Source organism: Sminthopsis crassicaudata, chromosome 1 (assembly GCF_048593235.1).
Source record: "Sminthopsis crassicaudata isolate SCR6 chromosome 1, ASM4859323v1, whole genome shotgun sequence".
Classification (NCBI taxonomy): Eukaryota; Metazoa; Chordata; class Mammalia; order Dasyuromorphia; family Dasyuridae; genus Sminthopsis; species Sminthopsis crassicaudata.
In genome coordinates this window covers 508,279,842-508,856,557 of record NC_133617.1, presented here as the reverse complement: position 1 = coordinate 508,856,557, position 576,716 = coordinate 508,279,842, and the positions used below count along the sequence as shown (strand labels likewise).

The window sequence follows — 576,716 nt, the reverse complement described above, 5'->3', positions numbered from 1 at the left end:
AAAATGCTGCCTTTGGAATTTCAAAGGTGTTTCTACACACCTAGGCACTCATTCTTGCAAGAATGTAAAATAAATCTTTCCTGAATTCATCAGTGAGTCAGTGGAGTTCTTAGTAAGATATTTTGTTTATTACAGTTAGAAACCCATTTACGATACAAGCATGGGAAAGTCTGTCAGAACTTTGATTTTCAAAAAAGGGCAGGCATATATTAACCATAATTTTCACCCAAGTTGACCTAATAGAAAGTTCTTTGCCAATTATCAAAATATCTAGAGGAGGCCAGAAGAAAAGCCAAGTATCTGGTAAAATATTATAGAAAGTTTAAGAGAGTTTATATGTCAGTAAGGTAAGATTGATGTGGTTGGCTTTCAAATATTTTCTTTCAACTTAAAAGTCATGATTGCCATAATTGTGTAAGTGGCCTTAGGATCTTTGCTGTTTTTCGGGTGAAAACAATGACAAAAAGCCAAGTAATAATCCTAAAATGGTTTTATATTTGGCTCTGTAGGTAATAGAAAATTTGAATGAAAAAATTTAACACAAAGTTCTAGACCTCTTCCAATTTTATTTGAATATCTATTGATGTATATATATATATACATACATATATATATATATATATATATATATATATATATGTAAATGCCCAAATATACAAGCTTTGATTATTTTTTGGTAATTGTATATAACTTCTCAAATTGACTTAAGTCCTTTACATGGAGAATTACTTTAATAGCTTTCCAGAAACTTGAAATTATAATTTTCCTCTTTGAGATCTCTTTAAAGGGGTCATAAACTCTTTGTTTAACCTATAGTTAGAAATAATCCATATCATCTATAGAGTTTAGGCAATATGAAAAGAACATGGTCTCTGAATTCTGAAATCCAAAACTTTTCAATTGTAGGCACCTGGTTTGATTTTCCTATAGTTTTCTATATTTAAAAGTGAACTTCAAAAGGTTTGCACTTACTTTCACCACATAAAATAATTACTGGTAGGCCAATGTACATTGCTAAATTATGCTAAGTCCTATTACTGGAGGGTTTGAACAGCATCATATAAGGATTATCCACAAATGCCAGTGAATTACTTAGAATCTAGAAAGCAGATTTACTAGGAGGAATCTATGCTACAAACAAGCTGAAAAGGCCTAACTCTTTGTTCCATTTTGTGATCTATAAGCAGACCAAGCTGAATGTATGGATAGTGGTCTATACCAGATTCCTTTTGACTTAGAATTTCCAGGGAAAATGTGTTCTGGAAGCAAGTTACTTCAATGAGTTAGAGAACTAAACCCAAGATGGAGCAAGAAATCTGCTCTCTAAATGAACATTCCCTATTTTTGTCCCTCTGAAGTAATTTTTCAATCATATCAACTCTTCGCAAACCTATTTGAGCTTTGTTTTGTTTTGTTTTGGTTTTGGTAGAGATAATGGAATAGTATGCTATTTCCTTCTCCAGTTCATTTTACAGGGATATACTAAGGCAAACAGGGCTAAGTAACTTGCCCAGAATCACACAGATAGTAAGTGTCTGAGGTTAGATTTGAACAGAAATATGAGTATTCCATTTCACCATTATCCATTTCACCACTTAGCTGCCAAAAGAAGGATACCCAACAATGTTGTTCAGTTATATCTATCTCTTTTTTACCCCATTTGGGGTTTTCATAGCAAAGATACTGGAGTGGTTTGCCAGTTTCTTCTCCAGCTCATTTTACAGATGAGGAAACTGAGACAAACCGGGTTAAGTAACTTTTCCAGGGTAACACAGTATCAAGACCAGATTTGAATTCATGAAGATAAGTATTTCTCATTCTAGGCTTAACAACTCTATCCACTGTACCACCTAACTACCCTCAGCTGTCTGATGATGCATGTTTTATTGTCTATTGTTTATTAAAATATCGAAATCTTTTTTGAATGCTTATCCCTTGCCAGATTTGTTACAACAATTGATTTATTGATATTTTGTTACAGATAATTTAATATAGATATAGATATTTATTATAGGTAACATTCTAGACTTTGTATGATTTGTTCTCCACATTTTTCTTTCATCACCATCATAACATCCTTTGGAATAAGTTTCCTATCTTGCTGTACAAACTGACTTATTGCATTGTGAATTTATAAACTGGGTAGTTCAGATTTGATGATGCTTCTAATGTAGTATCAAAGAAGGTAATAGGGGGTAACTAGGTGGCAGCTAGGTGGCGCAGTGGATAGAGAACCAGCCTTGAATTCAGGAGGACCCGAGTTCAGATCTGGTCTCAGACACTTAACATTTATTTCCTAGCTGTGTGACCCTGGGAAAGTCACTTAATCCCAGCCTCAGGGAAAAAAAAAGAAAAAGAAAAAAACAAAGAAGATAATAATAGAAGAAATGTACTTGCTTGCTAAGAGTTTTGGGAAAAATATTTCCCCAGAAATAGCAGCCTTTGAAGTCAAAGAAATGTAGCCTGCAGTGTTGTACAGATTCTATCTTAAAAGGAAACCTCTAATCCATCTCTCCAAAATATTTTGCAGAGATTAACTAGAGACCTCCTACCTCATCAAGACAGTCTGATGAGATTAACTATAGGGGATCATCCTTACCAGAAGAAATCAGATCTTGGATGACACCAAGATTATTCCAAAGTTGACTATCTCCCGAAATTGCATAGTATCCTATATCTGTAGAATTGTTAGCCACCTGACAACTATCCATTCCCTGATGTGAATTAACCTCTCTAAACTCTCTATCTTCTAGCTTTGCCTCTTGATTTATTGACCTAGGTGAGAGGAATTGTTCTCCAGGAAGCTTTAGGACCTCTGGGCTGAGGGAAGACTTTTTTTTTTTTTTTTTTTTTTTTTTTTTTTTTTTAAACTAGAGAGATCAGGAAAGAGACCAAATGTGGGAAAGCCTTTATATACATGACATTTCACTTATTTACTTTTACCACACAATACCTTATATGTTACCATGACACCTTCTTTGACTCCAAATTGTTTTATTCCTGTTTGTCTCATTTCTCCATTTCACTGCCTGTATTTCATTACATACACACACGCACACACACAGAGGGGAAGGAGGGAGGGAGGGAAAGAAACTTTCAGAGGGAGACAGAGACACAAACAAGACAAGAGACAAAGATAGAGATAAAGACTGTGAGGTTGAGAGAAAAGAGTCAGTGAGTCATAGCTGATAAAATGCTGGCCTCTGGCATTTATTAGTTGTGTGATCTTTCTATCTTAACTTTCTAACAGAAGTTTAGGAGGTGTTTCCTCATCTGGGAGTATTCTATATTCATGAAATCACAAGTTCAACATCTCTCTATATTCCCATAGAAATTGATAATTTAATTTTGCATTGTGGCACACTCGGTTTCCAAATTATTATTAATAGTGAGAAAAAAGTCTCTTTCAGTTCTAAACCTCAAATACTTGAACCCCACTGAATCTCCTTCTCTAGGCAAAAATACATCCCTATCGGAGATAGAAACCATATTTCTAAACAAAGTTGAAGATTGAAATCTTCAGGCAGGCTCAGCTGCTTGGCAAATTGGTCTTTTTTTTTTCATATTGTGCGCCTCATCTTTGTATATAACTGAGATCACTCCGTAGAAGGCAGAGCTATCCCTAAAAACAGAGTTGAAAAAAAGCTTGCGAAGATCCAGGGGAAGGGAGGTAACATCTGGTAGCTAGGTGTTTTACTCACCAAACTCGGAGCTTGAGGGAAAATGCGAGGTCTGGATAAGAAAATGGACAGCCAGGAGCACTTACCCATGTCAGCCCCCCTCTTTACTACGGCATCTCAAGCCAGTGTTAAATTAAAAAAGATTTATTCTCTTTTATCAGATTCCATTCCCCTTCCGCTACTAAGCACTTTCTTCCCATTCCCCTCTCCATCCCCATCCCGCAATTGGCACCCTCATCTTTCTGTCTTTCCTTCTCCAGTTAGGCTAGGACAGAGGAGGTAGAACAAGTCGTCAGCCCCGCCTCTAGTGCTTCCCGCCTGCCTCCTCTTCCCTAGAATGAGGCCAGAGATGGGAGAACTAGGCAAGAACTTGGATCTGGCCAGTGGGCAAGCAGCTGCTTTCCTCCTGCTCTGTTCCCTTTCGCTACCCAGAGAGGCTAGATTAGCACTTCGTTCCCTCTCCATCTCTCTTACGCTTCTAGCAGATAAGAAGGGGGGGTGGAAAGAAAGAAAGAAAAGGTGGGGTGGTGGATTAGAAAGGATAGGTGGGAAGGGGCGGGGGGAACGCCCAGCGGAGGTGGGGCAGGGGGCGTTCAGAGGATTCCCCCAGATTTTAGGTTCGGCTCTTCTCACCCTCTTGACAACTCCACCAGTGACATGGGGGTCACTAGATATTCAGTCGGAAGCATGGGACGCTTATCTAGCTCCGGCTTTTACCTGAGCCGTAAGGTAGTAGTCTTTATGGTGCTGTTGCTGGGTGCGCTACTGCTGGCGGTGGGGATTTTAGGTACCTTTTATGTCCGCTGTAGTAAGACATCACCGCTGTCATCGATGTCCGGGACAGTGACCAGAACAACACCAGCTAATCATCCGATGGCATACAAGTTGCAAGTTGGAGAAGAGCAAAAGGCTAACATTATACGCTCCCCCGTGACCCGGCCGAGCACCACGCAACCTTCCTGGTCTAGGGACCCCTCGCGTCTACTCACTCTTGGGCCTCAGGACCACCAGAGCCTGTCCACTTCCGGGTCCCTGGATGACCCAATCCTATCCACCGCTGAGCCCCGGACCCACCCGAACTTGTTCAGCTCCCCGCCCCGGGGGCTGTTCACCTCCAAGCCTCGGGACCACCGGACCCAGTCTACTCCTCAGCCCCAGCCCCAACCCCAGCCCATCTCTGAACCATGGAAGCATCCGCGCCTGCCCTCCGATGTGGTGCCCTTGCACTACGACCTGGAGCTTTGGATTTACCTGCATCCCGAAAACATCAAGGAGTCCTCGAAATTCTTCAATGGGAGGCTCAACATCACTGTGAAATGCGTCTCCCCGACTTCTAAGGTGCTGGTCCACAGCCTCGGCCTAGACTACGAGGACACCACGATACTGGGTCCCTTGTCAGAGGACCCCGGGGCGCACAAGGAGCAGCGGCCAGTGGACCAGGTGGCGGTGAATAACACGTGGAAGTACCCGGAGATGGAGTACCTGGTGATAGAGCTGAGAGAAACCCTCAAGTCTGGCCATCGTTACATGCTACAATTCGACTTCTCTGGCTCAGTGAACCAGACCCACGAGGACGGGCTTTTCCGCATCTTGTATTCCGACCAGAAAAACACCAAGTAAGGGATAGTATTTGTTCTTCCTTATCTTCAGCCTCTGTATCCACTTTATTTTTTCCCTTTTCCAATGCCCTTTTCTCATCTTTCTCTTTCACCCACTAGAGTTTCCCTTCACTTCCTGCATCTTAATATAGTCAGTATTGGACGATTAACTGCATTGGGTTCTCTTCCTCAGTTTTTCTTTCCTGTCTCCCTGTGCAAGAGCTGAAGTTCCTCCTATTGTTTTCAAAGTTAGGACAAATCCTGTCAGAACAATAGATTGCCTATTGACTTTGCAATTGGGAAGTAAGATAGAGTCTAGGTTTAGACACTTACTTGGACCAGTCACTTCATTTATCAAATCAGTCAAGCAATAAATATTTATTAAATTCCTATGTGCCAGACAGTGTGCTAAATCATCTCTCCCCATGCCCTTCGATCAGGATTACCACTTTCTCACCTTTGATATAGCCTTTATATTTTCAAAAAGAATACAGTTTGTCTAGTTCCTTTTTGTCTCCCTGTCCATCTCCTCCTCATAACTGTCCTTTAGACTGTGGTTCTTAACTAATTCAATTGTGGACAGTAAGTTTCTCTCTTCCAATAAAATCATTTTCCCTTCCCAAAGTTCCAGCTCAATTAAATCCGTTCTCTTTTACATCATCTTCTTCATTCTACTCTTAGGGCACAGGTAGAGAACTAAAACTTTACAGTTTGTTATCTACTTCTTTCAGTAGCAACTGATTGCTTTACCTCTCTGATTTTCTGACCCAACAAGCTTTTTCCATTAGAAATGGATAGTTATAGCAAGAAGATATTCTTTGAATCTTTACTTTCATATATTTCTAACAAGCATTTCTTTGTCTCCCATTTATCTCCCAGCTCAATTATGTTATCTTCTTACAACTATACAAACCTTTAGGGATACAATTTATATCTATATATCCATATCTTTATCTACCTATCATCTATCTATCTATCTATCTATCTATCTATCTATCTATCTATCTGTCTGTCTGTCTGTCTGTCTGTCTATCTATCTATCTATCTATCTATCTATCTATCTATCTAATGCCAAATAAATATTTTCCCCCTTTCACACATGCCCTCTAACTTCCTTACTCAAAAATTTAGCTTTTGTGATCCACATCAAAGCTTCTTAAATTGTGGTTTGCTACCTTATATAGGGGGTCATTTAACTGAATATCGGGGTCATGAAATCATGATCTATTATCAGTGAATGTTTTATTTGTATACTTATTTTACATACCTACACAACTGGGGTCTCCTAAAAATTTCTTGGATGAAAAGCAGTCAGGAGTGGGAAAAGTTTAAGAAGCCTTGGTATACACAATGGCATGTATTTTCCTTTTTGTTATCAAAGTGTTCTCAGATATCTCTTATGGGAAAGAAAACTCCAGTAACAATCCATTGAATTGTTTCCTGTCTTTGACATTTCTAGTCTCCAAACTTAAGAGATTTCTCACTAAATCTGATCTCTTATCTTGGGTTCACAGAACATACCTTTTCATTATTACAGGCATGACTGTATTTTCCTTCTCGTTATATTAAAGTTCTCAAATTTTTTTTGTACAAGTTTCTGGATCTAAATGAATTTTTGATGGGCATGAGGCTGCCTTGAAGATTGTAGTTAGTGCAGAATACAACCTTTTATATATGGAAAAAATATTTTATCTTTGCACTTAATTTCTCTCTTTTTTTTTTTTACCATGTCTTTTTCTGCTCATCTATGTTAGAAACTAAAGTTTTGAGCTAGAAGGGACCTTTGAGATCATCTAATCTGAGCTTTTCATTTTATAAATGAGGATAATAAGAACCAGAGAAATAAGTTCATATTTCTACTGGCTTTCAGAAAGGGAATCTCAAGTTCAGGAAACATCTCCTTTCAGGAAAATGAGGATCTGAGATTCAACTCCTATATGTATATTGTCTCTTCACTCTGATTATAGGTTCCTTAAAAACAGAAATTAGCTTTTGTCTCTTTGTGTATCGCCAGTAGCACAGTGCCTGGCTCATAGATGTTTAATAAATGTTTATTGATTGATAGGTGAAGTAATTTGTCCAATTAAGTGTCTGAGCATAGACTCTATTCTCTTATTTACCAATTGCAAATGCAATAGGCAGTCTATAGTACCTGTTGTCTTATTAAATTTTATATAGCCTAAAAATATTGTACAACAATATGGAGAAAATACCCAATACATTGTGCTTTTTAGTTTTAAGAATGTTAGATAGTACTCATTAGATTTAAAATTAGTTACTTCATTTCTTCAAATATTCAGTTTCCTCATGTCTAAGGTGAGGAGCTTGGACTAAAGTTCCTTTCTGCTTCAAAATTTATAATTCATGGAGTATTTGCAAGTTTTGGTACTTAAGAGAATAAATTTGGGAGTCTGATTACAGATTGCACATTGAGTCAAATGAGACTTCCAATTTTATCTACTCCAGTTCCCTCATTTTATTAATGAAAAAGTAGAAACCCAGAGATTTACTACAAACTGAGTGACCTTGGCAGTTAATCAAAAGAGTCTGAATCTGCGCCCAAGTCTTCTAGCTTCAAATCTAGATTTCTTAGTTGCCATCTAACTACAAATTTAAAGCTCTGATAAACCTAGAAGTGATATTTGCAAAGTATTATTGTCAAAGATTGTAAAAACTCCACTAAACACTGTATATGCACAGTACTTTCAAAAACTACTCCTTCTAAATTATAGCCCTTAATTTATTAAGGGCTAAGTATGTAATAGTTATCAAAAGCAACTCCCTGAAATCTAGCTTCTGTCCTTGCCATTCTAACTAAACACTTCTTCCAAGTTCTATTAATTTGTTAACTGTCTCAGTATCACTGACACAGTCCAATACTTCCTTCTGGATACTTTATCCAGGTTTTTCATAATATTTTCCTATTGTAATTATCTATATTGGATCTTTTTTGCTCTTTTTTACAGGCTCACCAACCTCATCCATATTCTATCCCATATATATGAGTGTATCCCAGGACTTTCTTCTGGGCATACATACATATATATATATATATATATATATATATATATATATGTTCTTGGAAATTTTATCACTTTCTTTGGATTCCAGTTATTCTATTCAGTTGACTCAAATCTCTATAATTTAACTCTCAATTTTTCCTTATTTGCTGGACAGCTCCACCTGGATATTTTCTTGGCATTTCAACCACAACAGGTCAAATGAGAATTCATTTTCTCTATAAACCCAATATTATAACATCCTCATTTATATCATTCTTCTAATCACCCAAGTTAAAATTTTAGAAGTCATCTTCAACTTCACCCCTACTACCCTTCCCCTTCAATCAGTTGCTAAGTGTTGGTGGATTTATCCCCTTCTCTTTACACCTACTGAACTAATACTAGTTGAAGAGAGAGTATTTACTTTATTAGAAAGAATGCTGGTTTAGAAGTCAAAAGTCTTCCATTCAAATATCATCTCTAATACTTATTATTTCGGACATTGGAAAATTAGCTTACTTCCCTGGTCCTCAATTTCCTTATCTATAAAATGAGGTATTTGAACTAGATTGCCTTTCAGGTTGATTCCAATTTTAAGTCTATGACCTATGGCCCTATGCTCCTCACATTTTGACTAAAAGCATCCTAATTGGTCCTTTCCCTCCCAGATCCATCTTCATCAGCTGCCAATTGCAATTCCTAAAGTACAGGTGTGACCATGTCATTCCCTTCTTCAAGAAGCTTCAGTGATTGCCAGATGCCTCTGGGATTATAATAGTCTCTGTATTCCTGAGGAAGTTGAGACCCTATAATTTACTTAGACAGGATTGAGACCCTCATATCCATTAATCTTTCCAATTTTGCAAGAGACAGAAAATAAGGAGAGCTCTTCCTAAAAATGTTTCCTAGAAGCTTAAGATGATGACGCTAGGTGAGTTCACCTGACTAGAACAGTGATCAATCATACTCCTACAGTGCACCTAGCATGTGGAATGCGAGTGACTTTTCATCTTTAATATAAACTCAAGCTGCACATGAGAAAAGAGAGAAACTGAGGATCTTCCCACAGTCTGTTCCATGGTATCAACATTTGATAAGGAAACAGATATGCCTTTGTTCCCACATTCAGTAGCTAATATACATTAAGATCTGGTTAGAAAAATAATGAAGTCCCTGCAGCAGTTGTATATATTCAAGTTTGCACTCTTTGAGTTATAATCATGCAAAACATGATGATTAGTTTCAGCCCATTGGAAATATTTGATATGAATTCAAATAATGTAACCATTTCAGAGAAGTTTATTATTTGCATTAATTGAGACCTAGTCAAACAAGTAGAAATCTAAAATGCTGAAGAATTAATACGTATTACTAAAATTAATAATGAGTAGAAAGCATGACTACACGCTTTCTTTGTATACCACATGGATGGAAGAATTTGGAGATGGAAATCTTTAAACTCTTCAGTGAAGATAACTTATCTTCCTTTTGTTTTAGAAAATCTGAATTGTAGTTACATCTCTTCCTAAACTGAATAATAGCATCAGTTGTAAACTTTTTTTTCTGTTCAAGTATTTTGCCTTAAATTATTTTTAGACTTACTTTAAGTTGAATAAATTAGTCTAGTTCTGAATCTAAGGAAATAGAAATATAACTTTTTTCTATTTAAATTTAACTACAGGGTTTATTGATAATATGGAAGCTATTATCCATGGTATACTTAAAAAGTGCAAAGATAGATTTGTCAGTAAGCTCTACCAGCAATTCTACTCTTTTCCTAAAGGCATAGTAGCATAAAGTGATTACATGTTGTAAATATAGGCTAGAATCTGTGAGTGCCACCAAAAGAACAATTTTATATTCAAAAGGGCAGGCAAACTTTTTTGCAAATGCACAGTCACTTTTGACTTCTAGCTAAGGATACACACAGGGATTAGAAGAGTTCCTCTGGTGTGTGTGTGTGTGTGTGTGTGTGTGTGTGTGTGTGTGTGTGTGTATTTGCATTTAGGTTATCTGTTAGTCATTCTAGCTGTTTCTGGATACCTATTCCTCCTCCTCTCCATTGGTGGGGGGCACAGACTAGTTAGGTTGCCATTAATTTCAAATTTTTATGAAGTCATTAAGAAGTTTATGATCAATCAACTAGCACTATTTAAGTAGCTATTATGTACCAAGCATAGTGTTTAGATGCTAGAGATACAAAACAGTGAAATAATCCCTATTCACAAAGAGTTTTACATTCTAATGAAGGGAAAATTTTTTATATTTATTTGGTGTATGCACACACACACTGATTAATATGGACACGTATTTTTACAGAAAATACATATGTATAAAAACATATATATTATCATATATATATATGGGTATACACATAAAGTTGTTAAATAGAAGGTGTTTTGGGAATAAGGACACTAGTAGTTGAGGGAATCAAAAAGGGCTTCAAATAAAAAGTAGTATTTGAGCTGTACCTGGTAGAAAGAGAGGTGCAAGTAAAGAGGGAGAGCATTCTAGACAGGAAGGATGGGCTGTGTAAATGTTCTGAGATAAGAGATGGAATGAATTATATAGGAAACTAAGAGATGACCAGTTTGATTTTTTTTCTTCCTTAAAGAAACTATTATAGCCAATATAGCTAGAGGCCAATCAGTACCTCTAACTCTTTTGTTAGTAGAGACTTCTCAGCCATATTCAACTGGCACTCACTATGTGCTTCCAAGATCTTTTTTTTTTTTTTTAACCTTTACTCAGGATGATCCCCCAGCCTCTCTCCTTGCAATGTTAAGATATGTATATTCCTTTCCCCATCATTCCTCTGCAACTTAGCATCCAGTTTACCTCGAAGCATTAATTTGCCTCAATAAGGCTTTATTAACACGAGGCATAATGAGTATTGGGATTATGCAGTGTGGTTTAAACATTCGTGGTCTACAAATTCTAAAGTGGTGATCTTATATCATTTTTTCTATCTTGGGATGTCTCAGAGAAGCCTGAATCCTTTCCCACTGGACATGGGGAAAGGGTTTACCTTTCTTTGTTTTAGAAGTTTATTTTATCTTTATAAACAGCCCTAACCACAAATCTTTACTAGTGTGGATGTGCTTACAAATACAGTTGAGAAGAGATTGTTGAGGGAAGCAGAGAAATAAAAAGATCTAATACTGATGTGTTTTCTAAATGAGTTGAATGAACTCTGCTGAAGCACTTTTCCATACCCTTATCACCAAATTATACTATGGTGGTAATGTATAGCCATTATTTATATAATGCTTAGAATGCTTTACACACATGACTTTATTTGACCCTTACAACAATACTGTGAAATAGTTAATATCAGTATCATTATCACAATTTTATAGATAATGAAATGAAGGGTCAAGTGACTTGAGCATTAGCACAAAAATAGCAAATGTGTGGTATTTGAAATAAAATCATCCTGACTACAAGTCCAATGCTTTATTCAATATGTCATGTTACCTCTTAATATAGTACATACATTTTAAGTGGTTGAGGCAATTAAGTAGCATAGAAGAAAAAGTGCTATACTTGGAGTCAAGCTGCCAGGGACATGTAATAGCTGTGTTGCCATATGTAAGGTTGGCTAGGTGGCACAGTGGATAGACTCTTGGCCTGAAGTCAGGAAGACTTATTTCCTCTTCTTTTCCTCCTCCTTCTCCTCTTCTTCTTCTCCTCCTTCTCTTCCTCCTCCTCCTCCTTTTCCTTCTTCTTCTTCCATTTGAATTCAAGTCCTTCTAACTCCAGGGCTAGTGTTCTTTCTACCAATCATACCATATTGCTGCCCCTAAGACTCATCTTCTTGAGTTCAAATCTGATCTTACTACCTGTGTGACCCTGGTAAAGTAATATATTCCTGTTTGTCTCAGTTCCTCATCTGTAAAATGAGCTGGAGAAGGAAATAGCAAACCACGTCAGTATCTTTGCCAAGAAAACCATAAATGCAGTCACAGAGTCAGACAAAGCTTTAAAAAAGACTGAACAACAAAGCCATGTGTAAATGATTTGGCCTTAATTGCTATTGTAAAATGAGGATAATAGTTCCTACCTCCCAGCCTGATTGTCTAGGTAAAACACTATATTAAAAAAAAAAAGCTTTGCAAACCTTCAGAAAAGCTATGTATTTTAATTATTATTCTCTGAGACATGAGTTTGTTCAACAAAGGATCAGGTCCAAAATCTTTTGAAAACAAATGATAAGCAAACATAACTCATCACTGGGTGAAACATCTGGCTATATTAAGCATTTTTGTTTTGGGGTGTGGTGTTGGAAAATTTTTTTGACGACTTACTGAAAAGTCATACTTACTCCTTTGCCAGTGATGTTGTTTAGCCCTTGCTAGACAAGATATTTAGACAACTGAATTCATGACATATTTGCACTTATACCTTAATTTGTACTCATTTTTATGTGGTGGGAGAATGATCCCAAAGGATTTTTGATATTGGATCTAATTCTTTCCAGTTCTAACAGTCTTTTCAGTCTGACAGATTTTCTGGCTTCCATAGCAGGGAGGGAGACTATAATGAGAGAACTTGATGATGTAGCTCTAAACATGTGGGAGAGAGCACTTTCTGCATTAAGTTCTCCAGAATTTCATGGGACTGAGATCTAAAAGGGATCTTAGAGGTTACTAATTGGAATCTAGACCATGTCTCATTTTATAAAGGAGAAAACCAAGGCCTTTCTATAGAATTGAAATAAGTTGCTTAATGTTCCATAGGTAGTAAGTAGCCAAGCCAAAATTCAAAATTCTCAGATTCTAAATCCAGTTGACAACCTTTGCCCTATATTCGTCTTTTTGTTGTTCACTCATTTCAGTCCTGTCCAATACTTCTTGACCTCATTTGGGGTTTTCTTGGCAAAGATACTAGAGAGGTTTGCCATTTCCTTCTCCAGCTCATTTTTTAGATGAGAAAATGGAGGTAAACAGGGTGAAGTGACTTTCCTAGAATCACACAGCTAGTATGTGTCTGAGGCCTGATTTGAACTCAGGCTTTCCTGATTCCAGGTCTGGCTCTCTATCCACTGCCCATTGTTCAAGTCAGGTCTAATGCAGGTTAGTCTGGTGCTTTAAGTTCAAAATTGAAATGAGACACTTATAAACTCTCTAGTTGTTAACAAAAAGAGATTTATTTAGTCATAGCATTGAAAGGATGCTCATTAAGGTTGCAACATTGATTCATGTGAGCACAGTTATCCTGCCTCTGCTTTGGCCAGCTATGATGGTCTGTTAGAAGCCTGAGGGAATTGCTGCTGACTCCTTGTGTGGTGGCTTTTTGTACTTGGGCCACAAGGAAGCCGCATCTCTGTTCAAGTCTATTCCATCTAAATCAAGAACTTTGGCCTGTTTCTATAGATTATATAACCAAAAAGACCGTAATATGCTTATTGCCTGTACAAATTGTAACATTATCTGTGCCGGTAACTTATTGGTTCCTTTGTTTAACCCTTAGGCTATGTTTTCAGGAACATTATAAAGTTCAGGGTGATCAGACTTTGAGTAACAAATTGTAACAAAATATAACATTGTCTGTGTGAGTAACTTATTGATTTCTTTGTTTATTCTTTAGGGTGTGTTTACAGGAACATTATAAAGTTCAGGATGGTCAGTCTTGGAGTATGTCTGCATAGACGTGTGTCTTGGCAGGGAAGAGCCTGGTGGAAAGGGAAGAAGAATTTATTTCTCCTGTCCCCACTTCCAAATCTTGGCTGAAAAAGGACAATAATACCTTATATTTGAATAGTACTTATATTTGAATAGTTTATAGGATAGTTTTATGCATAATCCAATTTGATCCTAACTATAACCCTCAGTGTTTTTTAGTTCCAGTTTTATAGATATGGCAATTTAGGCTCTGACAGATTTTATGGCTTACCCAAAGACACATGTTTGTTAAATGGCAGATCCTGAGATTAGAATCTAAGGCTTCTGACTCTTAAGCCAGCAATCTTTTTATTAGGTTAAAGCCACTCCTAAGATAATAATAAGTATCCTCTAAATATAGTTTCTCACCAATTTATTTGCTGATAATAATAGTAATTATATATTGATAATATATAATAATAGTAAGAGCTAATTTTAATAAAATTTTTATTTTTAAAATACTTTAAAGTTTTATATATTTTAATAGATCATAATTTTTATAATAAATTTTAATAATTGAAGTTTTAAATAAAAAAATTGCATCCATCCTTTCATTTGATCCTCACAACAACCCTTCAAAGTAGGCACTTTTATTATCTTCTTTTATGGATAAAGAAACTGAGGCTCAGAGAGGGGAACATAATTTGCTCAGGATTCCATGACCAGTTGTTGTCCATTTGAAGCCAGAGAGAAGAAGATAAATATTTCCTACCAATATATTTCACTCCAGGGCTGTGATTGCTTCTCAATTGGAACCAACATTTGCTAGGGCAATTTATCCCTGCTTCGATGAGCCAGCTATGAAGGCAACCTTCAATGTTACAATTGTTCACCATCCTACTTTTGTGGCTCTTTCCAATATGCCAGTCATAGGTAAGGAATGCTTCTTTATAATTTTGGTTTCTTAATTTGCAAGAACATATGATCATTTTCTTAAGGAGTATACATTTCTTATAATTTATCATATCCAGCAAGCCACTAAACAAAACCTTAATGAAACTGAAGATGGATTAACAAATACTAATATGAAATGGTGGATAGGTAAGTATATATGTATGAGATTTTAAAAATAAGTCAGTTGCACAACTTAGTTGTCTATTTTTTTGCAGAGAGCTGCAGGTAGACCTGGAAAATGTAGATAACCACATGGGTGGGTACCCCCTAGCACAGTTTTCATTGATGCCATGGATATAGGCAGAATTTAATCCTGCTTTACATGAACTTGGGAAGAGGTATGCTGTATTTCCCATACCCCTTTCTGCTTTGGCATGGACCTTGGTTTAGGGCTTAAAGACAGGCACTAGATTTAAACCAAGACAGAGCTGTGACTTAGCTATATTCTTTGGGCATTGACAATTATTTCAAATACCATTAGAAACTGTCTAGTCTATAAAAACAGCAGAGTTGTATGTGGATCTGAGGATCATCAATGAGAATCTTTGACCCAAGCCCTGAATCCAGAGTCAGCACTTGTTTCACTATGCCATGCTATTCTAATGTTTAGCTTTTGTAGGCCTACATCTCTGAACCCACATTCATGAAAGGTGAGAAAGATAAAACCATGGAGACAGTCTGAAAAAGAGTCTGGTAAATATTAGCATGGGCAAGTGAGAAAGGAGAAATTACTCTCATGATTGATATACTTTATGATTTATGTTGCCACTATGCTAAAAAAAATGACTTTCTTTAGCTACATCTAAAAGAGAAGATACAAATGGATTCAAATGGACTGTTACCACCTTTGAAACTACTCCCCGAATGTCAACATATATAACTGCATTCGCTGTGTGTGACTACCATTATGTCAAAGGAATGGAAAGGGGCAAGGAGGTAAATATATATCTCAACATAAGTGACAATGCATACTGACTTTAGATATGTCAAGCCTTTCTTGGCACTCAGAGCAACCAATATACCCCAAGTCTATTTCTAACATCCTCTTCTCTTGTATACATCCTAATTTTCATCATGTATGGAATACTTGGTTGGGCCTTCCAAGCCCTTTAGATTGGGGGGGGGGTTGAGATGTTAAGGAAAGGAGTAAGAACATTAAAGAGCTACCATCCATCTTTCAGTTGCAGGTCATTGTGCTCATTATACATGTTGACCACACACCACACAATGTCACCCTGACTGATACCCTAAATGTCAAAATCTGCAAATGGGCAGCAAATGACACAGTGGATGGAGCACTGGCTTTGAAGTGAGGAGGATCTGAGTTCAGACTTAGCTTCAAACACTTAATACTCCCTAGTTGTGTGACCCCTAGGCAAGTCACTTAAGCCCAATTACCTCACCAAAAAATAAAGAGAAAAATAGCACCTGAGTCTTCTACAAATTGATCATAGGTTAAAAAAAATTAAAACTGGAAGAAATCTTAAGGGTCTTTAGGGAACTAAGCTAATGCTATTCTATAGCAGAAATATCAAATTGGCCATGGGACTTGGGCCAGCAAAACTCCAGAGTCCCTCTGGAACCAGATTAAAATGTAGTTAGAAAATATTTACTAAAGTAAACACAAGCACAAACCAATATGGATAATGTTCATTTGAGGCTTTCTAAGTCAATATGCTGACTGGTTCCATTTTATTTGAGTTTGACATTACCTCCTTTTAAGGCTTATGTTTGTATCTCCAGGGCATAGCACAATGTCTGGTACATACTAAGTACTTATTAAATATTTGCTTATTGATTGATGTAAATGTCTCCATAGAGCTCACTTTTCAACCAGAGGACATTTCATTAACCCTACATCCTTACTATCTACTAAGGCAATTTGAAATTTATTGGATGGACCTAATACAAAAATTTTCAAATGAAGCCTCTAGGCATACAATTATGATTTGAGGGGCTAGTTAATCCAATTCAACCCAACTTGGGTTCAATTCTTATACAGGGAAGCTGTTGGGGAGAAGGAATGGAAGTAAGTGTGCTGGTGGCCTTTCCCTAGCTTCCCATGAGCATAAATTGGTTTTTCTTTTCTTTTCTTTGGCTGAGGCAGTTGGGATTAAGTGACTTATTCAAGGTCACAAAGCTAGTAAGTGTTAAGTGTCTGAGGTCTGATTTGAACTCAGGTCCTCCTGATTTTAGGGCTGATGCTCTATCCACTACACCACCTAGCTGCCCCCATAAATTTGTTTGTTTTTTTTTTTAACTAAATTTGCTGTCATGTTGGAGGAAGCAGAAAGCCTGGGGTGAATAATGAAATTCAAGATAGTTAGTGTCAGTGGTTGAAGTGACCTAAAAGAATCAGGAAAAGAGTATGGCAATGAAAAGCCTAAGATGGTTAGGGGTCAGCAGGAAGGCTCCAAGCCAAGATGCAGTAGGCATGAAACAATGATGAGCTACCTAGGTGGAATAGCATTGGCTAGAAAGAGAGAATGTTTAAAAGACAAGGGCTACCCAAGACAAACATCATCTGTCACAATTTTAATCTAGAAATAGAATCTAATACAATTACAATGTAGGAATAAGTCTTCAGAAAATGAGAGGAAGGCTGGTAGAAAGGATAAAGAATTGACTTCAGAGTCAAGATGTTCCTCCATGCTTAGTTTTTTGACCATGGACAAATTATTTAATTTCTCAGTCCTTTAGACAGCTCTTTACAGTTTGCAATTGCTAAGAGCCTGCCTACCTGAATTGCTAGGAGTTTCCTTGTTCTGGAGTTCTCTATACCTGGCCTATTCCTTAATCTCTTTTCTCTGGCAGGGAAAGTGAAATTAGCTAAGAGATCACATAGATGCTCTCAAATTTTAATGCACATATGTTAAATGTAAATATGTTATGCATTTTGCTATTTTTTTCTGTATGGGAGGAATCTAATAAAAAAGATATGACATTCTCTCAAAAATAGATCACAGAAAACAGGTTGTCATATCAAATCCAAAACAGATAATTTGTCTCAATTTCTGCTTTTGTTTTTTTTAAGGTACAGATTTGGGCTCGGAAAGATGCAATTGCTAAAGGGGAAGCAAACTTTTCTTTGAGTATCTCAGGCCCTATCTTCTCAAAGCTGGAAGATTTACTTAATGTCAGTTATCCTCTTCCAAAAATAGGTGAGATAATTTTCCTGTTGTAAGTTGATTTTTCAGGATTGATGCACATTGGTCAAAATGGATATTATCTACTATTTATTGGAAAAACAGAAATGACAGTGCTGAATTATATTAGTTCATCTTCAAGTCATTTAAGTCTTTCTTCCTAAATGTTCTCCAAACCTCATTTTATTCCTGAAAGTTGACTTGATCATACTTCTATCTTCAGTGATTCACAATTCACTGATATTTTTCTGCAAATTTTTAATTTTTCCTCTCCCAGAATGCTTTTTTGCAGTTGTTTAGCATTTAGTGTTGACTACAGTAACCTCAGCTCCATGTGTATCCTTTGTAATAAGCTAGAATCAACAAGAACTAAATATGGCTTGCCATTCGTTTTTAGTATGGCCTGACCTGTGACTTATAAATTACAATAAAAACATAAAAACATTTTTTTACCTTGTGGGTCATACCAAAATTTTCCAACCTCTGCTTGAGTAGAGCAATGTTTCTGCTATTCATGAATAGACTGCATCATTTGATGGCAACAGTGGCCTGAAATTGTCTAAGATTATACAGAGTGGCATAAGATGACATAGTAAATTTGGACAAGAATTACATATCTCAAAAGAAAAATGGCAAAATGCCTTCATGAAAAGAAAAGAAAATAAACTTTTGGTTTTATTGCTATTTCACCCTTTTCCTTTGCATATGCTGCTAAATTACCCCAAGTCCTGGCCAGCTATAGGGATGTCACATTCCAGTAAGTTTTTATAGCAGGAAGAGCAAATAGAATCACAGAGTAAAAAGGGATTCAGAAAGCATTATTAATAAGAATGTTTTGAGCATCTGCTATATACATATCACTGTTAAGGTGGTGACAGAGATACAAAAGAAAAGAGGCTTCTGGCTTTGCTCCAAAAAATTTGCAAATCAGATTGAGAAGAAAAAAATATGCAGTCTTTAAAAGGCAAGATGTGAGTGGAAAAAAAAACACATAAATGAACTCATGAAAAGAGGGTACAGTATATAAATGTTAAGAGGAAGTAAAAGCCAAAGTAATGACAGTCAACAAAGGCTTCGTGGGAAGGGAGAAGATTCAACTAGTATTGATGGATATAATGGATATAAATCGATGGAGGGGAGGGAACAAGAGAATTTTAAGGGGGAAGAATGGAAAGATCAAAGACAGAAAGTAGCAACAGACAACTTTGGCCAGGGACAAAATGATTTTACTGGAGTAAAGGGACATTGGGGTTAAAAGGTTAAAGAGGAAGTAGAATAGAAGAATTGAGAAAATGCCTTGAGAGTTAAGTTGAGGAGCTAAAATTTGATACATTAGGCAAAATGGAGGCTTTAGATAGGGCAACATTTCCCAATTTAATTAATTTGCATAATGCAATAGGGAATGAATAAGAAAATCATATCTTGTTTTTTCATTTAGGCAAAAACAATGACCACTGAGGCAATAAAATAATGAACAAGATTCTTTTAATGTATCTGCAAGAACAAAATTTTGTATTTTAAAGAGGTAATGGTCTATTTTTTTCCTTTCATGTAAATCCACTTAGATCTCATTGGATTTCCTACTTTTACTATACAAGCAATGGAAAATTGGGGACTAATAACATTTGATGATCATTTATTGGTGCAAACAAAGGATGACTTCCCAGAGAGAAAAATCATGATTTTGTCCACTGTCGCACATGAAATCGCACATCAGGCATGTGGTAAAACACTCTTCTAAAATTTAATCTGAACTTCTTCACAAAGAAAAAGGTCATTGAGTAACAGCTATAGAAGTTTGGGGGTAATGAGTGTTTTTATTTGTTTTGGATAAAATTGGGATTTGAAAGGAAATAAGGCAATGTCATTGGCAGGACCTTCTAATCCAGTTAAATGTATATTTTGGAATTTCCAACTGACCTCACAAATTTTGGTTAAGGAAATAACTTAAGGCAAAGTTAGAAAAATGTATGTGTTTCTTAACCTTCATCTTTATAAGAAAATAGATTCAGGATATCTTTTGATTTGAATTTAATTACAAATAGTCAATAGTTATAGATTTTTTTTCCTCTGCAAAAAATGGTATGAAGATGGAGGACAACAGGTTTATAAATGTTCATGAGGAAAACAAAAATTCACTTAATCTATGGGATTCTGAAAGAAGAACATATTAGCAATAAAATCTTGTCATTGTGTCATTATTCCTCATGGTGGTTTTAGAAATTTAGTTTTTCTTTCTTGGGGAGCGGGGAGGAAAGGAAGCATATCAGCATACTTTCGCTTTTAGAGCATTAAGAACATTTTTTCAGTGAAACTCATCCCAACTATGAATTTGATGTCTCACTAAGAAGGTGTGAAAAGTACTATTTAGATGAAATTACAGATGCCACAGCTTTCATTAAGGTGGCAATATGAAGTCTAATCAATATCCCCAAATTGTCATTGTATTACAGTCATGGCTGTTATGGAATCCAAACTGCCAGATATTAATACATCACATCTGTTTTAGGAATTTGATTACATATCACAAAATGAATTTGTCAGTTTTGCAGATTTCTTTATTCTTTCCCTAATTCTGTCTATTATCTGTTGACATTTTCTTTTTTTTAAGTGCAAAACAAAAATAACTAATATTTATAAGAGGCAACTAGATGTTGCAGTGGATAGAGCACCAGATCTGGAATCAGAAGATCTAAGGTCAAATCTAATCTCAGACATTTACTAGCTGTGTGACCCTGGACAAATCATTTAATTCTGATTGCTCAGTTCCTCATCAGTATTGCGGACACAATGAAGAAGGAATGGCAAACAACTCTATTATCTTTGCCAAGAAAATATGTGGAGTCTTATAGAGTCAGATGTGACCAAGCAACAAAACAACAGCAATATTTATATTAACAATGCCCTTTATGCAACAGTTGTACAAATTTGCAGATACCACAGATCAACTCATGCCTCTTGAAACATAACAATTATATCCAATACAATAGCCTGATTTATGCCAGAAAGTATGTTTCTTTGGTTCCCCAAAACCAATTCCATAAAAGGGTTCCATTGTGCTTAACTTGACAGGATTTGCTCTTAAATAAAACTGAGAAACAGAGAGGAGAAAAAGCTAATCTAAGATCTGGGTGCAAGACCTTCTCAAACATACTAGATATATGACTTCAATTAAGGTTGTAACCTGGAAGTGCCTCAGACAACTCTCTAAATTGTAGACTTAACATACTTGTCTGTGAATTATAGATGGTCACTAGAAGAAGGAAGCTTTATATTGTGAGATCTCTACCCCTAAGAAAACATAAATTTGAATAAAACACAAAGTTTAAAAATGGAAGGGGGGCAAGACTGCATCCTGAGAAAGGATGTGCTTTTAAGAATATTTGATGTAAAACTGATCATTTTAAAATTAAAATGAATAATTGGACAAGCTTTTTAAAATATCTAGCTCTTAAGGGTGATGTATGTGGAGGGTTTTTTGTTTGTTTTTTTGGTTTTTTGGCAATAATGACTACAAAGTCACTCATGACTGTATCTTTTAAGAAATATTGAAAACATGGAGGATTAAATTGCATCTTTAGGTTCTTTCTACATACTAAGTAAAGTAAAAATATTTCTTGATGTTATATACACATTGAATATAAGAAAATACAAAGAGACCTGAATATGAATGAAATGTAAAAGATTTTTTTTTCTTTGTCTCTATATCTACAGTGGTTTGGAAACTTAGTTACTATGAAGTGGTGGAATGATGCTTGGCTCAATGAAGGATTTGCATCTTATTTTGAATATTATATGATTAAAGAATTTAATCCTCAAATATTCAAAGTAAGTATTTAGTTCAGTTTTTGAGTATTTGTTGAAGTTACTCATCTATAAGTTTATTAAAATCTTAGACTACTTTAATCATATCTATATTATTTGAGTATACATAAATAACCAATAATACTATATAATTTTGAATTTTTGCCATAATGATTAAATGAAGAAATTCTCTTGGCTATCTATATTTAATTTGTTCAACAATAGCTATTGTTTACATTATACTTTGAAGTTTATAAAGAGCTTTACAAATATTATCTTAGATCCTTATAAAAACCTGAAGAAGTAGATGCTATAATTATCTTCATTTTACAGATAAAGAAACAAAGTGTCTTAGGTAAAATTTGAACTTGAGTCTTAAACTCTAGGCCCTGTGTTCCATCTATTGTGTTACCTGATTACTTCAGTCCTGCCTCTGAGATATTTTAGCTATGTGACCTTGAGGAAATCAGTTAACCTCTCAAGGATTCCAGGGAATTAGATCTTTAAGAATATAAGTGGCAGAAAAAGTCCCAACCTATAGAGAGGGTTTCCCCCACTGGGAGCTCTCATTTTAAATGAAGACATAGATTCTTTAAGAAAAACATAAAACATTTTGGATATATTTTTGTTGTATCTTATTATGAAATAGTTTTAATACATGATGAAGCCAAATTGATTTATTTGCATTTTATTTGTCAAAAATATGCTATACTAATACATTATAAAACAGACTTGATGTCCTAATCTACAGCCTTTTCTCAGTTCTCATCCTCAAAACTTTTGAACTTTTTTTTGGCCCTGTTGACACTTCTTTTTTTTTTGGACTGGGCCTAATTCCAGCCATTCCCCTAATCTAATAGGTTAGATATTGGACAAAAATGAGATACTTCTAGGTCATTCAAGAATCAACAAAAGATAATTTACTTATCTATGGTAGGAAAAGAGTATTTCAAGCTGATTCAGCAGAGAGAAGGTCCCTGACTTGGGCTATCCATCATTATCAAATATCAGAGACAGCTCCCAGAGCTCCTCATGGCTGTTTAGTATTCTAGTGACCAAAAATTGATGTCAATAGCCTGATCTATTCCTGAACCAAAAAAATGTTGAAGCTGGTTTTAATACACTTTAAAAGGAAAAACTAGTCTAACTTGAATGGAGGCAGGAGTTAGGCTATTGCTCTTACATCCTTCCTGTTCTTTCTTTAGCTTTTTTAACACTAACCACTCTGAATTTCTTCCACTGATTTTAATTCTTTTTCTATGTCCTTTTCTGGATCCTTTCCTGCCTTCTTATTTTGGGAGTTCCCCAAGATTTAATCCTTAGTCCTTTGTTCTTTTCCATTGCTGGATCCTTCTTCTCTTCCTTGAAGATCTTTGGTAAGTTGCCTTGTCCTCTCTAGGTTACACAAGATAATAAGGGCCTCAACTGAGATGGTGGCTTTGTTAGCAGTTAAGAAAGGGACAGACACAAAGTAGAAGCAACTATCTCTACAAGATTTGGTAACTGAGAGTGGGATGAAGGAGACTGAAGAGTCAAAGATAATGCCCAGGTATGAAAATTGGGTGTCAAGAATAGTGTTACCTTGAACTAAGATAGGAAAGTTGTAAAAAGAAATGAATTTTGTGGAGGAAAGATAATGGCTTCTGTTTGGGAATTGTTGAATCTAGGGGCAATCAAGTGAAATGTCTAATAGATAATTGGTAAGGTGGGACGAGAGCTCAGGATAGAAATGAGCCAGATAGATATGGGAATCATTTGCACAGAGATGATAATTTATTCATTAGAGACAAAGAGGTAAGAAAAATGAGGAAGCGTCAACAGAAAAGAGAAGAAGGATGAAAATAAAAACAAGGTACATCCACAGTTATGGGATGCATGCCTGAATAATTCTGAAGGGAGCAAGATTTTTTTTAAGGATAGAGGAGACATATTTGGAGACAGGAAGAACCAGTAAACAGGAAGAGATTGGTGATTCAAGAAATCAAGCAAGAATGATTGAAGCTATAATCTGCTAGAGCAAAGAGAAGATGAGAATAAGAGCACATTAGAAGGGGTAGATCTTAGTAAGGAGAAGAAAATGAGGAGAGAGTAAAACATGATTTCAAAGAGTTTTAGGGCAAAGAGAATGGGAAAAGAAGGATTACTTAACAAATGACCTCTATTTTGATAGTAAAGTATAAATTAATGTCTTTAGCTGAGAAGATGGAGAAATAAAGAGGTATGGAAGGTTTGAAGACAGAAGAGAATGTTTAGAATAGCCCTGCAATGATTGGGGTACAGACTCAATTAGAGAAGAGTAAAAGGACTGTGAGTGTGAGGGAGTGGAGGCACCTAATTTAGATGAGTTTTCTAGAATTTTGAGGAAGGGAAAAGAGAGTAGGGCTGATGAAGGTCAAGTCCTCCTGACCACAGGGCCAATACTTTATCCACTGCATCATCTAGCTGCCCCATTAGATGCTGATTTTTGGTCTTTCTCTAATTTGTTGTTTGATTGCAAACAAAGATAGATATTTTTTATACAACTCCCACCATCATAAAAAAATAATTTTTATTTGATAAGATTCGATTAATTTCTTTTCTTTCCTTTTTTTGGTCATGTAATTTGGTGCTTCTATAGCTTCAACATCTTCAAATTATCTTATGGAAAAAAGATATTAATGATCTATAGATGTGAAGCCTTTTAGTGTTCTATAAGCTTTTGGCCTCTTAGACCCCAATCATATTTTCCAATATATTTTTTTTCTTCTTTAGCATGACCACAATTCTATTTACCATAAATCCATTTTCTGGTTGGTTGGCAGGTCAAATTGCTCAAAGTTTATTAAGATGTCCACAAACCATCCCTTCACCTCATTTCCTTAGAAAATGTGTATTTTCATAACAATTTAGTTAAAAAGGAAAAAAGGGACTATTCTCATCAGAGAGAAGGGTGTTTAGGTTCTATTTCCCCATTCACCTGAACTTCCTGGATCCATCTTTACAACTACTAAGACAAGCAGAACAGAAACAAAACAGGTATTCATGGCTAATGGAATCTGTCTGATTCTATAACACAAAGAGGTCATTTTCATTCTTCTCTTGCCCCAAATATAGCAAAAAATAAAGTAAATACTTTTAGCATTCATCTGGGCTAAATGGGCTATTATCACAATTTTTAGAAGACTATGTTGTTTTTGTGTTTTCAATGCCAATTACTTACCTTTGTTTCAATAAAACTGTCTTAAAATCTTATTTGATCAGTAAGTTTCCTTTGCATCCATTTTTAGTATCTTTAGTCAATATCCTCTGGTATCTTTAGAAGTTATTTTAAAATTATACTGATGAGGTATCAGGGAACAAAATGATGAGGTAAATATCTAATGAGGTATATACCTCAATAGGATTAACTGAGGTCTAGTGGCAGGATTGGGGTACAGCAAGTCACATGGAGCTCCCCTGCAACCCCCTTTGGATTCAGCACAAGGATACAAAGTTAAATCAGGTCTAGTGGCGGCGAGAGTCCCTGTAAATGAATTTACAGGCCCGAAATCCTAGCTTGATAAAAACAAGGTTTATTACAGGGTTTGGAAGTAAGGTTAAAGTCTGGTTAGTAAAAGACATTAGACAGAGGAAGACCAAAGGCAGCGGGATGGAGAGTCTGTGATGCTGGCATATTGCTGGCATCTTTCAACTCTCTGACAAGGGATGATTCCACCTTGGCTGTTTTATCTGCTTGAAGGGGGATATGGGTGGAGCCCAGGTTGATTCCTTGAAGGCCAGAACCCACCAGGTGGGGGTTGAGCTATCTGAGCAGATCATTAGAATGGGGGCTGAAAACCCAAGCCAGCTCAGATCCGGTGGGGACTGGGTACAGCCCAAACTGGCTTGACCAGATCTTGCAATCAAAGATCAGTCCCAAAGGAAGTTTTAGATCAGACAAAGAATCTTAAAGGGGGCTATGCCCACATCAATACTACACACACACACACACACACACACACACACACACACACACACACACAGACACACATTGACATCTATTTTCTTTCTTTCCCATCTTCCTCATCCTCACTTAAAAAAAGAAAAAAAAACACCCTAGTAATAAACAGATGTACTTAAGCAAAGCAACTTCTGTATTGTCCATGTCCAATATATATAAACAATTCTGTATCCTTAGTCCAACACTTCTCTATCAGAATTGGTCAGTATGCTTCATCTACAATCCTCTATGGTTATTACTCTGATCAGAGTTCTTATATCACTCAAAGTTATTTTTATTTACAATGTTGTTGTTAGCATATAAATTATTTTTCTTGGTTCTGTCCACTTCACTCTGCATTAATTCATAAAAATCTCAAGTTTTTCTGAAATTGACCATTTCATCATTTCTTTTTTCCCCCATTTCTCATTACTGATTATTTATTTATTTGCTTTGAAATTTTTTTTAATTAAAGCTTTTTATTTATAAAACATATGCATGGATAAAATGTATTGAATCTAGTTCTTCCCCACCACAACAGTTGCTATAGATATGTTTTCATAGAAGGGGCCAAATCGTCTTTCTTTTATCTTCTTTAATAGTGGTATTATTGAGTCAAATGGTAGGCATGTGCTAGTAATTTTGGGGGCATAGCTCCAAATTGCTAGATTTTCAGAATTGTTGGACCAATCCAAAGCTCCACCAATAGAGCGTTAACATGCCCATTTTTTTTTTTTGCAGTTATTCCAACATTCACCATTTTCCTTTTTATCAATTTGACCATTCTGATAGATATGAGGCAAAACTTAAGTTACTTTAATTTTCATTTATCTAATTATTAGAGAAGCAGTTTTACATGGCTATTAATCACTTTAATTTCTTCCTTAGAAAACTGCTGGGATAGCTAGGTGGCAAAGTGCCTAGAGCACCAGCCCTGAAGTCAAGATGACCTGAATTCAAATGTGACCTCAGACACTTAATACTTCCTAGCTGTGTGACTCTGGGCACTTAACCCCCTTAATCCCAATTGCCTCAGCAAAAAAAGAAAAAAAAAAAAAAAAGAAAACTGCCTGTTTTTAATCATGTACTACTTATCAGTTGGGGAATGGTTTTTACTCTTGTGAATTTGAATCAGTTCCTTATATTTTGTGGAAATGAGACCCTCATCTTAGAAACTTTCTTGAAGAGAGTATATTAGCAGTTGCCCAGATAGTTAAAATTCTTTATCACTTATCTATGGCATGTTTTCTCCAAATTTTTCATCTATTTTCTCCTCTTGCCTAGGGAGTCTAAAATATGCCTCCTGAAAACTACAACTTCCTTTTTGTACATATTAATCCTCACCCAAATGTATCTTTCCCTTTAAGGGATAAGATATGTGAGTATATGATCTTCATATAAGAAAGAAAACATGACCTAAGCTGAGTCAGAAGACATAGTATTTGAAACGTTCCTGAGACACTTATCTAGCTTGTGTAGTCTCTGCTTTCTCATCTGCAGGAGCATGATAATCCTTGCATTCTCATAAAACTGCTGTGAAAAATTTTGCAAACCTTAAAGTAGTATGTAATTGTGAACTATTAACAATAGTATTAAATAATAATCCATAACTCCTTTTATCCATTTTGTTCTTTTTATATGATATCCAGGTCCAGAGCCAAATTGCAAAAATGAATCCTATCCTACCAGATGTACTTTGATATTTTTTGAGATTAAATTGGCACCTTTTATAAAGATCTGCTGTTCCACCCATATATTAACCCACCTCAAAACTTTGTGCATTTTTATATAGATGCCTGAGACCTCCTATAAATCACTTGTCCATTTATTTGCTCTTCTTTCTATATTGTATCTAGTGCTGTCTATGTCTCTATGTCTAGATTTATATATATATATATATATATATATATATATATATATATATATATCTTTTGTGTTTATTTCTCTACTCATTTTCTAGGCTTGTCAGATCTACATGGGTAGTTTTATTTCTTCCTTTACTTTTTTTGGATGATATTCATAAGACTACAGACAAATATATTTTTATCAGTCCTGGCATACATTCCATCCCTTGCCAATAACCCATCATTTCTATATTTTAAGTTGTATTCCATACATTCAAATCTCATTCTCATGCAGCAATTTTAATCAATTTCCACTTTCTAAATCTGCCTGTCTTTTTTGATCACCCCTATATTTAAAGATAGTGATAAAAATATTACCTGTATCCCACAAGATCTTTAGCTTTTTGCCTAGGACTTCAGTGTCATTAGCAATATTTTTAATAATTTTTTAGTACAGGAGTTTTTGTGGTCTATAAAACCTCAAGAATTCTGTGGGTAGATTTAGAAGTGGGACATGAACTTGAATGGGAAAATTTATATTTTTATTTTTGCTCTTTAACTGAAATTTAGCACTTCCTTCAATTATTTAAAAACATTCTGAAAAGGAATCCATAGATTTTCTTAGACTGCTAATGGGAGTCCATGACACAAAAAAAGGTGAAGAACTCCTATTTTAATAATATCATTTCCCCCAAATCACCAGAAGTAGGTAGTGAGTTTGGCAGTTCTTGGAAGAGCCTCTCTATCCCACCATGGATACATGACCCAAGATTACAGTTGACCTTATTATTTAAATAACCAATAGTTTCCTCAATGGACCTGAGCATGGATTCACCAATCACTACTATGTTCCGGTTGAAATATTATTGGATTAACTTTTATATAATGGTATCTCTACTGTTTTCTAGAACCTTGTTTTTCCTTTCTTTGATATTTAGATTTCTGGCCCTATTTATGGACAGAAAAGACTTTATTTAAGAGGTTTACTAAAATTCTTTCATCAAAGAAACAATTATATGTAATACTCTTAACATACAGAATATTATTTTTTACAATGATAATACTTTTTGGCTACACTTCAGAAACTTTGAATCTGTTTTCTATTTTCTGGGGCTAACTTGTTCTTTATTTTTCTAGTTTCAGAATGAATTCTTTTATCATTCATTTATGAGTTTCATTCTCAGACAAGATCATGCAATGATAGCGCGAACTGTATCTACAAAGGTCGTAAACTACACAAAATCAAGTGACATAAATGTTCTTTTTGATGAGTATATTTATAAAAAGGTAAATGCAATTATTTGTCTCATTTTATTATGTACCTATTCAGAAGACTGATTAAAAGATAGATTGGATAGCTCACAGAACAAATTGTCTACTATAAAATTTGAATTGCAGAAGATATATCTCATATTGTGCAATAGATGATCTGACAAAGTATGGAACTGTTGGGTTTTTTTCCCCAATATAATCACTAATAATAGCTATCATGTTATAATGCTTTAAAGGATGAAAAGCACTTTACATATATTTTCTCAATGGAGCCTTACAACCATGTAAAATAGATGCTATTTTTATTTTTACATGTAGGAGAAGGAGGCTGAAAGTAGTTAAGGGACACATAGCTAGTAATTGTCTAAGACAGTTCTCTGTGCACTATACCATATAATTCCCTTACAGAGTACCTACTCATTTTGTATCTAGAATTAATTATAAATGTCCTAAAACAGCTTATTATTTTTTCCTCTTAATAGAATTTTATTTGTCTAAATAAATGCCAAGATAGTTTTCAACATTCACCTTTGCAAAATTTTATGTTCCAGTTTTTCTCCCTCTATTTTCCCCTTCCCCCTTCCCAAGAAAGCAAACCAAACAATATAGGTTAAACACATGCAATTCTTCTAAATATATTTCAATATTCGTCATGTTGCACAAAAAAAAATCAGATCAAAGGGGAAAAAACCCCAAGTAACAGACAACAAAAACCACAACAGCAAGGTGAAAATACTATGCTTTGATCTACATTCAGTTTCCATAATTCTCACTCCGGATGTGATGGCACTTTCCATTACAAATCTATTATTATTTCCTTCAGTCACCTCATTGTTGAAAAGAGCCAAGTCTCTGACAGGTGATTGTCACATAATCTTGTTGTTGTTATCAATGATGTTCTCTTGGTTCTGCTCACTTAACTTAGCATCAGTTCATATACATCTTTCCAGGCTTTTTTTGAAATCATCCTGTTCATTTCTTATAGAACAATAATATTCCGTGCCATTCATATACTATCACTTATTCAGCCATTCCTCAACTGATGGACATCCATTCAATTTAGTTCCTTGCCAAGCAGCTTATTATTTAAAGGAAATGTAGGATGAATCCTTTTGTAAGGTAGAGAATATATTTATCATATGAGTAATTAACAACTATTTGGCCATTTTATTTTTTTGTAGGGTAAGTTTTCTTTAGATATAGAACTCTAGAAGTTTACACTTCGACTCGAGAATAGCTTTAGATCATTTTTCTAGCATTTTTCTAGATAATATGAATACAGTGTGGGAAAATAGAATTCATTTTTAGCATGTGCTGAGTACTCAGTCAGGAATTTGATTATATTTAGAAAATGACTGTTCTTGGTCCATAAATACTTAATTTCATTAAAATAATGTTCCTTGATTTTTTTGTGCTTCAGGGAAGTTGTATAATCCGGATGTTTTCAAATTGTCTTGGTGAGGATCTGTTCATTAGAGGACTCCGAGTAAGTTTGGAAAAATAGTTTCCTGAAGAGTGAATGCTGCTTTTTTGGCATCAGTTATCATTCCTTTAATCATGATTTCCATTTCTCCACAGTCATATTTGAAAACATTTGCATTCTCAAATGCTGAACAAGATGATCTGTGGAATCATTTTCAAATGGTACTTTTCCTTCTTTTTTATTTATACAATCTTTAATATGTCCAGTGATATACATTTCCTGCATTCTGTGAATGAATGAAAAAAAAATTAGAAATCTTTTCTATGTTCAATGACCTCTGTACTGGGTTGGGGTATAAATAGGACAGCCTCTATACTCTAGGAGATCACATGGTAATGAATGAGGTCACATATGTTGCAAATCAGATAGAAAATTCTTAGGGTAGAAATTTGGTATGGCACAATATTCTTAAGATGCAAAAGCTGTGTACAGTTCTACTTATATCAAAAGACTATAGGAACAATATCAGGATGTATATTTAGCATTGACCATTCCAGAAACCCAGGGAACAAATCCAGTTCTAAGGTTTGGCACAGAACCAATTGAACCCATTGGTATGTGGTGAATGCTGAGTATAATAACAAAGTAAGTTCTTAAAGAGGATGCTTTGCAAAAGGTTATTTCATCATATTTGTATGATTTTGTGTTTTTAAAAAATAGGTTCTAGACAACCAGAATGAAGTTCTCTTGCCAGCATCAGTAAAAAGTATAATGGACAAGTGGACACACCAAAGTGGATGTCCAATTATAACATTAGATGTGTCTACTGGCAAGGTCAACCAGCAGCCATTCTTTCTTGCTAAGGATAAAGACCAGATTACTCCCTTCCACAAGTATGTTAGCTTGACCTTTATTTTACCTGTCTTTGGGATTGGGATGAATTCTACTGAGATGGAAAGCTAGTGCTAGAGATGAGAAAGGATTACCTTTATTAAATGGCTGTTTACTTTTTTGGGTTTTGAAAGCAGTTATTTGTGGTTCTGTAGGCCATGGAGTGGGACCTTCTCCCTTCAATGCTGAACACAGTTTGTCAATGTGGGTATGGGATTAAGACATAAATTTTTCCTTGGGGGTCAATGTGAAGTGAAGGTAGAGTCACCCATCAGTTTAGAACTTTATCTAATCTCCCCCTTCTTTAGAAAACAATAATTCTTCACATGGGGAGTAAGGCAACAATGTAGAGAGATATATGAGAGATCATAGTATACTTTTGCTGAGAGACAAAAAGGTCTCTTCAAAAGGAAATGCAGGAAACTAGTCTGAAATCGGCCTGCTCACCATTTCTTGTAGAACAATAATATTCCATGGCATTCATACACTATAAGTTATTCAGCCATTCCCCAACTGATGAGCATCCATTCAGTTTCCATTTTCTTGTCAAGCATCTTATTATTTAAAGGAAATGTAGGATGAATCCTTTTGAACAGTTCTCTAACTATTCTAACACTATTCTAAGGAATATCAAAAAGGTTGCAGTAGATAAACATAAAGGAAAATACAGATGATTGGAACTGAGAACGTTCATTTCCTTTTCTTGAGCTGGTATGTTCATGGTACTGCCATGGTTTTCTTTCTCAATTCCAACTGTTATGAAATGGTGACATTAATTAATAAATTTCAATTAAATTTCAGTGGAGATTGTGCCCATTCTCATCAGTCCCTGATAAAGGAGTTGTTTTATCTGAATCCTATAGAATGCAAACTATAGGCAGTTCCCATATTGTTTCTTTTTTACTTCTGTGTAAAGAAACAGTAATACCTTTGAGAAGAGATAAACCTTAATTATGGTTAGGCAAATTAGCTGAGTCCCAAAGAAACCTGAAGAGTGAGAATTTTTAACAAGAAAGCAGAATCTATAAAATACAAATAGTGCATTTCTTCAGAAGATGGATCTTTATTCATTTGTCATTGAAGGAATCATTCTATTAATATAAATGAATATGGGAAGACTTTTAAATATTTTTCAGATAAATAGAATTTTACAGGCTTATAAATATTTTGAAGCTATTGGTGATAATGATTTCTTTATTTTCTTCCTAACTATCTTTATACTTTTTTTGGTGGGGAATGGAGGGAAGGGGATATAATTCAATTCCATTCAACAATTATTTGAGGAGAGCCTAGTGCATGCAAGGTACTATAAAGGGATGCAGTGATGAATAAGATATTCCCATCTTTAAGTATCTTATAATATAGTTGTTACAGTTGTTTTTATTTTGTAAGTCAGCAGTCAACTGTATCCTTTAGGGAAGCCAGCTAGCTGAATATATAGCATAAACCCCATTCGGAAATTAATTTGCAAAAATCCTATGTAGATAGTTTTCCTAACAGTGTCCTTAGTTGGCTTTCTAGCTTATAACTAGGTATTGAAAAGCATAAAGTAGAAAGAAGAAAGTGTAATGGAATGAGAGGGAAGAAGGAAATAAAAATAGAAGGCAGGATAGCTTGACAGAAGACTAGGAACATCATGATGACAAAAGGGAAGCAAGAAGAAATAAAATGTGGAGGGTTTTATTCTGTCTTCTCTTTTAAAATTTCATTTTGTGTTTCTTTGGAAAGTATTTTATTTTATATAATAATTAACCAAATATTCATTTTTTTCTCCAATAAGTAACACATGGACTGTTCCCATTAATTGGATGAAAAGTGGAGTTGTACAACCATTAGTTTGGTTAGATAATAACAGCAGTAAGTATCATCTCTCTCATTTTCTTTTTAAAAAAAGAGTTCACGTATATAAATGCAAAAAATAAAAATTTGAAGTCAATAACTTTAGGAAAGTATTTCATTTAAAATTTAAATAGGATGCATATCTGCAATGGGAATATAACTTCAATTGAAAAGTATTGTGTATGTAAAAAAAAAAAAACAATTCAATACAGAATTTTTCATTTTAATCAGGCAAGAATCTGTTGAGTTACCAGCTCTTCTCTCTTTGTTTTGGTACATCTGTGGTTTGGAACTATATATGTATGTCAGAATATACATTAAATGTATGAATGTATATACATTAAATGCTGATGAGAAACTATGTATAAAAACAGTATTTTTAAAACTTACTTTTGCAGAAGTATTTCCTGAAATGCAACTATCAGATTCAGAACATGACTGGGCAATTTTAAATGTTAATACAACTGGATATTATATGACTAATTATGATCAATTGGGTTGGAAGAAAATATGTTTAATGCTTGAAAAAGACCCAAAGGTAAGAAATAAACTTTGACTTTCTGTATATTTTACTTAATTACATAATCAATGTGTTATATTCTTTTATCTGTTGGAGATGATGCAAGAGTTTTTACCCTAAGGTCTGTAAATTTTAAAAAAAATTCTGATAACTCTTTTATTAGTTCATTTCCTTCGAAATCCTATATATTTTATTTTTTGCAATTTGAAACATTATTCTAAGAAGGAGTTATCTCAAAGAGGAATGTACTTTTTCAGGAAGTGGTAGGGGTAGATAACTAATTGTAGAATATATGATAGAAGACATTCCTTTTTGGATTTTGTGAAATTTACTTAATTGAAATATATATTCTAAACAATCTGGTCCTTTGTTCTATGTTCAATACCAATGAAGATTTGTGAAAGTGCTATACTTTAAAATTTGAACGACTGGCTCTTAATTTTTATTTATCATTAAATTTTATTGTCTTTTTGGTGCCTTTTTTTAAAAATCACATTTATTTTTTAATATATCCTTTCCTTTTTCCTAAATAACAAACCATTCACTTTTGAGTCAAAAATTTAAAAAAAAGCAATTTGAGAAAACTAATCAAGACAATGACAGTTTCTGACAATATAAGTAATATTTCACATCCATAGTCTTCAGTATCTTCAAAGAAGGGAGAGAGGTCAATTTTCCCAAATCCCTTGAGGAGTCAGGTTTAGTCATTATAGTTACACAACACTGTTTCCTTTTCTTTTTTCTTTTCATTCCATTCCATTGTTGTAGTCATATATATATATATATATTTATTTATTTTTTTGGTTTTGCTTATTTTCCTCTGCTTTGGTTCTTATGTATTCCTATAGTTCTCTAGATTTTTTTTTTTATTTGTTCTTTCTTATGGCACAGTTATATTCCAATTATATTGATATGTTATAATTTGTCTGAATGTTCCCCAACTTGATGGGAACCTGGTTTGTTTCTACTTCTTTACTACCACAAAGAAATGTTACTATGCTACATAGTGGACAAACACCTTGAAAATTATTATATAAGAGTGGAGCCAAGATGGTGGAGAGGACACATGTTTCATTCTAAGCACCTCTACTACTCTCACTACTGAGTACAAAATTCAGCCTCTGAAATGGTGCTTGACTGGTAGAATCCATGAATATTGGAAGTACAACAAATTGCCAGCAGAAGGTAATCTGGAAGATTGCCATAAAAGGTCTGTGTTGATTGGACGGGAGGAGGCCAGCACAGGCAGGAAGGCAGAACACGGAGCCTAGCACACTGAGCAGACGGGGGCAGGTGCCCTCTCTAAGGGTGGAGAATTTGCATGGAGGACTCTACCAAAAGTTGGCTGCTCTACGTTGGTTACAAAGCAATAGATCAACAGAGAAGTTACACAAAACGCTAAAGGTAGAATGTACTCCTAAACGCCAGAGCTTTAGAGGACTGGCCACATCCACCTAGCACCAGGAACGAATCATCACAGGCCACAGCACAGCACAGCTGTGCAGCCTCAGTGTGCAGCTAGGGGCTCTGCCCAAGGTAGTCACACTTCTGCACAGTGGGGCTCTTCCCAGGGAAGTAGCACTTCTGCTTTGGGGCTCCGACCAGGGCAGTCACACTTCCACTTGTGGGGCTCTTCCCAGGGTAGTGGCACGTCCACAACTCCACAGCTCTTTGCAGCCCATTGGCAGGACAGCTAATATCCATTTATCCCCAGTCTGTAGAGGAAGCTGATAATGTCCTTCACTTGAAGGCAGACCTTAAGGGCTTTTAAAAAAATGAGTAAAAAAGCAAAGCATGCTCTAACTATAGACAGCTTCTATACAGAAAAAGAACAGATTTGCAATCCTGAGGAGACTAAAAGCAGACAATGTCCAGACAAAATCCTAAAGGGGGATATAACCTGGTCCCCATCATACAAGGCTCTCCTAGAAGAAATTATAAAAGATCTTAAAAGAGAGTTAGAAGAAAAATAGGGAAAGGAAAGAAAAGCTCTGCAAGAGAGTATGGAAAAGGCATATAACTTATTAAAAGAAAAATTTGAAAAAAAAATTCCCTGAAGTGTGAAATGGAAAAGATAAAGAACTCCCAGAAAAGAAATCTTGAGAACTGCATTGCTGTTATGGGCATACATAAAGAGTGCATGTATACTTTGATTTTACTGTTATAATACAAAAAAAGGGAATTAGAAGTGGAAAGAAGGTTGTATCAGAAAAAGGAAAAAAGGGAGATAAAAAAGGAAATTACATTCCATGAAAAGGCAAAGGAAACCTATCATATCTGAGGGAATTAAGGGAGGGGAAGAAACATTGTGTGAATATTACTCTCATCAGATTTGGCTCAAAGAGAAAAATATTAGACATATTTGGTTTACAGAGAAACTTCTCTTACTTCATTAAAAAGTAGGAGAAGAAAAAGGAAAAGAGTAGGTTAAATAGAAGGGAATACAGAAAAAAAATAAGGGAAAGGTATAATAAAGGGGAAGGGACTTCAAGGGGGTGGGAGGGATTCTAAAGAGGGAGAGCTGTGTGAGGCAAGTGGTGCCCATAAGTTTAATACTGGGGAGGGGGCAAGGGAGGAAAGAAAAAGAAAAGCATAATCTGAGGATAATAAGATGGCAGGAAATACAGAATTAGTAGTTTTAACCATAAATGTGAATAGGATGAACTCTCCCATAAAGCAAAGGCAGGTTCCTACAATATGTTGTTTACAGGAAACACATTAGGGTGATACATACAGAGTAAAGGTAAAAGGCTGGAACAAAATCTATTATGCTTCAGGTGAAGTAAAAAAAAGCAAGAATAGCCATCCTTATCTCAGATCAAGCAAAAGCAAAAATTGATCTAATTAAAAGAGATAAGAAAGGAAATTATATCTTGTTAAAGGGTAGCATAGACAATGAAGCAATATCAGGACTAAACATATAAGCACCAATGAGTATAGCATCTAACTTCCTAAAGGAGACGTTAAGAGAGTTGCAAGAAGAAATAGAGAGCAAAACTATAATGGTGGGAGATCACAACCTTGCACTCTCAGAATTAGATAAATCAAACAACAAAACAAGTAAGAAAGAAGTTAAAGAGGTAAATAGAATATTAGAAAAGTTATGTATGATAGATCTTTGGAGAAAACTGAATGAAGACAGAAAGGAGTACACTTTCATCTCAGCAGTTCATGGAACCTATACAAAAATTGACCATATATTGGAAATAAAGACCTCAAAATTAAATGCAGAAAGGCAAAAATAGTAAATGCATTCTTTTCAGATCAATAAAAACTACATTCAACAAAAAGTTAGGGGTAAATAGACTAAAAAGTAATTGGAAACTAAATAATCTCATCCTAAAGAATGAATGGGTGAAGCAGCAAATCATAGACACAATAATTTCACCCAAGAGAATGACAACAATGAGATAACATACCAAATTTGAAGGATGCAGCCAAAGCGGTAATAATGGGAACTTTTATATCTCTAGTAGCTTACGTGAATAAAATAGAGAAAGAAAAGATCAATGAATTGGGCTTGCAACTTAAAAAGCTAAAAAGAGCAAATTAAAACCCCCAATCAAATACTAAATTTGAAATTCTAAAATTAAAAGAAGAAATTAATAAAATTGAAAGTAAAAAAAAACTATTGAATTAATAAATAAAGTGGTATTATGAAAAAAACCAACAAAATAGATAAACCTTTGGTACAGTTGATTAGAAAAAGGAAAGAGGAAAATCAAATTGTTAGTCTTAAAAATGAAAAGGGAGAACTTTTCACCAATGAAGAGGAAATTAGACCAATAATAAGGAGTTCCTTTGCCCAACTTTATGACAATAAATTTGATAACCTAAGTGAAATGAATGGCTACCTTCAAAAACAAAGGCTTCCCAGATTAAAAGAGGAGGAAGTAAATTGCTTAAATAGTTCCATTTTAGAAAAAGAAATAGAACAAGCTATGAGAAAAAATCCCCAGAACCAGATGGATTTACATGTGCATTCTACCAAACATTTTAAGAATAATTAACTCCAATGCTATATAAACTATTTGAAAAAATAGGGAATGAAGGACTCCTATCAAATTCCTTTTATGACACAGACATGGTACTGATACCTAAACCAGGTAGGTTGAAAACAGAGAAAGAAAATTATAGACGAATCTCCCTAAAGAATATTAATGCAAAAATCTTAAATAAAATATTAGCAAAGAGATTGCAGAAAATCATCCCCAGGATAATACACCATGACCAAGAATGCAGGGCTGGTTCAATATTAGGAAAACTATTAGCATAATTGACAATATCAATAACCAAATTAACAAAAACCATATGATCATCTTAATAGATGCAGAAAAAGCATTTGACAAAATCCAACATCCATTCCTAATAAAAACACTAGAGAGGATAAGAATAAATGGACTTTTCCTTAAAATAGTCAGTAGCATCTATTTAAAACTATCAGTAAGCATCATATGTAATGGAGATAAACTGAAAACATTCCCAATAAGATCAGGAGTGAAATAAGGTTGCCCACTATCACCATCACTATTCAACATTGGATTAGAAACATGAGCCTAAGAGTTGAGAAAGAGATTAAAGAAAGTAGGTAATGAGGAAACCAAATTATTACTCTTTGCAGATGATATGATGGTATACATAGAGGACACCAGAGACTCCACTAAAAAGCTATTATAAATAATGCACAACTTTAACAAAGGTGCAGGAAAGAAAATAAACCCAAATAAATCATCAGCATTCTTATATATCACTAACAAAATCCATAAGTTAGAGATTCAAAGAGAAATTCCATTTAAAGTAACTGATGATAGTATAAAATATTTCGCTACCTATGCATATGTTTTGTAAATAAAAAGCTTTAATTCATAAATAATCGTAAAAGCAAAGAATGAAGAAAGGAGGCAAAGGAGGAAGGCAGCAGGGAAGGAATCTATTTGCCAAGGGAAAGTCAAAAACTATATGAGCAAAACTACAAAACACTTTCCACACAAATAAAATCAGATCTAAGCAACTGGAAAAATATTAAGTGCTCATGAATAGGTTGAGTAAATATAATAAAAATGATATTTATTTAGTGCTATACCAATCAGACTTCCCAAAAACTATTTTAATGACCTAGGAAAAAACACAACAAAATTCATCTGGAAGAACAAAAGGTCAAGACTTTCAAGAGAACTAATGAAAAAAAATCAAATAAAGGTGGCCTAGCTGTAACAGATCTAAAACTCCTATTATATTATAATATAGTATATATTATTATAATTATATATTATAATATATAGTATATAGTATATTATAGTATATATTATTATAAAACAGCAGTCACCAAAACATTTGGTATTGGCTAAGAAATAGACTCGTTGATCAGTGGAATAAATTAGGTTCACAGGACAAAATAGTCAATAATGTTAATAATCTAGTGTTGACAAACCCAAAGACCCCAGCTTTTGGGATAAGAATTCACTATTTGACAAAAACTGCTGGGAAAATTGGAAATTAATATGGCAGAAACTAGACATTGACCCACACTTAACACCATACCTCAAGATAAGATCAAAATAGGTTCATGATCTAGATATAAAGAATGAGACTAAAAACAAATTAGAAGAACATAGGATAATTTACCTCTCAGACCTGTGGAGGAGGAAGGAATTTGTGACCAAAGAAGAACTAGAGATCATTATTGATCACAAAATAGAAATTTTTGATTATATTAAATTAAAAGGCTTTTGTACAAACAAAACTAATGCAGACAAAATTAGAAGGGAAGCAATAAACTGGGAAAACAATTTTTACAGTCAAAGGTTCTGATAAAGCCCTCATTTCCAAAATATATAGAGAATTGATTCTAATTTATAAGAAATCAAGCCATTCTCCAATTGATAAATGGTCAAAGGATATGAACAGACAATTTTCAGATGAAGAAATTGAAGCTATTTCTAGCCATATGAAAAGATGCTCCAAGTCATTATTAATCAGAGAAATGCAAATTAAGACAACTCTGAGATACCACCACACCCCTCTCAGAATGGCTAAAATGAAAGGAAAAGATAATGCTGAATGTTGGAGGAGATGTAGGAAAACTGTGACACTGATACATTGTTGGTGGAGTTGTGAATGCATCCAACCATTCTGGAGAGCAATTTGGAACTGTGCTCAACAAGTTATCAAACTGTGAATATCCTTTGATCCAGCATTGCTGCTATTGGGCTTATATCCCAAAGAGATCTTAAAGAAGGGAAAGGGACGTGTATGTGCAAAAATGTTTGTGGCAGCCCTTTTTGTAGTGGCTATAAACTGGAAATTGAATGGATGCCCATCAATTGGAGAATGGCTGAATAAATTGTGATATATGAATGCTATGGAATATTATTATAATGACCAGCAGGATGATTTCAGAAAGACTTGGAGAGACTTACAAGGAACTGATGCTGAGTGAAATGAGCAGGACCAGGAGATCATTATATACTTCAACAACAATATTATACGATAATCAATTCTGATGGACATGACCCTCTTCAATAATGAGATGAACCAAATCAGTCCATGTGTTCAATAATGAAGAGAACCAGCTACATCTAGTGAAAGAACTCTGAGAAATGAGTGTGAACCACAACATAGCATTTCCATTCCCTCTGTTTTGTCCACTTGCATTTTTGATTTCCTTCTCAGATTAATTTTACCTTATTTCAAAATCCGATTTTTCTTGTCCAGCAAAATAACTGTATGGATATATATGTACATATATTGTATTTAACATATACTTTAACATATTTAACATGTATTAGTTAGTCTACCTGCCATCAAGGGGAAGGGGTGGGGGTAGAAGAGGAAAAGTTGGAATAGAAGATTTTGCAAGGGTCATTGATGAAAAATTACCCATGTATATATTTTGTAAATAAAAAGCAATAATAAAATAATAATAACAATAATAAAGAGAATGATTATATGATCCAACTTATGGACCAGTTATTTCAAGCAGTATTTGGTATAACTAATCAACAAATATTTATTGTATATCTTTTAGATTATTTTGGATACTTACTGAATTTCATTGTAGTAATTCACATTTTTAGACAATACTTCCAAATTATTGTTGTGTGGTTGTTTTCTTCTTGAAAAAATTTTGTTTTAACTCTGCAATTTCTGTTTTTATACAGGTTATTTCAGTCAGTGACAGAATGAAGCTGTTTGATGATGCCTTTACATTGTCTTGGTAAGTATATTTTTTCTTAAAGACTTTATCATTTTAGGAGACCTTGTTTTAAAGCAATGAGTTGCCACTTTCACATCTATTTCCTAAAATACATAGCTCTTGTCCTATTTCAATAAAGATGAATTTTTGTTATATGGGAACTCTATTGTGTGAAAAATCACCTGTGGCTAAGAGATTGAGATTGATTATTGAGACCATTTTCATATTGGTATTTATTTATGGAATTTGACTTGTATTTTCCAAAATGTCATAAGATGATAACTGATTTTATTTAGAGTGTTTGATATAGAAAAACTACTGAGTATTTTACATGATAAATTAATATGTGCTTAGATATTCCAAGGATCTGTGAATTTATCTGTGTGAATACTCCCTCTACCAATATAGATTAGAATTCCTCTATACCTTAGTAGATAGTCTTTGGGAGTTACTGTTTGTTGTTAAAAGAAATGTTCATTTTGGGTACAATTTTCTGCCATTGTTTTACCTTCCCCTAACATATCTGGATTCCCCTCTGGAAGACGATCTCCAGATAGATACACAGAGCTTTCGCAACTTAGTAGAAAAACCAAGAATAACTTAAGCTTGCTGGCATATTCTGGCCCATGATGTGATGCCTAAGTAAGACTTTAGTAGAAGAAAAGAATATCAATTAAAAATTAAGAGTATTTACAGTAAAGAATCTCCCCCACATATTACTACTTTTTTTCCTATTGGTATATCATTTAAATGAGATGTCTACACTCATTGCTTCCATTTACTTATCACTGCTTAACTCCTTAATTCCTTGAAATTTGTTATCCTTTCATCTCACTCTCCTAAAATTATTCTAGTTGAGTTAGAAATGATGTTATTAACCAATCAGTCAACAAACACTTATTGAGTACTTTTTTTTTGAATGCTAGGAATAGTATTAAATGTAGGGTAGCAGATAAAAAGAAAAAGCAAAAAATAGCCTCTGACTTCAAGACACCTGAATTCTAACAGCAACCACAATAACAATTGGTACCTATATAGCTCTTTAAGTAAAGTGCTTTACAAATATTATCCCATTTTATCCTTATAACAACCCTGGATGGTAGATGCTATTATTATCCCCATTTTACAGATGGGAAAGCTAAGATAGACAGAGGTTAAGTGACTTGTTGAGGGATATACAACTAGTAATTGTCTGAGGCTGGATTTGAATTCAGGTCTTTTTGACTACAATTTCCTACTGTGCCACCTAATCTAGTGTGCGAAATAACTTGTACATAACTGATTACATATATATATTTATGTATATATGAAACAGATATAAGAGATGGAAAATATCTTTAGAAAGGAAGGTACTAGTAAGTAGGGGGACTGAGAAAGGCCTCCTACAAGAAAATAGTGCTTGAGCTAAATCTAAAAGGTGAAGATAAGGAGGGAGTACCTTTCAGAAATGAAGAACAGCCAGCACAAAGATGGAAGATAGAGCACTTTGGGGTATTATAGCCTACATATACAGTCTTTATCTCTATTCTAGTCTTTATCTTGACTTTTTTGCAGCATTTGATATTTGTGACCACCCTTTAAAAATGTTTATTGATGCCTTTTGTTTTATACAATATGGTTAATTCCTAAATATATACTTCCTTTTCTCAGTGAACTTTCCCTTGTAAGAAGAAAGAAAAAAATACAATAAAGGAAAAATAGGACACATTGATCAAACAGCATTAGCAACATCCCATGCCCACAGCACCCCCACATCTTAATATATTTCCTTTGTGTTGTCTAGGATCAAAATTTGACTTCTCTACTTTTCCATCCTAAGTCTATTGGAATTGTCTTGTATTACTGTGTTATTGAAAAAGGATAAATCTATCATAGCTGATCATCACGTAATCTTGTTATGGTGAAAATATTCTTTCACTTCTACTCACTTCACTTCATCAGCATCACTTTATTTAAGGCTTTCAAGGCTTTTCTGAAATCAATATGCTCATCATTTTTAATAGGATAATAATATGCATTCATATATCATACTTTATTCAGCCATTCCCCAATTAATAGGTATCCATTCAATTTCTAATTCCTCACCACCACAAAAATAGTTGCTGCCTACATTATTGCACATGTGGTTCCTTTCCCTCTTTTCTGATCTTTTGGGAATATAGATCTAGTACTGGCACTGCTGGATAAAAGGATATGCACGATTTGATAGCCCTCTGGGCATAATTCCAAATTGTTCTTCAGAATGGCTGTATCAGTTCACAACTCCACCAATAATGCATTAGCATCCCAGCTTTCTCACATGCTCTGCAGCATTTATTATTATCTTTTCTTGTCATCTTAACAGCAATACAAGCTGATTATAGAAAGGCCTGGAAAGATTTACATGAACTGATGCTGAACGAAACAAGCAGAAATAGGAATACATTGTACACAATAACAGCAAAAATATCCAGTGATCAATTATGAAAGGCTTGGTTCTCAGTAGTTCAGGGATCCAAAGCAGTCCCAATGTCTGTTTGGACAGAAAATGCCATCTGCATCCAGAAAAAGAACTAGGGAGACTGAATGTAAATTAGCATATGCTATGCTCACTTCTTTTTTCTTTTTTTATCTTTTTTCCCTTTTGCTCTGATTTTTCTCTCCCAATATATTCATAAAATAATATATATTAAAAATGAATAAACTAAAAAATGAAAGAAAGAAAGATTTCAGTTCAGTGTAAGGAAAAAATATATGCAGGTGCACAGAATACTAAACCTGAAGTCAGGAAGAGTTGAGTTCAAATCATTTCAACCACTTACTAGCTGAATGAACCTGGGCAAGTTACTTATACTATGTCTTAACTGCAAAATGGGAATAATACCATCTCCCAGTATTGTTGTAATGGTCACATGAGAGAATGTATGCAAATTTAAAGTGATTCATAAATGACAGCTATTATTATTATTCCTAATGAAACTATTAAAACATAGAATAAACCATTTGGAGCCCATATGACTATTTGTCAAAGATGTTATAGAGGGTCTTCCTCTTCAGATATGGATTAGACTAGATGGCACACTTTGAAGTCAATCTATATAATTCTGTGATTCCTTAAAATGGAAAATCTTCATTTATGGGCCCAACAAGGGGCTGCTTGTCTGTCAACAAAGAACAAACCTAATTAAGTTCAGAGAGGTTTATCTCCATAATTTCTCCTAGTGGCTGATTATTTATTTATTTATTTATTGGTCATAGCAACTTATGCAAACTATGCTAAGACATAAAGGAGTTGTCTTTTCAGTGTGGTAAAGGGACACTTGTGGTGTTATTAAAATTTGAAATATCTATTTCACAGATGGTTGAGGAATTAAAAAGGAATGCTGGTATATAAATGTATTTTGAAAACCTTAAAAGTATATGTGATTGTCATCTATGATTATTAAGGAAAATATGATCGGGTTAGGAATAAATTGGTTCCCATTGATTAATGTCATATTGGGTTGGGATTTTCTGTATTTTCAAGGATTTTGACTTTTTTTGGGAAAAAATTGACATAGGAAACTTGCCAATAATATTTATTGAGTTATATTTTGCCCATAATTTTTTTAAACTTTGGCTTTTTAAATTATTTAAATTATTATGATACCAACAGTTAGCAGTTATGTAATAATTTAAGATTGTAAGGTACTTTACATATTTTACCTCACTTGATAGAAACATTTACAAAACATGGAAGGAAAATATTTAACATGTTTAACAAGTTTTTTTTTTTTTCCTTTCCTAATCAAAATAGGTATGGCTATGTTGAAATTGAAACGGCTCTTGATTTAACCAAGTACCTTGCTAAAGAAGAAGAAGCCCTAGTGTGGAATAGAGTTTTCCTAAACCTACTGCGCCCTGATCTTTTTGTCAGTTTGAACAACCATAATGTATATTTGTTACTTAAGGTAATAGTTCTTTGGTAGATATTACCCATTTTCTTCCTTTACTCCAGCAGGAATGTTTGTAGCAGGTCATTCTCAAAGTGATTTCTTGTGATTAGGTATTCTCAGTTTCCTAATAGATTCTACCAAGGCGAAAGTGTCAAAAAGGGAAAGAAAGAAAAAGGAGTTTTGATAGAGGACCAATTTGAGTGGAGAATATGAGAAGACTAATGAAAGGTGGCCATTCTGGGAACTTGGTTCCCTGATATATGTCTTAGATCTGGGCTTCTTAAACTTTTTCCACTTGCAATCCCTTTTTGTCTGAGAAATTTTTATGTGACCCTGGGTAAATTGGTATATAAACATTTACTAATAATAAATTGTAAGGAAATTTATTTTAAAACAATTCTTTGTTATACATGTATTTTTACCATTTATTAAAGACAAAAACAATTTGCATATTAATGAGACAAATATGCTTGTTTATTTTACATAAAGAATTAAATCTCAGCAGAATAGATACCTTTTACCATTGCCAAATATCCGTGACCCCCCACATTCAGTTACAGACCCAATATTGTAACTCACAGTTTAAGAAGTTTTGTCTTAGATTATACTCCTTAGAGCTATAAATGCAGGGTATCATTTCCCTTAGAGCTATATATAAAGTACTAAGGATTGCCAACTCTCTTAAAACTAAAGTAAAACATTTTTGATATTTTCTAACATGAGAATTATGCTTAGTTATTTTATTAACAATTTCTAATTTTTTGTTCTTCTTGGAATCCACTTACTTGCTTTCAAGTATTAGGTACATAAATCAAAGTATCTAGACTGTGAACAAAGAACTATAAGCTCAACATTTATAAAACAGTTTCCTATCTCTTGTCTAAGGTGACTTCCAGATTGTTTAATGAATGTAAGCTTTTTAATTGGCTTTATCTATAATCAATAAGGAAGAGCTTTCATTTAGTGGAGATGGAGAAGTCAGTGCCAGTCAGTCAGAAAATATTTAGTAAGGACCTAGTATGTGTCAAGCACTGTATTTAGCACACACAAAAACAACCACACACACACACACACAGAACTCAAAATCTAAATGGAGAGATAATATGCAAACAATTATATATAAGAAAGGCAGGATACATAAGACATAATTACCAGAGGAAAGGCATTAGAATTAAGAAGAATTAGGGAAAGCATACTATAGAAGGTGGAAGTTTAGCTGAAATTTGGCCCTTGTAGAAACAATTTTCTTTTTTTAGAATATCCCATATTTAGAGGAAGTTATTAAATTTAGTCTCCTTAGCATGAATATATCATGATGAAAGATATGTTAGCAAGAATCTTTGAACCCATATTAACACATTAAATAGAAATTTTTGAAGAAAAAATAATCAAACCTTTAATAATTTGGTTATCACCTTTTTTTGGTAAAAAAGGTAATTTTTGACAAATTCAGCATTGGGTTGCTATCAGTAATATGTTTTCCTCTGTCATTTTAGAAATATTTATTAAAGAAACTTACCCCAATGTGGCATATTTATTCAAATAAAATTCGTGAAAATGCTGTCCAAGATGATGAAATGACTATGTAAGTATTTTTAATATAGATGATTGAATAGAATGATTCATTGAATAGATAGCCCATATACTATACATAAATTTATTGATTTGAATGAGTATCACATATATAAGTAATTAATAGAGAATTTTGTTTATATCATCCATGCACAGAAGCACTCTTACTGAGGGGAGAGAAGCCTGAAAATTTTTAGTTTTGAAATTAAACATATACACATTAAAGTCATGTACTATGCATATGAACCAATCTTGAACTATTGAACCATAGTCAAAAAGTATATATGTTTCAAATTGGTTTTATACTTTAATATAAACAAGTTTATCTGCTCTTTTGTAAGGTATATGGATAAAACAAAGCAAAGGAAAAAAAGGATTAAGCCTGAGAATATCAGTATTCTGAAAAAATAGTCATGTCTGAAGATAGATACTAAAGGGGGAGGCCAAAAAGAGTTATCCAAGACAACCTTTGCCTAATTTCCTATTTTTTGTCCTGTTAAACTTTTTCTCTGTCCTCCCATGATCAATATCCTATATGTGTGAAATTTGTTACTTATATTTCACAGGTGATGCAAAGGAATGGAATTTGTAGATATAAAAGAGATTGTCCCTCTCTCTCACAGATGTGTATATATGTGTATGTCTTTATAGCCTTAAATAAATAAATGAGGGATAGTCATATATCTATATCCATATATAGAGATATTTGAGGAATATTGAAATATACATATATTTACATTTAAATATTATATCTGTGCATATAATCTGATTAGACCCCCACTCTAAGTTATCTCTTTAGATGTTTTTCTTTATCCCTCTATCTCCATCTCAAATATGATACTAGAGTATGAGTTCATGGCAGAGTAATAGAGTGAATGAAAGGTCAGTTTGGTAGAAGGTGGCAAGGCTTATGTGTGAAAGAGTGTGTTAGGTAAGTGAATTTGTAGGAGAAATAGTGAGAAGCAAAGATTACAGAACCATAGATTTTTAAAAAATATTTTTTTATTAATTTAATTTTATTTTATTTTATAATATTATCCCTTGTATTCATTTCTTAAATTAATTTTATAATTATAGCATGTTTTGACAATACATGTGCATAGGTAATTTTTTTTACAACATTATCCCTTGTACTCCCTTCTGTTCCGAATTTTTCCCCTCCTTCCCTCCATCCCCTCCCCTAGATGGCAGGCATTCCCATACATATTAAATATCTTATAGTATATCCTAGGTACAATATATATGTGCAGAACTGAATTTTGTTGTTGTTGTTGCAAAGGAAGAATTGGATTTGGAAGGTAAAAGTAACCTGGGGAGAAAAACAAAAAAATGCTAACAGTTTACACTCATTTCCCAGTGTTCCTTCCCTGGGTGTAGCTGATTCTGTCCATAATTGATCAATTGGAATTGGATTAGTTCTTCTCTATGTTGAAGATATCCACTTCCATCAGAATACATCCTCATACAGTATCATTGTTGATGTGTATAATGATCTCCTAGTTCTGCTCATTTCACTCAGCATCAGTTGATGTAAGTCTCTCCAAGCCTCTCTGTATTCATCCTGCTGGTCATTTCTTACAGAACAATAATATTCCATAACATTCATACACCATAATTTACCCAACCATTCTCCAATCAATGGGCATCCATTCATTTTCCAGTTTCTAGCCACTACAAAAAGGGCTGCCAGAACCATAAATTTTTTTTTAAATTTTGGTTCAGAGAGACTGTAACTTATTCCAGATATTCAAATTTTAATAGTAATAAGTGGCTGAGTTGAGAAGAGTTGGTAAATTTTCGTCCTCTGACTAAAGAACTATTTCCACTTAGTTGAAATTTATGTTATTTAAATGAACTGAAATGGTCCATTTTAACAAGGCTGATTCTTTGCTTCACTTTTCTCCCCTCCCAAAAAGAGCTAGGAAACCAGACTGTATATCCTACATTAGTCATCCATTACAGATAGGAATGAGAGTCATAGGAAAAAGAAACTGGCTTCAATTTTTTTGTACATTCTCAGGTAGACAGAAGAGCACTCTGTACATGGTTATGAACATGCATTTATTTGTATAAATAAATAGATCATGTCATACCAAGGTGGGATCTAGTTGGAGACTCTTATTAGTGCCTTTGCTGATTCATATTTTTCCTGTCCCCATTTTCCTTAACACATCTAACTTTGGCTGAGAGAAAAAAAGTAATAAAATTCAGTTTTAAATAAAGTAGGAAGAGATTTTAGTTTTTAGAATATTGTTTCAGAAGCTTGACATACTTTATACGTAATTCATTTTTTAAAATAAAGGGGAACTGAATTAACAAGAGATATAAACTGTTTGGGAAGGAAGAGAGGGGATTGATGATTCACTGCTAACTTTCCAAAAAATCCTAGTCTTGGAGTTTTGTTGTGTTTTAGTTTTGGTGCTCCAAAGTCACTCAACAAATACATGCCCAAATCTTCACCTTATTCCTTATCCTTAAGTTTCTTTTTTTTCTTGAAGTTAATGTAATTAGAAGGCTATTTTGAATTGTTCATCAAAATTGTATCAAATTACAAAAGTTGAAAGGAAAAATGAACTTAGTAATGCAAAAATAAACTAGTTTTTTTGGCTTTTCTTTTAAGACTATCGCTGAAAAAGGTATTTGAAGGAGCATGTTGGTTGGGACTTGAAGACTGTCTGCAGTTGTCAAGGGAAATTTTCTCAAAGTGGATGAATTACTCAGAGCCCATTAAGTAAGAGTAATATTACAAACTCTCTTAAATGTTTATGCTACTTTGACACATTCCATTATATTTATTTCTTGATTTCTTTAGCCCTTTAACTTTATTCTATTTTCATTTGACTAATCTTTATTGTCCTATCTCTATTTTAAACTAGTGTTAAATGATATGGACGTTTGGAAATGAGTCAATGAATTATCCATTTCTCATCTAATATTCTCCTTTGTATCCTACTAATATTCTTGGTGCTAATTTGTGTGCTGATTTAATTGATTTGATCCCAGTACCTTTTCATTCTACATTACTACTCATTTGCATCAATGTTTTAATTGGTGATTACAATCTTCCAGAGGGCAGTAATTCAATCTATTTTATTTTCTTCAGGATTTAACACTGTGCCATGAGCAATTAGACCCTCAAAATGCTGGTAACACTATATAATAATCAACCTTCATAAATAAATGCTTATATTTATTTATAAAGGCAATCTCTGAATTTTGTTTTTACTTGCATTATTCTAATAGACTATTTCTAGTGCCCTGCTTTACCACTTATTTACTATTTTTTTAAACATACTGGCTTTATGACCTGGCTTTAAAATGTTCTATTCTCATACTTTAAACTTTTTTTTTTCTGAGGCAATTGGGGTTGTGATTTGCCCAGGATCACACAGCTAAGAAGTGTAGTGTCAGAGGTCAAATTTGAACTCAGGTCCTCCTGACTTCAGGGCAATACTTTCAACTTCAATGATAATTCTAAAATTTCCCTAAACCTTGTCCTTTCTAATTTTATCAAATATCATGCCTTTAAATTACATTTTTCATCTCACTGTAATGTCAACTTCACGACAACTTATAGGAGCAAATAATCACGAAATATGTTGTATATTATATTTTGTAGAAACTCTAATCTCATTAAATATGAAATTATGTGTTTTGGTGTTGCCATGGGAAGTGATAAAGAATGGGACTTTTTGTTGAGTATTTATGAGAAGAGTCGATTAGAAGAAGAAGAAGAAAATTTACTTCATTCGATGTCCTGCAGCAAAGATCCTTGGGTACTATATAGGTGATTATTGTTAATTTAACTCAAGGGATACTAAGAGAAAAATGTATTGTAGTAACATCATCCCACTCTGCAAAAGGGAGGTGGGAATGAGCCCACGAAATTGGTAGTGAAGTAAATATGTGTCTTTGGGCACTATAAGATGCTTCATTTGGGGACTTTAAAATTCCACAATAAATTCCATTTACTTAAACAAAATACTTAGGATTTGTTTTCAATTTTTTTACGTGCACATTTGACAGGTCTATGGAATATGCTTTGGATGAAAACTCAGTCATTTCTGAGCCATCACATATGTTGAACCTTGTAGCAGAAACTGTTATTGGCAGGCTTGTAACAAAGGAATTTTTAATCAACAATTGGCAAGCTGTAGAAAAGAGGTAAGTTACGAATTAGTGAGTTCCATTTTGTTTGGGTCAATTAGCAGCTTGAAAAAGGGGAAAAGCCCCTTTTTTGGCCTCTGCTTCTGTTTCATTCATTATAATCTGGATTTAACCTGCACTATTCGGTGCTTTGGGGGTTTAAGTGTATTCATCTATGGAATGTCAAATCTTGGCCATTATGAAGACAAAAGATGTTCTTTATTAAGTGGTTAAGTGTTTGAAAAAGCTAATGCATTGCTTTGTAAATTATAAAAAAAAATTTAGGGTTAGGGTTTTAGAAAAGAGAGAAAATATAAATATGCTCAATATATTAAATTATTTTAGTACACGTATTTATTGAGAGTGGTATTTTAGAATAGATTGCACAGTTATAATGTGCACAAGACAAGAGTTAGTGTGATGTAGCAGATGAAGAACAGTCCTGAATTCAACTCCTCTCTCTGATACACATTGGCTTTATAGTCCTGAGCAAGTTACTGTATCTTTAAGTATTCAAGATAATTCTGTGAGAGCAAATTAAAGAACAATTGCTACTCTGCATTAGTGAAGGGAGTTTTCTTACCAGGAATTCACTATTCAAATGAAATGTGTGGACCCTCCCTTCCCCCCACTCCAAAATGTACAAAGCACGTTATTAATGATAAATGCTAGGGATTTGATGGTAGAAATACCAAAGATCCTGTTTTCAAGGAGAAAAAAAAAATCCAATGGGAGGGAGAAGATATACAAAAATGATAAAGTAAACAAAGGCCTTTAAATGAAAGAAGGCAGGATGAAAACTGAGGTTGGAGAACAGACTAGTTTGTCTGGAACATATAGTGTATGTAGTTTGTAATGTTATGTAGGACCACAAGTATGGCTTATTGTCCAGTTGTGGAAGGTTTTGACTTTAAGAAAAAGGAATTTATGGTTTATTTGGTAGGTGAAAGGAAGTCATTAAAATTTTTTAAGAAGGAGAATAATGGGATCAGCCAATAGTAAATCTTTAGTTAATACCTACTATTTGCCAGATTTAGTAATAAAAGCTATTTGAATATTATCTCATTTGATCCTGATAACTACCCAGGGAGGTAGGAGCTATTTTCATTCCCATCTTAAAGTTAAGGAACCTGTAACAGAGATAAAATGACTTATCTAGGGTCACACAGCTAGGAAGTATCTAAGGCCAGATTTAAACTCAGGATTTCCTGATTTCATGAACATCATTCTATTCACTGTGCCATTTAATTGCTTCAACTAGGAGAAAGAATAAAAACTTCACTTTTATGTATTTGGTTTCCTTTTTAATTCTACATATTTTTTTGGATACATCTGAAAACAACTTTCTGAGAAAGACTCTATAAGCTTTGCTAGAATACCAAAGAGAAATCATGGCACAAATAAAGCTTGAAGATGATACCTAATGTTTTAATGAATTAATTTAACCTTTCTGATCTTAGCTGGATTGGTCCTTATATAACATTCTATATTATGATCAGCACTACTCTATGTATTTTCAGTTTGGTAGAGCTTGTGCTCATCTGACATAATTTTTGATAATCTAGAAAATCGTCCAAAAATCTACTGGAAACAACAGCTTTAGCAAAGTTGTAGGATATAAAATAATCCCACAAAAATCATCACCATTTCTATATATGTTATTGACAAAGCCCATCAGCAAGAGTTAGAAAGAGAAATGCCACTTAAAATTACTGTAGACAAAATAAAATAGGTGGAGGTCTACCTACCAAGACAAACCCAAGAACTATGTGAACACAATTACAAACACTTCTCATCCTAATAAAGTTAGATTGAAACAATTGGGAAAATGAGCAATTGCTCATGAATAGGCTGAGCTAATGTAATAAAAATGACAATTCTGGCTAAATTAGTCTATTTGTTACTGAACAATACTGAACATACCTAGCAACCTGCCAAAAAAAATTTTTTTTATAGAACTAGGAAAAAAACCATAATTTTTGATAATCCTAGGTCATCTCATGGGCCACATGAGGCACTGGAGAAAGACTAAAGTGAAGAAAAGTACTGTGTACAATTGTGTAAGTGAGTGTTTAGGAGCATAATGGAATATCTGTGAGCACTAAGTGAAAGGGATAGAAATACAATTAATTCATGTGAGCTCTGTTGAATTATTAGATAATTACTGCAAAAAGGCAGAGTTTATAGGAAATCCTCTAGTTTCACCTGAACATAAGACTTGGAGAAAAATCTTTCTTCAGGGTGTCAAGTCTAATTTCTCTACCCTGTGCCCACTTCTAGAATATGTCGTGAATGAGGATGCTTATTTTAAGAACCTGATATCTTTGGCATCCAACATTCTTTAAGGCTGAGCCACAATCATTGTTCTCTGGACTTTTCTATTCCTTGCCCCTGGGGCCCCTCTAAGAGTCAGCACTTGAGAAAGTGCTCATCCCCCTTGATCAAGCTCTGCCCTTAGTTCTCTGGATTTATTTCCATTAGTTACTATCTGGAACCATTTGAAGAAGAGTTGCTACTTCAAACCTGGCTCTACATTTATATCTTTGCCACACGGGGTTTTGTGAGTTGGCATTTTAGGATGAAAACTCCTATTAGAATGTAAGCTCCTTGAGAATAAGGACAATCTTTTTAGCTTGTATTTGTATTCTCAGAGCCATCTATCTAGTTATCTAGCTAGCAACCCTACCACCTCCACCCTCTGGTTGTGTGATTCAGTCTTTAGTCAAGACCCACCTATAACTATAAAGCTCCTATGAGTGATCTGTTCTGAACAGAATTTGCTAGTGCTTCAGAACTCTATGGTGCTGGGCATTCTAGCCGGCTAGACATGGCTAGCTCTCAAGAGTCTATTATTAAGTATTACTTAGGCCCAGGCAGAGCAATTAGAAATTTTGCTAGGATATCATATATTCTCTGGAGTAGTCATTATCTTATAATAATTTTTATCTACTTTAAATTACCAATATTTTCAGTACCATTCAGAGATTTCATTCTCCCTCAAACAATTTGACAAAGCATTTTCAGTTTATAAGTGAAAACCGAATAAGTCATGTACTCCCATTTGGGAAAACATAGCCATCCAACGTTTCCAAACGCTGATCTCTCTATCTCTGTCTTTCTCTCTTTCTGTCCCTCAGTGTCTGTCTGTCTGTCTGTCTGTCTGTCTGTCTCTCTCTCTCTCTCTGTCTCTCTCTCTCTTTCTCTCTCTCTCTTTCTCTCTCTCTTTGTCTCTCTTTCTCTGTATCTCTGTCTCTCTCTGTCTCTCTGTCTCTGTCTCTCTCTGTGTCTCTCTCTCTCTGTCTCTCTCTCTCTCTCTGTCTCTCTCTCTCTCTGTCTCTCTCTCTCTCTCTCTCTCTCTCTCTCTCTCTCTCTCTCTCTCTCTCTCTTTCTCTCTCTTTCTCTCTCTCTGTCTTTGTCTCTCTCTTTCTCTCCCCCCTGTCTATCCCTCTGTCTCTCTATGTTTCTCTTTCTCTATCTCTCGGTCTTTATCTCTGTCTTTCTTTGTGTGTCTCTCTCTGTCTCTTTGTGTGTGTGTGTGTCTTTCTCTTTCTCTCTCTCTCTTTCTCTCTCTTTGTCTCTCTTTCTCTGTATCTCTGTCTCTCTCTGTCTCTCTCTGTGTCTCTCTCTGTCTCTCTCTCTCTCTGTCTCTGTCTCTCTGTCTCTGTCTCTCTGTCTCTGTCTCTCTCTCTCTCTCTCTCTCTCTCTCTCTCTCTCTCTCTCTCTCTCTCTCTGTCTCTGTCTCTCTCTCTCTCTTTCTCTCCCCCCTGTCTATCCCTCTGTCTCTCTATGTTTCTCTTTCTCTATCTCTCGGTCTTTATCTCTGTCTTTCTTTGTGTGTCTCTCTCTGTCTCTTTGTGTGTGTGTGTGTCTTTCTCTTTCTTTCTTCACTCCCCCTTCTCATTTTTTTAAAAAAAGGAATATTACTTGGTTTCCTTGTTGACAATTTTACCAATATGTTCAAAGTAAAATTATTGTTCAAATAAAATGGAGAATTGAGAAATTCTTTGAGGATTTTAATTAAAAACAAAGGTCATACAGATTAATTCAAGCCCCCAAATATTTCTTTTTTCCTTCAGAATAGGTTTGTTTGTCTTTGATTATGCAAATAATTAAGAGAGGTCAAGTGAGATAGTGGATAGAATTTAGTCTTAGAGACAGGAAGAGTTGGGTTCCAGTCCTACTTCTAATACACATAGGCTGTGGGACCCTGGCAGAGTCATCCAGCCTCTCCTTGCCTCAGGCAATTCTCTAAGACTATATAAATTACAGAGCTTTTGCAGCATTGTAGTACCCAATACTGATCAAATAAAAGTTTTGGAACCACCTGTCTTTGTATTTTGGAAATACAAAATTATAATTTCAAAATTACAATTTTTCCAACTCTTTATCTGGGTGTATTGGTGGAGGTTTAGAGTCTTGTTCATTTGATTGGCAATCATAAAGAGATCATAACTGCATTATGATCTGTTTTCTTGTCTATATAATGTCCTAACAACTTAGTTTCTGATATCAGATATCTATTTCTGACATAAAGCAACTGTACTGAACTTTAGCATGGACAGACCAGAAATTGTAGTATCATTATATTAATTTCATTCTAATTTCTCTTTCTTTTTTTAATGCATCCCAAAGTCCTGTGTTTGCTTTTTAAGCTATAGTGACACTTTGGGGAGGTAGGTAATCTTTATGTTAACTATAACAACCTGCTATTGTTTTTTTTTCTTGGATTTTTTTTTTAAATTCAGAGCTATCAGTCTATATTAGACAGTTGAATTGGGTATGCCTTTTTATTGCAATGAAATCAGGTGTTCTCTGAAGGATTATTTTGCTGTAGGGAGGTAGACATGGACTAAATTAACTAGAGAGGTATTGAAATTTGACTTGAATGGAATATTAAGAGTAAAGAGTTTCTGACACCTGGAGATCTATATAGAGATTGGTTATGGTGAACCGAAACTACCTTTGGGTCATAAAATCCTGCGGCTGAAATTTACATGGAAATGAACATTAACTTGCATGGTATTATGGGAATATATTCTGAAATGATTCTGGTAGTAAGCTCCCAAGTAAAATGTACAAAATTGGGTCTTAAACTTTCATTCAATGATTTGATCATTGGTTGAGTCTAAGTTGTCTTTGACATGATTTGAATGGCTCTATACTTTTCAACAGTTTTGTTAGGTCTCTGAGCAGGAGCCACCAGACACTATTTCAACTAAAGTATTAAAGAGAAAGTAAGAGTCCAAAAGCATGAAGATAAAACATTCCTCTCCTGTTCAGATAGAAAGGTGGTGATTTTAAAATGAAGAAAGAAACATATATTTTCAGATATGGCTAATTTGTGAATTTTTTTTGCTAAACTATAGAGATATATATTGAAGTTTTTTTTAAAGCTCAAAATTATTATCAATTTAAAATAGATATTAATTTTTAAAAAACTGTTATTACTTGAAAAGGTATAAGCTAAAAAGAGAGAAAAGGAAATTAGCATTTAAAATGAAAGAAAAATAGATTTTGCAGTAAATATTTTTTCTCCTATAAAATGATCTTTATGATAATTCAAAACTTTAGGAGATCCCATATGACTAGGACTTCATTCATAAAGACGTTGATATATTTCTTTGAATCTGGAAAATGAGAATCAATTCAAGGTTCACTTTTATCACACACACTATGTAAAATATCATTTTGTCTTCTGTAACTTCCTTTGTTGCTGATTGAAATCTCATTGCTTTACAGATTTGGAAAAGAGTCTTTAATCTCACTAGCAAGTACTATAGCAGTACCCATATCCACAGATTCAGAGTTCCAAGAAGTAAGTATCTTAAATAATACAGGGAATGGCAATATTGATAATGTTTATAGAGAAAATTAAAGGTTGGCAAGACAATTTGAGTGTATGTGTGAGTGAGTGAGTGTGTGTGTGTGTGTGTGTGTGTGTGTGTGTGTGTGTGTGTGTAGAATATCTCATACATAATATCTCATTTTCATTCTCTTAACAGTCTTGAGAGGTAAGTATCATTATCACCTAGGACACCCAAGTGAATTTGTGAACTGTGAAAGGGAAAAGAAGGAAATAAACATTTATTAAGCACCTACTATGTGTCAAGTACTGACCTAAGTACTTTGCAAATATTATCTCATTTGATCCTCATTTGATGGCTATTTTGAAACTTAAATTTTACATTTTAAAAAAATAGTATGTTATGTATTAACAGATACATATAGCACTTTACATAGATTATTATATCGTATGATCTTGTAACAGTCTTGTGAGATAAATATTGCAGGTATATTTATCTCCATTTTACAGATGAAGAAACTGAGCTTAAGAGGTTGTTACTTATCATATCATAACTAGTTAAATGTTGAAAGCAAAATTCAAACCCAAATTGCTCCTAAACTCTAAATCTAAAACTCTTTCTAGAACATTAAATTCTTAAAAAAACATGAATATTGTGATGTTCCAAAATGTTTGTGATCTCAGTGGCTCATAATTAAATAGGGATAATAACAGCATCTAACTCAAAGGTATTTAAAATGCTCTGCAAATCTTAAAATATGACATAAATGTTAGCTATTCTCAAAAAGCAAAAAGCTTTTATTAGAATTTGATTATAAGGTATATTTATTAATACAGATAAAGAATAAAAGTAAGATTTACATCCAAATCTTTAGTTAGGAAAAGAATGGTTATACTTAGAGTTCTTTCCTTCCCTAAGCATCACTCTCCCTTTCCAAATAAATTTTGATAGATGAAGTTCCAGCAGCAGGAATGGAGAGAACTTTGGTGGAAGGAATGTCTTCCATCTTCTTGTACTTGCTTCCCCTGGAGATACTCACTTGCTTCGGGTGTCATCACAAGAATGGTCAGATAGCAGAAAGCAGCTTTCACCCTGCTCTTCTTAATTCAAATATGTTTTACCTCTTCGCCAACAGATGACTAGCCTTCCCTGACTGGTTTATCCTTTCAGCAAGTCACCATGACTCTCAGGAACTATTGCCATGCCAGTCCATTGTTGTTTGACCTTCTTTCCCAAAAAGGACCAATGGCATTATAAGGGTGATATCCTGACTTGCTCATAAATTGGATTTAAGGGAAGCAGAGATAAAGTTGTCAGCTTCATTCTCTCCTCCATGTTGTCTCTTCTTCTGCCCAACCTTGCCTACCTAACACCTACCCATGCTCAGACCCATTGTTTTTTGAGAAAGCAAGTCCTTTACTAGAGGGCTTGGTTCCCTTTTGGTACTTTGAAAGGCAGAAGAAAGAGAAGAGAATATTCAGTGATTTGTAAGAAACACTTAAAATACAAGATTCACATAATTTATCATTTCTACACAGGTGATTCTCTGATCTATATATCTAGTCCCAATCTCTTTCTTGACTTTTACTCCCATATATCTAGCTACATTTTAGACTGGATTGTTCTATAGATATCTTAAACCCAATATGTTTGAACTTATTATCTTTTCTCCCAAAGTTTCTCTTCTTCCTTACTTTAGGTGCTTAATAAATTCTTGTTTCCTTCCTTCTATGAAAAGTAGGAAATTAGATTGAGATTATTGATTGATTGCATTTTCTTTTCTAGTTCCAGCAATTTTCCAGGACCATACTAGGAGAGAATGACAGTGTTATGCTTCTTAACACAATTAAAGAACAGATGAAGGTGAATCAGCAAAATAACAAGAGTATTGCTAAGATAATTAACTGGTTAAAGAAAAATATGGATGATTAATCCTTTGTAATACACAAAGCAGTCCGTTTCCATTTGTATTCTGTAATGTTATGCAGTTGATGTGACTATACATCCTACATATTGCATTGTGTGTCGAAAGAGTTTACCTTTCCTGCTTTCAACCGAAGAATCCTGCTTTGGATTTGGCATTCTCTAGGATATACTAATAATTTTATCAGCAAAGAAGAAGGAAAAAACATTTATTTTATTCACATGGTTTCAAAGAAGATTTTCATTTGCAATAAACTTATGGAATTTTAAAAATTAATTATACTTTAAAGAGTACAACTTTCCTGCTTCCAACCAAAGAAGTCTATTTTGGATTTGGCATCCTCTCCAGCTCAGGGTACACTGGTGACTTTATTAATGAAGAATTTATTAAATGTTTCATTCAGTGGTGATTTCAGGGAAGATTTTCATTTGCAATAAACTTATAAATCATTTAAAAAGATCATTTCTAAAATGAATTCTCTTCTGTTTTTACTTTCACTGGAATGTTAAAACATTGGATCAGCACTAATGAAAAGTACATTATTTTCTATGGGGAAATAAATATTTAGTCTTCTGGGTGGGGGTGGGAATGGGGTAGTGATCTCAATGTCTCCTAGGAATAGGAGTATTGCTCAAAGCAATAAGACAATGTTGTGTAACATTTACTTGTACTCAGAGATAACAGAGAAAATCAAAACTGGAAAGAAAAAAAGAGATTATGATGTGTGTATGTGTGAGAGAGAGAGAGAGAAAGAGGGAGAGAGAGAGAGAAAGAGAAAGAGAGAGAGAGAGAAGAGAGAGAGAGGGAAGGAGAAGAGAGATCTATAGAGAAATATACAATATATGCATACTAAATTTAATTTCTTTAAAGACAGGAATGGAAGTTTTTTGGCTTTTTAGCATCCTCCCCACCTTTGCCCTACTAGAGTACATGTAGTGAGTGCTTAATCATTGTTGAAGGACTTTAAATTTTTTTCAAAGAGCACATCTTTTACTATTTGCCAATTGGTATATACTCCATTTCACCATAGAATTCTTGTTTCTAGAGATACCCTGAGAAAAAGTGATCCCCAAAATAATACTAAATGAAGATGATGGAACACTGGGTTATTATTTGTACATTCAACAGGAGGGAGGAACTTTTTGAATAAAAATGTTGAATTACAGAAATCATAGGGAAGGAGGGGAAGATTTGGGTAAAGCAATATATTAAAGTAGTATAACCTCCCCACACACACATTCTCTGCCTCCCCCCAAAAAAACTACAAACATACATGTATATGATGAATGTATAAATAGTCATATTTATACTCATTTATGCTCATAATATGAGGCAGGGTGGTGTAATGGATGAGGGGATGTCTGTTGAGTCCAGTCTGGTCTCTGCCACCTTGTAGTTGTATGACTGGACAAATCACTTAACCTATCACTTACCTAGATATGTGATAAGAAAATTGTTTTATATTATTATTTTTTAACTGATCAAATGGAACACAAATAGATAACAAAGATGTAGAGTTTTAAAAGGTACTTAATCCTAATTTTTAAAAGTAAAGGAACTGGGAAAGTTCTAGGGGCAGTCAAGATGGTGGAGTGAAGCCAGGAAGCTGCTCCGGCTCTCCCAGTTTCCCTTGAAAACCATATGAAACCAAGTGTCTGAACAGAGTCTGATGGAATAAAAAGCACTCTCCAGCTCAAGATGTATTAGAAAGATTTTAAGAAAGGTCAGTCCACTAGGATGAAGGGATGTTCAGCCCAGCTCAGACAGTATTTAGGAAAGCCAGTGAGAAACTCTTAATCACAGCAGCTCAGCAACTGAGACTCTTGACCCTGGCTCAGTAGTGGAGCAGACCAATGGGACAGCTTCCAGTCCTAGTTCAGAAGGAAAATTGCCAGCCTGGGAAACTAGACTGTTTCCTGGAAAGATCAGGTAGGAATACTCCTAGCTGTGAGCAAGACATCAAACACAAAAGGTCCCAGTACTCAAAACCAAGGCTGTGCACAGGAAGCACAGGAAATTTCCCTCTTTACCCCAGGAACAGAGTTCTACCATAAAAGGCATAAAAGAGGAAAAATAAAAAAAGAGAAGGAAAGAAAATGAGCAAGAAACAGAAAAGAACCTTAACCATAGAAAGCTACTATGGTGACAGGGAAGATCAAAACACTAATTCAGATGAAAACAAATTATTCACAGAGGAAATCTCAAAGAGTGATATGAATTAATCTCAAGCCCAAAGAATCTTCTTGGAAGTACTCTTAAAGATTTTAAGAGGCAAATAAGAGAGATAGGAGAAAAAATGAGAAAAGAAATGAGAGGTATGCAAGAAAGAATCAATAGCTTGAAAAATGAAGGACAAAAATTGACTGAAGAAATCAATTCCTTAAAAAACACAAGTCAAATGCAAAAAAAAAATCCAATGAAGAAAACACCTTGAAAAGTAGAATTAATCAAATGGAAAAAGAGATACAAAAGTTACCTAAAGAAAATCATACATTAAAAACTAGAATGAGGAAAATAGAAGCTAATGACACTATGAAAAATAAAGAATTAGTTAACCAAACAAAATGAAAGGAAAAAATGACAGAAAATGTAAAATACCTCATTGAAAAAACAGCCAATCTGGAAAATAGGTCCAAGAATTGGTCTACCTGAAGGCCATGACCAAAGGAAATGATCGTGCAAGCTACCAGACAAATGTAATTCAAGTATTTGAGTTGAAAAGCATAAGTCAGGATTATCCAGGATCAGGCAGCATCTACAATAAAGGACTGGATTTCCTGGAATACCATATTTCAGAAGGCAAAGGAACTGATATTACAACCAAAAAATATCTACCTAGTGAGACTGAGCATTCTCTTTCAAGGGAGGAGATGAAATAACAACCTAATTTTAAAGAATGAGTTGGTCAATATTAATAATCAAATTAATAAAAACCATATGATCATCTCAATAGATGCAGAAAAAGCATTTGATAAAATCCAACATCCATTCCTACTAAAAATGCTTGAGAGTATAGGAATAAATGGACTATTCCTTAGAATAATCAGGAGCATATATTTATGACCGTCAGTAACCATAATATGCAATGGAGATAAACTGGAACCTTTCCCAGTAAGATCAGGAGTGAAAAAAGGTTGCCCACTATCACCATTACTATTCAATATAGTACTAGAAACACTAGCCTCGGCAATAAGAGCCGAGAAAGAGATTCAAGGAATTAGAGTAGGAAATGAGGAAAACAAACTATCACTCTTTGCAGATGACATGATGGTATACTTAGAGAACCCCAAAGATTCTGCTAAAAAGCTATTAGAAATAATTCAGAACTTTAGCAAAGTTACAGGATACAAAATAAATCCACATAAATCCTCAGCATTTTTATACATTACCAACAAAATGCAACAGCAAGAGATACAAAGAGAAAGTCCATTCCAAACAAATGTTGAGAGTATAAAATATTTGGGAATCCATCTACCAAAGAAAAGTTAGGAATTATATGAGAAAAATTACAAAACACTTGCCACAAAAATAAAGTCAGATTTAAATAATTGGAAAGACATTCAGTGCTCTTGGATAGGCCGAGTGAATATAATTAAGATGACAATACTCCCCAAACCAATCTATTTATTTAGTGCTATACTAATCAGACTCCCAAGAAACTATTTTAATGACCTAGAAAAAATAACAACAAAATTCATATGGAAGAATAAAAGGTCGAGAATTGCAAGGGAACTAATGAAAAAAAAGTCATATAAAGGTAGTCTAGGTGTACCTGATCTAAAGCTATATTATATAGCAGCAGTCACCAAAACTATTTGGTATTGGCTAAGAAATAGACCAGTTGATCAGTGGAACAGATTAGTTACAAAGGACAAAAAAGGGTACATCTATAGCAATCTAGTGTTTGACAAACCCAAAGATACCAACATTAGGGATAAAAATTCATGATTTGCAAAAAAACTGTTGGGAAAACTGGAAATTAGTATGGCAGAAATTAGATATGGATCCACACTTAACACCATATACCAAGATGAGATCAAAATGGGTCCATGATTTAGGCATAAAGAATGAGATCATAAATAGATTAGAGGAACAGAGAATAGTCTACCTCTCAGACCTATGGAGGAGGAAGGAATTTATGACCAGAGGAGAACTAGAGATCATTACTGATCACAAAATAGAAGATTTTGATTACATCAAACTAAAAAGTTTCTGTACAAACAATACTAATGCAAACAAGATTAGAAGGGAAGTAACAAATTGGGAAAATATTTTTACAGTTAAAGTTCTGATAAAGGTCTCATTTCCAAAATATATAGAGAACTGACCCTAATTTATAAGAAATCAAACCATTCTCCAATTGATAAATGCTCAAAGTATATGAACAGACAATTCTCAGATGATGAAATTGAAATTATATCCACTCATATGAAAGTGTTCCAAATCACTACTGATCAGAGAAATGCAAATTAAGACAACTCTGAGATACCACTACACACCTGTCAGATTGGCTAAGATGACAGGAACAAATAATGATGAATATTGGAGGGGCTGTGGGAAAACTGGGAACTGATGCATTGTTGGTGGAGTTGTGAAAGAATCCAGCCATTCTGGAGAGTAATTTGGAACTATGCCCAAAAAGTTATCAAACTGTGCATACCTTTTGACCTAGCATTGCTGCTATTGTGCTTATATCCCAAAGAAATACTAAAGAGGGGAAAGGGACCTGTATGTGCCAAAATGTTTGTGGCAGCTCTTTTTGTAGTGGCTAGAAACTGGAAGATGAATGGATGTCCATCAATTGGAGAATGGTTGGGTAAATTATGGTATATGAAGGTTATGGAATATTATTGCTCTGTAAGAAATGACCAGCAGGACGAATACAGAGAGGTTTGGAAAGACTTACATCAACTGATACTGAGTGAAATTAATAGAACCAGAATATCGCTGTACACTTCAATGCTATATGAAGATGTATTCTTATGGAAGTGGATATCTTCAACATAAAGAAGATCCAACTTACTTCCAGTTGATCAATGATGGACAGAAACAACTTCACCCAGAGAAGGAACACTGGGAAGTGAATGTAAATTGTTAGCACTACTGTCTATCTACCCAGGTTACTTATACCTTTGGAATCTAATACTTAATGTGTAACAAGAAAATTGGATTTACGCACATATATTGTATCTAGGTTATACTGTAACACATTTAATGTGTATGGGATTGCCTGTCATCTAGGGGAGGGAGTAGAGGGAGGGAGGAGATTATTTGGAAAAATGAATACAAGGAATAATGTTATAAAAAAGAAAATTACTCATGCATATATACTGTCAAAAATTTTTATAATTATTTAAAAAAACCCAAATTATGATCAAATAATCTATTTGAGATCTAAAATGATATAAAAAAAGAATGAGTTGGTCAAACAATGAATCACAGAAACAATCTATAATTTCATCCAAGAGAATGGCAATAATGAGACAATAAACCAAAGCCTATGGGATGCAGCCAAAGCAGTTTTTAGGGGAAATTTTATATTTCTAAATAGTTATATGACTAAAACAGAGAAAGGGGAGATCAATGAATTGGACATGCAACTAAAAAAGCTAGAAAAAAAAAACAAATTAAAAACCCCCAATTAAAAAGCAAATTAGAAATTTTGAAATTCAAAGGAGAGACTAATAAAATTGAAACTAAGAAAACTAATTAATTAATAACTAATTAATAAAACTAAGAATTAGTTTTATAAAAAGCCAACAAAATAGACAGACCTTTGATTAATTTGATCAGGAAAAATAAAGAAAAAAGCAAATTACCAGCATCAAATATGAAAAGGGTGAAATTACCACCCATGACAGAAATTAAAATGATAACTAGGAGTTATTTTGCCTAATTGCATACCAGCAGATTTGACATTCTAATTAATATGAATGAATGTAATCTAATTGTATCACTTTATAGATGAGAATCCTATTTTACTAAATAGTCAAGTAGCATGCTTAAAATTTATTTCCAGGGACTCTCACATGGATAATCACAAAAATAGGATTCAAACCCAGGTTCCTTGATTTCAAATCTAAAACTTTCCCCTGTATCACATCATAACATGAGACAAATATTGAATACTCTTGTTTTTCATCTCAGTATTTTTTTCTTTTCCTTTCCACTTAATTTTTTCTTCCTGTCCTAACCTTCACTTAACCACCAATCCTCTAACTTCTTCATCTTTATCTGTCTTTCATTCTCCTTTTATCTTAGATTCCTCTTTCCTCATTCGTTTTCTTCTTTCCCTGTCTATGTCTCATCAATCTAAAATCACTGTTTAATTGAACTGTTGGTTCTCAGAGTAAGAGAGGTTATCCAAGTCCTAGCATTAACTTTTATTGCATAGTATGATAGTTCATGCCAACGATGCTACTTTATCTCACCATCAGTGTACTCATATAGTTCTGAAAGCTCTATTCTTCATGATAAAGTAATTTGTTGGAAATTGCACATTTTCCTTTTTAAAATAATATTTTAGCTTTTCCCAATTAGATGGCAAAACAATTTTTAAAACATTTTTTTGTTGTTGTTTTGAGTTCCAAATTTCATCCTTTCCTCTATTTTTCCCCTTACTCTTCCCTGAGGCAGTAAACAATCTGAAACAGGATATGCATGGACAATCATGCAAAACCGGAAATTTTATGTATTCTTGACACATATTGGTATCTCTGTTCTTCTTTAATCTGACTCTAGGATAAATTATAAAATTCTCTTTAGTTTTTAAGTTCTATGTAATCTAGTCTCAAACTATGTTTTCAGACTCATTAAACATTATTCCACCTCCCTTACTCTGCAGTCTATCCAAAATGGACTTTTTCTTGCTTCTTTATTTATGATAATCCATTTGCTTTTCTACTGACTCTCCATGCTAGTAATGCACACCTTCCTTTACTCCATTTCTTAAGGCCCTCTTTTTCTTTGAGACATATCTCAAGCATGATCTTCTGCACAAAGCCTTTCCTGATTTTCACAACTGCTAGTGCCCTCCCTCCCCCAAACTATCCTGTATTTAGCTCTCTTGTACTTATTTGTTTTTATTTGCTTGATATTTACCCTGTAGATAGTTTTATATATACCAATATTCACCACTAGAATGTAAGTTTTTAGCAAGTAGGAATTGTTTTATTTTTTGTACTCTTTGACCCAGTGACACTGGCTGCCTGGATGTTCCATGAACAAGGTACTCTCTGCTACTGGCATTTTTTCTGGATGTGCTATGGATTTGAACACTCTTCCTCCTCCACTCCAACTACTGACTTTATTGGCTTCTTTTAAGAACCAACTAAAATCCCACCTTACACAGAAAGTCTACTGTTAACTCTGGTGCCTTTCTTTTGTTAATTATTTCCTATTTATTCTGTTTGTAGCTTGCTTTGTATATATTTATTTATATTTATCTTGTCTCTCTCATTAGATCATAAATTTCTTGAGGGCAAGGATTACCTGTTGCCTCTTTTGCTAATCTTAGTACTTAGCATAGTGCCTGGTATATAGTAGGTGTTTAATGTTTGTTGATTGATTACATCCACTATGCCTAACACATTGCAGGTATTTAATACTTGTTGATTAGTTAATCAACAAATCAATCAAAAGAACCTATATGAACACTCATATAACAAGAGGGACAAATGATGTAAGCTCTTTGCAAGTTGGGATAGTTTCATTCTTTGCATTTTTTTATTTCCAGGGACTCTCACAGTCCCTGAGACATGGTAGGTCCTTAATAAATGTTTGGTGATTAATTGATTCCTGATAATCAATGGGTATTCTCACAAGATTAAGGCATGTAGAGGAAGATCCCTATCATTTTGAATGGATCTCCTATGGAGGATTTATGAGAACACATGTACAAGAATTAAGTGGGATGAGAAGATATGGGTAGGTTGTGAACTGCATCATGAAAGGTAACCCTCAAGGGTAAGTACTCAAAGGGAGTATCTACATTGGTTGATTGGTTGGTTGTTGTCCTTCTTGAAGAGGAGCAAAATGTCATCACTATGTTGGAGGCAAGGTACAGTGTGCCTGACTGTGACTGATGAGACTCATATAGGGATTCAGGAAATTCTAGCACAGGTGAGGCACAAATAATCCATAAATACCTTTGGTGGAAAGGTCTCTAAATCTGCATATCTCGTGTTTCTTTTGAGCTATCGTAATTCTGTTTCACTCATAGTATACCATGCATTCTTTGATTCCCATTCTGGGAAGTCCTTTTCTAACCTCTCTCATGTCATACAATGGATCCCAAAGTTCTTCAGGGAGATCTTGAGGATATGGCTTCTTCTCACCTCCACAGGGACTTGCCTTGTGTGATTTCTCTGTAAAATAATCTTTTAGGCAAGCATATGTTTAGCATTCAAATGATGAGGCTCTCTACACTAGTTTCAATGCTTGACTGTTCTACCCAAGAAAGGAATTCTGAATTCAGTATCTTATCTTGCCAGTTGATCTTCAGAATCACAAGACATAAGACAATTCAAATGGAAGTGATTCAGTTTCGTGGCATGATTCTTGCATATACTGTCTAGTTTTTGGAGGCAACTAGCTTCCTTAGATGCTGTGCTGTGATCTTGTGTCTTTATATCCTCTGCCAAGATACTTGTCTTCCCTCCTTGTAAACTACATTAGAAATGAATTAAACAAGCACATGTCCATTGAGGAAAAACAAAAAACCAAAAACCAATGAGGTTAACACAATGGCTCTGTGTTGCATGATTTTTTGTCAGCAGATGATTGTGCATTCGATGCAGCCTCTGAAGTTGAGATGTGACAAAGTATGGATCAATTCTCTTCTATTTGTGTTAATTTTGGCCTAACAATACCAAGAAAACACAGGTTCTCTACCACCCAACACCACACCATCCAAATGTGGAATTATTGGTTACAGCAAAGAGAGAAAATTTGAATATTATGAATAGTAAAAACTTATGGAATAGTTCACTTGTCTTGGCAGTGCACTTTTCAGAGTTGTACATATAGATGATGAGGTAGATGTACACATTGCCAATGTTTGGGAGACTCTAAAGGAAAGTGTGAGAGAAAAGCATATTAGACTTCCTGTCAAATTGAAGGTCTACCTACATCAATGAGAATAGCTCAATATATGGAAGTATACTGAATATTGAATGAAGACAAAATCAATCAACCAACAGCCATTTATTACATGACTAAATGTACACACACTGTCTCATATCTCTAAGGGATAACAAAATGTTGGACTCCCGCTGTGCTGTTGAAGGTTTTTGAAGAGGACTATAGGAGAGAGAGGAATTTACAAAGATTGAGTCAGAATGGTTGACAGAACACAATGGTGTACATGAAGAGACAGCTGCTACCAGTGTTCTGGAATAGGAGCTCTCTAGAATGATGAAGTCTAATGAAAATAATGGGAAAGTATTGACATTGGAAAAAAAATTTTAAATTTAAAAAAAGAAAATACTGACATTGCTCATAGTGATCATTCCTTGAATTTTTTTTTTTTTTTACTCTGGGAGTTTAGATACTGTTTTCATTAGTTTGGCTTATTATTGAGCAGTATTTCCTACATTATTGGGGCAAGCATTTAGCATACTAGTAATGGAAATTTTTAATTTTGATTTTTTCATTTTATGTTAACTTATTTTTTCCCTTAAAGCTTGAGATTAAAATTAGAAATAGTCCAATATTGGCTAGTTTTGAGGAATATTATTGAATACTTCATTAAAAATTTAATATTGCATTTTCTGAATTTTAAAATAATATTACATAGCAATTTCCTTTTGAAGAGCACTTTTATTTCCAGATATGATATTTTGTTTTTTTTTCTTTCACTGATATTATGAGTTCAATTTGTTTTGCTTTGTTTAAAATGATGTTTTTTATTTAATTAATAGTAGAAATTGCTTTACTTTTCCTTGCTTTCTCATTTGTGCACTAACTTCCACTGACCTTGACCTGTTACATCTGCATATTAATAATTATTCTGTGTTAGTGTCAAAATAAAATCGAGCTCTTATATAAGTGCCTGTCTATGTATAAATGCAAATCACTGGTGACATAAGCTGGTCATTTGCATGTTCCCCTTGTTGCTGCTATTGCTATAATTTATATTGATGAATATCTATTTCCTTAGAATTTGGCTAAATTGTGTAGTCAGTAGACATTCCTTTGGTGATTAAATATTAGAATTATAGATCAACATGGTGAAAAAGTGAGTGTGGAATTAGTAAATATTGTCCCTGGATTTGAAATATTGAAAGTAGACCCTTTGTGTAGGATTGTAATTTTTTTTTAGAAGTTTCAAAAACCAAGTAAAAACTGAATTATCAGGCTTAACTGGACAATTTAAAAATATTTGACAAAATTCAGATTTTACCTGAAAACTGGCTTACATACAATATGTCCTCAGGAAAGTAGATATTCTATAGAAATGTTATATAGTATGGCAGTTGATATGCAAGCTTAGAATTATATTTGTGTTCTCACTTATGGAAAACTAAGGCATGATTTTTGCTATCAGAACCACTCTATATGGATAGCTAGGTGGTGCAGTGGATAGAGCACCAGTTCTAAGGGCAGGAGGATCTGAGTTCAAATCCAACCTCAGACAATTAACACTTCTTAGCTGTGTGATCCTGGGCCAGGCATTTAACCCCAAATGCCTCAACCCCGCCAAAAGTCACTCTACATTAATGAGATTCTTTATGCTATATTCTCTATGCCATTATTTCCTATTCCCTATCCACTAGTTCTCTTATTAGTAAGACAATTCCAAGAAAGCTTATGGCTATGTCTGTTATGGAAGAAAAAGAAAACTCATTAGGATATCAGGTGAGGGCTAGGTCTGTATTGATAAACATTACTGGTGAGCAGGCCCAGGACAAGATGTCATAGTATAGACAACAAAATAAGCCGAACATAAGACATCTCTCAGCAGTGGTTGTTTTTCCTTCTGGGGAAGAATCTGTAGAGACTTGAGTTTGGGAGTACAATAGAGATAAGAGGTTAATTTTTTGCCAAGAACAAAAAAATCATTTTATGGAATTAGTAAAAAATAATAACCAAATTCATTTGGAAAAAAACAAAGTCAAGAATATCAAAAGAATTAATGAAAAAAAAGGTATAAAGAAGGGAGGTTTGGCAGTATTATATCCTAAATTTATATGGCAGTAATTAAAATTTTCTGGTATTGACGAAAAAAATAGAAAGGAAGATAAATGGAATAGAATAGATATACAATTTACTGCAGTAAATAAATATAACCTTGCATTTGACAAATGTAAAAACGTAAGATTTGGGGATAAAAATTATTTGGTAAAAATATTATTGGGAAAACTGGAAAGCAATATCAGAAACTGGACAGGGGCCAATATCTCACAAATTTTTCCAAAATAAGGTTAAAATAGATATATGGACTAGATATAAAGAAAGATTTTACAAGAAAATTAGAAAAACATAAAACATTACCTACCAGATTTATGGGTTGATTAACAACTTGTGAATAAAAAAGAGAGAGCAAAATTAGGTATGAAGTAGATAATTTCAATTACAATAGATTAAAGAAGTTTTGGACATATAAGACAAATATAGCCAGATTAAAAGGAAAGAAGAAAATTGGGAAAGCATTCTATAGACAGCCTATCAGATAATTGTCTCATATTTAAAAATATATAAAGAACTTCGTCAAATCTATAAGATTCCCCACTGGATACATGGTCAAAAGATATGAACAGGCAGTAGTTTTCTGATGAAGAAATCAAAAAAACTTATAATCATATAATAAAATAAAATGCTTTAAATCATTATTGATTAGAGAAATGCAGATTTAAAAAAAACCTAATCATTTTACACCCACCATATTGGGTAAAATGAAAGAAGAGGAAAGTAACAAATGTTGGAGAGGATATGGAAAAGTTGAGACATTAATTCATTGTTGATGGAATTGTAAAATGATCTAAACATTTTAGAGAACAATCTGGAATTATGCCTAAAGATTTATTAAGCTAGTTATTAAGGTACCTGTACCTTTTGGTCTAGAAATACCACTACTTGATCTATTTCCAAATATAATTAGGGAAAAGGAAAAGAATCTTTATCCTTTTAAATATAATAATTTTTTTATTTTTCAAAATACATGCAAAAATAGTTTTCAACATTTACTCTTGCAAAGCCTTTTGTCCCAATTTTTTCTCCCTCCTTCCTCATCCTTCCCTTCCTTTAGACAGCAAGTAATCCAATAGGTTAAACAAGTGCAATTCTTCTAAACATATTTCTCCATTTACATGATACACAAGAAAAATCACATCAAAAGAGAAAAAAATAACAAGCAAGCAAGCAACAACAACAAAGATGAAAGTATTATGTTGTGATCCACATCCAAGTCCCCACAGTTCTCTCTCAAAGCAGATGGCTCTCTCCATCACAAGTCTATTTGGCATTTCCCTGATTCACCTTATTGTTGAAAAGAGCCAAGTCCATCTTAATCATTACATAATATTGTTGCTGCTGTGAATAATTTTCTTTTGGTTCTACTTACCTCATTTAGTATCACTTCCTATAAGTCTCTCCAGGTCTTTCTGAAAATAATCTTGCTGAACATTTCTTATGGAACAATAATAATCCATTACATTCATATACTATAACTTATTCAGCTATTTCCCAACTGATGGGCAGCTACTCAATTTCCAGTTCATTGCCACTACAAAAAGGGCTGCTAGAAACATGTTTGCATATGTAGGTTTCCCCCCCTTTTATGATCTATTTGGAATAGATCCAGTAGAAACATTGCTGGATCAAAGAGTATACACAGTTTGGTAGTCCTTTGGACATAAGAAACTTTATTCTTTAAAGTGCTTATAACAGCTCTTTTTTTTTTTTTTGTAGTGGCAAAGAGAATTTCAAGGGAAGTAATGAAAAAAATTAAATGAAGGTGGTCTAGCTGTACCTGATCTAAAGCTATATTATAAAGCAACAGTCACCAAAACCATTTGGTATTGGCTAAGAAATAGACTAGTTGATCAGTGGAACAGGTTGGGTTCACAGGGCAAGATAGTGAATAAAAATAGCAATTCAGTGTTTGATAAACCCAAAGATCCCAAATTTTGGGATAAGAATTCATTATGTGACAAAAACTGCTGGGAAAACTGGAAATTAGTATGGCAGAAACTAGGCATGGACCCACACTTAACACCACATACTAAGATAAGATCAAAATGGGTCCAAGATTTAGGCATAAAGAATGAGATCATAAATAGATTAGAGGAACAGAGAATAGTTTATCTCTCAGACTTGTGGAGGAAGAAGGAATTTGTGTCCAAAGGAGAACTAGAGATCATTATTGATCACAAAATAGAAAATTTTGATTACATCAAATTAAGAAGTTTTTGCACAAACAAAACTAATGAAAACAAGATTAGAAGGGAAGTAACAAATTGGAAAACATTTCTACAGTTAAAAGTTATAAAGGCCTCATCTCCAAAATATACAGAGAATTGGCTTTAATGTATAAGAAATCAAGCCATTCTCCAATTGAAAAATGATCAAAGGATATGAACAGACAATTTTCAGATGATGAAATTAAAACTATTTCCGCTCATATGAAAGAGTGTTCCAAATCACTATTGATCAGAGAAATACAAATTAAGACAACTCTGAGATACCACTACACACCTGTCAGATTGGCTAAGATGACAGGAACAAATAATGATGAATGTTGGAGGGGCTGTGGGAAAACTGGGAACTGATGCATTGTTGGTGGAGTTGTGAAAGAATCCAACCATCCTGGAGAGCAATCTGGAATTATGCCCCAAAAGTTATCAAACTGTGCATACCCTTTGACCCAGCAGTGCTACTACTGGGCTTACATCCCAAGGAAATACTAAAGAAGGGAAAGGGACCTGTTTGTGCCAAAATGTTTGTGGCAGCCCTTTTTGTAGTGGCTAGAAACTGGAAAATGAATGGATGTCCATCAATTGGAGAATGGTTGGGTAAATTATGGTATATGAATGTTATGGAATATTATTGCTCTGTAAGAAATGACCAACAGAAGTAATACAGAGAGGCTTGGAGAGACTTGTATCAAATGATGCTGAGTGAAATGAGCAGAACTAGGAGATCATTATACACTTCAACAATGATACTGTACGAGGATGTATTCTGATGGAAGTGGATATCTTCAACATAGAGAAGAGCTAATCCAATGCCAATTGATCAATGATGGACAGAATCAGCTACACCCAGAAAAGGAACCCTGGGAAATGAGTATAAACTGTGAGCATTTTTTTTATTATTTTTCTTCCCAGATTATTTTTCCCTTTCGAATACAATTCTTCCTTTGCAACAACAACAACAACAAAATTCGGTTCTGCACATATATATTGTACCTAGGATATACTATAAGATATTTAATATGTATGGGAATGCCTGCCATCTAGGGGAGGGAGTGGAGGGAAGGAGGGGAAAAATTTGGAACAGAAGGGAATACAAGGGATAACGTTGTAAAAAAAAATTACCTATGCATATGTACTGTCAAAAAATGTTATAATTATAAAATTAATAATAATAATAATAAAACAAATCACATTTCTTGAGCCTGTGAAATAGATAGTACAATTATTATCTTTATTTTATAGATAAGGAAACAGGTTTAAAGAAGAAAAGGGATTAGACCAGAGTGACACAGCTCTTTGGGACATAGTCTGGCATGCATTAGGTGCTTAATAAATGTTTATTGATTGACTGAGATCATCCTGACTGAAAATCTAGGTGAGTTTCCCCTACTTCCTCCCGTAAAAATAATGTAATAAGTAACCAACTTTATTGGACCTAAGTTCAATTAGGTATTTCTATTAATTAAAAAACCTGGATTTTAGTCCTAGTTTTTCTACTAAGTAACTTTGTGACCTTGGTAAAGTAACTTCATTTGGGATAAGGTTCTCCCCATTAACTCTTTCACCCTAAAATCATCTTCTGCCTATTTTGTATACTTAAATATGAATATCTCTCTCTTGGCTAGATTGTAAACTCTTTTAGAGATGATACTATCTTTCGTATTACTATAGTACCCTTGTTATGCACTTAATAAATGTACTTGTTGATTGATTAATATAAAGTGAGATTGAATTAAATAATTTCCCAAGTCCTTTCTAGGTACAGAGATCCAGGATTCCAAATTTTATCTCACAGTTAATTACTTTTTTATCTGTGTATCTTTTTGGCTTGTCTTTCTCAGAATGCAGTTCTGCTGCAGGACCCAGCAAGCTGAAGGACAACTTCACAGGTGTAATGAAGGGGCTTTAAAAAATAAGAGCCTGGGGCAGCTGGATAGCACAATGGATAGCATGAGCTCTGAAGTCAGGAGGACCTGAGTTCAAATGTGGCCTTAGACACTTAATACTTCCTAGCTGTGTGACCCTGGGCAAGTCACTTAAAACCTCAATTGCCTCAGATATATATGCCCATCTGATGAAAATGCTAGATCTGAAATTCAGATTTTCTTGGGACACCAATCAATCAATCAATCAATAAGCATTTATTAAGCACCTAATATGTGTCAAAGTATTGTTCTAAAAACAGGGGATATAAAAGAGGTAACATTCCACCCAAAATTATTCCTACTTTCAAGAAGTTTACAAAACAAGGAGAGAAACAACATGCAAACAAATATAAACAAAGCAAGACATATACAGAATAAATAAGAAATAATTAACAGAGAGAAGGCACTGCACTTAAGAATGGTTGGGAAGCTTTTTAGTAGAAGGTGACATTTTAGTTGGAAGTATGTAGTAAAGATCACTGTCCCACTTTTCAATTAATCAATCAAAGACTCATTTTAGGAGGGGCAAAAAGTAATTTTTTGCTGTGAAAAATACTGAAAAGTTAGGTCTCCACAGAATGTTGTAATCTTTAACTTAATGTAAGATAATATGTACCACTGACCAATGGGTTTTCAGGAGAAATTAAGGAAGGTTAAGATTCCACTTGTTAGAAATACACTCTTGACACTGGCACTAAGATATCAAGAAAAATTTATTAAAGAAGAATCTTGAGGAAGTGTCTTAATATTTCTGGCCAAATAAGGGCTCTTGTCCTCTTGGGGAAGTGGGAGCCCTGAACACAGAAGGGGAGAAGCTTCATACTTGTTAGTTTGGTGCAGCCCCTCCCTTCAGAGAACAGTTTGGTCTGTTCCTTTCTGGGTTACAAACTTTCTGATATTCCTACTATGTTTCCCCTAAATATGTATTAAATATGTTTCCCCTCCTTCATTAGACATCCCATGTTCAGAAATGGTGGAAAAAACTCCTCCTCTGGGGTGTGTTATTTAATATTCAATTAGCCTATTAAGGAGGCAGTGATTTGTTCAAATCAGGTCATTGACCCAACTAGTTTGTGCTGGATCAGCTATTATCTTAAGTTTGTGGTTTTCTCAAAGCCACAAGACTCTTTCTTATTGGCTGAATCCACCTGTGCCTTCCTAGCTCCTCAATTCCTTGTTTGCTCAAGGCTTCTATTGATAACTTTATTGTTCTGTGCAATCTTACCTTACCCTCTCACATTCTGAAAATCTGTGGGTCAGTGATACTCACTATCCCATACTACCTAGAAGCTTGCAACACTCTCAAAATCCAACTTTTCAGCATTTCTCACAATTTTCCCATTTCCTTTTTAATAAGCATTTGGTTTCCATATCTTTTCTTTTGCTCCTTCTTCAGACCTTTTTAACATCATCTCACATTCCTCATCTATATTTTGATCTTCCTCAAAAGTAACCATTCTCATTTAACATTTCTCTTTAAACTAAAAACTTGCAACCTAAAAGGAATACAAAGAAATGCAATAAACTTGGCCCAAGCAGAAAGATAATAAAACAATTTTATGTTCCACATTCCTTAGCTAGATAAATGGCTCTGAATAAATTCCCAGCTCAAAGTCATTATCCCCCCTTTATGTCTTTTGGGGAGATGAAATTCTGGAGACAAAGGCCAGAGATGTCTGTCTTCCACAGGAATCATGGCTATTTCAAGCTGGAAAGGGGCATAGAGCTGAATCATATTAAAGGGTAAACCTTTAAGGACCTTATTTCATACAGATTTATGCATCTAGCAACAAATAGATTGACTAAGCCAGTGGTCCTCAGACTTTTAAAATAGGGGGCCAGGTCACTGACCCTCAGACTGTTGGAGGGCCGGACTATAGTGAAAACAAAAGCTCACACTCTGTCTCCGCCCCTCAGCCCATTTGCCATAACATGGCCGCCGCATAAATGTCCTCAGCGGGCCGCATCAGGCCCACGGGATGGGCTGTAGTTTGAAAATCCCTGGACTAAGGCAAATATTCATTTACCTATTTATTTAGGATATAATAACCACATACTTTCAAATTGAAAACTGCAAGATCTTACAAACTAGAATTGTATTCATGGCATCTATTGATCACTTGCTCTGATTATAGAAATTTTCCATAAAAGGAAACAGCAGGAACATGATTATAATAAAAAATTGGTCCACCAGGCCTCAGTCTGAGAGCACATACATGATAAAGGATACAGGATAAAGCATCCTTTTAGCTCAGTTTGACTTTTAGGTAATTGTAGGCAATAACAATTCCACCTTGTAGCCATACTCAGGAATAAATAATCAGGTGGGTTCTTATTCAAAGGAATATTACTAGGAAACTGAGTCAGAAGGATCCCACCTTAAGTGGAGGCCAAGTTTGTCCTCACTCTTGCTCAGATATTAGCTTCTAACTCTTAACAATTCAGGATCACATTCCTCTGAGTAGCTTGAGGCATATTCCTTTCAGATGGTGGATTAGTGGTTTAATAATCCATCAGACAATAATGTCAGCTACAGGCCCAAGAGATTTTATCTTAAATAGCAAATCTTATTAATCAAAGCTTCAGGTGAATTTAGATTTCAAGGATCACATATCCTAAATAAGTATTGACTATAATTTTGCATTGATAACAGTAAGAGATTCATCCTAGAAATTTCACAGCTTATCTTCATATCTAAGTAGATGGGTTTTAAATTCAACATTACACAAATAATGCTCAATAACCAATCTATATAAAACCTTTTCAGGTATTAACCATGTTCAAAGGGACAATTCTCAGAATCTCCCTAAACAATGGGAACAACTTTAAAATGTCTCAATATAACCAATTAAAACTCGCATAGAATATAGAATGTATTGTTCCATCCAAGGTCTGTGAGTCAAGCCCCACACTGGGCTCCAAAATAGTTAGAAATACACTTTTGATGCTGAAAACCAGATAGTGAGGAAAATTTATTAAAAAAGAATATTAAGGAATCATTTTAATGTTGATGGACAGAAGCAAACTCTTCTCCTCTTTGGGAAGAGGGAGTCCTGAGTGCAGAAACAGGAAAGCTTTATATTTGCTAGTTTGGGGTAGCCCCACTCTTCAGATAATGGATTGGTCCATTCACTTCTGGGTTACAATTTTTTTGTATGTTCCCCCTACATGTTTCCCCTAAATATATATAAACATGTTTCCCCTCCCTCATCATATATCCCATTCAAAAATGGTTGTTGTTTAATATTCAATTAGCCTATTAAGCATCACAATCATGATTTGGTCCAGTCACATCACTGATCCCAATAAGTTTAGGCTGGATCGGCTATTATCTTGAGTTTGTGGGAGCCACTGGAGTTTGTTGAGTAGGGAGAGTGACATAGTCAGACCTGGGCTCGGGAAAGTCACTTTAGTGGCTGAATAAAGGTGGATTGGAAGGGAAAACCTTGAAGCAAGCAGAGCCTTCAGCAGATTATTGCAGTGATTCAGGTATGAGGTAATGAAGATTTACATTAGAGTGGGGGCAAAGAAGAGAAGGGAGCAGGCTATTGGAGAGATATTACAAAGATGAAGTTGATAGAGTGTGAGAATTGTATGGAGCTTTAGTTTTCACAGTTATGAAAATTAAATTGGAGAATGAAACAAATTAGAAAATGGAAACCCAAGAAATGGGAGGATGGCCCAGAACAAGGAAATAAAACAATGTAATCAGAGGTAGAGGTTTAAGATCTGAAAAGGAACGCTCTGAATTTGTTCCCTTTCCCTTTTTTGTTTCCCTAAAGTGTTGTCTCCCCGCATATGAATGTAAGCTCCTTGAGGGTTTATATAATGGAGAATTAAAATAGGAGATATTTGTGAGATGTAATGAGGTTCCCACTCTGGAACTTCAATAACATCTAGTTAATGAGGAATCAGGAGAGGGACTTGTACTTCAGGAGTGGAAATAAAAGACTACCTTTCCCATTTCAAAAATTTGTCTATTAGCCTAGACACCTGCTCTTTCAAGAATGTAGAGTAAAATCTTTCCAGAATTCAGCAGTCAGTGAAGTTCTTGATAAGATATTTTGTTTATTACAAGACCTTGGCAAAAGATTAGATATGGGAGTTAGGGTGATAATGAGGAGTCCAACTCCGATATGATTAATTTTGAAAAAAAAAATTTTAAATCTACAATTTATTTTAAAAACTTTCCTTTTTTAATGGCAATTTTTACTCTGAGTTAGGGTTTTTCTGCCACCTACTGGACAAATTTATTTTTACATAGACTTGAAAAAACTTTAAAGTTTATTTTCAAAGTGAACACATAAATGTATATTTATAAAATGTATAGTTGAGGAATTATAAAGGGAACATCTATGTTGTTGGAATCTTTTGGTGGCAGTAAAAACCATACTCTACTGTCAGTCCAGCCAAACTGGCCTCTCCTTTCCTCATACAAGGCCTTCAGTGTTCCATCTCCCTTTTCAAATTTGCCTCTTAGAATCTTTCTTCGAAATTTAGCCTAATCACTCCCTTCCATACAAAGCCTCTCCTGACCCTACTTCCCAACTAAAATGTCTTTACCCTAGTTACTTTATATTAAAGTACTTTTTTTATTCTGAATATACATATTTAGGTATATGTTACTGCCTTCAATATAATGTAAACTCCGTGAATGCAAAGATTGTTTCATTTCTAGGATACAGTAGGTGCTTATTAAATGCTTGTTGATAATGAGATTTAGGGGGACAAAGAATTTTGGAAGTTGCCTCAAAGTCCCTCACAGCCTCTTGGGATCCCAAAGTTTATTTTTCTAGTTGCTAATCCAGTGGGATCGTAACTTGAGAAAATTGGTTAATTTTGCCTATTTATAATGGGAAAAATTATTCCTGGTAAAGGAAACTTTCAATAATTAATAATAGAAATTTGCTTGGCTAGGTATATGGGAGTAGAGCTAAAAAGATGTCTAAGGGATTGCTGACGGTGGGTGACTAAGTACCTCCAAACTGAACTAGCTGTTCTGCCCAAAAACATTCCTCTGAATGTCAGTCTGTCCCCTTGTATCTACAAATTGCTCATGATTAGAAGTAGTATATGTAAGTACTAAACCAGAAGCTGACCATTGGTTGCTTACTATTTAAATGGCCTTACTAGATTTAAAGAAATGATCTTATCCAGGGACCCAAAGCTTGGAACATGAAGAAAAACTATAATGGAGAAGGAAGTGGTTTTGCCTAACTGGTAAGTGCCAAAAACATTGTAAATAATGAACCAACTACACTCCTATCTCTCAACTGGGCCAGGAAATTGGAAAGAAAGGCACCCCATGGTAAAGTACAAGAGAGTAGTAAAGAAGAGGGGGAACTATTTATGCTAGAGATGGAGGTAAATGGTTAGAAGAGAATATTTTGTGTTCTGGTAAAAGTTTAACAACTCTTTTGTAAAATGAATAACATGTTTTTATATAGATTTAATTTTTCCCAATTACATGTTAAAACAATTTTTAAACATTAAACATTAAAAACATTAAAAATTCCTATTCCTCCCTTCTTCATTTCCTCCCCCATGGTAAATAATCAGATATAGATTATACATATATAATCATGTAAAACATTTCCATGTTAGTCATTGTGTACAAGAAGACTCAAATAAAATAAAATGAATAAAAGAAATGCTTCAGTCTGTATTCAAATAATATCAGTTCTTTCTCCAGAGGTGGATAGTATACTTCATCATTAGTCTTTTGGGATTGCCTTAGATCAATGTATCATTAAGAATAGCTAAATCATTCACAATTCTCCATCACACAATCCTGCTATTACTGTATAATATTCCCCTGGTTCTATTCACTTCACTTGGCATCAGTTCATGTAGATCTTTCCAGGTTTTATGAAATCATCTTACTTGTCATTTCTTACTTATAGCACAATAATATTCCATCACAATGATATACCACAGTTTGTTTAGCCATTCCCCAACTGATTTGCAATTCTTAGCCACAACAAAAAAAAAAAGAGTTGCTATAAATATTTTAACCAGATAGGTCTTTTCTTTTAAAAAAACATTTTTTGGTATATAGAAATGATATTACTAAGTTAAAGAATATGCAATTTTATAGCCCTTTGGGCATAGTTCCAAATTTCTCTCCAAAATGGTCAAATCAAAGTTTAAACTTAATCTGTATTAACATTTATTTTATCATTCTTAAATCTAAAAAAATCAACAAAACAATACACTAAGCCATAATTTACTGCATTTGCAGATTTCTGAAAAATCAATGCTCACACCAAAAATTTAACAATGACATAGTTGGTGGGAGCTGGCTCCAGCACAACCTGTATATTTATGTTGGGGCTGCAATAATTGAGATAGATAATGAGTCAGGGAAGGAAATCCATCTTTACATCAGACCAAGATTTATTTGAACTGGATCACTGATTCATGGGGTGTCCAGGTTACAGTGACAGTGGAACTTTACTAAGCTGGCTACTAAATTCTTGGAAAATATGTAGTAATGGATATATAGTAATGAAAATATGTAGTAATGGATAAAAGATGCATATGCTCATCCTTCCCATAGAGTGAGATTGATTGGGTGAATTGTGTTCTCCAGATGTTAGGTGGACATCAGATGTTTGCACTTGGCTTTTCCTAGTTAGGTTATTTGTCATGAAAAGTTGCTGTCCTTACCACTATTATTCCCTTATAGGGTCCTGATTATTTAAAACAATCAGAAAACTCCCTTAGGTTGACACTGGTTAAGAAAGCCTCTATTTACTCCAAGGCCGCCCCCAACATGGAGAAGCTATTTCTGTGTTATAATAAAGCCCTGAAAGTAGAATGCATTTTAACTCATATATTTTGTATGTGTGTGTCAGAGAGAAAGAGTGAGAGACAGACACAGTGACCAATAGAGACAAACAGAGAAAAAGAGAGACAAAGACAGAGATAGACAGAGACATAGAGAAAAAAACAGAAAGAGATAGAGAGAGATAGAACAGAAAAAGAAGAGGAAAGAGAGCAAGAGAGACAGACAAATAGTGACAGAGATAAAGACAGAAATAGAGAGAAACAGAGAATGAGAGAGACCGAAAGACAGAGAAACAGAGAAAGAGAGAAAGAACCAGAGAGAAAGAGAGAGAATTTCCAGTCTAACAAGCTTATGAGAACCAACACCAAGAGATCAGCATTTGAAAGATTAAAGTCTTCTTAAGACTATTTATTATAATAAAAGTCCAAAGTCTTCTTCAGACTATTTCTGAAATAATTTTGAAAAGTTTAGACATGTAATAAGGGGTGTGGTAGTTTAGGTGAAACAACTCAAAATTTTGGTCAAATATAACAATATTTTTTGTGAGATTGAAGGATTTGTAATTTTTGCCATTACTTATAGACTACTTTCATTGAAGAGATTAATTGAATGATTTCTGGAGCTATTTGTTTTCTGTATGATAACCCCATTTCCCCCTCAAATTTTCATAGAATCTACAATTATTCAAGCTGGAAGGGGACATTAGGGATCACCTAGTGACTAGATTCAAAAACCTGCTTCTTTTACAGATGAAGAAACTGAAACTACCTCTGCGATTAATTAGTTTGTTGTCCCAAGGCTTTGGAATCATTACACATGGAGCAGGTTGTTAAATTTTCAATGTGAGTTTTTATACCTCAGAAATCTGCAAATGCTACGAATAAGAATTTGATGGTTTATTGCCTAAACCATCTAGTTTAGACCATGAAGATATAAGAAAGCAATGGAAAAAATGTTAATAATACATATTAAATTTATAAGTGTGTCCTTAGTACATTTTTCTCCTAATTGTTAAACATTTTCCAGCACACACCTGCGCCAAGATTTGAAATATCCTGCTTTCTACCTTAGCTCATCTGTAGTTTAGACTTTTTTGCTAGTTAGTAGAGATAGCAGCCACTTGAGAATTATTTACAATTGTTATCACTAATGAATTTAATGACTACTTTCCAATTCCCCATTTATGCATTAGATCCCTTCTGGCATCTCATATTTCTAATCAAACTTAAGGGGGGAAAATTGCCATTACTTATAGACTACTTTCATTGAAGAGATTAATTGAATGATTTCTGGAGCTATTTGTTTTCTGTATGATAACCCCATTTCCCCCTCAAATTTTCATAGAATCTACAATTATTCAAGCTGGAAGGGGACATTAGAGATCACCTAGTGACTAGATTAAAAAACCTGCTTCTTTTACAGATGAAGAAACTGAAACTACCTCTCCGATTAATTAGTTTGTTGTCTATCTAGTCCCTGAACATCTTGTTTGCTTCTAGATCATACTTTATAGACACTATCTCATTTGATTTTTCATAATAATCCTAGGTGATATTATAGATACCATTTCATTTAATTTTTCATAATAACACTAGATGTTAAGTAGTATAATATCATGATTGTTATTTTAGAGATAAGACAAGTACTATCCTTCATGCAAGATTGATTTTATATTGTCTCAATTATTGTATAGCACAGGTGCAATCTCTCAACCCCATTTCCACCCCTGGATTCAAAGTTAAGCTCAAGTCCCACATCTCAGAGGAAGTTGTCTTGATCCTTCCAATAGTGAATACTCTTCTATCCCCCTCCAGTAATGTTTAACAAGACTGGTAAATTTGGACTAGGTTGTGATGGCTTTAAATGCAAACAGAAGAGTTTATATTTGCTCCTATAGGTTAATAGGGAACTACTCAGGGTTATTGAGGTGAAAAGCATGCTTACACTTATGCTTTAGGAACATTACTTTGGTAGTGGGGTCCAGGGTGAGTGAAAAGTTGAGGAATGAAGGATGACACTAAAGTTTTAAAGCTGGGAGGCTAAAAAGACAATGGTGTTGATAAATAGGGGTATTCAGAACAGGAGTGAATATTGGGGAAAGATTCTGAGTTCTGTTAGGGATATGCTGAGTTTGAGATGCTACATCCAGTTTAAAATGCTCAGATGATCTGGGGTAATATCGATCTAGACCTCAGGAAAGTAACTAATGCTAGATATAAATACTGGTGTTTTGCTGTAGTTTTTGTATAGGGGTGATAACAACCAGTGGGAGCTGATGAGGTCACCCAGTGAAAACGTGGAAAGAAGAGGTCTCAGGATAGAGTCTGGAGATATAATCATAATTAAGTCGCTTGATATGGATCTGGATATAAATTGATATGGAGGAGTGGTCAAACAAATAGGAGTTGAACCAAGAAAAAGTGTAACAAAAACTCAAAGACAAGAGGAACTAGAAGAGGGCAGTCAATATTTAAATGCTTTAGAAAGGTCGTGAAAGACAAAAATTGAGAAAAATACATCTGATTTAGTAAGCAAAATGACTTTGGAGTGGGAAATTATCAATTAGTGAGGTTACAGGCTAGGTTGCAGAGAAATGAAGGAAACAATAGAACAGAGTCTTTTCAAAAAGTTTGAATGCAACAAGAAGAAAAAGGATGAGAGCTTGTGGGCCTGGTAGGGTCTAGAAGTTTATTTTTTATTTTTTAATGGTAAGGGAAATTTTTAACTGGTAGGGAGCAGGAAAGTAACAAGTAGGGAGGGAAAGATTAAACATGAAAGAGAAGAGATGGTAGAAGTAATGTCCTGGAGCAGACCAAAAAAAATAGGATCAAAAGTACATGTAGATGGATTGGATTTGGTAAAAAGAAGGATCACATCTTCATCTGAGATTTGAATAAAGGAAGAGAGAATGCGGGTGATACCGAAGGGGTCGAAAGATGAAAATAAGGGAAGAGGGAGCGCACAGGAAATGACCTCTGTTTTCTCATTGAAGTATGAGTCTTTGGGAGGTGGGGAGAGGGTAAATAGGTTTGTTTTCAGGAAAAAAAGAGGTTTATATGAATGGAGAATTAATTAAGGAATTGTTGCAGCAAGGGCCCAGTTGTAATTAGATAGCATATATTTGAAATGGGTCCCGTCAACACAGGTGTTTCTCCATGTAAACTCAGTAGCTGGTGAGTAGACGCAGAAGAGTAAAATGGTGGGAGTAGTGAGGGAATGGTTTTGAGAGGGGGTACATGAATCAAAGTAGGACAGAGGAGTCAGAGATTCTAGAGTATAGGATATAACTGATCAGCTAAAGAGTTAAGACTGGGAAATGAAGAAATTGGAGTTGGAGAAGAGGTAATGGCTTGGAAAAATACTGTTGGTAGAAGGGTTGGAAATCATGGGGAGTATGAAGAATATGTTTGGGATAAATGATTTACATATAGGGAAGTATGGAATATTAGGAAGTTTTGGTAAAGAATTTCAGAGTTTTTGATTATAAACAAGTCTAATGCTTCTGACTAAAGGCAAAATTAGTGGTAAAGTGGAAAAAGCATCTTGGAACCAAAAAGACTTGAGTTCAAATTTCCCTTAAATACTTATTAGCTATGTGACCCTGGGCATTGAATTTCTATCTGTTTTAGTTTCCTCAACTGTTAAATAAGGATAATAATAGTACTTATCTTTATAGTTGGAAGGACCACATAAGACAATATTTATAAAGCATTTAGCCTTGAGCTTGGCACATAGTGCATGTTAAATAAATGTTAAATATAATTATTATAACTACCGTGTTTCCCCGATAATAAGACACTGTCTTATTATTTTTTTGGGACTAAAAAACACCAGAGGGCTTATTTTCAGGGGAGGGCTTATTTTATCCTCCATCATGCCCCTTTTATCCTCCATCATGCCCATTTTAGCCTCCATCATGCCCCTTTTATCCTCCATCATGCCCATTTTAGCCTCCATCATGCCCCTTTTAGCCTCCATCATGCCCCCTGAGTGCTTATTTTATTCTCCATCGCTTACTGAACTTACCGAGTTTTTAGATGGTCCTGTCTCAGCTCTACTCCGCGGCGCTGCTCTCAGTAGTGCCAGCAAGCAAATCACCAGGGAAGAAGAGGATGACGCGCTCACTGCTGCAGCTCTGATTGGATGCAGCTCGGAGCGCGACGTGCGTTTCACCCGGGAGGGGAGGGCGGCGCTGCTTACTGAAGGTACCGCTACGCAGCATATAGCGCAGGGGATCACCATGATGACCGTTTTCATAGTAAGTTCGATAGGGCTTATTTTCGGGGGAGGGCTTATTTTAGCGGAATATTAAAGAGTATGTGGGTGTCTTATTTTCAGGATAGGTCTTATTATCGGGGAAACATGGTATTAAAGAACATAATTGCCTCTGGGCATAATTTTCATATAAATCAAGTCAAAAAACTGAGGAGTCATGGTGTTTGAAGAAACATCATAAGCATATAGGGTGAAATCTTTGAGTATAAGGGAAGGAGTTAGAATGGAGAAGAAGACTGTACATCAGGTACTGAATTTCTTAAGAAAGAAAGATAATTTTTTTCCTTTTTGATCTGATTTTTCTTGTGCAGCATGCTGCATATAAATACATATTTGTAGAAATATGTATAGAAGAAAGGCACATGTTTAACATATATTGGATTACTTGCTGTCTAGGGAGGGGCTGGGAGGAAGGAAGGGAAAACATTTTATAAGAGTGAATGTAGAAAATTATCCATGTATATATTTTGAAAATAAAAAGTTTTAATAAAAAAAAAAGAAACAGAATAACATGGGGATCTAGTAGTATTAGGTGGATATAATATAATAGGTGAAATGAAGTAGAGGAGAAAGTTCCAGAAGGAAACAGGCAAAATCATTTATAAAGGAAAAGTAAGAACAGAACAAATATTAAATAAGTTCCAAACTTGTTATGGCAGCATGCTAGTTTAACCTCCAGCTTTCTCTATTCCTACTTAAGTGTGTTTTTAAGGAAAATTAGGATGGTCAGGGAGGATTAAGACCTCTGGTATGAAGGATTGCTAAGCCCTTTTCAAGGCTTGAACATCCACCTTTGGTATCCACCTTCGCCCAACTCTTACTTGTGGCTTTAAAAAGCTGTAGCACCCTGGTAAAATTATCTTGGTAGACAAGGTAAACAAGGTTGAAGGAAATAACAAGCAGTATCTTGCAAATCTAGCAGTAAGTTAGTGGAATGTCTATCCTAACCATGTGAAAAGGGGGAATGAGAAGCATTTGTTGCGAGCAAGCACTGTGGTGCATTCAGAGTTCGGTCAGATATCATCCTAGGTCATAATCAGTCATTTTGACTTTTGCCTTGCCAGGGAACTTTAAAATCAGGAAGAGATCGAGGCTGATGACTTTGTGCAACAGTTCCTCATTTAACTATAAATTCATTCACAAGTCAAGACATACCCCTAAATGTCATTTGTCCTTTTCAGAAATGGAGGGTATGTCTTGACTTGTGGTTGTAGTTTGCAACATGGATTGAGAGAGCAAAACAATGTAGGAAGTTACTTTAGTACCTGATGATGTTGTAGTAATCTAGGCTTGTGATGAAAAAGGTTTTGAATATGATAGTGACCCAAAAAATTTAGAGAGGATGAATCTAAGTGACTTTTTAAAGGAAGCAATAAAATCTGGGAGAAAGAACTAGGAGAGGAGATGAAGGAGAGATTGAGCTAACTTCAAAGTTTCTAGTAATATGATTCTTTTGGTTTCTCAAAAATGGAATAATTTGTTGAAGATGAATTTGGTTTGGGAATTTTTTTATTAAAGTTTTTTTTTTCAAAACATATGCATGGATAATTTTTCAACACTGATCCTTGCAAAACCTTGTGTTCCAAATTTCCCCCCTCTTCTTCCCACTCTCCTAGATGACAAGTAATGCAATATATGTTAAACATGTTAAATATATACATGTTAAATCCAATATATGTATATATATTTATACAATTATTGTGCTGCACAAGAAAAATCAAATCAAAAAGGAAAAAATGAGAAAGAAAACAAAATGCAAGCAAATAACAAAAAATCCACACTCAGCTCTCACAGTCCTCTCTCTGGGTGTAGATGGCTTTCTTCATCACAAGATCATTGGAACTGGTCTCAATCATCTCACTGTTAAAAAAAAAAAAAAGCCACATCCATTAGAATTGATTTTCATATAATCTTGCTGCTGCTGTTTGCAATGTTCTATCACTTCAGTTCACGTAAGTCTCTCCAGATCTCTCTGAAATCATCCTGCTGATTGTTTCTTATAGAACAATAATATTCCATAACATTCATATACCACAACTTATTCAGCCATTCTCCATCTGATGGACATCCATTCAGTTTCTAGTTTCTTGCCACTACAAAAGGGCTGCCCCTAACATTTTTGTAGGTGTGGGTTCCTTTTCCTCCTTTATGATGTCTTTGAGGTACAAGCCCCGTAGAAACACTGCTGGATCAAAGAGTTTACACAGTTTGATAGCCCTTTGGGCATAATTCTAAATTTCTCTCCAGGGGACTTTTTGAATTTTGAGGCAACAGTGAACATCCCAGTGAAGATATTGAAAAGCAAGTAAGTAGTCATAGCTAGAGATCTAGATTTGGGAATTAACAGAATTTTAGAACTAGAAGAAATCATTTTCACACAAGGGAATTGAAGTTCAATAAAGTGACTTGTCCCTGATCACGTACCTGGTTAGTGGGAAAACCAAAATAAAAATCTGGGCTTGTTACTTATAAAGTTCCTGATCATTTCCCACTTTACTGTATTGCTGAGAAAACATATAAGTTGATGAATTCTTCAAGGAGCAATTTTTTTTTTTTACCAGATCTATGATTTTATAAGTGTTGTGATTGAAATTAACATAAACTGAGGCACAAAACTCCAAACATGATAAATTTTTTAGAAAATTGTGAATTAGCAAGCTAAAACCCTTGAACAAAAACTGGCACATCATTTTAATAGGCTAAAGGAGCAACATCTAAAAACTAGAAAGCAGTATTACAGATAGGGAAAAAGTATAATTAGTTGGAAATCAGGAATGCTGAGCTGGCAACAACCTCTTCTTTCAACTTTCTGATTGATTTACTGCACCTGCAAGAATAACTAGCATTATATAGACAACAAATTTCTTCTAATTATTCAAGGTCAGTTAATAGTGTAGGAATAATGGGTTTTCTTTTAATTAAAGTGATTTATAAGAGATTTGTGGTTCGGTCACTTTCAGTCATATCTGACTATGGCCCTGTTGGGTTTTTTTTTTGTTTTTTTTTTTGACAAAAGTTTTGAAATGGTTTGCCATTTCCTTTTCTACCTCATTTTATAAATGAGGAAGCTGAGGCATCAGAGTAAGTGATTTATTTAAGGTAATACAATTATTATGCCACAGTTGAATGAAAATATTCAAGCCCGGCACTTTATCCATGCTACTACTTATTTGCCCGATTTATAGGCAAAGTGAACTTTTAAATTTAACTCAGAGAGGAAAAATGAACTTCTGAATTCATAAAGTTTTGGACTTCTTGATTTAGGTAGCAATATAAAACATTAAGCAGTGATATAGAATAGAATCAATCCCAAGATAGAAAGATATGATTTCCTTATAAAAAGCTTCTTGTGCCAGTGCAAACCAGCTCTTTCTCTATAGCAGTGGTCCTCAAACTTTTTAAACAGGGGGCCAGTTCACTGTCCCTCAGATTGTGGGAGGGCCGGACTATAGTAAAAACAAAAGCTATGAACCTCAGCCCAGTGCCGGAAGTGTGCATTGCTAACTTGAGTTTAGGTTGAATGTCACTTCCGGTCTGATTTTGCCATAACCCGGCGGGCTGCATCTGGTGGCGGCTGTAGTTTGAGGACCAGTGCTCTATAGTTTTAGAGAGCTTTTAGGGACACAAAGTCCCTAAACTTGCCTAGGATCCCTAGTATGTGTCAGAAGTGAGACTTGAACTCAGGTCTCCTATCTACTAATCCAAGAGAAATGAAAAGAACCAGATCAGAGTTGGAAGTTACATACATATAGGATGAATTGTACCCCCTGAATCTATTTTGAATGTGAAATCTCTAGAGGTGGTAGACTTGGTGCTCTTAAAACTGGTTATCATTTAATCCAGAAATTATGTGGCTTGTTTGTTGCCTTAGATATGCTAAGAATTATTAAGGGGTTCCCTGAACTTGGTTTTATTTATTTTTGAGTTGCCATATTTTTCAGAAACATTAGACCTAGAGCATGCTAGAAGCCTTGAATATGTCAATGTCCCCCAACATAATTTGTTCTTAGCATCCCAAACTGAACTTCCTGTGTGTCCTTAGGAGTCAAGACAGGTGCCAGTCAGTCTGGATAGGCTGAGAAATTGCTTGTGCAACTGTGACCCTGCCATTAAGCAGACCGTCCCATCTTCATAATCTAGCAGTTCCCAAAGAAAAAGAATTTGGCTTTTGTCAGTGCCTTACTATTCTCCTTTGGGAAGAGCCTTCTCACCTTTACTGTACCTTTCTTCTTCCCATGCTCCTTTAGATGGGGATTATTGTGTTCCTTCTGTCCCTTTCTCTCTTCCTTCTTCCTTCCTTCTTCCTCCTTCTCCTCCTTCCTCTCTCTTTCCTTTTCTCCCTCCTTCCCTTCTTTCCTTCTCTCTTCTCTCTCCTCATTCTCAGATGTCTGAGATATATTGAAGTTCAGTTAATTAAAAATAAAGCTGACTTATTTTTAAAATTGATTACGGTGTTCCACCACAATCAAAATTATTTTCATTTATTTCAGTCAGTATTCGTCAAATTCCATTATAACAGATAATAATACAAGTGATACTTTTGATATAAAATTTGGCAGAGAGATATTTTCGGGTCCTTGATAGAGGCCTTCTAATCCAAAAATAGTCTCTGATACAAAAAGATTTTGGTACAAGAGAATCGTTTGAAATGATATTTAATAAGAAAACACTTGGTATTAATAAGCGGACCAAAGTGTCCTCCTGGGGAAACATCAGAGTAGCATTATTCCACAAGCGGAAGAGAACCTTGAAATTTGGCTAGTCCAACGCCATCATTTCTCTGATGAGGAGACTTGCTCTTGGAAAGCTTGAAGGAGTTAGGGCTTATTCAGTTTTCCCAGCATGTCACAGATAGATCCAAAATGGATTCCTTTTTTGGCTTCTCCTCCGTGTTTTTCCCTTTCCCCCTATGTTTTGAAATAGGTGATAACTGAATAATAATAATTATCATTTATACAGGTTGTCCTCCAAATCTTGGTATAGTTGTCCCCCAGTTTCAAAGTATAAAAGCACTGTATGAGACTTTAAAATTTGCATCTTCACAACAGCCCTATGAGATAGGCGTGGTTATACCCATTGCACAGATTGGGAAATTGGAGCTGAGAGAAGTTAAAGGCTGACCCACGGCCACATAACTAGTAACTGAGTTCAAATTCGAACTACCAGACTGCACCTCTCTTCACTCTGCCACTGAGGCAGAGGAATTTCAGGAAACAAATACACAGCATAATCCCTTCTTTTAACTTTTGGGCTCTCTTTTGGCGGAGGGATATTTTTTGAGAGTTTCGTAAACCAAAAAAAAAAAAAAAAAAGGCAAAAGTAACCGCTCCATCTGCCTTTTCTCTAAGGATGGGGTTGGATGCTGTGGAACCACAAGGAGCATCTCCGCCCGGATGCAGCCAATGGGAGAGTGCAGAGGGAGCATGCGTCTTGGCCTTGAAGCCTCGCCCTCTGAAGCCCCTTGCATCTCTCTGAACTGTAGGGTGTAGTTGATGTGGCTCGTTAGGTCTGTGGGACTCTGGTTAGTGATGTGGTATACATGCTTTTCCTCCTCTTCCCCGCCTCCTTTGAAAAAAGATCTCAACTTTCCTCTCCCTGTTCTTTTATATTTTCAGTGAGACTTAGTTATTATTATTATTTTCTGCCTCCTGAGTTTTTCTTCGAGTCTGGGGAAAGGGAGGGGTTGGGGAGGAAGGGGGAAGGGTAGGAACCAATATGGAGGCTGTGGCTCCTGGGCGGGGAAGAAGGCACTGGACTCCCGCAATCCTGAAGGGGGCAAAAGAGAGGGCCCCCTGGTCTCTTGGAGGAGTGAATTCCCCCTGCCTGGGAAAAGAGCTGGGGTTGAGATGTGAAGCCAAGGAAGCATTTTATCCATTGTTTATGAACAGTTTGAAAGGGGAAGGCCTTGGTAAAGAACATAATATATAGTGGGCATCAGGAGTCCAAAGCCCTGTAACCTAGTCATCACACTTGTGCACAGAGTGACTGAGATTTGGTAAAAAGTTCCCCAGACATCTCAAGTGTATTTCCCCAATCGGGGCAGCGATTATATATGATGTAGTAAGAAGCATTAAGGTGCTTGCCATGAACCTTAGTATGTGGTGGCTAATTCAAGCAAAAAGTATGACGCCTCCCATTGAGGAGTATATAATTGAGTATGACTGGGGCTGATGATATATTTATACATGTAAATATACATATAAATAATGATAAAAAAAGACATAATTACCAAAGATAAATTGAATGTAAGCTCCTTGAGGCCAGTGCCTATTTACCAGGATCTAACAGACTGCTTTGCATGTAATAGAATTTTAAATGTTTGTTAACATCAGAGTTTTTCATTCTAATTTTAATATGCGATGTTATGAATTAACTAACTTTTTTAGTTCAGTTTTCTTAGGACTAATTTTTTGGTTAGTGTATTTTCTAAAGAATTTGATTTTGTCTGATCCTGCTTGAATTTTTTGGGGAAAAATGACTAAAAGATACTTTTTTGGTAGATTACGATTGCCCGTGGAAACATTTGGAAGACTCTTTGGAGGTACATTAATCATTTTAGCTGGCAAAATGGGGCAAATTTTGTTTATGCAAATGTTTGTTACTAGGTCTTGTGGGAGAGGTGGTTGAACTAACCTACTTTACTGTGATTTTGAAAACTTGATTCATAGCAAAAAATAAGACAAAATAAAAATTTAAATATGCTTTTTCTTTCCTCTTGTAAACCATTATTATACTAGTATTAAATTGTAGGAGCACCTTTGGGAACTTACAGTTTTTCCCTGGAGAAATTGTGGCTTCCTGGCAAAACAAAGGAAACAAGAGAATACAATCTCTCTTTCTCTTTCCATAGTACATATTGCAGCCTTTTTCTCTTCTACATACAGATTATTTTGAATCAGACTTAAAGGTATGTATATAATTCTGTACTACTATAGTCTCTTAAGAGCAGAAAGCAGGAAGTTTAAAAAAAGATAGAAGCTAATATTATGGCTCGTGCTATTTTTGATTTTCCATTTTTCTTTACTATTGACTCATTTTAATCTTTACTCCTAAAATTATAGTGTTGGGATAATAATAAATCACAGAATGTTGATTTTTTAAAAAAATAGATAAAGATTGTAACTGCAAGTATGAGAAAATTAGGGTCTCTGTAAGAGTCTTCAGGATAAATATAGAGTAAAAGAAAATAAGCATGAAAGAACTCTCTACTATCGCTGCAGCAACTTAGGAAAATTTTTTTTCATTATTTATGTATTTGAGGTAAATTGACTTCCCAAGCCTTATTAGTAGAGCAATTAATAAGAGTGATATGATTTACTTTTGGTTCTAGATAAGCATCTAATAGAACTGTCTTTTCTCCCTATCTTGTGGCTTCCTGTCACAGAGAACTATTTGGTAACTGAAGATTATTATTATTGTTTTTAACCTTAAACACTTCGAGGAGATATTTTTGTGAGCACTTAAACTTGGGTAGAGAGATCCATGTACAGGATTTAACTAAAGTTATTGATTATCAGCATTGGATTGAATTGATTAGAGTTACTGATTAGATGATCTTTTTGTGCTGTGTAAATAATTTACTGGAATGTTTTATTCCAGTTAAAATTGCTTATATAGGAAGAGATAAGCATTTTCATAATGTCAACAGATATATGTTGGGGGGGGTTGGTTTAGCAATTTTGTGGGTGGATACACCTGTTAATTTGGTCTCTGAGGGAACCATCTGCTAGAGTTTTGACTTAAATGATGTAGTGATTGTTTGTATATAGATGACCTATGTCCCCTTTACAAAATTACATTGATGGGATTTGACAGTTTTCAAAAATGGCATCTACTTTTCAGTTAGCAAGTGTGAGAATTAATGATTATTAGAGGATGAGAGGCAGATGAATATTACAAACTTTTTCTGTTTTAGATAAAACATTTTGACCATCTTAAGGACCATTATTTACAAATTCTAGCTTTAAAATTTAACTTTCAAAGCATTTCTTTGGAGTTACTATGCAAATATAATTGATGCAATCTAGTTGATTCAAGCAATGTAATTCATTCAATACTAGATATTAATATAAAAACTAACTATCATAGTAACTTTTCTTTTTTGGTTGGATTGTTAGTATATATGTGTTCAAAGATATCTTCTTTCCCTACAGTTCTTTGGTATTAACAATTAAATAGTGCAAATTGTTGAGAAATGTAACCAGAATTCTGAGGAATATTCTCTTTTTTCCATCATACTGTAGGTTTTGTATGACTTTGTCACTATATGAATTATTAAACTTAGGGATGGCATTTGTAGTCTTGTTAGTCTCTTTACAATGCTCCAGGTCAGTTAAGTTGCATTAAGAAGAGAGAAGACGGGTATTTGAAAAGATAGCTTTAAGAAAGGAACTGTTTGAAGTGTCAGTTCATTCAGAAGTTTTGATCCAAGGTAATTGGGAAGAAGATGGTAGTATTGACAAAAAAAGTCTGGAGGCAAAATTGTTTTGGGAGGAAAGATGATAACTTTATGTTAAACATGTTAAATTTGAATTGATAGCTAAATGCAGAAATGGAAATTTCTGGTAGGAAATGAGAGGTTTTAACTGGAGCTCAGGCTAGAAATCACAATTTAAAGTCACTCCCTTAAAGTTAAAGCCATGAGACTGAGTTCAAGGGCAAATGTAAGAGCATATTTAGCAGATGAGATGAAGTAGAATAAGTAAAGGAGACTGAAGACACTTCTGTTTCTGGTAGTCACAAGAAATATTTTAGAAAGGAGGGTCAGAGTGGTATGGGTGGAAGCCAGATTGTAGAAGCTTAAGGTATGAGTACCACCTACCCTTTTTCAAACTTTTAGTAATTAAAAAAGAAAAATGAACTATATTAATTTCATAGTGTTATAATGTCACATTTGTGAATTTTTTTAGTGATTAGAAATGAGTGAACCATCTGAACTTGATAAAGAAAAAAACAGTTCCACTCAAGAACATGCAGACTCAAGTTTTCCTGAGAGAGAATGTCAAATTGGACAGAAGCAACTGGTATGAAATAAGAATTTCCTTTCATGTATTTCATGTAACCCTAAATAGAGATTTCTCTTGATTTTTAATATATTATTAAGATTTTAAACATCTACTATGTGCCAGGCATTGTGCTAATGAAATGGCAATCCGACATTGTTCTGGCAGCTGTAGGATGCTAGAGATTGCCTTCTTTGCATCTTTCCCTGTCCACATGACTGCAGCAGATCCTACTACTACTTCTAATCTAAGTTTTTTTCTTCTCTACCCCTAGGAGTCCCTGCCTCAGATTACAGAAGTACTCCAGTATCTTGGAGCTTGGCAGATCTCTATTCTCACTTCCCAGGAGGTAGTGGTAGCTTTACCATAGCTGCCTTGTGGGAAGAGAGAGGTTCTTGATGTCCCAGACGAAATTCTGAGTGTATTTTCTCAAAGAAACATTGTTATGTATTACAAAGCATTATGTGTGGGGTTTCAAAGTTAGGTACAATATGGGTTTCATGAGCTTTTTGTGACTTGATTTGAGAATCTAACCCTACCTTGTGACATTATTTCTATGGGAAAATGGGGTTTCAGTTCTAAAAAGTTGACTTGAAAACAATCTTTTGGAATGTTATTTTTTTTTTTTAGCAAATTAGGACTTTCTTGAATAGTGACCCTAAATGGTACATAATCTAGAAATGTTGTTCACTGATTCAACCTTACTTTGGATTAGAGAAAAACTAGATATTCTAGTCCAGATCTGACTCAGGACTGACTCAGGATATTTTTCCTTAAGGAAAATTTTAAGGAGGAAAAAAGTGGACTACCTGCATCTCTTTTCATTGCAATCCCAAACTCCTTAAAATTTTCCTTAACACAAAGGAAGTTTACTTAGCAGGAGCATGGATAGGATGTTCATTAAGGATGCAACATTGATTCAGTTAGGCACAGTTTCCTTGCCTTGTTATTTGCTATGATGGTGTGATCAGAAGCCTTAGAAAGGATGCACTAACTTGTGTAATGGCTTTTGTATTCACAAAATCAGGAAACTGAATTGCATCAGTCCTCTATACTAATTAAGTCTCTATGATAGTTTCAATTCCTTTTAAGGAGGAATGTTATATTTAAGAATACTGAGGCATAGAAACAAAACACTTTAAATAATATCTTTTAATAGAGATGGACTAGATAAATTCTAAGATTGCTTTCAGTTATAATTCTTTTGATTGGAACTGAAAAAAAGTCTTTTAATTTCTAGTCCAGTGTAATAAAATCATACTTTCTAAAATATTGGTATATTCATGTTTTTTAACTTAATAAACTCATATGTTTTTACTGATATAATTATAAAAATAATGTTTATGACTTTAGTGGCCATATCTCCAAGTAGACCAGATTTAGACTTTACAAATAGAGATAATTTTTTTCAAAGCCAGAGAAAAATAATCCTAATTAGTTTTAGTCTGATTTATGATCATAACAATTAGAGCATGTTTTGATGGCTTGTCTGATTTTATTCCTATTTTATTATATCTAATGAATATACCTGATAGTTTCCCTTCTGTTGCAGAAAGATCAAACTAAATTTTATGTTACTTTGATAGTCTTTCTTGATATTTCTCAAAATAGCATTGTTTCCATATTCAAAATGACCATACAAACACTTGAATTTTTTCTTGTTAATATGTGATTTAAAAGCTAAAAAATCCAATAATCTTACCTGGTCAAATGACCAAATCTTTGAATCTTGTGTAGAGTAAATCCTTTTATTTTTTAACTCTGTCCTTTAGTTCAGTTGTATTCTATGGATCCACATTGTTCAAATCAATACCCTCAGAATCTTCTTTTTTTTTTTTTTTTTTTTTTTTAATAAGGATGGTGTTAGTTGGAAATAGCTAGAACAATTTTAAGATTGATATTGGGGTAATAGATTTTGGATTCTCTACTGTAAAATCTGCCCAATATACAAACTTACAATTTATATAATGTTTAATAAGTGCTTAGACACTTGCTAATTATTCAACTGTGTATTTGAACTGTTTTTACCAGGAGGCTAGTGAGAATTTTAAAACCTGGCTATGAATTCTGGGAGTTGTCACAGAGAAACTTCTCTTTCTACCTTGTGAGAAAATGATGCTATTGTAGATTGGCTAGGGTGTACTTTTTGCCATACATGGAGTTTTTCCTGCAGTAAGGAGAGTAAATAATTTAAGTGGGAAAGTCTGCCCTTGGTTCCAACTCATGATGATCTGACCCCTCTCTCCCATGTCTATCACTGCAATTCCAAGAATTCAGTTACATTTTGAACCTTTTCCCTGTCCCACAGGGACATCAGTACAAACACCTGGTTTATATTTGGAAACCTATACTGCTCTACTACCAGTTAAAGATATCTGATATTGACATTGAAGTTGAGCCCTGGATTCATATTTCATTCTTTCAACAAACATGAAGTGTCTGCTATGGACCAGGCCCTATTTTAGATTCTGGGGACATAGAGACAAAACAAACTAGTCCTTGTCCTCCAGGAGCTTACAGTGAGGGGGAAACAACATGAACATAGAAAATTAAATACAAACCATATGCAAAATTATTTGTGGGGAGCCACTAGCCAATGAGAGGATCAAGAAAAATGTCTGTATTAAGTGTACTTGAGGTAAGCTCTGAAGGAAGCCAGGGTATTGATTCTAAGAGGCAAAAGTGAGGAGGCTCAAGGAACAGACAGCTTATGCAAAAACAAAACAAAACAAAAAAAGAAACATGAAGATAGAAGATGAAAGACCAGGTACAGGCAGCACGGTGTACTGAACTTCTTGTCAGGAAGACCTGGTTTCAAATCTTCAAGAACTTACTTAGTGCTGGTCACTTCACCTCTCTGTGCCTCAGTTCCTCATCTGTAATATGAGGGTGTTGGGCATTAGCTTTAAATCTAATATCCTATGATAAAGTAGGATAAGTTTGGCTAGAAGTAGAATGAATGAATGATGAAAAAGAATGTATAAATAAATGTATAAAATAAAATAATGTAATGTGATTGTGAAGAGCTTTAAATGTGGAAACATTTGTATTGATTTTGGAGGCAGTAGGAACTTTTGAAGTTTTTTCAGGGAGGTGACATGGTCACACCTGTGCTTTAGGAATGTTAATTTGCTATTTGTGTGGAAAATGGATTGGAGAAGGGCAGAGACTGGATGCAGGAAGACCAATTACCAGTCTATTATAATAACGCAGGTGAGAGTGGTGAGGCCTTGAACTAGGGGTAAAGGAGATACATGGAAATAGTACCGTGGAGGTCAGCAGTCTTTATCTACATTCGACTTGTATTTAAGGATGTTTTTCTTCTGTCTTGGGAGTAAATTTAGCTACATTAAGATCTTTTAAAAATTCAAAAAAATGTATATATACAATTCAGAAGCCTTAGAATTTATGTATTTTAAAAAAAATGACAATTCACTTCTTGAGAAATTCAAACTCTCTTAGAATTTGGAATGTAAAACATCTATATAATTCATGCCATTATGGTAAGAAATATGAATAATCAGTTTGAGCAAAAATGAAACAATATGAAACTATACAGTTGTAGATACTAACAAGTCTTATTTGTTTTATAGCAACAAATAGAGAGACAATTAAAATCCTTAGCATTTCAAAACCCAGGACCTCAGGTTGCAGACTTCAATCCTGAAACCAGAGAGCAGAAAAAGAAGGCCCACATGTCAAAGATGAATGAGTATTTTTCTGTGAACAAGTAAGATAATACTTTACCACATAAGACTGTGAGATTGTGGAATGAGTTTCCTTTACATAAGACTTGTATCGTGTGTTCTTTTATTTGGATTTTTTTTTTTTTTTTTTTTTTGGTTTGTGATTTATAAAAAAAGCTTTTTAAAATTACAGTAGTACCCCATTTATCCGGAGGTCAGGCTTACGGAATCCTCAACCATCTGGAATACAGCCAAGAAGCAGGAAGTAAGTAAAAAAAAATGGTTTTTGAGCCTTTGTAATACAGTAATACCTCTATTAAAGGATCTGTGTTACAATTACATACTCTTTTATTAGAAACTTCATTAGCAGAGATGACATAGAAAAGATCTAGCATCTAGAGGAAAAATAGCTTCCTGGTGTATGTTCTGTAAGACAAGAAAGGCTTTAGAGTGTGGAAGAAGCTGATGGTGAAGAGAGAAAAGCATTTCTGCCTCTAACTACTCTCAGGAATAGCCTTCCTCCGAAGCAATTTAGAATTGCTTCTTGTCTTTTTGGCTTAGATCAAGTAGAAGAGTGCATTTGGAGTTATATTCATATATGTTTAAATCTTCTGGCTTTGCTATTTACTGCCTGTTTGACATTGGCCATATTATTTAATTTCTCTGATCATAGTATTCTCATCTAGAAAATGAAAGGACACCTTTAAGATCTCTTCTATCTCCTAAAAAAAAGTCTACAGGAAGTGGAGTTTTGAGTTCTGAGATTTCTTTTCTACCTCCCTTCCCTCCAATTAAATAGTAAGATTTTGCGTATCTCCTTTCTTGCACATTTCTTATACATTTGCATAAAATAGCCTCATATACTTACTGAAACCATGGACAGAATATTGTTTCACAATTAAAGAAATGTACTGGTTAAGTTGATAATGGTTAGTATTGACAAATGTATTCATAATAAAATTAAGTCAGTAAGATAAATAATGCTGTCAGATCTTTCTCTTTTAAGGGGAAAGAGATGAAGAAAGCATTAGGCTTTTGTAAATTGACGGAGGGTAGAGGCCTTGCTACTTGCAGGAGAGGATTTAAAGCAAAGGAAGAACTAGACAGTTTTGCTAATGTCCATTTCTATTTTTGACCAACATAGAATGAGCAAATACAAATTTTACAGAGGCACTTTTGTTATGCTAACATAAGGCACATCATCTTTACAATATTAATGAAGTTTTTTCAAATAAGGGATTACTTTTATGAAGCTTTCTCTGCTAATAGAAACTTCATTAATTATTACAAATCCAATGCACTAAAACTCTCATACTCTGTACTCTGTACGAAAATGCAATGCTCATATACAATTCTGACGCATTGGCTTTCTGATTTCTCAGACCACAACATATTAAAAGAAATTTTAAAAGATGAGGGCTGCAGGTCAGATGATCTTGACATCAGAAACCCAACAGCCAAAGAAATCATAGGGAAAAAAAAAACTGATATTATATCTTTTTATGATAATTTTATATTCTTGAACTATCAAGAAAGGGCTTAATCAAATTTAATATTTATGATTTTAGAAAATAGGTAAGTATATGATGGATTTTAGAAAGATTTCCATCCAAAGTTTTTAAAAATTCAAATTTGAAGGTAAAAATTTAAGCTTTTTTGAATAATTCCCTTAAATGGAACACTTAATTTGTCAATAATGCCGGATAAATGAGGTATTACTGTATGTGACTATTTGAGTACTTAGTTCTCTTTCCCATTGATAGTTCAAGTTGATTTGAATTTTCTTTGTTATCACTGTTGTATCCAGAAATATTTTAATGCTTGACTACAAGGCTGCTACCCGAGTGTGAAGGGAAGTTTGAAAATGAAGCTTACCTAAAGATAACTCACTTTAAATATTGTAAATAAAGTGAACTATAGTCATGATTTTTTTTTTTTTAATTACAGAGTGATGAAGAAATATGATAGGAATGGCCGGCTGATTTGTAACGATGTAGACTTATGTGACTGCTTGGAGAAGAACTGTCTAGGTTGCTTCTATCCATGTCCCAAGTGTAACTCAAACAAATGTGGACCAGAGTGCCGCTGTAATAGAAAATGGGTTTATGATGACATTGTAACTGAATCTGGTGATATTATTAGCACATTGCCATTTTTTGTTCCTGACTAAGGACTTTATAAGAAGATTTGTGCTCTTTTATACAGTAACTAAGCACACAATGGGTAGTTATTGTCAACACTTTTTTCATCTTGTCTTTTCAAAATGTTTGATATGAAAAAAATTAATTTCATTGTGATGAAGAACCAAAGAAGTACCTCTCCTTAGATGTGCTAATTCAGATTTCTTTTAGTTACAATTTTCTAAATTTTAGGATGTTTCAAATGCCAGCAAGGTAATATTTTCTTAAGCATAATGGAATGGAATAATTTAGTTTCTTTCTCATTTTTTAATAGTTTAATTTGATCCAATTCTGGATTGTCTTAAGAGGTTAAAATTTGCATATTATTGGACTATTTTTCCATAAACAGAATTTTTTCTTTTATTCATATAGACTAAGAAGTAGTTTAATTTCTAATGCTAAGAGTGCAGATGTTTTTACTTGGCAACTGCTCATTGAAAGTGAAAACAAGAAAGAAAAACAAGAAAACTTGAGTTACTTTTAAAAGCATGTTGTTTTATGTGTTTTAAGCTATATAGTAGGTTAATAAGTACTTTCTTATAAGACATCATATATAAGTACTTGACTAAAAAAAGTAAGACTTTTTTTCTCCCATGTTGCAGGTATTGTGGGAATAATTTAGAGTTTCTTTTGTATTTTAGATAGTACTATTTAATGTAAGTTCTGAATTATAGTAAAGTTAAGGTTATGAAAAATACTAGTGTGATTGGATAGAAATTATTAAAATTGTAGTACTTAAACTAAATAAATTATACTTACATTGTATGTGTGTTGTTTACAGTTTTTTTTTCCCTTTCACTAAGAGATTCTGGAACTACTTTCTATCTAACCAGTGTGAACTAGGGCAATTTCCAGATGTTTTAAAACTTTTAACAGTATTACTCAGTAAAATAACACTCCAGCCCTTCCAAGTTGATTCAGGGTGAGCAGTTAATACAGTTGTTTGTATTGCTTTTCCTTTTTTTTTTTCAGAATTCAGTGTGATTTGTTGTAGATTGCTGTATTAAAAGCAGAACAAAAAAAGCAAAGGTGTCAAAACTAGACCTATTATATGTTTTTAGTAATGTACAGCTTTGTAACAGATGAAAAAAGTTATTAAGAGTAATGTCAGAGTATATAATTTAGAATTATAGAGTTTTAGAACTAAGAAGTATTTTTTGAAATGATTTACTTTTAACTGATTCACTTTGCAGATAAACTAAGGTATAGAAAGATGAATAACTTTTTTTTTTTTTTTTTTTTAATGCAGTAGTGAATTGCCCAGGGTCACACAGTTAGTGAGTGTTAAGGTCTTCCTGACTTCAAGGATGGTACTCTTTCCATTGTATCATTTAGCTGCCCTAGCAACTTTCTTAAGATTGTAAACTTAATTAATGGTATAATGCAGAATACTGGATCTTCGCTTCTAGTCAAATGCTTTTCTATTATACCATTAATTGTACATTTTTCAAATAAGTAAAAATTTTAAAAACCTTATTTCTTCCTATCTTCTGTCAGTGAAAATGATCTTAGTACTTTAGGTGAAGAATATAGTACTTTTTAATTTTACTTTCTAGAGCAAAATTTAAGCAAATAGAATATACACAACTGCTACATGTACATATTTTTTACCTTTTTAAAAAAGCAAATGCAGGTAAAGTATAGAAAAAGTATTCAGGGGGAAAAAGATGAAATTCGTTTTATTGCAGATTTTTTCTTCTTGAACCAAATTTGTTGCAATGCATTAAAGTTTCAGGTATAAAATAAATATTAAGAAAAAGATATATATGAATTGAGAGACTTCTTTTGCAAGTCTGATTATTATTAGATAAAGTAGAAAAAATATGATTGTGAATAAAAACACAGGTTATTTGCACTACATTCAGATGAACAAGAACTCATTGGTATTATCTGATTACATTAACTGAGGAAATTAGGCTGTCAGTATAATCTCTGTTTAATCGATTCCCCCCCCCCCTTCCCCTGACCAAGCATAATCCAGGAAAACTTTGTCATTTCCTCCTTCCCCAGTCACCAAAACTACTTGTTATATATAATTCTGGTCTATGTGTGTTCATGCTGACTTCCTAGGAACCTCATATCACAAGCCACATTAACTTTAGTGATAAGCTTTTCTAAGTTTAACTTTGAAGAATTGAATTTCCTTATCTGTTAAATGAAGGGGTGGGGGTTCCTCAAATTCTCTTCTTTTTTTCCCCCCGAGGCAACTGGGGTAAATGACTTGCCCAGGGTCACACAGTTAGGAAGTGTTAAGTGTCTGAAGTCAAATTTGAACTCAAGGTCCTCCTGACTTCAGGGATGGTGCTCTATCTACTTCACCACCAAGCAGCCCCTCCTCAAATTCTCTTTATTAGAAAAATAAAATGTTTGACATGAGGACATGTGGACAAGAGATGGATTAGTGTCATAGGAACTGGTTTAAATCTTTGTTTGATATTTATGACCTGTATGAAGTTAATTACTTCCTCAATTTTACTCCTCATTTGTAAAACTTAGGAATTGAACTAGATGACTTATGATGTTTTGATCCTGTGATCATATATTGATCTAGATGAACTCTAGATCATACATCACAGATCCTTTGAGCTAATATACTTTATTTTTTTTACTATTTTTCTATTATTACCTATAATAAATTATTTTAATGCATTAAAAACCCAAAACCTTAAGCTTAATAAAGGGTTCTGTTGTATTGTGAAAGAACATTCGATTGGGAGTCATAAATTCTTAGTTCCAAATCCCAGTTGTGTCACTAATTTGTATGACTGGATAATTCACTACACAGCTAAAAAAGCTAATTAGACAGCATTGAGAGACATAGCTTCCAACTTTGCTACTCTGCCCTAATAAGATCACTACTGGCATATTGTGTTTAGGGTTGGCTACTAACAGTTTTAAGAAAGACACTATTAAGTTAGAAGGTAACCAGGATGGTGAAGGGCTTTGAGTTCATCTCAAATCAAGATTGGGCAAAGAAACAGCAGATACTTAGTCTGGAGAAAAAAAGACTTAAGGGAGATGACCATTTTTGGGACATGTATTTGACTAGATTGGCCACTAAAGTCTCTTCCAAATTTAAAATTGTGTGGCTTTGTCATGTTTAAAATTATTTTCCTTTTTAATTGAACTTGCATTTTTACTATCAACTAAAACATGGATATTTCAGTAGATAAATCAATATTTGCTAATTAGCTACTATGTGCCTACTACAGTGTTGAGGATACAAAAAGAGGCAAAATCTAGTCCCCAAGTTTACAATGTAATGAAGACAACATACAAGCAATATATATACAAAGTAAGCTATATCCAAGATGAAATAATTAACAGAAGGAAGGCACTAGAATTGAAATGGGCTGGGGAAAACTACCTGTAGAAGATGCGATTTTAGTTGGGATTAAAGGAAGCCTGGGAAGTCAGTAGTCAAAACAAAGGAAGGGAAAGTGTTCCTGGCATGGGGACGAGGCCAGAGAAAATGCCCTGAGCTGAGAGGATCTTGTTTATGGAACATCAGGAGGCCTATTTTAGTAGATCAAAGCATATGCATTATTAAGGAGTAAAGTATAGTAAGACTATATATGAGACTTAAACTTCTGTTAGAAATTTTAATATGTATATTAAATTTATCAAAGACCCTATGGTCTTTTATAACAAAGATCAACAAAGTTGATCTCAGAGCTAGGGAACCTGGTTAAAATCTTACTTCTGACACATAATATCTAACATCTCAATGTCTTAGCACCTCTGTAAGCTTACTAATAGAGGGGATTTCCTTAATTTTCCCTATAACAATGAAATCACAGATCCAGTCCTTACTCCTACTTTAATTTAGTGGTAACAAAACTACCCTGCTTGTCTGGATCCCCTTCTGAACTTTCTTCTGCTTGCTTTTTGTGTATTTTAAAAAATCTCACCAAACCTTTTCCCCTTTTTTATATCTTTTATTATTTACCAGTTCTTCCTTCTCTCCAAGTAGAAGCTCTCCCTTGTAACAAATATAGTCAAATAAAACATGAAATAAAATAAAAACAAAATACATTGGAGCTAATAGAAAATAGTTCTCATTTTGTACTTTGGGCCATCATACTGCTGCCAAAAAATGAGAAGTATTCATGTTTTCTATAGTCATTATTGGTCACTGAATGGATTACTATTCTGAAGTCTTTCAAAGCCATATTCTATTACAATGCTGTGACAACTGTAAAAGTTGTTCTAGTTCTTATCACTTCATTCTGCATCAGCTTATAGAAGGCTCTTTTTCTAAATGTGTTATGTTCATAATTTTATGACAATAATATTCAATTACATTAATCTATTAAAATCTGCTCAGCTATTCATCAACTAATGACTATTTGCTTCTAGTTCATTGTTAAAACAAAAAAATCTCTTATAAATATTTTTGTTTGAGTCTAATTAAAAAAAAACTTATACCTAATAACAATGCTGGGTCTTTGACTATATTTGGTTAATGACAGAATTTCGTGGCAGAATAGGACCATTTCTCAAGATTTCTCCATCAATCTTCCAGTCTATGGGTATGAGATGGGACTTGAAGCTATTTTAATTTTTAGCATGGTTTTCAATGCAGCAGCTTTAAACAATATCTCTTTTACTTCATATTTAAGTACACATTCCAGTTGGAGAAAATGTTCAAATTTAAAGCTTTGAAACACAAAAATCTGGTATTTTCTCTTACTCTTATTTATGACATCCCTTTACTACTATATATATATATATATATATATATATATATATATATATATATATATATACATATACACATAGTAGTAAAGGGATATCATATATAGTGTGTGTATGTATGTGAATTTCTGTCTCTGTCTCTTTCTATATATAAATAAACCCAAGCAGAATTCAGCTAATTCATGCATTGTTATTTCTCCTGAAATTTGTTTGCCAAGACTGGTCTTATTTAGTTTATCCAGAGAATAATTAAAATCCAGAATCCTCTCAGGTAGGATGGGAAGTTGGGAAGGGGAGAGAGAAAGATAGACAGCAGAGATAAAGGGGAAAGAGAGAGATGAAAAGAGAGACTGAAAGAGGAAAACTGAGAAACAGAGAGGAAGAGGAAGAACAAGGGAGTAGGGAGAAAGAGACAGAGATGGATTTGCTATTAGAAGTCAGATTCTTGAGAGCAAGGGTTTTAATTTTTTCTTTATAAGTCAAATAACTTGCTCAGTCACATATCAGTATTTCTAGGTTTCCCCTCCCCCCTCCAGTGCTTGGTATATGGTAAATAATAAATGCTTGATAATTTCGTTTTTTTTTTCCAACTGCAAGAAGTTATATATTTAGATAGGTGTTGAGCTCGGTGTCAAATATCCATTTTATTCTATTTATTGTTGCTATCTCTTTAAGCAACTATTCACTGCCTTTTACTCACTGCTTTTCTTCCTAAATGTTTTGCTGATGTGCTCTTTTTCTTCACTTTCCCTCTTCTCACTTCATAATTTATCCTAATAATCTTGGCTTCCAACATTATCATTTCACCAAAATCTTCTTTCCAAAGTTACTAATGATCTCTTAGTTGCTAAATCCAATGGTCTTTTCTCAGTACTCATTTTTTCCCCTTGATCTTTCTGTAGTTTTTGACACTGATGATTACCCTCTCCTCTTTGATACTCTCTTCTGTCTAGGTTTTTGAGACACTGATTCCTGGTTCTCCCACCTTTCTGACTATGCTTCTCTGTCTTCCTTGTTGCCTCTTCCAGGCCATGCTTTCTAGACATTTGTCCCTAATGGTTCTTTTCCTCCATCTCTTCCCTTTTTTCTTTATACTACTTCATGTGGAGCTTATGTGCATTTAATTACCATCTCTATGTTGATGATTCAGAAATCTACTTATCCTGGCTTAGGTTGTTGACCTTCATTTTCACATCTCCATCTGCCTTTCAGACACATTAAACTGAATGTTTATTAGACATCTTAAGCTCAGTATATCCCACAGAACTAATTCTACCTTTTCCACAAAGCCCTTCTCTCCCTCCTACCTTTCCTAATTGTAGAGGACAGCACCATCCCTCCAGTGCCTAAGACAACCTAGGATTCGTCCTGGTTTCTTTGCTATATTCCAATCTCCATATGCAGTCCCTTTTGCCTGTGTAACATCTTTCATATGACCCTTCCTCTCCTCTGACACTTCCAACATGATGTGCAGGCCCTCATCACCTCACATCTTTACTCCTAACGATTCACTCGCCATTTTCACTTAGTTGAAGTGATTTTCTTAAAACGCAGATGCAGTCATGTGCCCCCCCCCCAAAAAAAAAAATCAAACCCCAAATCAAAGCTAAACTCCAGCGGCTCCCTATTGCCTAGGAACAATAGGAAACCCTTGGTAACCCACCTCCCCTTCCTAGCTTTACAGTTTAGTTTTCTCAATTTATTCTGATCCAATGACATTCGCCTCTTGGCTGTTCGGAGAATAAGGCATTCCAAATGTCGAGTAAGGCATTTTCTCCCATGCCAGGAGTCACTCCTCTCCCCTTCCTATTACTGACCTCCCTGGTTACCTATAACTTCCAACTAGAGTCCCATCTTCTACAGGAAGCCTTTCGCAATTTCTCTAAATGCCAGTGCTTTCCCTCTGTTAACCATTTCCTATTTACCCTGTATATATCTTGCTTTGAATTTATCTGTCTGCAGGTCGTCTAACCGCTATAAACTCCTAGGGGGCAGAGACGGTCTTTTGCTTCGGTCTAGGTGCTTCTTAAATGCTTGTAGACCAAACGTCTCAGGCCTGGATGCTGAGCAAATAGGAATACCAAGATCTGGGATAAAAGGATCCAGCCAAGTTCATGGAACCTCGCTACCTGGAGGAACGTCGCTACCTGGTGTCTGGGGGACGAATGTTTGATCCTAGAAATTTAAGCGGCCCCCGCCCTTTACCCCACGTAGGAAAGGCGGGGAAAGAGAGCAGCAGCCAATGAGCTGCTCCAAGCTGAGGCAGCGACCCCGCCTGGTCTAGCTCCCGGAACAGGGTCGGCCAATCCCTGAAAGCCCGGTTCCCAGGGGAAGGCGAGGATTGGTTCTTCCCGCCCCCGTCCTTGGCTCGCCATTGGCTCAGTGAGAGGCAGCTGACGGGAGGAGGTGGCCAAGCGGCTGAGGGGAAGGATGGCTGCTCCGGCGGGGACCCAGCTGATTCTCCCCGAAACTCCCAGGTATCTGCGTACCAGTGCGCTCCTGCCAACTCTCCGGAGCTGGGAGAGCAAGCAAGGCTGAAGCGAGGGGGGGGTGGGGCCGGGGGAGTGGGTGTGCTGGTGTTAGACAGGGGGCGGGCTCTGCCAGTTTCCCCGTCCCCTGGGCGACCCCCAGCGGGCAAAGGGCGCGAAGCATGGACGGGACAGCGGCAGAGGGGAGCCCGCAGTGAGCTCCAGGGACCGGGCTCAGGACCGGGGAGAGAGGGGAGCGCGGGCCGAGCAGTCGTCTGCGCTTGGGCTTGTTGTGGGGAGCGGGAGAGAGGAGCCTGGGGTGAACACGCCCCGGTCACCGGCGAGCCGGGAAGAGATGAGATTGTTCCTTGAGAGGGCAGCAGGACAGAGCTGCCCCTTTTCGGTACCCCGTGCACTTAGTGCCGCCGCCCCGGGCTTTGGAGTCCCCTCCCTGCTTTCCTTTCCCCTCCCCCCAGAGCTCCGCCCCTCGGCCTCTTCGTTCTGCTCGCCACTCTCCGTCCTTGTGCTCCCTCAGCCTTGATGAGTGATTGAACCCGAAAGCGTTTATGCGTGCTTGCCACGCGCCGGTGCCGTGTTTGGGGGCGGCCTATGTGAGAGCAGATACAGTGCCGGAATCCTCCCGACCCTTGCGGGCTGGGCCACCCGGGCGGGTCACTGAAACCTTTCCGTAAATGGGGATGCAATAGTCTTACTTCCCAGGCTGCTTGTGGGATCAGAGGATGTCCCCGCAAAACACCCAGTGTAAATGCGCGCCGTCTGCGGCGTCCCTTTCTGCCTGCCGGCTTCCCTCCTCTTCTGGATTCAGCCCCGCGGTTTGCCGTTCAGTCTGCGTGTGTGAAGCACTTTGCACAAAGTATCACTGAAGTGCTAGTCATTACCATTGTTATAATTAGCACGAGGGATTCCAATACTGCGAAACCTGCCTCCCAGGAGTCTAACCTTCAGATAGGAAAGGGGCTCTTTCCTTGAGGTCTGAAAACTTTAAACAAATTTTTTTGATAACTAATTTAATATATAAAGTTTTCTTTGTACTTTTATGTATTTCATTCTGTTAAAACATTGTTAAGACCTGCACTGATTTTTTTCTCTACCCCTTGTTTTTTTGTTTTGTTGTTGTTTTTTAATGTCTGCACTTTGCATCATCACATCACATCACATTCTCTATCTGGCATGATTTCAAAATCACTCCAGCTGAAGCAGGTTTGAAATGCATGAAATGCTTAGGAACCACAAGCGATTTCATTTTGTACAACTTTTTTCATCATTTTATTCTTTAGTTCTTTTCTCTGTATATTTAATATAATCTCTTTTTTTATCAGAAAGTTTTGTGCTGCTGTTAGTCACTTGTTACTAGACTTCTCCCCGTCAATTGATGCCATTACCCAGGCAAAAGTAATCCAAAGAAAAGAGGGAATTTACCCCACAGGACTTTTCCATGGAAAGCCCTTTAAATAAGAGTATTTTGGGAATGTATTTTTGGTATTGCCCTAATGCACACTGACACTAAACATCTTTAGAGCTGTGGTTTTCAAAGTGTGGTCCAGAGAATTCTGGGAGTTTATGAAATTCTTTCAGAAGGCCTCCCAATTCAAAATTAGTTTTTATTTCTAACATGGTAAATATAAATATGACTCACATAAAACTCTTTGGACAAATCTTTAATAATTATTAGTAGTATAAAGATACTGCAAACAAAAAGAACTATTGCTTTAAGACACTAGAACATTTGGAAATAGAAGTCATAAAGCACTGTAACTAATCTATTTCCCTTTAATTTTTTAAAAATTAACTTTTTGTTTTTAAATATATGTAGCATGAAAAAAGCAGTGTCTCTGGTTAATGAAGTAGATACTGGAAGATTTCCTCGATTGCTTACCCGAATTCTTCAGAAACTTCACTTGAAGGTTTGTATGTTTACTTTTGGCTAACTTGTAACATTTCTATTTCATCGCACATTTGATATTTTTAAAACAGAGAATTTTTTTTTTTATAGTGACATTTTTCTTCTGGATAAAAATAGCTTTTTTTGCTTTGTGGGAACCAGTATTTAAAACTCCGATGTAGTTTTTGCTTGTTTTCATTTTTGCTCCATGATTAAAATTGTTTAATTGGGTGGCATAAATAGAGACTAGAGTTTAGAATTTCAGTGCTCTCTGCAGTAGACTTGCTTTGTCTTAATAAAAATGCTACTAATAAATGTAAACCATTATTATATAACCTTTTGTAAGCACAATCATATATATACTGGAATTTTAAAAACTATTACAAACATGCTTAGATGCTTTTCTATCCTATAATTTTTTCCCCTATACTTGGAACCTGTGAATTTTATTTTTCATGCTTTATTTTTAAATTTTGTTTTAATTTTTCAGTTCCAAGTTCTCCTTTCAACAACCTCTTCCCCACTCATTGAGAAGACAAGAAATACGATACCCTTTATACATATATATAGTCATGCAAAATATTTTGGAACTAGCCTTTTTTTTTTTTAAAGGCACTTTGAGATCATCAGTTTTCTATTTGGAGGTGAATAGCATTTTTAATATCATGAGTCATTTGGAATTATGGTAGATAATTGTATTGATCAGAGGAGTTACTATGTCTTTCACAGTTAATTTTCTTTACAATATTGCTATTGCTGAGTAGGTTCTTTTACTGGTTCTACTCAATTCTTACTTTGCTTCAGTTGATTTTAAGTCATCCCAAGTTTTTCTGAAACTACCTCCTTCATTATTTCTTGTAGCACAGTAGTATTCTACCACAGTCATGTGCCACAACTTATTTAGCTATTCCCTAATTGATGTCAAGGAAAAAAAGGGTAATTGATAGTGTAAGAGAATTCAGAGAGCTCAAGAAAGGTGATGATTAAGAAAATACTTAGATTTAGCAATAAGAGAGCACTAGTATTTGGAGAGAGCTGTTTCTGTTGAATGGTGAGCTTGGAAAGAGTTGTGAAAAGAGAGAGACAGGAAAGGAAGCAAAGGTACAGGGGGTAGATAGTCTTCTCAAAAAGTTTAGCAACCAAAGATAGGAGAAATTTGAGGTGAGAGCTATTGAGGATGGAGGAGATATGGGTGTGTTTCTAGGCTGTGGTGAAATAGCCAGTAATCAGGGAGAGATTGAAAGTTCAGGAGAGAATTGAGGAGATAGAACTATCTTGTGGAGATAAGAAGATAAGGAATCTCTTGATGCTAAGGACTTTGCTTCATTTGTAAGAGGAATGAAGGAGGGATTAGTGTTAGAAGGCATCTGAGTGATGAGAGGGGAAGGAGAAATCTTGTCAAATGGCTTCAATTTTTTCACTGAAAAAGGCAATATTCTCACCTAAGAAGATGAGACAAGTTGGAGGAGGAATGCGAAGTTTTGGAAAAGCTACTGTGGGAGAGGGATAGTGAATTGATTAGGGAGATGTAGAAGGATTGTCTTGATACAATAAGGTCCCAGTTGAGATTAATACAATACAATACAATACAATACAATACAATACAATACAATACAATACAATACAATACAATACAAACTTGTATTGGATTTAGTCTGCAAGATTTTTGTGATCCACCCTCTCCTCAGGTTTGTTCAGCATCAAGTGAGTTTGTATCAAAGTAGCAGATGAAAGGAGTAATCCAAAGAGGTTTGCCAAGATCAGTGATAGGACTCATGAAAAGAGAGTAATGTAACAGTTAATGGTGTTCACAAAACTGTTGAGATGGGGAAGCTAGGAGAGTAGCCAATGCAGGGATGATGGCCTGGGAAAGAATTGAAGAGGTTGAAGGATTGGAAATTGCTAGGAGGAGGCAGAGGGAGAAACAGGTGCTGATATATTGTGATCAGATAAGGTAATTTCAGAGTTCATGAACATGGAATGTTTTGGGGTATTGACAAGATCAGAAGTGTGATTATCTCAGTAGATGAAGTGGGAGGGGGAGTAGCTCATGCAAAATAAGCAAGTTGAAGTATTTGGAGGTAAGAATGTTTGGGGAAATAATGGTATATATATGTTGAAGTCCTCTAGTATGAAAAGGAGAATTTGAAAAAAGAAAAGACTGTGAAGTAGGTACTGAACTCATTGAAGAAGAAGGGGTGGTGTTGTGGAGATCTGTAAGTAACAATTCAGAATCTCCATTGGATAATAAATATGTATTGAGTAAATCTTATAGAAGGAGAGGTTATTAAAGTGATACAGGTCAAGGGAGAGTCTGTAAATGACAGTGGGGAGTAAGGAGAATTCCAGCTCCCCTATTTTAGTCAGTGAGTTGGTATATGAATGTAATAAGTGCTGGAAAGGATTGCTGTGGAAACTTTACCTACCCTTCCCTACAGCTCCCACCCACAATCAAGAGAGGTCAGGGTCTCAGTATGAGGCAGAAATTAGAAATAGAAAAGGAAAAAAGGTTTAAGATAAATGCAAATTTGTTACCTGTGGAGCAGTTTAAATTTGAAAATATAATTATGTGAAGGCATATGAAATAAAAGCTGTAAAAAGCGACTAGAGTCAGGTTGTGAAAAATGTTGAATGCCAGACTAAGAGGTTGGAAAAATATTTAGGGGGCAGTGGGGAAACCATTGAAGTTTTTTTCACTTCCAGAGTTATATGATTGTAAGTACTTTGGAAGATTAAACTGGCACTGGGATGTGTGATGATTTAGAATGGGGAAAGACCAGGTAACAGAATACAAATTAGCTGGGTATTATCAGACTTCAGATAAGAAGAAATGAGGGAATAAACTGGAGTTGTAATAGTGAGTATCAGAGAGGTAAGATGTGAAAAATACTGTGGTGGTAGCATAGATATGTTTGGATGTGAAGGATTAGAGAAAGGGTGATAGAGTGGGAGGATGACCAATAGAAATGCAAATTAGGTGTGGGAAAGATGATTAAATTGGAAGACTGATGGGATTGGTTTTGCTTATGACTTTGAGGATTAGGAGAATATTCTGGATGGAGATTTCCAACTGGTATTTGTAAATTACAATTGGGTCTACACCAGAAACAGAAGTTGAGGCTGGAAGTATTGATTTGTGAATCATCTCTAAAGAGGTTCTATCCTCAGCATTTTTATACATTACCAACACAATCCAACAGCTAGAGATACAAAGAGAAATTCCATTCAAAATAACAGTCGATAGTATAAAATATTTGGGAATATATCTACCAAAGGAGAGTCAGGAATTATATGAGCAAAATTACAAAACACTTACCACAAAAATAAAGTCAGATTTAAATAATTGGAAAGACATTCAGTGCTCTTGGATAGGCCAAACGAATATAATAAAGATGACAATACTCCCCAAACTAATCTATTTATTTAGTGCTATACCAATCAGACTCCCAAGAAACTATTTTAATGACCTAGAAAAAATAACAACAAAATTCATATGGAAGAATAAAAGGTCGAGAATTGCAAGGGAACTAATGAAAAAAAAGTCAGAGGAAGGTGGTCTAAGTGTACCTGATTTAAAGCTATATTATAAAGCAACAGTCACCAAAACCATTTGGTATTGGCTAAGAAATAGACTAGTTGATCAGTGGCATAGGTTAGGTTCACAGGGCAAGATAGTGAATAAAAATAGCAATCTAATCTTTGACAAACCCAAAGATCCCAAATTTTGGGATAAGAATTCATTATTTGACAAAAACTGCTGGGAAAACTGGAAATTAGTATGGCAGAAACTAGGCATGGACCCACATTTAACGCCACATACTAAGATTAGATCAAAATGGGTCTAAGATTTAGGCATAAAGAACGAAATCATAAATAAATTGGAGGAACATGGGATGGTTTACCTCTCAGACTTGTGGAGGAGGAAGGAGTTTGTGTCCAAGGAAGAACTAGAGACCATTATTGATCACAAAATAGAAAATTTTGATTACACCAAATTAAAAAGTTTCTGCACAAACAAAACTAATGCAAACAAGATTAGAAGGGAAGTAACAAATTGGGAAAAAATTTTTACAGTTAAAGGTTCTGATAAAGGCCTCATCTCCAAAATATACAGAGAATTGACTTTAATTTATAAGAAATCCAGCCATTCTCCAATTGATAAATGGTCAAAGGATATGAACAGACAATTTTCAGATGATGAAATTAAAACTATTTCCACTCATATGAAAGAGTGTTCCAAATCACTATTGATCAGAGAAATGCAAATTAAGACAACTCTGAGATACCACTACACACCTGTCAGATTGGCTAAGATGACAGAAACAAATAACGATGAATGTTGGAGGGGCTGTGGGAAAACTGGGACACTGATGCATTGTTGGTGGAGTTGTGAAAGAATCCAACCATTCTGGAGAGTAATCTGGAATTATGCCCCAAAAGTTATCAATGCATACCCTTTGACCCAGCCATACTACTACTGGGCTTATATCCCAAGGAAATACTAAAGAAGGGAAAGGGACCTGTATGTGCCAAAATGTTTGTGGCAGCCCTTTTCATAGTGGCTAGAAGCTGGAAGATGAATGGATGTCCATCAATTGGAGAATGCTTGGGTAAATTATGGTATATGAATGTTATGGAATATTATTGTTCTATAAGAAATGACCAACAGGAGAAATACAGAGAGGTTTGGAGAGACTTACATCAACTGATGCTAAGTGAAACGAGCAGAACCAGAAGATCAGTATACACTTCAACAATGATACTGTACGAGGATGTATGCTGATGGAAGTGGATATCTTCAACATAGAGAAGAGCTAATCCAATTCCAATTGATTAATGATGGACAGAATCAGCTACATCCAGAAAAGGAACACTGGGAAATGAGTATAAACTGTTATTTTTACCTTCTGAATCCAATTCTTCCTGTGCAACAAAAAATTCGGTTCTACACACATATATTGCATCTAGAATATACTGTAATATATTTAACATGTATAAGACTGCCTGCCATCTGGGGGAGGGGGTTGGGGGAGGAAGGGAAAAAATCTGAATAGAAGTGCGTGCAAGGGATAATGTTGTAAAAAATTACCCATGCATATGTACTGTCAGAAAAAAGTTATAATTATAAAATAAAATAAAAATTAAATTAAAAAAAAAAAGAGGTTCTTATTGAAACTTTGGAATAAAATAAAATGATCACTAAGGAAAGAATGAAGAAAGACAAAAAAGAGGAAAAGGTCTTGTACTGTGAAGGGAGAGATACATTTCTGGAGGAGGAGGAAGAGCATGTTATACTTTATTTTAAGAATATAGAAATATATAAGGCTGTCTTAAAATCACAAAATTCTGTCATTAGATCATATGATTGTCTACTTATAATTCTTTTCCTATGAGATGAACTGTTGGGCTGATGGTGTTAGATTTTTGCTTACTGGATTCTGTGCTAGTAATAGAGGATGAGACTTTTCAATTCTTCTTCCTTCCCTTTCTCCCTCTCTCACCTACCTCTTCATTTAAAGCAATAGAATTGTCCCAAATAGTTTTACTTTAGAACAGATCCTTGTTGTTTTGTATTTTAAACATGATTTAAATTGACATCATACATGCGGAAGTTATCTTTTTAGAAGCTAAGTTTTGAAGCCATCTCTTAAAATATTGTGTGATCCTGGGAAAGTCATAAATCATTATGTTTTAGTTTCCTCATCTGTAAATTGATGGATAAAGTTTGTATACTTTTTAGGACTATTGTAGTTTGGGACTTTTTTGTTAAAGAGTGAGATCTTCAGACTACTGGGGTTTTGTTTTGAAAAGTAATTGTAGAAAAATAGTAGCCTGAACAGGTTGTTTTCAACTGTCTTAGTGTAACTGCATCAGCCTGACTAATCAGGATATATTACATATTACCTTCACATTATAGAATTTCAGATTTTAGATTATTCAGAGTTGTAGTATTCTTTTTATTGACCCCTACTTGTGTGGAGTAAATTTTTTCTTCCCAGTTTTCACTTTGTTTCTAAAAGACTTTCTTATTATGGGTCTTTTGAAGGTTAAGGACTTGAATTTTTGATTGAATGGTAATAATTTTCTATATATGTTGCAGACTGAGAACAGTTTCAGTGAAGAGGAAGAAGAAAAACTCCAAGCTGCATTTTCATTAGAGAAACAAGATCTTCACCTGGTTCTTGAAACAATATCATTTATTTTGGAGCAGGTACTTTATAAAACACACAAGAGCACTAAAGGGACTAAATGTAATCATAACATAGAATTTCCACCTTTTTTTGTTGTTTGCTTGCTTTTTTTCTTTCTCATTTTCCAACCTCTTTTTTGATCTGATTTTTCTTGTGTAGCATGATAAATATGGAAGTATATTTAAAAGAATTATAAATATATATAATTGCATATTTTGTCAATTTGATAGGGAGTGGTAGTTCAGAGTTGTTTTAATTTGCATTTCTTTAATCAGTAGTTGTAAAGTACTGGCTAACTCCCTGGAGGGCTTCAGGATCAGCCAGAGTCAGGATAAATCAAAGTCCTTGGTCTTTAAGGGAAGAAGTGAAGGAGACAGGCAAGTACTGGGCTTGCCAAAGATGTATCTTGGATTCTGGAGTTGGGAGCCTCCAGACTTTCTCCTCCTTGTCCTGCTGCCAGGTACCTCTGACTTCTCTCCCTCAGCCCTCCAATCCTTGCCTACTATTACCTCTCTACCAAGCATTCAGCAAGCCCCAATCATGAGGATGGCCATTATCCAAATATATGTTTATAGAGCCATTATCTCACATTGAACAGGTAATTAGCCTTAAGTACTCTCTTGTCTGATTCAAGCACACCTTTTTCAGAGTTTCAGCCCTCTACAAGTTGTCATTTAGAGCATTTTTTCCATAGCATTTTGGATAGTTTTGATTAGTTTGCCTAAGAACTGCCTGTTCATATTCCCTGACTGTTTATTAATTGATGAATGGCTTATATTTTTAAAAAATTTGACTTTCTTTTCTGTGTATTTGAAAAATGAGTTCTTTATCAGAGAAACTTGCCGTAAATTTTTTTTTCACAATTATGGTTACTGTGTATTTCTCTCTATTCTGTTTTCCCCTCTATTTATCGTATTATCTCTTTCTCCTTTTACCTTATTCATTTCCAAAAGGTTTTGCTTTTGTCTGTTACCTACTCCAAACTGTCCTCTCTTTTATTATCTCTGCTCTTTCTCTCCTACTTTCTGTAGGATAAGATAGATTTCTATAGGCAACTCAGTGTGTGTGTTATTCCCTCTTTGAGCCAGTACCAATGAGTGAAAGTTTCACTCACTGTTCCCATGTCCCCCATCTTCCACATCAACTGTAAAAGTTCTTTGGTGCCTTTTTTATGTGAAATAATTTAACTCATTCCACTGTTTCCTTTCCCTTTCTTTTAATGCATTCCTCTTTTATTTTTTAGATAATTATTCCATCATATTCAGTGTACACCTATACTCTGTATATTCCTTCTAACTGCCTTAATAAAGTTTTTAGGAATTAGAAATATCTTTTTTTTCCATGTGGGAATGTAAGTCATTTAACCTTTTCAGAACCCTTATGATATATCTTTCCTCTTTACCTTTTTATTGTTCTCTTGAATTTTGTATCTGAAAACCAAATTTTCTATTCAGCTGTGACCTTTTCATCAAGAATACCTGAAAGTCCTCTATTTCAATGAATGTCAATTTTCCCCTCTGAAGGATTACATTAAGTTTTGCCAGGTAGATGATTTTTGGTTGTAAACCTACTTCCTTTACTCTTTAAAGCCATCTGATCTTTTAATGTAGAAACTGCCAATTCTTGTGTTATTTTATGACCATGACTCCATGATATTTGAATAGTTCCTTTTGATGCTGGCTGCTTACATTATTTTCTCCTTGATCTGGGAACTTTGGAATTTGGCTATAATATTCCTGAGAGTTTTCATTTTGGGGTCTTTTTCAGGGGGTGATTGGGAGATTGTTTCCTTTTCTACTTTATCTTTTAGTTTTAAAACATCAGGGCAGTTTTCCTTGATAATTTCTTGCAAGATGATGTTGAAGCTTTTTCTTTTTTTCTTTTTTTTTTTTTTTTTAATCATGTCTTTCAGGTACTCCAATAATTATTATATTATCTCTCTTGGATCTATTTTTCTATATCAATTGTTTTTCCAATAAGATATTTAATATTTTTTCATTCTTTTGACTTCATTTGATTGTTTATTGATGTTTCATAAAGTCATTAGCTTCCACTTGTCCAATTCTAATTTTTTTTTTTTCTTTTTTTTTTGCTGAGGCAATGGGGGTTAAGTGACTTGCCCAGGGTCACACAACTAGGAAGTATAAAGAGTCTGAGACCAGATTTGAACTCAGATCCTCCTGACTTCAGGGCTAGTGCTCTAGCCACTGTGCTACCTAGCTGCCCACCATTTCTAATTTTTAAGGAATTATTTTCTTAAGTGAGCTTTTTTCTTAAACTTCCTTTTTCATTTGGTCAATTCTGCTTTTTTGGGGGGGGCTGAGACTTTGGGGGGGATTAAGTGATTTACCCAGGGTCACACAGCCAGAAAGTGTTAAATGTCTGTGGCCAGATTTGAACTCAAGACCTCCTGACTTCAGGGTGGGTGCTCTAAATTCTACTTTTCAAGGAGTTCTTTTCTTCAGTGAATTTTTGTACCTGTTTTGCCATTTGAGTTCTTCTGTTTTTTAAGGTGTTATCTTTTTTAGTATTTTTTTTTGTGTGTGTGTATGCCTCAGTTACTAAGCTATTGATTATTCTTTTTCATGATTTTCTTACATCACTTATTTCTCTTCCCAATTTTTCCTCTACCTCTTTATTTTTAAAATCCTTTTTGAGCTCTTCCATGGCCTGAGACCTATTCATATTTTTCTTTGAAGTTTTGAATGTAGCATTTTTGACTTTGCTGTCTTTTGAGTAATTTGATCTTCCTTGTCACCATAATGACTTTTATCATCAGATATTTTTTTCCTGTTGTTTGCACATTTTTCTAACCAGTTTCTTGATTTTTTAATACTGTGCTAAAGTGTGGACTCTGTCTGCTTCTGAGGTAGAGGGTTCATTTTTCCAAGAGTAGGGTTTTTGTGCAGCTATTTTAAGAGTTAGTTCTAGGAATTTTTAAGCTTTCACTTCTTACAAGGTATGATTTAAGGAAACATATGTTTACTATACTTTGGACCTGTGCTGGAGTCTATGAGGGACAAGTACTCTTTTCTGCTATGGAACTGTGACCAGGGTCTCTGCTTCCCTGTGGCCATAAGTTTTGTACTCCTCTTTACATTGGCATTGCGACTCAGCACTTTGGCTCAGATCCACAGATGAGCAATACAACAGAACCCTGTTCCCATTAACAGCCAAGGGACCTCTGTAATCACCTTCTGACTAGGGGTTTGGCCTCCTTACCATCTTTGGGCTGAGAGCTCCGGGTGTAGCTGCTATGGCTGCTGATTCTCCCAAAGTCTGCTCCTGTTTTGCTGGGGTCCAGTCTGCCCTGACTCAGCCTGCAATGGATAGCACTCCACTCTCACTCCAGTGGGACAGACCTTTTCTGCTGATCTTCTAAGTTTCCTTTGGCTAGAAAATAGTTTCACTCTGTCCTTATGTGGGTTCTGCACTCCAGACAATTTTTGGGACATTATTTCATCCTGTTTGGGTAGGAATTTGGGAGAGCTCAGGTTAGTTCCTGCTTTTTTTTTGCCATCGTGACTCCATTCTCCTTCCCGCTCCCTCTCTTAACCTCAGTTAGGTTAAAACTAAAACTTTTATTGAAATTGCATAATAAAAAAAAGATATATTCAATAGAATATATCTCTTGTAAATTTAAGATTCTCCCTCTTTTATTAAGTAGACATATTCTGAGGAGAGGAGGCTAATAGTGGGATCAGGAGTGACTGGCACAGACACAGAGAACCTGCGTGAGCAGAACACCCATGCTGCAATGGAAAGAGCTGTTTCTGCGTTCAGAGGACCTGGGTTTGCATTCTACCTTTGATACTTGCTATCTGTGTAACCTTGGTTAAATCTTTTAGTCTCTATGGGGCACATTCGCCTCATGGATACAATGAAGGATTTAAACTAAGTAACCCCTGAATCTTTGGTTAGTTGATTGGTGAGGAAGCCCATGTGTCTGAAAGCTGGTGATATCATATGGCTTTCGTGGGGTCTGCTCCCCAACAGACTCTAGTGTTCTCATTGTCCCACTTATACTGGGTCATCTTTCTGTTAGATGTGGCATCTCTTCTGGATCCATGACATTGTTCCCCCTGTGGTTTTCCGTGCTGCCCATGCATTCTCAGCTAGGCATTCCTTTGCCAAGTGAGGAGTAATTGCAATGGTCCAGTCTAGCTCCTCTGAAGGGCTCAGAATAAGTCCTTAAATGCGAAGGTCTGGGCTAGCTCCTCTGAAGGGCTTAGAATAAGTCCTTAAATGTAAAGGTCTGGGCTAGCTCCTCTGAAGGGCTCAGAATAAGTCCTTAAATGTGAAGGTCTGGGCTAGCTCCTCTGAAGGGCTCAGAATAAGTCCTTGTCAGGATAAGCAAAAGTCCTTGCCCCACATTGTGGGTGCCAAATTGTAGCGTGCTGTTGTCTCCAGAAGCTGCCGATCGCTCTCTGGGAGGATATCTGCTGTGTCAACTCAAATCTCTCAGACAGATTCTTTTTCCTGTAGAGAACCGTTGTCTCCACACAGTTGCCGTTAACTCTGGGACAGATTCTTCTTCCTGTAGAGAACCGTTGTCTCCACACATTTGCCGTTAACTCTGGTCCAGAGAAGAGATTTCCCTTCCTGCAGAGAGCTGCCTCAAGTCTGGTGGAGCAGAGACTCACTTTTCCTCCAGAGCTGCCCTCTTTTATCCTCCCAGAGAATGGGCATGGGATAATGTAAGGGCTTCTGGGAAGAATTACTTCAACCAATGAACTTGCTCCTCCTAAGCATGCAAGTTCTTCCCCAGGAATTCACAAGTAAAACTCCCAGTCATGGCTGGAACTAGAGAATTGTCAAGTACCGACTTACCACTTAGTAAGAACCTAATATCTCATTATCTCATTAGCTCTTAGTAAGAACCTAACAAGGGCTGACTGCTGGGCATGTAGTTTCATTAGCTTCCTTTTACCCTATTTTGGATTCATTTCTTCAGGGTTACTTGCCTACAATTCCTTTGTTTTCCTTTCCTTTCCTTTCTTCTTTTGTTTTGTTTTCTTGTCTTATTTTGTCTTGTCCTTCTTCCTCTTCCATTCCTTTTGTCCATATAGGCTGCTCTGCCCAAACGAATGTACATTTTGATCAGTGTAACCTCACAAGATATCTAGGGTTTATGGGCTGGGTTTCTTTCTTAGGGACCATGCCTTAAACCGAAATCACTCTGAGTCTCATTGCTTAGCCAATAATGGGTGCTAGGCTAAACTCCACTTGGTCATTATTTGGGCCCTAATTGGCTCAGAATGAATGAAAATAGCAGTTGTTTCTGTTTTGGGGAAAGTCCTCTCCTTCCACGTTCTCTCTCTCTCTCTCTCTCTCTCTCTCTCTCTCTCTCTCTCTCTCTCTCTCTCTCTCTCTCTCACACACACACACACACACACACACACACACTCTCTCTGACTAAGTAAAAGAGGCCGTTCTCTTCTTCATTTCTTGCCTAGTCTTAATCACTGATTGAACATTGCCTCAGTCAAATAGATGTTTTAAAGACTTTACCTTAAAAAACGCCAAGTTTTCCATTTCATCCAGGGCCATCTCTAGTTGTCCTGATCTATGTCTGGCCACTGGACCCAAATGGCTCTAGCGGATGATCTTGCACAGCCCTCTCTCACTTAAATCCAATCCACTTGCATGTCATAGTATCTCTCTGATGTCATGGGCATTTTCAATAATGAAGGACAAACAACAACAACAAACCATTAAGGTATAAGGATTAAAACATCTCTCAAATAAGGGCCACTTAATAATATTTTTAGTTATGCCACATCCAGCTAACAAAAGCCAGGCTTAGATTAAGTGCTGATCTGCTAAGATCTTCTTTTTGATCTCCGTATCTGGGTGGAGAACTTAGCTCTCTATTTCAGAACATAAGATTATCTATTAAGAGCTGAAATTTTACATGCAATATCTTTGAGTATCTGCTGAAGAGTGTGGATGGTATCATCTTTTCCTCCTTACCTACTTTGTTTGTGGAGCTTAGACACAATTTCTTCCAAAAATTAGATTTTTTTTTTTTTTAAATTATGGGGCTGAATAATGGCTCTTTAGGTTTCCATGGTTCTCTTCTGTTTTATGGAAAATGAAATGGTAAGATTACAGTCTCAATTACTTAGAGCTTTCAGTGAGAACAATTCCCAACATTTAAACATAGTTTTGGCTCTTTGCTTCAATTTGATTTTATGTTTTTCCTCTAGCTATCCCATGGCCTCTTCCTAGTTGAGGCAAAATTTAGGTGACCAGATACTTTTGGGTAAAGAAGTAATCAGAGTATGTCATAGCATCTGCTAATGAAGAAGCACTGAATGGAGAAGTTGAGTAAAGAGCAAATCTTTTCTTGGAATTCCCTGCAGTTGTGTAAGAGATGGATAAAATCTGAAGCTTCAGCCATTATCTATTATTTTCATGGCCCTCCCCAATCTCTTCTCTACCATATCTCAATTTTCTTTCTCCTTTTTCTTACTTAACCTCATGAATCTTACCATCTCAGATTATTAAGTCTTGACTGGATCTTACCTTATTTCTGTTGATGCTCAAATATTGAGATCCCATTGCTTCTTCATCTGCTTTCCCTACACCATGTTTCTTTTCTTTCTTTTTTTTTTTTGCTTAGTAGTATTTTACTTTTTTCCAATTACTTGTAAAGTTTTCAACATTCACTTCTGTAAGATTTCGAGTTTCAAATTTTCCTCTTTTCTTTAGCTCCCTCCTTCCTAAAGCATTAAGTAATCTGATATAAGTTATACATGTATAATCATTTAAACATATTTCCATATTACTCATATTGTGAAAGAAAAATCAAAACATAAAGGAAAACCATGAGAAAGAAAAGAACAACAAAAAAAGTGAAAGTAATAGTCTTTGATCTGTATTCAGTCCCCATAGTTTTCTCTGTGGACGGAATGTCATTTTCCATCCCACAACTAATGAAATTGTCTTGTTATCACTGTATTGCTGAGAAGAACTAAGTCTGTCATAAATGATAATTACCCAATCTTGTCCTCCTGGTTCTATTCACTTCACTCAGCATCAGTTAATGTAAGTCTTTCCAGGTTTTTTTGAAATCAGCCTCCTTCCTTCCTTCCCTTCTTCCTTCCTTTCCTCCCTCCCTCCCTCCCTCCTCCCTCCCTCCCTCCCTTTCTCCCTTTCTTCCTTTCCTCCCTCCTTCTGTCCCTCCATCCCTCCCTCCCTTCCTTCTTTTCCTCCCTCCCTCCCTCTCTCCCTCCCTCTTTTCCTTCCTTCCTTCCTTCTTCATCTTTCATAAGAATAACTTTTTATTTTTCAACATACATGAAAAGATAGTTTTCAACATTTAGCCTTACAGAGCCTTGTGTTCCAATTTTTTCTCCCTCCTTCCCCAACTCCTCCCTCCCTGACAGCAAGTAATTCAATATAAGTTAAACATATTCTCACATTCATCATGCTGCACAAGAAAAGTCAGATCAAAAAGAAAAAAAAATGAGGAAAAAAAACAAGCAAGTATACACTATGTTGTGATTCACATTCAGTCCCCATAGTCCTCTGTCTGAATTCAGATGAGTCTTTCCATCATAAGTTTATTGAAATTTGCCTGAATCACCTCATTGTTGAAAAGAGCCAAGTCAACAGACAATTCTTAGATGATGAAATTGAAACTATTTCCACTCATATGAAAGAGTGTTCCAAATCACTACTGATCAGAGAAATGCAAATTAAGACAACTCTGAGATACCACTACACACCTGTCAGATTGGCTAAGATGACAGAAACAAATAATGATGAATGGTGGAGGGGATGTGGGAAAACTGGGACACTGATACATTGTTGGTGGAGTTGTGAAAGAATCCAGCCATTCTGGAGAGCAATTTGGAACTATGCCCAAAAAGTTATCAAACTGTGCATACCCTTTGACCCAGCATTTCTGTTATTGGGATTATATCCCAAAGAAATACTAAAGAGCGGAAAGCGACCTGTATGTGCCAAAATGTTTGTGGCAGCTCTTTTTGTTGTAGCTAGAAACTGGAAGTTGAATGGATGTCCATCAATTGGAGAATGGTTGGGTAAATTGTGGTATATGAAGGTTATGGAATATTATTGCTCTGTAAGAAATGACCAGCAGGAGGAATACAGAGAGGCTTGGAGAGACTTAAATCAACTGTTGCTGAGTGAAATGAGCAGAACCAGAAGATCACTATACACTTCAACAACAATACTGTATGAGGATGTATTCTGATGGAAGTGGATATCTTCAACATAAAGAAGATCCAACTCACTTCCAGTTGATCTTCTTGTTGCTGTGTACAGTGTTCTCTTGATTTCATTCACTTCTCTTAACAGCAGTTCACATAAGTCTTTCCAGGCCTCTCTGAAATCATTCTGTTGATCATTTCTTATAGAACAATAATATTATAATAATTTATTAAGCCATTCTCTGATTGTCATCCACTCAGTTTCCGGTTCCTTGTCACTACTAAAAGGGCCGCCACAAACATTTTTTTGCACATGTGCATCATTTTCCCTTCTTTATGATCTCTCTTTGGGATACAGACTCAGTAAAGACACTGCTGGAGCAAAGAAAGGGTATACACAGTTTGATAGATCTATGATAGCCTTAGTTCCAAATTGCTCTGCAGAATGATTGGATCAGTTCATAACTCCACTAACAAGTATTAGTATCCCAGTTTTCCCACATCCTCTTCAACATTTGTCATTATCTTTACCTGTCCTTTTAGCCAATCTGAATGATGTGAAATGGTACCTCAGAGTTGTTATCAATAGTGATTTAGTTGTTTATCATTTTTTTATAGAGCAATAGTATTCCATTTCCCTTGATAGGCCTCCACTCAATTTCTAATTCCTTGCCACCACAAAAAGATATGTACAAACAGTTTTGCACATGTAGATCCTTTTCCCTCTTTTATAGTATAGTATAGTATAGTAATAGTACTGCAGGACCAGAGGGTATGCAGTTTTATAGCTCTTTGGGCATAGTTCCAAATTCCCCCCCCCCCCAATAGCTGGATTAGTTCACAACTCCACCAATAGTGCCTCTTTGTGTTTCTTTAAGCACTCAATTCTACCCTCCTAATCAAAATCTGAGATGTCCTAGATAATTTTTCTAAGCTGTTAGGGAAATGCTGGTCCCTGGAATGCTTGTTTCTCTGAACTAAAAATCCCAATTTGCCAATTGATTCTCAAATTCTTTTTATATAAATGAGGACTAAAGCTCAGAAAGCTTAAGCCATTTACTTTAGATTGCACAAGGAATTCATTGCAGAATTGCAATCTAGGTTTTTCTGCTCCAAACGAAAGTATTTTCCCACTGCACTATGCTGCTTTTCCTTAGGATGTCAAAGCCAAGATCTTCAGCTTATGGTGAAACTTAGTTTGATTCAGAAGGAAAGGAAAATTAAGGAGGCAAGGTTTTTGTTCTCTGTCTACTTAACTTGAATATTTGTCTTTATTATACATATCACACTAGCAGTGGAGTAACAAAAACCTTGGTGATATTTTTAATTAGTTTGTCTCTTTTCAGAAGAGTGATTTAAGTGAAGGAAATAAATATTTATGTATATTAATGTTTTTCCATAGCATATATAGCATTTTCTTATTGAGTTGATTTCATATTTTTAAAAACAAAGCCAAGATAAGTACTTTTACTCTAAGATAATTTAGTCAAATATGTGAAGATTTAAGTATTATTTTTTTAATGTCTAAATGTATTGAAGTGATGCATGGCAATATATGTCTTTTTTCCTTCTCTTTCACAGGCTGTTTATCACAATGTGAAACCAACAGTTCTGCAGCAACAATTAGAGAATATTCATCTCAGTCAAGACAAAGCAGAAGCATTTGCCAGTGCTTGGGCTAGTATGGGTCAAGATACAGTTGAAAAGTTCAGACAGAGGATTTTGGCTCCCCAAAAGGTAGTATTATTCACTTGACCTTTTTTTTTTTTTTTTTTTTTGCCAGACATTTTATTTTATTTTTATTTTTAAAGCTTTTTATTTTCAAAACATATGCACGGATAGTTTTTCAACTTTGACCCTTGCATAATCTTGAGTTTCAGATTTTCCCCTCCTTTTCCTCACCCTGTCCCCTAGATGAAATTGCCAAACATTTTAATAACATTTTTGAGTGAAATAATTTACAAGAAATAATGTAGTCTTGTAGAAATGGTACTGACTTTGGAGATAAGGGATCTGGGATATTTCTTTCTGTTCAGGAGATTTTATTATCCCATCTGTAAGATGAAGGAGTTTGATTTGATAACCACCAAGGTTCTATATTCTTGATCTTATGATTCAAAACATCAGTAGATTTTGCTTAAAAGCAAATTATAAATTTTGAAATTGTATATTTGGATAAGAAAAAATCATGTATTGTAAATTAGAGTCAATTCTCTATATATATTTTGGAAATAAGGCTTTTATTAGATCCTTTAACTGTAAAAATGTTTTCTCAGTTTATTGCTTCCATTCTAATCTTGTCTGAATTAGTTTTGTTTGTACAAAAGCTTTTTAACTTGATATAATCAAAATTTTCTATTTTGTGATTAATAATGATCTCTAGGTCTTCTTTGGTCACAAATTCCTTCCTCCTCCACAGGTCTGAAAGGTAAACTATCCTATGTTCTTCTAATTTATTTATAATATTCTTTTTACCATTTCATGAACTCATTTTGACCTTATCTTGGTATAGATATTAAGTGTGGGTCAATGTCTAGTTTCTGCCATACTTATTTCCAATTTCCCCAGCAGTTTTTGTCAAATAGTGAGTTCTTATGCCAAAAGCTGGGGTTTTTGGGTTTGTCAAACACTAGATTACTATAGTTATTGACTATTTTGTCCTGTGAACCTAACCTATTGCACTGATCAACTAGTCTATTTCTTAACCAATACCAAATAGTTTTAGTGACCATTGCTTTATAATATAGTTTTAGATCAGGTAAAGCTAGGCCACCTTCATTTGATTTTTTTTTTTTCATTATTTCCTAAAGGGATGTCTTTAGGACAATTTGGAGGATAGATTTTATGCATAGAAAAGATCATTTGACTAACAAACTTTTTTGAGAACTAAAAAATAAATTAAACATGCTGTAGATACATACTGTTGTTGATTAGGTTCTTATTAGAGGGCTGAACATTTTTGTATTATTTTGAGACTAGAGCCTAATATGTCCTTCTAATGGTTTATCTTTTTGACCCAAATAAAATATTACTCACGTAAACTGTTAGAGAGGTGAATTAACTTTTCTGTAGTCACAAAATTAAATATTTTTTATGAGTTGGTTATTATTAAGGTAAAAATTAAATGGCTTTTTATGTATAATGTGCTGTCTCTCATGTAACCTACATACATACACATATTATATTGATGTATGTGTAACTTGAACACTTATTTTGAAAAATTAACATGATTTTAAACCTTTTATAGGCCTCTTCCCAATTTCTTTGCTGCAATACCTTCCCTTGTGATATTACATTCACTTCTGTATATATCACATACATACATATATACACACACACACACACACACACACATATAATTTTATGTATGTCTTCTTTCCCATTAGAATATGAAGTTTTTGAGAGCAAGAACCATGTTTTTGTTCTTTCTTTATGTCCCTTGTACTTAGCATAGTGCTTGGCCCATAGTAAGTGCTTAAAAAATGCTTGTTGACTGACTAAATGCTTAGTTTAAAAATTATATATGAAATATGTAGAATATGTATATTTTGCTTTAGAGTAAATTATGTGTAAAATACACCTTGAACAAATGACTAAAGCTTAGATAGATTTTTATTTGTGTTCTGATGAAGATCTAATTTCTTTGGGAGACTACAATCCTTTGCAGCTTCAACAAAATTACCCAAAGAGCATTGAGAAAAGAAAGGTATGGGTCTCTCTTCCTAAGGTAAATGTAAAGGATTGGAAATGACACAAATTGTAGAACTTTCATGCAATCCCTTTGATTTTTATCATTGGTCAAAATTTGATGATTCCTAAGCTTTACATCATGAATACTAGAAATCAGATTTTTAGGGTTGAAAAATCTTGAATTATTGGTTTGCCTTGATTAAGTTAAGAATACTTTTTGTATGCACTCTCTGGGACCTTCTCACTTTATAATATATCCTTCTGCCATGCCTGCCCCCTATTTCTATTGGTAAGTTCTATTCAATGCTTTTATTTTAGGGACTAGCTCAGATGTTGGCCATTGCTGGCCATTCTAGGGATATAGCTATCATGCTTCTACCTGGAGCTTTTTCCTCCACCCTACCTCCCTCCCACTTCTGTGTGTAGTCTTTTCCCATTAAAATGTAAAGTGTTTGAAGGCATTGAAGGCAGAAGTGGTTTTTTTTTTTTGTTTGTTTTTTTGGGTTTTTTTGCTTCTCTTTCTATCCCTAGCTCTTAGCACAAGCTTAGCATCTGGTAAATGCTTAATAAGTATTTGTTACTTCCCTGGGTAAAATCAGGGAAGCAATGCAGTCATCTTCTCTTATCTTACAGAAATAATATAACTATTGATAGAAATTTAGCATCAAAAACAGCTGAATGCAGCAGGAAGGGCTCTGGACTAGGAGTAAAGAGGCTCTGGGGTCTAGTTGCAGCTGGCAGGTACCCAAGTAGTTAACCTCTTTTGTGTTTCAGTTTCCTTATGTATAAAAGGTGTGTATATATTCTCTTAGATGATATTTCAGCTGCCTTCCCTAAAGTGATATATGCCTTCTTGGTGGAAAGTGCTCCATGAATATACAATAGAACTTTAAATTACTTAGCTGCTTCTTGACTCAATCATTTTTAGATATAATTTGTACTGTACAATTCACTAAAGGGCTAATTATGGTGTTAACAGAAGTGATTTATTTTACTTGCCTCTCCCTTCCCCCTCTCTTAAGGCTCTGGCTGCAGCTTGACCTTTGTTCTTTGTATCTTTCCTTTATACAGACATACTGTGATCATTTCCAGTCTCATTTTCTTTTCTGGACATAATTTGTTTAGTCTTTATTCTGTTTTATTGGTTCACCTTTTTTATTCCTGTGGGAGTAGATATTTGGATATAAAGCACTCTTGCTCAATGAAGTACCAAAATAGATATAAAAGATTGAAAATGTAATAAATACTGTACTTAAGGAATATTGACATTAAGCTGTTCATTGAAAAATATTATTGTTACTTCATTTATTTAATAGGAAGTATTTCAAGATATTCTTTTTCTCCATGAGGGAAGATTTATAAAACAAAGGGGAATCTTTTTTTTTCCCTTTTTTCTTTTTTTTTTTCTTGAGGCAATTAGGGTTAAGTGACTTGCCCAGGGTCACACAGCTAGGAAGTGTTAAGTGTCTGAGGCCAGATTTGAACTTGGGTCTTCCTGAATTCAGGGCTGGTGCTCTATCCACTGTGCTATTTAATTGTACCATCTAGCTGCCCCAAATGGGAATCCTTTGTAGCTAAGTAGTTTTCTAAAAATAGTAGTTTTCAAAGCAGCTATCTTTTACCCAAAGAACAGAGAACCACTTTCACATGAGGCACATGCATATTTCTTGTCTTATTGTTTATATAATGTGATCATTTGTTTTTGTTTGATATAAAATATCTTTATGCAATTATTTGTTACTACCCAAAAGTGATAATCAGTAATTAGTAGTGAAAATGAGATAATACTATTACAAAAGTGATAAGTAGTTAGTACTCTTTACTTATTATTACCATGATACTTATTACTAATTGGCAATACTTATTATACAGTGATACTTTTTAAAATTACTAATAGTAATAATACTCTTATTAATAGCATGATCAAAAGCTTTAGAGTTGATGATGCTCAAGAAATATGGGATATTTGGGTCTTGGTAACACACACATACATACACATTCATTTTGATGCCAGTAAATAGTTGGACTAAATTAGTTGAGGATTTGTTTGGGCAATGTATTTGGTTCACAGGCTAAACCTGTTTCAAAACTATTGCTTTTACAGACAATGGAAAGATACTTTCTGCATTTGAGGATATAGTTATCCCTGAACAGGTACCCCAGTAGAAAGAGCAATGAATCTGTAATTGGAGTTCCTAATACAGTACAACTTTTGACTTTGAAGTGTACTTCCTTGAGCAAATCATGGATCCTCTCTGGGAATTGATTTTTTCTTCCTTAAATTAGAAAATTGAATTAAATGTCCTTTTAACTCCAGAACTGTGCTCCTAGAGACAATTCATAAAAGTTGCTTAGAATTTTGTATAAAGAGAATCCTATTTTCTGTTGATTTTTATTGTGAGATTAGAGGTATATACCTAAAAGGAGAAAGAAACAGAAAAGTAGGTGTTTTGCTGCTTTTGCTAATTTTTACCTCTCATTATATCCCTCTCACTGTTTCTTCTATAGAGCAGTGGAGGCAGCATAATAGTCATATTTCAATCAAGAACCAGCTAGTGCTGTTGTTTCCCTTTTCTCCTTTGTTATTTTCTTCTTGGTGTTCAGGCAACTATCATAGGGGAAGTTGAAAACTGGTTAAGTAGTTTATTAGTAGAAGTAGTTAAAGCCTGAAGGACAAAGCATGAGGTCAGCATGGAGAAAGACTCTTGGTTTTGAGTATCCTAATAAAAATGTCTTTTTTACTTTATGAATAAAACAAATAAATACCCTTTACTGGATTGAGAAGTACTAACATTCTGAACACCTATCACTGCTTTCTTGACTCTTTTTGTTAGTTGAAATTGTAGTGGAGATAGTAGGCTGTTCCTTTCTGCCATTGTTTTTGTGGCAGCTTAAAATCTGCTTTGATCAAAATAAGATGCTAAGCCTCAGGGTCAAGATGGATTAAAATGTAACCTTTCATTTTATAACTGGAAGACTTCAAAGAATAAGTAATAAATGAATTTTTTATTTCATGAATTGCTATTGCAGTTTATTGAGTTTCCTTATTGTTCATTTTTTTTTTTTTTTCAGTTGTGTTTGACTCTTATTGACCCTGTTTGGGCTTCAAAAATACTGGAGTATGGAGTGGTTCGTCATTTTCTCCAGCTTTTTTTTTTTTTTTTTTTTTTTTTAACAGTTGAATAAGGCACAGAGTTAAGTTACTTACTTTTAGTCAAATAGTTAGTGAGTGTCTGAGGTCACATTGGAACTCAGATCCTCCTAACTCTGGGCTTGATGCTTTATTTACATCTAGAAGCCCAGTTTTCTTATGATGAAAGGTATTTCTAGGTGACATAGAGGAAGAAAACTTTAGGCAATGGTGTGCTCTCTTTGCTCTGCATTGTGACTCTCTTCAAGGTTGTATGTTTAGCATTTGGGCACATTTATTTTGTGGTTTTTGAATTCCTTTGGTCTAATAGATTCCAATCAATTTAATTTCCTTCTCTGTGAATGGGAGAGTAGAGAGATGAGGAATGAATTTGGCTTGAAACAGATGGACATTCTCCAAGAAAAGGTAATAAACAATCTTAACTGTTAATGCAGAAATCAATTTAAGGAGCTTTGAATCTAAGGTACCTTTAATCAGGTTTATCTGAAGCAGAAATGTGCTAACTGGCTGATTTTTTTGACTGAAAGTGAAAACATTGACAAATTAAATTTTTTTTTCTGCCAAAGAACTGTCTGTTAGCCAAGTTTTTCTTCATTATCTTATAGAACATAATGCTTATAATATCCATTTTTGGTTATATGGCTGTTGTAAGAATGTTGGTCACATGACATTTCAGTGCTTTCCATACTGCACTGAAATGCTTCTTATAGTCTTTGCCTGGCAAAATTGCACCTAGTTGGGCAGTACAGGAAAGCTGAACAGCATCCCTCTTCTTCAGAATTGTTGAAACTATTAGAATTGTTGCCAAGGACTATGGTGATTTTAGGCACTTAGTCAATGACCCTGGCCTAAGTTTAGAAGGCAGCCTAGGTAGCACAGGGGAAAAGAAGGCCAGCCCTGGAGTCAGGAAAACTTAAGTTCATTTTTAGCCTCAGGCATGTAGGAGTTGTAGGACCCTGGACAGGTCACTTATCCTCTGTTTGTTTCAGTTTCTTCATATGTAAAATGGAGAATAAAAACACCTACCTTTTTGGGTTGTTGTAAGAGTCAAATGAGAAAATTAAAGTAAAGTGCTTAGCAGTGCCTGGCAAATAGTAAGCACTCTATAAATGTTAGTTATTATTGTTATTATTAGAGCTCTTGGAAACCCTTGAAAATTGGAAGTTCTTAATGGCTTTGTAGGGGGTGAGAAGAAAAGTATCTCTTGGAAAACAGGGATTATAATTTTCAATAAGTGGGGAGAATTTTTTGAGGACTTGTGTGTAGCGAGCTGTTGTCTCCAGAAGCTGCTGGATCGCTGCTCTGGGAAGAGATCTGCTGTGTCTACTCAAATCTTTCAGACAGATTCTTCTTCCTGTAGTGAACCGTTGTCTCCAGGCAGTTGCTGTTAACTCTTGTCCTTAGAAGTTACTTCCCTTCCTGCAGATAGCCCCGTCAAGCCATATGTAGTGCAGTCTTCTTCTTGAATCTCCTCCAGCTCTTATCCTTCTCCAGGCTGATCTGCTCTCTGCGCCCAGTGCTGTCTCTTTTATCCTCCCAGAGAATGGGCGTGGGATAATGCAAGGGCTTCTGGGAAGAACCACCCCAGCCAATGAGCTTGCCCCCTCTATCAAGTCAACCTGAGTTCTCACCTTGTAATTGTCCAGAAAACCTGAATTCTCACCTTGTCACTATCCAGACAACCTCAGTTCTCACTTAGTAATCCTAACATCTCCCCCTTTCTTTTGATTTAGAACATAGGACAGTCATGACCTTGAAACATAAATCCATCAATATGGGAAGTATTACACATAATTACATAAATTACATAAGCACATAGTAACATAGTAACATAATACATGCTAGAAGTATATAACAAATAACATAATCAAATAATCATAAATTGAAAATTTATAAATGTCCATAAGTCCATTGTCCATTAGTCTCATCTTGTGTGAGGAAGTCCAATGATTCCTGCTGGTTTTTAAAGTTCTTTAACAGTCTTCTTATTATCCATGCTCTTTCAGTGTCAGATGTTTCTTAGATCTTCTCCTTTATTTTGAGGTCTTTCTCTTTTTCTGTCTCTCTCTGATGGACAAGGCGAATATGACTCGTTGGCACCCATCTGATTCCTTCTCCTGCTGAAGAAATACAAGCAAACCCTCTCTCCCAGGCAGTTAACCTATCTAATTTCCTTCTATTTACCACTTTCTAAATCTCTTCTCATCATCTGACAATTACATTGGAGTTGTTTGCACTGGACACAGCCCTGTTGGTTTAAAAGGCCTGTATTCTCCCCAAGTGTAATCCATTTTTGCAATCTGATTGCCTTTTGGTTGACTGATTGGGTAATCCCTTTCTGCCATGTGATTGCTTTTCTGCTGGTTGATTAAATCAGAGTCCTGGCCTTCTAAAGGCTCTTTAGGTGTAACATCAGCTGCCATCATGCCCCAAGTCTTTTTTGCCTGGGGCCCTGGACCTGGGCCCCTCATCCCATTTCCCTGAATTATTCTACACTCTGATGCCCAATGGAGTCCTCTGTTGCATTTTGGACATGGGGTTTTAGATCTTCTCTCACCCTGTCTTCTCACTGTATCTCCATACCTACACTGAGCTCTTAGATGTCCAATTTTTCCACATTGAAAACATCGCCGAGTTTCTCTAGAAGTCCCTTGCCAGGAGGGACCCTGTCTTTCCACATTCATCATTGTCCGGGTGTTAAAAGCATTTGTTCCCACTGTAGCACAGCGTTTTATGATCTCCTCTAAAGGAGCATCTTTGTCTAATCCCCATATAATTCTTTTGCAAATCTCATTGGCATTTTCCTTAGCCAGATGTCTGGTCATTATTTCTGTAGCTGCATTTTCTCCAATAGTTCTTTTGACAGCAGTTTGCAAACGTCCCACAAAATCTGCAAAAGGTTCATTGGGACCTTGCTGTATTTTAGTGAAAGCCTCTCCACGATCTTTCTGTCCAGGAAGGACACCCCAAGCTTTTATTGCAGCCTTAGCAATTTGTTCATATATTGTCATGGTATAATGAATCTGTTCCGAATTCTCTCCATACTGACCTTCACCAGCTAAGTGCTCAAAAGTGAATTGTGTGTTAACTCCTATTTCCAAATTGCATCTGACTTGAATTTTACATAATTCATGAAATTCCGCAAGCCATAATAAATTTTCTCCAGGTTCCAGGCATGTCCTTGCTATGGATTTCCAATCATTTGGGGTTAGGACTTCATAAGATAAACCATCTAGTAACATTTTGACATAAGCTGATGTAGCCCCATAAAGGGTACAACCTTTTTTCAAATCTTTAATTTTATTCAAATCTAAAGGTGCATATCTTCTCCTTTTTTGACCTACAGAGTCAATATTTTCAATCACAGGATATGCATGTATAAAATCACTTATATCCTGTCCTTCTCTCTTAGCTTTAACCATTGCTTTTTCTAATCTTGTCATAGGCTTAGACTGCTTCACAGACAATTCTGTTTGTGTTTCTGCCTCTTCCTCTCCTCCTTCTTGCTCCACCCCTGAAGGGTTAATTGAGGGAGGAGATGGGAGGTGCTCCTGTTGCTGTTGCTCAGAATTGTACTTGACTTCATTGTTATCTGATTCATCCTTTTCACCTAGTTTAGTTGACACTTCCCCATTTTGCTCCTTCATCTCTTCCTTTAGAATAACATTTTTTAAAGCCATTTGGATTAAATTGTAGGTATGAATTGTATCTTTGGAAACTGAGTTTGGTCTGGGACCAAAGGGCAAAATGTCACAAAGGCAATTGTAGTGTTCACCTAATTGCTCTCCTACTAATTTCCACTCATCTGGATCCAGTTCTTTTTCCAGAGAAAAAGAAGGACATATAACCTTCACAGTTCTTAAAAGTTCAGTAATCTCCTCTAAAATTATAATCAATCCTTGGCTTTTCATAATCTTGATGATGCTCTCTAAACATTTTCCTTGAACAGAAGGTGTTTGCCCCATTTCACTATAAGAGATTCCTGGTTTAGCCCTTAACAAGTTAAGTTCCTTATTTATCTATTAGCACGCTCACTTAATCTTTAACAAAGTTTCCTCGTTACTCACGGTTCTGGGTCAGAGAGACTGAGATCTAGATCGGAAGCTTTTCCACTGGAATCAGGACCGTGTCTGTCCCTGTTCGGGCGCCAAATTGCGAAGGTCTGGTCTAGCTCCTCTTGTCAGGATAAGCAAAAGTCCTTGCCCCACGTGTGGACGCCAAATGTAGCGAGCTGTCGTCTCCAGAAGCTGCTGGATCGCTCTCTGGGAAGAGATCTGCTGTGTCTACTACAATCTTTCAGACAGATTCTTCTTCCTGTAGTGAACCGTTGTCTCCAGGCAGTTGCTGTTAACTCTTGTCCTTAGAAGTTACTTCCCTTCCTGCAGATAGCCCCGTCAAGCCATATGTAGTGCAGTCTTCTTCTTGAATCTCCTCCAGCTCTTATCCTTCTCCAGGCCGATCTGCTCTCTGCGCCCAGTGCTGTCTCTTTTATCCTCCCAGAGAATGGGCGTGGGATAATGCAAGGGCTTCTGGGAAGAACCACCCCAGCCAATGAGCTTGCCCCCTCTATCAAGTCAACCTGAGTTCTCACCTTGTAATTGTCCAGAAAACCTGAATTCTCACCTTGTCACTATCCAGACAACCTCAGTTCTCACTTAGTAATCCTAACACTTGTGAAACCAGGATTTTTGACCAGAGTCAAAAGGTCTGAGAAACAGCTTGATATCTGAATGGTTCCTTCAGTACAGTTGTGGATTCTCTGATCCTTATCCTTGGAGCTAATTGATAGAACCTAAGCACTGGATAAGGTCTAGAATTAGGCAGTGTTTTGCTTCATATCATGATGTCCTATGTATTTTAATATGATTTTTTTGGCAAAAGTGTATTTAATGCATTTTTGTGGAGTATGGGATTTCACTACTTTAAGGATATTTGCTCAGTGATTTGTGAAGGGAACTATGCTTTTTGCATTTTCCTTGGGGTATGAGAGAACAATACGTTGCTGCTGCTCTTGCAGAATAATGGCATAACCATTTGAGGAATTTACAGAAGTAATAAAAGATAAGGGATTAGATCTGATTTGTAGTGCCTGAAGACTATGGATAGCGGTTTCTTTGTTACACTGGAGACAACAACAAAAAACATTTTAAAGAAAAAGAAAAGCAAGAAAGTAAAATGGCTGTCTGCTGAGCATTACAAATAGCTGAGGAAAGAAGAAAATGAAAGGTAATGGAGAAAGCAGATGTTATACCAACTGAATGCGGAATTCCAGAGAATGGCAAGGAGAGATAAGGTTTGTTATATGAGCAATGAAGAGAAATAGAAGACAACAATAGAATGAGAAAAATGATATCTTTTCAAGACAATTAGAGCTATCAAAGGAACTTTTCATACAAAAAAGGGCATGATAAAAGACAAAAATGATAGGAACTTAACAGAAGCAGAAGAGATTAAGAAGATATGGCAAGAATATACAGAATGATACTAGAAAGATCTTAATATCACTGATAACCACAATAGTGTGGTTGCTGATCTAGAAACAGATATTCTGTAGAATGAAGTCAAATGAGCTTTAGGAAGTATTGCTAACAGTTAGGCTAGTGGAGGTGATAGAATTCCAGTTGAGCTATTTAAAAATCTAAAAGATGATGCTGTTAAAGTTTGCCAGGAAATTTGGAAAATTCAACAGTAATCACTGGATTGGAAAAGATCACTATATATCCCAATCCCAAAGAAGGGTAATGTCAAAGAATGTTCAGGTTATCAAACAATTGTGCTCATTTTGCATGTCAGCAAAGTTATGCTTAATATTCTGCAAGCTAGGCTCAGCAATATATGAACCAATAATTTCCAGAAGAGCAGGCTAGTTTTCAGAAGCAGAGAAATTAGAAATCAAAATGCCATGATTTGCTGGATTATGGAGAAAGCAATGGAATTCCAGAAAAATATCTACTTCTGCTTCATTGACTATACTAATAAAGCTTTTGACTGTGTAGATCACAACAAAATGTGGGAAATCCTCAAAGAGATGAGAGTACTACCTAACTGATCTCCTAAGGCACCTTTATGTAGACCAAGAAGCAATAGTTAGAACTGAACATGGAACAGTCAGTTAGTTTAAGATGGGAAAAGTAATATCACAAAGATGTATGTTGTCACCTTTATTTAACTTATATGATAAAAAATTGTTAATTTATATGTAGAGCATGTCATGATAATTCCAGACTGAAGGAATCAAAAATTGAAATTAAGGTTGGTAGGAGAAATATCAACAATCTGAGACATGCAGATGATACTGCTCTGAAGGAAGAAAGTAAATAAGAATTAAGAAGCCTCTTGATGACAGTGAAAGAAGAGAGTGCAAAAGCTGGCTTGAGGCTTAGCATCAAATCCTCCCCTGTAGCCCCAACAAAGAAATCTAAGGTTACAGCAACTGGTCCCATCACTTTCTGGGAAACAGAGGGAGAAGACACGGAAGCATGAGCTGGATAGATAGTGTCATGGAAGTAACAATTGAGTTCGGGGCAGACTTTGGGATAGTAGAGGATAGAAGGGCCAATGTGCTGTGGTCCATGAAGGTGTGAAGTCAGACATGATGGAAGGATTAAACAGTAATAAGAAACAGAAGAATTAATTTGATTTCTTTTGGAATTATTCTCTTTTTAGAGGAATAATCTCCCAACATTCAGCTACTAAGTTGTCAGTTTTAATCTTCATAACATTTCTTGCATTTGCCCTCTCTTTTCTAGTTCCTCTGCATCTCCCTAACACAGTGACATATTGGCATCCATCTAGACAATTTCAGTAGCTTCCTTGCTCTGCTCATAATGGCTTGACTAATCTTCCTGACACCCAGATCTAGGTTTGTTTAAAAATCTTCACTACTATCCTGTTTTCTACCAGATAAAACCTTGAAAATTGAAATCTCATAAAATCTGATACACCTTTCCTTCCCTCAGCAAATGTTTTGTTGAAATGTTTTTGTTTTTTGTTTTTTCTTTTAATGCTGTTCTCATTTCCCTTTTATTTTCCCTCCCTAAGAGCTGTTTCTTAAAACAAAAAGCAAACCCAACTTATGCATTGGCAATGTTTGACATATATCCTCTATTCTGCACTTTAGTCTACTACTTACGGTGGCTAATGTCTTCTCTTTTTTCAAATGATCCCATTCTATTCATTCTCTTCTAGTAAATTGCCTCTTCTATTATCTTCATACTTTCATTTATTTTTAATCTCTTCCTTTTTACTGGCATATTTCCTATTGTCTACAAACAACTTTCCTTAAAAAAGCCCTTCACTTGATCCTTCTATCCCTGATAACTTCCTATTTTTTTCCTGCTCTTTGTAGGTAAACTCTTTGTTTACTCTGTCTGTTTAGAGTAGGTGTCTCCACTTTGTCTTTTCTCCCTCTCTTCTTAGCTCTTTACAATCCTTCCAGTGAATAGTGTGAATTGATTTCTAGCCTCATCATTCCACCAAAACTATTCTCCAAAGTTACTGATAATCTTTTATGTGTCAAAACCAGTGGTCTTTCCTCCCCTCAATCCTCATTCTCCTTGAGCTGTCTGCAGCCTCTGGCTATCTGATCACTCTCTCCTCCTCAATTTTCTCTTCTCTCTAGGTTTTGGGACATCACTCTCCTAGTTTTCCTTTTACTTATCTTATCACTTCTCCTCTGATCTTCTGCTGGATTCTCTTCCAGATCATGCTCTTTAACTAAGCATAGGGATCCTAAGGATTTTATCCTGGGTTCTCTTGATTTCTCCCCTTATACTACCTCACTTGGTGATCCCATCAGCTCCCATAGATTTTTTTATTATCTGTATGCTGATGGTTCTCAAATCTACCTTTCCTACTTCAGCATCTTTGCTGACCTTCAGTCTAACAACAACTACTATCTTTCAGATGTCTTAAACTGAATATCTAGTAGACATCTTAGATTCAGTATGTCCAAATTTGAACTCATCATCTTTCTTCCTAAATCCTTCCCAACTCCTATCTTCTCTGTTCCTATAGGATCCTTCCAGCCTTTCAGGCTTACAATCTAGGAATCATCCTGGAGTCCTTATTCTCTCACCTGCCCATATCCACTCTGTTGCTATGGCCTGTAGATTACAGCTTTGCAATATCTCTCAAATATTCCCTCTTGTCTCCTCCAATACTTCCAGCACTCTAGTGCAGGTCCTCATGATGGATTATTGCATTAGCTTGCTGGTGGAGCTGCCTTTCTCAAATTTCTCTCCACTCCAATCTATCCTCCATTCAGCCACTAATGTGATTTTCCTAAAGTATAGGTCTAATCATGTCTGAACTGTACCTCTTACTCCTTCCCTGACTCCTACTTCAATGGCTTCCTGTTGTCTGTAGTAACAAGTACAAAATACTCTGGCATTGATAGACCTAATATCTTTCCAGTCTTCTTACAATTTACTTTTTCAATCTTCTTTGATTCAGTGACTCTGGCCTTTTGGCTATTAAGTGACCCAAACACTTTCACCCTACATTAGGCATTCTTTCTTGCTATTCATTCCCCCTGGCCTAGAATGTTTTTCCTCCTTTACTCTGACTACTGTCTTTCCTGGCTTCCTTTCAGTCCCAATTAAAATCTCACCGTTGTAGGAAACCTTCCCCAACTCCTCTTAATTCCTGTAACTTCTCTTTGTTGATTATTTACTATTTATTTTGTTTGTAACTTGATTTGTATATGTTTGTTTGCATGTTGTCTCCCCTATTAGATTGGAAACTCCTTGAGAGCAAGGACTGTCTTTTACCTCTTTGTATCTGCAGAGTTTAACAAAGTACCTGGCACATAATATGTAATGGTAGTAATAATAAAATTGTACTTGTGAAGTGTTTATTGATCAATTAATTCATCATGGAACAAAAATTCCATATTTAGCATACTGTTGAAATGAAGTTTTTAGAGGATCCCAAAACTGTGATTTTTAAATATCTTCAATTTTCCTACTATCAGTGCTTATATAGAAAGGGCTTCACAGCTCTGAGACCTTTTTTTTTTTTTTTTTAATTAATTTTAGGAGTTACCAAGACCAGAAGAAAATGCTTCGAGTAGTCAACCTAACTATGATGCTCTCTCTGTGATTTAGCTAGGTTGTTCCTTACAAAATTGGCTCCTCCTGCTTCTAGATCAACATGATAGAAATTACCAGAAGTTGGGTTCCAATGGCATGGCTTTTCAAGAACCCAAGATTGTGAGTGGTGAGACATTTATTTTAGGACTCTAGAGAATTTTCAACTATATTTTTGGTTAAATAGGCTTTTGTAGGCTTGTCTGGTAATTTGGCCAACATTTTAAACCTTGTTTCTATGGGAAAATAACTTTTGGCTTTCAAAAAACCAAATTGAGAAATCAATTTTTAGAATGCAGTCTATGGGTTGGGAATTTCTTCTTAGTAAGCATAATATTTTGTGGTAATTAATAAATTAAATAATTACCATATGTAGGTATAGGACAAAGCTTCTTAAACTGTGAGTCACAACCCCATATGGAGTTGTGTAGTTGAATGGGGGAGGATCAAGAAATTATAATTTATTATCAGTAAATGTTTGATTTGTAACAGTTTCTCAGGCAGACAGGGATTATGAGTGGAAAAAGTTTAAGAAGTCCTAGAATAGAATGGTATTGGGAAGGAACTAGGTATTTAAAAAAAAAATCTAGGTTAAAAAAAAAGAAAGGGAGATGATCCTTTTTTGGTATGTATATTATCTTCCTGATTTGTGAATTTGAAATTTGTAAATAATTTTATATTGTATTTTTTTTAAAGTTCTATATCTGTTTCCTTGGTTGTAATATTTTCTAACAATTAAATAATTGTATTTTTAGAAATGAGTCTATAACAGAATCCTTAATTTAAGGAAACATTTGAAGTTTTCATGATAAATTTGTCACATATTTTCTTATATTTTGTATAAAATATTATATTAACTTGACAACAACTAAGGATTTGGTGTAGTATAGAGAGTACTAGGATAGAAAGGAGGAGACTTGGATTTCTGCTGGGACTCCTCACTAATTTGTAGTTTCTTGGACAAGTCATTTTTACCTCTTTGAGTTTCAGTTACATGATTCATAAAATTGAGAGTGTTGAAATAGGATTCTTCCAGCTCTGAAACCATTTTTGAGGAAAGTTTAAAGCAATACAGACAAGTCTCCTTTTGAATTTTAATTTCAAGTTTTAGAGATTTTATCTTATAGTAGATTTGAATTGACCTTTATTTGTTGGAAGAGAGGAAAAAATTGCAAAACAATTTTGGTTATAAGTTTTTGACTTTTCAGCTTAAATCATAAATGAAATATGATAATTAGATTGATAATGAATTCATTACCATTTTAATCTGACATTTTATAACTAACAGTTTGTCAAAGGAATGTGTCACCTCAAGGTTTAATAGTGAGATGAGCTATGACATACTCTGTAAATCATAGTTGAAAGAGACTTATATTATTTTTTGCTGTTAATAAGATCTAGTGTTGATTTAACGCCAAAGAGCCTCACTTTTCTGAATTGCAATATGAATAGAAAAGTAATGTTAAATTTTTTGATTATTTTATTATACAGAAATGTTTGTAGACAATATATTATTCCTATTTAGTAGAAACAAATTTTGTATAATTAAGAAGGCCCAATTTGACATTTTTTTCCTAAATGCAATTGATAATATTGATGACCATTTTATTTAGCTTATTTATCTGATGACTTTTTCTTGATTAATATCAGGATAGTTTTTTTAAAAAACAACTTCTTACCTTATATATTATTTCTGCTGGGTTTTATATCATATATATGTTCCAAATAACCCTACCCTTATGACTAGAACCCCTTATTGTCACCTTGTAGCACCAAAAAATATTTGAAAGAAACAAAAAAACCAAAAACAGTGAGAGGAATAGCATTCCTTGTTGACAGTACTGTCAACAAAGACAATACTTATAATGCTAACTAACTTACTATGAAGAATTAAGTATTTTCAGTTACTAATCTTTTATAAAGACAGAATTGGTCATAATATTTAGCCTGAATTCTGATGTCTTTTAGTTTTGTCATTAATCTTATTATATCATTGTGTATATTATTCTCTTGGTTTTACTTTCCTCCCTGTATATTAGTTTCTATAGGTCTTCCCATGTTTTCTGAATTTTTCATAGTTATAATAACTATGATTTATGTTATTTTATATTATATTACAGTTATGATCAATGATATTCCATTATATTCATATACCTCTATTTGTTTAATTATTCTCTAAATTGATAGGTACCACTTTTGTTTCCTATTTTTTACTACTACAAAACAGTGTTGCTGTTACTGTTTTGATTATAGAAGACCTTTTTTCATCTTTAAATTCTTTGTAGTATTTGTCTAGTAGTGAAATCCCTGGGTCAAAGGGATATAATCATTTTAGGAGCTTTTTTCAGAGAATTCCAAATTGGACAGAGTTTTTCTATCAAAGAGCTTCATTTTTAGGAACTTTCTTCTAGCATTTATTAGCCTCCTGAAAACAGTTTATAACTTTGATTTTTATTATTTTTATTTCTGGAGATCTCTATTTTCTTTTTAACTTTTTATTATTCAAGAGCTGATTAGTAGATAGTTAATAAATTATCCACCGATTTGCCCTTCCAAAGTTTCTTTGGATTCCTCATAGTTTTTGTAATAAAACAATATGCCATTGCATTCTTTTTTTTTTTTTTTTTTTAGTTATTTCTCATTTGAGAGATGTATATACCCACTTTATTTTCAGTTTTTTGCAACTACAAAAAATGCCATTATAAATATTTTTCTATAGCTGGGATTTTCGCTTTGGCTTTGAGGAATACATCTAGTGAAGTTGTTATTCAGTAATTTTTCAGTCTTATTTGAATCTTCATGACCCTACTTGAAGATTTTTTTGGCAAATATATTATAGTAGTTTGCCATTTCATTCTCCAGTACATTTTACAGATGAACAAACTGAGGGAAACAGGATTAAGAGACTTGCTCAGGTTCTCCTAGCTAGTAAGTAATTGAGTCTTCTTGGACTTCAGATCCAGTCTATCCACTGAACTACCTTGCCGTTCCCTAGAAGAATTATTGCTGAGTTATCCGCATTATCATGTATTACTATGGCTGTCTTCCCATAGTTGCTTCACTATTTACTCTTATTTTCTGTTGTCATCTTTACAAATCTAATAGATAAAAATACTCAGGAGTTGGTTTCATTTATCTTTTTCTTATGATCAGTGATTTGGATCTTTATTTTATATGCTTGTTGACAATTTGCATTTCTTAATTTACTTTTTACATGTTTATATCCTATCAACCATTTATACATTGAGGAATGTCTTTTATACTTATATATTTGTATTGATTACTTGAATATTTTTAATAATGTTTATCAGATTTCTTCCCATTTAGCTGCTTCCCTTTTCATCCTAACTCAGATTTTGTTCATGTAAAAGCTTTTCAATTTTACATAATTTAAATGCTCCATTTTATCTTTGATAACGTTTTTCTTTTATTGAGGAATTAGCTTTCTAGTCACAGTTGCTCAGTGGACCTCCTTCTAGTCTTCTCTGATTTCTTGATGAGATGACCTTTTAAACTTAGGTACTATATTAATTTGAAACATTCATCAAATGTTGTCATATTTGCTTTTTGGTGTGATTGGTTCATTGACTGACTTTTCTATCTTTTAATCAGTACCAAATTTTTGCTTATTGTTACCATATCATTACAATTATTTAAATCTGACTTTATTTTTGTGGCAAGTGTTTTGTAATTTTGCTCATATAATTCCTGACTCTCCTTTGGTAGATATATTCCCAAATATTTGATACTATCGACTGTTATTTTGAATGGAATTTCTCTTTGTATCTCTTGCTGTTGGATTGTGTTGGTAATGTATAAAAATCCTGAGGATTTATGTGGATTTATTTTGTATCCTGCGACTTTGCTAAAATTCTGAATTATTTCTAATAGCTTTTTAGCAGAGTCTTTGGGGTTCTCTAAGTATACCATCATGTCATCTGCGAAAAGTGACAATTTGATTTCTTCATTTCCTACTCTAATTCCTTGGACCTCTTTCTCGGCTCTTATTGCCAAGGCTAGAGTTTCTAGTACTATATTGAATAGTAATGGTGATAGTGGGCAACCTTGTTTCACTCCTGATCTTACAGGGAAAGGTTCTAGTTTATCACCATTACATATGATGTTTACTGAAGGTTTTAAATATATGCTCCTTATTATTTTAAGGAATAGTCCATTTATTCCTATACTCTCAAGCGTTTTTAGTAGGAATGGATGTTGGATTTTATCAAATGCCTTTTCTGCATCTATTGAGATGATCATATGGTTTTTATTAATTTGATTATTAATATGGTCAATTATACTAATAGTTTTCCTAATATTAAACCAGCCCTGCATTCCTGGTATAAATCCCACTTGGTCATAGTGTATTATCCTGGGGATGATTTTCTGAAGTCTATTTGCTAATATCTTATTTAAGATTTTAGCATCAATATTCATTAAGGAAATTTGAAGTGGAAGAAGTTTCACCATAAATCGAATATGTCTATTGATACACGCTATGTTCATCTCCCTCCTTTCTTTCTCTCAGATATAATAGGTTACCTTTGCCTCTTCATGAGATGTAGTACCACCACTTTATACTTTTTTATGATATAATCTCCTTTCCACCTCTAGTTTCTAAGACAAATTGTACATATGTTCTTTGCATATTTTTTTGACAGAAGTATAGTTCTCAAGATTTCTTTTTACCTTTTTTAGAAGTCTCTTGAGTTCTGTATTTGAAGATCAAACCTCTTATGTAGGTCTGGTTTTTTCATCAAAAATAGATGGAATTCATTTATTTCGTTAAATGTCCATCTTCTTCCCTGGAAAATGATGCTCATTCTTGCTGGGTAAGTTATTCTTGGCTGCATACCAAGTTCCTTAGCCTTTCGGAATATCATGTTCCAGGCCCTGCGTTCTTTTAATGTGGATGCTGCTAGATCCTGTGTTATCCTTATTGTGGATCCTCCATATCTGAATTGTTTTTTTCTAGCAGCTTCCAATATCTTTTCCTTTGTCTGATGGTTCTTGAACTTGGCCACTATATTTCTTGGCGTTTTGATTTTAGGGTCCCATGTCGACTGATTTTTAAAAAGTAAATGTACAGATGGAAACTATGGGAACTCTTCAGCCTGGACTTCCTTCTCCTACTCAATTGCCTAAAGAATGGCCTCTTTGGGTTATAGACATTAAGGATTGTTTCTATTCTAACCCTCTAGATAAGGAGGATAAGAAAAGATTTGCCTTTTCAGTGCCCAGTGTTAACTTAACTGAGCCTTATAAAAGATATGAATGGACAGTTTTGCCACAGGGAATGAAAAACAGCCCTACTATATGTCAAATGTATGTTGCTACTGCTCTTACTCCAGTAAGAAAAGCATTACATCACATGGATGATACATTGGGATGTGCACCTGAGGAGCAAATGTCAGAAGCATGTCTACAAAAGACTATAGAAACACTAAGGAACTACAAATTGCATATAGCTCCAGAAAAAATTCAAAGACATGCTCCTTTTCAATATTTAGGATATGAAGTATACCCTAAGGTGCTTACAGTACAACAACTTATATTAAGAACAGAGAAGCTAAACACCTTAAATGACTTCCAGAAATTGATAGGAGATAGCCAATGGATGTGTCCAGCGTTAGGCTTGACTACCTATCAGTTGCAACCATTATATGACATTTTAAGGGGAGACACTGCTTTAAACTCACCACACCAGCTTACAAAAGAAGCACAAGAGGCTTTGAGAGAAGTTGAACTGGCTTTATCCAATGTGATTGAAAGAGTCACTCAAAAACCCTTGGAAATATCAGTTTTTGCAACAAAAGAGGCACCTATAGCAGTTCTTTATCAAGGAGACAGTGTGATAGACTGGGTGAACCTCCCAGCACAACCAGAACAAAACCTTACTCCTTACCCAGTGCTTGTGGCTAGAATTTTATTAAAAGCCATTAAATGAGTAGTACAGTTATCTGGGATAAGACCTGATAAGATATACACCTTTTATACTAATGCACAAGTTAATGTGTGTTGTGAAACCATCCCAGAGTGGCAAATTTTATTAGCCATGCCTCCAAATTTTACACACGGGTCTCCATTAAAGATAACCATACTATTACATAATTAGTGATGGATTCTTGAAGAAAAGGTTTCTTAACATATGTTTGGATAAATGGCCCTTCTCAGCATTGGTGCTGGCTCAATGTTTGGTGTATACAGATAATCTTAGACAAGGATTAGAGGGTGGGATGACAGAGGCCAGAGACTTGCTTGGCTGCAGGATGAGGAGAAAGGTGGAGATTTCTGGACTCCAGAATCTGGAAGAGATCTTTGGCAAACCTCCTGGCAGTTTGCCTGCTTCTCCTCCTAAAGTCCAAGGACTTTTACCTATCCTGATTCTGGCTGATCCTGAGGCCTCAGGGAGCTAGCCCGGACATTAGTCTGTTCTGGTTCCTGTTCCACTCTCTCTGCTCTTCAGTTCTTTGGCTTGGCACCAACAGCTTAGAACCTGTTTTCCCTGGCATTGCTACTTTAGGATTGTATGCCATTGGTGTTTTGGGTTGCCACCCTGGAAAGCTTTTGTACCTTAAGGGCTATGAGTAACCTGCCAGTTGAAGATTGAGTAAACTTCCATATGCTGGAGCAAGATCTCCATGGCATTGGAAAGTGGGGAAGAGCAACTGCGGAAGAGGTATATTAGGTATAAGTGCAACCTTGCTGTCAGGCTAGGAGCACAGGAGATTGGAGAAAGGTGCTGAGTGAGCTTGGGTCAGTAAACATCAGTGTGTGTGTGTGTGTGTGTGTGTGTGGTTTTTAATATTCTTTTGGATTCTCTCTATTTTGGCTTGAGAGAATTTGAGGATTGGAGAAAAATAATATCATCTGTTAGCTTGTTGTTTGTGTGCCCTGGAAGCTCCTGTCCATCCTTTAATGCTGTCATTCTTCTATTGGTGTTATATGGCCAAAGGATATTTCAGTCTCTGAAGGATTGAAAATGAAGATCATCCAGAGGGCAGTGAATAATGTTTGATACATAAGAGTAGGCTATAATACATAAACAGGGAGCTCTGCAGAAAAGAATTTTGTCAAACCCATAAGATTCAAAAAGAAGATAGACTGAGAAAGAATAATGTATCTTTTAGTATCCTTTTGATGTGTAAAAAAAAAAAAATGCATGTTGGTTAAACTGCAGGTAAAAGGAGAACTAGAACATAGACTATAGGAATAGACTAAGAATTATAGAAGTTTGCATGGGTTAACCCTAATCCTAATTATTACTATCTCAACATTTCAAGTGATTTCCCGATTTCTTGATTGTGAATACTATCTTCACTGACATATACTGAAATCTGTCATATAGCTTCTTTGTTTATAGTTTCATGATTTGTTATGGCTGAAAAAGATGAATCAGAATTTGTACTCCGAGAAGGTATTAGAATAGGACTCATTTAACTATTATAATAATTGTATTTATATGGAAGAGGTAATGGAATATGGGGTAGAAAGAGCAGAGGGATGCCAGAGGCATAGCATAGTTGGATGTCAGCAAGACATTTGACAAAATCTCTCACTCATATCCTAGGGGAGAAGATGAAGAAATGTAGGCTAGCTAATAGGACAGATAGATAGATTTGGAACTGATTAAATTACTGTATCCAGAGAACACTGAATAATGGTTAGAGATGAACCTGAAGATCAGTGATTAAAAGTTAGAGATTTTTTAGCATAATGCCTCAGGAATCTTTCCTTGATTCTCTTATGTTTAGTGTCATTATCAATACCATTGATACACCATTTAAATACATAAATTTAAACTTAAGACTTTATATTTGAATTCAAAAAATACATTTCACAACTACAAGATTGAGGAAGCATGGCTAGGTAGCAGTGAAAAAGTTCTGGTTTTATTAGACTGTATGCCTTGGTATGTCTTAGCAATAAGATGTGACTATGAAACAAGATAATTAGATTTTTGCGGGCCATCTGTGATTTCATCTATGTAAGGGAAACTTTCATAACATTAAGAGCTTTCCAGAATTAGAAGAGATTGCCTTATGATGTAATGAATATTCAACAGTGGATCTAAGATTTGTAACACTTGTAAAAGTGAGAGGAACTTTTTGCTCAATTGATGATTATATTGAATGACCACTAAGGTCAAAATACATATGTGCTATTTTTTGGGGGAAAGGCACTAGTAGTTGGGAGGATCAGAAAAGGCCTCTGGAAATTTATTCTTGCTTATGGTTTTAAATAAATGCTTCTTATCATTTTAAGGAAAGCTCCACTTATTCATGTACTCTCTAGTATTTTTTAATAGGAATGGGTGTTGGATTTTGTCAACGGCTTTTTCTGAATCTATTGAGATGTGATATTTTTTAGTTTGATTATTGATACAGTCTTATGTTATTAGTTTTCCTAATTTTGAAGCAGCCTTGCATTTCTGGTATAAATCTTATTTGGTTATGGTGTATTATCCTGGGGATGACTTGCTGTAATCTCTTTGATAATATGTTATTTAAGATTTTTTCACTAATATTCATTAGGGAAATTGGTGTATAATTTTCTTTCTCTGTTTTGATCCTACTTGGTTTAGAAATCAACACCATATCTGTGTCAAAAAAGGAATTTGGTAGGACTCCTTTCCAAATAGTTTGCATAATATTGGAATTAATTGTTCTTTAAATGTTTGGTAAAATTCACATGTAGCTTCATCTGGTCCTGGAGATTTTTTCTTAGGGAATTGAAATTGCTTAATTTCTTGTTCAAATTGTTTAAATAACTTATTTCCTCTTCTTTTAATTTGGGCAATCTACATTTTTGTAAGTATTCATCCATTTTACTTATATTATTAGATTTATTGACATATAGTTGGGCAAAATAACTCCTAATTATTGCTCTAAATTCCTCTTCATAGGTGGAAAGTTCTCCCTTTTCTTTTTTGATACTAACAATTTGATTTTCTTCTTTACTTTTTCTAACAAATTAACTAAAGGATTATTTATTTTGTTGTTTTTTTCCATAAAATTAAAAGAAATTTATTCTTGAACTAATACTTGAAAGAAAGATTATAAGGGCTGGAGATGAAGAGCCATGGTCTTTCAGCTGTGAGATAAAAGATAGAATATTGTGTATGAGAGTATATAAGAAGTATTTGTACAGTAAAGCTGTAAAGGCAACAAAGGAGTTTGAATGCCAAATAAAGGCATTTTTATTTGACCAAAAGGATGTAGTTGGAGGTCAGACCAGTACTTCAGGAAAATCTTGACAGCTATGAGGAGGGTGAGTTGGATTGGGGGAGAGACTTCGGAGGTGGAGAGGACAATTAGAAAGTGACTTCAGTATTTCAGGAAAAAGTAACAAAGGCCAGAAATAGGGTGGTGACTGCATGAAGAGAAGGGGACAGCTTAGAAACATTGTGGAGGTAGACCCGAGAATACAGAGACTTATTAAATATGTTTTATGACTGTGGTTCAGCCTTATAACCTTTCTGGGAAATAGTTTACTAAATAGGTAGGTCAGAATACTGGTCTAAATGCTCTCTCAGGTGCAACATATCTTGTCTTTATTTCAGAGAGATATTATAGCACTACTGTCTGAAGTAGTCTGAAGTAGACTGGAGTCTGAAGATTTGGATTCAAATCACATCTCTGACAATTACTGCATGTGTGACAATGGGCAAAATGTGTGAACTTGCCAGGCCCCATATTTTCTTTCTTTCTTTTTTTTTTTTTAATTTTATTTATAAATTTTTTTGACAGTATATATGCATGAGTAATTTTTTTAATAACATTATCCCTTGTATTCATTTTTCCAAATCATCCCCTCCCTCCTTCTACTTCCTCCCCTAGATGACAAGCAATCCCATACATTTTACATGTGTTACAATATAACCTAGATACAATATATGTGTGTAAATACCATTTTCTTGTTGCACATTAAGTATTAGATTCCGAAGGTATAAGTAACCTGGGTAGATAGACAGTAGTGCTAACAATTTACACTCATTTCCCAGTGTTCCTTCTCTGGGTGTAGTTGTTTCTGTACATCATTGATCAACTGGAAGTGAGTTGGATCTTCTTTATGTTGAAGATATCCACTTCCATCAGAATACATCTTCATACAACATTGAAGTGTACAGCGATCTTCTGGTTCTATTCATTTCACTCAGCATCAGTTGATGTAAGTCTCTCCAAACCTCTCTGTATTCGTCCTGCTGGTCATTTCTTACAGAGCAATAATATTCCATAACCTTCATATACCATAATTTACCCAACCATTCTCCAATTGATGGACATCCATTCATCTTCCAGTTTCTAGCCACTACAAAAAGAGCTGCCACAAACATTTTGGCACATACAGGTCGCTTTCCCCTCCTCAGTATTTCTTTGGGATATAAGCCCAATAGCAGCAGTGCTAGATCAAAGGGTATGCACAGTTTGATAACTTTTTGCAGGTCCCATATTTTCATATGTAAAACTATGGAGTTGGACTAGATGACCCCTATGGGCTCTTCAATGTTTCTAGACTAGTACTAGTCAAAGCAGTTTTGACAGGATACACAGGAGTGTGGAATAAATGCTTTTTGATGTTAACAATGACATATTGCATAAGGAATTGAACCAGGCAGTGGAAATAAACCAGCATGTGTTTATCCTCAGTTATTGGAAATGTGTAGTATGTGGCTACTCAGAAACAGCTGTGGGTTGGTGTCTTGGGCTATTTTACATTCGTGATGAAGATAAGTGCAGCAAGGGTCCTTCTTTAAAATGTTTCATTTAATTGATGTTTAGCCTGTGGTATTTGCTTATGTCTATACAACATCTCCCTCCTTTCTATTCCTTGTTCCCGAAAGGTACTATGCTAGAATCAGGGCCTTGGCTTTAGTTTCTCATCAAATTATTACCTCCTTCAAGAGAGAACACTTTCAGTCTTTTTATTATTTTGATTTTCAGTTTCTGCTGTGATTTTTAATTGTTTAGCAATCTTTTTTTTTTTTTAATTTAATTAGTTTTGATGTTAGTCAATATGAAATTTTTATGATCGTGTCATTTGTACCAGTGTCATCAGGTAGTCTTATATTTTTGTTACTCATTCATATTGTCAAATATTTAAGCTGCATTTCACAAAACTTTCTAATGCTTTTTGGTACATGAAATTTTACAAGATCTTAAACTGTATTTGACATTGCAGGAGATAGTAAGTTGTAAAGTTTAGTCAAGGCAAATTCATACCTTTTGATATATTAAGAAGAAAAATTGAACAATCATAGTTTTAATTTTTCATTGTCTGCCTTACCTCAGAAATTGTTTTGTGTTCATGAAGTATATTTATATTCCATGGGAAAAAAAATAAGGTTGTATTTATTGAAAGCAGTGTCCTGGGGTAGCACTGTTGACTTTTATATTTCCTAGCTTCATTCAAAACTTATTTATTAAACCAGCTAAACATAACAAAGTACTAACAACTGTTAATTTGCTTACTGAAGTCACTGAATTATCTAAAATGCTTTGAGCTTATCAGAGAAAGGCATTAATGTTATAAAGTAATTGTCTTTCTTGTGTGCTTTCCTTCAGTCTCTGAACGGTTATTTAAATAATATTTTATTGATGTATTTTTACATTCCTGCCACTTTGCTGTAACTTTCTCCCACAGAAACTTCCCATATAGTAAAGGACAGGTTAACAAAACACATGCATCAGTAACTCTGTCTGACGACAGTTGGCACCATTCTGTACAACAGCCTGCTCTCTACCAAGAGTAGGGAGGTAGATTTCCTTGTAAGTCCTCTGGAGTAATTTGGGCCACTGCATGGAACACTTCTTTTTTTAGAATAAACTGTTTGGTTTTGCTGGCTCTGATAGGCATGACAGGAAGCCAATTGTCAATGGAGGGAGAATTGTAAGGTCTGAATATTGAAGGAAACTCAAGACTGATATAGGGGAGCCATGCTTAAAGGGGGCTGGTTATTTTTGCTATGCACCATCTGATTTCCATCTGTATTTGTCTGTTGTAGCTTGAGACAATTGGATGGCAGCTTAACCTTCAAATGGCTCAGTCTAATCAAGCAAAGCTGAAATCTCCTCAAGCTGTGTTAGAACTTGGAGTAAGCAATGAAGATTCAAAGGTAAGAAACTGTTTCCAGGTGAACTGTCTGCTTTGTTTAGAGCTTTGTGGATTATATCAGAAAGTTAACTGCCAATAATTTTAAACTGAAGGACATGAAGTATCATTATTTGCATAAAATAGTCTTTGGAGTCATACATAAAAGAAATTTGGTACATTTCCTATTTCTTTGAAAGGTTATTTGATTTTGTAGATGGATTTTTGGATGGAAAATTTCTTATTAAATTCTATCAGAGGAAGAAATTGTGGAAAAGGTCATAGATTGCTTTTTACACTTAAATGTTAGCAGGATTAAAAAAATTAGGCTGCGCACTTGTCAAAGAATGAATATTATTATAAAGAACTATGTAGTCAATAATTAGAATATGACAGTAATCTGAATTGTCTTTTAAGGTCCTGCAGATTTAAAAATATTCTCTGTTCTTAGCAAAATCCAGCACTTAGTGTAGTATCTGGAAACATATTAAGTATTTAATAAATGTTTATTGACTTACTGACAGAATAAAAATTTGATTTTGGCTTCACACCTCTACCTTTTAATAGATGTTTGACATGATTTATTAAGTAAATGTGACACTAGTGCGAAGTGCCAAAGAAATATTAATTATCAGTTTATAAATTATCACTGAAAAATTTCATAAGATAATGATGTAAACTACTTATATCTCACCCAGAAGAAATCAGGATGGGTAGAGTAGAAGCTGAGGGGTAGGAACATGAGAACAGAGACAGGCAAAGTGAGTGTAGAATAACTCTGAGTTTAATATTATGAAATGTAGTCAATAAACATTTATTAAATCCATACTATATGTCTAAATGCTAGGAAAACCAAAAAAGGCAAAAAACATTATTTCTGGTCTCAAGGGTAGTCAACAAATTATCATGGGAGGGTAGCGAAGGGAAAGAACATTCCAAATCATATTTACATAGAAATAAATACAGAGTAGATGGAAGATAATCTTAGAGGGAAGGAGCAAACAGTAGTAGTGGGAGAGAAAGGGGTGGCAGGAGATTTCTTGCAGAAGCTGGGATTTGATTTTTTTTTAATATTATTATAGCTTTTTATTTACAAGATATATGCATGGGTAATTTTTCAGCATTGACAATTGTAAAACCTTTTGTTCCAACTTTTCCCCTCCTTCCCCTTCACCCCCTCCCCCCAGATGGCAGGTTGACCAATACATGTTAAATATGTTAAAGTATAAATTAAATATAATATATGTATACATGTCCAAACAGTTATTTTGCTGTACAAAAAGAATTGGACTTTGAAATAGTGTACAATTAGCCTGTGAAGGAAAACAAAAATGCAGGTAGATAAAATTAGAGGGATTGGGAATTCTATATAGTGGTTCATAGTCATCTCCCAGAGTTCTTTCATTGGGTGTACTTGGTTCAGTTCATTACTGTTCTATTAGAAATGATTTGGTTCATCTCATTGTTGAAAAGAGCCACGTCCATCAGAATTGATCATCATATAGTATTGTTGTTGAAACATATAATGATCTCCTGGTCCTGCTCATTTCACTCAGCATCAATTCATATGTCACTCCAGGCCTTTCTGAAATCATCCTGCTGGGCATTTCTTACAGAACAATAATATTCCATAATATTCATATACCAAAATTTATTCAGCCATTCTCCAATTGATGCCATCCACTCAGTTTCCAGTTTCTGGCCACTATAAAGAGGGCTGCCACAAACATTCTTGCACATACAAGTCTCTTTCCAGAAGGTGGGATTTGAGCTGAGACTTGAAGGATGTTGGAGAAGATATTAGGTCGAGGTGAGGAGGGGTTTAGGGTTGGAGATATATCTCTGGAATCATCTATATGGAGATGTTAATTTAATTTGCTCCTAATAGGAGATGATTAAATCTCCAAACAAGATAATGTAAAAGAAGAGAAGAAATTCTAGGACGGACATTTGGAGGATATCCAGGGTTAGTATATGTGTCCTGGATGAGTTACAAGTGAAAGAGACTGAGAAAGAATGGTTAGACAGGAAGGAAGAGAGAGCAATATCATAAAAACCTGGAGAGGGTACTATTCAGGAGAAGAGGGTGATCAACAATGTTGAATGCTGCAGAAAAGTCAGCAGGGCTAAGGATTGAGAAAAGGCCTCTAGATTTAACAATGATTGTATATGACTTTGGAGAGAGCAATATAGCTTTCTCAAGAAGTTTAACTGAGGGATGGAGGATGATTGTTGGCAGTGATGGTGAAAAAAAAGTAAGGAGTCTTTGAAGATTTAGGAAAGATGGGCCTGTTTATAGGCAGAACAGAAGAAGGCAGTTGATGGGGAGAAATTGAAGAGTAGAAAGACTGTAGGAATGATTGGGTCAATTTGCTAACAAAAACTGGATGGCATGGAATCCCTTGATATCTATAGAGGGGTTTGCTTGACAAGGAGAATGATGATATATTCACAACCGGGATATTCAAAGGCACCTGATCTTTTTTTTAAACCTAGGTTGACTCATTAGTCATAGGTTCCAATTTCCTTTATCTAACTCATTATAAAATTATATATCCTCTAACATTTGTTGACCTTTTAGGTGTTAAGCTATTATCTTAATAGAACTGGCCTCCTCAAAAGCATTTATATTTACATAGCTTTATTTTCCTGAGCCAGATAAAGAAGAGGACTAATGGTTGTCAGCAAAGCAAGAGAGAATACACGTCTTTTTGTGCCTTTTTTGTTTTAATTGACTATGTCCACATAATTTTTGCTTTTTGCTTTATTTACTAAATAGTAATACATAATACTTTGGTGGGCTTTATGTTGTTTCCTTGAAGTCTTGTATCTTTTTGTTTTTGAATATTTTATATTTTCCCCAGTTACATTTAAAAACAATTTTTAACATGTATTTTTTTAAATTTTAAACTCTAAAATTTCTCTTCCTCTTTCCCTTCACTCCCTCCTTGATATGGTAAGAAATATGATTTAGGTTATACATGTGCAATCATGCAAAAAAGAAAAAAAGTATTAAAATTCCCTTTTTACCAACATAGACCAAGATGAGAATAACAACAATAAAAATATTTGTTTTAGCATAAGACTAAGCCCACACTTGCATATATTATCTAGAGATACTCTATAAGCCTAAGGAACTGAGAAAGTAGGTCCGTATATTCTATAGGTTTTATTATATGTTTCATGTGATTGACAGTTTTTTGCAACTATGCAACTACGTACAGCAAGTGAATGCCAATTGGAACCTGTTGTGGAGCTGTTTTGTGTTTCATAGTCAGAGGAAATAATTATGAAACACTCTTTTTATAGAAGTCGAGTCATCTTAGAGGGCCAGCCATATTCACCTGCTAGTTTTACTTCTCCCAAAAAAAGGTCTTTTGCTAGTTATGCTTTTAGGCATCTATAATACATTGTTTTTGTTTTAAATAAAATAGCTATGTTCTTGTCTCCAAACTGGGATCCATTAAATGGACTCAAAGAGAAGTTTCTGAAAGGGAGAGAGTGTGAAGATAAGTCCATCCTTTCCATAACAGCCTCTTCTGAGGCTCCTCTCCCATACAACTAATTACGGTTGCCCCTTTATCCATTGCTGCTCAACACTTCTTTACTCTACCTCCTCCCAGTACTGGCTCTACTATACCATATACCATAGACCACATACTGTGACTATTCCATACCATATTCCATATGAATATATGGTGTACCTCATGATGGTTATTTTCTAACACCCAAGTACATATAGCAATTATATAGGTAAAATTTCCTGTCCCTCAAATCAGTCCTGGCTGTGGCAGGTACCCTTGGTAGGAGGACTCTGTGCTCCAAGGGAGTAAAACCCATCCTCACCAACCTTTTCATTTTTGGCAGAAAAGAATGAGTCAATCAGGATAAATAAGTATAGACACAAGTTATAATCTTTCTTGTGGATCTTATTAAATTATCTTTCTTCCCAAACCTATCCCCTTTTTGAACTTAACTATTTTGATTAAACTCATCAAATCCTTTCAGTCAATCTTGATTTCATTCTTCCTTACTCTACTTCATCACATACATCCAATCAGTTGTAAAATATTGGTTTTTTAAATCTCCTCACCATAATTCTGGTCTTCACCAGCTTTCATTTGGACCATTGTGATAAGTCTCCTTGCTTTAAAACTCTCTCCTCTCTAAGTTATTGTCCACACTACTCTATGTCATTCCCATACTCACTAAATTCTAGTTTAGTACTGATTTGAGATTTTACTGATTTGAGAATCAAATGTTATTCAGTTTCAAAAAAAATTTTATTTTTTTTGTTTAAACTTTATAATATGCACAGTTATTAGTACAATAATGTATATATGTATATTGTACTTACTGGGTTGCCCTCTTCCTCTCTCCTCAGTACACATTTTTACTTTTATTTGGGTCCCTAAATGGTATCTACTACCTTGTGGAGAAAGGTACTTTGTGGGATCTATATTCCTAAAATCATAGCTTGCAAGCTTCCACCAGTGATCTTATTCCAATAAATAGTAGACACAATTATCTTATAACTGTATTGAATGGCATAGTAAAAACTTTATGAAATATTCCCCTTCATACATTTAGAAGGCTTACATGTCTCACAAATGAAAATAACACCAAGGGGAAAAGGATTAGATCTTCTAGTGGGTCCACACTTAGAGTACAGTACTAGTGAGGTATAGTAAAGAGAACTGTTTCTCAAGTATTACAGGGATTTTATGTCATTTTTCTTTTTGTGGAATCCTTATACTATTTCCCCTGCTAAATACAATGTCTTTGCTAAGTGTGTTGCTCAGCTAGGCTCTTGGGTTTGTTTCTCCCCACATTTCCATTCTCAGTTGCTAGGGTTAGTTCTTTAACTTATAGTTAGCTCTCTTCTTTATTGCCATAGGTCACCCTCCTTGAAATTGTTTCCTATTAAGAAAGCAGATCTTTTTTGTATCTCCTGTTTGTTGTATATTAATGGTTCCATAAATACCCTTGAACTGCATTCTGCTGGTCGTGGCTTCCTATTGCAGTTCCACTCTTCCACCAGTGGGATAGGGAGGAGAGAAAATCCTCTTCTACTCCAATGCTTTCTGGTAGATGGCCAGGGATCACACACCATGGTGTAGTTTTCTGCCTCAAACTCTTGAATTGCCTATCTGGGGCTGCAGGCTTTTCTTTTAAGGGACTGGGGTATGTTCAATCTTTACCTATCCAGATCTAAAGTCACTTCCAATTCAATCAGATAACTTCCCTCATACTTCATAATAGTATGACAGAGTATAGATAGATATTTGAATTTTGTTAGTACATTAATATCCCCTTTCTTTGCTTACCTTCTTCTTTCTTTGATTACATTAATTAACCCTCTATGTTTTGAGAAAGCTAAATCTCCTCTCCCATATGCAAATGTAATTTTAACATATATTAAAATTTTTGTGCTCAAAAAGTTTTTTGCTGATGGAGTATATAATCAATAAACTGTACATTCTCTTTTATTTGATGATTCAGAAATCTCAGTTGTCTTGAGAATCAGAGCTTGTAGAAATTCAATAACAAAACACATTTTAAGAAATAAGAATGACTTAAATAATTGAAAGGCTATTCAGTTGTTCATGGTTGGATCACATCAATATAATAAAAATGGATACTGTGCCTAAATTAATAAGTAGATTTTGTACTGTACCAGTCAGACTAAAAAGGAGATACTTTATAAATGAATATAGGGATTAGGCCTATGACTTTACTGCTATAGGGAACTTTAGAATCAAGAAAATCTTTTAATCAATATTGGTTGGTAACTTTTCTACAACTTATAATTTTAGAGAATTGCCAAATTATGAGAGATTAAGTGAGTTTCCCAAGGTCACACATCTAGACTGTCAGAGCTAGAAAAAATAATTACAAAATAAATTTGAAGGAATATATAGTCTAGAATCTTAAGGGAAATGTTGAAAAAATAATGAAGAGGAAAATAGGAGAAAAATAGTACTTCCAGACCATAAATTATATTATAAAACAGTAATCCTCAAAATTCATTATTACTAATTAAAATATAGAAAAGCAGATCATTGGAAAAGATAAGTTAAAGTAGAATCAGAAACTGTTTTTTTAATTGTTTAGTTTTCAGTTAGCCTGGGAACATAAATTATTTGCTGAATAATTTCCTATTTTTATAGAAAAACTGGATTGTAGTTTGGCAGAAATTAGGTTTAGATCACTATCTTAAACCTATATGTCATAATAAACTGAAAGTGGATGTGTGATCTGAATATCCAAGTTCATACAATAAAAAATGTAGGAAAAAACCAGAGCAGATGCTTTCGTAATTAATAACAAAACATGTTAATTCTAAACAAGAAACAGGCAGTTACAAAAGATGTAATAGTTAATATCAGTTACATGAAATTGTAAAAACTTTTACATAAATATTCTGCAGCTGGTATGAGAAGAGGGGAAGCTAATGATGAGGGGAGGAGGCATCTCTGTAGAAAGCATCTCATAGTGGTCTGATAGTGCAGATATTTACAGAACAAACGATTACATGTGACCAAGAACCATTTTCTATTTGTGAAGTAGTAAAAGGATATAAAACAAATTCTTAATATTAATAAAAATAACAATTCTTTTTATCAAAAATAAGAGAAATACCAATCAAAATTACTATTCATTTTCTCTCAGCAAACTGGCAAAGATGAAGAATTTGGGAATGGTTATTGTTGGAGAGGTTGTGGAAAGACAGGTCCACGAATACACGATTGGTGAAGTTGTGGATCATTCCAGCCATTCTGGAAAGCAGTTTAGAATCATTCTAAGAACTAAAACATTCATACTTTGATTCAGAAGACCCACTGTTGGGCATATATCTCAAAGAAGGATATGAACAAAAATAGTTGTAAGCAAATCTTTTTTATTGTAAGCAGAATATTGAAAACAAAGTATATGGCCATCAGTTAAGGAACAATTTAGCAAATTGTGGTATACAAATTTACAAATGAATGCTATTTTACCTATAATAAGTGCTGAAAATGGAAAATTCAGAAAAATATGGGAAGATTTATATAAACAATTGGAGGATGAAGTAAGCAGAACCAAGAAAACCACATACATAATTACTACAACACTATAGATGGAAAGAACAATGAGACTGATCATTGTATAATTATGACTTAACCTTGTCCTCAAAAAAAAAAAAAAAAAAAGTGAACAGAAACTATCAATAAAAAAAATCAGGACAAGAGTAGATGCATATTTTTTTTTCCTATGAATTGGTGATGTTTTAAAATTTTGAGTTGATTTCAAAGATTTTGTTAGATCTGTAATTTTCAGAGCTGGACAGTACTTTCATATATAGTTAATCAAACCAGGGCTCAGGCAGCAAATTAGCAACAGGGAAATGTTTAAAATGCCTACTTTTCATCTTCTGGGCAGGTTCAACTTGAAAAGTCAGTTTCTCTTGTACATTTCTTTTCTGGCAGCAACAAAATGCTGCCCAAAAGTTTGCCATTTCATCTCTATAAGCAATTTCTGAATCATGCTCTCCTCACAGCAGTCACCTAGTTACTACCAAGGAAGAGAATCCATAAAGAAAGAAAAAAATCATATAGAATAGTTTTAGCTTCTGCTCACTGGACAGCTTTAAAGAATCCATGCTTTTCTGAATTGTGCTTACTCAACCTGTGACTACTGTGAAATTCTGTTTTCTGTACTTTTGCCTCACCTAGCATCTTAAAGATAACCTTTCGACAGTTTTTGAAATCATAGACCACCAGCTTATAACTTTAGTACTTTAGTGGCTCAGTGATCACATCAGTATGGGGATTCTTTCCATCAGAAAGATGGTAACTGATCCATGCTTTCTTATTTTGTGTAGTTTTTAAAATGTCCTTAGAACTGTCTAAGATTACCCAGCATGCTAGAGGCCTTCCTCTAGATCTTTTCTCTATTTTGTGGCTTGTCACTAGAGTACTGGGGTTGTCCAGCTTTTTTTTTTTTTTTTTTTTTTTTTTTTTTTTGCCACTTTATTATATATTTTCTTGATGGTATTCTCTAATCCAGTGATCTGAGTGTGCATGATCTGGGAACCTTTGGAAGTTGCCAAAGATCCTTTCAAAGAATCTATGAGGTAAAAATATTTTATGATTCACTCATTTTAATTTCTAACACGGTAATTATTGATAGATGTACCACAATTACACAATAATTACACAGTTAACAAAAGCTTTTGTTCAGGAAGTCTGCAATAAACTTTTTAAGAGTACAAAAAGTTCCTCAGATCAGAATGCTTGAGAAATCCCTTCCCAAAGCCACTTCTTATAGAAGTCAGCTTTGGAAAAATCCTGCAGCTTTTGTGTGCCCAGAATGTTCTCTGAGGCACCTACCACTGATTCTTCATTGGCTATTGAATTTCAGCATTTTAAACTATATAGCATTGTCAGGAGAACATTATGTTTTAAAAAGATAGACCTTTGTGCCAGGGAGCAGGTTGGACTTGTTAAAAATCACTATATAATTTCCTAACTGCAATCCATCAACTTTTCCACCAAAATAATTTTTTTTCTTCTCTCTGACAAGGGAATCCCTTGACACATTTGAAATGCTATGTAGCAAGAATTGGGATAAATAAGAGTACAGGAACCCTGAAAATTCTTACTGTGAAGCAAAAAAGGTAAATGTAGAATGAAAAATTATTTCTTAAATTGAAAATTGCTTAAAACAAGATTTAGTGAATTTCTTTTAAAAGACCTAGTTTTATGATTTTTCTTAGTATAAAAATAAACTTTAAAATAGTATTGTCACTTTTTATGAAAGAATACTTGTCTTGCACTGCCTTAATGTATATAACCCAGTTGTTTTTTTAGTTAATTGTTTAGAATTTTGTTTCTCAAAATAACTTCCTATTCTTGTTTTACAGAAAATTGAAGTGTTGTTTGCCTTTTCGTTCACCAGAGGGCAGTAGTGTTCTTTAGTTGTCTTAACCTCTGCCTTTCAAGCTGTTCTTTGAAATAAAATGCAGAATCAGTTGTGAAGTCTATAGTTGTGGGAAAACTATGTTTACATTTCTAATCTGTATATAACAATAGAGTTCTGTTAGTAACATTTTTGAAGTTAATGCTATTAATCAGATGAATACAGACCAAATAAATGAAATCATCACCATTTCACTCCTTTAAAATTGAATATGATCTTATAATTATATCTGTTGGGTGAAATAGAATGCATGAAAAAGCTTTTGAAGATAGTAACATATTCGTCAAATTCTAGCATAAAAATATTTTAAAGTTATTTGATGTCTCTAGGACATACCAGCTCTAATTTAAAAAAATCAACTGAATTTTTATTATTCGATATAGTAATTTTATGGAGCTTTAAAATTATTTTTGTACTATTTGTTAGGTTAACCAACAAAAAACAAAATAAAACACCTTTTTCTAAGGTTTAAGGATTTTTGTTTATTGTGTTTTATTGCTTAAGGTATTTTCATTGCCTGGTAAATTTATTACCTAAAATCAACAATGTAATAAGGTTAGACTGATGTTAATTTTTTAAATTATGAAATTTTTTTTGGTTGGCTTTGTAACTGTAATTTTTGTTTTATTTCCTTTAAGAAGGTTTCCTTGTGTTTTTTTTTTTTTTCTCATTTTTCTCTTTCTTTGAACAACTAGGATAAAATTGCCTTGACAACAGAAATCTCATTTATCTTGTGGTAAATTGGATTATACTCAGGTTGCAGATGGTACTTTATTTATGGAAAGGAAATTATGACTTGAAGTTAAAATAGGATCTTCAGATACTAAATTTCAGGGTCAGGAATATTTAATCTCATTTCTTAAATTTATGAAAAGTCCTAGTTAGAATGGATTTTCTTACGTAAAATCCTACAATATTCTGTCGAGCCCTATTAGAATAGCAATTGACTTTGTGATATGTACAGTTTTATACTCAGTATATTAAAAGCTATTTTCAAATGTCCTTGGATCCTAAATTTCTTTTTCCTTTTATTTTTGATTTGAAGCAACTCTACTCTGGCTAGTGAGAGAAATTCACAGAAATGTTTATATAGGAAGCAGTGTTATCTTTTGGTTCTTCAGAGCCAACTAATTCAGTAGAGGGAGCACATTTTAACACTTATTCTAAGAGCTCTGCTGACATCATTGATTATGCTGGCTTACGAACAAAGAAATAGGCCACATTATTTTACAACCAAAACATATATGCAGTCTATTAGTATCTAATTTCTCTAAAAAAAAAAATGCTATTCACCATTATAGTTAATCATCATATAAAGAAAGGTATTGTTGTACCAATTATGTTAACATTTTTAATAAATCAAGTTATATAAAATTAATAAATAACTGAAATATAACTAGATCAATCTCCAGCATAGACTTGCTTGTTAAAACTATTCATCCTTCAAGGCTTATATTCAAATAGCATTCATTTGAATCCTTTTCATTTACCATGCCCCCATCATCTTCCTTGCTCTGAATATTTATGAACATATTCCTATTTGTATTTTAGTTATTTGTATACATGTTTTTCACTATCATAAAATGAGCTTATAGAGGAGAAATATGGTATCTAATTTTTAAAATTACCTCCATCAGATAGTTTCTTAAATATAGTAAAAAATATAGTAAATAAAGTGTTTGAATATAGTAAATAAGTGTTTGAATGCACATAGAAATGTCCCTTATTCCAGTGATCTTTATGTTGTCTTTTCATTTAAGCTCTAATTATGGTACTTCAACTAATTCCTTGGATCAAGTTTTTAATAGTATTTTCTTTTTTTGCTTGGGAGCCATTGAGATGTAAAGTACTTTGTACATTTTAAAATGTTACACACATAAGTTATTATTATAATTATTCTTTGGAAAAAAGAATGGAAAGTTTATTACTGTTCAATGTCTTCCTTGGGATGATTGTTTGATAAGAAAGCCTGAGTTTCTAAAGAGTTTTTCTTTATTATAAATTACAGTGATTTCAAGTTTTATAACATACCTTTTGATCTGAGGAGAAATTCTGGGAAATCATGGGCTTCTTATTCATGTATTCTGAGCAGAGATTCCAGTTTAATGATAAGCAGCAAGTTTCCATTTATATCAACCATGGTAGTTATTAAAGCACAAGGGATTCTTAAGGACACACCAGTGATTTGTCTTATAGGACAAATAATTGAATATCCTTTCCCTATTATTCATTCAGCAAACATGCCTAATGTGGATCAATGAACTAGGCAATGTACTATAATGAAAAAAAAAACATTTAAGTTCTTATAATGTGCTAAATATTTTCCTAAGTGCTGGGGATACAAATATAAAAACAAGAGTTCCTGCCTTCAAAGAGCTTATCTTCTAATGGAGAACATAAGAGCTATAGTTTGAAAAGACTGAATGGATGGTGCTACCATATAGTTTGAAGAAGGTTAGAATGTGGTGGGTGACTGGGTTCTAGGTAAGTGAATGTCCATTGAAGTCCAAGGATGGCGGTATGATTGAGCTAGCTGGTTCAGGTGATAGAGGAAAGGTAAGGTAAATCATAAATGTCGCCTCTCCCCGAGGAGTTCACATTTGAGTAGTAGCATCAACAATTTCGAACTGAAAGGGACCTTACAGATCATATCATCCAAACCACCTTCTTTTACAGAAATGGGGATTGTGGTCCAGATAATTGAATTCTTAAAATAACTTGCCTACCATTATACAGATAATAAGTGGCAGAGTAAGATTTGAACTTAGGTCTTCTGTCTTCAAGTTCATTGTTCTTCATATACCTTGTTCCTTTGCCTTCCCTCCTCTTACCACATCCGCTGCATTCTACACGCAACCCTTACCCCAAACACTCTCCTTTAATTTCTCTTGAGAAGAGCACTGCCCTTCTAGGAGTCCAGGTTATTAAGGTCAGAATCATTCTCAACTTTTCTCTCATATTCAGTCTATTGTCATGCCATCCCATCAAGAAGATCTGAGTTCAAATTTAGCTTCAGACACTTATTAACTTTGTAACCCTGGGCAGGTCACTTAAGCTGTACTGATTCAGTTTCCTTAACTGTAAAATGGGGATAATAACAGCATCTACCTCACAGGGTTGTTGTGAGAATTTAATGAAATAATATTTGTAAAGCACTTTGCCCAGTGCACAGAATAGGCTACATAAATGTTTTATTTCCTTTTTTCCTTCCCCTTATATATAGTAGACATTTATTAAATGTTTAAGATCTATCAAGGAAGATAAAGGCATAATAAAATTGATTATGATAAATAAATGAGAGGTATCAATAAGACATTGTGAACAGATCATTTCTGACTAGAAACTAGGGAAAATTGCATGAAAGAATTATTTTTGTCCAAATAATGTCTGGACTTGGAAAGGACATTAGAGATCATCTGATTCAGTATTATTTTACAGATAAGGGAACTGAGATCCAGAGTGCCCTAGAACACAGCAGTATAATAAAAAGAGCTGGGATTCAAACTTGGACTTCCTTACTAAAAGTCCAGGATTCTTTCTACTGTACCATGCATATCAAATATAATTGTAAAATTGGAGGTTTAATTAGTCAGTCAGCTGTGCCTCAGGGTAGCCTACTCGAATTCATTATCAGATAAGAACTACTCTGTTGAATCTGACATGAACTAGGTTCAAATGAGGCCTTCAGAGTAGAAGGCACTAATATCTAGAGCTCCAATAAATTTGGAAGGAAAGAAAGCCATTGAGACAAACAAAATGATGCTACACAGGAACTATATTGGGATTGATTGAGGAAACTCAGTCTTGTCTTTGGGGCTTAGAAAAAAATAGCAAGCTAGTTCATATCTTGGCATTCTAGTGGTAGGCCAGCCCAATGGTAGAAGGAGATCTCACCAAGTCCCTTAAGAGGAAAGGGAAAGGGAGCAGGCATTTATTAAGTCCTGCTATGTACCAGGCATTGTGCTAAGGGCTTAACAACTATTATCTTATTTGATCCTCACAACAATCCTGGGAAGCTGGTGATATTGTTATGCCCACATAAGCTGAAAAAATTGGGGCAGATAATGGTTAATTGACTTGTCCAGGGCCACACAACTATCACATGTCTGAGACCAGATATCAGCTTGAGTTTTCCTGATTCTAGGCCCACTGTGAACTTTTGGTGGTGGTGGACAAAGAACATCTGTCTCCTTTTCTTCCTTGACCTCAGAAAAAGACCTTGCAAACTTCAAAAGGTTGAAGATTTTGTACTTCCCACGAGTTTCCCAGCTTTGTTCCTGGAACAGCAGTGGTTGCTGGCAGTATCCACATCAGGAGCCCAAGTTATCTCTGATATCCTAAGGAGAGGCAGTATCAGAATTCTTCAAGGGGTCTTAGATGAAAGCTACTCCTGCCTAAAAAAGAGCTTCTTTGGGACCGCATGATGGGTTGGAAAGGCATTCCCCCCTTTGCCATATGTATTTTAATCAATTTTCCCTTGGATTCTGTTTGTACTTAAGGAAAGGGTGCCCTCATTTGGGAGGAATGCTTTGAAACAACTGTTCTTATTATTCCTAAATCAATATATTTCTTTAAAAAAGCTAATTATATCTCATTGATATAATTGATTGTAATTGATATAAATTATGAGTGGGAAGTAGATGGAAACTCATGTATCATTGGGGTTCCAGTACAATAGAACACTTCCCCTTTCCAAACCTGCAGGGTAATTCCCTGATCCCCAAGAGGAAGAGGAGCCAACTCCCTTTGGGAACCCAACCTGCCAGTGTTAGTGGAAGATTAGGAGAGCTGGGCCCAAAACCTTTGCTGCTATATTAGAAAATGGAAACTTTATATCTTTTTTTCTTGAGAAGCAAAGAGAACTGAATTCAAAGTAATAGAACCTGTATTGGACCCCCAGCTTTACCACCTACTTGTTTTATGACAATTCACTTGATTTCTCTGAACCACTGTTCCCTTTTCTGTACAATAGGCACAATAATGCTCTACTATCTGCATCACAAGGTTGTTCTGAAAAAAACACTATGTAAACATAAGCTGTTAGTGCTGTTATAGAATATTTTGAATTCTTGAAAGGTTTAATCTGAAACCAAAAATGTAATGATATTATTATAAGCTGTAAAGTATAATATAAATGTACCCTATTATTTCCTCTGATCAATTTTTAAGCAACAGTACATTTAAATGTTATTTTTCTTTTTTTTCTCCTAGCATTTTAAATTTAGATTTTTTTGCTATTCTGACCTTCACAGTCATCAATAAACATATTTCCACATATAAAGAAGAGCAGAAAAAGGAGGATTATATATGAAACCACTAATCTCTTTTCCATAAATCTTGGGTTTGGAAGATAGTTCCAAAGCTGAATTTCATTCTTTTCTCTTTTATGCATTAAAACATTTATTTCAATGATATTTCTCTTCTTTATTTTGGCATTAATATCACTATCACTTCCCCAACCCTCAATAGCTCCTTTCCTTTATAACAAACACAGCCAAGCAAAACAAATTCACACATTGGTCATGTCTGAAAATGTGTATCTGATTCTCTACCTCTCGTCAATCCTGCCCTAGCTCAAGAAGTGGGAAACATGTTTTATCATTGGTTTTCTGGACTTGTGATTTGGGTGTTCGGCAGCCTAGGGAACAGAACAACTCTGTCCTGGCCCCTGAGTGGGAATTGCTTGGGGAGGTGGATGGGGTAGAGTCTTAATCTCCCCTTCCTTTTGACTAGAAGATGACCTTGTGAACTTTAAAGGGTCATAAGATTTAGATTTCTCTTTATTGTTTTAGCAGCATCTTAGGAACTAATAGCAGAGTCGTATCAGGAGTCAAAATAGATCTATCTATTCCTTGGAGGCTCCTGCTTCCTTCTACACAGAGCCTAAGGGGAACTTCATTGAGGAGTTCAAAGGGCAAAAATGACTTCCAGTAATCAGAGGTTGTGAATTTATCCCTTTGCTCATGAGTGTACTTGATTCCACTTTCTCCTTAACTCTGTCTGTACCCGTAGGAGAATGTGTCACTGACTTTGGTTTCGTAGCAACCCTTCAAATGGAGCTACCTTGATAAGCACTGACTAATAAGTCTATCTGACTAATGCATATCATGTAATAATCAACAGAGGAAAGTGTACCAGTGGGTCTCATGTAGAAAACCACTCATGAGGCCCTTGGTGACCCCTACAAATGTGAGAGGAAAGAGCTTGCTTTTCTTGGGGAGGGTCGAGAGAATGAGTCTGAGTATGTGCTTTTTGTTTTCTTAGGTTTCTTTCAATCTATCCCATTATAGTTATATACCATTCTTCAATTGATGAATGCCCACTTGGGTTCCATTTTATAGTTATTAAGAAAATGCTGCTGTGAATAATTTTATGTTTATAGGACCTTTCCTTCCTTCCTTCCTTCCTTCCTTCCTTCCTTCCTTCCTTCCTTCCTTCCTTCCTTCCTTCCTTCCGTCCGTCCGTTTTGAAGGTAGTAGTTTTGAAGTAGTTTTGAAGAGACACCTCAGACATGGTGGCATGGCCTGGAGAATGAGGGATGAAAATATTTTTTTGTAAAAATGTGTTTCCTAGTTCTATGTCTTGTGTTACAAGTTATCATTTTTTTATTCAGGATTGGTTTATATACAAATAATTATATATGCTGGCTAAAAATAAAAGCATAGGATCTATGTAAAATATAGAAAAATCTTCTTTTTGGCTTCTTTTGTTATTCTTTATTTGTCAAATATTGTTAAAATGCTATTACTTATTCCTTAGCAATGTATGCTTTTTTTAAAAGAAATTTTGTTATGAATTTAAATATTCACAACCATGAACATTTCATAATATAAAGAGGAACAGAAAACAGCATTGTATATAATATATGCATTCTTAAACACACATTTATGCCATCTGATGCACAATAACAGATTGACAAACCTTTGTTAGTGAGAAAAACAGATGTCAGAAATGCCATCCATGTAATGCTGTTAGACAAAATCCTATTCACTGCCAAACTATGGAATTTTCATTGTATAGTGGGACATTTTCCTAGGGGGGTGTCATTGTATATAGAGGTGGAATTTGTTTTAAAATTCTTTTCTTACCAATTAAAAAAATTAATAAAGTATCTCTTTAACAGCTGGATTATTTTGTTATGTATTAATGAGGTAGAATAAGACACTTGTTTTAATGCTTGTTTCACTTCATCTTCTGAGGGTCAGAATACTTATCAAAAACTACCACAAGGCAATGCAATAAAGGTTTATGTTTCTTTAGAAAAACAAAATCAAAATCAGCCTTTGTAGCTAGAGACAGAGAAATTAAAAAATTGTCTAGTTATACTTAGTTTACTAAAGAAAATTATGCATACTTACATAAAATCAAAGACTTTTAACATAGAAAATACTTCAGAGATCATTTATTACTCCTCTCATTTTAAAGATAATTGGTACTCATGCCTGTAAAGTTGAAGTCATTTGCTAATGGTCATATAAGGAGTTGCTGGCAGTACTCGGAATAGAAGCTGTCTTCTGATTTCTAGAACAGTAATGTTTCCATTATATTGTGTTGTTTCTCTTCATCTTTTATCATTCATCATCATCTCTCTTACAAAGCAATGCAGTAAATGATTGAGCAAACAGTTAATAATACAAGACAAAACACAACATTTTAAAGTATCTGTTCTATGCCAGACACTGTGCTAGATATAAGTATGAAGAATAGACCAATAACTATTCTCTAGGAACTGAACATTCTAGAGCAAGAGTTCTTTCTAAATACAAGGTAGAACCTTTATTATAGCTTTAAAAAAAAATCATTCATAGGTATACAATATCTGAGGGATAGAAATGAAGGAGAGAGGAAGGGATATTATTATAAAATGTCACATTTACTGCTACATCACTGTTATGTACAAGACAGTTCTCAAAATCTACTTTAAAAAGTTAGGATTATTTAAAAATTCCAAATAATCCAGCCAGCTGTTTTGACACTTTTTTTTTTTTTTTAAATGAGAACAAAACAAAAATCAGCCATTTTGAGGTACTCAGAGATACAATTTCCACCTAATTGTGAATTCCCTTACCCATTCCACCACTTTGCTGGGCTAGGAGTGTGTGTGTGTGTGTGTGTGTGTGTGTGTGTGTGTGTGTGTGGTGGATGATGGAAAGTAGGGGGGACAGAAATTGAGGAGTTTTGTTTTCTGCTGAAAGTCTCCATTACCTGACTAGCGAAGGGGGAGGGGAGGAGGTAGAGCTTGAAAGGAGATTATTTTGTCCTGACCCCACTGAAAAATGAGGCCAAGCAGTGCTGAGAGCAGCATGCCCAAAGAGAGTTGTAGCTGATGGGGTAGGGGGGAATCTGCTTTCTCAAATACTGGAGTCAATTTGGCGGATACTGGCAGAGAGATGGCATTTTTCCCTGACCCCGTGAAGCAGGAGCCCTTTGTTCTAGCTCTGTGAAAATAGAGAAGATACCAGCATCCCCCCTGCTTCCCAAGACCCCCAAGAATTACTGTTCCTCTCTCCTCTCCCTGCTTCTCCAAAATTTCCAACTCCTTTTCCCCAGTTTAGTGTAAAACATTTTCCTGGTCCTGAAATTTGCTCAGTGATCTCTGCTCTCCTCTAGTGGTGAGCCACAAAGCTGTCTCCTTCTTCATCTAATACCATCACCTCTTTATTAATGAAGCAAAAAAGCTGAGAGAATATGACTTCTTATTTGGAGTCAGACATTCTAGAATAGAATTATCAATTATTTTTTAAAAGACAAAATGAACATGCCTTTAATATTAAGGTCATGCCATAAAAATGAGAAATCATAAGCTTTTCACTGTTTTAGGTAGGATATGTATTCTTAACCAAAAAAAGGATAGAGGCAGTATTAAAGACAAACATAGATAATTTTGTTTACATGAAGTTGAAAAACTTCTGTACAAGCAAAATTTATGCATCTAAGGAAAAAAAGAAAAATGGTTAAATGGGAAAAATATTTTATAATAGTTTTTATTTTCAAAGTACATGCAAAAATAATTTTCAATATTTATCCTTGCAAAACCTTGTGTTCCAAATTTTTCTCCCTGCCTTCCCACTACCCCTAGACAGCAAATAATCCAATATATGTTAAACATGTGCAGTTCTTCCATACATAGGAAACATATTTTTTTCAGATATTTCAGATAAAGGTTCGGCATTCAAGAGTTATCGAGAATTAACAGCTCTCTCCATCCCACTGTGTTTTTGTCTCTGTCTCTTTTGTCTCTCTGGTTCTGCCTGTCTCTATGTCTCTATTTCTGTCTCTCTCAATCTCTCTCCTGAAGAACTATTCCCCTAAAGATAATTGACCAAAGCAAATGAAGAAATAAATCTCAACCACTTGATATATAAATAAAATAAATAAAAATCAACCACTTGATCGCTAAATTATAAGAGAATTGTAAATTAAAACAACTCATATTTCCTGTCACACCCAGAAAATCAACAAAGATGATAAAAAGATGAGATTAGCAAGTGTTGGGGGGTTTTTGAGAAGATAGACATATTAGTATATTGTTAGTGAATATGTGATTTAATTTAACCATTTTAGGAAAGAATTTGGAATTGTGCAAACACTGTGATTAAAATGTCCATATCACATAAATACCAAAATATTTATGGCAACACTTTATTGTGGTAGCAAAGAAATAGAAACAAAATTAATTTAACCTTATTGTGCTATAAGAAATAAAGACTATAATATAGAATATAAAAATGCATGGAAAGACTCAAGAACTGAAATAGGGGAAGTAAATAGAAACAAGAAAGTAGCTAGACAGTGATTACAACATTCACAAAAGGTCACAACGGTAATAGATCCAGGTCTTCTGGGAATCCAACTTCCTTTTAACAAGGAGCCACATTAAACTTAATAAGTTTTTATGACAAGCAGCAAAGTTTAGAGTAGGTGTTCTTAATCTGTGTTCTGTGAGCTTGAAAAAAAAAAAAATTGACAACTATGTTTCAATATGATTAGTTTCCTTTATAACTTTGTATATTTAATGCACATAAAGATATTATTCTGAGAAGAGATCCATAGATAAGAAAAGTTAAGAATTCCTAATTTAAAGAAAATAATGCTGTATTTAGTGATAGAAGACTGTTTCAATGCTTTATTAAAACACCATCTCAAAGGATATGAACAGACAATTTTCAGATGATGAAATTAAAACTATTTCCACTCATATGAAAGAGTGTTCCAAATCACTATTGATCAGAGAAATGCAAATTAAGACAACTCTGAGGTATCATTACACACCTGTCAGATTGGCTAAGATGACAGGAACAAATAACGATGAATGTTGGAGGGGCTGTGGGAAAACTGGGACACTGATGCATTGTTGGTGGAGTTGTGAAAGAATCCAACCATTCTGGAGAGCAATCTGGAATTATGCCCCAAAAGTTATCAAAATGTGCATACCCTTTGACCCAGCCATACTACTACTGGGCTTATACCCCAAGGAACTACTAGAGAAGGGAAAGGGTCCTGTATGTGCCAAAATGTTTGTGGCAGCCCTTTTCATAGTGGCTAGAAGCTGGAAGATGAATGGATGTCCATCAATTGGAGAATGGTTGGGTAAACTATGGTATATGAATGTTATGGAATATTATTGTTCTATAAGAAATGACCAACAGGAGAAATATAGAGAGGCTTGGAGAGACTTACATCAACTGATGCTGAGTGAAACGAGCAGAACCAGAAGATCATTATACACTTCAACAATGATACTGTACGAGGATGTATGCTGATGGAAGTGGATTTCTTCAACATAGAGAAGAGCTAATCCAATTCCAATTGATTAATGATGGAAAGAACCAGCTACATCCAGAAAAGGAACAATGGGAAATGAATGTAAACTGTTATTTTTACCTTCTGAATCCAATTCTTCCTGTGCAACAAAAAATTCGGTTCTACACACATATATTGTATCTAAATTATACTGTAATATATTTAACATATATAAGACTGCTTGCCATCTGGGGGAGGGGTTTGGGGGAGGAAGGGAAAAAATCTGAATAGAAGTAAGTGCAAGGGATAATGTTGTAAAAAATTACCCATGCATATGTACTGTCAAAAAATGTTATAATTATAAAATAAAATAAAAATAAATAAAAAAAAAAAAAAAAAACAAAAAAAAAAAACAAAAAAACAAAAAAAAAAAATTTGCATTTCTCTAAAAAAAAAAAAAAAAAAAAAAAAAAAACACCATCAATGTGATTTTTGCTAAGTCACAGCCCCAAAGTACTTGTCTTTCTTATGTGTAAAATAAAGATTATGAATAAATACATATACTTGTTACTGCATAGACTTGTGGAAAGTATCTTACAGTTCAACTGCATGCTCAATATAAGTGTATTTTCCTATTTACAGATATGGCCATTATATTAAAAAGTGGAAACATTTTGTTAATTCATTGAAACTACTGTTTAGTTGATCATAAAAAAGTTATCTTTCATTTTATTTTTTGCTTCCTCTTTAAAGTTTTTAGCATTAATCATGACCAATTATATGGTATTAAGAAAACATTTGAAGGAATAATGGGCATATTGAAATATCTAGTTGTAACATTTTATGTTAATGAATTACTTAAAAATAACTGATGCCTTTTGTTTTTATATCTATTCCCTTCCTTGATGTCTTTCCTCCCCCAATTGGATCCTTCTCTTATTACACAGAAAAAGCAATTAAAGTTAAACTAGCCAACATAGTGATATATTGGACCCTCTATTTAACACTTTGGTGTAACAGAAGAGGAAGTATATTTCATCATCTGTTCTTTTGGACAAAGAGTAATTATTACAAATAATTAGTGTTTGTTGTCTCTGTGCGGCTTTATATTATTATAGTTTTTATATGCAGTTTTAAGCTTTAGTTGCTTAAAACTAAGACTTTTGGGACACTTTACTTAACTCTACATTAATTCATACCATTTTTTCCATGCTTCTCTAAATTCTGATACTTTGATTAATTGCATACTTAGTGCACAGGCTTATTGTGAGAATAATAATCATAAAAACAGTAATAGCATTTGCATAGCATTTTGAAGTTTATAGAGCACTTTACAGATGTCTCATTTTATCCTCACAACAACCTTGGGAAGTAGGGACTATTATTGTCTCCATTTTACTGTTGGGGAAACTGAGGTAGATAGATATTAAATGAGATGTTTTCTGGTAGGGAGATAAAATATAGTATGAGAGGAACAGCAAGAAGGAAAGGATCACTGGGTTGCAAATTACAAAGACAGAGGAGTAAAGTGTACCTAAAGTTCTTTATAAACCATTATATGTTATAAAAATGTTAACTCTTATGAATCAGGTAGTTATCAATAATAAAGGAATGATAACCACTCACATTTATATATGCTTTATTGTTTATAAAGCACTTTCTTCATAATAAGTGTCATAAGTTCAAGCTGTATATTAAGTACTAATATTATTTTCTCCATTTTGCAGATTAGCAAACTAAGGTTTACAGAGGTCATTCAAGTGTCTTGTTCAAGGACATATGATTAATAAATGGTAGAGTTAGGACTAGAGAGAGAGGTGAGGTTTTTTTAAACTCCATTTTAATTCCAGGACTTTTTAGAGAAAACTGTATGCTACCTCTCACATTGAAATGAAAAGACTACTGAATAAACATTGATGCTTAGTTAGGTTCTTGATTCAGCTCTATTAAATATAAATTATGATTATGTGATTTGAGGTGATATATTTGATTTCTTTTTCTCTCTAGAAACAATTTTACTTATGAATTTTTGTGAAAATATAAGATATTTAATATATGACTGAACTTTTTAGAAAAAAAGCATTAAAGAAAAAAAACCTTAAGTACACATATTAAAATTGAAAATGGTTTTCATGGAAGTATAAACATATATACACTCACTTCCACAGTTGCAAAGAAGAAAAAGTAAGATGATAACTTGTCAAAGTATTTTGGTATTAGTATCTTGCTGAGAATCTTTGAAGGAGATGCTTTTATTTTGTCCTTCATTAGGGAAACCGATTTGTTTTTTACCATTGATATCCTTAATCATGATTTTGTAGGTACACTTTCTTGAATTAATTGTTAGAGTGTCAATTCTGCTTTATGTATATATCCTTTATAAATTGAACTTCTAAGCACATTATCTTTGCAAGAAGGGTATTTTAGTATTTAGACTTGAAATGTATTGTTGTAAAATGACCTACCTATTTGCAGTTTTAAATGTATCTTATTTTTCTAGAGCATTTATATCTAATACATGCTGATAATTCTGTAGACCATTTTAGAGTAGTATGTTCATAGAAAACATTGCTTTTTCTTTTGATTGTATATGGATTATTAGTTGTTTCAGTCATAACTGCTTTTTCTCATCTTCATTTGGTGTTTTCTTGGTAAAGACACTGAAATGGTTTGCCATTTCCTTTTTCAACTCACTTTACAAATGAGAAACCAAGTCAGATACAGTTAAGTGAGTTGCCTAAGGTCACACAGATAATAGATGAATGAGGGATGATAAATTTGAAGTCAGGAAGATGTCTTCCTGTCTTTATACCTGGAGTTCTATCTGCTGTACCACCTAGCTTTCTGTCTGATGTGATAGTAATTTATGATTAATGAAATACTTTAAATTTCTTTAAAATATAGAATAATATAAGTTATAAAGAGTTTTAAATGCCAGACATAGGAGTTTATTTTTTAGAGGTCAGAGAAAAGGCTCCTAGAAGTTGTTGTTTTGAGACTGGTTCTCCTGCTCTTGGCAGATAGGAAATACATTGGGCACTCACAGGCCTGATCTCACTACTGATGGATACAGGAGTTTTGACTTACTCAATTTCTAATATACAACACATTACCCCTTCTTAGGCTACCTGGCAGCTTTTCTGTTTGGGGGACTTTTTTTACTCAGTGCAGATACTCCATTATTTAATGCACTGTGACTTAGAACTCCTGAGTTCAAATGATCTGCTGCACCAGTAGTCCCTTCCCCTTCCAGTAATTATAAGTGTGTGCTACCTGCCCAATGTCATTACAGTTTATTGAGAAGGGGAATGGCATGGTTAAAGCTATATTTGAGGAAAATTACTTTGGCTGCTGTGTGAAGGATGGATTGGAATGGGAAGAAGCTTGAAGTGAACTCTATGGTGGCTAAGTATAGTGGAAAGAGGGTGAATATACAAATCTTGTGAAGATAGAAGCAGATTTAGCAAGACTCAAGAGAAAGCGGCGAGAAAGGAATGTTCTTTAGGCATGAGGCAGGGTCTTTGCAAATGGTCAGAGTTAGAAGTTGGCATGTCTTATGTGAAAAATAACAAAAAGGGCAATTTGATTCATGAAGGAGATTAATAGAGAATGGGGATGGAAAGGTGAAGGGCTTTGCTTGCCAACTTGACCTCTGACAAAATAAGGAATTACTGGAGTTTATTAAGCAAGGCAGTGCATTGGTCAGCCTGTGCTTTTGAAATGTGACTTTGCCAGTGGTGTGGAGGATAGATTAAAGAGTAGAGAGAGGAAACAGGGTCACTAAATTAGGAGACTGTTGATATAATATAGATGAAAAGTGATGCACTTGAACTCAGTAGTGATGGTGTCAGTAAATTAAGGGGATGGATGTAATTAAGGATTACATAGTGGAGAAATATCAGTATGTCTTGGATTATATACCCAATGCTGATACAATGAATTGTTCAGGTAATTATTCTACCTAGATTATTCTAAAAGTCTTCTGATTGGTCTCCTTGCCCATCCTCCAGATTGCTGTCAAAGTAATTTTACTTATGCATAGATCTGACTGTTGTTCATTTGTTTCAGTCATGTCCAATTCTTTGTGACCCCATTTGGGGTTTTCCTGGAAAAGATGCTGGAGTGATTGGCATTACCTTCACCAGCTCATTTTATAGATGAGGAAACTGAGGCTAACAGGGTGACGTGACTTGTCCAGAGTTAATGTAAGCTATTGTCTGAGACCATATTTGAACTCAGGAATATGAATTTTCCTGAATCCAGATCTGGTATTCTATCCATTATGCAACTGTGTTATTCCCTTATCCAATAGACTCCAGTAGTTCTCTATTTCCTCTAGTTTAAAATAACAACTCCATAGTTTATCTTCCAAAACTCTTCACAATCTGATCTCAACCCATCATTCCAGCTATTACTCTTCTTCCTGTACTCTGTGATCCAGTCAAAATAGTTTCTCTCTGCTTCTCTCAGAATATACTCCAACACCAGTCTCTGGGTCTTCCTATCCCAGGAGCACAAGAGACTTCACCTCTGTTTCAGAGACTCTCTCTTTTCCCCTTCAAAACCAACTCAAGCACCACTTTCTACATAACACCTTATTCTCATCCAACAATTTTTTAAAACTTTACTTCCCAACCTATATTGTATTTAACTACTTTATGATTGTTTGTTAGGTTCTTACTAAGTGCTAATGAGATAATGAGATGATAGGTTCTTACTAGGTGCCAAGTCGGTACTTAACAATTCTCAAATTCCGGCCTTTACTGGGAGTTTTACCCCTTTGAACTTCTGGAGAGGAGCTTACATTTTTAAGAGGAGCAAGTTCATTGGTTGAAGTATTTTTTCCCAGAAGCCCCTGAGTTATTCCACGCCCATTCTTTGGGAGGATAAAAGAAGCAACATTGAGCAAGGGAGAGGAGTCTCTACTCTAGGTCAGAGTTGGTGGCTTTCTACAGGACGAAGAGTCTGGCCGAGAGATTGAGTTGAGACAGCAGATCTCCTCCCAGAGAGCGATCGGCAGTCTCTGGAGACAACAGAACATTACAGTTGTTTTTAATTTCTTCTCTTTATTTTGCAAACATTTCTACACATACTTATTATCTCTTGCATTAGAACATAACTTTGTCAGTAAAAATTTATTCTGTGTATATGTATTCCTGGAACCTAGCAATGTGCCTAGAACACAAGAAGTACTTTAAAAATGCTTGTTGATTGATTGATCATTAGTAAATAGATTTAGAATATCTATTTATCTGGATCTTTCTTTTTCTTGGTGTTTTGGCTATTTTTGCTAAGTTAAAATTGAAGTAACTTCATATTACTGTGTCAAACAATTTTCAGTTGTCATCCCAAAAATTATAATATATATCATAGGAATGTAGAAAACCCATATAAAAGGTGTGAATATCCAGATGAGCTTTATTGAAGGCTATTCTTCATAGTCAATCAGGGTCTCAAGAGAATAGTAGACAGGAAGTGTTTAGCTTAACATGTTGAGTGGGTCTGGTCCCTACTGAATACATCTATGTGTCCAACTGACATTCAGAGTCCTACTCATTCAGTTCTGTTCCTTAGGGAAAGATAACAAGCATAGTACTATAGTACTATGTCAAACAATTTTCAGTTGTCACCCAAAAAATTATAATATTATCATATTTGTCTACTGACATATATATTTCTCAGCTTTATATGCTTTATTTACAAAAAATTGGATATATGCTAGGGCCAAAAAACTTCATAAAGAAATGCAGAAAAGTAGAAATATAAAAGATTCTTCCCCTGACTTAACCACAATATAACAATATATATTCCCTTCTACTTACAATCAATTTAAAAACAAACAACTAACTTATATATCTTTCTAAAATCATAAATAAAACCCTGGAGCTCTTATCATTTTGCTAGATTACTAATCTGTGCCTGAGACTTTAGTAAGGTATCCAACTATATATTTTTGAATCTCTTTGATTCATTGAAAAGGTTTATATACTATCAATAATTCATACTAGTGAAATCTTAAGTGTTTCTTGAAATCATAGATTGGACTAGTAGAAAATAGACTTGTTTGCTGATTGAATGTGCAGGATAAGTGAGAGGAAGGTGTCAATCTCTGAGGTTATGGTCTTAAGTGAATGAAAAAATAGTGATTCTATTGATAAAAGATAGAAATGAATGAAAAAACATTTATTAATTGGTTACTATGTGCCAGATACTATGCTAAGTTATGGGTATGCAAAAACAAAAAATGCTAACAGAAGGCAGGGAAGTTAAGAAGATGTTTAGGATCAGTGATGACTTATTTTAGGAATGTTGAACTTGAGTTTCCAGTGAGACTTAGGAAAAAAAAATCATATAGGATTTTCAAATAAAATTAGTCTGAAATTTAAAATTCTCCTGCATAGAGGTAAAACATGTCATTCCCTAGCTGATGGGCATCTACCAAATTTCCAGTTTCTTGTCACTACACAAATGGCTGCTATAAACGTTTTTGCATATGTGGGTCATTATATCTCTTTTATGATATCTTTGGAATATAGACCCTGAAGAGACACTGCTTAGAATATACTTTTCTTGATTAGAAATGGATAAGAGGGAAATATATTCATTTTCCCTTAATTGTAATGTATTTTTGCTGGCAAAATAGTGGCATTTTGCATTGGCAGAAAATTTCAATAAGTATCTAATAAAAATAATTGTTGACATAATATTTTAAAATTTGTAACATGATTTATATACACTATTTCAATGTCTCAAAACAATTGTCTGAAGTAGATAGCCAGGTATTTTTTTTATTCCTCTTTTGTTTAGAAGAATCTAAGATTTGAGGAATTTTGTATATAGAAAGATTGGCCATTATTGGCCAGGCTAAATATTCAACAAACTCTTTCTTATAAAGGGCCACCAATATGCCCTGACATTCTCTCAGAGTTTGGGAACTATCCTGATATTTGCGATATTTTCTACTTGTTTTGATAATTACGGGATTTAGCTACAATATTCCTTGGAGTTTTCATTTTGGGATCTCTTTCAAGAATTGATCAGTGGATTATTTCAGTGGCTATTTTATCCTTTGGTTGTAGGCCATCAGAGTAGTTTTTCTTGATGATTTTTTTATTCTTGTTCTTGTTAATTATTATTATTATTAAAGCTTTTTATTTTCAAAACATATGCATGGATAATTTTTGAACATTGATCCTTACATAGCCTTGTGTTCCAAATTTTCCCCTCCTTCCATCCCCTCCCCTAGATGGCTAGTAATCCAATATATGTTATATATTTAAAAACATATGTTAAATCCAATATATGTAAAGATATTTGTACAATTATTTTGCTGCACAAGAAAGATCAGGTCAAAAAGGAAAGAAAACGAATAAGAAAACAAAATGCAAATGAACAACAACAAAAAGAACGAGATGTTATGTTATGAGCCACACACACAGTTCCTGCAGTCCTCTCTCTGAGTGTAGATAGCTCTCATCACAAGATCATTGAAACTGGCTTCAATCCTTGATGATTTCTTGAAAGATATTATCTACGTTCTTTTTTACATCATGGTTTTCAAGTAGTTCAATAATTCTTAGATTGTCTCTTCTGGATCTATTTTCCAGATTAGTTGTTTTTCCATTGAGGTATTTTACATTTTTTTCCTGTTTCTTTTTATTTTTTGGATTTTAACTAATTCTTGATGTCTCATTCAGAAATTCACTTCCATTTGTTCAATTCTAATTTTTAGTGACTTATTTTCCAGTTAGATTTTTTTCCTCCTTTTGTTTTTTCTATTTTGCCAATTCTGTTTTTCAGGGAGTTGTGTTCTTTTTCATTTTTTCACTTTTTTCCTGAGGCAATTGGGGTTAAGTGACTTGCCCAGGGTAACACAGCTAAGTGTCTGAGATCAAATTTGAACTCAGTCCTCCTGACTTCAGGGCTGGTGCTCTATCCATTGAACCACCTACCTGCCCCTTCTTTTCTTTTTCATTTTTAAGGAATTTTCTTCAGATAATTTCTGTGTTTCCTTTTCCAAAATCTCCTGCAGAGCTCTCATTTCCTTTCTCCATTTTTCTTCTAACTCTTTTTAAAGATCCTTTTTGAATTCTTCCAAGAGAGCCTTTTGAGTTGCAGACCAACTCACATCACCCTCTGGGGCTTCATCTGGAGTGGAGACATTTTACCTTTAATGTCCTCAAGGTTTAAGTTTTTCCCTGCCTCCATAAAAACTATCTTTGGTAAGAGCTCTTTTTTGCTTTTTTGCTCCTTTTAAAATTTGCCCTTTTAGGGTAAAGGGTAGATTGTCTCAAGCTTCCACTACAGGTGACAGCTGCTTCTCCCTGGGGTGGTGCTATTGCCTTCCTTCTCATACTGGGTGGGCAGAGTCAAGTCTTATGTGCTAGGGTTGAAGGTTCACTATTTGCCTTCTGTATTTGAGTTGGAGGTCTCTCATTTAGTCTGTTGATCTACTGGCTTCTGAACAAGGCCAATAGCCAATGCTAAGAGCCTACCAGTAGATTCCCTTGCATGTGGAAGTCTCTCTGCTCTGAGTCCTGACCTTGTGCTCAATAGAGACAGATCTTTCCTGAAGATCTTCCAAAATATCTTCTGCTGGAAATTTAACACTCCAAATATTTGTGATATTCTGTCACTCTAAAACCCATTCAGAGGCTTGATTTGATGTTCATCTGAGGGAAGCCCAGAAGAGTTCAGAGAAAGACCTGTCTGTTCTTTTCCATCTTGGCTCTGCTCCCAAACCCATAAATTTATAACCAAAAAAAGTTCCACTGAATTGATAAAATAAAACTTTCAGTTGTTTTTGTTTTTGTTTTTTGGAAAAATAGTTCAGTCATTAACTAATCTTATTTTTAAAAGAAAGATAAAGCTGTATTATCAATATAAAAATGAAAAAAGCAAAATTCACAACAAATAAAGAAGAAAAAAGACATTGGTTTAGTGGAAAGAGTCTTGAACTTGGTGCCACAAGAACAAGAACAAAATTGAAATTTGTCTTTATTTTGTACTTGATAACTGTGTGGCCTTGAGCATCATTTTGTCCTCAGTCTCAATTTTCTCATTTGTGACATGGAGGTCAGGACTAGATGAACTTTTCTGTCCTTTCAGTTCTAAATGTATAATTATAATATCAGGAAAATATAAGAAATTATTTTACTTAGTTGTTTAGCAATAAAACTGATATATGTATACATAGTTATAAAATTATAAAGTACTTAGATCAACAGAACAAGAAATAGAGAGTTTATATAACCCAGTCACATAAAGGTGATTGAACAAACTAGAAAGAACCATTCCCCTACCTCTTCCTCCTCTGTTAGAACCTCTCAACCTATCCATTTGAAAGTGAATTAATTATATTAAACATTCAAAGAATAATTAATCCTTAAACTACACAAATTATTGTAAGAGTAGCAAAACAAATATTAATCCAATTTCCAATCCAGAGAGAGTTAAAGTTGAAAAAGAAAATGATAGACAATTCTTGAATGAATATTGGTACTAAAATATGAATAAAAATTACCAAGTGGCTGAAATATGTTAAAATCATTACAAGGTAAAGGCAAGCTTAATTTATACCAAGGATGCAGGTTTGGTTGAATATTAGGAAAATTATAAATATAATACACCAAATTATCAATTACAATAATTTTTAAAGTTCATGATGATATCAGTAGATGAAGAAAAATATTTTGGAAAAATACAGCATTCAAGTTGAAAACATTAAAAATCATGTAAATTGATGGATCTCTCCTCACTATGATAAATAGTATCTATCCAAAATCAGGAGCTCACGTTTTGTATAATAGATAAGTGCAAAATGCTTTCCTAATAAAATTATTATTTAGTGTAGTCCTAGAAATGCCTATAGTGATAAAACAAACAAAAAAAGTGAGAAAATATACATAGACTCAAAGTTATCACTTTTGTAGATGCCATGATACTTTACTTATCAAGCCCTGGAGATTCTTCTAAAAATAATTAAAGCAATAACTTCAGCAGGGAAACTGGATGTAAAGCAAATTCCATATAGTTAGCCTTTCTTTATATTACCAATTAATTCCAATTGAGAAAAAAGAGCTCCATTCAAAATCACTATAGAATCTATAAAATATTAGTCCACCTACCAAAACATGCTAGGAATTACCTAAAAACATTTACAAAATAGAAAGAAAAATAGACTTAAATAGTTGGAAAAATATTGCTTATATATTTAACTGTCATTGTAATAAAAATGATGTAAATAATTCCCTTGTGACTACCAAATGTCTGCTTCGTTGAATTAGAAAATACAATCATAAAATTCATTTGGGAGGAACAAAATGCCAAAAATCTCAACTGAAAAAAAGTGGGAACCAAGAGGTCCTAGTAATACCAAATTTGAAAATATAATAGAAAGCAATAATTTCCCCACACTTATACTGATTAAAAATTAGTTAATTTGGTCCCTGGAACAGATACAAAATACCCACAAACAGTGAAATGTCTAATAAGTTCAAGGATTGAGTAGTCATGTAAAAATTCATTATTTGACAAAATCTGTTGTTTGTGGAAAAGTCCTGAAAACAAAGTAGGTGCCCATTAATAGAGGAATTATGGTAGGGGAATATAATTGACTTTTTGAAATGTAAAATGTAATGAAGAGACAACAAATTCATAGAAATCTAGAAAGACTTTTGTGAAATGTTGCAGAATAAAGGGAGCAGGATCAGAACATTTTAAACATTCAAATGTAAAGGAAATTAACTTTCAAAGACTTGTGAACTGTGATCTGTGTAATGACCAGTTATGACATAGCCAACTGATGATGGCTCATGCTTCCCATCTCTGGTCATAGAAGTCAAGAGATTCCAGGTGCTGAATGAGACATACATTTTTGGAAATGGCCATAGTATGATATGTTTGTTTCATTGTACTTGTTAAAATGGAGGGATTTAATTTGAGGAAGGGATAAGAGGAGATTTAGAGGAGAGGTAGAGTTGAAACAAAAGAAAATAGAAAGAAATATAAGGGAACATTGACAGGACAGTATTGGAACTACCATGTTCAATTTGTAATGTACATCAAAAATTTCAAGTTATGTTTAGTAGAGAAGAAAGTCATGGAATGATCAGTTTATGCTCAAGGAGTAAAAGTGCTGTCCCTTCAGATAAAAATTAATATATTCAAAACAGAACAGGATATTTTGCTGATCATAAAAGCTAAATTAAGTTTATTTGTTGAGTAAGTTGTACACAAAATTTTAATTTTATTTAGGAATATCTTGTGACAAACTAGTATCTGTTTCATTGTTTTTCTCTGATATTTTTGTAAGAACTAAAATTCCTTGATAACTTTTTTATTCTTGTCCTTTATCCTGTGGGAACAAATTATGTAATTTTAGTTTATAATTTAGTTGAGTCTCTGTTATATAGAAAGACTATTATTATAGAACATAGATTTAGAGTTAGGAGGCATCATAGAAGTCATGTAATTTAACTTCATTTTATAGAAGAGAAAATGAAGATCAAAGTCTCTAAATGATTGATACAATCATGCTAATAGTAAGTAGTAGAACTAGGATTCAGACACAAATACTCATTTTCAAATCCAACCCTCATTCCACTATCACATATTGCTTTTCAATCTGTGAAACCTAAGTTTACCAACTAAGGTTGATAGCTAAGAATTAAATCACTTAATATTATTTAGAATTTTGTTTCAAGATAGAATTGCATTCACCTTGTTTTAGCAAGGATCTAATGAAGATTCCCTGTCTTGAGATATATTGCTAGTGCTTTAATTAGGATGGTGTTGTGTGGATGGAGTGGGGACTGGGAATGAGAATTCTAATCTTAATCATCTTTCCCCATTTAGTCTTCTTTCATTCCTTACCTGTTCATTCCTTATGAGCATTCATTCTAATAAATACCTAAAACTAGATGTTGGCAGAGACAGCAGGTATCCAGTTGTGGCTAACTGGGAGGAGTATATGCTATTGTTATATCCTGATGCAGATAACATCAGGATGATTTGTGTGTCTGTGTGTGTGTGTGTGTGTGAAATGAAGATGGACACGCAATTAGAATGCTAGTGTTTTGGCTTCTCTTCTTATTAGTAATTCTTATTTAACTTCTGTTTTGACATTAGCTATATATCTTAAATCCATTAAACATAGACCATGGCTCTTTTTATAGCAGCTAGCTCTCTATTGACCCTCAAAAATGCAAGTCAGCATTGTAAATGCGAGGTGCTGTAACAAAACTTAGAGAAGGCAAAACCCTTGCTTATATTAATTAAATGCAGTAGATGAAACTAGTAAGACAGGAAGGCAGCTGAAGATGAATGAGTCTCTTTGGTGAGAGTCAGTAATAGATCCATACTTTTCTGTTAACAGCAATCTTGATTCTTTTGGACATAAAGCTTTTCTGAGAAACAAAATCCCAGAAAGATTTCTATCTTTTAAAAATATGAAGTCCTGTTTAATATAAGCAAATCTGTTGGTATCATAATACTCATAATACAAAAGAGTATTTAACCTCCCTCAGAACCCATCTCACTTTTATGACTGTGAAATTTCTTTTTTTTTTTTTAATTTTTATTTTATTTTATAATTATAACATTTTTTGACAGTACATATGCATGGGTAATTTTTTACAACATTATCCCTTGCACTTACTTCTATTCAGATTTTTTCCCTTCCTCCTCCAACCCCCTCCCCCAGATGGCAAGCAGTCTTATATATGTTAAATATATTACAGTATATTCTAGATGCAATATATATGTGTAGAACCGAATTTTTTGTTGCACAGGAAGAATTGGATTCAGAAGGTAAAAATAACAGTTTACATTCATTTCCCAGTGTTCCTTTTCTGGATGTAGCTGGTTCTGTCCATCATTAATCAATTGGAATTGGATTACCTCTGCTCTATGTTGAAGAAATCCACTTCCATCAGCATACATCCTCGTACAGTATCATTGTTGAAGTGTATAATGATCTTCTGGTTCTGCTCGTTTCACTTAGCATCAGTTGATGTAAGTCTCTCCAAGCCTCTCTGTGTTTCTCCTGTTGGTCATTTCTTATAGAACAATAATATTCCATAACATTCATATACCATAGTTTACCCAACCATTCTCCAATTGATGGACATCCATTCATCTTCCAGCTTCTAGCCACTACAAAAAGAGCTGCCACAAACATTTTGGCACATACAGGTCCCTTTCCCCTCTTTAGTAGTTCCTTGGGGTATAAGCCCAGTAGTAGTATGGCTGGATCAAAGGGTATGCACATTTTGATAACTTTTTGGGCATAATTCCAGATTGCTCTCCAGAATGGTTGGATTCTTTCACAACTCCACCAACAATGCATCAGTGTCCCAGTTTTCCCACAGCCTCTCCAACATTCATCGTTATTTGTTCCTGTCATCTTAGCCAATCTGACAGGTGTGTAATGATACCTCAGAGTTGTCTTAATTTGCATTTCTCTAATCAATAGTGATTTGGAACACTCTTTCATATGAGTGGAAATAGTTTTAATTTCATCATCTGAAAATTGTCTGTTCATATCCTTTGACCATTTATCAATTGGAGAATGGCTTGATTTCTTATAAATTAAAGTTAATTCTCTGTATATTTTGGAGATGAGGCCTTTATCAGAACCTTTAACTGTAAAAATGTTTTCCCAATTTGTTACTTCCCTTCTAATCTTGTTTGCATTAGTTTTGTTTGTGCAGAAACTTTTTAATTTGGTGTAATCAAAATGTTCTATTTTGTGATCAATAATGGTCTCTAGTTCTCCCTTGGACACAAACTCCTTCCTCCTCCACAAGTCTGAGAGGTAAACCATCCCATGTTCCTCCAATTTATTTATGATTTCGTTCTTTATGCCTAAATCTTGGACCCATTTTGATCTAATCTTAGTATGTGGTGTTAAAGGTGGGTCCATGCCTAGTTTCTGCCATACTAATTTCCAGTTTTCCCAACAGTTTTTGTCAAATAATGAATTCTTATCCCAAAATTTGGGATCTTTGGGTTTGTCAAAGATTAGATTGCTATTTTTATTCACTATCTTGTCCTGTGAACCTAACCTGTGCCACTGATCAACTAGTCTATTTCTTAGCCAATACCAAATGGTTTTGGTGACTGCTGCTCTATAATATAGCTTTAAATCAGGTACACTTAGACCACCTTCCTCTGACTTTTTTTTCATTAGTTCCCTTGCAATTCTCGACCTTTTATTCTTCCATATGAATTTTGTTGTTATTTTTTCTAGGTCATTAAAAAAATGGGACTCTTGGGAGTCTGATTGGTATAGCACTAAATATATAGATTAGTTTGGGGAGTATTGTCATCTTTATTATATTCGCTTGGCCTATCCAAGAGCACTGAATGTCTTTCCAATTATTTAAATCTGACTTTATTTTTGTGGCAAGTGTTTTGTAATTTTGCTTATATAATTCCTGACTCTCCTTTGGTAGATATATTCCCAAATATTTTATACTATCGACTGTTATTTTGAATGGAATTTCTCTTTGTATCTCTTGCTGTTGGATTGTGTTGGTAATGTATAAAAATCCTGAGGATTTATGTGGATTTATTTTGTATCCTGTGACTTTGCTAAAATTCTGAATTATTTCTAATAGCTTTTTAGCAGAGTCTTTGGGGTTCTCTAAGTATACCATCATGTCATCTGCGAAAAGTGACAATTTGATTTCTTCATTTCCTACTCTAATTCCTTGAATCTCTTTCTCGGCTCTTATTGCCGAGGCTAGAGTTTCTAGTACTATATTGAATAGTAATGGTGATAGTGGGCAACCTTGTTTCACTCCTGATCTTACAGGGAAAGGTTCTAGTTTATCACTATTACATATGATGTTTACTGAAGGTTTTAAATATATGCTCCTTATTATTTTAAGGAATAGTCCATTTATTCCTATACTCTCAAGCGTTTTTAGTAGGAATGGATGTTGGATTTTATCAAATGCTTTTTCTGCATCTATTGAGATGATCATATGGTTCTTATTAATTTGATTATTAATATGGTCAATTATACTAATAGTTTTCCTAATATTAAACCAGCCCTGCATTCCTGGTATAAATCCCACTTGGTCATAGTGTATTATCCTGGGGATGATTTTCTGAAGTCTATTTGCTAATATCTTATTTAAGATTTTAGCATCAATATTCATTAAGGAAATTGGTCTATAGTTTTCTTTCTCAGTTTTTGATCTACCTGGTTTAGGTATCAGTACCATGTCTGTGTCATAGAAGGAATTTGGTAGGACTCCTTCAATCCCTATTTTTTCAAATAGTTTACATAGCATTGGAGTTAGTTGTTCTTTAAATGTTTGGTAGAATTCACCTGTAAATCCATCTGGTCCTGGGGACTTTTTCTTAGGAAATTGGTTAATAGCTTGGTCTATTTCTTTTTCTGAGATGGGACTATTTAGACTACTTACTTCTTCCTCTGTTAATCTGGGCAAGCTATATTTTTGAAGGTATTCTTCCATTTCATTTAAGTTATCGAATTTATCGGCATATATGACTGTGAAATTTCAAAAACTTTTAGAAAATAAAAAGCCTTGTTAAGAACCTACTGTTGTATGCACTCTTTCAGAGAGAACTTTTTTCTTCAGCTATTGATATAAATTAGAAGGATGGTCTCAGAAAAGCTTTTCAGCTGCAGTTCTCTTCTTCCCTACCAGGCTGAAGTGGACTGGGGTGAGGCTGAAATGTGTATAGGAACTGATGTGATCAATAAAAAAGGAAGGCACTTTCTCACTGCTTAATACAATGCAGACATTAGTAAATGTTTGTTGACTGCCTAGTATGTTAGAAGCAATAATTGGCATTAGTAGATGAAAAACATTTATTTATTTAGTTTTCATTTATTACTTAATTTTCTTTGATTTTCCATTCCAAACTCTGTTTTTCTACCTAGCCCCTCTTCCAGTGGTTGAAAAGGCTAGAAATACAAAATCCATTACAAATATGAAGTCATATCAAACTAATTTCCAAATTAGTCATGTTATAAAAAATAAAACAAAAAATAAAAATAAGAGAAAGAAAGAAGAAAAAAAATGTTCATTTCTTCTTTTGAACCCAACAACATTTCATCTGAAAGAAAAAAGCATTTTTTCATCGTGAATCCTTTGGAAATGTGGTGGATCATTGGATTGATTGTATTAAGTTACTAATTCTTTTGCCTTTGATTATTTTTACAACATTGGTTTACTTTGTAAATCTTTTCTCCTGATTCTGCTCACTTCACTTTGAATCAGAACATATAAGTCTTGCTAGTTTTTTTTTTGTTTTTGTAAACCCTCTCCATTATTGCTTTCATTGTAATAGTATTCCATCTCAATAATATACAACTTCTTCAGTCATTCTCCAGTTGATGGTCATCTCTTCAGTTTCCAATTCTTTGTCACCACAAAAAGAACTGCTATGATATTTTGTACATATTATTTCTTTTTCTTTTATTTTTCATCAGTATAGACATAGTAATCATACTGCTTGATTAAAGGGGTACACAGTTTCATAGTTTTTTGGATATAATTCCACAATGCTTTCCAAAATGGTTTGACTATTTCACAGTTTTGCCATTAGTGCATTACTGTATCTCCTTCAGCATTTATCATTTTCCTCTTTTGTTCTCTTAGGAAATAGTACTTTAGAATTGTTTTAATTTGACTTTTTCTCATTATTAGTGATTTAGAACATTTTTTCATGTGACTATTGATAGATTGAAATTCTTCCTCTGAAAACTTATGTTCATATCACCTGACCATTTGTCATTTTGGGGAAAACTATTTTAGACATTAAAATTATCCTCGTAGTTTAAAAACCACTGTTTAGTGAACAAACTGCTTTGGCTGATGTTATGTGATTATTTTGCCAAAGGCTTGAAGAAGTATATAAATGTTAACATTTTTCTTGTTTTTCTCAAGCAGCAAGCTATCAACATTTTTATTTCTATAAATAAGAAGATAGAAGTTAAAAATATTGAATGATTTCCACATTGTTATATTAATAACCTAGCAATTCTGAGTTATATAATAGATCCTAGTCATTTAATTCTCTCATTTGCTCTTAGGTATTTAGAATAAGCATTATCATGAAAGTTGAAAAACATTAGCTAATAGAAATTTTGCTCATTGTAGACTTTCTGGAATGGATGATTCAGACCATTTTTCTTTTTAAAATTTTTATTTTTATTTTTCAGTTACTAAGTATTTAACAGTTAATCTATTGTTCCCAATATCCTTTATCCCTAAATGAACAAATATTTTTTAAAGTCCAAAAAATAAAGCCCTTGTTGTTAAAGTCTTAGAATTTATAGTTAACTCCTATTTACGTATATATATATATATATTTTTTCTTTTTTCTCTTTGTCAACCATCTATGTGAATTTTTAGAGCTAAAGGAAACTCAGAGGCTCCTTAAGCCTCCTTGTGCCCTCTCCCCCTTTTTTATTTTTATTTTATTTTATTTTAATTTTTTAATAGTTTTTATTTATCAGACATATGCATGGGTAATTTTACAACATTGACAATTGCCAAGCCTCTTGTTCTATTTTTTCCTCCTCCCTTCCCCCCCCTCCAGATGGCAGGTTGACCAATACATGCTCAATATGTTAAAGTATAAATTAAAATACAATATATGTATACATATCCAAACAGTTGTTTTGCTATACAAAAAGAATCGGACTTTGAAATAGTGTACAATTAGCCTGTGAAGGAAATCCAAAATGAAGGTGGACAAAATTAGAGGGATTGGGAATTCTATGTAGTGGTTCATAGTCATCTCCCAGAGTTCTCCCGCTGGATGTAGCTGGTTCACCCTTCCCCTTTTTTAAACAGATTCAATGGAATTTCAGAGATGTTAAGTGACTTATGCAAAGTCATCAAAGTAGTAAATGTTGAGCTGAGATTTGAATTCAAATTTCTCTTTCCATTTATTTTCTCTAGTCTATTTTCATCTTGCCAAGCTGCTTCTATTATTTGCTTCTTAATTGAAAATCCATCAACAGTTTGGAACCACACTTCTTTGCATTAGACAAATTTCCCTATCTAAACACATCCAAATGTACCCCATATTAAAAAAAAAAAAAGCTAACCCCCAAACACTCAATGGATTTTTGCCATCTCTCTTTTGTTTTTTTTGTCAGCCAAACTTCTTGGAAAAGCTGCCTGTACTTATTTTCTCCACTTCCACTCCTTTCATTCATTTTTACCCCCAAGCATGTGAAGACTTCTCTGCTATAATTGTAGATGAGAAGAATTTTTTCCATGACCATGAAGGCAGCTGAAACAGGCAGTTGGAGTGCTTTGAGCTTGGTCAGATATTGAACAGGACTTTGAAAACTCTAGAAGAGAGAGTGAGGTTGATGACTTTATGAAACTCTGCCTTATTTAAATCCAATTCTCATGAGTCAAGACATCACCCTACGATATTACTGTTTCTTTTTGAAAATGAAGGCCAAGCAACAGTCCTAGTGCATTCTTTTTGCCCCCCCTTCTCTCTCCTCAGAATACAGACCCTCAGAATACAACCAGTCTCCCCTCCCCTCATCTCTGTTTTGCTTGTTTAACTCCCTCAACCCTTTAAGGGATTTAATAGCGTTAGATATTCTTTAAAGACATTAAACTTTTGAAGGGACATTTGATTGTTTCCCCTATTAGAATGTTAGCATCATATCATCACAACAGCTTCTTCTAATTGTTCAAATAAATTTACCTTTCTAAGTTTCTCTGGGGGTTTTGTTTATATTTCAATGATACTACCCAATTCTGAACTTTTTATTGGAAATATTTGAAAGATCTCTCTTCCATTAAAGGTCTGTTTCCTGCTGTAAGATTATATTTAGTTAGTTTTGCAAGCTTGGCATCTGCCTTTTTTTTTTTTTTTTTTTTTTTTTTTAAATCCTTTTGGAATACTCTGTGTTTCTCTCATTTTAGTAGAGGCTGTCAGATTTTGTGTAATTCAGACTTAAACTCTTTCTGAGTGCTCAGAGATGTTTTTGGGAGGGTTGTCTGTTGTCAGAACTTTTGACTATGCCTTTTCCTTTTGGGGTTTCTTTCAGGAAGTGAACAATGGATTCTTTCTATCTTAATATCAGGTTCTACTAGATCAGAAAGCCTTTTATGTATAATTTCTTGAATATAGTGTTTAAATCATGGTTTTCAGAGAGTCCAATGATTTTACCTCATCTATCATTGATTTGTTTTCTATCAATTAAAAAAAAAAACACAACATACATCTTACATTTTTGTCTCCTGTTTTTAGTCATTTGATTCTTTTATGTATTTCTTGTCGTCTCATGGAGTCATTAATTTCTGTTTACTCCTTTATAGTTTCTAGCAAGTTTATTTCTTAGGTAAGATTTATTACTTCTAAGCTATTTCTTGTTCCAGTTCTTTCCTCAAAACATTTCATTTTTTAAAAATCTTTTGTTTAACCTTTTTTCTATATATTCTTGAAATTCTTGTGGACAGCCCTTTATTTTCTTTTTGAATTTTTGCTTGTAGTTGTTATAGAGTTAGATTTGTAACAATTTTTTTTTACCTTGTTCTTAATCTTTGATTTACTCATCTCTCCAGTTTTACTTCTTGAATTGGGATTTTGTGCGAGAAGCAGGCTCAAGTCCTGCTTGGTCTTGACCTGGGTACTATAGAGCTTTGTTCTGACTTGTATCTCTCAGTGGTAAACTTGGGTCTTTGAAGTTCAGAGTGTTGGATCTTAAGGACTTTCTCTGGTGTCTATATAGATTTCTATGAACCTAGAGGCACAAGAATTAGAATGCTTGAGTGATCCAGCACTATTACTTAAACAGTGTTTGCTGATGAGTACTATTCTCCAGGCCTTACAAAGTCTTTATGCTAGAGTTTTTTTTGAATAATCTGTCCCATTTCTGATTGAACACACTCTTGTCTTAATGGAGGGGCCTCTTTTTCTATTTTCCAGGGTCTTTAGTCAACTTTTTATGCAATTCCAGAGTGAAAGATTAACATTTTTATTTTTCATTGGGATTTTTTTGATTGTTATCTATTCAAGATTTTGCTGAAGTACATATGTAATTTTTCTTTTTAATTTGAAATATGGCGTTTAGGCTCTTTTTTCCAGCAAGGTTTTCAGTTGAATAATTCTTAAATTAGTTTTTGTTAATGTTTTCCAAGTCAGTTGTTTTTCCTATGAGTATTTCATTTCTTCCTTGTAGTCTTATTTCTAGATTTTCCTGACATTCTGTAGATTTCTTGACTATTCTTTCTTAATGTACTTTTCTGACTCATTATTCATATCATGTCCCTTAATAGAATCTGTTCCTTTACTGAATTCTTTTCTTTCTCTATATTCTCTTGTAATGATCTTATCAGGTACTATGTATTTAATTATCTTTATGCAGATTCTTCATAGATCGATAAATCAAATCTTGGTTATTCTCCTGAACTTTAGTTCTATATCACCAGCTATTTATTGCATATTTCAAGTAAGATGTCTTAGAGATGCAAACTCATATCTAAAATGTAAATCATCTTTTCTCTAAATCCAACCTTACTTAAAAATTTTTGTTATTCTTTCAAATTTCCTTATTTCTATCAGAACTACTATTATTCTTCTAACCTCTCCAATTATAAACTCAGTATTATAGATGACTTTTCAGTTTTTGTCATTTCACATATCCACGCAGTTGCCAGATCTTGTCATTTCTACCTCTACAACATCTCTCATATACATCTCTTCTTGGTGTTCCCATAGCTTTATTCAGGCCCTTATTACCTGTTGCCTAGGTTATTTCAGCAGCTCACTACAATTATCCTTTCCACATCCTGACTTTCCCCATTGTGGTGTTGATATATTACAGTCCAGCATAAAAAAATTTAATGAGAATTTTGAAGGAGTCTTATGGATGCTGCAAATGACATGCAAAAATCAGCAGTCAGCATAAAAAAAAGTTTAGAAAGTTGGGGTGGAGCCAAGTTGGTAGAGAGTAGACAGGTCTTTGCCTGAACTCTTCCTTGCTTCCCTCAGAATCAACACTAGATCAAGCCTCTGAAAGGGTTTTGGAGTGATAGAATATCACAAATATTTAGTGTAACAAATTTCCAGCAGAAGATATATTGGAAAAACTTCAGAAAAAGTCTGTCTCAATTGGGCAGGGATGGAGGTGGCCCAGTATAGGGGCAGTGCAGGGAAGCCCACGGTGGAGAGCCTATATGTGCCAAGGGAATCTAGTGGGAGATTCTTAGCCAAAATACAGCAGTATTGGCTACTCTGTCCTGGTTCAGAAGCCACTGGATCAACAGACTAGCTGTGAGATCTCCAACATAATTATAGAAGACAAATAGTGAGACCCTGAACCCTAGCATAATAAGTGGGATGAGAAGGAAGTTAGCAGCCCTAACCCCAGCGCAGCATGAAGCTACTGTCACCTGTAGAGGAAGCTTGGGACAATCTACCCTTTGCCCAAAGAGTAGGCCTCAACCTAAAATTGAGCAGAAAGTAAAAAGAGTTCTCACAATAGATAGCTATTATGGAGACAGGGAAGAACAAACCTCAAATCCTGAGGACACTAAAGGCAAAATATCTCCACATGAAGTCTCAAAAGGTAATATGAGTTGATCTGCAACTCAAAAGGCTCTCTTAGAAGACTTTTAAAAGGAAGTTAAAAGAGAGAAGAAAAATGGGGAAAGGAAATGAGAGCTTTACAGGAGAGTTGGAAAAGGAAACACAAAAATTGTCTGAAGAAAACCACTCCTTAAAAATAGATTTGGCAAAATTGAAAAAGAAAACAACCTCCTTGAAAAACAGAATTAGTTAAATGGAAAGAGAACAACTTCCTCAAAAATTGAATTAGTGAAATGGGAAAAAAATCCAAATGGAAAAAAAACCCAAAAAACTCATTTAAAAGTTCAATTAGTCAAATGCAAAAGGAGGTAAAGAAGCTAACTGGAAAAAAATAATTCACTGAAAGTTAGAATTGAACAAACGGAATGGAATGACTCAATGAGACATCAATAATCAGTCAACAAAACCAAAAGAATGAAAAAATAGGACAAAATGTGAAAACAACTACTTTGGAAAATAGATCCAGGAGAGACACTATATGACTTATTAGACTGCCTATAAACTATAATGAAAAGTAGAGCTTTCATCTTTCCATCTTTCAAGAAATCATCAGAGAAAACTGCCCTGATGTCCTTGAATCAGAGGGCAAAATAATCATGGAAAGAATCTACTGATTTCCTCCTGAAAGTGATTCCTCCCCCCCTAAAAAAAAAAAAAAGTTTAGAAACTCAGAAATGCATAAAATGTATGTATAGAATTCTATACTATAAACTCAAATATGACAATAATGTACTATAAACTTCTCATAGAAGAAAAAAGGAAAAAAAAATCAGATTTCTTCTTTAGTGTTTCATAGAGAAGGCTAAAAATTTAACATGGATTTTCCAGATCATGAAGATGCTGTATCCTTAACCCCTGAGATGTGGAAGGGAGAACAAGCTTCCCTTGCTCAGGTCACTCCCCTCTCTAATTCCCTCCATAGAGCTGACAAAATGCTTTTCCTTAAGTGCAATCTGATCATGTCACTCCCCTACTCCTAGTGGTTGCCTATCACCTCTAGGATAAGCCACAGACTTCTCTATTTGGTTTTCAAAGTCTTTCAGAACTGGCCTCAGCCTATCTCTCCGGTTTCATTTGACATTATTTCTCTTCCTTCAAAATATAGTTCAAGTATAACAACCATGAAACCATTTCTGGACCCTGAAGCTATTATCATGTCCCTTAATAGGAAATAATAACTATTTCCTATAATAACTGCCTTATATTTATTTTGTATTTGTTCTGTATAGTTTTATATATATGTATTATTTCCAAAAATAGAATATAGGCTTTTTTAAAAGAGTATACTTTGTATTCCCATTTCCCAGGATTGTGACTGGCATATGATAAATACTTAATAAATACTTGTTCATTCATTGAAATTCTGTAGAGGGGTTATAAAAAATGAGCATAAATAAAGGACCTTCAAGTTTGATAATGAAGGCGATAATAGTGATTTTGATTAGATGATGGAATCATTTAAATAATCCTATTAAGAATACCAGTAGTTAGTATAGTATTTGGTATAGAATCAGCATTTAATAAATATTTGCTGAATGTGTGAAGAAAGCAAATTTGATAGAAAATGCTGGTGGTTTGTTTTTTTTTTTTGTTTTGTTTTGTTTTATGCCTCCTATACATTGCTCCCAATGTATTGCTCTATTCTAATTAAAATGTTAGGAAGCCATTATAATTAGGATTATTTGACAAAGGTGTGGAATGTAGTTACACAAACAAGATAAATTAATGAGAATAATAAAGGAACAGATGGTAGTGATGGTGCATTTGTTTTTGTGAATTCCACATTTGCACAGGATATTAAAATATTTTGTGCACATAAGTTACAATTCATGGTTACAGTTGCATAGAGGTATTGCAATATTTTACCACAGTAAGTGGTGTTATGTTGTAATTCCTGGTACAATTACTATGTTAACATATCACCTTTTACTTTTTTCAGCCCTTATTTATTGATGCATAACAACATCAAAAAACCCTGAAAATTTATCCATCTTATAATAAAACAAGAAGAGGGGTAGAATATGGGAACTTTACCAAAGCATTAAAAATGATGCCTTCATAGCTGAATTTTAGATGATATATTACATGTATATATTTTCTGGTGCCAACACACAATGGGAATATATGAAAATAAATGGAATTTGCCTTTTATCATGTTAATAAAATAGTCTATTATTTATATATGTTATATGAGTAGTCATGTTTTATCTTTTTCCTTTGTTTAACATTTTAAATATGATTGCTTACTTCAAAGTAGATGTACTTTAAAACAATATCAATGTTGAAAGCAGACTTGTCATTTTGAATAACTTCTTTTACTTATTTCCTCTCATATTGAACAGAAAAACTCAGCAAGGCAATAACAAGCTTGAGGTAATAGAGACTGAAATGACATTAACTGAATAGCAGAACTATGACTTTTGTTCTTTAATTATAAATTCAGAGCCCTAGACAAGGATCTTGAGGTATCATTTAGTCTATGTTGCTATATTACTTTTGAATTCCTCTTAAGGGGAAAGATCCTTTGAAGAAAAAGGGAAGTTGCCCTTGTCATCATTGATTATTTCGATTAGATTCTACAGTCTGGAGATTGTTGACATATGATGTTCACCTGTGATGGTTCCAGGCTCTGCTTTCTTTCAGAACTTTGGTCTAAGATCTCAGCCCTGTTCTGCTGTTGAAAACTGGACATAGTATTGGTGCCACACCTCCTACACTCCCACCCTATAGCTTTTGTCAGTCTTTTCAGAATTCCTCAGAAGGTGGAGCAGATCTTATCAGTTTTTCTGAGTGTTCATTTCAGAGATCTGCTTCAGGGTACCTTGATTCTCAGAGGGTTAGCCCAGATCACCATAGCTTTGGTCTGGTCTTCTAGGATGTGGCTTTTCAGGCTTTAGCCCTTGAAGCTGATGCATTAAGGGTACTGCTGGTTTTAGATTGCTCTCCTAGGACTTTCCTCAGTTGCTTGCTCTGTCTCTGCTGGGAGGCACATTCTTGGGTTGGCCTTCATAGTAGTGGTCTTCAGAGTGACTTTGGTCTGACACCAGAGTGTGTATGATAAAACCAGTCTCTAATCAAGAATTTCACTCTTCCCAAGATTAACATAGTCTAGTCTCCATATAATCACACTTAACCCATATCCCCTAATACTTCTACCAGTCTAAGTCCTTCTTCTACTGTTAAGTTTCCAACCTCTTGCCCTTTTGAGCATTGGTCCTGCAGGACAGCCTAATCAGGATTGGGGATTGATTCACCACAGCAGTGGCAAAGAGGACTATTCTCTGCTTCTCAGATCACTTAGATCACTAGGGCTAGGGGACAAAAGGATGGACTGTGCATTGGATAACAATGAAAAAGGAAAAACAGAGTCCTACTTTCCATTTCTTTTCATTTTGAGTGAAGCAGAACAAATATCAAAAGATGAGCAAGCATGGTTAGGTTGTGATCTAAATTACAGATATTACTTTATTCTTTTCCCCAAAACATTTCTCTTACTAACTTCCCCATTTCTGTTAAGAGTATTGTTGTTCAGTTGTTTAGTTGGGCTGACTCTTTGTGACCCCATTTGGAATTTTCTTGGCAAAGGTATTGGAATGATTTCCTGTTTCCTTCTCTAGCTCATTTTACAAATGAGAAAACTGAGGCAAACATGATTAAGTCACTTGCTCAGGGTCTCTGAGACCTGATTTGAACACAAGAAGAGGAGTTCTCTTGGACCAGTATTCCATCCTCTTTGCTATCTAGTTGTCCGTAAAGGCTCTAACATCCTTTTGTTCACCTAGGGTCACAACTCCAAAGTCATTTTTGACTACTCTTTGTTACTCTGTGTATCAGATCAGTTGCCATTCTTTTTTTTCTCTTTCTTTTTTTTTTTTTTTATTGTGGTAAGTTTATTTTTAATACACATTGCTTTATGAATCATGTTGGGAGAGAAAAATAAGAGCAAAAGAAAAAAAACACCATTGGAGATTAAAAAAAAAAAACAAAAACAGAAAAAAGAAGTGAACATAGCATGTGTTGATTTACATTCAGTCTCCTTACTTCTCTTTTTCTGACATTTTCTGTCCAAAGTCTATTGGGATTGCTTTGGATCACTGAACTACTGAGAAGAACCAAGTCTTTCATAGTTGATCATCACGCATTCTTGTTATTATTTGTTTATAATGCATTCCTGGTTTTGCTTGTTTCACTCAGCATCAGTTCATGTAAATCTTTCTAGCCTTTTTTATAATTAGCTTGTTCATCATTTTTTATACAACAATAATATTCCATTACCTTCACATTAACTCAGTTATTCCCCTGAGGGGTGTGTACTCCTTTTCCAATTCTTTGCTACCACAAAAAAGAGCTGCTACAAGCATTTTTGCACATGTAGGTCCTTTTTTCCTCCTTATGATTTCCTTTGGATAAAGACCCAGTAATGGGACTATTGAGTCAAAGAGTATGAAGAATATTATAGCCCTTTGGGCATAATTCCAGATTGCTGTCCAGAATGGCTGGATCATTTCACAATTTCACCAACAGTGCATTATTATTCCCATTTCCCCGTATCTCCTCCAACATTTATCATTTTTTCCTGTCATCTTAGCCAATCTGAGAGGTGTGAAGTGGTACCTCAGAGTTGTTTTAATTTGCATTTCTCTAATAAACAGTGATTTAGAAAATTTTTTCATATAATTATAAATGGCTTTAATTTTGTCATCTGAAAATTGTGTGTTCATATCCTTTGACTACTATCATTAGGGGAATGACTAGTATTCTTATAAATTTGACACAGTTCTTTATATATTTTAGAAATGAGACCTTTATCAGAAATACTGGCTATAAAGACTTTCCCCCAGCTTTGTACTTTCCCTTTTCTCTACTTTCTGTTGGTTTTGTTTGTGCAAACCCTTTTAAATTTAATGTAATCAAAGTTGCCCATTTTTATTTTCATAATGTTCTTTGGCTCTTTTGTTGATTATAAATTCCTCCCTTCTCTAAAGACGATAGGTAAATTATCCCTTGTTCTCCTAATTTGTTTATGGTATCATCCTTTATGCCCAAATCATGTATCCATTTTGACCTTATTTTGGTATGGGTTATGAAATATAGTTATATGCCAAATTTCTAACATTTTCCAATTTTACCAGCAATTTATGTCAGATAGCGAGTTCTTATTCTAGAATCTGGAATTTGGAGGTTTATCAAATACTAGATTGCTGTAAGCCTTGATTATTGTGTTATGTGGATCTAATGTATTCCACTAACCCAGCACTCTATTTCTTACCCAATACCAAAAAGTTTTGATTATTGCTGCTTTAAAATACTTTTGTAGGTTTGGTACTGCTAAGGCACCATCCTTTGTATTTTTTTTTCATTAATTCCCTTGATACTCTTGACCTTGAGTTCTTCCAGATGACTTTTGTTATTATTTTTTCTAGTACTATAAAGTAATGTTTTGGCAGTTTGATTGGTATGGCACTGAACAAGTATACCAAAGAATTGTAAGTTTTATTATATTAGCTTGGCCTAGCCATGAATAATTGATATTTTTCCAAATGTTTAGATCTGATTTTATTTGTGTGAGAAGTATTTTGTAATTATGTTGATATAGTTCTTGGGTTTTTCTTGACAGGTAGACCCCCAAGTATTTTATTTTGTCTTCAGTAATTTTAAATGGAATTTCTCCATCTCTTGCTGATGTGCTTTGTCAGTAATATATAGAAATTCAATCATTTGCCATTATTATCTTTTTCTATCTCCACATCTTGAATCTCACCCCTCCATTCTACTCTGCAGTTTTTATTCTAATCTAGACCCTTCTCCTTTTTCACCTTGTCTATTACAATGAACTACTAAGTGGTCTGCCTGCCTCAAGTCTCTTCCATCTCCAATTCATTCTTCATAAGACTACCAAAGAAATTTTCCCAAAGTGCACTTCTGATAATGTCAACCGTCTCTATTCCAGCCATTATGATCAAATAATACTTCATATTGATCTTTTTTTAAACATTTATATCTTTTGGGTAATATTTTTGTATAATGTATAATTCATAATTAAGTGTACACATATTGGGAGTGTGCTTAATATATTTTACTAATTGGGTCTGTAGTTTAAAGAAAAAGTTGAAGATGGCTGCTTTCGGGGATGGAAGAACTTAGTTGTGTTTTTCTTTGGTTTGGGGTTTCATTTGTTACCCATCATCATTAATGTGACCCCCATTGTCATGATTGAAAGGAACATTGCTCGGGTAGAAGAAATCCATTATCCCTATTGCCACCAAAACTATTTGCCACCAATAGGCAGGTAAACCCGAGTCCTAGGAATAGTAATGCTTTAATTGGAACTTTGAAGCTATCATCTGGAGGAGAATGGGATTTCCATCATCAACTGTTAGCCATCCCCATAACCAACTGTTAGCCAACACTAGTGGACCAAGCAAGCTAGTTCTTGAGGAAAAGAGAAATATGATATGTGCCCAAAGAGGATCAAACCACTGCCAGGAAAATAAGTTTACTCTATTGGCTTTGCTTCTGATTTTGTCTCCTTCCTACTTCCCAGCCATTGTCCAAAGGAGCAACTGTTGTGCAGTTAGGACACAAGTTCTATAGTACTGTCTCTTCTGCAGCTCCAGCTACTGAAGATTCAGAAAAAGACAATGCTATTTTTCATTGTCAAAGCCCTTTATATTTTCTAATGGTTTAGCATCAGAAATGGATTTTTTAAACCAATGAAATTGACATTAAAAAAGATAGATTATCATTAGCTTTGTACTCTCTAAGGCCTACTGGGGCTTTTCATCTGACTTGCTGTTGAAATTTCCAATATGTATTCTTTTCCCCCTATTAGGATGTGATCTCTTTGAGAACAGAGATAGTTATCATTTTCTATTTGTACCCTCAGGGTTTTGTAGATTTCTTTGATATAATCAGGGCTTGATTAATGCTTTTTCATTCATTCATCCATTTATATTTAGTCATTCATTGAACATAAAGTTCTCATGTGAGCAGCAAATTCACCAAACCATTAATTGCAAAGTAACCACTTTAACTAGAAGTTTGAATGGTTTTTGTTATTGTATATATTATAAAATATATATATTATATTTAAATTTTTAATTGTTTTGAACAAGAGAACACTAGAATTGGAATTAAGAAGAGATTTGTTTGAATCCTGCCTCAGATAGTTAAGTTGCTAACTATCCTCAGCAAGTCATGTTGCCTTTCAGAGCCTCATTTTCCACATCTTTGATTGGGGATAATAATAGCACCTATCTTCTAGGATTGTTGTAATGCATGTAAAGAATGTCATAAACTTCCAAGTACTATTTAAATTAGATACATTATATATGATTTAAAAAAAAAACCTTTTTAGTTTAGAGGATACAAAGTTGCAAATCAAAGGAGGCACAGTTACAACCTAAACAAAAATGATAAATGGCCTTTAATTTTCACATAATTTTGAAATGATAAAATTATTATTGATTTTCAGTATTATTTAAAAATACTCTTTGATTACATATGGTACACCACATCCTTTCTTAATTTATTGCCATTTATTTGTATAACATTAAAACATTGTGATATTATGATTTCCTATAAACATTTTAGCAATGAGTGAATTTTTGAATCAGAATTAAGTATCCCAGATTTAAGTAGTCAAATGAGAGCACTGGCTTCTTCTCTTTCTCTACCCCAACTACTTCCTTCAAATAGAAATGAAATGTTTACAATCTCTTTCATTCCATCTTCCTTCTTGATTGAACCTGTGAAACCTACCCGCAGCTGCTAACTTGTTTTTTTTTTCCTCACCAGATTGGAGTTGCATCATTATATTTAAACAGAAATCTAAAACCACAAATCTTTTGTTTAAATTTGATTTCAAAGACAGGATGAGATTTTCAAGATTAATAGCTTAAACAGGAGGAAGCCACTTAGATTTACTAGGTAAAAGATAAACATTTACCTATTTATGCATATTTTGTGTGTGTTTTTTTCAAAGTAAAGGGTAAATAAAAACTATTATTATCAATGATCTCAAATTCAGTAACTTAGGCTTGTACAGGAAACCCCCTCGTTTTCCAGGCTTCCAAATGCCCCAGACATGCAAAGGATTACCACCTCATTCTCTCCTTTCATTGGCTCTGCCTTTAATACTGGTTGTGAAAACACATGGAACTTTTTGAAGAATTTCTGGAAGAGAAGGTGTGCCAAGTGGCAATGATTTAAGATTGCTTATTTTGAAAGTGGCATGTGTAGAATTTTGCCACTAGTATTGGAATATCATTCCTATACTTCTTATAGTTTTGTTAGCGTTTCTTTTGGTTTAAAAAGTTTCCTTCTTTATAAATAAAATTACTGCTAGAAAGATTAGGAGGCATCATTCATTTATGATAACTCAGTTATTTTTGGTGAAAATAGCCCTTTATAAAATTATTTGATATAAAAAGGTGTAGGACCCTCTTTGGAGATTTCCTTTACTGGTTATTGCTATGTCAAGATGAATGCCAATGATATAAGGGGACTTTTGTTCTGACTTTTATAGTGTTTCTTTGCTAAACAGTGAATTCACTCCTTGGCCCATTGTTATTATGTAAGTAATAATTGTTTTAAAAGCAGTCTTTTGCTTGGTTTTTAAAAGGAGGACTGAATGTGGAGAAAATCAGAGTTGAAGTTGTAAGAGCCATGGCATTATTTCTTGAATAGAAATTGTACCTTCCTGTGGCCCAGGAAAAGAGGGAACCAAAGACACTAGATAGATTGCAGTTAATGGCACATCAAGGAATTTTCTTTACTTTTCTTTTTCTTTGGGAAGGCAGTTGAGGTTAAGTGACTTTCTCAGGGTCACATAGCTATTAAGAGTCTGAGGTCATGTTTGAACCCAGGTTTTCTTGATTCTAAGCCCAGGGCTCTATTCACTGAGCCATCTAGCTGCCAAATGGAAAGAGTTTTCAGGTCAGTAATTACTGCAGTGTTAACCTCTCTTGTTCCTTAATCTCTAAAACTTTATACTTCATGTCAGAGGTATCTGTATATTTATTGAGTTAATTTCTGAGGATCTTATTAAATTCTTGGCATAATTTTAAAAATTCTTTTCATTGCCAAAGATTTTGTTGCATAAACTGATAATATTTTCCATGATATTTTAATTAGTACCTCTTAAGTTGGTTAAATATCCCACGAAATAATGTTTTTTCTTATCTTTGGACACAATTTAAGACCATTTCTGCCATCTTCTTTCCTTGTCTCTCTAAAGAAAAACTTTCATTTACCTTTAGCTTCCTTCCATCTTCTAGATCATTTATGGTGATACTGTCAAGATTAAGTTGAGATTTAACCCTATATTTAGTTTATAAGTTATAGTTTAGTTTATAAGTATTCCACATTTAAAGTTAATGTTTATAAATGATCTAAAATGTATTTTTTATATGTTGTTCCATGTTATAAAAGAAAACAGAAAAAAAAAACAAGTAAAAGTAAGTATGCTACATTCTGCATTCATACTCCATTAGTTCTTTCTCTGGAGATGAATAGCCTTTTTCATCAGAAGCACTTTTGGTATAATCTTGGATTAGATTAGTTAAATCATTCTTGATTGATCACCATACAATATTGCTTCACTGTGTACAATATCCTTGTTTCTGTTCATTTAACTTTGCATCAGTTCATGTAAGTCTTTCTAGGTTTTTCTAAGAGCATCTTCCTCCTCATTTCAATTATAATGTTCCATTATAATTATATTCTACAACTTATTCAGCCGTTCTTCAATTGATAGGTATTCCCTCAGTTTCCAATTCTTTACCACCACTAAAAGAGCTTCTCTAAATATTTTTGTAATTTTTTTTTTCTTTTTTTCCTTTTTGTTTTTTATTTATTTGGAATCTGGATCTAGTAGTAATATTGCTGGGTTAAAGAGTATATACATGACTTTATAGTTCTTTGGGCCTAGTTTCAAAGAACTCTATAAAGAATGGATGGATCAGTTCATAACTCCAACAGTGCATTAGTTTTTAATTTCCCCATATTTTCTCCAACTGTTGTAATTGTCCTTTTCTGTATTATTAGCCAGTCTGGTAGGTGTTAGGAGGTAGTACCCCCCACACAGTTATTTTAATTTTCATTTCTCTAATAGTTATTCAGAAAATTTTTTCATGGTAATTTAAAAAAAATGATTCTTAAGCACTATCTGTCCCACTTTCTAACACTGTCTCAAAGTAATTATAGAAATAGAAGGGGGCCATTCTGAAATGAAGGCCATTTTTTATTTTAATATATGTCATGTACTATAAAGGTTAGAGAATTCATATTTGAAATTTTCATACTGAACTAGAATGCTTTTTCAGAAAGTAAATATACTATGTAGATAGGATCAACTTGGTTAAATTTTCTTTACTTTTTTTTTTTTTTAACAAAACTGATGCTAAAATGTCTTTAACTCATTTACGAAAATTTCAATGAAGAGCACAAGATATTCTCTAGTAAATTATAATAGTTTGTTTCATTGACTTAGAGTATAGATAAGCAAAAAATGGGACTTAAAATTCTTCATTGAGTTTTTGTGATGACCTCTTGAAATTCATTAACCTTTATTTATTTTTATTTTTTAGTTTATTTTTTTATACATTGTTTTATGAATTATGTTGGGAGAGAAAAATTAGAGGAAAAGGAAAAAAAAAACATGGGAGAGATTAAAAAAAAAAAAAAACAGAAACAGAAAAAAAGTGAACATAGCCTGTGTTGATTTACATTGTCCTCTCCTTAGTTCTTTTTATGGAGGCAAATGCCATTTGCTATCCAAAGTCTATTGGGATTGCTTTGGATCCCTGAACTACTGAGAAAAACTAAGTCTTTTGCAGTTGATCATCACACATTCTTCCTGTTATTGTGTACAATGTATGCCTGGTTCTGCTTGTTTTACTCAGCATCAGTTCATGTGAATCTTTCCAGGCTTTTCTAAAATCAGCTTGTTCATCATTTTTGAACAACAATAATATTCCATTACCTTTATATACCACAGCTTGTTCAGCCATCCCCCAACTGAGAGACATCTACTTCTTTTCCAATTATTTGTTACCACAAAAAGAGTAGCTACAAACATTTTTGCACATATGGGTCCCTTTTTTCTCCTTATGGATTTCCTTGGGATAAGACCCAATAATGGCACTGCTAGGTCAAAAGGTATGTACAGTTTTATAGCCCATTGGGCATAGTTCGAGATTGCTGTCCAGAATGGTTGGATCATACCACAATTCCATCAACAATGCATTAGTGTCCCAATTTTCCCCATATCTCCTCTAACATTTATCATTTTTCCTGTCATTTTATCCAATCTGAAAGATGTAAAGTGGTACCTCAGAATTGTTTTAATTTGAATTTCTCTAATAAACAGTGATTTAGAGCATTTTTTCATGTAACTATAAATGGCTTTAATTTTGTCATATGAAAATTGTCTGTTCATATCTTTGACCACTATCAATTGGGGAATGACTTGTATTATTATAAATTTGACACAGTTCTTTATATATTTTAGAAATGAGACTTTTATCAGAAATACTGACTATAAAGACTTTCCCCCAGTTTTGTACTTTCCTTTTACTCTAATTTCTATTGGTTTTATTTGTGCAAACCCTTTTTAATTTAATGTAATCAAAGTTGTCCATTTTTCCTTTCATAATGTTCTCTGGTTTTGTTTTTTTTTTTTTGGTCATAAATTCTTCCCTTCTCCAAAGATCTCATAGGTAGGTTATCTCTTGTTCTCCTAATTTGTTTATGGTATCATAATTTATGCCCAAATCATGTATCCATTTTTGACCTTATTTTGGTATGGGTTATGAAATATAGGTACATGCCGAATTTCTAACATTATTTTCCAATTTTACCAGCAATTTTTGTCAGATAACGAGTTCTTATTCCAGAAGCTAGAATTTGGAGGTTTATCAAATACTACATTGCTGTAGACCTTGCTTATTGTGTCATGTGGATCTAATCTATTCCATGGATCTACCACTCTGTTTTTTACCCAGTATCAAAAGGTTTTGATGACTTACGCTTTATAATGTTGTTTTAGGTTTGCTATTGCTAAATCACTATCATTTGTATTTTTTTACATTAATTTCCTGATATTTTGACCTTGAGTTCTTCCAGATAACTTTTGTTATTATTTTTTTTCTAGTTCTATAAAATAATGTTTTAACAGTTTGATTGGTATGACACTTACCCTTAAACATTTTAAACATTAAAACAATTTAGGCAGAATTGTCATTTTTATTATATTAACTTGGACTAACTATGAACAATTGTCATTTTTCCAATTGTTTAGATCTGATTTTATTTTTGTGAGAAGTATTGTAATTGTGTTAATAAAGTTCTTGAGTTTGTCTTGGCAGGTAGACCCCCAGAAATGCTGATGGTTTGTGTAGGTTTATTTTATATCTTGAAATTTTGCTAACGCTGTGAGTTGTTTCCAGTAGATTTTTGGAATGATACTTTTATTTCCTCATTTCCTATTCTGATTCCTTTAATTTCTTTTTTCTTTTCTTATCGCTAAAGCCAACATTTCTAGTCCAGTGTTGAATAATAGTGGTGATAATGGGCATCCTTGTTTCAGCCTGATTTTACTAGGAATGCTTCCAGCTTCTCTCCATTATAAATAATGCTTACTGTAGGTTTTAGATAGATATTGCTTATTATTTTAGGGAAAGCTTTCTTTATCCCTAGGCTCTCTAGTGTTTTTAATATGAATAGGTCCTATATTTTGTCAAAAGTTTTTTCTACATCTGTTGAGATTGTCATATGATTTCAGTTGGTTATGTTATTGATATGGTCAATTATGATAGTAGTTTTGCTAATATTGATTCAACCCTGCATTCCTGGTATAAATCCCACTTGGTCATAGTATATTATCATGCTGATAAGTTGCTGAAATCTCTTTGCTAATATTTTATTTAAAAATTTTGCATCAATCATTGCCCTGTTAGACTGATAAATTGGGTGATGTGGGTTGAAGAGAAGTGGAAGACATTGCCATTCAACTTGAAATTATATGTTGTTGGAAAAATAGGACTAATAAAAATAATATGGATTTTTGTATTGAAGATGAGCAAGTAGGCTTTGATGGTCATTATGTAAACTTTAAAATACAATGATCTAAAATTCAGAATTTCAAATAAAAATATTAATAACTAACCTTGTATTGTATATTTTAGACTGAAGTCTTCCAGAAAATTGAACAGTGATCTAATAATTTCTGTGCATTTCTAGTTTTGAGAGATAGATATCCAAAATGACAGTCTCCTTTGATTGCTGATGTAACTCTTTTTCTTAAGACAATTTTAAGTAACACTTATAATATTGAAGAAAAAAAGCAATGTGTATGAAATTCAATTTGGGTTAACTAATACAGAATAGTTGAAAACCAAGTCACAATTTCTTTCTTTTTTTGGACTTCTTCCTTGTAGGAATCAGTGGAGCTGCTCTCAAAAAAGTATATTTAGAATCTTTTTCTCAAAAAGATATGGAGAGGGTTCCTTCCTTTCAATGGAATATCGACAGTAGTATGTAGGAGCTGATTTCCTAGTCATTTTCAAGATATGGTGGTTACATTTTTAGGAATTTTTTAGCTGGTTATTAAGTTAACTCTGAGACCAATAATGTTATTTATTACTTTAAAAGAAGTTGGCCCATCAGACTATATTGAAAATATATTATAATAAAAAATGCAATATATTAAAAATAAATTCTTCTTTAAGTGACTGGGGCTTTAATAATAAATATTTAAAAGTAAAATTAATTGCATTTTGTTCTGATGGTACTAATAAAAGGCTAAGAAGAAAATCTGGAGGTAACTATGAAGTCAGAAAAATTTCCTGAAATCATCATTTGGCATTATTTGAATCACTAGTTGCAATTATCACTAGAGAATTCAGTGTTTGAAATAAAACAAGTTAATAATTTGAAGATGTTTCTTTCTAAAATGTATTCTATTGATCATCAATCCAATAAAAATAAAAATGGATTAGAAGCTAGCTAAAGATCTTGAAAATTAAATTATTAAATTTTGCTGCGTGCTGTAACAGAGATGGACAGCATATAGTCTAGTAGCTGCAACTACTGTATGGCATACATATCTTGAATTATTTGTGTGGTGTTTTTTTTGCCTTCTAGTTTGGCAAAAGAGATTGGTTACCATTGAACAAATGGTTACTAGATTGGTTACTGATTTCTTGTAAGACTTTATTTTGCTTTAATAATTGACATTCTTGAAGAATATTCATTACTTTCAACTGTATTGCAGTTAAGCTCAACTAACATTCAGAAAGCATAAAAATTAATCAAACATACTATAAAAACTTTGGGAAATTTAAAAATTGATGCTGGAAAGCATGAATCTTGAGTTGAAATTTTGACTAAGTTGAATATTTTAAAGATATTCCATTTAATAAAAATAATAAATTTAATACTCTTCCTAAAAATGGTACTAGAAAATATGATTCAGCACATGAATCTATATTTTTTTAAACTGGACAGAATAATGATATCTCATTTCCCAGTGCTTCAATTTACCCTAGGCTCAGGCCTTATGATCCTCCTCTCCTGCTAACCCTAGTGATAAGATGCACAAATAATTTAAGATATGTGTGCAATACAGCATTGGCAGCTATTAAACTATAAGCTTTCATCTTTGTCCCAGTATGTAACAAAATTTTTTTTTCCTGATTGTTCTTGGCCATTCCCAGTGATCCTCTTCCTTCCCTCCGTTAGCCTCCTATCCTCCCTGTATCGTGAGAGCAGTTAAGGAACTCTCATGTTGTAGGAGTATGTGGAAACAAAAATATTGTACATGTACATGTAATGAATAAGAGAAAAAAAGGAAGACTTCTAGGCCATGTCCCCTATGGCGTTAGATTTTTTTTTTTTTCTTTTGAGAGGTATTTGAGGTTAAGTGACTTTCCCAAGATAAGCCACACAGCTAGTAAGTGTTAAGTATCTGAGGTTGCATTTGAACTTAAATCCTCCTGACTCCAGGGTTGGTGTTCTTATTCATTGTGCCATCTAAATCCACCTGGCACCAGGTTTTAAACATGGCTTTTGAAATGAAAAACCTGAGAGGTGGAGGGTGATGACTTCTTTTGAATAGTCTATCTGGAGTTTTGTTTTAGTTTTGCTAGTTGTTTCCCCTTCCTTCCTACTATGCTTCTTTACTAGCATACCAGTGAATAGAGTGCAGTTCTCATGGATGTGTCCTAGCTCCAATCATTTGACAGGGGGTGGGCGTGGAGAAAAGAAAAGGCGAAAAATTTGTAGAGACAAAAGTTAAATTTCATTGTCATCCTTGTCTGTTTTTTTTTTTTTTTGTTTGTTTTTTTTAAGAAAGGCTTTAGCTTATCCTTGACTAATTCTTTATCTGTTCTCAGCCTTTCTACCTGCCATTTCAAGGGGCTTTTCCAAGGATTTTGAAAATGGCTTTTTAGATAGTAGTCAAGTTAAAAATTATTGTGCCAAGAACCATATCAAGAACTGAGGATACAAATGAAGACAAAAAAGACTCCCTATCCTTAAGGAGTTTACAGTCTAATGGTGGAAAAAATGTGAAAAAGACCCAGCCATTTAGAAACAGGGTATTCATATACATATATATATATATATATATATATATATATATATATATATATATATATATATATATACCCACATATAGTAAATTGGAGGTAAGACACTGACATTCAGAGAAATTTGAAGAGATTTCTTATAGAAGATAAGATTTTAGTTTAAACTAGAGATATTATTTATTATTTCTAGAGAAAAAGGTTTTAAATATGCTCTACAAGAATGTTTAGCACATATGTACCCATCTATAAGGATTTGAAAAATATAGTTACTGTAAATGTCATGGGTTTGATCAAACGAGAATAAGCTCATAGAAAATTTATCACAGATTCACTTTATTGTGGGAGTATTTTAGAGTTGAAAGCTTTCAGCTTAGCTGTGTAAGTAGAGGCCTTTGCTAGTACACCAACATTACTATGGGGGGTTCTGAACTTGTCTGAGAAAAGTTGTTATTAAAGATTCATGCCTTATCATTCCATCATATTTTTCAATTTTGCTGTACCTTCACCCTTTCCCTGTGGTACTCCACTTTTTTTTTTTTTGTTCTCAGATTTAGTTTACAATTTTTAAAGGTGTCCCTTAGGATAAACTTCCTTTGTGAATATCAGGATCCTGGCAGAATAGACGTGTTAAACACTCATAGTCCTGAATTCTTTTCTCTTGATTCTTTATCTAGAAGGTAATAACAGAAGTGATATATCTTCAGTGTGGTAAACAATTTTATTCCTCTGTGGGATTTCTCTTATATATACCTAAATATTGTTTGTTTTGGAAGTTATTTTGAATGTATTTCTTTTTCTCTTATTTCTTTCTGCACGTTGTATTTTGGTATACAGCAAAAAATATCTATAATTTTTGCATGTTTGTTTGATATACGGCTACTCTACTGAACTTATTGTCTTATTCTTTGTGGATTCTTTGTGGATTTCTAAGTAAACAGTTATTTTATGTGCAAATAGAAATATAGTAGTCTCCTCTTTGCCATTGTCTGTATTTGTTCTGTCTCATCTTGTTGCTACCATTAGTGTTTCTAGTATGTCTAATAGTGAGGAAAGAGTATCCTAATTTTACTCCTGCTTAGTGAGAAAACTTATGAGTATGATTCCATTGTTAATAATATTATGGTTTAGATAATATGCTTTTTAAAAAATCACATTAAAGGAGTGGAGCCAAAATGGTGATGTAAGGTAGGAACTTACTCGAAGTCTCCCTAATTAGCTTTCAAACAACTATAAAGTAATACCTCAAAACAAGCAGCCAGACCTGCAGCCTGGACATTATATTTTTAAAAATTATCAAGAAAAACTGTCCAAAGATCCTAGAACTAGAGGATAAAATAGAAATTGAAAGAATCCATCAATCACTTTCTGAAAGATATTCCAAAATGAAAACTCCCAGAAATATTATAGACAAATTCCAGAGTTTCCTTCAAGGAGAAAATACTGTAAGCAGCTAGAAAGAAACAATTCAAATAGAGAGCCACAGTGAGGATTATACAGGATTTACCAACTTCTAAATCAAAGGATTGAAAGTTTGTAATGTGATATTTTAGAGAGTAAAGGACCAGATTACAACCAAGAATCACCTACCCAGTGAAACAATATAATCCTTCAAGAGAAAAATTGGATATTCAGTGAAAAAGAGAACTTTTGAGCATTCTTAATGAAAGACAAGAACTGAATAGATTGTTTGTTAAATACAAGACTCAAATGAGATTATAAAAAGATTAAAAGGAAAGCAAAAACATAAGGAAGGCAGTCAATAAGGTTAAATGTTACATTCATATATAAGAAGATGATATTTATCGCTTTTAAGAACTTTGTCACTTTTAGGGCAGTTAGAAGTATAGATAAACAGAGGGCAATGGCATAAATTGTCTTTGGTGGGATGATATTAAAACAAACCAAAAGAATTTTGAAAGATGATTTTACTGGATGAAGAGGGAAAGAAAAAAATACAATAGGATATATCATTTCATGTGAAGTTGTTACAGTGAAGGAAAAGATAGTAGAGTTTTGGTGGTAGCAAGTAACACTTGAACTTTAGTCTATTTTTTTTCCTAGTAAATTTATTTATTTCTAACACATTGTTTTATGAATCATGTTGAGAGAGAAAAGCCAGAGCAAAAGGAAAAAACCATGGGAAAGATTAAAAAAAAAACAACAACTCAAAAAAAGACGTGAACATAGCACGTGTTGATTTAAATTTTCTGTTTAGTTCTTTTTTTGGATTCAAATGGCATTTTCTGTCCCAAGTTTATTGAGATTGTTTTGGATTGAACCTTACTCTCATCAGAATTGGCTCAAAAAGGGAATAACATATGGGATTTGAAACATATGAATCACTTAGATATGGAAATCTCTTTTTAACTTATAGGGAAGTAGCAAGGGAAAAGAATAACAAAATGTGTCGGGGATATTGACAGAAAGGAGAGCAGATTGGGAGAATTGGTGGTCAGAAGCAAAACACTTGTAAGGGGGGACAGAGTGAAAAGAACGAAAGAGAGGATAGGTGTGTGGGGGAAGATGGAAGGAAATACACAGTAAGCAATCCTAACTGAATGTGAATGGGATAAGCTCACCTATAAAATGGAAATGGATAGCAATGCCTTAAAAACTAGAATCATGCAATGTGTTGTTTACAAGAAACAAGAAGCAGAGAGAAACACAGAAAGAGTAAAAGTAAGGAGATGGAGCAGAATCTATTGATCTTCAGCTGAAATTAAAAAAAAAAAAAAAAAAAAAGCAAGGGTAACAATCAGACAAAGAAAAACCAAAAACTAAATTTGGTAGGATATGCCACAGGCTATGAAGCAATATGGTATGATATCTAAATTTTTAAAGGAAAGGAAAAGTTAAATGAGTTACAGGAAGAAATAGAAATAGACAGTAAAATTATAGTAGTGGGGAACCTTAACTTTTTCTTCTCAGAACTAGATGATTTAAACCAAAAAAAAAAAAAAAAAAAAAGGAAGACAGCCAAAGAGCTAAAGAGGTGAATAGAATTTTAGAAAAGATATGAGAGATCACTAGAGAAAATGGAAGGGGAATAGAAAGAAATATACCTTTTTTTTTTTTTTTTTTCTCGGTGGTACATGGCACCTACGCAAAAATTAACCATGTATTAGGACATAAAAATCTGATAATAAAATGCAGAAAAGCAGAAATATCAAATGTATCCTTTTTAGATCATAAGTGCAATAGAATTGTATTCAGCAAAGGGCCATAGAAAGATGGATTAAAAATTAATTGGAAACTAAATAAGCTAATCATAAAGAATAAGTGGATCAAAGATAGAAATAATCAGTGATTTCATTAAAGAGAATGACAAGAATTAGAAAATATACTAAAATTTATGAGATGGAGCCAAAGCTATACTGAGGGGAAAGTTTATATTTCTAAATGCTTATATTGTTAAAATGCAGAAAGAACAACTACCTATGTGGCTTTGGGTTTGGGGATTAAAATACTTTCATATTGGCCACAGTTTGAGAGGATAGTAGAAATTCTCCCCAAAATTTTAATTCCTAATTACATTTTGGTTTTCCTCTTACTGTCATTCAAGATAGCATGCATTTAAGAGGTGAATTCACCTTTTTAGTCAACTTTCTGTCTTTGATCTTATAAAGAAATCTTGATCTTGTATTTTTCATCAGTATGTTGCCATGGAAATGACTAATGTCATAAATTTGGCATTCAGACTTTCCTTTAGCATCAGAAATGAGACGATGACTATGGTTGCCATCTGTTTTAAATTGTATAAAGGACATTATAAGAAGCATACTTTCTTAAAACTATCAGATACCCTAATAGCTACATTATAAATATTTAATAGCAAAAGAAAAACTATTAAAGGTAATGTTTGAAAATGTCTATTATAAACACTCTTATTTTAAATTATCACAGAATAAATATGGAAAAGCTAATGACAAGATATTTGTTTTATAAGTACAATGGATTTGGAAATTTTTTTGAAGTACAATAGATGTGCCTTTTAGTTGTTAACAATAAATGTAATTAATTCAGAAATGGGTCCAAAATGGGAGATAAGGATCATTTAATGTTACATATAGAAAACTCTTTTAGGAATGATTTCTTAGCCATTTTACAAATGAGAAAATAGGTTCAGAAGTATTTACTGAATTGTCCATACAGCTGGGAGTAATAGAACTCAGGCTTTTTTCTACTGAATAAAATATATTTTCCCGAAAAGCTAAGATAGATAAGCCTCACACAACATATTAGAATAGGACTTAGATTTGATGAACTTTTATGATTTCAAATCCAATATCCTTTGGGAATCTCTGCTTTCCTTTATTTTTTCCTTTGAATTTTGCTATCTTAACATCTTGAATGTTTGAGAAAGGGGGGGAAAAAGGCATTTTCAACTGATATTTGAGAGAGGAAGAATTTAACACTTGGTTTTTCCCCCATTAAAATCTTGCAGTATTGTTGGAAGAATAACTGAAGCATAAATTCATCTTTTGTTTATTCCCTTACTTTCCCTCTTATTCCTTTGAAATTATACTATGTATTAAGACCATCTGAAATATTTTACAAAGAATGTGTGTAGAGATCTGTTTATTCTTAATAGGAGTTAAATTATGCCAAGCTCTATAACATAACATGTGTCTGGTCTCCATTAACATTTTATCGTACTGATTATGGACATCTGCTTAAATGCCTTCTGTTTGTTATGGAAGTATAAGGTGTTAAAGAATAAATACATTCACCTAGAACTAGATTTTCCTGATGAGCTCCCATGTTCCCATAGCAATTTTAGTCACCACATGCTGTTTTACTGGAAGAGTTGCTAGAGGATATCACCTGATTTTTCTCTACCTCCCATGCTATACCTTCTGTTTGTTTTGAGAATTTGGTAGTTAAAGGTGCATGATTAAACTTGCTATCTCTGTTAGATTCTTTTAAACCAGACAGCAATAAAAAAAAGGCTTCCTAATGTGAAGATTTTCCTTTTTAGTTCATTATACATAAATATCATAGTCATGACATCTGGTCAGTTTATAATTTCAATTCTAACAAAACCCCTAAAATTTAAAAGCTTTTCATTCATCAGAGAATTGAAACTATTAAAGAGAATAGATTTAAGAAAATTTCAAAAAAGAAATGGAAGTCAACAGAATTTCCCAAGAAAATTAATTTCATCTTTTCTATGGGCTATTTTATATATATATATATATATATATATATATATATATATGAATTCTGTGAAAGAAGTAGCTATAACTTCTCTCCTTATAATTACAGAAACAGAAAAGCACATTAAAGTTTAATTCATAATATTTCCTACAGTGGCATCTGGTGTTCTTGAATGTTTAGCGATATCAACATACTATTCTCATAAAAATGTAACATCTTAGTATTTGCTGACCTATTGGAAGAAATTCATATATGTTCTATTCCAGTAAGCATCCTTCTTGCTCTTCTTTTCAGTACACTAAATAGTACTTCCTAATCTTGCCCCATGAAAGACAAAATTTAAAAACAACCCTAATATAAATGTCAAGTTTATTTGAAATAGTTTTTCCTTTAAAATTCATGAGGGTTATATGTTTAGACACGGGCTTGACTCAGACAGACACTTTGTTAGTTTGGGTTCAATGCTGAGATGAAATAAGCCACTCATAAGTCTTTCATGGGAAGTCATTAAAATATTTTGAGCTGCTGAATTTTTTCCTCTTGCTGGAGTATCTTGATGTCAAAATGTATAAGCTTTTGTGGACCATAATTAGATAATTTTTAAAACTATTACATTGATTTACTGATGCCACTTTTTCATATTATTGACTACCAACCTTTTCTCATCCCCCAAATTTTGCCTAACCATTGTATTTCTGGGTCAAAGGTTATATTTTTTCACTCCAGAAGCAGTAGTCTCAAGTTCCCTTATGATCAGATGTACACATGGACTAAAATATTATTGCTTCTTAACTCTGGAAAAAAACTGACTTAGAGTTATGAATATTCATAGAATTTTATTTTAAGGTACAGTTAGATTAAAATTAAGGTTTAAGCTATGAAAGTCAACTTTAACTATGTTGAATCTGTTGCCAAAAATAAGCTCTCAGATAGATTTCTGAATCAGAGAGAAATACCTTGATTACTTTAAGCAATTAAATGTAGTTTACATTGAGAATCAAGAATATCAATAATGTAGTGGACTAGCAGAAATATCTCTTACAGAAAATTTACTTTGCAAAAATAAAGCTTCTAAATTTGATTTCAACCTCTATTTTACTTTTTGTAATTTTATGTACTTAAAAAAAATCAACAAACAAGAATAAACATTTTGAGAAAATAAAATTTTACATATAAAAAAAGTTTGTGTAATAAAAAAAAAAAAACCTAACCACTATGTGTTAGAGATGGGAAACTATGTCTTTCTGACTACAAAACCGGTCTCTATCCACCATCAGTTTACAGAAGTCTTATGAATTAACAGTATTCTTCTACCATGCAGTGTACTTGAGATGATTTTAAAAATTTCCCTTCATTTTAACTTATTCCACATCTTGTTCTCAGCTAGCTTATCACATTTTAAAAAGTGGATAGTCTCAAACTATTGCTCCCTCTGTGCACTCTCAATGTCACCTTCAAAACCATCCCTTCAGCTCTAAGCTGATGAACCACAGTCTTACGTTTTTCAGAAAATCAACACCGTCTTCCTTGAATGCTGCCATTTCATGAACTTTAGGACTTAGAACTGGAAGAGTTCTTAGAAATCATCTAATCTAACCCTTCAATTTATAGGAGGAATGAGGATTTGAGGCCTAAAGAGATGGAGTGACATGCCCAGATTGATAAAGATAGTGAAGAGTAGACCCAAGATCTCTTTTTCCAAAGTACTCTCATCTCCAGTTATCCTCTACACAATTGCTAAGATGATTTTCTTAAAACATAGATCTAAACCATGAATTAAGAATGAATATTTTTTTAAAAAAAAAAAACCATTATTACTTATTATATGCAATGTACTTGTGATATTGACAGTCATCTTTTTAGTGGTCATGCTGGGGATGGCAGGCCCTTCTTCATAAATCTCTTCATTGAAGGGTTCTCAGGTGTCTGCTCTTGGGTCTGAAGGGAGATACTGGTACTCGAGGTGTGAACTCTGCTCAGAAAAACTGTAATAATTCCCTGTTACCTCTGGGAATCACATGAAAGCACCTTTGTTTGACATTTAAACTTGGCTTTTACATCCCAGCTTCAATCTGCTTTTCTCTTACTGCTGGTATTCTATATTCATTTAAAAAATTTCAAAAATGCTTGTTACTTATTGATTCTTCCTACAAATCTAACAATCTATCCTACCCACTCACATATAATTTCTATTTCACATCTCAGAAACTCATAATTTCTTGCAAAAGGTAATATTCCTTGTTCTCTTGTTCTCATTTCTTCCTGTATCTTTTGAGTGATTTCTCAATTGATCATTCCTTTTCTCTCAATCCTCAAATCTTATCCAGAACTTTTCTATCATTTCCTCCTTGACATGTCATCTTCACAGGTAAATGAAATTAATCCACTTAGTTTTGGAATTAATGCTCCAGGGCTGAATCGATTTGACTGCTATCTGAATGAATGTAAACTTGCCTACTAGCCAGCCTACTGAGCCCAACTGGCAGATCCCACCTTAGATACCATCTTTCATATCCCATTTTGCCATCTGCTTTGGATTGTTCCCCTCTATAAGAATATAAACCCCTTGGGAGCAGGGGCTATCTTACTTGTTTGTATCTATATCCCCATCACTTAGCACAGTGTCAGATATATAGTAAGCACTTAAGAGATTTTTTTTTCATCTATTCATTTATTTTCATTCTTTACATTTTTAATAGCTATTTTCTTACCACCTACACACATACTCTGGTCTTCCTTTTCCTTCAGAGAAAAACAGAATCTAGCTCTTTTCCTCTAGGTTTTTATTGCCTAACTCCTGGATAGAGCCCTTCACACTTTTCCCATTATATCTTTATTTTTCACAACCTTTTGTTTTTTAAATTGTGGTATTACCCCTCCAATGATGCTATTCTCTTAAAAAATAACAATGAGCTCTTAATGATAAGTGGCTTTTTTAACCTTTCTGCAGCATTTGACCCTCTCTCTTACAGTCTCTTCTCTTATATACTTCCTTTTTTCTTCTACCATTTGACTTCTCATTGTATTTTGCTGTTTTTAATCCAATTTTTACTCTCTAAGCGTGGATGTTCCTCAGAACTCTGCCCTGTTTTCTTTTCTGATCTGTCTTCTTCTTATCAATCTCACTAATTCTCAGATTTCACTATCATCTCTACATTAATGACTCCTAAATCTGTATCTAGTTTTCAATGGTATTAACGTATTGAAGAGGTTTACTTATAAAGTAAATTTTGCATTGTTATTACCTCTTAGACTCCAAATTATTAGATAGTTTTAATTATTTGAAATTAAACTTTTTTCTTACATCAAATAGAAGATTGTTTTCTTATAATTAATGGTAAAAAAATCAGTGGGCTGAAATGTCTAAATACAAATCTCCAAAGTTTAAACAACAAACAGTACGAACTAGACAGAGTTCTTAATGCAAATTTAATCACATAAGTATCCCTGTAACTTGGTGGGATGAAAATCTATGACTGGAATGTTGCCCTGTTCTTATTTAAAAATCAATAGATATGTAAAACTTTGGAGTTCTAAGCATAGTTATTTATAGTTAGCATGGTATATTAAGAAGGCATACTTGAGTAACCTAGGAACTGGAAAGGAACAGTATGGTGAAGAACACTGGGAGAAAGATTAATAGAGGGACAAGTAAAAGCAATTTTGTCATTGGAGTGAGTACACCACATGCCACCTGGACAGAAAAAGGAAATAGATAGACAAGCTAGAAAGCAGATAACAGAAGCATGATATAGTAGTGATGGCAGTTTTCAGTTACCTAAGCATCTGCTGCAGTTTTCTGTCTGCCAAAAATAGGACTACTTAATAACTTCTGATTTTCCATAATCATTATTTTATCCTTTAAAACAGGGGTTCTCAAACTACTGCCCGCAGGCCAGATGCGGCCTGCTAAGGACGTTTATGTGGCCCACAGGGTTATGGCAAATAGGCTGAGGATTGGAGACAGAGTGTGAGTTTTTGTTTTTACTATAGTCCGGCCCTCCAACAGTCTGAGGGACTGTGAACTGGCCCTCTATTCTAAAAGTTTGAGGACCACTGCTTTAAAAGGTAAGAAACCAACAAGGAAAATTTTATATTAGATCTGTTTCTTGCTAACAAGGAGGAACTGTTTACTAGAGTAGAAATTATAAAATCTTGGGAGAAAGAAACTGTTGCTAGAATTTGTGATGAAAGAGAGAATTGCTTGGCATATTTTGACATAAGCCCTAGATTTTGGAAAAGTAGATGGGAATCTGCAAAATCCCAAGCTCCAAAATTCTCCCAAGAAAATCAGTCCAAGAAGAATGAGGAGTTCTCAGTAATGCAATTCTAATAAATAAAAAGATGAAGAAGAATGAGAATTGTCTGAAAAGACTAGTGTGAATGTCTAGGGAACTCCCCAATCAGTGTGGATATTCTAAGAAAGTATACAAAAGGTAGAAGAATAGTTGAGTAACTGAGAATGGATATTGCTAAAACTCATAATATGTGAAGGCTAGTAAAAGAAGCTAAAAACAGGAAAAAGGAATGTTTCTAGCTCTCATGATTTTTTGAAAAAGAAAGCAATGTCAGAAAATATAGTGGTATCACCTGGAATGGACAAGGGACCACATAAAGAAGTCAAAGATGCTTTATTTTTATTCTGCATATGTTTGGTTGTACAAGGTCATTCTCCTAGAAAGGAGAAACCAATGACAACAAAAATGGCAAATGGAAGGTTGATAGGCAAGGTAAGTAAGGCAATAGAAAAATAACACCTAGTTACCCTTTGTGAATTTATATCAATTGATCCAGATGAATTATATCTTTGGGTACAACAAAACAAAACAAAACCCCAAATTGGAAGATGAATCCTGAGCCACTAGCAATAATAAATGTAAGAAAAAGAATGGAAGTATTGTAGTACTTTAAAAGGAAAAATATTGTCCATCTTTTAAAAGATCATCCTGATTTTCCTAAAGAAAAAAAAAAAAAAGACTGTAAATTATAGACAAAGGATCTAATTCTAGGAAAACTCCAGAAAGGATCATACAAGAAACGGTTAGTGCATATCTTAGCAAAATAAATGATTACAAGGAGCCAGAAAAACCAAGTGCAAGTTGTAACTTTATTTCCTTACATTCAAAAGAATTTATACAAACTTTGGGTATTTATTTGATAAAGCACCTTATTCTTTTGGAAAGATAAAGAAATATAGACTAGGTAAGACTACACTTTGATGAATTTAAAACTGTTTGAATAGCTGGATTTAAAAAGTAATTAATGAATTGTTCTAAGTCACCTTGATAGGAGATATAGGGGCATACCTCATGGTTCTTTGCCTAGCCTTAGACTAAGTCATTTTTTTTTTCAGTGACGTGGATAACAATAAATATTCTGTGTTTATCTAATTTATAAATTACACAAATCTACAGGAAAATGAAAGCTAACATGTTGGAAGACAGTCTTAAAAAGTCAGATCACATTGCTTTCTTGTGTTCATTTCTGGACACAGAAACTTAAGGGCACTAATAAACTAGATAGTATCCAGAGGTGAACAGTGAAGATGTCGAATGGTCCTGGATCCTCTATAATCCAACTTATAATGGAAGGAACTGGAGATTTTTAGTCTAGAAAAGAAAAGATCTTTAGGACAGATAGGTTATTCATGTTTAAATATCTGAATGCTGTGATGTGGTATAAATATTATCCTTGTTCTGGTTGGCCTTAGTGTTTAGAATGAGAAGTAGTGGGAGAGGTTTAGAATTGGTGTTGGCAAAGCCTTTCTAACACAGAGTTGACCAAAAGTGAAATGGTGGGTTACTCCTCTTCAAGGAGAGGTTAAATGCCTACTTGTCTGATATAATACAGTAAGGATTCCTTTTGGATGTAGATTGTACTGAATGGTTTCTGATGTCTCCTCCTCTCTAAAATTCTATGATTCTCATTTTTTAATTAATTGAAATTCAGTAACAGCAGTCCAAAATTACATTACCAAATAGTATGTGTTTGGGGGACAATTTATTGGCAGTAATAACGCTCATCCCCCAATTACTCCCTTTTGTCATAAGTCCAGATGTTTTTATATTGTATAACATAGACATTAATTACTTTTAATTAAATGGATCAAAAGAACCAAACAATTTCAATGTAAAAAGACCAAAAGCTTTCACAGTTGCTGACTTTTACAACTAGTGGTGAAATGTACTTAGTTGTAACTTGAAATAAAGTAGTCTTATTGGAGTTAAAAACTGAAAAAGTAAGTGAAAATGAAAATTGTAAATTGTAATTGTATTAGTTGTTAACTAAAATTAAAATTAACATTACTGTATCAGTTACAAATAAAACTATATATTGATGGATTTTGAAAAGTAGTATGTGCAGCAAAGTGTAAAAAAATAAATTTTGTTGGGTTTAATTCTTAATTACTTTTCTGTTAAGTCTGATAAACTGAACCACTCTAAAACTTTAAATATATATATTATACTAAGACACAAATATAGGTTTTCAGGTAATTGAAATGTTAGCTCTTGTAGACAAGCAGTAGTTATTTCTTTTGTTTATTTGATCATTGTATTCCTTGCATTTAGTATAGTATCCATCCAGCAAGGGCTTAATAAATGCATATTTTAACTTTATTTATTTTAGGGGAAAAAATAGAGAGTGATTCCTAATGGAAACATATATAAAATTTATAATCAGATTTTTTTTTCTTCTAAAAAACTTTTCTTTAACTTTCCTTCTTACAATGATATCCTGCTTCTCATCTTCCTTTTATTATTTACTATCTAGAAAGAGTCTTTTAAAACTTTTACTTCTGTTTCTTCTCTCTTCTATTTCATGCAGTCTAGTTTCCATCACTCTAATATTCTCTCTAAAATGTAATGTTCTCTGTTGAGGTTTTCCTCGGGGTCTCTGGAAGTAGCCTTTGTTTCAGAGTAATCACCACAAGTCCAGCCAGGTGTTAAAGTCCAAATCCTTTATTGTCTCCTTCAAAGTCTTATCTCCTTCACTTGGGGCTCGACTATTTTTCTGGAGGCCTTCTGGAGTCTTGGTTTCATCAGAGAAGTGAAGGAGGAGAGCCTGCCACCAAGGTGGTATGAGATGGGATGAATCTGTCTGAGTCCCAGGGCTTGGGCTTGTGCTCCAGCCTTCAGCCTCCAGCCTTCTGTCTGCTTGTCCTGAATCTCTGAATCTCCCTAGCTGAGGCTTCTAGCTTATATGCTACACGCTGAGCACACACCAATCATTACATCACTAGGAAACCATTATTTATTATCAGATTAAATCAGTGCTAAACTAGATTTAATCATTGTCTCCTCAATTCATTTAATAACTTGTTTCAAGTTTTGGCCCATAACATCTCCTTGTAGGATTAAATCAATCATACTGAACCATACTAAATTAGATAACTATTGTCTCTATCAATTCCACTGACTTACTACCTTGTAAGAATCCTTTGTTTCAAGTTCAGAGTTCTGGCCCATAAAACATCCTCACCATTATAGTGAAATATTTCCTTCTTAAAAGCCATGGGGTACTTTGTATCACCATATTCAATGTCCTATTCCTTGTAGCCCATAACCTCTTTGAAACATTTGAAGCTTTAAGGTATTTTCTTAGTCTCTCTATTCTTGCCTTCTATGATATTGTATTCATCCAATTCCCTTTCTCATCATACTTATATCTCTTGTACTATGCTAGTTATTTTTCAGTCTTTCTTTTTCCCAGGCAGTGCCAGGCAGTCTTTCAGGTCTGTAGCCTCCAAGTTAAACATTGATTCTTCTCTTACAAGTCCTGTCCCTACCCATTTAATTATTTGCCAAGTGAATTCTTTCTCCCCTTTCTGTCCATTTTCACAATTCCTCACTTCTCACTTCAGCAATAGCTCCTAATTGGCCTATCTGCTTCCAGCACTAAGTGCCACCTTATAGTCTTAAATATAAGAATATTTATATTTTTTTGTTCCCTCTTCCCTCCCCCTTACTCGTCCTTCATGGGAAAAATTGTTTTGTTTTTGTCTTTGTATCCATACCATATATCATAAATGTCCTGCACATAATAGATGCTTTAATATGTGTGTATATATACATACATATATATATATATACATATATATATATATATATATATACATACACACACACACACATATATATATATCTGTTGAGTTGGATTATGTGTTGATTTTTTTGTCTTAGTGATAGTTATTTTAATTGTGATCATCTTTAAAAGAATATTAATATTAGTAGTATAATATTAAATTGTAGTAAAGCTGGATTTTTGTTTTAGGGAGAAGTTGCCATTAAAAGTAGTTTCCTTAATGGAATCGAGCTTGGCTTTTCTCTCCAAATCTCTCTTCTTCCCAATTTGCTATTATTCATTGAGAATACCACTTCCTCCACAATTCATATTTAAAACCTTGTTGTTATCTTTGGCTTCTCACTTTTCTTCACTACACACTTCCAATCATTGGCAGTCTTGTCCTTTCTTCCTTCCCAACATGTCTCACATATCCCTTTGTTTCCACTCACATAGAATTCACTTCTGTCACCAGTACTATTGCAATAGCCTTCTAATTGGTGTTCATGCCTCAAATTCCTCTCTCCTGAGAGAGTTACTGAAGTGATTTTTCTAAAGAGATAAAACATCTTTCATAAATTATTATTACTTCAGGATAAAATATGAGGTCCTTTGGTATTCAAGGCCTTTCACAGATTAGCCACTTTCTACCTTTCTAGTCTTTTCACACTTTATGTACTTAACTCCAGCTACTTGGTCTATTTGCTGTTTGTTCTAACTGCCACTCCATCTCTTATCTTTGTGCATCTGTACAGACTATTTTCCATCCTAGAGTTATCTTGCTTCTTACCTTTGCATCTCAGCATCCACTGTACTACCTCTCTGACTTTGAAGGATATATCCTTAGTAAGTAAGGAAGAATTTACTTAGTAAGTAAGGAAGAATTTGTAGAATTTGCAGATTTTGGCATCAAGGCCAAATTTGAGACTTATAGTAGTAATATAGAAATACATCTAAGCATGGACTGCAGGGTTTATTTCTGTGATTCATCTTTCTGTGATCAAAGCAAAGATTATAGAAAGCCCTAATAAGAGAATAGTCATCACACTGTTTAAAAGAAATATATTTTAGTATATTATCTCATGGAACCTAGGCAAAGTGAATCCCCTACTGCTCAACTATTTCCAACTTATTCCCAACAAAATTTCTGATTGGTGCTCTACTCTGCAGTTTTACATATAAATAGAAATAGAACCAATTCCTCTTTTTGTAGGTGGGAGTGGGGCAATAGGTTTTGCCCAATAGGGAAGCCATTAGTACATTCTTTGGAATTGTTTTAGGTTTTGTTTAGGTTTTTGGAGGAAGAACTTGTTTTTTTGGAGGTATATTGCATGGTTCATGACCAGGCTAAGACATGAATTCTTGCACAAAGAAAATTTGAATTTCTGCTTTCATTCAAAAAGCTTGAAAAATTAACAGACACTTGTCAGAAGGCCATCTTGTAAGGAGAGATGAAATCTCAGACTGAGCAAAGAGAGAATCTTGTCATGGACACAAGTAGAATACATGCTTTCTAGGAACTTAGATTGGTTATTGGTTCCTAGAAGAGTTGATATTTCTAAAAATGGAATCCCTCTGTTTAAGGAAGAGGCCTAGCAACAACTCTTCATTTCCTATTTGGCATTCCTATGGACTTCTCCCTTTGCCTTTGTGCTGGGAACCCACCATCCTGCCCCACATCCCCCTTTCTTTCCTCCCCCCACTCCACCTTATCAGGTTTCTTTTATGTGTTATTTTTTTTCCTCATTAGATTCTCAAGCTTCTTGAGAACAAGGACTGTCTTTTCTATACCTGTATTTCAATCTCTTACCTATCACATAGTAGGTACATGATTCCTATCACAAAGTCAGTTTGAGAGAGGGTCTTGAAATTTAGCCAGAAGATTAAGGAGATATTCACTCTGATCTTTGAGAAAACTTTCTATGGAGATTTGCTGTGCTTAGAGGCTTCTTTGAGAAACTGAAGATACATGTTTGACTGCCCCTTTTTTCTCATTGCAGATTTCCCTATGGTAAACATAGGTATAAGAGATGAAGAAGAGTTTTGTTTATTTTGTTTTTTACTATCTTGAGCTGTTATATCATTTATAGGACTGGAAATTTCACCTTCCACTCTAATATCATGCCTGTATTTTATTTTATATGTAAAATTATAATTATACATTAAATTAAAATTATACATAAAGATGATTTTTAGTATTTTTTGAGAGGTGAGGCAATTGGGATTAAGTAACTTGCCCAGGGTCACATAACTAGTATTATGTCTGAGACCATATTTGAACACCATTCTAACTTAAACTAGAACCTTTGCTCTATCCATTGTGCCATCTCTGTGCCCCTTAACATTCACTTTTACAAGATAATGAATTCCAAATTTTTCTCCTTCTCCTCTGTTGCTAAAATGGTAAGCAGTTTGAAATATGGTTTATATATGTACAATTATGTTAATCATATTTCCATATTAGTCCCAGTTGTGAAAGAAGAAAACACAAAAAATAAAATAAATGAAAAAACTATGCCTCTGTACGAATTCAGAGTCCATCAGTTCTTTATCTACATGTATATTATATTTTCCATCGTGTGTCCTTTGTAAATTATCTTGTATCGTGTTGTTGAGAAGAGCTAAGTCATTCATAGTTGATCATCACATAATGTTGCTAATAAAAGAGTACTATGTTTTCTTGATTCTCATTTCAGTTTGTATCACCTCATACAAGTCTTTCCAATTTACCTGCCTTTTAAATTCAAGAACCGACAATAACCCTTATTAGTATTAATTTTTTCATTCTCTGAACCTTTTTTTGGTGTCAAAAAAGTATAAGAACTTTGGCCAACTTTAGAAATACTCAAGATTAAGTTTGATTTTGAACCCATATAATCAAAGTTTTTCTATATCCATTTTAAGTCCTAAATTTCAAGATATAGAAAATCGAAGTGAAGGAGGAGTTTCACCACCAACCTATCATCAGATACAGAGTTGAACATTCTCATTAGGACAATAAAATAAGGAGGGAGAGCCAAGATGGTGGAGAGGAGACACATCTTTAACTGAGATTTCCCCAATTTCTCTCAGGTCAATACTAAATCAAGCCTCTGAACTGGTTTTGGAATGACAGAACCCACAAATATTTAGAGCGTAAGAAATTTCCAACAGAAGATATTTTGGAAGAACTTCAGAAAAGGTCTGTTTCAATCAGGCATGGGGAGAGGGGCTGATATCAGGCACAATGCAGACCCAGGGCGATGTGGGCTCCAAATGCTGGAGGATATAATGAGAAGAATCTACAGCAGTGTTGGCTACTCTATCCTGGTTGCAAACCAGTAGATCAGCAGACTATCTGTAAGACATCCAACACAAATATAAAAGGCAAATAGTGAGCTCCTGAACTCCAGAATAACAAGAGATCTGGCCACACCCAGTTTGTCAGCTCTGACCCAGTGCAGCTACTGTTGCCTGTAGAGGAAGCTTGGACAATCTCCCCTTTGCCCTAAAAGCAGACCTCAACCTATTTTTTAAAAAATGAACAAAAAAAGCAAAAATAATTTTGACCATAGATAATTTTATGAAGAAAGAGAAGGATAGATTTCAAATCCTGAGCACACTAAAAGCAGATCATCTCCAGAGGAAGCACCACAGGATGATACAAATTGATCCTCATCTCATAAGGCTCTGGAAGAATTTAAAAAAGGATCTTAAAAGAGAGCTAGAAGAAAAATGGGAAAAGGAAGTGAAAAATTTACAAAAGGGTTTGGAAAAAGAAACACAGTTGTCTGAAAAAAAAAATCCTTAAGAAAATAGACTCTGAAGTGGAAAAAGCAAATGATTCCTTACAAAATAGACTATATGAAATAGAAATGGCATATAACTCCTTAACAAAATAGATATGACAAAATGAAAAAAGAAAGCAATTCCTTGAAAAACAGAATTTGTGAAATGGAAAAGAAAAATCCATTGCACAAAACAACTCATTTAAAAATTCAATTGGTGATTTCGGTGGAGCCAAGATGATGGAAATGATATACTTTCTCTCTGCCTTCTCCTACAACCCTCTGCTCTGGACTGGCAGAACCCACAGATATTAGGAATGCAATAAATTACCAGCAGAAGATAATTTCAAAGATCTCCACAAAAAAGTCTGTTTCAATTGGAAATGGGAGGGAGGCAGCCAGCACAAGCAGCAGAGCACAAACACTAGCTCAGATAGCTCAGAATCCTGGGGTAGTGCAGATTCTGTGGGAGGATGCAGTCTCTGCATGGCAGTGCAGACTCCGCAAGGCAGAGATTCTACAGGGAGGAAACAGATGAGAAAAGATTCATTTCAATTGGAAATGGGAAGGAGGCAGCCAGCCAAGCACTAGAAGGTCGAGCATAGACATCAGCACAGACAGCCCAGAGTCCTGGGGCGATGAGGACTCCCCGGGTGATGCGGACTCCATGGGGCAGTGCAGACTCCATGTATGGTGGAGGATTCACAGGGAGAAATCTACAGCAGCAGTTTGCCTTGGCTGCAAGCCAGTAGATGAGCAGAAAAGTTAGAAAATATCTACCTGAAACACAGAGATTAATAGTGAACCCAAAATTACCAGAATCGCTTGGGATCTGGCCATGCCCACCCAGCACCAGGAGTGAGTCAGCACTGACTCAGCATAGCCATGGCCACTCATAGAGGAAACTGCTGGATGTAGAGGAAGCTTGAAAAATCTCCCCTGCCCTAAAAGCAGACATTACATTTAAAAAAAAAAAAAAAAAAAAAAAAAAAAGAGTTAAAAAAGTAAATATGGTGAAAGAGAAGAAAAGATATCAAACCCTGAGGAGACTAAAGGCAGATCATTTCCAAATGAAGCTGCAAAAGGTGATATAATCTGGTTCCCATCACACATGGCTCTCCTAGAAGAAATTAAAAAGGATCTTAAAAGAGAGATAGAAGAAAAATGGGGAAAGGAAATGAAAACTTTGCAAGAGAGTTTGGAAAAGGCATATAACTCATTAAAAGATAGATTTAATAAAATGGAAAAAGAAAACAACTCCCAGAAAAACAAAATTTGTGAAATAGAATAAGAAAGTAACCCCTTAAGAAACAGAATTTGTGAAATGGAAAAATAAAATAACTCCTTGAAAAATAGAATTTGTGAAATGAAAAAAAAAATTCCATAGAACAAAACAACTCATTTAAAAATTCAATTGGACAATTACAAAAAGAAGTAAAAAAGTAAATGAAGAAAATAATTCATTAAAAATGAGAATTAAACAAATGGAAATGAATGACTCAATGAGACAACAAAAATCAGTCAAGCAAAACCAAAAAAATGAAAAAATAGAAAAAATGTAAAATACCTAATTGAGAAAAGAACTGACTTGGAAAACAGATCTAGGAGAGATAGTCTAAGGATTATTGGACTCATTGAAATCCATGATGAAAAAAAGAGCATAGACACTATTGTTCAGGACATCATCAAAGAGAACTTCCCAGATGTCATAGAATCAGAAGATAAAATGATCATTGAAAGAATTCACTGAACACCTCCTGAAAGATACCCCCAAAATTAAAACCCCAAGGAATATCATGGCTAAATTTCAGAAATATTAGACAAAGGAAAAATATTAAAAGCAGCCAGGAAAAAAAAAATCAAGTACTGAGGAGTCACAATAAGGATTACTCAGAACCTAGCAGCTTCCACATTAAAGGATCAAAGGGCCTGGAATCTGATATTCTGAAAGATGAATGAACTTGGAATGCAGCCAAGAATAAATTAACCTGATAAATTGAGCATTTTCTTTAAGGGTAGAAGATGAACATTCAATGAAATTGGTGAATTCCATTTATTTCTGATGAAAAGACCAGAGATAAACAAAAAATTTGACCTCCAAATATAGAACTCAAGAGAAGCTTAAAAAGGTAAAAAGGAAAAAAAAAAACACTCTTGAGAACTATTTCTGTTATGGGTATACATAAAGAATATATGTATAATCTGATTTTACTGTTATAATATATAAAAGAAACTAGAGATGAAAAGGGGATTTTAATAGAAAAAAAAGAGGAAAGTAGAGGTAAAGTGAGGGGACATTACATTTCAGGAAGAGGCAAAAAAAAAAACCTATTATAATTGAGGGAAAGAAGGGAGGATGATGAATATTGTGTGAAGCTTACTCTCATCAGATTTGGCTCAAAAAAGGATATTAATACATTGGGTTTCACTGAGAAACTTCTTACACCTTATAGAAAAGTGGGAGGGGAAAGGCAAAAAGGGAAGGGATGGGCTGAATAAAAAGAAAAAGAGAAATAGTAAGGGAAAGGTATAAGAAAGGGAGAGGGTCTGTAAAGGGGGTCGACTGCATGAGGCAAGTAGTGCTCATAAGTAAAATATTGAGGGGGGTATAAAGGGGAAAAGGAAAGAAAAAAGTATAATTTAGGATTAATAAGAGGGCAGAAAATATGGAATTAGTAGTTTTAACTGTAAATGTGAATGGGATGAACTCTCCTATAAAATATAAGCAGATAGCGGACTGGATTAAAAGCCAGAATCATACAATATGTTGTTTATAAGAAACACATTTAAAGCAGAGTGCTACATATAGAGTAAAGGTGAAAGGCTGGAGCAGAATCTATTGTGCTTCAGGTGAATAAAAAAAAAGCAGGGGTAGCCATCCTGATCTCAGATCAAGCAAAAGCAAAAACTGATCTAATTAAAAGAGATAAGGAACAAAACTATGCTAAAGGGTACTACAGGTAATGAAGCAATATCAATATTAAACATATATGCACCAAGTGATGTAGCATCTAAATTCCTAAAGGAGAAGTTAAGAAAGTTGCAAGAAGAAATAGCATAACTATAATAGTGGGAGACCTCAACCTTCCTCTCTCAGAACTAGGTAAATCAAATCACAAAATAAATAAGAAAGAAGTTAGAGGTAAATAGAATACTAGAAACTCTAGATATGATAGATCTTTAGAGAAAACTGAATAAAGACAGAAAGGAGTACACTTTCATCTCAGCAGTTCATGGAACCTATACAAAAATTGACCATATATTAGGACATAAAGACCTAAAAATTAAATGCAGAAAGGCAGAAATAGTAAATGCATTCTTTCCAGATCGTGATGCAGTAAAAACTACATTCAAGAAAAGGCTAGGGGTAAATAGGGATAAATAGGGGTGATTGGAAACTAAATAATCTCATCCTAAAGAATGAATGGGTGAAACAGCAAATCATAGACACAATCAATAATTTCATCAAAGAGAATGACAATAATAAGACAACATACAAAATTTTGTGGGATGCAGCTAAAGCAGTAATAAGGGGAAATTTTATATTTCCAGATGCTTATTTGCATAAAATAGAGAAAGGGAAGATCAATGAATTGGGCTTGCAACTAAAAAAGCTAGAAGAAGAGCAAATTAAAAACCTCTAATCAACTATCAAACTTGAAATTCTAAAAATAAAAGGAGAGATCAATAAAATTGAAACTAATAAAACATTTCATTAATAAATAAAACTAAGAGTTGGTTTTATGAAAAAGCCAACAAAATAGATAAACCTTTAGTTGATTTTATTAGAAAAAGGAAAGAGGAAAATCAAATTGTTAGTCTCAAAAATGAAAAGGGAGAACTTTCCATGAATGAAAAGGAAATTAGAGCAGATTATTAGGAGTTACTTTGCCCAATTTTATGCCAATAAGTTTGACAACCTAAGTGAAATGGAGGAATACCTACAAAAATGTAGATTGCTCAGATTAACAGAAGAGGAAATAAATTACTTAAATAGTCCCATTTTAGAAAAAAGAAATAGAATAAGTTATTAATGAACTCCCTTAAAAAAAAAAATCCCCAGGACCAGATGGATTTAGATGTGAATTCTACCAAACATCTAAAGAATAATTAACTCCAATATTATAGAAACTATTTGAAAAAATAGAGAATGAAAGACTTCTACCAGATTCCTTTTATGACACAGACATAGTACTGATACCTAAACCAGTTAGGACAAAAACAGAGAAAGAAAATTATAAACCAATCTCCCTAATGAATATTGATGCAAAAATCTTAAATAAAATATTAGCAAAGAGATTACAGAAAATCATCCCAAGGATAATACACCATGACCTAGTAAAATTTATACCAGGAATGCAGGGCTGGTTCAATATTAGGAAAACTATTAGCATAATTGACTATATCAATAGCCAAATTAACAAAAAAAGATATGATTATTTCAATGGCTGCAAAAAAAGCATTTGATAAAATCCAACACCATTCCTAATAAAACACTGGAGAGTATAGGAATAAATGAACTTTTCCTTAAAGCAGTCAGTAGCATCTATTTATAATCATCAGCAAGCATCATATTTCATGGGGATAAACTGGAACTACTCCCAATAAAATCAGGGGTGAAACAAGGCTGCCCACTATCACCATTACTATTCAATATTGTATTAGAAATGCTAGCTCTGAAACTGGAAGTTGAATGGATGTCCATCAATTGGAGAATGGTTGGGTAAATTGTGGTATATGAAGGTTATGGAATATTATTGCTCTGTAAGAAATGACCAGCAGGACGAATACAGAGAGGCTTGGAGAGACTTAAATCAACTATTGCTGAGTGAAATGAGCAGAACCCAGAAGATCACTATACACTTCAACAACAATATTGTATGAGGATGTATTCTGATGGAAGTGGAAATCTTCAACATAAAGAAGATCCAACTCACTTCCAGTTGATCAATGATGGACAGAAATAACTATACCCAGAGAAGGAACACTGGGAAGTGAATGTAAATTGTTAGCACTACTGTCTATCTACCCAGGTTACTTATACCTTCGGAAGCTAATAATTAATGTGCAACAAGAAAAAGGTATTTACACACATATATTGTATCTAGGTTCTATTGTAACACATGTAAAATGTATGGGATTACATGCCATCGGGGGGAGGGAGTGGAGGGAGGAAGGGGATAATTTGGAAAAATGAATAAAAAAATAAATTAAAAAAAAAAAAAGAAATGCTAGCTCTGGTAGTAAGAGAACAAAAAGAGGTTAAAGGAATTAGAGTAGGTAATGAGGAAACTAAATTATCACTCTTTGCAAATGATATGAAGATATACTTAGAGAACCCTAGAGAATCAATTAAAAAACTATTAGAAATAATCCATAACTTTAGCAAACTTGCAGGATACAAAATAAATCCACATAAATAATCAGCATTTTTATATATCACTAACAAAATCCAATAATAAAAGATAAAAAGAGAAATTCCATCTAAAATAACTGTAGATAGTATAAAATATTTGGGAATCCATCTGCCAAGGGAACATCAGGAACTATATGAGCAAAACTACAAAACACTTTCCACACAAAGTCAAATCTAAACAATTGGAAAAATATCAAGAGCTCATGGATAGATGAAGCAAATATATTAAAGATGATAATACTCCCTAAACTAATCTATTTATTTAGTGCCATACAAATTGAACTTCCAAGCAACTATTTTACTATCCTAGAAAAAAAATAGCAACAAAATTCATCTGGAAGAACATAAGGTCAAGAATTTCAAAGGAATTAATGAAGAGAAAAATAAATAAAGTAGGCCCAGCTGTACCAGATCTAAAACTATATTGTAAAGCAATGGTCATCAAAACCATTTGGTAATGGCCAAGAAATAGAGAAGTTGATAGTGGAGTAGGTTAGGTTCACAGAACAAAATAGTCAATGATTATAGCAATCTAGTATTTGACAAACCTAAAAGCCCCACCTTTTGGGATAAGAATTCACTATTTGATTAAAAACTGCTGGGAAAATTGGAAACTAGTATGGCAGAAAGTAGGCATGTCTAGACGCACACCTAACACCATATACCAAGATAAAGTCGAAATGGGTTCATGATATAGACATAAAGAATGATATTATAAATAAATTAGAAGAATATAGGATAGTTGACCTCTCAGACTTGTGGAGGAAGAAGGAATTTGTGTTGTGACCAAAGAAATACCACTATTGATCACAAAATAGATAATTTTGATTATGTTAAGTTAAAAAGTTTTTGTACAAACAATACTAATTCAAACAAGATTAGAAGGGAAGCAATAAACTGGGAAAACACTTTTATATGCAAAGGATCTAATAAATGCTTCATTTCTAAAATACATAGAGAATTGACTCAAATTTATAAGAATTCAAACCATTCTCCAATTGATAGTCAAAGGAAATGGACAGACAATTTTCAGATGAAGAAATTAAAACTATATGTAGTCACATGAAAAGGTGCTCCAAATCAATATTGATCAGAGAAATGTAAATTAAGACAATTCTGAGGTACTATTGTATACTGTAGCGAGCTGTCGTCTCTAGAAGCTGCCGGATCACTCTCTGGGAAGAGATCTGCTGTCTTCTACTCAAATCTCTCCGACAGATTCTTCTTCCTGTAATGAACCGTTGTCTCCAGGCAGTTGCTGTTAACTCTTGTCCAGAGAAGTGACTTCCCTTCCTGCAGAGAGCCCCGTCAAGCCTGATGCAATGCAGAGTCTTCTTCTATCTCTGGGTGTCCTCTCTTGTATTCTCCCAGAGAATGGGCGTGGGATAATGCAAGGGCTTCTGGGAAGAACCACTTCAGCCAATGAGCTTGCTCCTTCTATCAAGTCAACCTGAGTTCTCACCTTGTAATTGTCCAACCTGAATTCTCACCTTGTCACTATCCAGACAACCTGAGTTCTCACCTAGTAATCCTAACACTATACCTCTCAGATTGGCTAAGATGACAGGAAAAGATAATAACAAATGTTGGAGGGGATGTGGGAAAACTGGGACACGGATACATTGTTGGTGGAACTGTGAACAGATCCAACCATTCTGGAGAGTATTTTGGAACTATGCTCAAAACATAATCAAACTGCATATCCTTTGATCCAGCACTGTTTCTACTGGGCTTATATCCCAAAGAGATCTTAAAAAAGGGAAAGGTACCCATATGTGCAAAAATGTTTTTACATGTCTATGTGAACACATGCATACATACTGCATACATATGTATCTGCAATATACATCCAATAAATATGTGGGATAAATTGAAGATAAAACACAGAGGAAAGGAACTAGCATTAAGAGAGGTTGCAAAAGCCTTTTTAAAGAAGATAGAATTTTAGGTGAGACCTGAAGGAAATCCTGAAAGATAAAGAGGTAGAGATGATAAATGAGAGAATTCCAGGCATGAGATATTACTAGTGAAAATTTATGGAGTCTGAACATGAAGTGTTTTGGGTGAGGAACAGTAAAAGAAAACAGTTTTACATGATGGCATATATTCTGTGAAGGTGAATAAGACATAATATGACTGGAAAAGGAAGATTATGGAAGGGAAGATGGGGAAGATTTTAAAGGTTTTGCAATATCAGAGAAGATTTTATTTCTGATTATATAGATGACACAAAGTCACTATAGTTTATTGAGTAAGGGAAGGCCTGCACCAGAGTGATATTACTATCAAGGGAAATGAGAGGGGAAAAAACTAGAGATATTACAAAGATGGAAACAACAGTTCTTGGTTATAGGAGGTGGGAGTGAGAAGTTGAGGATGACACTGTAGCATTTCTGAGTGACTGGGAGAATGGTATCCTCATAGGATGTTTGGAAATGGAAAGAGTTTGGGGAAAAGATGATTATTCAGTTTTGCACAAGTTGGACATAATTATTATTCCATTTTGGAGATCACACCACGTTGACACTTGCTAATTAATTACCATTCTTTATTCAAGAGTAACCTCTATCTAATAGAGAATATGCCATTTTCCATGGTTTTTCTACAGTTAAAAACAGTAATTCAGCAATCATATCTTCAAATTTTTTCAGTATTCTGATATATACACATTATATTAGTACATTTGTATATACATATATTTGTACACATATACATTTTTAAAAACAGCATAAAAAACACCTGTTTTCTTAGGATCTGCCTTATTTTTGGCTTCTACACCTGAATGTAGAATTCCTATTGATTTCAAAGAGTATTTTATATTTGCAGATGTTTTACAGGATGTGAAGCAAGATAAGAAATAGGTCTTTCCTCTGGGCTATCCCATTGGTCCCAAAACAAATTAGAAATAGACTTCTCAGAAGTTGCTTTTATCTTTCCATCTTTAATAAACGTCTAGTTTCAAGTTTTTAGTTCATAGGCCTTTTATTCTTATTCTAAATATTTGTACTAGATGGGCATTTCTTAACTTTATTTTGGCATTTGACATAAAATTATGGTTACTTATTCTATACTGTTTTATTCTTATCAAGTTTCTGTGTATTCTGATGATTAATATCTTGAAATTGTGATATTTCTATTTGTAGTTTTATTTTTGACCTACAAAGTAGTATATATTATAATGTATCACATTTAAAAGAGGAAACAGTGAACAGATTACTTCACATACCTTGTACATGATTAGTATTTCTATGATAAAGCTAGATTAGGCATGTTCCCAGAGAAGTTTCTAGGTTGCAGGTACTCCTAATAAAGGCTTATTAGGATTATTGTAGGATGTAGGCTATTATTTTATAGAATCATAGAATGTTAGATCCAGAAAGGACCTAGATGGCCTAGTTTACTTATAGGTAAGGAGTTTCACTTTTGGGTTTTTGACAGGATCACAGTACTTTTGCACATAGTGGGTGCTTAAAAATATTTGTTGAATTTTGCTAAATTGGTAAAGAAACTCAAGCTCAGAAAAGCAAAGCTAGTGAATGGTCCAGCTAGGTAATATTTGAATCTAAAATCCTGAATTTGAATCCTTTTGGTTTTTTTTTTTTTTTCTTCCCAACAATATATTCCCTATTCATCCATCTGCTTCTAATTCAGAAGTTCCATTCACTTTTGATTACCTTTAAGGAGCTAGTTTCCCTTTTATCCCTATCCCCACCCCCAACTAAATGAAGTTCTCTTCCTCTTACAGTTTATTCTGCCTGGAGGAGAGAGTCAATTTGTTATGTTCTCTTAGGGCTTAGGAACTTTATTAGACCTGAAATGTCTTTTAAAAAAACAACTAGTTAATTTGTTTATCCATCATCAACTGTGTGTTTATCCATCACAAACTGTGTTTGTGAACTACTGAAGAAGAAATTAGTTCCCCAAATCAGCCTATGCTACAATTTGCGCTAGTTTTCCTTGCCAGTTGTTTTCTTTATTAAATGAAAAGTGTATTCAATAATGGTCATTGGTTTTGGTCGCTGCCCAGAAATAGTAATTATGGGTGTGTGTGGATCTTATTTAGCCCCTCTTAAATCTGAAGTTAGGGCCTGGAGTAGTGGCAGATGGCCTAAAATGACTAGGGTTTTTTTTTTTTTTTTTTTTTTTTTTTTTATCAGTTTTATAAATTGGTAGACTACTGTAAATGCTTGTTCTTCTCTTACTCATTTTACTGAATGAATTTTTGGCTCCTGTAGGATTTTGTTGTTTGAGGTTTAAAAACGTTATTATTGTCATAGTACTGGTAATTGAGAGTTGCATCTTTTTTTGACAAATACTTCAGTTTAATTTTTTTTAAATTTTATATACATATAAAATTTTTTTGAGGAGCATATAATTATTTTTTAATTTTTATTTTTTAAATTAATTTTTATAATTATATTTTCTTTGACAGTACATATTCATAGGTTTTTTTTTTTTTACACAACATTATCCGTTGTACTCCCTTCTGTTCCAAATTTTTCCCCTCCTTCCCTCCACCCCCTCCCCTAGATGGCAGGCAGTTCAGTTTAATTTAATAGTATTATTCAAAAAATGAAGATCATTTTTGCAATCTTTATTTTTATTCAGTTTTGTATTTTGAATATAGTCATGAATTTATTTTGTTGTGTTAAAAAAAGCATTTATTGTATAGCTTCAATATGTAAAAATGTCTTCAAAATTTAAGTGTTGGGACTCTAATCTGGGTATCTATTGATAGTAATTAAAGTTGAGATTTATCACTTTTTTTAAATGAATGTACATAAGTGAATTTGATCATTTTGGCCGTTGGTCTTTATTATCTATGATAATTTATGCTACTAAATATTTACTTATTTATTTGGAAGATTTTTGTAATACCTTTACTTTTGAAAATTTACAAGGTGCCTTGCAAACAAACAAAAGAGTTAATGATTTGGGGGCAGCTAGATTGCACACTGGATAGAGCACTGACCTTAGAGAAAGGGGGACCTGAATTCAAATTCAGGCTTGTATTTAACATTTACTAGCAGTATGTTCCTGCTCAAGTCACTTAGCTCCAATTGCCTTGCCAAAAAAAAAAAAAAAAAAGAGCTAGTGGAAAATTTTAAAGGGGTTTTTCTTCTTTCAAACCCTAAATTACCTTTTTTTTTTTCTTTCTGTGTAACCTGTAAGAAAATATTGGTGAAATTTCAAGCACATAAAATCATGACATCAAAACTGTCATATTTGTATTGTGACTGTCTCAATTTTGATCAATAATACTTGTATCTTATTTCATAAAGAATGATATATTGTCAGCAAGTATTTATTAAGCTACTATGTGCCCAGTATTGTGCTAAGCACTGGAGTTACAAAAGAAGACAAAAGACAATTCTTATTCTCAAGGAGTTCACAGTCTAAAGGGGTGGGAGTAGCAATATGAAAACAACTATGAACAAGTAAAATCTATTGATCTATTTATCTTTCTATCTATACAGTATGAATTGGAGAAAATCAACAGAGGGGAAAGCACTAGCATTGGGAGAGGAAATGGGGAAGACTTTTTGGAGAAGGTATATATCAGTTGAGGCTTGAAGGAAGCAGATATGAGAAGAGTGTGTTCTCGGCATGAAGGTCAACCAGTGAAAATACATGGTTAAAATTTATGAAAATTCTTATGTAAAGAATAACAGTGAGCCAGTGCTACTGGATTATGGAATATGAGGTGGGGAATAAGGATTAAGATGTAAAATGGTTGGAAAGGTAGAAAGGATCCAGGTTTTGAGGAGCCTTGGATATCAGAGAGTGAATTTTATATTTGATCTTGGAGGTAATAAGAAACAACTGGAGTTTTGGTTGTTGTTGTTTTTTTTTTTGGGGGGGGGCTCAGATATAGTCTGACCTTCATTCTGGGCAGATTAACAACTGTGCAGAAAATATACATAGTGGGGAGAAACTTGTGACAGGAAGACCAACAAGGCTGTTGTCCAGCTGTGTTGTGATGACAGTCTGTATCAGGGGTACATGAGAGATAGTAGTAGAATCTATATGACTTGACAACTTGATTGTGGGGGATAAGAGACAGAGAGGAGCTAAAGGTGACCCCTAGGATTGGCAGCCTGGGAGTCTGGGGTCAAGTGTGCATGTTGGGAATGGAGCTGGAGACTGTTCTTAATATCTGGGAATTTGGGAAGAGCATTGAGCCTAGAGGGAAGGAGTGAGTTTTAATTCAAGCTTCTCATGTCTGAAGCAGTGTATTCTCAGCTTCTGCCAGATGCTTTACTATTTTTTTAAAAATAAAATTTATTTTTTTATTAATTTTTATAATTATAACATTTTTTGACAGTACATATGTATAGGTAATTTTTTTTTTATAACATTATCCCTTGTACTCCCTTCTGTTCCAAATTTTTCCCCTCCTTCCCTCCACCCCCTCCCCTAGATGGCAGGCATTCCCATTCATATTAAATATCTTATAGTATATCCTAGGTACAATATATGTGTGCAGAACCGAACTTTGTTGTTGTTGTTGTTGCAAAGGAAGAATTGTATTCAGAATGTAAAAATAATATGTGAAGAAAAACAAAACAAAACAAAAAATGCTAACATTTTACACTCATTTTCCAGTGTTCCTTTTCTGGGTGTAGCTGATTCTGTCCATTATTGATCAATTGGAATTGGATTAGCTCTTCTCTATGTTGAAGATATTCACTTCTATCAGAATACAGATGTGCGTTACTATTGAGAATAGTCTCAATCATTTATAATTGATAACTTGTGTTGAAACTGAAGGCATAGTGCTACCAAAGACTAATCTTGAATATTTCTAATAGTACCTAGGCTTTTAAATAAAGTGTCAGCTTGACCACCTGGGTCCAAGACAGCCTGAGGAATGGCATTGCACAAGAATGGTACCCTGCAAAAATAAACACTGTGACACATTCAGAGAGGTGTAGACACTTGAGAACCCCATGATCCCAATGGCCCCGTGCTGCTGCATCACCAATACCAGAATTGCTTTTGCTTCCTCTGGCTCTGAACTTAATTATTCGGTTAATCATCATGTCCTCTTCTTGGGCTCTGGTGAGACCTCTGTTTCAGGCCCCAGAACTTTTTACTTTTTACTCTTTTCTAAACTTGTTTTGGTCTTCAGATGTCTTTCTCCCTGAAAGACATGAATTTTTTTTATAATTATAAATTTTTTTGACAGTATATGCATGAGTAATTTTTTTTATAACATTATCCCTTGTATTCATTTTTCCAAATTATCCCCTCCCTCCCTCTACTCCCTCCCCTAGATGACAGGTAATCCCATACATTTTACATGTGTTACAATATAACCTAGATACAATATATGTGTGTAAATCCCATTTTCTTGTTGCACATTAAGTATTAGATTCCAAAGGTGTAAGTAACCTGGGTAGATAGACAGTAGTGTTAACAGTTTACATTCACTTCCCAGTGTTCCTTCTCTGGGTGTAGTTATTTCTGTCCATCATTGATCAACTGGAAGTGAGTTGGATCTTCTTTATGTTGAAGATTTCCACTTCCATCAGAATACATCTTCATACAGCATTGAAGTGTACAGCGATCTTCTGGTTCTATTCATTTCACTCAGCATCAGTTGATGTAAGTCTCTCCAAACCTCTCTGTATTCGTCCTGCTGGTCATTTCTTACAGAGCAATAATATTCCATAATCTTCATATACCATAATTTACCCAACCATTCTCCAATTGATGGACATCCATTCATCTTCCAGTTTCTAGCCACTACAAAAAGAGCTGCCACAAACGTTTTGGCACATACAGGTCCCTTTCCCCTCCTCAGTATTTCTTTGGGATATAAGCCCAATAGCAGCAATGCTGGATCAAAGGGTATGCACAGTTTGATAACTTTTTGGGCATAGTTCCAAATTGCTCTCCAGAATGGTTGGATTCTTTCACAACTCCACCAACAATGTATTAGTGTCCCAGTTTTCCCACAGCCCCTCCAACATTCATCATTATTTGTTCCTGTCATCTTAGCCAATCTGACAGGTGTGTAGTGGCATCTCAGAGTTGTCTTAATTTGCAATTCTCTGATCAGTAGTGATTTGGAGCACTCTTTCATATGAGTGGATATAATTTCAATTTCATCATCTGAGAATTGTCTGTTCATATCCTTTGACCATTTATCAATTGGAGAATGGTTTGATTTCTTATAAATTAGGGTCAGTTCTCTATATATTTTGGAAATGAGACCTTTATCAGAACCTTTAACTGTAAAAATATTTTCCCATTTGTTACTTCCTTTCTAATCTTGTTTGCATTAGTATTGTTTGTACAGAAACTTTTTAGTTTGATGTAATCAAAATCTTCTATTTTGTGATCAATAATGATCTCTAATTCTCCTCTGGTCATAAATTCCTTCCTCCTCCACAAGTCTGAGAGGTAGATTATCCTCTGTTCCTCTAATCTATTTATTATCTCCCTCTTTATGCCTAAATCATGGATCCATTTTGATCTTATCTTGGTATATGGTGTTAAGTGTGGATCCATATCTAATTTCTGCCATACTAATTTCCAGTTTTCCCAACAGTTTTTTTCAAATCATGAATTTTTATCCCTAATGTTGGTATCTTTGGGTTTGTCAAAGATTAGATTGCTATAGATGTACCCTTTTTTGTCCTTTGTATCTAATCTGTTCCACTGATCGACTGGTCTATTTCTTAGCCAATACCAAATGGTTTTGGTGACTGCTGCTATATAATATAGCTTTAGATCAGGTACACCTAGGCCACCTTCATCTGACTTTTTTTCCATTAGTTCCCTTGCAATACTCGACCTTTTATTCTTCCATATGAATTTCGTTGTTATTTTTTTCTAGGTCATTAAAATAGTTTCTTGAGAGTCTGATTGGTATAGCACTAAATAAATAGATTAGTTTGGGGAGTCTTGTCATCTTTATTATATTCGCTCGGCCTATCCAAGAGCACTGAATGTCTTTCCAATTATTTAAATCTGACTTTATTTTTGTGGCAACTGTTTGTAATTTTGCTCATATAATTCCTGACTATTCTTTGGTAGATGGATTCCCAAATATTTTATACTCTCAACATTTGTTTGGAATGGAATTTCTCTTTGTATCTCTTGCTATTGCATTTTGTTGATGATATATAAAAATGCTGATGATTTATGTGGATTTATTTTGTATCCTGCAACTTTGCTAAAATTCTGAATTATTTCTAATAGCTTTTTTTTTAGGTTATTCTTTTTTTTTTTAATTTAGAATTTTTCTTCCACAGTATATATGCATGAGTAATTTTTTTTATATTATTATCCCTTGTATTCATTTTTCCAAATTATCCCCTCCCTCCCTCCACTCCCTCCCCTTGATGACAGGCAATCCCATACATTTTACATGTGTTACAATATAACCTAGATACAATATATGTGTGTAAATGCCATTTTCTTGTTGCACATTAAGTATCTAATAGCTTTTTGGCAGAGTGAAAGACATGAATCTTAATACATCACTTCCTATATTTACCTGCCCTTTAGAATTGCTTGATTTCTAGCTTTCAGAAACCTGCTGATTTAATCCCCAATTATATTTTCCCCCTCTTTCTAATACCATGATAACATTTCCTGATGTTTCTTTTCTATTATCTTCTTCCAACCCTGATTTGAGGCTAAAAGTCTATTTTCTAAGATTTATTTACAAGGAAAAAGTATATATAAATTCAGGAAAAAAATGTATCAGGATAAGGTAATTAGAATTTCATGTAAAAGAAATCTTAACTAAATGCTAAGATGAGTTAGTATTTAATCTTTTCATCTATTCTTTCTGGTTATGCTTCTCAAGGCATAGATGGATCAAAGTGTTAACTCCTCCTTGGACTAGTAGTTTCCTTTTGAGGTCCAGATAAGCACTGCATCTTTTCCTCATGTCATTTTATGATTTACCTAACAATATACTGGACCAAGCTACAGGTTTTGTAGTTTCTAGCTTGTTGTCGTCCAGTTATAAAACTTCCTGAGTGCATAATGGGTTGGATTTTATACTCATAGTCTCTTCTAATTAATTATTCTGCTATTGCTCCCCCCTTGTTCAAGGGCCAAACCAAAAGTCAAAATAAATATGCTTCTATCATTTCAAAAATAATACTTCCTTTCAACACATGGGCTACTCCCAAAATTTATAAAAAGACTATTCTTTTATTTATAATCTATATGTGAGGAATTGTGAAAGCTAGTTTGAAACTCGTCAACATTTACGTTGATTTCTTGCTTTAAAATATCCTGGCTTTAATATAAGCAAAAACATTGTACACTGACCTAGAGTTCTTTAGTATTCAGAGGATCATAGATTGACGAGGTTCATTACATTTGACATGATTTAGTACTTATTTCCACACTCTTCTTTTATGGATAGGATGTATGAAGTCCAAAGAGATTAAGTGACTTCTGCAATGTCTTACAGGGACTGAGACATAGAATTGGGATTCAAGCCCAGGACCTCTGATTCTAAAACCTATAATTACTTTTTGCTTTTTGTTTTGCTTTTTTCCTTCTGTTACATTTTGCCATTTCATTTCTGTTTCATTGTTACATTCTCTGCTCAGCAACTGTTTGTCATAAGCACTGAGGAAGGGTAGTTCTTATGAATCTGATAGCATGTTCTCTTATCTTTGCTAAAATTCTGCTGCTTGTCTTAATTGAAGTTTAATTTCAGTTTGAAAGAGAATGTGATGAAAATGTCATATATTTAGGAAAGAAACCAAAGCCAGCTAGCTGCTTATTCCTGTGGGTAACTTTCTGCTGCAGCTACTTAGTGTATATAAAAGAAGTGAATTGGGGTGAGCAAGTAAGATTTCTTCCCCAAAGAACATATTTTTTAAAATTTCTCCTCTTTGGAAATTAAACTATCACTTTTTGCAGATGACATGATGGTATACTTAGAGAACCCCAAAGACTCTGCTAAAAAGCTACTAGAAATAATTCAAAATTTCAGCAAAGTGGCAGGATACAAAATAAATCCACATAAATCCTCGGCATTTTTATATATCACTAACAAAATGCAACAGCAAGAGATACAAAGAGAAATTCCATTCCAAACAAATGTTGAGAGTATAAAATATTTGGGAATCCATCTACCAAAGAATAGTCAGGAATTATATGAGCAAAATTACAAAACACTTGCCACAAAAATAAAATCAGATTTAAATAATTGGAAAGACATTCAATGCTCTTGGATAGGCCGAGCGAATATAATAAAGATGACAATACTCCCCAAACTAATCTATTTATTTAGTGCTATACCAATCAGACTCCCAAGAAATTATTTCAATGACCTAGAAAAAATAACAACAAAATTCATATGGAAGAATAAAAGGTCGAGAATTGCAAGGGAACTAATGAAAAAAAACTCAGAGGAAGGTGGTCTAAGTGTACCTGATCTAAAGCTATATTATATAGCAGCAGTCACCAAAACCATTTGGTATTGGCTAAGAAATAGACCGGTAGATCAGTGGAACAGATTAGATACAAAGGACAAAAAAGGGTACATCTATAGCAATTTAATCTTTGACAAACCCAAAGATACCAACATTAGGGATAAAAATTCATTATTCGGAAAAAACTGTTGGGAAAACTGGAAATTAGTATGGCAGAAATTAGATATGGATCCACACTTAACACCATATACCAAGATAAGATCAAAATGGATCCATGATTTAGGCATAAAGAGGGAGATAATAAATAGATTAGAGGAACAGAGGATAATCTACCTTTCAGACTTGTGGAGGAGGAAGGAATTTATGACCAGAGGAGAACTAGAGATCATTATTGATTACAAAATAGAAGATTTTGATTACATCAAACTAAAAAGTTTCTGTACAAATAATACTAATGCAAACAAGATTAGAAGGGAAGTAACAAATTGGGAAAATATTTTTAAAAACAAAGGTTCTGACAAAGGTCTCATCTCCAAAATATATAGAGAACTGACCATAATTTATAAGAAACCGAACCATTCTCCAATTGATAAATGGTCAAAGGATATGAACAGACAATTCTCAGAGGAAGAAATTGAAACTATATCCACTCACATGAAAGAGTGTTCCAAATCACTACTGATCAGAGAAATGCAAATTAAGACCACTCTGAGATACCACTACACACCTGTCAGATTGGCTAAGATAACAGGAACAAATAATGATAAATGTTGGAGGGGATGTGGGGAAATTGGGACACTAATACATTGCTGGTGGAGTTGCGAAAGAATCCAGCCATTCTGGAGAGCAATCTGGAATTATGCCCAAAAAGTTATCAAACTGTGCATACCCTTTGACCCAGCAGCGCTACTACTGGGATTATATCCCAAAGAAATACTAAAGAGTGGAAAGAGACATATATGTGCCAAAATGTTTGTGGCAGCTCTTTTTGTTGTAGCTAGAAACTGGAAGATGAATGGATGTCCATCAGTTGGAGAATGGTTGGGTAAATTGTGGTATATGAAGGTTATGGAATATTATTGCTCTGTAAGAAATGACCAGCAGGAGGAATACAGAGAGGCCTGGAGAGACTTAAATCAACTGATGCTGAGTGAAATGAGCAGAACCAGAAGATCACTGTATACTTCAACAACAATACTGTATGAGGATGTATTCTGATGGAAGTGAAAATCTTCAACATAAAGAAGATCCAACTCACTTCCAGTTGATCAATGATGGACAGAGGTAGCTACACCCAGAGAAGAAACACTGGGAAGTGAATGTAAATTGTTAGCACTAATATCTGTCTGCCCAGGTTGCATGTACCTTCGGATTCTAATGTTTATTGTGCAACAAGAAAATGATATTCACACACATGTATTGTACCTAGACTATATTGTAACACATGTAAAATGTATGGGATTGCCTGTCATTGGGGGGAGGGAATAGAGGGAGGGGGGGTAATTTGGAAAAATGAATACAAGGGATAATATTATAAAAATATATATATATATAATAAAAAAAATTAAAAAAAAATTTTTTTCTCCTCTTTAGTTGTACTTTTCTCCTGTTATGTCTTCTGAAATTGAAGATACTTTGAGTCCTCTCAAGTGCATTGTTCTTTACTTCATTATAGTTTGAAGAGATCTTGGATATAATTTTTATTACATTGTGGTCAATAGAAGGACATGTTCACTATTTCTACATTTGTTTGTGAGATAGTTAATGTACTAGTATATGGTCAGTTATTGTAAAAAGTACCAAGTACAACTGAGGAATATGTAAAATATTTAAAAGAAATATGAGAAATATGTTTCCATCCCATAATTAGAGATCTGACATCTCTCTAATTTTTCGTAGTTCAATTCAAATCTAACAGTTCTTTTTATTGTTGCTAAATTTATCTGGTCCTCAGTATAGTCTCCTAACCCTCCTCATTCCTTCTCTTAAGATCATCAAAAGAGAACAAAAGAGTGCATTGTGGTTCCCCCTGTAGCGAGCTGTCGTCTCTAGAAGCTGCCAGATCACTCTCTGGGAAGAGATCTGCTGTGTCTTCTACTCAAATCTCTCCGACAGATTCTTCTTCCTGTAACGAGCCGTTGTCTCCAGGCAGTTGCTGTTAACTCTTGTCCAGAGAAGTGACTTCCCTTCCTGCAGAGAGCCCCGTCAAGCCAGATGTAGTGCAGAGTCCTCTCCTTGAATCTCCTCCAGCTCTTATCCTCCTCCATGTAGACTCACTTTCCAGGCCCACTGTTGTTTTTTATCCTCCCAGAGAATGGGCGTGGGATAATGCAAGGGCTTCTGGGAAGAACCACTTCAACCAATGGGCTTGCTCCTTCTATCAAGTCAACCTGAGTTCTCACCTTGTAATTGTCCAACCTGAATTCTCACCTTGTCACTATCCAGACAACCTCAGTTCTCACCTAGTAATCCTAACATCTCCCCCTTTCTTTTGATTTAGAACATAGGACAGTCATGATCTTGAAACATAAATCCATCAATATGGGAAGTATTACACATAATTACATAAATTACATAAGCACATAGTAACATAATACATGCTAGAAGTATATGACAAATAACATAATCAAATAATCATAAATTGAAAATTTATAAATGTCCATAAGTCCATTGTCCATTAGTCTCATCTTGTGTGAGGAAGTCCCATGATTCCTGCTGGTTTTAAAGTTCTTTAACAGTCTTTTTATTAGCCATGCTCTTTCGGTGTAAGATGTTTCTTAGATCTTCTCCTTTATTTTGAGGTCTTTCTCTTTTTCTGTCTCTCTCTGATGGACAAGGCGAATATGACTCGTTGGCACCCATTCTGATTCCTTCTCCTGCTGAAGAAATACAAGCAAACCCTCTCTCCCAGGCAGTTAACCTATCTAATTACCTTCTATTTACCACTTTTTAAATCTCTTCTCATCATCTGGCAATTACATTGGAATTGTTTGCACTGGATACAGCCCTGTTGGTTTAAAAGGCCTGTATTCTCCCCAAGTGTAATCCATTTTTGCAATCTGATTGCCTTTTGGCTCACTTATCAGGTAATCCCTTTCTGCCATGTGATTGCTTTTCTGCTGGTTGATTAAATCAGAGTCCTGACCTTCTAAAGGCTCTTTGGGTGTAACATCAGCTGCCATCATGCCCCAAGTCTTTTTTGCCTGGGGCCCTGGACCTGGGCCCCTCATCCCATTTCCCTGAATTATTCTACACTCTGATGCCCAATGGAGTCCTCTGTTGCATTTTGGACATGGGGTTTTAGGTCTTCTTTCACTCTGTCTTCTCACTGTATCTCCATACCTACACTGAGCTCTTAGATGCCCAATTTTTCCACATTGAAAACATCTCCGAGTTTCTCGAGAAGTCCCTTGCCAGAAGGGACCCTGTCTCTCCACGTTCATCATTGTCCGGGTGTAAAAAGCATTTGTTCCCACTGTAGCACAGCGTCTTATGATCTCCTCTAAAGGAGCATCTTTGTCTAATCCCCATATAATTCTTTTGCAAATCTCATTGGCATTTTCCTTAGCCACATGTCTGGTCATTATTTCTGTAGCTGCATTTTCTCCAATACTTCTTTTGACAGCAGTTTGCAAACGTCCCACAAAATCTGCAAAAGGTTCATTGGGACCTTGCTGTATTTTAGTGAAAGCCTCTCCACGATCTTTCTGTCCAGGAAGGACACCCCAAGCTTTTATTGCAGCCTTAGCAATTTGTTCATATATTGTCATGGTATAATTAATCTGTTCTGAATTCTCTCCATACTGACCTTCACCAGCTAAGTGCTCAAAAGTGAATTGTGTGTTAACTCCTATTTCCAAATTGCATCTGACTTGAATTTTACATAATTCATGAAATTCCGCAAGCCATAATAAATTTTCTCCAGGTTCCAGGCATATCCTTGCTATGGATTTCCAATCATTTGGGGTTAGGACTTCATAAGACAAACCATCTAGTAACATTTTGACATAAGCTGATGTAGCCCCATAAAGGGTACAACCTTTTTTCAAATCCTTAATTTTATTCAAATCTAAAGGTGCATATCTTCTCCTTTTTTTACCTACAGAGTCAATATTTTCAATCACAGGATATGCATGTATAAAATCAATTATATCCTGTCCTTCTCTCTTAGCTTTAACCAATGCTTTTTCTAATCTTGTTATAGGCTTAGGCTGCTTCACAGGCAATTCTGTTTGTGTTTCTGCCTCTTCCTCTCCTCCTTCTTGCTCCACCCATGAAGGATTAATTGAGGGAGGAGATGGGAGGTGCTCCTGTTGCTGTTGCTCAGAATTGTACTTAACTTCATTGTTATCTGATTCATCCTTTTCACCTAGTTTAGTTGACACTTCCCCATTTTGCTCCTTCATCTCTTCCTTTAGAATAACATTTTTTAAAGCCATTTGGATTAAATTGTAGGTATGAATTGTATCTTTGGAAACTGAGTTTGGTCTGGAACCAAAGGGTAAAATGTCACAAAGGTAATTGTACTGTTCACCTAATTGCTCTCCTACTAATTTCCACTCATCTGGATCCAATTCTTCTTCCAGAGAAAAAGAAGGACATATGACCTTCACAGTTCTTAAAAGTTCAGTAATCTCCTCTAAAATTATAATCAAGCCTTGGCTTTTCATAACCTTGATGATGCTCTCTAAACATTTTCCTTGAACAGAAGGTGTTTGCCCCATTTCACTATAAGAGATTGCTGGTTTAGCCGTTAACAAGTTAAGTTCCTTATCTATTAGCACACTCACTTAATCTTTAACAAAGTTTCCTCGTTACTCACGGTTCTGAGTCAGAGAGACTGAGATCTAGATCGGAAGCTTTTCCACTGGAATCAGGACCGTGTCTGTCCCTGTTCGGGCGCCAAATTGCGAAGGTCTGGTCTAGCTCCTCTTGTCAGGATAAGCAAAAGTCCTTGCCCCACGTGTGGACGCCAATTGTAGCGAGCTGTCGTCTCTAGAAGCTGCCAGATCACTCTCTGGGAAGAGATCTGCTGTGTCTTCTACTCAAATCTCTCCGACAGATTCTTCTTCCTGTAACGAGCCGTTGTCTCCAGGCAGTTGCTGTTAACTCTTGTCCAGAGAAGTGACTTCCCTTCCTGCAGAGAGCCCCGTCAAGCCAGATGTAGTGCAGAGTCCTCTCCTTGAATCTCCTCCAGCTCTTATCCTCCTCCATGTAGACTCACTTTCCAGGCCCACTGTTGTTTTTTATCCTCCCAGAGAATGGGCGTGGGATAATGCAAGGGCTTCTGGGAAGAACCACTTCAACCAATGGGCTTGCTCCTTCTATCAAGTCAACCTGAGTTCTCACCTTGTAATTGTCCAACCTGAATTCTCACCTTGTCACTATCCAGACAACCTCAGTTCTCACCTAGTAATCCTAACATCCCCCCATTATAGTTTTATATCCTCTTTCTTGCTGATATTCAGTGAACTTTTCCTTTAAATATTTAGATGCTCTGCTATTTGTTGCATGTGTTTTTGTGTATATGTGTATGTATAATATTAATATTGATTTATTATCAAAGGTTAAGCAGTTTCCTTTCTCATCTTCTTATCATCTCTTTTTTATTGTAGTCTTGTCTGAAATCATAATTGCTGCCTCTTATTTTTTGAGTTTACATAAAGCATAATATGTTCTACTCCAGCTCCTTACTGTGAGTCTTTATATTTCAAATCTATGTCTTATAAGAAAGGTTTTTGGATTATATTTCCTCCTCCATTCTTTGATCCTTGATTCATATTCACTGTTAAAATTGTTAATTTTATGTTTGTGGCAGCTCTTTTCGTAGTGCCTAGAAACTGGAAGATGAATGGATGTCCATCAATTGGAGAATGGTTGGGTAAATTATGGTATATGAATGTTATGGAATATTGTTGCTCTGTAAGAAATGACCAGCAGGAGCAATACAGAGAGGCTTGGAGAGACTTACATCAACTGATGCTGAGTGAAATGAACAGAACCAGAAGATAGCTGTACACTTCAACAACAATGCTATATGAAGATGTATTCTGATGGAAGTGGATATCTTCAACATAAAGAAGATCTAATTCACTTTCAGTTGATCAATGATGGACAGAAACAACTACAGCCAGAGAAGGAACACTGGGAAGTGAATGTAAATTGTTAGCACTACTGTCTATCTACCCAGGTTACTTATACCTTTGGAATCTAATACTTAATGTGCAACAAGAAAATGGGATTTACACACATATATTGTATCTAGGTTATATTGTAACACATGTAAAATTTATGAGATTGCCTGTCATCTAGGGGAGGGAGTAGAGGGAGGGAGGGGAAAATCTGGAAAAATGAATACAAGGGATAATATTAAAAAAAATTGTTAATTTTATACATTTCCTCTATGCTGTCTTCTTGTGTTTTTTCCTTACATTGAAGAATTAAATGGTGAGAGATACTTTTATCTGACACTTAGGATCTATAAACATCATGATCACTCTCTCTTCCCTTGAGTCGCTTCTTTTCTCTTTCCTTTTATCATGGGTTTTTACTCTTGTTTACTTTTAATGGCCCTTTCATACTCTTCCTTACTATGTTGAAGTTTGTTGTACTTGTGACTAATTCTTCACCTATCCTGATCTCCCTCTTAAATTTCACCTCGCTTCTCCATCCCATTTAATCTAATGTATTTCTGTGTGTTCTTTGTGAATAATTATTGTATATGTTTCAGTTTGTTTGATCTGCCTCAAATGAAGTGATGTTTATAGGATACCTGTTTATCCCTATCTCTTCCACTAGTTTTGTGTTCTTTATTTCATGACTCCCTATTATTATTTTTTAATTTTTAAAACCTTTTTGTTTTCAAAATATATGCATAGATATTTTACATAGATAGTTTTCACTTTCACCCTTGCAAAATCCTGTGTTCCAAATGTTTTCTCTCTCTATCTCTCTCTTTCCCCCTCCCCTAAATGGCAAGTAATCCAATATATGTTAAGCATGTGTTATCCTTCTATACATAATTCCACAATTATCTTACTACACAAGAAAAATCAAATCAAAAAGAAAAAAAATGAGAAAGAATACAAAAGCAAGCAAACAACAACAATAAAAAAGTGAAAATAACTATGTTGTGATCCATACTCAGTTCCCACAGTACTCTCTCTGGGTACAGATGGCTCTCTTCATCACAAGTCTGTTGAAGCTGACCTGAAACACCTTGCTGTTGAAAAGAGCCACCTCCATCAGAATTAATCATCACATAATCTTGTTGCTGTTTAAAATTTTCTCTTGGTTCTATTTAATTCACTTAGCATCAGTTCATATAAGTCTCTCCAAGCCTCTCTGAAATCATTCTGCTGATCGTTTCTTATGAACAATAATATTCCATAACATTCATATACCATAACTTTATTCAGCCATTCTCCAACTGGTGGACATCCATTCAGTTTCTCGTTCCTTGCCAGTACAAAAAGTGCTGTCTCATTTTTGTACATGTGTGTGCACATAGAATTGTACTCAGTTTTGTAGAATAGGTTGTTTTTTAGGGATGTATAGTGTTTTTTTGCCTTTTGAAATATCATATTCCAAGCTTTCTTTTTCCTTTATTGGAATCTACTGAGTCTACTGACTGGGACTCTGTGGTACTTGAATGATTCCTTTTTGACTTGTACTTTTTTTCTTTAACTTGGAAGCTCTATATTCTATCTTTGGTTTTCTTGGAACTTTTCATTTAAGGATTTCTTTCAAGAGATGGTTGCTTCTCCTCCTCCCGTTTTTACTTTGCCCCTTTATTCTGAAAGATCTGAGCAGTTTTTGTTAAGTTTTTTGGGGGGAGGTCACAAATTTCAGGTAATCCAGTAATTTTTAGATTATTTCTGCTTGACTTGTTTTCTAGGTCAGTTATCCTTGAGAATACATCACTTGTATTTTCTTCTATTCCTTCAATCTTGATTTTGCTTTGGTATTTCTTGTTTTTTAATGGAATCACCATTTTCTGTTTGACTCATTCTAATTTCTATTTTTTTTTTCAGAATTACAGGTCTTATCTTTTTATCTTAACTTCCTTTCCCCTCCTCTGACTCTTTGTTGTTGTTTTTTGTGTTTAATTGTGTTCAACTCTTCTTGACCCCATGAACCAATTCTCCATGGAGATTTCTTGTCAAAGATCCTGGCATGATTTGCCACTTCCTTCTCCAGTTTTATGCAGGCAGAAGTTAAGTGATTTGTCCAGTGTCATACAGTTATTAAGTGTCCAAGTTCAAATTTGAACTCTGGTCTTTCTGACTCCAAGCTCAGGGCTCTGTCCATTGTGCCATAAAAATGTCTCTATTTGCAATTACAGGCACCCAGAAGTCATCCTCTGATGTTTAGGTCCCTTCCTCAGAGAAATTTTCTGATTTTTCTTTCCTTTGGTTCTGGGCAGTTTTCTTCTTAGTCTCTTTGAGATGAATCTATCACTTTGATTAGTATATCTTGGCTTCTTCCTAATATTCAATCCTTCTCATTTTCCTATTCTTGCTATTTGATGCTTTTCTAAAAGGCTAATTTTATTATACTAACCTATTCTTATCTTATCCTATTTTTTTGTTTTCCTTTTCATAACTCACTGTTATTTACTGTCATAGCTGATCCTTCCAGTCATATTAAAGAATCTTCATTCGTTTTGCACCTTCACCACATAGCATACCCTAAATTCCACACATTTTATTATATCTATTTTACTTTTACAAATCCATCATAGTTTTGGAGGTGTATATAGGAAGTATCCTAAAGATCTCTTCCCCTCATTTCCTAAGGTACTACCTTCAGATTTTCTTTTTCTTGCAGTATTTTTGTGTTTTATTTCATTATTTTATTGCAAATACTGAGTATTCACTGCTTTTCTAGTTTTCAGCATAGAAGCAAAGAATTTTTAAAAGTCAGTACCACATACTTTTTACCCCTGCACAAAAAGGACAAGAAGAAGGAATGAATGTTTCTCACTCGGGGACATTAGTTCTTGTATACCAGTGGGAACCAGACATTATGTCTAGTCAGAATCACTTATCAAACTATAGCTACTTTTTCACCAAGGTAATTTCCATCGAACTAGGTCATGTTCTAAATGTCAACAAGAGGTACAAGAGGGAGTAAAATGTCATCAGAAAAATGCACATATGCATATATTTCAGATGGGATTAAAAAGCTTTTTGAGCTAAGAATATTTGAATTTTTTTGCTCAATGCAGTAATAAATGTAGATGAATTTGCTATGCTAGTAACTTTTTTTATTTGTCTACTTTGGTCCCCTGTCTTCCTTAATATGTAAAAAGTCAGCAGAATCATTGGGAGATACATATTTATGAATTTTTCAACCAAGGAGAGAACAGACATTAAGAATATTTTTCTAATTCAACTCCCAGCAATTTTTTAAATTAGGAACTGAAATGTATATAATTACCACTAAGACCATAGTCTTGATAACCAATGTTTGTTGTTCACAGAGCTTTTAAAAAAAATAAAATGTAGATTTTAAAAATAAAATATTATTTATTGATAATATTCCATGTATAAATGTTAATTTTTAAAATTATTTAAACAGATTGAAGTAAGAATAAAATTCATTTGATCATTTTTATGTGCTTTAAGAATAAGCTCAGCTAGAAATAAGAATTACCATGGGGACATTGAATGGTATATTGCCCAGATGACTAGTTTTTAATGGTGCCTTAAGAAAATGTTTTTAGAGAAAGTAGATTACTAGAAGAACACTACCTAGGCCATTGCTTTGTTTAAATCCAGAGCCTCAATTTAGAGTGCAGTGTTGTAAAACGGATAGAGAGCTACTCTAAATTCCTGGCTTCTGATTCATTAAGTCCACCTTTGTGATACTGGGCTCTCTTGGTACCCTATACAGCTTTCTCAGGCTTTAAACTACAGAGAAGATACCTATCTGCAGTGATAGAGTTTCTTCATCTGCAGGCAACCCATAATAATTACATCACCATTCCAGTGATTTTTCAATCCCCTAGTGTCCCTAATATAACCCAATGATCAAGAAATATGTCATACAGTGTTTTTGATAAAAATTTTGTTGAACAAATCTGAAATTTATCTTGCAAATAGACTTGCAGAAAGACTATGAAAGCAGAAATTATGATTCCTTTCCTCTAAAAAGTAAAAGCCAATCACTGTCTTTGTTCTTGAATTTACTTTTTTTTTCTTGACTTTTTTTTTGACTAGGCCCCAATTGTAAATGGATATCAATGTAATTTCTCATTGTTTAGTTGTTCTTTTTTAGCAAAAATTATGTTACATTATAATAAATAAGGGTCAACTAGATGGCGCAGTGGATAGAGCGCCACTCTTGCAGTCAGAAGGACCTGAGTTCAAATCCAGCCTCAAAATACTTAATACTTTTTAGTTGTGTGTTCCTGGGCAAGTCACTTAACTCCAACTGCTATGCCCCCTTCCCCCCAAAAAATACCCCACAACATTATAATAAACAAATGTAGAGGTCGTAAAATAAGTAATTATATCTTTTCATATGAAACTGATTCATTGAGTTTAGGTTGTAGAACTACAGACTCTGACATTTTAAAATAGTCTTGTTTCTTAATTACTCTCTGATAAAATGGTAGGAAACTACTACTACCTTCTGACTCTAGAATTTAGAGTAGGAAAGATTTGACTTACTCAAATTTTTGAGCAATTAACAAGAATTAAGTACCTATTGGTATGCTAGGAATTATATTTAGGTGTTGGGAATATGAATACAGTGATAAAATAATTAGTAAACATTAAGAGTTTCCATTCTAATGGAATAGACATACATATGTAAGCATATATAAAATAAAAAGAAGAAACTCAAATAAATATTAATTAAATAAATTCTTCTGGGGCAGCTAGGTGGCACAGTGGATAGAGCACCAGCCCTGAAGTCAGGAGGACCTGAGTTCAAATCTGGCCTCAGATACTTAACACTTCTTGTATGTAACTTTGGACAAGTCACTTAACCCTAATTACCTCAGCTAAATAAATAAATGAATGAATAAGTGAGTAATTAAATAAATAAATAGATAAATGAATGAATGAATGAATGAATGAATTCTTCCTAAATTCAAATCAGGCCTCATATGCTTTATATCTGCATGACCCTGGGTAAACCACTTAATCTTGTTGCCTCAATTTCCTAATCTGTAAAATGAGCTGGAGAAGCAAATGGCAAATTTAGTAAATTTGAAAAAAATCAGACCCAACTGAAAAAATTATTGAACAACAGCAGCAGCTGTAGCAACAACAATAGTTAAATGGTCATTTGAGAGGGAAAGCACTATTAAGTATAACCTTTATGGAGAAGGTAGCATTTGCACTATATCCTGAAGGAATAAAAAAAAAAAAAAAATAGGAAAAAGAAAGGAACAAGTGTTTGGTAAGCACTTACTGTGTATTAGACACTCTGATGTAAGTGCTTTACAAATATATCCATTTGATCCTCATAACAGCCCTAGAAGTTAGGTCTTATTGTTATCATCATTATATAGTTAAGGAAACTTAATCAGGCATCATTTCAGTGACTTGCTCCAGGTCATAAAGACAAGAAGTATCTGAGACCAAATTTAAACTGAGGTCTTCTTGATTGATTCACTTTACCATCTAGGTGCCTCTCCTTTGAGGAGAAGTTAAAAAGAGATTTCATTGAATGTATCCAAGTATAAGCAAAGAGAATGTCTAGTGTAAGTGACAGGAGGTCTGTTTGCTGGATCACATAACATAGAAGGTGGAATAATAGCCAGTGAAATTGGAAAATCAAATCGAATGGTGTCAGATTTTGACAGGCTTTAAAAAAAAGGGGGCGGGGGAGTTTACATTTGAACTTAGAGACAATAAGGAGCCATTGGAATTAATTAAATGGAGAAGTAATCTTCTTAGATATGCATTTAGAGAAAATAATTTCTGCAATATGGAGAAAGGACTGAAATAAGGAGAGACCTGAGTTAAGGATATAGAGTCAGAGGCCATTATTTCACTTGAAATAATCTAGAAAAGTGGTAATTGTGTTGAGTAGAGTGGAGGGATTGGATATAAGAGAAGTTGTGGAGGTAAAAATGGAAAGTTTGATTAGTGATTGAATATATGGAATAAGAGGGAGTGAGGAGAGGAATACCAAGATACTGCCTTGGATATTAGATGAATGGTAATGCTTTCAAGAGAAATAGGAAAGTTTGAAAGATGGGTGACTTTTGAGGAAAAAAACAATGAATTATGTTTTGAAATGTTGAATTTGAGTTGTCTGCTGGACATCCAGTTTGAAATATCCAGTAGACAAGTAGTGAATGTGGAATAGAATATCAGGAGAGAAGTTGGAAATGGTTATATAGATCAATAAATCATCATCATAGAGATGATAATTAAACTCATGGTACCTTATGAGGTCCCTGAAGAAGCATAGAGAGAAAACAATGGGATTAAGAGAGAGACTTGAGGAATACCTACCATTAAGTTGTGTGATCTGATTTGGATGATAAATCTGGAAAGGAGACTGAAAGTAGTTAGAAAATCTAGAAAGTCCTATCAAATTCCTTTTATCACGCAGATATGGTGTTGATAATTAAATCAGATAGGGTCAAAACAGAGAAAGAATATTATAAATCAATTTCCCTAAAGAATATTGATTCAAAACTCTTAAATATATTAGCAAAGAGATTACAGCAATTTATCACCAGGATAACATACTATGACCAAGTAGGGGTTATACAAGGAATGTAAGACTAGTTCAATATTAGGAAAACTATTACCATAATTAATTATATCAATAACTAAAGTAACAGAAATCATATGATTATATCAATAGATGCAGAAAAAGCATTTGACAAACTCCAACACCCATTCCTATTAAAAATACCAGAGAGCATAGAAATAAATGGAGTTTTCCTTACAATGATCACTAGTATCTACCTTAAACCATTAGCAAGCATCATATGTAATGGGGCTAAACTAGAAGCATTCCTAGTAAGATCAGGGGTGAAATAAGATTGCTCACTAACACCATTACTGTTCAATATTAGAAATTTTAACTTTAGCAATGAGAGAAAAACAAGGAAAGAATAGTATCACAAAAGGACAACTAGGTGGCACAGGCTGGCCTCAGATGTTTACTAATTGTTTAACTCTGGGCAAATTACTTAATCCCATTTGTTCAGTTCCCTTGTCTGTAAAATGATCTAGAGAAGGAAATGGCAAACCACTCCAGTATCTCCACCAAAAAAAATCTCAAGGATCATATAGGATTAGTTACTATTGAAAATGATTGAACAAGTATTTAAAAAAAAAAAAAAAAAGTCCAGAGGGGAGAATCCAAGAGGAAAAGATAATTAGCAATCTTAGATGTAGCACATAAGTAGAAAAGAAACTATCAAATTTTGTAATTAAGAGATCATTCAATGATGGACAGAAACAACTACACCCAGAGAAGGAATACTGGGAAGTGAATGTAAATTGTTAGCACTACTGTCTATCTAGCCGGATTACCGGATAACCTTCGGAATCTAATACTTAACATGTAACAAGAAAATGGTATTTACACACATATATTATATCTAGGTTATACTGTAACACATGTAAAATGTATGGGATTACCTGTCATCTAGGGGAGGGAATAGAGGGAGGGAGGGGAAAATTTGGAAAAATGAATACAAGGGATAATGTTATAAAAAAAAAAATTAAGTGATCATTGCTAACTGTGGAGAAAACAATTTTACTTGAGACATGAAAGGTTAATGTGCAGATAACTTTTTTTCCCTAGAAGTTTGAGAAAGGAAGGAAGGAAGAATTATGGGATAGCTCGAGAGAACAGTAGGCTCTAATATTTTTTAAGGAGAGTTGGGAATCTTTGAAGGCAATGATAAGTAACCAAAGGATAGGAAGAGATTGGAAATGTGCTAGAAGAGGAATGACTAAGTTTGCAATGTGACTAAGGCCACATGTGGAAGGATTGTCTTTGGCAACTTTATTGTCAGCAACTAGGGAAATAAGGAGAGAGTGAAAGATGATGTCAAGTGGTTTTGAGATGAAGAGAAGGGGGGAAAAGAGAGCTCACATCATATGATGCCATGAGCATATAATGCCGTGAGGTCATGTGCATATTCCCTTTCCCTTTATTTTCTTAATAAAGAATCCAAGTCTTCAATTGGGAAAGAAGGAAAGGGAATTCTGGTGGACTTAAGGAAAGAAAGAAGATTGATTTTTAAAAATTCTGGGAAGAGTAAAGATTGGGAATCAAAAAAAATACAACACTTATTTAGTGCTTTCTGTATACACTTTAATAGTGCCTTACTATACAAATATTATCTCATTTGATCTTCACTTCAATCCTGGGAGACAAGTCCTGTTATTAATGTCATCTTACAATTGAGGAGAATGGTACAGACAGAGATTGTTACTTCCCTAGAGTAACACAGCTAATATCTGAGACTGGATCTGAATCCTAATTTTCTTGACTCCAAATTCAGTGCTTCATCCACTGTACCACTTAATTACCACTGAGAGGAGTAAAACATTGTTGCCTTGATGTAATGAGGACCCACTTGAAGCTGGGTAACACAAATGTACTATGTGACATAGTTGTGTGATTGCCTAAGTTCAGCTCAATAACATGTGAAGAGCCACACAGGAAGTAGATAATAAAAGTAATATAAAGCTGAGGTTTATCAAGCAATGGTAAAGTTTTAATACCTAACTAATTTATATTAATATTCAGGGGCCAAAAAACCAGTATTTTACCATTCGCACCTGATAACATTCTTCTATATTCTTTCTAGCAATCTAAGCTTAGGATCTTTTTTCTCCATTCAGTCTTGTTCAAATTCTGAACAGTAATATAAAATGAGAGCTAAATGAAAGTGTTTGCAAATGGACCTAGAAGTTTTTCCAAGATCAGTCATTTGTATGTTTCAGGTAAAGATTAATAATGATTGTAGAAAGTTGTAAGTTTATCTTGGTTCATTTTCTAGATAGAAGGTATCCATATGTAAGGAAAAATAGCAGTTACGCTGGCATTGATTGGCATCTCAATGCAGAAAAGGAATTGATTGAATGGATGTGAAGACTGAATTTACCTTCTTGTAGTATGTTATTTGTAGGACACTATAAAAGTTGACAGTATTTCAGCATTTTCACAGAAAAGTTGTACTAATGATTAAGAACATATTCAATTCAAATTAAAAGCAACCATTGAATAACTACTGGGTCCAGAATAAAATTAAATATGGTAAATGAACCAAAAGAAGTAAACACATGATTCTTGCCCTAGAAAAAATGTATAATCTAGTTTGGGAACATAAAGTGTATATCTATCTATATCTATATATGTATATAGATATAGATATAGATATAGATATAGTGTGTGTGTGTGCATATGTGCACACGTATATGCATATACACACATATGAAATCAAATGTGAGATTGTGGTAATTGTATGTGTTGAAAAGATGTTTCATAAAGAAGTAAAGTAGTAAAGTTGGCTGCAACATAGGATAATTGAAGCAAGCAGAATTTTAAGACTAACAAACGTTATTTAAAAGCTATAAAGTACTTTACTAAGCAAGCATACGCACTGGTAAGATAAATGAGTATTTTACAGAACAGATTTTTATGCACAGTTGGTGTACCTAAAGTGACTGAAAGAATTGGCAGATGGGATTGATGAGTCACGATCAGTGTTCTTTGCAAGATTTCAGAGAAATGTAGTGTTATTGCAGGTCTGCAAAAGGTCAAATGTCCAGATTTTCAAAAGAGGGGAAAGGACTAGATCTTCAGATTCTAGGCCAATGAACTTGACTTTAATGCCTAGTTAAAAAAAAAAAATTTGCTCTACTAATGGAACCTCTCAGAAAGTAGGCAGTTCTCTCTGGTAGCTAAGAAAATACTAAATTTGTGGTGTACAGTTCTCTGTAATCTGTAATGAAGATCAGTGACTGAAGGAAGTGTCATTATCATTGCTTGAGGCCTCATAAACCTGGTGCTGCTCCTGCTAATAGCCACTTTTTTTTTACCTCGAGAGATCCACTATGAAATGAAAGATATGGTATAACCCACCACATGGACCATCATTTAGATTTAGCTCTTGGTCCTTTCTTAGACTGTCCTACTCAGGGGAACTATTAAATTATTTGTTCTATTTTCATTATTTGTTCTATTTTAGGTTTTTCCTCCATTAGTGCTGCTTGCATAAGGCATCTTGAATATTGGAAGTCAGAGTAGACTTTTAATAATCTTAAAATCACTTAAGGGTTGGAAAATCCTCAAGAATACATGAAGGACATTGTGCCCAAAGGCTGGAATTTGGCGGACCAGCATCTTAACCCTTACCAGCAAACTAGTTGTTTTCTTCAAGGGTATTGAGACATTCTCTGAGACTTAATTGTCTAGGGAACTGAGGACTTACACTATTAACTTCACTTTCTCATCATCTTAGTATAAAGACATCCATAGGTGTGGGATAGAGAAAAAGTGGCTCCAAGATGCTTAATCGTTAATCAAAGCTCTATTAAACTGAATCAACTCAAGGGATTATTGATTCTTATTTTTGTTTAATATAATTTTCCTCCTGTAGCTAAATAAAACTCATTTTGTTAAATGTTAAATAATCTACATATAGCATTTTGTTCAATAGTGAACCTAAACCACTGGAGGACTGACCTGAATCAGGCCTAGCCCAGAAAAGATGGAATGATAAAAAGTTAAAGGAATTTTAGAGTTTGTGATGGTTAAAGTAGGATATCTGTACCATCTCTCTTTGTGAGCTCTTTATCCATAAAATATTCTATGTTTTCTGTTTTTCCTGGGGGAGCTAAAACTAAATTCCATCACAATATATGTAATATGGTATTTCTTTATTAACATGATAGCTACAACTATAAAAGTGTTCTTTCTGCATTAAAGTTAGTGCTTATGAATTTTGCTTTTTAAAATTTGATGGTTTCTTTTTTTCTTATGCCTTCCTTGACTAGTAGACAATACCCTCCATTCATGACTAAGGTCCTATATTATGCAGCAAAAATGAATGGATATTACTCTTATAGAAAGATATTTTTGGAAGACTTGGAGAATTCAGAATTCCCTCTTATTATAACCTTAATTTGACTATAAAAGATTCATGGTTGTGCAATTCTAATATTTTGTTTCACAAGCTATCTAAAAACTAAAGAGAAAGAAAATGATTGATCATTTTCTTTCTCTTGCGAATGCAAATAATTTAGATTAATAGAGTTAATTTCAACAAGTAATTGTTTAGTACCTGCTGTATATAGGCATTGGGGAATATAGTGATGCTCTCAGTAGCAGACGATATGGTCTTCTTATCCTTAATGAGCTTACAGGATAGATGAGGATGAGTATATGATATAATAAATGTATAAGAGAGATTCAGATTGTGGAGAAGATGATGATGAGGGTAAAGAGTTTAAACTTTTATCAATAAAGGATTTTGAGCAGGGAGAGACATGACAAGTTGTAAGGATTTTTTTTCTGACCTCAATATTGAGAATTGGTCAGAGTTGAGGAGAAAATAAAATCAGGGAGTTGAGTTAAAAGGCCATTACTGGGGAAATAATGAGGGTAGGAACTAAAGTGATAGCAGGGATACTGGAAAGTGGAAGACAAATGAGACATACTTCTAATTATAGAAACATTTGCCAGAGTGGATGATTTCTAACATCCCTCCAGCTCTTTCAGGGATTGAATAAATTGAATGGAATTACAGAATTTTAGAACTAGGAGAGAGTTTAAAGAATCATCTACTCTAAACCTCTAATCTTACAGATGAGAGGATTGAGTCCCACAGAGATGAACTGAGTTTCCCAGTGTAGTATAATTAAGTGGTGACACAGATAGTACTAGAACCTCAGTTCCCAGTATACTTCCTACTAGAATAGAAGTCCTTCTTTAGTATTCTTTCCTCGTACTAGAGTGGAACTGTGTGATCTCATTGAAGAGAATGTTTCTTTTAGTAATAGACACTCCACTTCTGCCCATCTTATGCCATTCTTCTCTGTGTCTTTCTGAAATTCACAACATAGGCTTATCCTATGTGCTAGGACCCTTCCTTATACTTTCCTGACATCATTAGGATAACAACCGAGGACTCTAGCAGAAATTGTTCTCACCACATGACCACCAGCCTATCATCTTTTTCAATCATTTAATTATCTCTCTTTTTTTGGTTGATGACCTACTTGAATAACATTCTTTTCTGTAGTTCTTTGTTAGTTGTTATGTCTGGCTTATACCCACCGGGCACCTCTACTTTTTTCTCTGTGTGACTTATTTTTAAATCTTAAGAGATTGTTCATCTCACAACTGTACAAGAGTAGTAGAACATTTGTATTTAAAAATGGACCTTTGTTTCTGGGAGAAGTTTGGTTTATTATAAGAAATTTGTATTCCCCAAGGATAGTTTAATTCTGCTCTAATATGTATGTACATATGTAAATAAGTATATACACATAGGTATATGATATACACATACTATGGGTAAGCCCATATAGGTGGTCCATCTAACTGCCTGGCATAAAATGAATAATAAAAATGAATAATGTCTTCTTCCACATAGAAAACTGGGCCACACACCTTTCAATGGTCATAGTCTATTCCAGGAAGCACACAAGTTTGAAACAGCCAGCACAGAAATATCCAAACCATTTTACCTTTTGTTGTAAGCAATCTTTTTTCAACTTGAATTCTGATTTCTAGCAGCTCTATATCAATCGCCATCACTTTTGTGAGCTTAGCTTTCCCTATTTTATGCCTTGCCTGTTGTTAATAATCAGAGGATCTTCAAACAAGGTTATTTCTCTATAATAATTTTAAATCTGTGTTTAATAATACAAATGGCAACTTTTTCTGCAATTTAGAATGTTATGTCTTAAATATATATTAAGAAGTATTTCAGAACTCCTTAACCTTGTTGGTTCTTTGTAAAACTTCCAACAATTCTTAATAGTTATAGGCAATAATTATTGTTATTATCATTTATGTTGTGCTTTAAATTTTATGCTTTACACACATTATCTCATTTGCTTCTTACAAATCCATGATCTCCTTTTTACAGATGAGAAAAATGAGGCATAGGAACAATAGGTGATTTGTTAAGTTTTGAGGTGTGATTTGAAACAAGACCTTCTTGATTCCAAATCTGACACTCCAGCTAAGGTGCCAGAAATTTTGCATTTTATATATAAGGGTTACTACAAGATCTGACTGGACCAATCAATCCTAGGTGATATCAATCAATCAAACTTATTAGATATCAGACAATGGACCAAAGGTCAGGTATACAAAGAAAAAGCAAAAACAATTTCTACCTTCAATTACAGTTTAATAGGACAGATAAATGCATAATGAGTTCATAAATAGGTATCCTCAAGATCAATACCAAATGGCTTAAGATAACTTTAAAGGAGAAGCTTCCAACAACTGGAAGGAATGGAAGACCATGGATTTGTCTTCCTTATTTTGAGATTAAAAAAAAAAAAAACTACAAATAAAATCTTTCTACTTGGCATGTCGGAAGTAAAATAAATTTGGGAAGGACATGTCAAGCACACTCAGAGATAAACAAGCCAATTAAATTCAAGTGTAGTGAGTTGTTATATAATGGTAAAAGAAATACCAATCATATATTTTATTTCTTCCCTAAATACAAGTGTCTAACATATGGCTTGTTGTCCTGCTTTGTAATGGTTGTGTCAATAACAAGAGCAGTTGTTTCCATGGGTAAAGTGTGTGCAAAATTTATGGTAGCTTACAAAATAACAGATGTATAGGAATCTGTAGTTTGCCATTAACATTTAATTATTTCCTCAATTAAAATATGCTGATTTGGTTCTACTTTTCAACATAACCATTTGGATCTAAATTTGTCTATTTTTTCACCTTTGATTTTAAGAATGGAAAAAATTAATCTTATGCAAATTGGATCTAGAAATAAAAAATTTTCTCTGTTCTAAGTGGAAAAAATACCTATTCTTTCCCTTTGCCCCCTTTTCTTCATTATAGTATTCTATACTCAATTTCATTTAGTTAAAGTAGCCCACCTTTATAAGTATGACTGTCTGATTAACCCCAGAAAGGGTAATATATGTATATAAGGAATAATTGGCAGCTATACTTTAACTTGAAGATTGTGTGGTGCAGGAGAAATGATTTTCCTTTACTTTTTGCTGGCTAAAAACTAGTAAGTTTTCATTATGCCAGAATTTCCTTTACAACGTACTGACAAAATAACTAATAAATGCTTGTTGAATATAGATATTTAGTGGAAAAAACTTTAAACATTTTTCTTAATGTTGAATTACATGAGCTGAAGAATACTCAGATTTCTATGATTTACTCCTTAATTATTGGTCAGCGTTTTTCTTTCTGTCTTACAAAATCTGAAAGACTGAAGCAGAGGCTACCATAATGTAACTCAATGATGTCAAACTTACATAGAAACAAGGGCTTCTGAACTGGGTTGCATGTTGATTTAGAAACTACACATTAACATATTTGTGTCTTATTGCATTTTTTTTTGATTCTTAATGCTTCCCAATTATATTTTAATCTGATTGTGTCAGCACTTGGAAGTATTTTTTATGGCTAGCTAGTTGCCCATATTTGATAACCTGAGGAAGCAGGTAATGTTAATGACTTCTTAGTTTCAGCCCAGTGGCCTCCATGCATGTTGGTGGATGAAGAAAGGGAAGAATAACATAGCAGCAAGTCCCTCTGACCAACTGACCTCCCATGACCAATGTCAGCAAGGACATGTTATTATGGAAAATAACCTAAATATTGCAAGTTATACAAGTTTAGTTATGTTTTGCTAAACAACTCATTAAAAAAAAATTAATTACATCCTTCCCAGTTTTTTAAATCTTTGCTAATGCAAACACATAACTTTTTTTTTTAACAAATTATATTTTATCCATTTTTTTTTTTTTTTTTTTTTGCTGAGGCAGTTGGAGTAAATGACTTGCTCAGGGTCACACAAGTAGGAAGTGTTAAATGTCTGAGTTCATATTTGAACTAAGGTTCTCTTGACTTCAGGGCTGCTATACACTGCGCCACCTAGCGGTCCTCCCAATTACATTTTTTTTTTTTTAAATAGCTTTTTATTGACAGAACATATGCATGGGTAATTTTTCAATATTGTCCCTTGCACTCACTTCTGTTCCAAATTTTCCCGTCCTTCCCTCCACCTCTCCCCTAGATGGCAGCCAATCTCATATAAGTTAAATATGTTAAAGTATATCTTAAATACAATATAGGTGTACATATTTATACAGTTCTCTTGTTACACGAGAAAAATTAGATTTAGAAAGGTAAAAATAACCGGGGAAGAAAAACAAAAATGCAAACAATCTACATTCATTTCCCAGTGTTCTTTCTCTGGCTGTAGTTGGTTCTGTTCATCACTGATCAGTTGGAACTGAATTAGATCTTCTCTTTGTTAAAGATATCCACATCCATCAGAATACATTTTCATACAGTATTGTTGTTGAAGTGTATAGTGATCTCCTGGTTCTGCTCATTTCATTTAGTATCAGTTCATATAAGTCTCTCTCTAAGCCTCTCAGTATTCTTCCTGCTGGTTATTTCTTATAGAAGAATAATATTCACCATTCTCCATTGATGGGCATCCATTCAATTTCCAGTTTCTAGACACTACGAAAAGGGCTGCCACAAACATTTTTGTAGATATGGGTCCCTTTCCCTTCTTTAAGATTTCTATGGGACATAAGCCCAGTAGTAACAGTTTGATAACTTTTTGAGTATAGTTCCAGATTGCTCTCCAGAATGGCTGGATTCTTTCACAACTCCACCAACAATGCAACAGTGTCCCAGTTTTCCCACATCCCCTCCAACATTCATCATTATCTTTTCCTGTCATCTTAGTCAGTCTGACAAATGTGTAGTGGTATCTCAGAGTTGTCTTAATTTGCATTTCTCTGATCAATAGTGATTTGGAACACCCTTTCATATAAGTAGAAATCGTTTCAATTTCATCATCTGAAAATTGTCTGTTCATATCCTTTGACTATTTATCAACTGGAGAATGGCTTGATTTCTTATACGTTAGCGTTAATTCTCTATATATTTTGGAAATTAAGCCTTTATCAGAACCCTAACTATAAAAATGTTTCCTCAATTTATTGCTTCCTTTCTAAACTTGTCTGTATTAGTTTTGTTTGTACAAAAGCTTTTTAACTTGATATGATCAAAATTTTCTATTTTGTGATCAATAATGATCTCTAGTTCTTCTTTGGTCATAAATTCCTTTGTCCTCCACAAGTCTGAGAGGTAAACTCTCCTATGTTCTTCTAATGTATTTGTAATCTCATTCTTTATGCATAAATCATGAACCCATTTTAATTGTATCTTGGTGTACAGTGTTAAGTGCGGGTCCCAAATTATATCTTAAAACAGTTTTTAACATTAGTTTTTGTTTTTTTAAAAAAAACTTTAATTCTAAATTCCATCCCTTCTTCCTACTTTGAGACATTAAACGAATCAATATATAGTGTATACAGGAAACATGTTTTTTTTAATATTGTTAAAGTCAATGTGTTTATGGATACTTTGAAAATATTACTTTTTTCATGTATAAATTTTATATACAATCCCAGAAATAAAGGGGACCATCTAATCTAATCTCTTTTAGAGCATCCTCAACAAATTTTCATCCAATCCTTTCTTGGAAACCTCTTGAAAAGAAATTCATATCCTAATATAACCAACCCCTCATATTCTTTGTATATAGCTTTAATTGGTGGGAAGTTTTCCCTTAATCATGACTAATCTACTTCTCTTAAACTTTTTCCTCTTTCCATGCATAACTGAACTTACATACTTGTCTTTTTAAATAGTTATATAGTCTCTCATCAAGATTCTAAAAGTTTAAAAGAGGCATCTTTATAAATTATTTCTTTAGGGGAGAATTAAGTCCTTATGAAAAGACAAATTTGTCTATACTTTGCGATAGAGAAGTGAGATATCCAAGAGGCAGGGGGAAAATCCCTTTATTATTTGTTATCTGTCTCCCCATTCTTTTCTCTCTTTTCCTAACTTTTGTCTTTTAACATCCCTTTTTTCTTATTTTTCATTCACATCTTCCATTTTAGTGATTTTCATTCTTCATTTTAAAAATTCACTTGTAATTTATTTACTCTCTATCTCTCTCTCTTTTTCCTTCTACCCCCTCCCCATCTTACATCCCTGCAACTTCTCTCAACTTCCTACACAGAAATAGAACCTTTTTAGTCTTGTTTAGGCACTTTTTTTCTCTTTCTTCACATCTATTTTTTTGTAATTTAAAGAAACCTAGAGCGAATTGCTTTTTAAGGGAGATCAGAGAAGCAAGAACATTATCACTCAGGTCAAATGAAGTTAATAAGGACTTTTTAAAAATGCCTATTATGTAAGCACCATATACCTTAATAATCAAGGAACATGAGGAATTTAGAAAATACTAAGGTATGAACTGATACAGAGTAAAGCAAACAGATCCAGGACAATAATAATATTGATTGATTTAGAAATTGTTTTATAAATGTCATCTCATTTGTAATTTCACAGTAACCCTCTGAGGCAAGTTTATTATCACTCCCATTTTGCAGATGAGAAAACTGAGTGCTTATTATGTAACTATTGGGAGGAGAGAGAGATACAGAGAGATAACACATGGTCTGCTTTCATGCACTTCACTAAGGGGAAAAACACCATGTGAACAACTATATACAAACCTTACACACACACACACACACACACACAGAGAATAAATTGAAGATAATTTTAGAAGGTTTTAGATTAAGAAGGATCAGAATAATCAGCATGTAAACCCTTTAAGGAAATTGCTGTCTATCTTTGTAAAGTAAAAAGGAAGTCAAGATAGACAAATGTAGTACTTGACTACACCTACACTATCCAGTGATTCTTTCTTTATAACAAAGATTGTAAAGATGAGGGGGGAAAAGTAGTTCTGCAGTTACAATCATTATTTTAACCATGTCTGATAGTATAGGAAATATTTTGTATTCACACTCCCCATTTCAGCAATGTAGGGAGGATTTCTTGTTTTCTTAAACCTACTCCAGGCCATATCTGGTCCTAAAGCATAGTTTGTTCTTGTTCCTTCCATTTATATTCCTGTAGTTATTGTGTATATTTTTTCTCTTTAGATAGAAAAAGCAGCTAAATAGTATAATAGATAGGACACTAGATGAAGAGAAGACTTGAGTTCAGATATTAGTAGATTTTTATGAGCTTTGAGATACTGGGCAAGTCATTTACCTACTTTCAGACTCATTTTTGTCACCTGAAAATGGAAGTGATGATAGTATTTGCCTCAGAGGGTTATTATGAAAATCAAGTGAGATCTGTAAAGTAATTTGTAAATCAATATTATTTTTCTGGTTCTATTTACTTTACTTTGCATCAGTTCATACTAAAACTTTCCATTCTTTTAAAAACTCATATTCCTTCTGACTTCCGGCCAAGATGGCAGCGTGGAGGCAGACAGCTGCTTGAGCTCCATGTTTTCTCTCAGGACTTATTTCATGACAACTCTCGGAATTAATGCTTGACCGGAAAAGAAACCCATGAATAATCACTAACAGACTACATCCTTGAAATTTGCCAGAGAAGGTCTGTGTTTGCTTGGGGGAGGGTCAAACAGACTGGACGCAGATTGAGGGCAGGCAAGCCAGAGCGAGACACACAGCTCACACAGCTCAGACCGGAGGGGGTAGGGGTACGATCTCTGCCGTTTCTGCAAAAAGACTTTTACCCCAGTGTGGATATTCTATCTTGGCAGCAAGCCAAGAGCAGCACCGGAGGTGAAGAATAAAACCCCGCAAAGTTAGCATCTCTTGGAACCGGCCACCCCAAACCCCCACCTGGAGTGACTCAGTGCGTTCTCAGAGCCTCAGAGGGCAGACACAGCCATCGCTGTCCTGTTAGTGGCTCGCTGCTGCCCTCCCCCCCAGTCTGTAGAGGAAGCCCATTAACACCATCCAGCCCCATCCCCCCCCAAAACAGACCAATTGTTTCTCTTGTCAATTTGTTTTCTTCCATTCCTGCTCTGACAAAATGAACAAAAAATTCAAAATTTGAGGGCTCTAACCATCTACAGCTTCTGTATGGAGAGAGAGCAGACTTCAAATACTAAGGAGACTAAAAACAGACTGTCCCCAGAGGAATCCCCTAAGGGGGATATGATCTGCTCCTCAATACAAAAGAATCTCATAGAGGAAATCAAAAAGGCTCTCACAAGAGAGCTAGAAGAGAAATGGGAAAAGGAAAAGGGAAGCTTGGCAAGAGAGCCTGGAGAAATCATGCAGAGTGGATAAAGAGATCAAATCATTGAGAAACAAAATTAGTGAATTGAAAAAGGTAACCAAGGAAAACAGGATTAGTGAGCTGGAAAAGGTAAACAACTCCAAGGAAAACAGGATTAGTGAGCTGGATAAAGAAAACAGCTCTCTAAAAAATAAAATGGATAAAATGGAAAAAAATTCCATAGAAGAAAAAAACTCACTTAAAAACACAATTGGACAATTACAAAAAGATATAAAAAAAAAAGTGAGTGAAGAAAATACATCATTGAAAATTAGACTCGAACAAGTAGAAATGAGTGACTCAAGGAGACACCAAGAAGTAGTCAAGCAAAACCAGAGAAATGAAACAATTGAAAAGAATGTCAAGTACCTTATTAGAAAGACAACAGACCTGGAAAACAGATCTAGGAGAGAGAATTTGAGAATAATCGGACTCCCTGAAAAATGTGAAGAAAAAAAGAGCTTGGACACTATTTTCGAGGAAATTATCAAAGAGAACTGCCCAGACGTTTTGGAAACAGAGGGTAAAATAGACATTGAAAAAATTCATCAATCACCTACTGAAAGGGTCCCTAAAATCAAAACGCCAGGAAATATAGTGGCCAAGTTCAAGAACCATCAGACAAAGGAAAAAATACTGGAAGCTGCTAGAAAAAAGCAATTCAGATATGGAGGAGCCACAATAAGGATAACCCAGGATCTAGCAGCATCCACATTAAAAGAACAAAGGGCCTGGAACATGATATTCCGAAAGGCTAAGGAATTTGGTATGCAGCCAAGAATAACTTACCCAGCAAAAATGAGCATCGTTTTCCAGGGAAGAAGATGGACATTTAACGAAATAAATTAATTGCATCTATTCTTGATGAAAAAACCAGACCTACATAAAATGTTTGATCTTCAAATACAGAACTCAAGAGATTTCTAAAAAGGTAAAAAGAAATCTTGAGAACTATACTTCTGCAATAAAAATATGTAAAGAACATATGTATAATTTGTCCTAGAAACTAGAGGTGGAAAGGAAATTATATCATAAAAAAGTGTAAAGTGGTGGTACTACATCTCATGAAGAGGCAAGGGTAACCTATTATATCTGAGAGAAAGAAAGGAGGGGGATGAACATAGTGTGTATCAATAGACATATTCGATTAATGGTAAAACTTCTTCCACTTCATTGAAAAGTGAGAGGGAAGGAGTAAGCTAAGGGGAAGGGAATACAGAAATTGTGAGGAAAAGGGGTAAAATAAAGGGAGGAATTTTAAGATGGGGGAGGGATACTAAGAAGGGAGAGCTGTGAAAAGCAAGTGGTGTTCACAAGTTTAATACTAGGTAGGGGGGTAAGAGGGAAGGAAAGGAGAAAAGCATAAGCAGAGGTTAACAGGATGGCAAGCAATATAGAATTAGTCATTCTAATCATAAATGTGAATGGGGTAAACTCCTGCATAAAGACGAAGCAGTTAGCAGACTGGATTAAAAGTCAGAATCCTACTATATGTTGTTTACAGGAAACACACCTGAAACAGGGTGATACATTCAAACTAAAAGGGTAGAGCAGAATCTACTATGCTTCAGGCAAAGCCAAAAAGCAGGGGTAGCCATCCTCATCTCAGATCAAGCAAAAACAAAAATTGATCTAATTAAAAGAGATAATAAGGAAGGGCATTATATCCTGCTAAAGGGTAGCATCAATAATGAAGCCGTATCAATATTAAACATATATGCATCAAGTGGTGCAGCATCTAAATTCTTAAAAGGGAAATTAAGAGAGCTGCAAGAAGAAATAGACAGCAAAACTATAATAGTGGGAGATCTCAACCTTGCACTCTCAGAATTAGATAAATCAAACCACAAAATAAATAAGAAAGAAGTCAAAGAGGTAAATAGAACACTAGAAAAGTTTGATATTATAGATCTTTGGTGAAAGCTAAATGGAGACAGAAAGGAGTATACTTTCTTCTCAGCAGTTCATGGAACCTATACAAAAAATTGATCATATACTAGGGCATAAAAACCTCAAAATCAAATGCAGTAAGGCAGAAATAGTAAATGCATCCCTTTCAGACCACAATGCAATCAAAATTACATTTAATAAAAAGCCAGGGGAAAATAGACCAAAAAATAATTGGAAACTAAATAATCTTATACTAAAGAATGATTGGGTAAAACAGCAAATCGTAGACATAATTAATAACTTCACCCAAGAAAATGACAATAATGAGACATCATACCAAAATGTGTGGGATACAGCCAAAGCAGTAATAAGGGGAAGTTTTATATCTCTACAGGCCTACTTGCATAAAATAGAGAAAGAGAGGGCCAACGAATTGGGCTTACAACTAAAAATGCTAGAAAAGGAACAAATTAAAAACCCCCAAACACAAAATTTTAAATTCAAAAAATAAAAGGTGAGATTAATAAAATTGAAAGTAAAAAAACTATTGAATTAATTAATAAAACTAAGAGTTGGTTCTATGAAAAAACCAACAAAATAGACAAACCCTTAATAAACCTGATTAAAAAAAGTAAAGAGAAAAAGCAAATTGTTAGTCTTGAAAATGAAAACGGAGAACTCACCACTAATGAAGAGGAAATTAGAACAATAGTTAGGAGCTACTTTGCTCAACTTTATGCTGATAAATTCAATAACTTAAATGAAATGGAAAAATACCTTCAAAAATATAGCTTGCCCAGATTAACAGAGGAAGAAGTAAGTAGTCTAAATAGTCCCATCTCAGAAAAAGAAATAGAACAAGCTATTAACCAACTCCCTAAGAAAAAATCCCAAGGACCAGATGGATTTACATGTGAATTCTACCAAACATTTAAAGAACAACTAACTCCAATGCTATATAAACTATTTGAAAAAATATAGGGATCGAAGGAGTCCTACCAAATTCCTTTTATGACACAGACATGGTACTGATAGCTAAACCAGGTAGATCAAAAACTGAGAAAGAAAACTGTAGACCAATTTCCTTAATGAATATTGATGCTAAAATCTTAAATAAGATATTAGCAAAAAGACTTCAGAAAATCATCCCCAGGATAATACACTATGACCAAGTGGGATTTATACCAGGAATGCAGGGCTGGTTTAATATTAGGAAAACTATTAATATAATTGACCATGTTAATAATCAAATTAATAAAAACCATTTGATCATCTCAATAGATGCAGAAAAAGCATTTGATAAAATCCAACATCCATTCCTACTAAAAACACTTGAGAGTCAGTGAACATCATATGTAATGGCGATAAACTAGAACCTTTCCCAGTAAGATCAGGAGTGAAACAAGGTTGCCTACTCTCACCATTACTATTCAATATAGTACTAGAAACTCTAGCCTCGGCAATAAGAGCCGAGAAAGAGATTCAAGGAATTAGAGTAGGAAATGAGGAAATTAAACTATCACTTTTTGCAGATGACATGATGGTATACTTAGAGAACCCCAAAGACTCTGCTAAAAAGCTACTAGAAATAATTCAAAATTTCAGCAAAGTGGCAGGATACAAAATAAATCCACATAAATCCTCGGCATTTTTATATATCACTAACAAAATGCAACAGCAAGAGATACAAAGAGAAATTCCATTCCAAACAAATGTTGAGAGTATAAAATATTTGGGAATCCATCTACCAAAGAAAAGTCAGGAATTATATGAACAAAATTACAAAATGCTTGCCACAAAAATAAAGTCAGATTTAAATAATTGGAAAGACATTCAGTGTTCTTGGATAGGCCGAGTGAATATAATTAAGATGACAATACTCCCTAAACTAATCTATTTATTTAGTGCTATACCAATCAGACTCCCAAGAAACTATTTTAATGACCTAGAAAAAATAACAACAGAATTCATATGGAACAACAAAAGGTCGAGAATTTCAAGGGAAGTAATGAAAAAAAAAAATTTAATGAAGGTGGTCTAGCTGTGCCTGATCTAGAACTATATTAGAAAGCAGCAGTCACCAAAACCATTTGGTATTGGCTAAGAAATAAGACTAGTTGATCAGTGGCATAGGTTAGGTTCACAGGGCAAGATAGTGAATAAAAATAGCAATCTAATCTTTGACAAACTCAAAGATACCAACATTAGGGATAAAAATTCATGATTTGAAAAAAACTGTTGGGAAAACTGGAAATTAGTATGGCAGAAACTAGGCATGGACCCACATTTAATACCACATACTAAGATAAGATCAAAATGGTTCCAAGATTTAGGCATAAAGAACGAAATCATAAATAAATTGGAGGAACATGGGATGGTTTACCTCTCGGACTTGTGGAGGAGGAAGGAATTCATGACCAAAGGAGAACTAGAGACCATTATTGATCACAAAATAGAAAATTTTGATTATACCAAATTAAAAAGTTTCTGCACAAACAAAACTAATACAAACAAGATAGAAGGGAAGTAACAAATTGGGAAAACATTTTTACAGTTAAAGGTTCTGATAAAGGCCTCATCTCCAAAATATACAGAGAATTGACTTTAATTTATAAGAAATCAAGCCATTCTCCAATTGATAAATGGTCAAAGGATATGAACAGACAATTTTCAGATGATGAAATTAAAACTATTTCCACTCATATGAAAGAGTGTTCCAAATCACTATTGATCAGAGAAATGCAAATTAAGACAACTCTGAGATATCATTACACACCTGTCAGATTGGCTAAGATGTCAGGAACAAATAATGATGAATGTTGGAGGGGCTGTGAGAAAACTGGGACAGTGATGCATTGTTGGAGTTGTGAAAGAATCCAATCATTCTGGAGAGCAATCTGGAATTATGCCCAAAAAGTTATCAAAATGTGCATACCCTTTGACCCAGCCATACTACTACTGGGGGAAAGAGACCTGTATGTGTCAAAATGTTTGTGGTAGCCCTTTTCATAGTGTCTAGAAACTGGAAAATGAATGGATGCCCATCAATTGGAGAATGGCTGGGTAAATTATGGTATATGAATGTTATGGAATATTATTGTTGTGTAAGAAATGACCAACAGGAGGAATACAGAGAGGCTTGAGGAGACTTACATCAACTGATGCTGAGTGAAACGAGCAGAACTAGGGGATCATTATACACTTCAACAATGATACTGTATGAGGATGTATTCTGATGGAAGTGCATATCTTTAGCATAGAGAAGAGTTAATCCAATTCCAATTGATCAATGATGGACAGTATCAGCTACATCCAGAAAAGGAACACTGGGAAATGAGTGTAAACTGTGAGCATTCTTTTTTTTTGTTTTGTTTTGTTTTGTTTCTCTTCCCAGATTATTTTTACCTTGCGAATACAATCCTTCCTTTGCAACAACAATAACAACAACAAAATTTGGTTATGCACATATATAGTGTACCTAGGATATACTATAACATATTTAACATGTATGGGACTGCCTGCCATCTAGGGAAGGGGGTGGAGGGAAGGAGGGGAAAAACTCGGAACAGAAGGGAGTACAAGGGATAGTGTTGTTAAAAAAAAAAAAAAAAAATTACCTATGCATATGTGCTGTCAAAGAAAATGTTATAATTATAAAAATTAATTAAAAAATATAAAAAACAAACAAACTCATATTCCTATTTCTTATAGTATATTCTTTTGTAATCACATGCTACAATTTTATTAGCCATTCTCCACTTCATGGGAGCTCTTATATCTTTCTAATGACTTCTCTGGAAGTAGTTTTGTGTGTTGTTACTGTTTCATTGTCCAATACAGACAGGCCCTTGTGATTTCCCTTCATGTCTGAGGACAATAGAATCCATGTCAGCAATAGATGTAGTGGTGGCCCAATGAAGCCTGAAGAAATGGGGATCTTTTACAAGATCAGTTCTGGCTTTTTCTTCTTTTAAATGCATTGACACAGACATAGCTAAGGACTCCCAAGGGCTAAATAGGTACTCATTGAGCAGCCTTTACTTCAGTGAACATGATTTGGCCTAGAAGATCCTATGTTTTTGTTACAATTCTTTTATTGGCTGCTGTTCATTATAATCATTCCTATGACTGGTGTAAGTTTAATTTATTTGCACAATTAAACTGTTTTTGTTTTTATGGAAGTTTTTGGATAGGGAATATAGAAAATAATAAAAATTGGTTTATAGTTGTTATTTTTATGTCCCAGAAGTTTTGTGCACATTATTGTGGGTTAACAAGAATTTATGAAATAAGTTTTGTTTCTTATGAGGGAAGTTTTAAGTATAGTAAGTTTTAAGAATATACAGGAGTGTACTTTTCTTTAGATTGTGTGAATTAGAATTCTTTTTTTTTTTTACTTATTTTATATATATATTGTGCCTATATGCATATGTAATCTAACCTTTATTAAACAAAAAAGTACCTCACTTCTATGGAGAAGACAAACATATGCTTTAAAAAATAAGTTCCCCCCCCCCGCAACCATATGTTGCTACTTATAATACTAGTATTACTTGAAACTTGAAACAGAAGAGCTTTAATTGCTGCATGAATAAGCTTCAAGGCAATTTAAGATCATCCAAACTGTTAGTCTAAACTATTGAAGATGTTAAACAGATCCATATTTGTAACTGACAAAAGAGGTTACCAGCTCAACTATTACACAGTGGTACTTTGTCAAAGGCTGAATCTCCCTCACAGCCTTGTTGCTAATGCTTTGTACATGGGCAGTATTCCCAATGGAATCATTCCCAGGGAATTTGCCCCCATTAAGAAGGGAATGTATTTTTCATAGTGTTGCAAAGAAAAATGAATTTTTATTATTTAAATTGATATGGTTCAATTGAACGAGAATTCCTAGGCAATCTCTATATTTCTTTGTTTCAAAAACAACTCTAAAGTTAATGTTGAAATCCACTATTATTGTTGCTTTGGTGTAGAAAATGCTTAGATATAAAATTTCTAGAGCAGAAGCTTAGAGTTTACAGTATTAAATGTAATGTTAATTTATACTCATTTCTAACTATTGAGAGATACATTATTTAGGAAGAATTTTAAAATTAAATCAGTTTAGAATGACTTAGAATTTATACAATTGAATCTTTAGAGGTTTGAATGTTGCTAAATCTAGGCTTATTGGAAATTCATGCAGTTTGACCTATTACTCATGAATATGTTCAGATATCAGTTATAATGTGACCCAGACATGAGTATTTCTGATATGTTAAATTCTCCGAACAATGAGAATCACTTCCTGCCAATGCTTTAATAGTAGTGACTGTAAGTAATTCTAGAAATTATATGTAAGCGCTATCTTGTTACAGAAGCCCCATTTCTTTCAGGAAACAGCCTTTCATGTGAAACTGTGGGGAAAGTTCTAGGCTCCTGTTGGGCTTATTTTCAAGCCTTATTTGTTTGCTGTTTAACTTGTATTGATTCCTAAATAGTACAAATTTATACAAAATGGAAGATTGTAACATTTCAAAAACAGAGTTTTGCATGTTGTGAAATGTAATTATTTAGTAGAAGTTTAGGAAGATTGCTTTGACTCAATAATAATAGTTTATAATTTCCCCATTATTATGGGGATTTATTGATATTTAGTGTCTTTCCTAATCTTTCTATGTTATCATCTGTACATTGAAGAAAGAATAAAAATAACCACATTTTTTCTATTGGGATTGGTAGAATGATTGATGCAAATCAAGGGACTTTATGTTTAATAACACTATGAACTTGAGGAAATGAAGAATTTGTTTACTCATATAGTCACTATTTTTCTTAATAAAAATAAATATGTCATTTTCCATATGATGTTTTGATCATATTGTATAAAAACATATCAATGATAATGACTACTTACATGATTGAGGTATTTACTAATAGTATTTCCTCTTGTAAGACTTGCATAATTTGTTATATTTCTGTAATATTTCTTCGGGTTCTGGTATATAAAAGATGATTATTGATTTTTTTTCTTTATCTTGGTTTATAACTAGGAGTTAAAATAAATCTCATGGTGAAAAATTATATTTACCAGTTCCAAAATATATTGCCAAACCTTAAAGATGAAATGAGATGCTTGATCTTAAATATGTACCATCACATATTTGATCAGTTGCCCTAACTTTTGCTTTATGCTGCATTCATTTTGTACTCATTTTCCTTACTTTAAGAAGCTTAGATATATGTGCATATGCATGAAAATAAACACTCTTTAGATTATACAGATCTCTACTTTTTTCAGAATTAAGGAATAATTAATTTAAAATATTTATTCATCAACCAACTGGCACTATATTAGGCAGTCACAGAGATTATATTCTATGATATGTGTCAATAGAAGGATACAGCTGTTCAGAGATAAACAAAGAACATATATGAAAGAGACCAAATAAATTAGGGGATCAGGAGAGGAATTGAGATTTGAAGGGAGCTTTGCATGAAGCTAGAGAATTCAAAAAGCAAAAGTGAGGAGAGAACATTTTGGGCAATAGGAGACAGCCTTATGAAGGCCTAAGGAGTTTGAATGTTATGTTTGGAGTTAAAGTAAGCAAACCAATTTCACAGGATAGTTGAAGGCAGAGTCTGAATCATTTTTAATTGGATCTAGGCTGTGAAGGTCTTTAAATGGCAAACAGAGAAGTAATAGGGAACAATTGAAGCTTGTGCAAGGGAGTAACATGATCATAGTTGTACTTTAAGACTGTCGGAGTGATGGTGGATGTAGAGGATAGATTTAAGAGGAGAGACTGGAGATCAATTAGGAGGTTATATCAATAGTTCAGGTTAATAATTGCAATAATTAATAGTAATAAAAACTTTGCATTTTGCAAAGTGCTTTATATATGTTCCTCATTGTGATCATAGAATAGGGTGCTTAATCAGTGTCAACCCTTTCCTGACTCCCACCAGCCCAAAACAGATCCCTTCTGTTCTTTTCCTTCAATCCTAGGTGATGAGTAGTCCATATTTGGATTCTATTAAACTCTGAGACCTGGTACAACTATTAGTGTATTAGTGCATGAATAGTAATACTTTCACATTCCTGAATTAGGCTGATAGCAGTAGAAGCTGACCACATATCAGAATGCTTTTCCAGAGCTAGAAACACACTTAAAACACCCTTTTGCCAACAGTTACAAGTACATTTAGTCCCAAAGACATTTTGCCCCCCCCCCCACAAGATTCTGTGACTGTGTAGTTAATTTAGTTCATAGGCCATCAAGATATTGTAAACAAAACAGAAATATTTGCTTTGATGAATTTCTGTGGAAGTTGTTTATTATAAGAAAGGCAATTTAGAATAATTTACCATCATTTTCTAGTACCTGTGAAGTACCTAATTGGTGTGATGCTATGTCAGGCAGCTTCCAAGAAAGAAAATCTCAAACATAATTCCTGTCCCTGGTGAAAACTGAAGGCTTCAGATGAATATATGCTTAGGATGTCATTTTTTAGGCTTATCTATCTGTGAGGACCTTTCTTAGCATGCATAAATACCTTGAACAATTCATTGATAGAACCTACTCAGAAAAAAGGGGGTCTGAAATAGTCACAGAAAAAGCTATCTTCTATACTGAACATCCTAAAATAGCAAATGGAAGATAGTTGGGTAGTTACGTCAGGTAAATAACCAGCAGATATAGATTTCTGATGAGTAGTTTTGATGCTATTATATTTTCTGCATTTACAATAGATTATTTTGCATAATGAATAGAGAGGCAGCCTCAGAGTTAATTCAAATGTGTCATTGTCTGGCTATGTATACTGGCTATGTGATTGTTCAAATGTCTTAACTTTTCAGTACCTCTAGACAACTCCTTAGGACAATAAGTTACAAAATACTTGCAGATGAGCATCCTTACCCTGAGTTCCATATAGGAATGAAATCATAGGTCCATTTTAAATCTCTCCCCACAAACTATAGATCCAAAAGCCATGGGAGTCTTAATTTGCTTCCTGCCCTCTGGAAACCATTTAAACTTATGATCTTCAACATAAAAGGGTGCTGAATTCCTTTAAAATCAGTATTTTTCTAACCTAAAAAGACTAAATTATACTATTGGGCATCTTTTAAAAACTCAAACCCTTTTAAAGCTAGGTCTCAACTCAGCTTTCAGGTAAATTATTTACAGATGAATGCAGTTCCAGCCAAATTGCTTTATTTAAGTATATCATTTCTGGACACCTCACTAGCTTCTCAATTTGAATGTTATATATTTTATTCCATTCAAAGCTAATTTTATATAAGCAATCTCTTCAACATTCCTAATTTATCAGCTTTACCTACATAAGAATTTTACTGATATTCAAAACCATTTGCATTACATTACTGCTATCATGGTACTTAAAATTTAGACTATTCGAATTTTCTTGTTTATATGACCTTGTTTTGGTAATAACTTTAAAATGTATCTTATTTTCTACTTGCTATTTTCCCCCCTCCCACCCTCCTCCTCCTTCTCTCTCTCTCTTATGCAATCCTTGACTTACAAATGCCCCTCACAAATAAATAAGTGGTGAATCAAGTTAACTCAACTCCAGGAATTTCCTTTTTATTCTTGTCTTTTTTGTCACCAGCATCCTGGTTCTGACAATCATTGCTACTTTTGCAGATCCTGCTCCCCTCCATTAATTGCTGCCATGAGGGATTTTCTTTTCCCAATTTTTCTCTCTTCTCACTCTAATACCAGCATTGCTATGGACTCCACTGGGATTTCTTGCTCCTTCATCTGCATCCTAGCATACATACTACTGGAAACCATATTATCTTTCTGGTACAACTTACAGTCTTCTGCCTTATGGGCTTTTCCTTTACATTTGAAAAGGAAATTGTTTATAAACTGTAATCCAGTGAATATTACTACTGTTGTGGCTGGGATAAGGATGAAAGGTAAGGCTCAGTACCAGGTCTGTACTGGTATCAATAAATTCCTGATATCTTTACTCAACTCTCTAAAGTGTTATAAATAGTGACATCTTTGTATCACTTATTCTTAGCTCTTATTGTGCTAATTAACTTCTTCGTCTCTTGAAAGTTTCTTAGGCCATAACTCTGCTAATGACTTCTCTCCTTTGTTAATTTCAACTCTAAAGTTATTCAACCCAACTCCACACTATCCCACTCTTGAATGTCCTCCTCCTTCCTTGTTCTGTATTCTGCTCATCTAGCCAAGTCTCATCTCATCTCATCTCCTCTGCTCCTGCTTGCAGACTACTGAACTGAACCAGGGGAAGTTATACCACTGTGCTTGCTCTCCCAATACACTATACATTCTTAATATTCAAATTAACTGGTCTCTCACTGCAGCAAGTCAATCCATGTATTCCTCCCTAATTGAGTTCCTGTCTTACTCCAAGCCTTCTCTTCTTGGATGTTCACTGAGCATCTGAGTTTTTGTGACACACCATCTTTTGATGATTTTTCCCCCTCCTGTCTAGCTTCTCATTTTTCTTTGATGGTTCATCATTCATATCATACCTCAGATAAGAAACTTTTCTTCTCGCTATGCCCTTCCCCTCTCTCTCTCTTCTCTCTCTCTCTCTCTCTCTCTCTCTCTCTCTCTCTCTCTCTCTCTCTCTCTCTCTCTCTCTCTCTCTCTGTCTCTCTGTATATATATATTTCCCCCCCTGAGGTAATTGGGGTTAAGTGACTTGCCCAGGGTCACACAGCTAGAAAGTATTAAATGTCTGAGGTCAAATTTGAACTCAGGTCCTCTTGACTTCAGAGCTGGTGCTCCATCCACTGTGCCACCTAACTGCCCCAACTTATATCATCTCTTCTTATGTTTCCAAGACTTATCTCTAGGAAGATGACTCAGATCTATCTAGTTGTATCTAGCCCCAGTTTCCAATCCCATATCACCAACTACTTATTAGATACACTTCAATAAGTAGTCTTCTGAAGGCCCCATCATTCTTCTAGTCTTCTCACTTTTGACTTCACTTTTCTACCCTACTTATTCAATCATTTGCCACATCTTGTCATTTCTACCTCCATAGTATTTCTCTCTATTTACTCACATAGCCACACCTTAGTACAGGCTTTCAGTGTCTCTCTCTTAAATTATTACATTTGGCTCCTAATTTATTTTTCTGCCTCAAGTCTCTTACCACTTTATTCTATCCTCTATATGGCTGCCAAAATAAATTGCCAAAAGTACAGATCTGACCATTTCATTACCCTTCTCAAACAACTTCGGTGGATACTTAGTACCTCTAGGATCAAATGAAAACTCTGTTTAGTTTTAAAGCTCTTTATAATCTGACCTCAACTTGTCTTTCTAGCTTTATATATATAAAGTAATATATGATTACTCCCCTTCCTTCTTCCTCCCAATTGCTTTGTAGTAAATTTCCTTATATTTACATAACCTGTTTATATTTTATATACATATTTGTTTGCTCATTATAATATATTCTTGGCAAATAGGGACTATTTTATCTCCGTCTTTATAGTTTCCCCTGGCACATATTAGTAGGTGCTTAATAAATGAATATTAGTTCATTGATTGATTAATAGTGTATATAATATTTATCATGTATATTTATATATCATATTTTATTTTATCATATTTTGACATATATTATAGTTAAGTAAAATTATAGCTTTTATGAGCTATGTTGGGAACCTAATCTATATTTATAGCAATCTTGCCCTGGGAATGAATATTTGTTCTTAATTCCTTCCTTACAAGCATATAGTGAATAAAGTAAAAAGAATGCTAAATTTGGAGTCAGAGAACATGGTATCTAAAAGTATCTCTTCTAATTACTATGTTAACTTGAGCAATAAATTTAATCTATTGGGCCTCAGTTTCTCTTTTTAAAAAGTATTAGGTGACCTTCAAGTTCCTTTACTTTTAGAACAACCACTATTGAGTTTCATTTTGCAGAAGAGTAAAATAAATCATTTTATTTGACCTGTTAGTGACTCCTTAGAAAGCAGGTTATCCACTTTTCAAGGATCATAATTCCATAGACTCTGTGGATCATGTACTAAGTGATCTTTTCAGTTTTCTGAGACTGTGTTCATATAAGAGATTTCCTAATATTGAGGGACAATCTTCATCTATATATTGAGTTGGTAGGTAGGTTCTGGCTAATGTATTTCAGGATATGCTAAATAACCATTAAGTTTGCTTACATGGTTTTTTTACTTGGGCTTATTGAGATAGATTACACTAACATATATGTCCATGGTCTTTTGGAGGAAGGAGTGCTGGTTCCATAATAGTAAGATGAATTCTATTTCATGATGTTCAAAAAATATTCACAAACTTTGATTAAATTTCACTTGGTGTAATATATACTAAAAATCCTAAGGCAACCAAGTAAGTCTGGACTTACTCAACAAATTAGAATTAAAACTCATGACCTCATGGTGATAGAATTTGTTCCTCTTAAGACTTTTTAAAACGGTACTGAAGAGTTGTAGACAGTTGTGCTTCATCATTTCAGTTTAGTGTAATCTTCAGATAAATTAGCTTCATAAATTTTTAGATGTTTCTGTCAAAAATTTTTCTTTTGAGTTCATTTTACTACTTAAAATTATTTGTTTCAACCTTTTATAATTTAAAATTAACATTTGCTCCAAATTTTCCCAGTACAGATTGATACATTTTTCTTCAAGAGAAGGAGGTTGTCCATGGATGACTTTTTTTTATTATTATTATAGGCTTGCCCTTGTTTTCAACAAATTTTAAACTTTAAAACAAAAATTTCCTGGTAGGAAATCTAAGTCTAAACCACTTCAGGACTTCCATGCATAATGTCAGTTTTTTTTTGTTTTTGTTTTTTGTTTTTGTTTTTTTTGTTTTTGTTTAGGCCAACAGCATTCGTGCTTGAAATGTAGCAAAATTATTGCAGAAACTGGCATGTATGGCAGCAATAAGCACAGAAAGCAATTCTGTCAAAAACATGAGAAGTTATATTATTAGATTTGGCATTTCAGAGATCACTGGTAACTTTAGAGCGAGTAGTTTTAGGAGGAGGAGAAGGTCAGAAGCCAGATTGCAAAGGGCTTAGGGCAGACTTGAGGGAAAGAAATTAGAATCAATGAATACATTCAGACAGAATACATGCATACATACATACATATATATACATTTATATATACATACACATATATTCATTTCAAAGAGGTTTTTCCTTTTTTAAAGAAAGTTTTATTGATATTTTTTGTTTTTATGTTATCTATATTTATTACTATACCCATCTCCCTCACTCATTCTCAAAGGACCATCCCTTGAAGTCCAGGTGGGCTAATTCTGACTCACCATCTTAAAAATGCAAAAAACTATTTCTTAGTACCTCTAGGTTGGAAAAGCCATGCAAAAACTGACATTGGTCTTCTTTGGGATCTTAATTGTACTTTGTTGAACTTTCGCTTGAGGATTGAAAAAACAAAGGAAAAGGGAAAAAAAAAAAACACTTTCAAAAAAAAATTTGATGTTATATTCAGTATTGCACTCTGTGCATATTGACTCCATTTGTAATGGATGTGCCCCACGTCTGACTGCTTTCCCTCCTCTTCTATATCTCCTGGCTTTCTTGGCTTCTGTCAAGGCTCAGCTCAGTTCCCACTTCTGCAGAAGACATTTCACATTACCAATCAAGACCCATTATACAACTTTTTGGTATTATTTTTACCTTTGTATTGTCCAGACAAATTGATTTTGATTGTTAAAAATTTCATTGTCATTGGGTCATGATAGATGATATGTGGCATTTACCAGAGGAATTCCATTTGGACTGTGCAGTCCTCCTGGTGCTCCTATTTGAAGATGATAGTATCTTGATTTCATCAAGCCCCAAGACGTTGCATAGTCTCCTGGAAAAGAACTGTACTTACTCAGAGGGATGTGATCTGTTTACCCATATGGGAAAGACTTAAGCCTTTGAAAAAGGTCTTTTGTCCAAATTTGCAAATGCATTTGCATGGACACCCTAGAGCTTTCCAAAACAATGAGACAGAGTGCCCAAATGGACAGGGAATTGGGTTCAAATATAAAAAGAAGAAGAGCAAGCTGTCTTGCTTTTGGGAATTGCAGAGTTTTTTAACTGACCCAAACTTCACGTGAAAGCAAAGGCCTATCTTTTCATTGGTAGTATTTTACTGCTACTGCTATATAAAAGAATGCAGTGAATATACCATTATTTTTCAAGGACTAAAAATGAACATTATAGAAAGGGCAATGGAAAATTGCATGATGGACTGAGTAGGTTATCCACATCACCACCAATAAATTCCAAAGAGAAATAGGAGTAAAGCATATCATCAAGTATTATGTGGCAGATAGAGAAGATGATTTGAACACATAACAAGAATGAAAAGTGACAAGTGGATTACTGAAATTCTTTATTGATGCTCTCAAAACAAAACAAAGCAGGCCTCTAGCATATTGAATGTATCCACAATGACAATTTTTTTTGAAGAATATGGGCAGGGGTCACATGCATAAGCAGACATCAGTGGGTTACCATTTTGGTCAGTGGAGGAAACTCCAATTGATGAGATTGCACATTTCTGTGTATTTGAGTATAGTTTCCAAAAGTGCTTTGAACACTTTCCTGTTTTTATTAAAAATTTATATTTAAAATCTTGATTAGAGTTGATGTTGATACTCATTATCTAGATAGTACAAAAGTAAGTGTAGCTTTTTGAACTATTTCCTTGTTCTTTTATTAATATGTTTATCATTTGACCACATCCAGAGGCTTTGATCATAGAATTGAACTTAAATCTAAGAATTCTGGGAAAAATATCACTCATTTGTTGTTTCTTCTCCCTCTTTGTAATTCTTTTTTTTAAAGGTTTACTGATGCCACCTATTTATAATCCATATTAATTTCCAAGTAAATCCCATTGCCAACCTCCTTTGAACCTATTCTTGGAGAAAAAAATTTAAGCAAAACCATCCTATGAGATGAGAGCATGGAATATTCTACAACTGTAGTTTCCTAGCCCACTACCAAGAAGAGGAAAATGGCTTTTTTTCATCATTTCTTTAGGACCAAGCTTGGCCATTATAATTAATAACCATCTACTTGCCTTTTAGTTTTATTTCCACTTATATTGTGGTCATTATATAAATATATATGCATATGTATATTCTTTAAGTTTTTATTAACTCTGAATTCATGCTAATAATTTTTCTTTGATTTTCTGAATTGATATTATTGCTTATGATACAAAAATATGACTACATTCATGTCACAATTTCTTCAGCCATTGCTCCATTTTGTTTCCAGTTTTTTACTATCACAAAAGTGCTGTTCTGAATTTTATATATATGTATGTGTATGTGTACAAACATACACATCTGTACATATATATATATCCTTGTCTATTATAATTTCTATCCCTTTGATAGATGTGAGGTAAAATCTCAGTGTTGTGTTAATTTGAACTTTTAATAATAATCTGGAGCAATTTTCCTTTCTTTTTTAAGATACTGCTTTTTAAAATTATCTTTTGATCACTTAGCTATTGATAGATAAATTTTGGTCTTATTCATATATATATATATATTATATATTTATGATTAAAAATTTCATATTAGCCATAGTTGCTAATTTTCATATTTTTTATGGTGTGGCTTTTTATATTTAAGTGGTATTCATTTCTAACTTATTGTAGCATGTGTTGTAAGATGTGATGTAAACATAATTTCTACAAAACTCTTTACTCTTTCTAGAGTTCTTAAGTAGAAGTTGTTAAATAGATATTCCTCATAGTAATCTGAATTGGATTGCTTCTGGGATTTACTCATGAATTCTAACTACTTATCTATTTTTTATGATTATATTTTTATAATATCTTTTGAAATCTAATCATGAAGTAAGTAGCTTTTTCATTTATGATGTCTTATGGTCATATGCTAGAAATTACATATTTTCATCTGTCAAAAAATTAGATTTTGTTTCAGTCTTCAAATATTTAATCAGCTTTAAAGAGTCCTTGACTATGTTATTGAAATGTTACAGTTTATCAGCAATTTCCTATTTTATTTTACATATAAGTGACCAAATTGATCTATGTTTCAAGTGCTTACAGTCAGGGGATTAGAATTCTGATAAATAGAACTGAGAATTAAAAAGATTTAATATGTCTTATTAGATTTTTAATTTTCTTTACCCATAAACTGGACAATTAATCTTAAAACAATCTCATTTTTATGGAGAAAAAACAGGGTTACGTTGAAAATAACTTCAGCGCTGACAAGTTTCCTTCAGTATTTGTGTAAGGGACTCTACATCTTAAAATGGCCATACAAATGATGAATAGGAACTTCCCCAAATAATTACTTTCTTCAAATTTGTCTTCTTTTAAAAACTCACTCATGAATCTAGAAAGAATGGATTAATAAGTAAATATAGAAGGTTAGTTTTTTTAATGTTCAGTTTTCTTTTAAATTTATGGGACTGCACTACAATTTTTGAATTTGAGCAAGAAACTATTTTCATAGCAAACAGTTAGTTCTGTTTTCTAGGACACAAATTACTTTTTAAAATGCCTTAGAGTGACTTTAGTAGTTGTATTGCTAGTCTTAGCACACAACTACTCCTCCCTGCATCTAACCATTTTTCTCCCACTTATACAATTTCCTATCGAGACCTAGCAGTTACAGGAAGGGGGATTTATAAATGCTATCTTAAAAAAAAAAAGAAAAGTGCATTATCTTTCAACCTAGATATACATTTTTTAAAAAGGAATTTTCTTTATAGCTTAAAACAAAATTTCAAAATATTTTGCATCTCTAGTTGTTTATTGCATAGCTAACATGATTTTAGGACTTTGTAAAATAGAAAGAACAATTTTTATGGTTCTTTTGTTTAATTTCTTCTTCTTTTCGCCCCTTTCCCAATAGTTTTCTTCCAAATCTACATAAAAATTAGGCTAAAATAAAATAATTTTTAGAATGACTTAATATTTTCAAGGTTCTCTACAATTCTTTTAGGCTATTGACATTCTTTTTTTTAGTCTGTAGTTTCTCACGATCTTTCTTATGCCAGTCAGTCCTTGGAGTTTTTATATTTAGCACAAGAATTTCATTTCAGTGTTGTATAGTTACAGTACATTGAGTTGCTAAAAGGGTTGTCATTGTCTATATTTCCTTCTCACTATTTTTTCATTTTTTGATCTGACTTCTAATCAATCCTTCAATTTCACTGGAACTATTCTAAGGTTACCATTGATCTTTTAGATGGCAGAGAATAGGAGACATGCTAAAGGACTGCATATAGAAAACTGTTGTCTTGATTTTCTCCCTACTCTCCCACCCCCACTCAAAAAGATAATAGAATAGTTTATAAACTGTAGTCCAATGAATTTGTCTCCGATTCTTGGAAAATTCTAAAATGGATGATGAAGCAGATGGTTAATGCATATCTTGAAAAGAAAGCAGGGATTACATAGAGGCAGCCTCAGTTTAAACAAAAACAGGTCAGGCCAGACTAACCTTGTTTCATCTTTTGATGCTTATTGAATTCTGAAAGAGCGAGGAAATGGAGTAAGTATAGTTTCTGCCCCTTTCCCACCCCCAAACACACATACACATCCTAGTTGTCTATAGTACTGAGAAGTTAAGTAATATGTCTTCTTTTTCATCTGTTTGTCTCTATATCTTGTGTTTATAGATTTTACCAAAGCATTTGGTAAAGCATCTCATGTTATTCTTGTGGAAGATGGAGAAATTCAAGCTAAATGATAATGAAATTAGATGTATTTGGATCTGTTTGAATGGCTACACTCAAAGAGTAATTTTTTTTTAACAGTGTTAGCTTGGCTGCTCGTTTCTAATGAAGCACCCCCAAGAATCTGTGTTTGACTCTGTGCTGTTTAACAATTTTATTAGTTATTTTATTAGTTAATTATTATTACAATTCTTGGATAAAAGCAGGAATCCAAAAGATCTTGGCAAGCTAAAGTATTAGATGGAGCCTTAAAGGGTGAAATTCAGTAGGAATAAGTATAAAGTGTTTGATATGGATTAAGAAATACTTCACCAAGTATAAGATACAGGAGACTTGGTTGGTCAGCAGTTTGTATGGAAAAAGATCTGGATGCTTTATTGACCTGCGAACTCAATATAAATCACTGTGATGTGGCAGCCAAAAATCTAATGTGAGAGTGGACAACATGTAGAGAGGCATTGCTTCCAGCAATGATGAGATGATAGGCGCTCCATACTTTTTCCTGGCCAGACCACTTCTGGAGAATCATATTGTTCTTGTTGCTACCCTTAGGAAGGACATTGGCTAGTTAGAGAACATTCAGAGGAGATTCAGTTATGATGATGAAGAATTTTGAGTCAATGTCATAAGGATAAGTAGAAAAAATTGAGATATATAGTCTAAGGAACATGAGATATAGGTTAGATGTCGTAGTTAAGTATTAGTCTTTGGGCAGCTGAAGAGCTTGTTTGATTTTGTCCCAGAAAGCCAAGTCAGAAGCAATGAGTGATAATTCCAAAGAAGCAAAATTAACCATTATCTCAGAAAAAAACCCAAAAAACTCCCTAAGAATTATATGCACAGAAGTAAGAAGGGATGTTGAGGAGGTAGAAGAGATATCTCTCCCTGAATGTCTTCCATCAGAAGCTGAATGATCCATTGTCAACAATTTCTTTCAGGTACTAGTCAGTCCATCAGTCAGTCAAAAAGTCTTTGTTACATACTCTTATTGTGTGGTGCAAGCACTGAACCAAATAAATGCTAGAGTTAGAGAAAGGAAAAAGCAACCTCTGCCTAAAAAGAACTCAGGAATATGAACACAGATGATACATGTAAATATGTAAGGTTTTAACTTTAAATACATGCAAAAATAGTTATAAACTAATAGTGTGAAAGTAAAAGATAATTTTCTTCAGAAAGTAATAGAACATTATTAGGAGGTGGGAATAGGGTTAAATGAAGATGCTATAGACAGGAAGAGAGATGAGATTCCTTCCCATCCCCCCTCCCCAGCTTCATGAAATTCAAACACTAATAGCTTAGATTGTTTGATTTTCATAGATTTATATAAACATAAACTGGTCCTATTTTGTAATTTTAAAAAATTCTTTCTGTTTCTAAAGCCAATTTTAAATCTTAAACATTTATAGAGACAGCAAGGTAGCACAGTGGATAAAATATTGGTCTTAGAATCAGGAGGACTAGAGTTCAAATGTGGCCTCATACAGTAACTGTGTGACCCTAGGCAGGTCACTTAGTTGATTACTTTAATCCACTGGAGTAAGAAAAGGCAAGTGCCTTGCTAATCACTTTAAAAATATTTCATATGATGTTCACAAAAACCTTGGGAGTTAGGTTTTATTCTTATCCTCATTTTAGTCAAAGAAACTGAGGCAGGCAAAGACTGAGCAGCATCTCCAACTGTTTCAACTGGAATCCAAGGAGATGTGGGTGGTGGAAAAGATCTTTATCTCTGAACATGTAAGGAAGCTGTCTAGTGGAGGCAAGCTTCTGTCATGCCAGATGCAGCAGCCCATCTAGATCGATTGAGAAAGAGGCAAGCCCTCAAGGTGCCAACAGTAACTTGAAATTTTCTGAGGTTCTTTCTGTTATGGTTAAGAGCTGAGATGTTAAATATTTAAAGGACAGCTTCAGATGCTTGAAGAGGCTGAGAATATCGATCCCCCTGTCACATTTGATCTGACCACTCTGTCCCAGTTCTAGACCTGGTCTAGCTCTCCCACTTTGATTGCCCTCTTCAAAAGAATCAACTTGGTCAGATGCTGGAGCTATTCTCTCAACCCATTGTGGCTGAATAGGAAACTCTAAACTTCTATGAAAACATTGGCTTTAGAGAAGTTTGGGAAATACCTCACTTAGCTGGGTTATTCATCCAAGGCTGACCTTGCCGTATGGGATGATGGGGTTGACTCTAATACAGAGAATTTTATACCAATGATAAATTCCATGAATGAGACAAATAGGATTATCATACAGAGAGAACTTTTAGTAGTACTAAAATGGAATTTTGACAGCCAACTTTTAAAACCCTATCTATTTAAAACCTCTATCTAATAAACAGAAATTGGTAGCAGCCGATTTACTCCCAATTACAATTTACTTAGTAGTATTCTGAATTTTATTTTGTTTTTCAAAGTGGTGATTCATTAGTTCTTGACTTCAGGTTCTTTGTGCTTCACAAGTGTCCTCTTTGTATTGGATTTCTACAGAATGAAATCAGCTCTACTTGCAAGTACAGTTCATTTTATGGACCCTTAGTGATCAAATTCCTAGTAATCTGATTAGTCAGTAAACATTTGTTAAGCACCTACTCTAGGCCAGGCACTGTGTTAAGTTTTGAGCAAAGTAAAAAGGCAATCCCTGCTTTTGGGAAGCTCAAAATGTAATGGGGGGAGATGTTCAACAAGTAAAGAAATACAAGCAAGTCATATATATATATATATATATGTATATATATATGTATGTATATGTATATATATATATGTATATATATATGTATGTATATGTATATATGTATGTATGTATGTATGTATGTATGTATAGGATAAGTAGGAAAAAATATAGAGAAGGAATTAGAATTAAGAAGATTGGTAAATCTTCTTGTAGAAGGTGGGATTTTAGCTGGGACTTGAACCAGAAGTGGAGGGAGAAGGAGGGCATTCCAGGCATGGAAGACAGCCACAGAAGTTCCCAGAGGTGAGAATTAGAATGTCTTGTTTAAGGATCAGCAAGAAAGCCAATGTCCATGTTTCATGTCATTGGATCAGAGAAGTGGGATATGAGTTGTAAAAAGATTGGGAAAATGCAGGTTGAATGCCAAACAAAGGGCTTTGTATTTGATTCTGGAGATCCCAGGGAGCCATTAGAAATTATTAAATATGGTGATGACATGGTCAGACTAAGGCTTTAGGAAAATTACTTTGAACCCTGATGGAAGATGGACTGAGTAGTGAGGTTTCTAGTTATGTCTAGCAGATGTAACTGCTCCTGTATTTTTTTTTCCTTCCAAAAATATTTGCTTTTGCCAAAAATTTGGTGCAGCATGATTGGAAGAGCTAAATAATATATTTACATTTCATAATCTTAGTTTGAATTTAATGATAGCATAAACCAAGGCTAATATTTAATAGTGCCCACATGCTAACTATGCAAATTCAGATTTATTTGCTCTCTTTGGTTGTGTCTTTTTTGCTCACAAGAGATATGGATTATATTATTAAAGCCACTGAGAAATGTTAATCTCATTAAGTAGAAGAGAGGAGCATATTCTCTGTCTTTAAAGCACTAAGTAATGTAAATTGCATGCTGGTGTTCAGAACACCACAATTAGATAGACCCAATTTGGATTTTTTTCATTTCCTTAAATTTTCATAGATATGAGTATTGAGCCATATTTGTTTCTAATTATTACTAAATAAATTAGCTAAAATATGTGGCTAAAATTTACACATATAAGTATGTCCCAATGCATTAGAAAATATCCTAGTGATGTCATATACATGCTATTTCACTTGATAAAAATCTTGTGGCTGTTCCCTAGATAGATACCAGATGAGGAAAGAAGCAGTTTGAGATTGAAACAAAAATCATCCATCTATTGTAAGCCCCAGAATGGACTTTTACTATATGCTTTGTGTGGGATTAACCTTAAGTTCACTGGAAACATCAGCTGGTGCAGTTCACAACACTGTTCATTATAGGCATGGAGCAAGCATATGGAAAACATTTGCCTGAAGGTCATTGGTGAAGACATAATTATGCAAAAGTGCAATTTGTGTTTAATTTTAATCTTCAAAAGCTCATTATGGTTTGTGCTTTGGTTGCCATAGAAATCATCTTTTCCTATGTACCTTTCTGACAGTAAAGATCATCTGAGGAGCCTTGACCAATGGTCCTTAGATTTCTATTTCAAGAAGCCAGAGAAGAGGAATTTTCTAAAAAAGAATTTTGGCCTTATTGTTTTGCTGTGATTCTGATGTGGCCTTAATTTTTGAAGAATTATGTTGTATTAAACATTTTTTTAAATTAGGTAAATATATTTTATATGAATTTTTAATTTTTAGGGAAATCTTATTGGTTCAGAACAGCAAGACTGTTTTTTAAAGTAATATCTTAAACTTCTATACTATACCTATCTATTCGTGGAGATTCTATGCATTGATACATTTATTGTCTTTTGAAAATTATGAAATAAAAATTAAAAGAAGTGGCATATAATAAGAAAATGAAGATCAAGAAACAGTCAGATTACTATTGAGATTGTAAACTGCAGCTGATACCAATAAGGTATTTGTTTTGTGATGTTAGAGACTGTTTTATTTCATTAATATGGATTGCTTTTGTCATCAAAGAAAATTTCTTTAAAATTATGATAAAATTTTCTGTCTAACTCTAAAATAGCATAGAGACAATGACATTAGTCCCAATTTCCTTCTTTAGCCTTCATATTTGGATATTCTTTTACATGAATGGCCCTAATGTAATGTAATTCTGCATCATTTTGAAGGCTTCTTGGTGATCTGGTAGGATTCTTTGTAACATGATTCTCTAAGCTTTAGAAAAAAAATTTAGAATAAATAGTATTGATAATCTCTTCTAATACAATCAGCATTAAGATTTTTAATCTTGCAATAATAACATTTAGAGCTTGAAGGAACTATAAAAATAACCTAGCTCAACAACTCATTTCATAGATGGGAAACTGAGATCCAGAGAGTTGGATTCCCAACTCACTATCTTCTGTTTACCTTGATCCACTGGAGAAGGAAATGACAAACTACTCCAGTATCTTTGCCAAGAAAACTTATAGGCATAGGGGCACAAAGAGTCAGTCACAACTGAATGACTGAACAACAAATATTTTTTAAGTAGCATTAAAGTTGGCAAAGGGACACTATATAATTGAAAAGGATTTTAAAAATACTCTAGTGAGAATTAAATAAACTATAAATATAAATAGATTTTTGTTTTGAAAAAGATTGATTGTGAACCTAAAGGCATATAAACTGTACTCTTTTGGTGAAGAAATCTTTAGGTGTTGCAGAAGGTTATAAAGAAAAATTGGGGAATATCTAAAATGATGCCTGCCAATCTATAGGAGGTATTCCCTTTTTGAAAATAGAAATTAAGAGTTAAATTAAAAGTGAGGTGAGAATATTGCTTTGCTGTCTTCTAATTATCTTAAATGTTTAGGAGGCAGTAAAGTTGTACAGTGACTAGAAGACTGGGCCTAAAATTAGAAAGATCAGAATTCAAATTCAGGTACAGACACTTACTAGTTGTGTGACCTTGGCTAAATCATTTAAGTTCTTAGCTTCAGTTTCTTCCACTGTGTAATTGGAGTAATAATAGCACCTACTACCCAGGTCTATTGCAAAAATCACATTTTTTAAAAAAAATCTGTAAATTAGCCCACTGCCTGACCACATGGGATTTTAATAAATGTCCCCTCCCTCCCTTCCTTCTTTTCTTCTTTCCTTTCTTTTAAAAATTAATTGTAATAAGGTCATTTATCATTAACATTTACCATGATTCCATAACTTAAAAATGAAATAGTTCTACAGAAAGAGCCATTCTGAAGTTTCTCTGTAATTAAAAAAATTATTAGTCAACTAGTTTACATGTATTTGTTGACAAACTATTAAGACTGGTGCTTTTGACTTGATTATATCAATGTAAACTGTCCATGGTATTGATATGTTTATGCATAGAAGGCATGTTGCCTTCAAAAGTAGAATGATTTTTTAACTTTGAGTATGTGGGATGTGAAATAAATTTCCTGGTAGCACACGGGGTGATACCTTGCACATTTTAATAGGATTTATAGGGGGGAAAAATACCTTTACTGTTCTACTTTGGGCAAGATTCAGAATAGGGGGAGAATCAAGTGTCACTTTAGTGGGTGGATGGATAGATGAATTTATTAAAAACCAACTTATTAATTAATTGGATTTTTAAAGAAATTAATGCAGATTAGATCCCAGGCTTGAATTTTTCAAAACAATATTTATAAGTTGCAATAATTATTTGATGTTTAAAAGTATTTAGGGAATAATTATTATTAAAAACATTCAGATCATTTTAATGATACTATTATGTAGTATGCTCTTTTAAAAAACCATCTGAAAGTATAGGAAGAAGGTCATAAAGCAACATGTTAAGCTTTTAAAAACAGAACTTCTAAAATTCTGTTTTGTAAAATTTAGAATTTATATGAATTTCTGTTTCTGTAAAATCTAGAAATTGCTAACCAATATGTTAGAGAGTTAGTTTTAAAAAATACCAACCTTGAATTTTAAAAAAAAAGATATATTTTTGTAGAAATTAAAATCTGATTTACTTTTATTTTTTCTGTTTCTATTAGGTCAAAGTCCATTCTTTTTTTTTTTTTTTTTAATTGCTGAAAATTTGTTACTTTCTTCCTTAAAGCCTACATGGCATTTCAGATACTCAAATAGATCTGTGATCACATCAATTTAGATTTTTCATTCCCCAGGTTGCAGATCACAGCCCTTCCATTCCTGCTCATCTTATGCAACTCTTGTTCACATTCTTCCAAAAATTCACCTTAGGGATCCAACTGAAATTCTGGGGAATACATGCTTACTTTTCCAAGCCTATAAAACTTCTATGAGAACCACATACATATATATTAAGGACATTAGTGACTTGAGTATTAGTAGGGAAAAGTTAGACTTTCAAGAGTCATAGTCCACAGTAAGCACATCTTTACTATCACATAATTGACTAAAAGATGTAAAGAAGAAAAGATTTCAATGGAATGACTATTTGTTGATTATTTTTTTAAAATCCTGGATCTTTAACTGATTAAAAACACACTTAAAAGAAAATATTATAATGAACTGCATTTTTCTCAGTACTACCTAATTTACTAATATGATTAGTTTTGATTAAAAAGGACTTGATTATAATGTGCAAAGAAGTTTATTTAATAAGAGAGTTATGTGCAATCAGAAATCAGAGGTGTCCCTGTGGAGAATCAAAGTCTGAAAGCTGTGTGATATTGCTGTTTCCTGTAGAGGTTTAATAATCTTAGAGATATTAATGTTGACCAGGGTGGGAGGAGTAGTTGTAGTTTTATTATTTTTTTTAAAAACATAGATTCATTGTTAACTCAGTTTTTCTCCAGATCTTGATCATGAAAAAGGGTTCAATTAAATCTTCATACTAAAATTTCTGATTAAATATAATAAATAGGGTCACAGGAGTAAAGCTGTAGGGATATAGGAGTTCATCTAGTTCAAGTCTTTCATTTTACAAGTGATAAATCTGAGCCCAGAAAGTGTTGTGTTCTTTCTATCTAAGGTAATATATTGAAAAAACTAGGATTGAAACTTAGCTTTTTTTGATGATAAATCCAGTGTTCTTTCTATTCTATTAAAATCTCTCTCTCTCTCTCTCTCTCTCTCTCTCTCTCTCTCTCTCTCTCTCTCTCTCTCTCTCTCTCTCTCTCTCTGTCTCTCTGTCTCTGTCTCTCTCTCTCTCTTTTTCTCTCTTTCTCTCTCTCTCTTTCGCTCTCTCTATCTCTATCTCTCGCTCACTCTCTCTCTCTCTTTCCTCTCTTCTCCTCTCCTCCTCCCCCCCTCTATTTCTCTGTGTGTGTGTCTATTTTTTTCTCTGTTTCTCCCTCTCCTTCCCCCATTTAAAAATGTAATTTAAGTCCATCGCTCTTCTTGGTTATGTTTTTCCCTTATCTTCTCCAAAGTGATCTTGGATAGGTTAGAACAATGGGCTGAACTTAATAAGATGACTTATGTTAAAGAAAAATATCAGATTCTATGATTTTATTTGAAAAATAAATTGCATGCTATATGAAGATGTATTCTGATGGAAGTGGATGTCTTCAACATTAAGAAGATCCAACTCACTTCCAGTTGATCAATGATGGACAGAAATAACTACACCCAGAGAAGGAACACTGGGAAGTGAATGTAAATTGTTAGCACTACTGTCTATCTACCCAAGTTACTTATACCTTCGGAATCTAATACTTAATGTGCAACAAGAAAATGGTATTTACACACATATATTGTATCTAGGTTATATTGTAACACATGTAAAATGTATGGGATTGCCTGTCATCGGGGGGAGGGAGTGGAGGGAGGGGGAGGATAATTTGGAAAAATGAATACAAGGGATAATATTATTTTTAAAATTACTTATGCATATATACTGTGGGAAAAATTCTAAATAAAAAAATTGTTGATTAAAAAAAAATAAGTTACCTATAAGATTGTTGTATTTCAGAATAGGATGATTGTAAGGCCTTTTGTAAATTTTAAAACGATGTATATTTGCTAGTTATTAGCATAGATGCTTTATTCAGCTATCAAAATATAATTTGGATCAAAAAGAAAAAAAAAGAAAAGAAATTGCAAATGTACAAAATGAGAGAAGCATAAAATAATTATATTTTTTTAATTTTTGAGAATTTTAGTGGATTGTCTAACAGTGCCTCCCAAAGGGTAATGAAATGTTAGAGTGATTTTGGAAACAAAATGTACAAAATGTAGTCATTTACAGATGGTCATCTTGTGCTTGTCAGATTGCATCTGAAAATTTCTTCTAGTTCTTAGTGTTAAGTTCGAGTAAGAATAGTAAAAAGCTAGATTATGTTTTAAAAAAAGTGATGAAGATGATGACTCACAGCTATCCCATGTAAAGATTGATGGGCATGGAGATATCCATCCAGAAAAAAGGACTTAGAAAATGGGACAGCTAGTTACACAGGAGGCAGCTAAGTCATGCAGTGGATGGAAACATCAGCTCTGGAGTTGGGAGAACCTAAGTTCAATTTTGGCTTAAGATACTTACTAGCTGAGTGACCTTGAACATTTGCCTCTTCCTCCCTGCCCCAGAAAAAAAAAAAAAGGCAGAGAATTGGTGTTGGTATTGTAATTTGGAAGGGTTGTTAGATTTCTTTTACTTAGCTCCAGAGGATAGAATTAAAATCAGAGTGGAAATTGACAGAGGAAGATTTCTTTGATATATGGAAAATTCCTAACAGTTATATATAATTTTCTATGGCAGTCCTTTTTGCGTGTGTCCTTCTCTTATCCGGGTATAAGCCTAATTGGGCCATTTAAAAAAAGTAGTTTACAGATGAATTTTGATTTCTATTAGAGATTTTTAGTTTTTAATTGTAATATCAAATTGTCATTTGTCAGAATAAAAACTGCAATGAGAATGGCATACCAATTCACAAAATAGCTAAAAGTAGAAGAGAAAAAGAGCCTTCAGATATCTTGTTGCGAGATCCAACTAAATCACATCATGTGAAGAGCATTTTTAATAAAATTGGGAGGTCAACAAATAGATGCGCTAGCATTTCTCTAGCAAGATATACCCATCATTAATGATAGTTGTATTCTTACCTCAGTAACCAGAACATCTCATGAAGAAATACAAATGCCATTTACTGTGAGGTCAGGAAGAGTGGTCATGACCAAGGAGGAACTTTATTCCAGATGAAGAAACACAATTTTGAAAGCATGCAGGGATCAATTCCAAATCATGAGGCAGAGGATACCAAATAAATGGGAAAAAAATTTTGAGCCATGTTATTACCAAACAGAGAGTCAAGCAGTCAGCAACTACAATTCAGCATGCTTGTTTCTCATTTCTATGATTGCTTTAAAAGTATACATATGAGAAAGATAGCAAAGAAGCATTTGTAGAAAATTCTTTATAGCAGATTGCTTTTTCCACAGCCATATAACTGATGGAAAGTATCATGATTATAAGATCTTGCTATGTTTTTAGTGTGTGTGTGTGTGTGTGTGTGTGTGTGTGTGTATATATATATATATATATACAGGGAGAGAGAGAGAGATTTATCTGATATAACAAAATCTATTACTAATGTTTTTATCAATAATGAGTGAAGCTTAACATCAGAAAAAGTATGTTTATCTTTATTGCACAGGATGGTACTATGTATAGTCCAAATGAAAGGCTCTCAGAGATGGTGGAGATTTTCAGATACACATATTTGAGACTTATATTATACTGTTCAAAGACTAAGAACACTACATGGAATCTTCATTTAGACACATTGTTACTCAAAAGAAATTCACCTAGTAATCTTCACAGTAAAAGCTAAGTTATAAAGAAATGAGAGAGAGAGAGAGAGAGAGAGAGAGAGAGAGAGAGAGAGAGAGAGAGAGAGAGAGAGAGAGAATGTGAAAAAGAGAGAGAAAATAAATTTGAATACATATTACAAATAATGAGCAGCCTGAGCACTACTGATACTTAAGAAGTGGCAAAAGATCAAGAATAAGGTCTACCATGTATTGAGTAGATTGTGTAGGTTTTAGGGGAGGATATGGGCAAGAATTGCACAGGGTTAGAATACACAAATGCATTTTTATCTCTAAGGCAGAACAATTAAAACACAGATTCATCCATATTGTTTTGCAGTTTATCCTTTTATTAGATTGAGGTCAATGAAAACAGGAATTTCTTCCTATCTCAACTTTGTCTCTTCCATTCTTCTCCAGCATCTAGCAGTCCCTATACAGTACATGTTTAAGATAGGTTTTAAGGATGAATAAACAAGTAGTAAATTAATCAAAATCAATATTAATTAAAATTATAGATATTTTAATCTAATTTTTAACTTGTGAGTTTAAACTATCAAGTTAAATAGAAACAAGTTACATTATTACAATCATTGTGTAACCTGAACTCTAATGATATATTTGGCATGATACAGTATATAATTATTCCACAGTTTTGTAGAGAAACATAGATAGGTACTCAGTTCAGACTTAGAAACTGTACCATGTTAACTATAGTCAGAATTCCAGAGCCTTTGGGATCTCTTTAAGTAGCTTAAAGAACAACTTAAGCTGCCATATTCATGTCACTGTATACATTAGCAAGCTCTTGATCTGTAGATAGCATCTATTTCTATGGTACTCCTATTGCTCTTAGGCAAAAGAAGAGGAAAGGGATATATTTTATCTATTTTTCTGTTTCTGCTCAACTACATTGCAAGCCAGGATTTGAGAATTTGTTTTATTCTCAAAATAAAACTACATATTTTATGTAGTTTGCTTAAAGCCATTGTTCTTTTTAATATTCTAGTTCATTCTCATAGTTCCAAAAATTACTATTATTGAAAGTTCTCATATTTAGGAAATACCTTCCTTACAATCTGGCTGTGTAGTTTGACATTTAGCAGTGGCTATCATTATTTCTACCCTTGCCATAGTACCTTTCAACAGAGACCTGATTTTATGCCACTGATAATCTGTTTGTTATCAGTGGCTAAGAGGGCATCAGCCACAGTGACATGAAAAACAAAAGATATTTAATTTAAAAATTGAGAAGGATTACAGTTCTCGCTCAATTGGTTATATTCAAATAACAACATTGTTTTCCCCCCTTTCACTGATGTCTATGTTATGTGAACTAAATTGCTTCATTCCTATTTAACTATCTTAATATATACTTTGCTTACTTAAAAATTTGATATAATGTTTACCATTTCTGTCGAACTCTGAAGCTATGTTAAGCTTCTTGAGAGAAAGATATTCTCTCAATGCAAAATGCTACTGATATGTCCTAGGACTACATTTGACGTATATATCTTGTCTAATTTGGATATTATTTGATATCCATAAGCTGTTGTCATTTCTTTAAGTTTGTAGTACATGTGAATAAGTTCACATCTTTAGAAATGGAGTGTGCCATTTTTGTTTTTATCCAATTCAATGATAAAAATGTTGAACAGCCCAAGTCCAAGCCCAGACACTAAGGTTCTGTACTGGAAATCTCCTATCATTGTGACAATTAGCCATTAATTCACATTGCCAGAAATGGAGTGATATTGAATCTCTCTAGTATTTCCTTTTGTTTGACTAGTTTGTTTTTTGAAAGGAGGAGAGGAGAGGAGAAGAGAAGAGAGGAGAAGGGAGGGGAGGGGAGGAGAGAGAGAGAGGAAGGGAAGGAAGGAGGGAGGCAGGGAGGGAGGGAGAGAGGGAGGGAGAGACGGACAGGGAGTGGGAGGAGAGAGAGGGGAAGGAAGGAAAAGATGGTCAATGTCTGAGCATTATTATATCTGCATTTTTCATTTTATCTTTTTAATGAATGAATGTTGCAATGTATTTTAAATTTTCCTTCTATACTGAAATTCTGTTCATGTCACCAAAACATCAATCAATATTGTATGATTGATATTCTTTGCTCAAGAAGTATAGGAAGACACTAGATTACTAGCAACTCCCACTGAATATCTTCAAAAGAAATGTTTGGGACAGGAAGGTCTGTCCTTACCCAGAACTACATATACATCTCAAGACAATATGCCATTTATTGCCTCATTACACAATATGTCTTTCTCTAAAATGGGTCCTCTTCTCCCCTTGCTCCCCTCCCCCAGAAGGTTTAGCAACGTGGCAACCCTTATCTCTACCTTAGGGTTAGTTTTCAGACACCAGTACAGTGTTGTAATTCTAGCCCTTTATAATGCACTCCCTCCTACCACACTGGTCCTCTTCAGCAATGATTATGAAATTTTGCATTACATAAATGTACTTCAAGTCTTAGAGTGTTCAGAATCAAGTTACTTGGGAAAATGCTGGATTACAAGATTAAATTTCAGAGTGTTAGCCAGACAGGCATTTTTCTGCTATCTATAAATACCAGTTAGCATTTTGTATAAGGTAATTTTTTTTGAACAGCAACAACATTATTATAAATATTTAGTTCATTTTTATTTTGTTGTATTAAAGCAAACTTTGTTGCTTTTTTGCAAACTTAAAGACTTCTTCCCACAAGGTGTCTCCCATGAATTATTAAAATTGTATAAAGTTTTTTAATAGGTATAGCCACACAGACAGTACTGTTCTGTCCTAAGTATTGCTATCAAGAGAAGCACCAAACCGAATATGCTCACTATAGGCATTTGCCACTTGATTAGGGATGTTCTCTGAAGAATTCAAAATATGGGTATGTTTTACCTAGATTTTAGCACAGATTTTGATAAGTATCTAATGCTGTTTTTATGGAAAAGATGAAAAGTCAAGGACTAAATGATAATACTATTATATAGATTCAGGATTAATTGGATAGCCAGAATAAAAAAGGAATTAGTGAGTTATTAATGGCAAATTGTCACAATGATAGGAAATCTCCAGTACAATATACTCTGGTGTCTGGAATTGGTCTTGGGCTGTTCAACATTTTTATGACTGAGTTGGATAAATACAAAAATAATGGCATATGTGTCATCAAATTGTCAAATAACACAAAGCTGGGAGGAGAGTTAATGCAATGGATGTTAGAGTTAGAATCCAAAAAGATCAAGACTCATTAGGCTATGGGGCTGAATAATTAGGTGAAATTCAATAAGGATAAATGGAAAGTCTTACAGTTAGGCACAAAAGAAATCATTTTGATAGCTACAAGTAAAAAAAAAAAAAAAAAAGCATTAGACAGCAGCTCAGGAGTAAAAAAAATAGGATTTTGGTTGACCCTAAGCTGAATATGTCAGCAGTATCATGTAGCAACCAAAAATCCTAATGCCATTTTAAACCAGATAGCTTCTAAGTATAGGTAAGAGACAGTCCCATTATACTTTACCTTCATCAGACCTCATCTGGAGTTTCATGTTAAGGTAGCACACTTGAAGAAAAACATTGATAAGCTGGGAAGTGCCCAGAGGAGAACAACCAGAGTAGTAAAGTAGACAGAGTCTCAGTCATAAGAGGATCATTTTGAGAAAATATACTGTCTAGTTTTCTAGCACTTAGTGTAGTGCTATTACTGTGTGGTGTACTTTAATATGTACTTGTTGACTGTTGAGAAAACTCAGGGAAAATCTGACATTACCTTCAGATCTTTTTGAAGTACTACCATGAGGAAGAAGGATTAGCAGAATCAGAAGCAATGTATGAAAGTTGCAATGAGTCAAATGTAGATTGAAAATCAAGAAAAAGAAGTTGCCAAAAGTGAAATGGATTGTCTCCAGTGGTGACAACTTTAAATTTTTTTTTTCAGGTAGAGGTCAGAGGACCATTTATGAGTTATATGACATGATAGTAATTCATTTCATTTTGGGTTTGGATTGCTGGTAAAGTTTTGTCTGGTTCTCAAAAACTGTGATTCTGTAACATGTTTGACAATAGCAGAATAATATGCCATAGTATAACCATCAGCAAATAAGCTTTGCTTTTCCCAAGTTTTATTTGTCAACTCCCACTTGCCCCAGAATGGTTGAAAGGCTGGTGCCTTCCTTATGGCTATTGGCAACAGTAAGCACCTTGTTTTATTATATTGTAAAAAACCACAATATTATGACTACCAGTTTTGCTTTTACTTCTAAGCCAACTGTATGAAAGAATACACATTTATTAAGACAGCTATTAACTATGTTAACATTGTAAAATAATATATGTTAGTTCAACTAGATTCTAGCAGAGAGAACTCAAGTCATTACAGAGAGCTAGTCTTAGGAACATGGCCCTTAGCTTATAACAACATTAAAACATTAGTTTTCCTTCTGGTTTCTACAGATATGTTTTTTTTTTAAAGGCAAATTCCTTCTTATCCTTTTGAGAAATAAAGTTACTTTCTTCTGCTGTTTTGAATAACATGGCTACATGCAGCTTTCCATTTTTATAATTGATTTCTCCAATCCCATGTCAGAAATGAGTAATTTTTCTCCAATTGTTTGGGTAAAACCCCGCCAACCTTTCAATTTTATATTTGATACTCAGGGCTGTCTTGAAAGTAAAAATTATGTGTAATCACTTTGGGGTTAAACAGATTTGACCTGCTCCTACATTGTATTCTAGTCATCTGTGGAATAATCTATGCTTTAATTCCTTATTCCATTAATCTCTGATTTTCTAACGGGCCTTCCTATATGACCTCTAATCAAAAAGTGATGTTTAATAGATACATTCTCTGTTGTGCATTTTTTCCCTCTGATATGTGAACTACTATTGAAACATACCAAAACTTCATGAAGCTATACAAAGCTTAGGATTATTACTGATAATTTGTTATGAGGATATTTAACATATTACCTTATTTCTTTGGGCATAGACACAGAACTCATTAATATTAATGACTTTTTAAGATGATGTTTATGTATTGAACTACTTGCCATCTAGGGGAAGGCGTGGGGGTAGGGGGGGAAATTGGAACACAAGGTTTTGCAAGGGCTAGTGTTGAAGAATTTTCCATGCATATGTTTTGAAAAACAAAAAGCTTTAATAAAAAAAACTAAACTAGAAAAAATAAAATTTTTTGCTTCTCTGATCCTTGGTAGATATGTTAATTAAATTATATCATTTTGATAAATCTTTAGTTTTTATATACAAAACTCATAATAAACAAAACAGTGATTGCCAAAAAAAAAAAATTCAGATCTATGCATCTAATTATTGCTTTTGCATTTAGATGAGTTAAAGAATTTAAACTGATGTTTAAGGTGGGTTTTTTTTTCCCCATTGGCTTTTCCAGAAAGTAGGTGGAGAATTGAAAAAATAGCAAAATATTTTTCCCCAATTGATAAATGATCAGAGGATATGAACAATTTTCAAATGATGAAATTAAAGCCATCATATAAAAATCATATAAAAATATTTTAAATCATATAAAATATAAAAATATAAATATAAATAAATAAAAATATAAAAATCATATAAAAATGTTTTAAATCACTATTGATACCTGACATGTACTATTTATGCAGTTCAGAATGTCTGCATCTTCAGGAAAACTCCTCACAAAAGTTATTTTCTCCTTTGAGAAATTGTGGCAGAAATTGCCTCCTGCTGGGTAATTGACACCTCATCAAGAAGCATCTAACTTGAAAACTCATAAGTTTGCTGTCATTTCAAGAAAGATCCATTTCAGGATTGCTTTTGTTTCACTTGTGATTAAGAACAAGAGGACAAAGCAGAAGAATCCACTAAGAATTTGAGGCCCAGTTTTAGGTACATCTTGATTAAACACATACTTTTAATTTCATATGTTTTGCCATTTTTGCCTAGAAAGGAAGGGGAGAGAGATCCTCTCCTTTATTGATATTCCAAAGAAGAAGCTGAGTCCCCCAAACTCCTTTTCTTATTCCCTTTTCCTCTCTTTGAAATGTGACCCACTTCAAAGAAAGGAAAAGGGAATAAGAAAAGGAGTTAATGTATGCCCTTCACGACCTAAAAAAATACTCAATCACATCAACCCTTTCCCCCAATCAGAGAAGCTAAGAAACTAACCAGTCCTTTAGCAAGAAGCCAGAGAATGTCTCATGGAGATGACGTGCATGTTTCATTTACTTGTATCTGTTAAAAATGTACAAGTACAAAGTAAGCAATCTGATCACAAGATATGAAGATGTTTCTTAATTTCTTTGAGAAGATTTTAGGTCTTTGGCCATTAGATGAAAACACCTGATACCACATGGGAAAATTCTTGTGACTCTGAGATGGTCAGCTCTACACCTGGGGCCAATATTTTAAAAAGCAAACCAGCCAATTCAAGGGACTCGGCTAGGAAGACTTTATTTCCTAATGTTGCTTTTAACCTTTTGCCTTGCATTCTTCTCCCTCCCTAAGCAATTGCATCTTACAGGAAAAAATATATGTAGAACTTAATTAGGGAGTGGAGTTCAGCTGTGAGTTGGGCAAGTTGGTGAGATAAGTCTAATCCAGAACCCAGAGTTAGAAGCACACTCAAGAGATGGCAAGCACCAAAGCCGAGATTTTTACTAGTCCTAGGTTTTTTGTTTTGTTTTGTTTTGTTTTTTTTTGCTTGATTGTTTGTTTGTTTTGGGGAAAGCATATTGTAGTATTCTAGCTGGGATTCCAGCTAAATCTGAAACTGGTGATTATAGTCAAGCCTTGAAGCAGAAGGCATTGGAGACTTTAAGAACAAGGTTTACTGGAGTAGTATGGCTATATTGGCAGTTTTGTAGCCTCACAGGTGTCATTGTACTCCTCACATCTGCCTTGTCCACATGTTTTCCCTACAGGCATGCTTCATTGTTGTGAATTCTGGGACCAGTCTTCTCATGGATTCTGCATATATTTATGGAAAAGTCTTATTAGGATTAGGATTATAGGAGAGAGATGTGTGGTGAATACTGTTCATTTCATTGAATGGTTTTCCTTCTGTCAAGTAGATGACTATTGAAAATAATTCCCTCTTGGATACACACAAGTGTTCTCATTTGAGGAGTCTTCCCCTCTGCTATTCCCCTCCAATTCATTCTTTAAGTGCAAATATAGGGAAATATTTATTGAATAACTCATGCATAAAACATGTTGAAATTTATAAAATGGTTTCTTCAAAGTTGCATTTCTTTTAGATTATGCTTGAAATTTTTGCACCCCCATTTCTATTTTCCCCAAAATTGTTCTTCTCTAAGTAGTTACTTAGTCTCATCTAAACTTGTTTCTTTTTCAGAAAAGCCATGTGAATATGTATGGGCCCCGTCTTGGTTTTTTTAGCTTTTAAAATATTATCAACTCAAGCACATTCTATTCTAAGTAATAATGCATGATTTGCTTTAGGAAAATCACATTAGCAGATTGAGAAAGAAATATAAATTTATATTTAGACATTTCTATCAGGACTTATTTAAAAAAAGAAGGCAGCTGAAGAGCAATCAGTATGGGCAGATAGACATACAAAAATACCAAGAATGGTACAGAAGCATATAGTAGAAGGCCCCAACAGTATGACCTGGAGCAGAATGAGACATGGCTTGCATATGTGCCCTTCTTAAACATAGGTCCTGGAAGGACAGGGCGGCCCATAGAGGCAGAGGGTACTTAAAACTTGTTAAATCCAGGGGTGTAATTTAGATTTCAGGATGAAATGCTGAAGCATGATGAGATTTCAGAATGGTAGAAAAATTCCAGAATACAGTCTCAGTCTGGGTCAGTCACTTTGGTCCAGGATTCCCTATATTCCCTGAATATAAAGCCCAGGACAAGTTCAGGGTCCTACATATGTGGATTGAGCATGGGTTTGACATGTGAATAAATTGAATAAGACCTTACAGATCATCCAGACCATGCTACTTTTTATAGATGAGACCCCTGAAGTCAAGAGGCTGACCACCATCACAGCAGGAGTTGGTAGGAGTTGATATGGTGTCTTTAGTAAAATACATTTCCTTCTTTATCTCTTATAGGTCTGTTTTTGCTTTGTTTAAAATCATGATTGTTACCCCTGCCCTTTTTACTTTAACTGAAGCATAACTGATCTAACTCTAACCCCTTGTTTTAACTGTTCTTTCTATTTCAATTTGGCTTAGAAAGCAAAATCCAACATATTCTTTACAATCTACTGTCTTCTTCCATTTAATGACTGAGTTCATTTCATTCATATTCACAGTTATGATAGTTAATCTTGTATTTTCTTCTAACCTATTTTCTTATAACTTTTCCTTCCCTTTGTTTCCTGCCTCCTCTTTAGAAAGAAGAAGGTGATGAGAGAGGAGTGTGTGTACTTCACACCATGTTGTTGTGGTTCTGTTTCTGTTTTCCTGTTTTCCTGTCCTTCTATTTCCCTCATCTGTAGCCTAATCAAAAGTTCTTATCATTTCTTTCTTTTAAACTATTTTTGGCAATATACCTTCTTTAGTTAGTTTGTTTTACTTAGAATCAACTCTTTCTTTCTCCCTCCTCTTCTTTCTCTGTTGAGTGTACCTGTACACACATCCATAGAAATGTGTACCTGTACCCAATGTGTAGATATGTATTTTCCCCTCTTTTGACCAATCAGAAGAAAGGAAGTTCATGTGATTTCTACTCACTAACCCTTTCCTCTTTGTATCTTCTTCCATAACCTTGATTATGTGAAATAATTTATTCTAACTTTTCCTCCTAATGTATCTCCATACTTTTTATGCTTTTTTTTAGGATCATCAAAATATAACAAAAGCACTCTCAGAAATTTCTTCTTATTAATAAGACTCCCTTTCTGACTCCTGATTATGAAAGGGTTTTGAGGAGACAAATGCATCATCTCTTCATAATAGAATGTAAATAGGTTATCATAGTCCTTTGTGATTACTTGTTCATGTTTATCTTTTTATGTTTCTCATGTCTCCTGATTAAATATTTCGTAATTTATGAACACCAGGAATGCTTGGAAATCCTCTGTTTAATTAAAGATCCATTTTTCTCTTGTGTGATTATATTCCATTTTTCTGTATCTTGGTTATATTCCTATAAACTTTTCTGGAATATTGTATCCCACCTACTTATTTCCTTATAGTGAAGGTTTGCTAAATTATATGATCCTGACCATAACTCCTTGGTACTATTCTTTCCTTCTTGGCTGTTTATAGTGTTTTTATTTTGAACTAGTAACTGAACTTTGGTGATAACATTCCTGGTAGTTTTCATCTTAGAATTTCTTTCAGGAAATGATCAGAAGGTTCTTTCTATTTTATTCTGTCCTTTGATTCTAGAAAGTCTGAGAAGTTTTTGCAAAACCTCAACAGAACAGTAATAACAATGACAACAAAACCAAAACAAAATAAAACAAACCCACAGCTTGAGGACAAGTTCAGTTAAAATTCCTGGATGTCACAAAACAAGACTTTTTTAAGAGTTTAAAATGATTTTATAAATGAGAGTAGTAGAGAAAAAAATTGGAAAACCAATGAGAATTATGGAAGAGAGAATTGGAAAGAGGATTAACAGCTTGATAAAAGAGATGAAGAATCTTGCTTAGGCAACAAATTCCCCCCAAACTAGAATTTTCAAAATGGAAGTTAATAACTTTGAGACAGCAAGAAAATTAAAACAAAGTCAAAAGACTGCTCAGATATTTGGTATCTAATAGAAAAGACAACTGACTTGGAAAATAGGTCAAGGAGAGATAATTTAAGAATCACTGGATCACACGAAAGCCATAACCAAAAAAGGAACCTAAATGTCTTGTTTCAAGAAATCAGTGAAATGCTCTGTGAAATATATAGAAACAGATTATCATACATCATAGCAGTTCCAACTCTTTAGGTTTTAGAGGTATAGCTCTTAGTAACTTGGCAATTTCAGTGGGTTTTCAGATGCTATCATTCATTTAGAGATAATCTTTTTAGAAGAGGTTACTAAGTGTCCTTTTATACTCTATAGAAACAGAACTTAGCCGATTAGAAGTGTAAATTATAACTAAATTATGAAATTAGCACCCATTTAAGTGTGCATATTGGTCTCCCTTGCCTTTGAAGACTGACATGATAGCACAAGACAAAAATAAATTATGCTAGCATATGTTTTAATTACCTTTTTTACACTGTAAATTAAATCAGGTTATTAGAATGCATAATATATAGTGTCATCTAAAAGACAAAAGAATTTTTATGAATTTGGTATTACTGGGGACAAAGGAGAATCCCAAGTTTTAGTACCAGATACCAAAAGATCTCAAAGGTCAGACCACTGATCAATGCAATGAAAAAATAATGTGATTTTAATTTAGAACTTACATGTTAACTGGAACCTCAAAATTTTAGATGATATAAAACATAGTTTGAAAAGATGATCAATATACCAATTTCAAATTCATAATAAAATTCTTTAGAGAATTTAACTGAATATATTATACTTTTAAAAAATAGGAATAGGCATAATTTCCAGGAAAAATTAAAATTGAATATGAGACTTATTATAGGATAAAAATTCTAGTTCTCAACTATTTTAACAAAAATTTTTACCATTTTTTAAAGAATTCTGCATAATCATTTTAAAAACACTTATCTTGTTGATCACAATACAGAACCATATTTAAGTATTTCTATAGCAAGGCTGAAAATTATGATTTGTCTTTAAATAGATAATGTACCATGTTAATAAAAGCTGGAAAACCTTTCTTTTTTAATTGTTTTTATTATTTTTCAAGCTTTTTATTTTTAAAAATATATGCATAGATAGTTTTCAACATTCGCCTTGCAAAACCTTTCTCCTTCCTTTCCCCCATCCCCTTCCTTAGATGACAATTAATCTAAGATATGTTAAACATATGCAATTCTTCTATTTTCACAATTATCGTGCTGCACAAGAAAAATCCGATCAAAAAAATGATAAAGAAAAAACGCAAGCAAACAATAATTTAAAAAGGTGAAAAAACTATGTTGTGATCCACACTCAGTCTCCATAGCCTCTCTGTGAGTACAGATGGCACTCTCCATCACAAGACTATGAATCACCTTACTATTGAAAACCATCATGTCCATCAGAATTGATCTTCTTGTTGTTGTATGCAGTGTTCTCTTGGTTCTACTTACTCCACTTAGCATCGGTTCATGTAACTCTCTACAGGCCTTTAAGAAAGCTTTTCTTCTGCTTAGGTATCTTTTCTCTTCATGCACAGTATAATATTCTCTGTAGGAAAAAAAAGAAGAGGTGATGAGATTCTTGAAAATATGTAGTCATGTCTGTACTGCCAACAAAACAAAACAAACTGTAAAACAACAGAAAATGTATTTTGGCGAGATATAAATTGTTGCAATATAATCATAAGCCTATCTTCATAGGCAAACAAATAGACCCCTTCAATTTGGGAAAAATGTTGCATTCAGTATTTTATCATTCTAATGATAAAACTAACTAATTTATTTGTATATCATATAAATAACTATAAGTCTTTTCTATATAACTAGAAGGGTACGATGATGATAGATTTCTGATTCTATATAATTTAAGCATAATGATCTTTAAATATGGGGGACTGAATTCAAATTGGCTAAGTAGTCTATATACAAAGGGCATGATTTGCGTGCATGCGTGTGCGTATACACACACACACACACACACACACACACAAACTCTTTGGGGGCTATTGTATTTGGAAAATATTGTCCTTGTGTATACATCATCTAATTCATCTTATCTTATTAGGAATACTTGCTTCTCTTATTTCTCTTCCCTTGTCCCCTCCCCGGCCAAGTCAACAGAGAGCTAAAGAGTGTGGTAAAATATAGCAGTGTCCTTTTCTTTAATTTTCTTTTTTTTAAATCAGAAAACATAAATACATACTCCCTGATATCTAAACATTTTTAATTTGCTCATTTTACCAAAATTAGGGAAAGGTGAAATATATTTATAATATCACATAGTTCACCAAAATCATTCACTTCATTGCATATAAAATAAAATTTGTTTCAACTGTGAATTGGCAATAAAATGTCACTATGGCACAAAATGCATTTATTTATTGTACATTTTAAACTTGATATGTTTGTCTGCTGTTATCATTAGAAAAGGTATAGAGCTATCTATGTGAATCACCAGAGTCCTGTTGAGCTGGACAATGCATTTTAATGGACAGCCTCTGGAACTAGAAGCCTGGTGGGATCTGTAAAACTAGGTTCTGTACTTTATACTGATTGTTACTCCACCCTATTTTTGCTTCCATCCTTAAGAATAAATAATAAAGTATATTCATGAATCTAATTCCTTTTATATTCTGAATTTGTGATTTAGTCTTGAGAACAAACTGTCATTTCTATAAAAGCATCTTTTTCATGATATAACAACTTTTAATTATTGTAACCAGTGCAAATTGGTATTTGAAGTAGTCTTACAGTCCTATTAAATATAACACTAACATCTGATAAATATATGAATTGTAATCTTTACCAAACAACACAGTTTTCATGTCTACACAAGCTCAGTGAGGTAGAAATTTGAGATAATTATTTCAATCAAAGAAAAAAAGTAAATTTGTTTCACTATTTTTATTATTTCTGATAAAGCTGTTGTTATGGCTTCTTTATTAAGATGGTACTTTCAATTATGAAAGACTTTAAAATTCTGGTCAACACAATGACTAGCCATGATCATAAGGATTCATAATGAAACATATACCTACCTCTTGATAGTTGCTTAACTCGTTGAAAAGAGAGACATATTTTTCTTGGGCTTGGTCAATGGAGAATCTCTTTTGCTTGATTATATATATTTGTAACAGGGGTAAAGATAATTTTTATCAAGTCATCTGGAGTACTGGCCTCTTAGCACTAATCTAAGCAGCTAAGTTGACCTATTCATTTTCCTTTGAGGACATTTTTCTTCCCTGTTTCCATTTCTTTGAATAGGACAGAATGCCATACCTATTCTCTTTCCTCACTGCTGCCTCTCACAGTACCTAGCTTTTAGTAAGGAGTTAAATGCTTATTGATTTATAAGAATCCATAGGATTCTACAGGGAGTTCAGTTCAAGTGCCACCAAAAGTCAAAAGGCTTTTCCTGACTTTGCCTGTTGTTAGTATTCCTTGCTCTTCTGTCTGAGTGTTTTGGCAGGGAGGGATGTCATTCCCATATATAAAGCGGACTCGAGAGTCATGTATGTATGTATGTAGGGAATGTGGTTAAGAGGACTGTCCTAATGCTACAAATGCATATTCCAAAGGGGGCACTTGAATACAGGTGTACTAGCAAGTATTCTATATGTCTTGATACAACCTGTACTAATCTCTTATATGGCTCCATGATCATTTCCTTAAGAATCTCTCTTAGGAAAGAACTTATGAAATGTGAAAATAAATTGAATGTACCATTTAAAAATGTTTTTTCCTTTGAATTTTTTAAATTTGGTCTCTGCTTTCTTTTATAACATGACTAATAATGCACATTTATGATCTATCTTACATTGCTTGCCTTCTCATTGGAAGGGGAGGGAAAGAGAAAATTTGGAATTCAAAATTTTTTAAAAATATACCATTAAAATTTATTTTTACATGTAATTGGAAAAAATAGAATCTTTTCAGAGGAAAAAGAATCTCTTTGAATTCTGAAAGAGTGTGATCAAGTTTCTCTAAAATGTATACATTTTTTTCTCTACTTGTCTCCACCCCAGGCCAGACGGGGGAAAAAATCTGCCCTCCTTTAATTTATATTCCCCTCCTTCAGTCCTGAACATTGTACTTAACAGGTTTGAACAATAATGATAGTTAATGGTCTTATGCTTTACTAGACACTTCAAAGTAGCATAGATAGGAATACATTGAAAAGGAACAAGATTTCCAATTTCAGGATGAAATGGCTACAACAAATGGAATTGAATCTCTTCACCTCCTAATCCTTTCTACCTGTCAGAGAGAAGGGGAACCAAAAGGAGTAGGCAACTAGAGGGAAAACAGGGCTCTTCCTGTGCAGCAGTTTAGGGAAGAAGATAAATAAAAGGGGCTTTACAGGATCAGGAGATCATTATATACTTCAACAACAATACTATATGATGATCAATTCTGATGGGAAAGGCCATTTTCAACAATGAGATGAACCAAATCAGTTCTAATAGAGCAGTAATGACTACTACATAGAATTCCCAATCCCTCTAATTTTGTCTACCTGCATTTTGGATTTCCTTCACAGGCCAATTGTATACTATTTCAAAGTCCTATTCTTTTTTTTACAGCAAAACAACTGTTTGGACATGTATACATATATTGTATTTAATTTATACTTTAACATATTTAACATGAATTGGTCAACCTGCTATCTGGGGGGGGGGGGAAGAAGTGGAAAAATTAGAACAAAAGTTTGGCAATTTGTCAATGTTGTAAAATTACCCATGCATATATATGGTAAATAAAAACTATTAAAAAATTTTTAAAAAATAAAAGGGGCTTTAACTTTCAGGGATCCTTATATATTGTGAGTAGCCTTCATTTCTAGTTGAGCTTGATTCCACCATTTTGGGCAACTCTCAAAAGTAAGATGTAAGAGATGTTAAATTGCATTTTAGAGGGTTCCTAACCACAGTCCCATTACTAGTGAAATTTGCTAGTCACTGTAATCTTCATTATTCTGTACAGGTTTTATATTTATTTATCTTTATATATTCATTTTCCTTCTGAAGGGCAGGAACTTAAATTTTGGTTTGCTTTCCTCTGCACCAGCACATAGTAGCTGCTAAATAAAAGTTTGTTGAATAGAATTGAAAGGGCACATCAGAGATTGTCTGGCAGTACATAAAAATATTACATAAATTACCTTCAAAATGAGTGAAGCTTACACATATAAGGGAATGTCATGGTTCATTCCTTCTACAAGGGGTAGAGTTTGGGTGGAAAGTAGGGAGAGCAATGGAAGGAAGATTTTACTTGTTTAATGTTTTTAACAACAATTAATCATGAAGATCCAGAAATGTATTTGGGTACTAATTTAGTAAATAATGTCTAATATTTTTCATACTGTACACAAATTTAGCAGAGCTTTAAATGACATTTAGGAATTTTCTTCTCTTCATTATATCTGCACTTGCAAGGAAGTATGTAAAACCTGGATGGGGGGGGCTGATTTTTTTTTTTTTTTTAAGAAACAACCTTTTTTAACTTCAAATGCAAGGGTTAGGCTGCATAAACTATCTCAATTTGGACAAAGAAGAAAAAGAGCATACTTTTTTTAAACAAAAATTCTCATAATTTACTATGTTAAAAAAAATCCTGCTTCCTATTACTTTCAAACTCTGAAATCTAAACTAAATGAAAGAAATCAAGTTAAAAAAATATTTGACTTCTCCATCTCCACTTTGTATTCCAGCAACTCAGTATACTTTTGCCTGGATGATTCCTAGGAGGTTAATACTTTTCTATCCTGAAAAGTGTTATTGTGGTTGGGAATTATTATTGTATTATTTGAACTATATTATTTGGAAAATATTATATTATTGGTTATATTAATGGAAAAATAAGGTAGTTAAAAATTTAGCATGCAGAAAATCAGACCTCTGAAAAAAGTTCTATTTCCGATGGAATTTTCTGAATGGTAGCATACAGTACTTTCTGGATCCTTTTTGGGCATGTTTACAGACTAACTATAAAAGTAAATAAATAAAAGGGAAAATAAACCCATTTTTCATCTCTCCTAAGCAGTGAGCAGAATATTAATCCTTAGATTTTCATTTTATAATGGTTTCAGACTAGGTACTGAAAAAAGTCCAAGTTTGGTATTAATGCATGAGAGCAGCTTAGTCAATAAAAGAAATGAGTTTTCTAAATGGATTCTTGGTTGTAATTGTGGATGTTTAGAGCAGAAGAAATAGAATAAATCTTCCAGTCTGTGTACATTTAGTTAGTGCCATTAGTAAATTTAATGGGTTTTACCAGAAAAGGGTAGATTGAAGGTAAATTTAGGAACAGCCACCCAGGCTTACTGTCTGTATATTAACTTATTTAATTACTAAGATTTATTTAGTGTCTTTCCTCTGTAGAACTCAAAATGCTATACAAGAATTTTCTGTGAGTATAGCAATAGTTAATCATTTAGGTAATGTTTGTTGATCTCCCTATATATACTCTTTGGTTAAAGGGACATGCTAACTTACCAAAGTGTTGTATTAAGACCCTGCTTTCAAGGGTTAGCCAGTATAGTTGGAAAAATGAGACATATAACACCTGAAAACATAATCCACAATTTTGTATTATCATTTATTTTGCTGTTGAAGACCTGCTGCAGAAATTATTTTAATCTATTCCCTTCCTTCTTTTTTATGAGAGAAACAAGCCCAAAGAGGTTAAAAATGACTTTGCCAAGGTCATATAGGTTATAAAAACAAAATAGACCTAAAGATTAAACCTGATTTCTATAAATTTTTGTCTATATCAGCTTGCCTCAAAATCTTGAAAGAGTTCATGTATGATGTTAGCCAACAATCAGTCTATAATAAAAAGACCAACCTAGCCAAATATTGGATGACCTACCACCCAGAAGTAGACCTCTCCCCTCCCTTCCAGTTAAATGTTCTGTACATCTCAAATTACACTTCTCCAAAATTGAACTAGTTATCTTTTCCCTTAAGCCCATTCTTTTTTTTTTTTTTTTTTTTTCAGTTTTCCTATTCTGTCAATGATACCACCATCTTTCTAGTCACCAAAGTTCTTGCCTTTGGTAACAAAATTTTTCTTTGCTGGGATCTTAAGTAATTGTGACTTCAGTATCCAAAGAAGCAGGGGCCAAGCCACATCTCTGGTTGCTTCTGAAATAATGGCTGCAAGAGCTGTGATGGAAGCAAGTCCCATAGTCTGGGAGGGGTGCCACCATTCCAGAGAAGCTTTTGCACTTACCTCTTAGTGGCAGTTGGTTAACAGTTGGTATGCTGGTGATGAGGAAAATGAGTCCCCTTTTCTATGATAAATATACCCCACATTGGTGGCAGTGAAGAAAGTCTAATGGTCTTGAGAACATTACTGTTCCCAAAACTCTTAGAGCCAGAGTCCTGGGATGTTTCTTTCTAGATATGAAAAAAAGATAATGTTTAAGGTGGTGATTAAGGTAATTTGACTTTGGCACAGATTGCCTTCTGTCTCTCTCCTGGGATATCCTGTTGCTTCAGTTAGGCAGACTTGCCTAGTTAGTGCCTTCTGTGAAAAAATTTACTTTGTGTTTTGTTTGTATATAAAAGGCAAAATGTCTAGTCTTACCATTGATACATACTGTCTGTATTCAATGGGCAAGTTGCTTAACCTCTCAATGCTTCGAACAGTTTCTTTGGTGGAGGAAGTTTTTCTCGCCTGACAGTTCTTTGTGGTGACAAAAATCACACGTCCAGTCAATTTCCTTATATTTTACATATATTTATATGTGTATATCTTGTCTCTGTAGAATATAAGCTTCGTGAGGATAAGAATTGTGTCTTTTTCACTTTTACATCTCTGATACATAGTAAGTGCTTAATAAATGCTTGTTACCTGGATTGATAACTATCCTAAAAATGGGTGCTTTGCATAAGCAGAGGGACTTGGTACAGAAGTTTTAGTGCTACTTTGGAGGTGGGGAGGGAAAAGGTCAAAAAGAATAGGGCAGCAGTGGTATTTTAAAATTTAAAAAGATTACAGTACTACTTTTATGTGTTTACATTTACATTAAGAAAAACTCAGCTCACTGTAGTGTGGCTTGGCTTTGAATATCAACAGATTATTCCCTTATTAGATAGTAAGACTCTTGAGGACTGGATCTTTGTTAATTTTTCCTATAGTTTAACATGATCTCTTGCACATAGAAGGCACTTTTAAAGGGTTTATTGAATGAATCAGATACATTTTAAAAAGTCATACCTGAGAATATTAGTGTCTATTGATATGTATGTGCCAAAAAATAAAACAAACAAACCTAATAATTTTTGCCTCCACAAGTTTACTTTGAAATATTTAGTATTACTTTATCACATTTATTTCATCTCTTTGGAAGGTATAGAATTTCAACAAGAACTCATAACTAATTCAATTTCTTCTGAATCCATATGTTTGAAATTGTTTTCCATTTTATGAAAATCTTTTTAATATATCATTGTTGGGAGAACATGTAAACACTTGTCATAAACTTTGTTTCTAAGCACCAAGAAAATATATAAGACAAAACTTCTTGGAAATATATGGCAGCACAACAAACATGAGAGTACCAAGCAAAGAGACCTGAAGTCATAGACTTTTGAAACACATTTCTGATCCTTACTAGATGTATGATATCTGGCAAGTCAATTAACCTCTGTGTGACTCAATCAATTTTCTAAGATTTATATCCTTAAATCAAAGATGGCAGGTTTTCACATCTGAACATTTGTATTTGACAAAAAGATCCTTTTGAGTTGCTATGTATCTCATTGATTTTTGTTGTTCCATTATTTTGGTTGTTTATGATTCTTTGTGACTCTGTATTAGATTTTCTTGGCACAGATACTGGTAGTTTACCATTTCCTTCTAAAGCTCATTTTACAGATGAGGAAACTGAGGCAAACAGGGTTAAGTGACTTGCCCAGGATTCATGCTTAGTGAGTATCTGCAGTCAAATTTGAACTCAGGACTTCCTGAATCCAGGTTTGGTGCTCTATCCACTGAGTTGTCCAGCTGTCCCATTTCAGTGATATCATAATGATAAGATAAAGTGACATGACACAATTTTTAAAACATTTTGAGTATAGGGTTACCAAAGTGAAGATATGTTTTGGAGACTGATATAATTTTGAGTAGTTGAAATTGATTTCCTGTTACACAATTTAATATGATAGACTAAGTTTTATGATACTGATTCTCTTTTTGTCAGCTTAAAAATAGGGAGTAAACAAGCATATCAGTAACAAGATATACAGCAATGAATGACCTGGATAACTCCATAGACAAATTCAATCTAAAAATTATTTTAGCCAATAGTCTTCATCTCCTCCTTCATCGAGCTATCAAATTCATTTTGCTAAAAGGTAGCTTGATCAGAAGATTTGTATTTTACTTTTTTCCTCCCTTGGACAGGAAGACTGTTGAGCAGTGAACTTGCATATAGCACATACTTAACAAATGTTTGTTGAATGAAACTAGACAAAAAGCTAGAATCATGAAGGAGAAGAAATGAAGGCTATGTAGAGAATTCCTAGTCAAATGGAATCATTTGCCTCTGAGCCTCAGATTCCCCTTCTATAAAGTTGGGATTATACTACCTACTTCACAGGATTATTGTAAGGTTATACAAAAGCTTGTATGGGAAGTGTTTAGCAAATTTTAAAACACTGTATACTGTTATTACCCTTACTAATTATTACAACTACTGTCACAACTACTATTCTTCTTTCCTCAAAGTAAAGAATAATGGTAGAATTTAAGGTATTAATGAAGGAAGAGTGGGGGAATATGTATTGTTCTCTTGTGACCTTTGAACAACAATAATTATTTGACTTTTTCTACCTACTTTATAAGTTCAATCCTGACTACAGTCAATCAGCCAATAATTATGTATTAAGTGTATGCCAAGTGCAAGACAGTCTTCGTATAACAATTCATGGAAGATGTATTGCAATAAATTTTCTATCTTTCTAAGTTCTCCCTTCCCCGGTATCATGCAGTATTGGACACCTGGTAGAAACTAAAAAAATTCTTACTATTAGATTAATAAATTGAAATTTGAGACCTTTAAACAAATAGTTCAGAAAAAAATCCACTTTTCTCTCCTACCCTCTCCTCTTGCTATGGGTAAGATAAAAAAGAGAACTGGAAAGAAAGAAAGTGACAAAGAAAAAGAGAAACAAGAGAAGAAGGGAACACATTTTTATAACCATTGAGACAACTTGGTTGCCTTACTCTAAGGGCACTGAGCACCATGGACAAGGATAACAGACTTCAATTTATACAAATCCTCATCTTTCATAAGTCATCCCAAGAATTCTCATATCAGCATAAGTAAGGTCCCAGCCTTTTCCTGAGTTAGGCCTAAATGTAATTTCAGCCCACAAATTAAATAAGAAGAAACATGTTTGACAGTTTGTCAAATCAAATGCTTTGGAAACTTCTACAGAATTTCTAGGCTATTTAACATGAATGGCTGTTTTAAATTTGTATATTGACTATCACATTAAGGATTATGACTTTCAAATATATTCTCAGGAAATACAAAAGATTCTTGTTTTCTCCAAGCAAGAAATGGCCCAGAAAACATTTTTGAAAGCCAGAAAAATAGTTACTGAGAAGTTTTGTCTCCATTTTGGCAAATCTGGAGTAGTGTGACAGGAGAGTCATCTTGTGCCATAGAATACTTGAATTATTGCCTTTGAATTCCCAAACATCTCTTCCCTCAGACTCTGTTGTTATGACAGTCTTAAATCTTCTAACAAATAAGATATACATTTTCACTTGTGTTGGAAAGGATTTTAACGGATAATTCAACAGAATTTGGTCTATATCCCTGAAAACCATTTCTCAGGATTCTCCTCCCCCCCAGTTAAAAAAAAATCAAGAGATAATATTTGGGTCTATTTAAAACCTGATTTTGAGGGTATAAATTAATCATTGAAAATTAGCATTAATAGTTAGAAGAAATTAAATCTGGACTTAAATTATACCATGACCTAAAATTTTAAGTAAAAATTAGAAGTGCCATCAATTCACTGTATTCTTCCAAATCAAATGTTGTCATTGTGATTGGAGAAAATAACATGGTAAGAATAAATTGATTTTGGAAAAAACAAAGAATCTTTTTAGAATACTGATAAACAAATTAAAACATGGATATTACTTTCAAAATTGCTTTTTTTCCCCCTTGCAAATTCAACTGATTAGAAAAATGCATTTTCTTGCTTACCAAATCCCTATTTTCTTTTTTTATTAATTTTTTTTCGTAATAGTATTTTGTTTTTCCACTTACATATAAAGATAGTTTTTAACATTAATTTTTGTAAGATGTTGAATTCTAAAATTCCCCCCTCCTTCCCTTACCTCTTTTCTTCCTAAGAGCAAGCAAAATGATATAGGTTATACATTTTAAGCATATTTCTATACCACTTATGTTGTGTAAGAAAAATCATAATAAAAGGGAGAAAAGCACAAGAAAGAAAAAGCAAACAAAAAGGTAAAAAATAATATGCTTCGATCTGCATTCAGTCTTTGTAGTTCTCCCTCTGGATAAGAATGGTATTTTCCATCCCAAACCTATTAGAATTTTCTTGGATCACTACATTGATGAAAAGAGTTAAGTCTATCACATATTCTTGCTGTTACTGTGTATAATATTCTCATTCTGCTCACTTCATATAGCATCAGTTCATGTAAGTCTAAGGCTTTTCTGAAATCTGTCACTCATAATTTATTATAGATCAAGAATATTTTATTATATTCACATCCCACAATTTATTCAGCCATTCCCCAATTGATGGATAGTGGATGTCCACTTTCCAATTTTTTCCATTACTACAAAAAGAACTGTTATATATTTTTTTGCACATGTGGATTCTTTTCACTCTTTTATGATCTCTTTGGGATACAGACTCAATCGTGACACTGCTGGATCACTAATCCCAATTCTTCATCCTCCTTGGAGGACAAGTACCTCAATTAGTACATCACATTCTCAGTAATTATACTGAAGGGTAAAAAAATTAATTCTCTATCTTAGTGAGATGACTGTGATAAGAGAATTAATATCCAAGACAGGAAAGAGACTCTCAAGGGTGAGTGTCCTATGGTGTTTAATTTCTTTTGCTCTAGTAATATTATTTTCATAAAATTTTATGTTTAACAATTTATAAAGAAGAATAGGAGAAGCAAGATAACTACTTAAATGTCTAAATATTAGAGAACAGTAGGAAAATAGTGTTTATTTGATAGATTTTTTCAATAAATGTGATTGATATATTTTATAAAACTGAAAAAATACCTCACCAACTGCCCCTACCTCTTTAAGAATGATGTTTTCAGAGTTCTTACATCCTCAAAAAGTTATTATTATTATTATTTTTTTTTACAAAATAGTTCCTGAGTTGTGCTTAGGGGATAACATTAATGGTAGTGTCTTTAACCTTGCTGAACTATATCATTAAGTGCCTGTTTTATAGAAGATGAAAATAGATGAAAGAAAAAACAGATTGAAAAGCTTGTTACAATCTAGATCTGGAAGAGAATTCTGAGACCATTTAGGCCATCCCCTTTATTTTATACAATTAAAGTGATATAAATGTTCAAAGTAAATATGTGGGCAATTTTATATTAATATGAAACTAATGAAAGAATTCTTGATTTGAGGATGTTGGAACACTTTAAGCTTTCTTCATGGAGAACAGAGGCTACTGGGAGGAAAACCTAGAAGAATGAACAAATTAAGTTATGACAACTAATCATAACCTGAATTCTTCATAAATCCAGTCTAATTGTATAGAGTTTTAAAATGTTGTTTATGGGCTTTTTGCTAGCATTTTATTAAAAACTTTTGTGTGCATATTTATAAAAAATATTGGACTATAGTTTTCTTTTCTCCTTTGTCTTTCAGGCTTATTTATCAAAATTCTATTTCTGGCATAGAAAGGATCCTTTATTTTCTCATTTTAAACAGTTGATCTTGTAGCATTAGTAAAGATACAGCTTATAAAATAAGCCCACACAAATTATTGCCATTTCATTGTTAACAATGAAGCCCATTAGCATGCGATAAAAAGATAAATTCCATTTAAAATAACTATGGAGGAGCAGCTAGTTGGTGTAGTGAATAGAGCACCAGCCTTGAAGTCAGGAGGACCTGAGTTCAAATATGACCTCAGACACTTAAAACTTCCTGGCTGTGTGGCCCTAGGCAAGTCACTGTAACCCCCATTGCCTCAGCAAAAAAAAAAAAAAAAAAAAAAAAAACACACACACACACAAAAACCCAACACCTAAATAAAATAAAATAACTGTGGAGAATAATTTCAGGATTTACCTGCTAAGATAAAGCCAGGAACTACATGCAACAATTACAAAACACTTTTCACATAAATAAATTTAGATTTAAACAATTGGAAAATTATCAAGTGTTCATAGGTAATCTGAACTAATATAATAAAAATGACAATTCTACCTAAATTAATCTACTTATTCAGTACTATACCAATCAAATTCCCAGGAAATTGCTTTATAAAACTAGAAAAAGTGATAACAAAATTCATCTGGAAGAACAAAAGGTCAAGAATTTTAAGGGAAATAATGAAAAATGCAAAAGAAGGTGGCCTAGCTGTATCAGAACTAAAACTATATTATAAAGCAACAGTCATCAAAACCATTTGGTACTGCCTAAGAAATAGAGGAGTGGGTCAGTGAAATAGGTTAGGTTCACAAAACATAATAGTCAAAGACTATAGTAATCTAGTGTTTGATAAATTCAAAGACTCTAGCTTCTGGAATAAGAACTCACTATTTGACAAAAATTGCTAGGAAGATTGGAAAATAGTATGGCAGAAATTAGGCATTGACCAACACCTGACACACTATACCAAGATAAGGTTGAAATAGGTTCATGATTTAGATAAAAAGGGAAACACTATAAGCAGATTAGGAGAACAAGGGACAGCTTACCTATCAAATATGTGGAGAAGGGAGGAATGTATAGCCAAAGAAGAACTAGAGAATGTTATAAAATGCAAAATAGATAATTTTGATTATGTTAAATTAAAAAGATTTTGTACAAACAAAACCAAGGCAGTCAAGATCAGAAGGGAAGCAGAAAATGGGGGAAATTTTTTTTTTGCATCCAGTGTTTCTGATAAAGTCCTCATTTCTAAAATATACAGAAAATTTACTCATATTTATAAGGATACAAGTCATTCCCCAATTGACAAATGGTCAAGGAAGATGAATAGATAATTTTAAGATGAAAAAAAAAAGCCATTTCTAAAAGCATTTGAAAAATGCTCTAAATCATTGATTAAAAAAATGCAAATTAAGACAACTCTGAGGTACCACTTCATAACTCTCAGATTAGCTAAGATAACAGGAAAAGGTAAAAAATAAGATAAATGTCATGTAAAGATAAATGTTGTAGGGAATATAAGAAAATCGAGACATTAATCCATTGTTGGAGTTGTGAACTGATCCAACTGTCCTGGAGAACAGTTTGGAAATATGCCTAAAGGGCTATCAGATCATGTAGTGTCTGTACTGAGTCTGTTTCCTGGAGAGATCATAAAAAAGGGAAAAAGACCCACAAAGCTAAAAGTGTTTGCAGCAGTCTTTTTGTAGTAGCAAGGAATTAGAAATTGAGTGGTTGCCTATTAGGTAAGGAATGGCTTAATACATTACAGTATATTAATGTAATGAAATATTATTGTACTATAAGAAATGATGAGCAGGATTGATTTCAGAAAGACCTGAAAAGACTTAAATGAACTGATGCTGAATGAAGTGGGCAGAACCAGGAGAACATGTGATGATTAACTGTGATGGGCTTGGCTCTTTTCAACAATGAGACTTGTAATGGAAAGAGCCATCCACATTGAGGCAGACAACTATGGAGATTGAATGTGGATCAAAGCATATTGTTTTCATCTTTTTATGCTGTTGTTGGTTGCTTGTTTTTTTTTCCTTTGCAGCATGACAAATATGGAAGTGTTTCTATACCCATATATATGTATGTATTCTTCTCTCTTTGAACCAATTCTGATGAAAGTGAGGTTCATCCTGGTGTGCTATTGCACCTATTTCCCCTCTACTGTAAAAAGCTGTTTTATTGTATACAACTTTTATGTGAAAGTTTTCTCCATTTTACTTCTCCCAGTATATCCCTCATTCTTACCTTTTCATTTTTTTTTCAACATCCCAATATAATGAATTCATACTGATGTTCTCTGTCTATGTAGATTGCTTTTAATTTTCATGATAAAGTTTTTAGGAATACATGTGTTATCATCTCTTAGAAAAATGTAAACAGTTTAATTTATTAAGTCTCTTGGGCTTTCTCTTTTATGTTTTGAGTCTTATTGCTTGAATGTCAGAATTTCTATTTAGCTCTAATCTTTTCATAAAGAGTCCTTTAAAGTCTTCTATTTCATTAAATATCAACTTTCACTTTTGAAGAATTATACTTAAGTTTGGTTGAGTGGACTGTTCTTCCAGGAATTCTTTTTAGGCTTATATAAGTCCAATTAACATTTTTCTTTGTTGTGTGGTTTTTCATATTGTTGTCTTTTGAGTTTGTATCTTGGTCTTTCCTCCCACTGAAGTGGCTTCTGTGATCAAGTTCATTGTTGTTGTTTGTTCATTTTTCCAGCCTGTTTCTTGATTTTAAACTTTATGTGAAAGTTGGACTCTTATTCATCTTAGGTTGGTAAGCTTCAGTCCCAAGCTTTAGGGGGTTTTGTGCAGCTGTTTTCAGAGCTAGTTATGGAAATCTGCAAGTTTTCAATGCTTCCAAGGTGGAATGATCTGTGAAGAGATGTAATCACTGCTCTCTTGGTCAGCAATTTGGTTTTTATCTAGGAATTTTACCTGTTCCTCTTCAGCCTCAAATACTAGTGCTCCTCTTGGTCCTGGAACTATGACCAGGATCCATGCTTCCCTTTAGCTGAAAATGCCAGTACTCCTCTCTGTCTTGGAACTGTGACTGGGTCTCTGCTTCCTCTCAGCTAATCACCAATACTCCCCTGTGCTCCGGAACTCTAACTCAGGACTATGTATGGGCAATAAAATTGCCAACCACCAGCAGCTCCATTCACTACCAACAAAGAGTTTTCTATAAACTCTTTTTGACCAGTTGTCCAACCTCCTTATTGTCTCTGGGCTGAGAGGCCCCAGAAACTACTGTTGCTCCTGCTATCCCTGCTGCCTTCAAGACCTGTTGTTGGTGCTGTCATTGTGTGTTCTCTGGGTTAGCACCTACCTTGGTGTTATAAATCTCAATGGCCTTCCGAGTTGTCTTAGGCTAGGAAAAAAAAAAATATCACTCTTACCTTTTTTTGGATCTGTTCTAAAATTTAACTTGAATTATTTTAAAATAAGTTGGAAGAGTTTGCCTGATTGCTATCTCTAATCTGCTATCTTGGCTCTACCCCATTCTTATTTTCTTAGTCTCTTCTTGGACTTTAAGAATTGTTGAATTTTTAAATACTGCTTTTTCTATTTAAAAAAAAAATTTACTTTGCATAACCAATTAATATATAAATTTCCCCCTGTGGACTGATTTTGGTTGCATCCCACAAGTTTTGTTATGTTGTCTCATTATCATAATTATCTTTGATGAAATTATCTGTTATTCCTATGATGTTTTCATTGAACTACCAGTTTTTAAATTTCAAATTATTTGGTTGCTATTTTAAGACTGAATATTTTTTTCAATATTCCTTTCTGATTACAGAGAAAAGGGGGGTTGGATATATGTAATATTTCTGCTTTTCTTTTTATGTTTTGTGCCCTACTATAATGGTCAATTTTTGTAAAGGTTGCATTGCAGCTGAAAAATATAAATATATACAGATACATATATATGTACACATAAATATACATATATGCATGTATATATGCCTTACAATTTCTATACAGTGATTTCCTGAGATCCATCAGATCTCAAATTTTGTAAAATTCCTTTCTTATCTTTTTGTTAAATTTAAGGTCCCAAATGGATGCAAAAGAATCCCAACCATTATAATTGCTTTCTCTTTCTCAATGTAATTTGCAAGTTTTCCTTTAAGTTCTTAGATGATATGTCATTTTTTGTATATGTATTAAATATTGGTATTGTTTTATTATTCATGGTACCTAGCATAACATAGTTCCTCTTTTTATCTTTCTCTTTTTTACTCATTTCAGTTTTTACTGTTGCCTTGTCTGAGATCGTAATTGATATCCCTGCTTTTTTGAGTTATTAAGCATAATGATTTCTATTCTATCCCTTCATTTTAACTCTTTGCTGTGAATCTTTGTTTCATCTGTTTCTTGTAAACAATGTGTTGCCACATTCTGATTTTTAATCCATTTTGTTATACTCTTCCATGAATTCATCCCAGTTACTTTTGCAGATGTGATTATTTGCATATTTTCACATCATATGCTCTTTTTTTTTTTACCCTCTCTCCTTTACAAAAAATAATAAAGAAGAAGAAGTAGGTGGTGAAAGAAGAATGTGATCAAGGCTCTTGTGCTCTAATCAAAACAAAGTCCTATTTTCATCTTACCCAGAATCAGATTAACCCTTTCTTTTCTCTTCCTCCTTTCCTTACTTTATTTCTTTTTATTTTTTTCCTTTTCCTCTTTTACCTTCTGCCATGGTATGAAACTTTTAAAAAAATTCTTCCCTCCCCAGTTCTACCCTTTACTTTTCAAATCTTCCATTGACCTCTGCCTGGCCTATCTTTTCCCTGCTGAGTTTATTTCCATACCAAAATCTTGGGAATATAAATGTGATCTCAGCTTACCATTGACCAATTATGCTATTCTTTTTCCATTTTATGTTGCACATATAAAAACTTCATCATATAGCCATTTATAGCTATATATCTATATAGCTCAAATATATTTTACATTTTTAGATTTCTAACTCCTTTGTTCACATTCTGTTACGATCACCTTTAATATTTTCATCAGGAATTCTTGAACATTTTCTGTTCCACAAAAGATGCATGTCTCCCCTTGTAGAATGTTACTCTTATTTATAGGCCTGTATCTTTTGCTTTTTAGAATATTGTATTCCAAAATTTACCCTCTTTTATAATAGTAACTGGCAAGATTTTCATGATCCTGATTGTGGTTCCTTGGTACTTGCATTCTTTCTGGATACTTAAAAGTATATTTTCCCTTTGATCTACAAGCTCTGAATATTGACTATGATATTCCAAAGAGTTTTCAGTTGGGAGGGTTTTTTTAAGAAGATGGGTGATAGGTTCTTTCCAGGTTCTTTATCCTCTGGTTCTGAGTACAAGCATTACATATACTTTTTACACTGTATTTCATCAGCATTTTCTTTTGGTTTTGTTTTGAGGAATCTGATGGTTTTTAAATCCTTTATTCCTTGACCAGTTTTTATCTTCACTATCTTTTTTGATAGCACATATTTTTACATTTTCATCTATTTCTCTAAGTTTTTTATTTTGTTATGACATTTCTTATTTTTTCATAAAGTTGTTGACTTCTATTTGTTCCATTTCAGTCTTCAGAAAGTTCATTGTTATGTAAGATGTATTATTTTTTTTTCCTAAGCCACTTAATCTGTTTTCCATTTCTTTTTTTCCAGAACACTTATTTCACTTATATTTCCATTAATTATATTTTGATTCATTTCTTTCAGACAATCTTGAGGTCCTTATGGGCTAAATTTTTCTGCCTTTAGTTGTTGTATTCTAGACTTATGTCATGGGAATCTTTAGAACCTTAATATTTCTTTATAGTGATCACTGCATTCTTCTACTTACTTACATCTCTAGCCCTCAGTACTGACATTTCTCCCAATAATAAGAAGGTAATTTGAAGTGACCTCCAAGGTCTTACAGTTTATGATTCTAGGATTATGTTTAGCTATTTAACCTCCGTACCTTATGCAACTCTATTAGAATGAGGATTCTCTTTTCTCTAGCAATAAAAATCAATTTTTCCTAACAGCAGAGCTATCCTTGAGACTTGAGTTGTGCCTGCCTTCTTGAACACAACTTCTTGGTCACCTCAGGGCATAAAAAGTTAAATCCCCTCTAACTTGGAGAATTTCTGAGGATCACAAGAGTCACCATACCCTAGCCTGCTGAGTAGATAGTTTTCCATACAAAATTAGACTTGAGAGGATAGTATGTCCAGAGAAGCTAAGTACAACTATATCTTTGTTGCATTAGGAACAAGGAACATATCCTTTGACTATGTTAAAGCAGACTACCATCCCCCCATTTACTAACTATTCAGTGACTTGTAAGTGCCTTGTTTTGTCCCAATATTGAATCTGAACAGGATGCCTGCCTGTAATAGCAACTTCATAGGATTATATGATTTGGTAGAGGGATTTCTCATTTTCAAAATTATTCAATCTGGTTAAATTATACATCCTTTATCTATTCTATCTTCTTGGAGGCCCTCAGCTACCCTTAATTTTGGAATTATACATCTCAGTGAATTCTGTAAATATATTGAGTTGTTTTTAAAAGTAACATTCTATATTGAACAAATGGAAGATACTTAGTAGTAAATACTCATATATTAATAATTGAAAGTTTGATCCCTTAAGCAAATATATCAGATAAAGTCTTCACTACTTCTCCATCCTAATCTAGCCTTTAACCATTCTTAAAAATAAGAAAATAGAAAATTGAATATATGAGACTCAAGGGAAACAAAGGGAAGCAGAGGAAAAGAGAATAGGGTTGGGGATCATTTTGGTATGTATGCTTGGATCAATATAGATACCTACACTTCAGAGAGATCAAACCCTCATATATTCATTTCACAAAGGCAGATGTGTTCGACACACACACACGACACACACACACACACACACACACACACACACACTCCTCTTCTTACAAGGCTTCCCTAAATCCTCTCGAAATCTACATGAGTTCCTTTTGGTTTTCTTTCTTGTACTTTTTGGCTAAATATGTTCTCCAAACAGCATGCCAATGTACACAAATAATTTTGTTCACAGGTATTTTAAAATGCCCTTACTTTATTTTGATAGGTCAATACCAGATGTATCAATACCATTAATGGATATCATTGCAGCACTTGGACTATCCTAGCTGTCATCGATCATTCTCATTACACAACCAACTTACCTCCTTTTTCTACCGCACACGTCCTTGATGATGTCTTTTTCTCCACTTCTGTTGTTCAAGTCATTGTTGTCTTATACCCACCATGCATCTTTCCTTTACCCTTTGTATGACCTGCAGTTTTGATTCTTTCAAAATTCTGGTGTTCTGGAATTCTGAGCCACATAACATCCCTTAGAGAATATTGGTATTAAAAATGTACTTTGTGTGCTACTGGATTTGTATCCCAAAGAGATCTTAAAGAAGGGAAAGGGACCTGTATGTGCAAGAATGTTTGTGGCAGCCCTCTTTGTGGGGGCCAGAAACTGGAAACTACATGGATGCCCATCAATTGGAGAATGGCTGAATAAATTGTGGTATATGAATATTTTGGAATATTATTGTTCTGTAAGAAATGACCTGCAGGGTGATTTCAGAAAGGCCTGGAGAGACTTACATGAACTGATGCTAAGTGAAATGAGCAGGACCAGGAGATCATTATATACTTCAACAACAATACTGTATGAGGATCAATTCTGATGGACGTGGCCCTCTCCAACTATGAGATGAACCAAATCAGTTCCAATAAAGCAGTAATGAACTGAACAACCTACACCCCGTGAAAGAACTCTGGGAGATGACTATGGGCCACTACATAGAATTCCCAATCCCTCTAATTTTGTCTGCCTGCATTTTGGATTTCCTTCACAGTCTAATTGTACACTATTTCAAAGTCCGATTCTTTTTGCTCAGCAAAACAACTGTTTGGTCACATATACATATATTGTATTTAATTTATACAATTATAAATTATAAATATTTAACATGTCTTGGTCGACCGCCATCTGGAAGGGGGGAAGGAGGGGAAAAATTGGAACAAAGGGTTTGGCAATTGTCAGTGTTGTAAAATTACCCATGTATATATCTGGTAAATAAAAACTATTAAAAAAAATGTACTTTGTGGCAAGGAGCTGTTTGGGATCATTGAAGGTATTGCACAGTATCTCAGATACAGCCTAACACATTCTTTTTCTCTCTAATTCTAGGCCCAGCTCACTATGCATTAAAAATACCAATGTTTGAAAATAGTTTAGTTCTAGCCCATTTTCATAGCAATTATATTTCGTTGTTTACTATCTTTGAAACAAAGTCAGCTGTCACTTCTCTTTCTTCCTTCTACAATTAGAAGATGTTGAAAACTCAAGATTAAGGACACAAATTTCCTGATAAGTTTTGTTCAATAAACAAATATTGCGTTTATTGATAATACTGTTGAGAAGAGGTGTGTGATTACACTTTGTTTGACTCCTCCTCTGGAATTTTCTAGGCTGCCAGCAGGGGACAAGCCTTCTTTTTTGCTTTGTTTATATTCATTCCTGATTCTTGACCAAGATGGGAAGTGGAATAAAGTAGCCTTACTGTTCTCAGGGTCTAAAAGGATCCTCCCATCTCCTGGTGCTACTAGGGAGCTAGTGCTTATTAGATGTTTGTTAAACTCTTATATTTAGGGTTAATGACTGCAAAATAATTGTGACTATTTCATAGCTAAATTCTGCAATGTCAGCTAAGGAGGACAATTGCAAGAGAATTGGTCTCTTTGGGAAATTTAAGTTTTCTCATAAAAATATCAGATCAATAAACTAATATTAAGGATGAAATATTTTGTTATCTAGAAGAAAATGAAACATTGTTGAACATGATCCTATGAGTTCAGGATTTATAAAGCGGAATAGTTTCTGTATATACCCCTAATTGACTTTGTAGGGAAAGTGTCATTGAATTAGACAATGATAACTTAGAATTATGGCAAAATTAGTTTGAAGAATATAAAACAGACACAAAATTAGAAAGTGAACATTGAAAACAAGAAAAGAAAAACAAAGTTGGAAATAAGTAAGGAAAATAAGATAGAACATACAAAAAGGTCAAACAAATGTATTTCAAAATGGCTGTTTGATACCTTTCAACTGTTTAGAGCAATAATATTTATCAGAGCATGAAATTTAGAATCAAAATTCCTGGATTCAATCAGCTATGCAAATTACTGCCTTTATAAACTTGACCAAGTCACTTCACTTCCAAAAGGGATATTAATACTGACTTAATGAAGGTTCAAGATCTAATTCTAATGTAAAATTATAGGCAAGTCATCTAAACTTAAAGCCTCAATTCCCTCATCTGAAAGAGATATAATATTAGGCAGTACTGCTTCATAGGCCTGTTGTAAGAAAGTTTTGCAAACTGGAAAGCACTATATAAATGTATGTTATTATTAAAAGTATGGGATTTATAAAAGGCATAGCACCAGCCCCCAGCTCTCCAAAATCCCCTTTTCCTAGGCTGATTCTGGCCCACTCAGCCTGATGGAGGTTGAGGTCCCTTTAAGAAATGTCCCCCACCCATGGCTGACCTATGATTTATTTCCTGGTCACCTGGCTGTCCCAGCTCCCATCGCATCTGAGCTAATTTGGGGTACCGCCCACAAGTCCCTTTAGGTATAAAAGAGCCAAAGTGGAGCTCTCTCTTTCCAGGAGCCCTTCCCCCCAAACATGGTATCCTTCCGGCCATGTAAGGGTTCTTGCCCCCACAGCGACTACCTCTGGCCCTGGCGTCTTTCTAACTGAGCTTTACTTCCAAATTACTACAATTAACCTTTTTATCAATCTAGGTTTTCTGGCCTGTAAATTCATTTACAGGGGACACTGTGCTGTCGTGGGATTATCTTTGCGCCGACCCAAAAGGGGGTTCCCCCTTCTCTAACTCTCAACAAACCCAGTGTATATATATGCTTTGACAGGTTTAAGTGGTTCCCGGTAGAAGGCCAGAACTCTGGAGAAGTATACTTGAAACAAGGATACTTACAACAAGGTGTTAACTAGTGGAATTAGTGAGCTGATGGTTCCCTAGTTCACACATATTCAGTGTGCTATAATGATGTAATTGTAATAGGGTATTTAAGGGCTGAGAGGACTGGAAATGAGACATTCCATCTTTGACCATCCTCCTGGTGGCTCTCCTGCCTGCTGCAGTCCTTCACTAAGATCAAGGCAGGTCCTGAGATCCTCCAGGGAGGTAATCCCGACACTACATTTTGGCGCCCAAACAGGGACCTCCAGAAGGAGGTTCATTTCCCTAGAGGTGGTGGCTACATGATTAACATGCTGCTTACAACTTATTCTCAGGGTAACCCTGGTATAAGAAGATACACTCCTGTTAGCCACTAATGTGACTTTTGAGTAACTATCAGGATGTTTCTCATGTACACAAGTCAATCACAATAATACTATTAATTCTTACACAGAAGAGATTTTTAAAAATGGCAAAAATAAGTATTCTCAGAATATTTATTATTTAGCATATAACTAAAGGAATTTTTTTTTTAAATCACACAATTATACCCACAAGCTTAGGTCACATTCTCTCACTGATACCTATAATATCCATGGAAATAGATATACAAACTTACAGAAACCTAACACTTGAGGTATGTGAAGAGGAAAACCCATATGCCTGGAGCATCTCAAAATTCTAGACTGCATGGATAGATGTGGGTGTCTCTTTAGAAAAGAGTCTATACTACGTGTCTATGGTTGGGTGAGAATGCCCTTTTTCTAAGCCTCCATTCCTGCTAGAAGAAGCCAGCTACCTTCATATTGTTGAAGGAAGGTTCAACTTTTGACTAACGGTAGCCTTAAGCCTAAAGTCTACAGAGCTTCCCAGGTCTTCTCTTCTTGGTTAAGTGCTAATATAGTATTATAATATTATTTTAGTAAGAAGTAAACATCCTGTATTTGCAAAGCTACTCAAGTTGCTCTGATAGAAATTAAGGAGTTTTCTTTTTTGTAGCCACAGAAAGCAATTAAGGGCAACATTGGCAAATATGTGAGGGTCTTCAAGCTGTGGAAGATACTAGAGAACAAGACAGTCTTTTCTCTAGCCATCTCTTCACATAGGGCAAAGAATTTTCCTTTCCTTAATTTCTTTTGTTTCAGTCAGCAGAGTCCTCCCCCAATCATCATCACCTGCAAAAAACTTTGTCAGTTGGTTTCAACTCTGGCAGCTCTTCAGTTCCATAAACTTCTTTCTTCCCTTCTCTAGCCTCTAAATGCTGGCTTTTGCCAGCACATTTTCTTATTGGCCTCTCTTGTCAGCTTCTCCCATCCTTTTCCTTCATTCAGTTTTCTTATTTACTGGTTCCTGTTCTTCCAAGTGATGAGCCATCTCTAATTCAGATTGAGAAATCTACAATATGCATTTCTATCAGAGAAGGGGACAGATAGTTAATGTAAAAGTTTCCTCCTAGTCTCCAAATATTTCTTTGATTCATTCTAACCCTAACACTTACCAGCAATATCTTTCAGAATCCAGAAAACAGTCATTTTGAAAATAATTGCTGAGAAAGAATAAACTTCTTGCCATTGTTACCATCACTCAGTACCTTTCCTTCTGAAGAGTTGCTCTTTCTCAGTTCATCTCAGAACTTTTATCTGAGGAGCCATTTTTCTCTTGGGTTTTCTCAGCACAGCATGTGTTTTTTCTCATGCTTCTTTTCTCAGTTTCACACAAAATGTCCTTTTCCTTTCCTGTTACCAAATAAAATATCCATACAAGAAAGGCTCAGTGCCTTACATAAGTACTTAGATTTTTAAAATTGACTAAGACACCAGCAGTGGGCTGTGTAGGCTGCATAGTCGAACAGTCTGTGTATTTTTCCCACAGAGACTTTCACTGTTCATTTTAATTCCCAAAAGACATTGCATCAAATTTAAATGTTTAATGAATCAACAAACAGTTCAGACCAGTGGTTCCCTGTTTTTCATAAGTAATTAAGACTATATTTATAATGTAGCCCTTTTTTTGATATCATAGTGATACCAACAATATTATTACTCAACATCTGTAGTATTCTTAATGGATTTTATAAAATATGTGCATATACATATTTACATATAATGTGTTTTGAAAGGACAAGACAAGTCCAGCTTTGAAATTGTCATGTTAATTGTTCTTTTTTTGCTGAGTCTGAATGTAACAATCTTAGGATATTAAGATTGTAAACTGCTAGATTAATGCTAAGAGGTATTAGCTCTTTGCTAGCCCATTGCATTAATGGCTCCATAAGTTCAATCAGAGACACTGCCTCTAGTGTCTTTGGGTAATGGTATTTAGTAGATCTCAAATGGATTGCTGAGAAAGATGAAATATAATCTTGTGTATTATCTTTAAGTTGAAAAAACTGGTAACAAAATTATTTTCTTTCTGATATCTATGTTATTAACCTTTGTGTAGTCATCTTATAATATAGATGCAACTACAGATTGGCATCCTTGGGAAAGTAGAAAGTATTTTGCCTTTGGGACATCTAGGAAGGGTGCCCTAGGAATAGGGCAGAAAAAAATGTTCTTTTAAAAATCATTCAATCACATGATAATGTTAGGATACACTGTGAAGACAGCCAGTAAGAAAAATTGCAGCATGTAGCCTAAACTTGTTTTATTTTGTTTTTTGTTTTTTTGTTTTTTTTTTTACAGAATTTGGAAAAAGTTTGCGTGGAATTCAACCACAAGGAGTTGTTTGAGTTCTATAACAAGGTCTGTATTTTTTAAAAGGACTTTTGATATATGGCATTTTAAGTTTCCTACACTTTATAAATTTGTGTTTTTAAGTACTTGATTATGAAGTGGTGTATTCTCAACTTCCCTTGTAAACACCTTATGTTTCACAGTGGGAAATGTTGCCTAAATGAATAAAATCTGACAAAAGCAGGAAAAAAGATGGAAGTGGTTTTAATTAAAGCAGTGGGATTGTTAGTCCACATGTAAAGCATTAACTAAAGAGACATGTATTCATAGTTCTTCTGATCTCTTATATATAGGTAATGTTGAAATAGTCTCATTTCAGTGCTGAAGATGGAGGAGTGATATAGGAAGCAAGAGGAAGATTCAGCTTTGAACATAATGTTCTTTAAAAATACTGATTTTAAAATCTAGCAAAAAATAATGCCTCCCTAACCCCACTTTTAAACCTTGCTATTATGCAGTAATTATTTACCAGAAAAACAGTTGAATACATCAAAAATAGTAACATTTAGTCAATATTTTAAAAATCGAGTAAAGTTGTAGCACTGAATTCTAAGATCTTTCATAAAAACAAAATCTATTTATGAGTGGTGTGTTTTTTAAATTGCTTTGTGAATAGATTTCATATGCATGGTTTTTTACATAGTTTTTTGTATTCTATTTGCATGTTTCTAAACATGAATTTTTTACCCCCTCTTCTTTTTCTCCTTTTTCTTATAAATAGCTAGAGACCATGCAAGCACAGCTGGATTCCCTTATGTGATGTTTTTGAAGACTGGTTTTTCCATCGCACTCCTGCCACCTCATTATTTTGTATTGAAGATATATTGCTAACCTGTGTTTTCTGAAGGACTCAATGACTTTCTTCCTGTAAAATTATACGGCTTATCTCCTCTTAGACCAGTAACATTAGCCAAAGAAGGTTATTGTTAAGAGTACTGCGGTCCGAATTGACTTTCTCTTGTTTTTTTTTTTTTTTTTTTGTTTTTGTTTTTTTTTTGAGCCAATAACTATTGTTAAGAAGACTTTTATTAAAAAGAAAATAAAAGCTAATACATTATTGTTTTACTCTTCTGTTGTTTTGATTATCTAAATTACTTACTTTCACATGCTAGATGACATCTTACATATCGCAGTGGCCCCAAAGATTACACTTATAATGTGGATATTGGCAAAATATAAAACTTAAGTAGTCAGAGGAGCATTAATATAGAAAAGGAAACAACCACATATACAAGTATTGATGTTATCATAATCCTTGAACATAATAACAAATATATGTAGTTGAAAAATAGTTGGGAAAAAAAAATTGGCATTTTGTATCCTGAGTGGTAGTCTCACATTATTTAATTTTAGGTACTATCAGATTTGGGGATTTGATTGCTTGTTTGGGGTTTGTTTTTTTTTTGTCAGATATAATGTTCTACTCTTTATTCATTCTTACCATCCTTACACATGTTCAGGTACTGTGCTAAGTACCAGAGATACAAAGAAAGGCAAAAGATAATTTCTGCTCTCAAAGATTTCACTATCTAATAGACTGTGTCTTTATATTACAAATTGATATTTAATGATAGGTAACATATATATTGCTAAGAAAATTAACCTATACATAGCTTATTAATTGGCTTATGTATTGGTAATTAATTTATATAATATTAGCATTTGAATAGCCATCAATGAGTATTTCTACAATAGGTGTTTTTTTTGTTAGTTTAGTCAATGTAAATTTTTTTATCATTAGAACTAATAAACTGAAGTTTGTCAGAACCTAATTTGTCTCAGTTGTCTGCAAGATGAACAAATAAATGAATGAATGAAAAATTATTTACTTAGCACTGTGCTTAGTTTCAGCAGCATTATATTCAAGTTGTATCCTGGAACAGGAGAACATAGTAAGTTCTAAAATCAGATGTTGAAGTGGAAATCACTGAGGTCAAAATTACTCTTGAAAATTACCTAAATCATTGATAAACTGCATTGCAATATATTTAAACAATATAGCTGGGAAGGGACCACATCTTAAAAACAAAACAAAACAATACAAAAAAAAAAAACAAAAAACATGTCAGGTAATCTGTAGATCTGAGGTTGTTGATATGGAAATAATTGGATGTAAATCTTATTTTTCACAAAACCCAAATAAGTTATTGATTAGAACAGCTGTAGGAATCTAGGACTTTTTTTCAAACTAAAGATAAAAACAAAGAGTCTTTCTAGGTAGATAAATTGATGTTTAATGTTGGGGGAGGGGGAAGAGGTGGGGAATACTCTTCAGGATGATCTCACAGTCCCATAACTATTTCTTTATCATGATAAGGTTAAAAAAAATTGCTAGAAAGGTAAAGGGAACATAGCAGGTCCCTTCTAGCTGGTAAGGAATGGCAATGAGGCTGCTAAACTTGACCCTCTAATTAGCTGCATCAACCTATCTGTGTGTATGATGACGAGGAAATTCTAAACTCACACACAATGCCTGGAGATGCTCACACTATGAACAGCACAAGGGAACTGAGGCTTACTGAGATTAACAGTAGGTTAAAGTTTCCTATCTCCTATTCATTCTGCATAAAGTCAGTGAATAGAATGGTGTATTGAATGTCTGCACTATTTAAATGGACATTTTTAAGGCTTATTATGCATAATTGAACTCAGGTAAGTTAAAAGAATATACTTTATGATTCCATGGTACTTACAAATGAAGTGTCCAATCCAAACACAGATACAAATAGAAAGACATTTCAAATCTGATAAGATTTCTTTTCTTTCACATAAAAGACTTTGATTTCCAAAAGTTTCCTACAACTAACAATCAAAGCCATGGACATTTATGCATTATTTTTTATATGAACTTTATAATTGTGAGCAGTGATTTTAAATGTCCCTAAATACAGGGAACCTAATTTTATAGATGCTTTTTCAAATTATTTATAGAAAGAAAACATAGATTGATTAACTTTTAGTTTAATGTTTTAAAAGTTGTAACATTTATAGCAGAGGCAATTTGGTTTAATGGAACTACTCTCAGTCAGGATGACCTTGATCTAAGTAACAATTCTGACACCTACTAACTCTGTTACCATGGCCAAATCACTTTACCTTTCAGGACCACCAGATAGCTCTCTAGGACAATGAACAGAGCAGGTAACAGTGTCCTTTTGGAAAAGAGACTCCACCAATGAAATCATAAGTCCAATTAAAATGGAAAGCATTTATAGAGCATTGCTAAAGTATGAAAAAGAGTTTGCTTTTCATTATTTCTCTGTGAAATTATAGGCATGCATTCATACAGAATGAACTACAGAAACCATCTAATCCAACCCATTCCTATGTAAGAATCCCCTCTATGAGATTCACTAAAAGGGGTTATCCAGATTTCTGTTGCCTGGTTCTTAGAAAAAAGTTATTACCTCCCAAGTTAGCAACCCAGTCTACCATCTGATGCTGCAATGGTTATTAAAGCTTTTTTTCTCCTCTTTTTACGGTAAGCAGAAATTTACCCCCTGCAGCACTACTCCTAATTCAGTCTAATTATTTTTTATATTAACAAAAACTTCCCACTGTGAGATTTAGGCTGCGTACTGACGCTGATTTGAGGGTACTTACAGTATCCAAATAGGATGGTCAAATTTTGTGTAAGATAGAGACTGCCACATTAACTCCTTACTTAGATTTTTAAAAAGGAAATACATATCAATCACAATTGATGTCTTTTAGTTTTATTGTTGCTATTGTTAATAATAAAAACTAGTATTTGCATAGTGTTTTTAAGTTTTTGAAGCACTTTGCGTGTCATCTCTTTTTATCCTCACAACAATCCTGGGAAGTAAATATTCTTTTTATTCTCATTTTACAGATGAGGAAACTGAGACAAAACTAAATGAATTTTCCAGGGTCATATAGCTAGCAAATGTTGGAGGTCACATTTGACTTCAGGGACCTGACTTCAGGTCCAGTGCTCTGTCCACTGTATCATGTAGTTGCCTCTATATATAGATATAATAATAATTTATAGACCTATATTACAATAATTATCACATATATAATAATTTTACAATATTGTGATCATTATACAGTAATCATGTAATATCTAATAATTTTATCATTTTGCTAAGTGCTTTATTATTGTCATATCCCTTGTTCACAACAATCTTATGAAGTAGATGCTTTTAATTATCCCCATTTACAAACAAAGAAAATTGAGGTTGGGAGAGGTCGGGATTTCATCACGATGATAGCTTATGTTAAGTGTCTTAAGTCCAGATTTGAACTTAAGCCTTTCTAATTCCGAGTCCAATATTTTCTCCACTCTAATAGAGTGCCTCTATTTTTATAACCCTACAGACATTTGCCAATATATCCTCCATTTTAAATTCCTCTACCTTCACTGAGCCTTCCTTGTAACAAAAATAAACAACTAAACCAAACTGTTGGACAAAGTAACCACATCTAAGTTTGTGTAGTATTTTGTACCTGTTGTTATCAGAGTTGTCTGATAGAACTAATACTTTTCCTTGCAATTAATCAGAGTTCTGCCATTGGTTTCTTTCAGACTATTATATAATTGTATTTTTTTTCTCTTGGATTTGCTTTCTTCATTCAGTCTGTGTACAACTCTTCCCATGGCACTCATTTTTCAGTCGTGGTACAATGATATTTTATTGTTTTCATATACCTCAATTTATGTAGCCAAACCCCACATAGGCACCCACTTTGTTTCCAAATTTTTGCTACCACCAAAAAATTCTGTGATAGAAATTTTTATCTTTCTTTCATTGAACTTAATGGAGTATATGCTCTAAAGTTGGATCCCTGGGTCAAAGAGTACAGTTTAGTGACTATCTCACATAATCCTAAATTGTTTTCTAGTAAATTAGCTTCCCTTTCCATGGTCCCACTATTATTTCCTTCTTTTATCATCTTTATCACTTTGAAGGGTGAAATCTTAAAGCTGTTTTGACTTACATTTTTTCTTAGGGATTTGGAGTATTTTCTTATGACTAATGATCATTTAGAAAAAATATTCGTAAATAGAGTAAAAGTTTCTAGAACTACCAGTTTTCAAAAAGTTGATTTGATACCCACCAAAATACATAGAAATGTTCTGCAGAGAAATTGTAGGATCTGAAATTGGAAGGGATGTTAGGGGTCTAATCCAAACCCTCAGTTTGAAGGGGAGGAAAATGAGAAGTTAAGTGATTTGTCCAGTTTTCAAAAGCTAACAAATAGCTAAAGCTAGGATTCTAAGATAGATACAAATTCACTATTCTGTCCACTAAGCCATGTGCCCCCTGGCCCGAGTTCAGAAAGATTTGTGTCAAGGGCATGAAAGAGAGGACAAGTAGAAGATCCAGTTCCAACTAAGAGCACTATTAAACCTAAAATATTTTTAATTGCTGATAACTCTATACCCTTTGAGACCACATTGTTATGATTTTCAAGTAAAAGAAAACATGATATGCCCAAAGTGTACTAAATGTATATTGCTTTTTCGAGGAGAGAGGACAAATTGTGCTCTTTCAAAAAGATGCTGGTATCTCTAGAAGAAAAAAAAAAAGAACCTATTAAAATAACTGTTTTCAAAATAAAGATTCATCAGAAATAGAATTCTTCTTTGAATGCCAGCCTCTCCTTAGTTTCACTGTCTAGCTTTATCTATGTGATAAAAGATAGTAAATAGATTTAGAAGTTTCCTGCTCACAAGTTTAATCCCTAATCAGGAAGAGTTGTTTTCAATAAAATTTGTTTTTATTTTATTTTTACAAAAACTGCATTATTATTATTTAGTAGAATTATAGGGAATACCTAGCTTATAGATGGGCTATATTCCAAAAGGTTTTGTGTGAGGGAACTTGCGTAGTGGGTAATGTGCTGGATATAAGGAAAAGCTAGGTTTAAGTCATGACTAACATTTACTTGCTGTGTGACCCTGGACAAATCACTTGACCTCTCAACCTCACTTTTCTAATCCATAAAATGGGAATAATAAAATCTTTCATCCTTCATGAGGCCTTTATGAGGGTAAAAAGAGATGCGTGCCAACTCTATTGAAAGTTTTATAAAGCACTATATAAATATCAACGTTGTCAACTAATATTAAATCAAGTTTTAGAAACTTGAAATGCATTTTTCTTCATAGAAATAATGCTTTAACTCATGGATAGTTTCCCAGGCAAACCCACAAAAGCATATTTAACCCATAATGCAGCAGAACTATATTCTGGATCCCAGATGTAAAGCATCACATAATACAGAGTTGTTTTTTTTTTTTCCTTTAAGATGCAATTGGTCCTAGGTAAATTTTGCTATAAATGAAGTTATTCTGTTAACCTCCCTCTTCCCTTTCTGCACCTCACTCCAACATCCTCGTTCTACTTCCTGATTATCTGCTGCCTTTATGATGCAAAGGTGGTAGAATGGTTAGAGCAGCAGACTTGGAATCAGAAAGATTTGTCTTCCTAAATTCAAATCTAGCTTTAGACACCAGCTGTGTAATCTGGGCAAGTTATTTACACATATTTATCTCAGTTTTCTCATCTGTAAAATGAGCTGGAAAAGGAAATAGCAAACCACTCTAGAATCTTTGCCAAGAAAACCCCAAAATGCAGTGATGGAGAGAGAAATGACTGAATAACAACAAAAACCTCATTGCTTAAAATGCTTTTTAGTGCATAATCATCTCTCTTTCCCCATATCTTTGCACGCACTTTCAGTGTGATGATCCTAAGTGTGGAGACAATAGTAAAATGAACGAGTTACCTTTTACCATCCAAGGTATACTTGTTCACAAAAGCAGATGTCAGTGATAAACTAGCCAAACCTTTTTTTTTTTTTTTTTTTTTGCATTTTTGCCTCAAATAAAATGAAATTTTAAAATATAGGGCAATATGAGAACATATGTTGGGACAGAAGAATTTTTCAGAGACAAGGTAACGTGGTAGCTTGGTCATGGAGAGAAAGACATATAGATACTCTGTAAATCTAATATTGCCTGAATATGTTCTTTATGAGTCAACAATACATCTTGGGTTCCATTTTAAGAAATACAAGGGTGGGTCAATAAATATGGTGAATTTAAATTTATATTCAGAATACATTAAGAACAAATGCTTTATTTCATTAGCAATTTTATATTGCATGAGCAGTGTGGATTGCAGATAAAGGAATAAGAGTTTATGTTGGTGTTTGAGTTATAGGTAAATAATGCCTATAAAATGAAAATCAGCCATGATTAGTCCCTCTCACACTATGCATTTTTAAATACTGTTTTCAATTGTTTTTTTATAATCACATCAGAAAATGAAACAGTTATTTATTTCTAATTAACAGCATTTCTACTTGGTTTTGACAGCACCAATGTCATGCCCCCATTCCAGGTCCTCTCCCTACTTTTCATTTTTGTAATCCAGCACAGTGTCGGGCACATAGAAATCATTTTTAAAAAAATGTATATGGATGATATCTATACTAAGGTAAATTGAAGCTAATATCTTACTTTCAAGTCATCAGGAAGGGATACATCCCTTTCCCACTCAACAGGTTAGTTGTACGTATTTGGAAGACATTTTTGCCTCACTGTATTTGTACAAAAATTATTACCCCAGATAATCAACATAAAATTATTTTATTTAATTAATATAATGTTTGACAATCTGAATTTTTATTGAATATCAATTAGTATGATTATGGTAAAATAAAAACCCATGCATTTTAAAATAATTAGTCTAAAAATAGAGTAATTACTATATGATTAATAAGGCAGATCAATAAGAAAAACTCAAAAGTTTTCATTGGGTAGTTAATTGTTTACCTTTCCTTTTCTGTTTACTGGAAGATTATTCATTTTTTTCTAATTTATTTGTAGATAAGGCAGTTAGGCAGCATAGTGGATAGAGCATAAGACTTGGAGTCAGAAAGATCCTGGTTAAATTTTATTTTAAAAAAATCTCAACCTCTGCCTCAGTTTCCCCATATTTTAAATAAAATAAAAATCACCTCTCAGGGTTGTTGTAAAGATAAAATGACAAAGATAATATATAATATAGCATAGTTTTGGCACATAATAATTGTCATAGAAGCATTATTATTAGAAAAATAAGATTTATTTTTGAATACTTTCAGATCCTGTTTTGTACCTGTTTGGTAATATAGATCCTAAAATGAAACACTTTCAAATAATTTTCAAGTTGGTTTTTTCCCACATAAATTTAAAAAAAAAACCAGACTTCTATAAACTATTATTTGAAAAAATTGTTTTGTATGTACTTTGCTCCCAACTTAACTTCAAACCTTCTTTCCACTTAATATAATTCTCCTACCATGGTAGTGACACTTGGAATTCAGTGTGCAAGTTGTATGAAAGACATAGTAAAAAAGAGAAAAAAATTTATGTCTGCAAGATTGCAAAACAAAACAAAACTATCATGATACCCTATCTGAAACTGTGAATAACTATTAGATATGACTTTATATTCTTCACTAGCATTAGCATTAAATGCAACTTCTGAAAGTTATACCTGATCCCATCATTTGGTAATAATCTCTTCTTCAAATGTATTTATGTGTATCAGTTTTAAGTATGCATTTTTATAATGCATATGCTTTATGTATATTTCAATATATTAATATATGTATTTTATGAAGATAGATATGCATATATATTTATATCATATCCCCCTGCAAGTTACATAAGGGAAGGGACTCTATCCATATAAATTTTGGTATCCTTCAGCACCTACCACAGTATTTTGCACATAGGTATTTAAATGATTATTGATTTTAATTGAAAAAGATTGTCTAGGGGGCAGCTAGGTGGTGCAGTGGATAGAGCACCAGCCTTGAATTCAGGAGGACCAGGGTTCAAATCTGATCTCAGACACTTCACACTTCCTAGCTGTGTGACCCTGGGCTAGTCACTTAACCCCAGCCTTAGGGAGGGGGGGGAAGATTGTCTAGTCATGTAACAAAATGGATTACTAGATATCTCTACTGTTCCCACTAATTCTGCCTCTTCCAAAAAAAATTGAGCCCCAAATGTAAAATAATTATTGAATCCATAGGAAAGAACCTCCAAAAGATTAAAGCCTTATGAATTAACATTGGACAACAAATTCTTAAAGTCCTTATTCAGCATCATTTCCTCCTCAGTTCTTAACAGAGATGCATAAACCAAACTATAGTCTTGTGCTGGGGACCCACACAAGTGCTGAAGATTAGAAAGTAAAGGCTGTGGAGGTTCCTAAAGGACAATTAAATCTGGAAATGGACATTTTTTGATGCGCAGCACATGCTGACATCTTACATCAGTGCACAGGAGACTGTTTCCAGAAAGATGACCCAGAATATCAGAAAGTACTTCCATCAATCACCACTATGAAAGAGAATTAGCTTTAGACTGCAAAGGGCAGGATAAACATGATTAAGAGGAAATTGAAACCTCACATAGGTGAGGAGAGAGTAACAGAATATCTTGCTATCTAAGTAACCTCAAATGTCCTGCTCTGGACAAATTAGATTCCAAGGCACTGAAGAGAACTTGCAGATGAGACTGATGAATCACCATAATCTTCGAAGAATTGGGAAAATGAAAGAGATGTCAGAAGACTGGACATGGGCAAATGATCCATTTTCAGAAAGGAAGAAATGTGGATTACCTAGACAGTAGGTTAATAAAGTCAGCCACCAATATAATTCTAGAATTGATTTATTATTGAGTGGAGAGTTTATGAACTTTTGGACAATGGAAATGCTTGTAGCCTGCCTATTACTAAGGAAGACTTATTCCTGAAAAGGGGCATATATCAAGCAATATCTATTGCCTAGTTATTTTAAGTTACATTTCTCTAATAGTAATTTGTAATATGTTTTCACATTGCTGTTCATAGCTTGCTTTTCTTATTTTGAGTACTGTTTGACCTTAAATGAACTTTTAACTGTTAGGAAATACATTTTCTTCTTATGTGTTTAATCAATTCTGCGTATTTCTTGGTTATTAGATCCTTACTGGAAAAAACTTCCTTCAAAGATTTTTTTTCAATTAACTATTCCTATTTTAATTTTAACTGCTTTAATTTTGTTTGTTTAAATTATTTTATTTTTTATTTAAAATGTTTAAAATTAGGTAATTAAAATTATTCATTTCTTGAAGGGATTTAAAGAATGACTGAACAAGCTGTGACATATGATTGTAGTGGAATAATGTTAGGTATAAGAAAGGATGAGCAGAATTTCATAAAAACCTGGGAAAACTTACATGAACTGATAAAAAGTGAAATGAAGAAAACCAGGAGAAGGTTGTACTCATTAACAGTGATAGTGTATAATTTTAAGAAACCTGTGAATTACTTAGCTATTTTCATCAACACAATAATCCAAGATAATCCCAAAGGACTAATGATGACATATACTATCCACCTGCAGAGAAAGAACTGCTATTGTTTGAATACAGACTGAAGCATGCTATTTTTAATTTTATTTTTCTTTTATTAGAATCTTGTACAAAATGACTAACATGAAAATGTTTTACATGATTGTACATGTATAAGCTATATCTGATTCCTTGCCTTCTCGGAAAGGGGGATGCAGAGGAAGGGATAGAATTTGGAACTCAAAACTTAAAAAAACATGCAACTGATAAATGTGCAAAGATGTATAGAAGAATTGCACATGTTTAATCTATACTGCATTACTTGCTATCTAGGGTATGGGGTCGGACAAAGGGAAGGAGAATAATTTGGAACACAAGGTTTTGCAAGAGTGAATGCTGAAAACTATATTTGCATATATTTTGAAAATAAACTATTATTAAAATAATAAATTCAAAATTGCTAAGAAAAAATAAAAACCCTAAAACATGCAAATATACAAAAGTTATTTTAACATGTTATTAGGGAAAAATAAAATTTATATTAAAATAAATTATTCATTTTATCTAAAACTTTCTTAATTTCCTTTAGTTAAGAATACTTGCTCTATCCCTAATCATTAAAATCTCTCTTTTTATTCTCCTACAATTTATTTATGAAGTGGCATCTTTTATTCTGATCCTATATGTAACTAAAGTTTATGTAGTGTATACTGTGGGATATTTATCTAAATCAAATTTCTGGCAGACTGCTTTCTAGTTTTTAAAAAGAAAATTTTCTTTTCTTTCTTTTGTTAAAAGAATATTTGAATAAGTGCTTGTTGCTTAGCTGAAAAAAAAAATTAAGTCTATTTGAGATCTCTGAGTTGATTTAACATTATGCTATTATGATTCTGTGTCTTATATTACTAATCTGCCCCACTAATTAACTTTTCTATTTTTAACCAGTACCAAATTATTTTTGCTAATTTCTTTTTTGTCCTAAGGTTGGTATTTGGTACTTCTAAGAGCCTTTCCTTCCCAATTTTTCCCCCATTACTAGCACTGAGATTTTTTTCTTTTGTTTTTCTAGATGCATATTATTTTTCCAAAGCTTTTGACTTTTTTAAAAAACAAAATAAACATTGTATTGCATCAAAACATTTTTCTATATCTATTGACATAATCATATAGTTATTATTGTTCTTAATCTCAAAATGATTTATTAAATTTATAGGTTTTCTAATACTGACCAATCCTAAATTCCTAATATAAATCAAAGTGTGTGATCTTTTTAATCTGTTGCAATGATACCTTTGCTAATATTTTATTTGCTAATAATTTATTTTGTTTGTGTCAATATTTATTAAAGATGTTGGTTCATAATTTTCTTTCTCTACTTTGTTGCTTCCTTATTTAGGAATTAAAATCTTATTTGTACCATTAAAGAAGTGCCTTTTTTATTTTGTAGTTTGTGTTATTGTAGAATTAGGTTTTTTTTTTTTTAATATTTGACAGAATTCATTCAATTACCCACCTGTTCATCTTTGAAGAATTCATTCATGGCTTGTTCAATTTCTTTTTTTGAAATGGGTTTTTAAAATGCTCTGTTTCTCATATTATTATTTTGAGCATTTTATATTTTTTAAATATTCTTTTTTTTTTACAAAACCAGTTTTGTTGACATGAGAGTAGGACAAAATCATTTATAATAATTTCCTTTATTTCCTCCTCATTTATTGTGAATTCCTTTTTATATTTTTGATACTGGCAGCTTTGTTCTGTGCTTTAAAAAATAGCTAACACTTTTTGTGGTAGCAAAAAATTGGAGAAGGAGTGGATACCCATCAATTGGGGAATGGCTGAACAAATTATGGTACATGAAGGTAATAGAATATTATTGTTCTATAAAAATTGATGGGAGGCAGCTAGATGGCCTAGTGGATAGAGCACCAGGCCTAAAGTCAGAATCTGAGTTCAAATCTTTTCTCAGATACTTCACACTTCCTAGCTGTGTGACCCTGGGCAAGTCACTTAACCCCAATTGCCTTGGCAAAAAGAAAAAAGAAAAAAGATGGAACAAGCTTATTATAGAAAGACCTGGAAAGATTTACATGAATTGATGCTGAGCGAAACAAACTGAATCAGGAATACATTATACACAGTAATAGCAAAAATGTGCAATGATCAACTATGAAAGGCTTGGTTCTTTTCGTAATTCCCAATAGACTTGAGATAGAAAATGCCATCTGTATCCAGAAAAAGAACTAAGGAGACTGAATGTAAATCAACACATGCTTTGTTTAGTTCTTTTTTTTTAATCTTTCCCTGGTTTATCTCTTTTGCTCTGATTTTTCTCTCCCAACATAATTCATGAAACAATGTGTATTAAAAATAAATAAACTAAAATATTATCTAATAGTTTTAATTGTTTTTTAAGGTCCAAGTTTTATCAGTTTTATGTATTTCCTGCTTTCAATTGTGCTTATCTTTTTTTGATTTTCAGAATTTCTATTTTTTTATCTAGTTATTTTATTTGTTACATTTCTATTTTTTTTTAATTGTCAATTCATTGATTTTTTCTTTCTATCTTGTTGATAAAAATGTTTAGTGATATAAATTGTGTTCTCAGAACTGTTTTTCTGTGCCACAAAACCTATGTATATTGTCTCATTTCCGTTATTTTCTTTATTTAAATTTTATTTCAAAAGAAAAAAAATGGAAAAAGGAAAAAATGCCATGTAAACAGCAGAACATAAAAGAGAATTCAAAATGAGACAATAAATTTCCATTTCAAGAAAACCTGTATAATAAATACTGTACATTGTGTTCAGAGTTGTCCATCTCTGCTTCCTTGTAGGTTTTCTTTTGTTCCCTGCTATGAACTTTTTACTTTATTCCCCCCCCCCTTTTCTCCCCTCCACTTTCCCCAAGAATGCTATAATTAAACATGGATATATATATATATATATATATATATATATATATATATATATATATATATATATATATATATATATATATATGTATATATATATATATATATATACATATATATATATATATACATATATAAACACACACATATATGTATACATATACATGCATAGATATCTATAATCACATATACATACATACACACACATACATCTATATACATCTATGTAAAGCCACATTATACTTTTTTATTTTCTGTTCCTCTGAAGGTAGATGTAATTCAGTAAAAATTTTCCTTTAAATACTAGTACTATGTCACCTAGTGCATATAGATTAAGCATTTATATGTAATGTTCTATTCTCTAAATTATAATCATTCTCTGGTTGCAGGCTCTCTTGGGGAGCTTCTGGAGGGAGCCTTAGTTTCAGTGCAGCCAGGATTTAAAGTCAGATCCTTTATTGTCTCTTCCAAAATCTTATCTCCTTCACTTGGGGCTCGGCTAGTTTTCTGGAGGCCTTTGGTTCCTGAGAGCTCTTGTCCGAATGTCTCCAGGGAGCACAAAGGTAGAAGTAGGAATGAATCTTGACTCTGAATCTCCTGGAACTGCCAGTGGGCTTGTCCTTTTCTATGCTCTTTTAAAGGTGTGAAAGGTGTGAACTCTAAACTAGAGAACTATTAAGTACCATGCTAAATTAGACAACCTTAGCACCTTGTAAGAATCCTAACACTGTAAAGGGCTAGAACTGAGCAAACGCACTTGGATAATGGAGCATGTGAGACTAATTGCCAATTGGACAATTCTCTATTAACATGTTTGAAGGTTGACCCTCCCCAACTATTCTGTGCTGACTTGATTGGTGGGACAAAGAAGAGGAAGTGACTTGTTTGGGTGGAGTAAGAGGAGGAAATTGAGGCATTCTCCTGGTAGCGGAGAGAGAGGAAGGTGGTGTGGAGATTGCTAAATCTAATCTCCTGACAGCGACCACAAAAGACCAAGAATAAAGATTTTTGGTGATCCTAACTCTGGCTGATTTCTGGGAAGACAGAGTTCCAGCATAACACTTGTACTTTTTCATTGTCTATGGTGCCTATAAGAACAATATAATTTCCCTGTTTCTCTCTTGTAACCATGTCTATTTCCTTATTTGAAATAACTATTGCTATCCCTACACTTTTAATTCACTTGAAGCATAAGAAATACTTCATATCCTTATTTTAACTCTATATAAATCTTTATAGTAAAAGAATATTTTTTGAAAAGAAAATAGTTGTGGATTACTTTCTAATCCAGGCTCTTCTATTTTATGGGCAAATTTATTCCATTCACATTTATTAATATGATTATTAATTGTATATTCCTTCCAAACACTTATTTTTTCTTCTCTTTGTCCCTTCCCTACTATTTATAGAGAAGAGGGAGGAAAATAACATGATATATTTTAATGACCTGTATTTGGAGCAATGGCTCCTCCCATCTTTCTCAATCACTAGTTTTTACACCTTCATTACTTTTGATCTTTATTTTTTACAATCTGCCTTCTAAAACAGAATTTGTTTTGCTCTGACTTTCTTTGTATTTCTTCTTTTAAGAATATGAAAGCAAAACAAAACTACCACTTCCAGGTGTTTTTTTTGGGGGGGAAGGGGTCTCATTTAATTTCCTCTTTGACTCTGGACATACATCATTAAGATTCTTCTTTGTTTTTTAAAGCAAAATTAACCAATGCCTTATCTACCTTATTGGTTTCCCCCCCTCATAAAACCAGTTCCTAGATTTATTTATGTATTAGCTCAATATTTCATTGTTTTTTACTTTCAGTCTCATTGATCTCACCTTTGATTTTCAGGATTTCTAATGTAGTGTTCAATTGGGGATTTTAAATTATTTTCTAGTGTTTTTTTTTTAGTTGCTTGTCCAATTCTTTTATTATTATTATTATTTTTTATTTTGCTAGTGTAAGAATTTGGAGAAACAAACTTTTCCCTAAATCCTCCTTTGGCTGCATCCTATAAATCTGGTATGTTGTCTTATTGTTGTCATTCTCCTTAATGATGATTTGTTAATAGTGTAATGTAATTGAAATAATGATTTGCTTGTTGACCCACTTCATTTTATTTTAGAATTAGACTATTAAGTTTCCAATTAATTTTTAATCTATCTTCCCACTGACTTTTTAAAAATGTAATTTTATTGCATTATGATTCAGAAAGAATTACATTTAACATTTCTACCTTTCTACATTTGATTTTTAGGTTTTTATGTCCAGTCAATTTATGCCATGGTCAATTTTTGCTACTGTGCTACTGAGAAAAATGTGTATTCCTTTCTGTTCTCATTCACTCTTCCTCAAAGATCTGTCATTTCTGACTTCTTAAATATTCTATTTATTTCTTTACTTTTCTTGTTTCTTTTTTTTTTATTAGATTAATGAAGTTCTAAGAAAGGACTGTTGAGTTCCTCTATTAGTATAGTTGTTGCCTATTTCTTCCTTTAACTTGCTTAATAACTTCTCCTTTAAGAATTTGGATGCTACCATTTGGTGCATATATGTTTAGTATTGATATTGCTTCATTGTCTATGGTAGCTTTTAGCAAGATGTAGTTTCCTTCCTTATCTCTTTAAATTAGATATACTTTTGCTTTTACTTTATCTAAGATTAGGATTGCCACTCTTTTCTTTCTTCCTTTCTTTTTTCTTTCTTTCTTTCTTTCATTCTTTCTTTTTTTTTTCTTTCTTTTTTAAATTTCAGGTGATACATAATAGATTCTGCTCCTGACCCTTATCTTTAATCTCTGTGTGTGTTTTTCTGCTTCAAATGTCTTTTTTTTTTTCTGAGACAATTTGGGTTTAATGACTTGCCCAGGGTCACATAGTTAGGAAGTGTTAAGTGTCTGAGGCCAGATTTGAACTCAGACTCAGAATTCAAAGAGAGATCAAAAATTAATTGGAAACTTAATAGTCTAATTCTAAAAAAAATGAAGTAGGTCAACAAACAAATTATTATTTCAATTATATTGCACTATTAACAAATCATCATTAAGGAGAATGACAATAATAAGACAGCATACCAAATTTATAGGATGCAGCCAAAAGGAGGATTCAGGGATGGTGCTCTATTCACTCCACCACCTAGCTGCCCCCAAGTGTCTTTCTTGTAAACAATATGTTATAGGATTCTGTTTTTGATTCCTGTTGCTACCTGCTTCTGTTTTATGGGAAAGTACATTTCATTCATATTCATCACCATAATTATTACCTGTGTATTTTCCACCATCTTATTTTACCTCCTATTTGTCCTCTCTCTCCTTTCACCCATCATTAGGATTCTTAAGGTTTCTTTATCCCTTACCAAAATGCAAGCACTTCCAATTTATCAAATAGCTCTCTCTTGTCTCTTTTCTCCTATAATTACTACTTAAGAAGACATTACCATTCCTGTATAGTAGAGGTATAAATTGTTCCTTTACATGTATGACCAGAGCATGTTTGTTTTCGATGTTTGCCCTTCATATATGACCCTTATGTGTTCTCATTCTCTTCATTTAACATATATAGATAAGTAGATATAGATATGGAAGACTGTATCATAGGTTAATGGAGGAAATGTCTCTTGTAAATGCTATTACTATGTTAAGATTTATTTAAATGCTTTTTTTTAGTCAAATGTGATGGTAGCATATATCTGTAATCCTTGCTACCAGAAAACCTGTGCCTGGTAGGTCTCTTGAGCTTAAGAATTCTGAGCTGAAGTATATATAAAGGTATTTGGGAGTTGTAACACACTATGCACAAAAAGGTAATTTGCCATTGCATGTGTTTTTTCTTTCTTTCTTTTTGAGTTGATGGTACATTAAAAAGACTTAGACTCATCAATATATGCAATCAAACTTTATTGACTATTCAATACTACAATATCAACCCCTCTAGGAAAAACGAAACCAAAATCCATCAATCTGATTCCTTAAGGTCCCAAGAAGCACATTTTATATGGACACTTATGACATAGTTCCTTTTTAATTCAGCCAGAGGCTTTACGTATGCCTTTGAGATGGCATTTTGACTAATCTCTGTCAATCCAAGGAACATGGAATATTCAAGTTTCCAAGTGTTTGGAATGTAGGAGTCTGTCCCAGTCTTTATCCAAGAACAGGCACTACGAGCAGGCTGATGGGTGGCTCCTCCAGTGGATTTTTGTGGTTCTGACAAAAGGCATTTACAAGTTACATCTTAGTTTTGTTTGGTGATTAGTGATGAAATTTATGATGAAAGGAAACCATCGATCAAAGTTTTAGTTATCACTAAATGCCCTAGTTGTCCTAATGTCACTATCAAGGATTTATCAGTTGTTTACCAGATTTGAGATATGCATTTGTAATTAGCAAGTATTTACCAAATCTTAGTAACATACATATACCATTAGTAGTTGTTTACCGGATTTGAGAATCACACTCATACATCATTACCAAATATATCATGCATCAAAAGTACTATATGCAAGTGCTTATTACAGGAAAACAACTTAAATAAACATGTAAAGAGGCTTAAGACAAAAGGGAGTCAGCCATGTTAACATACTCATTTCCTACTACAGGTGCTAAACACTAAGTCTGGCTGTGCTATGGTAAGTCCTAGGAGTGGAGAGCCTCCAGGCTGCCTGACGTGGAGCTTGGGCCATGTCAAAAATAGAGCAGTCAAAGCCCCCAATGCTATTTAGTAGGAGAATTGATCCCATGAATGACTATGGTACTTCATGTCTGGACCAGATGTTTTGTTGTTCAATTGGGTACAATTCTCCATGAACTCACTTGGGGTTTTCTTGGCACAGATACTGGAGTGGTGTGCCATTTCCTTCTCCAGCTCATTTTATTGATTAGGAAACTGAGGCAAACTGGGTTGAGATGTAGAGACACAGTCTCAAAAACATTTGTTTTTATTTACTTTCAACTAATTGTGTATTTTGGTTAAATTGAGAAAAAGTGAAAAGTAAGCACATTGGTAGGGACATATTAGCTATGATCTTGAGTGAATGTTGAGCCATAAAGTATCTTGAATCTGTGATAGTAAATCTGAAAGACTCAAGTATCAGAGGGAGTTGTCTTTGGTGCTACAAGGTACTACCTATATACACAAAGAATCTATACAGATACACATATGTATATGTGTATATGTCATATGAGTGTGTGTGTGTGTATGTGTGTGTGTGTGGAGAGAGAGAGAGAGAAAGAGACAGAGATGTATATTTTTTGGTTACACAGTATGTAACATTGTGGTTTTCCTCAGTTAGATGGGATAGGCAAATGGGAAGGATTGAAAAATGCCTTCTATTAAATCACATAAGTTCTGCCAAGTTGTCAGACATGTAGGCAGAACAAAAAAAAACCGTTCACCTAAAGAGTGCAGACAAGAAATTGTGAGTGGTGCCAAGGAAACTTGGACAGGGAAGTTTCTTCAGGCAAGATTTTTCTGGTACAATGATAACTGAGATTTTAAAAAGAGTCAACTGTAGAGGGGCCCAGGTTCTTCTTGACAGACAAAGAATTTATTCATGTGATTTTCCTACAAAAAGGCAGAACAGACTCGGAAACTTTCAAGCCCCATGAGGCCATTTGTCAGAGTTTTGGCACTGCATACTACTCTGCCCCATTCTGTCACATTAAGTTGTCAGGTAACAAAATAACTAGAGCAGCAAGCCATCTGCAAGCTTTAGTTAGTGGAGTAAGCTTTCTGGACCAGCAATATGGCTTCTATGGGGTGGAGTAACTTGGGGTGCAACAAATTTAGAAGATGATATTTCTTTTTACTCCATTATATGCCCATTAATCTTCCTCATATGTTTGGGTCCAATCTCCTTATCCAACCATCAGTTTGCAGACTTAAATATACTTATGTGTGGACTCAGAGAAGAGACCAATGGAATTTGACTACTAAATATGGGGTTATGGCATTAAGTGTTCACAGAGAGTTCTTCAAATTGAATGATTCTGCAGGGTTGTACATCCCCTGACCAAGCTACCCTTCCTAGAATTGAGCCATTAAAGAGATAATTTTGTATTGGTTCTTATTTTCTGCATGAAGGGGTAACCCTAAGTGTATAACCTTTGACATCTTCCCCTTGCCTAGAATGTACTCCCTTTCTCATCATATCTCTTTTTAATTTCGAAATCCCTTCTAAACCCAGCTTTCCAACTCTTCTCCAACTAACACCTTTTTCCTAAAGTTAGCTTGCATTTATTTATTGCATACCTTAATTGAGTGTAAGCCTCTTGAAGGCAGGAATTGTTTTTCATAGAGGCCTTTGTATTCCCAACACCTAACACAGTGCCTTTTACATATTAGGTACATATTAGTACATTCTTGTCAAATAGATTTTGTCTTTAGTATTTCTGAGTCTCAATTTTCTTGTTGAAGTCAGGAGGACCTGAGTTCAAATTTGGTTTCAGACATTTAACACCTCCTTGCTGTGTGACCTTGGGCAAATCACTTAACCCCAATTGCCTCAGGAAAAAAAAATGGGAACAATACTTGTACTATTTACTTCCCAAGGTTGTTGAGAGGATGAAATGAATGATATGTGGGTGAAAACTTTGCAATTGTGAACTATTATAGCAACAGAATATTTCTATCATCTCATAGTTCAGTGTCTTCTATCTACCAAAATAAAGTTTTAACTCCTTCCTTCTCCTACTTCTACTCACTGATTAGTTAACTCATTCAACAATCATCTATTAAATGTGTACATATGTACCAGACAATGGAGAGAGTAAGAATAAAGGAAACTTTCTACTCTAAAAGATCTTTCATTTTTAGTTAGAGAAAATAGTATGAGCATTGATAGGTAAATACAAAATACAGAGTGAATTCTGGATTTCTAGAAACTAGTGATTCTAAGAAGTGGAGATAAAGAGTGAGTGAGTGCCAGGGATAGGGACATAGCTTGCTCAAAGGTATGGAAATAATAAATGGAATGTCTTGCACAAGAAATAGCAATTGGCCGGTTCAGCTAGAACTTAGAATGTGGGAAGGAGTGTAATATACAATAAACTTGGAAAGATAGGCTAGAACCCAATTTCTAAAGATTGAAAATTTCAAACAAAATATATTCATTTTTACTCCCATCAAAGACTCTCTGTCTTCTGAACATGCACTATGCGTTTTTCTTCTGCACCTTTGGTCATGTGGTTTTCCTTATTTTTAACCTTTGATCTGTGTATAAAGTGGTGTGTATATATGTGTGTATGTGTGTTGTCCATGTCAGTAATATCATGTTCACTTGATATATAAATGTTCCTGGAAGAGATGCATGACTAGATAGCTATTTCTGGAATCTTTGCCATTTCTCTCTGAAGGAAATTTTGATCTGAGTTGGAAGGGAATAATAAAAAGTTCCATAAAGCTGACCATATTGTTTTCCTCTGAGTCAGATGTGGGATACGAGATTAGAATTCTATCTCTCCCACTGCCCTATGTCATACTAGTCTAAGAGAATGATTCTTATTTTTAGGTTCAAGTATTCTTAAATTGATTAATTACTTTTCACAGTATAAAGTTTCTGGCTTTCTCAATTAAGATGTGTCTTCATCTGATAAAAATACCAGGGCTTAAATATCTACCCTTTTATCATAGCAAGAGGTTTTTCTTTGGAGCAGATGAAGGTATTTCCTACTTATTCCTAATTCACTGTGGATAAACTGGAGGGAGTCTAATTCTGGTCATATACAAGACCTTGCATCATGCAAAGACTAAGGCCCCAATTTCACAAAAGCAAGCTAGTAGGCTCATAGAATCCTCTTTTCTTTTTGGACTACAAGGGAGGTATGACTAATTTGAGCTACTTCACAAGATCTGGGTCAGTGAAGTGTAATATATAGAGTGCTAGACCTGAAGTCAGTAAGATATAAATTAAAAGCCTAGCTAGTGAGCTCTGGCCAAATCATTTAATCCTTTCAGCCTCAGTTCCCTCATCTTCAAAATGGGGACAATAATAAAATCAGCCTTCCAGGATTATTGTAATGATTAAAAAGATATAATAGCTATAAAGAGTTTTCACACCTTAAGATAATATGTTTATGTTAGTTGTTGTTAGTGTTATTCAATCATACTTCTATGCATTTGGAACACACAGCAACTACAGACTATGTCCTGTCTAGGCAAGCCTGAGACTGTATTTGGGGTTCATCGTTTTTGTGTTTCATTCTCCAAGCTACTGAGAAATAATCTTGAAATGGACATGTGGTGCTGATTGATTGCAAAAGAAAAAAATGCATCAGAATTTGAGAGATGCATGAAAAACAGTTAAGATATAGAAAGACAGTCACCCAAGGAAGAAGGTAGTTTCAGTTGGGTCTCTCAAAGCAGAGAGATACCTGTAAAATTACAATACCTGTAAATTTCAATTCTCCCTTTTGCCATTCATGGTCCCTACACATGAGCCTCACTACTACAGTGCTCTAATTTAGAGTCCATTCTTCCCATGGGTTCCATGTGTATTTGTGAGAAAATGCTCTCCATGTTATAGGGAGGGGAGGAGGTGTTTTTATAACTACTATTTTTGCTATGCTATTTCAATAAAAGCCTTTGCCAAAAGCTAGCTATATCCACTAACTGATTGTTAATGGGAAACTCACTAGATGGGGCTCAGGAGCTACAATGGTAGGAGTAATGACCTTCAGGATTATCCCAGAAGATAAGTGAGTCCTTTGTGCAAGTTTGAGAAGGATCCACAGAGAGAATTGGTCATTACACGCCTAAAACACTTTACAAATCCTAGAGTGTACAGACATGCAAATCTCAGTTGCTTTGTTATTAATATCAGATTGTAAAACCCATAGGGCTGGGATTGACAAAAACTGTGTTGTCATATAGTGTATGTTCTGTACAAAAAGGCAGTCTAATCAATGTTCCTTTTGTTTTCCAAATTTGAGTTTTTATGTCCTGAGTTTTCATACCTACTTCAGGAACTTTTCCTACAAGTGCTTTTCTCCACAAACTGAATGTTGCTTTCTTAGGTGTGCTTTACACAGTGGATCCTCCTGTAAGCTCTATTCATCTGTTTGTGGAGAACAGACCCAGTGATAGTCATGAAGATGAAGGGCATTCATACCGTTATTATGCACAGATGGATTTTGAGATGAGAAAAGTCTTTGACATGGAGGACTGCTGCTCCCAATGGAAACCACCTAATTGTCAATTTCTAATCTGCTTTTAAGAAAAGCTCAGATTCCATTTGTCTGTAGCTGGCAGGTAAGTAATTGATGTCTTGTCAATTTCAAAGAGTCTTCACTTGCACACCTGCCCCTATGGAGGAGCTAAGATGCTCATCTCTAAAATCCAGGCTGAAAAAAAGATCTTTATAGTTTTCTCCATTTCAAAAATCACTGCTGCACATAATGGAATGAAAGAGAATTTAAATTTGAGCCTGATCTCTCCCCAATTCCCTTTATCTCTACAAGTAAAAGGGTTATGAAATGTGTGGTAGCCACTGGCCAAGAGTCCACTTGGTATCATCCTGCTATTTTCTGTATTTGGGAAAGATGAAGAATGCAAGGATTTGGGCTTTTTCTTGGGGATGTGAGGGGGTGGTGAGCAGGGGCAGTGTAGACTATGAGTGTGGACCCTGAGAATGACTAATTGATTGAATAGACCCTATTGTGATCCAGGAGCAGATGGACAAGCAAGCCACTGCATGGATACTTCTGCTTCTATTTCTAAATGTGTTCAGTCTTCTGCAGATAGGGCTGAAACTCAGAGGATTTGCATCAGGCAGGAGGAATGAATGAATTATAAGCTTTTTCCATATGTTCTTTTTACCCTGTAGGACTTAACTCGTCTGATGGTGTATCGAATGCAGAGCAAGCTGACTCTGCAACTACAGATTGTTTCTCCCTCAAACATTTAACTACTACCATGCCCAAGGTTATGTGTGTGCTTTTTGGCTGAATTTCAGCCAGGAGGATATGGGTATTGGAAAAGGAATGAGGAATTCTTGTTATATTAGTGACATGTGGTTCCAAGGTTGTATAACATTTTGGAGCCCTTTGGGGGCAACTGAAATGATCCAGGCTATATCGTTAAAGGCAGTTCCCTGGGCTGTCTTCCAGCTTCATCTCCAGGGGCACCATTGTGGGTGAGTAAAGGTCAAATGACAGAGGAGGTCTCCCTCCAAACTAATCAACATATCCATAATCTGTTATGCTGCCATCCATTCTCTACTACTTTAGCTGGACTTCCAGCTTCATCTCTTTAGGGAATATTAGCATTTGCTTTAATACATGTTCTGATGGGGCCCCGGGCCAATAGTCTCTCAATTCTCCTCTGACAGACAGAATTGTTAGGTCAGTTTGTAACCCAATGCATTTTACCTATGAAGGAGCTATTATTTGCCCTAATATAGATTTCTTGTTCCAAAAATAATCAAGCAAATAATAGCTATTTTGAGACGCTACTTGGATCAGTAGATGGCATGATGGGTCTGCAGTCAGGACACCTGGCTTTGACTGTGGACTTAAAGTATGATTTTTTTAACCTCTAAAGACTCTTCAATTTTCCCATCTGTAAAACAATATTTATATTATTTACTTCAAAAAATTATTGTTGAGCAATGGACTTTGCAGGTTATAATTTCTGATCAGCTATCTTCTGAAGGAACTGTGTGAATGTGAGTTATCATTTCTACAGGCTTGCTTTCCCCTCTGTCCTCTAGAATCTTTGAAAAAGGACAAAGGTGGAGTTAGAAACAAAAAATCATTCTTTCATTGAAATTGTATGGTATAATGATTACAGTTGGGACTGGAGTTGGGAAGATCTGAATTCAAATCTGGCTTCAGATATTTATTCAAAAATGCATGTGAAAAAAAGGTCTGAGATCTCAATGGCCAAAAGTTCAAAACGAGTCAACAACACAATATGGCAGCCACATTTTTATTTTAGGCTGATTTGAAAAAGTGACAAGCCAAAACCAAAATAAGTGATGGGGTGACTGTACTTCACTCCAGTCAGACTTTATATGGAATATTATATTCAGTGTTTCCAGATTTTGTGATAAGACTGAAAGAAAGCCATTCAGTATGAGCCTTTAAATCATATCATTCAATGATATATTAAAGAAACTGGAAATATCCATCCTGGAGAAGAGAAAACTGAGTGGAAGCATTATAATTGCTCACCATCTCTGGTGGGCTGATAAAGGAGCAGTAAAGTGACACAGTGGATAGAGCACTGAGCCTAGAGTCATGAAGACCTTAGTTCAAATCCAACTACCGACCCTGGGCAAGTCATTTAACCCTGATTGCTTCAATTTCCTCATCTATAAAATGAGCTGAAGGAAATGGGTAAACCATTCCAATTTCTTTGCAAAAAACCCAAATGGGATCACGGAGAGTCAGATGTGACTGAAATGACTATATATAGAATGGAGGAAGAGGTAGAATAAGAAAGGAGAAGGCTTGTTATTTGTAGCAGTAAAAGGTAGAAATATTTATTAAACATTTATTAATGATCTACTATGTGCCAGGTGGCAAAAGACATGTCCCTGCCCTCAAGGAGCTTACAATGTGAAGGATTAAGACAATATCTTGTATGTTTCTTTTGTAGGGAGGAAAAATTGAAAAGATGTAGATTTAAGTTTGATGGCAGGGAAGTCTTTTTTTTTTAGACTTAGATGACATATGTGTAAGAAGAGAACAGTTGAGACCCACCCTCCCTATTTCTTTGTCTATTGTCTCCATAATTTGTTTAGTTGTTTTTTTTTTTTCTCTTTGCTCTATCTGCGTGAGACAATGAAATAAAACTTAAGGGTTTTTATTTTTTTAGATTACATGTGAACATTTATATATATATTATATATATATTTTATATATATTTCCCAATGAGATATACTGGAAGAGAAAAATCATAACAAAAGGGAAAACTATAAGAAAGAAAAAAAAAACAGAATAAAAAAAGAGGTGAAAATAAGATGCTTCAATCTTCATTCACTCTCCATAGTTCTCTTTTTGTATGCAGGTAGCATTTTTCATCCAAAGACACTCAAAGTTTTAAAATTAGAGAATCTCAAAACTTCAGAGTAGCAGTTTAATAATTATCAGATACATAACTCTTATTTGGTTTGTATTTTAATCTTTAGAAAATGAAAATGTGAAACATATGGAATAATCACCATAAACTAGGCTGAGGTTTATGATCTGGGGCAAAGGTATCAAACTTAAATAGAAATAGAACCACTAAACTGTGAATAAAGATGTAATTGGGTTGCATGTGAACTTAGAAAACTATATACTGGCATTATGAATGTTCTATTGTATTTTTCTCTATCTTGTTAAATATTTTTCAATTACATTTTAATCCAATTTTGGCAAACTTGAAATTATTAAGGGCTATTTATGTGGCATCTCTGGTTAGAGGATCAAGCCCTAGACCAGGAAAGGCAATCTAAGGAAACTAAGAGTGGAATATTTCTGTGGTATAAGAAATGATGATTTAGTGGATTTAGAAAAATATGGAAATATAGACTTATGAAGGAAGATATTAACCACCTTAAAATGAAGGAAGATGTTAACCATCTTAAGAGAAACCGAAGAGGAACAGCTAAGTGGCACAGTGAATAGAGCACCAGCCCTGAAGTCAGGAGGGCCTGAGTTCAAATTTTACCTCAGACACTTAACACTGTCTGGCTGCGTGACCCTGGGCAAGTTACTTACCCAGTTGCCTCAGCAAAGAAGAGAGAGAGAGAGAGAGAGAGAGAGAGAGAGAGAGAGAGAGAGAGAGAGAGAGAGAGAGAGAGAGATAGAAGACAAGCATAGTGCAACCTTCCATAGATGTATTTGAATGTATATGTTGTATGTATGTATATGATTATAAGTATCTATGTATATGTATGTATGTACACATATGTATATATAAACATATATGTGCCTAATTGTAGCCTTCTTGGCTGAAAAAGGAGAGAGAAAAGGGGAAAAAAATAAAGTAAAAAGTGAACAGCAGAGAACAAAAGAAAACCTACAAGGAAGCAAAGAAAAGATGGACAGTTCTGAATACAATGTGTAGTGTTTATTATTTAGGAATTCTTGAAATGGAAATTTATTGTCTCATAATTTGAATCTTCTCATGTTCTGCTGTGTACATGCCAATTTTTTCCTTTTTATGTTATTTTTTTCTACGTTTTTTTTCCATTTTTGTATTTAAGTTTTAAATAAATTAGTTTAAAAAAAAGACAAGTTAAAAGAATTATACAGCTGGGAAGGTGCTGTTCTTTGTTTTAAAAGGGCTTGGCACCTGGCACTGAAAAACTCCTACTGGGCGATAATAAGCTTCAGGAATATCTAAACTTGGAGGAAATAAAATAGGAGAGACATTCTGGGTCCTAGAAAAAGGATTTTTCTACCTTTTCTAAAAATGATGGGGGTGAGGGAAAGCCTAAAAGTTTTAAGAGGGAAGGAGAGAAAAGAGGAGAGAGAGAGGGAGATGGCAGTGGGGTAGGAGTAAGGAATTAGACTACATGTCTAGTGGAGTCCAGTGTGTCCAGCAGAGACTTTAAAACAAGGGATCCTGAAGGACATCCGCTGTCCCATCTGTGCATTCATGTGTTCTCCATGTGTGTGCCCTTCCAGACTTGTGCCCTTTATCCACCACATCCCAAGTCATCACCAGATGTCCTAACTTTTGCAATTCAATGATTCAGGAAGAAAGAGTGAGGCTAATGCTTTCCCAACTCAATTCACTTAAAAGTCAAAATATTATCCTGTGATGTCATTGATTCTCTTTGAAAACAAAGAATGAATAGCAACAACCATATGTCCCCTTTTCCCACTGATGCATGTTCTATGGAAGAGAGCACCCCAGATTTATTAGGGAAGTGCTTTGTTGCTGCTTATTGCATTTAATAGTACTCTTGCTATTTAAAATAAATGCAGCCACTGGGGTTCAGGAGCTACTGATTTAGATGATGCAGATTCACTGGTATCTCTATCCTGGGCAATTTGTACTGTAAGGTGGGTGTTATAAAGAAAAAGCTTCCTAATCCTTGGAAGTACTTGGATGTAGAATGGGTTGGTTGGGAAAATAATGGATGCTTTAGAGGTCTTCCAGTGAAAGCTGGAAAACCACTTGTTGATAGGATCATGGAGGATATTCGTGGTCCTCTGATTTGTCTTAGACATTATATATCTATATAAATATAATAAGTATAAGCAGATAGTTAAATTTTCAGTAATTACCTCAGAAGTCAGCAAATACTAAAAATCAGGGCTTCATTTATCATTTTGATTTTATTGTATTATTATTATCCAGGCTTAAGAAAAAATATCTAGACTTAAGGGTGGAAAATGTTAATACTTCAGATTAAACTTAAAATTGTTTTGAAGAACCAGTTGTTAGACACATATCAGTGTACCCTTGTATCAAAGCCAACTATCTCAATTTATTTTTGGTCCAAAACTATGGTTTCATAGGTGATGTAATCCAGCAATTCATCTGAAAATCATAGTTTTAGAGAGTTGTTTGGAATAGAGATATTAAATAACTTACTCATGATCACTATACTAGTATGTTTTAGAGACAGGACTCAAATTCAAGTCTTCCTGATCCTCTATTCACTATATTATGTTGTCCCTCATTTTATTTGAGTTAGCCAAAGCTTAGAGATATTCACTGATTTCCCCAAATTCATTCAATCTATAACTAAGTAATTACTAGAATCCCAGTGTTCTAAATTTTCCTCAAGTCCCCCAACATTACATTACCTCTGTATGTGGGTATTGATACCACAGGTAAGTTTGGAAAATAGGGGAGAAGGCACATTGAAATTCTAAACCTGGAAAGGGCCTTAAAGACCATTTAGTTCATCATTTTACTGATGAGTGACAAAACAAAAAAGGCTAAATGATTTATCCAAAGTCACATGATCACATAGATATTAGTGGAAGAGCTCGTACTTGGCACCTTGTTCAGTGTTTTCTATGACCTCATGATGCCTCATCTGCTTCTCTACTTGGTAGTTCTGAAAACATCATGTCTCGGTTTCAAAAAGGAAGACCCAAAGTTGAATGGATGTCCATCAATTGGAGAATGGTTGGGTAAATTATGGTATATGAAGGTTATGGAATACTATTGCTCTGTAAGAAATGACCAGCAGGAGGAATACAGAGAGGCTTGGAGAGACTTACATCAATTGATGCTGAGTGAAATGAATAGAACCAGAAGATCACTGTACACTTCAACAACAATACTGTATGAGGATGTATTCTGATGGAAGTGGAAATCTTCAACATTGAGAAGATCCAACTCACTTCCAGTTGATCAATGATGGACAGAAATAACTACACCCAGAGAAGGAACACTGGGAAGTGAATGTAAATTGTTAGCACTACTATCTATCTACCCAGGTTACTTATACCTTCGGAATCTAATACTTAATGTGCAACAAGAAAATGGGATTTACACACATATATTGTATCTAGGTTTTATTGTAACACATGTAAAATGTATGGGATTGCCTGTCATTGGGGGGAAGGAATGGAGGGGGGGATAATTTGGAAAAATGAATACAAGGGATAATATTATTTTAAAAATTACTCATGCATATATACTGTGAAAAAAAATTCTAAATAAAAAAAGGAAGATCCAATATCTCATTTATCTTCTAGCCCAAATTTCAGCCAGTGAATTATACATGGTAAGCATTTGATAAATGTGCTTTAAAAGAAGGAAAGGAGGGTGAATCTCAGGTTGCCAATGTTGCCTCTCTGCAGAAGATCAAAATGAATTATTGGAATTGTGGTTGGAGTGCCACAGTTGGAGCACTAATTTGGCAACCTATGTGGTAAGCAGTACTTTTGATATTTTTCCAGGACATAACAAGTAATGACACTGAATCTCCTTGAAAACTCTCCTTGGAGTTTGTGGCAAAGATACTTTATCCAATTCAGTTCAGTTCAGTTCAATTCTCATTATTTAAGACCATCACATAAAAACGGGCTGAAGAAACTGAGGATGTCTAGTTTAGAAAGATGAAGACTTAATGAAATCATGTCTATATCCAAGCTTTGGAGGGCAAGAATTAAATGCAATAGGTGGAAATTGAAGACAGAGTTTTGACTTGGTTGAAGGGAAAACTTCTAACAATTAGGACTTAACCAAAGGTGGAATGAGCTTGGATATGTACTCAGTAGAAGTCTTAAAGCTCCTTTTTAACTATGAGATTCTCTAATTCTGAAATTTAATTCCTGAACATTTAATAAACACCTGCCGTGCTCAAGGCTTTGGCTGAAGCTTGGATATGTAGTTCTAAATATAGGATAGGCCTTGCTCTCAAAAATCTTATAATTTAATAAGAATGGAGAAGGATAAGGACACGAAGAAATTGTGATTGAAGCTAAAGCAAAATGTTATGAAATTTGAAGAGAGAAAGATCACAATGTGGTGCACTAGAAATTGCAGTTTGGGATTGGAGGACCTGTTCTGCTTTTTAGAATTTGTTACACATCAGAAAAGCCATATGACCACTGTGGGATTTAGTTTGGAAGAGAGGTGACAACTGAGTTAGACCTTAAAGACAGAGAAGTACTTTATGAGATGGAGACAATAATAATCATGTTGTGTTTGGGGAGGAGGAAAAAGGACAAGGGAAGAGGTTCAAGTATAAAAATGACAGAGGAAAGGGACATTTCAACATTCTTCATCAGATATTTTCCCAGGGAACCAAGAAAAATAAATCTTGTTATGGTAAAATGAAAGCCTACCATGCTGTTCCCATACTTCTCTCAGCCTTCTCAGTGGGAAATGGAGGCTTCCATCTCAAATGCTAGTATAACCCTAAGACATACATAGTATATAATTACTTTTTCATCAACAGATGTTGAGCATGTGAGCTAATGAAGAACATGACATTACTGAGAACTGTAATGGCTAAGTCACGGGCATGTCTGAAATGTCTTGTTGACTGTCATTGGGAAAAAACCCAGGTTGACTAATTGATTTGGAGTGTCCCCCCAACCTCTCCATTCCAAGTCAAGAAACATATGGATGCAGAGTAAATGGGCTTTTGGGCTTGAACTTCCTGGGGTGGGCCAGCTGCTCTTCACAAGCTTCCATTGAAATTAAGAAGCTACATTTAGCAAAACTACACCAGTCTGAGCTGCAAATGCCTGGAATGGGTACTTTTCTCTCACTATTAGCAGTATTGATGGCTCATTCATCATATGAACTAAAGAAAGAACTAAAAAAAAAAACCCAACTCCATAAGAAAGAAGGAAGGAATTTGGTTGTCACAATCTAGCTGTCACAAACAGCTCCAAGTCCTGTTTCAGACAGCACTACCAGAGTGAATCAATCAAACAACAAGCATTTATTAAGCACCTGCTGTGTGCTCAAGCACTGTGCTGGGCACTAGAGAGACAAAAACAACAGAATACGAAATTCTTGCCCCCAAGGAGCTTCCCTGGTATCTATAAAAGTAGTCTGGAGTCAGATTCTGAAGGACTTTAAATAAATGTCAAGCTGTTTACCCTAATTTTCAAGGTTTTAGGACAATTAAAGTGTGATTCAGTTTGGTATTAGAAAATGTTTCTGCTATGCACCTGAAGATGTTATGTACGTGTAATTAGTCAATTTCGGAAATTTGGATCTTTTAAATTTACTCATTGTTAATAAGCATCTTCTCTTGTAGACTATAAATTGGAGAACAGTTGATAATTGGATCATTAGTAGAGGGAATTTCCTTCACATTGATAAAATCAATCATAAAATCAAACACACACCCACCCAGATATACACAGACACAAACATACACACCTTTCCCAAGACATTCCAAAATTTACAGGTAAAATTAGTTAAGCTTATTAAAAGTTTTTATTATAAACTGAACACATCTGTGGGGATGTTTACTAGCGTGTTAGTAAAACAACACATAAAAAACAACATATAACAACATATAAAAATTTCATAAATTAGCTGAATTATTATTATAAGTAATATACAGTAAGTAACCTGTATCCCTTGTGGGGATATTTGGCCACAAGGAACAGCAAATTATTAGAAGTTTGCTGACAAACTCCTTACAGTTTGCTGCTCAGTTTGTTGAGAAAGAGAGAACAGCCACAAAAAAAAACAAAAAAAACCTGGGAATACTTTCTTAACTGGCTGATGTGATTCAGTGAGTTTTTCTTCCCTGATCTCAGTGTGGGTTTGAGACATTCAATGAGTTCCAGTCTTACTCCGGAACCCCCAATTGGACTGTTATTAATTGATTTCCATAGTGTGTGCATACTATTAATTGACTGACAGGCCAAGAAGCTCAAAGGTCTTGAAACTGCATTTCCATGCCTGGTAACAATTCAATAATGGATGTAGTTCCTTCTGCTGCTTTTTGGCACTTGCATTAACCCCATCTGCTTTGTCTCACTCCCTGAAGCCCAGTCCTAAACTTGAGCTTATTCTTACTTTAACAGGATGATGGATCTAAAGGTTATAGTCAAGACTACACTTGGAAAAATAGAGTTAGTTAAAAGTACGCTTAATATTCAATGTAACAAAAATATAATTTCATGATGAATTAAATAATATATATCAAAATCTCGTGAACTCAGTAGCAAATCATGTAAATCAAGTTATTGCACAAGTGAGTTTATTAAATGTTTTTGGAAGTTGTAAAAAAAAATAAATAAAGATGATCATTTCCAGATATTAGAAATTCTATGGTCATTAATCAGCTGTTTGACTTTAAACTTCATACCCTGTTTAAATAAAAAGAATTCTTTTTTTCCCTATTGTTCCTTCCATTTTTTGGTACTCCGAGAGGCTGGAATTATCATAGAAGACACTAATTCCCTGGTTAACGTTTCCAGTTACTAGATGCAACTTCTCTCATGACCCCTCTCCCTACTTCCCACAACCCCATACTGACCCAGGAAGGGAAGGAAGCATTCTTCTTGCTCTTGAATCCCACTTCTATACCCTCCCTCTACCACCTTCACTTAGTGACCCCTTCTAATTTAAGGGTCATTCCATCCAGTTTTACATCACTCTATTTATATTCTGTTCCCAATTATCTAAAAGCTCCCAGACCAGTTTCTCTCCTTTTGACAGGACAAAGAGAACATAAGCATATACTCAATTCTTCCTTTCCTTCCCAAAACCCATTCTTATTCTTGGGTGTTCAACATGCATGTTGAAATGTCCAGACCTCTTTCTATCTGCATTTTCATTCCACTTCAGCCACACACACATAGATGATCTCACCATCAACCTTGTATGTTCCACCATGAATTCCTGTCCTCCACTACATAAATACAGATAGGCAACTAGGAGATATAGCAGACAGACTGGGAGCCAGGAAGACCTGAGTTCAAATGCTGTCTCAAATGTTTAGTGATATTGGGCAAATCACTTACCCTTTATCAGCTTGAGTTTTATCAATAAATTTAATTATAACAGCACCCACTTCATAGGTTGTTGTGAAGGTCAAATGAAATCATATTTATAAAGTTTTGTAAACCTTAAAATGTGATAGAGATTCTAATGATGATGATGATGGTGGTGATGGTGATAATATGCTTTCTCAGTCTACCACCCAAATTCTGATTTCACTTTCTTCCCTTCCTATTCTTGATCCTATAGTTAACCAGTTCAATTGCATACCATACTTTATATTTTAATTTCTTGCTTCTTTGTCCAATTATCACTCATGTCTTCTCAAAACCTAACACTGGATTTTAACCATCAACAAATGAAATAATATTTCAACCCCCAAAATAAACTAATCAGACAATTAGCATGGTTTTATTAAATTTTTACTTTATTTTGTTGTTGTTCGGTCATTTCTAGCTGTGTCCAACTCATATCCTCATTGAGGATTTTCTTGGCAAAGATATTGGAGTGCTTTGCCATTTTCTTCTCCAGTCCAATTTACAAATGAGGAACATTTAACAAAGTTAAGTGACTTACCCAGGATCACACAGCTACTAAATATCAAGTTCCTATTGGAACTTAGAAAGATGTCTTCCTGACTCCAAGCCCTGTATTCTACTGTAATACTAGCAACCCAAAATATCTTACTATGTACCAGTTGTTATATTTGGTAATGGGAATACAAAGATTGAAACAGTCCCTACTCTCAGAGAACTTACATTCTATTAGGAGAGACAAATTCCAATCAAAGTATATACAAAATAAAATATAAAGAGGATAAATATAATAGGGAGTCCTTGCTGTTTATTGAGTGAGAGGTGACATGATCAGCTCTTGCGTTGAGGAAAATCCCTTTGGCATCAGTGAGAAGTATGGATTAAAATGAGAGACTTGAGTCAGGGAGACAATTAAAAGCCGGTGCAATAATCTGGGTGAGATGGAGAAGTACTGAACTAAAGAAGTGAATCTGTGAGGAAAAAGAAGGAATTGAATTTTATAGATATGGGAGTAAGAATTTATAATTGATTTGCTCTGTGAGGTGAGTAAAGAGTCAAGATAATCTACTCTTGGGCTTTAATTTATGTACAGTGCTAGAGAAAATCACATAACTGGGTCCACTGCAAAATCTCAATTGGTCTCTCCCTGCAACAAGACAATCTTGTTACTCTTCCCTTTCGTCTTTCACTCCTCACAACAGTTCTTCCAATTGTCTTCTATATTCAAACCTTCCACAAACTCTCCTCTTCTTTCTCCCTGCAGAAGATATTAACTCAAATTTTAATGAGAAAATAGAGCCCATTTTCCATGAGTTTCCCCTTCTCCCCCTTTTCTACATCTCCTTCACATCATTCTCCATCCTATCTTCCTTTGTTCTTGTCTTTGATGAAGTGGACTTTCTTACAAAGTCCAATGTCTCTATAATACTTGTGTTCTTGATCCTTTTCCCTAATTTCCCTAATTTCTCCTGTAAAATTACCCCCATTATAATTTATCTCCCAGCTTTTTTTCCCTAGTATATTCCCTATATAATGTCATGTTCCCTACTATCTACAAGTTTCCCCTTCAAAATCCTTCAAAAATCTTAATTTTATTCTATTTTTCCCTCAAGGTATCTTCTTTTGTCTGCTCTTCCTCCCTAGTCAAACTCCCAGAAGTAGATGTCTAATAGATTGCCTCCATTTTATTTCCACTCATTCTTCAACCTCCTGCCATTTGGCTTTTAATGTTCAATTCTTCAATATTCAACTCTCCAAAATTACCAGAGATTTCTTAGTTGCCATATCTGATGACCTCTTCTCAGTCTTCATCCTTCTTGAACTCCCAGAAGCATAATCCCTCTTGATGTCCCCTTGCATTTTTGTGATACTGCCCTCCTCTTATCCTTCTTCTGCCTATCCAACTGTTACTTGTTCAATATCCTTTGCTAGATCATCATTCATGTCTTGCTCCCTAAAGAGAGTGGGAAGAACCCTCATCTATACTTTTTCTCGTGGTAACTTCATTGGCTCCCATGGATTCAAGCCTTCATCTCTATTCAGATGACACAATGATCTAAAAATGCCTCTCCAACCTCTTTTGGCATCCAGTTGGCATCCAGCCCTACATTAGAGCCTGCCAATCAAACGTTTTCAATAAGCATCTCTAATTCAACATATTCCAGACAGAGTTCTATCTTTTCCCCAAAATCCCACCCTCTGTTTCTAATTTCTTTCTTTCTATCCAGGGTACCAGTAACTTCCAATTCCTCAGATTTACAAAATGAGAGTCATTACCAAACTCTTTGTAGAAGCAGGTAGGTAGCACAGTCAATAGTGCACTAGATGTGGAGCCAAGAATACCCTGGATTCAAATCTGATCTCAGACATGTATTAGTTATATGAGTCTGGACAAGTCACTTAAATTCTGTTTGCCTCAGTTCCCTTATCTATAAAATGAAGATAATATAGCAGCTATCTCACAGAATTGTGAGGATCAAATGAGATAATATGTGTTTAAATGAAATAACATACTTTTCAAACTTTCATGCACTCCATAAATGCTATTATTATTATTGTATATTCTGAATATAACTTATAATGTACAGCTTATCTCTCTTAATAGCAAGTAAGCTTTTTGAAAGCTGAAATCATTTCACTTTTTACCTTATAGTTTAAGTGTCTAGTTTAGTGCCAGGCACATAAAAATAGGTTCTTTTTTTTAAATTAAATATTTTTCTTATCCCAGTTGCAAATTTTCTCCCTCTTCTATCCATTAAGAAGGCAAAAATACAATACTCATAATAAGCTCTTAATAAAAGGAATGTAGAGACCAAGGTGTCAATGAGAATTGAGCAGACAAGATCTAACATGATTGTGGAGGCACCAGAGAGACATACATGGTTGGCTTTTATCTTTCTTTCCTCCCTTAGCCTGTGTGGGAAAGACATTCTTTTCTCAGTCTGAATTAATTTCTGTTGCTTCTCTCTCACTAGTGAAGGAAATAGATAAGGAGAGTTGTGAGAAATGTGAATTTTCCCCTAGAAGCTCTAGCTCCATATAATCAGTATTTGTGTATTATTCTCTGATCAATCTTTTTTTCCTTGCTTTTTTTTCTTTGCAATTTGAAAGCTTTTTTTAAAATTTTCTTTCCCAAATAATTTATAGTTTAATTTTTTAAAATACCTTTAAATAGATGTATTCATTAAACAATAGAATAATAATAAGTAAGATCGAAGAAGTATAAGTTGTCATTTCAAATCCAAGATGTTGGATATTATCTATTTAAAACAACTATAGCTGGTTTCAGGTGCACTTACAGCACTAGTCTGCATTGTTAGTTACTGAAAAGCAAACTATGAGTCCTTGGTTTCAGACATCCATCAATTTGTGAATGACTTTTCCCTTCCACTTAGACTTTTTTATGGACACAGCTGCTGTTTTGTTTATTGTTTATCAAATAGTTCATTATTTCTTGATTATAGCTTGTTAGGTGTAAGATGGTCTCTTCACTCCTCAGGTGCTATTTGCTTGACCTGTATTTTGTTCTAGAGTTATTTCCATATGTATTTATTGATAGATTCCATTAAGGAATGTCTTAACGATGATGTCATCTCTACCTGGGCTTTTTTTTTAATATGTGGAAGATTTGCTGCTGGCATTCTCCTTTTGGCATTGGTGAAGTGGAATCAGCTCCAAAGGAATAGTGAAGTTCCATCCTTCCAAGAGGAAGTTTTCCAATTATTTGATTTAAGAGATTCAAATTCCTTTCATTTGTTCTTTTTTGATGGGACTGAAGCAAGGTATGATCTTAAAAAAAAAAAAAAAAAGAAACAAAAAACAAAAACCAATAGAGACAACCAGAAAGAAGAACAGAAAGTTGTAAAATGTACCTATTGGCCATGATAAACCAGTATAAGGAGGGCAGCTAGCTGTCTTAGTGGATTGAATGCCAGACTTATCTTCTAAAGTTCAAATCTGGCCTGAAACACTAATTAGCGTGTGGGCCTGGGAAAATCACTTAACCCTGTTTGCCTCAGTTCCTTTATCTGTAAAATGAGCTCGAGAAGGAAATGGCCAATCATTCCAGGATCTTTGCCAACAAACCCCAAAAGAGTTAGACATGACTCAACAACAATAAAATTTGTATATATCAGTGGTATCAAGCTCAAAGAGAAATGGGGTCCACTAATCCATACATGAGAATCCCTGGGGATTGATTACATATTAACGTAGAAAACCACATATACTCGTTTTTATTAATATACCAGCATATTAAAATCAGATAGGAGCCATATTTAATTTGATTCAGGCCATACTTAAGAATGTCTGTGGGTAGCATGTGGCCTAAGGACCACTTGCTTGACACCTCTTAGGGTGTATCCTTCCAAAGTCAACATGATGGTATCCTAAGTAACTAGGTGAGGCTGGCAGAGAAAGACTGAAATATTGATGGAATGACTCCCTCTGGGAAGCACACTGGTGGGGATCAATTAAATCTTATAGCCCCATCATCTGTGGAGGTCATGAGCAGATCCACCCTAATATTTTTAGTCAGAAATCCAATTTATGTCAGATCCCTGAAGTAAAATTTCTCCTACAAATCTGTCCATGGCTCATGCCATTTTGGTGGAACCCCTTTTGGGTCAGTCTGTCAAGGCACTCTGCCTTGTAGTAGCTTTTCCCTCTCCCCATCCCCATGCCACGTGATGTCTCTCATATCATCTGTCACCCTGCTTCTATTTTTTCTTCTTCTTATAGCTAACAAACTCTTTTAGGGTGCTAAATCTCTTTTACTATTTAGCCTACCAATTAAGGACATACTCTAACCTTATGGGGTATTTCCTTTCCCCTGGTTAATTGTGAGTTCCACTAAGGAACTTGTCTTTTCCATCATTAATTGTTAAAACTTCTTTCCTCGCTAACTCTGTAATATGCTCTGCCAACTGTATTTTATATTTATTACTCCTGGTGTCTTATTTTATCTCTTCATTTTGTCTGTAAGACTCTTCTCCTAAATAAACCTAGCTTTGGCCAAAGAGAATGGCCATTGTGAATTCTTCACATGATCAAACCCTAACATTTAGTGTCTATATCAATCTCATCATTTGGTGCTGAACCCTAAACACATCATTTGAAATGAGAAATTGCTCACTTAAATCATCTCAAATAGTATAAATGTCTTTCTTCCATGTGAATCAGCTATTTATTAAGAAATACCTTTCATCATTTTCTTATTAATGGGAATTTCCTGCTTTTCAGTTCTCATTTTTATTTTTTATCATATCATGTAAATTATTCTATTATTTTCCTATTTTCTTTTGGGCCGTTAGGAATTTATGTAATTGTGCTGCTTTATAAATCCAAGTATACAACAATTGCCAGGATTTGTATGTTTCATAAAATTTTAATATAAAAGAAGAAAGGATTTGTCAAACTCACATGGACCTGTCTCCAGAGTAAAAGTATATCTGACAGAAATAACGTCTGTAATAAAAGGTGATGCCTTTTTTATAGTAAGATTCCATTTTTTGTTGTGGCTTGTTTCAAAAATTATGTGCTTATGGCAATCATCACTTTTATTCCTAATTAATTCTCAATTAAACTTTTCATTACAACATAATTTGATGAATTAATATTTACAATAAGAAAACTTCATAGTATTTAAAACTGACAGGTATAGCAACAAGTTAATCTAAAGTGGTTCTCAGACTTTTAAACAGGCATGATAGTAATACCTCAGTTATACAGAAGTCACTTGTTTAGTAACTAGTGATCTAGATTGTGAAGAAAGCAAGTGTAAAATGACTGGCAAATGGCCGTAGTCAATGCAATGTTTTAACGTTTGCAAACTGTTCGTACAATTTATTTGGCTCATGAGAAAAACCCTTAGAAACTTTCTCTTGGTCTTTTTACTCTTACTTTACAAGCAATTTTTAACAAGGTTGGCTACATATGTATCTATATTAGGAAAGAATAAAGTTGTAATATGGGGTTGTTTACAATCTGACAAGAGTGGGTTGCAAAACTACTAGAAAACAGACATAAAAACTAAAAAAGCATACCGATCTGGGACCATTTAGCAGAAGGACAAATAATATTACATACCTCTATAGCCCTTAAGGGTATCAACTATATTCCAACATAGCACAGTAATTCAATGGAAAACTATGTGTCCCAGCCAATTCATTGGGTAGGTAATGGCAGTTAGTAGCAGAACTGCTGTTTCAGAGTTCTACTGAATTTTTCCACTTTCAGGTTTAGATATAGGGAAAGAGCCATTTAGATACCATTGGCATCTAGACAAAATATAGTGACTGTATAATACAATTTTTAAAATGTAGAATATTTGGCTTTGCTCCATATCTGGTGTTTTTTTTAATTATTTGAGCTGTACAAATTATAATCTATCAATTACAATTTACCAAACCTGTCTGAATATCAAACTAAAAAAAAAAAAAGTTTTCAGTTTGTAATGGAATAGTAAATTCCTACTCTGATGCTTTGTTCTGGTATAGATATGATATCTCAAAGACCGTGCTCAAAGAGCATATACTCTGGTAGGTCTGATAGAAAAGGCTTCTGATAGAAAAGGCTTTGCATTAGCTAATTTTCAAAGACTTATCTTCCTGAGTTCAAATCTGGCCTCAGATACTTGCTAACTATGTAACCCTGGATGAGGCATTTAACCTATTTGTCTCGCTTTGCTCATCTGTAAAATGAGCTGGAGAATGAAACGGCAAATTGGTCCTGTGGACCAAATGGGGTCATGAGAGTAGGTCAGGACTGAAACTCCTGAACATATAAAAGCTTATCCACAGAGCTGAGCACAAGGGAATGAATATGTTTGAGTTGCAATATGCGTTGGTACACATAAGTATATACATAGATAAATGAATGAAGCAGCATTCTCTAGGTACTTAATACAAGCAAGCAAGATAGCCCCTACTCAGAAATATCCCTTATTCCAACAAAGAAAAATGACAAAAGGGAGTAGGGAAATGAAAGAGGGTGAGAGAGATTAGGAATCATCTTTTGGAATTGGCTTGGAAATGATGTGTCCTGATCTGAGGTAAGGTGAGAATTCATCTATCAATCAGTGTCCAGGATCTTTGGGAGAGAGTCTGAATGTTGATGGGAGGAGGGTTAGAGTGCAGTCAGCAGGATTTGAAAATGGTTGGGAAGTGTGAAATCAATAGAATATGTATGTATGAACAAATGTAGTATGTGTAATGCATGTAGATTGTTATATGATTTATGAAATAGATATAGTTTTCTTCGGAATAATGTTTTACTTTCCTATATTTTCTTCTATCTCTCTTGAAAATTATGTGAATAGATGAATGAAAAGCTGGTCTTAGAGTGAAGACAGAACTGGTTTCAAGTTCAACCTCTAATCTGGGCAAGTCACCTACTCTCCTGATGCCCCAGGTAAGTCACCAAAGGAAATGATGATCTATATTGGTAGAGTAAGTTCCTCACTTGAACTTCCTACAACAATAAGATCAATCACAAGTCCATTGGAGCAAATGTATTTATGTTTAAAAGATACTTCTAGAGCCCAGAAAAGCAAGATTACACTTACAACACACACACACACACACACACACACACACACACACACACACACACACATAATGAAGTAGAGGGAACTAAATGCTTTTATATGTCACATGTGATTAACATATACACATATATACAGGCAGAATTACACATGCACACAGTGTATGTGTGTATATCCCTGCATTGCACACATAATGTCATGTGCACATACATTTGTGCACATACCATCTGTCTGTATAAATGCATATAGATTGATACAGTCTATATGTATCTGTGTATGTGTATATGCTGTAAACATATATTACACATGTGCATGCAGACACCATGATATATGCATATGTGTATGCATGCACAACATACTTAAAATAAATATACACACATGGGTAAGTTTATATGCATGTATAAGTATGTACTAACCATGTGAAATATAAAAGTATTAAATTACAGAGGAGGTACTTGTTATTAGGTGAGGGTGGCAGAGAGAAAGCCTGACATACAGATAAATTACTCCCTGAGGCAAGCAGGGAAGGGCACTGATGGGGATCAGTTCAATTTTTATAGTCCTATCCTCTGTGAAGGGCATGAATAATCCCACTTTGCTGTATCCAACCAAAAATCCAAATTATGTCTGACTCCTGAGATTAAATTTCCCATAAATGGGGTGTCCATAGCCCACACCATCTTAGCTGAGCCCCTTTGGGTCAGACTACCATAGTGTTCTGCCTCATGTCTTTTCCCTTACCCCTTCCCCAAGTCACAAGGAAACCACATTTCCTCTCATCACCCACCATGTCCCATGATGTCTTTCTCCGAATAACTAACTAACTCTTTTAGGGTACTAAACTCCTCTATGGATTTAGTCTGTTAGCTAAGTATATACTCCAACTTCCTGAAGTATTCCTTTTCTCCTGGTTAATTCTGAGTTCCACTAGGAAACTTATCTTTTCCATTGTTAATTGTTAAAAATTGCTTTCCTTGCTACTTGCTCTCCCACTCTATTTCATACTTACCACTTCTGATATCTATTGTATCTCTTCATTTTGTCTATAATCTCTTCTCCAAAATAAACCTGACTTTTGCCAAAAAGAATGAACATTGTGAATTCTTCACATAATTGAATGCCAGCATTTGGCACCTACATCAATCTGATCATTTGGTGTTAAACCCCAAACACGTCATTTGGAACTAGGAATTGCTCTCCTGAACACATCATTTGGTGCCAAAATTGCTTTCCTAAATCACATCAGTTACCTCTGATGTGGCTGATGTAGCGAATGATGTGGCACCAGGTGATATGCTTTAGGAGAAGCCCCAAATGTTGGGGTTTGGTTTATTTAGAAGAGATTACAGACAAAATGAAGAGATTCACTAGACACCAGGAAGAGTAAATATGAAATAGAGTGGAAGAGCTCATAGCAAGGAAAGGGGTTTTAACAATTAACAATGGGAAAGGCAAGTTCTGTTGTGGAACTCACAGTTATCCAGGAGAAAGGAAATACCTCTTGAGATTGGGGAATGCCCTTTGCTGATAGGTTAAATCCTAAACGGGATTTCTCCTAAAAGAGAAGTGGGGTTTGAGAGGAAAGACATCATAAAACATGTGACATGGAGGGAAGGAAAGGAAAAGATATCAAGTGACAGTGTTCCAGTGAACTCATCCAAAGAGGTTCAGTAAATAGGGATTTAAAGGGAAAATTTAGCCTCAAGAACTTGATATAACTTGGGTTTTGGACTGGATTATCTCCACTGAGAGTGGAATTATGGGCCAAAACTGATCTCTATTAGAACTTTCTTCTTGACTGCTCCAGGGAACAATTTTAGCACCATTCAGGACCTCATCATATCTAGATGATTATTTTTAAATTTTTGTTTGCAAAATTGTGTCAAATTTAGCAATATGCAAAAATATACAAAGGAATTTGATAGTGTGGTGAATAAAATCTCTAAGAGACAGTTTCCAGATAATTAATAATGAATTTCTTAAGTAGAATAGCTAACAATAAATTGGTGGTCTGAGGTTTTCTTGGCTTTTAAAGATGCCAAAAGAGATCGTGAAATGCCTTAAATCAGGAATGCATCTTCTGATAGGAAATTCTCCTCACAATTGAAACTCAACTCTGACAAGTGGACTAAACGTCTAACTCCCAATGCTGAGAACTTGGCTTAATCAGCAGGCTCAGCAGCCTCAAGTTATCTGGGCTGGGAAACCACTTCCATCTTGACCTCACTGGCTGTTTTTCTCCTTCATGAGCTGGGTGCATACTTTAATGCAGGAAATCAAAGAAGGATTCATATCCTGGGGAAAAAGATCCAGTTGAGACTGGCTTTTGTTTACAAAGTAGACAAAAGGAAGGGTTCCTGTTTATCCTAAAAAGAAAAGTAAGAGTCTCTGCCCAAATAGATGCCTTGGAGCTGGGAAAAGATTGCCTTACTTGTATATTCTTCTAAAATTGCCTGACTTTTTCAGGAGTTGGGTCTTAACTCAAAAAGGATGGATCATAAATTAATAATCAGTTATTAATTCAATAGTATAATATTAATTCCTCTCAGTCTGTATGTGCAAGTTTACTGATTGTAGAACTTTGGTTGTATAGACTCACTTCATAAATATAGATAGGCAACTCATGTGTGATTCATATTCTTAGACAATTGCACTGGTGACGAGAGATTAAAATATTAGATGGTGCAGTGGACATAACAGACCCTGGAGTCAAGAGGACTTGAGTTCAAATTCAGCCTCATTCTTAATATTTCCCTAGCTTTGGGCAAGTCACTTAACCCCAATTGACTGAAAAAAAAAATACCCATTGTCCATTCAGAGAATTGTTTCAATACATATTTTTTTGATATCTCTAACTATTTTGCTGCCTTTCTAGAAAGAAATAGAGATTTATATTTGAAGTTGTTACAAAAACCAAAGTGCCATCATCTTGAGCTTTTTGTTTATCAAATGTACTGGGTGAGACATAAAGAGAAAGGGAGCCAGAACTTAAAGGGGAGAGGAGGTTTTGATTGTTCTCTTCAGCCTTAGGTTGAAGTGGAGGCAAGCCAAATAAAGAGAGAGTTTGTGTAATTTATAATAGATGTGCTATAGATTATTTATGCTCTAGACTTAGTTTCTTTGAACTCTGTGTAAGAAAAAGGAATGAGCCAAAAAGCTAAGTACTGTAGGGAAAACCCCAGTTTCTTTCACTCAAGGGCACCTTGAGCTGCTAATTCAGTTGCTTGTTGCTGAAGCTGATAACTTGGGGGAGTTGAGTAATTGTATATTAATGCACCTTGCTGAAATTGGAGCTGACCAACTTTCCTTTTTATTTATTTTTTGGTGCTAGAGGACTCATGCTTCCCTCAAGTACTCACCCAAATGCCTAGACACCCTAAGTAACTAGACAATCATGAACTCCAAGTCCAAAGAGGAGAGGAGTCATTTCTCACTGATAAAATCAGAACAATTACATTCATTATACACTCAAAATCTCCCTTAGTTTGTGCCCACTGTACAATACTATGACAAGAGGATGTCCATATAGGTTGACCAAAGTGCCACTGTAAAGTAAGAGTTGCTAACCCCAACTCCTTACCCCCCCCAGTCTTTCCATCTTCCTGATAAAGAGGTCCAATTTTGGAAAAGATTAATAAATTTAAAAAGAATTAAAAGAAATTCATGAATAATCTATAATTAGTGCCACTGTCCTTAAGGCAAGAACCACCAACTCTTTTTATCCTCTGGTTTTGCAAACTGAAGAATTGGTCACTATATTAAAAAAAAAATTCTATCTCATTTAAAAAAAAAATCAGTCTTCATTAAGTATCTAGCAATGTGCAAGACTGCTGAATAGTTTCAAAGGAACATCTTTTTTCCTACCTTTCTGAAATGACATGTTCTTTGCTGTTTCCTTCCCATCTGGTGCTTCAACTTCATCTCCAATTGAAACTATTTAGACAATTAGAACCAAAGGAAGTAGAAGAGCCTACTTGAGGCTCTGAACTGAACTTCTCAGGCCATTCTCTTCTGTACATATATTTTTTATTAGTATTCTTGTAGTACTTCCACCGTATTTGGGATGTGAATTGTGGCTTTAAAAAAAGGGGGGGAGGAATAATATTTCAAACAGATCCAATCAGTCTTTGATCCTGAAAATGTGGAATGATTCTAACAAGTTGAAGTAGGAAGAGCTCCCACTCTTCCCCTTCACTCCCTGCCCCCCTCCAAAATCCATTTAATATTAGATTAGGTGCTTGACTCTAAAGGAATTATAAATATTAAGGGCTAACAGAAATTAATGAAATCCAAAATCCATAGTTAGAAGTTCAAATTGTATAGCTTGGAAACATCCACAGAGAATTATCTTTTCTTTGAGATTGGTTTTCACCTTAAAATTCTAATCTGCTTCTTGGGTTAGTTTTCAGACAAGTTTTCCCCCTCCATGATCTGCTTGTGCTCACTTATTCAGTTTATTTAATCCCTTGTAAATTAAAGGATTTTCACAATGGGTGTTTGGCAGAAGAGTTTTTTCTAACTCCCTATGCACATATTTAAAATAATTACATAATATTGATTTCCATTTTTATATTTTATTCCACTAAATTTTGTATGTCCAATTTCTACACATTCAGTGAAAAATAGAACTATGTATTCTATTGTCTGAATAGACATATCATTATTTGAGATAGAATAGCTTTAAGACCTGCTTCAAATTCACTCTATAGAGTGAATTATCTATTTCCTGAAATACCTGTTTTTAGGTTTCTGACATTCATGAGCAAAGGTTTGGAACAGCATGGGGGTGCAAAAACAGAGTTAGAGCTAGTCAACCTTAGAAGATAATTGAGTATTTGCCCATTGGCCTTTAGAATAACTTGTTCTTTTTTTTGAATTTTTCTTGTAGGGATGAAGAGAAAGAGAGGACTGTCCCTACAGGAAATTCTGCTTGACAATCTGATGGTCTGAGAATTTGCCTGGCTTCTATAGCAGAAGATTCTCCAAAACTTATTCACAAAATCATCAAATATTTGATCAATTAATCATCATACATTTATTAAGCACTTATTATATGCTTGGCATTGTGCTTGATTTGGGGAATATGCTTGTGGAACAATGCTCTAGACTCTTTCCAGAGCAAGAAAAATCTGCTTATACTCAATTATTCAATTGATTTATATTTTCTCCTCAGAATTCTTGGGGGGGGGGGAGGAGAGGAGAGAATGAAGTGGCTTTCTCTAATATTATCAGTGAAAAGTCTATCCTGTTTGTTTTCTCCTCAGTATTATTAATTTGATTATTATCATTTTAATCAGCCAATCTTAAGTAGCTTTTAAAAAAGAGAATTTACTAAAGTAGTTCAGTTGAAATAACTGAGACAAAGGTTTGATGTATTCTCTGTTAATATATACAAAATCCATAGGAAAATGAGTTCAGACTTAGAGGCCATTATGTGATAAAAGGATAACTTCTCATTCCTAGGTGTTGGAAGTCCCTTTGTGAGTTCCTCAAAAAACTTTCCTCAGCTTGGTACAGTTATTTATTTATTTGTTTGTTTTTGCAGGGTTCCTTATAGAGGTGTAAATCTGCATTCTGTTTTGTACTCCAATACATATATATATGTCTATATACATATAGACATATATCAATACAAGATGAATTCAAAGCCCTCCAGACTCTTTAGAGGCCTAGGTCAAGGTTAAAGTCTTCTGATCTCCCCCCCTTCCCCCACCAAGAACTACCTCCTTAGAGGTTTTACTGGAATGTTTCACTTGTTCCAAACTCTGGAATGACTTTGGATCTCAACTAACTTGATATTTTATAGACAATCTCTAGTGTTCCACCAAGTTTTCAGCCAACCCAAATAATATGCTTAAAAAAAAAAAAAACTTTTTGGTGGATTCTTTCTGTTTAGATTACTGATTACATTACTGATGCTAATAAATATTGTTAGTTTTCTATTATAATTTCTTGAAATACAGATTTAAGGCTTTGGGGTTTTTAAAAATTATTTTATTAAAAAAAAAGACTTAAAAAAAGAAAAATGGAAAAGGAAAACAAAACAAAACAGAATATTGCCACATGCCCAGCAGAACATTAAGGAGAATTCAAAATATATAACAACAAATTACCAATTCAAATGAAGGATATATAATAGAAGACATAAAATAAAAATAAAAAGTCATGCATTTATATCTTTTCTTTTTGTTCTCTGCTTCATAATTTTAAAATTTTAATTCTTTTTTTCTCTGTTCATCCTCCTCACTTCCCCGAACAGGCCATAGTTAAGCAAGGATATATTTATGTATACATATTTAAAAATGTATATACACAAACACATATGTACACATACACTTCCCCACCCCACTCCCACAGGCACATATCTTTCCTATTCTTGCTAACTCTTTGCATTAATTCTGCTCCTTAACTTGCTTTGCTATTACTTTGCTATTACTCTCCCCACCCATGAAACCTTCCCTTACCTTCCCTCACTCTCTGCTTGCCCTGAAGTCCATCCCTCCCCGATTTTGGAGAGTGCTGTACCGTTCATGATATGTATGTAGTTTTGTCTATTTAATCTATCCTTGATATGATTGGGTTTTCAGAACTACAAGCCTTCTTCTACCCTCTAATGCCTCTGCACCTCATTTGTATAACATAATTACTATTTTTACCTTAACTCTACCCTAATCTTTCTTTTGAGCTATCCAATTGCTGATGTCAATCTTAAACATATGGTATATACATTTCTATGTAAAAACAAACAAACAACAACAACAAAAAAAAACAATTTGTCAATGTTGAGTTCCTTGAAATTGATTTTTTATATTGAATCTTATATGTTAAATTTTCTATTGAATTCAGGTTAGGTTGAAAGTCCTGTAAATTTGCAAGTTCTTGAATGTCCATTTTTCCCATTCAATATTCTGCATGATTTTACTGGATATGATATTTATGGCTGCAAGCCTAGTTCTTTTGATTGCTAGTATATATGATTCCAGGAACTATACTCTTTTATTGTAGCTGCTGATAAGTCCTGTATAATTATAGCTCTAGCATATTTGAATTGCTTTTTTTCTTGTTTCTTGCAAAACTTTCTCTTTGATCTGGAGGTTTCAAAATTTGGCAATAATATTCCTATGTTTTTTCCAGAAAAGGGTCTCTTTGAGGTGGTGATCAGATTTTTTTCTATTTCTACTTTCCCCTCATGTTCTATTGCTCCAGAAAAAAAAATTTTGGATTATTTCTTGAATTAATTGTGTCAAGGTTCTTTTTTTAGTCACAGCTTTCAGGGAGTCCAAATATTCTTATATTTTTTTCTTCTTGATATGTTCTTCACAACTGCTGTTTTTCTTATGTTCCACATTCTGTTTTATTTTTCATTCTTTATATTTTGCTTTGTTATTTCTTGGTCTTTTATAGCTTCACTGGCTTCCCTTTGCCCAATTTTAATTTTCAAAGAATTATTTTTGTCTTTAAGACTCTGTATCCCCTTTTCTAGTTGAATAGCTTTTTATTTTCATAATCTTCTTGTTTTTCTTGGATTTTTTTTTTAGTTTTTTTCTTATTGTCTCTCATTTGATTTTAAATTCTTTTTTGAGTTCTATAAATTTTCTCTGGGTCCATAGCCATTTAACATTTTTCTTTGGGATAGAAGTTTTTTTTTTTTTTTTTTTTTTTTTTCACTTCAGTGTCCTCCTCTGAAGGTGAACCCCTATCTTCCCTGTTCCCATAGTAATTTTCTATGATTGGATTCTTTCTTCTTTGCCTATTCATTTTTTAAAAATGGGAAGTATTATTGTAAGCACCTTTAATCATGGGATGAGGGGGATGGTACCTTTAGCTTCATTTCAGCAATTCCCTCTGACCAGAAACCACAAACCAAGAGTTCTCTCCCACAAGTGCCCACAGCCAGTAGCATCTCTACCCCGTACCTCTGCACTCATCAGGTGTGCTGCTTCTCACTCAAGGACTCATCTCTGCAGGGTGAAAGTTTCCTTAGTGAGTGAGGTTCTAGACAAACCTAGCTAGTCCCAGGGCTCCCCACTTTGTATTTGTTCAGAGCTAACTGGGAGATATTTGCATTTTACACTGGTTAATCCTTGGCTTGGGATCTTTCTTCAGATCTCCTTGGGTTGTACCAGAAAAACCACATTCTGCCCCAAGCCTTCATGATTTCTCACTAGTCTATGTTGTCCCTGAGGCAAGAATTTGTTCTGTTTGTGGGGGAAATCTGGGGAGCTTGTAATTTATGGACCTATTTTGTCATCTTCCTAGAATCTCTCTTCCTTCCTCCAAACACTATTTTTATGTAATGTCTCTCAGTTTTAATAATTGCCTGATGATACCAAAACTTAACAGAGAGACTGATTATTTTTTTACCTAGTTAATATTATATAGCAGGTTGTTTTATCACTTACTTTAAGTTGGGGTTATTGGATGATTATTAAATCAACTCCATATAATCTTATACTTTAAAAAATTGATGTCTCCTCTTGCTACGTATATACACACACACATACAAGAAATTCAAAAGGTGGTTGGTTGATTTTGAGTGTTGTTCACAAAAGAAACTAGGACTTGATATATGTCTTAGAATCATTGTCATAGAGGTGACATTTGAACCAAAGCAGTACATGAAATAGTATATAATGAGATAATATATAAAGGAAAGACAAGAGAGTTCAAGATGGAGTCTTGTGAGACACCCATCATTAGTGGATACAGAACAAACTTCTATAGAAATATATCAAACTCAACAGGGAAGCTGACAGGGAAAGGGAGAATAAAATCAGACAGGGAATTAATACACACAAAACAAATTTCACTCTGGAGGTGGGAATATAAAGTGTAGATTAAAAGTAGAGAGTAAAAGGGCAAGAGCTTTTGGGGAGTTTGTTCATGATGACAAAAGGAAGACTACTTCAATTTTATATTACTAGTGTTGACCATATTATTTTTCCTTCATCTGATTCTTTTTTGATGAGATAGTTACAATGCACTTAAAGGAAAATTTAACCAAATTATAGTGAGAAAAACACCACAAAGCCATAATAGTTATGAATTTTGTTATACTGCTTTCAGACCTTGACAAATAAAACAAAAGGGCAAGTAACAAAGAAGTTTTGGACAGAATTTCAGAATAATCTCTGGCGATTACTGAATGGACATTTTCTCAAATGTACATGCCACCTATATAAAAACTGATCTTGTGCATCAAACTCTTATAAACAAATGAAGAAAAGTAGAAATATTCAACACAATTTTTTACTGACCACAATGCAATAAAGCTATAATTTATACATGATGTTTAAAAAAATTAAAATTTAAAGGAAAACTAATTTAATTATGAGGAATTGATGAAACAAGGGAAAAAACCATAAAATAAGTCAAGAAAATCAAGGAAATTATTTTTAAAAATAATTAAGGAAGAGCCTTAGCATATCTCAAAATATACTAAAACATCAATCCAGATCTAGGTATGCACACAAAAGGCTCCAGCAAATGACTGAGAGTTCTTCAGAACTCTTCCTGAAAACTTTTGAGTGAGGAAGAAGATAGACCAAGGACCTCTAGATGAACTGAAGGATATATTCAGTGATGATGAAAGGCAATTCTGTAGTTTCCTTATCTCCACACCTAGGCCATCATATAACTAGAAGCATGTGATTCCTATGTTTCTTCTGATCTTCTTGTGTCTTTTTTCCCCAATAATAGATAAATGAGTTTTAGATATGGAACAATTCTACCTAAACTGATTGACTTATTCAATGTCATCCCAATCAAATTACCAAATTACCAAAAATCATTTTAGCAAACTGGAAAAATAATAATAAAATTCCTTTGGAAGAAAAAAAGATCAAGAATATCGAAGGAATTAATGAAAAAAAATTTAAATGAAGGAGGTTTAGAAGTACTTGATCTTAAACTGTATTATATGGCAGCAGGCATACAACACACATAGTAGTAAATGATTGGAGTAACTTTATGTTTGACAAATGTAAATATTTAAATTTGTGGGATAAAAATTCACTATTTTGTAAAAATTATTGGGAAAATTGGAAAGCAGTCTTGCAGAAACTGGATTTTTACCCTATACCATTTCTACCATAAATTTAAAATGGAAACATGATCTCTATATAAAAGGGACAAATGATAAATAAAGTAAATTATAAGAATATGGAATGTATTATCTAATGTAGTTAAGGATAGAAGATTTTTAAATAAACAAGACAGAGTGCATTGTGAGCTGTAAAATGAAAAATTTTGATTATGTTAAATTAACAAAGTTTTGAACAAATAAAACCAATGTAGTCAAGATTAGAAGAAAAGTAGAAAAATTTAAAGCAGTTCTTCCAAAAGGTCTTATATCTCAGATATTTAGAGAACTCTGTGGAATTTATTAGAATGTGGATCATTCCCCAACTGACATATCATCAAACATACAAATAGATATTATTTCAATGAAGAAATCAAAGCTGTACATAGTCACATGAAAATGTTCGAAATTGATTGGAGAAAGGAAAATTGAAACAACTTTGAGATATTACCTTACCCCTATCAGATTGGCTAAAATGATAGAAGGGGAAAATGACAAATGTTGGAAGAGATGTATAAAAACTGGGACATGAATATAGTGTTGCATTTTGGAGAGCAATCAGAAATGATGTCCAAAGAATTATAAAACTGTGTATACCCTATGACTCAGACCACTATTAAGTCTGTTTTCCTGGGTGATTAGAAAAAAAGGAAAAGGACTTAAATGTTCTAAAGTATTTATAAGACCTCTTTGGGGTGACAAAGAACTAGAATTTGAAGAGATGCCCATGAAATGGGAGATAGATAAACAAGTTGTGACAGAACATTACTATGTTATATGAAATGATGATCAGATTGATTTTAGAAAACAATGGAAAGACTTGCATGAAATAATGAAGAGTGAAATGAGCAGAACAAAAAGAACTTTGCACATAGTAACAATATTGTTCAAAGAATAAATGTAAATGATTAAATTTTTTTCATTCATGTTTATTAAAACTTTTTATTTTCAAAAACATATGCAAGGAGAATTTTTCACCATTGACCCTTTCAAAACTTTGTGTTCTGATTTCCTCCCCTTCCCTCCCCACCCCTTTCCTAGATATCAAGTAAATGTATGTTAAACATGGTAAAAATATATGTAAATCCAATGTAGGCATACATATTTATACAATTATCTTGCTGTACAAGAAAAATCAGATCAAAAAGGAAAAAATGAGAAAGAAAATAAAATTCAAGCTAATAACAAAATAGTGAAAATGCTATATTGTGGTCCACATTCAGTTCTCACAGTCCTCTCTCTGGGTATAGATGGCTCTCTTCATCACAAGATAATTGGAACTGGCCTCAACCATCTCATTGTCAAGAGGAGTCACATACATCACAATTGATCATTGTATAATTTTGCCATTGCAGTGTACAATGAAATCCTGTTCTGCTCACTTCACTTAGCATCAGTTCACGTAAGTCTCTCCAGGCTTCTCTGAAATCATCCTGCTGATCATTTCTTACAGAACAATAATGTTCCATAACATTCATAACTTATTCAAACATTCTCCAATTGATGGGCATTCACTTAGTTTCCAGTTTCTAGCCACTACAAAAGGGCTGCCACAAACATTTTGGCACATACAGGTCCCTTTCCCTTCTTTAAGATCTCTTTGGGATATAAGCCTCGTAGTAGCACTGCTGGATTAAAGAGTGTGGGCAGTTTAGTAACTTTTTGAGCATAGTTCCAAATAGCTCTCCAGAATGGCCGGATTCTTTCACAACTCCACCAATAATGCACCAGTTTTCCCACATCTCCTCTAACATTCATCATTATCTTTTCCTGTCATCTTAGCCAATCTGAAAGATGTGTAATGTTATCTCAGAGGTGTCTTAATTTGGAATGACTAAGTTTTTGTGAGTATTATAAACACTCAGATAAACCACAAAGAACCTATAAAGAAAGATGCTACCTTCATCCAGAAAAAGAACTGATAAATAGAATAATACATACACACAGACACAGATAGACACACACACAAATACCTATACACATGTTGTGCCATAGTTCCCTTTCATTGTCCTGCCTCATTTTCCCTAATTTCCCTGCCTCAATTTTCCTAAATTGTTCTGACTCAGTTTCCCCAATTGTTCTGCCTCAATCCCCTCTGTTGCAAACCCCACTCCGGTTCATTAAGACTGATATAACTCAGGACTACTTGCTCTAAGGTAATAAATTGTCAATGTGTAAACTCAAGATAAGGGGGAGTCCAGACATCCTGGCTCTAAGCGGGACACCTCCTTAACTCCTAGTTTGTTAGAATTTATGGTCCTACCCCCCAACCTGTCAGAACCAGATTGATAGTTCCTGCCTGGAGATTCCCGCTCCCCAGAGTTTGGACTCTACACCCCCTGCCTTTGTTTTGCTACTGCGTATAAATATAATTGAGAACTCACAATAGTAGCTGGATGCTTTGGACATCAGCCCTGGGGGCAACATGCCCCAATACAATCTCTCCCTTTCAAATAAATTATTAAAAATTTTACAATCTCTATCTTGCCTCAGTTTCTTTGGCATTACAATGTACCCATGTGAAATGGTCGCCTTCTCTATTGCAGGGTGATGACAGAGGAAAGGAGGGAGACATAGTTCAGATCTTAAAATATAACAAAAAATAAATTTAAAAAAAGAAAAAAATACATCAAATCCCTAACGATAATGGAAATTCCACTTAAAACAGCTTTAAGGTTGTATTTCAAATATAGCAGATTGGCAAAAATGACAAGAAAGGAAAGTGACAATTTTTGCAGCAATTCTAGAATAGGAATGCTAATACACTATTAATTGAATTGTGAATTGAAATAGACATTTTGGAATAAGTTTGATATATCCCTTAAGTCACTAAACTACATATATACTTTGATTCAATAATACCATTATTAGTCATACACCTTAAAGAGATCAAATAAAAAGTAAAGAAGACCTAGAGTTACAAAACTCATTGTAGTAGCACTTTGGGGTATAACAAAGAATTGGAAAAAAAGTGAGAGTCCATCTATTGGGAAATGGATGAACAAACTATGGTACAAGGATTTAATGGAATATTATTACACTAAAGAAAAGAGAAAAGAGATAGAATCCAAGGGATTTGGAAGTATTTTAATAAACTGATGCAAAGTGAAATAAATATGTCTAGATAAAAACTGTACAATGGTTACAATATTATAAAGAAAATAAAAGTGAAAAACTTGAGTATTATAATCAATATAATATTCAACCATGATTTCAGAGAACTTATGATGATTATATTATTCATCTCTCATAATGCATATTAACCAATCCATTTGATTCTATTAATGAGGAGTTATCATTTTTCTAGAAAATCATATTCAAATATGAAATTTTATCTCACCTTTAATTATCTATTTATACCTTGAAGTCATCTGACCTGTGCTTCATAATTAAGGCACCACTCTGTTTGGTCAGGGGACAGCATTTTAGACATTGAGTCAAGGAAGAATTGACCTGTGTTAGAAACTTAACCTGTGAAATTTAGAATTGAGAGACGGGTTCTGGACTTGGATTCATTGATGAGGAGTTTTTACCTTTTTGTAGAGTTTTAGAGAAAGCAAGAATAAATACTACTACTATAGAGAATCCCAAAGTCAGAACCAATAACACCCATTCTTCAGGTTTTTGTTGCATTCTTTTAAACCTGGTGAATGAGAAAATATTTGTGAAGGAAAGATTCCCAAGCAAGGGTCTATTTTATTTATCCTGAGCTGAAGTGGCTCTTAAGTATTCTATCTTATCTAAACAAGAAAAGCATTTGCAGTTATATTCCTTCTGTTTCTACCTCAACTCTTATCCTTCCCTGATCTATAGCACTTTTTTTCCCTCTCCATGAATTGTTGTCCTTCTGAATGGCTTATAGAACAGAAAAGAAGATGATTTTCTGGTAAATTTGTTTTTGTTGTTGTTGTTGAATTGTCCTGATCTCTTAGACCTCAAGTTGTTCCATTGATAGAAATATTGTTAAAGAGTAGGTGGCAGACTACATGTAGAGTAGTTCAATGCTCCTAAGTACAGGCTTTAATATACTTGGGAGTTTATTAAGTGCTGTTCTTTTAGCTTGGGTATAATAGAGTTCATATTTATGTAGCCAGAAATTCATATATTTTATTTTATCTTCACAATAACTCTATGAATCGGGTACTGCTCCTACCTTCATTTTACAGATGAGGAAATAAGTGCCACCAAGTGTCCCTCAGTGTAGGGATTCTTAACTTGTTTTTCTTCTCATGGTATTCTGGTGAAGTTTGTCTAGTGAAAGCCCTTTTCAGAATATTTTTAAGTGCATAAAATAAAATATAAAAAATTAAAGGTTAGTGAAAATAGATTTTTCCCCCTATATCAAGTTCATAGACCCTCCCTTCCCCCTGGCAACTCTAAGTTAAGGACTTCTGGTCTTATCATGCAATTATCTTTTTATTCAGACAAACTGGACTGAAGGGTAGGGATCACTGACATTAGAACTGGAAGACTGCAAGAAAAGTGAGAAATGCAAGTAAAATGATACATTAGAGATTAGCTTTGGAAATTTTACCTGGCTCTAGGCTAGAAGGTGGGGGCAGAGTCAGTGATGGAGTATTGTGTTGGTATATGGACATCAAACTATCTGACCTTTACTACTATTCATTGTGCTGTTGATATCCTGCAGCCCAGAGGGCTCCAGTAAGGAGAAGCTCTGGACTCTTAGGAAGTCCTAAAAAGTGAGGGTATCACACCCCTGGTTCTTCCTTTACCCTGAAGTAAGACTAAATTTGTAGGTAAATCTCTAAAGTAAATCTCTTGGGAGTTCTCAAAAGTGGGTAATGGATTCACTTTTAGAAAAAAGTTCCCAAAGTACAATATGGCTCTTGGGTATAGGACAATAGTTTCCTTCCTGTAACAGAGATACTTTTTAAGACATAAAAGTCTTTGGCACTAGGTACATATTAAAAAATACAGAAATGATAATCTCAAGTGGCCCATTACAATTATTCTACTTCCTACCTTTGCCCCCTCCCCTCTAGAAGGTAAAAATACTCTTGTGGAACTGTTCATCAGTGCCAGATTTATAGCTCAGCCAGATATGGATTTCTTTAATTTTTTTTAAACTATAGGATCCTCCTAGCAGTAGTCATCTTCTCTAAGAAAATATGCTATTAAGGAAATCCACCCCTTGGGTAGGCCAAGATAGCTCGCTTAAAAAAAAAATCAAGTGAACTCAGAAAAACCCCAAAGATGAGCCCTCAAAAGGGATAAAGTTCTTGGAGACAATTAATTGGGATGTCTAAGACATCAGACAAAACTTATTCAATGAACTTGCAATCTCTAAGGATCTCGCTTAACTAAGGGTCCTTTGTGTGATTATAGGTACATTGCCAAGTATCAGTATTTTAAGGATGCAGCATCTTTATTGCTAATATCCCCTTTAATATAATGATATTATAGATATTAGAATTTAAGCAATCAGCCATGCAAAAATTATTTCAAGGTAACTGGACTCTTATAAAAGAAAGTATCAGAAGGCTGTCTACTTATAATTAGAATTAAGACATTTAATTACCATGATTAAAAAAAGGTGGGGAAATTTAATTTTTTCTGCAGTGAATTTGTACAAGGCTAGGTTATCCAAGAAGGAGAATCTTCAGTGAGAACCTCTTCAATGGATCCTAGCAAATGCATTGAGCACACCAAATATAAATGCATCAATAATGAACCCACATAAAATAAAATCTCCCCAGATTCCCCTCTCTATTTCAGTTTAAAGATTGGATACCTATATATGGTATTCTGTGGTTCCACACCCCTAAAAGTTAAATTCATTATTTTTCTACTAGGATGTTTGCCTTACTATATTTAGCCACATGACACAAATAGTTTACCCAAGGCAAAGGCTGGAGTATATTTCCCCCAAAATACACACAGCATTTGTAGGAAGAAAGCAGACATAGATTTCATAAATCATAAGGCATACTTATAGGGAAAACATTTGACCAAGGCAATTCATATCCTGGATACCATATGACTAATCAGTCTCCTTGTGATATCCTCAATATACTTCTTTTATTTTTTATTTAAAATTTTTTCCCAACTTGGCAGTATTTTATTTTTTCCAATTACATGTAAAGATAGTTTTCAACATTTACTTTTACAAAATTTTGATGTCCATTTTTTCTCCTCCCTCTCTCCCCCTCCAAGAAATCAAGCAATCTGATATAGGTTATATATGGGCAATCATACTAACTATATTTTCACATTATTCATATTGTGAGGGAAGAATCAGAAAAAAAGGGAAAAGCCTTGAGAAAGAAAGCAACAACAACAACAAAGTGAAAATAGTATGCTTTCATCTTCATTTGGATTCCATAGTTCTCTCTTTGGATGTGGATAGCATTTTCTACCATGAGTCTTTTGGAGTTCTCTTGGATTATTGTATTGTTTCAAAGAACTAATTTTATCAAAGTTGATCACACAATGTTGCTGTTACTCAATATACTTCTTAGGGGGAGGGGGAAGCATTTCTGCTAGAGTATTCACTCCTCTCGGTTTCCTAGACTTATTTCTGGGTAAGGAGCATGGCTTGGTATTTGACTGATTTCTATGGTCTTGAAATGTCTAGCTTAACTGATATCAAGGCTTTGGATAAAGCTATGTCCTGTACTTTCTCAAAGAACTGGATCTCATATCTTTGGATTTCTGGAAGCCTATTTGATTCTGCTACCCTGGAGCCTCAGCTCTGTAGGGTTTCAGTTCCAGATATCAGTCTCAATCTTTCTTCTCACTACTTTTGATTAAATTATGGCTGGATTATAGGTTTCTGCTGCAAAGTGGAACTTCCAAGAGAAAATTCCCCTTTTTTCTGTATTCTGCTAAAAGTACTCCTAAGAGCTGCCTGTCTTCATTCTTTCTGTTGCTTTCTTCTCAACTCATTTTCCTAGCAATTGACTCTTGATTTTTAATGTCTACTAGGAATATTCAACCAGCCAACAGCCAAAAGTTCCCTTTCTCTCTTAATTATCTTTGTTCAATGGCCAATATCCTATAATTCTACTCAAATGATTGAAGAACTTCACAGTTTATCATTGGGTTATATAGGAAAATGCTTTAGTTTGATCAAAGATTGATCCAACTCCTTCACATTTTGTTGTAGAAGCATCATCATCCAGGGTCTTCCATGTAGCCTGAATGAGTTTTTCCCTAAAAGAATGGGAAACTGTCCCTAAGATCTGATTGATCCAAGGAGCTAAGGTGCAAGCTGTACTGGTCCAGCATCTCAATCAGCCAGGGCCCAGTTTTTTAAACTATAATTCATGACTCAGTATGGGCTCCTGTAACTGAATACGGGGAATGCAAAATTATGATGGATTATCAGTAAATGTTTGATTTGCAAATCTATACCTATACATTCAGGATCATGAACAAATTTCTCTGGCAAAAACAGGTTGCAAGTGGAAAAAGTTTAAAAACTCCTGACCTCATATCTATATGTGTATGGTGTATAAATTATATAGGGCATATATATATATATATGCAAATATGACAATAATATAGACCTATATGACTATATATATATATATATACATATATACAAAGTAATTAAGGTCATAGGTATATGACATATTAGCTTGCTTTCCTCAAACTCCCTTCTATCAGACCTTTTGTGCTCATTAAGGCCTCCCCTTTCATTATCAGTTCTTCCTCTGCCTTTTCTAGGGGTGTGTAGATAAGATCAGTTTCCAAGTTCCACTCTCAATGTATCTGGTATTTTTAGATAACCCAGAAGGTTAGGCAATTTATAGAGTACTGACTGAGTGGTCTCCCCAGTTCTAACCTGGTCATGATTTATCTTGGGATCTTCCAACTCTTTGAAATGTCTTTTCTATGTCATGGTAGGACATTGAACCTAACCTCTCCCTCCCCACATGACTTAAAAGATGGAGGCCATCCTTATGTGTTGGTTAGCTCAGAGAATGAAAGGCTCAGGTTGGTGACAATGTTTCTGATTTTCTGAGTACAAAAGCAGCCAAGAACAGCTTTAGCTATTCTCTGATGCTTTGCTTATGGAAAATAATAGGCAACTCAGAAAAGGAGTTCTTCTTTCAGATGAATAAACTTGATGTGTCTGTTGAATATTATTTTCCTGTTATGGTTGAGTAAATCTGTTTTTGTTAAATGCTGAATGGTCTATAAGTATTTTATTTTGTTTTACTATTCAATCTACACTACCCAGGGCACTACTCTGAGTCAGACCCAACCCAGGACAATATTTTATAATTTGCTTATTTTAAAAGTATGTATTTACTCATAAAATCAGGACACTCCTTGAATTTCTAGTTCAAAGAAGTCAAAACATTTTTCAAGAAACTTATACTCCATACAGCCAACATGCTGATCCATTAAAACAAAATAATAACATGCATTTTTTGCAAAATACTTTACAAATATTATCTCATTTTCCCTCACAACAACCCTGGAAGATGAGTACCATTATTATTCCCATTTTTTAGATGAAACTGAGGGTGGTTTCCCCAAAGTTACTCAGTTGTTAAGTTTCTAATGCTGGGTTGAACTCAAGGCAGATCTTCCTAATTCTAAATCCAACACTCTATCCACTGTGCCTCCTAGTTGCCCACAACATAAAATTGAGCCAAATCTACAATATTATATCACAATGATACAACAAATAATATTCTATACAAGTGGCACTTAGTAATAAAAAGTAAAGTAAAGATGCAAATTAATCCTATTTAAAAAATCCCAAGAACATAGAAATAGTATTCCAACTTCAAAAGTAGAAAAAAAATGCTTAATCTTCATAGGAGATTCTTATTTTAGCAACATTAAATGAAGTTTGTAGTGATGAAGTGTGATTAACCACTCCCATATGCCAATACTACTTACACTTGGCTGAAACTGGTTTTCCTCTCTAATCATGGAAGGAATTGATGGAGTGACTAAGACATCAGCAAAAGATCCTTGGTCCTTATTAGCTAGGTGGACCATAGGGAAAGGATATTGACAGGAGAAGGTTTTTGTTGAATATAAATGGACCTTTGTTGCAGTGGGTCCTAAATGAATTCTCACAATTACTCTCTGAGACAAGTATCTTGTCCTTAAGTGGGTCTTTATGGCAGTGGACCCTTGTTGAATTTTTTGCTTTGACAAAATTATCTTGACCCCACTAATCAGAAGGTTAAGTTATAGATGTCAACCCCCAAGATTTTATCTTATGAAAGAATCAACTGGTATCCCACTTCTTCACTAACTCCTTTTAGGAATTTAGCACACTTACTGAGCATCACAATGGCTAGTTCATTAGAAACTTAGCCCTTGTCACAACCCTGAATTTATTAAGAATTGCCCACCTTAAGGCAACAAATTTTCTAGGAACTTTGCTCCCCTTATGGTGTCTTCCCCCTTTTTAATTTCAAGTTTTTCTAAGGGAACTTAGTCTGCTGCCAATAACATAATAAAATCTTTGTCTCTTGATTTGGAGATGGTGTAAGCCTACAAATTCTTTTGAAATGACTCATGATACAGGTCTAAAATGATTACTGGGGTAAAACTCCCAATATATTTTTGGACCCCATTAGAAGGATTTATAATTTTTCCTTTAACATTCAGTTAGTTCTGAGCCCCCCAAAAGAGACAATTTTGAGCAACATACCTCATTGTTAAATCTATCTTAATTTATTCTATGCAGATGTTTCCCCTTCAGTGGTTTCCATTCAACTGTATGCCAAATAAATATAAAGGCAAGTAGCAGGTGTCAATGGTTACTACTGTGAAAGCATCCACTAAAACATTGTTGTTATTTAGTCATTTTCAATTTTGAATAATTTTGAACACTTTTTGGGATTTTCTTGGCAAAGATACTGGAGTGGTTTGCTATTTCCTTCTTCAGCTTGTTTTATAGATGAGGAAACAAGCAAACAGGATTATGTGACTTGCCCAGGGTGACATAGCTACTAACTATCTGAGGCCACAGTTGAACTCAGGTCTTTCTCACTTCAGGCCAGGTGCCACTTAGCTGCCCTAAAAAGCATTATATATGTTATTAACATGCAAAATATTTTAACTACTGTAGTCTGAAGTTCCTGATCTCACTTAAATTAAATAACAACAAATACACCTTAATCTAGAAAACAGATTTTTCTTTTCTTTTTTTGTTTCTTTTCAATTTTCCTTTGTTTGATTAAATACAATTCCAGGAGGAATCCTGATTCCCTGAAAGTAAGATTAGATTGTCCCTTTTTGGGGGCGGAGAAGATACACACGATTTTGTGAGCTCCCTTCTTCCCTCAATACCAATTAGTTAAATCAGCCTCAAAAATAACACTGGACTGATAGAAACCACAAGGATTGGAAGCACAATGTACCAGCTGAAGAGAATCTGGAGTTTCAAGAGAAAAGGTCAGTTCCCAGGGGAGGAAGAAAAAAGACTAGCACAGACAGGGTTAGGTGCTAGCAAACTGCGCTGATCGGGCTGGAGAGAATTCTGGGATCAGAGGAGCCACTGAGATAGAGGAATCTGGCACAGGCTGTTAGATCTTCTCTGCTTATAAAACAGCAGTCCAGAAGAGAAATCAAGCCAGATCCTAGAACCACCCCAATCTGGAAGTGACCTAACAGATCTCGGCACAGCTGTGCAGCCGCTTTCTGCTGTCTGGGCTTTACCTTGGGGTAGTTAAGAGACTGAACAGCGGGGACACAGCCTGAGGCAACATCTAATCCACATAGTGCTGGGCTTGGCTGGAGGCTGTGGAACTCAGCTGCAGATGTCCCAGAGAAGTGGAACCTTTGAAATAGGGACCGTGGTTTCTGGGCAGACACTTCCAGTTTGAGTGCAGATTCACATCAGCTGCTGATATCCACGCCCCACGGGACGCATTGGCTGGGCTTTGTGTCGCCTTTACTGTTCAGTCTTAAAATTCAGGGAAGTCGCTAGGACACACAGCGGGGTCCTTCACTGGGCAACCCTCACAGTGCAGTCATACTAATCATCCCTGAGACACTTCCAGGGAGGGGGAGGGGAACTCTCTCCCAGAGCTCTCTCTTAGCTCAGGCACAGGAGCTGCTGCATCCATCCAATCTGGGAGGAAGCTGGTAAAGAAATAAATAAATAAACTTCTTATCCCAAGGTCAGACCCCAAAAGATGTTTTAACCATGAGTAAAAAGCTAAAGAGAACCATTGATTACTTCTACACAGAAAAAGAGTGGTTATCCAACCCCGAGGAAGTTACAGCAGAGAGTCAGCAGATAACAGCCTAAAGGGGAACTATACCTGCCCCCATCACATAACTCTATCCTAGAAGAGACTATTAAAAAGTTAAGAGAGTTTGAAGAAAAATGGGGAAAGGAAAGAGAAGCTATGATAGAGAATAACAACGTTCTGAAATTTGAGTTGGAAAAAATAAAGAATTCACAGGAGATGCAGGGAAACAAAATTTATGAATTAGAAAAGGTTAAAAAATCACAGGAAAGTACGATTTCTGAATTGGAAAAAATAAAAAAGTCTCAAGAAAGTAGGATTTCTGAATTGGAAAAAGAAAATAACTCTCTAAAAAAATTAGGGAAATGGAAAAAAATTCAATAGAGCAAAATAATTCATTTAAAAACTCAATTGGGCATATACAAAAAGAACTAAAAAATGTGAATGAAGAAAATAACTCGTTAAAAATAAGGACAGAACAAATAGAAATGAATGATTCATTGAGAACCCAAGAATCAGTCAAACAAAACAAAAAAAAAAAAATGAAAAGCTGGAGAATAACATCAAATATTTACTGGGAAAATCTATAGAACTGGAAAATAGATCTAGGAGAGATAATCTGAGGATCATTGGACTTCCTGAAAACTATGACCAAAAAAAGAGCCTAGATTCTATTTTACAGGAAATCATCAAAGAGAACTGTCCAGAAATAATAGAAACAGAAGGGAAAATAGGCATTGAAAGAATTCATCAAATACCTTCTGAAAAAGACCCTAAAAAAAGAACTCCACGGAATATTGTGGCTAAGTTGCAGAATTACCACACAAAGGAAAGAATATTGCAAGCAGCTAGAAAAAAATCAATTCAAATATCAAGGGGCCACAATAAGGGTCACTCAAGATCTGGCTGCCTCCACATTAAAAGATCAAAGGGCCTGGAACCTGATATTCCGAAAGACAAAAGATCAAGGATTGCAACCAAGAATAAACTATCCAGCTAAGTTTAGCATTTTTTCCCATGGAAGAAGATGGTTATTCAATGAAACAGAGGAATTCCATATGTTTCTAAGAAAAAAACCAGACTTAAACAAAAAATTTGATCTACATCCACAAGACTGAAGAGAAACAGAAAAAGGTACACAGAACCCTTGAGAACTGTATCTCTGTTGTGGATATATAGAAAGTCCGCATGGATAATTTGATTTTACTGATATTTAAAAAAAAAGGGGGGGGGAGTAGTAAAGGGAAAGGGGTAATATGAGAAAAAGGGGAAGGAGTGATAAAAAGAGGGAAACTACATCCCAGGAAGAGGCATAGAAAATATACCATATCAGAGGGAATTTAGAGAAGGGGAGAAACATTGTGTGAATCTTACTCTCATCAGAAGAGGCTCAAAGAGTAAATAATTGACATATTTGTTTTTCAGAGAATTCTCTCTCACCTCATTAAAGGGGGGGAGAGGAAAAGAGAAAAGGAAAAGGGGAATAAGGGAAGGGATTTGGAAGGAGGGGGGAGGGATACTAAAAAGGGAGGGCTGCGTGTCACAAGTGGGGTCTATAAATTAAATATTGGGGAAGAGATTAAGGAGGGTCAAGGGAAAAAAGCATAACCTGGCGATAATATGATGGCAGGAAATACAGAATTAGTTATTTTAACTGTAAATGTGAATGGGATGAACTCTCCCATCACATGGAGACTGATAGCAGACTGGATCAAAAGTCAGAACCCTACATGTTGTTTACAGGATACACACTTAAAGCAGGGAGATACATACAGAGTAAAGGTAAAAGGTTGGAGAAGAATATATTATGCTTCAGGTAAAGCCAAAAAAGCAGGGGTAGCCATCCTTATTTCAGATCAAGCAAAAGCAGAAGTTGATCTAATTAAAAGAGATAAGGAAGGAAACTATATCCTGCTAAAAGGTAGCATAAACAATGAAGCCATATCAATACTAAACATATATGCACCAAGTGGTATAGCATATAACTTTCTAAAGAAAAAGTTAAGAGAGTTGCAAGAAGAAATAGACAGTAAAACTATAATAGTGGGAGATCTTAACCTTGCAATCTCAGATTTAGACAAATCAAACCACAAAACAAATAAGAAAGAAATTTAAAAAGTAAATAGAACATTAGAAAAACTAGGTATGATAGACCTTTGGAGAGAACTGAATGGCAATAGAAAGGAATATACTTTCTTCTCAGCAGTTCATGGATCCTATATAAAAATTGACCATATATGAGGACATAAAGATCTCAAAATTAAATTCAGGAAGGGAGAAATAATAAATGCCTTCTTCTCAGATCACAATTCAATAAAAGCTACATTCAGTAAGAAGTTAGGGGTAAATAGACCAAAAAGTAATTGGAAACTGAATAATCTCATCTTAAAGAATGACTGGGTGAAACAGCAAATTATAGAAACAATTAATAATTTCACCCAAGATAATGACAATGATGAGACATCATACCAAAATCTGTGGGATGCAGCTAAAGCAGTAATAAGGGGAAATTTTATATCTTTAGAGGCTTATTTGAACAAAATAGAGAAAGAGAAGATTAATGAATTGGGCCTGCAACTTAAAAAGCTAGAAAAAGACCAAATTAAACCCCCCCCAAAAAAATCAAACTTGAAATACAAAAATTAAAAGGAGAAATCAATAATATTGAAAGTAAAAAAACTATTGAATTAATAAATAAAACCAAGAGTTGGTTTTATGAAAAAATCAATAAAATAGATGAACCTTTGGCAAATCTGATCAGAAAAAGGAAAGAGGAAAATCAAATTGTTAGTCTTACAAATGAAAAGGGGGATCTTTCCACCAATGAAGAGGAAATTAGAGAAATAATAAGGAGTTACTTTGCCCAACTTTATGCCAATAAATTTGATAACTTAAGTGAAATAGATGACTTCCTCCAAAAATATAGGCTTCCTAGATTAACAGAGGAGATAAATTGCTTAAATAGTCCCATTTCAGAAAAAGAAATAGAACAAGCTATTAATCAACTGCCCAGGAAAAAACCTCCAGGACCAGAGGGATTTACATGTGAATTCTACCAAACATTTAAAGAACAATTAGCCCCAATGTTATATAAACTATTTGAAAAAATAAGGGATGAAGGAGTCCTACCAAACTCCTTTTATGACACAGACATGGTACTGATACCTAAACCAGGTAGATTGAAAACTGAGAAAGTAAACTATAGACCAATTTCCTTAATGAATATTGATGCTAAAATTTTAAATAAGATATTAGCAAAAAGAATTCAGAAAATCATCCCCAGGATAATACACTATGATCAAGTAGGATTTAAACCAGGAATGCAGGGCTGATTTAATATTAGGAAAACTATTAGTATAATTGACCATATTAATAATCAAATTAATAAAAACCATATGATCATCTCAATAGATGCAGAAAAAGCATTTGATAAAATCCAACATTCATTCCTACTAAAAACGCTTGAGACTATAGGAATAAATGGACTATTCCTTAGAATAATCAGGAGCATATATTTACGACCGTCAGTAAGCATAATATGCAATAGAGATAAACTGGAACCTTTCTCAGTAAGATCAGGAGTGAAACAAGGTTGCCCACTATCACCATTACTATTCAATATAGTACTAGAAACACTAACCTCGGCAACAAGAGCAGAGAAAGAGATTCAAGGAATTAGAGTAGGAAATGAGGAAATCAAACTATCACTCTTTGCAGATGACATGATGGTATACTTAGAAAACCCCAAAGACTCTGCTAAAAAGCTACTAGAAATAATTCAGAATTTTAGCAAAGTTACAGGATACAAAATAAATCCACATAAATCCTCAGCATTTTTATATATCACCAACAAAATGCAACAGCAAGAGATACAAAGAGAAATTCCATTCCAAACAAATGTTGAGAGTATAAAATATTTGGGAATCCATCTACCAAAGAATAGTCAGGAATTATATGAGCAAAATTACAAAACACTTGCCACAAAAATAAAGTCAGATTTAAATAATTGGAAAGACATTCAGTGCTCTTGGATAGGCCGAGCGAATATAATAAAGATGACAAGACTCCCCAAACTAATCTATTTATTTAGTGCTATACCAATCAGACTCCCAAGAAACTATTTTAATGACCTAGAAAAAATAATAACAAAATTCATATGGAAGAATAAAAGGTCGAGAATTGCAAGGGAACTAATGAAAAAAAAGTCAGATGAAGGTGGTCTAGCTGTACCTGATCTAAAGCTATATTATATAGCAGCAATCACCAAAACCATTTGGTATTGGCTAAGAAATAGACCAGTCAATCAGTGGAATAGATTAGGTACAAAGGACAAAAAAGGGTACATCTATAGCAATCTAGTCTTTTACAAACCCAAAGATACCAACATTAGGGATAAAAATTCATTATTTGAAAAAAACTGTTGGGAAAACTGGAAATTAGTATGGCAGAAATTAGATATGGATCCACACTTAACACCATATACCAAGATAAGATCAAAATGGGTCCATGATTTAGGGATAAAGAATGAGATCATAAATAGATTAGAGGAATAGAGGATAATCTACCTCTCAAACCTGTGGAGGAGGAAGGAATTTATGACCAGAGGAGAACTAAAGATCATTATTGATCACAAAATAGAACATTTTGATTACATCAAACTAAAAAGTTTCCATACAAACAATACTAATGCAAACAAGATTAGAAAGGAAGTAACAAATTGGGAAAATATTTTTACAGTTAAAGGTTCTTATAAAGGTCTCATTTCCAAAATATATAGAGAACTGACCCTAATTTATAAGAAATCAAACCATTCTCCAATTGATAAATGGTCAAAGGATATGAACAGACAATTCTCAGATGATGAAATTGAAACTATTTCCACTCATATGAAAGAGTGTTCCAAATCACTACTGATCAGAGAAATGCAAATTAAGACAACTCTGAAATACCACTACACACCTGTCAGATTGGCTAAAATGACAGGAACAAATAATGATGAATGTTGGAGGGGATGTGGGAAAACTGGGACACTGATACATTGTTGGTGGAGTTGCGAAAGAATCCAGCCATTCTGGAGAGCAATCTGGAAATATGCCCCAAAAGTTATCAAACTGTGCATACCCTTTGATTCAGCTTTGCTGCTACTGGGCTTATATCCCAAAGAAATACTGAGGAGGGGAAAGGGACCTGTATGTGCCAAAATGTTTGTGGCAGCTTTTTTGTAGTGGCTAGAAACTGGAAGATGAATGGATGCCCATCAATTGGAGAATGGTTAGGTAAATTATGGTATATGAAGGTTATGGAATATTATTGCTCTGTAAGAAATGACCAGCAGGAGGAATACAGAGAGGCTTGGAGAGACTTACATCAATTGATGCTGAGTGAAATGAATAGAACCAGAAGATCGCTGTACACTTCAATGCTGTATGAAGATGTATTCTGATGGAAGTGGAAATCTTCAACATAAAGAAGATCCAACTCACTTCCAGTTGATCAATGATGGACAGAAATAACTACACCCAGAGAAGGAACACTGGGAAGTGAATGTAAATTGTTAGCACTACTGTCTATCTACCCAGGTTACTTATACCTTCGGAATCTAATACTTAATGTGCAACAAGAAAATGGTATTTAACACATATATTGTATCTAGGTTATATTGTAACACATGTAAAATGTATGGAATTGCCTGTCATCTAGGGGAGGGAGTAGAGGGAGGGGATAATTTGGAAAAATGAATACATTCATACAACATTTAATGTTATAAAAAATTACTCATGCATATATACTGTCAAAAAAATTTATAAAAAAAAAAAAAGATTATCCCTTTTTTAATCAAAGGAAACATCCTATAATTTATCAAGAGAGCCAGCCCTAGGGGGCAGCTAGGTGGTGCAGTGGATAGAGCACCAGCCTTGAATTCAGGAGGATCCGAGTTCAAATGTGATCTCAGACACTTAACACTTCCTAGCTGTGTGACCCTGGGCAAGTCACTTAACCCCAGCCTCAAAAAAAAAAAAAAGAGAGAGAGAGAGCCAGCCTTTTGTTTATACTTGATGGTCCAAAAGTTGTAGCTCTTCAGATTTCCTGGAAGGCAAACCATCTTAAAATTGTGGTTTCAGTTCCACATTATTATAATTCTTTTTGGTAAATTTAAACCCTTAAATTGTATCTTTAAAAAAAAATCTTGCTGTAGAATTTTGTCTTTTTTTTCATGTTTACTCTAAAATTTAAGTAGACATTGCTTGGGTCAGAGAAAATTTCCATTAGCATGAGCTCTCTCCAAATATTATGCTAATAGATTATCTCTAAAAGACATTGGTTAAGAGTACAGAATTTTTCTTCCACAACTCTGTTTATAAGACTACATTAAATATTTAAAACAAGAAGGTAAGTAAACTTCTCCACCCTGCCCAGAGGAAAATGCTTTAGGCCACTAAGAAGGAGCTTTAGATTACTGCTTTGGGCTCTGCAGTGTAGGGAGTGGGAAGAGGATGGTTTTCAGCAATACAGCTTCTTTCTGTCCTGGCATATCTCATACTTAATTGGATGAATACCTTCCTTTCCAGAGTCCTGGATCTTTTCTTTGTAGTGATTGCTTCTGCTCTACTGCCAATAGCTTATGAGGCTTGTCCCATCAGGAGCTGTGTTCCTCTTTGAATTTGTCTCCTGGATTCAGAGAATTAATTTTTAAGGTCACCCTAGGTATTGCCTATCATTCTTCATCCTATTCCATCATTTCCTTTATGATTCATTCAGGGGACTAATTTACTCCTCATAAAGAGATAACCTGATGTGGCCAAATCTTTTATAGTTAGTTTAATATTTCATTGCCAGCATCTTTTTTTTTTGTGATGAGGTCCTGAGCTTTCAAGGACTACTCTTTTATAACTGAAAAGGCTTCATTATCTTGCCACTTCATACCAAAATACTTCACTCATCTGTGAAGTGTCCACCACTTCATAAATGATTCAGTACTGTCTGGATACAAGGATGGTAGCCCTTATGCAGAACAAGGGATGAAACTTTACCCCTAAGAAAATCCAGGGTCCAGGTCACTTATTTAGATTTGGAAAATACAGTGGATGGGAGAACTCAGATAATTCTGATATAGTCCAGAACCACCTGGGCCCTCTCCTTCTAATACCCAATTCAATATGTTTCAGTAGCAGCAGCCTCAGCATGGACCCTAAAAGTCTGAATTCTGGACTTTGTCTACATGTCTCAGAAACTTTTTCGTGCTGTAAAGTCACACCAGCTTCAAGTCCTGAACTTCACACATTGAAACTTCTTTGTAACTTCTCCCTCTGATTGGATAACTCAAACATTCCATTTAGGCTGAATTCTAGACATTCTCTACCATCCCATCCACCTCCACCTCATTCTCATATTGTACCATATTGTCCTGCACTCATCACAATACCAACTTCTGACCAGACATGTTCCTGAGTTCAATTCTAGCCAGATACTTACTAGCTTCGTGATCCTAGACAAGTCATTAAACCCCATTTAACCACTTTCCTCATCTGTCAGAGGAGATAAAAAAGGAAATACATTCAATAAAGTTTTTTGAGCAAGTGTATTGATCACAAGCCACAGTTCAGTATAAATTGAAGCATGGAATGAATTGAGACACAGATACTGAACCAAGGTTTTATAAGGATCAATATTGAAAAATGATCCATGTATGTTTTGAAAATAAAAAGCTTTAATAAAAAAAAATACAAAACAAAACAAAACAAAACAAAAAAAAAACTTTGTCCTATCAGAAGTTTGTGTTGACACTGGAATATCTATCAAATGAAATGGCTCCTTGGGGGCAGTTCTTTTATGCCCTAAGTGACAGTAATCTTCTGGAGGAATCAAGTCTTGGGGGCAAGATCCCTCTCTTTGGGAGCAAGAATAAATTCAATATGTATGGTAGGTGCTCCTGTCACATTCTACACTTTATAGAAAATGTTTGAACGGTCTTCTAGAAGGATTTTCTACCACTAAAATTATGGCCCTTACGCTCCAACTATGACTTTGGGGATGTTAGAACCCTGACATAAGCACTGCAGAAGCTTAGAACAGATAAAAATTAACTAATTTTTCAAGGACAGCAAACAAAATTATTTAATGTATTTCTCTACTACCCTCCATTAAAAAACAACAACAACAACAACAACAAAAAAAAAAAAAAAACAAGTGTCCTTGCCCCTGCCCATTTGGTTCTAGATATTATTATAAATATTTTTTTCATCTTTGTTGTTAAACCCCTTTGGAAAGCTATAAGCTTGAAGTTTTGACTTTATCTCTTTGTATTCTCTTCTAAACTTTGAAATATATATTTTGAGCTCATTATTTAAGTGGAACTGATGAAGTCCTGAATATCAAAGTGGACTGTAGCAGAAGAAGTCTGAAGCACTGATTATAATACTCCCTGAAGCAAGTAGGGAAGGGTACTAATAGGATCATCTCAGTCTTAAAATAACCTTTTGTTCTTAAGTAGGCCTTTGTTCAAGTGGAGTTTCATTACAGTCCTACCCCAAGTGAAGGTCTTTGGAAACCCCAATTTACTGTAACCAAACAGAAAGTCCAAGTTATGATGTCAAACCCCTAAAGTTACATTTCCCCTATAAATTTGCCCATGACCTACACCATCTTTGCTAAATCCCTTTCAGGGTTAGCTTGTCACGTCATGGCATCCTATTTTGTCTTTCTCCTTGTTAGAGCTAACTTTTAGGATACTAAATCTCTATTAGAGTTAGCTAACCAATCAATGGTATAATCCTCTCCCCTTGCTAATCTCTTTTAGGGTTAGTCTGCTTAAATCTTCTATGGATTTAGCCAGCTAGTCAATGGCATATTCCCACCTCCTAGCATATTCTCTTTCTCTGGTTAATTGTGAGTTCCACTAGAAAACCTTTTTTCCCCCTTGTTAATTGGTAAAAACCCCTTTCCTTGCTAACTATAATATTCCTTCCATTGCTTTTCTAATCTATTTCATGTTCACCATTCTTGGTATCTATTTTACCTTTTCATTTTGTCTAGAACTCCTTGTAAATAACAGTTGCTTTTGATAAAGAGAATGCCCTCGTGAATTCTTCACATATGCCTTATTTTTAGAACTAGGAATTGCTACCCCAACCCCATCAGAAGCACTCTTATAAATTGCCAATGATCTCTTATATGCCAAATCTAATGAGTTTTTCTCAATTCTTCTTGACCTCTCTGCCACATTTGATACTCTTGATCACATTCTCCCTTCTGAGTTTTCATGATGCTGCTCTTGGTTCTCCTACCTGTCTTGTCTGATGTTCCTTCTCATCTTCCTTTATTGGATCTTTATTCATGTCATCCTTTCAAACTGCAGGAGCCTGGAAAGGCTCTATTTTGGACCTGTTCTATTTTTTCTCTTTCTATATATTATCTTACTTTATGATCCTATCAACCATTTTGCAATCATCATCTCTACAAAGGTGATTCTCAGATCTATTTTATCCAGCTCTAGTCTTTCTACTGAGCCTATTAGATATTTTGAACTCTATTCCTATAGGTATCTTAAACTTAACTTATCCAAAAAAGAACTTGTTACCCAATCCCTAAAACCTTGCCTCTTTTGAGCATACCTATTATTGTCAAAGACTCCATTGTCCTTGTTTGTAACCTCTGTATCATTTTCAAGTCCTAACTCATTTCTCCCACACAGTTAGTCAATTGCCAGATTTTATTTGTAATAGCTCTTATCTATATCACCTTCTCTACTCAGGTAGTTACCACTCTCATTCAGATTCCTATCACCTCTTTTCTGGACTATTGAAATAGCTTTCTACTTGGTCTTCCTTCCTCAAGTCTCTCACCATTTTAATCCATCTTCCATTCAAGTGTCAAAATGAATTTCCTAATATGTATCTATTTATGCCCATCCCATTTCCCCTCCAGTGGTTCACTATTACTTCTAGGATCAAATATCAAGAACTATCTTCAGGGCCTGGTCCATTCCCATCTTTCCAGTCTTATTCTATATTCCTCTCTATGAAATCTATGGCTCAGACATAGTGACCTATTTACTATTTCTTGCATACAATATTCTATCTCCCATCTTTGTGTCATCATCTTTGTCTATTGACTTTCCCCCATAACTGGAATGTTCTTCACCCTAACTTTTACCATTGGAATCTCTGGATTCTTAGTACTGTGTCTTGTATATAGTAATCACTTAATAAATGCTTATATAAAGAAGAATTCAATAAGTGCAAAGAAGAGCATCTGACAAAATACTAAAAGAAATTTGAGTTGAGAGACCACTTTTAGCTGGGAAGCCTGGACAGGAAGAAATTAATGCAATAAAGAAAGAATAAAGTGGGAAGAAGTGCAGGAACACCTTCATTCCATGCAAAGGGAGACAGTGTTAGCAAGGAATAGAGATGTCAATGGACATGATGAGAATGGAATAAAATTATGATTTTTAATGTTTCTCTTAACAAAGAAAACTTGATAGACCTTATATGCCTTATATAACATCAGTAAATGATGGAAAGTTTTTCATGTGCTTGGAGCAAATTTAGAAAACACAAAAAGGTACTCTTAATTTACACCTTTCTGCACATAAGCACTGATATAGATATAAAGCACATAGGAAGTACAAATCACAAATCTAACAAACCTTATTAATTCAGACCAACACCAAGATCATAGATCATGGATTATAGAATTTTAGAGCTCATTTGGCTCAGTACCCTTAGCATAGAATTTAGCTTGAAAACTTGAGGGGGAAGGAGAAATTCTGCTATATAAATTAAGAATAGGAAAAAGGATTCAATTGTTTAAAAAAAAAAACTAATTTCAATTTTAAATAGCCTTTATTAGTATTCAAATAATGAGCTATTTATAATTGAACCCTAAAAGGGTGTCTATTTAACTATTTGTTAGGTATTCATTTAATGTAAATGGGAAACACATTCACAGAAAAATTTGGACTAATCTTTGTGAGATTCAACTTCAACAAACATTAATTTAGTGCCCAGTATGCCAACATAGCATGGAGGGTGGAGTTGGATGGAGGAATTAGGTAAGGCAAAGTTTATGTCCTCAAGGAGTTTGTAGTTTTATAGGAAGATAAAACACTAGATATACATTATTATAATCATACAGATACAAAATAAAATGCTATATTAAGTTTAGAGGAAGATTTATTGTCATCTGAGGTAATAAATTATCATTTATTGGTAAAACTGAGGGTAAAAAAAGAATCTTTCTCCTTTTTATATAACTATAATGACATACTTTTCCAGAGTACTTTGAAAAGCCTAATTCACCTACCATCCCCATTTTCAGATAAGGGAACTGACATTTAAGATAAATGAATTGGACTCTGTCAATCCACAAATTAATATAAAGTAATATTATCTAAAATGGCAAAACCCTAGTCATTACTATAATTGCTTATTGTAGCAAAGCAAAAGCTTACAGTAGCTACCTAATGAGGAAGAACCCCATTAGGGAAAGCCCCAGACAAGGAAAACCTTAAGGGGTTATGGAATACTATAGTGGTGGTTCCCTAATCAGGAATACTCAAACCTGGGATACTCAAGTCTGTCAGTGCCACACCAAGGGAAGTAGGAAGCAGTGGCAAAAATTCAGAGAGGAAAGGTTAGGACAAAATAGGACTTGAACATCTCATCCAAGAATGTAGGGGAAAATACAGCCTGGCCTTGGCACAAAGCTCTAAAATAGGAGCTGAGCCAGAAATATGAGGAAAAAAGAAGATGGCAAAAAATATGAAGAAACTTTATAGGTCAAGAACTTCTAGAAGGAAAAAAGAGAATAAATCTCTATAAGTACAGCCTTTTGGAAAAAAAATAATAGATTGGCCATAGGATGACAAAAAATACTTGGGAAAATTAAGTAAGAGATTAAAAAATAGAAATAAAATTTGAATGAAATTAGAACTCAGAAGAAAAAATAATTGAAGAAGAATGAATAGCTTATAACAGAATGTAGAAATCTTATCCAAGGAGTAGAATCCATGAAAATTATAAAAGTTCAAACATAATTCAATGACTTCATGAGACAAAGTTAAAAGAATGAAAAATAGAAGAAGATATAAAGTATATACAACAAAAAACAACTGAATTGGCAAAGAGGTAAGGGTGAGAGGGCAACTGAAAATCATCAGATTGAGAGAAGAAAATAATTTTTTAAAATCCTGGATACTGTATTTATTTTAAAAGATATTTTCAATAGTATATTATTTTTTCAAATACATGTAAAGATAATTTTCAACGTTCATTTTTGTAAGTCTTTTGTGTTTTTCTCCTCTCTCCCTTCCTTCCCTCCTCCCTCCCCAAGACAGCAAGTAATTTGAGATAGATTTAATATGTGCAATTCTTTTAAACATATTTCTACATTTGTTATAATGTACCAGAAAAATCAGACCAAAAGGAAAAAAATCATGAGAAAGAAAAAAAACAACCAACTAACCAAAAAAAGTGAAAATACTATGTTTCAATCCATATCCAGCCTTCATAGTTCTCTCTCTAGATATAGATGGCATTTTCCATCCCAAATCTATTGGGATGTCTTGAATCACTGCATTGTTGATAAGAACTAAGTCCATCACAGATGATCACCATATAATCTTGTTACTGTTTACAATGTTTTCTTGGTTTTGCTCACTTTACTCAGCATCAGTTCATGTAAATCTTTCCAGGCTTTTCTGAAATCAGCTTGCTCATTATTTCTTAAAGATCATAATATTCCCTTAAGTTATGATATCTTACTTGGTCATTCTCCAATTGATGGGCACTGAATACTGTATTTCAAGAAATAAAAATAACTAGCATTACTATGTGCTTATTATGTGCTTAGTACAATCATTGTACTAAGGACTTTACAATTACCATCTCATTTGATCCTTACTGCAATCCTAAGAAGCAGATATTATTGTCATTCCCCATTTTACAGATGTGGGAACTGATGACGTAAACTGAGGCTATCTACTTTGCCCCAGACCACACAACTACTTTGTATCTGAAGTTGAATTTAAACTCAATTCTTCCTGACTCTGGTTGTATTGCTCTAAACACTCTATCTGTCTACACAAATAATAATTGCTTACGTGAATCCATCAGTTACTTCTTTAAAGAAAACTCCAAGTGAATATTAGAAATATGATAGTCAAAAATATGGAATTTTCAGGTCAAAAAGAAAAAATATTACAAGCAGTCAGAAATATAGTTTAAATACTATGGAATTGTAGTCAGGTTCATGCAAGTCTTGGCAGATAGGATTATGAAAAGGAGAAATTCTTGGAATGCAATATTTCAAAAGATAAAACAAAGTTTTTTAACTAAGAATAATTTACTTTCTAAGACTGAGAGGCAAGGAGTAGGGTGTGTGTGTGTGTGGGGGTGTTGATAGTCTTAAGAGCAGAAAGAAAAAGAAAGGAAAAATACTTTAGTTAAGAAATGAGGACGAAGGAAGTGATCTTACTATTTCTCATAATTCAGATACAAGTTTGAATTTGAAAGGATGCATCAAAAATGGAGGAATAAAAATAAATAAAATATAAGAACCAGTGACTGGGGTCCAAGCAAGTGGATGAAAGGATGGACAGTGGAGTCAAAGCATATAACTTGAAACTGCAAATGAGTAGGGTTAATTACCCTTCTTTCTAATACCTTCAATTTCTCTGTAAATATGGGTACAACTATGCTTTAAAGGGAAGAATTTGGGACCTTTCTCCCTCAGGCCAGATCAATGTGTGCTTTGGTAAATACTAGTTTCTGTATTGGAAGCAGAGATTTTAGATAAAGGTAATTAATCTGGAGGATCTAGACATGAATTCTGAAAGAACAAGAGAATAGGGTTTTTGAGATTTTAGAAGTCCAATTCAGGTTTTTCAATGAGCCCATCATCAATGCCCTGAAGAGCCATATGCAATATTCAAAACCTAGCTTTCCAATCTCTGAGACACGGATATACAGCAGTCATGTTACATATATACCTGAAATTTGGTGGGATCAATGCTATCTAGAAACTATGTATCATATCAACATGAAAGGGTATATCCCTGAGGTATTGGGGGGAAATGTTTCTATTTCTGTTCTTACTATATGCTCAAAGTAAATTTCACTTTGTAAAAGCTAAAACAAAATAAAATGGTAGCAGACATAATCTTAGAGAAAGCAATGGTAAAAATAGGCGTAACAGGTAAAATACATTATGCTTAAAGAAAAATGTAATAATTCAATGAAACATAGTCAAGAAAGAGATATTGCAGTATGTGAAAAAGAATGCTTAAATTAGAATCATGTAAACAAATTTTGAATCCTGGCTTTATTATTTATTGAAATTGGATGAATGACCTCTATTTGGTTTCTTCTAATACTATTTTCTATAATCCTAAATTAAGGATCTGAATAAACTTTAGAAAAGTCATACATGATAAGTGTCTGGTAATTACTGAATGAGAATAAAATAGAGTGCACACATGTCTCAAAGATTATGGTACCTTAAAAATGAACATGCACTAGAATATAAAATGCTTATAAATATAGAAATATCAACTTTTTTTCTTTTTCTAATTTCAACACAACAAAAATTATAATCATTCAGATTTTTTGAAAATAGGTTTAAAAATTAAATAAAGACCAAAAAATTTAATCCTAATGATTACAAAGTCAAACTGGGCAGATTCAGAGAAGCCTGAGAGGACCTTAAATGACTTGAAATGAAGTGAAGTGGGCAGAAATGGATTTTTCTTTGTTAGGAAAAACACTCTAAAAAACTTTATTATTCAGTCACTTTTTAGTCATGTCTGACCTTTTATGGGGCTTTTCTTTGCAAAGATGCTGAAGTAGTTTACCATTTCCTTTTCCACAGCATTTTCCAAATGGGGAAACTGAGGCAAATAGGGAGCGTGTGAGTGAATTCACTGACTTCAGGTCTAGCACTCTGTCTGCTGTACTACCTAGATGTCTGGTGAAAGACTTAAGAACTCCAATTAAAATAATGGTCAATAATGATTCCAGAGGATGGCTGGATAATGAAGCTTGTTTCTCACTTCTTGACAGAGAGATGATGGACTAGAGGGAGTGATACGCTGGTAAATGTTTGCTAACTGGCTCTCTGAAAGAAAAAAAATTCTTGACAGGCTTTTAATTTTGCTCTGAATTAACATTTCTCTATTAATTTCCTAAGTCTAGAAAATCAACAAAACAACAAATAAATCCCTGATTTGCATCATTTGACCATTTCCTAAGTGTAAAAATGCTTCCACTGAAAATTTAACATTTGACTTTCATGAAACAGTTTGAAATATCCCCAGTACACCTTGACTAGAGGGGAAGAATGATAAATACATTTTAAGACATAGATAATGTGTGAGTTGCTTTATTGACTATGCTTATTGGTTACAAAGGATTTATTTTTTTATTTTTTGGGAAGAGTAGAGAAATGAGATTGTTTGTTGCAAAATAAATGAAGAATATCAATGAAACATTAAAATTGCACTACACAGAATACAAGGAAACTCAGGGGAAGTAAAGCAACTTTAGAATTAATATGAATATATTATATAATTTTAAAATCTTTAACAATTTTTACATAATGAATATTCATAGTTTTTACCTACTTTTGCTGATATTTGCAAAGTTCAAATGAACAAAAATATTTTTTTAATGGACTCACTATGAATAAACACTGTGCTATGGTTGTCCCCAAAAAATAAATACATAAAAATAAAAAACAGTAACCCCAAACCAATAAACAAAACCTAATCAATCAACAAACATCTGTTACTATGTGTCTATTAATCTCCTAAACATTGAAAATACAAGGACATATATGATAAGCATCTCTACTCTCACTAAGTATATGTAATAAAATCATTACAGTTTTTATGAGATTGAAGGAATTAACAGCCAAAGGGAATTTAGGAAAAGTTTCATATAGAAGGTAGCACTTGAGCTGAATCTTGGATTCAGAGATTCTAAGAGGCAAAGATTAAGAGAGAGTGAATTCCAGGTATGAAGTTCAGTCAGTGCAAAGACATGGAAGTAAATCTAGAATAGGTCAGAATGGTTGGATTAGAGGGTATAAGAAGGAAAATAATGTGTAAGAAGACAGGAACATTAGGAAGAGGCTGGATTATGAAGAAATTTAAATGTCAAATAGAGGAGTTTGTATTTGATCTTGAAAGTAATAGAAAGCCACAAGAGTTGGTTGGCAGGGGTAGCAACTTGATCAGATCTTTTTTTTTTTTTTTTTTTAGAAAATTACTTTTGTAGTTATGTGGAGATTGAATTGTAGCAATATCTTGGGTTGTGTTATTATCATCAAGAACAAGAGAAAAGATAATCCTGCCTTGTTTAGACTACATTTAGAGTATTTTGTTCAATTTTAGATCCCTCATTGTAGGAGGGATGTCGTGAAACTTAGTATGGCTGGAGTGGGGCAACTTGGATAATGAACTGCCTGAAAGAGCATAAAGAGAATTGATTTAAGAGAGTTTGGATAATTACCTTGTAGTAAAGGAGATCCAGTGGGCATAGAAGAGATGTATTTAAATATTTGAAGGACTGTTACATAAGGATTAAGTTTATTTTGTAAAGGATTGTCTTACCCATGATATTACATCATGTTCTAGTCACTCTCTCTGGCCACTTTCTAATTGTCCACTGTGGCCTTATGCCCAGATATAAGTTTTTGTAAACCCCCTGTGGACAATGAAAAATTCATTCTTCAATTATTAACATATCTTCACCCACTGACTACTCTCTTATTCTATATCCCTTAACCTAATTCCTCCAAACTTCCTCTCTAAAGCTAACTAACCCTTTCTCTGTGTTCTCTGGAATGCCTGTTCCATAGGGAAAAGACCACTTATTACTTTAAATCTTTGTCTTTCCTGTTCCTTCCATCTTCTTATTGATGTTGAATCCTGATTTCCTCCTGATAACAATTTCTTTGGCCCCACTTTCCAATTGGTGAAAGCTACAGAGACAATTTAGGAAAAATTTCTAACAGCTATAGATGTACAAAAATGGAATGGGTTACATTGAAAGCTATTAGGCTCCTCCTTCCTGGAGGTCTTAAAAAAGAATTTGGGAGTGTTTTAGCAGTTCCTTCTGTTTAGGGTGAAGTAAACAAAATTGACTTTTGAGGCAGTGCAGCAGAATGGAAAGAGTACTGGAGTTGGATTCCAGACATGTAGCTTAAGATTCTGCACTAACATTCACCATCTATTCCGAGCCTTAGTTTCCCCATCTTTAAAGTGGGGATTAAAAACATACACTGTCTAATCTTACTAGGAGATTTATAAAATTTAAAACCCTACACACAAGTGAACTATGTGATAGTTCTCTTTTTCTTTTGAAGTGGATCGTTATAAATAAAGCATTTATTAAATAGTATATATGAGGAACTGAGAGCAGTTAGAGGGCCTAGTGTATAGAGTTTGAGGCCTGGAGTCAGGAGGACTCATCTTCCTGTGTTCAAATGTGGGCTCAGAAAGCTGTGTGATCCTGGGTAAGTTATTTAACCTTATTTGCCTCAATTTGCTCATCTATAAATTGAGTTGGGGAAGAAAATGACAAACCACTCCAGTATCTTTGGCAAGAAAATTACATATGGGATCATAAAGAGTTAGATAAGACAAAAGAATGATTTTTTAAAATGAGGCATGTGCTAAACTCTGATACTAAAATTCAAGAAGAAAGAAAACCAGTATCTCTTCTTAAAAAGCTTATATATCAATGGGAGATGACCATATCTAAAAGGGAGCTTAAAAGGTGGTCAGGGGTAAGAGAGTGCAGTGATAATGTAGAAAAAGTCAGGTGATTCAGTGATTAAGATCCGCTTATCAATGACTATGTAGTTTATTCAATTCTTACTTTAGTATGTAAAAATTTGTTATTAGGGTATCATCCCAAAGCAGTGGTTACAACTTGTATACCATGTCATAAACCTGCTTATCTCTTTCTGGAGAAGACTAGGACAAGTCTAAACTGTTGAGGCAGGAGAACTTGACATATGCTGCTTAAAACAGCCTAAAGGAAAGATCACTGATTTGGTGTCAGAAGACCTATATTTGGATCCTATATTATCTATATAGTCACTGTATCATCTCTGTGCCCTTGGTCAAAGCAATTCTTTCTGGGTTTCAATCTTATCTATAAAATAAGGGAGTCAGACTCAACACTCTTCTAAGTTTCTTCTGGCTTTGGATTCTTATTAGCTGTGTGACTCTGGAAAAGTTACTTAAGCTCTACCTCAGGTTCCTCCACTATAAAATGGGGATAAGAGGACCTATCTTGTTGTGTCATGAGGATCAAATGAGATAATATTTGTAAATGCTTAACACAGAGCCTGTTATATAGTAGACTTATTCCTTTTCCTTCCAGCTCTGAATCTGTTATCTTGTTTATACTCAGGCTGCGGGTGGGGTGAGAGGATACTGTGCAGAGAGATTGTTCTTTCCATCAGTGATCTGTGCAGCCCCTGAGAAGAAAGTGCTCATCCAAATCCTGGCCTTTCCCTCTCCTTCCTTTCTTCAGGGATTGAGTTGGTCACTGTAGCTCCTGATGGCTGACTCTGCCAATAGTCAGGTTGCAGATTGCAAGATAATAAGTTCTGTTTGGAGAGCTTGGTTTCCTGATCCCTGCAGCAGTTTCTGTTGGCAGTGTGGTCCATCTACAGCACAATCTTTCACATGTGTGAAAAGTCAGAAATTTATCATGGTCTAAGAAGGAGGGAATCTTTTCCCTCTGTGCACTCACAATACACACACACACACACACACACACACACACACACACACACACACACATGTCCAACTCACCACTTCCCTCTGCCTTTGGGGTTCATTACTCTTTTGATTCGCCATGCTCTAACGTTTCCATTTGTAGATTTTCTTCATGTCTGTATTTCCATATGGATGTTATTAACAGGAACTGAGTGGACCCACACGGATGATTTTCAATGGGCTTCAATGAAATTCATAGCAGGTGGGCTCCCTAAGACTTTGACCTTCCCCTTGTGGGATGTTCACCACTTCCTCTTCTCTGTTTGCTTTGCCTAATTGTGTTTTCCCTGCTTGTTTGTCTGAGCCTTACTTATTTATTCCAACATTTGCATGGTGCATCTGGCTCTGATGGTGGTAATGGTGGTGATGGGTGCCAAGGGAGAGGGTAAATTAAACATTTGGCTCAAAACCATTAAAGGAAAAAGAAGGAAAAAAAAAAAGAAATAAAAAAGGATGGACAATTCCATTAATTGGAATTTTTCAGATTGCCGCACCCTCTGTGCCTTTGGGACTGTTATGATGCATTTTCTGTCTGGAAATTCAGGCTTGAGAAAGCCTGACTTAGACAACATATCGCTTACCAATGGAAAAGATCATAAGACTTTTACCTAACAAACTGGCAAAGATGAGAATAGTTAATGTTGGAGAGTTTGTGGAGAGAAAAATAAACTACTGAATTGTTGACAAGGCTGAGAATCAGTTCAACTATTTCGGAAAGCAATTTTGAATGATGCAAATAAAGTGATTAAGATATCCATACCTTTTGATTCAAAGATTCCACTTCTAAGTATATACACAAAAGAGATAAATGACAAAAAGAGGGGCTTCATAGATATTGAAATATTTATAGCATCACTTTGTGTGTATATGTGTGTGTTAGAGAGAGAAAAAGAGAGAGAAAAAGAGACACAGAGAGACAGAGACAAACAGACAGACAGACAGAGACAGAGAGCAAAGGGTCTGGGAAAAAAACTAAGTGTGAATGAATTGAAAATAGCTAAACAAATTGTGGTACAGGAATATTATGGGATTTTATTGTGTAATAAAAAGATGAAAATGAGGAATACAGAAAAGTATGAAGAAAATTGTATGAATTGTAAAGTTAAGTAAGTAGAAGCAAGAAAACAATATAAACAATTACTATAGCAATGTAAATGGAAAAAAAAAAACAGTATCAAAACAAAACAACCAAAACTGAATGCTATGAAATCATAACGATTAAGCTTCATCTTCAAAAAAAAGAGATATAAGAAGAAATTCCTTCCTACATTGCTCCTTTGCATAGGTGGGTATCCTCAAGACCATAGAATGTTGCATATAATGCCAGATTTTTTCATTATATTTATTGGTTTTGTTCACCTTCCCCCTTTACTTTCTTTTTTCTTTCTTTTCCTTCCTTCCTTCCTTCCTTTTATTTTCTTCCTTTTCTCCCTTTTTCCTTCTCTCTGTATCTGGATCTCTCTGTCTCTGTGTGTGTGTTTCTGTTTCTCTGTCTCTTCTCTATGTGGTTTTCTGAACCATGATGAGCTCAATGGCTTTCTGAAAGGGGATAGAGGGAAGGCTATGGGGGAAATCATCAATGTAAGTGAGTATTTACATATATATTTGAAATGAGCTTTGAGACCTAACTATGGGACAGTAGTTTTCCCAATCCTGAGAGAGATGGTTTCTTTTTTTGACTCTGGTGTAGGGGTACAGTTTCTGCTGGGGTGGGAGCTTTTGAAAGGATTCCAGGAAGAAGGAAAAAGGGAAGATGGAACTAAGAGGGGAGCATGTTGCAAATAATGACAACTCTAGGATGATGGGGTCCATGCTGGCATTTTGTGCTATGAATTTCAGCACTAGGGACTTAAACCAGTAAGCTGGATTCAGTAGTCAAGCCTTCACTCTGTGAAATAAATAACTGGAGCTAGGACTTGGACTGATGAAGAGCTGATTAAAAAACAAAACAAAAACAAATACACTGCTACAAGGTTTCACTTTACGTGCTCTTCTCCACACTACCATCTTCTAACCAATACTTCCATATAATTTCTATCCCTCCACCCATTTGTTTAAATAGCCTTTTTCTCCTAATTTTGTTTTATGCAAAAAATCAGTGATCAGTCATTACTGCTTTGTTGTGTATGTATGTTATTTCATGCAGGGTAAAGGCAGATGGAAGACCACAATGAGTGACTAGTTGTAAATAAATAAAATTCAACATTTTAAATTCAAAGATTAAATCGCTGTCCAGGATACTAAAAGATACGCTAGACTTCAAAGCTCTCAGTGTGAAAAAATCCTATAGAAATAATTTTATATTAATTACATATGTGTGTGTGTATGTGTCTGTGTATACATAAAACTGGTGGACACTCACATAAACTGGGGACTTTTTGCCATAGGCTAGAAAGCAAATTATTTAAACTGGAGTAAGGTATCTTAGACTGAAAGTGTCTTGGCCAAATCTTTAGTTACTAAGAGATTTCAGAAATCTTGGCTTATTATGTGGCCTTGGGCAAATCACTCAACTCTCTGAATCTCAGTTTATTCATCTGTAAAATGAAGGAGATGGATTAAATTCTCTTCCAATTTTTACATTCTATGATTCCTTGATTTTGGATGTTGACTCTAAGCTTGTGAAAAAGATGTGGTGGAGCAATAAGTTATGGAAGAGAGCACTGCACTTGGAGACAAGGAACCTGGCTATGGATGTAGGTTTTTATATTCAATACTTACAGAATTGAAGGAATATCATTTCACCTCTCTTTCAGCCTCATTCTCTTCATCCTCAAAATAAGGGTAGTATTATTGTTATTTAGCTGTATTAGAGGGCTTTTCTGAAGAAATTTCTTTCTTTCTTCCTTCCTTCCTTCTTTCCTTTTTTCTTTCTTTCCTTTCTTTCTTTCTTCTTCCCTCCCTTATTTTTCTTTCCTTTTTTTCCTCATGGTTTCATGAAAACCTGAAGAAGAAAACCGCCTTTATTATTACAACTCAGCATGCTCTCAGCAAATTGTGGGTTTACAGAGTTACCTGGCATCCCTCAGTATTTAAGTAATTTGTACAGGGTCATCTAACCACTTAATTGCCAGAAGCAGTACTTGAACCTAGTTTTCTTTACTTCAAGACCAGCTATATTTACTAGTATGAGAGAATAAAAGAAAGGGGAAGGAGGAAAGGTCAGTACTCATAGAGAAATCTCAAATCTAGGCAGATGGGGATCAGAAGAAGTTTCATAAATGAATAAATACAGCTTCCCCAATCACAGAGGACTTTCCACTATTCTTATACACTCTTGAAATCCTTTCAGATTATTTTTGAACATCTCTAATGAGTTAGCCATAATTAGCCCAGCCAGCAGTTCCTTCTTTTGACAGTTTGCCTTTGCTGTTAAGATGCTTTACTTCTGTCTAATCTAAACATCTCCATATTTAGGTTCCAGTCATAATGCTCCATCTGACTGCTCTTCCCAAAAAATATGTTTAGCACTTTCAAGTGGCACACACACACACACACACACACACACACACACACACACACACACACACTACTGGGAGTCCACTAATTTTTCTGCCATCTCTTAGCACTTATTTTAAGTCTCTAATTTTAGTTCCAACCACACCCTTCCACACTCCCTCCTGACATACTATGATTATTATTGTTATTGTTGTTTTTAGCAGAATGCCAAAAGTCAACTTGGCTCTGCACAACACAGAAAAGAGGGTATAGCCCTTGCCCCATGGGCCTCTGGCCTATATTAGACAACCAGTTCAATCAAACAAACAAACAAAAAGTCAGCAGCCAAGTAGGTGGCTTCATCTCTGTTGGAAAGATACTTGGATATTGTACTTCAGAGGGTGGGAGGGGTAATATTTCAATGGGATATGACTTCAATTAAAGAACTTAAAGGAAGAGGTGTGTTTTCTGGAAGGGCTTGAAAGGGAGCAGAAGAAATCCTGCTCTGACAATGGAGTGTGAGTAGGAAGGTGGGAATTGGGGAAAAGAGATGGTTATTATAATAGAACTGGGCAGGGACATAGCAATGAGCAAATCATTCTACTAAAATCTCTATCTTGCCAAGAAAGAATTTGGAAATCACTGTCTTTTTTTAAATTTTATTTTCTTAGCGGAAGCCCCTGATTTGATTGTGAAATCTGGGGCTTTTCTATAGTGTTACTCTTACATATCTTAATGTCCTGAGGGAGTTATTTTCTCTTTAATGGGACTTTCCCAAGTTCTTTCTTTGTGATCAGATCAGGCACAAGCAAAATTGTGAAATAGTAATTCATATTTCTATAACATTTTAAAGTTTCCGAAATAAGTGTTTTGATTACAACAACCCCATGAAGTAGGTAGTGAATGTTAGCCAAAATTTACAAATCAGTGACCAAAAACTCAGATAGTAGACATGTGCCTATGGTTCCACAGCATACAGTTAGTTATCTAACTCCCCCATTCTCCCATTCCTAATCCTTTGACATTTTTCTTCACCATTTTGTTATCCTTCCCCTTGTCTCAGCTCTGCTAATTATTACCTGTATGACCTTGAATTAATTACACAACTTCTCTGGGTTCTGGTTTCTTTGTCTTTAAATGACTGTATTGGATAGATGGCTTGTAAAGTGCCTTCAAACTCTTAAATTGATGATCCTATGAGATTTTGCAAGAGCTGCAAAAACAGTTTGGGAAAAGCCGCGTGCACTCCCAAGGTAGGTGTTCAACAGCAATAACAGAAAAAATCGATGTCCCTTCCAGGGAAGTAAAGAGCTACATCTCGAAAAAAAAATAATAACAGTAAGAGATGATGTTCATCTAGCAATTTACATATATTACCTTATCTGAACCTCAAAACAAACACATGAGATAGGTACTATCAGTCTTATATTAATTTTAGTGATGAGGAAATCCAGACTCTGAAAGTTGCTTATGGTCATCCAGTTAGTTTGTATGATATAAGACAACCTTAGTCTACCTGACATCAGGTTTAGGGCCCTGAGTCACCATGCTGTCCTCTTCCTTGAATGGATGAAAACCTTTTGTGTGTGTGTTATCATTATGAACTTTGCAAATGAGCATGTCCTTATATGAAGAAAGAAAAAGTAGATGACTACAACATAGAGCTTATTTTTTAGATTTATGTTAAATTTGGAATAGTGATATTAGCATTGCTCTGCTTATATGTGTTTCCTTCTAAATATTATTTTATTCTTTCTGTGTCTTTTAAAATATTTTATTGATCTTCTTTTCTACTTATGGGGGTTTCACTGTTATTTCATCTCATGATTCTCCCCCAAACATAAGGCCCTCTCTTATAATAAATAAGTGTAGTCAAGCAAAACAAAATCACAGATGGGCCTTGTCTGAAAATATCTCTCATTCTGCACTTGTAGTCCATCACCTCTCTGCTTGGCCTTGAGCTAATCACTTAGCTCAGTAAAGGTAAGATAATGGCATGTATTGTCTTTGCTTGAAGGCACTTTGCAATCTGTAGGTGAAAGAGGCTGAATATGTTAGGTTCAAAATATGATTATTAGATGCATGTAGTTAAAGGGTTGGTTCATGCATTTATTCAACAACCATAATAATAATAATAACTGACACTTGATTAGCACTTTACAGTTTACAAAACAATTTTCATACATTTTATTTTTTCGTTCTTAAAAATCTCTCAGTGAGACAGGTATTGCAGGCAATCATTATTACCATTTTATAGATTATAGGATTTAGAAATAGAAAAGGACCTTAGAAAACATTGAGTATAGCCCTCTCATTTTACAAATCAGAAAACTGGCCTCCAGAGTCCAAAAGGGATTTTCTCCAAGACACAAAGTTAACAAGTGACAGAACCAGCACTCGATCCCAGGTTATCTAACAAATCCTAAGTTCTTTCTATGATATTATGCAATTTCAGGCACTCTGTTAGACCCCAGCATCCAAAGAAAGAGTTCCTACTTGTTTCTATCTTTAAATATAGTTTATTTTTATCCTAAGGAAAAATATCAATGGTCAGATGTGAAACATTTAAAGAATGGAATCCACAGACTGTCTTCTTTTTTAAAACATCAATTCAGTTATTATGCTTCATGGTTAATCTATTCTCCATTAAGCCACTAAAGTAATTTTCCTAAAGTTATAGCTGATCATGTCACCCACCCTCTCTATAATAAACTCTGGTGGCTTCCTATTTTTTCCCAGATACAAATGCAAAGTACTCTGTTTGGCATTCAAAATCCTTCATAAGGACTAGCCCCATCCTACTTTTCTAGCCTTCTTATAACTTTGACCCAGAGACATCAGACTCTGGGCTCTTCCACAAACAAGACCCTCCAGCTTTTGGTTCTTGGTATTTTCTCTTGCCATGCTCTTTGACTGGAATATTCTCCTTCCTCCTTCCTCCCTGTTCTGACCTCCTTTGATTCCTTTAAGACCCAATTTAAATCCAACCTTCTACATGAAGCCTTCCCCATCCGCTTTTACTTTGAATGCCTTCCCTCTGTTAATTATTTCCTACTTTTCCTAAATCTAGCTTAGATTGCATTTATGATTGTAAACTCATTGAGGACAAGTACTGTCCTTTGTTTCTTTTTGTATCCCCTTTGCTTAGCACAGTTCTTGACATGAATAAGCACTTAATAAATATTGATTGATTAATATGCTTATGTTAAGTTAGTCAGAATTTCTTAACATCCTATGGTTCCTTTCCAAGCATGAATACTTCTTTCTCTGATTGAGTTGGAAAGGAACAATGACTGGCCACAACACCAATGGCTGTCTTAAAAGTTGGAGAGCTTGACTTAGTTCTGGCAGAAGCCAGCACTTGAGAAAGAAGCCAAACTCTGAAGAGGAAATGACAAGGGAGAAGAGGAAGAGATTTCTCTCTCTTTTCTCACTTTCCCATCAGCCATGATATTTAGTAGTAGAGCTACTTTTCAAGAAAGAAATCCCCATAAATAATCAGACTATCAGTTAAAGAGAGTTTGAAGTACATCTGAAAGAGGCATACTCACCAGAAATATACAGCATCACTTGAAGCTGGAATGGGCTTTTGAATCAGCCTTTGGCAGGCAAGACTAAAGAAAGCCAGCTTTGGGTTTAAGATCGAGGTGGACCTGACAATCAAGAGCTAGGCTATAGAAAAAGTATTTCAAGGAGAAGAAGGACTGTAAGGTCCCATAATTTTTTGCAGCAGTGAAATACTTTGGCCACACAAGTTCCCAAAATGTGTATGTCATTGTTATTATATTTCATGTTCTTTCTTTCTACGGGTACTATATGCCCCAGGCTTATGGATAGACTGTTTCATAGGTACTTTTCTTATTATGCTATTCAAAGAAATGCTTTTGTTTAACTTTATCTTTTGAATCACTGTTAATGGGAATTCGTTGAGAGTTTTATGAGTTATAATATGAAGTGAAGATCCACCTGCTTGGGAATTACTTTGTAAGTTTGAGCACAAACTGAAGAAGTATTTCTGAGAGGATAAAACTTATTCAATAACCTATTTGTTGAGTGTCTACTATATGCTAGGAACTGAAGAGGAAACTGACAGTTATGACCTCAAAGAGCTTGCTGTCAATTTGGATCAATAATAAAATTTATCTTACATGTGTATAGCAGTTTCCAAAGTAATTTTATATAATTCTGTTTTGATGCTCCTGTCATTGGAAAGCAGAGCATCTATTATTTCCATATTATTGAAGAGTCTTGTTTAATACAGTGTAACTAATAAGTAGTTTAGTGCAGATCTGAGTCAAAGTTTTTTGACTTAGTCTAGCACCTTTTCCATAACATTGAGGCACTGTGTAAATACTAAATGAATGAAGCATGTTTAACTAAGTGCTATGAATTCATGGAAGGAAAATGTTATTATAAGTTTTAATACCTAAGAAAAGCTTCACAAATTGAAGTGGAGAGACTAAAGAGGGGAGAAGGGAATTGGATAGAAGAAAAGATATGATCAGGAGCAAAGAAAAGTATATTAGTACAGCTTTGTTCAGAGAACAGCCAATAGATTGTGAAGATTGAAAAGATCATTAAAGTCAATTTATATAGAGGATTGTCAATGTTTTTTCAGTGTTATAACCTTATTTTGTAGATAACAGAAAGTGCTACTTTTCACATAGCATTTGTATATTTCCATTTCTATTAGACTAGACTTCTGAAACATTCTCTGGGTCAGAAACTTTGATGTGGTATTTGTGATGTTTTTTGTCTTCCTAAAATATCTAGGAGATGTATGCATGCAGATTAATTGTTTGAATGGAAAATTAATCTATTACAAAGTGTTTTTTGTCTTCAAAATTCTAATGTTTTTTTTAAAAGGGTGGGAAGTAAGATAGAGAAGGGGTTGTTGTTAAGGTTTCCAGACACATCTTGTCTTATTAATCTAATTGAAAATATATGAATACTTTTTTTTCAAATAGTATTTTATTTTTCCAAATACATGCAAAAATAGTTTTCAATATTCACCTTTGTAAAACCTTTTGTTCCAAAAATTTCTCCTTCTCTCCCCACTCCCACCTTGTCAAGCTTCTCAAGCCAATATAGGTTAAACATGTGCAATTCTTCTAAACATATTTCCAAATTCACCATGCTGTATAATAAAAATTGGATCAAAAGGGGAAAAATGAGAAAGAAAAAAACCCAAGCAAACAAACAATAACAAAAAAGTGAAAATATTATGCTTTGATCCACATTCAGTCTCCATAATCTCTTTGGATGCTGATGGCACTTTCTATCACAAATCTATTGGAATTACCTTGAATAAACATGTGTATAGATAATTCTGCAACATTAGCCATTGTAAAATAAAATCTTGCATTTCAATTTTTCCCCATCTTCTCCCACCCTCTTCCCCAAGATGGCAAGTAGTCTAATATATATTAAACATTAAATATATATGTTAAATCCAACATGTGCATACATATTTATACAATTATCTTGCTTTATAAGAAAAATCAAATCAAACCAGAAAAGAAAATGATGAAGAAAATAAAATGCAAACAAACAACAAAAATGCTATGTTGTAAACCATACTCAGTTCCCACAGTCCTTTCTCTGGGTGTAAATGGCTCTTTTGATCACAAGACCATTGGAAATGGTCTGAATCATCTCGTTGTTGAAGAGAGCCATGAACATCAGATTTGATCATCATATAATATTGGTGTTGCTGTGTATAATGATCTCCTGGTTCTGCTCATTTCACTTAGCATCAGTTCATGTAAGTTTCTCCAAGCTTCTCTAAAATCATCCTCCTGATCAATTCTTATAGAAAATAATATTCTATAATATAACATACAGCAATTTATTCAGCCATTCTCCAATTGATGAGCATTCACTTAGTTTCCAGTTTCTAGCCACTACAAAAAGGGCTGTCACAAACATTTTGGCACATACAGGTCCCTTGCCCTTCTTTACTATCTCTTCAGGATATAAGCCCAGTAGAAACACTGCTGGGTCAAAGGGTATGCACAGCTTGATTACTCTTTCAGCATAATTCCAAATTGCTCTCCAGAATAGTTGGATCCATTCACAATTCTACCAACAATGCATCAGCGTCCCAGTTTTCCCACATCCCCTCCAACATTCATCATTATTTTTTCCTGTCATCTTAGCCAATCTAAGAGATGTGTAGTGGTATCTCCGAGTTGTCTTAATTTGCATTTCTCTGATAAATAATGAATTAGAGCACCTTTTCATATGATTAGAGATGGTATCAATTTCTTCATCTGAAAACTGTCTGTTCATATCCTTTGACCATTTATCAACTAAAGAATGACTTAAATTCTTATAAATTTAGATTGGTTCTCTATATATTTTAGAAATGAGGCCTTTATCAGAACCCTCAAATGTGAAAATGTTTTCCCATTTTATTGCTCCTCTTCTAATCTTGTTTGCATTAGTTTTGTTTGTACAAAAACTTTTTAACTTAATATAATCAAAATTATCTATTTTGTGATCAATAATGATCTCCACTTCTTCTTTGGTCATAAATTCCTTCCTCCTCCTCAGATCTGAGAGGTAAACTATCCTATGTTTTTCTAATTTGTTTATGATATCATTCCTTGATATTTGATATTCTGATACCTTATCTTGGTATATGATGTTAGGTGTGGGTCAGTGTCTAGTTTCTGCCATATTAAATTTCCAACTTTCTTGTAAAAAATACCTCATATAATAAAGAATATTATTAAAATTTTAAAAAAATTTTCAATTTTCCCAGTAGTTTTTGTCCAATAGTGAATTCTTATCCCAAAAGCTGGGGTTTTGGGGTTTGTCAAATGCTAAATTACTATAGTCATAGACTATTTTGTCCTGCATCACATAATCGTGTTACTGTATACAATGTTCTCTTGGTTCTGCTTACTTTATTCAACATCGGTTCATATAAGTCTTTCCAAGGTTTTCTAAAATCAGCCTGTTCATCAGAAAATATGTTAATATTTATCAGGGGTTAAACAGGGTATCTTTTTTTTTTCCTTTAAAAATATTATTTATTTTAACAATTAATTTAAAAATTTTGAGTTCCAAATTTTCTCTTTCTTTCATCTTTCTCCACCCAGTGAGAAAGCAAAAAATATACATGGGATATCATTAAAAACATATTTCCATATCAGCCATGTTGAAAAACATTTAAAAATTATATATTATATGTATATTATACTCTAATCTTCAGAGTTCATCAGTTCTCTGGAGGTGGATAGTTTTGGTTTTTTAAGGTTTTTTTTTTCTTTATCATGAGTCCTTTGGGTCAGTCTTGAGAGTAGTTGTCTTTCATAGTTGGTCATTATTACAATATTGCTATTACTGTGTACAATGTTCTCCTGGTTTGTAGCAATTCATATATGTCTTCCCATGTTTTTCACCCCTGAAGCAATTGGGTTAAATGACTTACTTAGGGTCACACAACTAGGAAGTGTTAAGTGTCTGAGACCAGATTTGAATTCAGGTCCTCCTGACTTCAGGGCTTGTGCTTTATCCACTGTGCTACCTAACTGCCCCTCTCATGTTTTTTTGAAAGCATCCTGTTCATTATTTCTTATAGAAAAATGGTATTCTATCACAATCATATACCGTGACTTGTTCAGTCATTCCCCAATTGATGAGCATACCCTCAATTTCCAATTCTTTGTTATCACAAAAAGAGCTTCTATATTTTTCTTCACAAAGGTCCTTTTTCCATTTATTTAATCCCTTTGGATACAGATCGAGTAGTGGCATTTCTGGATCAAATAGTATATACAGTTTCATAGCCCTCCAAATCTCTCTCCAAAACTGTGAACCAGTTCACAATTCTGCCAACAATGCCTTAGTTTGTCTATCTCACATATACCTCCTTTGCCTTCTCCCCATCACCAAACATTTGTCATTTTCCTTTTCTGTCACATTAGCCAATATAATATGTCTGCAGTGGTACTTCAGAGTTGTTTTAATTTGCATTTACTTAATTAATAATGATTTTTTTCTTTGTAACTAGAACATCTGTTAAAGTAGCTCTTGCTTGTTTGTAGCCATGAGAAGCAATGCTAAAAGGACTTAGTGTGGTGAAAACCCTGAGTAGTGCTTTAGTTCTGCCTTTCTCCATGATAGCAGCAGGAGAGCAGGGTCTTTTGCCAATTAAAAGAAGAGATATCTTCCAGCTCACTTTCTTCTTTTGACTCACTTACACCAAGAAGTATTCCCAGTTACTAAACTTACTATCATTTGATTTGTGCTGGTGGAACCAGAGAGATAAAGATGTAAAAAAGTCATTGGATTTTAAAAATCAAAATGACATTATTATTTTATGATACTCCTCTGTGTGGGATGGGAGAATGGGTGGTACACTTTCCTTATTACCTATGGGCTATTCCCTCATGGGTCATAGACTCAAAGTCTGTTATCTTTCCAGTTGGCATTCCTTTTCTTGAATAGATGGCTGAACATTATTTTGGAGATGGACATATTCTAATTTGAAGATAACTGGTGATAAAAGATGGTTTTTTTCATTGGAGAAAATAACACTGGCAGAAAACATGAACAGTTGTTTAGACAGTTCAGAGTCAAGGTGAAATTTGTGCTGAATATGCATTAGGCCCATAAATTGCTTTTTATTCTTATGAGTTTTAAACATTAGCTTTCCAAGAAATTTTAATGATACTTATAAATTATTATTGAATCTTATTTCAAGATGTTTGATCAATTTCTATTTTGGCTTTGTGTATACATGTAGCAAATAGATACTTGATCCCTATGTGATTCACATAGTATATTGAGTACATTGTACTTTCCAAATTTGGGAAGATCTAGAAATGAGTCCAAACCTAAGCTGTACATATATTGTACTTAGAGTGTTGGATAGAGGTTTAATGAGCCTAAAATTTTGAGAAAAGTGAGTCTAATTCCTTTCATCAGAAGTCAGGGTCTCATAGGATTAAATTTTATCTTACTACATGCATGGATACAGAGCAGATGGCCCCCTTAGTGGAAAGGGAGTAAGCACAATTATCTAGCCTCTTGGGCTCAGCAGCCAAATGAATGAAAGGAGGAATGAATGATTAAAAAATAAAAGTTTGTTAAGGACTTACTATGTGAGAAGCACAGCTCTAAATTCTGGTGGTTGTTGTTATTCAGTCATATCTGACTCTTTGTGACCTCATTAGGGATCTTCATGGCAAAGATATTAGAATGATTTGACATTTTCTTCTCCAGTTTATTTTAAGATGAGGAAACTGATGTAAACAGGAATAGTGACCTGCCAAGGGTCACAGATTTGAACTCAGGAAGATCAGTTTCCCTGACTCCTGGTACTGCACTTTATCCACTGTTCCACCTAACTGCTTCCAACTTCTGGGCATACAAATAGAAAAATTGAGAGTCCCTGCTCTCAAGGAACTCATATGTTAATTGAGGGAGACAACACATAAAAGAAGGTTTAACTATAGAATAGATGTAATGCTCCTAAGTCCTAATGTAGTAGCATTTGGCTAAATGACAAGGTCCTTGGTTCTTAGGTTGCATCAATAGGACAGGTCATAGAATCAGGATCTGCAGAGGATAGTGGCAGATGAGAAGATAAAGCCTAGAGAATATACAAACAGGCTTAGCAGTAATTAGGCAAAAGGAATTCTGATTTTGTCTTGACTTTCTCCCTCCCCCAATATTCCTGCCTTATGCTTTTCTTCAGTACAAAATACAAGACTGCTTACTTGATTAGATAACTTTTCTCCCTTGCGACTATGGCCAAGGGATTTTTATTTTTGCATACTACATAGATACTTTCCAAGGGCATGTGGGAAGGACCTTCAGATGACAATGTTTTATTTTTTAAGGCAAAAAAAAAGCCCTCCCCTAAATATCAATAAAAAGGAAAGAAAGGAGGCTTGGTCCTTGATTTTGCTATCTTTTGTTCCAAAGGTTACTAACCTTGTGTTTCAAAACAGGAAAAGAACTGAATCATAGGGAGTTCACCTCCACACACATTTTGCAGATAATTATTCAGCTGACAGTTCAGAGAGCTCAACAAACCAGACTCTGGTCTCTGAAGACTGAATTCATTACATCCTAAACAAGAAAAGATTTCCCTTCAGAATTTTCAAATCTTTGGGTTTTCTTTAATATGCAGTTTACCTATTTGAGTCATTGGGAAGGATGATTAAAAAACAAACAGTTCTTTTCCTTCTTAATTGTTATGGTTTCAACTTGAATTATTGTTATTTTCGGTGTTTTTGCCTGATCCACATTTAAATAGTTTTTCTTTCCTTCCTTCCTTCCTTCCTTCCTTCCTTCCTTCCTTCCTTCCTTCCTTCCTTCCTTCCTTCCTTCCTTCCTTCCTTCCTTCCTTCCTTCCTTCCTTCCTTCCTTCCCTTTTACAGATGACTCTTTTTTTATCCTTTTCACTTGCAGGCTTGAAGCTCTGTTGTATGCCACAGACTGACATATGCATTCTGAGAAGCCTGGTGAGAGATACAATTGAAAGAGTCCTGTTATGTGACTCTGCTGAAGAAAAATTGATACACTGCTCTCTGAAGTATCTAGGGCACCTTTTAGCACACAAGACTGGGAAAAGAATGACAGTGAATAGTGAATCTTGTTCTTGCAAGATAGAGCTTATATAGCTTTTCAAAATCTTGTTCATATATAACAGGATTATCAATTCCTCATTCTTAATCTCTATTAGGCTAAGGCTATATTAGTTTTAGTTTATGTCTTATCACCTATTAGAGAGTAGACTTCATTAAATCCAGACTCCAAACCTTGTATCTCTCCCCCCCCCCCCAAGGTTTAGTATAATGCCTTGCATAAAAATAGGCATAAAATAAATGTTTGTTAAGTGAATGCTTTGGATTCAGATTTTTTGTCTTGTTTTGTTTCTGAACTACTTGGAATTGCTGAGGAAAGTGGTTCACTGAATCAGAAATTCTAGGACTAGGAAAACAAAAACAAAAACAAAAACAAACAAACAAACAAACAAAACAGTAGTACAAGAAAGAAAAAGATCACTGTATTTTCAATCTGAAGGTCTGGGATTGTGATAGTTCTGCCTGATCTTGGGCAAATCACTCAATCTCTCTGTAAAAGCAACTCTTGCAATAAATATACCACATTCCACCCTGATTAAGATCAGGAATGTACAATGAACACTAAAATTTAGATTAAACTCACAAAAACTTAAATGGAAACAGTTCAGTAGCTCAATGGATAGAGTGATGGACCTGCACAACGGAACTAATAGTACTTGTACAACCTACCTTACAGAATTGTGAAGAACAAATATAACTTGAATTCCTCTTTGTGTCTGTAGATTTACTCCCTCCCTATTTTCAAAAGCCAATTCAAATGCTACCTGCTTCAGGAAGTCTTCCCTAATCATGCTTGCCAATTAGGACTTGCCTTTCACTTTAACTTATCTTATTCATACCCTTTTTAGAAGAGGAAAGATAAAAGTGAAAGGAATGCAGAATTTGTAATTCGAGGATGTGGGTTCAAATTCGGACCACCATTTTCTTTGTGGACTTAAGAAGTTATTTAAAGTCTTTGGTTTACACTTTATACATGGAAATGTAAACCATATATTTAAGATTGTCATTAGTAATTGGATACTTTGAAAGAAAGATTGGAGAGATCTAAGTATGAAATGATTTTAAAAAGCAAAACTGTGTAGGAAAAGATAAGAAGAGTAATTATTTTATAAAAATGAGGTGTGAGAAGAGCTGACACAGAGAAATTAGATTGTGAAGGAAGGCTGCCAATTCTGGAACTCCATTCTCATCAGGAATGGGTTAAGAGGGAACAATACATGTATATCTAGAAGGATATAAAAGTCTTCTAAATTCAAAAAGAAATAAGAGAGTAAGAGGATAGGGAGCGGGAAGAGCATAAGGGAGGATTTTTCAAGGGAATCCTACTTAAAACAGATAAGATTTAAAGAAAGAACATCATATACATTTAGAAGGGAATAAAGTCTTTTAGAAGAAAATGTCTTCTAAATTTATAAAGAAATAAGAAGGTGAGGAATTGGATAAAGGGACTGGGATAAAGAAGGGGAGTAGATTAACTGGAATGGAATAAAATATGTAGATTAATGGGAATGGGATAAAGTGGATTAGGGTGTTAGGGAAAGGATAAGGGAGGGATCCTTAGTGGAATGGATAGGTTAACTAATGGGAGGGCAAAGGTGTGAGGAGAAGTAAAGTAGATGAGTCCGGAGGCTTAGGAAATAAGAGATAACAAACATATAAACATAAAATAAAGATTAGGAGTAGAATTTATGTTAAAAAAAAAAAAAAAGAGGGTGGTAATTATGATCTGAGACAAAGTTAAAGCTAAAATAAATTTAATCAAAAGAGAAAAATAGGGTAATGATACTATATGTCAGCCATATTAATCAATATTGTTTAAGACTATTTAAAATAAATAGACAGTATAAAGTTGAAATATTGCTGTGATATAGGAAATGATGAGTTAGTAGAATTAGAGAAATATGCAGACTTGGACTTAGAAAAGAAGATGTTATCCACCTTCAGAAAAACAGGACAAAACAAGCATAGTGCAGTCTTATATACATGCATATGAATATTTGTGTGATTATAGACATCTATGTATATATGTGTGTGTGTGTATGGAGGTTTAGGATTATAGATATCTATGTATTTGTGTGTGTGTGTGTGTGTGTGTGTCCATGCTTCATTGTAACCTTCTTGGGGGAAGTGGGGAGGGGGGGGAAATAAAGAAAAAAATTCACAGCAGAATACAAAAGAAAAGCTACAAGAAAGCAAAGAAAAGATGAACAGCTCTGAACACAATTTGTCATAGCTATTATATAGGCTTTCTGGAAATGGAAATTTATTGCTTTCTATTTTTTTTTCTTTTCCTATTTTCTATTTAAGTTTAAAATAAATAAATAATTTTAAAATTCTTTGAAATTAGGTTCTTCTATAAAATATTAAGGAGTTGGATTAGGTGGTCTCATAGATTCCTCAGATCTATAATACTACGATTATTCATTTACCATGTGGGGCAGGGATTACATATTTTTCTTTCCCTCTTCTTCCACAATCAGTAGTCAATTTTTTTAAACTTTGAACGGTGAGGGAATTAAAGATGAAGCTAGGAGACTTGAATAAATAAGAGTATTGGTCCTGAAGTCAGGAAGATGTGTCCAAATTCAGCCTCATACTCTTACTAGCTGTGTGACCACAGATTAAGTACGCTGTTTGTCTTCTCTATAAAATGAAGATAATATTAGCACTGGTCTCCCAGGGATTAATAATACTTCCTGGACTTCAGGAGAGAAAGATAAGGTGTTAAATTGACCCTGACTGAATCTGATGGGAAATAAGGTGGGTGTACTCCTAATCACTGAGCATACTTGTGTAATGTCAGAGATTGGCAGAAGTACATCAGAGGGAAAAATTTCAATCAGTCCCCCCCTACCTTTTTTTTTTTTTTTTTTTTTTTTTTGGATATTTCTATGAAGTTCAGGGGCAGCTAAGTAGCATGGTGGATAAAATATAGAGTTTGAGGTCAGGAAGACATCTTCCTGTGTTCAGATCCAGCCATAGATAGTTGCTAGTCGTATGAGTGAACAAGTCACTTAACTTTATTTGCCTCAGTTTCCTTATCTGTAAAATGAGCTGGAGAAGGAAATGATAAAACCACTCCAGTATCTTTACCCATAAAACCCCAAATGGTGTCACAAAGACTGAATGACAGCATGAAGTTTAACATAAGGAGGCCAAATGTTTATCTAAAACTAAGGTGCCCTGAATAGACCATTTCTAGTTATGAAATTCCAGTCTAGGGGTGATGAGGTCTTCCATGTCCTGATAGCTATTGTTTGGCTTTTATTCTTGAAGAGGACCATGACATCAGAGAGGCAATGCTGTGATGTGCAAGTGAATTGGATTTGAGGGATGGTGGCTTGTGCAAGATCCTTGGTTTTTTTTTTAAGCTAAAATTTTAATAGGTCTCTGGTAACTATAGAAGACTAGTGAAGGCAGAAAGAAGCTGTCAAGGAATGACCATAAACCCTCTTGAAGGGAGAGCCTTGAAAGGAGACAGGTGCTGAGAAGTAACATTAGAAACAATTCCATCTGCTGGGATGACTTGAATTCTAGGTCTTTGGGAAGAAGTTATTCAAAGACAGGGGTTTTTTTTGTTTGTTTGTTTTTTGTTTTTTACTTTTTTTTTTATTTTCAGCAGTCCTACTGTGAACACCACTTGTGTTCTTTGATTTCTAAATTAATCTGTTCATTCTTTGAACCTTTCAAATCATATGTTTGCAGAAGAAATTGGTGACAATACACTGGTATCATAAAATAATGAATGGGTGATGATGAACTGGAGAAATATAAATGAATCGGGCCTTTAAAGTCATATATGAGCATCTGATACAAAGATTAATATAATATAGGTGTGTGTGTGTGTGTGTGTGTGTGTGTGTGTGTGTGTGTGTCTGTGTGTGTGATATCCTCCTATTCATTTGGACTAGAGGCATTGTGGTATTGGGGAAAAGAAAACTTGATTTGGAAGCAGAAGAATTAAATTTTAATCTCAGCTCTGCCATTTTAGGCAAATTACTTAATGTTTCAAGGTCTAAGCTTACTTATCACCAAATTAAGGGAGTCAAATTAAGTGGTGGTTAATAAATGTTTTGAATTAAATCGAACTGATAAATGTTATGTAAAAATAAGCTAACGTAATAATTACTCTATTAACTCTAATGGCCTAAAAGAAAGTGCTTCTTGATGTCTGTGACTTCAGAAGAACATGCTTGGTTTAATTCCCCTTCCTTTGGCAGCATTTCATTCCTGGAAATATTTCTATGTTTAGGGAAAATTTAAAAATAATTGATCCCTGTGTAACAGTTATATTTGGGAAGAGAAAAGAGTAAACAGTTCTTCTCCACCCCCTCTCCCCTCAAACTGAACAGAAGTTTAAAACTTGGGCAAGTAGAAGTGTCAACCACTTACTCTAGGATTCAATATTTCAAAGAACTTTTCTTTTTTTTAATGCTTTATTTTATTTATTTATTTTAGTGTCATGTTGGGAGAGAAAAATCAGAGCAAAAAGGGAAAAATCATGGGAAACCATTGGAGAAAAAAAAAACAGAAAAAAAGAACTATGGAGACTGAATATAAATCAAAACACATGCATGTGTTGATTTATATTCAATCTCCATAGTTCTTTTTCTAGATGCAGATGGCGTTTTCTGTCCAAAGTCTATTGGGATTGTTTTGGATCACTGAACCATTGATAAGAACCAAGTCTTTCATAATTGATTATTGTAGTCTTGCTGTTACTGTGTACAATGTATTCCTGGTTCTGCTTGTTTCATTCAGCATCAGTTCATGTAAATTTTTTCCAGGCCTTTCTAAAATCAGCTTATTGTTTTTATAGAACAATAATATTCCATTATTTTTATATACCTCTACTTATTCAGCCATTCCCCCACTGATGGGCATCTACACATTTTCCAATTCATTGTTACCACAAAAAAAAGCTGCTGCAAACATTTTTGCACACGTGGGACCTTCTTCCTTCTATATGATTTCCTTGGGATATAGACCCAGTAGTGTCACTGCTGGGTCAAAGGATATGCACAGTTTTATAGCCCTTTAGGCATAGTTCCCGGTTGTTCTTCAGAATAGTTGGATCTTTTCACTACTTCACTAACAATGCATTAGTGTCCCCATTTTCCACATCCTCTCCAACATTTATCATTATCTTTTTTTTTTAATCATCTTAGCCAGTATGAGAGATATGAGGTGGTACCTCTGAGTTGTTTTAATTTGAATTTCTCTAATCAATAGTGATTTAGAGCATTTTTTTCATATAAGTATAGATGGCTTTAATTTCATCATCTGAAAATTGTTCATATCTTTGGTTAAAGAATTTTTCAATCATCATCATATGGTAGGTCAGCAGAAGACTTAACTCAGTTCCTAGTTTTCTTTTTCTTTAAGAATCTCTTGTAATAAATATGCCGTCTTCCACCATGATTAAAATTAGGAATGCTCATTCCTGACCATTCAAATGACCATTCAAACTTGGATTAAAGTTACTATTACATAGGTGGAAGTAGCTAGGTGACTCATTGGATAGTCCTGGACCTAGAGTCAGGATGAACAGAATTCACACAGATCTCAGACTTTCACTAGTTGTATGAGCCTGGACAAGTCATTTAACCACTATATGCCTTAAATCCTCTAGAGAAGGAAATGGCAAATCACTCTAGAATCTTTGTCAAGAAAACCCCTTATGGGATCATGAAGAATTGGACATGATTGAACAACAATATTTAGTTTTAATTGGAATTATCAGGATTTTCATCTTATTTAACATTTTACTTTTCCCCCAATTAAAATTTTAATTTGTTTTTTCAAATTTTGAGTTCCAAATTCTCTCCCTTCTTTCCCTTCCCCTATTGTGAAGGCAAGCAATTTGACATAGGTTAGTGTGCATGTGTAGTCATGCAAAATACATTTCCATGTAAGTCATTTATCAGGATTTTGAGAAAGAAACAAGTGAAAATGACTAATTTCTCATCTCCCCTTTCAAATGACACAGCTAGAGTATTCTGGGTAAATTAGAGAGAAGTAACATCAAGAACTGAAAAATTTAAAACATGGCTTGGGCCCGGTACTCAAATGGTCAACAAGTATTTATTAGGCACTTATGTACTACGTACTGTGCTAGGCATTGGGAAGATAAATTTAAGGACTGAAACAATCTCTATTCTAAAGGTAAGAAATACATATAAAAGTATATGCAGAATAGATACAAAGAGAATAAAAAAGGAATTATATAAAGAAAACAAATACAAGGAAGGTAGTTTTGTGTCCTTTAAAAATAATAGGAGGCCATTTGACTTCCTTGCTGCTTGATTCATAAATAGCACAGTTCCAAAGATAGTTAGTGTTAGAAATTTTACTAGTGTTTCTATGATCCTTCAGGGAATGCTTTTCTGACCTAAAATGATTAATTGCTGAGGTGACAGTAGAAGCAAAGTAGCATTTTAACTGTTATTTACTTTTTAAATTAGAAATTGTGTTCTTACCTATAAATTGTGCTTTTTTTTTTTATAATCTACAAAGTTATTTTTACTGCATCTTCTGCTTCATTGATAGCTCATGCATTTCCTGAATCACAGGATTAACCTAGATTAGACTTTGTTTAGAATATTTATTTTAAGTGGTAGGAGTTTACATTACAGTGGCCTCATGGTTAAATTTATTTTTTAAATGAGAAAAAGTTATTAGGAAAGAAGGGAAGTGTTACGTGATAAGATGTTCAGATATAAGATTTTGGTTTCTTGTGGCAAGAGTTTTCTTTAAAATAAATAAGAACCCTTTCAATGGAATTAGGAGGAAGATCCCTTTTATCTTATGGAATTGCCATGATGCATATTTGAGGAGTTTGATATACATAGTAAAAGCATGTACATACTCATATATACACATATGCCCACCCTTTTATTGACAGTTTGGATAAGATGGATTTACAATATAGCTTGAAGACAGATTGTCCTTGTGTATCAATGAATTAGATATAGAGATGAATGAACTTTTGATCTTCAAAAATTGTGCCTTGAAAGCTAAAGAGTGATTAAGAGATCTAATTATAAAGCAGATTAAAAAAAAAAAAAAAAAAAAGGACAACATCAAGGGAGGTTCTGAATCTTTGATCCAGAAATTTCTTTGGAGAGTTTGTTAAATTTTGCTAAGATTAGGGTCATAAAGAAAGAGAATAACAACAGAAAGTAGTAGAGAGAACTGAACTATAGGTAGTAAGGAAGCCTTGGTCTTTTCCATTATTAAACTTCCTTTAATGCTCCCAAGAATACTACTTTCTGGGTGGTGACTTCCTCTATGGGGAAATGGTCAGGTTTTCACAACTTTCATGAACTTTGTCAGTTACAATAATAATTTAAAAAAAATTAAATTGTAAATGAATTGTTACTCTATTGGAATGAACTAATTCATTTCCAAAGAATCATTAGGAAAAAAGTGGTTAATAAGAGTATTGTTAATAGGTTTAATTCAGTTTCATCATTTCAGTATTCTAAGGATTTTCTCTTGTAAAGTCAGCTGAATTAATTAAACTTCCATATGGAAACTAATTTGTCCCTTTTCAGGTAGATAAAATGGAGACTTTTACATACTTGGCCTTATAAAAATGAGTTTTTTCTACAATTAGTTTCTCAAAGGATGACAGCAAAGGAAGGTATGGAATTTTTAAGAGAGAAGAATTTAGTAGACTAGATTTATTCCCATTTCCCATGACTCCTTACAGCTCCTTATGATAGATAACCTGTTGGGATACAATTGGCTCCTAATTTTTGAGTTGCCACTTGAATGGCATCAGGTTTTAGCTATGGGTGACTCTTCAGACCCAACCTCCCACCTTCCACCAAAATGGTTGATCAATTCTGCATGGAGATTTGTCCAGCCCATAGATTATCTGAAAAGAAAGTGCTTTCCACATACATAAGTAATCTGTGGATGATGGGAAGAAGCATGAATGGGAATATATGCTGTTGGAAAAATGGCACTGGTAGACTTGATTAATAGAGTTTCCACAAACCTTCCATATGTAAAAAAATGTGATATCTGCAAAGTGCAGTAAAGTGCAATAAAATCAAGTCTGTATTTAACAAAATAAATAAAAATGCAATTGCACATAGAATATATTTGATTTCCTAAGGCATATACAGGCTATAGAGATTATATATGGTTTGGTGGCCTCCTTTTCTATTTGAATTTAATAACTGCTCTATTCTATGCTGGAGACAAAGAGCAGAACTAGCTATGTGAAGATGGGAAAAAGGGGGACGCCAAGTCCTCAAGCTTTGTTTCGTAAGCAAGACTAAATTATTCCCATTACCACTTCAGGAAATATGAGCATGATAAAGAATGGGATGGTAGACAAAAATAATACCTTGGAAAATGCTTCTCTTGATGATATGTAAAATCCCTTGATATCCACTTTTTCGTGGCTCTGAAATCTAAAATTTCACACTATTTCCTTCCCTTTCAAAACCAGTGCCTACTGAACTGTTATTATTTTCTTCAGATAATTGACACAGCCAGGCCAGCCAATAGTCTAAGTATTTAAGTAGTTATTTTTGCCACCAACATATGCAGGGGGACAGGGTGAGGTATTTAATTGTTGTTGAAGATGATGTTTCCTGACTGGGGATTTTGCTATGTGACCTTTAGGTAAATTTTCATGCAAATCTCCCTGTCAAAGGCTGAATGTGATTCTCAAAGTTGCCTTAATGTATCTCTATGGCTCTCTCTACCAAAAGAATAATACTGGCAGGATTTGAGTAGGGAGTTTGAGCTAAGAGCCACTGAACCACAGAATTGAAAGAACTGCAAAAAAGTTGCCTAATGCAGCCTTCTTTTTTTCCATGTTCCTATATTCTTTGTAAGATTTGTTCCACTTACTTCAATTCCAGACATTTTACCTTGGTCAAAAATAATCCTGCTTACTTAAAGTCCTAGCCCCAAGCTTCGTTCCAATCCACCCAGAATAGTCTCTCTTTGTTTAAAACATGCCTTAGCTTGAGAAAACAGCAGAGAAGAATCTGCTACAGCTGTGCATTTAATAGCCCAGCATTCCCTCCACGCAACTGGAGTACTATTAATAAGTTTTTAAGGTATTTATTGAAGAAAAACACACATTAATGGCTCGCCAGTCTCATGGCCCTATTTAAATTACCACCCTGTCTGAGCCTTAAAAAAAATCACTAGAAATGGAAGAGAGGTGAAGATGCTACTTATTAGCAGAGATCAGTTTGATATCCTCTCATTTTGGATTTTGAACTGACTGGCCACTCTGTGGGAGACAGATTTATTTTAAATTAGGCTTGCCAGGCTTTGGGGCCTCTGAGGGAAGGGGTATATTCTTCCTGCTCCTGTGGGTATTTTATAGGTTTCCCTTTTATTACCCAAATCAGGCTCTGATGATTTTTCTTTTGGAATTAATCATTGCACCAGCATGATGACATGATGAAAAAAATGACTTTAAGGATATTGTATGCGGTATGAAGGAGAAGGAAGAAAAGAGAGTGGGAAAGAGAAAGAAACCTTTGAAGGAGGTGGGCTAGGAAGGTGTGAGAGGAGTGAGAGGTGTGAGGAGGATAGTGCCAGGGGAGTGTAAAGTCCTAATGAAGCAGGTCTGCCACTGCCTGGGAATAAACAAGCCTGCTGGGAGTGTGTGATAACCACTGCTGATTCCTAGGGGAAAGTAGGGAGTGGCCTGCTCCAACATGCCTCCATTAGCTATAATTATGCCCATGACTTTAGCTCCAGGGCTGTAGATCATCTGTAGTGAATATAGTTAAGGGCTATCTTCAGGATCCCTTTCTTTTACATGGATGTTTTTCAGTTATATCATTTGCAGCCTTTGAAAACAGACTGAAGGCATTTGAATTCTGGAGGTGGTGGTAGTTATTGTTATTGTTTTTGTCTTTAAAGCAGCATCTGATAAATTGCAAGGAGACCAAATAAATTGACACTAACTAGTCCATGTTGCTCCACCTTTCTTTAGTCCTCTCTCTCAACTTCTATGTGTGTCTGAGCCTGACTTTCCTTTTGGAGCAGATATGAAGGAAAAGCTCTAATAGTAAATAGTAGAGCATAGAGACATCCAGCTAGTTCTATTTAATTGAAGAGAGAAGTTTCTGCTTGTTTTTAGAAGGGCCATAAAACAGAACAGAAATGGATAAATTTTTATTTGTGTAAATACAAATCAAGGTAGGAAATTTTCATTATCAGCTAAAATGAATATATTATAACTTTAAAAACATTTTTTTAGTAAAAAGAACCTATAATTCAGAAAAAAAAGACTTCAATTAAAAAGTGAATTACTAAGTGCTCATTCCAAAACAAACACATTTTAAGCTATAAGTTTGGATGCATACCAAATTCAGTCATATAAGAAGAGAAAGTTACTTTATTAGCCTACAGAATTCAGTTACATTTGATTTTTTTGCCTTGTGATGATTATTTTGTCCAGGAGAAAACATAATTAAATAAAAGAAGTATTCTTCTTCAATATATCCTATCCAGCATAATTCTCTCTGTCTCTGTCTCTCTCTGTCTCTCTCTGTCTCTCTCTGTCTCTCTCTGTCTCTCTCTGTCTCTCTCTCTCTCTCTCTCTCTCTCTCTCTCTCTCTCTCTCTCTCTCTCTCTCTCTCTCTCTCTCTCTCTCTCTCTCTGTCTCTCTCTGTCTCTCTCTGTCTCTCTCTGTCTCTCTCTGTCTTCTCTCTCTCTGTCGTCTCTCTCTCTCTCTCTGTCTCTCTCTCTCTCTCTCTCTTTCACACACACACACACACACACACACACACACACACACACACAAACATTTGTGATTTTAGCAGTTTTTGTTGTAGTGGTAGTTCCATGTTTTATTTCAGGCACATCTTTATGCTGTCAGTGGGATTTTGGAGCTGAAGTTAAACTGTTCTTAGTAGGCAGTGGTGGTATAGTGAATAAGTACTATATTTGGAGTCAGAAGGACTGGATTCAAATCCCTTCCTTGTCATTTACATTGTCTATCAGATCTTGAAAAAATTTATAAAATAGGAGGTTGAATTAGATGATTTCTAAAGTCCTTCTGGCTCTAAAATCCTATCCTTAAAACAAAACACAAAAGATTACATGACCAACGACAAGAGGACTCAGATTTTCTTGCATCTTGATGACCTCTCAGAAACAAAAATTACATGCGAAGATAAACTAATTTCATTTATCTCCACAGGCTAAAACACTAAGAAGTCTGATGAATTATTAATAGAGAGCTCTGGTCTCTAATCCCTATTCCTTAGACTCACTCAGTGCCTCTTCCCCCAGCAGTCCCAACACTTTGTCAAAGCTGTGTAACAGGGATACTCAGCAATTCCCATGCTGTTGTTGTAGCTTGTGTTGGTATACCATCCTGTAACATTCCTCATTTCAACTCCTGCTGTCATCCCACAGTGGCAACATTGTGACAACAAGCAACCATATTCAACTTGGCTTCCTTTTCCCCTTATGCAGAGGAAGAGAAGTACAGAAAAGGGAAAGCTTGAAGAGGTTGTAGCATCTGTGCTTAGCCAAAAAACTCAGGAACAGAGTAACTAGGACAGTAACCAGGGTGGGTGTATGTATGTGTAAAGGAGGAGGGGTTGGCAGGATTCCCACAGTCCTGAAGCAAAAAGTACTGGCATTTACCTGAGACCATTTCTATTCTCTAGAAGTCACTTGGGTAGAGGCTAAGGTCAATCAAAAAGTAATTTCACCAGCAAGGAAGAAGATGAAGAGAATTGAGGAGGAAGTTGAGACAGTTTTCAGGGAGATCCAACCATCAAAGGGGAAGGAACCAGAAAGTGAATGATAAGGAGATATGAGGATACAAAAGACTGAAATTACTAAAGCTCTTGGGAGGAAGAAAACTCTTTAATACAAATAGATAAGCCAAGAGAGAAGATATTAATGACAAAAGAAAAAGTGACAGTGGAAAAAAGAGGGAATAAGTAGTGTTATAGAACATCTTAGGGCACAGATTTAGAGCTGGAAAGGCTAAGGGATATTTTATGTCAATTAGTCTAACTCATTTTATACATCAAAAAATCCAGAACCAGAGAGATTAAGTTTTCTTAAGGTCACCTTTTACATGAATCAAGCTCTTTGAGACCTGGGATTAATTCTTTTTCTTTGCCTTCCCCTAATACAATGTTTTGTACTGTGTTTTAATAAGTGTTTGTTGAATTGAATTGAATATGGAAAAAGAGCAGAGATCTAAGAGCAAGAAGGGGTGCAATAGACCAGTACTGTCACAGTGGTTTAGACTAGTTGTGTTGTATAATTCTCACTGTCTCAATGTTAAACTTTTCCCATATATCACTTAAAGGACAAACCAATCCAAGTTGTAGACATATACTATTTGTTCCGTAAAAGGGAGCTCTGCCCTTTTTATCTTTCTGTGCATTTTGCTTTGGAGAGTATAGGATAAAAGTACACACTCTGACTACAACTTGAAGATCAAGAAAAAAAGATATTACTCAAATTCTTCCCTCATTAATCTAGGCTCCCTTTTAATCAACTGCATGAGCTATAAGCAAATCTCCCAATCTCAGTTTCTTCACTTATAAAATGGGGTTGGTAATACTTCAGCTCCCTATCTTGCAGGATTAGGTGGCATGGTAGATAGAGGGCTGGGTCTGAAGTCGGGAAGACATCTTCCTGAGTTCAAATCTGTCCTCAAATACATACTGAATGTGTGACTAAGGACAAGTTACTTAACTGTGTTTGCCTCAATTTCCTCATCTGTAAAAATGAACTGGAGAAGGAAATGGCAAATTATTCCAGTATCTTTGCAAAGAAAACCCCAAATGGAGTAATTGAGAGTTGGACATGACTGAAATGACTGAATAATAACAAAAATATCACAACATTATTATTAAGAAAATGTTTTGTAATTTTAAAAAGTGTTACCAAAAAAGAGGTAAGGGACATCAGTAGTCAGAATGGAGAAAGGAGAAAGAATATAAAAAGGTAGGAAGGAAATAGTTTAAAAAAAGCTTTGAGTGACAGAGGATTTTTTATTTGATCCTGGAGACAATGGGCAGCCAATGGAATTAATATTGAGGTGGAGACTAGTATTGGTCAGAGAAATTGATACAAGGACACTCTCAAGGTCCCTCTTAAAAAGTTTGTATGATGTAGTAGATAGTGGTACAGGACCATTCAGCATGATATTCCCTCATCAGAGAAGGTGTTGTGCTCTATGAATACAGCAAATTGAATTAGCTCAAAAGAAACAAAATGCACAAAGTTAGGCAATCTATCCCAAATGTTCATAGGGACTATGTCCAATCTGTGGCAGAGCATTCTGACCTTATATTAGTCTGAACATCCACAGTTAAACATACTAACTTGATTCCAACAGTGATATCGATTTGTTCCTCTTCAAGAATGAAAGACAGTAACAAACCAACCAATATTATCAAAACTGCCATTTAGGAAAATCACCTTAATTGTCAACAACAAATAGAGGATGAATTGAAAAGGGGAGAGACTTGGATAGCCGATCCAACAGCAGACTATTGCAGTGGTCTAAGCATAAGATGATAAGGGCTTGTACTAGAGTGGCAACAGTATAAGAGGAGAGAAGAAGGACTAATCAAGAGTTAATGCAAAAGTAAAATTGATGGGCCTTGGCAACAGATTGGATACAGGAGGTGAGAAATATAATGATGCATTCTGAGAATCAACACCTGTTGAAGTTGTAGCCTGCTTGTTGCTTCTGTGGATGCTAATAGTCACATCTTTAGAAGACCCAGAAAAGAAAATCTTTATCACCAAAGACTGATATGATTTTGTCAGTAGAAATAACATAAATCATTACATGCCAGGCATTGTACTAAGTATATTTGATTCTCACAACAACCCTGTGATGTAGGTACTATTATTACCTTCATTTTGCAATTGAGGAAACTGAGCAGGAAACTTTAAATGGCATTAAAGAAGAAGGATTACCATCTACTTGGTTGCTACATCCTAAGGGATTTTTCAGAATCATGGGATTTTCTGTATGACTTGCAGCTAAAACTTCTGGATGTGTTGTCTTTTCCATTATAGTGTGAACTTCTTGAAAGCAAAGATTGTTTTACTTTTCTATATATCTCTAGCACTTAGCAAATACTTCATTCATTCATTCAGTTAAAAATAATGGTAGGATCTTTACTGAACACTTCTCTGATCCTAAGATCAATAGAATTAAAAGGGACACTGGAATTCCAGTCCAATCTCCTCATTTTAAAAAGGAGGTATTTGGGACCCAGTATTTTCTGCCAAGAAGACCTCAAATAGGGTCACAAAGAGTTGGATACAACTGATTTTTTAGTACAGCAAGTTTGTGATTATTAACTATGATATATTTAACTCTTCTCAGAAATGAAGTGATCCAAAACAGTAGATTTGGAAAGGAAAATGCTATCTGCATCTGGGGAGACAACTAAGAAGATTAACTGTGGATAGAAGCATAGTATTTTCACCCTTTTTGTTTGTTTGCTCTTTCTTATATATTTTTTCTCTTTTGGTCTGATTTTTCTTGCACAATATGACAAATGTGGAAATATATTTAAAAGTATTTAAAATGTATAACCTATATCAGATAGCTTTCTATCTTGGGGAAAGCAGAGGTAAGATAAAGAAGGAGAGACAATTTGAAACTCAAAATCTTACAAAAATAAATGTTGAAAACTATCTTTTACATGTATTTGGAAAAATAAAATACTCTTGAGGAAAAAGAAGATGTATCAGGAACTAAGAAAGTATAAGTGGAATAATAAAAATAATTTTTAAAAATCAGGGACCATGAAAATATAAAAAGAATAATTAAAAATTAAAAATAATAAAAACAACTCTAATAAACCCTGAATGCTTTGAAATTGTAATGACCAAGCTTTACTTTAAAGGAAAGATAAGAGATGATAACTTCCCCTGTTTCTTTGCAGTGCTAGAAATTAAAGATACAGAATATTTCATTTAATGTCAAAATTCCCTTTCCCTCCAATTTTGGTTAGTTTAGAAGCAGTTCTTCTTGCCCCTCATTTTTATTTTTTTAATGAGATAGTTCTGGGATGGGAATATAATAGGAAATATAGGTGATGTAAAAAATGAAAGATATCAATACAGATTAATTCTTAAAATTTTCAGTGGCTCCCAATTACCTCTAGGATAAAAGAGACTCTTCTATGTGGTATTTAAAGGACTTCATGATTTTCTCCACTTTGTCTTCCCATGCATTACTTCCCCTTACAAACTCCATATTCCCATCAAACTAGCCTACTTGCAGTACCCCAAATGCTACCATCCAGTTCCCTTCCTATCCTCTGCAGAGACTATCTTCTAAAATACTTTCCTTCTTCATCTAGGCTTATTGGAATCCATAGCAAGGCATTCAAGGCTCAAGTGAAACACCATCAAATCTTTCCCCTCTTTCTATCCCATCCCCCAGTATATCGGGAAGGCAAGAAGGGAATAAGTTGCTCATTATACTTAGGAAGCACTGTATAAAACCTGAAAGACCTTGCTTGTTTCTTCCAGTTGTTAGTGTTCTTCTCAAAAAAAAAAAAAAAAAAGTTTTCTTTTTATTTTGTATATTGACTTATTTGTATGCATGTCTTCCCTCAGTAGAATGTAAACTACTAGAGGTCAGGGACTTTTTTGCTGTTGTCTTTGCACCCCACCCCCACCCCCGTGCACCTTATATTGTATCTGATAGGATAATATGGTCATAGATTTAAAACCAGAAAAAGGCCATAGCTACCAACCTCCTCATTTTAATGATGAGGAAACTGAGGCCTGAGAAGATTAAGTGATTTAGCCAAGATCACAGAGGTGGCAGAACTAAAATTTGAAGCTAGGCCCTCTGATTTGAAACCTAGAACTTTTGTAATAGACGTTTAATAAATATTCCTTGTTACTGATACAAAATGTTATTCTGGAGGTCTGCTTTCTTATGAAGTGATAAAATAAACTTCTGTGTCTGTCACCATTCAACGTGTCATAATTTTGTCATCTTCCTACACTCCGCTGTTCTGTTATTTTGGGTTCTGATGTTTCCCCACCCCTATTCCTTTACCTCAATATACCTCAGATGTCTGGCAGATGAATCTCTAAGGAAATGCTTTGTTTTTCCAGATGCAGGTTGAAGTTTTGTTACAGGAAATACATTCCCATGAGTGATGTTCTCTCTGTGTCATTATGTCCCAAACCTGATGAATATGCCATGATATATTTCATTGAAAGCAGAAGCCTAATTAATTTTCTCGTTATGGTCTTGTGCCCAGGAACTGAAAGATGTTTCTTGCTGTTATTATGATTGTTTCCCTAGGCCGCTGATCCAGGCATAGCAGAAAAGAAAAGAAACAAGCAGACCAGTAGGCAAAGAAAACTCATCACCTTCTATATTTCCTGTACTTCTCTTCTCCCCCTTCACTCTCACCCCCTTCGTAACAAGCCAAAGACTTTTCCTTCCTCTAATTTCCTTTTTAAAAAAAAATCCTGGAAATCTCTGAGGTTTAGAATAGAAGGAAGCCATAGAAAGCCGTAGCCCTTGGTGTTATCTTATTATGTCTGCTTTCCTAGGTTAGCTATTTAATCAAGTACACAGTGCAGGTCCTATATAAACCAGGAGATGAATGATTACATTTATAAATCATGTGTCTCCCCTCTGCCTTTAATCGCCCACATTCTGTGCCAGGGCTGCTAATGCTTTTCATTTTCATAGAGGTATTACAGCATCTCCTCTGCCTTGTCTGAATTGTATGGGCTCCCTTGCATATTCTGTAACAGGAAGGCTTTTCCCACCCAGGCCATTCCTTTTCATTGTTATCATCTCAGAACCGTGTCAAGTCTTGAAAGTGGGAAGCAATATGTCTTTAAGAATTTGTGAAAAACCAGGCAACCCTGAAGCTCAGATGATGAGAGACAACTTTATGGGAATTATACCTGAAGCCTCAATAAAGAGAAGTTGCTTGATTCTTTTCCTCCCTCCCCTCCCCCCTTTTAGGTACTGAATATAGAAATCAGAGAGACCATTAAGGATAAACAAAGATGATGCTGTTTCTACCTTTCTTAATTTGCCACCTTTTCTAGGCCAGTTCTAACTCAAGTCAGTTTTAGTGGTTCAGGCTGAGGATTAAAATACAATAAAACAATTATGGACCATTGTTAGGGGAGGCCTTCCAAGAGTATGTAATAATAAATAAATAAATAGTTAACAAAAGCATTGGAACATCCTAACTGTAGTATAACAAGGCTTTTATCAAAGCAGTTTTCCTCATCTCCATATGGAAACTCATCTGTTTAATAGTGAAGGATGTGGTGACTCTTGGTCTTGGGACATACACTATGTTTTAAAGACTTCAATAGCCTTTTATGCCTCTATGTGATCAAAAAATCTTGTCAACCCAGTCAGAAGCATTCAGGAAGCTATATGAAGGGAAGCACAATTTGAATTTTGCCCTACACTTAAGTTAATTGCCTTAACTAGCCTAATCCATTTTTTAAAGGAGGGGAATCAGAAGAGAAGGAAAAATCTGGGTGAATATTGGTCCTGTCACAAACATAAAACAACTAGCTGAAAAATTTTACTAATAATGGTCAGATAAATGGGGGAAGGGGGTATGATATGTGTCCATATAGCTCATGCATGTCCTCATGAGTGTCTAGATATGACTTGCAAGGTGGTAAGAGTAGATGCCTCTAGCATCTCCTTCTTTCATCATTTTCCAAAGAAGCCTGATTCCTGCCAGGAGGGGAAGCAGGAGACTGGGGTCAGGGTCTCTCTTCAGAAAGTAAGGGTCCCAGGTTAGGATTATATCCTTCTTAAATATTATTAGTCTAGGGGATGCGATTTTTAGGCATAACATATAGCTCCTGATTACTGTTTCTTAACAGGGAATGAAAACCTGAAACTCTTTATCCAAGACTTGATTCCCTTCTCACCAAAAGCCATATACATAGAAAATAGCAAAGAAACCAATTTATCCAAGTCAAAAGTAAATCAGAAATCAGAGAAAGTATATATATATATGGGAATAGACTGAAGAAGTTCTCCTCTTGGGAGTAAAATAACTCAGTTCGAACATGAAAGAGTCTCAGATCTTAACGAAGGAGAAATTCTCTGGAGTCTCTAATGTAGCAAATTAGGGAGAAAGATATGAGACTCTCAACTCATCTGATGTTGACTTTTTCCCCAGTCTTTCTCTCTTTAGTGACATGAAAAAAGGTTGGCTTGGTCACTATTTTCTTCAAAGGTAGACATTAAAGAACTCAAGATCTTTCCTTTCTCACCAACTCCACTTGCCTTTGATGCAGGGTATTACTGAGTAATCATTTTCTGTGGATGAAGAGTCCCACACAATTGTTCCTTTGAGCCAAGAGCCTAAACTCTGTAGTCTCTTGCAAAGATCTGCTGGGGCAAATTTAAAACCTGCAACTATACAATATAAATGCAAACACCACTATTTTAAAACAAGGATGGTTTTCCTCATGTGCCATATAATCAAACTTTGTTACTATTGAAAGTGAAATAAAATAGATGCATATTAACAATGCATGCAATAAATGTGCAACTGTATAGAACATCACCTGGAATGACAACATGCATAACTACATAGAGGACATAACAAAGGCCTATTTCAAAACCAGATGCATATCCATAGTACACAGTAATCCGTCAAAAGCAAATCAACATACTGAACTAACAAAGTTAAGTTAACTAGCTACAATTATGCTTTCAATAAGCCTATAATTGAAACATTGCTTAATCATAAACATTAGTACACATGCAGATCAATTGCAGACAATTCTAGGGAATGAATGTAATACAAAACATAATCAAATTAACATAATAGCAAAATAAGAAATAAGCATATTCCATTCACATGCATGAAAAACACATTTCACATGGGCCTAGTATTCCCACCTAGATATGTGTAATTATTTCTTTATGTTTACTTTCAAATTCGTAACTCATCTTAGTGAGTGATCTGAAAGGTCTAGTTCTCCTTTCACTGTTACATCTCTCTACTCCTATACAAGAGTGAGTAGTTGAAATTGTCAATGAGACTGAACCAGAACCACCTGTGGGTGGTCAGAGCTGAATAGAGCAGGCTAGAGAAAGAAGAGTCAGAAATCAAAAAGAAGTTAAATTTCAAAGTGAGGGAAATAGCTTGCAAGTGGAGACACGTGTTGGTGCCCACTCCTTGTTATAGAAGGGACACATGGCTCTGTGCTATTATACCAATAGCAATGCAGTGAGCTGTAGCCCTGATAATGAGGGGTAATAACTACAATAAGACAACTTGGTTCTTAGCAGGGCTTCATGACCAGAACATGGGTACTTGTCTGAGCTTGTCTGGTGCCCCCAATGAGAGGTAATAACTACAATGAGACAACTTGGTTCTTAGCAGGGCTTCATGACCAGAACATGGGTACTTGTCTTAGCTTGTCTGGGCTTATCAGAGCTCAGAGAACACCTGGTGCTGGTCAAAGCAATATAATAATTATAGAATTCTACCAGAGGGTGAGATCTTCCTGAGGATTGTTGTTATACCAAGCTCAGAGTATATCCTGCTTGCTGAACCTTAGCTATGGAAAACAGGGTGTCTTCTAATATCTTGACAATATGTACTGTCCATCAGGATCATTACAGACTTGTTTAATTTACATCTGGATTGGCAGCCATATGACACAGGCTATTAGGATATTTGAGCTCTGTGCGTTGAATGTGTATTCTTTTTGTCTCTGTAGGAACTTTGAGTAGGAAAGAAATGTCTGTGTTCAATTCTCCTGCCCTATACTAATTCATATGATTTTTTCCTTGGTTGCATCACTTTTAGAACTAATCTGGGTCAGAAAATCTTTGAACAGTTTGTAGACACTCTTTTTTCCTCAGCTTTTACTTATGTGGGAATCTACCAATTTTCCCCACCTGTTCATTAGAAAGTCCAACAAATGACCAACAGGATGATTTCAGAAAGGCCTGGAGAAATTTACATGAACTGATGCTGAGTGAAATGAGCAGGACCAGGAGATCATTATATACTTCAATAACAATACTAAATGATGATCAATTCTGATGGGCGTGGCCCTCTCCAACAATGAGATGAAACAAATCAGTTCCAATAGAGCAGTAATGAACTGAACCAGCTACACCCAGCAAAAGAACTCTAGATGACTATGAACCACTACAGAGAATTTCCAATACCTCTAATTTTGTCCGCTTGCATTTTGGATTTCCTTCACAGGCTAAACGTACACTATTTCAAAGTCCGATTCTCTTTGTTCAGCAAAACAACTGTTTGGTCATGTATACATATATTGTATTTAATTTATACTCTAACATATTTAACATGTATTGGTCGACCTGCCATCTGGGGGGAGGAAGGAGGGGAAAAATTGGAAAAAAAAAGTTTTGGCAATTGTCAATGTTGTAAAATTACCCATGCAAATATCTGGTAAATAAAAACTATTATTATTAAAAAAAAAAAAAAGAAAGAAAGAAAAGAAAGTCCAACAAACTCTCCTATGAGAAAAAGATAATTATCATGAATAGTCCTGATATAACCCCTTTAATTCTCTGGGCTGTTTTGTAAATAAGCAAGTTGCCCAGTCTCATAATTACTCTGTTATTGTCTCTTGTCAGATGAAACACTCTTTTGCTTGTCTTCCTCAGAGATAGGAACATAATAATATCCCTTACACAAGCCCAAGACTGAACCATTGGCTGTCTAACAATCCAGGGCATCCTGTGCCCATGACATAGGTACTGGCTCACTTTTGTCCTTTGTTTGAAATTTGATAATACACACACATCTGTATCTTTCTATTTTTCTTTGGTGCCATCATTATGGGTGATATATAAGGCTAATTACTGTGATGATACTATTAATCAGCATTTCTTTGAGGTGGTTTTTGAGATTTTCCATCACAGAGAAAAGAATCCTTCTAGATCTTTCTCTAAATGGTTAGGAATCATGAACTGGTTACCACTAATTTGTGAAGGGCTTTGACTGCCAAACAGAGGAGTTGTTATGAGCTTCCATAAATAATAGGCAACCATTGAAGTTTATTGAGTTAGGAATGCCAAGCTTGAATTAGGGTGAAGATTAGAAGGAGGAAACAAATTTGTGATGAATATATTCACTTGATATGTGAAATGCAGAAGAGAAAGAAATGAAAGTTGTATATCAGTGGTCAAAGTCTCAGAAGAAAGCATGTCATTAAAGGCAAGAGGAAGATATCAATTGCTGGAAATATACCAAGCAGCTGAATCTGGTGTGACTCACCAATGATGAATTTCCCTTGCATGACTATACTACCTGGTATATCTATGCTGTTTCCTTCTGCAGAGCCAGTCAAATGTGCCCCTTTTGCAGATATGTCCCCCCATGGAGCAAACATAAAATAGAATGTTGCATTTCCTCTTGAACAGAATCCTCAGAAAGATACAGAGATCTTATGTAGCAAAGGGATGCAGGACGTCCCAACTACTAAGACCAAAAAGGCTTGCAGTGTTGGAAATTTCTTTTTAATTTTTAATTGAGTTTGCAATTTTCTTCCTCCTGTTGAAGAATGTTATTGGTCGGCTCCCTCATACTAGGGTCTATAATGATGAAGACCACTTCTAAGTATTCAGTCATTAATGACCATCTCCACTGGGGCAGGATGCTTGGGAGTCGTTCCCTAGAGTTACTGCCTATTCACTGATCTTCCTCTGCAGAACTGTGCTGGGGTCTGAATTTCTCTTTTTGATCCTCTGCTGACTAATCAGTTTAATAAACATTTAAGTGCTTACAACATTCAATATATACTATGCTTAGCACTATGGATACAAAGATGAAAGCAAGCAGGACCTGTCCATGGTGAGTTTATCATGCAGATGAGTGAAGGCAGAAGGGAAGAAAATGGATTTCAAGTGGCCTCTGAAAAAGTTGAAGGTATCATGATGGTGGCATAGGAAAGAAAATTAGGAATTTGGTACATGAATGGCTTCTGGGATTTAGGATAAAAAAAAGAATTTACCAAATCACAAAAATCACAATCTTACACAGCCACTGGGGGTAAAAAAGGAAGTAAACCAAAACAAAACAACCCCCAGCATACAATTTATGTGTCTTGTGGTTTATTGAGCTACAGTGACAGCACACAGGGGAAATGTGAATCGTCTGACAGGTCTTGGAGAAGCCTCCTTCTCTAACCTGTGACTCAAACAGAGCAGAAGGAGGCGGCCATCACATCCACCCACAAGTCTTCATCCTATCAAGCATCAGCCGCTGATTTCTGTCAGGAGCAGATAGGATTCCATTAGCTTAAATAATTTAGGGATCCAATAAAATCTTTGTGGAGTTGGTGGAGAAGTTAAGTCCAAACATCCTTCTGGAGGGTAGTTAATTACAGTCAAAGATCAAAAGCAGAATTGTGATAGAAAGAGGATCCTCTCTCTGACAGGGAAAGCTGGGGGCTGTGTTACCAGGTTAGACACTTTCTAACACTGTGAAACATGAAACATTATTTCCTCTGCTGTTATTGGTGCTGTAGACAAAAGAAAGTGAGAAAGGAAATGTGTCATTGACTTTGTAACAGTTTAAGAGGAAGCCTGGTTTTTCAGGACTTATAGACCAGTACAGGTGCAGCAAAAGCTTCCTGGCTAGGCCATTTCCTGCCCCCAAACGTGACAATCTGGACAAAATAGACTCATAGGTTCATAGATTTCAAACTAGAAAGTACATGAGAGCTCATATTTAATTTCATTTTACAGATGCTGCTGCTGAGGTTCAGAGATGTTACGTTACTGGCAGTCACATAGGTAAGAAGTGCTGAGAAAGGGTTTGTACCCAGGTTTTTCCATCCTTCACATATTCTGTGTTCCAGTGATAATGGCCTCCTTACCATTCCTTGAACTTCATTTTATTCTTTGCCTTTTCATTGCCTGTCCTTCATTCTTGGAATTCTCTTTGTCAGACCCACTGGTCACTTACCTTTCAGTAGACTCCAGAGACATTAATTCTAAGAACATTTGAGTTGAAAGGCAGCCTGGGATAGGGAATAGAGAACTGGCCTCAAGGCCAGGAATAGGGTTCACGTCCTGCCTCTGATACAAATACTTGTGTGATCCTGGGAGAGACAGAAGATCTCATTAAGCATCTCTAAGATGTTAAGTTCCAAAAAGGGTGACAGCTTGCGATTATACAGGATATTTCTTCATCTGGAAGGTCCCTCTCTACCAGTGTCTATATTTTATGCCTTTGAATTGCTGCCACTAAGAAATAAAAAGGGGGGGCAGCTAGGTGGTGTTTTGAATAGAGCAGTTGCTAGGAGTCAGGAGAACTTGAGTTCAAATCCCACCTCAGATACTATGTGTGATCCTGGGTAAGTCACTTAATTCTAATTGGCTACATATACATACAAATATACACATATACATATATATTCTGTATACACACATATCACACACACATACACAGGTATACACATGTGCACACACGTGCACAATCACACCCCAAAATAAAACAAAACTGGAAATCTAAGATTGTTAATGGGGACTGGGGTTTGGAATTGATATAGTGTGATTCCTTCTAAATATAGCAACATGGTTAATTGTAAAATGTCTTACCTTCTAGCAAGCAAGTTTCCTGGCAGTCTTCATCCTGCACTCCAGAAACTGTTCCAAGCCTTCTAATCTTGGGTCTTAAAATGATTATTTTGTCCATGTATAACAATCACTCTTGCTTCACTCTCCCATTGCAAGATCTGCTAAGTATTCCCATCAGAGTACAACCCCATTACATAAACATAATTGGTACTAAATTCAAATTGGGAATTTAGCCTGCACCTTTGGTGCTCCAAAACTATAAAAGCCTAATTCAAATGATCCTTCAGAGGGTCAAATTTTGGAAATTCTTTCGATCTGTTTAGAAGAAAACAAATTTTGAAGCAGGAGTGTCAAGGTACCGATAGCAGTGAATATATCAATTCACCCAAGATAAAGAGAAGTATGTCAGGAAATATTATACTTACATACATATATTTTAATGCTCACTTAGGATGGATAAGCAATTTTAAGCATGGAGGTAGTGGGCAGTTACCACATGAGTCTGATTGCAAGAGTTAAAGGAACTGAGGAATAATGTTTCACAGCCTGGTTCTCAGTCAACTAGAAAAGAGGTCAGGCCAACTTTTCCCAGCAGAATGACTGCATTATCTCATTCTAAACACAGCTCTGACAGGCAGGGAAAAGACCATTCTTACACATGACCAGAAAGTCTTCTGTCAGATTTTAAAAGAAAAAGAAAAGAACCTATACTTACCCTTTGATATATTAGCAATTAATTCTCTTACCTTGATTTGATCATGTGCTGACAAAGGTTGATAAGCAAGACTTGAATAATAGCTCTCATTCTTCTGTCTAAAATTCAAATATTTCAGAGCATAGTTAGAATAAGTAGAGTCTACCACTCACCAGACCCTAAATCTATCTGGCTAAGTAGTGACAGACCAGTACGTCAAAGCAATGAGGAAACAGGTCTGGTCCCAGGTTTGCTAATCAGTAGCCATGTGATTTTGGATAACTACCTTTCCTGTGCCTTTAAATATATGTATGAGGAGAAAAGTTATCATAGAGAATGAATAGAGGAAACATAAAAAGTACTTTAAAAAGTAAAAAAAAAAAAAAAGTGATGTTCAGATAATAGGCAAGGAATAGATTCTTTGCAGAAGATTAAAATAAATTCAGAGTTGAAAAGAGGCCTTAGAGAACATTGAGTTCAATGCTCTCATTTTACAGACGAGGTGCTAATAGTCAAATGATTGATCCTTCAAGACCCAGCTCATATGCCATCTTCTCTAGAAAAAAAATCCTCTGATATCCTTTGTTGGAAATTTTAGTTGCATCTCACATGATACTTTTAACTTCCTTATCATTTCATCATTTTCAATTTGATTTTTGGCTATTATTTATTTATAGATATGTATTTAGGTTCTGCATTCCATAAAAGTAGACAGCATATATTGCTTATTTTTGTTTCTCTTTCCAGTGACTAGCACAGTGCTTTGCACATAATAAGACTCTTAGTAAATTTGTTGTTGCTGTTGTTCAATCATTTCACTCATTTCCAACCCTTCATGATCCCACTTGAGGTTGTCTTGGCAAAGATATTGGAGTGATTTTTCAATTCCTTCTCCAGCTCATTTTACAGATGTGGAAACTAATGTAAAGGGCTAGAACTGAGCAAATGCACTTGGATAATGGAGCACATGAGACTAATTGCCAATTGGATGGTTCCATATTAATTTGAAGGTTTGACCCTCCCCAGTTGTTCTGTGCTGACTTGATTGGGACAAAGAGGGGGAAGTGACGTGTGTGAGAGGAGTAGGAGGAGGAAGAGGAAATTGAGACGCTGATGCTGAGTTAGTCTCTTGTGGTGTTTGAGGGAGGAAGGTGTGTGTGAGATTGCTAGACATAACCCCCTGACCTTGACCGTAAAAGATCAAGAATAAAGACATTTAGTGATTCTGACTCCGGCTGACTTCTGGGAAGACAGAATTCCAGCATTTTGGCACCCCACGTTGGGCGCCATTTGTAACATGCCCTCCTGGCAGTTATTATTACCAGTCTGTCCTAGTCCCACAGAGTACCTTTGACCACTGACCTTTGCAGTGTCAACACTACCTGGCTTGCCTCCTCTGAGGCCTTCAAAGGTCTCTAGCCACAATTTCTTGAATCTATAGTTTAATAACTGTAGCGTACTCAAGAACAGCCACATGTAATCTTAAAAGCCATTATTATACCTACTCACATAATGCCCTGACTTATTAACTCGTGAACACCTGGTCTGAAGACCCACGTGTTCACTACCAAACTCCTTACCTCTCTGGGCTATCCATCAGCTTGGCTAGGTTACCCTAGGCTAGGGATCCAGGTTAAAGAGAGTGATTGCTGTCTGCAGTGGGTTTATAAAGGGCCTGTGAGGTCACACACACAGCCAACCAGGGAGAGAGCTGTCACCCATTACGAAGCTATCTCAATATGGCCAGGATCCCACACACAGGGTAGTCCTATATCCACAGAGATTACTTCTGGGCCACTCAAATCTCCTGTTGTGCTGTGGCCACCCATTTAAAGGACCCTTACAATTCCCTTCTCTTGTTTTGTGCATCCTTACAAACTAAGGCAAACAGGGTGAAGTGACTTGCCTAGGAAGTATCTGAGGTCAGATTTGAACTTAGGAAGAGGAATCTTCCTGACTCCAGGCTCAGCACTCTGTACATTATGCCACCATAATTTAAGCTGCTTGTTATTGATAAATGAACAAGTCAATGAATACCTGCAAAGGAAAAGTAACTAGCCCTAAGGTCACATAAATAATTAGTGCTAGGGCTTGGACTAGAGCCAAGACTTCTCACTTTCAATTCAATATTCTTTATACCATACAGTTTCATCTAGAATTATAGCTTTAAACCAGAAATAGCATTGGAAATCATCCAATCTAATCCTCTTATTTTATAATGACCAAACTGAGGTTTACCCAAATAGCTTACCCAAGGTCATCTGTTGTTGTTGTTCATCTAATCACAGTGTGATGTCTTGACTAGTGAGTGAATTGAATTGAAGTGAGGCAGATCTATGCAAAGTCAACAGCCTCACCTTTCTCTAGTCATCAGAGTCCAGTGCTAAGACATAAGTCAAGATGATTATTGATGTACCAGCCTAAGATCATCTAAGTAGTAAGTGGCAGAGCTAGAATTTTTCCTTTTGTAAATTTTTATTTATTTTCTTTTTAATTAGTGAATTAAAATAAGCAACTCTATAACATAACATAATAAAAAGAATGATTGCATATGACATTGCAAAGCTATTATGTACAACTTGCTATTCCACTTAAATATATCACCATGTAATGTATGTTACCATGTAAATGGCTACTATTTAATACAAATAAGTATATATATATATATACACATATATATGTGTGTATGTGTGTGTATGTGTGTGTGTGTGTGTGTGTGTGTGTGTGTGTGTGTGTGTGTGTGTGTGTGTAAAACTATTCTATTTATGCTTTTATTTATCATTCTTTCTTTGGATGAAGATACCTTCTTTCTTCATATGTCCCATAAAGTTAATTTGAATATTTGTAATATCAAAAAACTTATTTGCTCAATCATTCTTTAAAAAACATTGCTATTAATTATATACAATGTTTTCTTAGTTCTGTTCACTTTGTTCCTTATTATTTCATGATCTTTGCATGTTTTTCCTAAGATCACTGACTTCTTCCATTCTTATAGCACAGTAGTGTGTTCCATCACAATCATAAGCCATAACTTGTTCAGTCATTATTTAATTAATGGGTAACAGAATAATTTCCAGTTCTTTCCCACCACAAAGAGAGTTGCTATAAACATTTTAGAACATAATTATGTTTGGAAATAGATTTACTAGTGATATTGCTGGGTCAAATAGTATAGGCATTTTAACAACTCTTCGGGCAAAATTCCCAATTGCTCTCCAAAATGGTTGGACCAGTTCATAATTTCAACAATGAATTAATCTCCCAATTTTCCCACATCCCTTTAAACCTTTGCTGGATCTCACCTTCAATCATTTTAGCCAATTTAATAGATGTAAAATGATATCTCAAGGTTGTTTTAATTTGCATTTCTCTAATCAATAATGAACAGAATTTTAATAATTAACAGAATTTTAACTCATGTTCTTTGATTCTAGATCCAGAACCACAATGCTTCTAATGAATAAAAGGTGGTAACATCTTTTCTGCTATACTTAAATGATTAAGTTAAAATTTAAGTCTAACTTTGAGGTACCACTCTCATGTCACCATATGTGCTGCAGAATACTGAACCTCCTTCTTCTTCTGATATTAGGCGTATGATCTAAATTCAATCTTGAGGAAGTTTGTCTCTAAAGAGTGATTAGGTTCCTATTCTCACACTCTGGCTTATCCAGTCCCCCCTTGGTACCATGGGGATGATTTCACTTCTTAGGTCACATTTAGGACTTACCCCAAAAAGCAGAGTAGAAAATCTTCTTCATTGTATGATATTAAACAGATTCACACAAAATGACTGTGAAACTTGGGCACTTAGAAACATATATTTGACAAAAATAAAGTTAAAACAATGTTCAGTAATTATTTATAACCACCATAATAATCTTGCTGGGTGGCTAAGGCTTAAACCTTAACAAAACAAGAAGCAATTTGAAGACTGCTAATTAGGCATTTTTTATTTCACCTTGGCTCTGCAATTCCAAATAACTCTTTTTAAATGTCTGCTAGTAAGGTGGCAAAGCGTAGGCCAATCCTCTTATTAGTGTCTATCTTCTCTAAGAACTCTAGAGTAGTATTCAGGGAATCTTCCCCTGCCACTATTCAGCTCTGACCCAAAGAGACCCAAAACCACAGCATTTCTTGAATTCATAAGGTCACCTCCAATCCTGAATAAATTTGTCTGGGGATAATTACTTGTTTGCCTAAAATCAAGATATCACACACACACACACACACACACACACACACACACACACACACACTCAAAAGGCTCAGGTTTGTCCAAGAAATATATGTTATATGTGCTTTTGCTGCCAAGTCCTCATTGTGATATGGAAGCTGGAGAGAAGAAATGGGGCACCACCCAACTCTTCAGGAGAAGCTTACAACAGTCTCTCATGATGTAAAACTAGAAAGAAAGAGATAGTAAGGGGTAGATCATTCCCTTTTGTATAAGAATTGATTCATAGCTTTTCTGCCTCCATATTAAGAGATTTAGTACCATCTCAAATTGTGTGATCTTCAGTGATGGCCAGAGATAATACCAGGATCCCTGCCTGCCCCAAAAGGCACACTTATGGATATCTATAACCAGGAATGTAGTCTCTCATGATCATCACGATGGTCCTCCACTACATTAGCAAACACAAAGAGTATCTGATACCATTTAAAAAAAAGCCTAACAGCTTTATGGAAACTTAAAACTTAAGATAAACACTCACACAGAGATGAGAAGAAGTAATACAAGGACATTCTCAAGATCTCTCTGAAGAACTTTGGAACTGATTGTGAGACATAAGAGACAGGACCTCCTACATCAAAGAAGATGCTATGCTCTATGAGCCAAGCAGAATTGCAGTAGCTCAAAAAAAAAAAAAAGGGAGATGCCTAAATCACTTATATTCAGGAAAGTTGGGAACATTTGTATATTTAGAGTCCACTGGGTGACAAAAGAAGAAAGGAACCAGATATGTTTCTTGCCTACATCATAATTTATGAAGCAATAAAAGTTTAGTTTTTGTCACTATAGCACTAACATTGGCAGTGTTCTTTCTCCCCTTCCCTATACCGACACAAGCCTGCCTAAGGCCACACATGAGTATCCTACCCAGAACTTCTCTCCTCTTACTTTGAATCTTACTTTCTTGCTCCTTTCTTGACTATAAAATTGTGTCCATCAGTTTTCTTCAATTCTCTTCTTCACTTCACTTCAAGTTCTTTTTTCTTTAGTTCTCTATTTCACAATAACTATGAGATGTTGTTTACATATAAACATGACTAAGTCTTGATTAAATCTTGGACCCAATGCAATGATAGATATTTCATCCATTGGGAAGAAAAGTGGTTTAAAAAAACCAAAATACTCTGAATAAATATACATAGTCGAGCAAAATAAATTTCCTCTTTTAGCCATGTCCAAAAAAATATACATTTTCTTAAGTTCATCAAGACTCTGTAATGAACAGCATGTTTCATCATAAGTCCTTAAGAATGGTCATTGGGTTAATCAGAGTTTTTATAGTTTTCCAACATTAAAAACAATATGTGTTGTTATTATATAAACTCTATTCATGAATGTGCTCATTACTTCATAAGTGGATATAGCTCTTCAAAATTATTCATTTTTATAATATTGATATCACAGTATGACTTGTTCTCAGGTTCTGGTCCCTTCACTTTGTATCAATTCATACAATTCTTTCCATATCTTTGAAAATTCCCCTAAATTTTTATTTCTTACAGAGAAATATTGTATTAAATTCATATACTGCAATTTATTCAACTACTTTCCAAATGATGGATGTGGTCTTCATTTCTTTGTTTTTGCCGTCACAAAAAGCTAGCATAAACAAACAAATAGTCAAACAAACAAATAAATGAATTAATAAATCTCTATATATGCATAGGTACATACTATATACATGATCTTTTCCCCCTTTTTTGCTCTTTCTTTTGAGGTGTATAAAAGCCTCTTGGTATAACTACATCAAAGTAATATTTAGTAACTTTTTGTATATAATTCCAAATTGCTTTAATGGATGATCAGACTGATCCCTAATGTCACCAAAAAAGCATCAATTTGATTGTTTTCCTACAACCACTTCAGTTTTTATCATTTTTTTGGCCATCTTTGTTAATCTAATGAGCATGATACAGAACCTCAAAATTGTTTTTAACAAGTATTTCCCTAATTACTAATGACTTGGAGCATTTTTTCCTCTCACATGACTATATATGATTTGGGCTTCTTCCTTAGATCATTGTTGCATTTCCTCCCCCTCCCCCCACTCAGTTGGAAGCTCTGAATTGTAGCTATGACCTTGTTCAGAGTTCTTGACTTGGGGGTCTCCTTTAGGAAATGACTAGTACACACACACACACACACACACACACACACACACACACACACACACTTTCCTATTTTCACTCTGCCCTCTGATTGTAATAAATCTGAGAAGTCTTAATTTATGAATTATTGAAACCTGGTAAAAAGGTATTTTGGTTGGTCCCATTTTTTCAAAAGTCTTCTCTACTGTGACACTGCGGTAACTTTGGTGCAGACCCTAATCATCTTACGCCAGCACTATGACAATAGTCTGCTGGTGGGTCTCCTAGCTTTGAGTTTCTCCTCACTTTAGTCCATCTTCCACTAAGCTGTCAAAGTGATCTTCCTAAAATGCAGGTCTGATTGTGTCCTCCCTCTCTCCAGTTCCATAAATTAGAGGCTCCTTATTTTTTCCAAGATCTGAAATGAAATCTTCTGATTGGCTTTTTAAATGATCTTTCCATAATCTGTTTTTCAGGCCAGTTGACTTTGATACTATTGTAGATATCTCACATTTTAGAATATATTTTTCAAAGTTTTCATTGTATTCTAATCAGTTGTATTCTCAGCATCTCTCAGAGTCATTAAGTTCTGTCTGTTCCATTTTAATTTTCAGGAGACCCCTGTTTACTACCTTTTCTTCTCAGTTATTTAGTCTCTTTTCAGTTTTCTCCTCAAGCACTTAAATAAGTGCTTAACTTATTTTAAAAAACAAAAACAAAAACAAAAACTTTTCCTTACTTTCAATTAGCTTTTTTGTGGTCTTTGTGATCAGATTATTATTTTTTTTTCTCTGAGACTTTCCTTATAGTATTGGGCTTATTTTCTTCCTCTGAGTGACTTTCTTGGGCATTTCTTGATCCCATTTCTATGATATGTTTAATGTCTTCTTTAGTGTACTTCTATCTCCAACCTTGTGTCCTGATTTGGTATTTTGTGCAGGGTCTGGTTTCTCTTCTTTTCAAACTTTGGAAAGATTGGTCAGGCTCTATTTGATCTTTACCTCCCTTTCCTAGGCTCTTATTTCTGACTTCTTCGGTGCCTGGGGTTTCCTTACCCTGCAACATCCATTGATATTCTTGGCCTGGAACATCTCTCCACTATGCTGGTCCCCTTCTCCAACTGGTCACTTCTTCCCAGGGTCTCCATTTTGGGCCTATATCCAGTTCAGCCAATCTTCATTACCCTGCTGGTTCTGCTTCTGATTTTTCAAATTTTGCCACCATGCCTTAGCCTGGATTTTATCTTAGCACCTGGGACTTCCTTATCTTGGAACCTTCAATTAATCCTGTGGCCCTTTCAAATTGGAAAATCCATCTGCTATGCTGATCCTTTCTCCATTAATGATTTCCTTCTGATTCCTTCATTTTGGATTAGGTTTCTGGTTGTTTTTTCCCTTCTCCTTCCCACCTGGCAACTTCATTTCCTGAGATCCTAATACTATGGTAGTCTTCTAATAACCCTGGAATATCCCTGCCTAGAGTGCTAGTAGACTTCTAGAATATTTACTACAGCTCATACTGATTTCTATAGGGGGATCCATTTTCAAATGTCACAGGCTATTGGTTCTTCCCCATATTAGATCAGTTCCCAATTCTGTTGATCATGTCTTTGTAATATCTCTTATACAATATCCCTCCTTCTCTACTGTGACACTGCGGTAACTTTGTTGCAGACCCTAATCATCTTACGCCAGCACTATGACAATAGTCTGCTGGTGGGTCTCCTAGCTGTGAGTTTCTCCTCACTTTAGTCCATCTCCCACTAAGCTGTCAAAGTGATCTTCCTAAAATGCAGGTCTGATTGTGTCCTCCCTCTCTCCAGTTCCATAAATTAGAGGCTCCTTATTTTTTCCAAGATCTGAAATGAAATCTTCTGATTGCCTTTTAAAGCCTATTATAAGCTTGGCCCCTCTTTCCCAACCAGTCTTTTTACATCTCACTCCTTTACACCTATTCTGCAATACTCTTCTCTTTGTTTTTCTTTGCATGTGATACTCCATCTTTTAAAACTATACTTTTTTTCTGGCTGTTTCCTATATCTGGAATTTTCTCTCTCCTCAAATCTTCCTCCTGTTTTCCTTCAATTCTCAGCAAAAATCCCACTTTCTACAAGAAGTCTTTCCTAATCCCCCTTTATGCTGGTATCTTCATCCTGAAATTATTTCTTATTTTTCCTGTTTATATCTTGCTTGGACATAATTGTTTGCATGCTGTCTCCTCCACTGTGAGCTCCCCAGAGAACGGATGGGTTTTGCCTTTTTTTTTTTTTTTTTTTTTGTATTTCCCAGAGCTAAGCCCAGTGCCTGACATGTAATAAATGCTACTTAATAAATACTTATTGATTCGGCTTTTTGTGTAGCTCTTGTTTGGATTAAGGCATTTACAATTGTTTCTTTTGGGATTCCTTAATTATTATTAAACTTGTTTCCCATTTTTAGATCTTGGCTGGATTGTGGAAGAAGAATTTTTTCTATTGCCATTTTCACTAATATCTCTCAGTGCTCTTATTTTTTTTTTCAATGGAAATTGAGTTCTGGAAATTCAAAATGTTTAGTGTGATATCTTTTTTATTTTCTGAATACTGCATGAATGCAATAATCTACATTGTAGACATTTGGACTGTCCTTCTACACTGTAGGGAGATGGGGATCAATGCCCTAAGCCACAGACCTCTTAAAACATTCTTCCTAAATCAAACTTCACTGGAAGATTCTCTCCTTTATTTATTTTTGTATCCTGCCCTTCTGTCCCAGAGGAAATCCAAAATTCCCTTCCTTTAAAGTTAACTTCTCCATCTGTGCCTCTGATCCCATCACTTCCTGACTCCTGAGGAGCCCAACTCCTCACAACTACCCTCTTCATCTCTGTCTCCAAAAGAAGCATTCCTTGGCCTTGTGGTTACCCATCTTGTTACTTTCTTATTTTTCTTCTTTCACTCCCAAATTTCTTAATGTTCAAAATCTACTGCTCTCCATTTCTTCATTACCTGCTCTCTCCTAAATTCCCTGATTTTACAATCCAGATTTCAAATTATATTGTAAAACTCTCTCTAAATTGTTACTTGTTGGATTAGAAGTAGAAAAAATATATTACTGAAATAGACTAGTTTTTTTTTGGGGGGGGGAGGTTGGAGGGGGATTGGTGGTGGTGGTGGTGATCCAGATTTATAATTTCATTGATGTAAAAAACTCAAATCTTGGTGGTTTAGTGATTAGAACTCAATTTTGAACCACCAAATACCTGAGCTTGATTCCTAGTCAGGAAAACTTGTATTTTAGCAACTGATTAGTATAGTGGATAGAAAGTTAGACGTAGAGTTAGAAAACATTCAAATATGACCTCAGATACTTACTAGTTTTTCGAGGCTGAGCAAATCTCTTAATTTCTGTTTGTTTCCATTTCATCAATGATAAAATGAGAATAATAAAAACACCTACTTTGCAGAGTTGTTGAATGGAATAAGCCTTGTAAAAGGCTTAGCACAGTACCTCATACATAATAGATACTATATAATTGCTTATTCCTTCCTTTACTAATGTGGATGAAATGGTATTTTCTTGTTTTGTTTATGAATTTTAGTACTCATCCCTGTCCCTGTCCTTATATTTGGACCTAGGTCTGAAAATAAAAATAAAATTTTAGTTTAGAGCAAGGATTTCACTATTGTGAATCCTCTTTGTGAGGAATATCTTAAGAAGATCAACAACCATTCTGCAACTCATAAACAGTCAGTTATTGGCACATATTAATTCATTTTTTATAAATTATTTATTATTTCATTTTCCCTCAATTACATGTAAAAACAATTTTAACATTTCTTTTTTCAAAATTCTAAGTTTAAAATTCTTTCCCTCTTTTTCCTCCCCCTCATTGAGAAAGTAAGTAATTGGAAATAGGTTATATATGTGCAATCATGCAAAACCCATTTCCACATTAGTTATAAAAGAAAACACAGGCAAAAACCCTCAAGAAAAATATAATAAATAAAAGTATGCTTTAATCTACATTAAAACTCTTATCAGTTCTTTCTCTATAGTTTCATCATTAGTTCGTCAGAATTGCCTTGGATCACTGTATTGCTTAGAATAATTAAGTCATTCACTGTTGATCATCAAACAGTATTGCTGCCACTGTGTACAATATTCTGCTTTTGTTCACTTCACTTTGCATCAGTTCATGTAAGTCCTTCCAGATTTTTCTGAATATATCCTACTTATCATTTTTAATAGCATAATAGTATTTCATTACATTCATATGCCACAACTTACTCAGTCATTCCTCAATGATAGTCATTCCTCAATTTCCAATTCTTTGCTATTAGAAAAAGAACTGCTATAAATATTTTTGTATATATAGGTCCTTTTAACTTTTTGTTTTCTATTTCTTTGGGATACAGATCTAGTAAAGACCTTGCTAGGTCAAAGGGTATGTTGATTTTATACTCCCTGGTTCCAAATTGTTCTCCAGCATGGTTGGATCAATTCTCATATACAGCTACAATGCTTTAGTGTCTCAGTTTTCCCATATCCCTTCCAACATTTGTCATTTTCCTTTTTTGTCATGTTAACCAATCTGATGTGTGAGTTGATATCTCATAATTTGTTTTAATTTGCATTTCTCTCATTAATATTGATTTATAACTTTTTTCATGTGGCTTTGATTACTTTATCTGAAAACTGCTTATTTATATCTTTTGAACATTTACCAACTCTAAATAGCTCTTTTATAGATTTGACTCTGTTCTCTATATATTTGGGAAATGAGATCTTTATTAAGGACACTTTCTGCAAAAATTTATTAATATGTAATTATTATTATATGTATTATCTTATTATATTAAGCATTGAAGATGTAAAGAAAGGAAGAAAACAAGCATTTATCAAGCATCTGTTTGTTCCAAGGTCTATGCTAAGGTTTTACAAATATTTCATTTGAGCCTCACAACAATTCTGAGACAAAGATGCTATTATACATGTGTTTTATAATAGGGGAAACTGAGTAAAATAGATTTAAATGATTTGTCTGGGGTCACACAGCTAGTAAATATCTGAGGCTAGATTTCAACTCAAGCATTCCTGACCCCATGATCAGCATTCTACCCATTGTTCAACAACAACAACAACAACAAAAACAACAACAATAAGTATTTATATAGCACTTTAAGGTTCACAAAGTGCTTTATAAATATTGATTCATTTTTATCCTCACAATAACCTTGGGAAGTAGGTGCTCTTATCATCCTCATTTTACAGATGAATCAGAGAGAGGCTTAAGTGACCTGCCCTGTGTCATGCAATTATTAAAGATCTGAGGCAAGATTAGGACTCTTATTTATCTAATTTATTATATCTTATTTATCTAATTTATTATATCTTATTTATCTAATTTATTATATCTAATCTTAAGATTAGATCTTATTTCTATCCTCTGTGATATCAGGGTAATGACTTGTACTGAAACCTTCCTGATTAGAAGAACTTTCCTATGCCTAACTATCTCTCAAAAAGTTTATATTCAAAAGATTGTTCTGCTTTTAGTAACATTTCTGTCACATTTCTGGAAACCCTAAGAACTCTTTTACTTTTATTGTCATTATTCAATCGTTTTTGGTTGCATCTGCCTCTTTGTGAACTTATTCGAGTTTTTTTTTGGGGGGGGAGGGAGGCAAAGTTATTAGGGTGCTTGACATTTTCTTTTACAGCTTATTTTACAAATGAAGAAATTAAGGCAAACTGGGTTAAGTGACTTAGGGTCATACAGCTGGTATGTGTCTGAAGCCAGATTTGAACTAGAGAAGATAAATCTTGTTTCTAAGTCTAGTACTCTCTCTACTGTGCCATCTTGCTGCCAGCACCAGTTTTAGCATTTGTATCAGGAGGAACTTATTTATTTTCTCTGTCTGGATGAGTAACTAGAGTGTAGTACACTTCGTAAAAATATTTCTTCTATTTCTCTTTTTTATCCTCAATCAGATATGCTCATTTGCTTCACCCCTCTGTTTTATGGACTTCTGCAAAACTCTATATGATTTTGACATACAACTACTTTGATAACCTTCTTGTCAGACATATTTCATTTCAACAAGTTAAGCTCTTTTCATTGCTGTTTTTCAATTATGAGTCCCATCTCTTCATTCCTCAATGACCTCTCCACAAGGTCATATTTGGATTAAAATCTCAAATTCAACTTCTTTATTAACCATACTCTGTACTTTGGTATATAGAAATACGAGGTCATGTATTGTTCCTCAATTTTGCCTCATAGCAGGGGTCTCCTGTTGTGCTATCTTCTCTCTGTGACATAGATACAGTCCTATTAAATGTATCACTTTAAATTGATCTCAGTATTTTTCTTCCTCTTCCTCTATTTTCTGTTTAAAGTCTTATTGATCTGCTTTCTTTTTCAAGGAAGTTGTGAGGATATTGGGCTCAGAGATGTTTGGTGCTTACGATTTGATGTGCAATCCTATGCAATCTATTAAAGAAAAACAAAGTTTTAATATTATATATCTGAAAGCTGTTTGAGTCATTGGAAGTGAAACACCATCTATATTGGAGATGTGATGAGAAGCATTAGTAAGACAAACTCGTATTATGATAGTGTCTTCCTTATAACAACTTTATGTGGTAAGTTGTGCATCTTAACAGATGGAAAAAAGAAGATTAAGTTATTTGTGAAAGCCCCCTGCCCCCCAATTAGTAAGTATTTGAGGGTTGGTTTGAACCTAGTTTTTCTGGTTCCATGTCTAGTATGCTTTCCAAAGAATTTCCATATTGATTCATTTTTATCTTCACAATAATCTTGAGATGTAAGTGCTCTTATCATCCTCTGTTACAGATGAATCAGAGAGAGGTTCAAGTGACCTGCCTTGGGCCATACAGTTCATTAAGGGACTGAGGCAGGATTAGAACTCAAGGTCTTATTTCTATCCTCTGTGACATCAGGGTAATGACTTGTACTGAAACCTGATGTCACAGAGGATAGAAATAAGACCTTGAATTCTAATATGCTTAACTGTTTCAAGGAATAAAATAGTTAAAACTTATTTTTATTACTAATGTTTTGGGAATCCCCAAACACTTAATTTTTAAAAAATGATATGCAGGGAAGCCATAAGAGAAGATTATTTCAAGTGTCATTACATTGTGGCAAATCAGAGAATTTATAGCTCAAAGAGACATGGTGATTTATAAATGGCATAATGGAAAAGAAATCAAAATATGGTTTCTTGTATGTGTGCTAATTACCAAGTTACCTTAGAAATAAAACTGGTCTTCCATTTATGACTTTTCAAAAGTTTCTTCATCTGTTCTCACCTTCTTTGTCCCTCTTTGCAGTGCTGTTCTCTTTCTTGAAATTCTGTTCTTTTTTGGCTTTTTATACATTATCCCAGGAATAGAGACAGGTTAAGAAGCCTATTCAGATATCCAAGCACAAAAGTGAGACTTACCGGTATGTAAAGGTCACTTCACTTAGTTGGAGGTTGGGTTGAAAAATTCCATTTCCATTTTAAGCAGCAACACAGCAGTGACATGTTTCTTTCCTGCGAGGCCAGGAATTAAGGACCCAGGACATCGTGGGCCTATGTGCTCAGGAGAACTTTTTTTTTGACTCCTTCTTGCTAATGTTGCAAATATCCCTCCAATTTTCAAACTGGTATCTCTTTGTTTTGGAAATATTCTTTTTTCCTAGATTATTGCATCAGCATCCCCTTCTCTAGGTCTTTACATTCTGCAAATGTCAGGAAGCTCCCCAATTCTGCTGCTGCAGCTGTGACTGCCTTTCAGATGCTGCTTGTTTGTCTCTAGGGGTGTATTTTCTTTTTTAGTCTGGATTACACAGCATAGACAATTTAGTGCAAACTGCTACCCTCTTTTCCTGAGGTAGAGTAATAGGCCCTTAGAAGGGCCTCAGAACTCAAAGATTCTTCACAAGTAGAAAGTGTTTTTATCTGACTCTAGGTGACAGAGAAGAACCCTGCAGTCACCTAGTACAGAATAATTCCTTTTGGGTCATTTAATGCATATTTTCATTTTTTTTACTACTGTGGTAAAAGGAAAGAGAGGGCAGGAAGGAGAAGGAGCAAGTTCTAAAGTAATTTAATGTTTTCAAAGTGTTTTTTTTCACACACACACACATACATACACAAAAGTTTTTATAGATTTATAGATGAAGAAACTGATGTCCAGAAGGGTTAAGTGAATTTGCTAGGGTTACATAACTAGGAAATAGAGAAGCTAACCCAGATGTCTTTACTTCAGTGTTCTCTTTGCCTCTCTACCACATTTCTTCTATTTAAAGGAGGGAATTAAAAGGCTTTGCCACCTCTTATAACAAGATAGCTCTCTTCCCTGACCTGCTTTTCCCTTACTCCCTAGAACACAGGCTACTGAACTCTTTATGCAGCTAATTCTTAAGGTAGGCTAAAATTCTCCTTTAAACTGAGGATTGAATTATAGAAAGAGCCAGAGAGATTCTTCTTTGAATCATCCCATTTAAGACACATCATATTTGTTAGGATCTTGCCAAAGTAGAGCGGTGAAATGAAAGTTTAATGGACAGCAGCCAAAACTCATGTAAGAGTTCCAAGAGAATTCCCTGTGATAAGCAAGTTCAAGGCCAAAGATTTCAAAATGAGAGATAATAGTGAGAGTACCTGGGTAGTGGAGGGAATGATAGGAAAATTAATTAGAAGGAAGCAGAAAGAAACATAAAACAACCAGAAGCTGAGGTTGAGCAGAATACTTAAGGGAGCAGACCAAGCCTCACAGGATAAATTAAGGCAGAAAACCCAAGTATCAAAATTAAGAAAAAGCTAGATGGAAGGGCACCAAGCTAGGTCATTGTGGAAAGTTGTTAAGTGATATGGAATCCCATAGAATTGTAGAGCTTGAGACCACAGAGCTCATCTAGTTTAACCTGTACTTTAAAAAACAAAACACAACAACAACAAAAAGTATATTCTTTACAAATACTCACTGCCTTGGGGGCAGACCTGAAATCAAGAAAATATGAGTTCAAATAATGCCTCAGCACTTTCTAGAGTAATAAGGTGATCAACAAATAAAACTCTTGAAAGAATCATTTCATGGGAAGCTGGGGTCCCGTGGTCATTTCATAATCTATCTATAGTGTGGTGCTATGCTGTCCAATAGGCAGGGCCCCAATTACTTTCTCACTCCTCACTTTTTTGTGAGGCAAGCCATTGTTTACATGTATAACTTTCTCTTTAAATATTCCTTCAGCTCCTCTCCTTGGGAATGGTTATCTACTACAATTCTAGACCACCTAATTGTAGCAGACACTGATGCTAACTTATTCAGAACAAAGGTATCAGACTCAAATAGAAACAAAGCTTACTAAGTCATACATAAGGATCCTTACAAAATATTGACTCACAAAACCATATATTAACATTGTTTGATTTATACTTTTATTTACTTTATTAAATATTTCCCAATTATATTTTAGTTTGATCCAAACTGCACTCTCTCTACATGCCATTAGCCAATATGTTTAACACCTCTGACTTAAAGGATCCCCAGTGTAATATTGTTTTTGCCCCACAGGAGTTGTAAGAATAAATCACTATTTGTCTTCTATAGATAGCTCTGAGCACCCAGCTAGAAACCACATTTTGGCAAAAACATATCAGTTTTAAATCATCTCTCTTCATTCTTAGAATTCTACCCAATAGTTTCTTAATTGCATTTCCAAAATAATATACACATATTTGCAATGCCAATAGTTAATAGCTTTTATCACAATTCCTGTTTAAGGGGCAAACTTTTAAAAAAAAGTAAACACCATGTTTAGAAATGCATAAGCTCCCTCCCAGCTCATTGGACCAAGATGCAGATTTGCCTTCTCAAAAAGGCAAGGAAAAGGGGAAGGAGGAAGAAATGAAAAGGCAGGCTCTATCTGCATCCCAAATTGATCTTCAAGAGTGATTTTCTCTATTATCCTTCATATGTATAATTATGTAAACTAAGTCTAGTGCTGATGTTCTCATCATAGCTGCTTCCCATGCACTCTTACCTTCTTGACTTCTTTCCTTCCTACAATACCTCAAAGTGGGTAGAGTTAGCTAATGAGCCATATTATCCTCCTTGGTCAATTTTATTGTTAGACCAGACTTCCAGGAATTTGAGTAACAGAATACCTTGATAGTTCTACCTAACTAGCAGGCATTCATCTTCCATGTCCTGCTTTCCTTGGCAGTGCCTAAAGGAGGTATAGAAAAAAATGTTGCAACAGTATCATCACAACCCAAAAGACAGGGACTCACATAACACAGTTTCAAGACTGTAAATAAAATCCAAAGATAAATCTAGTTTCTAAACTCTAAACATCTTAGAAGGTATGAAAGAACTCTTTAGTTAAAATTGATGGATTTAAAGAACAGACCATTACTCCTTTATTGAGAAGTTCTTTAATCAAAATTGGTGGAACTTGGGGGGCAGTTAGCCCTTTGTTGGTCAAGAATCCATGAGAGCCAATGAAACCTGGTTTAGCCTCAGTCTAGCTCCTAGGTTACTTGCATATAATGCTTAACTGATTGAGACACTAGACATTGTTTTCTCTCCCTTTTCTCTAACCTCTCTTCTCCTCATTCCCTTTTATGCCATGCCACAGTAAGAGAAGAGTTTCATGACTCCCTGATCCTCACTGGCAATTAAAATATAGCTTTGAATAGCTCTTGGTCTTTGACTAGTAGTACATTAATCAATGACAATGTGCTGTGTCTAGAATCATGGGGTAATGGTGGATTCACATTGATATGGACCTTGGGTAGCAAGGGTTAACCAATATCCCCGTATGACATCACTTTTTAGGAATTTTTTTTTATCCCACAATGTTTCACTCCTGGTGACTCTTTAAATCATGGAGCCATATTCTTTAGAAAGTCAATTGAGAGTTGAGGCAGGAAGCATCTTTGAGGAGTATGACTTCTGAAGGCAAAGAAGGAACCTAGCTCCTTGGAAGAAATTATTCTTTGCCTTTCTCTTCTCCTAGCCCTTTCCTAAGTCATATTGCATAGCATAATTACTCACCCCACCACACTTAGTAAGGAGAGGATCTAAGAAGTCAAGGAGTAGTCTCCTAAGAAGTAAGAAACTACTTTGAGGAATTTGATCTCTGGTGAGAAGAGAGTTTTGTCTTTGCTTATAGATGAAGTATTTTTTTTTTTCTTTTCCTCTCTTTGGTTGGTTTGGAAATGTCATCTTACAGCAGAGCCAAGACAAGAGCAGCAGCAGCAAGCAGTCTTAGGGAGCCAAGGCATGAGAAAACTTTGTGAGTTGAGAGAGTTAGTCTTGGTCAAGTCCTGGAAAGGAGCAGGACTTCAGAATGCAGATGATACACACAGCAAAAATGATGCATTCACTGAGAGTAGCTTAAGTATCCTTAAGTATCAGAAGTTTAAGCTTAAGTATCAGAAGTTTGAGTTGGCTGGGCTTCATGGGTCTCTCTATCAGAGAACTCTATTTCTGTAGAAAATCTCCCACTAATAAGACATGTATTTATGGAAAAGAACTTCCCAGGATGTAATTGTTTATTTTGTTGCTGCTCTCCCATCTTGGCTACTTGCTACTTGTGTGACCTTGGACAGGCCCATATCTGGACCTAAGTAGCTTCGTCTGTAAAACGAGTTGGTTAATAAAACTGGATGTTCTCTGAGTTCTCTTTCAGTTCTGAATCTATGATCGGATGATCTTCTTTGTTTTGAGTAATTTATTGACCAACTGACTATTAGGGAAGGAGTATAGTGGTGGAAGGCTTGTAAGCTATAACTTAGTGGTCCCACAGATTACCTTGTATCTATGGCTAGTCCCTTCCAACTCAAGGGATTGTTCATAAGTGGGAGGTAAGCCCCAAAAGGAGCTTCATGTGAGATTCAGTCTAATATTCTAGCTTTTCAGGATACAAAACAACTTTCATTTTCTCAATTTATGTCTTATCAATCCCTCCAATTTCATAATCATACATGCCTTTTACCAATGTCAAGGAGAAATATGTTAAATAGCATAAGGCCAAGTGAAAATACTAACTATACCCCATTAGGAACCTCCTTTCAATTTATCATTGAAACATATATATTAGCTTTAAATTCATAATTTAGTTTGTATCATTCCAACCACAAAAGTGAGCACGACATGTCATCAAATGCTCTGGTAAAATTCATAGCAAGATGGCATAGTCCATAGAATGCTCAGGATGGAGTCAGGGAGACCTAAATTCAAATCTGACCTTAGACACATACTAGCTATGTGATCCTGACCAAGCCATCTAATTTCCTCAACTACAAAATAGGAAGAATAATAGCATCTACCGTCCTGAGTTGTGCTGAAGAATAAATGAGTAGATGCTAAATAAACATTTGTTTCCTTCTTAGTGAATTGTCTTTAAAAAAAGGAAATAAACTTAGTCTGGCATGACCTGTTCTTTTTTACTTAATAAGTTTTTATTGATAACTATTTTTCTTACATCATTATATTTATCTCAAATATGCCTCTCTCTTATAGAGTCACTCTATATAGCAAACTATTTTTTTAGAGGAAAAAAAATCAGCACAGTGAACTGATATGTTGAAAAGGTCATGCGATATATACCATCTATGTATTTCTCACCGCCACGAAGAGTTGGAGTGAATGTGTCTTCTCATATCTCTTTATTGAGTCATGTTTTATCTTTATAATTTTGTTATAACTTTTGATTTTTTTGGTGTCATAGTTCTTTCTATTTGCATTGTTGTAGTCACCATGCATATTATTTCCATGGTTCTACTTATTTCATTCTGCATTAATTTATATAGCTCTTTTTGTGCTTTTTTTATACTCATATACACGTATGACTTTGTATAGTTCAGGACTAATTACATTACATTCAAATGCCACAATTTATTTAGCTATTCCCCAATTACCAGGCATCTACTTTGTTTCCAATTCTTTGATATCACTATAGATATTTTTGTGTATATAGGTACTTCCTATTAGTGGCTTCTCTGGTTCAAAGGACATGGATATTTAAGTTGCTTTATTTGCATAATAATTGCAAATAATTTTGAAAATGGCTGTGAAAAACGCATGTCCATCATAGGTTTGCTTATCATCATATAATTCTTCTAACATTGAGAATTGCCAAATTGGGGGTCATTTTTTGCCAATTGTAGTATGTGAGGTGAAATGTTGGAGTTGTTTTGATTTACATTCCTCTTATTATTAGTGATTTAAGAGTATTCTTTCATATGATTGTGAATATCCTACAATTCTTTTGAGAACTATTTGTTCATGTCTTCTGACCATTTATTTATTAAGGAATTGTTATTAGTTTTATATATGTTTATTATTGTTTATATATCTTGGATACTAAAGAAATCAAAGAAATTTGATAAAAGATTTTTTCCCTATTTGACCACTTCCCTTCTTATACTAGATGTTTTAATTTTGTTTGTCAAAAAGCTTTTAAAAATCAAAATTACTTGTTTTATCTTTTGTAATTGCACCTGCCTCTTATTTGGTCTTGAAGAACCCATGCTATCATTCTATGATCATACTCACCTTTTCTAACTGTTCACTAATAATCTGTTTGAGAATTGGGGTGAGAATATGTTTTCCTAAATGATCCTTTGTTGTTTCTTAAACTGGATGACTCTTTGATATATCCTAAACTTTATCTTACTACATGAGGCCCAACTTATAACTTTGATTTATAATGCAATTTGCATATTGATTTGGTATGGAAATATACTTTATCATTTCTGCCATACCCTCTCCAACTACCTCCATGTTTTAGTCTCTCCTGTCTTCATGCTTCGATATGTTACCACCCCTTACAAAAGGGAAGCACTGTCAAGTTGACTCTAAAGCTAGAATGTTCACATGCTGTGTCTGGAGATAAGACCAATACTTATTTAGAAATGCCTCATCCTCACTTGGAAGTCAAGGGGAGCCCCTCCCCACAAAATGGGGAAAGGAAAAAAACTCTTTCTGCCCTACTCCTACCTAGATGGCCAAGAGTGTGTGAGAAGGAACTGCCCTAGAAAAAAATCTCCTAGAAACCTGTCTGAAACCCCTAGGCCACAGAGCAATCACTGACAGTTTATGGACTGCTTACTTCATTCTCTCTCTTGGCTGATCCTCAGAGAACCTCCCTCCCTGTCCCTCAGGGATCACTTAAACTCCTGCATGGAACTCCCCTGGCTCCTGCCCTTCTTCTTCCCCTTCATGCCTCTTCTTTTCCTATCCCCAATTATGTGTGACAGTTGCTGTACTTCCTGCCTCTAGAACTATTGTTACAACCAACCAAATGTCAGTGCTGGTAACTGTCTCAGTGCTTCTAATAGAGCCTCCTGCAATGACTCTTGGAATTGTTGTTTCTTATTGTGGGAATCCAAACCAACCAATGAGATGAGCAACAGGTCAAGCCAGGATGCCATCCTTTAGTCCCTGAGCTGATAACCAGAGCTATGTCTAAATTCCTTGACTTCTTTATCTGCATGGTGGAAAAGGACAAGCGTAGACTTGCTTCTACTTCCCATCCTTCCTGGAGAGAGCAAGAGTCAGGTCACTGAACCACCTACTCCAGTGAGAGGAACCACTGCACTTTCCCCTTCTTAGCTCTTGACTATTGTTCTGAGAAGGGATCACTTCTCTAGGCAGTAATCCTAATACCCTGTTAGGCAGGACAGTATGATCAGGACTCTAATGCTTGCTGGGGTACCTTGAGGTTTAACAGGAGGATTTTCCACAATCTATTACAACCACAAATTACTAACCAAGACTGGGACTATGATTCTCAGCAACCTGCCTAATATTCTAATGAGCATGACACTATGATTCAAATGTAAAGGCAGGACTTCTTAGTCTCATGACTCAGGAGTTCTTAATCTCATGACTCAGCAATATGGAATTTTTCTCTCCCTTTAAATCTAAGAAGGCTAATCAAAGTCACTGACTACAACCTTGGCCACTGGGACTTTCAGAAAGAAGTACTTTCTGTCTTTGGGGCCCAAGAGGCAGAGCCAAGGTAGCAAAATAGGAGTAGCCACAGAGCTGAACACTCCCAACATTCCCCTCCAAACAACTTTAAAGTAGCACCCTAGATCAAATTTTGGGCTAAAAAAAAGTCAGGCAGAGATATGTTTCAGGTCTAAGAAAATTTGAGGTGTGAGAAGGTGAAGTCTGTAATACTGGAGTAGAGGTTTGGGGGAAGTCTGTCTGGAGCTCTTCCATGTGGCCAACACAATCATCAGCTTTGGGAATTTTCAGTTCATAGGTGGTAGAACATCAGATGATTGGTCAGAGAGAAGTTACAGGGAACCTTATAGTAGCACTGGGTGCAGCTGGTGCTGATTGGGAACTCTATTGCCCATGTATAGTTCTGGATTACAGTTCTAGGCATAGAAGAATGCTAGAATTTGGTCACCGAATCAAAGCAGAGAGGAATATTAGTGCATGCTGCCAAAGGGAATCAGGGGCCCATTTTAGACTAGAGCGCAGATCAGAAGAGCATTGATCATACCTCTCTTAGTATCATACCGCCAAAAACCTGCAGAGGACCAGAACTAACTTTGAAAATAGCAGCACAAAAAAAGCCTGTAGCTTGGGACCCACCCTGGTTGATCAGAGATCAGCTTTAATATAAAGTTCAAAATGAATAAAGACTGGAGCAGCTGGGTGACTCAATGGATAGAACACCATCCCTGAATTCAGGAGGACCTGAGTTCAAATTTTATCTCAGACACTTAACATTTCTTAGTTGTGTGACCCTGGGCAAGTCACTCAACCCCAATTGCAAAAAAAAAAAAAAAAAAAAAAAAAAAAATTTTGAAAATAAAAAGGTATGATGGTGGCAGGGAAGACCAAAACATAAAATCAGAAGAAGACAACAATGTAAAAATAGCTACCCCTGCCCCCCAAAAAAATACTTCAAAGAAAAATAATAATTGGACCTAAGCCGAATAGGAATTCTTAAAAGAGTTAAAGGATGATATGAGAATAATATGGGAAAAGTTGAGAAGAGAAGTGAGAAGGATGTGAGAAAATTATGAAAAAAAAATAACAGCTTGATGAAGGAGGCATAAAATTTACTTAAGAAAAAAATATCTTTAAAAAAGCAGAATTAACCAAAGTGGAAAAAAGGTACAAAAGCTTACTGTGTGGGACAGGTCAGGGTGCAAGACCCCCTTCCCAATTAACTAATCAGAATCATCAGGTACAAAGAGAAAGTATCTATTTAATCCTTGCAGGGAGAGGCCCAGACACACCTGGGAGCCATCCCAACTCCACCATATGCTCCTGGTAACTGGCCAGCTTCTGCCTTGTCCAGGATTTAAAATCAAAAGACTTGAGCTTTCTCATTGGATAGACTACAAGGACATACCCATCCTTGACCAATGGTCACCAATACTGGCTGCCTCTGACAGGTCACTCACTTCCTGCAACTTCCTGTATCTCAGGGTTCAAAGTTCATCCCTTCAGAGATCAAATGACCTCTCCAGGGTCCCAGTTCTTGGAACAGGGATCATGTGACTCAATACTGAGAAATACTTCGTCCAATCAGTCCCATTCATAACTGAAGCTTTAGAATTGGGCAAATAAAAGGTAATAACTCCATGAGAAATCAAGAAACAATAAAACAAAATCAAATTAATTAAAAAAAAAAGAAAAAGAAAGAAAATGTAAAATATCTCATTGGAAAAACAACTAACTTGGAAAGTAGATTGTGGAGAGATCATTTAAAAATTATTGGACTACTTGAAAGCCATGATCAAAGAAAGATCCTAGACATCATTTTTGAAGAAATTATCAAGAAAAACTGTCATAATATCTTAAATCTAGAGAATAAAATAGAATTTGAAAGAAACAACAATAACCTCAAGAAAGAGATTCCAAAATGAAAACTCCCAAGAATATTATAGCCAAATTCCAGATTTTTCATATTGAAGAAAAAAATACTTCAAATCACTAGAAAGTAATAATTCAAATGCCATGGAGCCATATTCAGGATCACACAAGATTTAGCACCTCCAATGTGAAGGGAGTAGAGGACTTGGAATATGATATCATGAACGGTTAGTATTACAATAAAAAATAACCTACTCAACAAAAAGTATAATCCTTCAGAGAAAGAAATGGATATTTAATAAAATAGAAGACTTTCAAGCATTCCTGATGAAAAGGGAAAATCTGAATTGAAAATTTGACATTCAAAAAATGATCAAAAGAAGCAGAAAAAAATAACATGAAATAGTAACCCTAATAAAATTAAACTGTTTATGTTCCCATATGGAACAATGATATACAGAGTTCCTAGGAACTTTTGATTGTTCTAATAATAATAAAGGAGTTTACATAGATAGGGGACATGAGTGTGAATATGTGGGATATATGGGAATGATCTCCCAAAAAAAAAAAAAAAAGAAGGATGTACTAGGAGAAGGGGGAAAGGAGTGGTAGAATAGGTAGAATATTTTCTCACCAAAAAGAAAAGCTTTTGCAATGGAAGAAAAAATAGTGGGGGTGACAAGCAAAGCTCAGAATTAGTTCAAAGAAAAAAGAGTAGAAATGTAACTTACCCAATAGGGAAACAAGGAGAGGAAGAGGACAAAAGGGAGAACAGATTAAAGGAACCAATAGTTGTAAGCAAGATAGACTTTTAAGGAGGGACAAGACAGAAAGAGAGAGAGAAAAGAAAATGGGATGGGAAAACACAATTCATATTCATAACTGTGAATGTGAATGGGATGAGCTCACCCAGAAAACAGAAACAGCAAAATGGATTAGAAACCAGAATCCAACAGTATGTTGGATTTACTAGACACAAAATTGAAACAGAAACACACCACAAAGTTAAAATAAAAGAATAAAGAAAAATCTAATATGCTCCAGCTAAAGTAAAAAAAGAAAAGGCAAGGATAGCAATTATGATTTCAGACAAAGAAAAGCCAAAATAGACAAAAGTAAATGAAATAATCAAGAAAACTACCTTTTGCTAAAAGATACTATAGATGATGAAATAAAATCCCAAAATTTCACAGCAAGTTTCTCTGATAAAGATCTCATTTTTCAAATATATAATTTTAAAAAATTTGAAGACAATTTCTAGGTAATTAATCATTTTTATTAATAATGTTGGTATATTATTAATAGAAGGGTCAGTAACACTCTCAAATGTCTTATAGACCCTTCATAGAACACATTCAATGGTGAGTATTCTTAAGGGTGGCAATCACTCTGACTAATTAACAAATAATGGGAGAAAATAAATGTTATGAGAGGTGGACCTATACTAATTAGAGGCTAAGGGACATTACTTTAATTATGTCATCTACTTTTAAATCACTTTCAGTCTTGGGCAATTTAGACAAAGGATTTAAATCCCCATCCAAGTTTGAATAGAATGCAATGGGCCATTTCACTTGGATTAATTTCTTTGTAAGAGTGAGTGAAATAACACTATCTAGCTTGAGGAAAATGTTAATTCTATCTACCATCATCAGCCTTCAGAAGCTGAGGCTTGAAATGAAGATTTTAGAAAAAAGGGAATATTGGACCTCCCCAAATCATTGGTTATTAATAATTATTTCTCTCAGAACTGTCTCAATTTTATAAAAATCTGAGCCATTCCCCAACTGATAAATGGTCAAAAGAATATGAATAGATGGTTTTCAGGAAAAGAAATCAAAGTTATCTATAGTTTGAAAAAAAGCTCTGAATCACTATTGATTAAAAATGTAAATTAAAATAACTTTGAGGTACTACCTCACTTTTCAGATATGACAAATGCTAGAGGGAATGAGGGAAAATATATAGACTAATGAGCTGTTGTGAGTTTGTTGTGGAATTATGAGTTTGTCCAATCATTCTGTAGATAATTTGGAATTATGCCCCAAAGGCTATAAAACTGTGCTTACTCCTGGACCCAGCAAAACTGGTACTAGGTCTGAATGCCCAAAAAAAAATCCAAAAAAGGAGAAACGACCTATGTGTACAAAAATATTTAGGGGAGCTCTTTTTTGTGGTGGCAAAGAATTAAAAATTGAGGGGATGCTCAATAATTGCAGAATGACTGAGTTAGTTGTGGTATATGATTTTGATGGAGTATTTATTGTGCTATGAGAAATGACAGAAGGGAGTAGTTTCAGAAAATATGACAAGATCTATGTGAACTGACAAAGTGAAATGAAATCTGAAAGATCATTGTGCATAATAATAGCAATATTGTAATGATCAACTGAAGAAGACTTTGTTAGTCTAATCAATACAATGATCCAATGATCCAAGACAATTCCAAAGTTCTCATAATGAAAAAATGCTTTCCACTTTCAGGGAGAGAATTGGTGACCTCTGAGTACAAATTGAAGCATAATTTTCTTACTTTATTTTTCTTGCTTTTTAATTAAAAAAATAAGGCTAATATGGAAATATGTTTTGCATAGTTTCACATGTATAATTGAGATAATATTGTTTGACTTCTCAGTGGGTTGGGGAGGGAGAGGGAGGCAGGGTGATAATTTGGAATTCAAAATTTAAAAAGAAAAGAATGTTTAAAATAAATAATAAAACTAAAAAGTCCAAAGCAATACTAGGGGCTGAATCATATGCCTCAGCAACAGAGAATCCCTCCTTCTTGTGATTAAGGTAAGGGCAGTGACCTCTAGGAATTGTAAGTGGCACTGGCAGTAGTACCATAAAACATAATACATTCTAGAATTTTGCCAGGGATCAAAATCAAATTCACTGACCTTTCATTTATAAATACCATTTTCTTTTCTTTTTGGAAAAATCAACTCATTTTCCCCTTTCCAGGCTTTTTATATCTCTCATATGCTATAACCATTCAAATATCAGTGGCTTGGTTCCTGGGTCTGTGGTTCATTTGGGCTAGATGAATTGAATCTGCTCAGAGATTCTATGTATTTTCTTACTTACCTTGAATTTCAATTCCCTGTTAGCCATTTAGGTTTTGTTATTTCAAGTTCAAGAGGCATCCTCCTTGGCAGATAAAGCAGAAGCAAAATAAAAATTGAGCCATTTTCTTTGTTAGTTCGTTCTCATCATTCTATTCATCATGAGTATCAGCCCTGTCCTTTCTTTGATCCACATTTTTTCATCAATATAGCTTTTAAAATTCATTCTTCTTCTCTTTTGCATTTAGAACTACAGTTATCCTAACATTATCTTGTGTGTGTGTGTGGGGGGGTGCTATGGTGTAGTATGGTGTGTCCAAGAGAAGAGATAGAGGATCTCATGTAAAATCTGATACAAAATGCTTTTTGATGTTGCTTAATCTATTAACTGTGTCTGACTCTTTGTGACCCCATTTGGGGTTATATTGACAAAGATACTAGAGTGATTTGCCATTTCCTTCTCCAGCTCATTTGACATATGAAGAAACTGAGGCAAACAGGGTTAAGGGACCTACCCAGGGTCACACAGCTAGTGTGAATTTGAATTGAGGAAAGTGAATCTTCCTGACTCCAAACCTAGTACTCTATCTACAACCATCACTTGTTCATAAAAATGCTAAAGATTTATGAACACATCAATACATAAAGAAAATGCAAAAAAAGCACTGAGAATAGTCCTTAAGTTCTAATACCTTATATCATCCATTGAAATCACTCTTTTCCACAGTGTTCTTCATGGCCCCTTCTAAACTGGTAGTACTGCTTTGTGGTTTGGACTTTACATTCCTTTCCCCTCAATAAGACAAACACATTTTAGTTCTGTTAAACAACAGACCTTCCCACAGTACTTGTATGGTCCAAATAATATCAGTCATCTGTTATTTTTCATGGCTGCAGTCTTTTATTGTTCTAATTCCAGAGGTGATGTGAGCAAGTTTCTTTTTCATTATAAAGGTATGTTGCTCAGGAACCCCTTTTTCTAGAAGGCCAAATCTCTGTTCTTTTGAATTTGGAATTACTCTTGAGGCATCCTTTCATGCAGAAATCCCCTTTCTCTAGATAACAATGATAGATTCTGCTATATCCTGCTTAAGGAATTCCCCTGACACCATACTCACTCCCTCCCCACCTTAATAGGCATCTGAGGTTCAGAAAAGATGTTGTCCATGAATTTTTTTCTTGGAAGATATCTTTTTTTTTGACATCACATGGAAAACCCCTCTCTCCTCTTCCTTTTTTCCTTCCTTCCTTCCTTCCTTCCTTCCTTCCTTCCTTCCTTCCTTCCTTCCTTCCTTCCTTCCTTCCTTCCTTCCTTCCTTCCTTCCTTCCTTCCTTCCTTCTCCTTCCTTCCTTCCTTCCTTCCTTCCTTCCTTCCTTCCTTCCTTCCTTCCTTCCTTCCTTCCTTCCTTCCTTCCTTCCTTCCTTCCTTCCTTCCTTCCTTCCTTCCTTCCTTCCTTCTTCTTTCTTTCCTTTCTTTTTCTTTCTTTCTTGGTTTTATTGGGAAAAGAAGGAATGTCTGAGAACATTTGGCAATTAGATCATGGCTTCTTAGCTTTTAGATTACATTAAAAAGGGAACAGTGTGCTCTGATAAGCAAAAATGTAAGGATAAGAAGTGAAATATGTCAAATTTTACTTCTCCTGGAGTCTTAGGCATTGCTATGGCATTAGAGCTAGTATCGCTTAAATTGAGTTAGTGCTTAGACATTTCAGAGTTTGAGGAAAAGAGTTACTTCATGTTCTACTTTTCAATGTAATATTTCGTCTAATTTTAGGATACTAAATCCATAGATTGATGTTACTAGGGGCTTTGGTTTAATTCTGGTTTGTCAGAATTAGGAACTAGTCAAAGGGTTTGTCCAGTGCTAATAAGAGAGGACTATATGTAAATCGGGGGAGAAAGAATGAAATCATATGATTCTTCTCCTTTGCCCTCTGTATTAATATTCTACTGTTATATTGGGATTGCCAGATGGTCCCTGTTAACACTAGCTTTAGAATTCAACTTAATTGTTATTCAGAACAGATGAAATTGTGGAATAGGCCAAGTTTATAGGCAGCCCTTCCAATGCCCTTTAACAGTCACCCCTTCTCACTTTAACTTTTCTTCCAGGTGCTAAGTATCATTAGATAAAGTTTAATCTTGTACCTCTCTCAACAGATATCTCTTTAACCACCAATACTATGTTAGAACTCACTCATAGATAGTGACCTTACTCCTGTGCTTAACACATCCCATTGATTTGGAACTCACCACTAATAATATGCAAGTCTTATTTACCTTTCTCAATTCCTTTATGCCTGTCATACTCAACCTTCCTTGTTGTTCAGCCATTTTTAATCATCTGAATCTTTGTGACCCCATTTGGGATTTTCTTGGGATTTGAACTCAGGTCTTTCTGACTCCAGTTCCAGCACTCTATCTATTATGTCACCTAATTCAACTTTCCTCTTACCCCAAAATATCCTTTTCTAGATTTACTTGCCCCCTTCCACTATGTTTTCTGGTATCCCTGCTTCATAATGAATAAGCTTCTTTTTATCTTAAATCTATTTCTTTTTTATTCCTTCCATTTTTAGGCTCTCATTGAGACATCAGCCCTCTGAATGATACTACTTTCCTTTATACCCTTTCCAGTTCCAGCTTCCTTTTCTTCCTAACCCACAGAGTAAGTTTTTTTTTTTAATTACAATCAGGAGTATTATCCTTCCCATTATTACTTTGAATCTCTCACTCACCTTTGATTAATAAATCCTTCCTCCCTGAATATGAATTCATGATGTCTAAATTAATTACAATTTATTAAATGTATTATGTACTGATCTGAAGGATATTTTCTTTTCTCCCTCTCTTCCTTAATGAGTTCAGAGTAATTCTTGATTCCCCATCTCCTGATATCATTTCTGAAGACTTAAACATACATACTGATACTTCCTCAAATACTCTAACTTCCCAATTCCTTAACCTACTCAATTCTTTCATGACATACTTTTCCACTCCATCTCAGCTACTTGCAGAGATGGCCATGCCCTTCATGTCTGTTCCATTTCTTTGTTCAAGGGCTCTTCAATTCCTTTTTTGTTCATAATCTTTTATCATTCCATCTGTTCTTATGCTTTATGATTCCTAACCTTGCTCTTTGCCCTCATCATTCCTTTCACAGGTTCCAAGAAGTACTAAGACTTAACCAGGAACCAGTACTTGAATCCAAGTGTTTTCTGATGCATAGATCAATGCTTGTTTCACTAATCTCTGTTTCCTGTCAAGAATGTGATTCATAAATGAAGTAAAAACCACTTCTCTGATCATTCCCAAAATACTGCTTTCTTTGGCCATTCTTCTCTTGTATCACCAGGATGATCACTTATCTTTAGTGATACATTTATGTTGTGTAACAATTGAATTTCCTAATGCAGCATGGGTATTTCACGATTTTATTTCTTTATCTTGCTCAAGACCCTATGAGATAACTTTTAATTTTAGTTCACTTTCAGTGCATGGAGAGATATTTTACTTTACAACCTCCTTGTACTCATTCTTTGCCTTTGTTACCTTGGGAAATGTGTGGGCAGAATATAGTAATATTGTGACATGTGCAGGTTGGGGCAGGATATCTGTGGGATTTATTGATTTCAACATTTGTTATACTTCTTTTGGCTTTAAATTTTATAACAAAGATGATTATTGCTTTTTTCTTCGTTTTTGATATATAACATCTATTAGTTTATTCTAAATGTTTAGTTTGAATTAGTGAAACATACTAATATTTTTGGAGAAATGCAGGTTTATTTTTCCCAACTAGAAATAGGCTAAAATTGCTTCTCAGCTTTTTAAAGCAAAGATCATCTGCGATATTCAAAGAGAACATACTTCAATGGACTGGTAATAAAGAACAGTAGCAACAACAATTCTGTATGTACAATTGATGCATCCAACACTTTAAAGAATACTTGAAAACCATATTTCCTTTAAATACTTTAGTTATTTTGCTACCTTGAGAGAAAGCATAGTGTGATGCAAAGGAATTTATCTGCTAAAGCTAAATATGAGATATATAAAGGTTAGAAAAGAAATGGAGAATTTTCCCTGGAGTGCAGCACCATGAATAGAGGAATCAAGCCTTTGTGGCTCCAAAAGTGTGTCTATTAACCTGGACACCTATTCCAATTACAATTACCTATTACAATTATTACCTATTACAAGAATGTAAAATAAATTTTTCCTGCATTAAAAAAAAAGAACAGAGGAATCAGATCCTGAGTAACTTCAAGTTTATATGCTACTGGAGAGATAGGGAGTGAAACAGAATGGGGTTCAAGATGAAATCATTGAGGGAGGGAAACATAAACAGAATGAAGTTGCTATCTCTTATGGTGAGTTGGGTGAGAAGGAATTCCCTTAAAGAGCAGGCGGTAGGAATAAGAAGCATTTATTCCATGAGATGATGCAATTTTAGCAGATTGAAAAAGGGGAAAAAAGAAAACATCTGAGAGAATATGGGACAAGCCCAGTAGAAATACTGCTGGATCAAAGGGTATGCACAGTTTGTTAACTTTTTGAGTATAGTTCCAAATTGTTTTCCAGAATAGTTGTATCCATTCACAGTTCCATCAACAATGTAACAGTGTCCCACATCCCCTCTAACATTCATTATTATCTTTTTTTTTTTTTTTTTTTTTGGTCATCTTAGCCAATTTGAGAGGTGTGTAGTTGTATCTCAGAGTTGTCTTAATTTGCATTTCTCAGATCACTAGTGATTTGGAGCACCTTTTCATATGACTAGGAATAGTTTCAATTTCTTCATCTGAAAATTGTTCATATCCTTTGACCATTTATCAATTGGAGAATGGCTTGATTTCTTATAAGTTTCTCTCTCTCTCTCTCTCTCTCTCTCTCTCTCTCTCTCTCTCTCTCTCTCTCCATATATATATGTATATAAACCCTATTAAGTCCCTTATGATATCACTTTCTTGGTATCATATATATATGAATTTTTATATATACATATATATACATATATTATATGAGGTCTTTATCAGATAGATAGGTGATTCTTGTTTGTAATCCTAACTCCATTGCTCTCTGTAATATCATATTCTAAGCCCTCCAGTCCTTTAATGTAGAAGCTGCTAAACTTTTTGTTATCCTTACTGTGGCTCTACTATACTTTAATTGTTTCTGGATGCTTGTAATATTTTCTCCTGGGATATTGGACATATATATCTCCTTGATCTGGGAGTTTCCGAATTTGACTATAATATTGCTAGAAGTTTTCATTCTGAGATCTCTTTCAGGAGGTGATTGGTAGATTCTTTCAATTTCTACTTTAACCTCTGGCTCTAGAACATCAGGATAATTTTCCTTGATAATTTCTCTCTCTCTCTCTCTCTCTCTCTCTCTCTCTCTCTCTCTCTCTCTCTCTCTCTCTCTCTCTTTTTCTTTCTTTCTTCTTTCCTGAGGCAATTGGGATTAAGTGACTTGCCCAGGGTCACACAGCCAGTAAGTGTTAAGTGTCTGAGGCTAGATTTGAATTCGGGTCCTCCTGACTTCAGGGCTGGTTATCTATCCACTACACCAATTAGCTGCCCCTGATAATTTCTTTTTTTTCCCCTGAGGCAATTGGGATTAAGTGATTTGCTTAGAGTCACACAGTTAGAAGCTGATAATTTCTTGAAAGATAATGTGGAGACCTTTTTTTTTTATCATGACTTTTAGGTAGATTAATAATTTTAAATTACCTCTCCTTGATTTAATTTCTAGGTTAGTTGTTTTTTCATTGATGGATATTTCACATTTTTTCTATTGTTTTTTATTTTTTTGATTTTGCTTTATTGTATCTTAATTTCTCATCAAGTCATTAGCTTTCATTTGCTTAATGCTAATTTTTAAGAAATTATTTTTCTGAGTGAGCTTTTGTACCTCTTTTTCCAATGGGCTTTTCCATTATTCTTTTATTTTTTGTTCTCCTTCCATTTTTATCCTTTAATACTCTGAGGATGACTTTGTTTAGTTGGATCTCATGCCAAATTTTCTTTAAAGGAATTTTACCCTTCATTGCTTCTCTTTGCTTTATAAAATAATACTGAACATAATTATCCATTATTCTTCTTTGCAAGATTTTTACAAGATACTAAATAAATCTGATTTCTAGGATGTTTTCTATTTAATTCAGATGGGTCCAGATCAAGGGTCTGAACAATGTAGGAAAAAAGGGCAAGAATCTCACTTTCTGGGAAGGTATGCCTGTATCTGGAGTGATGTGGAAGATAAAAAGTCAATCTCCCTGGAAGATTTTAAAAATAAAAGATAGCACAGAAATAAAGAATTCTTGCTTGGAGCTTATAGAAGAATACCTCCAGGGTTTTGGAAATCCTGGCAGGTTGAATAGAATAATGGGAAGATTAAAGTTTAGCATCAAGCTATCTCGGTACAAATTTTGGCAAATTTAATTACTTTGGGCCTCAGTTTCTTCATATTTAAAATGAGAATCTAGCACAGATTACCTTTAAATTCCCTTTTAATTCTAAGTCTATGATTCAATGACTGTATCAGAAGTTAAAATCATCTATTTGGATTATGGGCTTTCTTTAATATATATTTCCAGTTACCTTTAACCTTTTGCCTTGTTTCATTATTTAGCTTTATTTCTTAATTTATGTATTTTTTCTCATTCCAGGTAGACACAATACAAACCACATTTATGTCCTGACATTTGTGTGGCAGCAAGGGAATAAATAATTGAAATAAAGATTGTAAGCTTTGTAATCAAGTCACCTGTACTATGGGGATAATTCTAAGTCTGTGGGAATAGTAATAAACCTTATATCATTCTTTTGAGGAAATATATAATTCTTAAAGCACTATAGGTCTGAATTACAGTAAAATGAATTCCTGGGTCAAAAGGAGAGTATCCTTGCGGGATTCAGTCGTTGTTGTTAAGTTGTGTCAAATTCATCACCCCATTTGGGGGTTTCTTTTTATTTTCTCAGCTTTTTACTCATTTATTTTTGCTAATTTTGCTCATGAAAACTGAGGCAAACAAGTTAATGTGACATCCCAGGATCACACAGCTAGTGAGTGTGTGAGATTATATTTGAGTTTAAGAAGACAAGTCTTCCATATTCTAGGGGCTCTGTGCATTATACCACCTAACTTCCTGAGATAGTCAAAAGAATTCAAATTTTCTAATAAGTTGATATCATCATTGATTGGACCCATAAGCTGAAATGATTCCTTATAGGGGCCTTTGGTCTAGGCCCTGAATGATGGCTCAGATTTTTCACAGGTAGTGGTGGTGTTGAAAGAATTCTAATCAAAAAGTCTAGCAAAATAATAATACTGTGGCAATAGGATTTAGAGTTAGGGACTTCAATTATCACCTCATCCAACTTTCCCTCCATATCTCCCTTCTCCTCCCTTATACAGATGAAGGGGAGTATCCAATGTCCCAAAGCCAATAGTTATTTGAGCTTTACTCACTGGACAATGGAGAACCATTGAAAGTATGTGTGGCTACTTTTATTCCCCCCAGGCTCTGATGACTTTATATTTGAACTGTTATTCTGTATTTTATTTCTTGCTGCCTAGCTCCCTGCTTTTCCCTATTCCCATAAGAACGGATGCAAATGATTTTTTCATTCTCATCATTTCAAACTATGTCACTTTCTAAGTCACAGGTTCCATTGCTGTCTATCACCTTCTGGGTCAAGTTAAATTTAGTTATTAGAGACACCGGGAGGCAGTGAAAATACTAGTAGATTTGGAATCAGAGACCAGAGCTTCAAATGCTGTCCAGCTTTACTCTTGTGAGACATTAGGCAAGTTGTTTAGACTTTCTTGCACCCAGTACACATCAGTTAAATGGAGGAAGCAAAGTGATCACACACACACACACACACACACACATATTATACAGAAAGCATGCCTTATTTGAAGGATGAGATGACTGCCACACAAGTGGAACATTTAACAAATCTAAGAGGCATTGACTCCTCCTGACATGGCTTCTTTTATGCTATTAGGCAATAAGAAATATATCAACAATATAAACCTACTCCCTGGACCAATCAAGTCAAGTAGAGACAGCTTGCTTGCTTTTAAAGGGAAAAAAAAACAAAAACAAGCATGCAGGGACTCAGGTAGAAGGCTCTGTACCTTTTAAATGTGATTTTTTTAGTTGCTATGAGTAGCAGAAAAAGGACTTTTATGTAAAGAAAAAAAAGATGAAATTACCTTATGAAGAAACAAAATTTCTTAGAAAAAATGAGACATAGACACTTAAAAGGATGAATAAAAAGCTGAGAAGAAATATTGATGATATCTTTTGCTAACACATTGTCTATATATTTTAAAAGAGATAGAATATTGAGGGGATTGGTAAGAATCTGCCCCTTAGATGAATATACTCAGAGGAAGGCCAAAAAATGACTCAGATAATAATATCTATAAGTTATTGTGCTTCATTAATTCATTTTATGTCAATATTTTTAAGAAGTGCAATGAAAAACTAATTATAATTATTTTGTTATAGTATATATATGTATATATGTATATGCATATACATATATACATATATATATATATATAAAACTAATTTGTTAATTAAATAACTATTTGGAGACAATAGAAAGATAAAATAAGAACTTCTGGGTACTGCCTAACAATTCTAATTTGAGGCATAAGGTATGGAAAAACAACCAGCTATGAAATAGCTGAGAGTGAAGAAGCTAGAAGCAGAATAAGATGTTAGGAAAGCCATCAACTGTTTTGCTAGGAGCGTGGTGATTAGAAGAGAGACATTATTTTGATAATTGGCTAGAAGAAAAAGCTGAAGCTGTTTCTGGGTAGCTCATTGAGATATCATTGAATTTGCTGTTGATTGAGTTTATTGTCCTCTTGTGTTGTCTACAAGTGCATAAAGTGAGAAGTTCCTGGCTGCTCTCTATTACCCTCTCAGTTTTGAGAGAAGCAGAGATGGAAAGAGATGCTGTTCAGCTTGTCTGTGAGTTGAGTAGCTGAGGGATGACTGGACAAAGCAGAAATTTGTTGACTGGAGAGCTAGCTGGATTTGTTTGTATTTCTCCGAGAATCAAGGAAGGGTTTTTTCCTTTAATTTTTTTTGGCATAAGAAAAATGCTTGGAACTGCAAGAGTACAGAACTACCAACCATTTTTTCAGCCTTCTATTAAAGGTGAAGACTTAAAGAGCCTCTCACTGCTTCATTAGCTTGGAAACAAATAAGGAATTTACCCAGCAAGAGCGTGGTGAAAACTAGATAGGGAGTAGCTATCAAAGAAGCAACATTGCGTATTTAAATTTTTTCCTGAGAAGTCTAAGAACATTAAGTCCTACAGTCCAGAGTTGTGAGCTGCTGTTAGCATACAGATTTCCCCACTCATGTGCCTCCCTGATAGGTTTCTATAACTATGCCCATTCTCCCTCATGAGATCTGTTGTTAGGAGAGTGTGATTTAGGTTTATGGGTGAAATGGGATATATAAATTATTCTAACATCTATATTATATAGAACAACTGTGATGTTATATTTATTCTTACTTTTACCCTTATTATTAAATAAATATTATATTTAAGAGTTAGTTGTAAAATTGTGATTGATTCCATTTAAATAGGAAGCATACTGGTGAGCCCTCATAGCTACAATGGTGAATGATAGGCAACAAATGATCTTTAGAGAGTTTCAATTGTAGCAAAGTCGTGATGATTCTTTTCTTTTTCTGGGAACCTCAAACCTATTAGTATAAGGCTAGTTCAGGATGAGTGAGCTAGTCCATTGAGTGAGGGTAAGAGTTCTTGTCATGACTTAGAAGCCCTATAAATATTATTCCTACCACACTTACTATAGGGTCAAACTTGGTATAGCTTGGGGCTTGGGCAAAGACTCTGTTCTACTGTGTTTTACTCTCAAGGACTAACTCTATGCCTTTTGAAACACTATGAATCTGTCTCTCATAGAATGAGGACAATAGTTAATATCAGAGCTAGGAGAGTCCTCAAATTCACCACCTTTGAGCCCTAGGAAGATGAACACAGAAATCTGTTATTTTACATCAGTCTTCTTTGCTTACTAAAGGTGGCAAATATAAGGCAGTATGCTAGGAGCTATTCTTGAATTTGAAATATATCTCTGGATGGGTTTTGGATATTCATTGAAAACACAAATACTTTTGTCTGGGAAATAAGTACAATTTTTTTCTTTCTCTGTGTGCGCTTTGATGCTTGATTCTCTCACCCTCCTACTTATTTCCTCTTGAGTAATGATTCCTTCATTTCAGTTGTAACCACATCTAAGAAATTCTCATTGTTTTTACTGGAACAGGCTTTCTTGGCCAGAAAATCATCCATGCTGTTCATGTGAAGGATATGTTAGGCAATATTGTATTCCCCACTCCTCACCCCAGGTTTCTGTGTACAATCAAAAAAGAGTGTAGATGAGTAGAAACCAGTGAACCTGGCTGGAAAAAAGTCTGTTTGAGATTCACACAGCTCAAGAATAATTCAGTCCAGGAAAAGGATTTTATTCTTAAGATAGCATGTTCTGGTGGAAAGAACCTTGGACTAGAATAAGGAGACCTCAGTTTTGGTCCTAGTTCTACTAAATAATAAGTTTTATTACTTAATAGAAGTAATTAACTGACTCAGCCTCATTTTCTTATTTCTCATAATAGAGATAATCATACTTGTTTTGATTACCTTACTAGGTTGTTGTCCAGATTAATCAAGATAATACATATGAAAATGACTTTGAAATTATAAAATTCTACACAAAGTATGGTGTAATAATAAGCGACTGAAAGATTTTATCTAGAGTAGGGATTAGGGTGCAGAGATAAATTGTAGGGTGCCCAGGACTTGAATGAGTAAAAATATTACATCTTTATTTTCACTAATTCTTATGGAAATGTAATATCTCTTCATTATAAATATAGCTAAGGTGAGAAATGGATGGGCATTTGGTTTCTACAGTTATGAAAATCAAATTGGAGAAATAAAACTTAAAATTAGAAAGTTGAAATCCACAAGGACATCAAAGAATAATCAGGAGGTTTAGATTTGAATGGGAGCTCCCTGGATTTTGCCCTTCCTTTCCTTGGGTAATTCTCCTTCAAAAGAATGAAGAAGGTAAGCTTCTTGGAGGCAGGGACTTGCTATATCAAAGGAAGGGAAGTTTCTTTCTTGGACCGGAAGGATTGGGAGAGTAGAGATGTGACTAACAGCATGAGCTTAAAGTGCCAAAGGAAGATTTGTTTCTGATCTTGTATCCCAGGATTTTACCTGCAATAGGTGCTTAATAAGTGTATATTGAGGATTTCTACAGCCTCATTTCATTTCTGTGGGATCTTGAGGGCCTGGAAAATTCTTTAGATAAAAAGAATATTTGTGAAACAATAGGAACCTATAAGGTCCCAAAGATATTTGTTTTGTTGTTCATTTGTTTTGAGTCATGTTATATTCTTTACTGTCCCATTTGGAGTTTTCTTGGCAAAGATACTGGAGTGGTTTACCATTTCCTTCTCTAGCTCATTTTACAGATGAGGAAATTGAGGCAAAAAGCTTAAGTGACTTGCTCAAAATCACACAATTAATTATCTAAACAGATTTGAACTCAGCATGATGAATAAACTCAGTCTTCCTGGATCAGACCTGTTGCTCTGTCCATTGCACCATCCAGCTGCCCTAATAGTATTTGAAACAGGCAAGTAGTCATGCAGTAGAATGGGGAAGAATATGGATACACGTATCCAGGATTGGCTGCCTTCATTAGTTTTTTTCACTGCTCCTTGAGATTTGGACTTCCTGCTCATGACATGAGGAATGGCAGTGATCAGTGGCTGCCTTTGTGGCTGGGTTTGCTGATTGTGCAAATTGTAGTCAATTTTGAGAGTCAGGATAGCTTGTGATAGGACACTGCTATGAGATTGAGACATATGGAGATCTGCCTACAAAGGTGATACTGATCCTAGAACATCAGTGGGAACTAGAGCATGAAGAAGAGAGGGCACTCCTATTTCTTCTAGCAGTTATTGATTCCTGTCAGAGGGTATGCAAACCAAGGAAGGCTTGTTTTCTCACCAATCTCTCTTTGCTTTCCTTTGGTATTCCTGATATTACCTCCTGGACACACACACATGTATATGTATGTATACACACATATCTCTTTCCCCCACCATTCCTTTTCTACAATCTATAGATAACAGGCATTTCAGAATTTCCACTTGCTCCCCTATAGGCACTGGAAAAGTACATGGGAAGAAGTTTTGGGGGGATTCCAGAGGGTAGTTGGCTCTCTAAAACAGCATGAAAAATTTTCTCTTGTGTTTTCACCATGTCCAATAAAATTTGTAGCCATAGTATATTGAGTTTATGAGTTCTGTCGACATGAATGTGGATGTGGATGATTGGGGTGGAAGAGTTATAACAATAGGTTTCCTATATTTGATGTTTTGAGCAATATTCCACATCATGCTCCAGCTAGATGTGGAGCCAGCAGCATGGATTTAAACTTCTATTTAAAGTCAAACACAATAGTAGGGGAACAGTCTATTTTTTTTTTGGTTGAATACTTTCTGTTGGACAATTTGGATGTTATACTACTTTGATGGAGAATAAATAGAGTGACATACTGTCATCCTGTAGGCTTAAAGAATTAGTTGCTTTGGATTTCTGCCACTTCCACTGAGTCTACCTTAAGCTACTCTTTGACAAATAGCTAAAAAGATGTCACATGTATGGCATCATAGTTTCCTATATGTGCCTGGCCAATCTATTTTGATTTTTTAAAAAGCTGATCTGACCAGTGACATATAAGTTTTATAAATATTTGCTGGATTGTTAAGTTGGACTGGCCTGTAATCCAGAACTTCTTACTCTAAGTCCAGTGTTCTTTTTACAGCACTCACTGTGTGTTTCCATGGAATCATATAATTGCAGGGGAGGAAGGGACCTCTGACCAACCTGTACATCAATAGCGATATTTTCTACCATACCCCAGACAAATGCTTAGCCATCCTTTACCTGAATATCTGCAGAGTGATAAGGAACTCTTTTGTTGTTGTTTATTCATGTTGAACTTTCTGTGACCCTTTTTAAGGTTTTCTTGCCAAAGTTATTGAAGTGGTTTGCCTTTGCCTTTTCCAGTTCATTTTTCCAGATGAAGAAACTGATATAAAGTGTTAAAAGTTTCCTGAATTAATTGTTTTCTGCCCAATGCTTTGAGACAAAGAGTCTCAGCCACCTACCCTTGGCTAGTCTAAAACATTCTGCATTAAAATGATTAAAAACTAATCTCTGTCTTGCCTCAGTTTCTCTGACATTACAAACTAAGTTTTCTCTTCTCCTGGCTAAAAATTTCCAGTCCCTTTTCGTTGATCCTCATTTTAGCATGGTTTCAATCTTTTTGAGTTAATTTTAATTTTTAAATTTTTTTTTAGGTTATACATGTACTTTTTTTTTTTTTACATATTTCCATATGAATCATATTAAGAGAGAAAAATCAGAACAAAAGGGAAAAACTATGAGGAAAAAAAACACCAGAAAATAGCATGCATTGATCCACATTCAATCTCTATAGTTCTCTCATTGGATGTAGATTATATTTTCCATCCAAAGTGCATGTAGGATTGCCTTGGATCATTGAATTGCTTAGAAGAACCAAGTCCATCATAGTTGATTATTATTCAATCTTGTTACTGTGTACAGTGTTTTCCTGGTTCTGCTCACTTCACTCACCATTAATTCATGTAAATCTTTTCAGGCTTTTCTAAAATCAGCCTGATCATCATTTTGATAGAACAATAATATTTCATCTTTCATATACCATAACTTATTCAGTAATTCTCCAATTGATGGGCATCCACTCATTTTCCAATTCTTTGCTATTACAAAAAGAGCCGCTATAAACATTTTTGCACACATGGGTCCTTTTTCCTCTTTTATGATTTCTTTGGGATACAGACCTACTAGTGGCATTGATGGATCAAAGAATATGCACTCAATCTTATTTGAGTTTTTAAAAAGTGTTTGTTTAGACTAATTCTGCCCACAGAAAAACATTTTACTCTTATATTCCTGACATTTCATTTGTACCCAATGCTTTGGATTTCCAGTAGTAATCCCTACTGTAATAGGTGCTTCAAAAATGTTTATGAACTTTCTAACTTACTATATTAGAGCACTGGGATGCAAAGAAAGACAACAGACTGTCAGTACCTCAAGGAACACACAGTTTAATGGGGGGAAACATGCAAACAATTATGTATAAGTAAGACAAATATGAAATAAATGAAAGATAAACAATAGAAGAAAAGCATTTGCATTAAGAGATATCAGGAAAGATTCACAGAAGACAATATTGTGGCTGAGACTTAAAAGGAAGTCAGGAACTTAATTAATATTTGTTGATTTGAAGGCTTTTTGACTTTGTATATTTGACTGAGGCTTTGAGACAATAACCCCAGTCAGTGAAGTTTGTTTTGGTTCTATTCAGTGAATATTTATTGAGCTTGTTATATAGTGCAAGTCTCTTGAAGTTAGGTGCTCTGAGGTAGATGTAAGGAGTCTTAAGATCTTTTGTCCCTGCTCTCAAAAACCTTGTTGAAGAAGCAAGAGCTGTATTAGGTGAATGAAATTTTATAAAGTCAATATAATATAATCAGCAGCCCAAAGATATGGTAGAAATGGGAAGTACAATTTGTGGCTAGGTGTCCTATGTGGAAAATACTCTTCAACTATTATCTGTCAGCTTTCACAATATTTCTGGATTTGGCATGAAAAACAATTTTACCTTTTTTTCCTGATAGGGAAAATTATGGCAATAAGGGACTTACTTGTCTGACATCAGTCATTTGGAGAGCCAAGTTGGGATTTCTCATCCTAGGTTTGGTCCTCTGAGGCATTTGTCAGAGAAAGATAACAGAAGAATTACTCCAGCTGTGTCTGAGACCTACCTTCTATTCTTCATTCTGAGCTTGAGACAATTTCAATGTCTCAGATGAAGCATTAATTGTGATTAGACTTTTGGGGCTAGAGGTAACAGTAATAACTATGATCAGTCTGTTCTTGTTTCCTTTAAGCTTCTCCAGTTTCAACATAGCAATAGGGAGAGGTTTTTAATCCTGCTGTCATTTCTCCAGAAGTTAAAAAAAAACCCCAACATTTTTATCTTCTCACTTAACAGTAAATAAATGAAACAAAAGAAAAAACCCTCCCAACTTCACATTAAATTCTCTTTATTCTCTTGATCTCTTGTCAGATGAGTCAACAGCTTCTTCAATCACACAAAGTGCATTAGGCTCTCTTTACTTTTAGAGTTAATTGTGATAGGATGACAGAACTCCGGAGAGCACTGACAAATGCTGAGATCTGTTGTCTGCTGAGTTGGAATTTTTCTTCCCTGTGAAAGCTAGGACCCTTCAAAGCATGTTGTGATCCTAAATCAGGAATTTATCAAGTCAAAATTTTCTATGGAGTAAGAAGAAATTAAAAGATAGTTTATTTTCTTGAATAATAAAAATAAGGCTGATGGCTCCATTCTACTGCCTGATATATGAAATGTTATTGGTGCCATGGTTTATTATTTGAATACCCAAATGAAATTTGGATTTTTTGGAGTCCTAAAATAACAAAATAAAAATAAAGTGGCATTAATTATTAATACCAATTAAGATATGAATAAATACAAAATTTAAGGGAGATAGTATGATGCCATAGGAAGAAAGCATGGCAAACTTGGATTTATAGTAATCCCAGTTCTGACTTATGACAAATCACTAGTCTACTTGCACCCCTCAGTTTCCTTAGGTGTAAAATGAGATGATTGTTCTAGATCCTATTTTCTAAAAACTCTAGTTCATGATTCTATATGAAGTCTCATAACTGAATGTGCAGATCACAAAATTATGGTTTATTATCAACAAATGTTTAATTTGTATACTTATTTTGTATATCTATATTCCTAGGATCACATAAAAATTTCTTGGGTGAAAAGGGGTTGTGAATGGAAAAGGTTTAAGGAGCCCTGTTCTAGATGGCTTTTAAGGTCCCTTTCAGTTCTTGATCAAAGATCCTAGTGAAATAAAATTTGGCATCTTGAATTAAAAAATACACAGTATTGACCAAGTTGGAGGGAAGGACTTGTAGAGTTCATTGCAGGCCTGGAGTTAATATTGCCAAACAGCTATGATTGTGGTCTATATAGATGTAGAAACTGGTCCAATTGGCGTTGGATGAGGTAGGAGAAGACGGATTTAGACTAGAACTGGTGGGTGGGAACAGAAGCAGGGACTTTCCATTCTCTGGATACAGAGTTGGTCCTCAGAGTTTAAACCAGGACAGAGATAAGGCTGGGACTGAAGAGGAGACCTAAGAAAACAGAGACATACTGTGGGTAGATATCAAATAACGACAGAATTATGCTGTTCAGTTTCTTTGGCCAAGACAGGGCCTAGGTAGAGTTAAGGAAACAGGTTAGCACATGTAATAAAAGCAAGTTTTAACAGCATGGTTTTGCTGTCAAGTTAGGTACTTTTCATGTATACCTCTGTTCTTTTAGGTGGGGAGATGTTAAGTTCATTTCTAAAAGGGGTTTATCTGAGATCAAGTAAGAAGCCAATGCTGTATGCTCTGAGTGCCCTGGTTCATTATTCCTTGAAAAGTTAGTCTAAGGGATTCAATTAATCACTGAAATACCTAAAGAAGTCCTCTTACAGATCATGGGCCAAAACTTCTGCTCCCGGATTCCCCACATCCTCCCCCAACAAGGAATTAAGACCCACATGTGTACCCTAGTTTCAGCTTTGCTCCTAAATAATTGACACAATTCACTTTCTCTGTGCCTCAGTTTCCTCATTTATGAAATGTAATGTAATGTGAAATAATGTAAACAATAATAATAGTTGCTAACCCTGATGTGTTATATCATTTGAATTTTTTAACAACCCTATGAAGCAGGAAGTATTATTACACCTATTTTATAGATGAACAAACTGAGGCTCAAAGATTAAGTGACTTGCCAGGTTCACATATCTGGTAAATGTCTAAGGCAAGACTCAAAAAAACAGGTTTTCCTGACTTACAGTCCAGCACTCTATCTACTGAAGCACTTAGCTGTTTTTATTTCCCATTCCAACTCCAGCACTCCCTGTTAAGTTTATCAAGTGAATGACTTTCATAAATGGTATTCAAGGAGACATACTCTGACAGAAACTAGTTTTGTAAGACTTTTAGGGATGAGCCATAACTGAAACCAGTATCTTGTTAATTCAAGTTCATTGCTGGAATGATTGCTTAGCCACTCATAGATCATTCAACTGTACAATGGTTAGCCAAAAAAAATACTTAAACCTAGTATAGGAAAGTTATGATATTATAGACTAAATTAGTACAGAGTCTTTGAGTTAGCAAAATCACTGCTAAACATATACCCTAAGAAATCCAAGAAAGAGATAAATAGATAGATAGATAGATAGATAGATAGAACATCATACTTTGTAGAAAAGAATTGGAAATAAAGTCACCAAGTTGTAAATGGCTGAATAATTTGTGGCGTATCAATTAATCAATAAGCATTAATTAAGCATTCATTATGTATCAGACATTGTGCACAAATAATCTCTGCCTTGAAGGAACTTGTACTCTAAAGAGGAAGGCAATGTGAATTTAAATAGATATCTATAGAATAGATGAAAATATTACTACCTGAGAAAAGGAAGGCTTCAGCAGCTTGGGATGGGGGCTGGGGATAAGAGGCAGGCAAAGTGTCCTTTAGAATATGGTATTTGAACTGTCTTGAGCAGATTCTAGGAGGTAGAGATGAGTAGAGTTATGAAGAATGAGAGGAATTTATATTTGGTACCAGACATGATTGTCACTGGGCATCTTTGGTGGCTCAATGTTAGAGTATTAGACCCCAAATCAGGATGACTTATCTTTCTGAGTTCAAAACTTGCCCTAGCCACTTATTAGCTTTGTCACCCTGGATAAGTCACTTAACCCTGTATACCTCAGTTCCTCATCTGTAAAATGATCTGAAGAAGGAAATAGCAAAACTATACCAGTATCTTTGCCAAGAAAACTTCAAATGGGATTAGTAGGATGAATGAAATGACTGAACAATAACAAATAATAATAATCACTGGAGTATTTGAATAAGGGTAGTAGGTGATATAGTTATAGCTATACTTCAGGAAAATCACTTTGGCATCTGTGTAGAATGGAGTAAAGAGATACTTGAAATGGGTTGACCAATTAAAAAGCTAAAATATATGAATGTATTGGAATATTATTATACCTTAAGAAATGAAGAAAAGGACAGATTCAGGGAAATCTTGAGGGATTCATATCAATTTATTCAGAGTGAAAGGAGAAAGAAGGAGAAAAATTTGTACAATGACATTATAAAGGAAATCAGAAATCATGATGAATGCATGACTTAAGTCCAGCTCCAGAAGAGTGATACTTCTATCTCTTGTCAGAGAAGTGATGAACTAAGAAGTTTTCATGTTTTCAAATGTGACCAATGTATGGATGTGTTATCTGCTACAAGGGAGGGCTTTTCTTTGGGATGGAGGGAAGGATAAATATAAAGAAAAGGGGGGAAAAGATAAGAAAGCAGCATCAATAAAACATCAAAAAATATACAGAGCAGAAAGAAGTTTAGAAGGGGACATAGTAGGGCAAGGTTGGAACTACTCTGTTAAATTTATTATGTTCTAGAATGTAATCTGCTGCTCAAAGTCCTCTTGCTTAAGACTCTCCTCATTGATGAGGATTGATTGATCAATGTTCCATGCCTATCTGGGAAACAAGAGTTGACAAAAGCTTGAAATAAAAGAGAGATCTTGATTTTCTGGCTTCTAGATTCTAGAAAGAATATATATGGTTCCAGATTCTCTTCAGATTCCTAAAAAGGGAGAAAGACTCTAGCTGGCACGTAAAAGAGCTGGCACCTTGATTGCATCCCTATCTTCAGCTTACTGTGCTAGAGACTTTGAGTCATGAGTTACATAAAAAAACAAATTGTACATTTTAGAGGTTTATAGTGTTACATGTAATTCTCTGTGTTTTTTTTGTAAAAAGAATATTTATTGATGTTAATCAATCTGTAATAACATAAAAAAATTTAAATTCTTTTAAGAACACTTCTGTGAGTCATTTGTACACAATGAAGTCTAGAGAATAGTGGTAGATATTGTAGCAGTTACAATAATAGTATTAATAGTAACAGGAGGAGGGGCAGCTAGTTGGTGTAGTGGATAGAGTACCAGCCCTGAAGTCAAGAGGACCTGAGTTCAAATTTGACCTAAGACACTTAACACTTCCTGGCTGTGTGATCCTGGGCAAGTCACTTAACCCCAGTTACCCTAGGAAAAAAAATTTAAAGAGTGAGAAGAGGAAGAGAAGTAAGAGTTGGAAGGAGGGGTAGGAATTGTAGGGGGAGAAGAGTAGAAGAGGAGGAGGAGGAGAATTAGTAACAGCCTTTATATAATCCTTTCAGGCTTGCAAAACACTTTACATACATTTTCCTTATTTAATCATCACAAAGTCCACTTAGGTTTTATTATTATCTCCATTTTTATAGATGAGGAAACAGAGGTGCAATGCAGTTGTAACTTGTCCAATTTACCTAGTGAAAATTTGAGGCTGATTTTGCTCTCGGATGGCTCTCATTCCAGTGTGCTATCTGCTGTACAGTATAGCTCCTTCTAAATGATGTACCCCTCACCTACACAGCAGCATAGAGCCAAGAACTCATGAACATCCTAGTACCAATTTATTATCACCAGATAATGCAACTTATTTTCTTAAACTCATTACCCTCTCTTCAGATCTTTTTAAATGCATCAAACATGAGGAAGTTGACAGCTAGCAGTGGGTTCACATCAAAAGGAAAGCAAACATTTCTAAAATTCATTTCCATTTCCACTTCTGAGTAGGTGCTAACTTTAGAATATTTTACTGATTCTTTTTCCTCTAGCAGCAATAATTGTTTTTAAAGAATTGGGCACACATTTCATAAGGGCTCATGCTAAAGAATAGCGAGGTATTCAATCCCAAGAACTACATTTGAATTGAGTTGCAAGCCCATCAACCTGGCCCATTAGTAATAATGGTAAGTGTGTGCTAAGCTGTTCCGTATTGCCAGAAATAGAACTTATCCTCTGAAGATCTGTTCTGATCCATGGCCCTTCTGCACACATGCCCTTCACAGCATTTATTCTGTAATTTATAAAGGATATGTATTGTACAGGGGTGTCTTGGCAAAATTAAAATAATTAAAAAGCATACAACTCAAGTCTTAAATGAAAGTCTGCCAAATCCTTTGTTTGATGAATGTGATTAAAATCAGACCCAGCACAGGTGAGGTTTCTTTGCTTCTCTTTCATTTTTTTAAAGCACATTCCAGGATTCATCAGAGGTGGGTTTGAGCTGTGTCTGAGGTAGAAACAAGCTCTAGAAATACTGAGCAAGAGAATGAATATGCCGCATTAGAAGTCGCCTGGCATGGGCAGACCACAGAGTTTATAAATAACACTTTTGTAAAGCTCCAATATTCTAAGAAGCTTTAAGTGCTTGACAGACATTATCTCATTCATCCTCACACCACTGCTCTCAAGTCTCAAGGCGGATGGTATTTTTCTTCCTATTTTGACACATCTACCAGTAAAGCAACAGATTGGTTTGCTCCAGGCCCTTTCAGGCAATGAAGGAAGGAAGCAAAGTACCCTGTGTTCCCTCCAACTTCCCAGGTCTCTCCAGGTTACCCAAAGTTACTTTCACTGACAAAGTATTAAGGTCAGGATTTGTATAACTCAGTGTCTTTATACAGACTTAAAAAGGCTTGGAATCTCAAAGGACCAGTACAAGAATACATGAAACTCACAACATGATGATAAAACAAGCTAACTTTATTGAGAGAGACACTCACAGAAGAGAAGGTACTTAGGGAGAATTATGGAAACAGGTCAGGTCTGCTGCCTGGAACCTGGGTCATTGGGCACCACACTTAGAACCATGGAGGGACTGAATTGGTAATCTCTTCCAATCCAATAAATTTTATTGAATAAATTCTGGTGTGTTTTTATAAAGTTCCTATCTAAATCTAAAGGGAACTGCATGAAGAAGAATGGAAGGAAGAATCTAGACCTGGGAACCTGTGCTGATTCATACTATTGGGGGCTGAAGAAAAAAAGTAGATTCCTGGTTGGCTATTTGTTATTCAAACTCCATCATCCTTATGAAAAAAAGGGGTTTGGGGTCATAACTATTTACCATATAAAATGTCTCAGTTTCCCTAACATGCGTTTTTGAGCTTCCCTGGGGTTTTCTTGTTTAGTTAACTCTTTAGGGAGGTAATTGTCTTTCTTACAGGGCAAAAAATTTAAATATGATATTCGGACTTTAATTTTGTATATTGGTTGTTTTAAGCTGTATTTTATAGACTCCTAGAGTCTTATAAGGTAGCTTTTTCTCCCTCATGAAACATCTTTAGGGGATTTTCAAATGATCATTTTGTTTTCCTCAATATGTTACTTGGGAGGAAGAACTGTTTCATTTTTGTGCCTTCTTATCTTCAGCACCTTCACACAATGTGTGTCACATAGAAGGTGCTTAATAAATGCTTGTTGAATGAATGTACTATGTGTCAAATATGTTTCATTTGGGTTTATTTCTCAATTCTATTCAATATAGAATTGAGGCAGCATTTTTATTAGACTAAGCAATTTCTCATGTCTTTAGTCAGGATTACAAGGGAGTGACAAACCACTATTACCTCTCCTATAACTAACAGTTTAACAACTAGAGATTACTTCATCAGTTACCAGGCACGTACCTCTTTGTCTTCAAATGATTTATCAAATGACATAATATTTGTAAATCACTTAAAACAATACCTAGCTGATAGGTTCTCTGTCGTTCTATCTCTGTCTCTTGCTCTCTCTCTCCACAACACACATACACACAGACACACAGAACACACACACATGCACACATGTGTGCACACACACATACATATTTGCTGATGACAACATTATTATTTCTTGGGTTTTGGGTCATGAGAATCAAATCTCCAAATATTTGAAAATCATTAATTTTAGGAAGCAAAGAATAAGTGAGCTCATCTAATTAATTACTGCATTGCTGAAAGAGACTTTAACAATTTGTTCTAGGCTGGGCTAGACTCAAGCCAATCCCCTGGTAGTTTAGGTTCAATATTGGAACAAACACAGGAACCTAATGGAAAATAATATTTTGTAAGTATAGATGTCGAGAATCCCTTTGAACTGATTCCATTAAGTGAAATTCCTATTCATCAGCTAAGCATGTCAGAGAGCCTCTAGTTCCTTATAGCTGCTTTTTCCTCCAGCAATGAGAAGATGATGATGATGATAATCTGAGTCCTTATTCTCCTAAACTAATCAAATCTTATGTAGTGTCTCAAAACCTTTTAAGGAAAAACTAGCCTTGGGAGGAATGAGGGGTTAGAATATTTCTCCTACCATACAACCCATCAGACCTTTTCCAAGGTCATAGAGATAGTAAGTACCAAATATGTCACCTCAACTGGAGGCTCCAGGTTTGATTTACTCTGCATCATATTGTATATGTGGTCCCATTATATACTATATTGTCCCTTACTGTGGTTTTCATGATGATGATCATATGAAGCTATGTCCAAGAGCCAAGTAAGAACTGATATCTAGAAAAGCCATTGGGGAGGCACAAAGAAGATCTACATCTTTCTTTTAGATATTTCTAAATCTTCCTCAGTTTTCTCTCTTTTTCAGGATAGACATGGTTTCTTAATGAAGTGTTAAAGGTAACTTGGGTCTGCTCCAGCTTACCATTAGTCAGATTAGGTGGTTGCTTATATTAAGAATGTTTCAGGGACTCTAAAGGAAACTTCAGAGTCAGAATCATCACTGAATAAATGGGATTTCTCCCCAGGCACTAACATAGGGAGAGGAATTTTTCCTCACCATGAGGGTCAAATTTCCCTACTTGTACTTACCATCCCACCATAACTGATCCTGCCCTCTTCCTCAGAATATCTTCCAAACATACTACACAATCCCTTTACAGGGAATCTCTCAGTAAGATTATTCTATATGTTATTCATTGCCTTCCCTCTAATTGTATCTTTGCTCCACTCCCACCCCAACTTGTTAAAGTACCTTCCAGCTATACATTAACTCTGATTAGATGAACTATTGCCACTAATAGATTTTACTCCATGTACAGTTGTTCACCTAATTATAATTTTAACAACAGATTGTCCCTCTTTCTTGTACCTTCCCAACTTCTGGGGGTGCTATCTGAATTTTTTTCACAAAACAAAAAGCCTTTTAAGCCATAATTGCATATAAAGCTTCAGATGCAAATATCTCTAGGTGAGACAATACATTGGCTTGATTCCATACCAAGGTATAAAAACAACAGTTTTGGATAAAGAGATTAGGAAAAAGGGAAGGGCTGAGAATAGTCATTATTTACTCTAATATACCAGTCTATTTCTTCCTGTGAGGAGGGTAATAACTCTTTGAGATAGGTAACACAACTATTATTCTTTCCAATTAACAGATGAAGAAATTGAAGGTCAGAGAAATAAAGCGACATATAAAATGTCATGAATCTTGTTAAAACCTAAACTTTGAACCCAAGGTTCCTGGCTCCAAGGATGGTGTTGCCTGAGGGCCCAGAAAAGCTGATAGGGATTGAAAGGGTCCAGCAAATTGCAGAAAGGGTAAGCAGATTATTGCAAAAAAAAGATTGGAGGCTGGGGTGAAAAGCACATTTTCTTAACTTTACTGTTTTGTCAGGACTTTTCTTGGGTGGGTTGCTGAGTCCTTGATTGATGAGAGAAATTCATGCCTTTCAGGTACAAGTGACCCTCCAGTTATATATTCTCCTTAGGTATTTTATTTTCTTGCTTCCTTGGGCCTGGCAGGTAAGAAGGACAAGGCTGAGATATAAAAACAGCCTCTTGCTGTGGCAGCACTTGTGCTAGCTGCCCCTTTCTGCTCTGTTAGCTCCCAGAAGACAGCCTTCAGCTTCCACATCTGCTGTTGATGTTGTCTTTCACTCCCCTGCTCATTTATGAATGTGAGGATTTGTCCTGGCTGTTCAGCAGCTGAGAGAAAACCGACACTTTGCTTTGAGAATCAGAAACCAGGGAGTTGCAAGCAATATCCTCTGTTTAGTGGAAGGGGACCAAGTAAGGGAACAAGGTGCCAAGAGAAAATGCAGGTGTCATCTGAGGACTCCAAAGTTTTAAGGTGACTTTGGGAAATGGTGTACATAAAACACTATCAATTACATGTTGTAAATAAGTAATTAAAATGTACAATGTACTAATTGAATATTGCTTTAATTAGTATCCATATGAGTTAATCACTCACTATTCTTCCCTCCTTACCCTATCAAAATGCAGAGCTTTGCAGAAAGACCTGCACTTGGAAGACCTTGAAATTGAAAGTAACATATATGATATTAAAAGACAGAATAATAACTACTTCCATATCTATTCCATGTGTATTGCTAAATCTCTATCTGATCCTTCAGTGTAGTGTAAAGTCATATGGTCTCAAAGGCTATGATAGGGGAGCATAACCTTGGACAGCTCCTACCAAAACAGAAAGTCTTTAGTTATGACAAATTATGTATCTGTCAGTTGAAAACCAACCTAGCTAACTGCAGAGAAGCCAGGCATTTAATGAGGACTTATTACAAACTCTTCGAAGATGTGCTTCAATTTGTCTCAGTGGAGACATACACGCTGATGAAATCATAGCCCTTTTGATGTAATGAGATACATTTACATTTATAAAGGGCTTCACATACATTATAGCTTTTGGCCCTCACAGCAATTCTCTAGGTAGGCAGAGAGTGCAGGATTTCCATTTCTATTTTACAGTTAGCTAAATTGTGGTTCATAAGGACTAAATGACTTACCTAAGATCACACAAGTAGTGGTAGAGTCAGGATCCAAAAACAAATCTCTGGTATCCCTCAGATTGTAAATTCCCAGAGGACTGGAGAGGCTATGTCTTATTTGTCTAATTGTCTATCCTGCATAGAAATACACACATTGCTATATTTAATTTCCTTTTACTTTTCTTAATTGATGTGCTTTGCTTTTTATCACATATAGATAGTATATACCTCTTCCCCAGACACCCTTGTAATTGAGATGAAAAAAAAACAGTGAAAAAATTAGGCAAAACCAATTAATATATTGACTATGTATGACAGTATACACATTATTCTAAACCCTTGGTCTCCTGCCCCCAACTTCTGCAGTAGAGAGGTATATGTGTGAAATTTTAAATTTGAATTCTTCTTTCATTTTTCCTATCCTGTTCTGACTATAGGAGATTTTAAGTGTGATAAATCCATTTAGAGCATCTCTGAATATCCCCTTAGATACTGATTGGCCAAGATAGCCAAAAGGAAAAAAAAAAGGAAAATTATAATTATTGGAATAACTCTATGATGTTAGGTACTGAATTGTTAATAGAACTGAATTTACCCAGTCATTCTAGAAAATTTGAAACTATGACCCAAAGTCACTAAATTGTACATATCCCTTAATCCAGTGATATCATTACTAGTACAAAGAGATCAAAGAAAATGAGAAAGCACCATATGTACAAAAATATTTGTAGCCATGCTTTTTGTTGTAGCAAAAAATTGGAAATAAAATGGGTGCCATCACTAACTGGAGACAGAACACTTGTGACCTGTGTACTGTAAGAAATGATAAAAAGAACAGATTTAGCAAAACCTTTCAAGTGTTGTAGGAAATGATACAAGATGAAATACACATAGCCAGTAGAACAGTTATATACTTTATAATGACTACTATGTCATAAAAGAAAAGTAGCCTTAAAAGAATTAAGAACTCTGAATAATGCAATGAGCAATCATGATTTCATGAGACTGATGATAAAACACTTTTCTCTCTTCTGGACACAGAAGTAATGGAGTAAAGGTGTAAGATGAGACAAATATGTTCAGATGTGGCTAAACTGTGGATTTGTTTAGTTTGACTATGTTTGTCATAAGAGAAGATTTATTTTGTGGAAGGAGGGAGGGAAACCTGTGGAAGAATGAGAAGAAGATAATAGTAATAATAGCAAAAACAAAAACAAAAACAAAACTTTAATGCAACATTTTTTAAATGCCTAAAAGTAAACAGAAGGAAATTCAGAGGGAGACATACATAAGCAGGATAACTATGATACTGTTGTTTTGTTATTTTTGAGTTGTTTCAGTCATGTCCAACTCCTTATGAGTCCATTTGGAGTTTTTTTTCTTTTTGAATTTATTTAGTATTTTATTTTCCCCCAGTTACATGCAAAAACAATTTTTAACATTCATTTTTAAAACTTTGAGTTGCAAATTATTTCCCTTCCTCCATCTCGCCCCCATTCCCCAATGCATTGAGAAGGCAAGCAATTCAATATAAGTTATATGTGTATAGTCATACAAAACATTTCCATATTAGTCATGTTGTGAATGATTTTCTTTAAGTAGATAAAAATAGATAAAAATATAGATATAAAAATAGATAAACAATAACTTAAGAAAAATAAAGTTTAAAAATATGTTTCAATCTATATTCAGACACCATCAGTTCTTTCTGTGATGATGGATAGCATTTTTCATCCTAAGTCCCTCAGAATTGTCTTGGATCATTGTATAACCAAGTCATTCACAGCTGATAATATTACAATATAAGTGTTACTTTGTACACAGTATATATCACTTTGTATCAGTTCATATAAATCTTTTCAGGTTTTTCTGAAAATATTCTGTTCATCATTTTTCATAGTGCAATGATATTCCATAATAATCACATGCCACTATTTGTTCAGCCATTTCCCAATTAATGGACATCCCCATAATTTCCAGTTCTTTGCCACCAGAAAAGAGCTGCTACAAATATTTTTGTATATATAAGTTCTTTTCCTTTAAAAAAAACCTCTCTTTTAGGATATAGATCTAGTAGTAGTATTTCTAGATCAAAGCTTATGCATGGTTTTGTAACACTTTATGCATAGTTCCAAATTGCTCTACAGATTCACTTGGGTTTGTTGTTGTTGTTGTTGTTATTTTTGGAAAAGATACTGGAGGGGTTTGCCATTTTCTTTTTCAGCTCATTTTACAGATGAGGAACTAAAAACAAGTAAGTGACTTGGCCAAAGTCATATAAGTAAGTGTCTGAGATGATTTGAACTCAGGTCCTCCTGATTCCAATGCTGGCACTCTATTCACTGCACCACCTAGCTGCCCACTTTGGTACTGCTATGTTGAATTAATAATTGTTCTTGACAAAAATCTAAGTTATACAAAATGTTCACTATCAAAATCTATACAATCAGTTTTTCTTTTCTGTATATATGAAAATGTTCGATTTGTTGAAGTTTGTCAAGTTCAAAAGAACAAAAAGCTAAAATTAAAATTCAGAAAGAATATTAGCAAGAGGAAACACATATGTTTGCAGATGAGATATTAAAAGAGATGGAAGGTTGGTGAAGCATGAGAACAAGCATGAGAGCAAAGATTTTATTCCTATTAGCAGATTTTCTCCTTGAAGAAAAATATCAGAACTGCCTGATGCTTGTGGCAAATTTCCAGAATGTATGACTCACCACCAGGCAAAGTCCATCCCTTGACATCTGTCTGCCTAACACCCCGTGCTGATCTTCATAGCCTCCCAGTGTCAAAGATCCAAAGTGTGTCCTCTGGCAAGAGAGCTGACTCAGAAGTTGCCTGGAAAGTGAAATCTTGGCTTCATTTCCTGACTCAATTTTCCTTGCCCTTGTTTGATCTTGTCTCCCTTTAAGAAGTCTGGTTTATTAGTGTGGTCTTTTTTGTAATAATCCCAGATGTTCCTAAAGAAGGTTTCCCTGAGAAAGCAGCAAAGTATTCTTGTTATCAGAGCAAAAATGAATATGCAAGTAGCACTAAGTGATGGTGGGTTCCACTCCAGATATTAACATAAGTGGAGTTAGATCCACTCTCCCTGAGAAATTGCCCATCTCATCCCAACACCAACTATTTAGACCTTCCTACTTCTTCACCCTCTTGTCACTACCCAAGGTCAAAGTCATGAATTCATGCCTTCATCTGCTACAGTAAACTCAAAATTAGCCCTCTCCTATCTTTACCTTCTTTTAATCTTTCTTTTTGTCTATTGGATTACCTGTATCCTATATCTATTGCCATATGGTGACTTTAGATTTAGATTAAAGTGCCTTGGTTCAAATTCTGTCACTCACTAGTTGAACGGGCTTAGAAAAGCTTCTTAACTTTTCTATGTCTCAATTTCCTTATAGGGAACAAGGGAATGGAACTAAGATGACTCTTTCAGCTCTGAATCTCATTGAGAATGGGACTTAGAGTCAGGAAGGCCTGAGTTCAAATCCTGCCTCAGACACTTACTTGCTATGTGACCCTGGGCAAATACTTTTACTTCTCTTTTTTCAGTTTCCTCTTGTAAAAAGGGAGTAGTACCTATTTCCTGGAGTTTTTATAAAGATAATAATTGTAAAGGACTTTGCAAGATCTAAATTGCTATATAAATACTAGCTATCATTATAATTATTGCTATTATTATCATTATTTAGTAATCTAGACCTTTGCAGTGAATTCTGTCTTCTTGGATTTCTTCCATCATTTGGCACTCAGTGAAATCTATTTTTCTCTCAATGCTATCAACATGTCTTGGCAGCTTCTGCAAAGTTAGCTGTTTCTTCTCTTACTCTTCTTGTTTCTTCAATGCTATTTCAGCCACTCCTTCTGATGTCATCATTCAGTAATCATCTTTAAATTTTTTTCTACCTTGTATAAATCCTCATTGCTATTATCTATGAACTAGATAGTTCACTCTCTTTCTCTCCTCACAAATAAATTCAGATCTGGTTGACAGTCTTCTTTTCCAAATCAAATCTTCCCTCCCTACTTCAAAAACCTTAGTCTCATAGTTCCTCAGCCTCTTCAACTACTCTAAATTCTGTCTTCAATATCCACCATCCACTCATAGAAGAAGTTATACTTTGAATAACCATCCATTTACCAACAGTTAATTTGCCTCCATTGTTGGCATTTCTAGTTATGGCTCCACTTGTCACCAAGGGAAGGGACAACATCATGGCATCTTGGTTTTATACTATAAGCTAATCTGCTTAGAACTCTGTTAGATTCTGGACTCACCTTATAGATTATGGAACATTTCTTGTTCTTTATTTGTGCCTTTGATAAGAAAGAGGAATGGGATCCTTTCAGTCTTAATTACTCTTGCATCTGATTTCTTTTTCTAAATATGAAATTATTTTTGTGCCTTAGAGGTACATTTTGGGGAAAAATCTGATTTTCATGTACAAAATAAAGTTTAATATCAAAAGTGCTTTGTTCAACAAAGCTTTAGGTCAATAAATTTTTATTAATGTTGTTATTCATAACATTGGGAAAATCTTATTGTAACTAAAACTATAACTTTTTCATTAAATAATTATTTTTAACATTAATTTAAACATTTTAAGTTCAAAATTCTCTTAGTTACTCTCATCCATTCCCCACCCATTGATAAGGCAATATACTCAATTTCCTACATCCGAAAAATTTGTCTTTTGTCAGAGAAACTTGATATAAAGTTTCTTCTTCCAGTTTTTGGCCTGCCTTCTAATTTTGGCTGCATTGTTCTCAGTAATGTAAAACCCTCTTAATTTCATGTAAGCATGTAACCCCATGATCCTTTCTATCTCTTGTTTGGTCATAAATCCTTCTCTTAACTCTGTTCAAGGGGCTTTAAACTGTGTATACCCTTTGATCTAGCAGCACTGCTGCTGGATCCGTATCCCAAAGAGATCATGGAAAGGGGGAAAGGATCCACATGTACAAAAATATTTATAGTGGTTCTCTTTTTTATGATGGCAAAGAATTGGAAGTTGAGAAGATGACATTGGTTGGGAAATGGCTGAACAGATTGTGCTATATGAATAATATGTGTACTATTGTGCTATAAGAAATGATAAGCAGTCAGATTTCAGAAAAATCTCTAAAGACTTACATGAATTGATTCTGAATGAAGTGAGCAAAACAAGGAGAACATTGCACATAGTAATAGCAGCATTGTGTGAGGATCAACTATGGTAGAATTAGCTCTTTTCAGCAATGCAATAATCCAAGACAATTTCAATGGTCTTTTGATAGAAAATGCTGACTATATCCAGAGAAAGAACTGAGTCTGAATGCAGATTGATGTAAAGTATTTTCATTTTTTTGTTTTTGTTTTTGTTTCTTAGTCATGGTTTTCCCCCTTTTGTTCGAATTTTCTTTCACAACATGATTATGTGAAAATATGTTTAACATGATTGTATGTTTGTAAACTATATTAGATTGTTTGCTGTCTTGGGAAAGGAAAGGGGAACAATTTGGAGCTCAAAATCTTACAAAAATTAATGTTTAAAACTATCTTTACATGTAGTTGAGAAAAATACTATTAAGTAAAAACAAAAAATAAAAATACCCCCCCAAACCAAAAATCTTCCTTTATCCATAGGCTTGACAGATAAATTTTTTAATGCTCCTTAATTTATGATATCACCCTTTATCTTTAAACTATATATCCATTTTGACTTTATTTTGGTATTCTGTGTGAGATGTTGGTCTATGCCTAGTTTCTACCAAATTGCTTTTCAGTTTTTGTAGAAATTTTTGTCATATGGTATATTCTTGCTCCCAAAGATTGGATTTTGGGGTTACTAAACATGAGATTACTATGATCATATACTACTGTGTATCTTGTTCCTAATCTATTATACACACTGATCCATCATACTGCTTTTCAGTCATTACCAGAGATTGTTTTGATGATAGCATAAATAACTTATTTCTGTGTCTTCTGTCTATATAAAGTCCTTCTAACTGCTATATAACAAAATACTTAGCAATTATGTGTATCATCTTTCCACATAGGAATATAAAAATTTTAATCTTTTTGAGTCCTTTATAATTTCTCTTTCATATTTGCTTTTCAATGCTTCTCTTGTATTTGAAAGTCAGAATTTCTGTTCAGCTCTGATGTTTTCAATCAAAAGTTCTTGAAAGTTCTCTATTTTATAAAATGTTTGTTTTTCCCCCTGAAGGATTATAGTTAGTTTTGTTGAGTAGATGATTTTTGGTTGTAATCCTAGTTCATTTACCTTCTGGAATATTATATTCTAAGTTTTCTATTCATTTAACATGGTAGCTGCTAAATCGTGTGTGACTGGATCTTTGGCAATTGAATGTTTTTTTTTTCTATATGTTTGAAATATTTTCTTTTTGGAAGCTCTGAAATTTGGCTATAGTATACTTAAATAATAGGTATTTTGGGATCTTGTTCAGGAGGTGATTGGCATATTCTTTCAATTTCTATTTTATCCTCTTATTCTAGGATATCAGGGCAGTTTTATTTTCTTGAAAGATGATGTCTAGGCTTTTTTTCTTTATCAAGACTTTCAAGTAGTCCAATAATTCTTAAATTATATCTCCTCAATCTCTTTTCCATGTCTATTGTTTTTTCCAATAAGATAGTTCACATTTTCTTCTTTTTTTTTTAAATTAATGTGCTCAGGAACAGTCATTTATAAGTGGGTCCAGGCAATGGAGTTCCCAAATCTTGCCCTTTCCTATAGCTGATGCTAACACATGTATTCCCTGTAATCACTTTCTGATCTATTATCTCCTCTTATTGTCTCTGGGTTGAGAAATCCTAAAGCTGCTTGAGTTCTCATCACCTCAAAGACTTGCAGATGAAGCTACTGTTGCATGTGCTCTAGACTAGCCCTTGCCCCAGTGTCACACCTTCCTTCAACCTCTAAAATTATTGTGGGCTGGAAAAATGCCTCATCCAGGCCTTTTGTTGATTCTGCCATTTCAGAATTTTATTTGAAGCATTATTTTAAAGTTGTTTGGAGGAAACATTGGGAGACCTCATCTTTCTCTACTGTGTTCTTGGAAAATTTGGTAGTGAGTAACTATTGTGGATTTGTTCCTGGGCCCTCTTTTCTTTTCCCTCTATACTACTTCATTTGTTATCTCATCATTCTCATGGATTTAATTACCATCTTCAGGCTGATGATTCTCATCTTTTCTTTTCCAAATTCTCCTGCTGACGTCCAAACTTGCACCACCAACTGACTTTCAGATTTCTTGAATTAGATGTCCAGTAGACATCTTAAAATTTAATATGTCTAAGGTAGAATTAATTTTCTTTCCCCTTAAACCTCCCACCCCCTTACTTCCACATTATTGTAGAAGGTGATGTTATTTTCCCAGTCCCTCAAACTTCCAATCTAGGAGGCATCTTAGACTCCTCGTTATCTCTCACTGCCTTCCTCTGTTCTGCCTCTACCACTCCTGCCTGCTCCTAATTCCAATCTGTTGCCAAGGTCTATTGATTTTACCTTCACAAAATCTCTCAAATAGGCCTCCTTCTATGTTTTGACATTGCCACCATTCTTATGTAGGCCTTGTCTCTTCATATCTAGATTATTACAATAGCCTTCTTTTGTGTATATCAGCTTCAAATCTCTCTCCATTTCCATCTTCCATTTGGTCACTAAAGTGATTTTCCTAAAGCACAAGTCTGATTATGTCTTTCCCCTACTACTCAATAAACCCCAGTGGTTCCCTCTTGCCTCTAGCAGCATTCAAAGCTTCTCATAGCTTAGCCACTTTCTGCCTTTCTAGTCTTCTTACATATTACTCCCTGACAGATATTCTTTAATCCAGAGACCACTGATCTCCTGCATGTTCCATGAATAAGGCAATCTTTCTCTTGGCTCAGGCTTACTTATTATCCACAATGTCTGGGATACTACTCTCCCTTCTCAGTACTTCCTACCGACCTCTCTGGTTTTCTTTAAGTTCCAAATAAAATCTTTCCTTTCCAAATCTCTCTTAATTCTAATGCCTCATCTCTGTCAATCATTTCTCATTTATCTTCTATATAACTATATATATATGTATATATGTGTGTATAACTTCTATATAACTTGCTTTGCACATATTTTCTTTATATGTTGTCTTCCCTATTAGATTGTAAACTCTTTAAGGGAGAGGTCTGTTTTTTGGCTTTTTGTGCATTCCAGAACTTAGCACAGTGTCTGGTACTTAATAAATGCTTATTAATTGAGAAGACACTAGGTTACACAGAGACCATCATAAATTATAGAGGCAATGATACGGGGATTTGGTAATTCAGGTCAAGAACAAAGAGAAGCTGGGAGGGAAGATAGGGTAGAAAGAGCACTGGACCTTGAATTAGGAAATTGAGCTTGAGTTCTGAAAAAACTCAATTATTATTACTACTAATTATAAACATAATTATTAAAGTTAATATTTAAAATATAATAATATGTAATTAATAATATGATGTAATTACAATATTATTAAATTATATAATATATGAAATAATAATAAGAAATTTTAAAATAAATTAATTTTTTTTTAAGTGCAAAACACAATTCTTAATTCATAGGTCACATAAAAGCAAGAGATAGATTACATTTGGCCAGCCCCGTCATAGTTTGCCAACTCCTGGGACTATGTGATCTTTAAGGTCCTTTCCATTTTTAGAATTTATGAACTTATGTATTGATCTTTTGATCTTTAGGTATAACCCCAAAGTTGATATACTACATTGGAGTTGAGGTGAGAGAAAAAAAATTCTGTTCCATTGGGGCCTTAAATTGATCTTTGACTTTCTATTTCTGTTTCTTACCACCCTTCTAGGCAGTAAGAGCATGTCGGCAATAAATCACAGAAGCTGAAAGCTCAAGACTCAACAATAATACATCTCAGATCAACAAGGAGCAATTGATCCCTTCAAATCTTTGATCCTAGTAAAATGATGCAAATCCACTCAGGGTTTTCTTATGAGGTCATGTTTTATCATAATGAAATAAAATATCATCATAAGCAAGTTTGAAGCGCAGTTTCTTTGTCTGTAAAATAGGGGTTATACTACAACTACCATTTCTGTGTCTCTTTTAGAGTTGTGAAGCATTTAGTACAGTGATCTTATTCCTGTCCCTAAAAACAACAACCCTGGAAGGTGGGATGTTATTATTATTTCCATTTTATATATGAGAATACTGAGGCAGACAAAGGTTATGGGTCATATAGCTAGTAAGTGTTTGAGGCCAAATTTGAACCCAGCTATTTATAATTTCAGGCTCAGTACTCTATTCGATGTACTACCTACCTATCTAGCTAAGCCACGGACTGTTATGGAGAAAATACTTTGCATACCTTAAAATGTTACAGAAATATGAGTTGTTATTATGGTAAAATTCAGAATGAATATTAAAGTTCTGATTTTCAAGGAACCAATAAATAATGGAGATTTATTGTTGCTTTTTATCCCTTGCAGGTTTTAGACAGTGCTTTGGGATAGTACTTATTAAAGTTTATAAGGCATTTGAAAGTAAGCAAAGCACAGTATATAGATTTTATTTTATTTGAACCTTATGCTGAGTCTTGTGTTATCATGCCCATGTTACAAATGAAGATGAAAGATGTTGCGAAATAAATAATGTTGGATGGGGGATTTTGAACACAGATCTTCATGATGCCAGCTCAGATGTTCACACTGTCTCTCAGTCCCTCACACATTTTTCACAGGCTTTAGAACTGAATAAAATTGAACTCCAATAGATTGTTTGGCCTCCTTTTATTTTGGACTTGCACTAAATTTCAGTTATCTTAGATTTTTAATTGGAGACTACCTTATAAAGTTTTTAAAAGTCCCAAGTGGTAGGAATGAAAAGTCATGAACTGAACCATAATCACAGGATTTAAAAGTTAAAAGAATCCTTTACAGTCACTTAGTTTAGTTGTTAAATCCTTTTTTTTAAGTCATGTCTGTAAGATTAGAAGGGAAGCAGTAAACTAGGAAAAATTTTTTACATCCAAGGATTCTGATAAACAGGTCTCATTTCTAAAATATATAGAGAATTGACTGAAACACAAGAATACAAGTCATTCTTCAATTGATAAATGGTTAAAGGACACAAACAATTTTCAGATGAAGAAATTAAAATCATTTCTATTCATATGAAAAAAATGTTCTAAATCACTATTGATGAGAGAAATGCAAATTAAGACAACTCTGAGGTACTACTACACATCTGTCAGATTGGCTAAAATGACAGAAAAAGATAATGATCATTGTTGGAGGGGATATGGGAAAACTGGGACACTGTTGGTGGAGTTGTGAGCTGATCCAACCATTCTGGAGAGCAATATGGAACTGTGCTCAAAGGGCTATCAAACTGTGCATACCCTTTGATCCAGCAGTGTCTCTCCTGGGCCTGAATCCCAAAGAGATCATAAAAAGGAAAAAGGGCCCATATGTACAAAACTGTTTGTAGCAACCCTTTTTGTAGTGGCAAGGAATTGGAAACTATGTGGATACCCATCAGTTAGAAATTGGCTGAATAAATTATGGTATATGAATGTAATGGAATATTGTTGTTCTATAAGAAATGATCAGCAGGATGATTTCAGAAAAAGCCTGAGGAGATTTACATGAACTGATGATAAGTTAAGTGAGCAGAACATGGAGATTATTGTATATGGCAACAAGATTATGTGATAATCAATTATGATGGGTATACCTCTTTTCAACAGTGAGGTGATTCAGGTCAGTTCCAATAGTCTTGTGAAGAGAGCTAACTGTACTCAGAGAATGGACTGGGGGGACTGAGTGTGGATCACAGCATAGTATTTTCACTTTTTTGTTGTTATTGCTTGTATTTTGTTTTCTTTCTCAGTTTTTTTTTCCTTTTTGATCTGATTTTTCTTGTGCAATATGATAACTGTGGAAATATGCATAGAAGAATTGCATATGTTTAACATATATTGGTTTACTTGCTATCTAGGAGAAGGGGGGAAGGAGGGGAGGTAAGTTTGGAGCACAAGGTTTAGTAGGGATGAATGTTGAAGGCTATCTATACATTTATTTTTAAAATAAAAGACTTTATTAAAAAGGGGGGAGGAGTCATGCCTGACTCATTGTGATGGTATTTGGGGTTTTCTTGGAAGAGATACTGAAGAGGTTTGTCATTTTCTTCTCCAATTCATTTTTACAGATGAGGAAATGGAGGAAAACAGTGTTAAATAACCTGCCTAGAGTCACAAGGCTAGCAAGTATCTGAGTTCAAATTTGAGCCTGCCATTCTATCCATTGGGTCACTGCAAAGAGACTCCTTATTAGAATATGACCTTTACCTCTCAAGATCATTTTGAAAGCAGAAACAATCATTTCTTTTTCTCTGTGTTCCCAAAGTTTAGCACAGTGCCTAGCACATAGTGGTTGTTTAATAAATGCTATATGATTGAGTAAAAAGAAGCCCCTTCTATTCTTGGACAGTTCTAATTCTTAGAAGTGTTTTCTATTTTTTCTCCTAATACCCAGACTAAATTTGTGTCTTTGTAACTTCCACCCATTATTTCTAGTTTTGCCCTCCAGGACCAAACAGAACATATAATCCCACCTCCATATGACATTCCTTCACATATTTGAACACAGCTTTCATTGTCTATCCTGAATTGTCTTTCTCCAGATAGAACCTGCCCGATTCTTTCAGCAATGTTGTTCAGACTATATAAGGTACTCCAGTAGGGCCCAAAGAAGTTAGGGGAACTCCATTCCCCCAAGGCTGCTTTGTCTTCAGCAACTTGTGCAGAAAAGAGAATGAAATGAAAGCCTAAAAATTATTCCTATTTGGGTTGAAGTTGTTTTTTCCTAGTTCTTACTTGTAGGGGACTAAAGGGACTTGAGAAAAGAACAAAGCACTTATCATTGATTTTCCAGTGTTAAGTGGGTGTTTTGTTACCCAAAATATAAGTAGGTAGGCACATGGCAAATATAAAGGAGATTGAAGATAGCAGTAGATGGGAAAGCATTAGCACCAGAGGGGAATCTGGAAAGACTTTCTAAAGGAGGTAGCACTTTACCTTAGTCCTAAAGGAAAGCGGAGGAATTCTGTGAAGGGATTATGAGAAGGTATTATATACCAGACAAGGGAAAATGGCCTCTGCCAATTTGGAGATGGGAGGTGGAATATCCTGTGGGAAGAATGGCAAGTAAGCTAGTATATTTGGATGATAAAGTATATGAATGGGAGTAATATATAGGAAGATTTGGAAAGGTAGGAAGGAGTTTATATTTGATCCTAGAGGAAATAGAGAGTCATTGAAGTTGAAAGAGAAGTGGGTGTATGATATGGTCAGACCCATGCTTTAGGAAATTAGGGCCAATTGAAATAGAATAGATTAATCATGGATTAATGGTCAACAGGTCATCAGGTCTTCAGGATTTCTTATTTCTTCCAGTTCCATTCAACAGTATAAGTGGGAACAGAAGAGGCAGATAATAGAAGTAACTCAGGATTGGGGTTTGGTAAGTCATGATAATTGATATTTCAATGGAACAAGGCATTTGACAGTAGAAAATAACAGAATTGAAATGATTCTCCTTTGGACTTGAGGCTAGAAGGAAGTTGTTGGTTGATTGGTTGCTGCCCTTCATTCTCAAAGAGAAACAAAATGATATCACTATGTCGAGTTATAGTGTGTCTGACTGTGGCTGTTCAGACCAATAATACAAGCTGGAAATACTCTGCCACAGTTCAGACACAAATAATCCATTTAAACATTTGAAGTAGCTTCTTGCATTTCCTTTGGGCTAATTCAATTCTGCTTTGTTCCTAGATACAGCACCTTTTCTGATGGGATACTAAACATGTTTGCTTCAGTTTTCTCATATGTTAAGTGAACCAGAGAAGGAAATGACAAACCACTTCAATATCTTTCAGAAGAAAAGTTGAGCCAGAACAGAGGTGATGGGATAGAAATCATAATGGGGATAGAAAATAGATTTAAGAGAAATAGCACACACAGAGATACGAAAAGATAAAAGGTTATGATTGGTCACAGAAATGGAACACAAAATATGACCATCTCTCTGTGTTGATAAGATTAAATGGAGGAAGAGATTATGGGAGTTGACTAGACTGAGAAACTGGGATATTAAGATACTTGAAGGAAGTGCAACATGTAGGTAAAAGTTACCCTAGTATGAGGAAAGGAATTAGGATAAAAAAGAAAACTATGAACTGATCCAACATCTGGAGAACAATTTGGAATTGTGCCCAAAGGGCTATCAAACTGTGCATCCCTTTGATCCAGCAGTGTCTCTATTTGGCCTGTATTCCAAAGAGATCATAAAAAAGGGAAAAGGACCCACATATGTAAAGATGTTTATAGCAGCCCATTTTGTAGTGGCAAGAAACTGGAAACTGAGTGGATGCCCATCAGTTAGGGAATGGCTGAATAAGTTGCCATGGCGTATGAATATAATGAAATATTATTGTTCTATAAGAAACAATTGGGAGGGTGATTTCAGAAAGTCCTGGAGAGACTTACATGAATTGATGCTAAGTGAAGTGAGTAGAACTAAGAGAACATTGTACAACAACAACAAGATTATGTGATGATTGATTCTGATGGATGTGGCTCTTTTCAACCATGAGTTGATTCAAGCCATTTCCAACAGACTTGTGTGGAGAGAGCCATCTGCATCCAGAGGGAAGATTATGTGGATCACATATATTTTCATCTTTTTGTTGTTGTTGTTGTTGTTTGCTTGATTTTTTTTCTCTCTTATTTTTCTTTTCTTTTTGATATGATTTTTCTTGTGCAGCATGATAAATGTGGAAATATGTCTAGAAGAATTGCATATGTTTGACTTGTATTGGATTGCTTGTTGTCTTGGTGTAGAAAGACAGGAGAAGGGAGTGAAAAAATATTTAACACAAGATTTTACAAGGGCGAATGTTGAAAATTATCTTTGCATGTATTTTGAAAAATTAAAAGCTACTATTAAAAAAATTACCCTCCCCAAAAGAAAAAATGATGAGACAGGCTCTGAACTCATTGAAAAATGAGGAAGAATGTCTGGGATTATTCATTAAATAATGGCTATCAGAATCTGGGTTGTGTGTTAAATTTCAATCATATGTGCCTTACACAAGTAGAAGTTTCTTTTTTTTAATTATTACTTTATTTTCCTCAAATATATGTAAAAGCAAATTTTATTTTATTTTTTTAATTTTGAATTCCAAATTATCTCCCTCTCCCTTTCTGTTCTTCCTTCCTGAGAAGACAAGCAATTTGATATGGAATATACCTGGATAGTCAGGGAAAACATATTTCCATATTTGCCATGTTGCAAAAGAAAACAAAGACAAAAAAATAAAGAAAAATAAAGAAAATAAAAACATATGTTTTAGTCTGCATTACTCAGTCAATTCTTTTTTCTGGAAGTGGATAGCATTTTTCATTCTAAGTCCTTCAGAATTGTCTTGTATCATTGCATTGCCAAATATAACTAAATCATTCACAATTGATCATCTTTACAATATGCTAGTATTGTGTCACTGTTCTCCTGGTTCTGGTCACTTTACTTGGTACCAGTTCATTTAAGTCTTTTCAAGCTTTTATGAAAGCATTCTGCTCTTCATTTCTTTTAGCGTAATAGTATTCCATCACAGTCATATATCTCATTTTGCTCATTATTCCCCGATTGATGAGCATTCCTTCAATGTCCAATTCTTTGCCACTACAAAAAGAGCCAATATAAATATTTTTGTACATATAGATAGACCCTTTTCCTTTTCCTTTTATCTCTTTGGGATTCAGACCAAGTAGTGGTATTGACTAAAGTTTTCTTAGCAATGGTGTTAGGAGAATTTTAAAGTGGCAATAAGGAGTAAAAAATATTGGGTATCCCATTGCAAGTAGTGAATTCAGAGTGGAAGTGCAGCCAGTACTAGCAAGGGTGATGAAGTATGCACTGTGGTCTAGAGGGAGCCAGCTCTCAGTGAATGCTCCAAAGAGCAGCAAGGCAGTGATAGACGATGAAAATAACTTTATTAGTTGTGGAGAAAAAATCCAAAGGATTCAAGAGGTCATCTGATCTGGAGTAAGACATTGGGAAAGCTAAGGTGACAGACAGTTGGAAGCTCAGTTTCTCTGGGGTAAGAAGAGTGAGGGAGGAATGGAAGCATATTAACCAGTGAGAAATGAAACCAAGAAGAATATTGTAAGGCTGGTAATTAATGCCAATGATTTTAAGTTTAAAATTGAATCTCAAGGTTAAGGTCCAGACCTCATCTGGCAAATCTTTTTGTCTTAGAAGGCATCTGGAAGCCTGCCCTATAGGAGACATGGGTAAGAGGTTGTGTGTTCATGTTCACTGCCTCCTCCAGGAGTCTTTCACACAGCAAGGAGGCTATCCTGAGCCAGTCTGGGGCAAACTTGGCAATATTGTAGTCTTCTTGAAACCTAGAGAAGAGGCAAGCAGCAGTGTGATCCAACCTCAGATTGAGCCAGACACAAAGAAGGCCCAGCCACGTTGTAGCCCTCAAGGCATCTGGAAGTCTAGCAAGCAGACAGGAGGAGATATCTCCTCTACTCTCCCTCCCTGCCACCCCCAGCCATGAGCTGGGGAAGGGAGAAGGGAAGGGGAATAGGGGAATGGCTGTCTTGTGACCAGACCAAGAGCATGAATTTTTAAAAGTAAAACATTTAATTAGGATTCAAACATCTGGCAAAGGAATAGAGAAACAAACTCACAAACATTCCTGAGAGATTACAATCTAAAGCAATCAACTAAGACTCATACTTCAGAGTAAAGAAAGGTCTCTTTTTTTCTCTCATTCTCTCTTTTCAATCAAAATACAATGAACAGGGTGTGCTGATAAAATTTTTTTTAATTTAAATTTTTTTAACAACTGACTTAAATTTAATCTGCATTAACATTTGCTCTATCATTTTTTGAAGTCTAGAAATCAACTAAACAATAAATCAAGCCCTGATTTGTAGTAATTTGCAGATTTCTGAAATGAAAATGCTCACATTGAAAATTTGGACTCCAGAACAATTCTGTTTGTAGGAATTCTTGAACTTGAAGATTGTTTCAACTACCTCCCTAACTCCTCTGGGAATACTAGATTCCTGGGTTCCTGGATGTCACCCACTCTCCACTTGGCTCCTAATCTCAGAAATCTATCCACTAAATTCTCTTCTTTCTTTAATCCTCAAATCCTATCAACCTCCATTATAATCGAGCTGTCTATCTTCTCTGCCCACAGTGTCTCATGATGCAATCACCCAGCAGCACATGCATAGTATTCTACAGGAAATGGAATCCCAGAGAGGTTTCCCGGTGAGCTCTCTGGGCTCAGGTGCCAAGGAAAATATAGTTGTATTGGAAATGTAGTTTATATCCTTAGAGATGTCCCTATCCTACACAAAATGAAAGGGAGGCAAGATGATAGAAATTATTGATGAGGCATTCCCCCCAAAGTGTTTTTGTTTATGTGGATATTTTTCAATATATCCATATTAGAAATTAAAATAGAGAAATTTTAAAAATCAACTACATGTTAACGTAACTTTTTTTTATCTTTTAAAATGGATATTTTCCAAAACAGAAATTTAGTTAGTGGCATTGTTTTATATTTCTTTTGCAAATTTCTTTAATGTCTGCTTTAATAGAAGGCAGATGGAGTATTATATCTGCTTCTGCATTCAACCTATTGCAATTTTTTTTAATATATGAAAAAAAATCCAGTCTTACTCAGATGTATAATTGGAAAAGGAAGGAGTATTTTAATGGGCAAATATATTAAATATTATTGTGAAAAATAGTGACCTCAAGAACAAAACTATTCTTTTCCTGTGGACCAAACTTTGGAAACCACTGGACTAGATGATAGATAAGATTCCTTGTAATTCTAAAATCCTATAATACCATGTCTCTTAAGTACAATCCTGACTTTTCCTCATTTCTACCTTTTTAGCAAGCTGGTGGGCAAAAAAATTGGGGCATTGAAAGCAAGCCAAGCAGTTTCTAGGAAAATCCATGTTTTTCAACATGACCTAAAAAAAAGATGCTAAGAAAATAAACCTGATTTTGGAAAGTATCTTGTAGGTAAACCTCTTATTTTATAGATAAGGAAATAGAGATCTGGAGAAGTTAATTGTTTAGACTAGGAATCAGGAATTAGAAATGAAGTCTCTCAACTCCCAACTGGGAAAAAAAAAATAGAAACAAAACAAAACAAAACACATTTGTTTGTTTGTTTTTCGGAACACTATGCTAAGTCACTCATCAATGATCTCTGGGATAAAGTATCATAGCCCAGGGTAAGAACAGGAAAAAAAAAAGTTAGAGAACTTTAATGCTTCATTGTATCGAACAAGTTTTAATATGGTTGTAAGTTTTCCAAATGCATTAATTCCCTGTATCTTATTACTTGTTGGCCTTACACCCTGAGGTTATTTTGTGAAGGCTGCCATGGTCAAAATTAAATGAATAAATTGAGTGAAGAAGACAATAGTGGGACTATTGAGAGAACACCAGGCTCAGGGCAAGGAGGAAAGATGGAATAAATGACCTGGGGCTATTCCTAAGTATCTTGTTGCATGTCAGAGGTGACTGGTTGATGGTCAGAAGATATAAAATAGAAATATTTTCAGCAATTTGGTCCTATCCCATTTCCCCCCCTGTTTGATCCCAAATCCTCCTACAGACTATATAAAAGAGTAAGAGAGGTGCTATTCCAGGCTCCGGAGGCCTGAAGGTAATTTCTTTACACATATCGATCCAATCCCCCAGAATCCTCACTAGGAGTTGTGAGATCTAGGTTCCAGGTCTGGTTCCATTTTTGATTGAGTAATCTTTGTTATTTTTTGTTGCTTTTATAATCATGTCCCACTGTTTATGATATCATTTGGAAGTTTCTTTGGCAAATATACTGAAATGGTTTACTATTTTCTTCTCTAGCTCATTTTACAGATGAGGAAACTGAGGCAAATAGAGTAACTTGCTCAAGGTCACACAGTTACTAAGTGTCTGAGGTCAAATTTGAACTCATGAAGATGAGTCTTCCTGACTCTAAGCTCTGTGCTCTATATATCCTGTGCTAACTAGCTGCCTCATGTAATCTTAGGCTAGCTAATTAACTTCTTTGGATCTCTAATTCCTTATCTATTAAATACAGAATTTAACTGATAATATTCTTTCTCTAAAATTTGATTTTTCTGAGCATCTCTGGTGGGTCAAGTTGAAAGCCAGAATGTACCCCCGCAAACAAATCCATAGTTGTTTAAAAGTCAAGGCTATTTCTGGACAGTGCAGAGCTGGGCTCCTATTGAAAATTAGTCATAGGCAAGGAAACATATGATCATTTCTGGGTTTTAATTAGGAAGATATCTTTGGTACTGTTATGTATATGTTAATATGATGACTAAACCTACCTAAGGATCCCTAATAGGACCTATTCAGGTCCTATTATGATTCTGTTGTTACTCAGTTACAGATGTTCTGATATAAATGGGGATGGGGGAGTTTTTTCTAAAACTCTAAACAAGGATATTCTTTTTGAAAATCTAGAAATGTCAATGAGGTACATCTTATTTAGATGAAAAATACAATGCAATGAGTTTTGAAAATCAATTGTTAGCAAAGGATAAGATGTTTGAAGTTATTCTTCTTAAGAACATATTTTTTTCCACAATCTGGTAAACATATGAGATAGGTAATATTTTCCTAGTTTGTATGAGGAGGGATCAGAAACCATTTATGCATGTTTTGTATGTACAAGATTTATGAGATTTGGCAACTGGTTGGTTATGTGGGGAGAGAAAGAGAAGGGTGTTGAGAATGACACTGAAGTTGGGAACATAAATGATGGGAAGGATAATGGTGTCCTGCACATGGGTACAGTAGTATGGATATAAAAGAGTTGGGGGGGGGAACCTCATAGGGTCTCTAGTCTAGTCTAGTCCTCATTTTATACATGAGGAAACTAAGGCCCAAGGAAAGTTAAATGATCTGTCCATAGTCACACAATTAATAAGCATTAAAGATAGGATTTACATACATGTTCTGTAACTCCATAGTTAGTTCTCTTTTTATTGGACCACATATTATCTTCCCTGAGAGAATGTAAGATTCTTAAGGACAAGGACTACTTCATTTTTGTCAATCAATAAACATTTATTAAACATTATCATGTGCCAGACAGTGGGAATATAAAAAGTGACAAAAGACAGTTCCTGTCCTCAAGGAGCTTACAATCTAATGGGGGAAACAATACATAAAAACAAATATACTCAAAACAAGTTACAGAATAAATAAGAATTTTTTTTTGTCTTTTTATCCCTAGCACATTTTTGTTCAGTTATTTTTTCAGTCACATCCAGCTCTTTATAGAGTTTGTCATTTGGGGTTTTCTTTGGCAAAAATATTGTAGTGGTTTGTCACTTTCTTCTCCAAGTTATTTTCTAGATGAGGAAACTGAGGCAGACAAGATTGAGTCACTTGCTTAGGGTTACAAAGCTAGCAAGGGTCTGAAGCCAGATTTGAATTCAGGAAAATGAGTCTTTCAGTCTCCAGACCTAACATTTTATCTCCACTGCATCATCAAACTGCTCTCCCTAGCACAGAATAAGTACTAATAAGTATTTATTGATGAATTGACTTTGGCTGAATCTTACTCATTTAGATTTCTCTTTCTAGATTATGGTATCATAGAATCTGTTAGAAAAGACCTCAGGGGTCATTCACTTATACCTGAATAGTTCACCTACTCCACAAAATTTCAGACCTCATTTCAAGTTACCACCTCATATTTCCTCTTTCTTTCAAGGAAATAAAATGATACGGACATAAAAAAGCACATAAAAGATAAATACTGAGCTGATGAAATGTAATCTTGGTAAGGAAGGCTCTGGAGGGCACACATGGTACACTATGTGTGAGGAATTGGTAAATCATTATGGCAGACTGGAAGGTTTGTAGAAGGGAGAAATGTATAAGAAAACTGGAAGGATAGAAAGGGGTTAGATTGGGAAGAGTTTAAATGCCAAATACAGGATTTTTTATTTGGTTAGCAAGATAATATGGCACCACTGAAGTATATTGAGTTTAGAGGGAAAGGAAAGAGACAGCATGGTCAAATGTAAGCTAAAGGAAAATCACCTTGGTAGTTCTGTATAAAGATGAATTGGAATGGGAAAATGCATAGAAAGCAATGAGGTTTTGCAATTGCCTAGGCCAGAGATGGTAAGGTCCTGAATCTCAGTGAGAGCTATGTAAGTGGAGAAAAGGGACCATATATGAGAGAGTCTGAGAAATGCAAGATTTAGCAATGGATTGGATGTGTGGGGTGAGTAAGAGAAAAGTATTGAGGATGATACCAAAGTTGGCAATGTGGGTTATTGGAAGAATAATGGTGTCCTCTATAATAATAGGGAAATTCAGAAGAAAGGTAGTTTTGGGGGAGAGTAAAAATAAGGAAATCTATTTTATCAGGTTGAATTTGAAATTCTGTAAAGTATATGTAGTTTGAAATATTCAATAGGCAATTATTGATGTAGGCCTGAACACTGAGAGACACTAAGGCTGGATATATTTATATGGGAATTTTCTGTATAAGGATGATAATTGAATCCATGGGAACTGAGATAATTACCAAGTGAGCAAGTAAGCAGAAAAAAAAGAAAAAGAACAAACAGAGGCTGGGATGGAGCTTTGAGGATATGACATGAATTGAGGTTAGAGAATAGAGTACTAGTAAGAATGGGTTTAAATTCTGACTCAGATCCTTACTATATGTATGATCCTGGACAAATCAAGATCATTCTCATGCCTCAGTTTCCTCATCCATAAATTGGAGATAATAATAGCACTTACTTCTCAGAGTTGTTGCATTAGGGAGATTAGATGATTTGCCTAAGGTAACACAGGTAATAAGCTCCTTAAACAAGGGAATGATATTATCAGATAATATGTACAATGTTCTTTACAAACCATAAAGGATTCTATTTGTGAATTAAAGAAAGTTCATTTAACTAAATAAAACTGGGAGAAAGGTGATATTTTACAGAAAGATATTTGTCAATTTTAAATAGAGGAAAAGAAAAAGAAAAAGGGAAAGTGGCTATTAGCATTGTTATACAGCAAAAGAAAGGAAGGGGATATCAGACAAATAGAAAGAGAACCAAGTGGGACAGTATCATGAAAACCCAGGGGGGAGGGATTATCCAGGAGGTGGTCAACAGTATAGTAGAGAGGTCAAGAAGAATGAGGATTGAGAAAAAGCCGTTTGAGTTGGCAATTTCAACCATCACTGGTAGTTCTAGAGGGTAGTTTCAGTTGAATGATGATGCAGGAAAATAGATATTTGACAGGGTTCTGATGGGAATCAGAGGAGGGGCACTGAGCAGAGATAGCTTTTTAAAGGAGTTTAGCTGATAAGGGAAGATAATATATAGGATGGTACTGGCCAGCATAATACAGTCTAATTCATATTTTTAAAGAATAACGAGCATATTTGGAGAAGAAAACAAAAGGAGAGAGAGCAACAGAAGATATGAGAGAGAGAGAGAAACAGAGACAGAAAGATAAGACACACAGAGAGAGACAAAGAGGCAGACAGAAAGAAAGTAAAAAAGAGACAAAGACACAGAGACACATACAACCCAGAGAGACAGAGACAGAGAGAGAGAGAGAGAGAGAGAGAGAGAGAGAGAGAGAGACAGAGACAGAGACAGAGACAGAGACAGAGAGATGAGACACACAGAGAGAGACAAAGAGGTAGAGAGAAAGAAAGTAAAAAAGAGACAGAGACACAGAGACACATACACGCCAGAGAGAGACAGACAGACAGAGACAGAGACAGAGAGAAAGAGACAGAGACAGAGACAGACACACACACAAAGAGAGACAGAGAGAGACAGAGACAGAGACAGAGGGACACAGAGAGAGAGACAGAGAGATAAGACACACAGAGACAAAGAGGCAGAGAAAGAAAGCAAAAAAGAGAGACACAGAGGCACATACACTCCAGAGAGAGCGAGAGACAGAGACAGAGAAAGAGACACAATGACAGAAACAGAGATAGAGACAGAGAAGAGACAGCACAATCTGCTAGGAGGGGACAGAATCAGAGAACATATAGAGAGTTTGGCCTTGGGAAGCAGAAGAGCCACCTCATCTTCAGAGGCCAGAGTAAAAGATAGGAGATAGAGGGATGTTAAAAGTGTATGAGGAGGAAATAAGAGGGAACTCAAATTTATCAATGAAGTAGGAAGTTGGAGATGATGTCTGGAAAGCATATTGTGGGAAGCTTGAGGATAGAAGAAAAGGTTAAAAACAGGCATTGTGGTAGGTGAGATTGGGAAGTAAGGAAGGAAGAGTAAAAGGATTTCTACAGTAGAAATCAAATAGGTTTACTGAGATAAACTGAAATCTGTTTCCTTATAAACCCTTTAGAATAGAATCAATACCCACTATGTATCTGGAGAAAGAGGAATGAGCTAGACTCTTTCACACAATTGTCTATGGCTGTATCATTTGATAGTCTACAGTTGATCTTTTTTTTCTCTTATCTCATCCTTTTAACTTGGTCAGTCCTTCATTCTCTAGACTCTGGTTTTCAGCTGTCATTGCTTTCCACCTCAATGACTAGCCTAGTGCTCTTGGCTTTGAATGGCAGAAAAATACACTTGCTCATCAAATTTACATGAGCTCTAATAGCATAATAAAATATGGCCTATGGTTGGTGCAACAAGATTAGGAGATGTGATGTTGTTGACTTTGGCCAATTCTGACATTTCAGCACCTAGGCTGCTAATGCAAAGGCTTTTCTCTAGCTTTCATTGGAGAATAGTTATTATTCTCTTTCAGTTCTGGAAATTTCTCCCAAACTAGTAATGGCTGTCTTCCAAATGCAGACATTTCTCAGAGTGCTGGAACCTAACCTGAAGTTCTGAGTAATGCAGATATTTAGCCAACCAATGAAACTGTTGGATGTTTTACATAATAAAACAACCTGTGATAAATTAGTTTTCCAACAATGGCAGAATGGCAGGGAGTTAGGTGGCATAGAATACTTCTTCCTAATCCCAATCTAAAAGGGAAAAAGCAGGCAGAAGAAGAAATCAAAAAGTACCCATGTAACCCAATATTAAATATATCTTCCTGAATGAAAGACTAAAATTTTATTTCATCTGATTATGCATATTTGTTATAAGGATTTCATTTTTCCTTTTTTTTTTCCTAGGGGGTGAAAGGTAGGAGAAAAATTAAATGCTTGTTAATTGAAAATAATGAATTAAAAATAAAGACAGACATAAAGAAAAAAAGAAATCAAATTCAAGTACCTTTTCATATTATATTGTATCAGAAACCACTTCTGTCAGATAATTTATGGAACTCATTTTTAGAGATTTCTTGTGTCCACTTTCTTTTCTCCACAATCTCTCCTGCACAGTAGCCTTAGATTAATATTTTTTAAAAAATATCCTTTTATCATGTCATTCTACTGCTTAAGAAAAGAAAAAGTCTAAATTCCTCTATTTGATGTTCCAATACATTTCCCAGCCCCGATGTATCTGTTCCAAACCTTCTCATCTCTCCTCAAGCCTCCCATATATGGCATCCTGCTTCTTGACCCTCTCAGCCCAGAACCTCACCTTGTATTTCACTCAAAAAAATTGAAATCATTTGTTGAGTTCTTCTTTTTCTTTTTTATTCCTCATCTCAAATCATTCAGACACCTTTCTCCATTAACTCCTACTTTGATCCAATCTCTGATTCAGAGATACCTTTCTTGGCAAAGCAAACCTCTCTGCATGTACCCTTAATGCCATCTCCTCCCAGCTTCTTCAACAGATTAGTCCCATTTTCCTTCCCCTTTTAGCTGCAGTTTCTTCTTTTCTACTGGCTCTTTTCCTCCTACATACAAATATGCCCTATCCTTAAAAAAAAAACAAACCCTTAAGTTTTCCCACTAATTATCACCGTATATCTCTCTTCTTTTTCATGGCTGACCTCTTATAGAAAACTACAATCTGTGTCTCCAGCTTTAGTCCTTTTACTTTCCTCTAAACCTTCTAAATTGAACTTCCAACCTCATTATTTAACTGAAACTGCTTCTCTAAAGTCACCCAGTGATCTTTTAAGGGCCAAATCTCTCAATCCTGGTTCTTTGTGACCTCTCTGCAGTTTTCCACACTTCCTAAATACTCTCTGGGTTTCTTGGTTTTTATGATGCTACTCTCTCCTAGTTTTCCTCCCATGTGTCATACTAATCTTTGTCACTTTTTTTTTCTGGTTCTTCATTGATGGCATGCCTTCCAGCCATAGAAGGGTCCTGGAACTCCTCACCCTCAGTGACTCTTTCATTTTATACACTGTAGTTGTTCCTGCAACATGATCTTGTACTTTCCATTTTTGTGTCTGTACTCTCTACACCCAGCTAACATACATGTGGACTTCTCTGTTCTCTTACCTCTGTTTTCCTTCATAACTCCATTCAAAGCCAATATTATTCAGAAGACGTTTTTCCTGGTCCCTCCAATTGCTAATGCCTCCTTCCAGATTATCTTCATCTACTCTGTGTATATTAGTAAATTTATATGTATATGTAATTTATATGTAGTATGTAATATATGTGCTCCTTTCAAGTAGAGGCTGATTATTATTTTTTTTGGCTTTCCTCTGTTATTGCTAGGATTTGGCATATAATAGCTACTTAATAAATGCTGAGTCACTGACTGATCATGGAGATAGTTGACATTTGTCCGCTAACTTTTAGACTATCTTTTCTGTGTTCCATACCTTTCATTTTTAATAAATTCATTTTGAAGGGATGTAAAAAGATAGAAATAATCTTGTAACATATTCCTTAGCTTGTGGTAAAAGAGAAATCTGAATATCTTAATCAAATGCTAGCTAGATCTTGATTCGATGTTGGAGAAGAATGAATGAGCATTTCCATTTAAGTGCCTCAACTTTCTTCTCTTATCTGACTATATTCCTTGCTGTTCAGTTCTTTAACCTTCCTGGTCAATATTCTATCCAATGCACCATGGAGGGAGGGCACTAGCTATTATAAAGACTAGGAAAAGTTTTTTATTTAAATATGGATTCTGAGCTAAGTTTTGAAGGAAGGGATTCTATGAGTTGAAGGTATCTTAGGTATGACAGATAGTATGACAGATATTCTATGAGTGAAGAACAGAGAGAAGGTCATTTTAAATTGACCATAGAGCATAGGAAGGGTAGTATTATGTAAGGAGACTAGAAAAATAGAGGCTCATGGAAGTAAGTTAATTGATGCCAGATCAAAAAGGTAGTATACTGTAATATTCTTCTCTAAAATATAATGTTCTCTGGGAGCAGGTTTCTTGGGGAGCTTCTGGGAGCAGCCTTCGTTTCAGTTCAGTGTAATCACCCCAAATGCAGCCAGGAATTGAAGTCCAAATCCTTTTTTGTTTCCTTCAAAGACTTGTCTCTTTTCCTGGGCCCGTTAGCTTTTTTCTCTTCTTGGTTCTGAGAGCTTCTGCCACTAGTCCTTTGCCTCATCCAGCACAAAGGTGGAAGATGGAATGAATCTGTCTCTGCCTCCCAGAGCTTCTAATGGGCTTCTACTCTCTGGCCCTGAGAGCTCCTCCTTATATGTTCCACACTGAGTATACACTAATCATTATATCACTAGGAAACCATTATTTGTTGTAGGATTAAATCAATGCTAAACTAGATTTAACCATTGTCTCCTCAATTCCACTCAGTACCCTGTTTCAAGTTCTGGCCCATAACATCTTCTTGTAGGATCAGCTCAATCATACTGAACCGTGCTAAATTAGACAATTATTGTCTCTGTCAATTCCAGTGACTTAGCACCTTGTAAGAATCCTAACAGTAAACAATTTTATGTTGAAATTTAGACCCAAGTCCCCTTAACTTTAAATCCAATATTCTTTCCACTCTAACATACTTCCTCTTGTGAATATTCACCTTTGTGAGACAAGAATGAATCAAACAGGGCTCTATGGCATGAGCTCTCTAGTAGTCAGAAAATTAATATATTTTCCAACAAGTATTTATGTATTTCCAACAGATTGTTGATTCACGAGAAATGCTGCCCTGAGGTATATAACTAGAATGATGCCCATTTCTTTGGCTTTGAAGTTTATGAAATGCTTTTCTCACAACATCCTTTGAAGTAGGTCATGTAAGCATTATTATCCCTGTCATATAGACGAGAAAATTGAGCCTCGAAGAGGTGAAGCAACTTCACCAGAAGTCTCACAATCAGATATATCCCTCTCCTTAAAAGCTTTTTAGTCTACTTCAGGAGAGAACACTAACATGTAGTCATGGACATTGGAGCCTTCTTTTCTGTGATTGCATCATCATGACCCAGGGACATGGCTTGTTCCTATCTTGTGAGACAAGAATTTCTTGATATTTTGGTAACTATATCCCCTTGAATGGAACCCAAAATGAAATACAAAACTCCACCATCATATGATAGTAAAGTTCTAGGAAGAACTTAAAAAAATAGAAGGCAGTATTGATGATGAGGTCATGAGTTTGTATGCCCTTACCATGATGAACCCTGATGGGGTCAAATAAAATTTTTTTGAAGACCTAGAGACCTTCATCACTAATGTGCCAAAAGAGGACAAGCTTATAATTCCGTGTAACTCTAAAGCTGGATAGACTATCAGACCTGATAGGGAGTCCTTGGGAGGAATGAAATTGAAAACAGCAACAGCAATGTTCATTTACTATTTGTGTATCTCATAATCTTCTAATCATCAATGTTGTCTTTCATTTACCTAAACAAAATAAAATTTCATGGATGTACTCTCAGAGCAAACATTGGCATTCAATAAACTATATCATTAGAAGAAGAGACAGACAGGTGATATGTGGCACAGAATGCTGGAACTATGATCAGGCCATTTACATTTACATTTACATTTAACAAAAGCAGTGGCCATAAGGCATGACAACTATCAGAATATTCAATATCAACAGATTAGAGCCGTTTTCCATGTATGAGCGGTTTGTCACTTATTTGGAGGGAAATCTGAATCAACAAACACATTGTTAATAACAGTGGAGCAGAAAAGGAATGGTGTGTAGTACTTCATTTACTCATTTAATCCAGAACACTTACAATTATCAGGATTTGTTTTGATGAAAAGATTTGGAAAATTCAGAAGCTACTAAATGAAAAATGAAAACTCTTCAAAATCTAGCAGTAGGATAGATCATTGATCTCAAAAAAGGGAGCATTTAAAAACTCTATTGAAAGTAAAGGATAATAAAAGCTGGAGAGATGCAGGATTCTAGGGTCAGGGAAAAGGCAGATGAAATTCAGTTTTACATTGACAATAACAATCCAAAGCATTACTATGATGTCCTGAAGTGTATTTATGGGCCAAATATCTTTGGTGAATCTCAATTACTGAACACTAATAGAGGTACACTGATCAGGTAAGGACATAATCCTGTAGAGATAAGTGAAACACTTTCATAGCATTCTCAACAGACTCTCATCATTCAATGGTAAAGTCATTGTCTGTTTGCCTCAGGTTGAAGTCAATCCCTCTCTAGCTGAACATTCAATTGTAGAAAAAGGGTTTGAATATCCTTAAGCTCCTCTTGTGTGGCAAAGTGCCTGGTACTGATTTCATTACAACAGAGATTGACAAGGTATGGAGTCCCCTTGCTCATACAAAAGCTGATAAAAATCTTCCAAGTAATATGACAAAGGAAAATTATTTGTCAGTAGATCAAGGATTCCTCTATAGTCCATCTACAAAAAGGAAAAAAAAATAGATTGTCCCATGACAATAACAGAAGAGTCTCTCTCTAAGTCATTGTTGGCAAGATTCTTGCCAGAAACTTTCTTAATAGGCTAATTCTTCACCTGGAACATAATCATCTACTTGAAAGTTAATGTGACTTTGGATGTTTGCTGACCAACAACTCCAGGAGAATCTCACTAAGGTCTTTGATACTGTCAGTCATGAGGACTTGTGGTAAAATTCCATTGCTCAAATAAGTTCATAAGTATTATATGCCAATACTATGACAGCACAGAGCATAGGTACTGGATCCAGTCACCAGGGGAATAAAGGAGGGCTGTGTGCTTGCTTCCACATTTTTTAGCATGACATTTTCAGCAATATTGTTAGATGTCTTCAGTGAGGATGAAAACAGCATCAAGATCAGCTATCACAAGAATGATAAATATGAAAAGGCTACAAGTCTGAAGTGGGTATGGAAGAGAGTTAGTTCTGAACTTTTTGGTTAGAGATGTCTATGTACTCAATGTAGCTTCTGAGGTTGAGATGCAATAAAGTATGGGTGTTTGCCGCTTATGCTATTTATGACTTAACAATTAAATTTAAAAAACAGAGGTTCTCCACCAGCCAGTACCTCATCATCCATTTGTGCAACCACCATCTACAGCAAATGGAGAAATTTTGAATGCTCTGGGTAAGTTCACTTCCCCTGTTAGTGGACACATACATAGATGATGAGGTTGACACACTATTGTCAGAACCAGCTCAGTATTTGTGAGGCTCCAAAAGAATGTGTGAGATAGAAGAGGTATTGGTCTGCCTACTAAACTCAAGGTCTACAGAGCTATTGTGGTTTGTTCCTCTTCAGAGTTTGACTCTTCATTGTCAGAACTAATTCTCTCTTGAATCCTCCGTCTACCAGTACCACATCAGAAAATCGAACCACTTCCATTTGAATTATCTTAGGAAGATTCTGAGGATCACTTGGCAAGATAAGGTACCAGAAACTAAGATCCTTTCTTGAGTTGAACCACTAAGCACTCAAACTCTATTTCAGAGAGTGAAACTTCAATAGGTTAGTCTTGTTGTTTGAATGTCAAATGTATACTTGCCTAAAAGACTGTTTTTACAGAAAACTCATACAATAGAGGTGCTCACATGATGATTAGAAGAAGCAATACTAGGACACTCTCAAGGTCTCTCTGAACAACTTTGGTATTGATGTTGAGACATGGGAATCACTAGCACAGAATTGTTCAGCACAGTGTGCTGCATCAAAGAAGGTGTTATGCTCTGTGAGCAAATTGGAATTGTGGTAGCTCAAAAGTAACAGGAAATGTGCACATTTAGAGACATTTACCTCTCAAATGGTCATGCAGACTATTTATGTTTCACTTGTGGTCGAATCTTTTGAATTTGTATTGATATAATAAATCACATCTAAACCCATTTTACATTGACCCTGACATCATGATGTCATTTTGGTATTCCTTGAGCACAAAGGACAAATTTTCTAAGACTTCTGGGACTAAAACCTTCAAACTTCATTAAGACTTTGATGACTCCCTGTATTTGCTATGGGCCTATTGTGTGTAAAGTATAGAACTGACTAGAGTACAAATTCTATTTAAATGTATTTGCATGAGATTTATAGATGTGACCTAGTTTTCTCCAATTTGAATAATACAGTCCTCGATCTAGCTCAGAATTGGGAACTCTAGGGAGATTGATATTCTTTTAAGATGAAGGTATAGTACCGTCAGTGAAACAGAGCTTCTGAATAAATCACATCAAACTCCATAATGTTAAAAGTCAGGTTATAATCATGGAGATGTTCTATAGGCAATAAGAAATACATGTAGAAATACACCCTTTATCTCCCCAGTTTGGCACTCTAAAGTTTTCAAATTGGCTGTCCTTAGAATTCACCTTCCTAAAATTGTAGATAGCCTTATAACCTCCATCAGTGACATTACTTTTAGTAGATACAATTAACTCAAATCAAGATCAAGGACATTGTAAAAATAGTAAGTACAAAGCATTCCTCCTATAAAACCGGAATACATTCTCCCATGAAGATACAAAGTGTCAGAGGAAGATTGAATTTAATTTTGGAGTATGTTGATGGTAAGGCAATATAGAGGGAACACTTGACCAAGTCAATTCACACATCTAGTACAAAGGACTTCAACATCAGTTTCTTTCCTAATGGAGTCCTTATTCTGCTTTCCCTGGGAATAATGTCTCCTTTTGAGAGTTTGATTCCTATAGTTTCCTTGGGTCTGCTCCTCTTCATAGCTGGACTCTTCATTGTCAGAACTAATTCTCTCTTGAATCCACAGGTGTCTCATTTCTCCACCACTCGGAACTTTTTGTTTGCTTCTTATCTGAAATTCTGCCCTTTTCTGTGTATCCACAGAGAATGGGTACCTCTACTCCCTGCTGTTAGCATCTCAATGATGCCATTAACTTTCTTTAAGTGAACTCAAGGCTGGAAGCCTTGTCTTTTAAGGACTACCTTGGGCATGAGTAATTATCACCCAGCTAGTGGCCAGCTTCCTTTCCAATTCAATCAGGGAACATTTTCACACTTCACGAAGAGATGATAGGGCATAGACAAGTCTTTGTACTTCATTAGCATGTTAATACCTCATTATCTCTGTTATTTGCTTGTAATTTCTGTGATTAGTTCAACTGTCAAGGGGGAAAAACCAAATTCCTATTCCTGCAATCCTTCTCTACACTTCCCATTATACATGGTGCCAAAGGACAGGTGAGTGATCACAAATTTGTGAATAATCTTTATAAATGGGTTGGTCAAAGCAATGGAAGTTTCAAGAAATGTGTTATCAAAGGTGTCAAATTGATATGGAAAGGCTGAGGACTTGAGTAAAGGACTTAGCATTTGGCAAGAAATCAGTCAGTAATAACCTTCAAGGGATTATTTGCAAGCACATGATGATGATAGAAACCAGACTACCGCAAGAAGTAGGTGGAATAAGGAAGAGCTGGACAATCACTACCACCATTCACTAAGGCCCTTGGATCTTCCGTGTCTCAACATCATATATCATCCTCTCATGTACTTGGATACCCCTCTCAATTTATTCTTTCTCCACTATCTCCAGTCTCTCTATGTCTTCTTCTCTTCCCTTCTCAGGCACACATCCCCTCACTACCATCTTTGATCACATTGCTCCTAGTTGGGGCAGCTAGGTGGCGCAGTGGACAGAGCACTAGCCTTGAAGTCAGGAGGACCTGAGTTCAAATTTGATCTCAGACACTTAACACTTCCTAGCTGTGTGACCCTGGGCAAGTCACTTAACCCCAGCCTCGAAAAAACAAACAACAAACAAACAAAAAACAAAAAACATTGCTCCTAGTTACTGCCTTTATCTACCACAATCCTCAAACATATGAATTAAACCAGTGATGTCAAACTCAAAGAGAAATGAATCACCATGGGCCCAGTAGCAGTCTACAAATTAATATTATCTGTCATATGTTGTATTTTTATTTATTTTGTTAAGCATTTCCAAATTATATTTTAACTTGGTTCTTGCTCCACTTTTTCAGCTATGTAGTTTGACACCTCTGATAAATCTATTGTCTTCACTTTGTATATTATTATACAATATAGGCAGGAAAATCTTACAAAGGCAAGGTACATATTTAGGGAAGTGAAGGAGTGAGCCAGAGAGAAAGAGGTAGAACATGACTAATATGTCTTTAGTTTGGGCATTTTATTGGGTTATCCTGCCAAGAGTTAGTGCTCTCAGGACTTGTCTGGAGTTTTGTGATTGTCTGGTTCCTGTGCAGAGAAGCTTAGTGTTCCCTAGAGATGCATCAAATTTCTCTAAAAGCTTTCCACGAGTGGTTGATGCATACCCCTTCTGTTATGTTGGGAAGGCAGTGTGGTTAATTGCAAATGGAGTCAAGCATTACCTAGGGGATACATGTGGAGGGAGCTGTCACTTGGGAATGGGTATGGGAAAATTTAATAATTAATTACATTTTTGGTTTTGCCTAGTTATTCTATTTTATTAAATCTCTTTGCTTTGAATTCATGATGCTCTGGTAAAAATTTGATTCAATCCATTGTTGAACTATGGGTTTGAATAGAGGATTCCTTTAACAATACCATGAGCTTTAGCCCTCGGTGCTTTATTCCTATTTTCAAATAGTATCTGGCTTTCAGAGTATTTGATGCAACTAACAAAATTAGCAAATATAACAAATAAAATAAAGAACGATGCAACTACCTCCTGGAATTGAGCAAGGAAATAAGAATCCAGAAAATTAAAGAAAAGACTGAAAATTGAAAACTATCAAAAAGTTCACATTGGATTGAAAATTAAAACTAGTTTTAAAAAAAATCTAATAAAATAATTATAATTGCTAATTTAATTTTAAAAAGAAACATGAAGACTAAATTACCAAAATAAAAAAATGAAAAAGAATAATTTATAAAAGATGACACAGAAGAAAGGAAATTATTAAATATCCTCTGTTCAGTTATGTCACCAAAACTGAGAATCTGAGTGAAATGGATTAATATTTAAAAACATATTGAGATTAGCAAACAAGAAATAGAGAACATACTTAAAATAATCTCAAAAAAAAAACAGAAGATAAAAAGGAAAGACATTGAAAAAGTCATAAACTAACTTCCAAAGGTGGGGGTATTTGGGAGTGGATCTAGGACCAATCATTTAAAAGATTTTACCCTTCGACTAGTGAGGATTTACATGAGGAATTTAGGACTGATTCAATATGAAGAAAATTGTAAGCATGATAGACCATATTATTAATATGAAGATATTATTTAGATGATCATTTAATGCAGATGAAGCTTCCCCTTGAATGGAATATACTTATTAAAATATTGAAAAGCATTGAAGTAATAGACATACATATAAATTCAAAAGCAAGTACTTTTTGTCATAGAAAAACACTAAAAGTCTCTTCAATAAGATCAAAGATAAGCAAGGATTCCTACTGTCAGTCACCACTATTATCTGATTTAGTGTTAAATATTCTAGCCATTAGAATAAGTCAAGGAAAAGAAACAGGGAATAAGCATAGGTAAAGAAAAAAAAAAACTATTATCATCTTTTGAATCTGTTATGAATGTTAACTGAGAGAATATGAGATTCAATTTTTAAAAAGCAGTAAAATAAATGTAAATAAAATAAGCAAATAAATAAATAAATAAAATCTACAAAGATTGTAAGTCTTTCTATATATTACCTATAAAGCACAAGAAAAGGAGAAAAAAAATCCATTCAAAATCAGTACAGAATAAATAAAATATCTTTGAGTTTACCTATCAAGATACATATGAGATATACATAAATACAACCATAAAATATTCTTTATAGAAACAAAAATGTCAAAATTTGAAAAAGATATTAATTGCTTATGATTGAGCTATGCAGTATATTCAAATGGATCTTTTATCACATTAATCTGATAATTCCCTTTGATGATTTAGATCATAACCTGTAATTTGCCCATCCCATGTGACTGTTATACCTATTTTCCCATAAGATTCTCAGAGAGATCCACTAAATTTGCTGGAGACTTTCCTTACTTTCTATAATTAGAAGAGAACCAGTGAGGAATTGAATACCTAACATGACCAGCCCATCCTTCCTTCCTATCATTTAATTCCTTGATATTTTATCCTCTTCTTCAAAGTTTTTAATTGACTACATGTTGCCAGGCTATTCATACTCACCATATATTTCCTGAATGATATTCTTTTTTAACATTTTGTAAACGCGTATATTCTATGTCTCACTGCCATATAGCAGCCTTATAGGATATTGGTCTTTTTAGAGAATGGTTCTTGCTTTCATGTGAAGCTTGAGGGCAGTAAAAGAACTTTGCAATTTCTTAAAGGTAATTATGCCTTCTATCCTCTTTTTGTACAAGTGTTCTCTCAATTGCTTGTTCATCTAAATTGTATGTTGATAGAAAAGATCTATCAAGAGTTCTTTAACTATTTTTGTTTCATTAATCACTTTGGTAGTTTAGTGAGGATTATGCCAGCCTTCTCAGAATAAAATCTATAGTGTTATAAAGAAAAATTAATCATATTGAAATAGTCATTAAAATATCCAAAAAAGTAATGGATTTTAGGCTAAGAATACTTGCTCTATAGATTATCTACCTAAATACATATTGTTGGGCAATAGACAATTTTCATCCACTTGGATTTTCCTATATAGACAGCCATGTTGGACTATGCTGATGGGATTATAAGAGACAATACTAACTAAATTAATTTGCACACTTAGTGCTATATTAAACTACCCAAAATTACCTTGTAGGATTAGACAAAATAATAACAAAATTAATCTGGATGAATAACAGATAAAAAAATCTCAATAAAGAAAATTTGGGAGAAATAGGACCTAGTACCACTTAATCTTAAACAATACTACAAATCAGTAATTATCAAAAATGTTGGTACTAGTTAAAAAGTTTCAAAGTTGAACAATATTGTGAATTAGGAAAATAAGACTCAAGCAATTAAACAAAGAGTCATTCTAGGATGCTAATCAGTGTGGTAAGAACCGACTGTTCAACAACAATTGCTAGGAAAAGTGTAAAACAATTTGGCAGGAATTAGTTTTGTGCTGACATTTCATGTCATGTAAATCACAGATACATAACCTTGATATAAAAGGTCATACCATAAACAAATTAGAGAAACAAGGAAGAAAATACTTTACTTTTCATAACTATGGATAGAAAGGGAGTTATTGACCAAACAAGAATGGAGATTACAAAAAAATGATTAAAATGGACAATTTTTATTACAAAGTCGATGCAAGAAGACTTAGAAGGGAAACAGAGAGCTGGATAAAAAACTTCAAAGCAAATTCTCAAGAAGATACAATATCTAAAAAATAAAAAGATGCAAATATTTAAGGAAAAAGCTGTATGATGATTTGATGGCCAAAGAATATAACACTCAATTTTTAGTAGAAGAAATACATGATATAAAGAGAAATGTGACAAAATGCTCCAATTCACTAATAAGAGTGAAATAAAATACAAAACAAAACTCTGAGTTTTTACCAACACTCATGACATTGGTAAAAGAGGAAAAAGACAATTGTTGGAAATGGTTGACAAGCTAGATACACTAAGAGACTGATGGTGGAGCTGTTCTAAAAGCCATTTAGAATTAAGCCCCCAAAGGTACTTAACTGTAAGTACTCTTTGATTCAGTGGAACTAATAATAGCATTATTCCTTCAAAAAAAATCTAATAAAAGGAAAGAAGTAATCACATATACAAAATATTATCATAATATTTTTGTTGAAGTAAAGAACTGATTTATAATTAACTTTCAACTGAGGGGTGGCTGAACAAATTATGATATATAAATAACATGGAATATTATTGTTCCATATAAATAATGAAAGAAATGGATTCTCTTGTATGACCTAATACAAAATGGCATGGGAAGAATCAGAACAATTTATATAATAGCTATGATAATGTTAAGTAAAATGACTTTGAAAGATTTAAGAATCCTGATCAATGCAATGACAAATCATGACAAATCCAAAGAGAGACCATAACTATGATTCTCACTTCTTGGAAGAGAGGTACAAGACCGGAGGTGTAGAATGAGTCAAGCATATAGGCAATGTGTAGATGTCCTTTTTTCTTGGCTATAATTACATGTTTAAAGGTAAAATTTTTATTCATGTTTGGAGAGACAGTTGTTGGTATATGTTGTTGGGTATAATAATAATGTAAAAAAATGAAAAATAGAAGCATTAGTAAAATATTAAAAGATACACAAAAGAGTGAAAAAAGAAGTTTAGAAGAGGACATAGATAACCATGACATATTTGTTAATATAATAAGAAATCAAATTAAATGTTATATTAAATGTAATGTACAGTTGAAAACAAAAGGCATATAATAGAAGTTCACAGTTTTGTGTGATTCTTTTTTTTGTATGTCAGATTTTCATATATATATATATATATATATATATATACATCTAACACCCAGAATAATATGGAGTGAGGGGTGGAGGAAACAGAATTAGAGAGAGGATAACCTGAATAAAGAATGGTCATTGTAAGGATAGAATTGGGCCTTATGTCTTAGCATATGGAATGACTCCCATTATATGATATTTTTTTCCATTTAGCATCAATATGGTAAGCTCTCAGGAGGGGGAAAGGAGAGGGACAGCTCCACTATACTTAAAGGGAGTAAATTAGTACAGAGTCAAAAGGGGAGCAAGTCAAAGCTTCTGGAAAATGATCAGCAATCGGATTGGGACATGAATGGCCTCTACACATTTAAATGTGAATGAGTTTGGAAGACTCAATCAAAAACAAAAAGATATTTTAAAAAGATAAAAGAGATAATTTCAGGGAAATCTTTGAAGACTTGTGTGAACTAATACAGAGTAATGTGAATAGAATCACAATTTATTTAATAAAATGACATTGTAAAGACAAACAGCTTTAAAAGACTTAAGAACTTTGATCAATGCAACCATTATTCCAAAAGATCAATGATAATAAGTGTTACTCACTTCCTTATAGGGAGGTAACAATCCAGATATAATATGCAAAATTAAACCTACATTTTTGGATATGGCCAGTGTGAGAATTTGATTTGTTTAATTGTACACATTTTTAGAAGGATTTATTTTTATTTTATTTTTTCAATGGTAAGATAGAAGATAAAATAAATTTTGTTTAATTGAAAAAAATACAGAAATTCAAAAAAGAAAGCAAGTTGTTGGACAAAGACAAATATTAAGTGTAGGTACTTTAGAAGCATTCTTAAAGCTTCCTCCCTTCCCAACACCATTTCCTTTTTTCTTTTAAGTTGTGTATTACATAATAATATTATGATAATACTTTTGTCTGAAGTCTGTCTAATCTGAATGGGAAACCTTATCAGTCTTTAACTATCAATTCCAAAACAATGTCCTGCACTGAAATATTTTTACATCCTTCTTATCAAAGGCCTAGTCAGTTTGTAAACAGAGAGGACTGGTCAGCCCAGGAAGGGTTCCTCCCTGAAGTAACTAGGGAAATCATCAGACCAAAAGAAAGAAGAAATCTTTGATTAATTCAGTTAGTGGAGTTCTCTTGGAATTAGGAGAGATGGTTTTAGGGGAGAAGTTAATGAGCTCAGTTTTGAACTTACTAAGGTTGAAGTGCTAATGGACATCTAGGCAAAAGTATAAAACAGGGGGTTCAAGAATGAGCAAATGAGAAAACTGAAGCCTAGAGATCTTTAAATGATTTGGTCAACATCATAAAGGTAGTAAAAAAAATGATGTCTGTCAAAGTTCTCCAAATACTTTCATTCTCATCTGATATTTTATGAATTGCATCAAGTGAAAGCTGCCTCAGTGAAATCTACAGCAATACATATTTAATAATTTAACCATCCACAGAGGAAAAACAATGTAAAGGAAAAATGTCCAGACTATGACATGTAGTAGGATCGGTAATCCCCTCAAATTAGGGGCCTACATATGACTTTTGCCTAAACAGATCTAGGTCAACTTAATTCAATTTAAATCAACATGCATTCTATTATGTGGCAGACCACTATGTGCTAGGGGTACAAAAAAGGGAAAAATCTCTCTCAAGGATCTCAGCAAGCATTTATAAAGTACCTGTCATGTGTTAGGTTGGGGAACAAAAAAGCAAAAAAAATTAATAATAATCCCTCATCTGAAGCTCTTAGAAATCCCCAAATACCTGGGTCCTTTTCAGATTTTGAGACCATAATAAAACAGCACTCCAAAAACTGAAACAAGATTTACCTACTTTATTATACACACACTTTTGTATTTTTATATGTGTATATATAAATATATGTACTTATATGTGCATGTATATACATATGTATACATGTGTGTGGATAGTATTAACTTTTCTAAACTTTTCTGTGGAAATGCACTAATTATTGTGGAATACTTTGGCTTTCATGCAATGTAATAAGAAGATATAAAGGCTGCTGTTGCCTAGTTAGTGATGATAACTATCTTTTCAATTCTAGACCCTCTGTGAGTTCAAATCAAATTCTCTTCCTCCTCACTGCTCCCAGTAGCCCAGCTAAAGTGAGGTGGAGGTCTTGGTGAAGCATCTTTGTAGAATCTTTGAAAGACCAAAAAATTAGATAATGTGATCAGGCACTCCTGGAGAGATATTTCAATTCTTTTCCCTCTCCCCCCCCCAATGAGAAGAAGATAAATAACTCCTTTATGGCCATTTAAGAAGCAAACAAACATGACAGCAAGCTCATGTTGGAATAGATTGTTATATTAAGTGGCAACTCGCAGTTAATAACCAAAACCTTCAGGCCAGGATCTTAATAGCCATACAATGAAAACATAACTTACCCAAACCACCATAATGCCTCACAATTTCTGACTTCATAAATAAATCTATGCTTAGGCTATTGAAATATTTCTTTTACTTTCCAAATTCTTAATTTTAAGAAAACATATAATTAATTAACATGCTTTTATTGTAGCAGATGTGCAAATGGACCCAAATCCCATCGCTCACCAAATGTCTGACTTTTTTTTTTTTTTTTTTTTTTGTCATTCCAAGGGGCTTTTAGGGATTTGTCAAGCCCGGTCTAAGGATTGAGCAGAGATCTCAGCCTCTCTGTGCAGTGTACCTTCCAATGTGTTTTTCTCTTTACTACAATTTGACAATCATTTATCAAGCTCATGTTGTATATAAACCATTGTATTTTCAAAGTCTGATAGAACTTAGCAATAGATGAGAATAAGACACTTATGCTTCAAAGCTAGAGGTGATTAAGGGAAAGCAAAGATCAAGACAGAGACAGAGACAGAGAGAGAGAGGGAAAAAAAGACAGAGAGAAAGAAGAAATTGAAAATTGAGAGATTACTCTCAACGGGATTAAAAAATTAGAGGAGGATTCTAAGGAAGAGATGGCACCTGAGCTGGTCACTAAAAAAAAAAAAAAAAAAAAAAGGATTTCAGCAAGGGAAAGAAGTGCAAGAAGAGACCATCTGGGTATGTTTATGGAGATGGGAGAAAGCAGAATAAGATCCAGGTAATAGTCCAATTTGGCTGGAATAGTGAGTGTGCAAAAGGGATTCATGTGAGTCACCTCCCTTCCAGTGCCCTTCAAGACTGGATATATCGTTCTTATTATGTGGGTTGCTGTCTTAACCTTATGTGGGAACCTTCTTGTTCTTAAGTACCAGTCTCCTATGTGAAGGTAATTCATTGAGCCCTGCTTGTAATTCAGCCCCCACCAAGCTGCTATTTGCTTTTCATCCCCTTTAGAAGTTACTTTTATCTTTTGCCCTAATGGGAGCTGGCTAAATTTCACAACCCTCTCTGCCCCCCATTTTAGCTACAAATAAATAGAATGTACTTGTGTGTCCTTCAAGAAGGAAAGTATTTTTAGACATTTCACAAAAGGTTTCTTTTCTTTGTTGCAAACCTCCTGGATTTATTCTGGGAATCAGACCCTGCCCGCCTTTGCTTCTTGGCTAGTCTGTATCTAAGCTCTAAAGTAGAGAAAGCTTGTTATCAATATCACAATACGGAAGAAAGTCTGCCCTAGACTTTCAGATAGAAGACTTGGCTTGACTTCTATTCTGAGCTCTGCCCCTAGGTGGTGGGAATTGTTGGGCAAAATCTAATCTCTGTCCAGTCAGCATTGTAAATGTCGATTTTGGTGACCTCAGACAAACATTTCAAAAATAGCTGTGCCTTTGTTAAGAGAGAAATAAACAAGATTGTCAGTAATAATAATAATGATAATTCCTGACATTTGAACAGTGTTTTAGTGCCTTAAATACATTAACTCATTTGATCCTGGCAACTAATCTATGACATGGCTCTGACAAATATTATTTCCTCCATTTTCCTGCTGCAGGAAGCTGAGTTTTAGACTTGTCCAAGGCTGTATAACTAGTAATGGTTAGAAGTGGAATTTGAAACTGGTATCTCCTGGAACAGTGTATAGAAATCTGGGTATGAAATTAGAAAGACCTCCCAGCCTCAGATACTATCTAGCTAAGTGACCCTAAGTCACCTGTCTGTTTTCTTATATGTGAAATGGGGATAATAATAGTAAATAGGTCATTGTGAGATAAAATGAGATAATATTTGTAAAGTACTTTGCAAACCTTGAAGCTTTATATAAATGCTAAATATTATTATTACTTCAAATCCAAAAGAAAGCTGAGAGCAAGGAGCTATTCTTTCTGGCTTGACTTTGGACAAGCAAACTCCTTTTAATAAGTGACTAGCAGTTACTTGGTACTCTTCAGATGGCCCAGAGGAAGCTCATTCTGGAGAATTTATCCCCAGCTGCCATGTTGAGGTTGCCAAGCCCCCAAAACCCTTTCAATGAATTAGCCCTCCCTAGCTTTTTCCCAAAGGTCCAGAGGAAAACTGATTTGAAATGGGATTTGAGTGTGAAATTATTTCCTCCTAGCTATTGAATGAAACACCATGTGTTAGCCTGCCTAGAGTGCCACTTAGTGAAGCACTGCCAAAGGGATTAAGGACACCAGAAGGACCTATGGCAAAGAAGCAGATTTTTACCCATATTTCATAAGAGTAGTCACATTTTGACCTAGTCTTAGACAAGAGCTCTGAGAAGAATAAGAACACAGAGACATTCAATCTCAGCTGAATCCAGGGAGAAATGTGAGGCTAGACTTAGGGATATGAATAGTGTGTCCTTTCCCACTGAAGCCCCTTTCCATTACCGCCCTACTCCCACACTCTTGGTGAGTTGTTGTGGGTTATTGAGGTCATGAACATGCAGACAATGGCAGTGGAACTAGTCCATCTGGACAGGGCTTTTAAGCCATTTATATACAAACTCCCTGACACCTTCCTTTACTAGTCTGTTCCTAATAGGAGAACAGCCCTCCATTGTCTAAATACTCAAGTCCTGTTTAATCCCTCTAAGAGAAGGAAGAAGAAAGAAAGAAAGAAGAGAGGAAAAGACAAATAACTTATCCTTTCCTGACTGACAGCAAAAGAGAATAGATGATGTTTATGTCTTTTGCTCCCTAACTATATTCCTTTGTACTCCTATGTTTGTTTGTTTGTTTTTTCATTTGTTGGGTTAAAAAGAAAAATGATAACCTCCAAAATCCATTAAAGGTCAATGTGTTTATTTCCAAGGATGGGGCAATTGAGAAGAACTTGCCTTTTATAAGATGGGAAATATTGTCGAGAAAGATCATTTCTTTGCTTAGTTAAAGGGAGTTATAGAGGAAAATCTTTGCATGAATTTGAGAACAAGGGTGTGATGCTATACCTGCTGGAAAGAAGAAAGCATTTTGGCTTCAGGAACTGGTTGTAACTGGTATCTGAGAGCTATTCTAACAACAAATAGGGATTTTGAGAGTGAGGCTGTCTACTCCATTATTATTGGGACTATAAATCACTTTTAGATGAGTATACTTTTTGATTGTCATCATTTCATAGGTAGAATCCTATTTCTATGTAAGCCCAAGTGTATGAGTCTATCTCTTCATTGTTGGAAATTAATTACTTCCATGCACAATATCTGTGTGAGGGACAAACAAAGCTGGTAAAATGGTAGAAAAGAGAGGTTCAGGCTCTTCTGTCTTTTAACTTCAAGAGAGAAGATCCATGATCCCAAGTTCCCTTGTTGACAGAAGAAAAACTCTGGGAAGAAGCCGACCTTCAATCCTGTCCCCATTTCCATGTTTCAACATTAGAGACAAGGGACTTTCACCTTGAGTAAGATCTAGGATTCTTTCTTGGTTGTACTGAGTTCTCCCTCTCATTGTTGTTGTCCCTCCTCTGTGTATTGTCTGGTATACATTGTCCCAGGTATAATTCCTCTGGTTTCTGTTTTGCTATCCACTTAGATGAATGAGTTTCTTTGCTATTTTCTACATATGTTCAGTGTTGAACTGATATTTGTGGAAAGGGAATTAAGTCTTGGATATAGAGCTTGGGACCTCTTTTTCTCATGTAGAAATAGTGATGGGGAGTTTAACTTGACAAATTAGGAGAATAAGGGATACTCCATCTCTCAGATCTGTGGAGAAGAAAGGAATCTATAACCAAAGATGAACTAGAGAACATGAAATACAAAATGGATTGTTTTGGTTATATTAAATTTAAAATTTTTGTCCAAATAAAACAATACAGCCAAGATTAAAAGGGAAACAGAAAACTGAGAGAAAAAATTTATATCCAAGGACTGATAAAGTCCTCATTTCTAAAATATATGGAGAATTGGCTCAAATTTATAATAATATAATCCATTCTCCAATTAATAAAGGGATATGAATAGATAATTTTCAGACAAAAAATTAAAGCCATATGAATTAAAGTCATATGAAAAAAAATGCTCTAAATCACTATTGATTAGAGAAATGTAAATTAAGACAGCTCTGAGACACCACCATACACCTCTCAGATTGGCTAAGATGACAGGAAAAGATAATGATAAATATTGGAGGGAATGTAGAAAAATTGGGACACTACTATATTATTGGTGGAGTTGTGAGCTGACCAAACTATTCTAGAGAGCAATTTGGAACTATGCCCAAAGAGCTATCAAAATGTGCATACACTTTGATCCATCAATATTGCTGCTGGGTCTGTATCCCAAAGAGATCGTACGAAAGGGAAAAGGACCCACATGAGCAAAAGTGTCTGTGGTAGCTCTTCTTGTAGTGGCAAGGAACTGGAAAATGAATAGAAGCCAATCCAACTGGGGAATGGCTGTATAAGTTATGGTATATGAATGTAATGGAATATTATTGTTCTCCAAGAAATAATAAGCAAAATGATTTCAGAAAGACCTGGAGAGACTTACATGAACTGATGCTGAGTGAAGTGAATAGAACCAAGAGAATAGTGTACATAGCAACAGCAAGATTATGTGATGATCAACTGTTATGGATTTGGTTGTTTTCAGCAATGAGGTGATTCAGGACAATTCCAATAGACTTGTGATAGGGCCATCTGTATCCAGAAAAAGGACTATGGGGAATGAATGTAGAGTTCAATGTAGTATTTTCATCTTTTTTGCTGTTTTTGGATTGTTCTTTTTTCCTTTCTCATTTTTTCCCTTTTGATCTGATTTTTCTTTTACAGTGGAAATATGCTTAGAAGAATTGCACATTTAGCCTACATTGAATTACTTGCTGATTAAGGAAGGGAGTGGGAAAAAGGGAGGGAGAAAAATTTGGAACACAAGGTTTTGCAAGAATGAATGTTGAGAACTATATTTGCATGTATTTTGAAAATTAAAAAGCTATTATAAACAATTTTAGCTTGAACCTAAAAATTGCTACCTTTAGACCATTTTTTTTTCATTTTTTATTAAAGCTTTTATTTATTTTCATTCTCCAATTTATGGACATCCATTCACTTTCTACTATCTTGCCACTACAGAAAGGGCTGCCACAAACATTTTTACATGTGTGGGTGCCTTTCTCTCCTTTATGATCAATTTGGAATTCAGGCCCAGTAGAAACACTGCCGGATCAAAAGGTAAGCATGGTTTGATAGCCTTTTGGGCATAGTTCCATATTACTTTCCAAAATGGTTCAATCAGTTCACAACTCCACCAACAGTATATTAGTGTCTCAGTTTTCCCACAATCCTTCAAACATTCATCATTATCTTTTCTTGTCATGTTAACCAATCTGACAGGTGTGTAGTGGTATCTCAAAGTCGTCTTAATTCGCATTTCTCTGATCAATAGTTATTTAGAGCACTTTTTCATATGACTAGATATGGTTTCAATTTTTTCATCTGAAAATTATGTTCATATCATTTGACCATTTATCAACTGGAGAATGATTTGAATTCTTGTAAATCTGAGTCAATTCTCTATATATTTTAGAAATGAGGCCTTTATCAGAACCCTTGAATGTAAAATTTTTTCCTAGTTTATTGCTTCCCTTCTAATCTTGTATACATTAATTAGAAGAATAAAGGATAGTTTACCTCTCAGATCTGTGGAGAAGAAAGGAATTTGTGGCCAAAGAACTGGAGCACATTACTAATCACAAAATAGATAATTTTGATTATATTAAGTTAAAAAATTTGTACAAACAAAACATGAACTGATGCTAAATGAAGTGAGAAAAACCAGGAGATAGTTGTACATGGCAACAACAAGATTATATAATGATCAATTCTGATGGACATGGCCATTAAAACAATGAGATGATTCAGGCCAGTTTGAATGGTCTTGTGATGAAGAGAGCCATCTGCACCCAGAGAGAAGACTATCGGAACAGAGGGTGGATTAAAACATAGTATTTTTACTCTTTTTTGTTATTGTTTGCTTGCATTTTATTTTCTTTCTCATTTTTTCCCCTTTTTGATCTGATTTTTCTTGTGCAGCACAGTAAGTGTGGAAATGTGTATAGAAGTATTGAACATGTTTAACATATATTAGATTACTTGCCATCTAGGGAAAGGGGAGGGTAAGGGAGCAAAATAATTTGGAATACAAGATTTTGCAAGAATGGATGTTTAGGAGGAGGAAGGAGTTTGTGTCCAAGGGAGAACTGGAGACCATTATTAATCACAAAATAGAAAATTTTGATTATGCCAAATTAAAAATTTTCTGCACAAACAAAACTAATGCAAACAAGATTAGAAGGCAAGTAACAAATTGGGAAAACATTTTTACAGTTAAAGGTTCTGATAAAGGCCTCATTTCCAAAATATACAGAGAATTGACTTTAATTTATAAGAAATCAAGCCATTCTCCAATTGATAAATGGTCAAAGGATATGAACAGACAATTTTCAGATGATGAAATTAAAACTATTTCCACTTATATGAAAGAGTGTTCCAAATCACTATTGATCATAGAAATGCAAATTAAGACAACTCTGAGATATCATTACACACCTGTCAGATTGGCTAAGATGACAGGAACTAATAACGATGAATGTTGGAGGGGCTGTGGGAAAACTGGGACACTGATGCATTGTTGGTGGAGTTGTGAAAGAATCCAACCATTCTGGAGAGCAATCTGGAATTATGCCCAAAAAGTTATCAAAATGTGCATACCCTTTGACCCAGCAGTGCTACTACTGGGCTTATATCCCAAGGAAATACTAAAGAAGGGAAAGGGACCTGTATGTGCCAAAATGTTTGTGGCAGCCCTTATTGTAGTGGCTAGAAACTGGAAAATTAATGGATGCCCATCAATTGGAGAATGGTTGGGTAAATTATGGTATATGAATGTTATGGAATATTATTGTTCAGTAAGAAATGACCAACTGGAGGAATACAGAGAGGCTTGGAGAGACTTATATCAACTGATGCTGAGTGAAACGAGCAGAACTAGGAGATCATTATACACTTCAACAATGATACTGTATGAGGATGTATTCTGATGGAAGTGGAGATCTTCAACATAGAGAAGAGCTAATCCAATTCCAAATGACCAATGATGGACAGAATCAGCTACACCCAGAAAAGGAACACTGGGAAATGAGTGTAAACTGAGAGCATTGTTTTTTGCTTTGTTTTGTTTTGTTTTGTTTTGTTTCTCTTCCCAGATTATTTTTACCTTGCGAATACAATCCTTCCTTTGCAACAACAACAACAAAATTCGGTTCTGCACATATATATTGTACATAAGATATACTATAAGATATTTAATATGTATGGGAATGCCTGCCATCTAGGGGAGGGGGCGGAAGGAAGGAGTAGAAAAACTCAGAACAGAAGGGAGTACAAGGGATAATGTTGTAAAAAAAACAAAAAAAAAAAAACAAAAAAAACCTTATACATATGTACTGTCAAAGAAAATGTTATAATTATAAAAATTAATTTAAAAAATGTTCAAAAAAAATGAAACAATAAAGAAAAAAAAATTGTAAAAAAAAAAGAATGGATGTTTAAAATTATCCATATATATGTTTTGAAAATAAAAAGCTTTAATAAAAAAATTTTAAGGAAAAAAGTCTTGTCTGAATTGATTTTGTTTGTACAAAAACTTTTTTATTGAAGTTTTTATTTTTAAAACATATACAAAGATAATTTTTTAACATTGCCCCTTGAAAAGCCTTGTGTTCCAGTTTGTCCACCTTCCCCCCAACCCCTCTCCTAGATGTCATGTAATCCAATATATGTTAAACATGATAAAAATATATGTTAAATCCAATATATGCACACATGTTTATACAGTTATCTTGCTGCACAAGAAAAATCAGAAAAAATAAATCGAGAAAGAAAATCAAATCCAAGCAAACCACAACAAAAAGTGAAAATGATATGTAGTAATCTACCTTCAGTTCCCACAATCCTCTCTCTGAGTGTAGATGTCTTTCATCATCACAAGATCATTAGAACAGCCTGAATCATCTCATTGTTGAAAAGAGTCATGTCCATCAAAATTTATCATCTTATAACCTTCTTGTTGCTGTTATACAAAAACTTTTTAATATAATATAATCAAAATTATCCATTTTGCATTCCATAATGTACTCTAGTTCTTCTTTGGCCACAAATTCCTTCCCTCTCCACAGATCTGAGAGAGATACTAGCCTTTGTTCTTCTAATTTGCTTCTAACATCACTTTATGTCTAAATGATGAACCCATTTGAACCTTATCTTTTGTATTAGGTATGGGTCAATGCCTAGTTTCTGCTATACTAATTTCCAATTTTCCCAGCAATTTTTGTCAGATAGTGAGTTCTTATCCCAGAAGTTGGGGTCTTTGGGTTTATTAAATACTAGATTATTACAGTCATTGATTTTCGTGTCATATAAATTTAACCTACTCCAATTGATTGATTATTCTATTTCTTAGCCAGTACCAAATGTTTTTGATGACTGCTGCTTTATAATATAGTTTTAAATCTAGTACAGCTAGGCCATCTTCATTTGCATTTTTTTTAATCAATTCCCTTGAAATTCTTAACCTTTGGTTCTTCCAGATGAACTTTGTTATTATTTTTTCTAACTTTGTAAAATAATTTCTTGGGATTTTGATTGGTAAGGCACTGAATAAATAGATTAATTTAGGTAGTATTTAGACCAATAATTTTTAAGGAAGTAGATAAATGTAATTCTAGCCTATTAATCCTCTCTCTGAAGAAACAGAGTGGACATATCTTACTCACAAACCTTACCTGCTTCCCTTCCTAGCAAGAGTCAATTTCCCTTGGTGAAGAGTGGGAAGATGAGATGCTAGAGATGTTTGTTTTCTCTTTCTCATAAGTCTCTAAATAGAGACCTACATAACCTATATAAGTCAAATAAAACCATAATACTCATACACCCCCTCCTAAATCTACAAGCCAGTGTGCTCTATGTAGGAGTTCAATGTTATAATGTTCCTGATATTATTGTTTTGTTGTTGTTCATCCTTCATTCTCATAGAGGACCGATGACATCAGGAGACCCATGTCTTGACTTGCAAGTAAATTGGATTTAAGTGAGGCAGAGCTGTGCAGTCTTCAGCCTCACTTTTTCCTCCAGTCACTGGAGTACAATATCAAAACATAGGTCATAATGAATGGCAGTGGCTTCAGTTTTTCCTGAGGAAATATTCATTCCTTAAAGTCTAGGTTAAAAACCAAGATAAAAGATTTGGGGAGGGGAAGACCCTTAGAGTTGCTGACCAGAATAGAAACAATTGTTAATTACATTTACTCTGGGTCATCAAAACCCAAACAATGAACAAGTTAGGATTGGGCTGGGACCTATTAATGACCAATCAGTGAAAGCCAAAGTGATTTGGATTTAAAGGCATAATCAAGTAGTACTATTTGAGCCATAATGGGCTTTATCAAAGCCTAGTTTTAAAGAGCTATGTTTCAAGAAACCCTATGTGGGAAGGTCTTGAATATATGTTGTTACACATATTTGGTTTGTCAAATGCTTTGAGATATTTAAGTTATAGAAAAGGCTGTGATGATGGTGATAATAAACATATATATATATATATATATGTATATAGGATCCTACATATATATATATATATATATATGTGTGTGTGTGTGTGTGTGTGTGTGTATAGGATCCTACCTATATACATATGTGGCAAGATGCCACATAAGCAAAACAGATACTCTGGTATGACATCAATTAAAATGGTCTTAACAATAATTGTGTGCATAATGTTTCTAGGTCTCATGAGAAAGTGTGCATTTGTTGCAGCCAGAACTCTTAGGCAGGTATGTGCCAAAGTATCCCTAAGGCATACTAGCCATGGTACGTGGCCATTCTGGCCAGCCAGAACTTCTTGGTGCCCGTGAGCAGATCTCCCTTGAAACAATCCTATTAAGTAGATAACATGAAATTAAATGACACTTGCTCCTTGATGGGAAAGCTGTGGCAAATCTTGACAACATACCATAAAGCAGAGGTATCACCTTGCCAGCAAAGATCTGCATAGTCAAAGCTATGGTTTTTCCAGTAGCAATGCATGACTATGAGAGTTGGATTATAAAGAAATCTGAGCACCACAGAATCAATGCTTTCAAATTGTGGTGCTGGAAAAGATTTTTGAGAGTTGCTTTGGACAGCAAGGAGAGCAAATCAGTCAATACTTAAATAAATTAATTCAGGCTATTAACTGGAAGGTCAAATACTGAAGCTGAAGCTTAAATACTTTGGCCACATAATGATTAGATTGGACTTATTGGAAAAAATTGGGGATATGGGGAAAGTTTGAAAGCAAAAGCAAAAGAGTGCAACAGAGGATGAGATGGATAAATAGCATCATGGAAACAATGAACATGAACTTGGACAGACTTCATGAGGTAGGAAGGATAGAAGGGCCTGGTGTGATGGTCCATGGGTTTGGAAAGAATCAGATAGCATTAAATGACTGAATAACAACATGGTAGCATATCACCATATCCACTTGGTAGAAGAGAACAATGAGATTTAAATAGGTTGAAGACTTTCTCAGCTAGTAATAAGGTAGTTTGTAAACATTTATTAAGTACCTACTGTGTTCCAGGTATGGTGCTAAATTCTGGGAGTACGAAGTCATGCAAAAGATAGTCCCTACTCTCAAGGAACCCATAGTCTAATAGAGGAGACTGTGTAAAAGCTTGACTGGAAACAAACTATATACAGAATAAATTAGAGATAATTAACAGAGGGAAGGCACTAGAACTAATTAGATCAGGATAATATGAGGGCTCCAAAAAGACAGTATCATTCTTATAATGCTGGAACCACAGGGACTATACAGAATTAGTCAAGTGAAGCATTCTAATATATATAATCCAGTAAGAATCACCTGTCTATGTGTTTGGTAAATAAAAAGACTATTTAAGATGTTGGTATACTAATAAAATAACAATCCATGTTTTTACAGCTCTTTATGAAGCTTACAAAACGCTTTCTTTAATATAATCGTGTGAGGTAAGTAGACAGTATAAGTGTATTTGAGGGTCAGTGTTTATCTTCTGAAACCCAAGAGAACTTAGCCGGCTCCTTTTCCTAAGGGAGGGAAAAGAAGAGGCAAAATCTCAAGAGAGGTGATGACATGGGAAAAGCAAGAGGAGAGATGAGCCATGAATAGTTGAAGAGAAGCAAACTGCCCTGTGCCACAAATGCTGTTGTACTCTGTACTTGGGCCACTGGCCTTGGGAGTGAACTCAGACACATAGTGGGTATGCATCGGACATGAGAGTGGGTACTGAGGCCTTGGCAAAAGTCCCACAGAAATTAAGTAGAGACTTTTAAAAAAATGCCCCTCCCCCCCAAAAAGAAAAAAAACAAACAAACCAGAAATTAAGCAGAGGAATAAGCAATGCAGACCAGCAGAAACCAGAGCACAGCTGTCAGGGAATAGGAAAAGACTTGTATCAATGAAGCAAGAATTGGACTCTAGGGACCAAAAGAGTTTCTGGGCAGATTTTGGATTTGATGAACTTGCCAGAGACTCATAGATCCAAGAGGATTATTCCATTTACCATCCTCCCATCTCATTCTAGGAAAGCATGTATTCATTCTAAAGCCCATCACTATTCTTTTTGTTTTATTTTGTTTTCTTGTTTTTATTTTTATTTGTTTTATTTTTTTCACTGTTTCTTTAAACTATATTTATATTTTGTTCACTTTGTCTCTAAAATCTGGTGAGATAAAACTATAGTTAACCCTTGAATTAGTTGTCTGTATATAGTCCATTCATTCAGAAGCCATTAAAGGGCAAGGGAGGAGAGGCAAACAGACACAAAGATAGCAGAGAGAAATGATTATTGTCTAACTAGGAAATTAATTGGGAAATTGAGAAAGTAATGGGCTATGGGAAAATAATATTACTGAATATATATATTACATATATACATATACATACCCACCCACATACATACAGATATGCATGTTGTTTAGTTGTTTCAGTCTTATCCAATTCTTCATGGCCCTATCTGGGGTTTGCTTCTCCTGCTCACAGATGAGAAACTGAGGCAAACAGGGTTATGTGACAGGCTCAGGGCCACACAGTGTCTGGAGGCAGATTTGAACTCAGGATGATCCTTCCAGTCTTTAGGCCATGATATCTCTATCACTGCGCCAATTAGCTGCCTACATACATACACATACAGACACACATAAATGTATGTGTATGGTGTAGTATAAGTATAGTATAGTTTATAGTATAGTGTTGTCTTCTGAGATCCAAGAGATCTTAGCTTCTCCCCTTCCTAAAGGAGGGAAAGGTATAGAGAAAGAAGACTCTTTTGCTTTTCTTTTCATTCCCAGAGCACATGTGTGTGCATATATGTATGTAAAAACACATAAATATATCTAAATAAAATCAGTATTGTTAAGTACTATGTGCCAGCCCCGTACACACACACACACACACACACACACACACACACACACACGAGCATGTATTACTGATATGTAAGTGTGTGTGTGTGTGTGTGTGTATATATATATATTTCTAAATGAAGAGAAGAAGGGAGTCCAGACTCTGACACAGACTTTTGTGGAAGCAGTGTCTAGTACAGCGGGTCATGTCTCAGGCAATTTCCTTCTTTTGCACTGGCTTATCTCTAGAGGTAAAGAAGTCTACCTCTCAGTGGGATGAGTTTTAGAGAAGTAATTTAAGAGAGAATTAAATCATAAAAAAGGAGAAAGGAATAAAGGGAATTGTCTACATGAGATTGGGAGTCAGCTAAGAGGGAATAACTAGGTCTCAGTCAAAAACTATCCCTTCACTGTTAGAAATATATATCCACATTACTATTAAAGGAGAATCATCATCTCTATTTTAATGATGAGGAATTTTTTTATTCTAGCTTTTTATTTACAAGATATATATCTTGTTAATGGGCAATTTTTCAGCATTGACCCTTGTAAAATCTTCTTTTCCAACTTTTCCTCTCCTTCCCCCCACACCCTCCCCTAGATGGCAGGTAGACCCATACATATTAAATATGTTAAAGTATATGTTAAACACAATCTATGTATACATGTCCATATAGTTATCTTGCTGCCCAAGAAAAATCGGATTTAGAAAGAAGGCAAAAATAACCTGAAAAAGAAATCAAAACCAGAGGGAGTGGAAATGCTATGTAGTGGTTCACACTCATTTCCCAGAGTTCTTTCTCTGGGTGTAGCTCATTCTATTCATTATTGAACAATTGGAACTGATTTGTTTCATCTTATTGTTAAAGAGAGCCACATCCATCAGAATTGATCAAAAGATGAGGATATTGAGATTAATATTTTATTTTTTTCACTGTTTCTTTAAACTATATTTATATTTTGTTCACTTTGTCTCTAAAATCTGGTGAGATAAAACTACAGTTAACTCTTGAATTAGTTGTCTGTATATAGTTCATTCATTCAGAAGCCATTAAAGAGGAGGGGAGGAGAGGCAAACATTGTTAATGAACAATGGACAAGACTCTTAATCAATTGTATAACATGGGAGATTCTGGCACAGGACCACCCAGTATGGCATACCCTCATCAAAGAAGGTCCTGTACTCTATGAACAAAGCAGAATTGAATTAGCTCAACCAAATGATTGGTTTATCATAATTTAGTAAGTGATATCATTTAGTAAGAGGTGGGATTCAAACCCTAGCATTCATTTCCCCAAAGCTCTTTGGACTTCATATGCTTCTTGAACAAGGATCCAATGAGTTCTTCAGAATACTTCATCAGACATTTGGAAACTGCACATATTCTTTGAGGTCACCAGAATTCTGGCATCTGAGGGACATATCTCAGTCAAACTGACTTCCAATTAATCAAGGAAACTTCCAACATTAGGAGCTCACCATCCTTCGCCCCCCACGTTTCCTATATCAATCATTAGGCCTGTATAAGGCTCTTTTTCTCACGACATAATATGCCTAGAAAGAGATGATTTGTGTGCTATCAAAAGAGATTCATTGAATTTTATTACTAAGTAAAATGACTTTTTCTGTTTGAAAAGTTTATCTGTTTAAACAGTAGTGTCCATTTTTTTTCATTATATAAGCCTTTCAGTAAAAAAATGTTTGGATCTGGAAGATTTCAGGCAGCTTTTATATAAGCAATGGATCCCTCTCCCCGACTTGTAAATCTCCGCTCGAATAAAATCAGCACTAGGAGCTCTGCCACACTGAATTTTTAGCATGGCATTCTAAACTTCTTCTTCAGTTGGAACTTCAGAATAGATTGTCCTGTGACAATCATAAGAAGTTCTCTCTTTTAGTATTGCTGGAAAGAATCTTGCTCCTATTCAGGAGGAATAGATTGATCCTACATTTGGAAGATGGTTCTCTACCTGAAAGCCAGAGTGGCTTTAGAAGGGGCTGACTAACACTCAGTATGATATTGCTGCCCAACAACTTCAGAAGAAATACTAGGATCAGAGCAGAGGCTTGTTTGTAGATCTGACCAAGGCCTTTGATTCTGTAAGTTTCAAGAACTTTTGGAAAATTATTTCAAAATTTTGTGGATGAAAGAAGTTCATCAATATAGTATGTCAATTTTATGAGGGCATGCTTGCCAGGCTCTGAACAATGGACAAGACTCTTGAATTTTCCCAGTCACCCATGGAGTGAAACAAAGCTGTTGCTTGTTCCCATGCTTTTTAGCATGATCTTTTCAGCCATGCTATCAAACACCTTCAATAAGAACAAACATGGAATCAAAGTTAGCTGTCATGCTGAAGGTAAATTCTTAAACTTGAAAAGGGTACAAGCCAAAACTAAAGTGGAGGGAGTGTTGATGCATGGTTTTTTGTTTGCAGATGATTGTGCACTTAGGGCAGCCTTCAAAGTTGAGGTGCAACAAAATATGGATCTATTCTCTGCTGCTTATGTTAATTTTGGTCTAACGGTGCTCTATCAGCCAGCACCACATCATCCATATGTAGAATCATTGATTACAATAAATAAAGAAATTTTGAATTCTGTGAATAAATTCACTTATCTCATCAGTATACTTTCCAGGGGTGTACACATTGATAGTGAGGGTTGATACATCCATTGCCATAACTAGCTCCGTGTTTGAGAAGCTCTGAAAGAAAGTATGGGAGGGAGAGGTATTAGACTGGCCATCAAACTGAAGGAACTGTTACAGAGTTGTATGCTTGTGAAAACTGGACAGTATACCAGCTCCATGTCAGGAAACTGAATCCATTTGAATTGTCTTAGGAAGATTCTGAAGATCACCTGGCAGGATAAGATATCAGACACTGAGGGCCTTTCTTGAACTAAACTGCCAAGCATTCAGATTCTAATGCAGAGAGCACAATTCTGTTTAAATCCCAAATATATGGCATGTTTGAATGTCATTTGTATATTTGAATGGCAAGTATACGCTTGCCAAAAAGATTATTTTTTGGAGCTCATACAGGGCAAGTGCTCACAAGGTGGTCAGAAAAAGCAATACAAAGATACTCTCAAGTCTCTCTCTTAAGAACTTTAGAATCAATTGTATGACATGGGAGACTCTGGCACAGGACCACCCAGTATGGCATACCCTCATCAAAGAAGGTGCTGTACTCTATGAACAAAGCAGAATTGAATTAGCTCAGAAGAAATGCAAGATGCACGAAGAGAATTCATCCCAAATCTTCATAGGGACTATTTATGTCTGACCATGGCAGCATATATTGATTGCTTTGCTATTAATTAGGAATATTAAAAAGCTTACACAAAAATAGTAATTCAAAAAGACAAGATTTAGATGAAATCATATTTGATTCTAGAATCAATAGGGAGTCACCAAGGATTATTAAGGGAAGGGGGAAACGGTCACATCTACATGTTAGGAAAATTGCTTTGGATAGCAGTGTGGAGAATAGATTGGACAGAGGAATGGCTACTTCAGATTATTTAGGAGGTTATTTCAAAAATTCAGGAGGAAGTGATGAGGGTCTGAAATAAGGGGGTAGTTGTGTGAATACAACAAAGGGGACATATGTAAGAAATGTGGAGGCAGAACCAACAAGATTTGGTTACCAATGAAGGGATGTAGAATAGCAGAAAGTGAGGAGTCAAAAATTGTGACCAAAATAATGGTGGATCCCTGAATGATGGGAAGAGGAGTAAGTTTGGGGTAAAAATCATGTAGTTATTTCTGGAATCCAGATGAAAATTCAACCTTGCCTGCACATATTGCCATTCACTCTTTATCTACCCAGAATAAAAGGGTGGAGAACTAACTCACAAGATACTGCCCTATTGCAGATTTCTAAATCTACCTTTCCTGTCAAAGTCACAGGGTATTCTGTGTAGTGGAGAGGGAGCAGAACTTTCCCACAGTCACCTGCCCAAATACTGTGAGTAGTAATTGTTTAAGTTAATGTCGTAGGGTCCACCACTACCAGAAGGTAGATAGGGTGAGTGTGATTGCATTGGAGATAAGGGCCATCACAGAAAGGATATGATGCAACTTTGCTTTTACTGATTGGTTGATCAAACACTCCTTAGCATCAGGCTAGCATTCCTGTTATAGAGACCACTGACTGAGAGCACTGTCATTTAGCCTACTGCTGTCTGGATTTTAGACAAATTCCAAGAAAATTTGCATTGATGATTGGATCAGGCTCCTGGAAGAAAACTAAATAAAACCTATGGCATTTGTATCTAAGTGGAACCTTTGCAGAATTTAAATATCATAGGAAATGATTCTGCAGGTGTACCCTCTGTGACCTGCATATGGTTACAACTGCATCTCAATTGCAATCACCATCTGCTTTTAGAATAGCACATCTGAGTTTCACAGTAAGTACAGGTAATATCAGGAGCTGCATGCATAAAATCATTCACATTTACATAGGGCTTTAGATTTACCGTGTGCTTTCCCCATAATAATTCTATAAGGTGGGTAGTACTATTATTCCCACTTTAAGTTATGGGAAGACTGAGGCTTGGAGTGGGTAAAGTGTCCAGAGTTAAATAGGGAGCTGTTTTTCAACTCAAGATTCAAAAACAGGTCTCCTGATCTCATGCCCACTGCCTGTGATGGCTTTGTAGCTCTAAAAAAGTATAAACACAAAAAGTAGCTTCTGTTTGTTCAATTGGATGTCACCAAGTAGACTCTTATTCTAGTGAGTTTTTGCAGATACCTCTTCTATAAAGCAATGAATTGAGGGCTAGAACTGGAATCAAGAAGATCTGAATTCAAATGTAACCTCACATACTTATTGTTTGACCTTGGACAAATCCCTTAACTTTGATTTGCCTCGATTTCCTCAACTGTAAAATGGGAATAATGATAGCTCTCTATGGTAGTGAGGATCAAAAGAGATAACATTGATTAATGAGATAACAAATGAAGCAGCACTGTGCTTAGCACAGTGTCTGTTGCATACTAAGCATTTAATTCCTTTCCCTTTCTTTTTTTCTTTTTCTTCTACTCTTAACTCAGACTTGCTTTCTGAGAGAGGAACTTTCCATGGGAAATGATGTGACCCTACCCTTAAGAGAATTTGAAGGACAATCTTTCACACCTTAGGCATCTTCTTTAACCTAAGGTCATGTCTCTACTTTAGGATCCATGTTTCAAATTGAGAACTGACTCAGAAGGGGAAAAGAATGAGAAAAATGACTTGCATTGTTCATTTAGTTCAGGAAATAGCTCTGTTGGTATAATTCTCTTTTTGACAAAAGAGTGTCAATCCATTCTTTTAGAGTTGTCAATACTTTATGCCAAATAATGACTCTAATCCTGACTGTTCCCCTGGCACAAAGAAGAGAATTAGAAAAGCAAACTGGTTTTCAATGAGGACTTGGGACCTTGTGGGTCAACTCATTCAGACAGGAACTAGAATTTCCAGGTAATAGATCCTCTGGGAAGCAAACCTTGCTTAGAGAGTAAGCTGTTCAATGCTATGAATAAGAACAGACAACCTACTTACCAAATGTTACCCTTGTGCCCTCTAAGAGTTTATTCACCTCTTTGGGGACATAGTACTGCCTCTTCATCTGGTCACCCCTTTCCAGACATTCTGTCTCCCAAGCTGTATCACATGTCTCAAATGCACAGCTCACTCACTCTACCGCTTCACCCTCTACTCATTAAATCTCATCAGTCTGTTTCTCCTATTACACAAACTGCTTCTGAAATACATCTTCCAAAAAAGCCTTCCTAGATCAGCGGAATGAGATTTTTCTTGATATTTCTGACTCTCCCTCGGCTGAACTTGGAACTCCAATCACCACTCCTCTTCCATCCCATCTTTCACTCATTTATATACTGGCACAACATATTGCATTTTATATTGACATATATTTATTGCCAACATGTTACTTTCTAGTTTTTCATAGCTATCCTTATTGTTGTTTAGTCATTTTAGTTGTGTTCAACTCTTTATGACCACATTTGAGGTTTTCTTGTCAAAGATATTAGATGGGTTTACCATTTCTTTTCCAGCTCATTTTACAGATGAGGAAACTAAGGCAAACAAGGGTAAGTAGCTTGCCCAGGAACACACAGCTAGTGAGTATCTGAGGCCAGATTTGAAATAAAAAAGTTAAGTTCCTGGCCTGGCACTCTCTCCACTGTAACAAGTATCACTAGGGAAGGGCAAATTGGATCAACAATCAACTGCTCTGCTAAAGTGGCTTGATAGTGTTTCATGGAGATATTATCCTGGGGGAAATGGGGAGATGCTGATAAAAGAAAAAAGAGATAAGATTCTGGTACATATAGTCAATCCATAAAAATCCTCTCTATCCCTCTACCGTCCCTGAAGTAAAGTGGCTGATCCCATCCTTTTCTTCTATGCAATCTCACTAATTTCCTCATTTATGCCTGTCCTTGATATTTATCTTAACCTTATTTCATCTAAATAAAAATATTTGAGGAACTAGAGTGAGGTACGAACAGTGTAATTAATTCTGGGCACTTCATCTTCTTAATGTTTTGTACCTTTAACCATTTAACCAATTTTTTTGTATCTGAGTATGAATGGAAGGATGGATATATTTCAGTATGAATGGAAGGATGGAAAGAAATAGAGTTTACAATGTGCAAAGCATGATACTAAAGATGGGGGAGACAAATAGATGAGAAAGATAGTCCCTGCTTTGTGAGAACTTACATTGTAATAGAGGGATACAATGCCCATGGGAAGTTGCGATTGTAAGTTGGACGGAAAACACAGAAAATACATTTTCTTTAAAGCCATTTCCATTAATAAAACCATATCTGTTTTTGATGTGGGACATTTGACAGTGTCTTTTTTTCAGTAGTTGTTGGGAAAATGAGATACCTAAGAAGGTGGCAGGTCACATTTCTCTAAGGGTTGCTTCTCTGGATTATGACTGCTGGAATCCAGTTGAAAACAAGTCCAGGAGGTGCTGCTGTTCCCAAGACTTTTTTTTTTTTTTCTCCAGATCAGTGGAAGCAGGACCTTTCTCAAGAATTACACTCTTGGAGCAGCTAGATAGTACAGTGGATAGAGCACTAGCCCTGAAGTCAGGAGGACCTGAGTTCAAATCTAACCTCAGACATTTAATATTTCCTGGTTGTGTGATCCTGAACAAGTCACTTAACCCCAATTGCCTCAGCCAAAAAAAAAAGAATTGCACTCTCCCATGATGGGTACAAAGGCAAGGATTTTTTCTACATTTTATTCAATCACAGACTTTATTCATATTTTGATTGAGCTATCTAGCTAGCTAGCTCTGTCTCACCCCTATTGACGTGGTGCCTCTTTAGGGATGTTTATAAATAGGCAAACAAAAAGGTTTGATGATAATGATGAGATAGGTAACTGATTCTTCAGAAGGCAAATTTTTGCCTTGTCTCATTTCTATTTGGTATTGAGCACTCTACATCAGTATCTTGACTATGTCTAAAGGTACTGGAGGGGTATATGCTGTGCTAGGCCTCCATTAGCAACTATGCCATTCACAGATTTGGCACGGAAGTGTTTGCCAAAGTGAAACTCTGGAAATGGCAATAGTCCTCTTACAATGTCTATTGAGGTATTCTTCATTCACAGCATTCTGGGTGTACAGAGACTCACAGCATTGGGAGATCTCACCAACAAAAGAACCCTGGGAGGCCCCTCGTCCAATTTTGTGGACCTCAATGGCTGCTTCTGGATCATCCATGCTTTGGCACTCTTCAAGAGAAACCTACCCTTTACGACAACCTCTTTTTGAAATGACAACCTAGTTTTTAATCTCAAATTTCTAAATGAATCAAAGCTGAAGTTCCTGTGCCTTATTTATTTTAAAACTGAAGTTAACTCCTTCCCACACAACCCAGATGTTCCTTCATTTTTCCTATTTTGATTTCCTCTTGACAAGAGTGATGAATTATGGAGATCAACGCTGAGGAAAGTGTCAATTCTAATAACCTAATTCTTGTTGAAAGCTTCCTGGTCTCCAGTTTTCCTGAGCTCTTCATCCTGAATCTTTGTGCCACCTCTAGACCCTGGTGGACTTTAGTCAGAGCTTGGTAATGGATAAGATTGCTAATTCTGGCACCATTCTGTCAACCTACATATGCCTATATATCACAGGAATGGATGAACAGCCAAAATGAAAATGAGATGAAAATAAATGATATTTGAAGGACCTTGAAACAGATTAACTTGGATGTGCAATTAGTCTGGTTTGAAGAACAGGTTGACTTTTTTTGTCATATGATAGTTGGAGATTTAAAAAAAAAATTATGGCAGGGAATTAACTTTCCAATTCCCTTAATTTCTTGGTTCAAATTGTTCCCAGTAGTGAAATATTAATTCAGATCATTCTCTCTCTTCTCTCTCTCTCTCTCTCTCTCTCTCTCTCTCTCTCTCTCTCTCTCTCTCTCTCTCTCTCTCTCTCTCTCTCTCTCTCTCTCTCTCTCCCCTCCTTAAAGTCCAGGCTGTTGTTGGAAAATTTATTTGGCCTTCAGATGCTGCCTTTGAAGAAAAAGGAAAAGGCATATATTAAAACACCGTTTAAAAAATTAAATAAGTAAAGAGGAACCTGGGTCCTTGAACTACCTCTAAGAGATATCATATTACATTCTTCAGGTTTCCTAGGAAACCAGCACAGTGTAAAACGGATTCTTTGTCTACTGCTCTTTGCAAAATTGTTTGAACCATCATATCTCATAAAAGGTTGCTTCACAGGCAATTTGAACAGCATTAAAAAAAAGCTTAATCTGCAGTTTGCTGCACCAATGAACGGGATACACCTTTATCGGGAACCTGAATGCTTCAGATTATATTTGCTGAAAACTGATAAGATAATGCCATTATTTTTAAAGGGTCTGTGAAATCAAATCTTGTTGGAGAACTCCCTTCAACATGGTGAATCACCCTTCCCCATCCTCACTACCTCAACTCACTCAAGTCACATTAAAAAATAAAATCCCCCTGAAATAGTTCCTGGAGATTCTTATCAGCACTTACACAATGAGAATATTAGCTAGGAGAGAAATACACATTTATCTCTCTGAAAATTGCTGTCTCTGGACAAATTTATAATATTCACATAGTTTGTTTTTATTCTTTATTGCTTTTCACACTAATATGTATGTGTATGTATTGTGGTGTGTGAGTGTGTGTATGTATGTATGTGTGTGTGTTGTTTCTGTGTTCCACTAACTAGGTCAGAATTGCCTGTTTCTATTTTTTTTCTCTGGAGTCACCCATGACACATTTTCTACTGCTATTACTAGATAGAGTCAAGCTGAAATACTTGTTACTTTGGTTTTGCAAAACCCTAAGAAAGGGCTTTCTTTTTTTAGAGGAAGGGAAGGGGATATATTAGGGAAAGGTGTCTTTTTTAAATTATGAACTTGACGAACACAAACATTTCCAAATAAAAAGAAAAAAAGAAAAAGGAATGGTATATGAAATGCCTTTATTATGTGTAGATTTTAAAGTATATATTAAATTTAAGATAATAATACTAACACTAATATGCTTTTCTTTGTCCCCTTCTAAACTTTCTCTTCTGTGTATTTATATATTTCTTCGATATTCATCATTCTCTTTCCACACAATTACTAGCTATGGAATACTGGGTAAGTCACTTAAGCCTCTTTGCTTAGTTTCCTTATCTGTAAAATGAGCTGGAGAAGAAAATGGCAAACAAGCTTGGCCAAGAAAACCCCAAAATGGGGTCATGAAGAGTTGAACATGACTGAAAATGGCTAAAACAACAAAGAGATATCTGGAAAACAATAACAACAATAAAAATTACCATTTTTAAAATGTGTGAAAAGAGGGAAAATAAAGCACCAAATTCAAAACCTGAGTTAAAGCCACACTTCTGACACCTGAATAAATCATATCTTCTCAAGGATGCAGGGAACTCTCTAAGTCTAGAAGTTGTAAAGAAGGTGCTGACCCACATGTGAAGACATTTCCTCACTTAATAATTCCCTATATGCACATGTACATCCACACAAAAAAATTTTATCATGCTTTTTACATGTATAACCTGACATTGTGGGATCCAGAAGACCTGAGTACATCTAATCTTAACGGTGTCTATGTCTATCCAGCTCCGTGACCTTGAGAAGGAAGGTCGCTTCACTTCTCTCAACCCTAGTAACTTCATCTATAAAAAGAGGGAGTCTGACCAGATTCCCATTTTCCTTCCACCATAATATCTTATGATTCTATATCTAAGTACTTAAACAATTTCTTCATAACAATAAGAACTCTAGTCAGCCAACACATGGCAACATCCACCAGAGAGTTTTATAATATAATGAAATAATTCTTTTCACAGGCACACCTAAGGGAGAAAAATCTCAGTTATACATAGTATTCAGAACACCCAAAGCCCTTTTTAAAGAAAACCTAAATCAGAGCACCTAGGCGGTGCAGTGGATAGAGCACCAGCCCTGCAATCAAGAGTTCCTGAGTTCAAATCTGGGTTCAGGCACAAAATAATTCCTAGTTGTGTGACCCTGGGCAAGTCATTTAACCTCAATTGTCTCAGGAAAAAAAAGAAAAGAAAGAAAGCATAAATCAAAGTAAATCAATGGTGATTAATCCCTAAGAGAGTTTTGTTTCTTCTTCATTGAATATTAAGCCCACATCACAGTGTCCTGGACAAGTCTTTGGTTCTTGTTCTGAGTCAAATTCTTGACTATCATAAGGTCATGATGAAGTGTTTTTCTCCCCTCAGTCCATGTTTTCCTGAAGACATGACCGTCCATTTTGATCCTCAATTAGAATTAACCCTCAATTGAATGATGAGGGAAAAAAAAAGTTCTCCATTTTCCATATTAAAGTTGAGAGTAATTAAAATGAGATGCAGATGCTCTGCCACCTAGCAATTTTCACCTCACTTACTTTGGCTCCAATTATAGCCTTTCCCTACTGACTTACACTGTTTAAATTACAAAGTCAGAAGGAAATATGGACAATTTACCTGTTTCTATTCATATGTATAAGTCTAACACATTATCCTTTTCTTGAGAAAGGAATTTGATTATAGTCCTAGCCTGGAAACAAGGAGATAAATCTTCAGCCATTAAATAAAAATAAAAACCAATAAGCCCTCCACTCAGTCAACACATGCGAACATTCAACAGATAGCTTTATAAAACAATGAAATGCATTCTTCCCATAGGCATGTGGGAGGAAGCTGTGTCTTCTCAAGACCAGTTCTATATGTTATGTGGGGTACTACAACCTCATCCTGATTTCTGAGGGATAATTTATGATAAATAATTTTTTAGTTATGAACTTGGATTCTAGTAAACTCAGCAGGAGGAGAAGCATGAACCATGAACTATATATGACTCGGCAATCCAAGAGCAAAGAAATGGTAGGAATAAGCCTCTGAGTCCCAGGACAGGTATTCATTGATCATTAGGTATTAAGTATGCCTGCCAATGAATTGTAGACCAAGGAGAAACAAGGACAGAAAGGGGGGAAATATGGTGGATATAGCACAGGGATGCCAGGCTCAGGGGATGAGGTTTCAGGGTCTGATAGTCTCCAGAGGTATGGGTCCAGACATACATCCAGAACTATAAACAAAAAGGAAGACTTCATCAATAGGAACAGAACCAATCTTCATAATCTGGTTAGGGATTGGCTTTGGAAAAACCACTGATTCAGAAGGAACAGAATCAGAATTTGATTCCAGTTCTCTTTATTGCATATTAAATACTTGAAGATAGAAAAAAAGTGGGCTTATAGAACCCACAATATAGTGGCCTAGTATGTTATGAAGAACACAGGATTTGGGACAAATCTGATTCTTTTTAGAATCATCTTTCCAATATTCTTTTTTTTTTTTTTTTTTTTTTTTTAAACACACCAATGGTGAATTATTCCTTTTGTATTACTATTGAGCCGCTAAGTGTAGTGGATAGAATACTGGACTTGGAATCAGGAAGACTCATCTTCATGAATTCAAATCTAGCCTCAGTCACCTACTAGCTATGTGACCTGGACAAGTCAGATGACTCTATTTGCTGCCTCAGTTTCTTCATCTGTAAAATAAGCTAGAGTAGGAAACGACAAATCCATTCAGTGTCTTTGCCAAGAAAATCCCAAAATGGGGTCATGAAGAGTTGGATACTACTGCAGTGACTGAACAATAAAAGTTCCACCCATTACTCTTGCTTCAATTCTTGTTTTTTTTGTTTTGTTTTTGTTGAGGCAATTGGGGTTAAGTGACTTGCCCAGGGTCACACTCTAGGAAGTGTTAAGTGTCTGAGACCAGATTTGAACTCGGGTCCTCCTGAATTCAGGGCTGGTGCTCTATCCACTGCACCACCTAGCTGCCCTCCTGCTTCCATCCTCAATGATTAAATAAAACAAATCTAATTCTCCTAAATTCCTTTCATAAGATAACCCTTTGAAATACTTGAAGAGAAATATCATGTTCCCTTGACCTGAGTCTTCTCCTGGTTTGGTCACATATCTTCAAATCCTTCAATCAATCCTATTAGATATGAATTTAGGGGCCTCCTGCATGTTGGCCATCATCCTCTGAATACTCTCCAGCTTATCAACATCCTCCTTAAACTTTATTGCCTAGAACTGAACACAATGCTTTAGAAGAGATCTGACAAGGGCAGAGTAGAGAGGGATTATCACCTCCTTATTCTGGGAAGTTATGACCCACTTAATTAAGTCCATGACCATATTTGCTCTGTTGGTTGCCACATCATACAGCTGAACCTATAGCCTACCAAAATCTAGCCTACCGAAACCTTTTTTTTATATTCACCAAGATCTGGGGTTTTCTCCATACTTTTGAAATGGATTTTTTTCCCCAATGCAACATTTAACATTTATGTTTCTTGAATTTTATTATTTTAGCTCAATGTTTTAGCTTGCCAGAATCTTTTTGGATACTGATTATCATTCAGCATACCAGCTATCCCTCCTAGCTTTATGCCAACTACAAACTTAATGAATATATACATCTTCCTCCAAGTCACTGACTTAACAAATGCTAAATATTCCAGAGTCAAGCACAGATCACAAGGTTCCTCTATTGGAGACTTCCTACCAAGATAATGTTGTTAAACCTTTAATTAATATTTTTGTGTCTCTTCTTTCTAATTTTATTAGTCTAATTCACATATCTCTATCCTCTCCATAAGAATAATGCATACTATGCTAATAAAAGCTTTGGTAAAAATATAGGTAAATTATATCTACATATTCTCCTCACCTATCAGTCTAGTAAACCTATTTTTAAAATTAGGTTAATCTGGTATGACTTGCTCTTGATGAAGCCATGTTGGCCTTTTGTAATCACCAAACAATTTATAATGAAATATTCTAGAAACTTTACAGAAATTGAAACAACATTCACTGGCTTATAATTTTTAGAATCTGGTCTTTTTCCTTTCTTGAAGGCTAAGATATTTGCCTTTCTCCTGTCTCATCTTCTATGATCTTTCAAATATCACTGAAATCACACTTGCTAATTCTCAAGGATGTGGTTCATCTAGGTTAGATGATTTGAATTTTTCAGGGGCAATTAGGTGTCTGTCTTGGATATTAGCTCCTTAGTAGTCATTTTTGTTCTGTCATTTCCAGTGTAAAAGTCATTTTCTTTGGCAAAGAAAATGGAATAAAAATAGAGCCTGAGAAGTGCCGCCTTATCTCTGTTATATATTGTATTTATCTCATCCATTCCAAGTAAAGGCTCTGTCCCTTCTTTATTTATCTTTTTTTTTTTTCTTCCAACATGGCTACTCTCACCCCTTTTTGTTGCCCTTCGCTTCCCTTCCTGATCTAAGCTCATTCTGAGATTTAGTCTTCTGATATCTTTACAGGTCAAAAGCAAATATTCATCTTGTTATTTTACTTTGTTTCATCTCCTGTAGGTTTCTTTTAAAAGATCAAGTTGGTCACTGAGATCCATATCAATTTCTTCAATCAAAATCTATTTTTTCCTCCTTGATGGGATTGTTTCTCTTTGTGTCTTCAAAATTTCATTTTGATCCAACTTAATTGAAGAATTTCAATTCTTTGAATCCTACATGGTCTTCCCTTGAGCCCTTTCAAATCTGCTTTCCCAGAATCTAGGGTGTATGTCAGACTATATCTGTATTTTCTCTCCATCACAATCTCTAGGAAAAGGTGGTTCCTTCTCAACAAAATCCCCATTATTTTCAACTAATGACCAGTTCTTACCTGTTAATGAGAATTGGATTCAAGACAGAATTTCCCCTTAGTGGTTTTTCCAGACTTTAAAGTATGACATTATTAGCAGTTCTGCTGTTTAAGAGACAGACACCTACACAGAGAGACAGAAAGAGAAACAGAGAAAGACAACTCTTCCCCCCCTTTCCCAAACATACACACATATCCCATTCTCAAATATCACCTTATTTCCAAATCAACTTTTCTTTTCTTTATTCTTTGCTTTCAATGGTCAATAATAAAGAAAATCTAGCCTATATTCCTATAGTTTTTAGTTTCTTGTCCAAGGCTTTGCAATCTTTGGCAATGCTTTTTTAGATTTCTTTTGATGGTATCATTTGTGCCCATATGAATTAACAGAGACAAATACTTATGCATTTTGATAAGTATTGAGAGTTTTTCTGTTAAATCTTGATCTCATGCCTCTAGAAAATAACACATCTCTCTATTTTTATTAATAAGTGAACAACTATTTATCCCAGGAATTCTGAGCAAAGAATCACTTATTACTACTACAACTACTACTCTTTTTCCCCCCTCTGACTCTTAATGGCTAATCTCAAAATACTCATTTTTTTGGTGGCCCTATCATTTTTTGGACAAGCAAGAAGGTATCCTCAGAGTATCCAACCTTCCTCTCCTGGAAAAAGGCTTAAATCTGTTTTTTGAGTTTGAAGTTGTTCTTTCCTTCTTTTTCTCCTCTGTGTAATACTCTCTTACTCTCCAAAATCTGGACAAGGTTGAAATCTCCCTCTTTCTTTGCCATTGAAATCTCTCTTTCCTTAACTAGAACTTCATTGACCCTTAGAATGGGTAGAAATAAGCCTCTACAAGCCCTTAAACTTCTCTAAAAGGGAATTCAGACTTGGAAAATGGTAGTAACTATCATTACTTCAGCTTTTTACTGTTCAGATGTTTGATTCTTCTTGACCTAATTTAGGATTTTCTTGGCAAAGATATTGAAGTGCTTACCATTTCCTTCTCCAGATCATTTTTACAGAGGAGGAAATTGAGGCAAACAGAGTTTAGAGACTTGACCAATTTGTAAGGGTTTGAGTCCCGATTTAAATTCAAGAAGATGAATCTTCCTGAGTTCAGGCCCAGCATTTTATTCACTGTGCCATTTAGCTGTCCTATTGATTGTGGAAGAAATACAGATATCACATATTCAGCAAAATTGCTCAGTTTCTCTTACTTTCCATACTTTTTGAACTCAGGGATTATCATGGCCAAATAATTTTATCTCTTAGCAGCTAACCATTGATAATGAGTCCTTTTTTCCTTGGTTAGTCCTCAGCAAGTTCTGTTTACGATTGTTCTGTATTTCAAGGCTTTCTATCATGTTAGTACCTGTCATTTTGTAAGCATAATTTTTAAGACTTTTAGGCTTCTATAGGGAGTAGGTTGATAAATGTTTAACAAGCCAACTCCCCAAAGAGAAAAAAAGCAACCCATGAAATTTAAAAGTTTAATCTTCATTATCAACACTTCCTTAAAGTTAGACAATCAACAAAACCACTCTCTTATTTGTAGCCTTTGCCAATTTCCAAGGCATAAATTGCTCACACTGAAAATTTAAGAAGGGACTACCTTTTTGGTTGGAGCTAGTTTCAGAGTACCCCTGGTTTTGAAGGACTACAGTTAGAAGATATATTCATTTTCTTTTATTTGGACCTCAAAGGTACTAAGGACAAGGCACTAGGAACAATGGTAATAGTTTACTGAAATTTGAATTTAGGTCTGATTTAAAAAAAAAAAAAAAGTTTATAACAATTCAATAGCCTGCCAAGTCAGTGGATTCCCTTTTGTGAGTGTGTGTGTATGTGTGTGTGTGTGTGTGTGTGTGTGTGTGTGTGAGTGATGGATCCCTGTGGCAGTCTGGTAAAATCTATGGATACTTCTCAGAAAAATTCTTTTAAAAATCAAATACATAGAATTACAATGGAAATTAATTATGCTGAAAGTTATACAGTATGTGTGTATGAGTGTATATGTGTATGTGAATAGGATAAACTGAGTGAAGACTCATAAGAATGTGACTTTAACCTATGCCTAATTGTGACTTGAGACTTTGAAATTACAAGTTGAACTATAGCTAAAAGCTGCAGGTGGTCGATTATCTTAGATAGACATTTCCCTTCTATCCTTTACATCTCTTAATTAGCACTTAAGTACTTAATGAGTAAAGAGTTTGTTATTTACTAGTATTATTTCATTTCTGGGATAGATTTCCATGTTTAGGGTGTAAGTCTGGACTCCCCTAGACCAATGAGAGAAAAGGTCAGAGGTGGGGTAGAGGCTTCTAGTTAGGGTCTATATAATCTTGTGTTTTGCAGTTTGTACTTTGCACTCCTCTATTGACAACTTGTCTGTTGGGACAATTTTCTTTCTTGCAAGATTATAATAAATCATTTTTTGTTTTCTACTTTAAGAGTCTCTGATTTTAATTTGAGTTGGGGGTCATAGCTGTCCCACACTGTTTTGGGGGCTTGTCTGGGATCTTTCCTGTTCATGAGGGGCCTCTCTCTTACCAAATTCTTGGGCAGGTACTCTCCAGAGAGTTCTCTGATAGTCCTTGGACCTAGCTTGGGACCTATTGTTCCAACTGGGTAAATTCCCAAAGAGTGACATTTGGAGAAAGCAAAAATGGAAGTGGACTAGTGAGGGAGATAAGCCATCTGAGAAACGTTTGAAATCAGTCAGGTAAGTTAGTCACAAGCCAGATAGGGCAAGAAACTGGTGAGGGGGGGAGGATAAACTCTAAGCAGTTCAAATTCATAAGAGGACTTTCCCTTTGCCTATTACTGGGATTTGGATTGGGAGAATTTAAGTGGTTAGATATATAAAAGGCTCCTATTTCCCTTTGGTATTAGAAGACTAAGCAGTTTGAGTCTGTAAGGGTTTTTCCGTTTTCCTTTGGTAAAATCGGATGAATCCTCCACCAAAGAGAACAAGATATTGCAAACCTCGGGAAAGGAACAATCGAAGGTAGCTTGCTCTAAAAACCTATCTAGTGTCCTGGGAAGATAGCTCTTTAGAAAGAATTGAGATGAAGTACCAAAATATATAGGGATTAAATATTGTTGTTTTGTTTGGGTAGGTGCCCAGCTGGGAAGAACTGTTGATCCCCTGATTTAAAGGAGTTTTCAATTGGCCAGCTCCAATGCCTTTGGCTCCAGAACTGCCCTCCTTACTTCTACCCCAAGGAGGGGCTGACAATAGGAGCTTGATTAATTTAGAAAAGCAGTTTGTGTTTTTGTGTTTGGTCATCTATATTTCTCTTAGCTGAATTAAAAAGGAATAGATCTGGCTATTTGAAATTTAAAAGCAGTTGTTTCATATATAATTGGACTTTTGCAAATAGCTGTTAGTTAGAGAGAGAAAGGACTAGTTCTGAGATAGGGCAAGTATTAACTGCCACATCAAAAAAAGAAAAAGAAAAAGAAAAAAAAAAGAAAAAAGTGACATATTTCTGTGGATGTAGAACTGGCTAATTTGGGTCTGCAGAAATAGTTAAAGTTATAGAACTGCTAAAAAAATTTTAGCAAATTCTGGGAGTTTTTTGAGACTAAGTTTAAAGTTGCTTGGCACTAACTTTCAGTCAGCTAACTTGAGTTAGTCTATTGTATTTTTAAGTAGGCCAATTTACATAACTAAAAGCCTTCTGAGGGCCTGAACCTGAGATTTACAGAAAAACTGCAAAAGTAAAAAACAAAACAAAACACCCTCTCCGGGATTCTCCAAGCTTCTCTCCCTTAGAGAGGCTTGTGGACTCTATTCTGGTTGGCATCCTCTGCTGGCCTGGGTTCTTCTGGGATTTGCACTGGTGCCCTCACATTTTCAACATGGTCCCCTGGTATTTCTGGCATGGAGGATAGGCTAGTCACTGAACTTGCTGCTGCTATTTAAAATTTTTTTTTAAATTTAAAAAATTGTACCTAAGTATGGATTCATACAGACCAATGATTCTGATAGTGAAACATACTTTATTTCTAAGCTTTTATAAGAAATAATGGGGAAGGATTGCAAATTGAGTGACAATTCCATACACCTGAGCATCTGCTCTGATCTGGGAAAGTGGAAAGAATGAATCAGATTCTTAAAAAAACAGATTATTAAATTAATGTTAGAAACTAAATTGTTTTGGACCAAATGTTTGTCTATTGCTTTATTAAAGAATTAGAACTGTCCCCAAAGGTGATCTGGGACTTTTGCCACATAAGATTGGTTTATGTTATTTGGGAGGAAAAAGGGAAAGACCCTGTATTGAAACAAAGGGTAAGTTTTTAAGGAATGATATACTGGCACTGTCCTCATCCTTTTTAGCCCTTAGGATACAAGAATTGCTGGCCCAGACAACACTTTTGGAGTTTGCAGTTCCAGGAGAGGGGGTACTTACTAAGTATTGGAAGAAGCAGAGTAGGGAGGACTTTACCAGTGTTACAGATGACTGAGACTGCAGTCTGGAGGCTGAGAATACAAGGGTTAAACAATCTGTAGAAGATCTGTTGAGGACTGTTAAGGACAATTTATAACCTCTAAAATTGATTTTTCAATTAGGAATGTTTTGGTGGGAGGGGGATTAATTGTGCTTAGAGGAATTTTAACAATATATATTTCCAGAAAAGTTTATAGAGACTCTTGAATTGGAGAAAGTTGAATTGACATTTTTTAGGATGAAGAAATTATTAATGATAATTTTGATAGGATTCTTTAATGTGAAATTTGGACAGTGTATTTTATACTGTGAGTTTTAATTGATTGCACTGAGACATTTTAAAGTTGTTTCCATTGGTTAGGGAGATTCTGAAAACAATAGTTTTTGTACCTTTGAACTTGGTTAATACCTGAACATGTTTTGATATAGATTGGTTATTGAGCATCTTAAAGTAAAATGATTTGTATAATAAATCCTTATTTAAAGCCTTAGATATGAATATAAGCTGTGAACTTTCTAGGATGAATCTCTTACTGTTATCAATGTAAGATTTTATTTAGGATATGTGATCCTTGAGAATTAAATTCACCTGAAGCTTTGATTAGTGAGACTTGCTATTTGAAATAAAATCTCTTGGGACTGTAGCTGATATTATTTGGAATTTTGAATCCAGGTATGATTGTTTGATGGATTATCAATCCAGTAATCCGTCATCTGAAAGTAATATGCCACAAGCTGTTCAGAGGAATGTGATCCTGTATTGTTAAAGGTAGAGGTTAGTTTCTAGGCAAGAGTTGGGAGGACAACCTTGGCCTCCACATAAGGTGTGATCTTTCTGACTCAGTTTCCCAGTGTGTTCTTTTGAATAAGAATCCATCTGATTATTCCTGAGTCTGGCTATAAGGTGGAATTGTTATTGCATACAATTACCTAAAGTCAAACTGAGCCAAGGATACTTTATCCTGTCTTGTATGTACTCTCAGTCTTGAAGTCCTGAGAATTGTAGGATCAGTTTTTGATTATAATCATGTCCTTACTTTTTCCTCTTACAGAAAATTTCTATAATCAGGGCAAGTGTTCAGGAGAAGACATGAACACAACTCAAGTATGTAAAATCTTGCAGCTTCCTATCGGAAAATATGTGGTCATTATATCCTAAATAAGTAGTGAGTTTTTGGCCTAGTAATCTATCTGTTGCTAAATGAATTTGTCTATTTCTTTTAGCATTTCTGTTGTGGCTAACTTTCCTGATAGGCATCTTTATTTGTAAAGAGTTACCTATTCTAATTATTGGGACACAAATGGTTGAGGTGATAGATGGGTCCAGATGGGAGTTGGAGGTACAGAACCCCAAATGAATAGGCTCATTAAACTCAGAATAATGGTCATGGACAAAATAATTAGTAACCAGAGGAGAAAGGCACTGGTTGTTAGCAGATGGAGAAGCAGTACTACAGCACAGATTGGTACTGGACTCCTTGTTGGTTGAAGAAAGTAGAGTTTGTGGGAAATTAAATTTTTGCTGTGTGAAAATTGGTAATAATGGACAGGTAGTGAAGGAAATTGCCAAAGGCATCAGAAAATAGGCCCATGTCCCATTCCAGCCTGATACTTCCCCTTTAATAATTCCTGGTGATCTTGGTTTAGAGTCAGCTGGTGGAAACAGGTTCTTTGTTCCTGCAGATAGTTTTAAGGGGAGTCATACTACTCTCTGACTGACTCACCTGTGTGATACAGATTATCACAAGGGTAGTGCAGACATCATTGGTCAGGAAGGAAAAGATTTAACATCTTGGAGGGGAAGGTCCAGTTAAACTTGGAGTATTAAAAGGATTAAATGGATCCCAATAGAGAAAAAGGACAAACCAGGTCCAGAAGATTGGAACCTGAGAACAAGTTGGTTGAGGAAATACATCAAGAATGTGTGAGAGATCTTCAAAGGATAATAAATAGAGGAGGCATTGAATGGGAAAAACTGAGTGAAGACCTCTCATAAAAATGTGACCTTAACCTATGCCCTAATTGTGACTTGATTCTTTGCAATAACAAGTTGAGTTATGGCTAAAAGCTGCAGTTTATCTTAGATAAACATTTCCCTCCTATGCCCCTCACCTCTTAATTAGCATTTAAGTACTTAATGGGTAAAGAATTTGTTTTTTATTAGTATTCTTTTGTTTCTGGGATAGATTTCCATATTTAAGGTACAAGTATGGACTCCCCCAGACCAAAGGGAGAAAAGGTTGGGGGGGAGGGCTTCTGGTTAGGGTCTTGTGTTATACAGTTTGCACTTTGCATTCCTCTACTGATACCTTGTCTGTTGGAAGTTGCCCTTTCTTGAAAGATTGTAATGAAGCCTTTTTTGCTTTCTACCTTGAGAGTCTCTGATTTTAGTTTGGCTTGAAGTCATAGCTGTCCCTCCCTCCCCCCCCTCAACATGTGTGTATTTAAATGTATAGAACTTAGGTAAAGAACTCTTTGTGGTTGAGGGAATTCCTTTGCTAGTTATGATGGACTAGAGGGCTACTATTCTGTGATTCTGTGATTCATGGTGGTACTTGGGTATTCTTAAGATCTTAGTTCTCTAGTGAGTCTGAAGGTCACTATTAAAACCTTAAAAAGTGGACATTTACAATGCTCTTCATCCAGACTTGGCTGTGTGTGAAAATTCTTCTCTGAGCTCTGATTTTTGTCTTTTTAAGCAGGAGGATATGAAAATCCTCTGAGTTTGGCCCCAGCTCCTCTTTTCCTGCTTTGTAGAATGTTCCTAGTCATGTTGTGGTATCAGCATTTTGTAGACACAGGAAGGAAGCAATGTATTTACCCTTGCTTTTTAATGATGGAAAAAAATATTTGAGTACAACACCCTTAAAATAGAAAGTATATATGCTTAGTTTGGAGACTTCAATACTGCAACCAATTCTACTGGGATAGAACTTGAGAATGGTGTTTTTCTTTAGATGATCTGGAGTGATTGTATAATGTAGGTTCCCTCGTGATAGTTCAGCCTTGTATGGAGGATGCTAACAATGCACCATTTTCCTAAACATTATTAGTTTTGATATTTTGGTCACCATTGAAAAAGGTTCCTTTCTCCTGACACTGCAGCTGATTTCTAATTGCAAGGTCAAGTTCTTCTTTCTAAAAGACAAAAGACAAAAAGCTCATTTGGAATGAATGCTTTGACCTTGCCAGCACTGGACACACACAATACCTTCAGTGCCAGTCTTACAAGACTTTTTTATTAGACAAAGAAGTTACCATAAGTTAATGCTAGACCGTCACCAGTTCTCATCCATCCTTATTATCCTCTAAAGTCCTCTATCATGATTAACAGTAGGATGAAAGAATGTGATTTTTTTTTTTTTTTTTTTTGAATTTGACAATTTTTTTTTGGTGAATTTCTTGTTATTTCCTTCCAAATAAAGCAACCTCTGGAAAGCTCACTCATATTTCTCTCTTGCTGGTTTCCTGAGAATGGCATTGTCTCCAATGTCACCTTCAACTAGTTCCATTGAAAATCACCAATGAAAAATGCCTCTAATTTCATGGCTACCTTTTTTTCCCCTTCATTAAATTTTCCCTAGTAGAACCATTACTGTAGCCCATTAGCAGGACAGATGACTGGCTCTGGGGACAATGTTAATGATAGTCTCTAGAGAATCCGCTGTCACTGAGTGATTCAATAAGGAAAAGGGGTTGGTGGCTACCTTCTTCAGGGACTCAAGAATTCTTGGGGTACAGATTAATTTTCCCCTAGGAAAGTTTCTAGGAAGTTTCTTCTGTATTCTTCATATGTTCTCAAATTGAGATGAATAATTATAAAACTAAAATGTTTAGCCCCCTAGAGCCTATTCCTATTCTACCAATTAACAGGTAGCAAGCCACATATGATGGCCGTCTTCTGAAGAAATTGAATTTGGGTCTGTGTGATATATTCAGTCTTTGAATGGGAGGGGAAGAGCCTGAAGTGGGGGTGTGGAACTCAAAACTGTCTACCAAATACTTGTCTCCTGGGCAGCTAAAAGTGCTTCAGCTGGCCTCTTTTCAGCTCCTCAGATTTCATTTCCATTTGCTAGGAGACATCTGTAGCATTCTTCTGTCCAACCATATTTAATGTACATCAGTTCAGCCCTAACCCTCTGGCAGGGTCAAGCATAGCCTACGGCAACCCCCTCCTCCCTGCTTTTCTCACCACCCTGAGGCACTGGAGCAGAGTGGGGGTGGTGGAGAAATTTTGGGCAGCAACATACAATAAACACACTACATGGAATGTTGAAGGTCCCCATCTGGCGGACAGTTCCTATAGATCAAAGTGGCCCCTCCTCCCACCCCCATAGAACTGAAACATGTCAGCACCTGGCTTCAAGGAAAGCATGAGGCATGGGTTACAAAATCCCAGCCCCCAGCTGTCACTGGGCTCAGCCAGAAAGAGGATTATTCTCTTAATCGTGTTATTTTGTTACCAAAGTACTTTTTTATTTCTCTCTTGTTTTCTCTTGAGAAAAATGTAGTGGTGTCTGAAATTGTAGGTGCCTTCTGACATTCTTCATTCAATTGCTGATGAAATGTCTGAATTCCTTTTTGAAAGCAGCTTTTGTCTATAGTCCCTGAGGAACTGGGTTATTTTGTATGGCTTCTGCCTAATTAGGATACAAAACAATAAGAATAGTTTTTATTTTTTCCAAGGTCTCTATAAGGAAGGGATGTAACAGTAGGAGTGTGTGTGTGTGTGTGTGTGTGTGTGTGTGTGTGTGTGTACACATAAGGGGATGTTGTCCACATGCAATGAACCAGAATCTGGCTAGCACACTTAATGAAAATGAATGGAATACCTAACCTGTCCCATATTTTGTAATAATGAATGAGAAGCTGTGCCAAAAGTTGAACAAAAAGTCTTTATGCCCTCCTAAGGAGGATTGGGGTGGGGGATGAGTAAATGAAAGGAAGTATGTCTCAAGTCTCAGCCCAGGGAATTCCAGGAGTAAGGTTTAAAATATAGGCTGCACCTGTTCAGGCTGTGTCCGCTCTTCCCCAAACCTTAGCTGACTTAAAATAAAAATCATCAGAACCATATCTCAGGTTACAAGCAAATGCAATTCAAACCTCTCCAAAGGGGAAGAGACTGGGTCTATCTTGCTGGAGAACATTGAAGAAGAGTAGGAAAGATTTGGGATGTTTATTTGTTAGGTTTTCAAAGTTTGAAATAGTCCATTATGGGTAGAATCATGGACTCTTAGAACTGGAAGACCTGAGAGATATCTTAGGAATGAGATAAGTACACACACACACACACACACACACACACACACACACACACACACACACACATACACACACACAGACTTAGGACATGGAACTATTTAATTCCAGGAATTAGTGGAATGAGTGAAATGAGTGAAGGGAGTACTGGGCTAGAATAGTTTCTAAGGAGTGTAGTGTTTCCTACAATTTCAGAGTTCAAGAAGCTATCTCAGAGGCTGTCTGGATCAACCCATAACTGAAATAGAAATCTTTTTACTACATCTTCAACAAGTGGTCACATAGCCTCCATTTAAAGACCTGAGACAGCAAGCGCATAGAAAGATTTGAGGGTTAAGTTTTCCTTATATAGAACTAATTTTCTCCTGTAAATTTCAATCCTGATTCTTGCCCTTGAGGTAAAACACAATATACTTTCTTTTTCATTCAACAGTCCTTTCAATATTTATCACTTTTTCTTCCACCTCTCTCTTTCACACAATCTTCCTGTGGCATGGTTTGGTGAGCTGTTCTGGTCACTCTCATAATAAGTTCTAGCTTCCTTACTACAAATATTACCAAGAGCTAAACACATTTTTGCCTGAACCACTTCAAAGTTCTACCAAGAGTGCATTAATGTGCCTGTCTTCACATGCAACCCCTGTAGCAATTGTCATTTTTCTTTTGGCTTCATTGCCGGTCTGATAGATGTGAAGTAAAAGCTGAGTTGTGGAAAGCATTTTAACACTTGAAATGCTAACTATTCACTTTGGCTCCAATTATAGCCTCTTTGAAAAGAATTTGAACACCCTTTCTGTAGATTGTCCTGTTCTGGCAAGAGCATTAGTGAGAACAGGTGTGATTCACTTATGTTTTCTGAAGAATTTGAAAATAACTTTGGTACTGCTTTCCCCAGCTTCCTAGATCACTTGGAAGACGTAGGGACAACAGGAAGCTATTTCCTAAAAGATATTCCAGGCTAGCACAACAAATATATTGCAGGAGTTAGCTTACAATATTGAATAGGATAGGAGCTTTTTAAAGTTCTAATTTAATCTATTA

The 576,716-nt window shown here is 34.6% G+C and overlaps 4 protein-coding genes across 10 annotated transcripts; 3 read left to right on the top strand and 1 right to left on the bottom strand.

Moving 5' to 3' along the window:
- The first annotated feature begins 4,024 nt into the window (after nucleotides 1-4,024).
- Nucleotides 4,025-58,546, top strand: LVRN (laeverin). The gene is made up of 20 exons (XM_074281553.1): nucleotides 4,025-5,296; nucleotides 14,674-14,816; nucleotides 15,634-15,773; nucleotides 17,872-17,998; nucleotides 19,549-19,700; nucleotides 21,698-21,811; nucleotides 28,727-28,876; nucleotides 30,282-30,347; nucleotides 30,440-30,505; nucleotides 31,005-31,177; nucleotides 32,956-33,032; nucleotides 33,413-33,552; nucleotides 40,695-40,750; nucleotides 44,505-44,658; nucleotides 46,140-46,228; nucleotides 48,836-48,946; nucleotides 49,835-50,002; nucleotides 50,242-50,379; nucleotides 56,101-56,176; nucleotides 57,951-58,546. The coding sequence occupies exons 1-20, from the start codon at nucleotides 4,338-4,340 to the stop codon at nucleotides 58,095-58,097; spliced, it is 3,246 nt and encodes a 1,081-aa protein (XP_074137654.1). The 5' UTR covers nucleotides 4,025-4,337; the 3' UTR covers nucleotides 58,098-58,546.
- Nucleotides 58,547-89,831: 31,285 nt separating this feature from the next.
- On the top strand, nucleotides 89,832-100,127 carry ARL14EPL (ARF like GTPase 14 effector protein like). Of its 5 annotated transcripts, XM_074281550.1 has the most exons (7): nucleotides 89,963-90,015; nucleotides 90,995-91,035; nucleotides 91,345-91,401; nucleotides 93,404-93,517; nucleotides 97,090-97,226; nucleotides 97,376-97,447; nucleotides 99,130-100,127. In XM_074281550.1, exons 4-7 carry the CDS (start codon nucleotides 93,413-93,415, stop codon nucleotides 99,350-99,352), a joined length of 537 nt encoding a protein of 178 aa, XP_074137651.1. In that variant the 5' UTR covers nucleotides 89,963-90,015; nucleotides 90,995-91,035; nucleotides 91,345-91,401; nucleotides 93,404-93,412; the 3' UTR covers nucleotides 99,353-100,127. The 5 variants fall into 5 exon arrangements, with proteins under 5 accessions (XP_074137649.1, XP_074137650.1, XP_074137652.1 ...); XM_074281548.1 differs by lacking the exon at nucleotides 90,995-91,035 and having other exon boundaries at nucleotides 89,832-90,015; XM_074281549.1 differs by lacking the exon at nucleotides 90,995-91,035 and having other exon boundaries at nucleotides 89,896-90,015; nucleotides 91,232-91,401.
- A 6,312-nt stretch (nucleotides 100,128-106,439) lies between these two features.
- On the top strand, nucleotides 106,440-332,377 carry COMMD10 (COMM domain containing 10). Of its 3 annotated transcripts, XM_074281545.1 has the most exons (7): nucleotides 106,440-106,537; nucleotides 108,363-108,453; nucleotides 114,532-114,642; nucleotides 124,384-124,539; nucleotides 150,737-150,847; nucleotides 331,273-331,332; nucleotides 332,045-332,377. In XM_074281545.1, the coding sequence occupies exons 1-7, from the start codon at nucleotides 106,491-106,493 to the stop codon at nucleotides 332,081-332,083; spliced, it is 615 nt and encodes a 204-aa protein (XP_074137646.1). In that variant the 5' UTR covers nucleotides 106,440-106,490; the 3' UTR covers nucleotides 332,084-332,377. The 3 variants fall into 3 exon arrangements, with proteins under 3 accessions (XP_074137646.1, XP_074137648.1, XP_074137647.1); XM_074281547.1 differs by lacking the exon at nucleotides 114,532-114,642; XM_074281546.1 differs by lacking the exons at nucleotides 331,273-331,332; nucleotides 332,045-332,377 and adding an exon at nucleotides 159,728-159,877.
- LOC141552240 (uncharacterized) lies at nucleotides 225,225-246,961 on the bottom strand. Its single transcript, XM_074284653.1, has 3 exons — nucleotides 246,775-246,961; nucleotides 245,151-246,734; nucleotides 225,225-225,487 (listed from the first exon to the last, which is right to left on the bottom strand). Exons 2-3 carry the CDS (start codon nucleotides 246,259-246,261, stop codon nucleotides 225,225-225,227), a joined length of 1,374 nt encoding a protein of 457 aa, XP_074140754.1. The 5' UTR covers nucleotides 246,262-246,734; nucleotides 246,775-246,961.
- Nucleotides 332,378-576,716: the final 244,339 nt, after the last annotated feature.

Excerpts from the sequence above, each read along its gene's own strand:
- LVRN (XM_074281553.1), top strand. The coding sequence starts at position 4,338 with ATGGGGGTCACTAGATATTCAGTCGGAAGCATGGGACGCTTATCTAGC. Across the intron at positions 15,774-17,871 it reads GAATGGAAAGGGGCAAGGAG|GTACAGATTTGGGCTCGGAA; the intron begins GTAAATATATAT and ends GTTTTTTTTAAG. Across the intron at positions 50,380-56,100 it reads TGGCAAGCTGTAGAAAAGAG|ATTTGGAAAAGAGTCTTTAA; the intron begins GTAAGTTACGAA and ends ATTGCTTTACAG.
- ARL14EPL (XM_074281548.1), top strand. The coding sequence starts at position 93,413 with ATGAGTGAACCATCTGAACTTGATAAAGAAAAAAACAGTTCCACTCAA. Across the intron at positions 93,518-97,089 it reads AAATTGGACAGAAGCAACTG|CAACAAATAGAGAGACAATT; the intron begins GTATGAAATAAG and ends TTTGTTTTATAG. Across the intron at positions 97,227-97,375 it reads GAGTATTTTTCTGTGAACAA|TAGTACCCCATTTATCCGGA; the intron begins GTAAGATAATAC and ends TTAAAATTACAG.
- COMMD10 (XM_074281545.1), top strand. The coding sequence starts at position 106,491 with ATGGCTGCTCCGGCGGGGACCCAGCTGATTCTCCCCGAAACTCCCAG. Across the intron at positions 106,538-108,362 it reads ATTCTCCCCGAAACTCCCAG|CATGAAAAAAGCAGTGTCTC; the intron begins GTATCTGCGTAC and ends AAATATATGTAG. Across the intron at positions 114,643-124,383 it reads TATCATTTATTTTGGAGCAG|GCTGTTTATCACAATGTGAA; the intron begins GTACTTTATAAA and ends TCTCTTTCACAG.
- LOC141552240 (XM_074284653.1), bottom strand. The coding sequence starts at position 246,261 with ATGGGGCAAACACCTTCTGTTCAAGGAAAATGTTTAGAGAGCATCATC. Across the intron at positions 225,488-245,150 it reads GCAAACTGCTGTCAAAAGAA|GTAGATATTTTCTAACTTTT; the intron begins GTATTGGAGAAA and ends TCTGTGTTTCAG.